Source organism: Nesoenas mayeri (assembly GCF_963082525.1).
Source record: "Nesoenas mayeri genome assembly, chromosome: 1".
NCBI classification, from domain to species: domain Eukaryota; kingdom Metazoa; phylum Chordata; class Aves; order Columbiformes; family Columbidae; genus Nesoenas; species Nesoenas mayeri.
This window is the reverse complement of record NC_137541.1, coordinates 77,426,599-78,003,314: the sequence shown is the minus strand read 5'-3', so window position 1 is coordinate 78,003,314 and position 576,716 is coordinate 77,426,599. Positions and strand designations below refer to the sequence as shown.

General features: G+C 40.1%; 1 protein-coding gene across 7 annotated transcripts; it reads left to right on the top strand.

The window, feature by feature from the left end:
• Positions 1 to 195,622: 195,622 nt before the first annotated feature.
• On the top strand, positions 195,623 to 495,467 carry SOX5 (SRY-box transcription factor 5; the record flags this gene model as incomplete). Of its 7 annotated transcripts, none has more annotated exons than XM_080364054.1 (15): positions 195,623 to 195,660; positions 233,133 to 233,259; positions 267,696 to 267,906; positions 332,189 to 332,275; positions 347,139 to 347,311; positions 349,794 to 349,862; positions 395,698 to 395,818; positions 409,423 to 409,508; positions 439,771 to 439,917; positions 461,955 to 462,132; positions 467,009 to 467,154; positions 484,112 to 484,224; positions 485,116 to 485,285; positions 491,625 to 491,841; positions 495,164 to 495,467. In XM_080364054.1, the coding sequence occupies 15 exons, from the start codon at positions 195,623 to 195,625 to the stop codon at positions 495,465 to 495,467; spliced, it is 2,187 nt and encodes a 728-aa protein (XP_080220180.1). The 7 variants fall into 7 exon arrangements, with proteins under 7 accessions (XP_080220180.1, XP_080220178.1, XP_080220177.1 ...); XM_080364052.1 differs by having other exon boundaries at positions 466,982 to 467,154; XM_080364051.1 differs by having other exon boundaries at positions 233,133 to 233,364.
• Positions 495,468 to 576,716: the final 81,249 nt, after the last annotated feature.

Here is a 576,716-nt window from a genome sequence, read left to right as displayed (position 1 = left end):
GGGTTGTGTGGAGGTTGTGGTCTTGTGTCTTGAAGACTGATCTGTTTTCACCACTATTAAAATTCAGGGAAAGTGTTGGATTTTTGGTTTTGTTCTTTTTTTAATCCCCCAAAACCACCACCAACAAAAAAACCCACACACAAAAATCATTTTAGTAAAATATAATACAATACCTAAAACATAGTACAGGATATATTATGCAGTATATGATGTATTACTCCCTATAATCATGATCTCGTAGAAGTCTCTGTAAGAATGTGTGCTCCAGTTTGAGACTCCTTTTTTCTTCAGTCTCCTCTTTGTGCTTTTCTGTGAATTTAACTCCTGTGGACAGAACTCTGGCTTGCTTCTGAAATGCTGCCCTTGTAGTCCTCCCAAGTGATGGTCCTCAAACTGTGTTGCTGTAGAAACAAAAACATTGTAGGACATGTTATGGAAATAGAAAGTGGGGAAAAAAAAATAGCTAAAAGTTTTCTAAGTACAACCTATGGAAACCATAGTTAAGATGAAATTGAATTTAATTGCAGAGTAGGATCTAGATTCCTTCACATGCCAACAGATCCTGTTTTTTGCTGGTTCTGTCACTCTATTCAATACCATAGCCAAGAACCACAATTTTTGAAGTCTCTATTAATGTCTGGGGGTTGCCTCATCTTCTCATTAATGAACAGTTGTAATTAGGTGCTATTTACCTTTATAAACACTTATATTTTTAATTCAACAAATTAATTAAGCTTTGTGCATTCCAAGTAGATTTGATTTTTGCAAAGGGTCTTTTCCCATACGGATATCTTCCCTTCCTTTATGTTTCAAAGCTCGCAGCCAGTTGTTAGCCTCAATTTTGCTTTTTCTTTTGTAACAGTCATAAAACAACCCTTTTGATGTTTGCTGTTTCACACCAACTAGAAAGTTTTATGTAGATAAAATTAATACTTAGAAAATGATTAAGCTTATTGTATGGGAATAAACTTGAGGCCATGCTGTTGTAAACTATCCTGGATCCAGCTGAGATTATAGCTCAGGATATTATGTTATTATTACATCTACTGTTGTTGCTATTATGTTTTCTTCTTATATCTGGATCTGCTTAGGCACCCAGACCTGGTTGTGGAAGACACCGTGCTAAGTACGGAAAAGTAGAAAATTAAGCTACTTCAAAAAAAATCTAGAAATGTCTAGGTTTATGGAAAAAATCACAAAAGTTTTCCGAAGAGGAGTTGGTTGAGAGAGGGTATGGGTCAGAAACAAAACAAGCATGAGCAAGTATCGCTGATCAAAAATTGTAGCAGAAGACACAAGAATGAGTAAAATGAGTGTTACTTTTCCTTTATATTCTGCTTATATGAAGAACAGAAGACCCTGCCTTGGGTGCAGGTTGCTGGAAAAGACAAAAACTGGCAGGGAGAGAATAATTGTTTACTCTAAACAAGCATTACAGGTCTGATCCTCCTGTGATGGGTCTTCATGTTCCCAGGATCCCATCTTAAGCAGGAGTGAGTGGAGTGGGGCTTGTTCCTTCCTCAGCTCCTAGTGCATGTCTGCTGTCTGTGTTGACTGGGGAAGGAAGATAAAGAACAAATTTTATATTGTGCTAATTAGTTGATGAATGTTTAATAAGATAACCAGTCTGACACAAGAGTTAAGAAATTTATATTTTCTGTTTCTTGGGAATGCTGGCAACCATGTAGTCTGATGGGTCCTGCAGATCTTGACCTTTTTTTATTCTTTTTTTTTTCTTTTTTTTTTTTTTAAGGTAATTTTGATGACCTATCCTCACTGAAGACTGACTTTATTTTTCTTTCAGTGTAGATTAACTTGAAGAGTCTACAGAGATATAAATCTTTCCTCATGTTTGAGGAAATTTCTGTACCAAAATATAGAGAACGCATTTGTTTGCTCATCTGGTTGATCAAGAGTAATATGGGAAGTGGAGGTTTGTCTTTACAAAGTTTGCCTGTATGCAGAGCCTTGGTGTGCACCAGGGATGGTAGTCTTTTGAAATCTCATGCACCATCCTGCTTTTGGTGGTTGTCTTTTTATGTGCTGCAGCTTTTCACGGGGTGCTCTCAGACCTTATAGGGCTTCCAAAGCAATTCCACCAAGTTATACCAGTAGAAAAGTGCTTGGTTTTATGTATTCAGGTTACTGATTTTACAGTTCGGTTGGGTGTGTGCTTTGTAGTTTAAAACAAGATTAATTCCTATTTATTTTTATTCATTCGTATGTTTCATACTACAAATAATGTGTTTTGGTTAGACTAGATTGATATTAGTAGATTGTAGTTCATCCTAGGGATGAAAAACCTGACTGAAAGGGCAGCCACTTAACACCTGAGGTGGTGCGGAGTTTGGCTTGGGTGAAGTTGATGTGTCACGTCACAAGTACGGTCTCAGACTTGCTCATGCAACTGTGTTCATGTGTTCTAGCTAAACAACTGAGTATTTTATGTTTTCGAGTTGCTGCTTTGATGTGTAACCAAGTGAACCGACCCAAGGCACAAAGCTAGTAATGGGGAGCCTGTGGCTAGGCAAGGCCACTTGCGTCCAGCAGCCTGGTTGTACCCTTCCACACAACAGTGTCATGGGCCTCTGCAGGGGTGTCCCAGCTCCTACCTCGTGTGTCCAACAAATTCACACCTTGTACCACAAAGCGCTTCTTTCCCTTCAGCCAGCGGGTTGAAGGCTGTGGGACAGAACACCAGCAGCCACATCTCTTGAACTGTGCAGGAGGTGGGGTTTGGGAAGTCATGCTGTCTAGGGTTAGTTGTTGGAGTTCTGGCCTTCGTCATCCCTGAGGGAGATGGCAGTCGTGTGGGAAGCTCAGGTGCAGCTCGGAGAACCTGGGGGCAGGGCTTAAGTCATGGAGTAAGTGTGTGAGTAACCCTCCTACTCTCAGGGCAAGAGCTGAGAGCGGAGGAGTTTTTGCTCCCAGTGCCGCACTCGCACCACTAACCATGCTAAACAAGTTAATCATGCAAATGTGTTAGGTGGGGGATATAAAAACAGAATCGGTGAGTGTAGGTTAGCTGGTTCAACACTCAAGAGAATCAGGAATATGTAGTCGTATATTTCTCCTAGTTCAATCTTTGTATTGATTTATCAGTATAAGAGGTGCCACTTTAGTTCTAATAATGTCTGCTACTTTTTTTTTTTGACTATTACATATCACATGGAAAAAGCTGCCACAGAAATATGTTTTGGGTCACACATTAATTTACACCAGCCTCTGTTCTGCAAAAAAGAGTTCATGAACTAAACGAAAAGGAACGGGGAGGGGGATGTCTAGCAGCGCCCGGGCTTTTGTTTCATGTTTTGGATGTATTTTCTTTTCAAAATGTTGATATGCATTTGCTTTTGTTTTTCTAGCCTTCCTCTTGCTGATGACTGGGTTCCTGTTTGATCCTGTTTACAAGCTTCCGAAGACTGAAAATAACCCCAACTCCTCTGTTACTGGGTAGGAAAACAAAACCGTATAAAGACATACAGCAATTACTTCAGAGGGCTAAGAGTATGGAAGGGTGTGGGGTATGAAGGGAGAGCTTGTGGAGGAAAAGGAGAAGGTTACTAGGTTACCACAAAAGACAATAATGTACACAATTTTTCTCACCCGCTCTTTTGGACTGAGCCGGGGCGGGGCGGGGGGGGGGAGTGAACATATCAGCAAGTAAAAAGGATATACTCCAGTGTGTGTATTCACAGTGTACAGGTTTTAAGTTTCTCTATACTTTCTGTTACTTATTCAAGCTGCTTTGCAGTTCTATTTCAGTCTATTCAAAATCGCCAGAAATATTTTAAATTTTCTTTTTTTTTTAACTCACTGGCAAGATAAAGATTTTTCCCTGGATTACTATAAATTTATGGATATACGTGCAATATTTTAGTAGTAGTGATGTGTAAGTGTATACATCCCAAGTGCTAAGTTCCTATAAATACTTTATAAAATTATATCTTGCAGTTAGGGAAAGTGGATGGGGAACAGTCCTCTTAAATGTTGTTGGCATAACAGGAGACTCAGAGGTAATCCCACAGCTAATGCATCTGCTCAGTCTTGTGGCAGTGTTTGTGTTTAACTTGATTGCCATGAACAGCAAACGTTTGTGGCATTAAGGTATCAAAGACAAGCACCTCCTTTAGGTTGTATGATTTTTATCCTGTTATTGTGGACTTCACGAAAGGTTGATTATGTTAAATGCTGTTGAGTGCGATGAGTCTGTCCTAGGGTTAAGCTTTGCCTAGCTTGACCAGGTTGCTACCATAGTAATGTATTCGGGTATAATTAGTGCCTTTACAAGAAAAGTGGCAATTGCTATCGCATCATGATTAGAAATGCAGCCATAGTAAAAAGTAATGTTTATTTCCAGTTTTCATCAGTGGAAGTGAGGAAAAGGTGTGGAAGGTGTTAGAGAGCCAGAGCTGGTGTAACTTAGGAGGTAGGGCCAGCTTTCAGATGAAACCCTGGAACAGCCTTCTTGATCTCAGTGTGATTTTGTTCACCTTCAGAGGGCTATTTCACTGTTGTTGTTGGGACAAAATTTCTAATTAAGTTTGAATGCAAGATTACATTATTTACTTCTAATATTATTGTGTAAATCAGTGCTTTTCTGCTTTGTAGTGAGGCCTTAGACACGTGTATGAGATGACAGTCTAAGTCATGGTATTTTAAAATGGTTGATTAAGATATGAGAAACTTCTATGAATCACTTTTCTCTTTCTAACTGCCAGAAGTCAGTTGTGACATTCTTGTATTTTTTTCCTCTTCTAAATAAGCTTATCAAAGAAGACATCACTAATTTACCATCCAGTGCTTGATAATCAAGGAAGTGAAACTTCTACTTTAGAGAAAGAAAGAAATCCTTTGCTGAGTTGCTGAATGTGTTTTATTTTTTAATAATAAAAGCTTACCATGAACTGACTTCTTTTTTTTTTTTTTTTTAATTGTATTATTTTTTAAGGCTTTCATTCTGAGAGGGGTCACTAGCCTTTGAGAATTAAGCCACTTTGTTGACAAATCTGTCTTATAAATTGAACAGTATTAATTAGAACTTTATGCTGCAGATTTCTTACTTTTTAATGTGGGTGGTGGTATCAACAAAAATGTCTAATGAGTTTGATTGAAGATGATTTTAAAAGGTCTGCCACCTGTAGATAAAAATGTGCATTACTACACATGGTAATTATCAAGACTGAAGGCCGTGACATGATCCATTGACCTTTTGAAATCAAAACACTTACTGTAAAGAAAAAAAGGCACCAGTTTCTCCATCTGTGTTAATATTGGACATGTCTGTATATTCAACTATATCAATACACTGTAATATATCTAGGAGGGAAAAAAAAGATACTTTAGATTGTTAGATCCAAGTTTCCCATCTTTTCTTCTACAGGCTTATGAATCTCTTGCTATTTTTGTAAGTGTTGAGGGATTTTTTTTTTTTTAATTTAATGAAATAGATTGCTAAAAATACTCAGGTATCTGAGACAGCAGCAAAACACCTCTGAGCCACCCTACAAAAATAAACTAGTTTTGTGTGTGCAGGATGAAAAAGAAAGTGTACAGGAACAGATTTCAGCTCAAGGCCTTCTATAGGGGCATTTGCAGTGAGGGAGGGGAGCAATAACGCAGCAACTATCATTGTAAAAATTATGAAAAGCACTTTGATGGTCCTTTTTAAAGTCAGTTCAGTAAGCAGGGGCCATAGCAAAAGCCTGAAAGGCAACTCGGAGTTTGCCATTAACAATCTCAGCCCCTTGCTGCTATTTGCAGTTGAGAAGGAGTGCTTCTGCATGCAGTAATGGTGAGGAAAACTAAAGGGAAATAAAGGATGTGAATGAAAGATTTTCTGTTTTCATATGAGTACTTGGAACACCAAGCAAGCGAAGAAGCAGCAATTTTAGCTAAGCTAATGTAATAGAAGACCATTGCACCCAAACTGTCTCAGCAGAACTTCCTGCATAATTAGATTGTAAATCTTCTCAACTGAGGAAGTTTTGCCCAGGGTCAGATTGTCTAAGTAATAATCCATTCTACATAAATTAGAATATTTGAACTGCTGGGATACATTATTACATTAGTTTTGTTTTTTATTCCTAATATAACTAAGGAGAACAAATGCAACAATTCTTTTTCTTTTATTCTTTTTAATTATGTGATGTCTCTTTAGCTTTTGATTACCTCAGAAGGCCTTCCTGTAGGTTTTTGGATTTTTCCTGAGCAACGATGATAAAGTTGCCATCTAGGCAAATTAATACACTTTTAATATACTTTAGAAAGTGATACCACAGAATCCTTTGGCCACCGGATTCTATGATTTCACTTCCTGTTTGAAACATTTAGTCAGAGATGCTGCTGCTCTTTATTTGTGCTGCAGTTTTTGTGATACTGAAGCTTTACCTCCCACTGACCTGCTTGTTCTGCAAAGAATAGTGTTGCCATCTTCAGGGTAAGAATTGATGGGCAAAAATTTACTAATAACTAATTTACAGCAAGCAGGCTCCTAAGTTTTTTATTTAGGTTGGGGGTCTTTTTGAGAAAAAGATTGTGGGTGCTTGACATGCATATACAGCTGTAGGTAAAAGTGGCGGGTAGATCCTTGAGATCGCTATTTGGGCAAAAATCTCCATTGGGATTTCAGTATTTGGACTTCTCGAAGGAAGCAAAGTTCACAATGTAGCACAGATACTGTACGGACTTGTCAGTGACTCCTCCTCCCTCCCCCTTCACTATGAAATAGAGGAGTGGCCAACTTTTCAGGAGAACCTTTTGGACTTACAGCTTTTGGACTGGACTCACAGGGTGTCTGCTGGTGCTAAAAAGCAGAGCGTGGAGATGTGGAGGGGCTTGTGGAAGTGCTCACAATGCTGCACGTTCCTGGGGCTATTTTGAGCTTGCCCCAACTCCACAATCTCCTTTAGATGCATGTGTTAGAGATTTAGACCTTCACAGACACAGTAACTGGTGGCAGGATTGCAAACCTAGCTTGATCTAGCTCTGCGATGGGTTGTACTGTTGTTGTATGCGTAAGTGTTGAGAAAAATGTAACATAAGGAAAAAGTTGGCCTCTGTCATTAATGGTGTTTTAAAATATATGCCTGTTTTTACATTCATACTTTACATGATGGTAATTTTTTTTGAAAGAGAAGAAGGAAGCTATCTGGGGTGGGGGATTTACTGGACTCCCTGTTTCCCATCTACTTCCTCTGATTAAGGGTAGAAAAAGAATCATAATAAAAAAATAGATAATTCTGTATTTTCAAATACTGGAGTTTTCATTACTAGATGCTGGTTACATGAGCTCAACCGCCTGGTGAGTCTGTGATCAGCCTATTCTGCAGAGCACTGGCAGCTGAAGGCAAAGCATAAATTCTGGTGGAAACAGCAAGTGCTCTCAAAGGTCCTGGAAACAGGGGTATTCCCAGACTCAAGGATGTGTGGCCACCCTTCTCTCAACTGCTGTGCAAGGAGCAAACTTCCAGATCCCTTTTTTATTTTTCTCTGTTGCTGTGAGATAGCAATGGATATCAAAAAAGGAATAACACTTTAGAAGAAATAAATCTGAAATTTTGGGGGAATACCAAAGCATTCAGGTGCTCTTGGAAACATACAGAAGCACTGGAAATAAGGGGAGAAAATGCCTTTTTTTTTTTTAGTTCCACTTAAAATCCAAACTTACTCTCATTACTGCTGTTATAATCCTTATACAAATACGTTTATGTATTTAATATTTTTTTATTATTATTAATGTAATAGCAAGTAGTGCTGTCTTTTCTCAGGAACTCCAGATATAAAGAAAATCAGAAATCAGACCTCAAGACTACTTTTGAGGCAGAAATAATCCAACCATTATTTCTGGTGTAAAAGGTTTGTGAATAGCATCATTTGCCTAGAAGCTGTTTTCCAACCTAATAACTCCCGGAATAATGACCTAAAACTGTTTCCAAGAGGATTAAGGCCCATATAACTATTAGGAAGTATAAGTTTTTGGAAAATCTTCTTTCTGATTGGTGGAGAGGTGAGTTCTGATTTAGGTTAAAGCTGCTTGCTGAGGAGAATCAGTTTCAATCTCTCTGAAGTCAAAAGTGCTGAAGTAATCCTCTGGAGAAGGATTGTCTGAGGGTTTTTTTTTCTTTTTATATATAACGTGTATGTGTATATATGGATATTACTTACTGCCATAATGACCTCAAAGATGGTCATTTAACTGGGTTTTTAATCCATTTGGGAGGGTTTTTTTTTAATCTTCTGCTTTACTTTGCCGTGGGCAAAAACCATTCAAAATGGGCTGTGATCGCAGCTGAACACTTAGCTTGTTGGTTAATCATCACTTGAACACTCTTCATTGGAGAGACTGCGGAACAGAGGATTTATTATCTCTAATGATATCGGTGGGTTTTTAAGGTTGTGAACACGTTGTATGTACTGTACTCCTGTTAATTGCTTTTTTTAGCTAGTGTGATCTGTAAAGGGGAGGGGGGATAAAACGTGGGCTCAGGGTGACTGGGGAATACCCACTGTACAGGGTCAGGCATTAAGGGTTAGAAGAATACATGGTTTTGCAGTTGAATCTCTTTGCTAAAGAGCTGCTCGCAATGTTGCACTTTTAAATTGGCAAACTTGCCAACCGTGCAACAAAACACTAGTGACAGAAGTTCACTGCAGAAAGCACGTGAATTCTCACTGAAATGGCTGTTAACCACCTATTGTTTTTCACCTTCTTGAAATAACTGGAGCTAATGCCGTAGCTTCTGGCTGAATCCCAGAGATGTCTCAGCAGATCACGCTGAAGACCTGAAATCATCGGTGAGTTCAGCCAGCTCTATCCCAGGGTGCCCCCACTGACAGCAGTCAGGATTGGTTTGCATTGGTCCCAAGAGCATGCTCGTGTAAGAATGTGAAATAAACATCTGCCATTAGCAAAGTAAAATAGAATTATTTGGCTTATTTACCTGGGAAACTAGTATCACTTGCCATTCAGTATGGTATATATGCATATATTAAATCTGGCCTTTAGATAAGTTCAGCCTTGCCTTGCAATTTAAAGGTGGTTTAGTAGACCTGCTCGCTAATAAGGTAACAGCAAGATTTGGTTGTCAATGAGTTGTTGTAGAAGACAGAGCCAGTTTTGCGGGGCACTGAAATTTGTCTTTAGAAAATGCAGAAGAGATTTAATCAGTGGTGGTACTTAACGTGCAGCTGAACTGGGCCCTGTTTTGAAAAAACCAATGTAATTTTTGCATTTGTTGACTATAGCCACAACAGAGAAAGGTGAAGAAGTGTTTTCTGATCAGATATATGGCCAAATTATGCAGGACACAGGCTGCCAAAAATCAGATGCATATGCTTATGAAGGATTTTTCTGGTTCTATATGTACTATAAATGTATTCCACATGGCTTTATACAAAGCTTTCTGTTATTTCAGTAAATCACAAGCCACTAAGCCAGATCCAAAGAAGGTGAAGCTCTGAATAAAACTCTAACATTTTATGGCTTTTTTTGGAGTATATTGGCTTCATTAATTTGTGACTTTGATGGTCTCTGGACAAGCATTGAAAAGACAGGCGAAACTTAATGGATTTTTTTTTTTTTTCACAAAGTTATCTTGTTACAGGTATGCTAGCAGACAGGGAGAAGAAATTTCCTTTTTATCTTCAGTATTCTAGGTTTCAATTTTAAACCAGGGCTGTATGGTTTTATTTAAAATAAATTGTTTAAGGAACACTGTTGCTGAAGACATTATTTGATGTGACCAGGTTTGGCAAAACTGCTTGCCTTACCTGAATATGAGTCTTACCTGGATTTTGGGAGAGGGAGCAGGCAGAGGGGAAATCTGTGGTCCCTCCACTTCCATCTGTGAGACTGAGGGTGTGATTGTGCAGGATTGTCTTCCCAAAGCCCCTGTGCAGGTCTCTTTGCTGACCTGGGAGCTCCTCAGCATGGCCCCAAGCAGCACTAAAAGAAAGTCTGGCTATTGTCTACCTTGTTTCCTTTCTTAATTTGAGAACTCTGAATTCTAGCATTACAATTAAAAATATGAGAAGAGTGAGTTGGTTAGGAGCAGAGAAATGGTGTTTACTAAGCCGTAAACTTAAGAGTAGAACTGCAGAGATTTTTTTTTTCCTGTTGCAGCAACAGGTTGCTCTAGTCCCTCCCCATTTCTTTAACCCCCATTCTGCAGTCAGGTACTGGAATAAAATGGAGTTAAGAGAGTGAACACTTTCTCCCTCCCTCCTGCCCCCCTGCCTCAACAACAGCTTGACTTTTCTAATGAAAGTGCAGTTTTGTTCTCAGGATTGTTGATAGAAATACAGTTTCATCCCACTTGGTTGCTTTGTCCCTTGCACATGGACTCAGAGTTACACCTTCTTACTGTACCTTTTCCACATACATGAGCTTTTATCCTTTCCATCATTGCAAATCTGGGAGAAGAAACAGAGTCCTACTCCCTGCGGTGCGTCATCTGCGCAGCTGCCAAGTACATGCCAAGCATGAGGCAGATCGTGGTTGTCGCTTATACCTGTGTAACAGCGATGTAGGCTACTGGATTTGGTTACTGGAGACTTTTGGGACAGCTGCTGTAGTGCATAATATTGTTGGGGAAGTGTATTGTGGGAGGTCTGTTGTGGAGGACTAGCATGGGGGCAGTGATAGTGACGCTGGGCTTTGAGGTCTTACTCTGGTATCTCAGCGGCCGCAATCAGGACAAGAGCTCTGTATCCCTTTCCTTAGGTAAGGGGAGGAAGAACACTGATGTCCCACAACTGCTTTTTGGTGAACCTCTGTAATCTTAGATGATAATTTCAGTCTGGTGTGTCATGCCTTCATCTTCAGGCACCAGATAATGTCTTGGCTGAGAGCTGGGGAGCGGTGAGTCCCCACCCTTGGAAGACTGGGCCTTCTTGCAGCATCTCATGTGGGGTGCCCCATGCTGAAGCACCTGAAGCTTCCAGCTCTTCTGAGTTATCAGATGGGAGCCCTCATAAGGAAAGGGGAACCACAGGAGTCCTGCAACTGGAAGTTGTGAGATGGGGAGCCGATTGCTTCCAATTTCAGCACCTTTGAAAGGGTTAATGCTGAGGTGCTCCATTGTATTAATGATGGTTGTCTTCTCGCAGAGCCCGTTGGGCTCTTTCAGGGGCCTCTCAAAACAATGAGTGCAGTGAGGCTGTTCTGTCTAATTACTCCAAGACAGGGATGCTAAAGAGGAATTAATGACAGTTGACAAGTGCAATTAATAATTATAGCAAAGCTGGGAGTCATGCAGCAGGCAGATGACAATAACAGGGTAACTGTACATGACAGCTTTCATCCGTTCCACCCCCCCCCCCCGCTTCTTCTTTCTTTTACCCTGTAATGCGAGCTGCTGCATGCAGCCCGGCTGCCCATGTGTGGACAAGGAATGAGAAGGTGCCAAGATCTGGTCCCTTAGGTTTGGCCAGTTTCTAACCCACCCCCCTCCCTGCCCCAGTCTCACCCTCCTAAAAAGAAAAGAAAAGAAAAAAAAAGAAAAATAATAAAATAAAAAGAATAATAACAAAATATGAACAGCACCAACTTAGCGGCACGGGCCGCTGTTAGCTTTCATGGTCAGGTGTTGACAAGACTACTTAAAATTCATGTTGGGAGATTGGAAGGAGAAGGGGACAGGGAAAGGCAGCAGCAAGCTGGAGTTGAAGTGGGATTTCCATATCAAAGGCCAGGCCTTTGGCTCTGAATGGTAATTAAAGTACCCAGATTTCATCTCCTTGGTCAGCTCATGAAAAGGAAAAAAAAATTAGAGAGAGGATTTTTTCACTCCCTTTAGACTACAGTACAGCAAGCAGTAAATTAAATGAAAGTTGAGCTAAAAGGTGCCTAACGCTTCAATCTTTTGCATCTAATAGAATCTATGATGTTTTTAAAGCATTTATTCAGTTCACATCTTCATCTTGCTGTGATTATAAAGGATATCATGTCTGCTTACATTTACTGGGCACACATCTTGGCCTTCCCAGGGTTGTAAAAGGATTTCACTTTGCATTATGTTGGTGTTGTGTTATGGCCTTTCAGTTAAAAAAAATTAAAAATAAAAAGGGAGGGGGAGAGTGTGAAAAGAAAGAAAAAAGGCATGTAATTTCTAGCTGGTCATTGTAGGAACCACTAACAGTGAGAGCCAAATAAATGCAAATTTAATGAGGCATGAGGAACTAGTAATGAGATACAACTGCCCCTCACCTTGAGGTTGCTGGTTCAAACCTTGACCATAGAACTACTGAAAGCGGCCACAAACCAGCAGTCACATGGCAGTAAATGTGCAACGTTTTGTCACCTTGGTCCAGTCCCTAGTGGATATGTAGTGATGAAACTAAAGCCTTCCTTGGATTTGCTGGAAGTCCCTCTTCAGGGACAAGGACCATGTACTCTCTGGATTTCTTGCCCTTGGCATGGGTCACGTTCAAGTCAGAGTTACACTGAAACATGCAGTGTCTTGCCCCAAGCTCCTCCTTGGCTGTCCTCATTCCAGGTGTCCTGCAGATGTGCTGAGGCCTCCAGTCTCTGGAGCTCTTGGTCTGGCTTTTTGCTGGCAGTGGGTGAGCACCCAAAGCGTGAGAGTTCCCCCAGTACTATCGGTGTTCTGATGTGCCCTTCAGTCTTTCTTCAGATCTGGGCTTGCCAAGCCATTTCTTGAAACCTTGGGCTCCTGCCTCTGGGGTTTGCACCTCAGTAAATCCATCGTTGCTCCCTCTTTGGCTAAATGCCCTGAGGAAAAATAGCAGTTTGACTCTTTTTCACTTCTGCTCCATAAATAGAAAGGAGCAAAACCTTAAGTTTCAGACATGCGCGTGTATAACTAAAGGTGACTAGGCTGGGTCTCATTTACTTTGGGGCTGAGTGGGAACCTGCTACAGGTCACTAAAATATCTCTCCTGATGTCACTGGATGCTAGATTACTTCTGAGAGCCGAAACCCTGAAGTCTAGATGTTTTGCTGAATTTTCCTGTAGTTACATCTCCACTATGGTGTATATTTTGACATAACTGCTTTGGTACAAGACATTATAGATATGGGCAATGCTGGTGGTGTCCTGTTTGTGTGAGTACAGCTGCTGTGATGGAAGGTGTGAGAAGAGCTCCTTGAAACAAAACACGGAGTAATTAGATAAGAATTTAAAAAGGGAGGGAGGAGAAAATAAAGGCAGATTATTGTTGCTGTAACAGATAGCAAGAACTTAGAAATGAGCCAAACTAAATGCTCACTGGACACAAAACCACCCTGAACTTCAGGCATTTTAAAATCTGGACTTGTATTCTTAATGCTGAGATGAATTTTCTTCTTCCCCTTTCTTTCTCTTCCTTGCTTGCTCTTTTCCTCTCTAAGGCACTCTCTCCTTTCCCCCCCTTAGCTCAAGTGCAACATTTTCTGCTATTGTGTTTAAAAAAACTCTGCTGCAGGGGCTCTGAAATGAATAAAAATGTAATCCTCAATGTGCCCATTGTGCACTCTCATTTGTTTTTGCTGTATTGATTTATCAGCAGAGGGAAATTACTTGCTGGAAGAGAGGATGCCAGTCAGAATGACATTTATTTCATAGTACAAGGAGGCTCTCCAGCGTGTTTCCATGTAACCCAGATATTGGAGCTGTAAAAGGGCTTGTAACAAGGTTTAGTGCCATGATTAGATCGCGTGGAGCACCTTGCTTTCATAACAACAGGCACTTGGCTGGAACCAAGGCCTCAGCTTATGGTCAGCTTTTTTTATTTTCTCCAGAATTCCTTTTTCCTTAACATGGAGTGTTTGTCTTGCACCCCGAAATATTTCTCTGCTCAAAACTCAACCATGAAACTTGTGAAATCTCATTTGGTATTTATAAAGGACTTGAGCTTTCATGTCACTGAGTTAAAAAGAGAAAAAGATAAAATATTTACTTGTTAATCTTTTTAGCTTTGTGCTCCTTTGTTTCTAGTGAAACAACCCCATGATTTTAACTCAACAAAGCAAATCTTTTCCTCCAGTGACTGTAAGCTACACTTGCTCAAGGCAAACAATTACTTGTAAAAATGAAGCGTATTCTATACTTAAAACCTGTGATAGGTGTATACGCGTTGCAAATAAAGGTGGGATTTGGGAGGCTGAATCTTGGCCCTGGGGTTCTTGTTTGGCTGCTGTTGCTGGATAGTTTGTGCTAAGGGATTTGCTGCACTGACTCGTGTCCGGGGTCTGTCAAGCTCAGCAGCCCCTTTTCAACAGTGTCCAGGGTCAGGTGATTCAAAGGAAGGTTCCCCAAGCCCCAGGATCAGTCCTTCTCCATGGGACCCCTCTTCACCAGATGGATGTTGGCTTATTCTCTGCAGCATTTTATGTACCTTTGGAATTGTCCTGTTAGGAGGTATTCTTAACACTCTTGACATATATATGGCTATTTAAGAACTTGGTCTGGAAATAACTTTCTGGATTTTCAAGCTCTTGCTCCTAGCCTGGATATTGATAGCATGTACCTTTAATTAATTTCTTCTGATTATTTTTATTGTCATAGATAGGAAGTTGTTTTTAACTTCTGCGTGTCTACAGATATCCCCTCTTTGACTTACCTGGTCCTGAGCTTCAATGGCACCTTATAGCAGGGAACTCCAGGGCTGAAACCTGCCCCATAAGCACCTTCCCCATAAGCTGGGGACTGCTCATGCCCTATGCAGAAGCACATGTTGCTGGTGGGGATCCTGCTGTTCCTGACCATTGCAGGCATGTGGGGAAATAGGCAGTAGGAGATATGGGAAGTTATCTCTATGTTGAAGATCGCTTGATGCTTTCCATCCTAAAACTCTTTTCAGCTGTTTATATCTTTGCCAAATGATTTCAGCTTTGGCTGATATTTTCTATTTGGGTGTTTGCCTCAGACATTAAAAAAAAAAATTCAGCCAAAATGGCTCAGCTGTTCGCAAGCTGAGAAAAAAAAACAACTTGTTTTGCTTTGATTAAATATATTCTCCCCACTGTCTCAATGGAGAGCTCAGCTCCCCAGTTACAAGCCTCTGAAAGGCTGAATTTATTCTGTCCAGTAGTGACTTTCTCGAGTAATAAAATTAACCAGGTTTAACTAACCTGTGGAGTTCTTTGCTAGACTGTGAACCAACTGGCTCAGATGTCTCTTACTGCCTTTCTCTTTGGGGTGGTGGCCAGGGAGTAATGGTTAGAGTGAGTTTAGCTAGAACCAGTTAGCCAATCTACCTACATCACTCTTTAAACAGAGGATAATTCTGTTTCTCCAGACATATCCAGCTGAGCTATAGCTCAGGCTGTGTTTGAGCCACAGAGTTAGCTGAGGGTCTTGCTAGCTAAGCTTGACCTAAACTGAACTGTTGCTTTCTAGTCTAGATGAGATGTATTATTTTCCTCCTAAAGTTCAGGTCAGAAATACAGAGAGAGCAAAAGGGAAACAGTGGTACTGAACTGTGGAAGAGAAATAAAATTGAGTAAGTGCCTGGCAGAAGCAGAGGACAGCACTGCTGCTTTTGCTGAAGTTGGGAGTGTGCATACAAATAGGTCTGATGAAACTTGTTGCAGCAGCAGGAGTGTGGCTCTTCCCCATGGTGACGGGCGCCTGTTATTTGCTCCAGACATCCCCTTCTGTGAGCAGGCATTGAGACTTTCAGGAGAGAATAAATTACAGATTTCCTTTTTCTGCCTTACCGAGGTAGCGAACGGCCAGCGCGTGGAAATAGGAATGCTCATTTGGGGAGTAGGAAATGGAGTCTGCGAATTTGTGGACCTGAGGAAGGCGGGTCTCAGCATGCCGAAGACTTATGAGGAAGATGTGAGGTGCGTTAGAGTAGCCAGAAACTCATCTAGGCTGCCATGATGTCCATTCTTGAAGCCTCGTATGATTTAAGAATTACCTGTTTCGTGAATACGTTGACACGGGAAGGCTGGCTGATATTTTTTTTTTTCTCACTTTGTTTTCTGCATAGCCAACCAGCTATATTTGGAATGAAATATGGATTCTGATAAGAAGATAAAATGAAAAAAAACTAACTTTAAATGGTGTTGTTACCTTAAAATAAATGCTTCAGTAACATACAGTCTAAAGCTATTTAAACATATGGAAATGTATGTAAAATCAATATACTACTATGTCACTTTTTGCGTCAGAATCGACGTGTGTCTGTGCTGACAAAATGGCATGCATTACCTTCCCCATCTGTTCCAAGCACATTTAGTAGTGCCTTGAAAAGCTTTTGCAAGTCATGACATAAATACACAACTGGATAGTGCGGTGTAAAACAGTGATCTAATGAAACCTTCTTTAAAGGGAAATTATTTTAATCCTTTTCCAGCAAAAATTAATTTTCAACAACAACAAAAAAATGGGTTTAGGATAAAAATGTAGTAGCATTTACCAGTCATATCCACGTTAAACATTTCTCCACACCACTATATCAGAAAATAGCTCCCAATGTGGATAAAATCCAAAATCAATTAGTTCAGTTTAAGTTACTTGAAATTTCATTGTTAGTTTTAAAGAACATCCTCCAGATTGTCTCTAAAATTTACATCAAAATTAATTTAGTTAGAAGTTTCTTCGCACTTGCATATTCCAGCCTGGAGGAGCTGAAGTTCTGCAGAGATCACCAGTTAAAATAGTACCATTAATTCCCACACAGTAGTGCTTGAGTAGTTCTTCAAATGTCACTTTCTGTGTAATTTTTGACTTTTAATTGTCTTTTTAACAGAGCTGCTTGTACTATGATGTGTAGCAAAACCATGTTGCTCTCCCTTACCTTGTAAGTGTTAGGTGTCCATCTATAAGACTTTATTGATGACTTTACATTTATGTAAGAACTTTTTAAGGAGTGTCTTTTGCTCATAGATACACAGAAGGGTGAGAGGTAGCTCACTGTCTATATGCTATCCTGAGATCCAAGACTTCCTTTACATTCCCCAGGTGGTGGCCTTTGCTAGGGCAGAGTAGCCTCAATCTTTTAGGCAAACTGAAGGACCACACAATTTTGACCTTCTCTACATTTTCTTCCTTATCTGTGAAACCTAAGTATAATTCCATCCACTAACACATGGTTTTCCTCTAGCAAAATTCCTGGTAAATCTCAAGGTACAACAGCTCATCGTGTCATGTGCTCATCGTGTCCATCTCCGTAATCAGAGGAACTGTAGACAGGCAGAAATGAACGCCTGAAATGAGAGCTAGTCAGAGAGTTTAAAATGACTATTCATTTGTGGGTAGTTTGTTTGATAGACTACAAGCCTGTAGAAGTTTTGTGGAGCAAAAACCTTACGTATTAGATAAATAAAGCTTGTAATAATAACTTAACTTTTCCCCTGGTACCTGGTGAAGGACTAGGAGAAAATGATGGAAGTATGAGCAAGTGACTTTTTTGGAAGGTTTCTCTTTAAAATCACAATGTAGTTTGAGAACCTCCAAACTATTGACAAGAGTTGAGGCTAGAGGCAATCGGAGGATTGTGCATCTCATCTGATTCCTTCTACAGCCTTAGAATAGACATCACTTATTTTCTGCATCGAAACTGATGAAGTGAAAAGTCTAATACAGATACAAATTGGTAGTAGCTATTATTTTGACTTTTATCTTCTTATTCCTTGCTTTTTATAATGTTCTTATATTTGGAAAGTATTTGTAACAAGAGCCAAAAGCAATGGAAAGGCCTTACTTTTGAAGCAAAATTAGAACCATTAGTTGGAAAATCTCGCACTGTGATGTTAGTTCATCCCTTCACCATCGCTGAGTTTTGCTTTCACTTGCAAGCGTGAACCAGCAGATTAGACACTTCCAAAGGCTCATTCACTGTGAGGTTTTGCAGGTGATTTCAGTTTAATGCAACCAGATAATTGTAGCCCTGGGGCTTGGCTAGGTTATAAAGCTGCTAATCCAGACAATATTATCCGATCACATGTTGTGCTTATATGAGAGACCTCTGCCTTTAATAGTCTCTCCCCGTGCTTGTAAGTGTTGTATGTTTTTTGTTGTGTTTTTTTTTTTCTTTTAGTTTCAGCAGCCCTATAAAAATGAGACACAGGCTAATATTAAGCTCCTGAACAAGTCACTATAGTTATGCAGTACTCTTTTATATGTACCCCCTACATGTCATATGCATATAGCATATATCAGGTGATGCTCATGTGTATGTTCAGCTCCAACTTTAAGAGAGGGCAAGGTGGTGAGCACTGACAACCCTGAAGATTAAAGTCTGTGTTTATTAATAGCTCTAGGCCCATGTCTAGCTGAAGCAAATGTATGGCAATGCTTTATAAACAGAATTGTCAATTGTAGTGGTAAGGAAACAAATATTTTTTTGTTTAAAAATGTATTTCTCAAAACAAAACCTTTTCATGGAAAAACACTGGTTTGAAGGAAGCTTTTTGGTGGAGCGAAAGGAGAGTGAAATTGCATATCAGCCTGTAATCTGAACCTCTCTCATTTGGCAATGTTTGTTCACCTCTTGTGAAATTTCCATTATTTTGTTTTAAGAGGGACAGTTGTCTTAAGTTTGTCATCCAGCCTTTTGAAACCTAAAAGGTTGATATGTGTCACATAAAACCTTAGACCAGGGGTGTCAAACTCATTTTCACCGGGGGCCACATCAGCCTCACAGTTGCCTTCAGAGGGCCGAATGTAATTTTAGGTCCATATAAATGCAGGAGTAGTTACATTTATACAGTAGCTACATTTATACATTTCATCCCTGTCTTGGATGAAAGCTTAGGCCTACCTGTCTGTGCTATGGGAAAATGTAGCATGCTGTCCTGATGTTGGTACATTTATAGCATTGCTTTGGCTGAAGATACGAAGGAGTATAGAAGGAGGGGCTGTTTCCTGACCCAGCCAGTAAAACATGCTCCTTGGGTTTAGGTGAACTGCTGTGGCTGGAAAAAGAAATCATCTGGAAACTGAAAGCAGCATTGCTAAGACTGTGTTTTAGTGATTTTGGCCTGTTAGAGATGGAAAGAGATCTCTGTACTGTCAATTTTATTAAGTGTGATTGCTTCCAATTACTCCTTTGCATGCTGCTCGTTTCTCTGTCTGTTTCTTGAGCAAACATGTAGCCTGGCTGTGCAGGTCCATATGCTGAGGAATGAAGTGGAGTCCTCAGCCGCTTGGAGGATGCCATCAGGCTGAAGAGCATGCCCATAAGCATAGGAGTGCTAGGCTTTTCCCTGGAAAAGTTCCTTGTATCAGTTTTCACTTCTGTCTTGTATCACTATGGCTAGATATTAATTATTAATCAATTTACACTTGTCCTTCTTGGGGAGGGAAAGTAACTGTCAGCTAGAGCTGTGCCTCTTGGTTGAACCTGCTCTGATGCTTGTTTGACCATACTCTGAGCACACTCAACTTGCTGAACTTCAGTCCTTGACCTGGTGTTGAGCGTTCTCCCTTCTCCTGCTCCCAGAATAAACCAGAGCAGAGAGTACCTGTTTCAAAATGCACTGTATCGGGATGCTGTTGTCTCAAGAAATCATGATGGCAACAGAGAGTTACTGGGGTGTAGGACAAGTCAAGTGATGCTACTTTTTTTTAGTACTTCTAGGCTTGAACTAACTTCAAAGAAGGAGATTATTTATAAAACTAGTGGGATTGTGCAGTACTGCAGTCTTTTGATAATCATTTAGGGAAGAGGAGACCCAATAATTTCCTCATAAAATTTCTGTTAAGAATATTTCTTCAATAATGAATGTAATTTCAGACAGTTGTGACAAGGTCTATAGTGTTACAGTCTTCACTGTAATAGAGTCTGTGGCTCTGATTTTGCAAAGGCTTAGCAAGTTCACATGTTTATGTATCTGAATAGTCCCTCTGACTTCAGCAGGACTATTGATGTGTGCAGAGTTACAGGTCTGCTGAAGTGTCTCGAAGATGTGAGCCTAACAACACAGATTTTACACTGGGGAACATGAATGTCAAATGTGTAATTAAAAATCTTTAGGACAGGCAAATCTCTGAGCATGTGCAGTATCCTTTTTGTGAACCTCGGGATCTCAGCTGGTTTTGGTGGAAAACACAGAAAGCAATTAGCTTGCATCTTAGAGGCTAATAATAACTGAACCTTTTGGCAGATTTTGTGATGGGATGATTTCCTCTCAGTGATACAAGCCAAATGAATTAATAAAACAGATTTTTTTAAAAGTCATTTATTCTAACACAGTCATTTTGCTGTCAGGGTTGCCTAAAAGCAAAGAATTTGGAGCCTGGACTCTGCTACTTTGCACTTCTGGCATTTTTGTAAGGATCGATCTCATGTATTTGCACCATGTTAAAGCAGTTTTCCCTTGAGCTAAAATCTTCTGTGTTCTGCTTGCGATTTGAACAAATTTTTAAAGTAAGCCTCCTTTATTCTCTCTCTCTTTATAAAATTTGAAGATATTTCTTCTATTTCAAAAGTAAAGATCCAAACAGATCTGCCTGGATAAACAAGATGAGTGAGATTTGGTTGTAAGTCAGGTGGCAGGGGGTGGTGGTGCCTGCTCTTGAAATCAATGATGTCTGTTTTCTTCAAAAAGGCAACAGTTGTAAGCAGGTTTACTGCCTTCCTAATGTGCTGCAGCTCTGACCCAAAGTGACCTCCTCACTGCTGTGCCATTGAACGATCCCCATGATCTCTGGGTCTCTGTGGTCTCCCTGGGCATCACCAGTGATTCAGCAGTGCAACGAAAATGGCGAAAAGATGGTGCCTGCAATACACATAAATGTCATGGTCACCTGGATGGATGAGTCCAGTAGCTTTAAACAAGAGAAATTCCAGTTGCTAAAGTGGAAACAGCCACCTCGGTATTGGTGATCTGGAGCTCCCAGTTTTGCCACAAGATTCCCAGCTGACCAAAGGCATGATCATGCGTGCGTCTAACTGTGAAATGTGAATAGCAGCATGATTTACAAGGAAAGCCATGAAGATGGGTGTACAAGGTGGTGATGCAGCACTTAAATGCTGCAGTGATGTGGGCCACATCGGGGCCTGAGACACAAATGCTACAGTCATCCCTGGGGTGTCTGATGGGTATCTGGACCTTGTTGGTAGAGTACAATGTAATCACACACAGAAGTCATGGCAGCAGTGCTTTCGAAATAATAAGCAGCAGTCCTTGGGAGAAGCAAGAGCTGCTGGAAGAGACAAGAATGAAAGGGCAAAGAGACATACTCCTAGGTATTTTGATTGAGTTTATTAAGGATTTATTGGTATTTAGGCAACACTAGAGGCTCATGCCTGTTACGTGAAAACTCAACTATTGGGCGCTGGAATTAGATGCTTCTGGTAAAGAAGACATCACTTTCCCCTTTGAAAGAGTAGCTGGCTTTGTAGCACATCCAAACAGGATATAAAGTCCCCTAACCCTCTATGCGCCTCATCTATTTCCCATCTCTGGAGCTGGCTAGTGTAGGACAGTGCTGAGACGCTGGTATCAGAGGACATTCCCTCACTGTCCCCTGCCCTCATACTATGGTGAATCAAGCTTGGCACTGTGGACCAAATGGCAGGGAAGTTTTCTGTATCTCTCTCCTACATAGCCAAACATACCTGATGTGCCATGGCCTTTTTAACTGTTGTTTTGGTCTTGTTAACTGTAACCCTAAAATGTTTTGTCTCTTTTGCTGAACTGTGAAACACATGCTGATTCTTCTGAACAGGTAGCCTAGAAACCGAATGCTAATGCTTCTTAGTTTTAAAACATGTATAATAGTATCACTTGATCTTACCTTTGAAAAAGACTGACACCCCTCCCACCCATTCTTCTGAGGAATGAAAATAGTGTAAATGCTTCATCCTCACCTGGGGTTTGTGTCCAGCTGTAGGACTCCTTAACCTCTATTCCTGTTTCTATCCCCTACCCAAAGCAGTGATGTGCGAAATACAAACTGAATCTGTGGCTGCCTAAGGCTGCTGTCCAGGCTGAGAATAAATCTGATCAGCTGCAGATTCATATGTTTCAGTGAAGCCTCTGTTTCTTCTGTTCCTTTTCCAAGGAAGATGAAAGCCCAAGAAAATATCCACAGAGCACCTACCAGGATAATTGCTCTGTCCCCTTTCTTCATCTTGTTATGCTGCACCCATCGCCATGCTCTCTGAGGTCTGGTGCTTTTGCAGGTGGAGATGCAGAGTCCTTAATGCAGGCTCTTCTCAAATGGTGTGACTTCTCTGTGCCTTTTCCTCTAGGCTTGCAATAGAAATGCAATGCTGCTTTGCATCCTGGGGTTTAGGCTTCATGAAAATAACCAGCTGACAAAGCTTTTTTTTAGATGAAAGGTTAAGATGAAGGAAATTATCATGTGGTGCTTAAGTCAGCCTCTCTAACGTAGGCTTACAATGCCAGCTTAGTTGCTTTAGGGTATCCTGTCTGATATTCAGTTGCCTTTCCAAAAAGCTCCGGATCTGGTGCCATGCCTTTGTGTCCAAGGGGTGGGCACAGGTCAGCTCAGTGAGGTCAGGGTCAGTATTTATCCCTGGAACCACCGAAGAAGCCAGCTACCAGTGCTATCATGGCAGGTCAGCGCTCTGCCTGGCCCAGTCAGCCTTGCTGTGAGGCCAGCCGCCTCAGCTCAGAGCAAGTGCTTTGGAAATACAGTGAAGTGCAGCTGGGTATCTCCGCAGGGCGATGTGTTTGGCTGTGGGTCTCCACCCTGAGATCTCCTGCCTTGCTCTGAGGGCACTGGAGGAAACCTTTTCAACCTGGCCCTTTGTTTTCTCAGGAGCTGGTGGTGGTAGTGCTTGCAGTCACCTCACCTGGATGTCCTGGTCCTAGGGCCATTTTTTGTCTTGCCCACAGTGATCTACCCTTCCTGGAGCTCTTTTAAAAGGGAATAACAGCCTGCACAGAAGTGGGTTCATACAAGTTAGAGATCAGCATAACCTTTTGCTCCTCTCTGCCCGTCTCTTTCAAGCAGCTGTGAAGAGGGAAGATCTCCTCTCCTCCTTCCCCACTGCCCCTCTGCCCCAGCTCCTTCTCCTTCCTGCCTGGGAGTAAACAGTAGATGTTACATGTATTAACACCGCGCTCAAACACAATGCTCTCGGGCGTTCTCTGTGTGCAAGTCCCTGGCAGCCGTAAATTAATTAAAAGTAGACAGAAACCCTAGGAAAAAAGCAAGTTCCCTTCCCCCTCCCCCCCTCCCACCCCTCTTTTCCTTTCTCTCTCTGTGGGTAAATAGCTAATTCCTTTGTTCCTTGCTGCACTATTTCATTTCTGCCATCATTGTCCTCATTGTTCTCCGAAACAGGAGGGGTCTGGGCCAGGAGCAGCCAAGGTCTTGGCTAATGACGGGAAGTCTTTAAAGTTTGCGCTGCATTTCATCTTCTCTGTGGGAGTTTTAGGACGCATCCAGTGTTTGATCCCCACCGTGCAACTTTGCTTCTAGTTAATTAACAGATCCCCATTACACTCTCTCATCTGCAAGCACATGGGAGGCCTATCAGGAGGTAATTCAAGGCCAATCTGAGTGATGGCAGAAATTAGAGAAAACGGTTGTTTTAGGGTTCTAATGTTCAGGGAATAAAGCTTTTCCTTTGCAGAGGTACCTGGTAAATTTGGGCTTGTTTTGTGGTATCATTTTAAGTTTTTAAGTGATCTCCTTTGCAATCAGGTCTCTTAAGGAGTTTGGTTCTTTTAGGAGGTGTAGGTGGGAAGGCAGTTTATTTGTTTTGCTGCTGCTTTGCTGTGCTGGCAGCCTGCATGGTGCGCAGTTTTGAGGGCCAGTTGAAACGAAACTGCGGTGTTATTAGCAAGATGTTTTCACCTTCCATTCATTCCCAGCTTCCCTGTTCCCACCAAGCCTATTATACAGGTTACAAGTGTCTTATGGCAACTTTTTTAGTGTTGAGTAAAACCACCACAGGCCTCCCAGCTGTGGAGCTTTGTCAGGCTTTCAGCTAAATACTGCATCTCTCAGGAGTGCAACCTTCTGTCGACTTTGAATGTCTGGAGTTGTCTGATACTTCCCCCCCTTCATTCCTCTTCCCCACCCTATGAGCAATGACCCCCTTTAACTAATGAATTAGGAACTGCTCCTGTAGTCGCAATTCTCAGTTCAGCACTTGGCAATGAGAATCAAACCAGGGCTATTTAGTGCAGCGTTAAATGGCCCACCACATTAGCCCCCTGGCATGCTAAGCTATTAGGTTGTTTTACTGTTGTTAAAGTTACATTTGTTAGGTGGAGTTGCTGCTCCAACAAAAACTTGGTAATGTGAGGAAGAGGCAGGCAGCCCTGTGTCTTGTGGACGTATTGTGCAGCTACAAGAGACCAAAGTTACCCCCTCTCTCCACAAGCCTATTACAGAGGAAAGTTTCCAGCTTTGTTGCAATTGAGCGGTCTTGATTGACCATTACAGTGTGGCAGGGAGTAATCAAATTGTTAGTTGTTGCTTACCTGTTCCTCAGTCAGCTCTTGGCTGGGCCTTGGCAAGGTGGTGTGCTCTGGCAGGGAGCCTCCAGCACTTTGGGAGCTCCAGGTAGTATCAAATTTTGCAGACCATCTCCTCAGCATCGCAGGCTGTTGGTGGCTTCTGAGCTCCTCACCACGTTTCAAGGGAAGAGCAACGAGTGGGGTCTTTCTCCGCTTGCAGACGTTGTGCTGATGTGAGGACCTCTGAGCAGCTGTGGCTGCACAGCATCCCTCCAGAAGCTCCTCTGGCCTGTACATGGTCAGAAAATGTACCTCAAGAAATTTTTCTTTCTCAGAAATGCTCCAGAAGTCCTTCACAACAGCCTGTCACAAACAGCGATTCACCACTTTCTGCTACAAGTGAAAAAGGGGTATTATTCTGATCTTGCTATCAGGGCCATTTTGAAGACCTGGGCACAGTTCCAGTAGCTGCAGAGGATGTGTCACACTGGGAGGTTGGATTCACCCTTGGCCATGAACTTAATGTACAAGTATGGAAGACAAATTAAAAGGTATATGCACCTTTGGTTCAGTATAGTGTGCTTGGCTTTCCAGTGTTGATTCAAGGTCTTTGTCTAACAGTAGTATTACTTCTCTTCTTATTTAAGGAGCTTGCTGTGTTGTACTCTGAACGAATACCTAATTAAAATCTTTACATATATGCATATAAAAAAGATTATGGCATGGGTTAGAGCAACGTGCATATGGAAAGAAAACCAAAACAAAACAACACAAACCAACACCACCACAAACAAAACACAGAAAGGGCAGCAAAGGGAATGATTTAGTATTTAAGCCTTGAGTACCAGTTTGAATCATGACAGGGTCAGCAAAGCCTTCCATGTCCCTGATTTCCCTCCAGCTGACTGAAGGTCTTTTGGACAAGAGGCAAAGGAGTGACGTGTTTTTGCTCCAGTTAGGCATTTATGTTCCATGGAGCAAGGTCTAGGTGCAGGAGTTTGATCAGCTCGCCCAAGTGAAGTCTTTTTTGTGTGTGTCTTTTTTTTCCCCTACTCGTGTTGCAGCAATTTGCATCCTCTCTTTCTGCAGCAGCAATGCTTCTCTGTTGCTGGATACCAAGATATTATAAAGCGCAGACTGATTCTTTGGGGCAGGAGGGGAGAATTGATGCACCAATGCGAAGTCTCATTGTTTTATCTGTTTTAAGCGTAATGAAATGGGCAGCTCATTCACAGTCAAGGCACCCTGTTGCTGACGTGACTGGGGTAGACAGGGTCCTCAGCTGCTAAGCAGGGCTGCTTGGATGTGCCACAGGGTTTCAGAGAGAATCCCCCTGCAAGGGGAAACGTGTGCCAGTATTGTAGGGTGCTTGTGCCAGCCAGCTTGCAGGGTTGATTTGGCATTTGGCGTATTGGTAGTGGCTGCCAGTGTGTGTGGTGGAAGAGAAGGGAATAGACAAGAAAAACTCATAGAGGTTTAAAATAAAAATGTAAAATTATTTGCTCTGTGCCATATGGGCTCCAATATTTTGACAAAACTAAGGCCAAAATTAATCATGCCAGGTTAGAGTTTTCGTTCGAAAACATATGTGTAACTGTCCCCCCTGAGTGTGTATTTGAGTTACTGTCTTCATACAGAAAAACCTTAACCTTTTTCAGTTTCTTTTTCTTTGCTCCACTACCAGTTGCTCTGCTCAGATGAACTTTTCCTATTGTGTGAAAGTTTAAAATAATTTTTACTTGTTTTGGTAGTTTCTTAGTTAAATGTCAAAGATTCTGTGGATTTGCTGTTTCAGATTTTGTTTGGAGAAGCTTTTCTTTTTCTTTTTATGGAACTAAATCAATTTTAACAAAAGTTGTCTTGGGTCCAGGCTGGACTGTTTGATCAAAAAGAAAGGGGGAAGGGATGAGAGGATGAGCAAGAAGGAGTAGCCAGGACCACTAGTAATGGTTGGAGAAATATTATATGAAAAGTAGAAGTTCATCATGCCAGTCCTGCTTGTGCTGAGATGCTATCCCCACTGCACCTGTAGCACAGGGATTTTCAAATCTGGAATTTAAGTTGAGAAACAGGCAACATGGCAAATCTGTGTATTTTAATTTGTAAAGGAACCATTCTGAATATCTGCAGTAATATGACCTTCTGCACAATGTAAACCATCTAATTTTTTCACTATGATTTTTTTCCATCAAGCACACAGCATCTTTTTATACCATATCGTATTATTCAGGGTTACCCTGTATTAGATCATGATTGAACAAGTTTGATTACGTACTGAAGCACAACACTGTTCTCCACTAGTTCCTGTTGTGGGCACTTTGCTTCACCACTAAAAATGTCATATGCAGTCTAGTTTAATCCACTTCAAAAGCAAACCTGAACCATACAAAGGCACTCCTGAAAAGGAATAAGGGTGAGTGTGGAGTGGAGCTGTTCTGCAGTAGTTTTTCAGGGTTGGTTCATTATGTACACAAGTCCACAGGATGACATCAAATCTTGGAAGATCCAGTTTTTATAGAGTTCAGGTGTGATTGAATTGGGTATTTTTGTTCATCCTACTATAGAGATATGAGATGGATATGAAATTCAAATATAGATCTCTATCTTTTTAAAGATTGGAAATGTTCAGAGGCAGGATTTAGGCAATCTTTAATTCATGTGAATGTAAGCAATACTATGACTATCTGAGGACAGTAAATACATCTTTATCTGTGATTGATCTCAAGATCAGCCTATCTATTATCATAAAGCCCCTCCTTTGAGAGGAGGAGGTGGGTGGAAATTTGAAAGAACAAATTTCAGCAACTGGTTTCCTTTCACTTTTAAAACCAAATAGTGAGAGAAGCATAAAAGAGCCCCAGTTTGGATGATAGCGAAACACTGCTTTGAAGTTCTAACTAAATTGCATTTCTTGTTCTCTGCTGTCGCCTGTAAGACTCAAAAAAAATTGGACAAGCGATGATTAGTATATAATAATGTATGTTCAAATAGCTCATGGTATATGAAAACAAAAATTCAAAAGGCCAATATACTGACAGTTAAAATCTGTTTAAGGGGCAATAGGGGGGAACCTTCACAAAAACAATATGCTGATTGCAACCGGCTACCCTGCTGAGTCAAATCTTAAATAAATTATACATACATAGCTGTACTGGAGCTGAAAAATGAAGCAGTTTAAAATGTTCTGGTTCTGTGCTTTAGGCAAAGCCTATATCCACTTTGTGTCCTTAATGCATCAGATGTGTGCTCTGTCGGTTTGGGTACCCTGCCACAAAAACTGGGCAGTACCTGGTGCTTCAGAGGCCGGTGGAAAAATCCAGCTTTGTGCTAGATCATATACAGAAGAGTGCAAGTGATAAACAATCTCTTGATAAGGAATCCCTTTCTCTCAACTGTAACCCACTCCCCTAATCCACTTCACCCACTTGTAAGAAATCCCAATGAAGTAGTGAAACATTGCATGTTTGGGTGGAGGTTTTTTCCACAGAAACAAATTTATGCATCCAAAAATTCAGTTTCTAAGCAGCTGAAGTTCTTCAGAAATTTGGGTCAAATCTAATAAGTAATTTCAGCCAAAATAAACATGAAAATAAAATTCTGAACATAAAAATGATTCATTTCAATGCATATGAAACAAAGCATTTTGACTTATTGGGATTTCCAAGGAGACTCGGTAACTACAGAGCGTAGCGTTGAGGACTGCTCAGAGGCACACAGGAGATCAGTGTTCATATCCTCTTTCTTCATAAGTTGAAGAAAGGTCTTGAATGTAGTTTTTCCTCTTCTCGTATTCCATTTTTAGTCTTTATATAGATGCACTCATGCATACATGTTCATGGAGGGACAAACAGGTTCTATAGGTTTGTGAGCAGGCTGATCCCTGTGAAAAACTGGCAACTGGGCTCTGCTCCCTATCCCAAGGAAAATATAAGTGCGTATGCAGAGCTTCAACTGGAGTGACTGATGAGTAGATCCTGATGTGTCAGTGGTTAGGGCAGATATTAGGATATGGTGCATACGCGGATCCTTGCTCCTAATCATGTCTAATTTAAATTCAGATCCTCCTGATCTTGGGAAATACTTTAATCCCTATGACACAATGATAAGGAGAGTTTGGCAGCAGCATCTTGTTCGGAGTATTTACTTCTGAACTGTGGGCAGCACCTTCTTTTGCCCATCAAAAGTATTCTTAAGCCACAGTTATTTGTACAACTCCACTTTCAGCAGTAGAAACTAAGATTTGGACTAAGCAGGTAGAAATAACTCAGAAAAATTTAATGAACATTAACAGACTTTGCTCAGATTTTTTGAGTTTCTTGGGATCAACTGATACTTCCTAAACATCAGCTGTCCAAAACTTGCATTAAACAAATGAACAAAGAAAATTTTATGTACTGCTCAGGAGAAGGGCAAGAAGATGTGAGCAAAGCATGCTGCTACTCTAAATCTGAGCACACTGTCATGAAACTCTTACTGTTCTTTCAAAGTTTCAGCGTTAAGTCATCACGAATAAGTGCCAAATTTGGCCCTCCCTTTTAGCATAGTAATGATTGCTTGCTGTCTTTTTATTGGTTTTATTTGCTGGAATAGATACTATTTGAACTTACTTTAAAAAGTTTATTTTGGCATTACTTAGGCACCAACAGAGGCTAATGTGTCTAGCTTTCAGATAGCTTATTACCATTCAAATACTCTGTAGATAAATTATATTAAAAAGAAAAAAAACCCAAAACTATTTCAGCTTCCGACTCATTCTAAAGGGAGACTTAGTTCTAAGTAATCAAAATTGCTTTGGTTGTGCATAGCACCATTAAAAGCCTTGTCCATTAATTGAGTGTAGCAGCTCCAGTGAAACAGCCTTGCCCCCTCATTATGTGATCTTGCAAGTGCTGTTTGTCATTGTTGCTTGCTGGTCTCAATCTAACTGTACTGCTGGTGCAAATTAATGGTAATTCGTTATGACATGCCGTGTCCTTCCAGTAGAACAACACTATGGATCTCATACCACCCCCACCCTTCTCCTGTTTCCTCCCCACACCTCTTAGAGCCTTTTCCCGCTTCAAGATATCACCCCTGATTTAGCCTTCCAGCTCCTGGTAACTAACTGGTGTATCAGGGCGTATTGTGGCTCCACTGATGGATAGCACCTCCTGCTCTTCTGGTGGCACGTTATAGAGAGACGTGTCTAACCAAAGGTGATGCCGATGGAGGACTTGTGCTTCAGGGAAAAGCTGTGCGTGCATGTGGGTATGATCATCCACTGCTGTCTGCAGCTGGAGAACCCTACCAACAGCGTGCTTCAGCAAGCAGGAAAGACCAGTGGGTAACACTTTACATCAAAGTTAGCTGATATATGTGGAGTTTTAATATCTGACTACTGTACTTAAATGCTTGGTTATTATTAATTTTTTAAATTTTTACTTCTCTCCTGACTGCTAGAAATGGCCTTAAGAAAGGAACTAATGTTCCCAACTAGCATTGGGAACTCAGAACTCAAGACATCCATGCCTGCCTTTTCCCTGGATTTCTTGTCACTTTACAACAGGCACATACGGTCTCCTTAATAATAATCTTTACTTCTCGTCTTTTGGTTATGCTGACCTTTTAAATTAAAAACTGTTTTGTGAGGGTTGTCTCTTGCTTTTGTGTGTATAGAGAGGTTCCTGCAAGGGAGCCCTGATTTCAGCTGGGGCTTCTGTCACAGATCTCTCAGCTGGTGGAAGTTGGCAGAGTGCCACTTAAGTCATTGAGTGTATGCGAAAGGTCTATGGCATATTATCATTGTTGTTATTTGAGGTGCTGGAGAAAGGCGTCTTCAGCTAGTGTGATCTTAGCCCACATCTTAGAGAATTCATGTTCAGTTCTCAAAGGTTTGCAGTCTTTTCTCACTTCAGGTATTTTCATTTAAAATGAAAATGAACTTTTTTTTTTTTAACATAAAAATTGAACATTTTTGTTTTGAATTATCAGTTTTTAAAGAAAATATTTCTACTTCTGGTGAGAGAAATTGTTGAAGTTATTTTCTGAAGGTAATGTTTTAAGCAGTTTTTTCCCGTAAAAATCAACCAACTGTAATTTCTCAATTGAAAAAAAACCAAAACAAAGCAAAACCAAAACATTTTGGGCAGGAGACAAGAAAATAAGAGAATTTCAGATCAAACCTTAGATTCCACATGCTCCACCCTGCCTCCCCTCCCCCCCTCCCCCCCCCCCAAAAAAAAAAGAAAAAAAAATCAGAGGAATCGAGAACTGATTAAAATTATGGCTCCAGGTTCATCCACACTAACATTAGCCAAACATTAGGCACTTTTCTGAGATCACTAGATTTTGAACGTTGTCATCTGAGCCTGCCTTTGTAGTCAGCACAGAAAGATGCTTTTCAGCAAAAATGCTTGAGCCACCATTAGGCCTTTCTGACCTGTCTGTCCATCTCTGCGGGAGGGATCCTGGGCTGTGTTCTTAACCCCTGCAGCTGAATTTAAGTTGGGTTACTCATCACTTGCCAATAGGTCCTTGACTCTGGATTTTTTTTTTTTTTTTTGTAATTGATACCAAAAGGTCCACAGGATGATCTATTAGCATTGAAATATAATGTAGACCCATTTACGCTATTCATCAGTAATGAGGTTAATACCATTACCCGCCTTCCACAGATGAGAAACCTGAAGCAAGGGAAATGACTTGGCAGAGGTCAGCCAGAAAAGATGTATATCCACCCACACCCCACCCCCCAGTCTTGTGGTATTTATTAAGAGAGAGCAAAAGCAAGGTTTTCTTTAACCTTAAGTCCTGGAGTCATGTTTTTCATATGTTAAACTTTCAGATGAATTAGTTCTTTCCCCAGTGGATTCAAAGCTTGAAGATGTGATTTCTAACAGTTCAAAGCCAAGTAAATAATCTTCTACAACAGTTCATGTATAAAATGTCACTGTGCCTTATCACTCATGGTGTGATTTGGGGGTTTTGAAGTATGCCTGACAACAGCACTTCCAGAATCTACTGCATCCGAAGATATCTCTCATGGTTGCTATCTCGTGGCCTATTTCATGTTTAAGACTAAGGGTAAATATTTTGGAGGCAGTGTCCCTGTAGATGTATCATCGAAGAGGAGGAGGTTGGGAGGTCTGACCATGGAGAGGAAGGGTCAGTTGCCTTCTTCATGTTCCACGCTGCGCTAATTGGCAGCACCAGAACCAAGTTAACTGGTTTAGTGTGGGCCTGGGGATCTCTGTGCTATGTTGGAATAATTTCTCAGGCATACAGTGTACATAAAACTGGTGCTACAGCCAAAATGTCTGTTATAGATGCCTCAGAATCAATACTAGTGGTAAGGATGAATACTGTATCATTTTGGGAAACAAATCTTAATTTTACTGCTTCAGAAGGGCAGAATTGTTAAGATATTTAAGACTTTACCAAGCATCACCTTTCTGATGAAAGCAACAGCAAAGATCCTAACTGATTTCATTACTGCAGAATCAGGTGTTGCATGGCACTTGCATACTCAATGCAAAGAACTTTTGAGTTCTTTGAACTGGGGAAAAATATCTTTAATTTAGATTATATGTAATCATTTTTATTAGAACTTTAACCTAGTTAAGTATAATCAGGTAGCTATTGTATAATTTAAATGGCTGATGATTGTTATTTGATAATAACAACTTATATTTATATAGTGCTGTATATCCTGAAGGGATCCCAGAGGACTTTAAAGACTCAACTATAGAATACACAACAAAGTAAACATTAATTACAATTACACCGTTACTAGAAAATATGAGGATATTAAAAATCTGGCAGTCTGTGGCTTGCTTCTGCTCTTGTTTGAATTCATTTGGTTTGAGCCAAGCTCACTCAGAGTGCAAACGGATTATTACTGGTTCTGCCATATCTGATTTAAGAAATTTTGTGTACAAGTATTGTAGTGAGAGCAGAGGAGTGTAGAGAAGGGTGTAAATGCCATTCTGAGGTTGCCTGCAAAATCAGCTCCACTCATGCACGTCGCTCAAGTGGGATGTTATTTTTGAACTTCAAGCCACTTGAATTCATTCCCCTCTTCTCTGGGTGGTGGTTGTACTGTGTTAGGCTCTGTGAGGCTGGTTCCTTGTTAGATGGGAGGAGGCTAAACACGTTTACTTTCAAATGCCACATGCCTACAACATGAGAGTGGGAAATCATATAGTGCTTCGTACAACCTGTTCTTTTTTTTTTTTTAATTTTTATATGAAGTTCAAAATATTTTAAACTTCAACCTTGTTATTGTTATTCTTGGGTTGTCAGTGTTAACACCTCACTAAAGGATGAACAGAGCAGTTTATTCCTTTGAGCTACTCCTTCAGTCTTTTGTTGGTTCAAGTTGAAATTTCTTCACCGAAAGGGCTGTCAGGCATTGGAACAGAGTGCCCAGGGAGTGCATGAGTCACCATCCCTGGACGTGTTTAAAAGACACGTAGATTTGATGCTTAGGGACATGGTTTAGTGGTGGGCTTGGTAGTGTTAGATGGTTGAGTCCAACAGTTGGCCTTAATGGTCTTTTCCAACCTAAATGATTCTCTGATTCCAAGTGTCCAGCTTTGTACTTTTCTTCCTTAAATGCATATTGTCAATGCTGAAGAAAAAGATGAAAGCTTGAGAGGTGCTCAAGTGTTCTCCTGTAGCATTTCAGATAGCAGTTCCATGAAACTGCAGGTGGGAACTAGAAGTCCCACTGCAGCAGGAACTTCAGGGACAAGTTGCATGAAGACAGTCCCAGCCTTTGAGAGTTTGCTGTTTTTTCTGAAAAACAGAAAAACGTGTATCCCAGGGTTGTTTGGCAGTGGAATCACTGAAGTGAGTTGGACTACTTCAGAGTAAATTCTTGCTGACCACAAAAATAGAACCAGAAACCCAGATGCTATTTTTGTGGATTGTTAATGTAGGCGGTGCACTTTGTGTTGTTTTTTTTCCAAGGTATAATAAATTAGAGCCTAATTTTGGAAGGATTTCCAGAACCACCTTGAAATCGTTTTGAATGATGAAGTTTTTCCAGCTATTGAGACAAGTTGTTTGCACATAAAGATATACTGCTATTAAACATACATTTGGGGCTGTCTGAGAGGGTATGTAAATTACTTTTTTTTACTGGTTTGCAAGAGTTCTTGCTCATTGAGATGGTTTTCAGTTTCTGAAAATATTAATTTTCCCTGACTCTTGGACACAGCATGTGAAAACATGCTGATTCAAATACTTTTTTCTTAAAATCATAGTTCTTTCTCAGTCTCGGAGCTTTTCTCTAGTTTCCATATTAACACTCTTAATCGCTGTGTGAAAGTTGTCTGCTGATACTGTCATGTTTTTCAGATTTGTAATGAAGCATGAGGGATTTTTACATTTTGTGGTGAAAGTTTTGCATGGGTCTTACTGTAAACCTTTCACAATGTCTTAATTTTTTTATTTTTGGGAGAGGAAAGAAAGGGAAATGGTAACTTACATGCAAGTTTTCTGCTCCGTTTCCTCTATGCAGCAGATGATAATTCTCAGGTAGAAATACTGTTATGCCCAAGACATGGAGCTCTGATTTTTGGTCAGAAGTACATGCACTGATGGCCTATTTACTAACCTATGATAGATTTAATATAGTTAAAAGCGTAATGTCTAAGGAAAGGTGAGCAAACATGCTCAAATAAATACCCTGGTAGAACCTTCTGAAGTTCCCTCCCACAGCATTTTGGATCACATCTTTCTGATCATACTGCATCCGACCACTGGGAATCGGAACGCATTGTAGCTCCAGGGAAATGCTATGAAATGTTGTTTCTTTCTGAAACTGCGTTTAAGAATAGGTTGACATATAATGATAGTAATAATGGCGCTTGTGATCATTAGACCTTGGAATAAGATCTGTGTCTTTGCAGTCATCAGTGATACAAAAACCAATAGAATAATGCTAAGTTAGTGTTTTGTGTGTCGTGCTGTGTTTGTAGTGCTGCTATAAATGCACATATATGAAACACAAATGCACCTTTCATATTGGGAGGGTTTAGCTCTGCTTACTGCTCCACAGCATTGTAGGAACTGTTCCCTCTTGTTCTTGTTGCCTTATGCTTTCAAAAGTCTGGATAGACCCTGCAAGAAAATAATCCAGCCAAGCACATCATCATCTCTGCAGAGAACTCAGTATTCTCCCTTAATGGGCCTTTGTAAAATTATTTTATCTTTTATAAACTTACTTAAAGAAAAAAAAAAAAAACAACAAAAAACCAACAACCAAACCAAAACAAAAAACCTAAAACACCACCCCCCACTCCCCCCCAAAACAACAACCAACCAACCAACCGAAACCACCCCGAACAAAAATATGTGGGTTTTTTAAATGGTCTGATTACCAGTTGGAATACAGGAACTGAACTTGCAGTTATTAATCTAATTCTATTTGTGGGAGCAGGAACTAGATAGAACCTCTTATTTCACTTATTTAAACATAAATCTCTACAATTTGAGCTTAAAAAGATTTCCTTGGGTTATTAGTAGTAGCCTTCTCTGTGCCTGTAGGCCAGATACTAAAAAGTGAAAAAATGTGTGCATGTGGGTGACGGAGATATCACAAAATGTGACTAGCTTTGTTGCAGGTATCATTAGAAATGGGTGGATTTTGTGGACTAAACATGGAAATGAAAGGGAGACTGGGGGAATATTTTTTTATTTGTAATAAAACTAGATTATGTTTGAGTAATTTGAAATCCCAGTGGTAAGGACTTAGGTACAGTGTGATAATTGCAGTGATTTTAGAAGGAAGTAAGAAGTAAATAAGAGGTAAGAAAGATTAGCTCAAGTAAGAGCTTTGGTTTTTATTAAGGTTTGTGTTTTTAGAACAGAGGCAGTGTGTACATGGCATACGGAATGGCAATGCATTAGTGAAAGTAGGTGTCTGAAAGAAACTGATCTGTTTGTGGGAGCATAAAACTGTTGAAAAGAAACCGCTACTTTCACACTGTCATATACAAAATTCACAATGAGCCTAGCAGTGAAGTGTAGAGAACAGTCTCAGCTGTTCATCCAAGAAAAACAGTGTGTGTGTCCTAGTATAAATGACTCTGGGTTTAGGCTTTGTAGTGTTTGGTATCAGTCTGTAAGACTCAAGGAGAGATGATCTAAACGAGAACCTGAAGGGCCTGGGCTTTTGTTATGAAAAGTTTTTTCAAAATACTTTTACAAAACACCTTTAAAATGTAGAAGAAAAATGTTAGAACTAATCTCAAGTGGAAAATAATTGAGAATTATTATTACTTCAAACTTTATAAGGCATCTCCTTTGTATGTTTGTAGCATACAGAAAACATAAATAATAGCTGATTAGTAGTCTTGACTTGAGCTCTCTGTTTTCTGCCTATATTGGACAAATCTCCTACTGATGGATCAATCATTTAATCAATCTACTAACGTGGCCTTCAGCACTATAGTATCTGAGTGCCTCCCAGTGTTGGAACGCTCAATAATGCTTGGTTTTTCTCCAGTTACTCTATACTCTTTAATTTGATTTTGTTCTTAGTTACACTCATGTAAATCTAAAACTATTCCATTGATTTTGATGGAGCAAGCCAGGATTTATGAGCCTGAAGAGCAGAATCTAACCCTCCTCTTGCAATTCCCTAGCTATTCTTAAGTTGTGCTAATAATATTTCTTGGAATTATTAATCTGCCCTCTCATTTATTCTCCCTGTTCCTGCTGCATTTTTTTTAAATTTCTGCTGCTTTGAGTATGATCCAAAATCCACTGAAATTGCTGTCAGTCTTTCTATCTATTTCAGCTGACTGTGGCTCAGTTTCCCACTTGCTCCTCTCTCTCATTTTTTCCCCTCTGCAGACCCTCAGGGTTCCTGTGTGAGTTTCTGTCCGTCTCAGCACAAACTTCTGATTAAAGTTACATATATTCCTACAGTTCTGTGAATAAGCACCTTGTTTTACTGGGATCCTAGTCCTCATCTTTTCCTTAATACCTGTTGCTTCCCTCAATTTAGTTTTCCTGTAACGAGATCCCCCACTCCTCCACATGCCGCAGGTCTTGTGCTCCGATTCAGCATCTCGTATTTTAGGGAGCTTTTCTAAGGGCCTGACCTGAATTTTGTGAAAAGTGGAGAAACCTCACTTATTTCCCTAAGATTTTTGCTCAGGAATAAAACATTGTAGTGAATATGAAAAAGGTTTTGAACAAGATAATTGTGGCTCTTCCATGATGTATTTTTTTTTCTTCTTCTTTTCTTTCCCTTCCCTGCCTTCAGTGTTGGAAACAGAAGAAAATAAAAAGAAAAGAAGTTTAGCATTTAAACTCGGAGACTTGGCAGGTAAGAGGTGTGTTTTCTTACTTGCTGGTGAGGTGTTTCTGAAAGTGCTGATGTGAATTAGCAGCGAGTTGGCGCGGCTCTGGGGGATCAAGACCTGCACAGTCGGGTTGAGTTCCCTGTTCCTTTTACAGCATTTCTGTGTAACCGCGGGTACGTGTTTCACATGTTTCCCTTCCCTGGTTCCTCACCTGCGATGGGGGCAGAACTGATTCCCTGCTGCAGGAGGGTGGCTTGAGGAGAAATACCGTGAAGGCTGGGAAATAAATAATAATAAACTATTATAATAGGTGGCAACGCATGTGAGCTACTTGGACAAAGCTGCTGTGTGGGCAGCTGCGCTGGTGTTTGCATTATTTCAAGAGATGTTTTACTGAGGTACTTGTGTGATATCTGTAACTTCACTGCACTCTCCCCCTTGAAGACTCATTTAGTTACTTCAGTCTCGTTTCCTGTTCTACGTGGCTTTTAGTTGCGATGGGGGTGAAATACGCTATAATCAAGAAGCAACACTTGCTTTCATATGAAAACTGCGCTGAGAGCACAATAACAACTTAGGAAAGCCACACACTCCTCATTAGGAACTGTCTTTGCAAACTGCAGTTACCTAAGGGCTCACTTGAGGTACATCTGGGGACAAAAGGCTTTTCTTGGGGACAAAAGCCACAGCCAGACTGCCAGATTTCAAACCTTCCTCTAAAGCTTGAAGAGCTGGAGGTTTGTTGGTTTTTTTTCAGAGGAAGAGCTCGAAGAATTTTAAGCATAATATTCCTTAACCTTGTTCTTGGAAAAAGTTGTACCATTTCCAAAACACTCAGCCTGAGGCAGTCATGCATCATAGATAAATCAGCTGAAATGGCAAAATATTGGCAGGGTATGAACAACTGCAGGTAGTTGTTTAATCGCTTGTGTCAAGTAATCTTAATAACAGGTGTAGCTACTGATCCAATCAATTATATAAATTGCCCTGCTGTCTTTCCTGGGTTCTTACTGAGGCAAAGCTATTGATAAATAAGATGTGCCTGAGTGAGACTTCAGTGACTCTGCCCTAAAAGACAGAGTTACTCAAACCGGGAGTAACTGATGTATTTCTGCTTCTTTGCCTTTTCTTCATAGCACACTCCAGCAAGAATCCTTGATTCCCACCCCACAAATTTGTGAGAATACATTTGAATTTGGAGGTCCAGAAGACGTAAATAATACCAAAATGAGTATTGCACTGTTTGAAATTCCCTGCTGGGTCCACGTGTCATTTTTGTCTGGCGTGGGAATAATAAGCTCTGTGGGGTAACAAGTGCCTCTTTTACTCATCCACATAGCGCTCAGCATAGAGGAGTTGTGCTGCTTTTTGAAGGGGGCTTCTAGCACCACATAACATGAGAAATACATAACTCCTGTGACTGAGAGCTTGCAGGCACATAGAGCAAGCTTGGCTCAAACTCAGAGGTCAAAAGAAGTTCGTGGCTGATAAGAGAATAAATAATTTTCTAATCTGAAATAATTTGGTCTCTAGCACTTATGAGGAAACTCGTCAATACGAACTGAATGGCAACACTGTAAAAATAGAATCTTAGTTGCAAAACTTTTGGTCTGAGAATTAAGTATTTGTGTTTTCACTGTGTATGTTACTAACAGACCCCTAACAAAATGTACATGAAGATGATTAGGGATGTGTTGTTTGGTTTGAAAGAATGTATCTTCTGGGTTTGGATGGGTGGTGTGATTGGGATTTTTGTGTGGGGTTTTTTTTTTTTTTTTAATTTGCAAATGCTTTCTTTGTTTCTTGAAATTTTCAAAACCATATAATGGCATCTGTTTTTTGCTGCAAAGTTACATCATCTCTAACCAAACCAATGGAATGCATCAGGCTGTCTCCCTATGTGTGCTGGGTCATATGTTTAATATTAAAGCTCAATTTCTGTGCTTTTTAATAACAGTTTAGTTGTCTGCTATGAACTGGTAGTTAAAGTGTGGCAGACTTCAGATAATTCTTCAGGCTCAGCTTCAGTTTCCACTGCCTTTTGTCAGGATACATTAAACTCTCAAATTTATAAATTATCTTTTGATGTGCTCCTTTTGATTTCCATAGATGTGCCCTTCTACACAATAGGAATAGCGAGCGATTTCTTGTTATAGTTCCTTTGCATATAAACATGATGTTACTATAGACTCTGATCAAATTTGGAATACAAGTGTAAGTAAGAATAGAAAGACACGGATTCTGCTACGAAGATTTTTTCAGCTAAAGTGGTAACAAGTGATATGGAAAAGGTGGAAAAGGCAACTGTCAAATACAACATGTTCATGTATATACAAATATATGTATGACATATATACCCTTGTTTATCTCTGCGGTTTAATTTAACATTAAAAAAAATGACAGTAGAAAGATTAGTCTATAAAAAGGTTTGAGCCATGTGGCAGAACTTGTCTTACTGATGCAAAGGAAAAGCAGCCAGAGATTGAAAGAGGGGGGATGTTGGTATCTTTCCTGAATAGGTTGTCTTGAAGTCATTAAAAACAAATTATTCAACCTTTTCCTGAGTAAAGTATAATTTTTTTAATGACTTTTCCCTCTATATGATTTTAATGAGAAAGAAGTGGTTATTGGTCCTCCATGCAGATGTGGTAAAGCACATTAAATGTGCAGTCTGCAATTTGGAAACCCATTGTAGGCTGGAGAGTGTAGCTCTATGAAACAATTAAAAGGAGTTTGTCTGAGATTGTATGCTTGCCTCAGATTTTCTTCTTTTTCTGGTTTGGTAAATAATATAAATGTTCTCAGGCATTATAATGCCCTTTTCTGTTGCAGATATGGTTTTGGTCAACCTGAGAATCTGAGTCTGTTTGTGTGGTGACGGTGGGAAGTGGGTTGGGAGGAACTGCTATTTAATATATTACTTCCCCTCCAAAAAGGTCTCAAAATGAAACCAACTGCTAAATCGGTAATCTGCAAGCTCACAATATTTGCATGCATTTTTGAATGTGGCTGTGAGAGGGAGGAAGCCCCTGTTCTTGCACATCATTTGTTTTCTGTGTCATCTTGAACTTTGAGATCTGAATCTTCTGTTTGCATGGATGGCTTTAGTTTTGTTTTATGCTAGTTTTTGTAAAAACCCATGGCTGAGGCTTGTCTTCATGAGTGGCTTGTTAGTGGATACCTCTGTGTGATTGATCATTAGACCTACCAGGTCTAAAGAGTATCCTATTTACATCAAATAAGTAAGTCCAAATCATATTGTGATTTTTGTCGGAGTGTTCATATGCAAGAGTGCTTACTGTTATGTCTTTATGGGTTTCAACTGCAAGAACTGTTGCCTAAGAAGGAGGTAGGATGATTTTATAGCACTGAAGAGACTTAGGATAAGGTTCTTTTTTGACTCTTTATTTTACACCCACCAGTGTGGTATATCCACGAAAATGAGACCAAATGGGAAATAAGAAGCTGAGTGCACCAGAAAACATGCGTGAAATGTCCTTTCACGTGTCCCATTCTGACAAGCAGAAACTGTTGCTTTGTGTCTCTCTCTTTTTTTTTTTTTTTTAACAAAAAAAAAAAAGTTTCAATGCAACCTAGACCAGATGTTTTAAAGCAGTCTTGATGGATTTGATTATCTCATTAGGTGGGATGGGTTGCAATCTCTTGCCTATATATGATGAGCAATGAAAATTATGTGACTTTAAAAGCAGTGTTGCTGGGTCTGCTGAGGACATTGGGAGTGAGAAGGTGGCCCTAGGGTCTCGGAGAAATGTTGTAAATCTAAAAATGCCTTGGATCAATCTGCTTGGGATCTGAAACTGTATTCCGGTGGCTTATATGCTTGTTTTTGATTTCCTCTTACAAATGAGCAAATTTCATATGTGCGTCTCTGGAATCTTTTTACCTCTTTAGGTCAGAGTGCTCCTGGTAATTTTTCTGCTAATGATTTTGCTTGCTCTTTAGAAACACATTTTTTAAAACAAGAAGTTCCCCTAATTAAAAAGCATTGCTAAGTTGCCCTTGAAGGCAAGTGATTCCTCTGCCTTCCTCCTGTGAACAAGTTATTTTTTATGTGTGGCCTGCACATGGGTACATGTAGCGATAGGTGCATGATTTTCTTTCTGAAAACCAGATACTGGGAATAAGTGAATCAGTAGTTAAAAGCTCATTCATGCTTCTCTGTGGGAAATCCTGTTGCTGTTTCCAGTCCTGGTCTGCAGGATCTCAGCAGCCTTGGTGTATCTGGTTAGGGGCTGAGGGCAGCTGAGGGACAGGGTTTCTGAAAAGATTTGCCTTTCTTTGGCTTTGAGGCTTAGGTGTGGGTGTTAAGATTTTCATTTTCTGAAAGAGGAAATGTTCTTTATTTGGAGAAAAAAAGAAGAGTCAAGAGCTTTATCTGGCTTTCCAGCCTTCTCTGTGTGTTTTAGTAATGTTACTTTCTGCTGGGAGGTGTTGGTCCAGCTTACCTGGAAACAATGTGCACCTGGCTTGTTTTTCAGAGGTGATGAGTAAGTCTCCTTCTGAAGCTGACGTGGTGCGTGGGCACCTCAGAACCTGTGAAAATCAGCTAGTGAACACTTTTTGTGGTTTTCCTTAACTAACTTACAAGTTAGTTAAAATTGCAGCGAATGTCAGCTCCATGGAGCTGCTAAGCTTCACTGAAATTTACTGCGTCAGTGCATGGACAAATCCTGCTTTCTGTCTTCGGCCAATATTGTAGTCATTTACAAAACTCAAGGAAGATTTTGTCTCGTTTTTCTGTTTCCAGTCAGATACCTGTTCAATGAAGGAAAGAGACAACTTCATTTACCAAATTCAGTTCTGAAGTGTAAGTAGCACTTGTAGTGTTTGCTCATGCGAAAAATTGTAGGTTTTGATTTCTAGAGTTTTAATCACTTTAAAGAAAAAGATGTTAAACACAATAATTTAACTGTGTGAATAAGTAATTACATATAAATATTGAATGATTTAATCAAGCAAATTGATTTCCTCAGTGCAAGGATGTGGGAATGTAGATGTGTACGCTTTGTGGTGGCTTGGTGGTGATGGAAAGAAATGACCAAACCAAGCTGGACGCCCCTGTTCCCGTGGGGCAGGTGAAACCCGTCGTGCCCAGGGCTTGTAGCTGTAGCCATGGGTGCGGGTGTGTGTTTGCTCTATCGTTTCTCCGGAAGCAGGACTTCAGGTTTCAGTGCCTACGCTTTGTGGATCAAAGCAAATTTTGACTGTGGCTTCCTCTGAGAGGAAACAAGATCTACCAGAAAGTTACCTGGATGATTTGTGTTGGTTATCTGCCACATAAACTCACCACAGAGTAGCTCACAGTTGTTATACCATTTCCTGATGCGGCACACGGAACATCCCAGGTTGAGCACGAGAGAAAAGAGCACAGCGAAATGTGGGGCATGAGCTTACAAAATAACTTCCAGTCAGGAGATTTGATATCAAGTGAAACATCAATAAAAGACATTTCAGAACAGCTTTCTTTTGTTGCTGTAAGCACAATTATAAGCTTTCCAGTTGGTCTGACCCATAATTCTGAAATGCTGTCGCCAGTATCATTAGCAAGCTGAGTGTTGCTAACTTACTCAAATGCACAGCAGAGTTCTGGCTCTTCAGTGCCTGGACCAACTCCCAATATTAGGAACGGGAGTCAAATGGCCATCCTTTTTCCTGTGTGAACACACACCCTGCCATTAGCAGTCTGAAGGCAATTTTAATAAAATACATATCCCTGCTGAGCTGGTCTCAGAAGATAAATAAGCGATGTAGAAAAGAAGCTTTTGTTTAAAAGTAATTATTTAAACTATGCATTACAGGTAATTTTCCTTTACCAGTAAAGTAAATGCTATCAGAATTTCAATAATAGCTTTGTGTTACTTATCTAGATAACATGATATTGTCATTTCCAGGAGCATAAAATGCTGTTTTATTTTCATTTGTGTCAAATATAAGGGTAAATGAGACCTGAATATATATAAAAAAACCCTGTGTGTTTTGTATAATTTTCTGAAAGCAGTATTTTGTTTTCAACCTTTTATAGTAATATAACAACCTAATGATAGTTTCATAAAGTGTAAACTTAGAACAGTAGGGTGAGGAGCATCATCTTATTTTCTGTTTGTGTAAACATGCTGCATTTCACATCTGACAGAAAACATTGTTCTTTGAAGAGGTTTGTCAATAATATCTATAACAGCGTGGCAACTTTATAATGTTTGTGCAGACATGTACCCTTCTGTAGCTCAGAAAAAGCAGAGATGTAATTTTTACCCAAGAGATTTTTCACTTTCATAAATTAAATCAAAAAACTTAACACTGAGAGGAAGAAACATAGAAGCTATTTCTACAGTGTAAACCTCTCTAATCATCACAACATAGTGTGTTATAAGGAAGACAAGGAAGTTTTTTTTTTTTCTTGGAGAAGTTACTTCTCTGTATAGGGACTTTAACCGAGAGGATGGGCATTTTGCTACAATGAAAATTTTTATTACTACTATTTCTACTATAGATATTGGTGTATTTTCTTCTTCAGTTATAGATGAAGGGAGGGTTGCTGATTTGAGAGTTGACAGCCCGAAGCCCTGCTTGTGCAGCTGATCCCATGTGGGGTTGTCCCCCATGATGCTTGGCTGCAGCCTCTGTTTCTAGCCAAGAGCCCCATGGCATGCTTGGCTGCAAGGACCTATGGCACAAAGGGTACTCAAATGCATTAAGGGCAGTTTTCAATCCAAATTTAGGCCTAAATTCTGTCTAATTCCCTAATCCAGTGTTGTTTTTTTTTTTTTTTACTGGGTGTCTCTAGGCCTTTAGAAATGCCTAGCCAGTTGAAAGTGGTGGCCCAGGGATTAGGTGGATTTTTAGATCATTTACATCTGGACATAGTCTTTCTGCGCTGGAGTTTGCAATTACCCAAAATGGAGAAAATAGCATTTCCCTACTTCAGAGAAGATTTGTGAGGATCAATGTGTTTGAGATTGTGACAGTAGGATATATCTGTAACTTACATAGGTAATAGATCAACTTAAATACTTTTAATAAAAGTGGGCACAATAATTCATTCCTCTGTCACAGGAATATTGTGACGCTTAGTGTTTGTGATCTATGTGAAAGAGGTTGAGATCTTTTGATTAAAATGTGATATTGATATAACTGCGTGAATTATGAGCCTGCCTGCTTGCACACTGAATTTACTTCTTGACCTAGCCAGGCTGAGGTTTTAATCTGTGGTCCATGAAAGTTGTTTCACCCCCTCCAGAAAGCTTTGCCCATTTGAGGCCATGCCGACCCTCGTTCGGCTTTCTCCCGTTTCTGCTGTTTGGGTGGTGGGCAGAGCAGGCAACCGATGCCAGGCAGGGGTCTTCTGCCAAAGAGCGCGGCCGATAGCAAGGTAGCGTTGTGACTTGGAGCCGGCAGGCAGAAATCAAAATGCCACCCTTTGGCAGTGGAAAGAGCTGAAGATTTGTCTCCAGCAAGTGACAGGTGCCAAGGTACTGTCGACTGTTTTCTAATTTTAGTGGGAAGGCTGGCAGGGATCTTACCTAGACAGACAAGCGTTGTTTCTTCCTGGGCCGATCTGCTGCCACGCGTCCTGTTCCAAGTTGCTCGGCTCGGTGCCTCCCTGGCGTTTGGGAGCTGGTGTGCTGGTGGGAGGGAGAGGGGAAACCCCTACCCTTTTCTCAGAAGGCTTGTGGAACTTCTGAGCCTGCTTCAAGACAGTAAAACTCATACCTTGTACTAGCTGTCTGAAAAGAAGTGTTTGTAGGAATGTTATTAGTAACGTGGCAATTGATTTATGAAGCCTGTTTGAAGTTCCTGTGGTGGTAGATGTGGTTGCATGCATATGAGAAGCTCCTGCGTGTCCTCTCACCTGGTGACTTGGGTGTGGTTCCAGTACAGAAGCAGAAGTGGTTAGGGGAGTCCACCAAAGGGCAAAGAGAGCGTGTCTTCCCCCCTCCAAAGTGACTGGGGCTTGTGTGATCATTACACAGCATGTTCTGTCAAATTGCCCTGGTTTTGACTTTTGATTTTGGAAATAAGTGTCTAGGGAAAGGTATGAATGAATCTGAAGTAGTTTTCTTTCTCCTCCTTTCCTTCATCCACAAGTCACCTTCACAGCTTAGAGGTGATGCATCCACCTCTCTGCCGCTTGCAGAGTGGTGTGATATTCACGGTGTCGCTAGAAACTTCTGTAGTAGGAAGCTGGTTGGCCATTTCCAGGATGGGCTTCATTGGCACTCTTAACTAGCTCTTTCAGTGGTCTCAGAGCCCTTTAGAAAGGTAAGTGTGGTTCAGTCTACCTATTTTGCCTGTGGAAAACTCAAGGTACGAGGGAGAGACTGCAGAAGATTTCACCAGCAGAGCCAGGCTTGCTCAAAGTCTCCTTCTGGCATGTGATGCATGTACCCATACCTACTGCTGGAGGCTGCTGGAAGAAAGGGGCAGCCCCACTCCGATGATCTTCTGCCCCGGTGGTGCACCCCTGCAGTTTCCCTTTGTTTGGCATGGGGCTTTTCTGTCCCACCATGAGCCCAACCACAAAGCTAAGCTGTCAGAAAAGTGACTTTGGGCAACAGTATGAAGCATTTTCTGCTGGTTTAGCTCGCTGAACTGGTTCCTTGTGAGCTCAGACAGATGCCAACAAGGCACTGGTTTTGTACAGTCTTTAAACAGCAGGCGTAAAGTGATCTGTCACATTTTGAAAATATCTGTAGAGACACTACAGGTAATAGGGTAGATGTACTTTTCTTCAAATAGCCCGTATTCAGATATAATCTCTAATCTAAGAGTGCCTATTGCTTTTATTAATGTGCTTTTCATTCTTATAACAATGATACGTCCAGTATTTAGCTGGAGTTGGACCAAGGGTTGGACTGGATGATCTCTGAGGTCTTTTCCAACCCAGTCAATTCTGTGTGATTCTGGGCATTACATAAATAATAACTAGGAATACCCTTTTGTCAAATGTGACTGGAGATGGACAATACAGAATAGTTGATATTTATCACATATTTCAAAGGTCATTTTCACCATCTCCACTAAAAGCTATACTTGCTCCAAGGATATCTTGTTTGATGGAGGATAAGTTCTGCTGTTTTGAGAGTGGTAGTTTTTATTTATAATTGTGAATGTGTTTAGCCACATGAGGCTGTCAATCAGTGAGACGAAAGCCCAGTAGGATTATTTCTGTAAGTGGCCAATTTCCCCCACCCTTTCCCTCCAAATCAAGGACAGATGAAAGGTCATGATTAAAACAGTGATTCCCGCCCCCCCTAAATTGTAAGTAACAGTTTGCAAGTGTTTTTTACAAAGATGTCAAAACTGCATTTTGTCTTGGGGAAAGGGGAGAGGAAGAAAATTATAAGTTCTTGAAAAATGTTGGCAATTTTCCAAATGGTTGTGTTGAAATTTATTTTAATTATTGTACTTGTGTCAGTTCCTAGCTGGGGTAAAAGGGGGGGAAATAATTCAGTACAGTATTATGCAGCTATAGATTAAACAATTAATGGTGAACCTCTGTATCCTATTAGTATATTTGAATTCATTATTTCAACAAATTGTTTTATGAGCCAGTGACTAGTGGATTTAACCATTTATTTTGTAGTCAAAACAGAACAGAAGAATAATTGTCTTGCTGAAGCACCTCTCTATGGGTATGAATCTATCCAAGGAATTAACCTGAGACAGTTAAACACTGCAGAATGTCCTTAGGAAGTTATTTTATCCCAAGAGTTTGGTTTTCTTATGTGCGGTCAAGGAACTCACTGTCTGGGAGGGTTTTGGCAACTGTGTGGTGATTATTGCAACAGCTACCAGCCCTAAGAGTGTTGAGAACTTTGGCACAATCAGCGTTTGCCTGGAAAATATCTCAGTTGGCATTGCATGTGGTATGCTTCGGTTGAATATGTGTTAACCACTCACGAGTCAGAAATAACACTTCTTGACTGATCATGGCACGTAGATAATCACCGAAGTAAATACTTCCATGAGCAATATCTGTGGGCTTAATTTTGTGTGTAAGATCTAGTAACAGTGACCAAATAAAAAGATTTTCTTAGGAAGTATAGTACCATAGGGCAAATTATCTAAGGATGCAAGGATGTCACCGGTATTTCTCTTTGCAGTTCACATTAGAAGTATGCAAAGACCCTCACGATACCCTCATGGAATTTGGGACAGATGTATCTTCATAAATATTATTTATGTGAAATATTTTCTTTTCAAATTAGGCATGAAACCAAGATGCTGTCTTTTTATGTCATTATGTAACACATTTATCTTGATAAAGAAGCTAAAATGGGTAGTATTCTAATCTCAATAGCTTCTGATTTTCCATTTAGTGTTTTTTCTGTGGTAGTGCGATTTCCTTTTTGCCTTGAAGAATCCTGTGCCTTTGTAACGTGCGATAAAATGTGTGTCATCTTCCACCACCACAAGGGACGTGTAATCGGATACTTACTCTATCACGATGATGTGAGTAGTACAAGTAACACTGGGTGACTTCAGGCATCTTTGCACTGCTGTGCAGTTAATCGACAAATTTGACAATGCGCAAGGCCTATGAATCAGGTAGAGTTGACCATTTAAAGGCTGCACAGTGAAGTGAGTCATTTCTGGGTGTGCTTTATGTCTGCTAAAGTCATCTCCAAGAAAGGTCCCATGTTTGATATGTATGTAGTTTTGATGACCATTTTTTGCCATTTTCTTTCATTCTCTTGTGCTAACCTATTGTGAGTTTTAAATTTAAGTGAGGAGCTTTCGTTTTATTTTATTTTATTTTATTTTATTTTATTTTTTAATGTGAGCAGATGAGCAGAAGATGATGGTGTCACCCTCCTTACAAAATTCTAGGTTTGCTTAGAAAATTGACTGTTGTTTGTGGTTGTAGTTTGGCTTTTTTTTTCCTCTGAAGTATGTAAATACTTCTTTGGTAATCATTTTAAATTATAGGCAAGATGCTGAAGCAACATCCTAAGTGTCTGTGGTGGTTGGTGGAACAGACAGTATTCTGCTCAACTTCTGCTGCCTACTGTTCTCTTACTTTCTACTTGTGGGTGAGTCACGTAAATATCTAGCGCCAAGCTGTAGGACTAAGAGTGTAGCATGAGATAACTATTCCCAGGATTTCTCCAAACCATCAAGGGTGTTGATGTTGCATACATGTGTTGCTGTGAGCTGTTTATCACTGGGTGCATTGCTGGGGAGGAGGGGTAGCAGCAGAGGTGTTGCTCAGGCTGCTTCTAAAGAAGGGTGCTCTGTTGTCCTCTTCTACTTTGGTAGGCGGGATTCACTAAAAATAATGTATGTGTTTGGCCTAGGTCTTCTGAACTTGATTTACTTGTCTACCTCTTTTAAAATGGCAGAATGGAATTAGGGGGATGTGGAAAGGGAGAAGGTTTGAATGCCATCTGAGAAAAACATTTCAGGGGTACTAATTTTCCATTGTACACAGTGAAACCTGAAGGTCAGTGAGACTATCAGTGTGAAGAGAAACATGTGAATATGATGTTGGGAATACATGCAGGGTGTGCCTGTGTAAAAATACAAACAGTAGGACATTTAAGGGATGAAAGGTAGTGGGAAAAAGTGAATTTTTACATGCACAACACTTTCTTTCCCTTTCACTACAGGAAACGGGGGAAAAAAATGTCGATTTGTTTTAGAAACTCTTCTGGAACTCTGAGAGATGATTTCTAGATGAGGTGTGCTGTATTACAAGAGCTTCTACTGGCTGCCTTGCCAATGAATTAGGGCCCTATTCCACACCCCACCCCACCCCCCCCCCCCCCCAAAAAAAAGAGCACTTTCTTTTGCTTCAGAGTCCTTCAATCATTGCTATAATTCTCTGAAAGCAAACTAATACAACTTCCTAAAACTTCCTATTGACTAGCACTTGTGTGTGGTTTGAGCAGTTATTTACGGTCTACCATCAGCAGATTAAAAATCAATTAAAATCCATAGAAACAGCCTAAGTTACATACTCCTCTTTGCTGGTAAAGATTTCTTTAAAAAGATTTTACATTAATACTTGCTGCTTGGTATTACTGAAGATAATGAATCAGATTTAGGCAAAGTCTATGCATCTTTACCTTTACAGGAGCCCTGCTAAGAACCTCTTATCCGCTGTGCCTCTCGTCCTCTGTGGAAACAGGAGAATTTATGCAATTCATTTAACTGAAATGGAGATGTTGAAAGCTCTCCAATACTATCATGATGGATGCTATTGCAAATGTGTAGGGAAAACAATAATCTTAATGATAAAATGATAAGTTTAATACCAGTACATTAGGATGGAAAGTCAATTTTAGTACTGTTAATACATTAAAATAAAGGAGACTTTGATTTGTATCCCTGATTTTTCCATGGAAGCCCCACATGTTAATTTGGTTCCACTCTGTGATTCAGGGGGAGGCGGCGCTGGGCTGGGACTGCAGAGACCTGGTTCTGCCAGTGAACTGCTCTGGGGGATTTCGGGGTGTGCGGGGGTTTTTTCTTGGGTTTCCTGTCCATCTGTTTGCCTCCCATTCTTTGCAAGTCTATTCTGTTTATACCATTAAAGTCTAAAAGGTAGTGCTTCTTTTTAATTTCTTTATAGGTACGTGCTCCGAAGACTGTGATGCCATTGAGTAGTCATGATACTTGTTCTAGTATGTTATTTGTGTGTAGATTGGAAGGATATAATCTACATTTCTAATTACTGTTTTTATTCATCCTTTCTCTTTCATATCTCAATGCAACTTTTATCTTAAATGAAATGTGCAGTAAATAAAGAAGCTATGACTTCAGTACATTGCAGTGATATTCAGTTATCAACCACAAAAGGCAATGCTGATTACACTATTGAGACAGAAAGCCCAAGCACTGAGAAATTGGGGGTGAGGTGGTGTAGGGTGGGAGGAGGAGGAAGGCATAATTAAGGTAAGTTGTGCAACCTTGATTTAGTCCTTTTGTGGATATGCATGTTGGTAGGCCGCTGTATTTGATATACCAGAATTATTCTGTTGATGGGACACTGAAGAAAAGCCAAAAAGGAGTTGCTTTATCAGAGACAAGTCAGGGTAACAGAGCAAAGAAGCCAAGGCTTTTACAACAAATGCTGAAAATAAACAAAATATGAAATGACTGTTTGTTAAGCAAGCAAAATCTATTGTGTGGGTGAAATTTTATGTAAGAAAGACTGGTGTTATATATTTATAGACTACCATGATACATCTGCACAAGACAACTGAATTAAGATTGCACAGTCAGCTTAAATCCTGCAGTTCTCTCTTTTTTCAACCTGAATAGTGTTGATGTACACCTGTGGGGAAAACAAATCTCACCCTGTCCATCATACTGACCCCTTGTTGTTGTCCTTGTGAGAACCTCACATCCAGCTGCACTGATTTCTGCCCCTCTTTGCCTATGGGAGCAAAACTATTATAGGTTGCTGCCCTCTCACCACTCTGGAGAGAGGTAGAAGTGTCAGGGTGCTGGGGAAGGAGGGCAATTTTTTCCTAAGCTGTTTTCCCCGTTTACCCCTTTCATGGCTTGTCTACAGTGCTACTGGTCTTTTTGCCTTACCGCCTTTTTTTCCCCACTAAATTGGTTCTGGTCTCTACTTCTTAGTGGATGCTGGCACTCCGTTGGTCTTCATCTTGCTCTTCCAGACCATCAGCTCAAATTTTTCATATTCTCCAGCTGTCCTGTAGTAGCGCCCGGTTATCTTCTCACATTATTCATCTCCCCTAGCTCCAGGCATCAGGAATCCTCCTCTCCTGGTTCTGCACTCATCTTGCTTTCCTGACGGAATCCCCCAGCACCTTGTTCCACTGTTGTTTTCAGTAATCTAGTAACTCTCGTTTCCCTCATGTTGAGCGGCTCAGAAAGCCATGCTCCCACTCTGCCTCGGCAAAGGTGGTGAGCCCACCTCCCTGGGGGTGCCTGGGGCTCAGGGATGCTCAGGGCTCTGTACAAGCACAGACCGGTCAGCCTTTGGCATCAGGAACGTCAGGCATCTGCCCACTGAAGGTCGGATTTTAAAATTACTCTTTTTTTTTTTCCAGCTCAGAGTATTTTTTGAGTCTTGTCTGCATTTGTGAAGATTCAGACATTTTCTGATGTTTGAGTATCTGCCTCTCCAGGTTTGTATTGTTAGCACTAACAAATTAATTTGCTAAAGTTATTATATTAACATACTGAAGTTCTTCTTCTTTCCTTTTTGCTACTATGTATACCTCCTAAAATCTGTCAAAAAATATGTCTTTTAGAAGCTATACAAAAATACCATTGCTTTCAGTAGTGCTACCATTTCATTCTTGGAACATCTTATTGCTTTACTGCTTTTAGGATTGATTCAGCTACCTTTTTCTACGCTGAGCCCTGACTCATAACAGTTAGCATTACATATGTGCTAAATTGATTTGTCAAACAGAGATGCTTTTCTGAGAGGGATTTTACTTCCCAAGCATCCTTGCTGAGAATGCTCATGTGCTGGGATATTTAGCAGAAAGTCAGTCTGTCCTCCAATCCCGTTTGAAAAGAAACAAAACCAAACTGATGAGGTTTTTCAGTATTTTACTTGAATCCAAAGAGCTGTGTTTCTAGATAAAGTTCCAATATTTCTCAGTTATTGTACCATAAAATATGAACTGTTCTCCTAGAGCTATACACTCTTTCAGTTCTTTCTCAGCATATCATTTCTCTTTTTAGATATCTGACCTTTCTGTAATTCTTCTAATCGATGGAATACTGCAATTTATCTTTTCTTTATACATCATCTTATCTAGCATGACTGAGTGGAGGGATGGAGTGGATGCATATATCTTCTTGGTACTTTTTTCTGACTCAGTGTTTAGTCATTATTTTCAGTATCATTTAATCTCTTGAAAGTTTCCCCATATGTCAGGCATATTTTAAACGTGCAGCTGAGATCTCTACTACAGTAAGCCCTTTTCAGATACAATGCTTAGAAAAGGGCAGAGTTCAATCTACAGCATTTATGGCTGTGACGCTTTTTCAAATGCTGTTATTTAAACAAATACCAGAGCTGTGTATTCTTGTTTAGTTAAACATGTAAATCAGGTTTCCCTATGTACCTCATTTCCCTTAGAAGTCCAATACTTTCTGTTGTCTACATAAAAAAATTAGGTGAGCATACATAAGCTGTGGTAGCCTTTATTATAAGATAAGTATTAAAAGTTCTTGCAAGAATCTGTCAAGTACTGTTAAGCATAGGGATGCAACCTGTGGCTGAGGAAGTTCCCATGTTGGACATCCCTCTGTGCTTGTAGGTGGTATATTGAGTATTACTGTACGTTTGTCCTCTCTGAGCTTCTGATACCCAACGCTGTTTGAGGCAGGGCACTGGAACAGATAGACCCTTGAGCTGACCCACTAAGCTGCTTGTGACATCAATACAGTTGGATATGTCAACAACTATCAGGTGGTTGTAAATTGTTGATGTATTTTCATACCTAACTCTTGTTCTTCTGATCTATTTGTAATAAATACTTCCTGTCGGGTCTGCTGTCCGGATGCCATGTTTCTATGTGTATGCGTACATACAAGAATACATGAGTGTTTCTGTGAATGCCTAATACTTTATGAGCCTATGAGGTCCTGATTCAGCATGCACACAATTTATAATAGTCTTTCCCTAGATTTCAGTCCATATTGAATCTCAAACTCACCAATAATTGTTTTAAAGATATGGACTCAATGTCAAAGGGTATACAATAGGAACATAAAAATATACAGCCAGCAACTGTAAGAACAGTCTCAAAATGATTCTACAGAAGCTCTGATTTTTTTAAGTTTGGTTCCTGCAGAAGCGCTTACTATTAGTTTATTGAGAATGTTGGACCTAAGTGTATTTAGGGGTTTTTTTGCAAGTATGTTTGGATTTTAATTGAACGTAGTGGGTTTTGGATGCTAATGGGTTGGTGATCATGGGAAAATAGGTATTCCTTAACCTTTCTCTTCTTTGCTGTAATTACTGAATAATGCTGTTTCTGGTAAGGTTGTGTATGTGTGCATATCTTGGGAGAACAATAAGGGATTACTTTTTAACAAAGAAATTGAATTCCTCTTCACAGGAAATTAGAATTATGAATCTAGACTTGCTAATTTAAATAACTGCCTGGCTAAACAGACATTTTTAAAGCATTAAATGCTATTATGTTTTGTGAACATTAAACAGATTCTCTGAAATATATTAATTTCCCATTGGTTTTCTTTCCTCCTTCTTGTTGCTTTTATTTGAGACTAGGTGATCCTTCACACACCAGAGGTCTGGAAGAGTTCTGAGGCTGCTCTAGCGCCTGGATTTAGCAGTACTGTTCTCCTCTCCTATGGCTTTTACCTCTGTTCTCATGAACAGTAGATGTTGACCACATGGACTGATTCAGGATGAGGGAGCCAACTGGTAATGAGTTTACAGCAGCCTGATATCCTTGGTGATAATGTAAACCCTGAGCGTGGTACCCTAGCAGCAGTGAGCCTGGGTCTTCCCAAATTAAAAAAAACCCTGGTATCTAGTTCTTTCTAAACCCTGAAGACCAGTCCAGAAGGATGATGAGAGAAAAAAAGATAATGTTGTATTTTTAGGGAAAATCAGTAACAGATGTTCAGCTCCAGAGACTGATACACATCAGTCTTTTTGACTTGTATTTTCTAGACTAGCTTCCCAAAGGAGGGATTAACCTTTTTAAATGAGAAATCGGGTAGCAGGGGTGGGGGAAGGCAGAGGAGGAAGGGATTAGAATAAATTGAAATTCCCTTTTTATAACTATATCTTCAACATCTACAAGCTTGGAAAGTTTGATTGTGATCTTCACTGTTAGCGCATGGGGAGGTTTTATGGCTGCCATTGTTCACAGAATCACAGAATGACCCATGTTGAAAGTGATCTCAAAAAATAGCCTGGTCTAGCCTTTCTTATTAGAGAATTTTAAACTCATATGTTTCTTGGGCGGTCCACCATGGCAAGCAGTTTTGTGTAAGAAGAAAAATATACTTTCAAATTGAAAACTACAGATAGTGCCTATCCTTAAGTCAAACAGTACTGTAGGCCATGCTCCATAACAACAGGTTTTTAAAAGTTTGAATGAAAAATGAATGTAATCTTGGACATAGGTTATATAGCTCCTATTAACTTGTGTTGGCTACTGATTATGCAATTTCTGTGCTGGTCACTTCGATTAGCCTTGATCATTTGAAAAAAAAAAATCAATTCACTCTCCTGGTTTTAATTTTGATAATTCAGATTCATGGTGTTATTCATGTGCTTTGTTTGATGCTGTACATAAATCAAGGTTATAGACTAAACCAATTTGTGAATGAAAAGTTTCAATTTTCTTTTCTTTTTGGCTACAACTACGCAAAGAAATCATCATTTGGGCAACTAATATGCCTAAGTATCCTTCAAAAGGAACTGTGATATATTAGAGCTGTTCAAACATCCTCACAAATCATTTTGCCTTACAGCTTTGATCCTGAAATATGTGAAATGATGTCTGATTTATGCCACTGATCCTTCTTTTAGATAGTTAAGTGTTCTTGCTTAATGTTATTAAATAAGTTCAAAGCAGCAAATAGGCCATCCTGGGCTGAGGACATTTGAAAAATAGCATTCTCAGCAGGCTGCGTACACGATATATGTTCTTTAGTTATTTCCTTGGCTTTTTTTTTTTTTTTTGGTACAGCAAGCTACTGGAACTTTCTTCTGCTCACAATTTTGGTTACAGTGGCATTGGTTTATGGTTTGAGTTTGTAGTGTGGTGGTTGGCTTTTGTGTGTGTGTGTGCGTGCAGTGTTCTGTTTTGTTCTTTTCTTCTTGATAGCTTTCTTCTGGGCTTTGTTTTCATTGCAGTATTTTGGGGGTGGGGGAGCGGGCAGAAACAACCTCGGGACAATATGGGAAAGATATCACAGTCTACCCTAACTGGGAGGCTGATAACATGTGCTAGCAATGGTATAAAACAAGCTGTGTGACCCAGCTGAAGCAGCATGAGAAAAGAAACTCTGAGGGTGTAAAAAAATAAGAGCTATTGATATGTTGTGATTTCTCTTTTAACACACAAAAGGAAAGAGAGAGATGAGAAAAATCTTGATTCTGAAATATTTATCAGTAGAAATATTCCAGACTTGCATCAGAATACTGAAGTGCAAATCTCCCCAGGCATAAGGGTTGCATAGGAGTCACATCAGCTCTAAATTTAGTAAACCTTTTAATGGAAATGTCACACAGTTCAGCCACAAGATTTAGGAATTTCAATATGTTATATGAGCTTTATAACCAGTATTATTCTTGTGAAATTTCAGTCGGAAATATTAAATGAGCATTTCCAGTCTGCTTTGATCCTCACTCAAGCAATGAGAACCATCTCAGTCATCTGCTGCTGGAGAAGAGCCATTAGCTAGAGACAACTTCTTCTCAACACTGTCTTCCACAATACTGGCCCCTAAACATCAGGCTTTCAGATATAAGACTGAAAACAAATAATAAATTTGAACATGAGGCATCATCCCAGTAGCTCTTGAGTTGTGTTGACTTTGGTGTCTAGACTTGGGAATTGAAAGCTGGCAATACGTTCTTGTCCTCACTTGCATGCTGCCTCGACTTCGGAACTGTTTTTGTGTCTTTCTCTCCTCACTTACATATTCCTGGAGTACAAATGTAAATACATATAAGACTTTCGGGAGTTAGCCTTCTTTGGTAGATAATGGTGGGTTTGTTGTTCACAACTCATTGTACATGGATGGCATTCAATGATATAGAAGGCTGTTTCTGCAGCTGGCTGCATTGAACACGTCATGATTATTTCCCTTGTGACCATAGCAAACTAGCTGACTGTTCCCATCCTAAATTGCTTGCTAGCGGTTCCTGATAAATTTTTGTAGAATATAATTCCAGATGCTGGTTATGCATACATTTATTTAAGCTTGCGGTTCCTGTTATCCTACAAGTTTTTTTACAGACACTACTGATGACAAGCCAGTAACACAAATGAGGCAGCTTTGGCCTCGTGAAAGTTGCCATCAGTTTTAGGCAACTGCTACTGCTGGTGGTGTACATAAAAATATGTGTATGCTTCTTGGTCAGAAAGTTAGCCAGTGCTGAGTTCTGGCACTCCAGCTGGTCTGTTTTCATGTAGTTTGCCCATCTCCACATAATGTTACTACACTCTTCAGTAAAGTGTAACTCTAATGAGTCGGTATTGCTTGGTGTTAGCTGCTCGATCCCTCTCCTTTTTCCCTGGAAACCAGGACCTTCCAAAAGTTGACATGAGTATCATTTTTGAGGATTGCTTTGTTCTATAAGGTTATGCTGCTAGCCCTTTTCCTTGTCAAGAGAGTGGTGAAAAACACAGTGACAGCTATCTCTAGGATTGCTGGGTTTTTTTCTGTAGTCCAGTACTCAAAAATATAGCCATCTTTGGAGAGAAGAGCAGATGGGTTGCTGCTAGGTGTGGTGTTACAGCCACTATTTCTTCATGCTGACCTAAATCAAGATTAGTCTGCTACCCAGATGCGATAATGTTGCACCTAGTGAATGAGAACCAGAAGGCTGCCTGTAAGCAAGAGAAACTGTCTGAAGTGTATCAGTGTAATATTTTAAATTCCCAGCTTTTCTTTGTTTAGCTTTTCTGTCATGAGCCCTGCTTATAAAGTTCTCAGTCTTCGAATTATTTGTTTAGTAAGGTTCCGTGAAAAAGAGTGGGGCAAGGGAATCAAAAGTAATAATACAAATACTTAAATGTTATAAATACAAAAATATTTTAATGAATAAATATGTTTGTTTTTACTCGCTCTTCCCATATTTTTATATCACACCCTGAAAAAATCTGCATGAACAGGACAGCAGGCAGAGGCTCATCAGCTGGTTGTTTTGGTGGCTGTATCTGCCACTCTTCATGCCAGCCATTTAATTTTCCTTTCACCTGCTTCAAAGAAGTTACTAGCCTGGGATTTAGGATGTCTGGATTGGTAGTCATTCTCTGCCATGAAAAAGCATACTCATTGTTAAATATTTGATGTCTTTGTTATTTAGGGGTCATGGAAGAGGGCATGCTAAAATCGCTTCTTACTTGTGCGGTTGTACCCCCATTAAAGGGTAGGAGAGGTTCAGGTACTTGCTGTGGCTTTAAAAAGAAATTTAAGATAGAGGTACTTCAGAGGGATTACAACAAGTAGTCCCATCTCTGTGCAAAATACCACAGTATTCTTGTTATTTTCCCGAAGGGTGCAATTTACAATGTTTTCACAAGGTTTTAGACCGTTATGTTCATGGAGAGATGTGTTGTATTGTTTTTCATGTTTGCTTTTTAGATTTATTTAAAAAAAATAAATTCTTAAATAATAAATGAAAATATAAAAGACAGTGAGAAGTTGATTTTTTTTTCTTTTTCCCTGACTCTAGAATGACTCTCAGCATTGGACTTTTGCCATACAAGGACAGACAGATCTAATCATTAGTGAACGCCAGAAACCAGGAGAGCCGGGGAGAGAGAGAGAGAGAGAGAGAAAGAGTGTGTGTGAGACGGAGCTTAGTTTATTTCTGCGGTGTCACATCAATCTGCCTGGTTAAGTGATTGAAGGGGAGAAACGCAGGCTGCAAAAGAAACTGGGCCCTGATTTGTTCAGGGTCACCAGCAGTGGTTTGAAACCATCTTGTTTGCAGATACCTCTTTCATGTTATTAGGCTGTCAGTTGAGTGACTTTGTAAGATTTATGGCTGGAAGCTGGAGCGCGTGTGCGGCGATGGCAGCGACGGGCAGCGGGCGGGGGGAATGGAGGTGTTATTGAGAAGACAGTGATCCACGCCTGCCTTGATTGAGCTTTCAGCCTTTTGTCTAGTCTTACTTAACCTCCTTATGCTTTTGGTCTCCCATGCCGCCTCAGTAGCTCAAGCAGAAGGTGAAGCAACAAGTGGTGAAAAGGTTGTTCGTACAACGTAGCGCTGCACTGGGCTCAGTGTGGACTTTATTGACTGTGTAATGATGGAATAAAGCTGTTTACTGGGCAGGTCTTAGGTTTAACATGCTAATGTCTTTCAAATAGTTGTATTTACCATAATGTTGTCAAAGATGTTGGCTGAGGGTTCGCTTGTCACTGGTAACCTTGTAGGGAAATGTTGTCTTTGAAAGAAAATTTAGAGACAACGGTTGCTGATACTGAAAGTGGAAGTGGTTTTTTGTAGAGGGAAATAAAAATAAAAAGAGGGGGGATTAGTTTCTCCAAAGCAACATTTAATTTAACTCAATTTTGTCTGTGTATTTGTCTGTGGTAGGAGATTTTATTTTATGTTTGAAACTTCTAAAATACTGGATTTTAGTTTGAAACATTTAAAATACTGGATTTTGAGAACATTGAATATTTTCTTTTTTTGTAGAAATTGGTTATAATTTAGAAAATAATACTTTTTTCCCTTCTGTTTATACAGTTCCAGGTTGTGCCAGGATTAAGGCAGGTGTTTTAAAATACAAGTAGGAAAAATGTCAGGAACTAGACTCTGTTTCAACTGTGGTGATTTAAAGTCAACAAAATAGAGTCCAACAGTGTGAGACCTGTAGAACCTTTTTGAAAATAATTGTTATAGCCTTCTCCCGTTTGGAGGTTTATAAGAGAAAGATTTTCTTTGTAATTACTTATCTGTAGGTTAAAGAAGTAAACAGAAATTGCTTTTCTGTTGACATGCACCTAAAAAGCAAGCTATATTACTGATCTGGCACAACATACTGATTTGTATCTTGGCTTTCTCTTTTCAGCATGGTCAAGTTAATTAACTTAGAAAAATACGCTTGGTCATAAATGCTTTGTAAGGATCTGCTAACACCTTTGGTGCTATGGTAGGTTTCATGTACTTGACCATGAAATGCAAGTGCTGCTTCACAAAAATGTTCTACCACACTATTGTTTGCTAATTGATATAGTTGTGTGAAAGCTTAACAGTAGTTCTGCAGAGTTGAAAAGGGAGCTAATGTTTGTCTACAAGGTTGTTTCCTCCCTCTGGAGTTTGTAAATGAGCCTCCTTAGTGGCGCAGCCTTCCTGGGCAGTTGCTGTTCCCATCTTAAAAATGGTCCAGCAGGAAGGAAGATGGTCCAGCAGGAAGGATGCAGCATGAGTCTTGAAGGGAAAGCAGTATAATTGCCTGCTTTCCCCCCTCCATATTACAGCAAGAATTGCTTGCTGCATTGTTTTTATAACCTGACAAAATTTTATATTACATAATGTATAATTTTCATTTTCTATTTTAAAACTTCTCAGAAATTGTTGGCTTTTTTTTTAAAAAAAAAAGTACACCCTCCCAACCCTTACCTAGTTTGCTTTTTTTTAATCAAGTAGCCAAGAAAGCACCTGTTCGTTTCACCTGTGATACCTGTGCACATTCTGGCCCTATAGTAATCTGATATGTTTTAGTATAAATGAGATCTTGGTTGTACTGACACAGAGATGCCATTCTTCCTCTATTTATGGGAGGATACTGATGAGAATCTGAGGTTTTAAGCTGAATAAAATACTGCTTTCAGTAGAAAGTTCTGTAACAAAGTCCTGCCATAATCCCTGGAGAAAAGATGATACTATCTATAAGTCACAGAACAAGGACTTGGCAGACTGTCACCTTGCCCCGTGCCTGGCGTGGATGCAGCCACACTATGTGACCTTGCACCAGGCTCACACTCTCTTCCACTTTTTGTACTCCTGCTGCAAAATGTGTGATGAGTTGGCTGGAAAACACTTGAGATCTTTGAATGGAAAGCAGTCTGTAATGTAACTGCACTATGAATTACACCATAAAGTTAGTTGTTACTTTAATTGGTAGAATATTTTGCAAATGAAAATTCGGATTATTCTTCCCCCCCCCCCCCCCCCCCCCCCTCATTTTTGGTCAAAAAGTAAATTAAATTTTGGGAATTTTTTGACAAAATGTTAACATTCATCATGATGAGATTTTCATTAAATTCTGAATTCTATCCAATATATTACTTGAACTACTTCTAAAAGTATGTAGTCATCCTGATCAGCTACAGTTAAACACAATTTTAGGAATTACAGAGGAAGAACTTAAGAGACATTGCCTGGGCACACAGGGGTGGTGTCAGGAATGACAAAGCTCAGCCAGGGTCAAAGCTTAGAAGGAATGCCAAGGGCTGCAAGGGCAGCCTGGTGGGCAGCGAGCCGGGCACCAGCAGCAGTGCCCTGACAGCAGAGACAGCTGATGGCCTCCTGGACTGTACCGACGGGGACACGGCCAGCAGCTCCTGGGAATGGAGGGATTGTCCCCTCTGCTCAGCACCTGTTAGACCATATCTGTAAGACTGTGTCCGGTTTTGTTGCCCCCCAGTAGAAGAAAAAGATTGAAAAAAGTGTCACGAGTTTGGCAGAGGGACACCAAGATGGTCAGGAGCTGGAGAATCTGCCTGGTGAGCAGACACTGAGGCATCTGGGCTGGTTCAGCCTGGGGAAGAGATGGCTTTGGGGGTTCTAACAGCAGCCTGCCCACTCCTCTGGGGAAGAGAGATAGAGAAAACAGGGCAAGGGTCTTGAGGGTGATGCATGGTGGGAGGAAAAAAAGGCAATGGACACAGATAGAACCCAGAGGGGTTCAGACTAAACATGACAAAAAACATCTTCATACAGAACGGTCAGGTGGTGGGGCAGGTTGCCCAGGGAGGCTGTGCAGACTCCATCCTTGGGGGCTCTCAGGACCTGACAGGGTAAATCTGAGTGGCCTGGTCTACGCTCACCCTGCTTTGTGCAAGAGGCTGGACTAGAGACCACCTGACATGCCTTTCAGCCCAGATTATTCAGAGAGGGATTCTGTGATCTATTTAGAAGAACTGGTGCAGATTTGTTGTTCTGCATCTCACATCTGTGATGTTACGAAATTAGTTTGAGAAACTTACTGATGTTTGTTGTGCTGACTAGCAAATATGATTGCTAGAATAAGTGATATTCTGCCTGTTAATAAACATTAAATGTAGAGTCTGGTAGAGTTTGGGAATATTCAGTATACCTCTTAAACAGTGAAAACTATTTTAAAGGCAAAATGTTTGGAAAAGAGGAAAGGAACTGTATACCATGTGATTATTTTGGCCATTCTTGTCTTGCTTTTTCACTTGCTTCAGTCAACTCTTGAAAGCTCTACTGTCTTCTCTAAATCCATGGTAGTAGCTACGGTATTGCTTTATTCCTCATTTTAAATGCTTTCTGCCTCTACTTCTCAGCTGCTCACACTTAGGTGGAATTAAGAAGTCTAACTGCTGGTTATTACCTTTTAGACCTGCTGAAATAGCTCTTCCTGCTTGCATCCTTATGGTCTCATTAAGATGATGTTCACAGCATGCCTGACTCTAGTGAATATTTGCAGACCTCATTTGCCTACATTAGAGACAAAAAGCTCTAAAAAAAAATCCTTCTTGAGCAATAAACAGTTGAGTTTGTCAGTACCCATGATCACAGAGCTGGTGTTTCCCAAGGCAAGGGCTGAATGCTGTCCTTGCACTTGAGTAACTGTTGAAATGCTTCATCCAAGCCCTTTCCGCTGCTATGATGACACACTTGGTCCATGGCTTTGAGTAGTGATTTTGAAGTGTGAGGGCTGTTAAACTCAGTGAGAAGTGAAGGTACATGCCACTGTTATAGCAAGCCTTGTATGTCACGGTCTTATGAAAGCAATGTTATCATTCTCATCCTACTTTTTTAATACCAATTATAAGGTTTAGGATTTTTAAAAGGATTATTTTAATGGGTTCCATTTTGTTGAGTCAAGTTATGGTAGCTCATCCTATAGCAAGATCTAAGGTCTTTGGAGCAAAAACCAGATTCCAACAAGTGCAAGTCAGCTTTGTGGTTTATCTTTACAATTGTGACTCTACTGTTGTGTTTTCACTGTGCTCAGACTTTAAAGATGTCCTCTGGCGAGTTAAAAAATCCTTGACCTATTCTGTAAGACTGAGATCATGCTTTAATGCCAGCCAAAATTTCCATTCTCTCTCCACTGCCTCTGTACATTGTTTGTGTTGTGCTTCAGCTGTTCACCTGCCCACCCCAGGTGGTTCATTTCATTGTTCAGTTGGTAAGGATACATGATGGATGTGTTTTTTTAAAGCACGTTAGAATCACTTTGCAATGAAAGATGTCATATCAATCTGAAGTAATACTGATGTTACATTTTTATTCAACAAAATGTAACTAGAATTAATTGCAAAAGTATTAATCACAGGTGATGTAACTGTCATGGTAATGAGAAGTCCTTGAAGATTACTGAGCTGTACTATAAATAGATAGTAATCTCATGGATTTCCAACCCTTATTTACTCTATTTAAATCTCACAGTCCTGAAGAACCAGGTCAGAAAACTTAAGATGGGAGGTTTTCCATTAGAACAATTGAATTTTCCTGACAAAACAGTTTTTAGAGAACTCCCTGAGTTTATGTATGTATACCATGAAAATAACCTTTTTAATGATATTTGAATAATTTTGCTACTCTTGTGAATATAGAAATGAGAAGCCAATAAAAAATGGCAGTCTTTATTAGAGGGATTGTTTTCTTGTTGAAACGTCAAAATAGAGTCATCACATTTTTTGAGACAATTTGGATTAGCTTTTCTGATGGAATCACTAATGGAAGTGAAGAAAAGAAGGCCAAAGCTATTTTTTTTGTCTAAAGATGAGTGAAGTAACTCCCACTTTTTTTTTTTTTTTTAAGCTGGTCTCATTGTAAAGCTTTGAATTACCAATCCAAAATCATTTATAAATTTGTGCAAAAGTGTGTCTTCTCTACCTCATTTTTCTCTTTTTTTTTTTTTTTTTCATTTGAAAAGTTAATCCTAGACATTGTGGAAAGGAGGGCTGCAGAAATAATGTGTCTGTGTTCAATTTTGGAAAGTTTTGTTTCTTTGGGTAATTGTCATCCTTACGTTTTGAAGCAGTAATCTGGTATGCAATAGTTGTCAGTCTTTGAATGGATACATGACTTCTGTGTCAGGAATGTTCTTTCTTCTGTTCCTGTGAGCATATAATTAATTTTTGACTCGTAGTTAATCAGCCTATAAAAATAATCTGCAGATGTTCATTAGAGTTTTCCAGAGTTTTGCAGATTAACCTCCAGAGCATCCACTCTTACAGAGCTTGCTCAAGCCTTGCACAGGACGCAACAGTGACATTTTTGTCTCATCAGCCTCTCAGGGAAGTATGTCATTTCACTCTTAGTTCGAGAAGGTAACCAAAGCTCAGACATACCTTTCCCAGGTGATAGTAGTTAACAATACTCAAATTTACAGTTTCCACTTTTTCTCAGACTAGATATGCACAGTCCATACAGTTTGAAATACAGTTGCACAGAGGACAGTATTTCCTAGTTTTTCAGAGGCTGACTTCGCAGTTCTCATCATTGACTTTTCTGTTGCTATCTTCAGTTTTAGCCTTTAGTTTTTATATGCAGCAGATGGCACTGAAGCAGTTCTCTGCAGCCTTCCAATCACTTTTGTTATCAGTTGGAAAAGTTAATGGAGATAATTGGATGGTGATGCACTTCTCTTGGGTTATCTTTTCAGTAGATATTGAGTACTACATGCTCAAACCTCTTCTGCTTTTGTTCAGGGTGCCTTCTTCAAAGAACACTGAGATACGGCACTGCCTTGCTCAGGAGAAGACCAAATGAGAGAGGAGAGAAAGCACTGGCCAAGATTTTTGTGGTTTCTTATTGCTTGAATTACCAGTAATGCCATAAGCATTGGCACCATTCAGATTAAGATGAGAGCAATGTATGTTTATGCTACACGCAGGTGTTGCAAAAGAAATTAGAGAAAGTTTTATCTTGAACTTCCCCCTAATGGTGCGTGTGGACTTTTCCCAAAATATTGACTAATGATAGAAGAACTGTTGTTAGGTGTGTTGTTCCTGAAGACATCAGTGAGCATTGTAAAACACCGTTTTCTTCTGTCTTTATCAGGATTAATCAGTCTGTAGCCTATGGGGCTCATGCAGCCTACCACGATAATTCCTCCGACCCACAGTCCTTTTTGTTCATATATTCACAGAATCACAGAGTGGTTGGGGTTGGAAGGGACCTCTGGAGATCATCTAGTCCAACCCACCTGCTAAAGCAGGTTCACCCAGAGCAGATTGCACAGGAATGTGTCCAAACGGATTTTGAATGTCTCCAGGGAAGGAGACTCTACAACCTCTCTGGGCAGCCTGTTCCAGTGCTCTGGCACCCTCAAAGTAAAGAAGTTTCTCCTCATATTCAGATGGAACCTCCTGTGCTTCAGTCTATGCTCACTGCAATGAGCCCATTTCAGGAGTGGGCTGCAGGGTGGATGAGTTATTGTGGTGGTGGTAGGTGTCATGCAGCAGAAGGGATGTGTGGCATATTGCCCTACTGCCTTTGTTAGAAAAAGCTCAGTCACTTGCCCAGCTGTAAGATTGTGCTGTGCTGGTTTAGAAGACAGAGTTTTGAGCAGAAGATTTCCTACCCGGCCATTGTCATGAGATTCCCTCTTTGAATGTGACCTCTGTTTTCACACCAGATGATTTTTATTTATTTATTTATTTATATGTACTGAGGCATTCAACCAAAGAGAGTGTTTCATCTTAGGTTTCCTGTTTCTAGTCAATGATCATGAATTTGAATAATGCTTCTGGAATTTGCTATGTGCATTTACTGAAAATTCCAATCCATCTCTTCCCCACCTTCATTTCAGCTAGCTGTTAGCAAGTTAGGAAAGACTGTTTACATACTCTCTCACAATTTTTGACTTCCATTTTATCCTGTATATCAGTGCAGACATAATCGCTGCAGTATCCATGTCTACCACAGTTTAAGGTTAAAATTTAGAGCCAGTCACAGGTTTTTTTCATCTATAAAACTTACTTTCCTCTAGAATTTTTCTAATGAAACCATACGTTTCTGTTGGAATACGTCAAGTTCAATAGTTTGAAACTGTACAGTTTCTCAAGGATGGGAAAACTGTTTCCTGCTCAGCTAATTTTGAGAAAAATTATGTGCAGGTCTCTTATATACTGTAATAATACATGGACCTACTAAACAAGAGAAATGTGCTTTTTTCATTTATTGCCAACATAAACAGGTGTTTTGTCCATGGAGGATTGTGATAAGAGAGCTGGCTGCTATGAAGCTTTCAGGTTTTGCTATTTTATATGCAATCAGTAGTGGTCTTGTCTCTTCTCTTCAGGTTTTTGGTAGCAGTAGTAGTTGGGCAAGTCATCTAAAGGTCTTCAGTTGTGTCCTAAGAGTTGAGAGTTCAGAAATGTTATAAATCTTAAAGTATTTATTTTGGATGTGATGTTAGTGTTTTCATAATATCAAGCTTTTGTGTATGTTGCCTTTCCTTCTGTAGCACCACAAAGCACTGTATAGAATTATTAGAGAGAAAAAGCCTCCCTCCTCATCCCTTTCTACACAGCCCAAACATACACTCCTAAAAAGGGGAGGGAACTCCAAACCTATGAACAGTGATCGTTGCAGTGAATTTATTCTGTTTGCTCCAATTCCCTTCTGCTGTTTTCTCCTTTGTTGAGCTGCCTAGAAGGGAGCTAGGAGAAGGAAGAAGGGCTCAGAAAGTCCCATGAAGGAAGCATAATTGATATAGTGAACTCCCATGTATTCTTAAGTTTCCAGACACCTTCGTAACCTGTTTCCATCAAACTGTGTGGATTTGCAGGAACCATGAATGGAATACCCAGAAGCACTCACTCAGCAAACATTCTTCTCGAAATCATCTATACATCTAACCAGGATTCAATGTTTGTAAAAATCAGAATTCACTCATAAGATGTTTAAGGGCTTTCAGAATGTTAGAAGGGCAAAAGAAAAAAGCTTTGATGAGCTGCCAGTTTTTAGGCATAGTCTCCTAAAGAAAGATTTCTGGTGTATAACCTGTGTAACACATGGATGAAAAGCAAGCAACAGTCAATTATTTTGAAGTGCTGAGATGGTATACAGGTTTATGTTAGCCCATTTTGAACAGGGTGTTTGGTGTATGGCACCAGTATAAGGCATGCAGCATATGAGTAAATAATCAGATGGTCTAACCTTTATTAGAAATAGAAGTGAAAATATGCCAAGTAAATCACTCACTGTTGGAGCTATTAGGAACTGTGCAAAGAACCCAAAACAATTCAATTAAGTATGGAATATTTCTGTGTTCTCTGTAAGTGGCAGGAGACCAGTCTGATTCACATTTCGTGCAACTGTAGAATTACAGAATAATTTAGGTTGGAAGGGACCCCTGGAGTCTTGTCTGACCTCCTACAGCAGGTTAAGGGCTGTGTCTGGTTGGATTTTGAATGTTTGCATGGGTGAAGACTCCACAACCTTTCTGGTCAGATGCTGGCATAGGTAATCATCCTCCTGGTAAAAATGTCTTGTTCTTATGCCCAACTGGAATTTCCATTGCCTCCTGTCCTAGTGCTCTGTGAGACTGAGAAAATTCCAGCTTTGGCTTCTCTCTTCCCTCACACTGGGTAGTTTTAAGCAGCAACTCTGCCTCTGGGCTTCCCATTGCTTTTTCTCCTTAATGCTGAACAGACCCCGTTCTTTCTTTGCATGCTGCGTGCTCCAGCGCCCAGACAGCTTGGCAGACCTTCACTGGACTCGCTTCAGTCTGGTGATGTTTTGTGCTGGGAAGCCTGAAGCTGGACCCGGTGCTCCAGGTGGGGTCACACCAGTACCTGCTGGTGACACTCCTGTTTGCACAGCCCTGGGGTCTGTTGCCTGGTTTTGCTGCCAGGGCCATGCTGGCTCATGCTTAGCTTGCCATCTACCTTCTCCAGTTGCCCTGACCCTTCAGAGATGACACCATGGGACCTTGGTGTAATATCAGCTACCTCTCTCAGGTGGAGTTTGTGTGGTCCTACTCTACATGTCCCATTGGCTTAAGTGATCCTGAACTTGACTTTCATCTGAGGTGAGCAGTGCTTTACTCCCATGGTAGGCTTGGAGACCTGGGAGCTCTGAGGGCAAGCCTTACCAGTGAAAATGAGGCAAAAAATGGTTTGAGTACTTCAGTTTTATCTGTCATGTGTCACTAGTTCCTCTACCCTCTGAGCAGGAGACCATGCTTTCATTACCCTCTCTTTGCTGCTGAGTTACTTACAGAAGCTCTTCTTACTGCTCTTCACATCCTTTGCTAGTTCCAGCTTCCACTAAGCTCTTACCTTTCTGACTCCTTCCCTCCCTCCTATGTACCTTCTTCCATTATCTGTTGGCTTTTTCTTGTGTTTGAGCCAGCTGAGGAGTTCTCTGTTCACCATGTTGGCCTTCTGACACCCTTGTTTGAGCTTCTGCACATAGGAATAGACTGTTCGTGTTTTGAAGAGGTTCCGGTTTGGAAATCAAGCAGCTCTCCTCAGCTCCTTTACCTTCCAGGGCAGCATTCCTGGGATCCTGACAAGCAGATCCCTGAAGAAGCCAATATCTGCCCTCCTGAGGTCCAAGGCAGTGGCTCCACTATGTCTTCCTCACTTCTTTGTGAAGCTTAAAATCCTGAATGTCACAATCACAGGGGCCCGAGTGTCCACTTGACTTTCACATCCTCGACCATTTCATGCTGCTTCTTCAGTAACAAACTTTAGTTGGCATGTCCATTTCTTAATTAGTTCTTCCGATGTTTTGCTGAAAGTTTTGAAATATACCCTATATATATCCTAATGGTATAAACCTGAGAGAATCAAGGACTTCAGTTCTGTTTAAATTATTTAATATTTATATGGTTAGTTGTAAAGCAAATCAATGAAATAATGTACAACCTCCGTGCACGGCAGTGTTGGAATGACCTACAGATTAATTAAGTTGAGCAGAAGAGTGTGAGAGGTTTTGGTTATTGGAATGGGATGAAGAGTTTTGCTTGTTATGCTTTTCTCTTGCAGGGAAAAAAAGTGACCTTGGTTGGTAGACCCTTTTTGTCTTTCTTTGATGAGCGTTCTCGCTTGAGTTTTCAAACCTCTCTGTTTAAGCATATAAAAGTAAAATAATACCAAATAAATGTTGTGTATACATAGGCGTAAATGTAAAAAGCATCCTTTGACATGTGGGAGTCCTATAAAAGCTTATACACAATAGCCACATGTTTAGACCCTCTACTACTGACTTGGCTATTGCAAATTATCTTCTCCAGAGCATACCTGCTTTTCATGGAATGTCTTTGTTGCGCTTGTGCTGTGTTGGTCAAGAACCTTATCTGTATGGTGTGTGGGACCCATGATGCTATTGAATATGCCAAGGTTTTGATCGCTGCTATTGTACTAATGTTTGCTCTATGTTTTGTTTTGGTTTGGTTTTGTGGTTTGTTTTTTTTCTTCGTTTTTTTTTCTTTGCATCCACTGGCCACTGATCTGACACCACCTGTGTGCTAATAGAATTACAGAGTTAGTGATTAGCAAAGGTGTCTTTCTTTTACACCCTCTTCTCTCTTTATGCTTTATTAAAGAAGATTTTTAGTCCAGATGCTGTCACTTTTTTCCTTTGCTTCCTCCCATGCCATAACAGAATTTCAGCCTCTGAAGTCTTGCTTTGTTATTACATGAATAGGGACAAGGGCATTCCTCCTCTAGACATTAAATTAAAAAATAAACACGTAAGGAATCATCTTTCTTCCAGAGTTTTAGCTGAGAGTACACACTTTCAAGGAGACTAACTCAGGCTGTGCAAATAGTTGAAGGTTCTAAATTCAGGTATAGTTCAAGGAAGCAATCAAGATATTTATCCAGCTCCTTAAAGTTTGAAGTATGCTGATAGAAATCTTACGCCAACATTTTCTGTCACAGGAAATTTCGTGCTCCAGTTTCTAGAGACTGAGATTGAAAATTCCATTAAAAAAAATTCAAGGTTTAAAAACCAGTACCGACCATACAAAGTTAGTAATTTATTTTGCTAATCTAAACCAATTAATATATCTTCACTGCCATTGTTTCTGAGCAAAAGTAATATTTTAATCCACTCCTTAAGCAGCTGAAATTCCAAATTACGCTGGTTACTTTTACGTATTTCTAGCTTGCTGAACAAAGCTCATTCTAGTCATGCATTTCTAGTGATTTTGTCCCAGTGTGCTAATGAGGGGTTAAACTAGCAGCAAATTTTCCATCATCTGGCCATCCCTGTTGTCGAAGGGATGTAAACTGCATTGTGAAGTAAACCCGTCTACAATTGGCACACAGCAAGAGAACAACACTGCTCGGTAAGACAAGGTGTTGGTACACCACACCATTTGAGCAGGAGCCCAGAAAAAATAGTGAAGTTTTAGATATTTTAACATTTTGACCTTTTTCAGAAAATGAACATATTCTCCAAAGCACAGAATATGTTGAATCAGCAGCAGGCGATGTGAAACCAGATTGTGATGTAATCTTCAAGAAAACCATATTTGTAATAAGGTTAATTAAATTTGCTGCAAGCTTGTGACAAGCATGCTGTAAGTTTGCCAGTAAATCTGGTCTTGCTTTATCAAACCGAAGGGCAAGAATTAAAAAAAAAAAAAAGAGGCAGAAAAAGGGGGGAAAAAAGAAAAAGCTTCCCTCCTCCAGAACTAGAAGTGTGTTGCCAGAGGACATGCAGACTGGCAACAATAACTAATACGTTATGAGAGGTTGAACAAGTTTAAATGGGATTTGTCTCTGAACTGAAAGGCATATTGTAAGAAATTTCTTTGTCTCCTTGTGATGCTGTTAAATTGAAAGCGCAATGGGAGGCTTCAGTAGAGGCAACAAAGGTTGAAATGATAGCCTGCTGTTTGCAGCAAGCATCATGGTTCCACTGATGGTCCAGACATCTGGTAACAACAGCCACTCCTTGTCAGGTTTTGCCCCACACTGGGCGCCTGAGCACTTTGCACTGTTTAACTCATCAGACGCTTCTAGCTCAGTATGCTCTGCATCAAGAATGTTTATGTAATAAAACAGAGCTAATTAAACATTTCAAAGGGAAACATTATTTTAACTCTAATTAGATATGATTACGGTTTCCTTATGCCTGCGCTGGATTGGTACTGGAGCTCTCTTGTTTTGCTTCCTTACCAAATTCTGCAGCATTGTTGTTTCAAAATAATTTTGGCAGCTGTTTGAATAGGCTTTGTATTCCCCTTGCCCAGAATCAAACTCAAAACCTTTTGATCCAAGGTCCATGTATTTAAAGTAACAGCATATGACCCTGAGACATACGGGGTAAGTTGATACCCCACGCAGTCAGGGAAATAGGAAAAGCACCCTCGCCTGAAACGTTTGAGGGTATTCCGAACAACCATGAATGCTGGGAGGTGGGTACAAGCGGTGTACTCAACGTCTGCTTTCCAGATATTTGTGCTGTGATTCGAACTTTTCATAATCATTAGATCTAGCATGAGTGGAAACAGTCGGGTACCACAGAGCTGTTATCGCATGCACAGATGGATACAGGTTCTGTGACCTTCCTGGAGGTCCATCGTTAAACAAGTCACTTGTCACAGGCAAATATAAAGCATATCCTTCTGTATGTATTTAATCTAGAAAGATAGCATCTGACAAAGCTTTGGAGACACATCATGTCAGGATACTAAACATCCAAAATGCTGAGAAACAAATACATAGGGAAATCAAAAAGAACAGGCTAATGGCAGTAATAATCAGTGAATATTTTGTCAGTTAAGCAAATGCTGTATAACTTGTTTAGTGTTTTCTAGCTTTTATGACAGAGCCAGTCTGCAGATCATATGGGAGAAGCAGACTGAATATAAGAACCCATCCTTTCTTTGTCATTCCTAAATCCAAGTTTTTATGGGGAATTTCTTCAGCTAAAGGACCTTCAAATGCAAGTTTACTTCAGCTTTTCACTTGTTTTTCACCCCTACCCAAGAATTTTTTAAACTATAGCTTGGGTTTCAGAAAGAAAAAAAAAAGGTGGGGGGAGGGGGAAGCAGGCTTTCATTCAAACTGGTTCTCTGCAGCCCTAATTAAAATAGACTTCAATGAGAAGTTTTCTTTTCCTCTTCCAACTGAAGCTTAAGGGCATAGTTCTAGCTGGAGAGTATATTGTGTTCATTTTACTGTTTGAGTGGTTTGGTAGAGAAGCTGTCTTTCAAACACAGAGTGACTACTACGATGCCTCGGGACTCAGCTGTCACATCAAGGCTGTTTTCCACATATATGTATTATATAATGTGCATATATCATCACCGTCAGGTAGCTGAAGTTTGTACATCTTACATGGAAGCAACTTTTTCTCACCTTTAAGAAGTTCTCTCTACAGCGGGATTAGAGGTAAACGTATCATATATTTGAAAGGGAATAATGACATGTGTTGTCTCTTTAAAAAGAAAAAAAATGCTACAAATTGAAAGACATATGTATAAATCCCTCTCTACGTAAATCGAGCTGCAGTACTGGTACAGCTTTCTTTCCTTTGTGCTTGGAGAATCGAAGGGGGGATTTATTTCCTTTAAATGTTACAGTCGACTTAAGTGACTGTAAGAATTAGTGGTCTGAGAGCAGCACTGGAAAAAGAAACCTCCCATTTAGCCACAGAGGAAATCTTCCATTTAGCCGTTTAATTAAATAGGAAATGGCAGTGCATTGCCCAGTCACTGTCTCAGGCCTCGTGGAGAGGATCAGAAGGAGGTCAGGAGCTTGTTCATTTTCCATGCCCGCAGCCTCTGTCTTGAGACCACCAGCAAGGATGGCCAATTAATACCAAGTGCTTTAGGGGGTTTTGGGTTGTGGGGTGAGGTTTTTATTGTCCACGAGGATCTAGACTGAGTTTGCAAATTCATCTCAGAGAAGCTGTTACACAGTCAGTGACAAGGATTTCAATCACTGCATCTCTGAGTAAGAATGAGATTAGTCAATGAAAAGTGAAAAATTGGCGCCTTACTAACACTGCTATACCACAAAAAAGACACTTTCTCAAAATCCCCTTCAAGGTTTTGGTTTCAGAAGTCACTCTCCTGCCCAATGCACTGAAAAAACAGACAATGCCAAAATGCAACACAGAAAACCCCCATACTTTCTCAGCTTCAAAGAGCTAATTTTAAATTTTGTCATGTTCTGAATCACCTCTGCCTCCAGCTGAGGAGTCTGTATAAAGCTGTCACTGCTTGCTCGTGAACTTCGTAAAACTTACCGAAACATCAGTAGTTCTGCTGGGCGCTCCTGTGCCCTTTCCCATCATCTCCAATTGTTAAAGACTCAACTTGGTGCAGTGAAATTCTGGCAAATTTGAGCGCTGGGACCATCCACGAGCCAGGCAGCACACCATCATTGATAGTGTGATGCTGTTTTCAAAATGTATGATTTCAGTTGGTAAGTGCTTGGCTATCCATGACTGTAGGTTTTTGCTGTGTGTAGGGATCTGGGTACTCTCAAACTCATTAATGTGTTTGGAACAAGTACATGATTGTAGAGATAATACAGGCTTCTGTAGGTATTGTCTATCCTAGTAGGAAGGAAGATATTGTGAAGACTTGTAATACGCACAGGCTTTTTGAGGAGCTGGATTGCCTTCCACCCTGCAGTGTAATTCATTGGTGCTGTGTGGCTGTGCACATACACACACTGTACACACAACACACAGGTTTTCCCAGTGTCAGTGGTGTTGAGCAGAGGTTTGAAGATAGCTGTGGTTTTTATAGAAAAATAATTAAGGTTTCAAAGAACCGTCTGACTCTACTTGCAAGAAAGGCAGACAGTGTGTGATAGTTTAATCTGAGCATAGCATAAGGTTAGCTGTTATCTTTCATTGCCCATATTTAAAAACTAGTTCCAGGACCCCATCTTTAGAGCTAACCTTTATATCACATTTAAATTCCCTGTTGGGAAACTCAACTTCACTTGTGTATCTAAATGATAAATCATTTGAAATATAAGAAGTAGGGAGCAGCAGGGAGATACCTTGCTTGCCTGGCCTTGTGTGACTCAAAGGCAGTCTTGGCCAAGGGAGCAAGTACGTAGGTTGGTTTTGTATGGGTCCAGCCTGCAGTGAGGTCCAGGATCAATCAGTGGGGTTACACTGAGGTTGTACTGGTGAGATGAAGGGAAATGGTGAGCCATGGCTCGCTGCTTCTCTTGTCCTCAGGGCTACTGGGCCCTGCTAAGCGTCCCAACGGGTGTGGGACCAAATGCCGTCCCCCCAACCCGCGTGTTTTATGTCAGCATCTGCTGGCACGTGCCAAAAAGTGGTTTGTGGCCATGCAGCTCAGTGCTGAGGAGTGGCCTGGCTGTGCCCAGGCCCTTTGCAGCCCCCCACGGCAGCGTCCGGGGTGCTGGGCTGCCGGCCAACGGGAGCTGGGGGAGAGGATGCCAGGACAAGCCTTCCTCCCGTCTGTGCACTCGCAGAATGGAAATGCAGCCTGACAAGACTGATGCCATATATAGGAAGAGATAGATAAACTCTGTTAACCACAGAAGCAGGTTTTAAATACATTAAAATATTTTATCCCATTATTTGTTTTGACCAATTGACCACAATATTAAAAATTCAATCATGGAGCAGCTGACAAGTGCAGTTGCCTAATTTTATTTAAGGGTTCTTCCCCCCCCTTTCCATTTTTCCATCCTGTTAACGCTGCTGCCTGTGCCCAGACAGTAATGGGCTTCTTGTATGCCCACGACTGTTATGATCATGTAAATTTATTGGTGCTTAGAAGAAGCGAGCTATTAAAACATTACAACAGCCATTACAGCCAGGCTCGTGTTGGCTTTCGCTCCCAATGAACATATGCTTCCGAGTGAATGCCTAAACTCTTATTTATGGATTTAATTTAATATGCGGAAAGAATTCAAAATTAAATTTTGTGTCTGCCTCCAGAGAGTGTCAGTGTATAATAACATGGTAATTTTTACACATCTTTATGAGAAATGGGAAAATTAATTCTTTCTGACAAGTTGTAATTATTCGACTTGGAACAGTTGCAGCTGAGCAGTTTGCATGCCTGTTGTCTGTTGTTGCACAGTGTAAGGGGAAAACGTGGGGATGGAGATATATTGTGTGTCTGAGAGTTTCTAATAGCTTCTGACATTTTATCCCTGCATATTATAAGGGTGCTCTTTAAAGGAGTGGGGAGTGTAATCCGCTGCCGAACGGGGACCTGCCTAAGCAGTGGACCCCGTGTCAGGAGCTGGGGTAGGAATTGTTTTGGTCTGTCTGAGGCTGAGAAAGGGGCTCTCTCCATTGCTTTACAAATGGTTAAACCTGAAAGTGAGGTCACGTTCTTTGTACTCTGGCCTCACATTTTTTTCCCTCTTTAATGAAGATACAGGTGGAAGAAAAGTGTTTATTTTAGTTGCACACAAGCAGTGCAATCCTTTTTAAGTGTGTCCTCTTTCTCACCAAAATAAGTGATGGTTGAAGGCACTTAGCACCTCTCAACCTCTAGGGGCTGACTCTCCAAAAAGTTAGTGGTCTTTTACAATGAGAATATTTAAAAATAAAATGCACCTCTTGTTAAAATGTGAGCTTTCATGACAAATATTTTCATGAGGGTAACTTTGTTCTTAGCTAACTTAACTTCTGTTTCAGAGTTTCTGCTGAAAGGTAGGACATGTTCGTTGAGCAGAAGCCTGAAGCATCACTGGATGTATTAGATAAAAAGGAAATTTATTCAAGTGAATGAAGTGTGTATTCATGGCTTTGAAGGCAAACCTGGCAGTGGTGGGTGCTGCATTTTTTTGTCCTCCTGGAATGGTCCCTTTGGGGTAAACACATACTAATGGCAATGCTTAGAAAACATTTTATCAGACACACATTAAAGGAAATAGAAGTGCCACAAATAAAACAGCACTGTGCTTGCTTTTATTCCCAGTGACTTATCGTAATTGCACTAGCTTGAAGGGTGCTAATGGTTTAGAAGGTGCTACTCTTTCCTGTAAGACATTGGAGAGGTTTTGTTGATGTGGGTACTTGGCATATGAAGATATTGTGGCTTAGGAATATTTATTTCTCCAGAATGTAGTGTACTAGCTCTGATACATGTCCTGGTTACAATTTGGGTTATTGCTGAAGCTAGCCAAGTAGTGCAAAACCCTGTGAGTTCAGGCTGCTTGATGTTTGTAGGTGTTTACATTGAACCAAAGAATAACTCAACTTCCAAAGTCTCAGGACTCCCTTTGTTTCTTAGTGGACACCTTGGCCAGATAAGATCCCAGCAGCTCTGTGGGAGGATGCTACCAGCCATTGCAGCACAAAGGGGTGTAGCTGGGACCTGGAAGCTGCTGGGAGAGAGTAGAAAATGCTTTTGGTTTCATCCCACCAAATATCTTCAGTGAGTCTGGAGCTTTAGGGTGGATGATGAGTGAGTTGTCAGGATTCCCCGTTAATCTGTGGGGAGAACAGGCAGTTTGCGAGTTCATCCGATCAATGTTAGATGCTAAAACAGCCTGGGTGAATTGTACCCCAAACTGCTTATTTCTCTACCTTTTCACTCCCCAGGGAGTTACAGAAATGTGGAAGTCAGATGGATCATGTCTTGAGGGATCAGAGAGAACCCAAAAAGTTGAATCTTCCCGGTGAAGATATCCTCTCTCTCTCTCTCGTTTGTGGTTTTTTTTTGGTTTGTTCATTTGTTTGTTTTGTTTTTTCCAAGCCAGTAAAGGCTTTATTTTCAGTTGCAGCAAGTCAAGCATTGCATGAGGAGAGAGTGTCTCTTTCACCAGGATAATAAATAACCTCCAAAAATCTAACTTATGAGAGTTACTCCTTGGCAAGAAGGCATGGGGTATGCCTTCAGGTCTTCATTTCTCTTTCCTTCCAGGAAAAGCTGTAGTTTATTCCTGCTCTGGAGAAACCTCTCCTGACTACTGTTGTCTGGCTCTCTGAGCCCTTTTATTCACTCTTTGCTGCTTTTAAGGAAATGCTGCTCAGAACTCCTTTCTTTCTAAGAACATGTTCTAGCGCCATACAGCCGCTGCATTCAGGAAGGCAAGAGTACCAAGAGATTGTCAGTTTTCTTCCAGTTCATTTTGAACTGCAACAGGAGAGAAATTTAATGGTGAGGCAAAGTCTGGCCTTATTTAGTAAGACTTAAGAGCAGTCTTGTAGTTACAAATTGGAAACAGAAAATCATAAGAAAAAAAGGCAAATAAATGCCGCAATTCTGTCTTAACAGCTGGATATATTTATATATTGGCTAGGTAGAATACGTACAGCATATATATGCATACATTTCTGAGCTGGTTGACTTCTTTCCTTATCTAGAGTCACCAAGAGAAGTCCCAAGTTGGTGAGAACTCAAGTGTCAGTAATATCCTGTGAGCTGTGTTTCCTTCAGTTTTCACTGTCTTTTATTTTCTCCTTCCCCTCTTCGTCCTCTTTGGAATTAAATGTTGGGCTACCATCGTGGGGCTTGTGTTGCTTAACAATCCTAGGTGTTTAACAATGACTTCCCCCGATTCACATGGCATAGCCAAGGATATCTGTGAGCTATGTGTTTGCATTTAGCTTGGAGCTAATCAGCTACTTTCCACCTGCTCTTAACCTATTCCCCTTATAGGTCTATAAATGCATTCATGTTAAGGGCGTACATAAGAAAACACCTTGGCAAACAGATTTTACAGTTTTTATCAATGAGATGAAGTGGCTGATTAGTGAGTCCTCCAGCCATTCATGTCTGAAAACAGGTGTGCAGTCAGACTGCACTGCTGTGGCAGCTCAGCCCTGTTTCCAGGAGTCTTTCCACATTTTTGCTGTGAATAAAGGGGCTGGAGTTGAGGTCTCTGAATTCCTTTTGGCTGATGATTGTACTGGCTGTGCTGCCCAAGGTGCCTAAGGAGTATGGTTGAACCATGCCCTGGTTTTCTGGGAGGTGTTGGGAGCCCAGGGCATGTTTGCTGTGCTATCGTGTTGACTGGCCTATGCAAGTGATGCTAGTCATGTCCTGGGCATGGTGGAGTCGGAATGATTTTTGGGAAAAACTGCTAAAAGACTGGTCTGTCTCATGGGCATCCAATGCAATAGGACAGACTTTGTCCTGGTTTTGGTCTTGCAGTGCCCATGAGTTATGTCTGGAAGCATCTGGAGAAATCTACCTTGGAGCATTGTGATTTTTTTCAGATGGCTTCACCTCATAAAATCTTGGTCAGGTTAGATTTCATCTTTTTACCACTACTCTCGTGAGGCTTGTGCTGTTGGATGATATTCCTTTTCAGCCTCTCCCCCATCCCCCAAAGAACTAAAAAACCCACCAAAAAACCTAACAACACAACTCTCCTTCCTCCTCCCTCCCCCAGCCAAAACCAAAGTAACAAAACAAATCAACAAACAACAATAACACCATAAGCAAAAATCAAAGACCCAACAATGCAAAACCAAACAAAAAAAACCAAAACAACCCAAAACCTCTTTCAGTACTGAACTCCTGCTTCTGGAAAGGTCACTGCTCATTAAATAACATACATTTTTCTTATAATAGGTGAGCATGTCCTTCCTATCTGAGCATAGGTGAAGAGGAACATTTTGACAGGACCATTCTGAAAAGCCCATTCGAGAAAACAGTGCCACATTTGTAATCCCCAACCTGGATATAAATGATAGAGAAGTAAACAAAGGCAAATCACCAAATGTACGTAACTTTGTTTATTTAGTTCTCAACTATCACAAAGCCCATTTTGAAATGTTTTTTCCTGCATGTTGCCCAGTATACCCATTTTCTACTTATGAAAAAGAAAAAACTGGTTTGTGTTCTTTCTTAAGGAGAAGAGGGGAGAAGAAGAAAGATTATTTTATTCCCATGTTTTGGCCACACAGGACATTTATACTGTTCCTGATATTAACATAGTGCTGTTCGAGGCATTTTATCCAGAGAGTTTTCAAATGTTATTTGGTGTCCTGTTCAGAACCATATCTCACAAGTACAAGTTTTGCAAAATGGTTCTGGTTGCAGCATTTCTTCTTTTAATTTGTTTAAATGATTTGGGGAACAGACGGTGGTTTAAAACAAGATGTGGGGGCTTCATAACTTTCCATAGTTCATGAAACATAGAAATTGCTATTTAAACATAAGTGAGGTTTTATCTGTAATAATGCCTCCCTTCTGTGGGGCATTTTCCACAAACCCAGTTTTTCTGCACCACTTCTCTCTTTTACAGATGGCAAAATGAGACTCAGCTTAATTACTCTGGGACTCACAGAAAGATAGCAGATTAAGGAATAAATCATGTTTCTTAAATTGCAGTCCAGTGTTTGAAAATAACAGCATCTTTCTTTACTGTGCTATAGATCAAGCTTAGTGATGAGTGAATAAAATATTCACCAATACAATAAAGGGGTCTAGTTCAAATATAAGTTCAGAAATTGGGGATGTTTGGCTTTGTTTTCTTTGAAGTTGCCAGACTTATTTGAAATTCTTACATTGCCAAACACACACTTGTGATCTTCTGGAGTGGTCCTCTTCAGAGACCTTACTGTAGTAATGACATCCAATAAAATATTATTCATATTGCACGATCCAGCTATCTTTTCATGGTTTTGCTGCTGACCGAGCAACAGACTTGATGAAGAAGTTGGGTAGATGGCTGATCATTGGTTCTGTGGCTTATGGCTGCTAAATTAATCTCTATCTGTTTTCCTGCTGTAAAACAGAAATAACGCTTCTTTGACGTGTGAGGTTTAATGAGTTGTATTGTGTTTGATGAGGTAAAGCACTGTAAAAGTTTTATCACGGTGCATCGGCTTCCAGTTTCGGCATGATTCGGGCGTGCTACAGATGTGCTTCCCTGTGAGACAGCAGTTTGGGGAAGGGATCGAGAAACTTGGAGCACGCTGCTAATATTCAGTCCAGTTTTGGGAGGAGCAGATCAATATATCCCTGTCTCTTTATGCATGGGAACAAGGGAAATCCTGGCTCCTTCCTAGTCTGAAGCTTGTAACTTGACCTGAATTTTTATCTAGTCAAAAACCTCAAAATTTGGGACCGCTTCAGTGCACCAAACCTGCTATTGCTTGCCGATAAGCAGCATTTCTACCAGCCTCCCAGCACTGCCTGGATCACGTTTCCCCTCTCCATCTTTTTTGGTTCTGCATATCAGAACGTGATTAAAATCATTATATCCCTATCTATATCTTGCTGTCTGTTTTCCTTTTAATTAGGTTGTAAAACAATTAGTTACCACCATGTCTCTTTTCTTACCCCTCTCCGTCTCTTTTTCTTTCTTCTTTTTTTTGTGACTCCCCCAGTGCGCCTGGAGATGTTTGTTCTCCCCGGGTGGGGAGGAGGGGGCCCTACCATCTTACTTTATTTACAGCAGGGTGAAGGTCAGATATAAACAGTTTTTGTTCTTGTGCTGTTGCTTTCTTTTGTGACCTATCCTGCATTGTTTGGCTTTTTTCCTCCCCCGTGCTTTGAAGTGCCGCACACCAGGTGTTCCTGTTCTGAATTACACATGAAAGGACCACATCCCTGGACTAATTAACTAGTAAACTGCACCCGCCTCCCCTGGGTTTAATTGATGCTGCTCTTAAAAGGGGAAGCCAGTTTCTTATTCCTCCTGATTTCACACCATAGTCATCTCCTCTTTATCTCCCTAAATACGGAAGATACTCTTGAATTTCCCACTCTGGGCCATGCGGTGCTTAATATGTCTTCTCATTTCACAATTAATAAAACAATTATCCAGTACCAATTTTTTGAAAGAAATCCTCCACGTTCCTTTTGTTGTTGTTGTTGTTGATGTTCTTTTCTCGTAATTTCTTTGTGCCTGATGGCTGCAGCCTCTCTGGGGAGTACGACATGCAGAACCGCACCACTTCCCGAGAACTGGAAGATCCAGTATCTTGCTGCTAATTATTTTACTTGATTGTCTTGACCCAACGAAAGCATTGGTGTATACCGACATGTTCCATGGCTCACAGTTTCTTTCCTGGGGCAACATTTCTTGCAGTGTAATGAGCAAGAGCTTTTGTGATTTCTTTGTTAGGCCTTGGTGGCAGGGCGGGCCTTGTCGATGGCAGACAACCTCACAAAGTGATCAAAACCAGTTTAAGATCAGCAAGCCTAAATCAAGTACAGGTCACTTCTGTGGGCTCTCCAAAACTGCTCAGTGCAGTTTTAGCTTAAGTTGATATGAAGACCTGTCTTTGACTGAACCAGGGCAGACCACTAGGGAACTGGAGTGGGTTGTTATGTGGCAGTCACTGTGGTGTTTGAATTGGGAGCTGTGCATGATGTGTGTGTGTGTATTCATATATATGATACTTCCTATGTGCTCCAGCCGTGTCCTGCACCAGCTGAAGGACATTTTGGGCTGGGGCATAGCCAGCCCCTTGTGTGTTCAGGAGGTTCTTTCTGCGCACCAAGACCTGTGGATGGCTTTTCCGTGCTGGGCAGTCGTGCAGCAGGAGCTGTGGTGGTGCCCGTGGGCTGTAGCCCAGACAGTATCTTGGCACATTGCACATGACGTGCCGTATTGCAGAGCTGTGTAAAACCGAGCCTTGTGTTCAGGCTGGAGGACCTGATGTGCTGCTGTGTCGGTACAGGGAGCTCCCAGCTTGGCCCTGCTGGCAGGAGGAGGAGAACCACCACACACAAACATTTCTATAATGGTTGATTAATTTTAGATGCTTTTGCCCTTGAATGCAGCGTTTATGGCTTGCTGGTGCTTTGGCGTTTTGAGGTACTAGGAGATGATTTCATTCCCTTATTTTCTTCATCCCAAATAGGTAATTTCTTCAAGGGTACTGGTTTAAATTTATGATTAGGTTACATCTGTCTTACGTACTTATTCACTCACTGTGAGCATCCCGCAGCCTCCTTTAATTGAAGTCTTTTAAATCCAGTGAGGTCTTTCCACTGGCTTCAGTGGGAGCCAGTCCCTATCCCTTTGGTTTGAGTTGTTTTCAATTTAAAATGGAATATCAAACTTAACAGTCTTATAAGAGGGGAAGGATTCAGAATATTACAAGAGAGTAGGATGCAGCAATATTTTTACTTACTTAGAAGATGTTGTATTTTCTGGATGGATGCCATAGGGTAGGTCTTAGTGTATCACATACTTGTCTTTTTCTTGGATACTTGGCAGAGAGAAAACTGAAATACTTCTCTGCATTGTAAGCATTTGGTTTAAGAGGTGAGACCTAAATATTAAGCAGTTGAGTATTTCTTCAAGACAAAAGATATTCCTTGAGGGCAACCTCTACTGTGCAATAGGGGTCAGATTCGGGGTGGCCAAGAGGAATGGAAGCTTCGCTGTTGATGTGGAGTTTTAGATCAGGGTTTGGTGCTGTTGATACACAATGCAGAAAGGAGAATATGTTGCTTTCCTCCAAAATTATGACTGTTGAGTGCCGATGTGAATTCAGGCTGCAGTGGGGCTGCCATCGTTCTCTGTTGTTGAAGATTCAGCAAAACACATTGTCTACTCCTTCCCCACGATGCTGAAGTTCCCTACTCTTGACTTTTTTTTTTTCCTGGCTCTTGCTAGCACAATCATCACTCTTCTCCCCGAGGAAGGTATATTTTGCACTTCTGTAAGGTGCAAAGTGACTTTTGCGGATCATGTCATTCTATGGAGCATGACGGGACCTTAAGTTTTGGGGTAAGTCAGCTAACTGACATTGGAGAAGACACATCAGTGCAATTAATTGTAAACTGACTGAAGCTTATCTGCCAGACAGACTGAACATTAACATGCAGCTTAAGACAGACATTTTTGTAGTCTGAAGCAGCTACTTTAAAACAAAAAAGCAGTGAACTCACTGAATTTTAGAAGAAGGTAAAGGTAGAACTTCGGCATTTGTAGGCTCTAGCTCTATTGAAATCCGTGCTATGTTATCTTGATTTAAATAGTTTAAAATCTGGAGTATCTTTTGCATTAAATTTAATTGTTTTGATTAAGTATTTCCTGAATTCTTAAGTTTATTTTAATAATTTTTTTCATAACATTTGAAATAAATTCATTTTTAGGGAAACTTTGCTTTAAAAATCCCTTCAACCTGGTTTTGCTTATTTCCTATCTTATTTTCTAGCAAGGATGTTTTCAGCTTAGGGCAGATACAAATGAAAACCTGAAAAAAGACATTTTATTGCCAAGAAGCACTGGTATAATTCAAAAGCACCTCTTGCTAAATCATTTGTGAGTGTCTCATCAAAAGCATAGGATATGGTTTTGTTAGCGCAGATCAGGTCTTTGAGAATGGTTGTCATGCACTTTCTTAATCTTAGTCATTTTAACCCTTTTACAATTTTTTCTGCCTTTCCCTCCGAGCTCTGATGTTCTGCAATTTTTTGCTGCCTTCCCCTTCAAAGGCAAGTTTGCCAGTGTTTTTGTGATTAACTTTTATATGTCTGAGTTTTTCAAAACACTATCAGGTTATAACATACTGTTTTAAAGCACATACTCATCTTTTTTTATTAATCCTACCCTTCTTTATCACAACTGAAAGTCTTGTCATATACTGTTTACATTTAAGTTTTTATTTTATTTCGTCCTTCAGAAAAAGGAAAGCGGTACTGGGGCGGAATCTGAAATTTAAGGGAAAATTTGCAGTGGCCTCTGTTGTTCTTGCAATCTGGCAACTAGCTGGGTTACCCCACTTTATTTCAAAGAAATAGCAGTCATGGCTGACTTATTATTCCAACTGTTTTACATTTCCCTGTCGCTCAATTATAATATCTAGAGATATGACACAATGACATTAATAAGCTAAAGGAAAAGGGTATATGTATTTTGTTGTTGTTTAAAAAAGATGCTGGCAATGTTTCTGCTCATGAAACATGTATAACATTTTATTTTTAAAACTTCTCTTGTTCCATACGTTTAGATGTTTGGCTTAAAAATGTTTGGCATTGACATTTTTATGGTGGTTGCAGAACAGAAAAAGACTAGTATAAGTTAATGTGTAGAAAAGCAACACACAGTTACTGTTGTGCTGCTAGATTTACATGAATAAGAGTTAATATGTTATATATAATTGTGTTTTGGCACTTTACTCTTTACCGCTGGCCCTTCTCCCTGAATGTGTTCTACCTCCTTCTTATCTTTGCTCTCTCCCAGGGCCCACCCTCTGAATCTCCGGGCTGTAGGATATCATGAGGAGAATGCACTGAGCTCTCACTTACACTCGAATGAAAGAACCAATTTGTTAATTTGATCTCTTTATAAAAATAACACCTAAATTAAGCATTATCTTAATCAGCAATAAAATACATTCTTTCAATTACTTCTTTCTCTGACTTATTAAGAGAACTCTATATAGTTTCAGCGAGTATTGTTGTAATTGTTTCCTCCTTTGATTTTCATTTCCTTAGTTGTCATCATCTCCTGGCAGCGGCAGCAGCTGTAAAGCAGATCTTTCAACAGCCTTGTTAATTGTCTAGAAATTAATCTGATTTTAAAAACCTTATTGATATACGGATTCATGTGCCTTAATGTGCATGTGCATATGCCTGCTCACCTCTTTTACCCAGTGTATCCTTCTGCATCTCATGCCGACCTAATGTGCAGGCTGGGTCATTATCTCTGCTTGCCCATGAGGACCCACACGTTCCTGTGGGGTCAGATTTCATTTGGTGTTCCTATCAAGTGCACTGGGTACCTCTGTGGAAATAGAGAGGCATACATAAAATACAGCCATGACTTTTATGTCTGTAAGAAATGTTGGTTTTCACCCAATCTGTCTTCCTTTACTTCTATTCTATGTGTGCAAGGGGAGATAATGTAAGTTGTAGAAGTACAGCTTCATCAAAGTGTGGTGGTGTTGTCTTCTCCAGTTACCTATTGCTATAAATTGGGAGATATACTTGGAATGAGCTAGGAGCCCCACATCTGCATTCCCTGAAATACTGACTAGGTAGTGGCCAAAGGGTGTTACCGAAATAGCCATAAGGTTTTATTCTTGAGAGGCTCCCAGGTGAACTCAGAGTACATAATGCCCAATATTCATGGCATGCAGGCAGCTGTCTGTTTTCCTGAGAGGAAAGATAAGGCTCCTTTATGGAATAATAATAAAAAAATAAATAAATTAAGGTATTAAACCATCTTTTGTAATAATGAAAAAAAAAAATCTAGCTTTCCACAACTCCACAAAGAATACTGATTTTTTTTTTCCTGTAGTTTGTACTTACCAGCCACTAAGCAATGAGAAGGTTATTGTTAAATAATACAAGTATTAAAATAACTTGTATACAATTGAACTGTAGATTCTCTTTGTGATCCTACATGGGGTCATTACAGCTTTTATGGTACCAGTTATTAATTGCAGCATTCTATCTTAATTTCCAGACTGTAATCTGTATACCTTCATTGTGCTGTCTACAATAAAAGGTTACTTCTTTCTTCCTGTCTTATCTTTCAGCGCTCTGGTAAAGAGCAGCATCCTCTCAGCATGTTGGTGAAATGATAACTTATACATCATTATGTAAAGTGCTGCAAAGTGCTTTGCATTTCTTAGGATAAGTAGTGACATAGAAGGATAGAATTCTATCATTTTAAAGATGGTAAAACAACAGGTTCTCTATGCCACTACAAGTGGCAGAGGCAGGCATAGCTTTCTCAACTCAGTGAGATCTGGGTCAGCTTCTTAAAAGAAATTCAAATTGAAGCTGTCCTTTCTACACACGTAACTGTCAGTAAAATGAGCAGTGATTCTGTGTGTAGAGGAACTTTAGGTGTGGAGCCCCTGCACTCGCTGGTGGATGACTAGAGCTTGATTAGTGGTTTTGTTCTTTAAAGCCACTATTCATGCACTGTTACGCCAATGGGAGATGAAGGCTGAGTGTTTTCTTTCCCTCGTGCTGTCACATAACCTCAGGAATCTGAGGAAGAAACTTCACATGTGTAGTTCAGGCTTTTGAATACCTAAAAATAAGTTATAACAATGATTTTGTCTGTAGAGTTTTTCTTATCTTGTTGCTTGTGATGCCAAACAACAATCTAAGAAAAATAAAAGGGGGTGGGGGGGGGGTGTGTGTGTGAAGTAGTGGAAATGCTGTTTGGGAGTCCTAAATAAAATCTCCATGAAAATCCCTAACTCAAATCCTAGCAGAATACGCTTATCCTTTCATCCCCACGAGACAGCTAAATTGAATATCGTGCAGCTTACAACTAGTGTGTCTTCTGGATGAGAGTTACAAAGTTGGAGTCCCATCTTTCATGTGACACTGGAGAGCTTGATATGTCATTTTGACAATGATAATTTTTATTTGGGAGACCAAGAGTTCTTCTTTATACTAGTTGAGACTTTTATTTCAGTTTTTGTATATGAGCTGCATGTATTTGCAAAAGACTAAATATATTTTCAGATGAAAGTATCTGCCTTAATACTAAGTCGTATATGTAAAACATGAGGCCAATTGAAAATGCATTCTTGTTGTGAAATGGCAGTCCTTTGTCAGTGACTGCTCAGTTAAGCTCTGCACATCTAACTGGAACAGAAACACCAAACCGGAGAAGAACCCTGCGCTAAGGCGTATCTTTAGTCACTGTGCTGAAGTAGCACACGTATTCGAGGAAGCCTTGAATTTGTTATTGCAGTGTTGGTAGCGATGCAGGTGGGGCTGCAGTCTGATGCACACAAAGGCAACTTCATTTTGGAAGTGACAAAGAAATAAAGGGCAATGCTGGAGAATTGAACTTGCAGTCACGGGTGAGACTACATATGTGTGCACACTGGCTTACGGTTGCTTTCTAGAAGTAGATGATTCAGGCTGCAGTAATGTTTTCCATAAGGTGTTAGCAGTCGATGAAAATACTACAAGGCAGTCTTGCTGAGGATGATACAACTCTTCTCCTCAGCTTCCAGGGACTTTGAATTCTGTCCTGTATAAACACAAAATATTACCCGTTTTGTGTTCATGGTGCTGTAAGGTGACGGCAAGGAGACCTTCCAGGGTGCTACCTACATGTTGTTTGTCACTCGTCAGGTGGGATTCATCTCTCATTGAATTAGCAAGTTCTCTTTTAGGTGCTTGAGCTAAGCTAATAATTTAAATTTGATTTATTGTGAAAAGATACAAATGCATACAGGTAAGGAACAGTTTTTCCTGCCTATCTTAGATGCCTGTTTTCTTGGAGTCTCTCTTTCTCCGTTTGTTGAAGGGGTAATTGAAACTAGTCACTAACTTTCAGATTGTCAGTCAAATAGGATTAGAAAAGTCCATCGAAGACTCCATCTCGAGTCTTCATATCTGTATTTAAACTACATCATAGCTGCCACTTAGGTATTACATGGCAGAGAGTTTAAAACAGGTTTTTAGAATTGTTCTGTTTTTCAGATGAGAAAATGTGTAATTTTTTTTGGCCACTTTTTCATTAAATGTATCTCCGAACTGGAGTTGGACAACACACACAGCAAGTCCACTCAGACAACATCCTTGTAGAAAGGCAGGGTGCTAACTTGAGACTTACCCACACTCTGTAGGTTTTGGGAAAGAGTAGGAGTCAAAATCCTTGGATACTTTGAAGCTCCTTCAAGACTTGGATAGTTTGAAACTCTTTTAAAAGGCAGGTCTATCCACAATGGCCTATGTTAATATATTGCCTCTTCCTTGCAAATGCCTGCTTAGTGTCTCTCTGGAACACTTGGAAAATACGAAGTATCTTTGAAGGGATCATGAGGGCTGCCAGATGATATCAGATGAGTCAGAGGTCTGTTACTTAAAAGGAATCCTGCAGGACTCTTGTTTCACTGGTTTCCATTCTCCTCTGGTCTCCACTGGAGACTAATGGACTAATTGGGCTAAAATATTACTCAAATGAAGCTGCTGCCCTTTCCTAAACTAAAAGGGGTTACTGAGCCACTGTTGTAATTTAGTTATTCAACACAGAAGAAATGAAGAATAAATTAGTTATAAATATGCGTGGGATGCCTTTTTAATATACAGTCTGCTCAGTGTTATTTTGCAGTAGGTGCTCTGTTGAAAATGGAGGAACTTCGTGAAATAGAGCTGGTGCAAAGTACCGAGCTGGGATCTGTATGACAAAACCTGCAGGGTTTTAAGCTTTTCTGACCAATGCTGGTATCTTGCATACAGCGTGCTTGGCTTGTTCAAGAGACAGGAGTCTTTTTCAGATTTGAATTTTATGTCAAGGCTCAGATTTTGAGCACCCAGATTTGGTTTTGTCTGTATTGGGGAGGGTCTTGTCTGTTTATCTAAGTGTGTGTGGGATGCACCAGATGAGACTATACAGGATGATCATATGAACACAAATCTGCTTGTATTGCTGACAGAAAATACTCTGGATGTTGTCTGCCAGAACCCTTCTTTACTGGGAAAATGAGGTGTCGGGGGAGGATGTGTCATGGGATCTGACTTAACTTTCAATATCAGTAGGAAAGGACAGAAAAAAATCAACAAAATGTGGAGTATTAAATTGCTAGGACCAGAGGTTATTCATTCATGAGCTCTAAAGGAATTCAAATGGGAAATAGATACCATGACAGACCATTTGGAAGAAACAACAACAAAGAATAGGGTTAGTAAACACGAAGATAAATATGTTACACTGCAGAAGAGTTAATGTGGTTTCTGTGAACAGAAGTTGTGTTTCACAGGTTGCTGCAGTTTTGTAGAGGAGTCAGGGAGAGATCCTGGTGTTATCATCTACTTTGATTTGAAAAGGCATTCAACAGGTCCCTCGCTAAAGGCACCTGGAGAAACTTAGCTGTCATGAGATAAGGAGTAAGAGTCTCTATGGATAAATAATTGGCTAAAGGGTAGGAAACAAAGGGCAGGAATAAATAGACAGTTTTGACAGTGTAAGGAAGCCAGGGGTGTAGTCTCATAGGATATCTGTGCTGCTAGGATATCTGTTGCCCAACATATTGTAAGTGATCTGGGAGAGGAAAATTGAAAAAAAAGGTTGCAGCTGCTAATAGGTTATTCAAGGAGTTGAAACCAAAACAGATTGCAGAAAGGATCTCATGTTAGTGAGTGACGAGTTGGTAAAATTAATGGCAGGTAAAAATCCATGTATGTAAATTGTGAAGTAGTGCTTATGGGAAAAAATAATTCTAATTTTGTGTGCAAAGTGGTGGACTAAAAACTAACTCACCACTCAACAGCATCAGCTCAGTGCTCAGTACCAATGAACAAAACTGGTAGTGTGCTAAGAGTTATTAGGAAAGGAACAGGGAACAGTGTTATGCCACTGTGTTAATATTACTATGTCATTAGTGTTGTATCCACGGTTCAACCACATATGGAACACTCTGTTCCTTTCTGGTTCTTCTCCTCTGATCTCCACAGTAAAATACATGTAAAAAAAGATAGCAAGTAAAATCAGTTGTACAAAGTGGCTTCCACATGAGGAAGGGTAGATTGAGATCTTTAAGCCTACAGGAAAGAAATGGTAGCAGGAGTGGCTCCAGAGAAAATTAATAGGAAAAGTTTGTTTGCACTTTTGTCTAGTACAGAACTAGGTGACAGCAAAAGGATTCAGCACATTACAAATGTGGAACTACTTTTACTTGCAATGAGCAGTTAAACTGTCACTCTCATTACCCTGACATGTCCATGGGCACCAAGCACTGGCAAGGGTCAAAAAGGAGTTAGACAAATTTATGGAAGAAAAATCCATTGAGGACACCAACATAACCACCAGCAAGTTGCTGGAGAGTAGAAAAATATACTAAAGAAATGCTGCCCTGTTATTGTGGTTTAACCTCAGCTGTCAACTGAGCACCACACAGCTGCTCACTCACCTCCCCCCTGTGGTGGGATGGGGGAGAGGACTGGAAGAGTAGAAGTGAGAAAACACGTGGGTTTTGCAGTTTTATAAATAGAGCAAAAGCCGTGCACACAAGCAAAGGAAAACAAGGGGTTTATTCACCACTTCCCAAGGACAGGCAGGGGTTCAGCCATCTCCAGGACAGCAGGCCTCCATCACACATCACTGTTACTAGAGAGCACAAAGGCCGTCACTCCAAACATCCCTTCCCTTCCTCCTTCTTCCCCCAGCTTTATATTCTGAGCATGATGTCATATGGCGTGAAATATCCCTTTGGCCATTTGAGGTCAGCTGTCCTGGCTGCGCCCCCTCCCAACTCCTTTTGCACCCCCAGACCATTCGCGGATAGGGTGAGAAGCTGAAGAGGTCTTGACTCAGTGTCAGCACTGCTCAGCAATAATGAAACCATCCCTGTATTATCAACACTGTTTCCAGCACAAATCTAAATATAGCCCTTTACTAGCTACTGTGAAGAAAATTAACTGTATCCCAGACAAAACCAGCACACCTGTGGTGGCCCTATTTCAGAGCTGAACTGATCCATGGTCTGGTCTAGTACAGTTGTTCCTGTGTTATAATTTTATGCAAGGTGTCAGTGGTTTAGAGTGTATGGCTGAATTCAAAGGCTTTTTAATTGACAAGTTTGCAGATGGGAAAGTATTCATGCTTTCCAGTTTTTGGGGGCATGGCAGCAAAGGAACAGTAAAAACATAGGAATGTGTGGATAGATGTGAGGCTTCATTGGTGTCCTCCTGATAATGGAAGTCTTTTACAATCATCCTGCAGTTGCCTGCTCAGTCATTTCAAGCAGTATTTCTGGGGAGATCAAGCTGCCGAAAGCTGTGATACAAACTTTTCCCATCAGCTTCACAGATCATGCTGCCCCAGCAGCTGGACGACCAGAGGGGCAGGGAATTATGTTATAAAGAGAGTCAACCCTGCCATATATGATGCCAAAGCTACTCTGTCACTGGATTTCCATTTACGATACTCTAGATCCTGTCTCAGTGGAAAACTAGACTCCTAGTCTTGCTGAAAACTCTGATCTTTTTCCCAGTTGATGTCAGTGGAGACAGATTCTCTTTCTTGTTGTTGTTGTTGTTTTTAACTTGGGCATGATCTGTTTTATTCAAATAGAAGTTGTGTTGTATATTTTCCCTACGCTTCCTCCTCTTTCTCTTGAAGGATCCTAAAGTGTAAAAGCAATCTGTTTCAGCAGTATTTACCTCCATCAAGATCCTTTGCAAGTCCTTACCAATGGATTACAATGATCAGATTGCTTAGCTTAGTGTTATTAATACACCTACTACATGTGCATGGTCAGAAAAGTACCAATAGTCTACAACTAGCACAGCAATTTAGATAGAAGTAAATTTATTAGACTAAATTATGTTTCAGCTTTTGATGCACCTTTATTTTTTTGGAAGGTTAGATGCTTCAAATATAATGTGACACATGCAGACTAAAAGTTAAATAGTTTATTTTGGTGACTGAATGAGTTATAATAGCCACAGCCAAGAAATGTGAACTAATCAAGGATTAGATCCAAGAGGTTGTTAGAGCACCAGAGATAAATGACCAGGAGATCTAAGAGAGATCTAAGCTGAGGGAGGCCAGGTACAAGTTAAAATAGCTCATTAAAAACATCTATGTTAATAAGACATTTCGTTGCCTAACTGAAAATGTCTCTTATATTTTACATAGTCATTAACTCAATTGTTCATGATTCTCCTTCTGGTGTAATGGGGGCTTTTAACAGCTCCTTTTTTTGAAGGGATTATAATTTGTGCTTTGTTCACATAGTAATATAGGATAATATACATCCTCATAATCTTGTTAATATATTGCCATACTTAAAAGGCAAGGGGTTGAAACTGTGTATGAAAATACAGGAATGGAAGGATCTTTGCTGGGTTTGCATACAGTGAATCTGAATTTCCTATTCCTAGACTACCTAGACTCTGAATGGTGAGGACTCCAAACAGTTCCATATACATACGTGCAGTGTCATTGATTCTGATCCAGACAGGTCTCAAGCTAAGAGAAATAATGATGTTCGGAAATAGTTTTCAAGGAATAATATATCTAGACATTTTTAATTCTAAGGTAAAATATATTATGAGATCTCAACTGCAGGATTGTATGTTAATTTGCAAGATGTATTAGACGTTTTTTACTCTAATTGCACTGATATTGTGTTATTTTTGTCCGGTATAATTTGTGTGTTGTTATTTTAATACTGCAGTTTGAATAAGATGCAAGCAATCACACAAATATTTACTGAAACCAGTAAAAAGAAAAAGAAACCACGACCTACATCTCTGTGGACAAAACTCTTGTCCGTGCTGATAATGCAAGAAATACTTCAAGAGGAAGTAGAAAAAGCAGGGAGTGCAGCTGTCTGTAATTAATTGAAGGAATAATATAATAACTATTATTAGAACAAACCAAACAATAGCTTTGGCAAATATTTTTGTAGCGACTTAAATCAGCAATGAAGATGATAAGCAGCCGTCGCAGGGGCAGCATTAATGCACTAGTGATGATCAAAGGCGGGGGTTGGCAAAAGGGTGACGGGCCGGCAACCCCAGCAGAAACTTGCCAAAACCCCTCCTTGCTCTCGTCTCCCCTCATCCTCCTGTCTCCCAACAACGTGACAGTTCTGATCTGTCATCCCTGGAAGGCTCCCCTCGCCATCCGCCAGCGTGAGCGATGCGGGGTCCGGATGGGATGCCCATAGGGACCAGGCCTTGCCCACCCTGGGCTGGACCAAAACCTGCTCTGCTCCTGGCTGAGCCCACTACACAGCGAGTGGGCAGCCGGTTCCAGCTGTGCGGCATTTAAATGTTACCATAGTGATGCGGAGTGGACACTGCCACCTTTCTCTTTTTAATTAAAGAAGAGATGCAGGGAAAGCTGATCTCTCGGTGACCCTCTTTAAGCTGACATCAACACGCTAATTGTTTGCGATTCTTTTCTTCCCTCAGCAGTCGCAGCTCTGTCCTTCATTCCTATCAAGGTCTTGCCTCTGGTTAGGTTAAAGCAGCAGTAACTCTTTTCAGAGGCTCCCTTTGGGGACTCTTTTAAGCAGTGGCTGCTTCAGAGCGACTAAACTCTCTCCATTAGCGAGGCGGATACGGAGGAACGAATGCTCCCGCCTGTGATGGGAAACTTCTGACTTTCCTGCGCTAAAAACAATCCTAGCAACAGCGCTAAGCGAGGGTTTGCTCGGGGTATCCAGAAAAGTGGGTGATTACGAAACGGAGGCATGCATCCTTCCAACCACCCCTCACCTTGCACCGTTTCAGTACAACACAGTCGTTGCTAAAAAAAACCCAAGGCAGTTGTGGCCGGGATGGATTTGACTCACAAAGAAGTCTCCTGCCTTTTAATCCTGCTTCATCTCTTGACTTGCAAAGCAGCCTCAGTTTTCTGCCTTGGTTTCCTCTTTTATAAAGTAGCAGTAGAATTGCCGTTCACCTATTCTAGAAAATAATTGTGCTTTGTCCAGGTGTTTTAAAGCATAATAAATTTTATAAAGAAGAACTGCTGCTAGAGCAGTCAGTCTTCATCAGCAATTGCTGTGTGCCGATGTCAGAGATTGTTATGGCTTTTCTTTAGGGATTGAAATTGCATATGGTATTCATGTTAATGATAGGCAAAAAAATACATCATTTAATGGCTTCTGCTGTATTATCTGCCCTTTTTGCTTAGCTTCAGGCTAGAGTCAATAGGCAATTTAGCTTGTGAAAAACAGTCACCAAACAAGAAAAGGGATATTATTTGTCCTGCGCAGGTGTAAGTAAAACAAAAATAGTCTCAGATATCAAATTCAGACTTGCAGGAAGTGCTTGCATCACATAAGTTAACTGGTGATTGCCACTGGATGTCCTCATTGCTGAAGTGTAGAGTTCGGATACAAGATCCTAAAGATCATCAGTGACAAGAACCCTTGAAATGCAGGAGGCTATTCAAACTGTTTATACAGGGAGATGGAAGGGCTGATATTCTTTGTTGTTTTCTCCTTTATCTCTGGACTTCGTTGAGTTGGAGCAAGATCTCATTTTCATGATAACCTTACCAGGCAGGAGGTAATTTATACATATGAAATACATCATTCTAACACATTCACAACACTCAAAAAAATAATTACTTTAACTGTAGACCCAAGCTATCTGATGAAGCAAGATTTACATTCGGGGTCATGAATAGCTCTGTATATAGTGCATATGGCTTCTTTCCTCAGCTTTTTTTCTATTGAAATGTAAAACAGAAACACAGAATTTGTTGGTCCATTAAGTTCAGATCACTTTGTCCATCATGTAAATATTCTTTATGTGGCAGTTCTTGGTGTTTGTTGTCTAGGAAGACAAAACCATATAAAATAGTGCTAAATATTTTGGGGTTTTTTTTCTGAAAGGAAAGACGGAAATGTTCTTTCTGCTATTGTTAACCTCAACTGAGAATTGAGACTGAGAAATAAGACTGACTGATCCTTTCATCATCCACCTGGCCACTGTTCTGTTACCTACAAACAGATGCCATTCTTTTTAAAAATACTGCAGCAGTGTGGCCTCAGTAAGTGTTAAAGCAAATACTTCTCTACACACAAATTTCCTCCATATGAAGTAGGCAGGATTTGCATAGCAGTGTTGAGCTGTACAGTGCGAGCCCTAGTGAGCTTCCCTGGAGTTTGCTCGAGTTTTAGGACGTAGGACTGTATTTTGCTGCATCGTGAGGATAAAGCGAAGGTGTGAAGTTCGTATCTGAATGTCAGCATCCCACAAGTAATCTTTTAATGCATTATGCTCCCACTTTAATTTATCCGTAGGCATTTAGATTTTCTGTATCGAGTCGGGAAACTAACAGGCGCAGCCAAAACTGCATGTTGGCCTTCTATTCAAGTGAGATGGTGTGTGGCTTCTTTTCCCAGCAGAATTTGGAGTCTCATATATTTGACTGTAGCTGAAAAATGGCAGCCTATTCTTTGAAACCAAAATGCTCATAATAATACTGATGCAGAAAGAACTTCAATAATTTTAAACAATGGTGATTTGTCACTTCATTTATGTCAAGAACATGACCACAGAGAGAAGTGCTGTGTGCTGTAATAAAGTACAGAACATAAGACCCAGCTTAAACTGGGGCTCGGTGGGTCAGTATGTTCGGTCTTAATTTAAGCTCATCCAGAGTAAGCCTTTTTTGCATGATACGTATCTGAAAGAGCAAGGCTTCTCATGCCTCTTCTAGGGACACCATTTGTGTGCTTCTGGGAGTTTATTGGAAGTTATTTGGTGCTAGATGTTTGCTCCATTATGACGGTGATTTTAACATTATTTTGGAATGAAAATTATTTGAGCGGATTAGTAATTGGACCACCCATTTCCTTAACATCAGGAGGCCAGTATCCCTTTGAGAATTGTCAACTGCAAAGCCACAATGCTTGAAAATGTATCCTAAATTATATATTTGATTGTATTTATTTCCTTTCCTTCCAAATACTGGTTTGGTATTTCCTTTGTTGTTGACAACATGCCAAGAAAATAGGACCGCAGCTTATGCAAGGGCCTCAGGATTTCTTAAATTTTCTTTAAGGTCATTCTTGTAAAGCATCTGATTTCTGTGATGTGCAAAGGTCCTGAAGTTAGACTCTTTAATATGACACGCTCCTGTATTCAAGTACCACAAAGAATCTGTTTTGCACTTTAGCAATGTTGCAAGGCGTCTTACTGGTGGATTTTAAGAAGGTTGTTTGCCGCTTTGTGGTTAATATAGATGTGACTGTGTATTTAAGCAGAAAGGTCTTGTGAACACAATACACATTTGAAACACTTGAAATTGAATTTAGTTTTATATAGCTCTTGCCCCATGTAATATAAATTTCTGATGAAAGCATATAGAACTAGAACTCTGCATCCGGTTTTTGTCACACCCTGAGCATCGAGTCTGTAATCAGCTCCTGCTTCATGCTCAACCACAGCTGCAGTTGTGTTTTGAGATGATTTGCCATGTGTCACTATGGCCAGCAGATCATACAGGGCCAACAGGCCACCTACATCCAGTATCTTGACTTCTGCATCCCCTGGTCCTGCTTCATCTTACCACCGAGGTAGCCAGCTTTCTTTCCTGGTGTACATCCATCGTGGTACGCTGATGCTCTAGGGGCTCTTGATGTTGTGTGCAGGATTTCATTCATAGGGAGGAAGGAAACTTGGGAAATGTGCTTTTGCTTTTCCCAAATGAGGAATTTTATATATATACATATATATATATATTTATTTTTTTTTCTTTTTTTTAATAGCTGGACAAGTAGATCCTCAGATCCATATACAGCTGTTCAAATTGGTGCTCTGACTTCCTGGGACATTGTTGCACACTTTGGAGCATTGAGAATTACATTGGAGTGTGTGACTGGGAACCTGGCTTTACATCATGCCTTTGAAAATACTGCATCTACGTGTAGTCAGTCCAACTCACTAAACGGAAGTCCACAAAACAGAGCAGGAGGAACGTACTTTCCTTGTCAGTTCCTTGTCAGCATGAAAGTGGTACTAGACAGATCCTCTGCCAAAAATAGGGTAGGTTGGCATGATGGGAGGGTGCTGTTCAGAAGAACTGCCAGAGATTGTCTGCGTAAGGTTGATTCGCTATAGGATGTATAGAGGGATTTACTGTCATCCATAGATATTGGAAACTGGAATCCTAGTTAGGAAGCAGGCATTACACAAGTATGTGGTGAAAAGACAGAAACTCATAAAGCTGCAAGGGTCCTTTTGTAAAATGCGTGTGAGTAGCCAAGTGGGACAATAGCAGCACTGCTAATTCACTTAATTAATATGTAATTTACTTGGCGTAGTGTTCATTCTAGTCTGTTTTTCTTCAGAAAGATGTTTTCTGCTGTGGTGAAGCTGTGATTCATTTCCATTTCACTTCTTTCATTTTCATGGTCTCTTTGTTAATTGTCAAGGCCTGTTTGATGATTACAGTGGCTAGTAAATGCATTGCTAAATTATGGTCATAAACAACAATGGAAAAAAAGACCCATTCATTTAGATTTTGTGTGTGTGTGTCCCAAGCAAAAGACTGTGTTCTGGTCTCTAGCAAAAATATGCAGTGTAGTATTTCCCTTACCCTGCTTGCTTTGCAGCTTCTTTTGTTGTTTTCACTTTCATATGCTTTTCTGTGGGATTACATGTATTTGCTGTATGACAACCTGGAATGTACGATATGAACCAGAGCAGAGGTTTGAGTACATTGAGACTCTGAGGATGCAAGGGGCATACAGGTGTCTTGGCACCCCTTAGAGACAACTGCAAATCCCTGAAGCTTCCCATCACTACTGGTGCCTGCTCTTCAGAGCAGGTACCTCTGAGGTACCTCAGCTAGGCTTGGAAGATGTTAGCTAGCAAATTAAGTACATTTGAACCCATGTCTGCTTTGCAGCAGCAAGGAAATATGTCACTCACTGGAACAGGAGTTAGGGCACAAAAATATGGGGGACATGTGAGCTCCATCCTTGGGTTTGTACTCTGAGTGTATGTGTGTGGTTGTATTAAGTTTAACTGTGCAGAAGGAAGTACAGCTTGAGACTTTAGCCAAATTGGTGTCAAACTAGGCATTACCACAGGCACTGTAGTAAAAAACCCCACAGAGGATATTTGTATGCAAACTTTTAAATTTTATTCCTCGGTTTTGCTTTTGATGTTTTGCTCAAAAACATCACATATGAAAATAACTCGCTTCAGTCTGACTCCAATTTCAGTCCTCCTCCTTTTTCTGCAGAATTGTGACACATTGAGCTTAAAACCATCTTCACTTCCGAATATATGAAAACTTTTTGCCCAGCCAAAAATGAAAGATTATTTTTGGCACACAGTCAAAACATGGCTTGATCCTGTCTAACTCATTAGACTAGTATGATCAGTTTAACTGTTACGTAGGTAGCTTTCCCGACAGCATACGTTTTCCTCTTATAGATAGAATCTGAACTGCTTTCAGCATAATGGAATATTTATTTTGCCTACTTTAGAAATGCTATAGTTTGAGAATATAAATCTTTGCGGTAGGGCTTATTTATTCTTTAAAGCAGCACAGCATTGGATACATTTTAGATGTTATAGTTAAGGAGCTGAGTTTGTAAAGAGAGTGCTTTCTATTCTTTTGTGCTTTCTATTAAATGCAGTTCTGATTGACTCAACCAGTGTGATTAGTGGCCAACCTGTGTTATCCAGACATTTGTCAGATATTTTATTTTATTTCATTTCATACATCTCAAACTACCAAGGCAACCTTGTCATTGCGATTTTCACACTCTTTCTTTTTCTTTGTTCTATATGTCAGTGAAATCTTATCTCAGCAGTCTCCTGTCATAGGTTAATAGTCTGGAACAAACTTCATTTAAGACTCTTATATAGGAAAAATTGGGAGAGATTATAGAGAAGAAAGTTGGTGGCCACAACCACTGTTAGATAGATGGTATCTCACAGACTGTGCTAGTTTTGAAATACCAACCCAAAGTGTGGGAGAGGCAGAGAAGAGCCGACCTCAGAAGACGACTCACTCAATTCCAGGTGCCCAGCTGAACCCCTGGGACCTCCTTTCACATCACAAAGTCCAAGTTTTGTATGGGCAAAACTCAAAGTTGTTCAGGTCTTGTGTGGCTTTGCTTTTAAAGATCAGACAAACCCACAAAGTTCAGGCGTGGGTTTATATTTGGTCTGGGGTTTTGTTATTGTATTTATAAATCTACAGGAGTATGGTTAGGCTCCTTGGAAACTCTGTGAGATAAAGTTTTCTTATTTCAGTCTTACAAAAAGACCCACACTTGGTTTTCATCAGCACATCCTTAATTGACCTGTCCAGGTACCTTTTTTAAACAGAGAACGGTCTCGTTTACATGTTCCTCTGTTTCTCTTGTTTCCAACTGCACTTTCTGTTCAAAGTAGCTTAGAACAGCTTTTTAAACGCCAAGCGTTATTTTTGCGCAGAAAAGTAAACTGCAAGCAGACAAAAATGTTAAAACAAAAAGGAAAGTCTGAGACTTAGAATTACAACCTAGAATCTCTGCTTTTTTCCTGAGGGAAGCAGAGAGCCCTTGAGTAGCATTTTCCTATGTCCCCTTCCAATATCTGCTTGACTGCCCTCTCTGTTATGGCCATGGACTTCTACTATCCCTTTTGATCCTATATTCAGTCCTGGAAAGAATAAAATCTGCCAGCCTAGATTCAGCCAGCGAGGAGGCATTCTCCAATTAATAACTTTTCTACTGTTTCCTCCAGGACATTGTTATTATTTCTAATGGATAATCTTTACTCTTGCTTCATTTCCTGTTTGTTTCCCTGTCTGTTCCCTTTGCTTTAATTGTTTGCAGTTAGCCAGTGTAACAGTAAAGACACTGTGATCTACAGCAGGTCCATAAAATGAAACATGATTTTTTTTTTTTCCTTAAAGTGCTGGAGAGAGTTCAGAGAAGGGCAACAAAGCTGGTGAGGGGCCTGGAGCACAAGTCTGATGAGGAGCGGCTGAGGGAACTGGGGCTGTTTAGCCTGGAGAAAAGGAGGCTGAGGGGAGACCTCATTGCTGTCTACAGCTACCTGAAAGGAGGTTGTAGCATGGAGGGTGTTGGTCTCTTCTCCCGAGTAACAAACAATAGGATAAGAGGGAATGGCCTCAGGTTCTGCCATGGAATGTTCAGATTGGATATTAGGAAAAAATTCTTAATGGAAAAGGTTGTGAAGCATTGGAACAGGCTGCCCGGGGAGTGGTGGAGTTGCCATCCCTGGAGATGTTTAAAAGACGTATAGATGAGGTTATTAGGGACATGGTTTAGTGCCAGTGTTAGGTTATGGTTGAATTCAATGATCTTGAGGATCTCTTCCAACCAAAATGTTTCTATGATAATACAAAAACCAAGAAGGCCTCTTTCTTTGACAAACAGACCTTTTAAAACAAACAAACAAACAAACAAACAAACAAACAAAAACCCAAACCAAACAAACAAAAAACCCAAACAAAACAGGTCTGCATGAGTTGTATGAGAGTAGAAAGACACGGTAGATAGTGTATCTTGGGGATGGAGGATATAAATTTTGTTAAAAGTGAACTTCTTACGAGCATCTTTTTCACAAGCAGGAAAAATGACAGTCTGGAAGGGTAGGAGATATACCAGAAGCATTATTGTTCATATTCCTTGAGGGAATTACCTGTTTTTTCCTATTATATGTTATTATCTGGTCTTGGCAATTACAGTCTCTCCAGTGTAATTTTGTGAATGTAACTAAGATTTATAGGGTGCTACAGAAGAAAAATATTTTTTAAATTGTCAAACACTTCCTGTTATAAGCCTGTAAAGTGTGGAATAACTGTCTCAGGCAGATTTATTGGTTTATTTAAATTTGCTCTTCCCTACACTTCTGCTTTGGTCACTCCCATAGAGACAGTGCTGGGCAAGATGGACCTTCGGTCTGACCTCACAATCTCATTCTAGTTTGTTTACCACTCTTATATTGAGTGATTTGAAAGAGAATATTCGGTTCACCCACTTTAAAAACAAACAAACAAACAAACAAACGTGAGAAACAAGTAGGCTTCTATTCAAATAGTCTTAATGCTCCACAGTAATGATGAAAAGACAGAAATTCCCAAGTGATTATCTCTGAGTCAGGCATGTGCCTTTGCCATGCCTTTGATTATGTGCCCACGTGTGTCCACCTTATGTGCTTCTGAGATATGCTGAGGTAGAGGAGTGGGAGTAAAGGCAAAAAATTTGGGCAGTGAAGACTGTGAGTTGATACTGATAGACAAGAAGACTAGGACTGAACTGGAACAGGAGTGAAAAATAGAGTAGGGAGGCTTCAGGGAAGAGGGCAGAACCTTTATCAGGAACCTGGAATGGATCTTCTTCTTTTGTTAAGATCCAGTGTCTCTGAAACATTGGTGGAAGATCCACTGTGTAAAAGCTACACAGGTATGAGCTTATTTTTGTTCTCAGTTACCACTGTTAGCAGAAGAGTCAAGGTGCTGGAGGTGAAGCTGGAGGTCCTGAGCCAAATGGGGAATATGTCATTGCAGCGTGATAAATATGATGAAACCGCTTGCCTTGAAAAAAATGAAGAAAATTATGTGCACAAAAGCTGTGTTAAAATAACATTGCTTGCAAAGTCAAGCACTCTAATCACGTTACTCAGCACTGTGTTTTCTGTGTAATTTCATGTCAGGATTCTTCTATCTGTATTCATGATACAGGCTACACTTATATGGTCATGTACAAATTTTCTTTTACACAGAGCCTCATTGACCACACGAAATGAAGATGATCAGTTAATAAGCAACTGTTCAATGTTGCATTATTCCTTATTGTACAGTGCGTAGCATTATACGTACTGTTCAATCACATCTCACTCTTACTCTGAAGACAAAATTATTTATTTTCTCCTACTCCTTTGTATGACACTTTTCAAGAGAATAACGTAATACATCACAAACTTTTAACTTATCTTCACAGAAGGTGTGTTGGGAAGCTGAGGAATGGGGGATAAATGGATTTTACAGATTGGGGAAAAAAAGGGGGCAGAAATTTTGCTAATGTGGTGTGTCCAAGACAACTGAATAGATATAAAACCAGATGAGATTTTTACTGTTAGTTTTCAATAGTGAACCTTATCTAGTGCTTCTTATGTTCAGAGTAATGCATCAAATGGCTCAGGTTGCAGCTGTGGCTGCTCAATAGTTCTGCATATCAGTTTCAAGTCCCACACCCAGAAAATGAGGAGGACAGAGCTAGGGATACCTGGGGAAGTTAATTTACACGGGTCACCTCATGTAGGCTGTGGCAAGAAGGAGATCCAGCCCTCCCACGCAGGATCCACCTGTCTGTCTGCTTACGTGAGCTTTTGTTTCCTCCCTTCCATCCCTCAACTTATTCACAACACACCTTGACAGTCTGAAACTGATAAACCAAACTCTCAATATGGTATCCTCACCGAGAACCCATGCTCGATTTGTTCTGTGCAATGGTACAGGGATCTTGGGGGGGGAGAAATAAAAATCTGTAATTGTGCAAGTATTGTGTTGCAATTCATCCAAATGATGGCGACAAATAAGGGTTGTTTAGGCGGTTACAATTCTGCATGTCCTAGCTTTTGAGCACCAGATTTTGAAGCCTTTGCAGTATTTTGTTGTTTCAGATTAGATATGGCGTGTGAAACAAAACTTCCTCTCCCTTTCATCTTCCTCTTCCCTTCTCTTGCCTAACCTACCAGTATTAGGTGATTTTTTTTTCTACTTTTTACAGCTCTAGAACAGATACTTCAATGTCTTGTAATTTATTCTCTCTCTAAATGTCAATTTCCTTGCTGCTGCTGATTTGCTTTCAGATATAATGCCTAAAGCAGACTGTCAGGCATTCTGAAAGTATATGATTCCTTTCTCTCAATATCACATAAGCCAAGTCTGGCTGGAAGGACAGGGGAAAACTAAATTGTTCTCATAAAAAAGAAAACATAGCACTAATATATCTTTATACTTATGTTCAGGTATCCCCTTTGTGTTATTAAGGGGACTCATGATCTTGTGTGTTTTCTCTACAGGGGATCACATGAATTTATATTTATAAGGTCTCCCTTAGGTAGATGCTTTCCAAAAACATAAAAATGAGTCCAAAAGTTCTTTGGATGCTTTCAGACTAGAAATGAGCACTGCATTGTATTATCCAGCAGAAGAAAAAGGAAAAAAAAACACTTCAGAAAACCTGATTTTTATTTATTTTTTAATTTTTATTTTTATTTAGAGTATACCTGTCTTCATTTATCACTCTGTATTGTGCATGTGATTTTTAAAGGTGTCTCAGTGTTCCATATATTTACCAATATTGTGGATGTTGACAGTTTGGAAAAAATCCGTCAGTCATTTTGTTTGCCTATCTATCATCTTTCTTGGGTAGTGCTCGACATCTTTTTAGATTTTGCTGACTGTGTTTTAAGCAAAACAGTGGGCTATTTGGCTTTGTTGATGGTTTGTTGTTTGTTTGGATTTTTTTCCTCCATAAATGGCATGTCAGAAAGATAGGTGCCTGAATCCCATAACAGTACAGGAGTAACTATTGAGCCTAATCCAAGTTGCAAAGGGCAATAAAAACTGACTCCATTTCAGTGTTTTCCAAGGTGTCCCTAAGTAGATTATTATAAACAACTCAGAGAATATAGTTCTGTCCCTGTTATCCTCCCCTACACATTCCTACCTCTGGAACAGGCCACGTTTTTCAAGTATTATTGGCTGCTCTCCTGTTGAGCTGGTTCTTTTCACCCATGTGTATCGTGCTTTTGCCTTCCTAGGAGCGATCCCTACTGCAAACCCAATAGCTGGCCTACAGCGATTCCAAAAGCTATGCTGAAATACTAAATATAATAAACTCCGGTGCTATTATAGATCAGCCAGGTCCCTACACACTTCACCTGGTAGGTCATCTGAGTTCACCCACTTCTGTTGTTGGCCCCTGACGGGGCTGTAACACTCCCACATTGGCCCCGTCTGCTGGGACACGAGTTGTCGCTGCTGTGGCGAGGGAGCAGCCGTGTTCTCACAGCCCTCCCGTTGCAGCCCCCAGCCTTGCCTGGCATCCGTCCTCTCATGGGACTGTGACTCAGCTAGAGTTTGGGGGAGGATTTGACTCTAGTGAGCTGCCCAGAGGGGCGGAAAAGGCTTTCAGAACTCTGCATCCAGGTTTTACTTAAAGAAACAAAGACTTTTTTTTTTTTCCATATATATAAATGCTGAATGATACGTGTATTGGGGGAGGGATGAAAAGAGAACACTGAGAAGAATTAGGTTAAATGGTACAGAAAACCTGACTTAAGAATACCTTTCTTCTGCTTCTTGTGGTTTAGACTTTCCCTTTCAGTCTTGCGTTAAACCTGCTGATACTGTGACTTCTTCTTTTGGAGCAAACTGTCCACAGTCCAGTCTGAGACACCGAGATAGGTCCCTTTCCGTCACCTGAGGGGGCATCATCTCCTTGCTCAACCGGAATGCTTCTTCTGATGGAGACTCCCCAGGAGCTGCACAGGCTCTTCTTCTCTCGCTCCCTATGCAATGTGCCCTTAAAAAGAGGTGGTGTTTTTTCCCTCCAGGACAGGGCAAGAGGGACAGAGAAGCAATCTTCCTTGCTGCCGGCCAGCCCCAGCCTTTTCAAAGCAGCATCACTGTGCAGGCACCCAGCCTGCAATCCTTCAGATACCTGTAGGATATGAGCTGTGAAGGATGGAGGGTTTTTTTTTTTTCCCCAGCAATGCTTTAATTAGGCTGCATATGTGCAGCTACAGAAAGGCATGAAAAATTTTGGCCTAAAGATCATCAGTGCCCTGTGTCCTCACATCAGACGTTCATTTGAGCAGATGGTTGTGTTGTTAAGTTAATGATGTGCACTTCAGGTAGTGAAAAAAATTGAGGATAAAGGGAGATCTCCTACCAGAAAGCAAAGCTGGACTTCTCATTCCTGCCTCTTCCCACTTGTTAAGTGCTGTCGTATAATTGAAAGAAGAGTTGGGTCTGAAACAAGAGAATTTAAATCTGAGATCTAAAAACAGTTACAGTCTTGATGAGAGGCTGTATACTTTATTTAGTTCACTTGTAATTGGTTTTAATTTGTTGCATCTCTTTTTAAAACGTGTGATTTGAATATGAATGTGGTTCACATTAGCTTTTGATTATAAAAATAAAAAATTTCAGATTCATAGATTCAGCAGTTTCTTCAGGAGTGGTACTTGGCTCAGCCCACCCAACAGTAGCTTCTTCTAGAATTAAGTGTTTTGAGTTGTCAGGCCATACCTAAGAACCCATCACCTAGAGGGCTACAGTCATCTTCAGGGCTGACTATGCACAGCACCAGCAATTGCTCTAGAAGATAAGCACCTCTCCTTTGGGCTGTCAGTTTATCTTCCACTTTATCATTGCCAGTAACAAACAGGGATAGATTGACCTGTGATCCCTGTGTACAAGGACTGGTTGCCTACATTTAGTAAATATTTCCAGATTTCTCCTGTGATATTTTAGATCAGCATCTGAAAAAAAAATCAAAACCCATTTAGAGGGGGCTTAAAGTTGTGCTCCATCTGTTTCTGCATCTTCTTTCCTTTATGCCTGTGCTTTTGATTCCTAGATGAAGCATGAGCTGCAAAAGTTTCTCCTAGGACACAGGTTAATCTACTGGAGTTGAACAGATCTTTTTTCCATGATTATGTTAAACTTAGTGAAGGTGTAGATCACAAAGAGCAGGGCTAAGGAATCATGGTTTTGCCATGTGTTTTAGGAGTTCAGAAGGGATTTCAAAGTCAACTTATTCGCTAGGTAGTGAATGAAAACCCTTAATGTTGTATAAAAGAAGGCCTCATATAAAAGCTCCGGAAATGAAGCTTCCAAAGAGTATATGGTCTACCTCCTGAAGATACTGTCTTATTTTTTTATTATGAGAAGCGACTAATCACAAGTAAAACCTGTTAAGAATATGTCTAAGCATATGTCATATTTACCTAGGTGAGCAATTATAAAGGAGGGTTCAATACAGTACATTCACGTTAAATGCTGTGTTATCACATGTTTTTGAAGTAGATTTTTTTTGTGTATGTGTTCTTTCCTTGGAGATGCCATTGTAAATGCACTTCCTTTTTTTAAAAAAAATACTTTTATTTCTTTGTTTAATTTCTAACACTGAAACAAATGTTATAGACCAACAAACTTTCAAAAAGTCCTTTTCCTGATCTCTTAATTTGTTTCCTCAGTCTGACATGGGCTGCCATTTGTAGGCAGAAACCCTTGGCTATCAGCCTATAGATAGTGCTCACATGTAGAATCAGATAGTTAAGTTTTACCTCGACAAATGAGAATGTGCTAATGGTACTGACTCACTAATTTCTGGGTCTGTGTCCAATCAAAATGTGGGGAGCAAATTTGGAAGTAACTTAGTGGTATTAAAAAGCTGGCTGTCTTTTCCATGTCTGGAACTCATGAGTCAGTATTCCAACATCTATATATATATTGCAGTTTAAATAGAACATGCTATAGGGTTTAGGTTTTTTATTTTTGGGGGGGGGGAGAGAGGAGGCTGTTTTTTGTTTGGTTGGGTTTTATTGTTTGTTTGTTTGTGGTTTTTAAAAGTATTTTAACAATATGGTTTATAATTCTATAGAACTTTTCATCCATAGATCTCACATAGGTTTACCAGTTGAGTAACTCATTCCTGAAGGATCCCAAGATTCTCCCAGATGTTAATATGCCATTGGTTTCACCCTGAAGTAGATGTTTAGCCTTTGAATCAGATGAAGATTCATACTGGGGAAGGTTCTTAAAATTAAGCCCATACTTATGGGATTTCCTAGAGTGGTTTGGGATTAAGTACTTGTTTGTTTTCCTGGTGAGTGAAAGCAGAATTTGGTCCCTAGCATCATGCTAGTTCCTTGAGATAAATGTTCCAGGGAGGCTTAGTATCATAATTTGCTTAAAGTATATTTGATCCCAGTGGAAAAAGGCACCCAGCCATCTACTTGAAGCCCTTGTTCTGTAATTCTTTCCTGTCCCAAGTGATCATATATTGTAGGTCTGGCTGACTGTGCCCTTTGCACGCTGGACCTCTTGAGAACAGGTAGATGGAGCGTGCCAGTTTGCTGGCCAGAGCCGTCCACCCTTCAGTGGCCTAGGGGGCGGAGAGGGGGAAGCAAAGCACTTTTTGGTGCAGGAGCAGCTCCCGGCACTGGCAGGGTTTGTCTCCTGAGGCCAGGGGTCATTTTTTGGGGAAGGGAAGGCCAGGAGTCTGCAGCAGCTTACTGCCGTGTAAACAGCATGGTGCAGAACGGAGGGAAAAAATTGCCGCAAAGGTCAGAAATAGAAATGAAGAAAACCCATCGTCTGGTTATAGGGTGAACACTCAGAAATTATTCTCTAATGGTGAGTTTAATGGCATTTGACTGTCTGCAGGTTAGGTTGCTGCGCTCCCTGTTGTCAGGCAGGAGGGTGGGGGGTTCACGATTTCTGATTAACTAAAAAAAGATGTGTGTGTTTTGGAGGTGTGTGGGTGAGGCAGTGCAAATGTCAAGTTAAGTACTGGTTATAAACAGTCTTTTTAACCAGCAGCACATTTTCATTCAGATCTTTTTAGGCTGTGAAGAATACTGTATCTCTAGAGCATATTTAAAATAAAAATCTTTCTGGCAGCCAGCTCGCCGTATCTAGTGCAACGTTCTCGCTCTCTCTCTCATCCTCATCTGTTGGAGGAGTAAAACTTCTGAGGTACATCGTCAGAAATAGCAGCAGTAGCCAGCGCAAATGCGCAGTAATTGATTTGCTGCTGTTGTTGTTTGCAATTAAAGCAGTTAAACCTTTCCAAGCAAAACAAAAATCCTGCATGCAAGTTTCTGCATTGTTGTTCAAACAGTGAGTTTTCTAAGAGGGCTAATGGCAAACAATACGATGAAAAATAATAGCTTCTGGTTTATCCTTCATTTCCATTTTGCACTAAACTGTATACTTAGCCATGCATATGCAGGCTATAATGTAGCATATTTAATCTTCCACTTGGTCTCTGCAGCTTCTCCCTATATACCAAAATAGCAAGGACTAGTGTAGCTACTCTCTCATACAGCACTTGCTGTTCTTAGACAGGCTTTTTGTTGTTTTTAGAGTTTTCTTTTTTTAATCTGAGCTAAGTTTGAACGACTGTAATGGTGGGAAAATCTACCCAGGGTTCATTCTTTTTTACCGCGGAATGGGCAAACCAGGAAGAATAGACTTTGTCATGTGCAAATATGGTGACCATAAATGGTGCTGGAGGCTTTCTCCATTGTCCTGTGACTTTGCCACGAGAGAAAGCGCGCGCGAGAAAGAAAGACACATTTGATAGAGTTGTGAAGAACGCCTGAATGGCTATTGGGTGTTGGGCATTGTCTGGCGGTGACCTCAATTCGGTACAGTAGAGACCCTTGAAAGCACTGTCTGAAGTCACAATACCACTATTCTCCTCCGCTCCCCAAAAGGGATTAGTTAAAGGGTGACGTTCCGTGCAGAGAGTTCCAAGTATTCCCTGAAACAAAGGGCCCTGAAATGTTTTTGAAGTTATTTTTAATTGAGTTGAACTAATTTAATAAAGGTCCTAAGAAGGAGGGAGGGGGGAAGAAAAAAAAAATATAAAGGAATGTGATTGTTTTATGATTCCTCGCAGATGGAATGGACATTTATAGCATACTTCTTCTTTAGTCTTCCAGAGAACAGTAGCCCCATTTACAGCTACTGTTAGCAATTTAAAACTGCTCCAAAATGAAGTCTTTCAAGAAGTTGACAGCTTATAAATAAATCTGTCTGATAAAATTGAACATAAACTGCATCTGTGGTTAGTTTGCCAAAATTAATTCTACATTTAATTAGAGATAGCAGTCAAACATATTTAATAAAAACCAGTCTTGGAGAGTAAATCAAATGAAGTTAGATTTTAGCAGACGCTTTACTTTTCCCCCCTTTTTTTCTTTTTTCCCTTTTTTTTTTTTCTTCTTCCAAGGAGTGATGAAATGACCTCACCTCTATGATCCTCAGATATTTAGAAGAGGACGCTGAGGGGAGGCCTGGGCAATCTAATGAGATTGTGAGAGGAGCCATGAAATGTCTTGGCTCAGATGGAGGGGGAAATTATTGTGCTGTAATTTTTTTATTGATTCTACAACTAGGATTTTCAGCAGCACTGCTGTGTTTACTGTAAATGTTAAAATGAATTAATATGCTAATTGTTAACCAAACAGCAACATTTGGGTTTCTTCTGGGCCTAAACCCTCTGCAGCCCTGAAGTTCGGGCACATTGGCACAGGTAGACTAGAAGTAAGACTGTGCTGTAATTATTAGTTACCAGCATTGTGAGTAAAGTTTTGTTGTTACATCTTCAAATCAAGGAAATGGGCCCCCACATGCAAGACTTATATTCACTACTTCGCATTGTTTTTCATGAGCAACTCATTCACGTCTCTTCAAAAATATTACTAGATAGACTCTAGCCGGTGTAAATAGGTACAGCTACTCTGGCGTAAAAGGAGTCTGGCTCTTGGCAACAATTCAAAAAATAAAAGATAAAGAAATTATTTGGTGTCCCTGTTCACCAAATAAAGTCAGACGAGTTGTATCAAAAACATTTGATCTATTACATTTTAAAATCTAGTGAAATGTTTTTCTTTTATAATCCTCGCTCTCAAAGCAGCTGTATCTCTACCAGCAAAAACAAACTTTATTTAAAGCTCAGACCTTGTATAGGAGATTTAAGCCCACGCTGTAAAGACATGCAAAACTTGTTAAGGTTAGTAGAGAAATCCTGTCTGCTTGGCTTTTTTTAATGCTGTAGAAAATGACATGATTTTTAAGCATGAGGTTGAGAGCATGAGCTGATAATAGACTGCCCTTCTTTCAGGAGTTGCTTTTGTATATTTTGCATCCCAAAATAAATAATGTGGAAACTCACTGTTTCCCATGTGGAAATTATTGATTAAACATAAATACAACGTTCTTCCTCCTCCTCCTCCTCCTTTTTTTAATCTAGTCATTACTTCCAGAACAGTTTTAAGTTTGTAGAAATTATATATATATATGAAAGGAACACATACAGGAAACCTTGATAGGTAGTGTGGCTTAGATATCTCTGTAGGTCATGATTAAAACCTTATTTTGTTAACCTTGTTAAAGGCCTACTGTTAACAAAACCCCAAATGACCCAACGATATGTGGGAGCCTCTAACTGAAAAAAGTGGAACATTTTTTGGTTCATTTTCTTAGTACGTGCTGTTGCAGCAGCACAGTAGCTTGTGGACTGAAAGAAATATTTGTTTCTCCTTTGAACTGCAATGGAAAGGGATTTCTCTGCTTTCCTTTTCACCCTTAAATTATGAATGGTAACATTCACCAGGGAGTCTTTTTTAATCCAGCTTATGAGGATATCATGCATGTACATCTCATTTTAGGGATGCTGCAACTTGCAAGTCTAACAAATCACAGTGCGCCCAGTGCCTTAAAATAAACCATAGCGGTGTTGACTTTAACTTTCTAGGAAATGTAGCTGAAATTTCCAGAGTCATCTGGGGAATCTGATGTCACTGGCCTTTTTTAAATTACAGAGGAATTTAGATATAAAATTCTACACACAGCTCTGAAATATTCAGCTCTTCATGTTCAAGCAGTGAAGAAATGTTTTCTGATTTCCAAAATACTTTTTCTAGCTAGGTTTTCAGTCCTTAGAGCTGGCATGTTAAGACCTATATTGATTTTTTTTTTAAATTGGATTTGACCCTACTGAAATATTTTTATGGCATATGTGTAGTTATTTTCAAGATGACTCCTTGAGTGAAACAGTTGACTTGAGCAGGACTTCATATGGTTAATTATGCTGAAATAAAAGTGCTTTACTAAATTAGAGGCTTTAACTCTACTCGTGTGAGCATTATCCTTATAGGAGTTTTAGGAATGATATATGTATCTCTAGATGTTCATTACCTGCAACACACATTCATATGAATACGGGTCTTTTTAAGAACAACTGATTCTCCAAGATCAAATGTGTTTATCTGAATATGGCCTAGTGTTGATACAGATAATTTTTCTCTTCAGTCTTTGTAATTACCTATTTGAATATTTCCTGTTTACCCACATTTTCAAGTTTTCAAAGGCTTGTCTTTTTAATGTGATGTTCAATAGTGCTATGCCAAGGTCATTACAACTTAAAATTGCCATTTTGAAGCCAATCCTAGAGATTTTACTTTTCACTTAACATACAGTTGTGGATTTGGAAGAAAAAAATATCGCTTACATGAAGATGTCGTTAAAAGTAGAGCATATCCCTATACAAACTAGCTCCTTCTTTTAATTGCATATCAGTGCTTGAATCTAGTGTGGATTTCTGACCTTACAGGAGGCTTTGATGTTTTATTAAATTTTTTTTAAAAGTGGGACTTTCTGAGAATTAAGCATGCATATTGTATTTTGTGGACTGGGAACACGATGATTTGTTTCCTGTTACCAGTACTGAAGGAATCTAATTGGGGACTGTTTATCCCGTTTTTTATAGTTTGTTTTTAATACTTGGCATGTAATAGCTGTTTTTTCAAAGGGATTAATTTAACGTAAGTAAAAAGTAAAGAGATCTTTTATGTAAAGAAAACAAGGACACTGTCTTTTTTCCACCTCCAAGCTGTGCAAGTCCATCCTATGGTGAAGAACCCTTTCTGCACAGCTTGCAGTTTTACGCAGAGTGCAAAACCTGGAAGGTTTGGTCATTCCTCTGCAAAGGAATCCAGAGCAGCATCTCCCACTATCTTCAGATCCTCTGTTGTCAGCAGTTAGTTTGTTTTGCTGTCCTGGGATTATTATTTATTTTTTTAAAGAATCTGGCACTTGTTGATCACATCCAGTGTGAAAATAATACAGATCCATTAAACTTCTTTTGTGAGAACAGGGCTGAGGATTGTGAACAACCATATTCCCACCCCTGTACTCATTGTGTGCCACATTTGGCGGACATACCCCCGTACTCCATCTCCTTCATCTGTTTCATTCTCTGCTTATATGCAGTGGAAATGACTGTTTGGTATCTGAAAGTAGAGATACTTGCTCTTGTTTTCCTTTTATTGCTGTAGCTGAAAAAAAGGAAGAGGTTCTTCACTATGTCTGTTGGCATGAGTTTGAGTAGCAAGAAGAACCTGCCCAAAGACTGTGATTCAACTTTTGGATGAACCCATGGGTTAAGTGTTTTGGGTTATCTCTCAGATACGAGGGTGGAGGAAACTATTACACTGAGAGATTAAACTGAATTGGAAGCGTGTGAGGCTGCCCATAAAATAATTCCCCCCACAGAAGTTGTTGTGATGAAGGTGAAGTGGGATGGTGAGTTATTCTGCAAGAAGCAAACAAAATTTAATGTAAGCCAGAGCTATTAGCACTATATCTAGAGCCAGGTTTGGATATTTTGATAACAGTCTGAGTGTAGTCAGTGAAATAATTTTAGGGGCAGGTGATGCTGAGCTGGGAAACAAGGGTCTCTAATCTGCCAAGTTTTTCAGTAAGCTGCACTTGAGGAAAATGTGGCTGCAGGTGCAACAGAACTTGAACCTGATTGCTGTGTTATTCTCTCCAGAAAATTGACAGTGTATTTTTGCTGCCTTTATTAGCTTTCCTTCCTGATTGGCATAATCTAAAAGAGTTGCAAGAAGGGTAAGAGGAGGTTCTTTGGGGGAAAAAAAAAAAAAAAAAAAAGGAAAACATGCTCTTTTGGTGTTTTAGCCACCCACCAACCTTTATCACACTGTGCTTCTAACCTAAAGAAGGAATGAAGGAGAAAAAAGCAGAGGTTGAGTGTTTTGGGTGAAGATGCTCAAGGAGCATTGGCTAACGGATTGACTTAGGCGAGTTTATTCCTCCTATCAGAAGATATGGGTTTTCATGAACAGAGAAGAATTAGAGGAGGAAGCGAGAGTAATATATGTGAGATCTGTGCATCTGCTACTTATGCTGGTGTGGTTTTTGGTGTGGTTGGTTTGTTTTGTTTTTACCCTTTACCCTGTACTTTACAGAAAAATAAATGCTTTGAATGGAGGATAGTATTCTTATTACTAACTGGTTGGTCAGAGTTCCTCAGCATGTGAAATGTAGGCCCCAAAACGAAGTGGTCCTGCTGTAGAAACACAGCCAGGGAAACGCAGAGTAATGCTCAGAGGCTTGATCCACAATTTGGCGAGATGTCGTTTACACCACTGGGAGGATTGAGAAGGCCAGTCTGTGTCCCAAGGCATCCGCGCAGGTGTAATTAGAGAGGCAGAAAGCACAGTTTGTTGCTGAGGAACTGGAGACCATCTCTGAGACTTTTTTTTTCCCCCCTCTGTGTCCTTTCTGACAATAGAAAAGGTGATTCAAAATCAGAAAGGAGAAAAGTCTTGAAAGCTTTACAGCTTTTTGTACAAAATTTTCTGTTGCATTTGGAATTGCTGGAACATTTAAGTTCCTATACGTGGGACATGAAAAACCATGCAAAAACATTCCTCTGTAGCTCTGTTAGAGGGAATATGGTGTTTACCACCTCTGGTGATTGCTGCCTGGCTTGGATGAAAGGGGAGGCAAAAAAGCAGTGGCTGCAGAGTTCTGCATGCTCTATCTCATCGTCCTTATAGATGGGTCACTAGTGGCAAGTATTTGCAGCATATTATTGCTTAACATTGCTAAATCAAACTAGGCTGTGTCACAGAAATGAGCTGAGAGGACAATTTCAAATTCAAGTAAAGACAGGTTTGGTTTAGATGAGAGGCTGATACTGCTGCAAACACATAACTGATTTAGAGCTGAAAAAAGCAGAATTTTTTACTTGAACTGACTCAATATTTTCAGGACTAACAATTTCAATTAAATTTCTGATGTTTTGGGAAGAGCTTTAATGAGAGGAACATTTATTTTTTTCTTCATGTGTACCAGTGCTGGGAAGTGAGCTCGTTTTGATCTGGGATACAGTCTCCATTCAGTAAGCTAATAAGGAGTTCATATCGTGGGACTTTAATGCAAACCCACGATTTAATACTGTGTAATTCTGTGAGGTCTGGGCTGTGGGTAGGATAACAGTTTTCCGTAGTGCTGTTTTAAAAACCTACCAGACACCATTTTCACTCAAAATGTCCTGTGGGCTTGATTTGTCTGTGGAGTCATCAGAGACGCCTCTGAAAAGGAAACCGAACAGCAGCCACTTTTCATCAAGCCGCTGGAGGTTTATTTTGTGTTTTGTCTTCCCTTACCTTGCATTTAGCTGAGGAGAGCCTAAGCCTTAAGGCAGGGTGAGTACCAATCCCAATGCAAATGTCCACAGCTGAAACGAACATCCATTCAGCTACTGAATCCCTTTTTGGGCTACTACTCCAAGGAAAAAAAAAAGTTTAGGTGATCATGGAAAACTTCCTGTGGTATTGCCAGTTTGCCTGGAAAATACTGAAAAGTTTTTTGTGTTGTTCGTTTTGTTTTTAAAGGCACTCAGTTCCTGAAAAAGCCTATTTCTGAGTGATCCCTAGGTCTGAATCTTTTTGAAGATTCAAAAGATTTATACAGCTTGACTAAAGTTCACCTAAGAACCCACATTTTGGGCTTCCTTCTTTGAACTGACAAGAGCCTTTTGAGGATTGCTCATCACACCTGGAAACCAGACAAATTTCCCTCCTCTGTGCTGGAAACTCCTATACTTTTGGCTTCTCTCCCATTCTGCTTTTAATTATTTTGAATTCCAGCATGCCAAGCCAAGTTTAACTGCAAGTGCGCTTTATTCTCCGGCTCTCGTGCTGCTGAGCCTGCCGTGGTGTGCAAGTGAGCAGCAGCAGTGTGACAGGGAAGAAGGTTTGTTAAATTAGGATCCTCTTAGTCCCAAAGGAAAAGGGTTACTCACTCTTCCATAGATGAAAAATGACCTCTTCCTCTCCCCTTGCCCCTGAGGGATGTTTTCCTGATATAACAACATGAAAACTTGGCAGGCTCCATGTGTTAGATGACACTGTATGTTGATGAAGAACATTTCTGTGATATCTCAGCAGGGGCAGACAAGATGGTATTTGGAGAGCAAGAAGAAAAGAAATCGGATGGGGGGTATAAGTGGGTTTGCACGGGTCACACAGGCTGCTGGTTGTAACTTGTAACCTGCCAAGACCCACGTGCATTACATGGGCCTTTAAAAATGTGTGACAAATACCTCAAATGAGGGACAGGACACCAAAGCACAGGGGAGGCAGAAAGCTTAGAATGACTGTGGAATTTGCACCCTTAGTATATAGAGAAATTGTAATCTCGGCCTGAAATATTGTTATTTCTGATGTCCTTAAGCTTACAGGATTAACAAGTGAGAGTGCCAACATGAGGGGAACAGAGGTAAATTGTTATTCTGAATTATTTATTTGTTAGGAAATGATGCTTGGGTACAATCAAGGATCAAATCTATTTGTGTGTAGCAATATACCTTCTCAGGCAGAGGAAAAAAAAATGCAGCGGTCTCCGCTGCAGAGCCACAGCAATCAAAACACAGCTAAACAGAACTGGATATAAAGATAGGGGTACACTTCATAGTGAAGGAGTGGAGAGCTGTGTGGCTCTCCTACTAGTAGAGAATAATGCTGCTGACAGCAAATACCATTGAGATAATGGAATTTCTATCTTCCATTCTTGTGAAGGGATGAATGAGAGATTGGAAGAGATATTCAGATTTTAATATATATTTAACTAGCTAGATTCAGTCCTGGCACAGACCTATTTACATCAGATTTCACCCAGTAATTTTTTTGTTTGTTTTTCTCCCCTAGATTTGTATCTCTACAGATCTTTCTGTCAGTCATGTCCAATATACTGCATCAGTCTGCTTTCTAACAAAACGCATGATTATGTATGTGGGGAGAAAACATTAACTCCTCAAGATGTAGAGTACAGGTGGATATCCTGTTTCCCCAAAAATGAGACAGGGTCTTATATAAATTTCTGCTCCAAAAGATGCGTACTTTTTAACATGTATAGCTGCCTGGTCACTACTTAAATTGACTTTTTTCATGAACTCTAACTAGGGCTTATTTTTGGAGTACAGTTTATATGTCGAGCATCCTGAAAAATTATGCTAGGACTTATTTTTGGGGTAGGTTGTATTTTCATGGAATCACAGAATCACAGAATGTTAGGGACTGGAAGTGACCTCAAAAGATCATAGTCATTGAACTGTGACTTTGGGGTATGCATCCCTTTCAATTGTCTTCCATTGTATTTTTAAAGGAAATTGCCGAAGCAAGCAGCAGCAAAAGAAGCTGAAGGCTCTGGTTTCAAGGTGGCACCATGAATGCCACCTTTGCGATGCGGAAGGCTGTGCGGGCTGGGCTGGGGAGCTGCCGCCCTCCGACCGGTGGTGCCAGCGGCGAGATCCGCGTGTCCCCTAGCACAGCACAAGTGGCAGCTGGAGGGCGCACAGTTGGAAGTTGGGGTTGTATTAATGCTGATTTTATTTACAAAAGCACCCCTCTTCAGTTGTTATAAAGCGACCACCACAAAAGGCTGCCAACGCTGTCCTGCAGGGGATCGTCCCTGGCAAGAGCGTTCCAAGGTGGCATGTTGTGGAATCTCATCATTGAGCAAAGGGGGAGGGAAATTGCAGATGCAGTTCCCGTGAATTTCACAAGTTGAGGGAGCTTCTTTTTTGCTAATAGTTGTTTTAACAGATGTTGATATAGGATTTTGTCCTATGAGTCCCCTTCTAACCTGGAAGTTGAGGTTTAAACATTAGGATTTCCCTAAAATTCCTGACATTTATCAAGTGCTTTTTGACATGATAATGGCAAATTGAAGTTTTATTTCAAGTGTGGTTGAAAACCAGATGAACTCTTGCTATCCAACCACATCTGCTGTTTGCTCCTTCCAGAATAAATATTGCAGTTCCTGATGCTGAAACAGCTGGAAATCTTGCATTCATTTGTTTTCCTTGAGATGAAGTGTGTCCTGTGGGTTTACCTGGTGACACTGCACATGTACTCATTATTTGAGATAGCTGGCTATGGAAAAAATATACTCAGTGCTAGACTTCTAATGCTAGTATTTGCCACCCTGGACATCTAGAGTAATGTGCCTTGATCACTTTTCCCTAAATGTCTCTAAGTGGATTCAGTTTTCGGAGGTGATGAATATTTCTACTGCCAGTGGCTTTCTATAGGAGACAAATGAGAGCTCTTTAACCACACCAGCTCATCCTGACATGAAGTAGCACAATGGGAGCTTGGTGCCACTTCAGAATAAGTAACTGAAATAAATTGCAGCTGAGGGAGAGTAGAACATGTAGTGCATTTCAACCCCAAACCTACAAAGTTTTTGTTTTGATAATATTATTTTAGGTGATTTGAGGTTTTTCCCCTCCCTGAGATGACAAACACTGGTATAATTTGCTGTTGCAAATAATATAATGTGTTCATTCCAGCTGTGCGGTAGGTGGGAACGTGGGATAAAGGTGGGGGACAGAGGTGGAGTGGCATAAACATTTAAACAGTACACAGTGGTGAAGAAAGGCATCTTTTGTCTGCCTGGTTCTAGCAGAAGTTCTTGCTTGTGCTGCTGAAGATAGCCTGAGAAGATTAGAAGAGGCTCAGCTGGGGCAAGACAAAGGGAGACTGTGTAAAGCAGGATCAAGCCTGTTTGCTTAACGGAGCTCTCTGTCTTCTTGTTGACAGATGTAGCTGGTGCAGTATCAGACCCCACAGGCTCCTCCTCTGGATTGTCAAGTGACAATGACTGCGGTAGTAAATGACGGTGTAAAGTACTCCATGAATCCTTTATTTGTTTGGCAGTTGTAGCCTGGGATGGGGATTTAATATTGAATGGACTCCAGATTGTCTAAATTGCAATCGTAGTGTTTGTTTGAGCAGTCTGTGGGGACTGCTAAAGCACGTTAACTTTTACTTCCATCCTTTTCGTGTTGCAAAGTATTGAGGTAGGAAAAAAGGATGAAGGGGATCGGAAAGGAAAAGTTAGCGCTGTGAAAAATGAGGATGCTAGCAGTTCTCCTTAGCTGCTCAGGAGTCACCAAGAGTTTCATGTCATGGAATTAACATGTAATATGGTGAACAAAAGCCTGCTGTGCTACCTAAGTAAGAGCTTTTCCTTTTGCTGGTGCACTAATCTGTCACAGAGTACATGCCACTATCTCAGCTCTGTTAAGTTGCTTTCAATGCCAGATTGCAGCTTGTAATGTCAGTGAATACCATGTACAGTAATTTGTACTTTGATAGCATTGTGGCACCTAGAAAAAAGCCCAACAAAACAAAACTAATGCACAACAACAACAAACAGACACAAACCAAAACCAAAACAAGCAAACAAACAAGACATTAAAAACTGAACCAAAAACACAAACCAAAACAACCCCCCCAAAACAAAACAAACCCAACCAAACAAAAAGCCAACAACAGACCAAGTCCACAAAGCAAAGCAAGGGACTATGTACTGAAGTCATCAAAAATTGCCAAAATAATCAGCTTTCATTGATTCCTGTTTCAAAATATAAAGGAAAATTCTGTCCCCTCTAGGAGCCAGAAGTATCCTGAATGTGGCCTTGCCAGTGTGCAAGCCAGAAAGGTTAGGAAAAAAACAGCCAGATGTAATGAATCCTAACTATTAAAAAAAAAAGTGTTATTACAACTTCTGGGACAGAGAAGGGTTTTCTTTAGCAGAAAGGGCCCTTTATTTCATATCATGGCTCGAGACACACGATCACGTTGGAAGTGCTAACAAACTTATTCAGTAACAGGTTGCTGCTTGTTCAGTCAATAAAGACCCTTTCTTGCTCTGTGTTTTGAAGGATCCAAAGCCTCAGGTATCTTTAACAGAGCTGTAAACAATTATATGTGGCTACGTGTTTGTACAACCTGATAAAGACGACTTTAATAACCTTGATACTGCATCTGAAGTACAATTCATCTTTACTGCATCGGGATCCTCTGCACCTCCTCTGTCATCTTACTGTCCAGTTCAGCTGCTTTTCCCCAGCTACATGCTGATCTACATCTTCGGTCTCCCAAAAACACCCTCTGAGCACAGTTCCTTATCTGTCCCATCTGGGGCAGGACAAAGGTGTGAAAATAACATTTTTCCTATGTAATATGTGGTTGTTGAGACTTTAGCCCTGGCAAAGAAGATGTGTGTGTAGCTTGTCTTGATTATAGTTGTCTGAGTCCTCCCCAGTGAGCTGGGGGTTTTGCAGGAGTATCTTCTCACTTGCAGAGGTATGTTCATACAACACTGGTCTGTATTCACTGCCAGCAAGGAGAGGATGCTCTCGTTTCCAGAAGGGTTTTTTTTTTCTCTGAGCACTTTGTTTTCCCTTAAAGCAATCATTTCCTGGAGAAAAGGAGGCTGAGGGGAGACCTTCTCGCTCTCTACAACTACTTGAAAAGAGGTTGTAGCATGGAGGGTGTTGGTCTCTTCTTCCAAGAAACAAACTGTAGGATAAGAGGGAATGGCCTCAGGTTGTGCCATGGAATGTTCAGATTGGATATTAGGAAAAATTTCTTCATGGAGAAGGTTGTGAAGCATTGGAACAGGCTGCCCAGGGATGTGTTAGAGTCACCATCCCTGGAGGTGTTTAAAAGATGTGTAGATGAGGCTCTTAGGGATGTGATTTAGTGCTAGATTTAGGTTATGATTGGACTTTATGATCTTAAGGGTCCTTTCCAACCAAAATGATTCTGTGATCCTATCTTTTTCAAAGCTAATGGAGTTATTCAGTGGGGGAAGAGGTTGGTAGTGATGACTTGATGTCTCCAGTGGGACTAGGACCTTAATGTTTTCCAAGGAAATCTTGGTGATATGAGTTTTGCTGATCCTATGTACTTTGCATGGAAAATACAAAAGCACCCAGGGATGATTATTTAAAACCAAGGAATGTTTTGACTCTTAGTTTCAGAATTGTATTTTTTTTCATTTATTATGCACAGATTTTAAGTGTCTGTTACTGTGCTTCTCTGTGTCTGTGTATGTAAATATAGAATCAAAAAACTGGCCAGGTGACAATTTTTTTAAAGGTTTGTTATTTATAAATCACCAGTCACATCATTCAGACTTGTACCAGATAGTAGGCTACAGTAGCATCAGCTCCTAGAAACCCTGGTTCAGAGAAATATCCCTCTATGTGAGTACACATTTAAGTACTTCCTAGATACAGATAGATTAAAGCATGTCCTGAAGTGCCCTTGCCATTCAGGGACTAAGAGGAGGTAATCAGTAGGTGGACATAAAATCTTGAAATACAACACAGGCTCTACTTGAAGTTTGGTGGCTGATGGTACTGCAACAGCATCAGTAATGTTAATTCCTGAGTTGCCATCTTTTTTATCTTAAAGCTCTGAAATAGCTGAATTTAATGGCAGATCACAGCTTGTATTTGTAATCACATTGCACATGCTTTCAGAGTTTTATGTCTTCAGTACTTAAGCAAGTACTTAAACAAGCAACATTACTTATTTTCATAATTACTATTGCCATTGTATATAAGGAAAGCTGACAACCAAGATGAAGTATTTTTGAGGTCTGCACCCTTCCTGCTCTGACATCAACATTAGTTCTTTCTTTTTTTTTATTTTACCTTTTTTTTTTTTTCCCTGTGATGTCCTATTCCTCAAATGAATGGGGAGAACAAATCCTCCCATCTTCTGTGCTCTAGCATAGATCTTCTCTTCCTCACCCTCAAACACATGGTGTTCAAGGCTATAAGCAGTAAGTTCCTCCATTCATTCTTTCAGTCCCATGGCAATGCTTGTAAGTAGGAAAAAAATCTCCTTACTGACCCCAGCAGGAATCTTTCAGCATCAAAACTACCTGACGGAAATGTGCTTTTAGAGGTTACTGACCACGATGGGAAAAGGTTGTTTCTGTTCGTGGTTGTCAGTAACCCTGTGCGGTGTTTGCTCTCAGAGCCTCTCTGCTTTCAGGTCCTCCCTGGTTGCTGCAGGGCCTTGAGCCATCCCTCACCCAGCAGCTGGGCAGCAGCGACAGCAAAGCCACCAAAGGAAGTGTATGGGAAGCAGCTCTGCTGCATCCTCTCCCCTGGTCCAGCCAAGGTGCTGGGATTTAAGGTGGCTCTCAGACCCGGCAGTCCAGCTGAAGTCTGAATTTTAGTAATTGCTTGATCATAGAATCATACAATCGTAAGATGTCCTGAGTTGGAAGGGACCTACAAAGATCATCGAGTCCAACTCCTGTCCCTGCACAGGACAACCCCACAGTTCACACCATGTGTCTGAGGGCCTTGTCCAGTCTCTTCTTGAACATTGTCTGGCTTAAGGCCGTGACACCTCCCTGGGGAGCCTGTTCCAGTGCTCCAACACCCTCTGGGGGAAGAACCTTTTCCTAATGTCCAACCTAAACCTCCCCTGGCACATCTACTTGCCATTCCCTGGGGTTCTGTCATTGGTCACTAAAGAGACAAGTTTGACACCTACGCTTCCTCCTCCTCTTGTGAGGAAGCTGTAGACCGTCATAAGGTCTCTGCCAGGCAGAACACCTAAGTTGATGGACACCTCAGTTCTGCTCACAGTCCAGTTGTGCAGAGTTTGGTCATGCTGGCTGGACAGGCTGCCCTTCAGTACGCGCTCACCTATGTTTTGCTGGCACCTGGTTGCACAAACATGGGAAACAACTGCTTTTAAGGTGCATATATAACAAATAACACGAGATTCTCTCTGAAAAAGCTATGCCATTGGAATATAAGAATGAAAGTGCATCTTACTTGGTGACGTGGGAATGATATTACTCCATTATTGCTAATAGTGGGGTGTGTGGTATGATATCAATTTTAGATTAAGAATGTACCTAGTGTGTTCAGCAGCAGAGCAATTTTAGGTAATGTTCAGTGCTAAGATCCTGACTCAGCAAAAGATGTAAGCCCTATCTTCAGTTGTGCCAGAGTCAAGCTAAGCGTGTATTAATGTGCTTTGCTGGTCACAAGCAACTAAATTACTCTGACTTTTGTGAGGTTTTGGTATGTTCCTTTTATTTTTCCTTTTTAATGGTTATGTTTAAAGAGTTGTGCCAAAGAGATAGTAGTGCCAGCTATGACTTTTTAATGTACAGATGACTGACTCGGTAGACCACAAACACTTCTTTGGAGCTGTTATAATCCGGTGCATGAAAGCCTGCCCAGGGATGGAGGGATGCTGTATTTCCCACATTACTGATACAGTGGCTCTATTGTGTTGGAGTGGCCGCTGCGCATGTGTATCGTTTCCATCTGTCTGCTGAGACTCCTTAGGAAACTTGTGATGAGAACTAGTTACTGGGCTTGTGCAGCAGCTGGATCTGAAATACTTGCTTCAGAAACTTGTGGAAGAGAACGAATCACAAGACTCTGAAAAAGAGCAACTCTAATGCACAAATCATCCCTGACTTTCCTTGTCCCATCCTTTCATGTGCACACACATTTTATTTTATTGAAATAGCAATAAAAATAGGTCTGATTCATTTTTAAAGTAGCCCAACAGAGTATTTTCAAGAATGGCAGCAGTGTTTTAAATAGTTTGTTTAATCTGATAATGCATTTGAGATCAGTGCAGAGCCAGAAAGAAGCATCATCTGGGCTGAACGTTCTTCCTGCCTGATCTCCTCCTTATGACAGGCCATAAAATTTCAGATTATAATTTTATCATCAAACCTAGAACTGTGCTGTCAGTTCCGATATGTATTTGACAAGTCCATTACATAGAAGAGAGTATGTTTTATAGCACTATGAAATGTGTTTATATAGTACATCACGAACAGTATTTTGCATTTTATTTAGAGAGAAAATAATATATGTTTTAAAACTGTGAACTCTAGTGCAGACCTGACCTTTGGCAAAGCCTATTGCCTGATTGGGAACTACAATTTTCACCTTTCCCCCTCCACCCCTTCACTTGCAGTGTCAGCTTTGTAAATGTTCAATCGATATAAACGTATCACAGGGGCTAAAAGGAATAAACATACTGCCAGTCTTTCAGCAGTGAGAGGGTTGGGTCGTGACAGTTATGGAATTAATGACTCAAAACTTCATATGGTTGGCTGCTGTTTAGAAAAAAAAGAAATCATTATTTTAATCATTTACGTACCTAAATAAAAAAGGAAAAGAGGGCCAATAAAGAGTGAACTTAAATTAGAGTTATGCTTTAAACAGAAACCAACAATACAAATTTGAGAGGCACTATCATTTTAGAGGAGGATCAGAATGCTATAAAGAAAAATTAGATGCCTTTGAGGAACAGAGGATTAACAGTCAGATAAAACTTGGCAACATAAACAACAAGGTCATTTGAGTAAGGACTAACAACAAGAATGTTTGCTATACCTTGTCATCTTCTCCCTTCTTCAGAGTGAGGGGGAAAGATCTGGACAGTTAGGTGATCATAGGATTACTCCGAAAAATTGAATGTAATTATGTGATAAAGGCAATATGAGTGCAGGATGTATCAGGTTTGGTACTTCCAGCAAAAGAGGGAAGACAGCCATTGTACAAAGCATGTAGAATATTGTGTACAGCTCCATTTACATGTGTTTAAAGAGGTTCATTTAAACTGGAACAAGTTGAAGAATAGCTACAAAAATTATCTGGGGAACAGAGGGCGTATTTAATGAAAAAGAATAAGGGGTTTGATTTGTTTAACCTAGCAAGATCAAATAGTTACATGATTTATCTGGTATCAGAACACCAAGAAAGAGAAGAACAATTTAAGGGATAGGAAAAAAGATGTTCATAAATACAGTGGTTATAAAATTTAGGGTAGGAATTAGAAACCATCTACAGGTAGACCGCATCTCTTTTCAAGAGAAATATGCCAAAAAAGTTCCTTAGAGAGGGATGAACAGAATGAAGGATTTTCTTCCTGTACTTTCCTGTACCATACGATGATACGTATCCCATTGTGATGCTGGCCTTTTTCACAATATCATGTTGTTGGCTTGCAATTGACTGCAACACCCAGATTCTTTCCCAAAGAAGTGTTCCTTAATCATTTGCTCCCAATCCTGCATTTATGCAGTTAACTGTTCTACCTAATAATAGTTACATCTTCTTGTCCTGATTGCATCCTTTTCAGGCTGCTCTTCCAATTTCCAAGATGATTTTGAATTCTGATTTTGTCTTCCTACTCGCACTCTCTGTCAGTTTGATGTCATCTGCAGATTTCGTAAGAACACTCTTCATTCCAGTGTCCAAGTTGTTACTGGAAATATTGAGTAGCACCAGATTTAGAGCAGATCCTTGCAGAATGCAGCTCTATGCATTCTTCCATTTTAGTAATGAGCCATTAATAATACATTCTTTGTAATAGTGTGTTGTTTTCCTATCTGTCCTGTGATAGCTCCAGCAAGATCATGTGTCTTGAATATCATATATTCTACTTATTTGAAGGTAATGTCAGGCAGTTTAAAAAACTGAGCTGCAATCCAGCTATGGCAACTACTACTTCTGTGCTCTGCACAGAACTGTAAGTAACAGAAGGAAATGGAATTTGTTTAACAATATATTTTCTTGGCTGATCAATACTGATGTGTCTTATCTAGCTTCCACATCCTTACATCCTTTTTCAGATTTTCTGGAAATTGAAGGTAAACTGAAATTCGTAACTCTCCTAATTTTAATTTCTTTAAAGGCAGGTATTATTTAATTCTTTTCTACCTGTCCTTTGTAAGTTTTATGCTAACTGCTCCAGAATTGCTTCAATTGCTTGCACAAATGCTTTAGGTTAAATATTGATATAATCAAGTGTAGCCATTGCAGGTAGCTTAAATATACTGAAATAATTCAAATTGCATTGACCTTTGCCTCAAAATATTTAATTTCATTAGAGTATTTTGGCATAACCAAAATTTTCTTGTAGAAATTTTGATTTAATGAAGACTATTTTTTCTGTCAGAAAAGCATAACAGAAAATTCCTGAGCATCCTTAAGAAACATGGAGCGTATGGTAATTTCAGCTTCAGAGCAATTAATATTTTAGATCTGTAAAATATATTTCTGATATTAATTCATATATTAAAATCTCCTAGTAAAATGTATTTAGTAAATATGTGAATATTAATTGATGCGCTTTTCAGCATCAGGGTCTTTTCACTGCATCTTCCAAACAGACAAAGATGCTGCCCAGCTGGTGCTACCACAAACCTGATCTGGTGAAACACCTTCTAGGAGTAAGTCTGTTTCCCATATTTGTTCTCTGAGCTGAGACTTTCAGAGTTAAGGTCAGCTAATATTAATCATAAAGGTGATTTTCGCAGTGCTAGTTCACGTCCTAGTGGTTTTGTGTTAAGATTATCAGCTCCTATCCTGTTATTCAGACTGTTCTGATCTTCAGTATGTTCAAACAACTGGCCAAAGTAATAGACATCCTGTGGTCCGCCCTCATAGACATCCATCCTCAATCTTTTTTGTGTCAAAACCAAATTCCGAATCAAGATTTAAAAATAAGTAGATAGAAGAATGGATTCCTCTGGAAAGGTTTTGAGGGCTTTTTATTGTTAATGCTGTTCTTACTTGACCATGAATTCCCAGCAAAGAAGACTATAACTGGTCCTTGAAAGTTTAGGGCCAAGATGATTTTGGATTGGAGGGCTCAGGGAGGCTCAACATCATCCTGGCAGTTGCGAGGTGATAGTATTGATTTCTGTTCAAAGTACACACAGATGCCTACAGATGTATTTGGTGTCCATTAAGTTCTGAATGCAGAGCTTTTAATTCTCAGTAAGTAGCAGCACGGTGTGTAGGCAGGCTTTGCCCTGGTTTGTTTGTTTTAAGATTAAGTACAAATAACACTCTGTGGGTCCTTTTAAAATGAATTGACCTTTTGTTAAAGCGAGAGTTGTGCGTTGCTTGTTATGGAGTGACTCCATTTGTCCGTGCAAATAGGTGCAAAATGAGGATTATATCGGGCTACTGCAAAACTGAGGGGGTAGGTCAGATTTAATGGAAATATCAGTCATTAACCCTTTTACAGTGGCTGCTCGGGGAAGTCCTTGTGGATGCAAGTTGCGTTACCTAGCTCTGCTGAGCTGCAAAAAAGTGATGAGCCTAATGCACATTCTCGGCTTAGCAGAGTTTACTTAGGAGTTCTGCAAGGAGACAAACATAGACCTTTTATTTTTCTTTTCACAGAATATGAATCTATTAAGGCTGCTGCGTTCCAGGCTTTTACCATTACTCGTGGTCCTGCTGCTTTTCCACTGCTGTGCCAAGACAGTGGGGATTAGGTACGGGGGGTGGGCAAAGGCACAGAACGGGAATCACAATGTGAAAGTATTTTGCCCTTTCTGAATATAAAAATGAACAGTTTCTTGAACTTGCAATTATAACAGAAAAGGGACTACATTTTTCACAAACTGTTGGAATTTCCGTGTTTCCGTGTGATTTGCACAACAACAATAATAAATCTGGGTGGTTACGAGGACATGAATAAGATTAATTTAAAAAGCAAAATGATTGTTCATTTAAAATTATAGTGGCTCTTACAAACAGATAGTGGCAAATAAATAGTAGCTAGAGTGAATATTATTTTAAAGCGCTATCTACATGATGATTTTTCTACAGCACAGAAGTGGGCATGATCTCTGCCCCAAAAAAGCCTGCATATTTTTCACAGCAGAATTAAATAGTTTCTTAGGGTTAGGTCAGAGGTGAGGGCTGGACCAAGGAACAGTCTAAATCAGGTATCATCTTGAATAAGATACTAAAATTAGAAACCTGAACTACATCCTTGGTTGAGTGTGAAAACATGTCCTCTTCAGTCCTCAATTTTTGGTGCAAAGTTGGTTTCACGTTTCTTTGTTCTTCTGTGCTTGTTGCGTTAAGTGGCAACATTACAATGCGTGGAAACTAAAAGCATTGATTGTAAGTTGTAGGAAAATAGAGGGTTTTTGTAAGCACTCCCACCCATCTGGAACTTGCTGCTCCCTTATAATCAGTCACAGATTGTTAAATAAAGTAGACTTTACTTCACCCTGAACTCTTGCTTTATTCTTCTGTGAGCAGTCCAAAATAAGGATTGGATCCCTTAATTAGAACTGAATAACCAATTGGCTTGCATTACCTGCTGGCCTTCAGAGGTCTGTAGCCACTTTTCTATTTCCTTCTGATCATATTGTATTTAATGAAGGGGTTTGCTGGCCAGCTTCCACATAGGGTGCTCTCATTCTTGGTGACTGCAGTTAGTGTTTTTATTTATAATTTGTGCAGTGCTGCTTTAAATATTTTATTATCCAAAGTGCACATTATCTCCTTTAGCTTCCCTTTGTGGACGAACCTGTTTGCTTGACTTTCTATCTGTGTGTCATCCTTCCAACTGACATGTAGCAGTGTGGGATCTCACATTTGGATACTTCTCACTTGGCGCCGTGCTCATCCTTCCACTTGCATTTTGAAGAGTAATTTCATATTTTCTTCTCTATCATTTTTTTTGCCAGCATGGATGAGAGCCATTCCTGGAAGGGGGGGTGTGCATCAGAGCTGGCACCGAGTGAACCACTGGCACAGGGAAGAGAAGCTGTTCCTGTGTCGAGAAGGCTTGGGCATGTCTAGGTTGTGCCGCCTATTCCACTCTCAGCTCATTGCCAAAATTCTGTGTGCTCCCTTGTGCCAAGACCTATTGAGAGAGAGACTGTCTGTGAGTGTGCGAATTTATAGATATTTAATTAATAATGGAACAGATAATTTCCAGAGTAATTGCCTTACCTAGAGTGAGGGAAGAAAGGGAAGGTATGCGTGCAGGTGGCATACTTTACCCTTGACTAGAACCACAGGTTGATTTCCAACCCAAGTGTGACAGGTGAGGGATTTTGTTTGTTTGTGCTCTGCATTTTGTTTAGGGGGAAATTTGTGAGGAGTTGTTTGTTTTGCTTAATTGATGCAATACAGGGTTCTTCCAAACCAGCCTCCTCATCAGAAATATTGGTTATGAGAAGCCTACTATAATAAGGATTTATTGTTTGTAGCTCTGTTAATATAACATGTTGGTGAGACTGTGCCACAGATACTCCTCTACATTTGAGCTGAACATCAATCTTTCAGTCCTAGTTGGTGAGCCATGACTGTTTAGTTTAAGCTCAAGCAGCTTGTGTTTTTAGCTGTAGTTCTTCGTTAGTCATTATGAATGTTAGTCATTACAGTGGCTAAAACTAGACTCTGTTTTTTGGCCCTGCTGCGATAAGGTGAGTCAGGGTAAGACGTTGCATATAGGTGGGCGGGGTGTGACAGGGACTAATATTTACTGCAGAGTTACTGAAATAGTTTATATCAGCATGTGTTAGATGAATTTGCTGAAGCTGCTGATTTTTTTCTGAAATGCCAACAGGAGACGGCGCTGACTCCAGCCCTGGTGATCTGGGCAGGTGCTGCACACCCTCCTGCCAGCTGAGACCCACAGCCCTGAGCTGTGGCCCCTCCTAAGGAGACCCAGAGACGTGGGATCTAGGGGGGGAGCGTAACAGGCATCAGGTATCAGAGACCTGAGCGTGTTCCAGGCAATGCTAACTCACCTCCTGGTTCACTTGAGGAGCAGTGATCTACTGACTGCTTCATCCACTGTCTGCAGTCATCTTCACCATTCAGAAGTTGCTGGTTTTTCTTGTGGGATTTTAATGTAAACTTCAAAGTAGTTATATAGTTTTGATGTCATCATTATCTTTTGGGTTACATGGGTGCTTATCATCTGGAAGACTCAGTCTCCATCTTGTCATGACAGTTTTTGCCATTGTAGAAGCCCTGAAGTCCAGGGAGATGAGCAGAGGCTCGTCTTCTGTTCTCAGAGGGCTTTCTTTCCGGTACAAAGCTGCTGTAACTCTGTGTGTCTAAGATTTCTGTGCAAGATTTAGCTGCTTTGCTAACACTATGTCAGCTGCCTGTACTTACGGGTGAGGCAGCATATGACTGTCCTTCCATCCCCCCAGTGCTCACCAGAGGTGGAAGGGTGAGGCAAGAGAAGCAAGCATGGCCATTTTATTGAGCACTGTCTGCATGTTCAGCAACGTGCTTGTCCATCAGACTGGAGGCACTGGAAAATAAGAACCCCCTCACAGCTCATCCAGACCTCAAGGCCAAGCGAACAAGCAGCAATTTAGAGGTCGACTGTGAAACAACTGCATTTTGCAGAACTTCAAAGTGATTTTGAACAGTTGTAGTCTAGTCACTGACTCATCCCTTCCTCCCCCTTTTCACTTTTCCTGCCACTCCATGAACAGCATGTGAAAGCACTGAAAGAAAATAAGAATCTTAAACTCATAAACATACCTGCCTCCCATCTGGCACTCATCCCAGCAGCCTGGTGATCTCCTTAGTTGTCCAGCAGATAGTTGAAAAACAAGAGTCCTGTGAAGATTCGCATGTCACCATATCCCTGCCAGATGGCGGTTAGTAAAACATGGGCAAATTGCATTGGCTCTGCTTCCATCATGACAATCACAACAGAAACACTACAGTGTTGCAACATCGCTATTTTTTAAGCTGGGAAAATGAAGGGACTGTAAAGTAGGGCAATCATGGAATGCTAAACACCACTTAAACCTAATTGCAGTGAAGTAAGTAGACTCTGAATGATACAAAGCACCGCTGAAGGCGACCCACAGGTTTTAGCCTCTCACTCTGGGAGTATGGGGATGAGCTTCAGGAGGATGATACTGGGCATATTTGCCTTAGCACTCTGAAAAGCTCTTGCCAACTTTACTTCCAATTTTAATCAGTTTTTTTACTAAATGACCATTCTTAATTTAATAAGCTTTTCAGTCTTCAGACTTCAGCAACAAGGGAACAGAACTGGACCATAAGGCTTGATCATGTGTTTTCAAGCCAGGACACCAAGAGTCTCCCTGTTTCATAAGGATAAGCAGTTTGGGGTAACAATGACATAGAAAAGAGAAAAACTTCAGCATGAGGTCGGAAGTCAGGCTGCTGCTAGTGTCATGTGCTGGGGTAAAACAATGCCTTGACACCTCAGCTGGAAATTTGGACCCCAAAAGGCAAAGGACAATCTCTGCTCTACCCACCTTGCCTTGCAGTGGTCCAATTCAATGCCAATGTGACAACCTCCTGCTGCTGAAAGGGGAAGCCCTGCCTCACCCTGCTTGCAGCCACTTGGTCCCATGCTCTTCCTTGTACCAGTTATGACATTTTTCAGACCCTTTTCTGAGCTGTGACCAAGTAAATGAGCTATTTGAATCTGTGTGCTCAATCCTTGTCTTTCTGGGATGAGAAGCAAGAACCATCTCCCAGGCACCACCTTCCAGCTGGTGCAGAAACCATTTTCCCTCAGGTGAGAGGAAGCTGGCTGGCTCTGTGTGGGAGCATGATGTGATGCTTAGGAAGCAGAGACCTGGGATGTTGCTCAGGATCTCATCTGTGCAGATCAGAACATCCCGCAGCAGAGTGTTGGCTTTTTGCGCCCCACAGAGCCAGACAGCACTGAGTGCAGGGATGTAGTACTGACCCAGTAACGCGCCTTAGTGTTGGAGGTGGCAAAAGACTCCGTGAGAGAGTGTGGACCAGTTTTTGCTATTGACTTGCAGTGCTGTTAGTGTCTATTCAGGTTGTTTGAATAGCCATCCTTGCCTTTTTCTCCCAGGCCTCTGGCCCCATCCTGAACAATTTGCTTTGTCTGATATCAGTAGAAAGCACTAGAACTTGCAGAGTTATCCAAAGGTGTTTGAGGTTCCGTAGGCATGCTGGTTAGTAGCTAATTTGTGACTGCAGGCTTTCAGCAGGCATTTGAGTTCCTTCTGAACGAACTATCAGGGATAAAAATGCTGTGGGGGATGACTTTGTCAGAAGTGTCTTACAAAACAAAATTCAAGATCAGCCTAAGATAAAGGATTCATTCTGAAAAAGGTACTTATTCTAGTGTTTGGGTATGTTTTAGACAAAAGTGCCCATTACCTCTGTGCTTATCTGAAGCTGTGAACGACTTACTTCAGTCCAGTTTCGTGGATAAAAGCACGTAAGTGGGCAGGCTGAAGCTGCATTCCCTGCTCAGAGTAAATGCACTGCTGGCTGGGATGCTGGCAAGGTATGTGCCTCTGCTGGCTGGAGAATCAGCTTTGTTTGTTGCTTTGGATTCATTTTAGGTCAGGTATGTGAGGAGACATGGGGGTTTTTAGCCCTTTGAGTCAAAAAGCAGTTTGGCACTGCAAGGCTGTTCTTCTTTTGAGTACCTTGAGTGCCATGGGTTTCAGCAGAGCTGCGATGCCCAGCGCAGATCCTGCCCCACTTTTTACAACTTAATATGCTGTGTACTTAATGACACCAGGCAATGATTCACAAATCCTTCTACAAGCGGCAGAGGAACTGATATTTGGTATTCAGCATTTATGTATTTGTGTTCAGCTTGCTTTCCTCCAACTGTGGATGTATTTCACATTTCTGCACTGCTTGTTCTGCTGAGCAACCAGAAAAATACCAAAAATCTTCAGCAACATTTAAAAAAAAAAATCTTATATCAATTTTGGTAACTGTTTGTTGCTTTTTTTTTCCCCTTGAATTTATGATCTAAATTACCTGGCAATGTCATGTTTCAATTGATAACATTAGCAATACTAGCTTGGCTTGGATCTGTATCCAAGAGTTATTCCATAGCAGCAGTTCAGCTTCTTGCTGTCTGAAGGAAAACAGGAGGTCTCCTCTAAACCAAAACTTTTTACATCACATCTTAATTGCTTACCATTTCTCCCTTCTGCCTTTTATTCTCTTTTCTTGACCTGAAGCCTTATCCTCTTCTCTCACCGTTGCTCTTAAATGTGCCTGTTCCCCTCAGGCTTTGACCTTACGCAGGCAGTAAGCGCAAAGCCATGTTATTTGGAGTGAAGTAACACCAGTAGTCAGGAAGGAACAATGTAGTTCAGGCCAGATAAAATAAATCTCGCATTTCCTGTCAAGAAACTGGGCCAAAAGCAATGATGAGAGACAGAGGGGGCAAACCACGCGGCTCAAAACTAGAGACATATGGGTTAGAAACAACCGCAACCCTCATTGAAAAGCAGAAAACAAAAAGCAAAGGCATTGGATGAAAGAGAAATAATAACAGCTCCTCAGCAATAAAAACCACACGATGTGGGGTCTAGCTGGCTTCCAAACCCATTGCATGTGTGGCACAAGTGGGGTCTGAATTTCCTGCTACTTTACAAGATATTAATTGTCCTTTGATTAATTTATGTAATTAATGTTTTGTGTTGTAAATCAGAGAGCTGTTCTTGCTCTTACTGACTTTTTTCTTCACCAAACTCCCTTCCGGACCCAAAGAGGTGTGCTGATTAGAAGTTGTTGCTACTTTTATCGTGTTTTAGTAACTTTCCAGCTGGTTTGCATAGTAGTGAAAATTTCAAAATTATACATATTTTGTGCTGTGACTCCCTTATCCCAACAGTCCACTGTTCCTCCAGCAGCGCTGCTGCAGCTAAATATTAATGAGTATATGTGTAAAGGGTTCAGGGTCTGTCTCTAAAACACTGAGAGTTTTGAGCGTGTTTATTTATAGAAAAAGGTCTGTCGTATGCAGCCAAACTACAGAGTTAGTATTTGGAGGATTTTTTAATATTTTCTTTCTGGAAAGGATATTGATGTGTGTATGGGGGGAGTGATGTCATCTGAGGAGCATCCTAACAAGGCAGAAAGTGAGGGTGGTGGCCAGGCCTCTTTGGGATGGTTCCCATGGGGGCCGATGTTGGATCCTGATCAGTTTGGGAGACTGAACCAAAAGCAGTGCAGCAGGTGCTGTGAGAATGTTTAAACAGACATAGCACTTTTCGTCTCAAAGTACTGTGCAAAGATTAACTAATTAGATTGTTTTTCCTCCTTAGGAAGAGTTTGCAAAGTAGTGGTCAGGGAACAACTGGGGATATGATTTATTAAGTGCTGAAATGTTTTGTATAAAGTCCCTCGCAGGAGGCCATTAGGAAAATGTGGTTACTTTAGGACGTAAAGAAAAGTCCTTTTCGGTGAAAAGGCAGGAAGCAAAGAGCAGTCAGTTTTATTATGGACAAAGATAACATTAGAGCACCTCAGTTATAAGTGCTGAGAGGTCAAAATGGGTCCTGACAATGTACTAGAGAGGCAAGATTTTCTGTCATGAAACATACGGATGAATTCAATATGAAGAGACAAAGAGGGGAGATTTGTGAAGCACTCTGGCAGAATTTGCCCGTTTTCAGGAGCCAAGCTGAATGGGTGCAGAGGAGACTGGCAGGATGGAACTCCTTCTCCTGTTCTTCTAGAAGGAGGTTAGGCATTGACTTGAGGAGGGCATATTACGCACCTGCCTTCTGATTTTAAAGAAAAAAGTTAAAGCCCCGAGAAAGCAGCATGAAAGGACGCAAAAGGAAGGGGCTGTTTGGAGCAGGAGTAACTTAGGCTAGAAATCAGGAGAAGCAGTGTGTGAACACGTAGTGGACGTGTCTCTGTGCTCCGTTCTCCTCTGCGGGGGTGGCGAGCACACCCCATGGGGTGCAGCGTGCTCCTGGGGTGCTGGTGGGGCTGCCCCTCGCCTGGGCAGCCCGGGAAGGGGGAACGCACAGGGTTTGTGCTCAGCGCAGTCCCGCCGCAGCCGGTCCCGTGGGCTTGCCTGTGCAGACAAGCCCAGGGTTTGATCAACACCCAAGCGAACATCCCTGATGGAAAGCTTAACTGCTCTGACACGATAACTCCAGCCACGGAGTTGTCTAGCAGGATATCAAATAGCAGTATACTCAACCAGTGAACCACTGTGTTAGAGCAACATATCTTCAAAACAAACTGAGCACGCCCTGCAGGTATCCTTGTTTCTGGGTATTTCTGAAAGCTCTCCTCACTCTCTTAACCCTTTCAGGTGCTGTACCTCCAGCACAGATGGAGAGCTTGCATAGAGGCATGCCCTTTGCCTGGTTCGACGTGATAACTGCATTGTGCTGGGCGGATTTTCTTTGCAGCTTTAACGGGATGTAGTTGCCTACTCACTTCCCAATCCTATGTGTTTTGAGCTGGATGGAAAGAAGGAAGGGAGGTGATGCTTTAATGAGCAGTGATATACAAATGCCAGACTTGGTATTTGTATTAATACTTCTGTAAAGTTCTCTGCCACTTACGAAATATGACATAAAAAAATAGTTCAGTAATGATAACTGAATGCTCAAAAATGAGGATGTTAAATTTCCATATCATTGCAATAAAACAAATAAGGAACCATTGGACAATTGCTTTATATTAATAGCTTGTTTTAGGAAAAGAATAATCCAAATTTCCAGACAAAGCTATGGATAGGTCAGAGAAATTCGCATCTAGAATAGGATCTTTGATTCTTAGAGCTTGAGGGTGTCTAGATCTGCACTTAAGCCCATTTTTAACTAAAACATGAATTTAACTCAGACCCTAGTCATTTGAGATTGAGTTAGCTTGTGATTGACCAGACTGACAAGCTTGAGAAGTGGACCTATGTGAACCCCATGAAGTTTAACAAGGCCAAGTGCAAGGTCCTGCACCTGGGTCAGGACAACCCCCAGTATCTACACAGGCTGGTGGATGAAGGGATTGAGAGCAGCCTTGTGGAGAAGTACTTGGGGATACTGGTGGATGGAAGGTCGAATATGAGCTGGCGGTGTTGCACTTGCAGCCCAGAAGACCAACCGTATCTTGGGCTGCGTCAAAAACAGCCTGGCTTGCAGGTCAAGGGAGGTGATTCTGCCCCTCTTCTCTGCTCTGGTGAGACCCCACCTGGTGTCCTTCATCCAGCTCTGGAACCCTTAGCACAGGAAAGAGATGGACCTGTTGGAGATGGTCCAGAGGAGGCCACCAAGATGATCAGAGGGCTGGAACAGCTCTGCTGTGAGGACAGGCTGAGAGAATTGGGGTTGTTCAGCCTGGAGAAAGCTCCAGGGAGACCTTTTTGCCCCTTTCAATACTTAAAAGGGGCCTATGGGAAAGATGGGGACAGATGTTTTAGCAAGGCCTGTTACAACAGGACAAGGAGTAATGGTTTTTAAACTAAAAGAGGGGAGATTCAAGCTAGACACGAGGAAGACATTTTTACACTGAGGGTAGTGAAACACTGGCCCAGGTTGCCCAGAGAGGTGGTAGATGCCCCATCCCAGCAGACATTCCAGGCCAGGCTGGACGGGGCTCTGAGCAACCTGATCTAGTTGAAGATGTCCCTGCTCATGGCAGGAGGGTTGGAATAGATGACCTTTGAAGATCCCTTCCAACCCAAATTATTCTATGATTCTGTGTCTATAAGTGTACTATAGGAGGGATTGAGCATGAAATTATCACACCATGTAACCTCATCTAAATTGGGTACCTAAATTAGAAGACAAAGACATCTATGCAGTCAATAGAGACAAGCAGGGTCATCCAAAGGGGGCTTCAGAGCAGCCATGCTAGGAACCTCTGCTGACTCTATGAACAGTTAGATGCTTCAAGTTAAGTGGTACAAATGCTCTCCTGGGTGCCTGGTGAATGAGTTTTCTCTTTTGAGTTCAGTTTTCAAAGGACCAGAACATCATGAGAAACTCCAGGCTTGCACTGGAACCAGGAATAGAAGAATCTGAAGCACAAGATTTTAAAGAAGAAAGATCTTGGATAATCATTTTGAGTTTCAGTGCTCTCTGTTTTGCAGAGTAAAACATGCATTACTGATTGAATTCAGCATTAAATCCTCATTTTGAATGTGTGCACCTCGTTAAATATTATCCTGTTATATATTAGAATTTTCCAGGTTTCCTGGGAAGTCATGTGCAGAATGAAGTCTTTCCAACAGTGTGTATTCAAGGATGTGTTTATGTGTATGGGTATATGCAAACACGGATGCTCTAGACAATGTGTAGGTGAGAATGTTGTTACAAAGAAAGATTCTTCCGAATTATTTATTGCACGAGACAGTAACAGTCTGCTGCGTTTAGGTTGCCTTAGTGAGTTTTAAAAGAACCTGTTGGACTAAGAAGCATTAACGTTTGTTCTGTCTTCAGCATTGTTTAAAATTTATTAGTGAAAAAAAAATCCAGTTTTCAGAAGTACAACCCTGTCATGCTCTGAGGCTCAGTGGTGATACAAGCCTATGAAAATTCACCATTTTGCTGTCATTGCCTAGGCAGTGTGTCTCAGTGTCACAACATCAGCCAGCTCAGCCGGCACCAAACCACCTCCATTCCTGCAGCATATCCCATGCTGGGCACCCTTGGATCTGCCACAGGACGGAGACCATGTGTTGTCCCAGCCTTCTCCGTGGACATCCCGTTTCCCCTTGTCTCCCTCCCTAGGCTGACACTGGCTGGAGTTTACACACCAATGTAGCTGGGAAATGAGAAAAAGTGGTGAAGTCTCCTGGCTACAGACCAGACTGTACCTTATTTTCTGCAGACTCCAGCTCATACCCTGAAGCTCAAATGGTAGACTCCTGTGCAGAGGGCCAGAGGCTCAGCCTCGCCAGGGAGGTGTGATTTGGAAAGCTGTTAGTGGTTGTATGTAATATATTTAGTTTTTATCTTTTTTTTTTTTTTCTTTTACCTTCAGAAAAGGAGGAAAGTTCATGCAAAAACAATGTTTAAAGCAAATTGCAAAACCAAACATTGACAATTAAGGCAAATTCAGTTCGTTCCTCCAATCACACTTCTGCCCTCTTGTGTGAATGCCCTGTGATACACTTCTGAACTGCAAGAACCTGGGCTGGTTTTCCCTCTTCAGCACAGAGGATGGGCACAAAACAGGACAGAATTAATGGGCAAGTTAAATGCCAGTATTTCCTAAGTTTGAAATGCTTTACTTTAACCTTTTTTTCTAATGTTTTTTTGAAGGTATGCTGTGTTGTTATTGATTTGAGAATAAACACTTGACTAGATCTGAAGAGAGATATTTCTGTCTCATACAGTTTCTCTGAAGTTACTGGTTTCATCAGGTCTGAATTTGGCCTACTGCATCTAGTGAACAGTATATTCCAAAATCAATATTAATAATGCTGGGTGCTGTTCTTAAATAGATTGTAGACATTCACACATTCTGTGTAAAGTTCATATCAAATGATACTTTCCTATTCTTTATTCATTCTGTTGGTTAATAAATAATCCTTTAGCTTTTTGGTAGTTGGTTTCTGGGATCCTGTTGGACATCTGTATTTATCGTTTAGGGATCCATCACCAGAGCATCTTTCTCTCTTCAGATTTTTGACAGAAAGCCCAGGATTTTCAGGGTTATTGGCTACTTCTCATTGTGTTTAGGCTTTGTTGGATTTTTTGTGGGGGTTTTTGTTTTGTTTTGTTATTTTTTTTTAATATACTTAGAATCTGTTCTATTGGTGAGTTACAGTTTGTCAGTTGAGTTGTTGTTTAACAAAATGTAAGGCATCAGTAGAGGCACTGAGGATGAAAATCAACCATCCACTTGCTGAATCTCTGCATTTACTGTGAGGCACCATTTCATCTGGGGATATGAGTGACTCATAGTGGTTGGAGGGATTCATAATTTCCATACTACAGCACCGTTTGCTAGGATTTTCTGACTTTTGTATTTATCATTAAAGGCAACATTACACAGTGTCAAAGAAAAAAAAAATCTAGCCTTCAGAATGTGCTTTCCTGATTGTAAATGGGGTTGGATATCCTGTACTGAAATGTCAGGTTAGATCCTTTGTAAACTCTGAAGCCTGCACTCAGAATAGAACACTTCTGGAGTGTATTAAATTGGTGTTAATTGAGAAACACATATGCCAATGACATTTTAAGCTACGCTAAATAAAACCAAACCTTTAGCAGGTCCCTATCACAGAGAGATCCTGAGATTTCACTGAACCTGCTGCTGCCGTCATCTTTTTTCCATCTATGCATATGTTGCTTGCAATGATATATGGTAACTCCTGATGCAAATACCACTCATGCTGTTACAGCTTAAAAGACCCAGAAATAGAATGCAAACACAATGTCTGGTTTTTTTCTGCTCCACATTATGAAAACCTATGACCAACAGCCTAAAGTTTGATTCCTTCTCCCTGCAGTTTTCACACCAGCTAACTTCAAAACATACGTTTAGCACTGCAAGTCATAAAAAATTCATCGTCTCTTTCTTTTTTTAGGGGGACTAATTCTGCAAGTGTCTCGGGGTTCTGTAGCTCTGGTTGCAGCTGAACCGCAGGTCAGAACCTCAGGAGGGACCCCGTCCTCAGGCAACACAGTGTCCAGTATATTCACTGACATGTCTGGCCTCTGGATCAGGACCTAAGCCTATTGGTAAAGTACATGCACTCTATCTTAAGATAAATAAAGCCATTTGAAAAATGCAAGGCAAATTTGGGGTTGAAGTCCCAGTTGTGTCAATATACCCTTGGGATGTGGCAATATTTTGTTGCACGTTTGATTTGTGACAGAAAAGAAAGGGCAGCCTGGAAGTTACTGAGGGCTGGGTCTGGGCAGCGCTGGCTGCTCAGCAGAGGGGCGGTGAAGTCCTGCCCGAATGCCACCACACAAACTCTTATGAGGTGGCTTTGCAGGACCACTATTGTTAGAGCAGCTGTCTTCTGCTGCAAGTCAGAGCAGGAGGTCAAGAGCTGTTTAGCAAGGATCTGGTGCCATTAAGCTGGCATGATCCAGCTACGAGTGAAACTCGCTGGGAGCTCATTGATTTCCAAGTGACAAAGCCCACTTACTACTTTGCCACTCCGTAACTTTTTGCCTTTGAACCAAAAATTAAAAAAATAGCCCCAGATTTTTTCCACAAATAGCTCATGCAGTTTATTTATGTATTCATTTATCCCCCAGACAAGCAGAAGTACTTTTGAAGGTGCATTGTACTGCCACTGTGCAGTGCACTGTGGGACCTCTCTTGGTGAGGTGATGATTTGTGGCCACCTCCTGACTATATCCTGAAGGTGCTTAGGTTTATTTCTGAGTCACTGCCTTCATAACTAAATAGATACTAAATCCTTGAAAGGAATTTGGTGTCTGTAAAAGCCAGGCTCTGAAGTGGAGGTGGAGTAAGGGTCTCTTCCCCAGTTGCTGCTCCCAGGTGTGGTCACAGGGATTATGTGGTGCCTGCCTGACATACAGCTTGAACGGGATGCTCTTCTTAGGATGGGTGCACAAACTGCGAAGCTGTTGCGAAGTCCACCTTGTCCTCATGTGGCCCCCAGTAAATCTTGATTTCTTTACTGTACACTTCAGAAATTCATAATGCATGCTGCCAATCTTCCCAACTTACACTGATTCCTAGTGTTTCAGGTAGGGCCTCAGTTTGTGGGAAATGTGGTGGAAGTGGCAATATGTCATCATGTGGGACGTGGTCAACCGGTAGCTGTGCTCCAGGTTCCAGTAAGCTGGGTTTTGGCCTGTGGTGTCTGTCAGGAAGAAGGACTGGAATGTGTATCTCCAGTTACCTGATAACTGGAAATGAATTAAGCCATTTATTTTTTGAAGAAATATTTCTCTTTCAAGCCTTCTCTTTTGTTAGAAGTATTAGACTATGGTTGGTAGTTTCTAATTCAGGATATGTTTTTTTCAGGTCAGTCAGGTTTTCCTGTTCTTGTTTGTTATGTACAGGACAACATGTGGTTTTAAAGTGAATATGTGCCTATAATGTCCTGCAAAGACAGTATCATCTTTATTTGCATTTTTCAGATGAGAGGAAATGCAGAGTGATTGATGGCTTTGCTAAAGCCAGATAGGGATACTGTGGCAGAGGGAGGGAGGATTCTCTGACAGCCCATTGCAGACATTGTCTGTCAGCCCTGTCTGTCTGTCCTTCCTCCTTGTGGAATGGTGTCTTACATTGGAGCAGCTCTGGAGCGCAGGAGACTGGCACACTGTAGAGACCAGCCAGCTTTTGGCACGTCGTCTTTCACAGGGTAGTTGCGTGCAGAATTTGATTATAACTCACTTAATTGCCCACTTCCTCATAACTGTTCTTGCTTCCATCTCTCCCACTAACAGTGTCCTCATATTGGCAGGACCAGGACAGCAATGCTGTGCCATCCCAGAGAATCCTTCTCTTTTTCTCCTTCTGTGAGCAGCATCTCAAACACAATAGCTGCCTTGCAGCTGGTGTGCCACCATGGCGTTGCACACTCAAACTTTCCCTTATTAACCCTGATCTGGGGGCTCCCTCAGTGATAACGCTGTGGATGCAGCACTGGGGCGGTGCAGATTTTAGCATAAAATATTCTGATCTGTCTGCTTGCCTATCTGTCCATCTGATGGACCTATGCGCATGCTGGAATAGCACGGGAAAGGTCAGAGGGAGTTCAGGATGACAGAAAAAAAAGGTCAATTTTTGTGTGCATGCATATGTCGCTCCAGGTAACTGATGAGGCATTTTGGCAGGGCCTTTCGACTTAGAGACAGCGCCGTCCATTCAGAGGACGCGAATGCTCTTCTTGTGAAACATGGTTGAGAGTTGTTTGCCAGAGGTGACTTTTTTACGGCTTTCCCGATGATAATACTGCCTCGCAAATATCTCCGGCAATTCTGCTGAACTTGTCAGAGATAAGTGTGGTATGCACGACGGGGCCCAAGATTTGGTTGGTGTTTAATTGGGACATCTGTCTGTTCGCACACGTCGTAAAGTAGAGAGAGAAGCTGAGTGTGCGCGAGGGGGCCAAGGGAGCTTGAGCTTCTTGAGGTGGGCGCACATGTGTGGTGAGGTCAGCTGGACATACAGTGCGATGAGGCAGCTTGGTGGTGTTTCACCCAGGAAGTTTTTTTGGTGCCGAGTACTCTTTTTCAATTTCAAGCAAATTTTTGTAGGTGAGTGAGCTGGACATTAATTCCAACCCCCATGCCCCCCCACTGGCCACTGAGCTGGGGATTCGATGACTGGCGTAACGCTGGGGTCCTGCCCTTCGGAGCCACCGGTGGGAAGGGAGCAGCCGGGTTTCCAGCAGCAGCCCCAGCTCACAGAGGGACCATTAGGCAGGCGGAAGCCCCCGGCAGGGTTACGGACCAGACAGTCTATACCAGGGCAGGTCAAAGGGTGAGCTTACTGTTTACTGAATCGGTAAATAGCTAATTATTCAGCCCGGCAACAGGGCAAAACCCCACATGGGATGTAAATCCTTGGCAATTCAGCGTTATCTGGCGGGGAACAGTGTTGAGATCCGAGGATCCCTTGCAGTAGCAAAGGGGAGCTCTATGCACTTTAAAACCTTTTAGGGTCATTGTACGATACCGCAGAGCCGTTAAGGAGCCCTCACGTGCCAGAAGCAGTTTAACAGGCCCAGTGTTGGGCACTTAATTGTGTCAATAATTATTCACGCATTAGCACCAGCTCCTCCTTAAAGCGTGTACTGCGGTGACTCATTAAGTTATTACTGGTATTCATTACCAGTAGAATTAGCCTTTTCTTCGAAGTGTAAAATTTATGTTTTATAGAAAAATATTGCTAGGAGTGCAACAGCTTTGCTCTACTCCCTGCTTGGTGTACAGGAAAACAAGACTATGTGGAGATGAAGCAATATTTTTTGTCCAAAAAGAGGCCTTTAAATTAGAAAAAGTCTTGTGCCTTTTTTGTTTGGTTGGTTTTTGGTGGGTTTTATGTACTTAAAGTTGGACTAGGGGAGAAGCAACATTCCTACCCAGCTTTGGCTGTTGGTCTCGTATGCGTTAGTGCTGGTTTTTGGTATAATGAGCGAGAAAGATACCCAGTGTCTTTTGATTAATAAAGTGTTAATATATATGCAGCTGTCTTTATGTTAAATGCTGCATGGTGCACTTTGTTTCTTTAAATGCTGATCATTTACAGTGAGCGTGTACAGTATATATGCCTGGAGGGAGAGCAATTGTTATACAACTCTTTAATCCGAACCATGATTAAAACCCCTTTTGTTCCTCCCTCCCTGCATTACTCCAGCCTATCATCTTCTCTGAGAAATCATTTGGCAAGTAGATACGTGTGTATTTTAAGAGAATAACTCCTTTTAAAGAATCAGTTTTCCTTTTGTTCTGCTTTTAGAACTTAGTTTTTTGCATTTCAATATACAGCGCTGTTCAAAAGGCGTAGGAGGGTTGTAGCCATTTTTTGCGTGAATAGGTATAATTGAAATATGATGTATGCAGATATCATCACTTCTACAGCAATTATCCGGATTGTTTGTTTAGTGGGAACGTACTTTCAAGTAGAGGTTGGTCAGTGGCAATCATGTTGCGTGATACAGCTGAGAGACATGACAAAGAATATGTAAAGTCTCACGCTGTGAAATTTTACATTGCGCTGAGAGTCTCTACTTGGGGGAATCATTAGGAATACCGAAGGTGAGGGCCACGTCGGTTTCAGAGAGAAATGTAAAGGAGGACAGGGAGGCTGATGCTTAGATCTTGGGGAGACGCTGGGGTTTGGCATTCTCTTTCATGTGGAGACCGGCAGTTAATATGGTCCTTGTTGAAACTTGAAACAGCTCTATTAGTAGCTTGATTGGGGAGAGGGGAAGAGACCAAGAGTAAACAAAAAATGTGCGGTCTGGAGATGGGCTTAATTGTGCACAATACGTCTTGCCTCTGTGCGGCTTATTCTAATCACTCCAAATGGCAACACACACGCTCGCGCGCGCACACACACACACACACGCAAATTTGATCTGCTCAAGCAGATAAAACTGCTATGTGTATAATATTGCCAAGCTAGAAGGAAAAAAAAAAAATGGACATCTGTTTAACAATTCTCTATTGTAGACAGGATCATAGAAACACTGTTGCCTGCCTGTCGTGTTCAATCAAAATGAATAAAATGCTGATTTAAAATAGAAAAAAAATTCCGTCGGAAGAGAGCCTTAAAGTATTTGCTTACTCTTTTTTTTTTGTTTTAATTTCAGCAGCGTGATGAGGGGGGCGAATCCCAGGGGCAAGAGGAGGTTTCAGGAACAGTGAAGGGAAGATTTTGTTTTGCGTTGTGTTGGTTTTTATCCTCGGTAGAGCCGAGAGAGGCGAACAGCAGTCGGAACTAATTGTAGTTCGCTCAGGAAAGTCTTCATTAGCACTTGCCACACATGGTTACCAGATGTGCTGAAGAAGGGGTGGGAGGAGGGGGGAAGGGGTATGTGGAGAATGGGCTACATACTTAAACCTAATAATCTGTCTTTTGTTTTCAGATCTATTGTGTTGGGGAGGGGAAGAATGGGGGGAGAGAGAAATCCTGGCTGCTTTTTGATGCAGCCAGTCCCTGTTAGCTGAATGGCATCCTTGTCTTGCAGACTTCTCTAAGTAAGGAAAAAAACCTTAATCGTGGCCAAGTAAAGAGAGATTTGTAAAACTTTTTTTTTTTTTTTTTTCTTTTCTTTTTAAGGCTGTAAGCGAACTATTACAATATTTCACTGAGCCTGACTGAAGATATTTGGATAATCAAACTGGTAAAGCACTATCTGGCCAGTTTGCGAATTCGAGTTAGATTTTTTTGTGAGGTTGTGGGCTGCCACAGTGTTGGTGGGGCTGTTGAACTGTCAGTTCAATAGCAGCAGCATCTCCTCAGCTCACATGTACTTTGCTGGTGAGTGTGAGATGCGATCAGTGAAGCCAAGTGCAGCAGGAAGGTAAGAAGAGTTCTGTGGTCCTGTCAGTCATCTCACTCAGATGTTTAACCTTCTGCCTGCTGCAATTAAAAAAAGATATTAAAATTAAATAGATCTTCCATATATAGTGGCTGTTGCTACTGCAGACCAAATTGTGGTCTTGCTGCCCACAAAGATGATTTTAACATCAACCAGTGTTGATTTTACTGCAGATGTTACCACAGACACTGCTAGTTGCTTTGTAAGAAAAGGAACCCTCCTTCCCCTTCTTTTGAACTGGTCATCTCCAGCGGAGTGTGGGGCAGGGGGATCCTGCGTGGCTGTCCCCACTGTCTCCCCCCACTTCTGCAGCACTGCGGCTTCTTTCCCCTCTCGGTCCACAAAACCTTCCCACAAGGTCGGAGTTTTTTGTACTGGCATCATCTGACCTTGGACATTGCCTTTCTTCTCAGACTCCCCTCTTTGTTCTAGTGATAGGAGAACATCACCACGTCCAAACAACAGAGTTTAGATGACTCTCCAGGCTCTGAATAATCAGGGCTGAAGGTTTAATTATGGCACTACACATGATATCCACAAGACTTGGCACTCTGGTCATGTGAGAGAACAGCACTAGATGAACTTTTACTAATTAAGCACTCTGTTTCCCTTCCTTCTTGAAACTGCAAGGAGTTATACATGTGGAAAATCACTTCTGTTAGAGCAAAATAGAGACATTTTTTGAATTTAAAATAATCCGAGTTGAACCTAAATCTTGCGGCTCCAGCCTTGTTTTATTCAGCTCAGTTTGGCAGTCTGTAATCTCATCCTGCTTTGGAGCCTGGAAATGTTCTTGCTCACAATCTCAAAGCGGAGCAGATGTTACATAAATAGAAAATAGGTTGTGTGCACAACCTAATCTAACACAGGGCACAGAAGGAGGTTTGGATGAATGTAAGCTAATCAGGGCACAGATCTGCTATATTTTGGGACTTAAGACCAAATTTTTTTCCAGATGTATTCTGCCTACCAGATCCCAAATATGCCATTCACTTTTTCCTACTTCATGGCAACTCCCTCTTGGACCTTTTTTAGTTTTTTGAGCCTGTCAGCTCAAGCTCACCAAAGGAAATTGCTGTTAGGAATTAATCTATTCCACTCTTTCTTCTTTGTTGGACTGACTTCTCCATCCAATGATGCTGTTATTCTGGGTCCAAAATAATCAAAGTCCAGGAATTCTTCTTTCAGAATCCTTCAAAGGAAATAATAAAGTCAAATCACTTAGATGAGTCAGTTGTATTCACTTTCCTACTGTAGGTTTGTAGAGTCTCCTTTGACCTTGTTGTAATTGGTTGGATCAACCTAACTAGCATAAGCAGAGTCACTGATTGTATGCCTTCCATAAAGTATCTTTATTAACTGTCAGAAAGGCCCAAGGAAAGATTTGATAAAAATTAACCTATTTACCATTCCAATTTTTCTGTAGCTGCTATTGCATCAGTTGGGGTTTTTTAAATAAAATTAAGTGCCATATTTGCAATTTGTATAATGCAATCCCACATTATTTACACAAGAATGAACTGTGATTGTGCCAACATGCAGTATGTAGAGACAGTATTTCTGCTTACAATAATTCATATTTAGAAATACCCAACACTGCAAACTTGGTATTTCTGTCAGTTTTGCTTCTTCTGGAGAAGCATATACATTAATTTATTTTTCCAAGTGTTACTCCCAGAATGAGTTTCAAATAGAAGTGTTACTGCATTCATGGTGAAATCACAGCCATACACAACAGATACCATCTTGGCTGATTGATATTGTCACCTGTTCCACAGAGTTGTTATATAAATTTGAAACAGCTATTGGTGGTTCAGATACCTATGCTCTCCACTCAACAGGTCGTTACTTGGGGCTTCTGCAGAACTTAGACAGAAGTGCTTTCAAATTTGACACACTAAATGTAATTTTAAGACATTCTTCGTATTATTAATTTCATCTTTAATTATTATAAGTTAATTATTTAAACATTTTATTGACTTTGAGATGGAAAGCAGAATGATGAGATTTATTTCCTGCTTTTTCTGTATTTCTGCACTGAAGTCAAGGTTTCAGGCAACAAGGGAAATATTTTTATGCACTTGCAAAACTAATCAGCCAAACATGAAAATACTCCTACGGGGTTTCCTGGAGGCCTTGCTGGGGATACTGCAATGCAAATAATATAGAATGCAAATGATAAATAATGTAGCCTAAGTATTATAAGGTAGTAGGATTCAGTTAGGGACAGAACGTAGTGGGTGATCCTCATGAGCTGGTACTACCATCCTGTTTAGGACACTCAATATCTTTGCTGCCTGGATCTCCTATCATGCTTTTTTAAACCCCCACAATGTTCTTCTATAATGCACTCCATCAAAATACATGTTTCCTTACAGGTGATGTCATTTAAGTGGAAAAGAATTGTAAATCCTTCTCTGGCCTCCTGTAGTTTTTCCTGGGTAGCTGGCAGAGCTCAAACTACTTCTCTTTCCAGTATGATATATAAGTAATCAATATGATTTTTTTGTGGTATGCATATCAACAGTACTCTATGTAATTAAAGACTGTCCAGCACTGTTCTAATGCTACGCAGTAATTATATATGGCAGCATTTTTCTCCCTGTGATTTGCAGTTTTTCCAATACAAAAGAAGTAACTGACACAACAGGCAGGAAAGTTTCATTGTGATGTTAGGAAAATCTAACAGAGCAAGTTTACTGGGGAGAGTACAAATAGCTTTCCTCTTTTCCAGGGTAATGATTTGAAGATAGATATGCAGTTGCAACAACATGAGGTCCATCTTTTTTGTCACCTCAAGATGAGGTTCCCGCAGCGTGCTGTCCGGGAGGAGCCTGTGGGCTGCTTGGGGACAGATGCTGCTGCAGGAGATTGCAGAGTGAGTTGTTTGCGTGATGGGAGCGGGGCAGCTTGTTGCTCCCAGCCTGCACTGACTTCCAATCAGTTTCCAATACATGCAGTGGATTTGCAGGTGTTGGCTCTAACCTCTACAGTTTGCAAAAAGTTTAGGGACCTAGTTACCTTTCTTTTGTTGGGAAAGTTGCTACAGCTGAGGCAACAGCAAGGCTAGGCTGGAACTAAGGTGCAAAGGAAGGAGCTGGTAAGGCATAAAGCATCTTCGCACAAAAACCTGTCCCAAAATCTGCTGAGAAAGATATGGGGTCAGATTGATATATTAGGTTGGTGCAAAAGCAATTGCCATTTTTGCATTGTTGAAATTTGCCGTTGGATATTGGAATACATTCTGAAATAAATGTGATTGTTTTATACATCCTTTGAATGCACTTTTCTCGCTTTATGGTTTTTTTGCTAGTAACTTATTACTTGCTGTTTGTTTTAGACTGTAGAAATGGTGTTAGACAAAAAGCAAATGTGAGCGATTTTCTTATTTGAGTTCAAAATGGGTCATAAGGCAGTGGAGACAACTCGCATCATCAACAATGCGTTTGGCCCAGGAACTGTTAATGAACACACAGTGCAGTGGTGGGTCAAGAAGTTCCACAAAGGAGACAAGAGCCTTGAAGATGAGTAGCATAGTGGTCAGCCATTGGAAGGTGACAATGACCAACTGAGAACAATCGTCAGAGCTGATCCTCTTACAGCTACACCAGAAGCTGCTGAAGAACTTAACGTCGACCATTCTACAGTTGTTCAGCATTTGAGGCAAATTGGAACGGTGAAGAAACTTGAGAAGTGGGTGCCTCGTGAGCTGACAGAAGATCAAAAAAATTGCTGTTTTGATGTGTTGTCTTCTCTTATTCTATGCAACAACAAACTATTTCTCGATCGGATTGTGATGTGCGATGGAAACTGGGTTACATACAACAGCTGGCAATGACCAGCTCAGTGGTTGGACTGAAAAGAACCTCCAAAGCACTTCCCAAAGCCAAACTTGCCCCCTCAAAAAGTCGTGGTCTGCTGCAGGTCTGATCCACTATAGCTTTCTGAAGCCCAGTGAAACCGTGACATCTGAGAAGTCTGCTCAGCAAATCAATGAGATGCACCAAAAACTGCAACACCTGCAGCCAGCGTTGGTCAACAGAAAGGGCCCAATTCTTCTCCATGACAACGCCCGACCACATGTCGCACAACCAACACTTCAAAAGTCATACAAATTGGGCTACAAAGTTTTGCCTCATGCGCCATATTCCCCTGACCTCTTGCCAACCAGCTACAGCAGTAGCTTGACAACTTCAAGCACCTTGACAACTCTTTGCAGGGAAAACATTTCCACAAACAGAAGGATGCAGAAAATGCTTTCCAAGAGTTTGTTGAACCCCTAAGCACGGATTTTTACGCTACAAGAATCAACAAACTTATTTCCCATTGGCAAAACTGCATTGATTGTAATGGTTCCTATTTTGATTAATAAAGATGTGTTTCAGCTTAGTTATAATGATTTAAAATTCATGGTCCGAAACTGTAATTTCTTTTGCATCAACCTGATATTTAAGTATGATCCGTATCTTTTTAATGATTGGGTATTTACAGTTCCACTATGCACACTGGAAGAAACATATTAGTAACTATGAAATGACAAGCATTCCTGGCGGAATAAGTTTATTTTTATTTGTTTTACTTGATTTGGTTTCAGTGAGGAAACAGGGTACCTTGCCAACACCATGCCTGCAATTTCATCATAGAGCTTACCATACGTAATGTGTCTTGTAAAGCCTCATAGTTTTGAGATTACATGAATGTGTGTGAATCTCTACCTTCACTTATGTAAACTTTTACTTCAAGGAATTGCAGTGAAAAACTTGAAAATATGCCATGGAGGCACCCGAAAGAAGCAAGAGAAAGATAAAAAAAAAAGGTTCTCAAATGCATTGGAAGGCATTTGTGTATGTTTTAGGGTCTTTTTTATTTCTAAGCATCACTATGGCAAATCTTATGATTTTGAGTACTAGGCTGATGACTTTTGGATGGTTGGGAGGGGTAGGACCTAAACTGTTGAGCAGCTTCATTTAAATTTGATCCTGGGAACAGCAAGTCGTGCTGAAGAGCCAGCGGTCTTTTGCATTAAATTTTAGGGAGAACAGAAAGCAAATGACACGGAGTGTAAAACAAGTACTTAAGTAAACGTTTTAATCTCACTTGGGGCAGCTTGACAAAATAATTTAAACATAACACATGCACATGTGTCTGCACATAATCATCGTCGTTTGCTTTTGTTGTCAGCAAAATTAAGCAGCGGAGCATTTTATGGAAGGTTGTGCTTGCAATTTGGGCAGCCTGCAGTGGATCAGCTGAGCCGTGTTGCTCTGCAGAGCCCAGTACTTTGAAGAGCAGCCTCTGTGTGTGAGCAAGTACCTGCTTTTACACAACACAAGGATCAAGATCTCAAATGCTAATTCTTTGGTTTCACCTGATGGGGTGGCTTTGCCAGATTTTAGCCTATTTCTGCTCCATGGTAGAGCAAAGATGCTGCAGGATCACTAACAATAGTGCTTTCTAGAGGTAACATCATACTGTTATCCAAAACAGAAAAAGAAATTATGTCCCAAATTGGCTTGTATTAATTTCAAGTTCTGTGCAAAAGTTGGAGTGTTTGAGCAGATTTATTTATGTTTTTTTTTACCAGAAAGTGCTGTTGGGATCTTTTTTGTTGAAATGAAGGAAGCAGGAGCAACAAAAATTCGCATCAGTGCATTATCAATTCTTTGTACCATTAGTGAATGTGAAACAAAATTAAAATTGCTAAAAAAACCCCACAAAATAACTGTTTGACTGTAGGGACAGCAGGTAATTTCTTCACTTTGTGAGCAAATTTCTTCCAGTTCAGGAAATTCAAGTTTATTTTCATTTTGATAAGAATGGAACATCAATTCAACAGACAATAAAAGCTGTTTTAAACCTGTTAAATGCTATGAAATAGATGTGTACAGCTAATTAAGGTATGTGTTGAATAGTAATTATGTCATCCTGAGGGATTTACAAATAGAGTCTAGTTAAAATTTGATTCAATCTTCTATCATTCACAGAAGGTGCAAATTATTATTCATTTAACATGCTCTGATGTCAGTTCTAAAGGTAATCCAGAAAAAAGTCAGAGGGATTTCTGTTTTATCAGCATTGTTTAAGAACTAAGATCCTTTAATTATTGTACTGTACCATCAGTCTGCTACCAACTTAGTGAAGCAGTCATTCAGCTTTGAAACTAGTAGTTTACCCTCCAAGCAAAGAAAGATATAAGAAAAAGTGTTTAGTCAGCAAGCAAATACAACAAATTGTATGTTTTGGCTTTTGTTGGTACTCATGTTTCTGAGCTGCACAAACAGGAGTCACTTACACAATACCTTTCAATCAAAGGAAAGGAGACAGATTTCACAAAAAAAGAAAAAAAGTAAAAGTGAAAAAAATCTCCATGGGATCCAGTCCTGTCAAGTTTCTCAATCCTCTATCCAGGCTTTTTCTTTTTAGGTAATGTGGGTAGACTCTTGGTCTTTAGTCCTTTGTGTAATTTTTCCTCATAGTAATGAAGAATTGAGTAAGACTCCTGATCACCTAGCGAAAGTATTGTAGTTTGTTTTACAAGGAAGTTACTTTTAATGACCTTAAAAGAAAGAATTTACTGCGTTTCTGGATTTATAACATTAATTGGTAATCCTCGAATTTACCATTAAAGCTGGCCTAAAATTAAAAAGAAATATTTTTATGTCTTGGAACAAAAACTGTGTCTTTCAAAGAAATTGTGACAATTCATAAGAAGCCAGAACACTCCAGGAGCTACAGCGGTAGTGGTGGTGTGGTAGAAACAGGTTAAGTTTCTGTTCTGCCTGATTTGGAGCTCCAGCCTCTCTAGCAACTGGGACTTCTATTCTGCACATCTGAGCTGGCACAGAAATTTTGTTGAAAGTGAGATATTTTATTGTTGATTTTTTTTTTGTTGCATTTTAGTTATTTAAGGAGGAAAAACCTCCCAGAAATTAAAAAAGAAAATCAGACATAATCATATTACCTAAGATACAAGACATTACTCTGGTTTTTTTCCATCAGCTAAGAACATGTAATCCATGTGGTTGTGTTGGCAGTTATTGTTTGGGCTTTTTGGAAAGTAACTTCTAGTGTGCTTAGATTGGATATATTTATTCATTGTGCGGTTTTATTGCAGAAAGGTAGATGTCCTCCTGCCCTACTCTTTTTTTAAAGTACCTGTTTTCCTATTTATATCAGTGGGACTAATTATGTATAATGAACTGCTTTACTGGAATGAGGATCATGTATCCTGCCCTACTTAATTCCAGCTAGTACTGAGGAGCAGCCACCTCTGTGCTGGTGCACAGCGGCTGCCCGGCAGCTCTCAGAAGCGATGGGCAATTCTTTAAGTTAAGCTTAAGCAAAGGTGCTGGACTTCTTTAGAAAAAATACCCAGAAGTAGAACCTAATTTGCTGTATTCTGATTTTGTCTTCCTAACTGGAGTGCCATTTTGGAAAGGTCAATAGAAGGGCCCACATTATCTTTGACGGGTTGGGTTGAGGTTTTGGGAGAGAGACGTGCTTGACATAACTGGTTTTCTCTGTGTGTCTCATCGTATTTGGCACAGCTGCTCATTTGCAGTATGGTTTGGAGTACTACCCACTGAAAAGCCATGATCCTAATTGTCACTTGGAATTTGGCAGGAAACTACCATATTTTTGCTTTTTTTTTTTTCCCACTTGCTTTATGGACCTGGGTAATATTGTAATAGAAGTGGAAAGTGTTCCTAGCTCTTAGCAAGATAAGAAAATGTTGTTTCTTATCTGTGATTTGAAAAGACATGAAGAGTTAGTGAGGTAGAGATACATGAAAACTATTACATGCTTGGTAGGAACTGCAGAGGAGGAATCTCTCACCGGCGGCTTGTTTCAGTTTAAGGGACAAGAAAGAAAGAGCTTCAGAGTGAAGGGGTAGGATGGGGAAAAAAATCTCAAGTACGATCAGAGGAATTTGTTAGTTCATTTGCTTAAAGAAACAGGTGCAGAGCTTTGAGATGGTTACTGAAAAGAGAGCAAGTAAAGAGCAGCTTTAAATGCTTGCCTGCTGCTGATGCTTTGGAATTTATAAAAACCTGTAGGTCCCTCCAGTCTTTGAAGATAGCTGAGGGAAGCAAGGAGCAATAGACAGGCTCTGAACCACCTGCGATTTGGAGGGATTGCCTGGAAAGACAGGGCAGTCTGCTGGTCCCCAGGTGTAGCTTCACTGGGACTTGCCTTCTCTTCCCACCTGCTGCAGCATAGCTGCGTCAGAGAGGGAGGCACTTGTGCTGAGGTGGTGTTAGGAAGGTTTTTAGGCTACACTTGTTCTCCCCAGCCAGGAGTTAGCTGCTTGCAAGTTGTTTTTTTCTCAGCAGCATATGCAGGAACTATGAAGAAAGGCAAAGTTTGATTTCAATCCATGTGCCAGGCTTGGTGGCAAGGGCTGGTTTGGTCTGTGGCCACTTAAATAAATTCTTCTCCTTGCCAGCCTCAGTGGATTTGTAGCTGATTTACATCTGATGTGAGCTACAGGAGCTGCTGGCTACCTGGCCTGCACTGTCATTTGGGTTGGGAGTGGAGCAAATGCCCCAATACCTACCTGTCCCTGCCCTCTTCTGCAGAAAGCAGAGTAAAGCTGTCTTAGGTGCCTTTTTTGTATTACAATACCAGTGGATGTCACTCTAGTAACCAAATACTGCGCTATTTTTTCTTGACACATCAGTTTTGTCTTGCATTTATTTGCATATCCTTTTCCAGTCGGCAAGAGGTGCGTGTCCTGTATTGAGGGGCATAATGGTCTCATGGGCCTGGGGACCTGGGCTATGAAATTAGGCCCTAAAATTCATAAGTGTGCTCTAACTGTTGGAGAAAGTCTTGTGTTTGTTCTTGATTAATTAGAATACATTGGAAACGTGTGGCAAGTCTTTCCCCTGTTAGAGTGAAGTCTGCAAACTTAACTAGTTTTAAACATAAAAGCTAAAATTCTTCTATATTCAGGTGATGCAAGAAGTTGAAACTCCATGTAAAACAGTATTGCAGGATGCTGGTGTGCAGCCTGAGGGGAGTCCATTTGGATTTTATGGAAGTGAGCCCTTTGCTTGCCACAAATAAATAACGTGAATGAACATCAACATGGGTTAGTCACTTGCCCAAAAGGTGCTACAGAGTCTTCCCCAGTAAAAACTTTTACAGTGGAGTCAATTGCTATAAAGTCTTCGACTCTACTGAAAGGCTACTGTCATTTATCTGCACACACTGAATTACTGCTTTGTATCACAGAATGATAACTTCAGGTTTGCAATTCATTATAAAGCAGGAGGACTTTTTCAAGAGGGTGGTGTCAGAGGGTGGTCTCCTTTAGGACAAGGAGATGAAGAGCTGCTCCACAGAACTTGTAATGGGAATAATGGGAAAGGACAAGCTTGTCCTCACAAGGTTGCCTTCTTTTACAGGCAGTAAGCAGTTTAAATTCTTGGAGCTGCACATTTAAGGCTTAGATCTTACTTTTGCACTGAAGAGTGGAAGTAGCTACAATAACTAGTAGTGCACATAAAATCAGTTGTTGCTGAACTTTTAATAGTAGCAGATTTCAAAAATTACATTCTGGAGCTGGTGGAACATTTGAGGGATTTATTTCTAACAGAATTTGCATTCCATGTAATTTGGATTTAATGACTTGGTGTAACACAGGCGAAAGGGTTTCTGAGTATGTGACTCTCCTTTTCCATGGCACAGTAGGTATTTCATCTTAATTTTTGGTTGCATGCAAAGAAATCAATATGTAAAGCAAAACTGAACAGATACTTAAAAGGAAATCATCAGAGAAGTTGAATAATCATTTAGGGAGTTAGTATTTAAAGCTGGCATATATTTCTGAGTGGGAAAGAGCTTCAGAATGGGGCAATTCACGAACCACTTCTTCCCCTTTAACAGCTGATTCAGAGACAGCAGGTGTGTAAGCAGCCCCTTGGAAAGAAGAGCAAGTGTGGTTTGTGACAGAATTGAGTGGAGATGATCCCAAGCTGAAAGTCAAAAAAAGGATCTTCTTTCAAGTTCATCGCGTGACTTGCAGTTTTATTCCAGCGCCTAACACAGGTAAGAGGTTTCTACAGAATCTGTATTTCTCGAGGTGTTTTAATATGTGAATCCTAACCCTTATTCATCAGTGGCTTCTGGTTTTGAAAGTACTGATGCAGTGCCAGGTACCAGTACCAGGTTTTGGGGAGTTTTATTGGGCTTTAAGATACCTCTTTTGGCAAAATCAAGTCAGAGAGTCATGGTGCACTTGTCAGCGACCCTACAGTTAATGAATGCATATGCAGAGTATATCTGAATTCGAGAGTAAAAAAGGACTGTTTCTTAAATCTTTGTATCTCATTTCCATGTAAATCAGGAGAAATTTGAGTTAAGCAAGAGGTCTGCATCGAGGTGAGAAGTGTTGTTGGCTCTTGACCCCTTGCTGGAGCTGATTCCTGGAGTAAATTTGGTCTGAAACTGTGTTGCTATTACAGAATATATATATGTATAACAACAACAACAAAGCAAAACACCAAAATAAACAAACAAACAAACACAAAAACCCACAACAAAACAAAAAACAACCACAAACAAAACACAACAGAAATACACACACTAAAACCAAAAACCACTAAGAAATTCGAGCATGCCTTTTGAAATGTTGTGTATAAACACTAGAGATTTGTCTGAAAGGGAGACTACCTGCACCATGTAGGCTGAGCCAGCTGCAGGCAGCTGTATGTCAAACTGACATTATGGAGCTAATGGGCAGAACCCTTCAAGAAGGCAATGAGGGTGGGAATGAGCTCTGTTGCAGATACCCACCCTGAAGCTTCTTCCTTGCTCCTTTTCAGTTTCTATGGGCTCTTATGCTCACTCTTGGGCATGAGGTACCAGGTTCCTAGGCAGATTTGGGCTTTCCTATTTTCTTTATACAGGATGATTTGTACAGTCCGTATAAAATGCACTGACATACGAGTTACTTGAGAAGTCATGTTTGGGTGGGAGTGGGCAACTAGCTCTGTCTGCTCACTGGAGGGACAATGTATTTTAGATCACGAAAACTGAGGGCAGCTTTGCTCCATCATCATTTCATTGGGGGCAAACAGCGAGAAAGTATGCAATTCTATTCTCTGTGGCTTAATTTCAGTCAGAGATAGGTCTGCAGGGTAGTAATATCCTTCTTCACAGCTAAGGTACCCACAAGGCCTCTGTATTAACATGTAGGCAGTGCATTGAATGTATGCAACACATCCTATACTACCCCCCCCTGCCCCCCCGAGTGCTTTTGTAAGTGCCTGCGTGATGCTGAAACACAGAAATATGTGGCTTCTGCTACCAGAGAAGACCAACCTCAAAATGAAGAACTGCTTCTGCAGCTGCATGGGCAGTGAGAGCCGGGGTGGTTCCACAGGACAGCAGCCACAAAAGCTGCTTTCTGACAGATAGTGTCCTTATTCCTTAATCATTAGCCCTAATGAAGGAGTTCTGTCATATTAAAAAAAAAAAAAAAAAAGAAAGAAAAAGAAACTGGGGAAGAAAAGGAGAAAATAAACAGCCAAGAAGGAGAAAAGATGGGAATAGTTGGGATTATCTCTGTGCCGTCTCTCAGGTCCAGTGACAACACGACTACAATGGGTAGCTTTCAGGACTGCATATGGTCTTCCTTCCGAGGGAGTTGATTAAGCGACTCCGGATGAAATTGAAATCCTGTGATTTGACCTTTGTCTGGCCTGGGAGGGCTGCAATTCGCATAACAATTTCCTTTTGTTCTTTGTTTGGAGTTATTAATCCAACATGAGCCTCGAATTAATCAGGGGTAGTGCGTTGTTACATTTCTAATTCACAGCTCCACTGCTTGTGTCTTTTTTAATTAAGGCCGAATGATAGCAGGCCTTAGCCCCTGATTGCAACACTTACTAACCACACATTGAGGGATGAAGAGGCTAAATAGGCAGAATGAGATTACTTCAAGGTTTCGCTTAATTGTTTTCTTCCTTTAAGTAAAGAGCACTGAATGAACATTGTTAATGCCAGGCTGGGAGTATTTCTTTTATATGTGTGTTATGTGCGTGTGTGTATATGTGCGTGCTGGGGTGGGGGAGGTTATGACGGGTGCACGGAGGACTCAGAGCTCTAATGGCTCAAGGGTTTGTAAAATTGAAGCCTTTGGTTATTGATTTAAACCATTCTTCCCTCCTCCCCTGAGGGGCAGGGGCAAGGGTAGAGAAAGGAGGAAAAGAGTTGAAGAACATTAAAGTTAAGTTAGCTGCATGGATTTCCTTGTATCCTGCGTGAACACGTTTATTTATGTTTGTTTGGGTTTTGTGTTTTTGTTGTGTTGGTTTTTTGTTGTGGGTTTTTTGTTGTTGTTGTTGTTTATCTATTTGCTCATCGTTCAGAGGTAGAAAATGCAGGAAGACTGAAGGCTATCGGAGATTCTAAAGAAATGTGTTGAGAGGCACAGTTCTCCAAAGCCTGGGAGTGGTAATAATGATAATAAAATAAAGGCGAGCCAGTTGTGTTGCACACCAGATTTTGCTCATACTGAAGGATGTTTGAGTCATGTTTCAAAAGCTGTTTGTAAATTTGTATTGTCAGAGCAGTTTGGGGCCACAAAGGCGCAGGTGCTACACCAGGGGGACAGTGTAGATGATCTCAGATTCATGCTGAATAACTCAGCCTGTACCAGCCACGTGGGATGCTGGAAAAGAACATGCACTGAGTGTCCAGCCTTGCAAACATATATTTGTAAAAATAGTTCCGTTAGCTTAAATGAAATGATAAGCATGACAGGATTCGGGATTGCAGGATCAGTCCTGGTGTTTTGGCCTCCTGTGGTGCAATAAGCATGGGATATGATTGTTGTGGAGAAAGTTTAATATTTAAAGTCGCAGTCCTTTAGCTGCTGATTATACTGAAATCCCACAGAATGCAATTTGTGTTGTGTGCCCTGCAATATCAGATAGAGCTCTGTAATTGTGGGAAACTAACTGTTCCTGAGTTATTTCATCCATCCAAGGAACTGAATGGATGGGGAAGTGCTGGGAAGAGTTAATGTTCCTGTGTAAAACAGCAAGCCAGTGTTAATCATACCATGCTGCACAGATACAGAGCTGCCGGTCTGACTCTGGCACGAGATATACAGGGCAGCAACACTGTTCCTGCTTTTCTGAATTCTCCATGCGTGGTGGCTGCTCCATGCAGGATTATCTAAGAATGCAATGATAAAACCTCTAGATAGATTCAGCAAAAGTAGAGTATAAGCTCTAAAGGAGAAAAATGCTCCAGGTAAAAGCTTATTTCTGTGTTTAGAAATCTAAATCGTTAATTGAGTCTGCTTTTTTAGATGAGCCTGAAAAGAACAGGCTATATATTCAGTCTTCCACAGAAATGTATATTGTATCTGGAAACACAAACAAACTAACACACAAATCTTTAGATCTGACCTTCAGTTTCTGCAAGGAAGTACCAGTGACTCCATTTCTTTCTATGGTCAGTCATGTCAACACAGGATTTACACTGAATTAGGTTCACGGGTTCAAAGCTGTTTTCTTGACTTTCCTGCTCTTTTCTTAGGTGCTGCCTGATCCTGCGTGTCAGGATACTTCTGGTAAATTGCCAGCTCCCGTGCAGGGAGAAGTAATAGGATAAGATGCTCAGCATTTATTTGAGTAGGGCTGCCTTACTGGCAGTTCAAGCACCTTATACATAATTTTGTTTTTCAGAACCAGTTTTGATGCTCTTGCACTGAATAACACCTTATTCTGCAAGTACTCCTATTGAATCAGACTTTACATGGAGATAATAGTATTAAGCATGAGTAAGCACATCAGAATCAGGCCATCAATCACTTATTGTTGTTTATTTCCATTTAAAGACTGAATACTTCACATTTGTCCACCTTGTTCTCTTTTTCCTAGAAATCTCTGCACACCCCAGGGTATGTTTGTTTATAGCAGACACAATTCCAGAATTGAAGCCTACTTTCAGTGCTGTTCTGTGCCTTAAATTTGTGTGCTGCTTTTTAAAATTATTGTTTGAATGCTCACTGTCATTGATTTAAAGGTGTCATATTACCCTTTCAAGGGGGCTAGGGACAAATTGATACCCCTGTATGTTTTCTGTATGAGTGTTTTGAATACCATCTTAAAACCCAAAGTCCAGCCTGTTCTGTCTCCTGTTTAAAATCTCATGGCAGTAGTCATTAGAATGGATATATTTGGGGTACTTCTAAAATCTGCTTATTTTCCTTATTCTCGTATAGGATAATGTTTATCATTAATGTATTCAGCAGTGGTCCTCAGCAAACTTATAATAACATTTAAGTGCTCTGAGATCCTTAAAGATGAAAGAAGTTGTATAAACAGATGGCAGCAGTATTATAATGTTGCTTTGGATGGTTAACCCTAATTTTAAACTGTCTTGCAGGACCTTGTTATGGTACTTGGTTCTAGCTCTCTCTTGGAGGTTTTCGACATTCGGTTTGCTCTCTCTATAATATGACATTTCTGATTGCTTTCTGTTACTCTGTGAGGGAAGTTAGGCTTCTTGCCGTACTCATGAACCAAAAGACTGGGTTGTGGTACCTGATGATGCTTTCCTGTCCTTGCCCAAAGTGGCTGTAGTTGCATTTATCAGTAGTTCTTGAATATTTCCAGCTGCAACAGCCAACAGTGATGAATCCACAAATAAATAAGGAGCGAGTTTTGTTGTGGCTGCTGCTGTTATTCCTCACAGTTTTAGAAAATCTGCTACTCTTTATGAAACGTTTCTCTTGAGATCAAAACTGCCCTGAACTCCTCTCCCTCTCCCTCTCTCCTCCGCTCCCTCTCTCCTCCTCTCCCTCTCTCCTCCTCTCCCTCTCTCCTCCTCTCCCTCTCTCCTCCTCTCTCTCTCTCCTCCTCTCCCTCTCCCTCTCCTCTCCCTCTCCTCTCCCTCTCCTCTCCCTCTCCTCTCCCTCTCCTCTCCCTCTCCTCTCCCTCTCCTCTCCCTCTCCTCTCCCTCTCCTCTCCCTCTCCTCTCCCTCTCCTCTCCCTCTCCTCTCCCTCTCCTCTCCCTCTCCTCTCTCCTTCCATCTCATAGACACGGGGATGTGCTCCTCATGTTTCCAATGACAAGCCTCCCTTGTGCAGCAAAATGCCAAATTTCAGCAGCAACGCAGCAGTCATGCCACTCCTTCACCATGCGTGCATGTGCTGACGCTCCTTCTTGAAATCAGTGGCAGGTCGGCCCTGGCCTGTTGTATTTCTCTGCTCTCCCCTTTCGGACATAAGGTGGAGATTACGATTAATGGTCCTTTGAGTTGCTCAGCGCTCCTCCCCTCTGTGCTGTCTCCCCGCGATCCCCCTTCCCGCGCCCTCCCCTCTCCCCCCGTCAATGGGAGCCTTTGATGTTGCACAAGAGAAGACTGTTGGCTAACAGTCTGGAGGCTGCTTCGTTTGAGCTAACCACCACATGAAAACAAATGCGATCCATCATATTTCATTAACTAGCTGCCCCCTGTTCGGGTGCCCTTTTTTGATGTCAGAGCGCATCCTGACAGAAATCAGAAAGATATGTGTGATTAAGACCAGTAATAATAGTTGGAGCATTGTATTGTAAATTACCTTTCTGGGCCCCGGTACTTTATCAGCCCCACTGGCCTTGGCTTGGGTACATTTTTGACTACTCTGTATATACAGTGTATTAGCGCAATGGAGATCATTATGTGGCCTGTATTTGAGTCATTTTTATTTAAGATGCCAAACAATAAGCTGTTGATTGGGGGAACAAGAGGCGAACAATAATGTTCTGTGTCACATAATACACCACCATTTTCCAGCTTTGCTTTAGAAGGGCCCTCTTTATTGTTTTTGTATAAAAATGGTTCTTAGGAGGAGGAATATTTTGCTGAGGTATGTCATTATTTTGCAAATTTCTATTATCTCATCATGTTGTCTTCATTGTAAATTGCAGCTAATTAGGAACCTAGTTAGAGCCCCAGCTTTGAGGCTGGCTTTTTTGTGAAAAGAGCCCACCGATTACCGCACTACAAGAGAGGAAGGGAGAGAAAAAGGAGATTAATCTGGTTACCTAGGCGACACTCGCTTCCATCTGCGAGGAACAATACATTTTTGTTTCCTTGGCTCAGTTCAGATCTGTTTTGTTTAGGGGGAAAAAAAGAGGGAGAGGGAGAGAGAGAGAAAAGGGGAGAGAGGGAGAGGGAGAGAAGGCAGCCCCACAACAATGCTGGACTCTGTCTGGCCCCGGCTTACCCACTTCCATCCCTCTGCAAGTTCGGGGTCTCGAGGGAGTGGGAAGATGAAAGAGATAAGCTCCAAAGTTGTCAAAGGTCATAACCTTGCCACACAAAGCCAGCAGTTTTACTTCTAAATCCCCTTCTCCCGAAAAGCACTTAATGAAATAATATACTGTGCTTCTCAACACCCTGTAGTCTTTATTAAGCAGCAAGGCCCGTGAGATGGTGAATTTAAGGAGTCGGTTAAAACTTCTGACTAAACAGTTGCTAACTCGGAGCGTCTACAGTAGCTGTGCTGGGTTTTGTTCTGAGTGAGACAACTTTTCTTCCACTGTCTCTTGTTCGCAGTATTGTGGCTTCCCTGACATATGTTTTATAGCCGCCTTCACACAAAAGGCAGAGGTCTGTGAAGGCAGGGCAGTCTCATTTTTTTTTTTTTCTTTAATTTCTTTTCAGTTACCTTCACAAGGTCATGGTTTAACAGATGACAGCGACCTGTATCTTTCCTGTTGTGCATCAAACTATTAAACACTGGCACAGCTTTTGCATAGGGTAGACAATGCAGCCACATTATTTGCTTCTTATTTTGGAGCAGCTTGCCAGAAAAAGGACGGAGGTAATAACCAGAGCTGATAGAGCCTGGCTAAAAGCTTAGAAATGCTCACGAGCTCTTGAACTGAATTGGCTAAAGCCACAGCCTTTCAATAAGCGTAATGCTTTCTCCAGGTGTTGTGTCATCATGTATAATGCTTTACTATATGGTAGCGTTATGTATGATGACATAAAGTCACAAAAATGTCGAAGTTACCGATTTTAGCTTATCTGAGCTTTCCAAACCTGGACTGTGCTGATTAAATCAGAACAAGTATCAGGTTAACAAAGCTAAACCTCTTATTCTGCATTGCTCTGAAGTACTGTTCTTACATTTTCTTCCTCTAAAGAAGCTTCTAGGAGCTGCTTCAGTGACGGTACATTGTTCCCCCTGACTGGAAATGACAGTCATCATGTTTAAAAACTACAAATATTCAGGAATAAAGAATAAATGAAGGTACGACAGCTTTTTTGAGGGGGGAGCAGGAGTCGTCTTGGAATTGAAGCCATTTGAATTTCCAGTTCTGCCACGTGCTTCTGTGGGATCTCGGCCAGTTCATTTGGCCTGTTTCTGCCTCAGACCTTGACCTATAAAGTAGGCAAAGCTATATTTCTCTACCATGAAGGATAACTTGAGCCTTAATTAATTAAGAACTCAGGGTGAGTTTGAGATGCTTGGATGCAGAGCTCTGTATAAATGCAGAACATTTAATCCTTACCTATTCTGTTTCAATAAATGACTTGTTGGGTACACCTGAACCAGTTCTTCTGAGAAGAACTCTCAAGTGAAAATTAAATCAATCATACTTGACTTCGTTAATTGAAGAGGCTTGCTGAGATGTTTTGCAGACATTTGGATGGAGCAGTTGTCACCTCACAGACAATTAGCTGTTATTTTACAAGCCCTGAGGAGAATGTCCTCAGTAATTCTGCAACGAATTAAGATGAAGCAGGGGAGGAAAAATGGTTATATGTTATCTGTGTGCAACACAGTTGATATTATTTGAGAGAAAGATTGGGAGAGTAAAGTAGCAAGTAGAGACTGTTAGCAGTATAAAGAAAGGAAGAAGAATATTTTACAAGTTGGTTTAAATAGCATTTTTTGTATTTTAGTAGCAATGTTCATTCTGAAGTAATCATTAAGAACCCACCAAAATTGTAGGGGGAGGTGGAAATCTTAACACATTATTAGAGAACCATCATGACTCCACATAGCAAGTTAGAGAAAGGTGTTACTTTGAACTGCAATAATGGAGTTTGGAGAGACTCTAGGGTTACCCTTCCTATTCATAGAGATGAGCAGGGAGGGGGCATTTAATAACTTTTGTTGGCCTACACTGTTCTTACATCTTGCGGAAAGGTTGACAGTGACGGAGTGTGGACAGAACTCATTACTTGTTAAACAGACATCATAATATGAAAAAACAAAGTCATATTACTCCTACTGGGGTGTGCTGTGTATGCATTTAGTCACCAAAGAGCATTATCTCCAGCTAAGAATTATTAAGGCAAGAGAAAAATAAAGAAAATGCAATGTCAGTTTAAGTGACTGCTAGGGAGAAACAAGGGTTTATTTCAGTTTGATACAGTTTCACTTGGGCTCACAAGATAGGGAATCAATAATTAAAAAATAATATTTTTAGAAAATAAAATCCAGGGTGGCCCAGGCCTGAAGAGCTTTGCTGAGTCCTGAAGCTGCAGAAGGATCTTCCGGGAGAATTGTTAAAGTTTCAAGGAAAGATCAATGTCTGCTTCAGCCCCGGTTTGAAAACTGGAGCATTTGTTGGCAAGTCTGTACCATTGTCATCATCACAAGGAATTCTGCTTCTATTCATGTGCTTCTAATATGCACTGAGATCCATTTGATTTTCCTGAAGTGGAGAGGATCTGTTATTCCAAGGAAGGGACCTGCAAAAGACCCCATTTCCTCTTGTGTCCTGGCACCATTGCCAAGGTCTGCAATACTGTATACTGGTCTAGATAGACCCTGTTTACAATTGAGACTTCTTAATGCCTCAGACAGCTGGTGTTTTGGAGAAGGTGACACACTCTGCACTGCAACCTGCAATCTCACAAGCTGTGGCACCGGTGGTCTGCTGCCCACCTCACACCAGCCTGGAGCATGGGATAGGGACAGATTTCCAGAGAGGAGTGCCAGGACCTTACTCCTGGCAACTCTGATGCTTCCCTGGAAGGTCTTTCTGTCTTTATTGCTAATTGATGTAAAGTCTGCTTGGGTCCGTCAAATCCGACAAAATGAAACCCAGAGGGGGAATATTGCTGCAGCCTCACATTACAGCTTTCGTGTTGCATTTTGGAGAAACGTAGAGTGTCATCTTGAGCTGTTAGTCTGGAAGTTCCTCAAAAGGTTTCTATTCAGGCCAGTCCCTTACCAGAGCCAGTTTAAGAAATTTAGCTCTTAAATTCCATTTCTTTTGAAACTTTTTTTTCTGTGTTGTGTAATGGTTTCCCTGCGTTTCCAGTCCATTACTGTCAGTTCTTTTTGGGAATGTCAGATTGCATAAAAGTTGATATAAACATTCAGCAGAGCTTGAAGCAGCCCCTGAATGGATTCTGTCTTGGCAAACCTATTCCTTTACCAAAACAACTTCTGAATAATCATTGCAAGGATGAAGATCTGTGTTATTTCTGTGTTATTCTATAGTAAAGAATTGGCAGTGATTTTTCATATAGGAGTTTGAGGAGATGTGAAGAACTCAGACGGACAAGATAAAATAGTTCATATTTCTTGGTCTAGCATTTTTTTAGACAATTTTACCTTCTCTTTCAACTTAATTAAAAATTTTCCGAGGAGAACAGTATGTGTTGCAAATGTGCAACCAGTCTGCCACATAGGCGACCCCACAACTAGCCACCAGCAGTGGAAATTTGGCTGTTTAAACCATAGAGTCAGAATTTATGTTGGAATGAACCTCTGAAAGTCATTTGGTCCAACCCTTTACTCAAAGAAGGGCCAACTTGGAAACTAGTTCAGGTTGTTCAAGTTCTTATTCAGTTTCTGGGCATCTATCCAAAGCTGTACCACCCTCACTATCAGTCATGATCTTATAAATATCTAATTGATATTTCCCTTGTTATTATTGTTCTAGTTACCAATATAAGCTGGATCTAAAAACATTTTCGTCATGTTTTAGGACAATGTGAAATCTTGTATCTGTTTGGCAGAGGGAATTTACATGGTACAGGGTCGAATGTTAGTGCAGTTATTGGCAAACAGGGAAGATGCACATGGTGGCTGGATCCCCAGAGATGACAAAATTATTGGTGCATGGTGACTGTCAGAGAACCTGGTGCTAATGAGTGACCACCTCTCTGCCTATCTCTGTCTCTCTCTCATAATACAGCTATCTCTTTTCTGACAGAAGAAAGGAGAGGAAAAGAGAGTGAGAAAATCCTTCTGTTACTCAGGCGGCAAATACAGCATAAGAGAGCAGTGTGCTATATACACGTGAGCTGTAGACAGCCATTTGATTTATCCCTTTCGAGGCCACACCATGTAAGTGGCTTGACTGGGGGCAACCAGAAGGAGTTCAAGGAAACAGTTGCTGATCACTTTTACTTCTTCCTTACTTTATTTTTATCCATGGATACCCAGTGCCAAAATGAGAGGACTTCTTCCTTTGTGAGTCATTTTTGTTTTCTCTGTGAACAGGGAGCTATGTTTAGATTCTTGTGACTGAATAAATTTCCTACAGATTAGAGCTTTCTTTAAGACAGGCCCTATCATGTGGGCACTCTGTGAGACTGTTTCTCCATTCTACTTCAACCCTACTTTCTGCTCCTTCAAAAGTGAAAAAGACAAGTAGAAACAGATTTTGAAGAAATATCCTTGGTATAAAGGGTTTCCCAGGTTAATATGGAATCAGCAGAATAACTGTGCCTTCCTCTGCAAATGAAATTGTTCTCTATTAGCTCTTGAGAGAAGCTGACAGATACACCCTCTATTTCTTCACGGAACATATGTTAGAGATCTTTGAAGAGGACTTCAATACAGTGCACAGAGATTTTATTGGCTGCTTCGATAATATGCTTTGTTTCAACAGTCCATAGAATAAAATAGAAGTGTTCCCAGCAAAGACTCTTCAAAAATCATAAATTAAAAGTCCCAAAATGCAAAGTTGGCATCATATTCATGGTTTTATAAACTAATCCTGCATCCCTTTTTCTTTGGCTTTTTGTTTCTGAACTTCTTCAGTGCCTTCAGCTGATGCATTCGGGGCATTAACATTAAATCGCAAATTTTGAGAATTGAAGCCCAATGAAAATCTAATGTGATCACTTGATTTGAGGAGCTGCAGCTTTGAGAGAAGCACAGACACTGGAAGATTTGTGAATAACGGAGGGTGAATCTCAGAAGAGTCAGAAAGTCTCTTCAGTTTTGGTCAGGTCCTGAAATCTTGAGTGACCATCTGTACAGCTGAGGCAGTTAAACGGGTTTTCCTATGAGCTTGCTAGAATTTTGTGTCTTGTTTATTGTTTACCAACATCCACATATTTCCTGTAATAGATGATGACAGAAGGGGCTTACTTTCATGGAACTACTATGAACTTTAAAAAAGAAAAAGATAACAGAGAAGTAGCAGTCAATTGAAGCTTTTTTTGCAGTAAATATTTCATGGCACTCTAGTAAAGTCCTCTCCTACAGTGGTTCTCCTTGAGCAGGTTTACAGAGCCACCCTCTAGCTGCAAATCATTTTTTTTTCTGTCTCGGAATGTTGCACCTGCAATAATTCATGTACAATGAGTTAACTGAGTGAACAGAAAAAAAAGTTTTTCTGTTCATTGCTCTGTTTGAGAGATTTTATTCTCTTACTGATCTCGCTAATATTTACTTGTGTGCCTGGCTGTTTGTAGGTCAATAGTTGGCAGGTCTGGGGTACCAGTTAATGTCATTCTTGCTGAAAACACCCTTCTAGACAGCAAAAGAGGAGTGCGAAACGAACAAAAAAGAATGTAAAACATAGGTGTTTAAAGTATATACAACATTTACCAGGCACTCTATTTGAAACATTTTATATATGTATTTATTTTTAATTGAGCCATTTAAAAATGTCAAGTTGATTGGCTTCCTTTCAGAGGATTGTTCGGTGGTGTTTTCTTTACTAGTGCCCCCTGTGGACCTGCATACACTGGTTACTCTTTCTTCAAGCTTTCAGTCTGGAACTTTTCATCACATTGATGAACAGTAATAAAATGAGAAAGAAAAGGGAAATGGAGGGACTGATGGGCTTCCACACTTTGAAAAGTGACATTGTAAATCAGATTTAAACAGAAAAAAGGCAAGAAAATTAAGATTCGCAAGTATTTTTTTTTTCTCAGCTCTGCTTGTGTGTGCTGTCACAAAATTCCTCAAACTAGGCTGATTGCATACATTGAATTTGGTAATTTAGCGTAAAAATCAGGTACACTATGCACCATTCTCCATACTTTCTCAACTCTTTCTGCCATCTCATGTATATTCTGGCCTTTAAGGACAGTCTTTCTATAGAGAGTGCTTTGTGGTATGTAAATCTTTCAGCAGCTAGATGAAGTCTTTGGCCAGCAAGTCAATAAAACTTGCTGTGAATCTGCACATTTTTTATTGCATTCAACTTTTATGCTTCCAGAGTGAAGATGATTAAGTTTTAAAAAGTTTGGAGAGCTTGACTTTAAACATTGTTGACAGCTTCAGGAATCATTGGGCAGCCTGACATAATGTTATTCATGATGAGAGAGCTGTCAGCATAGATCAGAAGTGGTACCAGAGAGAAATGTAAGGCGATATTTTCACTATAGTATGTGGGGATTTAGCTATGCAACTTCTATTAATAATGGGAGTTTTGCAGCCAAATCCTCAAGCATCAACCCCCGAAAAATGCTGAAAACGTGCCCCGTAGTATAGCTTGAATTAAAATTTATGTTGGCTGTTGTTTGGACATTGAAGATCATCGTGTCTGAGCAGTGGCTCTGGTTGCACTTTCCTTCAGGTGCTGCTGAAGAGTAGGGAACTGCAGTAGTGGATGGATAGAGACAAACTGCATGACCAATTTGTGATCTCTGTCTCTTTTTGTGCATTTAAGCATCAGCAGATACATCTGTCTCCCAACAAATGTGCCATCTTTGGGCAGATCTGATCTATCAGTATTTATATACATTTTGACTGGTCCATCAGGATTCCGTTCTGCGCATTGTACTTGCATGGCGATGCCTTTAGTCACATTTGTCAGAATTTCTGAGTGAGTTTCTGTTTGGACCTTTCTTTTCCCGAGTTACATTCTTGCTGAGTTTCCAGAATACTGAGTAGGACCTTGCTCCAGATGATGCAAATGACATTAATAACTAGCCTGGAAAAATCAACGTGAGCAAAGGGATGAGATGTTCTTCCCTGTAATTATTTTTTCCTCTTTCTCCTTTGCTCTCAAAATGACCGAGGTTGCACAGGGCTTGGGTCATCAGGCAAAGGAGAGGTATGAGTCTGTATGAGTGCCTCAGCTCGAGGGGGCAGCTCGTTCTGTCATTTGTGGTTCTGCCCATGCATGCGGGGGGCAGTAGAAGGCTTTTGGGAATGACTAGCAAGCCTCAGTAATGGGGGCAATCCACAGACTACAATGTCTGAATTTGCTCTTAAATTAATTTGTATTCTTATGTAAGTTGTATAGAAATGCAAGACTTTGGGAGCTTTCCTCTCTTGCAACAGCATGGGAGAAGCAAGGAAAGCAAACCAGTTGAAAAGTATTTTGACATTGGCATTGCGTATCTGAGTTAATATATTTCCATGACAGAAACAACCATGCCATAAAAACGAGCTGCATACTGTTAGAAAGCTCACTTGTTTGGCTGCAGAACTGGCCAGTGGTAGGTGTTGACTAGAAACCTAGCCCAAAACTTAAATCGTGCAAGGAGGCACAGGTTCACATTATCTTTAGAAAGTAATTTTTTTTTAGGACAGAGACTATATCTCGGTCAAGTGTGTGTTACATTTTGACTGCTAGTGTAATATAAATAGTAACAATGACAAGTTTAGGATGTTTTATGGACACTAAATCCTTGTTGTCTAAATGATTCCATAGCTATTTTTCCTTACATTTTCTTGCTCATTAAATTTTGATGCAACTATGGGGGGGGGGGGGGGGGGGGGGGGGGAGGGAAGGGAAGGGAAAAAAAAAGAGGAAACATAATGTATTAATCCATCAAAAGCTGCGCTGAAAATGTTTGCATGCTTCTACTGAAAGGTCTCCCACCTCAATTTTAAGCCACAGCCTCAATCTACTCTTGTTTCTTTTTACCTTTAGAGTATTTTCAGTCATTGTATACTTATCAAATAATTAGAATGCTTCAAAAAACACTATTTTTATAAAGCCAAGGTTTCTATGGTATGAATTCTTCCCAGCTGTGATAAAGCACTTTTGAAATTAACAGTAGCTTGATGAGATCTATATGGGACTTTGTAAACAGGAGCAACCTTTGTGCTGCTGTAGCTGAAGTTACCTCAGCACTTGTCACTGCAACCTGAGTTTTCATGTGATTGTTTCAGCTGTCCACATGTCCTCTGCAGTGATGTTTACTGTACAAAACATCAGATTTTGAGCACACGTTTATCAGATTTTAACTTAAAGCACTTGACTGTTTCTTTTCTAATTATTCACCCTCAGAAGCTGATTTTTCTCTTTATATAATTATGAAGATTTCTTTTTCTTTAAAGTAATTTCTTACACTCCCTGGTTGTTCCTGATGTCAGTTACCTTTGGTTTTGTATGCACGTCTCTTAAATATTTCATCGAGGCTTGATCTTGCAAGGTCCAGAGTACTTACCTGATTAAATATAAGTGCTTTGTAGGATCTTCAGCGAGAGTGCAGGGGCAGAACCAAGCCCTGTAGCAAAGCCAGGGTAAGCTTTAGGCTGAGGGCTGGCACTTGCTACTCCTGACAGCCTGGGACCTGGGGAGTCACTCTTTGTTGGGGTTTTACCTCAATTTACTCCACTGTAATGCAGATGTGGGAAATTTTGCGTCCCTTTCTGTGATTTTATTTGGTTAATCAACTGATGCTTGAAAAATTCTTTGAGTTCTTACAGAGAAGTACACAGTCTGCATATTTGTACTTTGTGTATGTGTGTTTATAAGCATGCAAAATATGTATTTATTCCAATTCGATGTAGTGATAGTCCCAGCTTGAAAGTAGTCTCCTGCAGATGTACTGCAAAAGGACTGGAAAAAAAAAACCTTTTTAATGCATCAAACACTATGATGTGCAATCCATGTCCCATCCTGTAAGCTGTTATGATGCTAAAACTTGGAATGGCTGCAGAATGCTGGGTAAAAATCCTCTTTGTCTGTGTATAAGCATTGAAGGCAGTTATACATGTTTATGCCAATTATGAACAGGTCTAGTCTGTATGGCAAGTGTTTTAATTTAAAAGCCTTTTGTGACAGACTTAAAGTGTTCTAAAAATGTAAGTACAAAGGAACTTCTTGTCTCCCAAATGCTGTGTTTCTGCACAGAATAAGGCTGGGTAACCACTGATTCTTGTAAAATGGAAGTGTGGCTTCCAAGCCTGAACTGTGTCATGAGATCAGCCACAACTGCACGCTATCACAAGGTCTGAATGCAATCTAAATCTGGCATTACCAGGTGTCTTCAGGTTCATAACACATGTTCAACCCTGTACTGACACGGGATAGACTGCTGGGATTCCTGAGGGAACTTTCCCGCCTCCTGTCTGTGAGCTTCTCCTCTCTTTGCCTCTCAAGAGATGTGATATGAGCACTTGAGGATCCTGGCCAGAGAAAGATTTTTGTCGTATGTTTTTTTGGGGCGAAGCATCAGCTGCCTCAGCAATAATGTGCGTCACAAGCAGAGAAACTCACTTTGAATTTCCATTTTATTTTCAAGGAGAGCTGGGATTCAGACTCTTTAAAGACTGGAGGGAGCAGCATGTGTATTTCTTTTGAATACTTTGTTGCAGACTGTTTAGCTGCTCTCAGTTTTCCAGGGTGTATGAGAAAACAACAGGATGATAGAGATATTCTGATTGTATGGAGCCCCTGGGCTATGGTGTTCAGCTTGTTACATTGCTTCTCGTATCATGGTTTTGCTCCTCTGTGATGCCAGATTGCCAAGACAGCCTTAAGTGTCAGGAGACATTCTCAAATTTCATGTACCTGGTTTTAATCCTATTAGTCAGCAGTGTACTAAAATTCCTGACTTTATTTTGGTTAGTGTCCAGATGAACGAGGAGGGTGATTCTTCTGTCTGCATCATGTTGGGCTACATGGCAAGGTTTGTTTTCTGTAGGTTTTTCTGTCCTCCATCAGAACTCTGCCTTTGTACATGAATTAATGCTTTGGCTTGGTTGGGTTATTTGGGTGGTGTGATCTTTGAAGGCAATTCTGTGTGGTTAGTCCACTTGCAATTATTGCAGTCAGACTGGATGTATCTTCCTTTGTCGAAGGAGATACAACAACTCTTTTCTATTTTCCCCAGAGACCAAAACGACTGTCTGAAAAAAAGATTGTATTAATTCCAGATGAACACAAGGGTCTTTCTAATAATTAGGAGTTACAATACATTAGGCAACAAGGAGTTTCTGTTGTTGATTATTCCCCTGTTCAGCTTTTGATGCCTTTCTGCTGCCATCCTGATTACCCAATTTATTCAGATATTGACTGGAGTTTGTCCAGGTAGACCAAGCACTGAGGTGAGAAGGCTTATCTTGTGGAGCGACTTACTTAGCATCTCAGTCATTGAGGTGATGCAGATTCTTTGTACCATATATATTAATTTTCTTTAAGCCCTGATTTAAGCCCAACTTATATCCAGCTAATAATTCAATAGACATTAATTGTTATAGTCTGGCTAAGAAAAGAACACACACAAGGCGAGTTTTTAGTATTCAGTTCATATTGGTGTACATGAAAGATAACCCCCACAGGGGCTCTGTCTACAAGCACTAGGGACTTCTCAGAGGAAAATGTACTGACAGATCTCAGGTCAATACCATAATCATCCCTCACAGAGATTGATTCTGGACATACAGTAGGTAATGGATATATTTTTGTTCTGTTGGGATTTATGTCACTTTGTGGTCCAATTGTTTTAGACATTTTGTCCATCAAAGTAGGAGCATCTACACAGGGTGATAAAATAACAGCTTGTCTCCTTGGATCTAACAAACAAGAAACCCAAAAATGCTTTCTGATCTTTCAGGATTTTCCATATCTGTAGCACTTAAAAAAAAAAAAAAATTGCAGTAGTTTTTACTGGTGAGATTTGGCTGCTGGGGGCTTTCTTGACTAGAAATTAAGGCAGTTACCTAGCCTTGTAGCTCTAAGTGTGCACCTGGAAAAAGTTAGTGGCTTTACCTGACTCCTTTCTGGTGTGTCCCCCACCTTCCTCCATACCACCTATGGCCTGTAGTGGCCAGCGTGTTACTACAGAGCAGCTGCAGGAATCTAATAGTGTTAACAAAAAAGACAGACCCTGCCAGGCCCAATATGAAAGGAAACTGCTCAAAGAGATCAACTGCTCAAAGATCTGCAGCAAAAGAAGATCTTGGGTGGCCTCAGTTCCTCTGGAAGTAGCGTGGGGCATCTCTTTGGGAAGAGTCAGTCCTGCCAGGCTGTAGAATGGCAGAGCGAGCTGCATGTATTTACAAGTCTGAATAAAAGAAGAGACTGATTGAAAGTGTCAGGGCTTTGGGTATAAGCTCAGTCACTCTCAGCTCAAATACTTGTCCTATCATCCCTTGTTATCTGCACATCCTGTGGTTTTCTTTAACCTCTTTCTTTCTACATTTCCATTTTGCCTCCTTCTCGCATCCCCCTCTACATGTCCATTCTTCTTGCTCTTTCACTCATTCTTTCAGTGTTCCTTATTTTCTCTAAGAAATGGCTTTTTTGTTGTTATTCTTGTCTAGCCAGCAGGAAGAGCTGCTTCTGCCGCTGAAAGTTATTCTGGCTCTGGGGTCACTGAATCTGGCCCATCGAGGTATCTAGGAGAAATGCTTGGTATGTTGACATACTAAGATGAAGTTGTCATGATGGCTGTTTGCAACACTGTCTGATTTGACAGTATTTACTTTCTCTGCACTTTTGGTTGAAAAGAAAAACAGTGCATCTAGGGAGTAAAGCTGCAGTTTGTAGCCCAGACCCCGTGCTCTTAAGAAAAGCTCTATTTTTATAAAATAATGGTTAACCATCACAGAAAACAACATGTTATTGATCTGTGGTAATTTTCTGAGGCTATTAAACTTCCGGGCATCATAAAAACAGCCTTGACTTGTTAAGCCAGAACTTTTTTGAAGAGGGCAATTGTAAATGTTCACTGTTAATAGCCAAATATCTCCAACTAAAATATATGAATGTAGCATGCTCTATTATATTGTACGTGGATATGGAGCCAGAAATACCTGTAAAATAGTCCCATTCTTCCTCTCTTTCAAAGAAATAATATTAGTGTTTGTGCAGGCTAACGAATTGAGCTCTGGGGACTGAAATTCTCTGTTTGTTCACAGAGCTGCTATACCACAGTCAGCAGCAAAGTTCAGCTACATTGTATTACAGAAACACCCTGTTTTATGAAGTACTTCTACTACTGTCAAATCAGTAGTTCTCCATATGATTTGTTCCTTGGCCTGTTCAGTTCCTTGGACAAAATCGGGATTATGAGTCCCAATCCTGAATATAATTTGCTGAATGTTGCAAATAAATAACAGTCCTATTGAAATCACTTCTCAGAATTAGTAACCAAAGAGTGATGTATTACTTGGGTACATTTCTCTGGTCTAGGAGTATTCTTAGCTGGGCTTTCTCCCAGTTCTGTCATTTGTGCTAGGTAGTGTCAAGAAAAGAGCAAAAGCTGCAGCTGAAGGCTGGGTCACATCTTAATTTTTAGTACAAGTTGTGCTTCTTTTCTCTGCCCTGAAAAAAGATTTGAATCATTTGAACAAGAGGAATATCTGATTAATGTAATGTCAATAGATAAAACTAATCCTTAAGTGGTGCTACATGCAATTTCCATCCTCTTTTGATGTGTTACTTAGGGATAATTTCATTTCAGGTGGATAAAAAAGGAAAGGGTCAAATTGTGTTCTTACAGGCAAATCCAAAGGCAACACTTACATGTCAGTATACAATTAGGTCATAACAAATAACTTGATGAGGCAGTGAGCTACCTGATCTTTTCTGCCTGGGAATCAAAGGGCAGATTCTGGTACACTTTTGGTAAGTAGCCAAATCAGTTCCATCCAAGTGAACCAATTCACGGGAACTTTAATTTGAAGAAACTTTTAAACTCGCTTTTCATACATGCATGAAAGCTGTAGATGCCTTGAAACGTGAGTCCTCAGGTCTGAGTACTGAAACAGTGCTCGAGTCCTGGCAGCCCACAGAGTTTCATCTGGATATAAAAAGTAGCCGGGACTGTAGCCCTGAGCAATAACACCTTACATCATAAAAGAGGATGTAAAAAATTTATCCCTTAAATTCCCACAGTTAGCTTGAACAGCTCTTTGAGCAATCCCGATTCCAGCTGCACTTGCAGAGGCTTTCCAGAGCTCTGTAGGTTCTTCTGACAGTTGCTAAGTCTCCAGCTGTTGACAGCGACTTTCTTCTCTAGTACCTATTCAATAGTACATTTTAAAAACTTTATAATTGCTCTTTGGTGCTGCTCTGACATTGAAATCCACAGGGGGTGATCAGAAAATTTCTTGTTCACATAAACCTCCAGGAGGGCTGCTACTAGTCTGCTAGTCTGTTGTTCTAAACTTTGCTATGTTTCATAATCTGTTCACCTGTAAGGTCCCCTGTGATCTGCTGACATGAAATATGTATGTTAAAAATCTGATACATATCACAGGAACAGGAAAGAAAGGCATTTTAAAACTTCTCAGAACTAATTATGTGAAGTGGTCAGAAAACCTCAGAGAGTGTAATAACCACAGAAACTTTATTCCCGCCTTTTCACTGAGACCAAGTGGATCGGCTGGGTTAGTAGAGCACTGTGCATGTCAAGCAGGTACAAAATATTACCTGTGTAAAAAGTTACCTGCTGTGCAGATGGGCTTACCCTGTGCTATTAGGATGTACACGAATTTAGCTTCAAAGCTGGGTGGCTTGCCTGTACTTTTTGAGGCCATCGGGACTGCTTTTCATGAGTAACACTATCATTTTTATAATTGAAAGGGTCAGCTTCTGGAGCATAAGATTTATTCAGATAAGCAAATATTGCTTCAAAGTGAGTGCTCTAAGGAGCAAATATATACTCCATCCTCAATTTCCTACCTTTTCTTTCCCAGTGCAATCCATTATACATATAGTACTGCACACATCAGCTGGGTGAGCACATTGGCTAGTATTTCCACCTTTTAATAGTATTAACCATCTCTCTGGTTGAGATCAGCTTCATATAATGCTTTTGGAATGTAATGCTCTTAATTTGCTATGTTTTATATCTAAACTATTGTGCATTGGCCACTGACCTGCTATCAATCAACTCAAATGCCTCAGTGCCCTTTCCATCCATTTGTGTTTTCTCTGTGTGTGCTGAGAATTAGATTTAAAGCAATGTGCCAGTGATTAAACAATTACTCTATCCTCTCTCTTACATATCAATAATTTGAAAGAGAAAAAAGCCAGCTATTCTTTTGTGTGTTTGACTGTGGCCTGTGGCTTTGAATCTAGTATATGATGACAAAGTGGTGTCTGCTTAAAAAAATAATAATTGTAATACATGTGGCCTTTTCAATTCCATTTGGGGACCTCTAACCATCGTAAAACAAAGAGAGCAATTTAATGCAGGCTTTGATAATGTCATTTTCGGTCACCTTTTAATTAATAAACATGAAAAGGCTGAAATTGGATAGATCTTCTGAACTAACAATGGCAGGAATGTGAACTCGGTTTCAAAGACAATTTTAAGGGTATTTGAAGGTGGGCATTACTATTTAGGAAAAGGGCTGGGATGACAAGCTTCCAATTAACAGCCACTAAGATGCATTTGGGCTGAGACTGGTGGACGCTGATATTATACTGTTCTTCATGCGAGCAAATATTTTATGCTGTGTAAGAACTAAACAGTAGGAGAAGTTTATTGCTATGAGCTGAAGGAAAGCACAGGGTGGGTAGCTGTATTACCTACCAAGCTGGAAGAAGAGTTGGTTCTGAACCTGAGACAGGTCTAGCCACGTGTCTTCTCTTTGTGTCCACACACCTTGCTGAAGGGTATCACTTCTCCATATCACTGTGGAGGCAAAGGCGGAATCCCTGATACCGTAGCCCATATCAGTCTATACACTGGCCTTTTGGATACTGTTGAAATAACCATTCTAAGTGAGTAAAAGTCCACAGGGACGGCGTGTTGTTTATTAGATCCCAGGGCTTCTGTTTTGTTTTGTTTCCTGGTGTTTCTGGACTCCATAGCAGCACTGCTTCTTGAGATGGCCTGTTCCCAGGCTCTCCCTTTCCAGGAGCTCGTAAAACAGGGGAGGGAGGACATGAGGAGAGGCAAAACGGCTGCAATACTGGAAATGGCTCTGCTTCCCGACTTCCCATTGCTTTTCCATTTCTCTTGCACACACGTATAGTCAGAGATTAACTCCTGGTATTTTGACAAATACAAGTTTAGTCCAGATTCCTGCTTTGAGCTAAAGTACCCAAATGAGCAGCAATCTGATTAGGAAAAGTAAAAGCACTGTTTCAGTTTACATACCCTTGAAAAAATGATGCTCAGTGGTGTTAATTGGAACATGAAGCGCTGATTTATGATTGTCAGGCAAACTTGTCGCTCAGCAATGGCAGTATTATAACGAGAAGACTTGTTCTTTTCCTGAAGGATCAGCATACTACTGGTAATCAGTGTTTTACCAAGTAAAAAAACTATGGCATTTTAACTTGTGCATTTCTTGCAAAAACGGGGCTAATTGTATTTTCAGGTTATTTTTAAATGCTTCAAAATTCTATACATTCATAAAATTGAATTTCTCAAATTACACAATAGAAAATCCATCATAGCCCATTTCATTGGACAGATAATAACCTAGACTATAATCTCTGTATCACAGTGCTCCATTTGATCTGAAATGGGAAGAACTGGTGTCCTTTGTTATCGTGACCTGAAGGGCAACAATTCCAAGCACTAATGTAAGCTACTAGGGAAGCAGATTAAAAAGTCCTGAATACGTGTCCAGGAAAATGCCTATTGTTAGTTTTCCACCTTTCCAAGCCAGAAATTAGGAACTTGAATCCATCTGTTGACCACAACTGTGAGGTTTGCACGTGGGGAAGGTGTCTGCCTGCCACTTGTCAAGCTGTTTACCATACCACGGTATGTAAATGATGTTGCTAACACCATCAGCCCTAGGTAAAATGTAGAATATATGAGGCCCTGTTTGTAAAGTAAGCAGGAATATTGTCTGGTGACTGCATTTGCCAGCTGGTTTCAGAGTATAATACCTTTAGAATTCATTATATTAGGCTAAATCCCCAATCCTTGAAGAGATTTAAATTCCTAAATTCCATTGATTTTGGTGGAAGTTAACACCTAACACAGTATGAGCATAGGTTTCTAAGTGGCTACAGTGTTGATATTTATAGTACAGATTTCATTTGAAATGAAAGGTTGTACTCTGCCCGGGAAGAATGAAAAATAAATACCACTGAGGGAACTGAAAGGATAGGCTCTTTTATGAGGATCGTCAGTTTTCACTAAAATAAGGATGCTCTCTGTTCCACAGCCTTGTGTTGACAATGCTGCACAGATATTCAGGAGTGGGCTCTGGCTCAGCTGCTAGTGAAATACAGAAGTGAAGACATCATTGAACTGAAGGGAAAGGCCGTATCAATTTGAAATAGCAGGGAGAATTTAACATCTACAGCTATCTAGATTTTTTTCCCAGCCATGTTCCATCCTGATACTACTTGTGCTCACACTGGTGAATTTGCAAGAACGCATCCCAGAGTAATCCATTTGCAAGCATCTTTTCTGAACTAAAAAGAAAGAGCAGTTAATACATTTGTATTACATACGCAGAAAGGAGAATATTCTTATCTCATTAACAGACTTTCTTTAAGCTTGCTAAGATTAGAATACTTAGTTATTTCAAATTGGTAAAACATGCATTCATTATAAACATGATTATAATGATAACTTTGTAGATAATAATCAATTATTTAAATATGAATTATTTCCCTACATTAGAGTCATGTTTTCAGCTATAATCACCTTGGGTGCTCAGTTCCCCCCTCCTTTACAGCACCTCTGGCTGCATGGGGAGCATTAACCATTTGCTTCCAGACACAGACTCGGTGAGTGCCAAGTCCAGAAACAAAATTTCCTGTGTTGTCCTGGCTAGCAACTTAAACATATGTCTCCTTTGGACTTTCTAGGGTTGGAAAAGGAGGGATGGGGAAAAAATCCATGTAAATAGTCATCTCAACCCTTTTTTTTTTCCACCCTTCTATTTTTATAAAAAGCTTGCAAAAATGCACGGGGAGCAATGCTCACGGGCTTAGTAAATAAAAAACTGGTGCCCTGGCTGTTCAGAAATACACGCAATCATTCATTTTTAATAAGAATTCTGAGAAGATTAGCACCCTGCAACAGGAGCTTCATTTGCACTGTTGCAAGGCTTAGCAGCACAATAAACTCTCCTGGTTTGCGTATGGTCTGTAACTCCAGATGACAATTTCACCAGGTTCTTTGCTTCTCCTCATAGTGTGGAGAAAATCCACTTTGAAATATTAGATCTCTTGAGCATGTGCAACATGCTAAACATTTGTAAGATAGACTATTCACAACATTTATGTGCAGCAAGTGGAATTTAATCTCTTTTATTCCTTGCTCCAAGTCTTGTCAGTTGTTTTCCCCATTCTTTAGTAGTCTCTTAAATATGGTTTGCACATATTTAATATATTCCCTCTGAGGTTCTCAATGCACCTTCAAGAGCTAGTTTTGCCTTGCTATGACTCTGCAGTGTATCTAGAATGTAATAGCACTATAATACACCTTTTTTATAGATACATAAACTGAAACATTGAGAAGTTGAATGATTTGGTGGTGGTTACATTTGGAGTCAATGACAAAAAGGAAGGAATTCATAAAGCTGGACTGTCAATATCCTGTTTTAACCTCCAGACACAGTGCTGCGATTCATCTCACCTGAGTTTAGATGGCTTCAAGGCAGATACTATCCTGAAGTTATCTTCTTCCTTTCTGGTCAAAGCAGAGACAGAGACACTTCTGAGATGCAACTCACCAAATCCTCTAGTAGTTACCTAGAATGGGTCAAATTAATTCTTTCTTGTGAGACCCTGCTTGTCTCCGCTAACTGCGAATCGAGCCTAGCTCAGATATTAACAGCTATGCTGAAGATTTGTAGTGTTAGGTGAGACAAATCCCATCCAAGCTTTCTTTCCCATAAATTTTAATTCTGAGTGCTAAGTGGCTCTTTATCAAGGTTTCAAGAAGAATACTTCGGCAGTAAGATTAATTAAATACTTAAAGGGAAAACTTGGCTGCTACCAGATTTAACCCAGGAAGAAAGAGTTTATTATTGTCACAGAGCACTGAGCTGTGTATGGGAAGCAGAGGAAGCTTTGAGGAAATTTTTTAGCATGATGGGTTAGTGCGTAAGATGTTTAGACACTAGGAGGTTCATCAAAATGTCAGCCGGGATTTTCAAAGGTGCTTAAGCACTACTTCTGTAGTTTTGAATACTATGGAGTGATTTCCTAGTTACATTTTGAGGCATTTTTGAGAATCTGGCACTAGATACTTAAGAAAAAAAAAAAAATCTATGGATATCATAAGGGAGGTTGAGCAAGAGGAATTCATATTTCAGAGGGGGAGTAAAATATACTAGAGAAACCATACTGCATTTGGCCATGGTGATTTATATGCTTGTAGGGATTAATAACTTCTTCATAACTGCTTCATAGCACAGCTGTGTCTTTCAGTCTGTACTCTCAGCTTTCAAAGTAGCAGTGACAGCCCTGGATGGAAGTCCATTACTGCAGAAGGTGACGTGGTACAGTTGAGCCATTCCTAACCAATAAACCACAAAACAGTGGTAGTCTGCAAAGCTTGACAATGTGGTATATGAAGTTGTTGAAACTGTGGCTGGATTATAGTTTGTCTTAATATCTAGAAAAGCTTGATGAGTCTCTGTGAGACCAGTGCATAATAATCTTGAGCAGAAGTATTTCATTGCTTCCATATCACTCCAGTCTAACTTCTGCCTCTGTTTCATAAATCGCAAAATGCCTGGGGAAGGAACTATTATTTTCTCTGTGTTTATGTAGCAAGCACCATCCACTGGTGGCTGAGGTTCCCAAGCACTACCATTATAACAGTTCTGCTCTGATCATTGCATAGGAATAGAAGCAGATGGTCAAAATTTCTTATATTCTTAGATGGCTCACTGAATTAGAGGAATGTAGAGGCAAAGAGAAGAGGGGGAAAAGCAAAAATGCGAAGACTATTTTTGTATAATATGTGTCTTTTTTGAACAATGTAAATTCCTGAAAATATGCACTCATGTTTAGAAGGTTTTGGACTTGTGTAGATTATGGAAAGATCCTATGCTGATGTCTGAAAATGTTTCTAATGGAACTGGGCTTGCTTCAATAGAATACAGTGATAGGTGTGTTTTATGGTAGGCTGGGAAAAAAAGGTAAGAATTTCGTTATGAATATCTTTGTAAATAGACCATTAATCATCATGATGGATATAAAGTCGAAAACATGGCATAGCTGGCAAGTGCATTCCTTAAGTGAATCTAACCTGAACTTAATAAAGAAATGCCAAACTAACTGCAGAACGCTATTCTGCCAAGCTGCAGACTCTAGTCAATCATTCTGCCAGGTGACAGTGTGCTTCATGCTAGGACAATATATCACAAACAGTCTCAGCTGCTCCCAACTCAGCAGAATTAGGCTATTTACTGAACAAAAGCCAGTGAAGTGCTGCCAGTGGCACAGAAGTTGAAGCCACTGCTGTTCCCAGAGGAAGATCGTGAACTACAACCTGCACGGAAAAACAAGTAGGAAGATGGGAAGCAGCCAGCACCGCTCTTAAATGCCCTAAAGAGAACACAGTGGCAGCTCTATCAATTGCACCGCTACTCAGTTTGGCTGGAAAGTGTAGAACTGAGGAGAGCATCGAGCATCGTTCCACACTCATATCCCTTCGTTGTGGCTGATGGCAGCGCCGCTGGTTATGCGCGCAATTTGTATGGCTGCAAAACATGACAGCAACTCACTCGAGCTGAAAGAGGTGGGAAGGCTCTTGTCCTCTTTTTCAGTTTTTGGAAGAAAAAGTAGAGATTATAGTCTTTGTGTCTCAGTTAAGCTCACGTTAACTGCCTTGCCAAAAAACCTCAGAAAATTGCTGTTTGTTTTCTCAAGTATTTTTCATTTTAAAATGTACAGATTTGCTTGCAGTTATCTATTCTCCCCTAACCAGTGTGTTGCATTTATTTACTCTCTGACTAGTTAAAAATGTTTGGAAAATCCTGAAAGTAAAAGAGATATGTGAATTTGAAGCTAGTGCAAGGGCACATATAATTATTCTAAGTGAATTTTTCTCCAAAGTGTCTGTCAGGGCACTGGAATTGCCCATGTACCCCAGGACAGAAACTCAGAGTTAAAAATAAACTTGCACCACTGAGGAAGTTTGTATTCTTTCTCATGACTTTGCAAGCTTCAGGGAGTGTTAAATGCTATTTCCTTTTGGTCCTTTGCCTCTGTGCTAGAATCGGTGCCCAAGCTGGGCTATGGCTTTGAATTCTGGATGCATTTTTAGGGTAGAAGTTAGGAACTGGCCACCTACGGCATCAATACCATAGGGCAAATTTAGAGTGGCACACAGGAAGGCCAGTGCAGGAAGTATCTGTGAGAGGCACTGGCTCCTACTGAGATCCAAATTCCCTGGGAGCCCCGAGCCCCTGCCTCACACAGAGGCAAGATACTGCCAATCAGCTGATTGGCAGCGTGTTGCCTCTTTGAGAGGCAGCGTCTGTTTGATCCTGCAAAGTTCCCGCCAGCATTCTTAAATTCTAATTTGGGAAAGAAAATTACAATCTGGCACATCAACGTTGGAAGGTTGCCGACCTCTGTTCCACACTGTACGAGCAGCAGCTTCAGAGAATAGTGGTATGAAACCTCCTTTGTTTTGTGCATCAGGAGTAGGCGTCTGAATGTGGCTCCTCCACAAGGCCACCTAAACTGCACGGCCCCACTGAAGGCAGCGAAGGCAATGGAGATGTCCACATGTTGACAGCGAATGAATCATCTATTCCTATTGTTGCTGGATGAGCCACTAGGTAACCAGATTGATTTTATGATCCCTTACTGAGTGTTCAGGACGGGTGCTTGAAAAAGACATCTTTTATCTGTCAGCCAGTATATCTCACATTTAGTTGCAAACATACTGGAGAGCTAGAACTCAGTAAGACCGTTTTTATGAATAGAAACATTTTCAGAATAGATACTCTCCTGAACACACAGTTGTTTTACAGGAATTAAAGAAGTCCTTATGGTGGATGGATAAGCCAACTTAGGATAAAATAAGAACCAGACTATACTTTGATCTGCTGTTTGAACAGAACCTTTTTGAAGAACTTAAAAAGTTCTGAGTTTTGTTGGTCTTTTTGCCTTTTTCCCTGCTTTTCTCTTGTCAGGCTTAATGGGAAGCACATAGTACACAATATGAGATAAGAGGCCTTTTTTTTTTCAGCATTATTGACATGAAATATATCAGATTTGCAACATAGGTTTTTCTGGTTTATCAACATTGCTCATGGATATTTGATGTTCATGTGAAGCAAAATCCTCCATTGACCAAAATCCAAATACCACACCCGAACAGCATGTCAGCTACCATGTCCACCACTGTTAGCCACATCTCTTCAGAACAGCCATAAATCCAAAAGAATGCAAACTAAGTAAGAGAAAACACTGAGTTTTCCTCAAATTAATGTTCGTGATACTTCCAGGTCATCCAATAAGTAGTATTCCATTGCTTTGCACCATCTCTGCCTTTTTAGTAATGGATGATTGATGAGACGACTCCTGAGGAAGCTGCAGAATATAGCCCCGGTGAGATCCACCTCTCTTCTGAACTTTTGTCTTGGTTTCCACAAATCCTTGCCATGTATTAGAGAAGTTAATAACGTACTAGCAGTGATTCAGAGAGAACAGAGTCTCTTGATGAGAGAAATTGTGGCTGTTGAGACAATTGTATCACCAAAGGAAAACTCCAGATCCATTGTCAGTTTTTAGATATTCTGTGCACTTATGCAATAGTCTATGTTTTGAAAGCGCTGTAAAAAAAAACCCCAAACAAACAAAACCAAAACCATTAAGTGATTCTCTTGGAAGCCCCACAAAACAGATACTTTTTTCAGAGCTGAAATACTTAGTGCTAGAGTTGACAAGACCTTGATAATCTGAAAGAAGCTGGACCAGCACTGGCATTATGAATGGTGGAATTCCTACCCTACAGCACTTGTTCAAACTATTAGGCTGCTCATCTTTGCCTCAGTTACATTTTCTGTATGTAGAAATTACAGGATATGTATTTTTGGCGGTACATCTTGAAATCAAAAGGGTTAATTTTGTAGTTGAAATTGCTCAGATATTACTGAGTGTCTTTAGAGTGTTCATTTGAGTGTCCTGATGCTACAATAGTACTTAGCTCATACCATAGTGCTGCTGTCTTATGTTGTCTTGGCTGAGTGTGTTGTACTGAAAGAACCATGTGGCGAGTTCTGCATATATCCTAGTTTGACAGAAATACTTGACAAAAATTAACTGTTGCCGCTCCTTGAACATCTGTATGGCTTTGAGCAGATATTGAAGTTATAACAACTGTGTTTTTAGGAAACAAAGATACTAATTGCAAGGGATTGCTAAATACCAAGGTACATGCTCTTAAGTTTGCATGTATTTCCAGTCTGTTTTCTGTCTGGGAGTTTTATTCCAACCACATTTACTTTCTTTATGTAGGGAATATCTTGTTCTCTTCAATTGGAGCTTCACTTAGGCTCATATCTGCAAGTGTTTAAAGTGAACAGTGACAGAGCCTAAGTGCTTAAATGAAGTCTTGTGATCCAAGAACCTCTTCTTAGCTTCTGTCTACCCTGATTGTGCTGAAAATTCCCAATTGCTTGAGGTCCTTCACTTAAAGTGGACTCAGAAGTGCTGCTATCTTGACAGAAATGAATGGTGTAGCACCTCAGAGATGTCTTCAGATCCACAAATTAAATGCTGCTCTATGTCTCCTCTCGCCAAAGTAGGGTCAGATGCATGTTTCCTGCTTTTGAGGTGAGTGGCCCAACCACTAGACCTGGAGAATCTGTGATCGGCTGAGATCTGCAATGTTCTTAATGAAATTGTTCAAACTGGCCAGAAAGTATAAAAGACCAATTTGGATGCAGAAAGAGATTTCTCTCCTAGCTTAACGAGTTAGGTTATGAAACAATTTTAATACTTCATCCATGGTCATTTAATGGAAAATGAAGGAAGAGGCCGTAGGAGATGGTCCAGAAGCTGGAGGACCATCATCTTGGTTTGCTACCTTACCAGCCATGCTAGTGGATCGTCATCATAGTACTTAACCTTCCCATTAGGGCAACAAAGATGATGGAGTGGAGCATCTCCCATATGAGGAAAGGCTGAGGGAGCTGGGGCTCTTTAGTTTGGATAAGAGGAGACTGAGGGGTGACCTCGTTAATGTTTATAAATATATAAAGGATAAGTGTCACGAGGATGGAGCCAGGCTCTTCTCAGTGACAACCAATGATAGGACAAGGGGTAATGGGTACAAACTGGAACACAAGAGGTTCCACTTAAATATGAGAAGAAACTTCTTCTCAGTGAGGGTGCCAGAGCACTGGAACAGGCTGCCCAGGGAGGTTGTGGAGTCTCCTTCTCTGGAGACATTCAAAACCCTCCTGGACACATTCCTGTGTAACCTCATCTGGGTGTTCCTGCTCCAGCAGGGGGATTGGACTGGGTGATCTTTTGAGATCCCTTGCAATCCCTTACATTTTATGTGATTGTGATCAAAGCGCGAGAACTGTGGACATTGCCCTTTCTCTTCTGGTGCTGTTCAGAGGAACTGGGTGGTCCCTTCTCCTCTCCTGAAAGCAATGGCCTGGTAAGATCAAAACGTGGAAAATACTGTCAGATTGTGGATCTCAAGGGGACGGAGCTGTTCCGTGGTAGCAGTGAATTCAAACACCAGTGAGGGATATTATTTAAATCTTGTCCTCACTACTTCCTTATTGACTGCCACGAATTGACTCTGCGTAGTGTGTAAGGCACCTAATTCTATACACTGTATAAACTTTTGTGTGTCACTGGGAGCAGTGCATTCATGTAGGAACAGTGTGTTCCCACTCTCGCCTCCATAGGGAAGGTGCTTGTGATACCAATTTCTGTTTGGTTTAGGTACTGGAGGTTTTGAGTAGGTTTTGTTACTGGCATTAGGTTGTTGGTTGTGTCACGAGTGGGTGACGTTGTAGGGCCTATCACCAGGCTGCCAACAGGGGCTGGCAGCTCCCTGGGGACCAGGAGCTGTGGGGGCTCCCCCAGGCCACTCAGGCAGGGCCTGAGAGCCAGGACCTGTCCCACCACCCCCGCCAAGAGCAGGATGGGGGGGAAGGGGCACCAAGGAGGTGGGCAGGGGCAGTCGGGCTCTCAGTGCCCCCCAGGCCCTGACACCTATCACTAATCTGTAGGTTAGACCTGCTGCGTAGCAGCTCCACCAGATGAAAATGGTTCATTTCTTCCCGCTTTACGTTTTCTGAATAATCTAACGATAGGTTTGCTTTCACATCCTTTGAGATTAGTCTTTATTTCAGACAATGCTTTCAACGCTAAAAGGGTCATAGAAATAGACAGTTCCTGAGAGCTCAGAAAGAAAAACTGCTAGTCTCCAAGCCTTCTCCCTCCCCCAAATTATTTGATAATGGAATGGGAAGCTTTCCCATAATCTTTTGCTTGATTTTTGCTAATACGAACCTGTCAAAGATCGTGGCATTTCCTTACTGTGTGATGTGGAGCCAGCTGGAACCAAATAATCCACCCACGTCTTCCATCATCTTTGTATTCTGATAGGAGCTTCTGCTAGGCAGAAATGAGAAAATAACTGTTATTCCTTCCTTGCTGTCATGGTGGCTACACTGAGCCCATTTCCTACTTGGCTGAAGTTTGGCCAGATCTAAATAAATGTGACCAGACCAAAAATAATGGGTTTTCTACCTGGAACTTACACCCTACTTTTAGACAGTTCAAGAAGAAAGTAATTTAAGAAATTACACTTTCCACTCACTGCCCCAAAGAAATACTTTGAAGGATGAATTAGGAATATTCTTCCTTTAGCTTGAATGTGCAGAGATTTGGGTCTGTAAAAATACCTTCCTTCATCCTGAACCTTACCCCTGCAGAAAGGAGAAATACGACTTTTATGTGAGCATGTGGTCAGGTTTACCAGAGAATACAAATAACTTCTCTTATAATTCAAATCGTACTCTTCCTAACAAAAGCATCTACAAGGGTGAGCAGCCAGTGCATCATACAGCCCCTGAGCCCTTTGTTTTTGCTGGAGGGAAGAATCTTTCCCACTTTGTTTTCCCATTTCCAGACTCTCTTTCGGTCTGTATTGCATCTCTTTTAAGCATTAATGTTTTGCTTATAACATCTCTCCTAGTGTAATCCATTACTATGGACCCACCTAGTGACAGCTTTATAGATTCTTTGTGCTCATAAAGGCACTTCACACTTATCTTTTAATGATTTTTGTTAGGTTTGTATTTTTTTGATGTTTGAAATAGATGACAGTACGCAAACTGAATGCTTTCTGAATACTTCTTTCATTCAGCTCTGTGTGTTTAAACACTGAAAAAACAATGACACTTATGTGGTTACCCATGAATAAAGGGAGAAGACCTCAAATATTGTAGATATATTTTAGATCACCAGAAGTAGGAATTGTCTGTTGTCTAAATGTGAGGAAACTTCTACTCACCGGTATGGGAATGATGCCACGAGACCTGCACATGTTGCTTACAGGGATCTTCTTCTGTATCGTAGCTGACTCAGTGAACATGGTAAGTCCGAAAACTGCTCTAGACAAGCAAACTGTAAAGAATTGGGCAAAGTGCTATGGCTCGCAGTGATAATCTACTGCCTCATTGCTTTGTGCAGTGATCAATTAGATTTTTGGGCGGCCAGCAACAGCTCAGCAACCTCTGACTCTTCAGAAACTGATGCCGAATGTCTGAATATTGTAGACAGGTGCACCTGGTTTGTGCAAAGAGTGACTATGTGCAGTCAGGCTACTGCAACACAGATGGTTGGGATTCACTGTCCACATGATCTGGGATCCAGTTAAGCATATGTAATGGGCCTGTTGCCTTTGTACTCCTCGTGTAGCTGGGGGTGAGCCTCCTTTCTGTTATTGCTGGTGTTCATTAACCTGCACATCTGAATAGCCCAACAGATTGTTTCTAAGAGGTTTTGCTCACTGTGGTCCTCCCCATATAGTATACTCTCTGTGTTATGTTAAGAACTGAATATTCACATATGAACAACAACTGTGGTGCCCAGATTTTGTGCGTAACCTTTAAAAATACAGTACTAAGAATTTTTCATTGAATATCCCTTATTTTGGGGATAGGTCATGTTACAGGTCCTGTATGGATATCAGAAAGAATGGCAGGGAGACCGTGTATATTTACCAATAGTGAAAGCAGCTAAGATTCTAATGCAAGGAAATGTTTTGTAAGGTTTATAAAAAACACATATTTTTAAAAATTAAAAAATAACCTGACAGGTTTTGGTTAATGTTGAAACTTTTCCATCTTGTTTTCCACATGCTTTCTCTCCCGCCTATGAAGACAGTGCAGCCTTTGCAGAACAGTCACACAAAACTCTGCAGTCAGATTTGTAAATACAGACTCACAGAATAACAAAGTGGTTGGGGTTGGAGGGGAGCTCTGGAGATCGTCTAGTTCAACCCACCTGCTAAAGCAGGTTCATCAGAGCAGATCTCACAGGAGTGTATCCAGGTGGGTTTTGAAAATCTCCAGAGAAGGAGACTCCACAATCTGGGCAGCGTGTTCCAGTGCTCTGGCACCCTCAAAGTAAAGAAGTTTCTCCTCATATTCAGATGGAACCTCTTGTGCTTCAGTCTGTTCCTGTTGCCCCTCATCCTGTCACTGGGCACCACTGAAAGGAGTCTGGTCCCATCCTCTCAACATCCACCCTTGGGATATTTATAAATGTTGATAAGATCCCGTCTCAGTCTTCTCTTCTCCAGGCTGAACAGACCCAGCTCTCTGACTCTCTTCATAAGAAAGATGCTCTAGGCCCCTGATCATCTTCGTAGCTCTCCACTGGACTCTCTCCAGTAATTCCTTGTCCTTCTAAAACTGGGGAGCCCAGAACTGGACACAGCACTCCAGATGTGGCCTCACCAGGGCAGAGTAGAGGGTGAGGACAACCTCCCTCGACCTGCTGGTCACGCTTTTCTTAATGCACCCCAGGACACCATTGGCCTTCTTGGCCGCAAGGGCACATTGTTGACTCATGGTCAACCTGTTGTCAACCAGAACTCCCAAGTCCTTCTCTTCAGTGCTGCTTTCCAGCATGTCAGCTCCTAACCTGTATGGGTGCCTGGAGTAAATACAGACCATTGGATCATTACTAAAATATACTGTATTTCTCCTCATATGGGCTAGCCCAACCATCTTACGTGGTGGCTTAATCTTGCAAAATCCGTGTGCCAATTACCTGATGCAGGAAGATACAGTTCCCTCAGCTTTAGAGAGCTGATACCATTTCATACTTACTTGACAAAGACAGGCTCTGATTTTATAGGCTGCCACGGCAAGTCAGTGTATGGTGAAAGTTATCAACCCCTGAAGGTTTACCAAATTAAGGTGATGGAATTGGTTCCAAGTTGTTTGAAGACGTAGCTAGTACACCCCAGTACACAGTATTAGGAAAGGAAGTGTGCTGTTGGAATAGGGGTGACTTAAAATTGTAGGATGTCATGATTATTGCTAGCTAGAAATGCAAGAGAACCTCAACCAAATCAAGCATAGCGTCTTGAGGATGGGTTGGTCTGCTGAAACTGCAAGGAGTAAATTCAGATGTTTTCTAAAGTGCTGTCCACATCAAGTTTGTAAGTAATTTTTCCCTCAGCGCTGTAACACAGAATAATAGTTAAGAATTTTTTCTTCAGTATTTTAAACAGTATAATAGGTAGGAAGGATAAGAGTTTTGCTGAGAAACAGAATTATTTCCTTGTCTTTTTCTATCATAGAAGACTTAAGAAGGAAATCTAACCTGTAGCCATTCTTTCGCAGTATTAAGGATTAACTACTGTCAAAGAAAAAAAGCGAAGGAAAAGGAGGTGCTGAACCCATCAAATGACAGAGTACCAGGTAAAGTTAGACATATCAAAATGTGCCACTGGAAATTGATGGTGAGCTCAAATAAGGCTGCTAACTTAATATGTAGTCTTTCCTTTAATTTTGGCTTCTAACCTGTAGGGTTGAAGAAAGCAATTTTTCTGCTTCCCTTTAATTGAACAGTAGAATTTATGCTGAGAATTAGTCTAATCAATTTTCTTTCCTTACTTGATAAATTGGTTGAAATAGTAATAAGTAGTAAAATTAGGAGACATATAGATGAGCATTGTGATACTATAGCTATCCATCAGCATTGCTTTTGTAAAGAAAAATGATGTCTAATTGTAATTGCTTGCACTTGTCAACAAATAGTGAAAGACAATAATTAGATGGGGGCGGAGGGAACACTTTAAAGAAAGTTTTTTGAAAAAGACCTTCACAAGGGGCTATTAGAAAAGTGGTAGGATTACTTTCAAGAATTAGTCCTCTGAGGGACAAAAGGCAAAACTAAATGTGTATTATCAGTGTTTGGTGCAGGAAAACTACGACAAGGGTATCCAAAGTCAGAGTGTTGTAGGTGGCATTTCGCATGTATGTATTAATGAATTGGAAATTATGGTCTTTTATGCAATTAAACACATATCCCTGGTAATGTCATGGATGTTTTTTAGTGGCCCTATGTATCATGGCCCACGAATCACTCTAAAAGCTATGATCTTTTTAGAGATTGTGGTCACAAAGCCCTGTACAGTTGCTTTTGTGCCAAAGGCCTGTCCTGCCTGCATACAGCAGGTTTTAACTTTGACAGAAGTATTGGAAGCCTCTGAGAAATGTATGGCAAGTTAGTAAAACAACAACAAAAAAAAAGGTAGGTGTCTCTGTCTCCTTTTATTTTCCACTCAATTTGCACTTCTGGAGACACCTGCTGCCATTCTGTTGCTAGCTCAGAATTCATTAGAAAACAGGTTTCACCTGTGACATTCTCACATGTGGAATCTGTGCTCAGATTTTGAACCACATTATAGAAAAGAAAGGGCAGTGGCTACATGCAAATACCAGGAGAGATGGTTGACAAGCTTGATCATGGAGGGTCAAATGCTAAAATGTATGTAAAAATGTGGCTGTTTCTTGGAAGAAGTGTCAAAAGAATATCTTTGATATCAGATGCCGTAACATTCACTGTTTCTGCATTTTGACGTTCTTCTGTGTATGCCTCAGGCTGTTAACATGCAGAAGTTATCTAATTTATTTTATTTTATTTATTGGACAGGGGTCAGGCACCTTGTAAATTATGGACTGCATTCTTGGTGAATCAAAATATTTAGGTTGCTTTTGAGGTTCAGTCTTTGGCATCCTGTCACTAATTACTTTTACACAACTCTGAAATAATGACAAAAGGAAAATGCATCAACAAAGAAAGAGAAATAAAACTTTGTAAAACAAAACAAAAGCCACATCAGAAATAGAAAGCGTTATTTAAGGGGGAAAGCGAGTGACCAAATGTGCGGTCTGGATTTGGTACAATGTTGCATGGCAAGAGAAGAGACACTAAGCTTTGGACCTGCTCCAGGGAGAGAAAAATTTATGACATAAGTTTTCTCTGATAAACATTCCTGAGAAACTTCCTTGTGTTTTAATCTTAATGAATGTTTGTCTCAAACCAGTGGTCTCACTAGTTTTGTTCTGTTGTTGGCTGTGTTTTTCTCTATCCTCTTTCTGATTATTTTATATTCTGAATATACCTCAGTGACAACTGTTGAAGATCAGTCTTGCTTACAAGCTAATTGGTAGTAGAAGGTAGTCATCCCTGTATCTGGATTGCATTAGGGCTTTTGAAGAGTGTCCCCAGATATTCTGATTTTCCTACACTTATGCTTCAGAATACTGTAGCAGTATTTTTTTTCAGTTTTTCCCCGTACAAGGTGTAGAAGCATTCCCAGGAGCCTTCAGCATGCTACCCCAGCAATGTTTCTAGCTTCTAGCTGTTCCGTGTAATGAGACGCAAGAAGCAAGAGTTAAACCTCCATAGAAATAGCAGTAACAACAAGCCATCAGTCTGTTTTATACCCTGCTTATATGTTTATTTCTCTGTGGTAGTGGCTGAATTGGAGTCTGTGTGTTGGAAGCAGGAGTTCAGCTTTTCGCTTCGACAGAACCAAACGACGTTAGTTTTGCTTTTGCTCAAAAGTGGAAAAATCACTCATAAAACTGCATCAGAGCATAGTTAAAATAGATGAATGGGTATGGTATGCTTTTGTAACTTTATAAATGAAACATAACTCTACATACTCATTGGCTGCTGTTTCAGTGTACAAGGTGTAAGATAGCAACATGTTTAATAACTCCTTCCCTTACAGAGATGCATTTAACATCATTAGAATCATTGCTTAATTTACAGTTTGATCTTCCCAGTGACATGTATAACAAGTTAAATATCAGTAGAGTGCATTTAATAAACACCAATTTGTACTAATCTTATCACAGACTGTATATGTCATGTAGGGAACTTGTGTGTGGTAGAGTAGAAAGGGAATATGTTCTGAATATATTCTGAATTTACAAACTGTGCATTTTAACATCTGTAGTTTTGAAACACTTACTAGATAGCGGTTACATGAATTCTTATGATCATACAGACTAAAACGGCATAAAGCAGATAAGCAATTTGCAGAATGTTCAGATGTTACCTTTTTGTGTTCTTTGTCTAATTGCAATTGCAATCTAAACTGTAAACTGATTTAGATAGAGGATATTTCTTACAAAAGACCTAATTCTTCACTGTTCTTTCAGTAAGAAGTGGATAGAAAATGGTAATATTATTTGGGAGTCCTTTATATTCTCACTTTTCCTCTAATCCAATGGAGTACATATGAAATGGAGGGCAACTGTGAATTGAACTGTATGTGTTTGTATAATGCCTACTGCAAAAGAGCTCAGGCTGGTGAGCCGAGAGTGGCTGCTCTCCCTGTGCTAAAAGTGTAACAAACCAGCATAATGGCACTAAAAGGCAGCAGCTTCTAGTGCAGAGAAGTGAACAGGAGACGTACCTGTGGACGTGGAGAATTTTGGTCGCAAACACCAGAGCAAAAACCTCAGGACCAGAAGTGGAAGGCTGGAATGCCTTCACAAAGCACGTAGGACTAGGTGGTGTGGATTATTCCAGGATGCCCTTGCGCTTTTGTTATAATCGCATGATGCTTGTTTTACATCAGAAAACCAATAGAAGCCAGTCTGTTTTAAACCCACCATCCTTGGTGCACAGGTTAGGAAGAGCAGACTAAAGTGGAAAAAGCATTTGGTTTAGAAATAGGGAGGCAAAATGTGATTTCTCTCACTCCGTTCGGTGGAAGAGTTAAAAAATAGAGACAGAATTGTTATTGGGGAAGTGCTGAGAATGTGGTGATAAAACCTGCAAGAACTATATTGAGAGCCACCCAGAAAGGCTCATTGGTTTAAGCAGAAAGATCTCAAGTTTCAGTGCGATTGGAGTCATGCTCAACAATTGGTATCTAGTTTTAGAAACAGATCAAAGTTGTGCTGTTAGGATGCTTAGGTTCAGAAGCTCATGTTTGGCTATAAAATTTAGGTTGCCTATTCGAAAGAGACTGTATTTCTGCCAACCACTCCTCCACACACGCACCGAGGGAAAAGGGAGCGATTTCCGTTTGGTGGGAGTTGGTTATCTGTATGAAATGAGTTGGGGTCATCATTGGGTATATTGTGGCAGGCATTTACATGTTCATAGCAGTCATTGGAAATGACACCAAGGAGGAACGTTTCTGCTGGCGTTGTCATTTAAGAGGCTGAAGAGTGGATGGGCACTGACAGGAAACAGGCCTGTCACTCAGAGAGGATCGTCCTGACCAGGGTGGAAGTAGGGAACCTAGACTAGGGGTAAGGTGAGGCTGTAGGCTTCGGTCGGGACGGGACGTTCTTGGCTAAGTAACTGTGCTGAAAAAAAGTATGTAGTTTAAAAAAAAAAAAGAAAAAAAAGACTTCAAACAACAGGTTCTTATTTTAGTAACGCTTTACGTTCAGAACCTTAACGAGAAACCGTAAATTAAAAATCCAGTTTAGCTTCTTAAATAATTTGAAGCACAATTCCTATCCATGGGTATGCTCTCTGGTTTTGTGACAATTATTTTAAGCTGTCCTTTTCTTTCCGTGCTGTGTCTGTGCAGACCAAGGCTACTAAGACAGACATTAAGGGGACCATGTAGCTAACCAACAATATAGAGAAATAACAAAACAAGCTGTACCCAAAATAAAGGAACTGGGGAGGGGTGATGGCACAAAATCAGGAGTGTGTCGTCTCTCTAATTTTTCTCATTTTGACAATTAGAAGTTACATTTTTGCCAAAATATAACTGTAATTAATTTGACTTCAAATGTGTTTACATCTACTACTTTTATTAAAAAAAAAAAAAAAAAGTTTACATCTGTATTAATTTTGAGGTTCTTTTACCCTGGCTGATGCAGAGTTGGCAGGATCAGAAAGTGCCAACCTCCTTTTAAAAAAATGATTAGGAACTTTATTGTAATATTTAGTGACCCTGAGGGAAGTTTGAATTCAAATTTTACATGAAGGTTCAGATTTCTTCCCTAGGGTAGTGTTGGTTCTCTTTTACAGGGAGGGTTGCAGATGGTAGGCCCCTGCTGAAGTCACAAGCAAATAACTGATAAATGAGGGCTTCCCACTTGCAAATGAGATGATTTTACTTTTCCTTGAATAAATTCAGTAAATTGAAAAACTCTAAATAGCGCAGAAATTTCAGCCCTCCAGACCGCCTTCTCCTTCTCAGATATTGCTATACTATATTCAGCACCCAGTTTTGCCAACACCGAACATGCCTGATGTGGCATTTACATTCTTTAAAAAAAGCATAGATTAGTTATATTTCTAAGAGTTAACTTCTTCTCTTGACACATGTACTTAATTCCCATTAATGGAAATGGCAGCTAGGCATGCACACTGAAAGGAAAAATCTGTTCCTAAGCATATGATCCAAACTGCATTGTAGCTAAACATTTCCATACTCTGAAGCACTCATTATTTGCGAGATATTCTTCATAGTAAAAGCATCAACCCCATTCTATTGTCCCTCCACTCTCTCCTAACCTGTTCCAAAACACCCTTTCTTAGAAATCTTACAGATTTGTTCTTAATACTGCAGTTGTTTTGGATGTGTGCCTAAAAAAGAAAATCCATTTAGGATCTTCAGAGTTTTGCATGTTTTCTGTGAGAATTTTCCAGTAAATCATTCTGTGGAACATCTTACATTTCCTTGGACTTTGTAGGTCTCTATTATTATAATGTACAGTGGAAACAACAAAACCCGAAAGGCTCTTTCTTTTTTTTTTCCCCATCACTTCCTTTACTTACTGTATTTCAGCATCTGCAAAAGGCACTAGGCTAAAGTGCTATCATTTGATGATTTGGAAAAAAAAAAAGAAGTTTAGTTTGAGGTTTTCCTTCTGCTAATATGCTTGTATAAAGACCTGTGGATTCTGTCTATGCAATATTTCAGAGTTCTGGTATTTCTAACTGGAGCTGGGTGGATAATGTTTGTTTCGTCTCTTGAACGGAGAACCACAATAGCAACAAAAAACTTCAGTTAAGCACAAAAAATCAGATAGGAGCTTTCCCTTCACTCAAATGAAAATCAGAGTGTTCTTTTGTTTAGTTCAATCCAAATTGTCCTCTTTTACCTGGACTTGTTTGTTTTGGGCACCCCTTTAAGGAAGCAAAGCAACAGAAATGCAGATGCACTGAACTGCTGGAGAGCAGCGGGGGCTGTTTCATTTTTCTCATCAGTTGAAGATACTTGAATTTATATCCTGAATTCTCAGTTTGAAAAGAGAACTGAGAGAACTGAACGTGGAGATTGCGAGTGGGTTTTGTGCTAACGTCCCTCTCAGTAAATAGTGGCATCAGAGCTTCCTATTACTAGTCAAAAGTTTCAGGACAAGATAAAAGTTCCTATGTTAAAAGCTGGACAGTTGCGTATTACATTTTCTTCTTTCTCAGTCAGTGGTTATTTATCCCAGTTCCTCAGTTTTTCCACTTTCTGATATGATAGCAGCCTTTGTAATATGTCCTGGCAATTTCAAAAAAGCAAGCCTTCAAGTTAATAGGATATGATTTGTAGAAAGGTTTCAGATATGCCCTCAAACCATTTGTTTAATTTGCTCTTTCTCCCTCTTGCGATTGCAGTTGAACTTACTATGAGAACACAATTTTATCAATAGTCTAATCAATAGACTGAGCCAATAATAACAATACAATGATACAGTGATACAATACAATATTAATACAATAGTAACAGTAACTTTTTTCCCTCCTTTTTAGACCCAACTCTGTTCCCCCCCCCCCCCCCCCCCATTCAGCTTGGAGAATGAACTCAGTAGTTGCAGAAAACATAAGATGAAGGAAACCAGGAAGGGAGGAGTAGGTACCTGAGCACAACATCAGTTGGAGTGAGAGTAAATATAAATTAGGGTAAGGAAAAGAAAGGTTCACATCAGAAGCATTGAGGGGAATGATTTCTTCTTCCTTTCTTCTGTTTCCTCTCCTCACCTCTCCCTCTTGCTCAGTTATCTCTGTTTTCTCCCCTGAACATTTATTTGCCTTTCCCCCCCACACACATACTTTTTATTATGGTTCTTCGTACATGCCCTTGTAAAGCCAGTGTCCTGTTCCATAATTCCTGATGTTAATGGTGATTGTTCAGGTTTATAATCATATTAGCTGAGAGCCAGCAACTCAAGGGAGCTGCATTGTGCTAGGCAAAATACCATTTTGGAGGAGTATGTGATCATTGCCTTGAAGAAACTCAAATAGGAAATTACATAGGAAGAAGTAAATACATGTGAACAGATGAGGGAAGGACATGGTAGAAGAAGGACAGTTGTGGAGCAGAGCCAACTTGAGAAAAAGATATGAGGTTAGAGAGCTGAGTGTAGCTAACATGAAGTTAAAATATGGTAGTCCTTTTTGGCCATATCTGTTGAAATTTTTTTTTAATATAAGGTCTTCCTAATTTTCTTCCAGTTGGGGCTTCTGAGTAGTTCCTCTCTGCAAATATCTCCCAAGGCCAAGTGTGAGGAAATAGGGGAGGCAAATCAAAAAGTGGCAGAGAAGAAACAGCATTTATGGAGAGGCAATGGAGCATCAAGGGAAAATAAAAGATTGAAAAAAGGGGCGTCACAAATATGAATACAGCAATGAACCAAACATTAGATGTAAAAATAATGCTTTTGTGTAGGGGGGAAAAAAGCTAAAACATAAAACTTGTTTCAGCAACTTAAGGACTGTTGTCGACCATGAGTGACACGAGATCTTTGCTTCTCATCCTTTTGCTGGAGTTGGCTAACTCTGTCAACTTGGGCAGGATACTAAGCCTGTCTGCATCTCAGTTTCCTTATTTGAGGCCAAATTCTCCTACTAAGTAGCCTCCTACTCCACACAGAGATTTGCTGATTTAAATGGAGCCCCTGCAGAGTGAGATACTTTTCAATACAAATAAAGTTTTGGAATCAGCCCTAATTATATTTATTACCTGCAGAGGAGTAATGTGAGACTTCATATGGTTTGAGACCCTCAGATGAAAGAGAAAGTATTTGGAATTGTTCTTTTTAATCATCTGCTGCCCTTTCAATGTCTACTTCATAGCAGTCCTGAAAGGGCTAGCTACTAAATAACAAATGAAAAATCCCTGTACATATTAACTAGGTTTGTCAGACTCCTATGAATGGACCTCTGTGGAAAATATTATTTGCTAGGGGCTACTGAAGGAAGTTGGTTTACCCTGCCCCACAGTGAGGAGCCATTAGATCCACCTCATGCCAGAAGTTGACAGATTGTACGTGACTCCGCTCTGAGCGCCGCGGTGGCGTAAGGCAGACTGGAGACAGCCTTCGCGGATCCGCTTTTATGAACTGCGATGAAGGCGCCTTTGCAAACTTCGCTTCGGCGTTTTACTTCGTGAGTGGTCGAATGTTCTTTGGGAATGATGTGCAGAAGTTACAAGTGGGTTTGCTACTTGTGATTTAAAGATCAGCCCAGACTTCTACCTGATGATGCCGTTATGCCAACACTAGACTCGCCCCTGTGTGAGCCGACTGGCTTATAACATATGCATTGAAAGGGAGAAAGGAGCAATTTAAACAGCGTAGCTGTTGGATATTAATAAAAAATAATAATATTTGCTATTTAGAATTTTCTTAAGCTAGCGGGCATGGAAATGTTGAACATTTTATGGCCACTCTGTGTGAATATGTGTATTTCAAAAAGTAAACTTGCTTTCTCTGTGTCTCTGGGAGGTAGGGATAAGAAGGGAAGAGAGGAGGCAGTGGACCTAATCAAACTGTTGTGGGGTCAAAACCTCATGGTTTTTTAAAGGCCCTTAATGTTGTCCAGCTGCAAATTAAAGGAGGGGGGGGAAAAAAAAGAAAAAAGGAATCAGGGCTGGGAAACTGGAAAGAATGGAGTATAGATATGTGTTTGTGTGTGGGTGTGTGTGCATGTGTGTGCTAAAGAACAGGGAAACAGTTTTTGGGTTGTTTTTTGGGTTTTTTTTCTCCTTTCTCTTCCCCTCGTTACTGGGAGCTCAGTGCCAGGCTGGACACGGGCCGTGCAGACTATCGAGCCATTGTGCGCTCCGCTTCCAGAGTAGCCCCCGGCTAATCCCCGGGGCTCGGAGGGGAATTTCCCCGCGGCGTTCTGCCGGCCGCTGCCCCCCCTTTTTCCCGCCAGGGCGGTGCAGCCCTCCCCATCGGAGCGGGATGCGGGCTGGGGATGCGGAGCTGGCCCCAGGGGGCTGCCCAAGCCTCCGTCCCCCCGTGTCCGAGGCCCGTTACCTGGTGTCTAGAGAAGTGGAAGTGGCGCGGAGGCTGCACTGCGCTCCGCCAGCCGGCCCAAGGACTCCGCAGCCGCGCTGCGCCCACCGTGTTATCAGGGTTGTCTGGGCAGGGGAAATTAGAGCCATCCACAGAGGAGGGGACTCCTCTTGCTCGCCCAAAGTGTGTGGGGGGAATAAAAAAAAGGAGGAGGGGGGAGTAAAAAGAAAACAAGAAAAGCCCTAGCAGAGGAACGGAAAGTTTATTTTTGTTGTTGTTTGTGAGAGTGTGTGTGCGCGCCCGCTGTTTTGGCATGTGGCTACCTTTTCCCTTGCACACAACAGGGCTGTTTGATGGAGTTTGGAGCTGAGGAAACTTTGGTTTTGTTGCCAGGACGGTTCGCAGCACTTTGTGGAAAGCAAGAGCTAACAGTGAGACCGACAGAGTGAGTGACAAGTTGTTTACAGGTTTCCTTGAAGGGGCCTCTGCTATATTTCAATCTGTCAAAGTTGCTTTTCTTCCCTCAGAACAATGCCTGATTGTTGTGCGGGGTGGTTGGGTTTTTTTGTGTGTGTGGTGTTTTTTGTTTTTTTTTTTTTTCCCCTCCCCAAAGAGAGAGAAAGAGGGAGCGAGAAAGCGAGAGAGTGGAGAGGGAGGGGGGGAGAGAAAGGAATGAAAACTCTTCGGAGCACAAATGCCTTTGGTAACATTTTTATGTGTCTAATCTTTTCTCCCCTATTTCAACTCCGAGAGAGTTGATAACTGTTTCAATTTAATCAGTCTGCTCTTGTTTTATCTTCTTTCTCCACTGATCTTCCTCAGCGCAGGGGATTTGCTCCTGGTTTGCCGGGTTAGGTGGATTGTCGGGCTCTCTTTTTTTTTTTCCCTCTCCTCCTCCCCCCTATTTATCCCACCCCCCCGCCCCCCGCGGGTTTTAGGACATCGAGCGAGTTGACTTTTCCTGTTCCGCGGCGGCGGGCGAGCAGAATTAAAAGGCAAGGACGGGCACCCCGAGGTTGCCCAGCGCCCGGCAGCCGCTGTGGGGGGAGCTGTGCGAGCAGCCTGCTGCGAGGCGCGCTGCCCCTTTAAGAGACTGGTCAAGGAGTCCTCGCTCAGAGCGAGCGAGCCGGGAGGGAGGGAGAGGGAGGGAGGGAGAGGGAGAGAGAGAAAATCAATCGGTTTAGAAGGTTTGGACTCACTTGACAGGTTCAGTTGGAGGCGACCATAGGTGGCTGCTGTGACAAAGGGAAATTGTGCTTTTCCAGCATGCTAACTGACCCTGATTTACCTCAGGAGTTTGAAAGGTGAGTCGAGTTGTTGGGGCGGGGGGGCCGCTGCCTTTTGCGTTTGGGGGGGGTGGTGGTGGTGGTATCTTCCCCCCCCCCTTTTTTTGTTTTGTTTTGTGTTTTGTTTGTTGTTGTATTTTTTTTTTTTTTAAATTTATATGAGCACGCGTGTTTGCGCGCGTGTGCGCGGATCGGCTGCCCGCCGTGCAGGCTGGCACACGGACACACGGGGACGGGCGCGCAACTCTGCGCTTGGCAGCAGGCCGGGGAGATGCTCCCCCCCTCGGTGTCCCCGTCCCCCCCCGCCCCCCGAGCGTTACCTTGGCTATTCAAGCGGCGTGTCAGCTCGCCGGGCGCGGGGTGGGGGCGGGGCAGGGGAGCCCGGCGGGCGCCTCCGAGCCCCTCGCCCGGCCGCCCCGGCGGTGCCGCCCCGGCGGGTGCGCCCCCGGCGCGCAGCTTTGTTCCGCTGCCTCGGAAGCTGCCGGTGCCCGCCCTCCCAGCCCGCTCTCTCCTAACCCGAACCGGCCCGCCGGGGCACACCGAGCGAGGTGCCTTCTTCGGCAGCGCCTCCCCGCCCCTGCCACGGGGACTCCCCGGGCGGCTGAGGATGCCCGGGTGGCGGGCGAGGCGGGGGGTTCAACTTCACCTCACCCTCCCGTCAAACTTGGGAAGGCGCTCCGCCGAGCACATGACCTTTTGTTGATCTAGTAGGAGCGATTATTTTTAGGCAAGTTAACATCCCGGCCCTCAGTCGGGAGAACATCCTTCTGCTTGAGAAGGGAGACAAAAAAAAAAAAAAGAAAGAAAAACCACAAGAAAAAGAGTGAAACTCCTGCCTCCAAGTTTTGGCCGTCACCTCTCTCACAGAGTGTCAAGAGCGGGGTTTGGGTATGACGTAGGCGCACCCGTCTCCCCCGGCCCGAAGCAGGAGCCATCCCTGCCTGGAATTAAGTTTTTGCTGTCACTGGCGACGGCTTGTGACCTCCGGGAGTTTAGTCCTTGTTTCATCCGATCTGGCGCTCCTAAGAGGTTTTGAAGCATTTTTTCAGGCACTGGTACACACATCCATTGATGATCCGGCGTCCCTTCCCTCCAGCTTCATTTTGAAAGGTTATTAATAGTCCCTTGTGCGGCTGCAGTAAGCAGCCCAAACTTTCATTTCTAAGCGGTAAATAAAAGAACGCCAGGATGCGCGTTACTTAGGTTTTTCTCATCTTCGTGAAAGCTACCTCCTGTATAAACATTTGGTTGTATCTGACTATGCAATACAAGCTAGGTGCTAGACCAGCTGGTTAAAAATATGCTAAGTCAAGCTGTTCATCGTTGAAACCTACTGAATTTGATAGTAAAGGCATAGAAAAGAAGGCAAGATAAAAACATTTTAAGTGGGCTGAGGAACACACATGCAGAGAAAGGACAGGAAAGAACACTTGAATTGAAAGATTGGAGAAAAATAAAATTGGGAAATGCAGAAAAGAAGTATTTTAACACTTTCAATCCTCGCTGTGCAACTAGAACACTTCCTTACTAGAAAGTAGAATTGGCATGGTTGCACTGCTCCGAGGTCGTCTTTAATGCAATTAATTTTCCATACTTACTTGGAATACTTGAAGTTTTTCTTTGGTTTGTTATCATTACAATAATAGAACGAAATCGGTTTTGTTCATGTGCATTGTATTAACTTAGTTCAACTACCTGAGGAAAAGGTTACTGTTTCTGGTGTCGAATCTGATCTAGGATTGTGATCATGCATTTGCCTTGTTCATACAATTAATACATTGAAATATTTCATATGCTTCACTGAGATTATACATGGAAATTTATAAGCAACCTATTTCGATTATTGTTTGAACTTTGTGATCAACAGAATACTTGTAAATTCTGTGAGGCAAAATGAAGTCCTTTCATTTTCCTATTGGGGGACTTTTTTAATCTGAAGTTTATCTGTATTCTGAATATATATTTATACAAATTTAATATATAAACAGATGATTTGGGAGAAAACGTATTCCTTACAAATAGAAGGAGCTTCTCTACTCCTTTTCTCCCCAACCCCCCTCCTCTAGACATACCTTTCATTTTCAGAGATCCCATCTTTACTCTTGTAAACATTCTAGTTAAATAATCAATACGCTGCTCTCGTTTTGCTATGCAGATAATAGCAAGCAGTAGAAAAGGAAAGCAATAAAAATGAACCTCAGGATGTATGATTTCTAATTTTTTTTACAATTTTCCCTCTGCAGTTGAAATTTGTAATACAAACCAATATCTCTGTTAATCATTACCATTTGTTTACATTGTGTGTGTTTGACTATAGCTACACACACATACATGGAGTCGATACTGTCCATGTAACATGTGTTTTTATCAGAAACCAGCCATGAGGATACGCTTTCTCTGACACGGAGATGCACAGACCCTCAGACACACACATGCTCACAGAGTTTGCATGTGTATATGCACACAATGCACAGATGATTGTTTTTTAGATGATTGTGGCAGACTATTTTCTGAGATTCTCAGTAAACACAGTTCTTGGAGCACATTTCTGTAGTCGCTGGGATCCAGCACATCGTATCTGCCTGACCGACTTGAGTTTTGCTATTACTTTCCATCTCCCACTATCTTAAACTTGAACAGCAAATTACAAGGAGGTAAAGATTTATAAAGCGAAGTTGTTCGCAGTTCATATCCCAGAGTGTCTGTATGTATCGCGGGAGGTTATTCATCTCTCCTTGTCGTCTCTCCCGTGATGGTTCAGTGTACCCTGGTAAACTGCTCAGAAACTTTTAGTCACCCCAGCTGAAGGGATCCGAATCAAGGGGACTTGTCTTATGTGTCTGTGGCCATTACCGGGGCACTCGCGATACACGCTTGGAATGAAAATGATCCTCGGTGTCAGACGAATAAACATTCATTAATTCATTCAGCATGACTAGTAAATTGCAGTAGGTTTTGTGAATTAGCAAGTATAATTAATTACCATACCAAAAATGAGAGGGTTTTCATCCTTGAGTGTGAAGTTACTTGCACGTCTTTATTTCTGTTTGTGGCGGTTCAGCTGCTTGATTGAGAGGAGCATCAGAATGTGTACGCTGAGGAGGATGATGTTTGCAGAAAGGTTGTAGCGAGAAATTATAACTGTAATCTGCTCCATTTGTTACATAGAGAAAGGATAACTTCTGGGATGTACTTTGTGATGTACCTGTGGCACTCTGAATTGGCTTTAAAGGTCTCTAAAAGAATAATTCACTTGTTGTTTAGCTTTTTGTGTGTGTTTTGTTTTGTTTTGTTTTTTTAACAGAGGTGTCATTATACTTGAATATAACAAGTGTGGCCACAATAGAAAGTTTACTTAATTGAGTAAAAAGGTAGAGGTACTGCATCATCACGACAGCTGTGAAATTTACAGAATGATAAAATCTCAGAAATGCCCAACATAAAGTTTTAATGTCTTAATAAAATCTGATAAATGAAAAATAGATAAAGTGACTGCTTAACAACGTCCCTAGTGTATGGAATGTTCTTAAACCCAAATTAATTACTGCATATTTACATTTCTCTGTAGACTATGAGACAGGCTACGCTGGGCATCCAGACAGAGTGCCATCCTTTCTATTTCTCTTTGTCTTTTTTTTTTTTTTCCTAATTTTTAACATCCCAATTCCAGGTAAAGAGATATGCAGTGTTTGTGGAAGCAAGAAGGGTGGATTAGTGCTTCCATAGGAAAAAGGGAAGAGCTATAGAAGACAAAAGGCATGGATGGGAGCACGGGGATGGCAACAGTAGAACAAGTTTAACATTGATAGTCATCAGTTCTGTGTGCTCGAAACATTCTCTTGTTCTAGCGACTCGCTTGTACAAAGGAAAAGCTCAAAGATGTAAAGCAAGCCTCTGCTGTGAGGAAAAAAATATACTTAGCTGCTTCACTGCTGCACTGCACGAGTCATTTCAGACTCCCACTGAATTTATTTTGGGGTCGTACCAACACTGTCAAATGGAGAAATCATTTTCCTAAAAGGAAACTTTGCGTATTCCTAAGTGCTTTTCTTAGCTAAAGTTACCCTAAAAGCTTTCTTCTGCTGCTGCGTTTGCTGAGAATTTTGGAGAAAGAATAATACCTTTTTATTAACTGGCTTGCTCAGAATGACGTCCCGCTCTCCTAAAATCTACCTGTAGAAGTAAGAGTGATTATTCCTTCATTTAAAGAAAAACAATGGGATTTCTTTAATATCGGGCTGAATAGCTTTTACCTTCCACTGAGATGTTTTGAGAATTATTGCTTACATTTGTGGGTTTAGGGGTCTGGAATCTGAAGAATAAATACAGTGCCACTTAAAAGTTTCAGATACTGTTTTTTCTTTGCAGTGGTGAAAATTAACATGATTTTATTTCTCTGAGATAAGGCTGAAGGAATTAATGCGTTTGCAGACTACTCATTAATGTCCTGCATGCGCTAATTTCATTTGTGGTGCTTATGCTTAGGGAGGAAGAAGTTGACTGTTACAGATTACGGATTTTAATGAACATCTCAATAATTTACCAGTTGCTGAAATTGTGAACTAGACATGGAAGGCAAAAGCTCAAATGAGAGAGCTGATGAGTGACACACCAGCCCGCATAATTCAACTGTTGTATTCATTGCATTTGAATCAAATCGGGAGTTTGGCATTACTAATTCTGGGTGGCTGGCTCATCATATGCATTCAAGGAGTTAATTAAAACACACACAAACACATACACACGCTCTCCCACCAAGCATCTTGCGATGTTTATGTGCATAGTGTGTTTGATTGGTACCTTTAGATGGGAGAGGAATTGTTTTCCCTTCTCTTGCTGTCCAGATATCTTAAATATATAACTAGTTTACAAAATATTTACTACTTCTCAGGGAGCTTTTAACAAGCATTTATGGCTTTATCATTTAGGAGCCATATAGTGTCTGGTTGAGTTACTTAAATGTGAAGCTCCCTGATAGGATAGGCATACGTGTCTGTGTAATGTAATATATCTGTAGCTATATGAAATACACTTTTACTGTATTTATACAGGAAAAAGAGTATCTCCTCCCAAGGTAGATTTATAGTTTCTTTGCATGTTTTTCATACTATACTTAAAAAAAACCTCCTTAATGTTGAATAGGATACCTGCATGTTTGCATGTCAAGTACCTCTGCCTTCATCTTGCAGAAGTCAGATTGATGTCCTCTTGTTTTTTGTGTTTTATTTATTTATTTATTTTTTAATTTATTCATTTCTTGCTTAGGCCTGGTTATAGCATAATTAACTTGTAAGTGGAAGGGGGAGAAACATGTTGTCATGTTGTACTTGTACACACTGGAAATATTCAATGCCTGTGAATTTTGCCACTGTAGGCAAGAGAAAAGCAACGTTCACAGCAATTAATCAATAGCTGGAGTGTGTCTCTGCTGATGGCAAGGAGTTTGTTTAACAAGTAGCATCCTTAGAAGCAAAGCGCTTTTCCCTTTTGAAATATCTGTGGATTTTTAACGTAGAGAACGTGCAAAGTCTCCTGGACTTCCTACGAAAGTTAAAATTATGCTGTATTTGAGCATGTTAAAAGCTGCGCCGCAAATTAAGCAAATCTTGCCACCTTACGGTATTACCTAAACCAGAACTTCTTGAACTTTTGAAGCGGGTTGCGTTTTTCTCTCAAGCGTTCGGCTTCGGGCAGCGGGCGAGCGACTGCGGTGCGCTGTACCTGACGGGGATTTACGGCTTTTTGTACCTTTCCCACCTCCTCCCGCGGACCCCCCGCCGAAACCCCGCCACTGTCAGCGGCCGTAAAGTTTTCACCCACGCCTTTGCTGAGGGTTACGAGGCTCGCCTGCGGTCTGACGCCCGGCCCCCCTCTCCCACACCGTGCCAGGGGGCTGACTCGCTCCAAGGGGCTTGTGCCTCACCCCGGGCCAGGCCTGGCCCCGAGCCCCCCGGCCTCCGCTCCAGAGACACCGCTTGGCACCTCAGCGCCCAGCCCAGCCTTCGCCAGCCTGAGAAGCCGGGAGTCTCGAAAAGTTGTTCCCGAGCCCACATGTCCTTGTGACAGTGTGAAGTTCTGCCGCGCGGTAGTTGCCGGGAGAGAGCGAATTTGGAAAAGGTTTTGGAAGAATTTTGGTGAGCGCTGCTTTGCGGGGGCCATGGTGCTTGAAAAGAGTGTAAGGAGTGAATGGAAATTGTGAGATGCGCAGTGGTAATTCAGAGAAGCTATTTATCTCTTTTTTTTTTTAATTTAAATTTTTTAAACAGAGAAGGAAAACAGAAAGACGTGGTTTGCTTGAATCATTAGATGCTAAAGTGACATTCAGGAGTGTTAGAGGTGCTGCCTATGGAATTGGGGGGCTTGTTTGTTTGTTTTGTTTTGAAAGAAATTTGCAAACGTTTTCCTGCCCCCTATTTTTGATCTGGCATGGCACTTCTCTTCAACTTGGCCTTTTGTCACCTTGTTTAAGAAAAAAAGTAAATTTCAACACGATTAGATTTGACTTGTAGAACTCTGAGAATTGAAGTGAAAATCAGGGAAACCTTTGGGCTCGTTTTGGAAGTTTAGAATGGCTTTGACCTTACTTCCCTTAAAAGTATTGTGAGAATGATCAGGTAACATTTCTCAGTTCTCAAATTGTAATTATATTTGCTATTTTTAAAATTTATGTTTGATATTCCACATTTCCTTTTTATACTTCCCCCCAAAAGATCAAGTATGAAAATTCGTATTGGCAACTGTTCTTTGAGATCTATAATAGTTTTATGTTATTTTGTTTTGCCATGTACTTCTGCTTTTGTGTTTTCTTAAGTTCATATAGACTATCTTCATTGTGCGTAGTTTTTTTGCTTTGTGTTTGTGGTTTTTTTTTTTCCCTAGGGTGTGGGTGTCTGCATTGCTATTTGATCAAAATATATCATAAAATGTTACCTTAGTGCTAATTTTCCTGTGTGGTTGTATTACAGTCTTACTACTATGTAGTTGTTTTTGTCTTACTAATCTTAACATAATTTTATTACTTTTGGGGACAAAAATATAAGCAGAGTGAATAGAAATTTAATTTTCTTGTCTGAATAATCAGAGTTCTTTTTAGTGGTGAGAAACTCTGTGTGCGCATGGGTATGTGCTATTCTTGCATATTTACGACCGTTGTCTACATCTAATGTTCTTCATGAACTTTGTTGCTCTAATGAAAGAAGACCAAGGAATGTAGTTTATGTAAAGAGAAACCCATGTAGTTTGTCCTGCTCTTGGTTTCTTTGGTGCCGAGACTGTCATTTTCTTTATTTTTTTTCTTTTTTAAAATTAATTTTTAAGAATGTGGGACTGAGAAGATGCGCTGTGTTTCATCTCACAGGTTGAGCATGGGCAAAGATCATGTATCTGATGATAAGCTGGAGTTACGTGCCATTGCCAACTCAATAGATAGACCATAAAACCAAAAGTAAGGAAAATGTTAGTGGTTCTGAACAATCTTTATTTTTTTTTTTAATTCCTTTTTTTTTTAACCATAGCAACATGAGAAGATGTTACCAAACTTTTTTTCCAATTAAAGTGGTGAGCCTAAAAAACGTCTCAAGAGTATGAGTACCCATACGTACAGACACATTCATGCTTGTTCTCTATAGCTTGGTATGGCCACTTACTGGGTTGCATTAAGTTGCTTTTTCTTCAGGTTGTTGGGAATCCTGAGGAGACTGTGCTTTAATAGAGTGTGATGTGACTAAAACTCATCACCGTTGGAAAGACCCAAGTGCATACAATTTCTGCATACAATTTTTATAATTTTGAGGTGTTCCTTGTTTCAAGAGAGAGAATGTTAAATGAAGGGTGTGAAGCCTATGGTATCTTCTCAGCTTTTGGGGTGGCCAGCCTGGGTTCGGGTTGAGAGGAGCTTTGTTCTGGTGGGGAGCATTGGCTGCTGTGCTTCTGCCCATGCTGGGTTCGCATGGAGAGAAATCTGTTTTCTGAGAAATTCCCTTAGCGGCCTCATTACATTCACTTTGTAAAACAAGACTGAAAACATTTTATCTGAAGGTTTAGTCAAGTTTCTATTCATAGGGTTTTCTCCCTAAATTTTGATGCTGTGGCCTCACTGGGGTAGAGGCTTTTTTGGATAGAAATGAAATGTGTGGGAAGGTGATGGTTGGAAGGGCGGAGGGAAGGATGTTCTTACCCGTTTGGCATGTCTGTTAACAAACTGGGTCATTTTGTTGTGTTGTATTTACATGACTTGTTCCTGTGCTGGTGTGAAATGTGAATCACCAAAACATGATGATTATTTAAAAAAAAATAGGCTAAATGAAACAAAACTGAAATAGAACTGAAAGGCTAAATGAAATCAAATGAAAACAGAATATGCAACATTATTCTTTTGGTACAGTTTCCTTCTGCAGTTGCTGAGTAAAGCCAAAAAGGTTTCTTTTCCACTCTGTTAAAAAAATATCCAGGCTTTTGAGTTTGAAAATCGCAGGAACATGTAAAATACATCTTTCTCTTTGGATTCAGCCTTTGGTTTGTCTTTTGTTCATGGTTTTTGAGGTTTAAGTAGATAATTACAGTCAGCGTGTTGTAAAGAAGGCTCTTGATTCTCATCTTTGTCGAAATCTTACGAAAATTGAGTTTGATTCTGGTTTTCCAACTGAGATTAGGATTTGGCAGAATTTCTCAGTTGAAGACTCTCATCCTTTGCTTATGTTTTATAAGTTCTGCTCACTTTTGCTGTTCTTGCCCAAACTCTGAAATTAATTGTGTGACTCAGGAAACCACGTTAGGCTATGGTGTTTGCATGAAATACCATGCAAAGTACGGCAAAAATACCGTGCCACTCTCAAGTATGCCATGCATGTCTTTTATAGATAATCTGCATGTGTATTAGTGTCATTGATTTAGTGTGTTTTTGTAGAGTGTGAGCATCCTGAATCAGGACCCCATTATGCTCGTCACTGTACAAACACAAAAAAGAAGGTTTCTTTCCATTCCACAGAGCAGCCTTTGTGCTTAGAGCTTAGAGTAATATCAATGTGTCTTTGTATGGGGAAAATTTAGAAACGGAGAGTAGGTAAGAGATCCCTAGCATGGCTCATGAATGAGATTTCAGTCCTGAAGCTATGCTTTAGAATTTATAAATTGAGCAATATGTGTGCATGTGTATCCTCTCTGTATATTTTCTACACATATGTATGTAGAAGTTGCTTTACTGTTAGAAGTACTGGTAATATTAATAAAAGATTCATACATCCTGTAAAGTCTTTTGATTAGGAATTCAGAGCATTAGGAAAGCATTAATATACAAATCATGAAGATTTCTGTGTTCTTTAGATTGAGAAGCAAGATTAGCCTCAACCTAAAGATGAGAAAACTGAGGGATGGTGTCACAAAATCAGTTTCATGGGTGGGTATTAAAAAGTAAAGATACTGACCTGTAGTCCTGGTTTTTAACCTCAAGACCCTCCTTTTCCTTCTTGAGATCCTGTAACTGCAAATTACAGACTTCTGTCTGTCCAATTATAATTTCTCAAGGTCTCATTCTAGCAAGATGAACTATAATATTCAAATTACTTAAATATGTAAAATAGGGACTTTGGACTATAAGTAATAATATAAAGAAATATTTACAGCCCCAGCCACATTGGTTAGGGCTAGGAGGGAATACTGTCTGTAGCCCCTCCAGTTAACTCCCTTCTACACTAACTCCCTACCTGGAGGGAAATTCAGAGAACTGGAGTTAGGTAGCAGCACCCGCAGTGCTTAAGCAATAAATTGAGAGACAATGTGTGCTGCTAACGGTCAGGTAAAGGTTTCACCCTGGAGAACAATTAACATCTTCAGCCTTATGTACAAGAGCTGTCATATGTTTTATAACCTAAGGACCAGGCACTAGGGGAGTCCAGGAAAAAATTCTTCACATGGAGAGTATTAATGTGAGGAACAGACTCTACTGAAAGCAGCAATGTAGGCAGCCACAACGAGCTTAAAAGCAAAACCCACACTGCAGAACACAAAATGCATTGTGATTCTTACCCGCGTATTTGACATCTGTTTTTATAATGTGTGACGGAGATCCAAAACGAAGGAAATTAAACAGGTTTATTAAAAGGGAGGAATTATTTTCTTACTCATCTTAAAAGTTCTTCTTATCTGTTTCAGTATTTTTTTTCTCATTACCAGCTGTCTGCTCAGTAAGACTAGAGCTGAATCGCTGGAGTCTGCAGGTAGATTTAGATCTAGTCTCTGTGTTGCATCTCTTACTACACACCATTGAGAAAATGAATATAAACTAAGGAGTCCTGGTTGAATTTGATCTCTGTAGTCTATGAATATTATGACTGAGCTGTTAAGCTATTTTCTTTGATAAGCTTTTTAAGAGGGACACTACTTTCAAGATAACGGTTTGTAGCCAGGCATGTCCCATAGTGTTTCAGTAGTAGTTATTCAGCAGTGTGTTCACAAAGACCTATTTTGTTATAGGGCCAGTCAAGACATCCTTTAAAAAGTGTCTGTTCAGTTCTCCATGTTTGGATTCAGTGGCGCTGAAGTTCAGTGTCAGGCCCTAAAAATGTAGACCTAATTAATTAATGTTCATCTAAACTCTATGAAAAAGGCTCATGTTTTTCACCCCAGTAAACCAAGATGGCATGAAATGGTGACCCACAAGGAGATCACTGAGGAGAAGCCCGACTTCCCTTCATCTGCAGCAAACTTCTATCAGTTGCAGAATTTCTGAAGCATCGGGAGAGAATTCTGCAGATCTGTAGGTTTCAAAAGTTCTGGGTCGGTGTTAAGGTACATTAACTTATCTGTTCCTCCTAAATAACCTGTATCCCTCCAGATTAGAATGATGAGAATGGTAGCGATGAAAATGTACCTGAATTCTGCCAGGACAAACATCTGGGCCTTAGTGGACTTGGCACTGTTAACAAAATCAATCTTTGTTTTGAAACTCTGTGTTTCCTAAGGTAGTAATTCCCAGTTGTATCCACCAAGGTCTTAAGTGAGACCTCTGCACAAAACAGCGTTCTTACAAATATACATTTGTTTGATAGCCTCAGTTGTCAAAAGCGTGACCTCTGTTAATTTGTCACCAGGCAAATTATTGTCACCAGTTCCTAGATTCCATGAGAACCCCAGGCAGACAGCAGAGCCACATGCTGCTAAGCAGTTCTGGTTTTGCTGTTTGTGGTAATAAACAACCTACTTACAAATGGGTTGACTGAGGTACTTGCAGCAGAGGTGACCTGCCACAGGTTGTCCACTGTTAACAGCAGTGGATACTTGGAGGGTTCGCTGCCCTCATCTGGAGCCGATATCCACCGAAGCAGCATAGCCTAGACTATATTTTTGTTTTAAATAAACTAAATAGTTAGCAAATAGACAGAGTCTTATTGTTAAAATGATTTATAGAATTTCCTTCTTGGTGTTTATTGGAAAGATGAATGAAGTTGCTGCTGTTATAGTTGGCTAGAGTCTGACATGGAAACCTGTATCTTTAAAAGCAGCTATAGAAAATTAGAGTGTAATAGAAGTTAGAACATAATTAAAAAAAAAAAAAAAAAAGATAAATAAAATAGCTTTTTACATACATGTGCAGTCTATTGAAAGGCTATCCAGAGCACTGATAACAATTTAAGAAGATGATCTTTTGCCTTAATTATACATCTGGGAGATATTAGCTGAACATTTTGTGGAGAACTGCGAATACCTTAGTTGCCAGTTGTCTAAAATGCTGCTAATGATTGCTTCAGTGCCAGTGTTTTGATGGCTAGAACCTAGGCCTGAATATGAATACAAAGAACTCCATCTAAAAAACCCACGTGTGCATGCACACTTTTTATACAAAACAGATTTCAACCATCTGCTTGGCACTTAGCTTTGCAACTATAGGCTCTGATATGAAAGGCAGCACTGTCCAGGTTATGAATGGTATCACTTTTATTGGTACCTTAGAAAAACTGTGGTGTTTTTAGAAAGCTTATGTACCCAATGGTTTTCTTCAGTGGAATAACGAAAACAACTGCCTTAGCCAAAATTTTGTGCCTTCCGTCGTTCCTCTGACAGCAGCATGTCCTTAGTCTTGTAAAAGGGATTTTGTGGCGAAGAAAAGTTTCTGTTCTGCACCTCAGCATTTCCAAGTGTATCGGAGGAGTTTAGACGAGTGGCCCTTAGAACTGACACCCCAGATGGTTTATGACACAAAGCACTGTTTGCTTAGGAATACGTTGTATAGCAGAGTCTGTTGCCCAAGCACTGCGGAGCGTGTCAAATCAGCATGGAAGTTAATGGACCAAAAGCCCTTCTGAATTTAACACTTTCCCATTTGATCTGAATTTACAGCTTTAAATCACAACGGTAGTTTTCCTTTAGTGGTGCAGTGGTGGAAAGGAAAGTTGATAGCATAAATTACAGGTATATAATACAATCGTTTTGACCCAATTCATCTGTTTAAAGGTTTAGAATGAATGAGACTGATAATCTTTGTTAAAAGCCTATTCATGAAATACTTAAAAAAAAGGAAAAGTTAGGAGAAGATTTGAATATGTATTAATTTGGTACTCTAACCAGTCCATGTTTTACTCTTAATGGGTTAAGCAGAAGAAAATGTATTGTACAAAAAATCAAAAGTCTTTGGAGCACTCACTCTTTGTTTTCAATTTATATATTATTTCTTTGCCTTTTCTAGATCTATCCTAAAAATGTGTAGGAAAAAAAAAATGTTTTTTCTTTGCTTTTCTTCTTTGAAAAGGTTTGATAGTATTTTCCCTTAGGTGCATGTTTGGAAAAAGATGACGAAAATGCAACCTCCTGCATGTAACAAAGCCTCTGTGTTTGGCCATCCATTTAGTGCCGTGTCACATTAGTACTGTGTTGTTAACACCTTTGGACAGGGCTAAAGGTTCTTTGCTGCTGTGTCTAGAGAGCCGCTTATATCAGATCATCATGTTGCTGGCTGCTTTTCTCAATAAATGTAATTTTCATTTAAAAGTAGCTCTGGATTGTTTGCTTCTGAGATGTCAGGAGGGTGAATAAAAGGACTAATTGTTATTTACGCTCTCATTTCATAAAGATTTCCTTGTCTCTATGTAATGTAGTCTCAAAAAAGTACTGCTTTTAACTATTATATTTTATTTGCCTGAGTCTGTCTTTTTGTGGAGAACATCCAAGATGATGAAAGAAAGATAAAGTTTGATCTCTATGGATAAAATTATGATAATACTGCAAACTTAAAAGCTTCTGTGTAGTTTTAGATGAATCATAATGTACGAACATCAAAAATCCGACTTTTAAAAAAAATACGTGTGAAATAAGCCTTAGCAGTATTAAGGTTATAGCCCTAGCAAGCTAATAGACTTGCAGCCCTCTGTATTATTCCTCTCCTCTCTCTTTCCTCAGCGCTTCTGCTTTCACCTTCTTCTCACAAGCAATTGGGTATGCTTTCTACAGGTGGAGATTAAAACAATAAACTTGTTAAATTAAGAAGATTGTGAGGCCCTCTAAGTGTTGGTCCTCCTGGAAAGCAAGAAAGCCAGTTCTCCAGCCTCTGTGTCTCTGTGCCTTTCCATAGGAACTCTACTGAAGTTACTTAACCATTTTATTAGGGAAACAGTTCTTCATGCTGGATGCCATAAAATGGGTTTCTTCAGGATCAGGAAAAAGCAGCCTAGCTGCTGTTTAGTGCTAACGATTGCACAAGAATAAGCTCCTGTATTCAGGGATGGGTAACAAGAAATTCTGTAACAAACACTACGACCAGATTAATAATGAAACCTTTACTATTCGGCCTTCGTGTTCTTGGAAATTTTAGAGGGGAAAGTCTCCTTGACCAACGTCAACAATTTGGTCGTTTTCTTTGCTTCTCCTCCTCCTCCTTCTTCTTTTAGGTAATATAGTCATATTTTTTGTCAGTTTATTTTCTGTAGGTTACTCCAATCCTCTGTGGTTGGAAGGGAGTTCCGGAGGGCGTGCGTGGCAAGGTACATTTCAGATGGTGGTTGGTGGTGTGGGAGGAAGGGTTGGGAGGAGGAGGAGGCGGAGGGTATGAGAGTGTAGCTACAGTTTTAAACAACCTGCCAATTGTCCCTCTTTTTATTAAAATGGCAGCTTTCAAACCAGGTCCCTGAACTGTTTAATTTGATTTACACTATTAAGGCTAAGTTCTCTTAAGTTAAAAAGGATTGAATAAATACCTTGTTCTCGCCCTTCTTTTTTTCTTTCTTTTTTTTTTCTTTTTTCTCTTCTTCCTTTCCACCACTAAAATTCAAGTTTCGTCGCTTTCTGTTGATTTTAAACAAACGGCTGTGTTGTGTCACCCTTCCCATTAAGTTTAGACATCCAAATTACAAAACACTTGAGGTGGAGAGAGGCTGGTTCGCAGAGGACGATGCACTTGGTGCATCTAGTGTGGCTCCTTCTCCTGATTTTCAGCCAGTTCTGTGTTACCATAAGGTTACAGCTGCATTTGCATTAAAGCTGGGTATGAATGACCAGGTTCAAAGGTTGGACTTCAACTCTCTTCACAGCCTGTTGTCATAATCCAAAATAAAATGAGGTTGACAGTATGCAGGTGCCAAATGGCTATGGAATAGCAGCTTGCCAGTTTCTTTGACTGTCTGTCTCCAGTGTATGAGGCAAAGTGAGGTCAGGCACATGTCAGTAGAGGACTTCAGGAATCGCGTGAAGCGTTATGTGCTCTTTTTGTCTTCCAGGAAGCCCTAGGTACAGATTTTGAAAGTCTCCAGAATGAAGTTGGCTCCTACATTTCAAAAGCTATATAACCTCTGTGTTTTCAAAGATTCTGATGTTGTATTTAACACTGAAAGCAGGAGTAAAGGATGAGCATGTGTGTAAGAAGACTGGTTTTCTCTCTCATTTTTATCTGTGTGAAATATCAAAGTGAGTGCCTGAAATAAATTGATCTGCATCAGGTAGAGTTCAATAAAGCAATACACATGCATGGTAATTGTGAACTACTGCGCAGATGGCTTATTTTTAATTTGAGAGGAAAATAACCCTGTTGAATAGGAGGGCATGTATAGCACCAGGAGGGCAAATGTAGCACCAAGGATGGGTCTTTTATCGTGTTTTTAAATTTTTAAAAACACTTCAGGAGAGTAACAGGTAAAAGTTGTTGTTGACCAGGCACCAAGGGCCTTGTGCCAGTGTGCTTTTCAGCTAATGGATTTGGTGCTCTTATTCATAGTCTCAGAGAAGAGGACAAGGGCTGATGAAGTCCAGAGAGCACTGCTTGCCCTCACCTCCAGAGCTTTTATTACTGGCTCCTCTGCAACTCTGGGTAGCAGGAACATCACAGGGAAGTTTGTTCTTCCTCTCTCTTTGCAGTATCATCGTGTGAATGAACAGAGGCTTCACTTGTCGTTCGGCCTCCTTGCACAATCCCCACATTCATGTACGGTCGTGCGGCCCTGTCCAGCTCCCACTGAAAACAATTGTGAGGCTCTCATTGATTTAACTTGGGTGTTGGATTGGGCCCATTAAACGGGAAGAAAATAAAGTGGAAGCCTTGTTAATTATTCCTATTGAGGCTTTTCCTGGCACAAAGCACTGCAGAGAATTGTTTTTAGGTGAAATACAGTTGCATCTAAGTATTCCATTTATTAGCTTTTTAAAGGAGGAATAACCAAACTGGACATATGGGGTGTCTGAAGTGTGATTGTGTGAGACTAAGATAATTTCAGGAGAATAGCTTAAGTTGCAGGATATGTGTGATGCCCTTTGTATACAAGATGTGGGATTATGGAATTTATTTTGCATGCACTGGTTTTCACTGAGAAAGAATCTAGAATGCAAATATATAGTCATATTTAGAATATATAAGGAGTGCAGCCTCACTGCTATAGACTTCAAGACCCATTAATCAGGCCTCGATAGTGATGTGATCTCTGGAAATACTTCAGTTAAGTAGGTTTAATCCTTATTAACAGTAAGTTGCTTGAAACCATTTTGAGTAACGTCTGAGAAGGAATATGGTAGATTGAACACACAAATAAAGGCCAAACCTGTTAGGCTCTGAGAGGCTGTGACTCCTTTGAAGTTCTATAGATTTTTGGGCTTGCTACAAGATCAGGACACTAACAAAAGAATTTTTACCTTATCTTCATATTTTTCCACTGTATTTGCCAACGTCATTTTCACATTAAAATGGGTTGCTTCTCATGTTTTTGACATAATATAAGTATTGCCCCAGCCCTCCCCCTTGCTTGTTTAGAACCTGTGTTATAAGCAGACATTAAACAGCCAGTTTTCGTTAAGCCTGATTCTGAAGTGTTCAGGTTAAATAATGTACGTAATTTCTCCACGTTTTGGAATGTTTCCTGTTGACTTCAGTGTGATTTAGCTGTGTGTGACTGTGATCCAGAGCCTTTTAAGAACCAGAAGATGGAAGAGAGGGCACTGCATGTTTCACTGCTTTCTTGCCATTCATGAGGAGGGTGGAGGGAAGGAATGAAAGTGCATAGCTTTTGTTGCTACTGTTTTTTTGGGAAATGTGCTCAAAGAACTATTTTGGAAGATGATGGTGAAGTTGTTCCTACTATTTGCACTGCATTGCCAAAACATTGTGCTCTTGTGTGAGGTAATAGCTGTGGTTTGTGGCGACATTGTGAAAATATTGGTTTGTTACGATGATTGCAGAAAAAATCCCAGATACATGGTAACGTATTTGTAATATTTTATTGAAGTGAAACATGGAAAATACAGCATAGCTTGCAGTCCCCTTGGGCTGATTTCATGTTTCGGGAATGAAGAAGCATTTGTGCAAAGCTTAAATGGGTGTACATGGCATCAATTAAATAATAGATTTTGGCCCATTTTAGTATAGTATTTTTATTTTTAAGTATCACTGCTACATGTTACATTTGGTTGGTAGTATGATGTATCGCTAATAATCCAAATTAGAATTTATATTTTCTTTTTGTTCTGTGAAACAGAGGCAATATTAACTAAAAGCATTACTGCTGGACGCTGATGTAGAATAAGGAATGGGACATATGTAATACCTTACAGGTTTTACAGTGGACGCACTGAAGGCCAACTAAGTATCTAGATAGGCAAGCAAAACCCAAACCCTTCCTTCTCAACATCTAATCTTGAGGTAAGGCACACAGGTTACTAAACAGGAAGAGATTCATCCTGTCCCTTCACACAGTTCAGCCGAGAGGCTGAGCTCCTGGGTTTCCCAGCTTTGCTGACTGGGAGATTTGAAATTATTTTTTGAACTTTTGATTGCCTCTTTGTTTATGCAACCTGGTTTTGTTTCTTCTTTAATTCCTTTTTAGTCAATGGGCGTTACTAAGTCTGATAGCTTGGATAATGCTTTTATATATATTTTTAGTTTATTAAAGGAATAAAATTAAAGCAACACATTATGGCTGTGACACTCCAAAGCTCTAGTTGTATAAAACTGCTTGTTGTCCTATTTTGACAATTTTATATACGTGCAAGGTATGTGGGTGCTTCAGTTCAGAAGCTCTACTTCCTCAGCATTTGGTGTCTTCCATCATATTCAGATAATCAAGACAGAACCTTTAAATGTTTAGTAGGAGTCAGTTGCAAGAGGGCACGGGTGATAAGTTATCAGGTTGTATGAGAAACAGGTTCCCAAAGAGGTGTATTAGAATAATATGTCACTATACAAGCAAACCAGCACCATTTTTGCTTCATCCTTTTTTTTTTTTTTTCCTGTGACTGTTTTCCTCTCCTTTTTATCACACATTGCAAAAGACTTCTCTAATGTATTTATCTTTTACAAAGTTGAAACTTCTGCAGTGTTTTCATAATGCCTGTTGTTATGGCATGTCACCTGTAAAGCAGAGCAGTATCTACAGCAGAGATGTAATAAATGACCACAGTCAATTACTGTGATGAACAATTGATTTCTGGTTTTTGAAAGTATACCTTTAACAGTTACTCATATGGATGAACTATCATCTTCTTTATGTGAGTTGTGTACAGAAAGATAGAGGCATGATACATGTTATTACTCATGTAGCTGTGTCAATAATGATATAAGCTATATAGATGTGACATACAGACTAGAATAAATAATGGCAAAGATCTGAACTAAAATATTTTGCTTTAGGTAAATAGTGCCTCTTTTTGCTGTGTTAGAAAAAGCTAGACTTCAAGAAAAATACGGTCTCAGAACAATTATATCAAAAGTATCTCTCTAAAGACGCTTTAGTCAAGTCAGTGGGGTACTTTTTCTGAGTGTCTCTGCTCTGTGTGATGATTCATCCAAATATGCATCACTACATTTATTCTATGCAAGAAAGAGATATTCAGGGTGATATTCTGCTGGTACAGCACTGTCCTTTTATAATGCAATAAATACGCAATATGACTAACAAAGCAGAACAGTTAGACTCACAAGGTATGACTTCATAGAAAAACACCACGAATTAATTTAAAAAGATATGATAGTAATTTATTATCCTGATATTCTAAAGCTCAAAATGGAGTGCCCAAAATTTCTGTTGGAATCAGCGGCAGCTGAAACTGCGGAGAACTTTGCAGGGTTAGGCATCGTCCTCACACGCTTCAGAAGGTGCTAAAGTCAAAAGGAGCTTTTAACTCTTTGAGGGGATACAGCCTCACTACGAAACGCTTGTCTGCAGAATATCCATGGTCTTGTGGTGAGGTGAAAAAAAGGAATGGGAAAAGGAATGGCAGGCATGGGAAGGCAGGGGGAGACTATGTAAGTAAATTTGTGTGAGAGATACACCTAGCCACCTTCTGTCCGACTTTTTACACTGTAAATGGATGGTGGCATGATATGGAGCACTCGGTTCTTGTTCTTGCTTTTATTTATTTATTTATTTATTTTTTAAAGTAGTGGTGGTGGTTCATTTGGAATTGCTTCATTTCGTTCTGTAACCAGGGTGAACAGAAGGGTTTGGCTGGCAATTTATAGGTTGAGGAGGGTGCAGCTGGAAATGTACAGGAGTGGCAAAAAGGAAGAAATGAAGGTTGTTTTAGTATTTTCTAAAGGTGTATGGCTATACAGGTTTGGGATTCATCATCCAGTGGAAAAAAGTGAGAGACAGACCAAGGGAAGTTACCCTGTTTATTTGACTAGACCTTCCCTTGACTCAGTATGCTATAATCACCTTTATACTGGTTGTAGTTCAAAGTATAATTAGCTTAGAAGTGAACGTGGGTGGTATGGAGAAGTATTTCTTCAGGAAAAAAATAAATAAGAAATAAATGGTCTGCTAAAGAAAAGATTCTTGTGTAGCTTTCCAGTTTTTTGGTCTGGACAGTGTGCATGTAACTCCAGAAGCCAAAGATGTCCTGAGTCAAAGTCCAGAGAGAGTTCAGTAGAAACAGTCTAATTGGAACACGGCCCAATTTATTACAATAAAGCAGTTCTGTCGTGGCCTCTGTACTAAGATCTCAAGGTGCTTTCCAAATATTAAGGGATTAACTTTCACAATGCCGCTGACAAATAGGTGTTATTATTGTCCGTTTTTACACGCCTGGGGAATCGAAGTACTGAAGAGCACAACAGCTCAGCTGTGCAAAGCTTTTGCCTGGAGAGAAGAACTTGGGTTAAGTCACCCCAGTGCAGCCAGAGGTTTGAATGCAGCAAGAGGAAAACTTTGGTACCCACGTCCTTCCAAGTGTTTGCAGCTCACGCTTAGTTACATTCAGATTTGTTTTGGTAGACAAACTTGCAACCTTAGAGGGACAGGAGGCAAAGTTGTAATTAATTCCTCCTTAATTGGCATAGCAGTAAGTAATTCTGCTTAATCCATTCCTTGCTGTGAGGATGAAGTAAAGCTAAACATTTCAATTGTGGAGAGGACAAGGGGAACAGGGGGAGTAGGCAGTGAAAGGTGGACAGAGACAGACATTTCTTGTGCTGTTGTTAGGTGCTCATTAAGAAATACCTATTAATACATTATTTTTCCCTCAGATTGCCTCTTGACTTAATTAGGTGAAATTCAAAGAAATAGATGATTCAGTCTGGAAAAATCCACTAAATTTTCCCTACCCCTTCTTGTCTTTCATTCAGTCCGTAAGAGTCTCTGGAGTGTGAAATGTGAAGACACCAAATTGGAATTAATTTTGCTTTTTCATTTAACAGATTGTGTTACATTAACACCACACTATTGCCAAGTAGCAAACCTTTCCTTTCCTCAGATGTAGGCTACTAATACAGACTAAAGACTGCTGAAAGAATGGTTATACTGAAATGCTTTATTTAAGTTTATCCTCCCTTGTGGCTTGAGCGGGCCCTCATTCTGCTAAGATGTATTCACAAGAACAGTCTCACTGAGTTCGCTTTTATTGCTTCCTGGCAAGTGAGCGGGATTCCATTTCATATAACATCCCCCAAGTTAGAATTTCAAAGCTCACTCAATCCTCAGAGAGACCTTTGCAAGACTCTCTTCTCCTGTATCTACACAGACACTAAACACACTGAAGACACGACGGAATTAATCAGGACAGAAAATCAACCAAGATTCTATTTAAGAGATTACAACTTTGATATCATATTGTTCATTACCAGGCAAGGAATTGTTACTGCTTACGTAACCAGATTATTAAATTGTTTACTGATTATAAGTCTTCCTTCCAATATTAAGCATTGAGAGTCTTAGTGTAGTTCTGCTGAAAAGAACTACCTGTCAATGACATCACAGGATTTATTTGCTGTTCCTAAATTGTGTACTGTTTACACTTTTGAGTGTGTTTTTTTAATTTTCAGTCCTACAAGTTTAGCCCGGGGTCTTACAGTCAGGTTGAGTTCTCTTGTGATCTTGGATGGTGACCAGTGTTCAAATTTGGCAGGTTAAATTGTTCTCTTGAAGATATGTGTCTTTCTGCAAAACGTTTATTTTGTGCCTTTCTTGGCCAGGATAGATCCTGTAAGTAAGTTATGCAGATCCCGGGAGTGGCTATATCTGATTCTGCAGTTAGTACATTATTCTTTGGTATGTGACTAGATTGAAATGCTGCTCAGTAGCCAGTGGAGGAATTGGTTCTCCAAGACTTAGGAACACAGAAGTTGTAGCAAAGAGGCCTCGAATTAGAAAACGAAACTAACAAACGGGAGATGTACATGGCTCTGAGTGCATCTAGTGCACAGGACTGTTTAGTGAGGAGGTGTCATTTGACATCACCCCTGTCTAGAACACAATTGCACCTTAATGGTTTTGATCCCTTTGTTTTCTTTGCTGTAGATGACAGTATTTAAAGTTCAAGCTCCCTCAAGAGCAGTGGCCCATTCATTAGCATCATCTCACTGAAGAAATTACAAGTCTGTTCCCTTCATTTCTACCAGAATTGTGTCTCATGTCTCTGTGAAAGACTATTGCATTTCAGCCTTCCTGCCCTTTGAACTAGAATTTTCATGTACATTATTTAAAAGATCCTGTGCTACAATTGTAAGCCTAAATTATATGAATTTGAGAGAACCCAAGCAAAATTGTTCCTGAGGGATGATTCTTCTTTCAACTGTGGCACTGTTGCCTTTTTCCACCTTTACAACTGTTATCCTGTTGCATTTGGAATCATCCGGTCTCAGCGTGTAGTCGCTGCTGACCTGAGTCATGAACCCAGTGAGCAGTCAGTCTTTTTTAATGTGAACAAAACTCTTTTACTCTGTGTGTGCGCATGTTAAAGATGATGTGGTTGCACATATGTAGAATTATCCTGCATTTCATCTATTAAAAAAACAGAGAAATATATTCCAGTGCTGCTGGAACTGCTGTTCCCAAATGTAAAAGGCTTCAGTTGATGCTGTGTTATACTTACAGCCCATGGTGATGGGAACTTCACTCGTTTGTTTGTTTATTTATTTTTACCTGTAGACCATTTTTAAAGAAAAATACAGTCATGTTCTTCATAATCCATAGCCTTTTCCAAGGATACTACATTTCTAAAAATTTTCATTACCTGTCTGTGTCTTCAATCTGATGTTAATTCTTTGTTTCCTTAAACTATGGTGTGCATGACAATACACACTTAAACAGTTGCCAAGCTTGCAGTTTATTGCTGTCATGGTTGGGTTTCCTGGTTGGTGAAATAGTTTTTTAAAATAATATTTGTCAGGTGTGTTTGATCCCACTGAAGATGCAAGGTGGGAGACACCCAGTAAAGTTAACTGGTTCGTTAGGTTCAATGGGGTTAAATTAGGAACGTTGAGAATGTCAGATGTCACACATTGCTCATAGTATTGCCCAAAATTCTGAAAAAGGTGTGTAGAGTATTGTGCCCAACAATTCTAGAAAACATTGGTCATAATTTTTTATCAAGGCTCAACTGTGTTTGGACAAGCAGTGTCCTGTATACCAGGGTCCCCCTCTGTTTCTGTGTGACATGGACCTGGGGGTAGCTGACACTCATATGCTTTACTCACAGCCATCTCTTCCTGAGTTCTTTTTCACAAAAGAAGTGGGGAAAGACCTTTTTTAGATTTTTACTGTTAGATTGTAAGCATTTACTTCTAGTAGAAGGAAATCAGAACCCTGCAAAAGGGAAAATGAGTTTTCTGTACATCGGATCAAGTTTGTCAGTACAAAACAATGTGTGCTTTATTTAGTGCAGCTGAATGGGTCTAAATTAATTTTAACTGCTACTATATGTGGGAAGGTGTAGAATGTAAAATATAACATAAATAATGAATGCTTGCCTGTTGGTGGATAACTAATTTTTAAACTGCCTGGAAAACGTAGTTACTGGGCAGGATTCACTTAGTGAGGCTGCTGCCTGCCATGTAACTTCGCTAGTTTTAATAATGGCTGATTACACAGGTGACAATAACAACAATGGTGGATTTTCTGAGAAATGCATTATTTTCACAGTGCCACTGGTGGAACAAACGCTTACTAGCAGCTGATAATTAATGATCAATTTGGAGATTATCACAAACAATTTACAAAGGTTGACTTTTCCTTTAGAAGTCTCTTTGGATAAACTGGATGGTAAATTACCTGCCTAAGGCTTTTACTTTACTTGTGCTAATAAGATGAAAATGAATGTGTTTGAAGAGCTCTGAACTGAACTTTTCAGACTGTCTGATAATCCATACAGCTCTTCTTTAAACATCTTAAGTGAGTGAGCAAATAGAGACTATAATAAAATTGAAAACTATCGTATGGGTGCGTGTTACCACCCGGTCAAAGTAATGGGGCATGACAAATTAGAGGCACTGCTGTAGAGTTCATATTTTCATTTTATGGCGTACATTAAATATTTGATCATCAGACAGCAGATAGAAACAATTGGGCTAAAAGTGTCATTTGCAAATAGAAGGATAAGATGTAGACTGCCATTGTCTGAGCACGGAATGGAAAACTTCTATATCTTAATCGATGCTTCAATATCATCTCTTTACGTTGTGGTGTGCAGACCGCTTAAAATCCTCTTCTGTATTTCCTCAGTCTGTAAAAAGGAGTTAGTAATCCGTATTTACTTCAGAGGGGATAATAAACCTTCTTTACTTCACAGAAGGGATATGTGAAGAGTAATTAGTATTTGTAAGTGCTTTTAAGGATGAAAAGAGTAGTGCAAGCGTAGAAAGCTCTCTACTAAATTGTATAAAGGAAAGAGGAGGAGAGAAGTAGGGGGAGGTTTGTCGAGGTATGTAGGTGGTTAGAGATATAGATGGGTTCCTAGTCAGATTTTTCAGAAGCGTATAGGTATCTTAATACTGGAAGCATATTTGAAGATCTCTTACAGCAAGACAAACTCCATGTTTTTGGCACTTCAATATATTTGTAAATCTGGCTCGTCATTTATATCCATGACATATGGGGTGGGGGGGAAAGTAGAGGGAAAGGGGGATAGGGGTGTGAAGGCCTGGTAACAGCTGCACTTTCTGATCTTCCCCCTCTAAAGCAAGGATGGGGATGGGGGTGAGAAGACAGTACAAGAGAAAGGAAAAAAACCTTTGTACATCTGATGAGCTCTTTTACAAGGCGGATTTTGCAGACTCTTAAAAATGCTAACCAGGAATCCCAGCATAGAGCTGTAGGCTTGGTCCATGTTGCGAGTAGATTAGTGGAACCTGAAGTATGCTGTTGATTAAAAACGCCTCCCTAGCGTTAGGTTTATATTTTTGAGACTTTTATTTTGTGCTTGATATTTTTACAGCTTAAAAGCCGATATACCTGTGTGATCCATTTAAAAGAAAGAAAAACTAAACAAAAAGCTCTTTGCTTTCAGTTTGTGAATGAAGGGGTGGATGGAGAGGTATAGTAATACAGAAACTACCCCTTCTAGGGAGCTGTGTCTTTTTAGTATGCCTTTATTTGTAATTAGTTATCTAGGGCAGCGGTTGGAAAGGGGCTTCTTTTTAGCTTTCCATCATTATCTTGACAGTGCGTTTGATGAATACGGTGTTCCTCATTTTCATTGTATTGAGGAATTATCATCAGAGCTGCTGAATAATAGAGGAAACGGGAAATCAGAGCTTGTGGCTTGCTGTCTGGATTTGTCCCTGATTGGCTTTGAGAGGGTGAGGTAGAGCTCCGACTTTCACTTGGGTGCCAGTGCTGGGAAGTTCTGTGGGTAAACAGGAACCAAACTGGCGTCTGTAACGGTTCATCTGTGAAATGGGTGTTGCCATTAGTATTTCATGACGAAGGTATGCAATATTCCTTTAAAATAGTCTTTCTGAGAAAAAAGCGCTCAGTAACTGTAAATTACCATGGCATTAGCTGTCAAGGGCTGAGTTTTCTTCTTGTATGAAGGACAGAGAAGAGGGTCCAGTGAAACTGGGCAGTGTAGTGACATTCTCCTGCTAAACACTGGATTTTGACTGAGGATTTTTTGGTTTGGGCTGGGCGAGTGCGATTTTTTTAATTTATTTTGGTTGGTTGGTTTTAGTTTTGTTTTGCATTATCGCTGCCCAGAAAAGAAAGAGGGATAGATATTTATGTAAATATAGTCAATAAGTAAAAAAAAAAAATTTCTAAGGATCTGCTGGCGAGACTATAAAGAAAGTTTTGCAGTTTCAAAATACAGTAACTGAAGAGAGTACTTAATTTTTGCCCTTGCTTATATGTCAGTATGCACAAAACCATCAGGCACATTAACGATACAAATAAGTAATACAAACAGCAATCACCAATAAAGTGTTTTCTTTATTTAAAGGAAATCAGAGCTTGCAGAGCTTTTTATAAAGGCAGTTAAGCATTCTTATCTCTTACACAGATATAGTAAAACTGGGAGTCAGAAAGATGCAATAAATTATGTGGGGTCACACGGGAAGTTGCCGTCTTTTGAATTCTTAATGTTGTATCCTTGTTTCGTAGCCCATACTGAGGCAGAGCGGGTGTTCAGCAGTAAAACACCTGGTCATAGCTTCAATGTTTGTGCTTCTTTGGCAATGATCGACGCCAAAGGATGTTGCTATACTGCAGAATTAAATTTCTGTGATGTATTTCAACCAGTCAACTAACCCCATAGCCTAGGTGTCTTTCAAACAGCGGTAGAGCTTGCCAGGTAACTATTTGCCTAAATCAAAAGCTATTTATTACCTTTTTGAAATTAAAAACAGGATAGTGGACGTTTCTTGCTGCATTTTGTATCCAGTTCAGAAGGGTGGTAACCTTGAAAACATAGGTGATCATCAGCCTGTGATGTGGAGTTGTTTGTTAATGTCTGATACAAATGAATCCATGATTTTTCTCTGTATCCTTGTTTAATGTTACTATAATTTTTCCTGATCAATTACTTTGGTTGCAATAGGTAGCCCCTGGAGGCGTTGGGCACCCTCTTTCAATTGGGAAGTGTTCTTTCCAGTATCATCTTTAAATACTTCAAAAGACTTTCTGGGAGATCTACTTTGTGTTGCCCATGCACTTATATTTTTATAGGCATTCAGCCTTAAATTGTTCTCAGTGCCAAATCCATGTAGTTAGAAAAAGAAAAAAGTGGTATGTGTGGGGGGAGTGTAGAATAAAAAAAGAAGTGGGAAGCGAAGAAGTTTGGTTGTTCGTTTTTGTTTGACAGGTAAGTTAATTTTCTAAGCTGCTCAGCACCTACACCTCTTAAGCCTGAAGGAATCTGAAGGTCCTCAGTCTCTTCAGAGCTCAGGCCGGTGGTTTCCTTTGAATATGTTGTTCTCCACACATTGGTCATTTTCCCGCTAATAGTTGTGACATACGTTTTAGATCTGAACATCTGGATTCAGATTCTCTTATAATTAGGTGTATTCCCATTGGGGAGAAGGTTTTTGATGGAAGAAGTCTTTTCAAGAAAGCTATTATACCACTTATTATGGCAATAGCAGCCAGGTTTACTTTACTGTAATGTATATTTATTTTTTTTCAGAAGACTATAGCTCTCATCTGAAGTTGGACCTTGGTGGCAATATGTGCCTTAGACTGCTAAATTGTTTTAATACATCTCAGTAAAAACAGTTCTAGGCAAGCGCATTTTAATGGTGATTTTTTTTTTTTAAAGTGTGTTTGAAGGCAATGTGTGGACAGTGTGATGGTAGGGGAAGAGCCAAATGTTTATTTTAAGATGTGTTTGAATGAATCTGCCTACATAAACTTGCCAGTGTTAAGAAAGAGGGGCTCTGCCCCTTTTAGATCACAAAGGCCTCTCAGTGGGGGATGGTTTTGGTAATGGAAAAAACAAAAAAGCTTCCAGTATGTGGTGGAGGAGGTAAAATAAACAAACAGCAATGGATGATTACTTTTCTCCATCAAGGCTTCTTTATCCCTGCAAGCTCAGTCAGTGGTCAGCATGTTAGACACCCCTCCCTGTTTTATCCATCCCTTAACTGTGTTCTTTGACGGCGTTGGTTTATACAGCTGGGTCTTTGTGGAGCTGGGTGGGAATCGCTATTGAACAACAGGCATGAAGGTAGACAAAGTACCTATGGAAGGGTGAATGGCAGACGTCCTCTGAGTGTCCCTGGTGGAAAAGATACTGGTTTCAGGGTTTTTCTCCTCCTCTCCACCCTTTCGAAGTGGACGTCTTTTTGCGATGGTGTTCCTATGCCTGCCACTGCAGCCTTTCTAAAGTAAACTTCGAGACTCCTGATGGTCCTAAAGGTATGTTGTCTATTTAGAAGTCTCTCATTTTCATATTTGTGATTTTGTTTTTGCTTTGCATGTGTGTGTTTGTGCAAGGGTATATGTGCGTTATATGATTAATAGCTATATTTTTCTTAGCCAAGAGCTCCAGCAGTAATTAGGGTTAATGTTTGTTAAGATGGGTAGTTATCAGCTGCTTGTAATTATTCTTTCTCTTGAAATTTGACAGGCCATTCTTGAATCAGATATAGCAAAAAATCAGTTTTTAGACAGTGGTGAGCTGAAGTCTATGCACTCAGCTACATGTGCTGCTGCGGCGGTAAGGAAGCAGCTATTATGTGCGAGCAACAGTTGTGGGAAGTGTTCAGTAGGACTTTAAACTGAACACAGATGTTCAGAAATCCAAAAATTACAGAATTGAAAGTCGCTTGAACGTTGCTACTGCAAGTAAGCGGACATTTATCAGGATGCGTGATCACAACACACATTTGTTCGTATAGGTTTTATTTTACAATTTTATGAATAAAAACTGGGGAAATAATACAACTGTCAGCCTTTCACAAGACGGCTGAAGAGGACTTCACAGTACACTGTGCTTCACAGTGAGTGAAGCAGAAGCCCTTACATCATAACATAAACGTTTTTATTTTTTATCCCTTATGCGATAACCTGTTGGAACAGAGATGGCATGACTGCGGATAATCTGAAGTGGGACTTATGAGTGCAAAACCACCTGAACACTTGAAAAAAGTTCATCTCTTTTGGAGCATCAGAATGTCTGAGTGAAATTATTTTTATTTAAACAATTTTTGTTTTACTCTATTTGTATTTCAGAGTAGTTTTCAGAGGCAGCAATTTTTAGTAGTTTCTGAAAGGCAACATCTGGTCTTTCGAACAATCTCTTTTCAGCTTTGAAAATTCCACCTCAAATTGCTTAGACATTATAGATGTTATTTTTTTTTTAACATAATAGAAAGGCAATAATGTATTTATTCCCAGTCATTTTATCTTCAAGTTCAGTTTGATTTTTGTTTCTCAAACTCTCCAGGATTATTTGTTCTTGGGCCAAGAATGCACCTGTCATGTATAAACCCTCCAAAAGGGAGGGAGCACACACATGCATGTGAACAAAAAAAACCCTAAACAAAAACAAACCACAAATTCTAGGCAGCTGGAATTAACCTGTTGGAAAGAAAATGTTTACATCCATTAGAGACATCGCTCTGCCTAAGTATATTTTTTCATGCACACACACAGACACAAAAAATGTTTCACTATAATTCTTAAAGGTACACACGGGTTCTCTGAAGCCCTAGTTCTGCTCCCACTAAAGTTATTTAGAGGCCAGATATTTCATCAGCGCAAGCTCAAGCTATGAATGGATATGCATACATACTTTACAGGCATGATAAGTTTTACCAGGAAACATATAGTATGCATAGGGATATGTATGCTTATGTGTTCCTGTGTTTATTTGCATTTCTTTATAAAGTGATAGACATGACACAAATGTGCATATGAGTGATGGTTGGAGCAAGAGTTTATATAATAATGTTAAAATGATACTGTAAGTTCAGATACGTAAACATCAGTAGGTATATTGAAAATTGTTTCCTAAGTGCAATTATGCGGAAGCAAACATACATGCAATATAAACTTATTATTCTGAACTTATCGATAGGGAAACTCAGAGTGAAGTGAAAGAAAAAGAGACTTTTTTTTCATAATGTCTTTGTTTCTGATTTGTTTGTGATTATACACAAACTCTGGTGAGGGAATGTTGTTGTTAAAAAAAAAAATCCGTTTGTTGAGCTTGAAATGTAAGTAAGGAAAGAGAGGGGAAAGGAAAAGGGAGACATGAAGCTGCATAGCTGCTGCTTTGGTACTCGCCTTACGGAGCGATGGCCTGATGGAAGAGTGGGAAAAGCTGTGCCATAATTTACCAAGATCTCAATCAAAAGAACAGCTTCTTGTATTGAAATCTGAGTGTCTTTTGGGAGAGAATTCTTATTATTAATGTTGATTCTACTGAAAGTAATTCATCATTTAATAATGCTTGAAGAAAATTTTATGTCAGCTTGATTAGGCAAAGACTACGAATGACCAAGAATAAGCTCCCTAAATTGCAAAAGTTTTAATATTAGCTAACTTCTCAGAATGAGCCTGTGCTTCCTCACATTTCTTTGTAATAAGTAAGTAATTCATAATTGTCATGATTTTAAAGCTTTTTTCAACTCCTTGCCTTCATTTCACTCAATGTCAATGGAAATTAGGTATGCACGTCTGTGTGTGATGTATAGATTCCTTGTAGCGTGCAGCACAGCTCTCCCACTCAGCGTCTGGAGACAGGCTGACTTCTTCTCTGTCATTTTCAAGTAATAGTTTGTACAGTGAAATTTCAGGGCCTGAAAACTCTAATTATTTGACTAAATCCCTCTTTGTCGTTCAGCAGGCAGAAGAGTGATGATTACCTAATGTCATGGTGATTGCAATAGCACTTTCAGCAGTGCGCAGTTCCTAAAAGTTTTTGTGAAAACAAAGCCAAAACTCTGCTATTTCTACAGTGACATGAGGACAAATGTAAAATAATGATGGTAATAATAAAGAGTAAAAAAGCAAGATGTATGAGAAACTGAAAAGGAGGGGGGGGGGGCATACATTTCTAAAAGCTTGGGGGTTGGGGGGAAGGAAGCCAGAGTTAATTTGAGGATGCACTGGAAAATAAATGAGCTTGTGGATTTAATTCAAAATCATCCAAGCAGAGTCTTTTGCATGAAAGAAGCCAGTGATCAGGCTCAGTTTACTTGAAACATCAACAATGACTGCATCCTGCTGTTCCAGAGTTTGTGCTGATAGATGCTCATTGTCTTTGACACTGCACCATTAGGGCTCTATGTTGCCTGTACCGTAACCACATTTTCACTGTATGCCTCTTCTGGTTTTGCGAAGTTCTCCAAAAAAAAAAAATAAATCCATGTTTTGAAGTTTGCTCTTTTAGAAACGTACTTTTCCACAGAAGTAAAATCTGATCCTGTAGTTTCTGGTTTGTAAACATACTATTAGTTTTTTGGCTCTTCTAGTTGATGTACAGACTAGTGGAAAACAAAAGGCTTATGAAGTTGACAGGTACCAAATGAAAACAGGATATGAGTTCTCATGCTAAAGCCGATTTTAAATGTGTGTGTCTGGGTAAATCACTAAGCGTTCCTGCTTAACACCTACTAGTTACTGTACAAAATAGGGACAATAAGGCAAAGTCCCATGCGAGATCTACAAAAGAATTGGCTACTAATAGCGGTAGTAATAGAATACAGTAATAGAATGTAGTATATTGATAGGAGTTCCTTTATCACCTTACAAATTCTGTTTTGGTTGAAGGTTGGTTTGTTTGGGGCTAGGGTGTTTAACTGATCAACTTAGCCAGGCACAAAGAATCTTTTCCAGTTACCTGCTTCGAAAGACCAGTGAAAAATCTTTACGTAACACGCTTTAAGAACACTCAACATTAGCTGTTTTTTTATAACGTGTTTTTCCTAGACTTGATTTTGCAGTGGTTTTTCATGCATAAATTCATTGCAAATGCAAGAATATGTTGAGAGCACAGAGTTTACAAGAAGTTTTTAATTTTTTTTTTTTCTAATAAAAAAAGAAAAATTTTACAAGATTTTTATTAACATTTTATTGGAAGACACTGTAACAACTTTCTTATTTGAGGGTTTCAGAACTTGTCAAAATGAAACCATTTACCACTGGAATTTTGAACAGTACCATTTCTCAAAAAACAGTTTCCACAATATGTGGAATATTGTGTTTAACAGCCAAGCTGCTTATACTTTACTTTACTTGAAAATGCATACTTTAAAATAGATAAGGGATAGCATATTCCCTGCCCACTTTACATTCAGAATCTTCTAAACTGGTGGACTGAAAAAAATGGTCGAAGTAACACCATACGAGGAGGGACTCTGGAAAGCAAAATGGAGAAAGTGTGCTGGGTGAAATGGAAATTATTGGGTGGCCTTAACCATAGGATTACTCGTGGCAGCTTATAGTAATAGCTGCACAGAAGTATTGCACAGGTTATGCCATAGCAATCTTGGTTTGTGTTAACAAAAGTGTCTTGTTCACCAAAACCCTTTTTGGATAATATGACTTATTTGTAGCATATGTGCATTTTAAGATGGCTGATTGATATGATCCTAGAAAGTAATAATTAACAGATTATTCCATCTCAGTGTGAGTGACAGATGAGAGCACGTTTCATGCACATTTGTATTGATTAGCAGATTAGAGATGTTTGCTTTTTTTTTTTTAATTGTAAAATTACTTCAGTAAAGAATTCCAAACCAGGCTGTAAATGACTCAAAGACATTGCCAAGCAAAGTCTGTTTTTAGTGGTATGTGTAGAAACAAGTCGGGCTTGCAGTTCCCAGTGGGACAGAGTGTCGGAGTCTGCCACCCTTACTCATGTTGAGTAATACCTTATTACACAAGTAATCCTGTCAAAATGAACAGAGTTGTGGGGTTTTTTAAAGGTACTAGTTATTCAGTGTACATAAATAATGAATGAATTTGGGGCCAAAACGGAATGGAAACAGTCATTAGTATTAACTAGTGCCTTTTGCTTGTCTGCTGTCTGTAGAGAGATTCAATAAACCTGGGAATACAAACAGTTTTACTAGTACTAGACACCATCAGAGATGAGGCAGATGTATTGCTGACATTTTGGATAAGCTTGTGTCTGTGCATATATGTGTATGTGTGTATGATTACACATTAGATGTACATGTATGTAATATTGCTGCTGCCTGTAATCATAAGTATTTTCAGTGGAAAAGCAGAGTCTGCAGATTTCCAACGTATTTTAATTAGGGGGACACATCTCTGCAGATCAGGACGAGAGTCAGACTGAATCCCACTGAGGTTCACGGTAGTCGTTCAGCGTATAGCATTTGTTTTGGAATCGGGCTGTGTTAGTGAGTAAATTCCTGGTGCTGTTGGTAGCTGGAACGACCCTCCACGCTGCTGGTGGAAGATCAGATCTGCTTGTCTTGTCCTCCTGTGTCTCTTCGGAACGCAGCTCCGTGCCCATCTCTGGTGTGCGGGGCCAAGTGGCTTAAACTCTCCCCATGAGAAAGGCTTGGTTTGTAGCTGCCAGAGAAACTCAAGAGGTGAACATTTTCATGCCGATTCAGAAACTGGCTATGCGACTCCAGTCAGGCGCTGTCACGCCTAGTTATGGCGAGAAAACAACAATGCCTCTCTTGATAAAGGGGGGAAAAAGAAGGTCTTGCTCAGTCAAAAATTTGACATACAATTTACATCATCTCTACATCCTGTGGACTTGGAGCTGTCAAGAAGGCAAAGCCTGTGTTTGAATGGAAAAGCTTTTTATTTCTTTAAAAAGTGTACCAACTATAATTATCCATAACTATGCAGGCCTGTTTTAATGCTGTTTTATAATTACAGGTCTTAATGCTAGATTATACAAAGTCATTTATAAATAGTCAGAGCAGAGGGACTTTGGGAGTTTTTAACCTGTAGATTGCTGTAGGTTGTGGCAGCTGACGGGATTTTGCCTGTATGTGTATGGGGTGAGCTGTGTAATGATTGATGAATCCCTTAATTAAGTCCCAACAAGTTAAGATTTATGGCCTCATATCTTTTTCTCCTGACACATCTGTGTGTGTCACTTTTGAAGACGTGGATAAGCCATTTCTCCAAAAGCTTTTGTGGGTATCTGAAATGCTTCTGAGGTATTTTCCTTAATGTAACAAGATTAGAGTTTTATGACATAAAATTTATGAAATTTTATGGCATGAGCAATCAAATTGGGATGGATGCTGGTTGTGTGCTAGAGGGCACTATCTCCTTGAATACTATTTCAGATTTGGGTTGGGTGTGAAATGAACCAAAACCAATGAACAACTGGAAATGTAGTGGGGACATTTAAATGAGGTTCTGGAAAAAAACAGAACTGTGGAAAGATCACTTTTGTGAGGCACTGAAGTAAAGGGAAAAACAAACAAACAAACTAATGTTATTTGGTAGCCTGAAATTATTTGGGTAGAACAATACTTGTAGATGAAATGAGGAAACAATTCACATGGATGCGGCGCAGCTCTTACTCTCTGCAGTGAGAAAATCCAGCCATGCTGAAGTCGGTCCAAACCCGCTGAGATCAATAGACACAGGGTATCAGTTTAAGCCTACAAAGAGTCTGTTGTATATTGAAGGAGAGTAAAGAAATATGTGGAGAAGCTATTGTAAGATGAATTGCATGAAGTATTTATGGGATAAGAGTGAGTTAGAAGAGTGAGATTTTACCTCCCTGGAAAAAAAAATATTAGTGCTACCAGGAAAAGTATGGATTTAATGAAAAATTAACAGAAGGCTATTTTTTTACTGCAATTTATGCATATCAAGAAGCCTTTCCAAAACCAGAAAAAAAAAATAGTCCCTTTACAAGAAATAGAGTCATATTTTATTTCCTCACCAGAACTAAATCTTCAGTTCCATGCTAAGCCCTGATAAAAATCAGGTATGGGGATACCTTTCATAACTGCAGTGTGTCTCTAAAGTGGGCTGAGTACTGCCTGTGTCCCACTGTGTCTGAACTTTGCAGATGTAAGTTGTCTGAAAACTTACTATTTAGCTATTGGTATTCAGTAGAAGTGATTAATGACAATTGAAAATTCAACTCATCTTTCAGGCCTAAAGTTGCAACAGATTTCATCTGTGGAGACACCCTTTTATACTCAGAATCTGGTCCACCATATTACTACTTTTCGGAGAGTTTTATCTTGCGGTTTTGTTGTTTGTTTTTTTTTTTAAATCCTATCCATAAGTTGATACTTGAGGAAACTGATGTTTCCTCTCTCATTGTAAACCTTATTTCAATTGGGTGTAATTGAAAACCCTTCTGAGTTTAAACTAGTTTGAGGAAAAGATCTCGAAGTCATGTAAGCTGTTATCATTGAGGGTAGACCCAGGATGTTTGCAGTCCTTTGTTAAGATGGGATAATTCCAGTCCCTCATTAGACCTAGATCTGTTTAAAAGAGCTCAGTTTCAGATAACATTGTTACTCAGAATTTAGCTGTTTCCCTTATTGTTTTTAATAGGAACTTGCATCTCAGATACGGCATCTGTTTAGACCTAGTGGTAGCTCAGGAGGAAAATGAAGATGTATGAAGAAAAGCAAATTCAAGGATACAGGGTTTTGGCGCATTACAGATTCAGAAAAGGGACCAATAAAGCTGTAGAAATAACAAAAGACTATTTGTGAATGCATTTATGTTGTATCATGTTGTTTTCTGCTCCTAAACCTCTCAATGATTTGATCCTTTTCTCCTATCGCCTTTGATAGTTACTGTTCTTTGGGAAGACATTTCCAAAAGGAGATACAGATTGATTTATTTATTAAAATATTGCATTTTCTTGTGAAAATTTCCCAGGTGTTCATAAGGAGTAAGTATTTTCTGTGAAACTGTGACGTGGTGTTGAAAGGGATGATGAAATTTCTGGAAAGCCAGATTATACCTAACTTGTGTTGGCTACAGACAGAGCTACCTGAAAAAGAATTGCAGTCATCGTCTGAGCTGTGTGACCCTTACCTAGGGTTGTCCATCTATTTCTTTGTGTGTCGTACTCACTTGGAAGACTAAAGCGGATTAAATCCTCAACTTCACTGCTTTAGCCATTTTACTAATTTGTTAGCCTTCTAGCACTGTGATGGGCATGTGGCTTGTAATTTAAATGGGAACTTTTAAGAGCTGCATGAGGGAGGAATAAGTTTCTCCTTCCCTCTCCAGTTAGTCACTGTAGACTGGCCTATGGTCCCACCTGTAGGTTTTTGGTTTAGATCACAAACATCATAATCTCTGTTATTGCTAGTGTATTGAGGTCATCACCTCTATTGCCTTCCTTGCCTATTTTTATAAATTCCCAGCAGAAAATGAGATCATCCGTGTTGGGAACAGTGACAAGCAGAAGGTGATGGTGATCTGCAGCACGCTAACTAAACACAGTAGAGGAAACCATCTATTCACTTATAAAGTTAGCAGAAGATCTTTACTTGAACACAGAATCTGGGTTAGTCTGGCTTAAGAGCAGTAGGAGTTTTAAACACAATTTGGGTATAGAGTGTATTATACAAGTCATCAATACAAAGCAAGGTATCCTCTCTATATTTTATTGTCAAAGTGAATCGTAGTGGAGACTGAATATTTTCAGTCATCAAATGTAAATGTTCTATAGTGTGCAACGTTCCTACAGAATAATTGACTAATGATTTTGTGTCCCTCCCTTTTTGTTTGCAAAAACTGAGACAAGTGCTTAGTGCTAATTTTCAGAAGGAGAAATTTTGTAAAAACCCAAACTTTTATTAAGGCAGTGTTGAAATGAGTAACCACAATGTTACACTTGGAATCAATAGCAAATATGTATCTTGGTGTGGTGCAATGCAGAATATGAATAATTCACATTAACTTCAGGAAGGGAGTTGCATGGTTTCTGCAGAAGAAAAGCTTGGGATCTGTCATATCAAACATAGCTGCAAAATGCAGATTTCAGCAGGCTAGTAGAAAACTGCCAGATAAGAGTCTATCTGGTGATCTCTGTCTTTATCCATATGCTTTGCTGCAGACACGTAGGTGGGAAAGCCTAGAAGACAGAATTCAGGTAGGATGTATGAAGTGTTAGTCTGTTGGACTAAGTCAAACATTAATAGAAAATACAGATTGCTTCTCTCTGTGCAGGCAATAGGTGGTGTTCAGAACAGGCGATGTGCAGCTGAGTACAGGTTCTCATAGGGATTTTTTTTCTCTGAGGTTTTTTTATAAGGTTTTGAGGTTGGTTGATTTTTTTTTTTAATTTTTTTTTTTTAACCTAGTGTAATCCAACTTGGCTCAGGAGGCAAAGCTCAAAATGAGATCATTAGAAACAAAATAAGTCCTAACAAAGGGCTGTTTAAAGTCACTGTTTGTTTTCAGACCCAGTTGACTGCTGCTAAGAACCATTTCGTGCTCAATATGCCAAATCGTATGGACATGCTCCACCTCACAGCAGCCCCACACATGGTTCAAGAGGCTGCTGGGCTTTTGAAATTCAGTCCTTTAACTGTGAAGTGGAAAATCAAAATGGGGTAATTAGAATCATAAATACTAGATTTTTGAGGAGGATCCGTATTACTTCAGCCCATCTTTTCAAATTTACGTACAATAGTCTTCAGTTTCCTTGTTCATAACTTCCTATTTGCCATGAAATATTTCTCTTTTTTCTTCCTTTTCTTCTTTTGACTATGCCCATCGGATTTCTTACTTCTCATTCCACTCCTTATTACAGATGCCCTTGCTTAGCCCATTACGCCATCCATGCACATACCCTGATTTTCATGAACAATGTTGCTGTAATTAACCCCAGAAGTTGTCTGCATTTTAATAGTTCACTGGACCCCTCTGTTTTGAAGACCAAGCTGGAAGTATTCTGGGTTCAGATGGTCCTGTAGGGTTTTCAGTAGTTCCTGGTTTGGATGAAAACTGGATTTTCCAATGAAATAAGGATTCTTTCAGTCCTTCTAAAAGTTAAAGATACATACATGCTATCAGAACAGTATTATCAGGCAGTCTCAAAAAATTTGGAATGTGGGCCTGAATTTTAAGTCAAGATTTATGTGTGATTTTTACAATATGTGCTCTATGTACCTTCCTTCTGTATCCTTTTTTATGAAGATATAGATGTTAATGGCATTTACATGTTTTTTTTTTTCCTGATCTCACTATAGGCAGAAACTATAGAGTATCTTCATAGCAAATCTTTGTCCATTTAGTACAAATCTGAATCTGTGTTCTCAAAAAGCGTAAATTATTAATGTCAGATATTTAATTGCATAACTATTCCAGACCTGCAAACCTGAAAAGATTCTTGCAACATGACTATAACACTCTGTTGTTCACATGAGTGAAGTTTTATAAACACAACACAGACGTTTTGGCTTGCTAGCAAGTTATTTTATTTTACTTTCTTTTTTTTTTTTTCTTTTTTTAAATTTTTTTTAATCAGTTACGGTTAAATACATGCAAGTGATTATTCCTGAAAAGCTAAGTTGACAATAGCTTGTATTGGGAGACATTCTATCTTCTTACAGTCTCTTGCAAATGCAAAACCAGATGGGTATTTTTTTAAAGGAATTGCATTTCATTATACAGCCTTCTTAGGTGAATTTTCATGTTTAAGAAGCCAGAATGCAAGAGAGTGCTATATTAGTGTATTATTCTCACAACAAACAAGCCACTGTTCTGTTGCTACCTGCTTGGCCATTGTTCCCAATTGTGTATGCTTTGCAGTGGTATTTGGATGGTTTCCTGCTCTCTGCCAGCACAAAAAAGGCATTTCTGTTACAATGGCCCCTAACCACACAATGACGGTATTAAGGATTTATTTGGAGGTTTCATTATTTTCTCCTCTTTTGTTCCTTCCAGGATGTCTTCCAAGCGACCAGCCTCTCCGTATGGGGAAGCAGATGGAGAGGTAGCCATGGTGACAAGCAGACAGAAAGTGGGAGAAGAGGAGAGTGACGGGCTCCCAGCCTTTCACCTTCCCTTGCATGTGAGTTTTCCCAACAAGCCTCACTCTGAGGAATTTCAGCCAGTTTCTCTGCTGACGCAAGAGAACTGTGACCATAGGACTCCCACTTCTCAGCACAACACAATGGTAGGTTTGCTAATGGTCTATTGTACTTACATCCATTCTTTGAATTCTGCCTCTACAGTAGTTTGGCATCCAGATCTGTACTTTATGGAGCATACAATGCACAGTTACACGTACAGAACATGCTACAATAATGTGAAAGCTTTGACCTAGCTGGACTGCCTTTACCCTCTACTATAGATGCTAAATCGCTCGCAGTGCAAACTCCGCTTTTCCTCACCTTTGCCTGCTGGCATTTAGGGTGCTAAAATTTTTTAGCGACAGTGATGTGAATTTGAAGTGTATGTGTTCAGCAAACAGTAAATGGTTTTGGAATACTGTGAGAGTCATATTTGGTGTGGTGTCTGAAGTATCACCCCAATGCCAAGTTTATGCAATAGTAAAGCATGGAAGTCTGTATAAAGGGTCAAAAAAAGCAACTTCGGATTTTGCTGGTTTTAAAAAATGACGTGTGATGTGAATTTCACATGCTACAGGTACCTACAAGAAAGTTTGCAGTGCTTAGTGAATTAAATCAGCCTCCCACTTCTTCACTTGTGAATTTCCACCTTTTTGTGCACTTTACAAATGACACAGTGCCCTTCATTCATTACATTTAGCAGCCCACTGGGAGTCCAGAACTGACTTTATCTAGAAGCAGACAAATAAGAAGAACAAAAACAATGCCATGTTCCTCACTAGTATTGTAGTGTCAGGATTATAACGTGATGTGTTTGGGCCCTTCAGGCAGAGTGCTGTAATATGATGTTACAAAGGTTGAAAGGTGCAGGGAAAAGGCATGGAAACCCCAGGACTTGGGTACCTCGACAGAGCTGTCTCTTGTGAACACACTCACGCAGCTTTTGCCTGTTTACAAATTGACTGCAACTTTTCTGTTAGTCTCCCACTTTGACAAGGGCACTGGCAGTTTCACTTTTAAGTGAAGATAATGAGTGGACCTGCATATTTGAAGGCTTTTAAAAAGGCCTTGCAAAAAGGGTGATGGCATATTCTCATAAAAGCCTGCAACAGCTCCATAGTGGTATTTAAGCCCTTACAGCTCATTATGCATATGTAACAAGCCCTAAGTAAAAAGCCTTAGGGATTATTATTTCGCATAGGACCAAGTCACTGGATATTCACTGAAGTTTCTCTCCTAGAAAAAATAACTCACTGATTCCTTCCTTTTTGGTCTAATGTTTAAGTTCTAACAGTGGTTTGGAATATTTAATTTTACTTTGGCTTATTGCAACTTTAAATGAAGAAAAAACGTCATTGGAAAAAATTACTCATGGGCAAACATGTCGTTGTCTTTTTCTAGTTTGTTTACTTCTCATCCTTTATCGTATGGAGATGCAATTTATTAGTATACAGTTCCAGCCAATAGGATATTAGAGTATGTAACTGCTATATGCGCTTTGCTGTATTTTGGCCTGTTTTAAGAGAGTGTGTGTGTGTGTTTTCAAGATAAGGGATTGTTCCTGACAACATTTAATTCAATAGGTAAACTTGTGATGACACCAGTAGTGTAGAATCAGACTCTGATGAAAGAAAAACTCATTGTCTTCTAAGGAGGCCAGCAGGAGTATTTTAACTACACCTCACTGAAACGCTTAACTGCTCCATAATTGATTTTAACTAACTGCTTTATTCATGTACAGTTTTTAAGACCGAGAAGATTAGCTGATCATCTAGTGTGACTTTCTGCTATGAAGGCTGTATTTACTGTGATGTCAAAACAGTGTGTTCTGTCTCTTTATAATACAACATACTGAATTCTTGCATGTTTTAGACAGTTTTGCTGTAGTAGTAAGATGCTCTGGGCTTATTTGAAGCATGTTTGGGGGGGGTTGTAGGGACTGGTTTTGTCTTCATACATATTTAAGAAAATTGCCAGATGGTATGAATGCGGCATTTTGGTAATATCTCTCTTTTAGTGAGGAGTATCTTGTAAAAATCAACATCCAGGTAGGTCAGAAAGAGTGTAGCCTATGTGTCTTCAGAAAGAAGGAAGTGATCAGTGTAAATGAGTAAAATATACGTAATCATTCCCTCTGCTGTTGTGGTATGTAGTTATAAGAAGGAAGTAACTGAACCTAGTGCTAGGCTACCTTCTTGGTTACTTCAGTAATTGATTAGCAGTTATGAAAGTCATTCCAAAAGGGTATATGCACTTTGATAGCGTTACAGAGGTCAGTTTTGTACTGTTTGAATTGACATTCTGTGCTATCTTATGGTCTCTAGGAAGCAAATCCAGGTTCATGCACATGTGTACACACCACCACACAGTGCAGTCCAATGCAGCTTTATTGATAAAGCTCCAGCAGTGTGCTTCACACTTCTTAATAGCTTGTCAGCTATACGACTGCACCTACTAACTGAGTCTGCCAGTGACTATGGAGTATTCATTTTCCAGCTGCATGCTGTCCTTAGCAAGGGACACCTTTACAGGTCTCTCCAATGTCCAGTAAGACAGGATCAGATGTAAAACTGGTCTGAAGTCACGTAATACATCATGCTGCTGCCCCCCTCTTAAACTGTACTGCTTTGTGTGTGGTTGCTGGCTAAGACTCTCCTCCAGAGGGTTTCTTACGTAGAGATAGTGTAGATCCAGAGAGATATTTCTGTGTTAGCTTACATGTGCAACACCCATTTAGCCTCAGGAACAATCTCAGCAGAAGAAAGCCACAGCCAAGGGATCTGGAAAAGGTATGGAATTATACAGCCTTGTGTCATCAGTAGGCTGTGTAGCTGAATTCCTCTTGTCCCTGCAGCTGTCCTTGTCTCCTCATATTCTGCCTCTCAGCACTGAGTCATGAAGGGACAGTTAGGAAAACAATTTCAACCTTGAGAATCAATTTCTTGGCCTCACTTTTCTAGTTGCTAATTGACCCTCTCTTTCATAGGTTATTTCCAGCTGTGTTTCATTTTACAAGTTCTGCCAGCTGGGACATCCTAGGATCCTTGGATATATTCAAAAGCTGTCTGGACATGGTCCTGGGCAACTGGCTCTAGGTGGCCCTGCTTGAGCAGGACGTTGGACCAGATGATCTCCAGAGGTCCATTCCAACCTCAACCATTCTGTGGTTCTGTGAAAGTCAGGGGCAACTCTATCCCAAACTCCCCTCCTCTTGATAAAAGAAATTAGATACTCATTGTAAGAAAGAAAGCTCTTCCACTGATAGGAAAAGAAACAATAATTTATCCGACTTAACCAAAAAGCTCAGAAGGATAATACAAGGCAAATTATGTGGCCTGGAATATATCCGTGGATCCCCTTAGGACATTCATAGCGGACCATAAGCTTACCGGGAAAATACTTGAGGGTGATAGTATCAGTCGATACCTCTTTTGAAGAAGCCTATTAAGGCTACAATATTTGGATAGCAGAGATAGTTGTTAGCTCATCTAAGTTAAGAGGGTTTATTTTATTTGTTTCTATTTGTCTGCCTTACCGTGTTGCTTTTGCCACCTCTCAGTGCTGCTGATCTCACCAGCAGTTTCTGTGTGCTAATCTCTGAAAATAAGAGATTTCAAGGCTGAAAGCACTGACTGAAGTATACCACGAGCACGGTATACTGTGGTCAAATGTCACTGTTCTTCTTAACTGTAGAATATCAGTCAAATGTTGGATGAGATTTAAAAAAACAAAAACAAAACCACAACAAAAACAAAGTTCTGACCAAAAGGTCAAACTGATGAGGTGTAATTTTGCCACTGTCCAGTTGTTCCAAACTCCGTGACTGCGCTGCCAGCCCACGTTTGTCCTGCATTTTCAGTAAGATTCAGAATTCATTGTCAGCAGTGCTTTAAATTGATAGGTAATACTACAGTGCACTGTTAAATAGGTTAATGGTTTTACAATAAAAAATGTTTCATTTCTATGGTGAAAGAAGTTATTCCTCTGTAACTTGGGAATAATATTAAGAAATTTTGGTCATATAAAGTATAACAGTACTTCTGGTCAAAGAGCTTAGTGACGCATTGCTTCATGCTTTTCCTCCACTAGTCCAAAATAAAAAGTTGTTTAATGCTGCATTTAAATTCTCTTATCACGTACATCCTGGCCTGCACTTCACCTATGGGTCTGGGGTCATCAGCATGTGAATAGTATTGGATCAGAACAGTGTGTGGCTGGAGCACTTAGCTACTATTCAGAAGTTGCAAAGAGAATGGCAATCTGAATGCATATAGCTTTTTAAAAAGTCAAATAGGACTCTAATTATACTGAGCTAAAGAATGCCTATTAAAACAAAACAAAACAAAACCAACAAAAAAAAAACGTTGTGGTTTTAGAGAAATTTTAATTTCCAGTATACCTTTGTGCATCAAGCTGAGGATAAGTTATTGTGATGGTACAATGCACAGTGTTGTGAACACCAGTGCCGTTATTGTGCCAGCTCTAATAATGAGAATTTCATTGTTTGGGGAGAGCAGTCTCCTACACTCTAGACAAAAGTGTAATTACTTTTGAACGATGTGGAATGTGCTCAGTTTAATAGCACGGAGAATAGATTCACAAAGATTCAGATAAAGCTAGCTTGGAAGCCATATGTGCAATGTGGCAGTATGAAATTGTTAGCAGGCACCATAATTACAACACACACACACACACACACACACACACATACACACACACAATTTCACAGTTTAAACTATAAACTGTTGTTTTTGTAAGAGATAGACAGGCTTATCTGAACAAGACTAGATCAATTAAAACAAAACAGAAACGGTGGTAAGTTTTCATTTGTCTTTTTTTGATGTTCTTCCATTCCTCTCTTATTGGTAAATTGATATTTATGAGATGATGAAATGGCATTGTTACAAACAATGTATTGTAAATGTCATCACAAAAGTAGCGCATGAAAGCACTTTCCACAAATATAATTTCAGGTTTGTATCAGAGTTTGATCTTTCCAATCTTTACACTTGCACCATTTCAGAGAATGACTCTACAGGCTCTTAGGAAAAGTAAAGAGAAATCAGCCAGGACCCATCAAAGAGCTGTAGAAGTTGCCTACTGCATCGTCTAAGTCCAGATCCCAGAAAACTCGCTGCAGTCCTTGAGAACAAGTGGAGATGGAGCCAGAAAAAGCTTTGATACCTCTTGTATCTGCCTGACAAAATACCTTCCATTTAAGTTTTTACCTGCCTGTCCTCCTTGTCACGGTCTGTTTTCTCCTGGCCCTCCAATCCTGTCTGTCTATGTAAGTACCTAGTGCTTACAGTATTTAGCAATGACTTGAAAACTACATGTTGTGCAGGTCCTAGACAGGGCAGGCAAACAAACAAAAATGTTTTCACTCTTCAGGTGAGGCAGGGGGTCAAAGCCACAGTGCAATTCTGGAGCAGCACGCTAGGTTATGGAGGTTCTCTTGGTTTGTTTTGCACTCTCTTAATCCAATGAGTTTTGCTTACTTGTGGCCATGGGGAACCAGAGTGGATATATCATTCCAGTTGTAGTCAATGGGCAGAAAGACTGGCTGAAATTTGAGATGACCTGCTGGTGTTTTGATCAGACTCTGAAAGATCCAAATGTTGGTTAGGGGACAATAAATAAGTAATAAAGTAGGAAAACATTTTTTTTTCTCCGAGCAGGAGGGTTAGAACCACATTTAAAACAATAAATTAACAAATCAAGACCAGATTTATCGTCTGTAAATTGCCTGAAATACAGGGTGCAGATGACTGTAGATTTTAAAGGCCATGAAGAGAAGTGGAAACAGCAGTTGTTTGTTTTTGCTGAAGATCGTCTTACTGTGAAGCAGTCACGTTTTTAATGGATTCATTTGAATGCAGTTAAGCAGAAAATAATCAACAGAAAAGTAAACACCTTTGTTTTATAGAAGTGCTGGGAACTGTATGTATCCATTGTTTGCAAGTGATTATATGCCTAGGAATCAATTCATTGACTTCATACTGGAAAATATCTTCATTTAAGCTTCTTGCATAAATACTAGTAGAATGTAATTGAAAAGCTGAATAATTCCATAGGAAAAAAGGTAGGTAAAACCATAAACCCCACAGTCAGTAGGAATACTTGAACCAGATGGTCTCTCTTGCAATGAAGAGAAAAGAACTATTAAGTGCACTATTGAAAAAATATGTAAGCCCTAGAAGAAAAAAAAATTGGTCATCTTTCTAAGCAATCTGCCCCAGGACTTCCACAATAGACACAGTGGTTTCATTCCAAATTAGTATCTCAGTCCAGACTGCTTTTACTAAGTAGCTCAGTTTGGGATTACACACACTTGCTGAGATCTGCCAGGTAGTTTCACTGAGGTTTGTATGTTTTCACTGGAAATAGTGCATTGGGTATGGAGAAAGCCCTAGCAGGACTGCAAGATCGGTTTATAGCAGCAATGTAAGGAAAGTACGTTTAAATGTTCCTACTTCTTGAAGAGCTTTTGCTTTCAACAGTCAGTCCCTAGGTGAGGCATAACATAGGTAGGATCTGTGGTATCTCCATCCTACCAGAAGTCAAACAGTAGCTGTGGACTTCGTATACTTTCTCCAGTCCAGGCCCATCACCTGTGGCACTCTGCACAAATGTATTCTGAAATGCTGCCTTTTCTTTGACGGTAGTGAATCCTTACGATATTGTAGTGAGGCAGAGACTCTGCTGCCAGTTAAACACCTAGTTCTCCATGGTTCTGGAAGGAGAAGACAACATAAAGGTCATTAAGTTTTCATACTTTTGCTTTCAAACTATGAGGTTGTCTCCTTTGGCCAATCTTCTGCACTGTGAAGAATTTTGTGGCCTTGGGCTGGCAGTGTAACTACTATCAGAATAGAGAGCAGCATACGAGGCTTTTGTATTCTTATCTGACACACACCTCAGGGCAAGGCATGGGGGAGTCTAAGTGGATTATATTTTGCCCCCTGTGTAGTGCAGACTTCTACTTTTGCACACTACCTTGACTCATTTTTGCTTCAGTAGTTGTCCATTCATGTTAGAACTTCCAGAGCAGTTTCCTCATGTGCTTTTTGTCTGCTCCATACACTTTTCATATCCACCTGACTTCCTCTGAGCAGCTGGTGTGGCCTTTCTTTTAATTGCAGGTGAGAAAGCCTTTTTTTCTATTTCCAGCTTTACATGAATAACATAACTCCATCACTATCAGTGCTTGCAGTTGCCCTCTGAAAACCTTTTTCTGCCTTGCCCATTTTCTGCCTCTGCTTGTAGTCATATTTAACTTAGTAATTTTTATTATTTAATCCATTCTAAAGCCTTTTAGGAAATAGCTCATATGAAAACATTGCACAGTAAAAGAAAGCATTGTGCTATTTGCTTGGACAGAATGTCAGTAAACTAGAAGATAGTTGTGGTTTGATATGCAGCTCTACTTTCAGTAGAGATATAACAAAACTGAAACACATTGTGAAGTATTGGTCATGGTTTCTTGAATTTCAGGGTTGCAAGGAATATATGTGGTAATCAGCTCTGGCTCCTAGAAGTGCCAGAATCTTCTGCCACGCTCAGTACGCACAGTCACGTTTTACAGTCTTTTCTCTCACTATCAAATATTTGAGTCCATAGTTAGGATGTTACCCACTGCAGTGACAATTTGAAGCTTTTCTTTCTTTTCTGTCCTTTTAATGGCTGAGTGAAATGCTGCATCATTTTTCACCCTGTTTCTTTAAGTACGTTTTCTCACATTATACAAATTTAAGTTGGGTTAGGCTGTGGCAAGGCCAGCTTTCTTTCTCTGACTTCTCTTGCCACTGGTAATGCTTTTGCAGATTCACCAAAAGTAATGGCGGCTGGAGTAGTAAGGAAAATGTGGCTTCAGGCAGTCGCTAGCATTTAAAGTGTCCTGGTGTTTTGTTTTGTTTTTTTCTTTCTTTCATGGAGCTAACTGCTGCTTCTTGTCTTGAGTGTATCAGTGAAATATCACCACCTTCTCCACTATAATAAAGGGGCTTATTAATTTCCTCTAGAGATTCATGGCTGGAGAGGGACACATGGTAAAACAGACTCCACATTTCAATATGTGTTTACTTAAGTATGGGCATCTGACATAGGTGGGTTAATTCCTAAGACATGTGCAGCAACTTCCCTCTGGGAGACGACTGGCATGCTGTGATGTTTCTGAACCAACCAATGTTCCATGGTGTTTCAAGACAATGAAATGGAGGAAACAAACTTTCTCAAGTAAAAAGAGTCCTTTATGTCTGGGGTAGCAAACTTGCCCAAATAGTTTGGCTGGCCTCATTTCCAGATTTGCTTTGACACTCTTAAGTTCTTTGTTTCTCTTTCCGGTTTAGGTACAGTTGTGTGACCAGATAAGGCATTTTTCCCCTTTACAGAGGAGAAGTAGACTCAAGGAATCCTGTGAATTTAGCATCACTAGATGAACCAATGGACATGGAATTTGTGCCCAGTTTAAGTAAGGATAATTTTTGCCAGAGCAGTGTAAACAAGAGTGTCATTATGCATGAACAGTCTGCTTCAGCATATTTTTTTGGTGCTTTTAAAACTAAATCCACCCCAAGGAAAAAAAGGGCTATAAAGATTAACTTTTTGTAGTTTACGTGGGCAACAGGCAAATTATATAGATTGTCCAAAACATAGACCAATAAAACCTAACATCAGACTATTATTATCTTTATTTATATTGTACCCAAAGCATGATTTATTTTTATAGAGACAGAAAAAAGAAACATTCCTGCCCCAGAATGCTTAGCTTATGACCCTGTTCCTGCAAAATAATCTGGTTGATTGGAACCTAATGCTGATGGTAGCAAGGAGGAGGGAAGGAGAGGTCACTGACTATAACTCCTTTTGCACATAGATTTTTGTAGGATTGGAGTTTGATGACACAAAATAAGAAATAGTATAGCAAAAGGTAAAACCCTTCTGACATCTTGAGTCTGAATTACTGCAGTAGTTTGTATGTGTATCTGTATACTAAGTTGTGTCAGAAGTGGAAGCTTGCGTTGCTTATTAATATTGCTAGCCAGAAACAATACAAAATATCTGTGCTTCAGACCCTCCTCTGTGTTGATTTTCAGATTGAATTTAAAGTGTGTTTCATCTCTGGAACAATAAGTGAGTCTCCCTTCTTTCTCATTCTTTTCAATTTGAACTGCTGCAGCTGTAATCATGAGTGTTCCTCAGGTTTGGGCCCATCTATTTTCAAAGGCAGTAGCAACCTCTGAGGTTAGCATCTAGCTGCCTAGCATCCAATATCTGTGGGTCTCCAGAAAACAACCAAATACAAATGCAGATCTTCAGGGATGTAGGACCCTGTAGGAGAGAGTTAGTGTTTTGTATAATTTTCAGTTAAATCTATGTGTTGTTTTTTTTTTATGGTATACGACAGCAGTCTCAATAGTAAATTTCTGTTGATTACAGTTGGTGCAGTTAGAGATCATTTTGGCTTTCTCTCGTATAGGAAGAAAGTTAGCATAAGTGTGGTCACTAACACATGATGCAATGTCATTTCAATCACAATGTCACTTTTGAGGTGAGGATTCAAGGCTGAAGACTGGTCAGACTAAATGTTTCCAAAGTGTATGTCCAGACGTAAGCTAGTAACTTTAGGTTTAACTTTATGGTTAATGGAAGTAAATAGGGAATAGGAAAGTGTGATTCACTTTGTCCTAACATAGCTTCCAAGTTGGTCAGAAAAATCACACCCTAGAAGTGCCTGTTTTTCTTCATTAGGTTGCAGCTGGAGCTTAGGGTGATAAACTTGGCTGTTGATCCCCATAGTTTAGAAATCTGTAGTTAGACAACTTCTACCAAAAAAAAGCCTTGAGTGAGAGGTAGTTGCCTGGCCAGAGAATCTGCTTTTTTGTAAATAAGTATTTGCTATATAGTGCTTAGCTCTGTTGGTAATATAAGGCATTCTGCATCTCAGAGCTCAAAACACACAACTCATTGAGTTTGGGTCCTGTATCTGGCTGACGTTACAAGTGCAAGTCCGTGGTATATTATTTACCTTTATTAATATAAAATCTCAAACACCTTTTATAAAAAAATCTTGAATTTATATTATCTGGACACAGACAGTAATGCGCGTAGAGCGTGAGGGAGAGCAGATTGATCATTCATGATAGTTACGTGTGTAAGACTTGTAAATTATTTTAAAACCAATTTGATAAATTCTATCAGAAAACACTTTTCAGAATTGTATGTATCTACAGGCAGAACTGGAAATAGTGTGATTCAGTTCTGAAAAGAATACATCTGTGGTAGATGATGTTCTTTTCCTGTTTGCCTGTCTCCAGTGTAAACTTAGCTTTTGGGCAGAGACTGGAGCTTCAGGTTTGAAGCTGTCAACATGAGCTGGGTAATATGTTGACTCAGGGCCACAGTGAATTCCCTAGTTTTCCATGCGGATAAAGTAATTTGACTGAAATCTTACTTTTATATTTGGGGCCTGTATCTTTATTTTGCTCTGCAAAATTGCACAAAGAATTGTTGGACTCCATACTTGTAACTTCATAAATATTAACAAAAATGGTAAGTTTTCAGTTTACTGGATGAAATAAGACTGTATTTCCAGCTTCCCAGTTGTTGATTTATCATTGGCAATTCACCTCTCTTGTCTATGCCTCAATTTATATGCTAGTACAATGGAAACTGTATTTGTCCTTCATCCATGATAGTCTATGGTCTATTAGTGTTTCCAAACTCATAGAGATTCTTGAATGCCATACAATGAGATCGGGCTTCAGTTCATCAAAGTTCAGGCACATAAAAGTTAGGTGTCTGGGCTTTCTTCACAGTTTATGGAAAAAGATAACCACCCTCCTGGAACAACCTTTCCAATCTTAAAATAAGCATCTAAGACAAGAAAGATTAATTATCCTCTGGAAGTGCTTGTCTATTGACTATAGAGGGAGCCTTGATGACTAGTTTAGACTAGATGTCTAATTTGGGGCTAAAATTAGGTGAGAGTAATCCCATTCACAGTACACGGTGGAGTTAAAGAAATAACACATATTCCCGTACAAATATTCTCTCATATTTTTGTAAAAATAACCACATTCAAGCTTTTTTTTTCCTCATGGGGGGGGGGTGGGGGTGGGGGTGGTGTGTTAATATTCTCGCAGATTACTTTTTTAACTAGCGCTAATGGTATTTAGTGGGATTTTAAGAATTGGATATTCCCTAAAAGCAAACTTTTTGTTATATATCCAGCCAGCAATGTTAAGTTCAAATAATGAATTTTACACTTATATGTACAGTTTGAAATGTGTTGGTTAGCAACATGAATCGGAGAATAGAAGCAATCCAACATACCTTTAAAAGGCTATTTTGAGAAGATTCTCTGGATATTGAAAAGTGACATTGATTTCAGTGGGTTTTCCCCATCTAAAATTTAGGGAATTACTTCTCAATTACTGTTAGAAACTTATGTGTCTAATAAAGCATTCACCATTCTTACTATCAGCTGCAGTGAGTGTCAGATTTTATTATCAAATTTAATTCATTGAAGAGAACACAATATATGTAACCTGTTGTGTCTCAATGATTTGATTTATCCTTGCTTGCTCATTTTTATAGTGGTACTGACAGGTCCAAATGCCATACATAAGCTTAGTAGGTAGACCTAGCATTATATTAGTTAAGAAACTGTAGTTAAGTTCCACTCTTATTCCATAGAAACCTGTCTGCTGTGCTTGTTTGAATTCTATTTATGTCCTCATCTATGTTTAATCCAGAAAGTGGGTATATATACATGTGTGCAGTTTCACATTTTGGCACCGTGTTTGGTATATTGTGTGCTGTGACTTGTATCATGCCTGCAGGCCATAGGAAAATGACACAAATTAAATGTGAAATAGAGAAGAGGCATAATTTAAAACTTGCATGTTCTCGAGATGCAGGACGGCATATCAGAATTGCAACATATTGAAAGAAAATCACCCGTTTTCCCCAATAAGAAGACCGTGTTCTCAGCTGCAGAGGCTGCTGGAGACACAGGCAGCTTTCTTAGCTGTCCGCTCAAAATAGCTGTCACTGCATTTTATTTGAGGCAGTATCATGACCACTGCTACACATACTTTGTCTTTTCATTCCTGTCTAACTACACAAGTCAGTGTGATTCTGTAATTATATTTATTTTACATAGACATGTGAGTTCCCTTTTCCCTTTTACATATGTTGTTTTGCTTAATGCTGAGAAAACTCCACAGCCTGACAGGGCGCCTTTTTTTTTTTTTTTTTTTAAGCGCTCCAAATTCTATCCAGCTTTAAACTCTTATGTTTATAACCCTGAATATCTCTAAAATGTCTTTACCTAAAACACTTTATGGCTTTATTACCAGGTTTATGCCAGTAATAATATTCACATCAGCTTTCTTAGGGATAATCTTTAAGCAGAACCTAGCAAGAAAGGCTTTGAAAACTATCATTCCCAGGAACGCAAATCTCAGAACATGAAACATCGGTTTAATCGCCCTCTCTGACAACTTAACACGACAGATTGAAAAATACAAGCCGATATGGAAGTGGGATCAATGGATTATCAAAGTCCTAAACATCTTCTCTTGGGGGAGGGGGGCTTTGGGGTCCGTTGGCATGCGTAAGATGTGAAGTTTGCATAGCTTACCGCAGATCCGATGCTGTCTGACTGGCAGGGAAGTTGAGAGGGAGAGAGAGAGATTTACATGAAGGAACTCAGGGGGCTTTGTCACGGCAATTGTATAAAGTGATATACAGTGCAAATCGACTCGAGCATGTCCCTGGATAGCAGGCAGTTTACAGCCTCTTCGAGCAGAGATTACTGCTTTATCTTGTCATACTAAATTAACGTGGCAGCACACTGTTAAACAGTGGTGACCTCTTCATCTGTGGAAATTGCTGCCTAGAGGAGAGATGGTATTTAAGACTCTTTCTCTCTCTCTCTTTCTCCCCTCCCCACTTTCTCTCCCTCTCCCCCTCTCTCCCTCCCTCTCTCTATCTTGTCTTTTTTTTCCCTGTAGGGCCCTGAGGCATTTTTGGGTTAGGTTATAACATTAAAGACAAAAAGAAAGAAAGAAGGGGGGAAGGGAAAGGCTTTTAACATCAAGGTGACAACAGCTATGTGTTAATTGGGCCTTTGTTGTTTGATTAATAGCCACTTTGGTGTAGAATATTAAGACAGTTGTTTGGACAACTTTCTAAAAATGACATGTCCTTTCAGTAAACTGGGATTAAGCAATGTTCTCTGGTCTGCACATTTTAACTCCTTATTGTTATTGCATTTAGTCCTAGGCTTACTGTTACTTAGGAGCAAGTGTGCTGTCCAGCTCTGCTGGCACCATCCTCGGCTGGTGTTTGTTGACAGGACTCTGCAGTGGCGCTTCAGTGAGCTGCTCTCGTGCTGGTGTAACTGAGTGTCAAGGTGACGAAGATACCACTGAACTGTAGTTTGGCTCTTGTGTTGGACTCTATCAGAGGATTTTTAGGGTTAAATAATATTCCTGGATGTACAGCTAAAGGAGAAAAGTGCCATAGCCCTTTCGTTGGGCTGACAGTGTGATACAGAAGAATGGGGAAAAATAAATCTCACGTGCCCATCTTTTTGAGTAAACTGAAGCATCTTCCTTAGACCAGGTTTTCCGTTCCTGTTTTTTCTGTTTACTATGCAGTGATTCATCGTGTGTCCAATCCAAAGCTCTTTGAAGTCAATATAAAGACTGCTTTGTCTTTAATAGGCTTTGGATCAAGGCCCACATGACCTTAGGCAAATCATTGCAAATCAGTGTTATGAAGTGGTTTGAAATTTGCAAGCATGCATGTCTAAAGGAGTAATTTTTGCTGTATTTTTTTTTTTTTTATAAGCAGTTGGGAGTCCAGGTGAAGTCAGGTTGGCCAGCCTAGCATTGGAGATAGTCATATATACTACTGAAAATGGTAACGTTATGGCTGCATGTTTGGGTGAAGAAGTCCTTCCCTACCTCTTCCTTTGCTGAATCTTGTAGTCTTTAGCAGGTTCTGTTCCTATGTTGTTGAGGTACCAGTTGACAAAGAGAAAATGCTTTCATGTCCAAAATTCAGCACCAACTCTGGGATGCCATAGGACTTTCACTATTTCAGTCATATGAAGAAGGTTATGGAAATTTAATGATCTGAGATGGAAAAGGACTTTAAGATCGTCTAGCTTGGATTTTTCCTTGCTGTAGACAATTGTTCCTTACTGTGAATTTCTTAAGCTGCCACCTACACAGATTCATGCAAAATTCTGTGCATTTTATATTGTACATTTTGTATGTAACATTTTCAGAGGCAAAGCTTTTCTTCACTTCTGTGAGATGCTAGGAAAACTCATTTTTGCCATAGAATATTTGCCATCTGAGATGCAATGTATCTGTTAATACTGATGTTATTGTTTTGTTTGGATGAATTTTGAAGGCCACCGAGTTAGGCACTGACACTAGAGATAGAGAAAGGACTGACTTGCTGATTTATTATTTTTAGAAATCAATGCATTTGATAATTTATGTACAGCTTACAGAGGCCGCATAAGTGGCTTGTGAATCGATCAGCGGCCAGCAAAAATGAAACCTAATGAGCTCATTTCAATAGCAAGTTCCTCATTAGCAGGTAAGCTTACTGACGTTTCAGGTTTTCCAGTTCAAAATCACTTGGTCTTTCCATGTTCTTGGAAGAAGTAGTTTCCTTGAATAGAACAAGACACAAAAAGAAAGTCTGGTGAGGTTTTGAACATTTTATCATTGCTTTGACATACGTGTTTACAGTAAATTCTTGATGTTGGGCTAGAGGGGCAGCCACCTAATGGTCTGCAGGGCTAAGTCTGTGCCTATCACTATAGCACCAACAACTTCCAGCAGGGAAAATTTACGAGGTATATGGGAAGAGGGGTATGGAGGCCTCTTCTCTGCTTCTGCTTAGAAATCAATTCATTCCCAGCACAGAACTTCTCACCGCACAGCATTCGCAGACTGGGTTTTCTCCATCTCAACAGCTAGACGTGGGATGCTGGAAACTGCATTACGGTGCAGAGCTGGGCAGTATGTGCTTCCTCCCTTTCACAGCTGACACTGTGGCCCATCCTGGTTAGGTAACACCAGGCCTATGTCCTCCTCTCTCCTAATAATAATAATAATTTGATGCCTTGTTTGAAACACCTTGGTGATTCTGGTAGGATTTTTGTAGGACATACACAAAAATCTAGGTTGTTTGGTCCAGGTGTTGTCCTCCTTGCTAGAGATACCAAGAGCTGAAGAAACAGAGGAATTAACCCCCTCCTGGGAAGTACTCCAAGGGGCAGGACTAAGAAGTATTGTGGATTTTATGTACTAGGGATCATAAACCTGCTTGAGAGCAGGTTTTTAGCTTTGTGCATTGGTAGCATACGTTGGTGTCCAGCGCTACTGTTGATTTTTTTCTTTTTAGTCAATAAGCAAATTCACTATTAATCTTTTTGAAAAGCAAACCCACTGCTTTAATTATCAAACCTTTGATAGAAAATTCTTCAATCCTTATTTATATATGTAAGTATATATGTAAAAATATGTAGGTGTATATATATGCAAACACACATACTTTAGCTGTCTCCTATGGACATGAGAAAGATACTGCTCCTAATCAGACTGGAAAAAAACAGATTCTTGACAGAGTTGCCTGAGGCCCCTGCAAAAGAGGGACTCTTGAAACATATTTTTAAAATACATTTTTTTGCAAAGACAGATTTTCCAAATCTCAAGAATAGATTTTCAACTGCCTGATTTGGCTTGAAGTGAGTTGACTGAATCAGTTTCTTTTTCGTTTAAGTAAGTCTATAAAGCTTTGATGAATCTGGCTCATTGTTTAGCACTTATCTCATGAGTAAAGCTTGAGAGGTTTGGCTTGAAACTTACCAAATCACATCTTTGGAAAATGGCCCAAGCCTATTGATTTATTTAAAAAAAAAAAAAAAAATTCCAAAACAAAACACAACCAAAGCTCCCTTATCCAGCTTAGTAAGTACCTTACAGATCTATAGAGCCTGTACTGAATGGGCCCATGTATTTCTCAATGTATGTGAGCCCTGCGCTTATGGAATTGTAGGGCTAAGAGGGATTGCGAGAGGTCATCCAGTCCCAGCTTCAATACAGAGATCAGCTGTACCAATGTTATTTCTATCAGGTAATAGTCTAACTTCTAAAGTTACTCAGTGCAGGAGACTTACAACCTACCAGCCTATCTGTCCTAGAGTATTGCTCTCTCTACCTTTAGAAAGTTATTCCTAATGTGTAACTCAAATCTTTTCTGTTTAAGCTCATTCATTCTTCTCCTAGCCACTGCAGCAATAGAAATGTGGTTCCTCTTTTCAGAAAATGTTTTTGTATTTGAAGACTAATATCACATCTGCTCTTTGGAAACTTATCTTTTAGTATGTGGAGTTCTTGTTTCCACCATATTTTCCTAAAAATGTATTACTGTTTATTGCTTCCCAGAAACTAGTAGTAGTGGCAACATTTACGTTTTAACAGCTGTGTCTCCTGCTTAATAACAGATGATTTTCCATTAAAGACAATGATGTCTGCAGCAGGTGCATCTGAGATGCTACTGAAAACTCTAATTCTAAGTAAAAACAGACTCAGGGTGGTTCAGTCGTGGTTTTGTAAATGGTGCTGATTGTTTTTGTTCCATTAACTTGCAGTTAAATCCTCTCTGGTACTAGTCTGTCTGGTTAGCTCTGGTTTAATTTTTGAACGGAAGGAAGGTTTTGTGGGCCACTGTCTTTTGCTTAGTTCGCTGGCAGAAAACAAGTTTTGGGGCTGCTTAGCTTTGCAGAGCACTGACTGCTTAGCTGTGGAATAGCAAAATGGATTATAGTGCCTCTTGCATATCAAAAGAATTGCCAGTGAAGTCTAAGTACAGGATCTTTTTTTTTTTCTCAGGAGAAGGGAGAAGAAATGTTGAGTCTCAGGTCCTAGAGTGAGTTGCCAAGACAAGGAGTTTGCAGGGAGGCAGTCTCTTAAATTTAAGACATTTGATTGGAAAGACAATGGGAAAAAATAAACACCAGACCTCATATCAGTTATCTGAGTCATGTTTAAAAAGTACTCAGTCCTCTGAACATAATTATTTTCATATGTATGAGATAAAGTGTGCAACAGATTTAAAATCAAAATCCGTTTCCTTTGATGATCTTTAAGAAATCCGCTGTTTGTACAAGCTGAAATAAGGTAACTGAAATAACGAGGGTTGTGCTTTTCTGTATTTTATGGATTTAATAAATCCTCTGTTAAAAGGAGTTATCAAGTCAATCTTCCCACTTTATTATAAGACACTTAGTAGAAATTGACCTTGATATCAGTCAACAGTTCTTTTTTACTGTGTTTTTGGCTACTTGATTAGGGGGGGAAAAAAAAAAAAAAGCCACCTGCCCCTTAAAACGATTCTTTCTCCCTTGTCTCTCTATTTTTACATTTTGTGGTCTTGTGACCACCAGAAAGAAGGTATATGTATGAGCCATCTGGAAATCATAGTTGTTTGTGCACATGGATCTTTATGCACTTCACAAAGAAGTGAAATAAGTTCTGATCTTAAAGGGAGAGCGAAGACTAGGAATAGAGTTAGTTTAGTGCACACCACTACTTTTTTTTTTGGAGATCTACTGTGGTAACTATTACTTCAGTGGTGAGTACTTGGTGATTCTTCCCATCTATTATTCTGAGAGAGGCTGGAGATAGCTGAGGCTACAGTGGAAAAAAAGGGATGTGCTTTACTGCCGAAGGAAAACAAGCATGCAAGACAAGATGGCAACGATGGATGAAATTTCCAGTTGATCGTGAGTGAATCTTCACGTGGTGCACGTTTACCAGGGGTGTAAGTGAGCACAAGTTGGTTGTCTAATGTGTACGTATCTTGCGATGTGCTGCACAGACTCTTACATCCCTGCAGTGGTTAGATCAGAGCTGTCATTTCCCCCCCATTCATAAAATGAATAGTTTAACAGTGGAAACTGAAAAATCACTGGTTTTGCTTCCCATTCTCTTTTTTGCCTTATTTATTATTATTATTATTTTTTTAAGCCCCTTTTTCCCCCACTCTCCCTCCTATCACCTTTTGGTGGAAGATTTAGGGAAAACTCGCCCATTCGTTGGAAGTGGAGTGCTGCTGTAGTTGTAAAGTAGAAGTAATTGCTGGCAGAATACAGCTGCTGATGAACAGTTCAACCTCGTGCTTAAGTGAGGAAGGCACATAGAATTTCAGAACATAAGGATATTGTAGAGATCTTACAGAATTAAGAAAATTTGAAGACAGCGCAGTAATAAACTACCATAGGCCATTTAATAAAACAAATAGAGATCCTATGGTGGTAGGAAGGTGACGGCCAGCTCACCAAATAGGAATATTGTGAACAGGCGTGGTCCTTGTGCTGAAACTAAAAGCACGAAAGAGTAGATATGACCGAATATGTCACAACTCTTCTGAAATTTCTGCATATATTTCTGAGGAAAATGTTTGAAGATGCCTATAAATACAGGATATTTGCATATATTATTTCGAAGAAAGAAGATGGAAATAAAGGAGAGAAAAAATATCTGAGATTTCATCAAAACCAACGTGAATAAAGGGACAGCCATTTAAAATCAATGACTGTGTTAGAAAACGAGCTGGAGGACTTGCCCCAGGAACTGTGGTAGGAAATAGCCCTTCATCACTGGTGAAGGATCAGTTTGTGCTGTTACAGTTTCGGTTTTTGCTTCCAGATTTATCAGTTTTCTGTCGGGTACTCTTTGGAGCTGTTTTGATAAATAATGGCACTTGGGAAGGTTAATGGAGTGTCAGTCCCTTATTTACTCTCGAGTCAAATGTGGTGCATGCTAGTCAGAAGTGTAGCTCATGCTTCATGACCAGCTGACCTTAACGCTTTAAAGTGAGGTTATAGTCAGATAAATGACTGTAAAAATGACATTAAAGGGTCCCATGTTTTCTGTCTTTCTGTGGCTTTAGAGGTCAAATTTAGTTGCATAAAAATATGATATTTTTATTAATTGCCTATAATGCTAACTTAACCTGGGGTTTGAAAATAAAGCCGAGTCCTTTTTGCCTCACGTCATCCCTGGTAATCAACATTTTGCAAATGGTACTTAACTGCCTATTTTGTTGATGATATGTCTGCAATGCAGAGTCCATTTTCTTCTTTTGTAGCTGTATTGACTCTTCAGTGCTAATGGTTGTTAAAAAAATTAGTCAATAAAGCAAGCAGATAGACATGACTCAGAAAATACATGGGGAGCAAATATGTTGAATGAAGATGACATTTTAAAGTCACTGTTCTGCTTATCCCCATACATTGTTGGAGGTTCACCTGTTACAGAGCAGAACACAAATGCTTCCGTGTAAACTTCTACTAGTCTGGGCCAATCTAAAATTTATGCAACCCCTTGTAGTCACAAGAACAACTAGCAATTTCCAAAAATGTTTGTTGCTATTTTCCAGTTTAATTTCATCAGAATCTTCACTGGATATTCTAGGAGAGTGTTTCTCTTCATCAGTGCTTAAGTGAAAGAGTAAAACCTAAGACAAACTACTAATTCTTTTGAGAAATTTTCTCAGCTAATTTTGTTTATGTTTTATGAAGTGTACGCTGTACATAAGCTGACTTCTTTGACACTAGGACTCATTCTGTTACAAGAAAACCCTGCTTTTTGTTTAAGTGAATAATAACTGTGATGAAAATTAATAAAACTCTCACACAAAGGCTTAAAATAAAATGTGTGCCAGAAGTGAGATTTCCAGAACAGTTTAGTGATCCCATTTTCATTGAAAGTAACCTGTGGAGGTAAATGCAATTTGCTGATGGAGATCTTGGTAATCATTCAGTATTCTGGCCAGCTACTTTAGAGAATAAATATGTGCTGAAATCAGGAGAAGCAGGCTGATAATTAATATCTTAATGGAAAAATGTTTACAAAAGGATGTTGTTTAGACAGCCCTTAGAAATTCTCTGTTTAGTCACAGAAAATGTAACTGTGCATCCCTGTTCTGTTTTATGGACCTTCCTAATTCCAGTTTTTCTCCTTTGAAGATGATGTTTTGGCTGACTTGGGTACCTGTGATTCATGTATCATCTAATCTTTTCACATTGCCAACTCCTTTTGTACTAACAGTATCTTGATTTGTATAGGCTTGAGGTGAATTTGAACCTACAGTGCAGGTTTTATGATTTATGAATCTGATTCCTAAATAATCAGGGAAAGCTGATGTCATGATAAGGTTGTGTAAAACCAAGTTGAAAGGCAGGGCAGTTGGCAGAGTATGTATGTGCTCCTTCCAAATTTTTAAATTTTTCTTTAATGTAAGGCCTGGATGGAATGAAGAAAGTACCTTGTGTTTCTATGAATGACACAAACATGCTTTCCAGTTAATCTGTGATTCTGATGACAGAAACAAAATGGACATATTATAAATGTTGCCAATATTAAGAGCCATGGGCATGACTATGATGTACTGCACTAACTTCTCAAGCAAGCAGTCAGTGGTCAAGTATGTTGGATGTTGCAGCATAGTGTCATTATAATGTCTTTTTTCAGCCTTCTTTTTTTTAAAAGTTTATTTGAACCTTAAGTTATGAGTCACTGTGTAATAAAAATGTGATACTAAAATGTATTGTGAGAAATGTGTAAGTGCAAGTTGCAGTACTGTCAAAGGACAAAGGAAGACTGGATGTCTTTCAGGTGGACCTGTCCTACATGTCAAAAACCAGCTTTTACCTGCTTGTATCTTGTGAAGTACAAATGAGCTCTCAGCATAGTTCCTGTTCATAATGTCATTTACATGTGATTTTCACCCTTCACATAATTGAGTTTGTTCAGGCAACTAATTTTTTTGAATATGTAGTCTCTACATACATGTACATCTGAAGATTTAAAAAACTGAAATGAAGAAATTTTATCTAACTCTCGATTCTGCTTAAATATGTGTACTGTAAGTGTTAGACACTTATAGACCAGAATAGAAGGGAGGAAGAAAATAAAAAAACGTCCAAAATGCACTGTAATTTCTTTTAATATGTCTGAATATATATATATATATGAAAAGATGAAGTGTGACTCTTATAACCAAATAGCCTGTCTTTGTGTTCACCCCCTGTCTGCGCTCAAGGTCTCTAGGTGCTCAATAGGGGCTTTTTAATTATTTTTCCCTGTTTGATATTGCTAAGTATAATGAATGGATTGCAGAGAACTTTTTGTTAGAAACCTTCTGTACATCAACTCAGTGCTGGTAGGCACAGTGATACCTGGCTGGATTGCATCCTGAGACTCCCTCTTGATAAATTTAAAGTCAGAAAAAGACAGATTTTGTAAAACCATGCTCTGTTAGTCAACCAATACTTCTTCGTCACAATGTAGGCTTACATTCTTTCCAGCCAAAGTGGAGAAAATGGTGTCTTTCTTATTTGGGTTGAGCAATTCTGTGGGTTTTTCAGCATCACTTCATGATGACTGAAAACTACAGGGAATACTGAGAAATCAGTGATTCAAAGAAGAGCTTGGAGAAGAAAGGCTATTTCCAGCAAAAGTTATTCATACTCTGCTGATGATGGGTAGTTGGTATGACTGTATAAGAATAGATGGGTTTTGGGTTTTTTTTGTTTGTTTGTGAATATGACATACGGCAGTGCATAAAATTAATTGTTAAGGAAATATATAGTGGGCTTAATCAACCACAGGAATATGATTTCTTTTAAAAATGGCAGAAGAAAATGAGAAAGATCTGCCTTAAAGCTAATAAAGATAATTTGTATTACTCAGAATAATTTAGGTAAGTGATGAGAAAGGGGAGGAAAATTAGCATTTCTGTACGGTTTGCTTACTGTGTAATTCTTAATCAGGAGTGTCACAACATCCCTTGATATTATCTTATCACAAAGGTCTCTTCGTAGTAGGCAATGTATGCTACTGACTGCAGTTTAAAGGAACAGAAGAAAGAATAACTCATCTGCAGAGTGAGAACAACTGTGAATCTGTCATAAATTAGAATTTATCAGGGTTTTTTGTGTCACTCAGCCACAATCTAAACTGGCTTCTGTGCGCAGGGTCTGTGTGCATTTTAAATCTTGCTTAAGCTCTGGTCGAGTGAGCTTTAGAATGGGACTTAAATGATAAAAGACATCATGTTGCTCCCCTGAGCAGAACATAATGTTACTATTTGAAGTGTACTAAGACCCAGAAGAGTGAACAGAGTGTTGGTTCTTGGTAACCCCTCGATACTGAATGTGCTCTGCTATTACCTTGCTTTGGATCCTGGCAAGTCAGTTCATGTCATTTCCTAATTTGCCCTATATGCAATGTCACAAAGGGATTTTGTGGGGATTAATTGTCAAATTGTGAGTAGCACTAACGCATATTACATTTATGTATCAGTGTTATGTGGATAGACTTTTGTTATATTAATTTTTATTAATTATTCTGATATATTTGGCCTTCTCTCATCAAACACCATCCTCTGAAGTGTGTAAGATACAAATAAGATTGATTCCTTCTCTGTAAACATCTGTGGAACTGACTTTCTGTGAATGTATTCATTCTGTGTTGATAAACACAGAATATGTATTTCTTGTTTTTAGTTATTTCTTGTGCAGTCTTTCTTTCAATGTTGAGAAAACTGCTTTGGTTTATACCAGAATTCCAAATTCTGTTTCACTGAAGCTGTGGAACAGTCATTGATAGGAAGAAAATCAAGTTATAGAAGATATAAAGAGGAGGTGAAATACATTTTGGAGGGAAAATAGGTCTTCTAATAACTGTTAAAGAGAGAAGTTAACTGCTTGGAAAAATCCTATAAATTATTATTTGTGTAGGCATTACTTAAGAGGTGTAAAAGAGTAAAGAGTAGACAGAAAGTAGTTGGTGAGGTGTATAAGAAGCCGATGAAAGAATAGAGAACTTAGATAAAAGCAGATCCAGAGTCCCACATGCTAGATAATACGCATTTCAAAAATAAATGAGACAAACATATTTCTGAACCAGTGGAATTCATTTGGAAAAATTCATACTCTGAATGTTGTATTTTATACTACAGTTAACTCCAGTGGAGACAATGGAGCTATTTCTCAAGAAGCCATTCCATTTTACTAAAGTTTTCTGGCCCTTCTAGAAAATGAGAACTTCCAGAAGTTTGCTTTCAGAAAAAGAAATAAAGTTATACTAATCTCTATGGGGGCAAAGATGATTTTGACAGTTATCATCCTGTAAGTCTAGTTGTGATCTTTTGAAAAGTAAGAGAACAAATACACAGTAAAAGTAAATAAATAGACATTAACTGAGAAGGCTCGTGAAGAATATACAATATATAAAAAGGAGAACATGATTATTTTAAAGGTGTAATGGATTTAGTCACACACCCACCCTTCATGTAGGATATGTGCAAGATTCCTGATATTAAATATGTGGGCTACAATCTTCAAAAGATTAAAGAACAAACAATTCTGAAAGAGCTGATTATTGGAAGTTGCATGGAATTCAGTATGTAGGCATTGCAAGGTACTTCCTTCATACAGAGTTTCATGCATCTCATTTGAATGTTCCAAGTAAAGTAACTATAAAAAAAGAAAAAATAGTAACGCATTATGTTTTTGAGAGGAGAGTAGAATTAAGTGGACAAGGAGGACAAAGTGCACCCTCAGTAAGTTTGCAGATAACACCGAGCTGGGTGGGAGTGTTGATCTGCTGGAGGGTAGGAAGGCCATACAGAGGGATCTGGACCAGCTGGATCATTGGGCTGAGGCCAGTTGTATGTGGTTTAACAAGGCCAAGTGCCAGGTCCTGCACTTGGGTCACAACAACCCCAGGCAGCGCTACATGCTCGGGGAAGAGTGGCTGGAAAGCTGCCTGGGGGAAAAGTATCTGGGGGTGTTGATTGACAGCCAGTTGAACATGAGCCAGCAGTGTGCCCAGGTGGCCAAAAAGCCCAACAGCATCCTGGCTTGTATCAGGAATAGTGTGTCCAGCAGGACTAGAGAAGTGATCATGCCATGGTACTTGGTGCTGGTGAGGCCCCACCTTGAATCCTATGTTCAGTTTTGGGCCCCTCACTACAAGGAGGACATTGAGGTGCTGGAGAGAGTTCAGAGAAGGGCAACAAAGCTGGTGAGGGGTCTGGAGCACAAGTCTGATGAGGAGCAGCTGAGGGAACTGGGGCTGTTTAGCCTGGAGAAAAGGAGGCTGAGGGGAGACCTTATCACTCTCTACAAGTCCCTAAAAGGAGGTTGTAGCATGAAGGGTGTTGGTCTCTTCTCCCAAGTAACAAGTGATAGGACAAGAGGAAATGAGCCTCAATTTGTACCAGGGGAGGTTTAGGTTGGATATCAGGAAAAATTTCTTCCCTGAAAGGGTTGTCAGGCATTGGAACAGGCTGCCCAGGGAGGTGGTAGCATCACCATCCCTGGAGGTGTTTAAAAGATGTGTAGATGAGGCTCTTAGGGACATGGTTTAGTGGTGGACTTAACAGTGCTAGTTTAATGGTTGGACTTGATGATCATAAAGGTCCTTTCCAGCCTAAATGATTCTAAAATTCTATGTTGTACAAGATGATTTTATTTAACTAGTAGAAAGAGTCAGATATACTGAGTGTCAGAAAAAATATGGATACCTTCTTTGAAAAGCCACAATGGCAGAGATTGTCAGATTAATTTCTTCAGTAGAAATGAGGAAAAAATTCCTAGAGCAATATAATCTGCACCAGTGTCCTTTATTTTTGCTTACCCTGGCCTACCAGAGCCTCCTGGTTATGTAGCAACATCTGTTTCTTGTGTTACTCTGAGGTGGCTGGAAAATACGTGGTCTACAGGGAATATGGTTATAGAAGTCCTTTGCCTGCTCTAAGCTCTCTGTTTCTTGGTACAGGATTCATAGGAGAGTGAATGTCTGTAGCAACATTTTAGAAATATAGAGAAATAAATACATTGTTATAGAAGTTTGAACAAGTGAATTACAATACACTCATTAAAGTTGCCAGTGGTGTACCAGGGAGAATAGAACCATAATATCAAAGGAATCAAGGGGAGCCTGCATGGAAGGAAATAATCAAATGTAAAATTACAAACTGATACAGCTGGATAAAGTAATCCAAAACACAGATAATCAATGGGAGTAAGGCACTTGGAAAACAGTAATGTTGAAAAAGATTTAGGTGTGTTAAAACAAATTAGATATGAGCTTGTCATGCAGCAAGGCAACAAAAAAGGCGGTAACAAGGAGGTAATTGTCCTTCTCCTCATAACTCTGCTAAGATTAGATGTGAAATAATGTGTTCAATTCTGGCCATGTTAGAGAAGACAGCAAATTGGAGGGATTTCAGATGCAAGCAACAAATGATTAAAGAGTTGTAGGAACTGATTTGTGAGGGAAGAGTAAAAGAGGAAAGGCTAAATATGAGCCAGTAATAACAAAGTAAACATATGCTAACTGTCCAAAAATACACGAATGGCACAAGCTCTCACATGGAAAAGGTATAGTCCAGGTCACTGGAAGAAGCAGCTGTGTAAGAAGAGTTTGGGGCTGAAAGGAAGCAAATATGAGGCAATGTCTCAGAGCAACAATGGGGGTTTTAATGTGTAAAATATTCATAGGGGAAATGGGAAACCTCAGTTTGTGTTTGAGGCATTTTACTAGCCCAAATGAAACAAGTGGGACCACACCAGGGGGCTGAGTGTGCCATCTTGTTATATACCCGCTTTAGGAACTTTGCAGAATTACACTGTCTTGGGGGAACTGGAAGTATGAACATGAGCCCAGGCCCTTTTGGGCATGGGTTATTTTATTTTCTTTTGTTCCCTAGTTTGGAGGGTTGTTCTCTTCAGACAAGACATCCTCCAAATTGTCCCTAGCACAGCGAATGCAGTTCTGACCAAACTGTATGTGTCTGGTCTTTACTGTTCTCTCAGCCACCCAGACAAAGGAATGAGGTGAAGTATGTCTGTCTGGTACAGTTTTTCGTAGGCTACCATGGAACAGATGAATGGTGATCTTACATCTCTTTCCCATCTGAAAACTGTGATGAATCGTTATATGAAAGCTCGGTAGCTGGGAGCAGCCCCGGGAGCCATTGCTAGCCTTTGGCATTCCTTTTATTGAATCACTAAATCCTGTTCAGATGGTCCTCTCCTCTTCTCTCAAGGAGTCAGAACAGAGAATGGACTTGTTTCATCGTAAGAAAGCTGGTGGTGGAACTGGTTTTGACACTCAACATAAGTTTTATAACACAATACCAGAGTTGTTGTATGTGGTTAGTAAGCTTGTGTTTTTACAAAGATAATCGTTTTACACCACACAATTTCCAAACTATTAGAAGGATTTAATGTATGCTGAAGACTCTACCAAGCTGTTTTGATAAGTAGTCTTATGTTTTGTTTAGCAAGGTCTTAAGGGTGATCTTTAGTCCCCCAGGGAAGAGATCATAAAAGTCTTAAAACTGCTTTTGCAGAGTTTTATTTATTATTTTTAAGCATGAAGATTACTAGCATGAAGATAACAAGGCTGTTATAGTACAACATGTTCTTTGTTTTTGCAGGTTATAGCTAACATATTAGGAGTTCTCAAAATGCCAGTTTTGTTTGTTAAGTATTTTGAGAGCAAATAGTTGTAATCCTCTATTACATTCTTAAAATGAGTCTTGCTGGAGAAAGAAGCAGTGGGAGAGGTCTGCTCTGATGATGGGTGTCAGGTTTTAAGTCACTAACTGCATTTCCCCAGTACAAAGTAGTCGTTACTATTTTACTGTATTTAATATCTTTATCCTGTAGAAGGATTTCCAATTTACTTCTGTATATGGAGAAGCACTTCGTTGCAATGCATGGGACAAAGAGGTGGGCTAAAAATAAAATCAAAACCTGTAACACTAAAGAAAATACTATAAATAAATAAATAAATGAAAACAACACCACCACAAACTAAAACCAATTTGTTAGATATGCACTGTAAAAAGGTTCTAAAATTCCACTTACAACATTTTCTCGTACATTTTTTACTACAGACAGCTCCACAGTTTGCATATGATTCTTTGATTTGTAGTAAATCAAGTGGAAATGGAAGATAAGCAGTAAGAAATACTAAACTTGTGCTCTGTTGTTTGGCGATGGGCTGGAATGCAGGACAGCCAGAGGAGATTAAATGTTTGTCTTAAAGCATTGGTCATTAGATTCTGCTCTTTACTGTAGATAGGCTGATAATGGTCTGGCGAAGAATCAGTCGCATTGTGCTGGTTCTAACTCTTTATTTTTGGGGACCTGTAACGAAATCAGTGGGAATTAAATGAGTATATATTATTGGGCATTTTCAAAAATTCCACTAGGCCACAGCCTTATATCTTTAGGCACTTCAAATGCTTGAAAACTCTGCTCCAACATTCTGTAAATCACAGAGGATAAAGTTACAAATCAATGCAAAACAGATTATAAGTTATTCCTTTTGTGTGAACACAGCTGAACAGTTTATTACAACTCATCTCCAAACACTGGAAACACTTGAAATTTTCCTTGTGCAGCTATGGCAGCAGTCTGGAGTATCATGGTATTTGGAAAAAATCAAAGTACGTTTCAGTGTTACTGTCAGATATTGTGGGCTGGTGCTTGATGTATGGGAGAGTTCCCAGTTTTCAACTTCAAATGATTGGTCTATAGTGAACCACAGAATAATGTAAGAGCTGAGTATTTATTTCATCAATACATGTGAAAATACAACTGCTATGAGGTTTTTGTTCAATAATCTCTAGGCTTTTTGCATCAATTATATAAAATGGCCTAAGCTGCAGAAAATATTTAGTATTGTCTCCATTTTACATACGGAGGAGAAAAGTAGAAGAAAGGCAAGTGTCTGATGTAGCAGAGTTTATAAAGCAGATGGTCTTCTTTTTGAGCTTCACTTCATCTTAGAAGTCAAACACTGGAAATACCTGTTAGTCTTCGTGTTGAAACCTCTGCCACTGTATCTTCTGCTTCGTCAAAAAGAGGTCAGTAATTAGAGACAGCACTTGATGTTACATTAATACAACCTGAAGGATAAGAGGTAGTAATGAGTGCAAAAAAACCCACCCCAAAATGCAGTACCAAGCAAAGTCTTTGAAGTATTAACATTGTAGATGGAGAGCCAGATGTGATCAGGCTTCTGTAAGTCTGATAATTGGTAATACTTCCAGAATATGGATCATGGAGTTCCAAATACATCATCTCAGCAAAGCTAAAACAAAATTTGATTTGCCTGCGGCATGATTATAGAAAAAGAAAATAAATGCATCTCTATTTACTGTGTTTAGCCCACCTATTCAGGTAAAATTCTTACTTCTCTGCCATGATGACCTCTTCAGCTGACTCCTCAGATCCATTCATCAACTTCTTCACGCTCCATTACATTTCCTTTCCTCATCTTCATAAAAACTCCAGTCCTATTAAAAAACAACCAACCAAACAAAAAACAGACCGCAAACCAAAAAAACCTGTGTAAGAACAGCTGTTGGTTTGCATGGATCTAACTGCAGAACCAGAGCCTGCAGATGTACATCTTTCTAGGCTTGTTTACATGACACCCTTCGATGTCTCTTTTATCCCTACTTGGATTATGTGTTCTTTTCAGTTCTTACTTCCTAATGGAGTGTTTATCCCCCTTCATGTTTTTTTCCCCCTCTGTGTCCTTTTACATAGTCTCCCTGTTCCTCACTGTATCCTCCACTGTTTTTTTTTAAATCTCCTTGGGAACATTCCTTTCCATCACTGATGAACAACTTAGCTTCATGAAGGAAACACATAGACAAGACCTATTTAAATGTAAGGTAGAAGCGAAGAAATTCTTCGGTGTAAAAAGAATGGTGTCCTCTGGGAACCCTTGTGGAGTAAGGATTTCATCTTCCTGAAGCTGCCAGCTTGACAGCTACCATAAACCATATAGGTTTAGGGTAATATCTGCCCTACAGCCCCCATGACATAGAATGTAGAAGGAGAGAATTTTCCAAATCACTTAAGTGATTTGAAGATATGATTCCCATTGAAAGTTGATGGCACTTATGCTCCTAAACTAAGTTAATTACATTAATTAAGAGAGAGATTGTAAATGGAAGGTTAACTAAAAATAGAAGATCATTCTTGCTTTGTGAATACTGTGTGTATGTTTGGTTTCTTTTAAACCTTAAAAATATTGGAAATGTCAAGTTTGGTTTCTCTCATAATTGCTGGTGGACCTCCCGTGGGCATTGGAAGTGTTTTTATAGCTTTTACATTTTTACTTGAAGTAGCTATGCTATTGAATCTTAAACATAGATATTTATTCCCTAAAAATGTATTAAGTAAAATAAATAAATAGCAAACAGTACTAAACTGCTTAAGAATAATTTGTCTTCAGAAGTGTGAAGTATTCTGTTTTCTGATTGTCTTACGTCATACTGTTGCCAGCTTCTTGGTCACTATGGAGACTATAAAACAGATAGGCCTACATTGCCTAATGCAGAAAGCAGAGCAAAAAATGTGCTTTCCTATCTTCTTTACACATTCTAAAAGAGCAAAGCATGGGCAAAATTCCAGTGTTGAAAAAATAACCTGTTAGGTTGCTTTTAGGATCACAGGCTTCCAAAAATCAGACAGTATCAGTGCATGTTTTGAAGATACAAGTATTTTATTCCAGATGTTTTTGGCTGTAAAGCCAGAAGCTTGATTTTTTTTTTTTTTTTTTTTTATATTTTTGCTACAGATGCAGCCTCCTTGTGTAACCATATGGTGATAATTAACAGTTCAGACTTAGTTCTGAGTTTTCTTCTGCTTCAGTTGTTGGTTGGTTCGGGACAAAATTTTAATACCACAGAAACAGTTTTCTGTCTGAGTTTAATTGCAGATAGGAATAATGTGCATCTCTAGATGAGGAAGGAGAAGACGAGATGTATTGACAGTACTAAGAGATATTTTGGAAATCTCACCAAGTACAACCTGTTTATTTTCATTAAGTTTCACTGTCCCTCTGTAAAACTCAAATAGGCCTTGCTTGGACCCTGGAAAATGGAGAGGAACAACTTGAAAGATACAGTTGGAATGAATAGTTTATTTGAACCACAAAATGTTTGCACTTTTTATGAGAGCAAGGGTAATATTGTGTAATCTTTGAAAAAGATATTGCTCAGTGAGGATAAGTCCATTGTCCAGTGACACGACTTTTCCTGTCAATCACAAAGGTGACAAGGGGGCTAGATTAAGTAAAGCTTGCCCAAGATTAACACAGGAAGATTATTGACCTCATCCTGAAAGGGCAGAAGCCTGTTTTATCATTGAACCTTGGAAGAGGTATTTCCTTCATAGCTGGAAAGCTGTTTGGCAATATAGAGGCAACTTTCTTGTAAATGAACGAGTCGTCCTGTGGATTCTAGCTTGGAACAGAAGCAGAAGACACAAAACGTGGGCCAGTCCTTTTTTTTGTTGTTGTTGTCAGGGAAAGAAAGGCCATGGGTGTTTGATTCAGCAGGATCTGTGTAGGTCCTTGTCTGCCTTTCCGAAGTGGGCAAAGCAAGAAGCAGCAGCATCAGGTGTTGGTGAGTACAATCCCAGCCCAGAGTTGGATGCAGTGTTGTGCCAGCACACATTAGCAGAGCAATTCGCAATGCAAATGAACAATAGAGCCCCATCCACCAAGCAGCTGCTAACCGCATAAAACTGTTACCAGGATTAACAGTGCCAGAGGCTGGAATGTAATCAAACTTGAACAGGTGAAATGATTCTACAGCTGAGAGAGACTGTTGTCTGGTGAAAGAGTGTCTGGTTTTCCACTGTTTCGGTGACTGAGAAATAGGTCTTGTATATGGCTTGACGGACTTTGTTTTCAAATGTCAGTAGCAGATATTTAGGTTCTTTAATACTACTCTGTACAGGGTCGTTGCCTTTCTCCAGTTAACTGAAAAAAAGTCATGTGGATTTGTCCTTTCGAAAAAGGAACCTGCTAAATCTCACTTGTTGTTAGGGAACTTCCTTCTCAGGGGATTAGTTTTAAACTGTTGCTGACGTATCTTTCTTGCTGTTAAGGATTTCTCTGACTGTTTTCAGGGGGATAGTTAAACTCGCACATGTAATATCAGAGGAGTTTCCTTACTAGAAACTTTTTTAGCCTTATGCCTGCATGGCCATAAGTAGGTTTTATGTGGAAGTATCTTTTATTTTTACGTGCTTAAAGTAAAAATCCAGAACTACTGAAAGTTCCTTTTCACTTCCCACAGTAATGGCATAAGAAAGAGCAAAATAAAACAGAGGGATGTAAAGCAAGAGCCAAGATAGCAGTTGAGCATTTCAGGTGGTTGTTCTGAATGTCAGAATAAAAAGATTGTGGACAAGTGGGAAAGGCAGGTTCTCGAGCTGCTGCGCTAGAGGATACATATTGAACTCTCATCCGTAGCAGAAGCTGGTGTCTGCACTGATCCACAGATATGGAGAGGATTCCTCTTAGATTGCAAATCACGCAGTGAATGTGTGATTGCTACAGATCTTTTTGAATGAATAATTCACTGGCATACTGTAATTTAGCCCACTGAGATGTGATTGCAGCTGTTCCCCTACTGTATATGTGTTTTGATTACGTGGAGTGTATCTTAAACCCCACAAGTGCATAAATAGCCCATGTATGTGATACGCAAACACTGCGTACATGCACACATAACAAGAACAGTCTAAGGAAACATTTTGTTTTGGGAATCATTACTTAGATGTGTATTTTAAAAGAGAATTTATCTTTTAAAAAATCCATGTAGGACACTTCCCTCTCCTTTTTTAACTGTCTATGAAGTCTTCTTAACTGTGGTACTATATAAATACTTTTAGCCAATACTGTAGCATCAGGGAGTCTCTGTGTTATTAATGAATTTATCACTCCAAGACCATTATAATATAAGAAATTGCTACTTTTGTGCCTAGTTTACACGTACGAGACTGAAATGCAGAAACCAAAGTGACTTTTTCAATGGTTACATGGAAACATTTAGAAGAACTAGGAACCGAGTACCTGGAGTCCTTTCATTATGCTTTATCCACAAACTACTCTGTTGTCCTCTCCCCATCACACTTCATTTCCCCAGAAAGAGATACAGGGAAATTTTAGTAGTTTTAAAAATACTTGTGGGTTCCACTGGAATGCCAAGCAATCTGTGATTTTGAAAATCACCTTGTGTTACCTTACATGCCATTCAATCCTTGTGTTTTTATGCTGCTTCTCTTGTAACAAACTTGTTTTGTACTCAGAATATATTTGTCCATACAAAAACACTTGCCTGTACCCAAAATGTACATGGAAGCAGCAATGATGATTCCTGAGGTTAAGGCAGCAGTTGCAAATACTTTGTGACCAAAGTGTGACACACACAGGAGTGTCTTTGGGGCCTAGTTTGGAGTAAAAACAATAAACTAGTTCCTGGTAATGTGAGAAATGTACTGTTCTATACATAACTGATGGTATAGATGGATTTAAGAACTGTAACTAAGAATAGTATTTGGCTTATCTGTCTTCAAAGTGTGAATAAGAAAGCAGCTTTCAAGGTATTTCCTCTTTTTTTTGGCCTTGTCTTTTGGAAAAAAACCCAACACTTGGTGATAACGGGTTTGAATATTAGATAAAATCTGAATTGATGCTGAAGTTAACTATTTTTGTCACCTAGATGAGTGTTAAAAACCAGTTTATTCAAGTCTATATATACGAAAAAAATACATTTTGCTCCAACACATTTTTTAAGTCCACTGTTAGCAGCTAGTCATTTGCCAAGTGCAGAACAAAAATGGAGGGAGTTGCAAGGAAAAAAAAGGAGCATTTCTGTTGACTAAAGTCGGAAAATTTTTTAGGGCTTGGTCAAAAGCTCATTGACGTCAGTAGAAAGTCTCTCATTAACATCACTGGGTTTGGCTTTTGGGGCATATGATGGCCCAGATTGTAATCTCAGTTAAATCCGATTCCGTTAGGGAATTTATTCACTAGTATAACACATTCAAGCTGCTCAAAGCTGTTTGCACTAAAAGTTTTCTTAATGAAAGGTAATATTTTTGCCAAAATGAAGTTGTCTGTGAAAACAAATATATTCTTTACTTCATATCTTCCATGTTGCTTTATTTAAATTTTGAGATGATTTTTAGCAATTTATGTTCTCTTTATGAAATGACATATTTTTGTTTTTTGAAATATTGGTGCTTATTAAACTAGAGACACCAAAAATTGCTCAGGAAAGAAAACAGATAACATAAAGATAACACAAATCACTGAAACCAGAATATGTCTCTCTCATACCCTATAAAATGAAAGCAACTTAAAACTTACTAAGACATTTTCAGTGAAGTCTGTAACTCAGATCACAAGGTGGACCAGTGACTTTTTTAGAAATAATATTCATTAAACATCTGGAATACAAAAACATAAATAGCATAATGAAATGAAAAAAAACCTCTTGAAAATCTGATAAAAATACAACCTGTTCATGTTTGCAGCATTATATTATGCAGTGTATATACTCTGCAGAAAGCTTTGTTCTGAGACATTGAAATAAGTTTTGCAAGGTATAGATGGCATATGTTAGCAGAGAAAAATGGGGTTTCACAGATGTGTATGGAAGGGTAGGGTGTAAAAGAAACATAGAAGGGAAAAGGAATATATACAGAAAACATTGCTTTGTGTTGGAGGAGGCACAGAGGAGAAGACGCTCCTATTAATGAAGGCAAGTTTGAAGATGCTTGAACCAGTTTTGGTTTCCCTTGAAATCAATGAGTACACAATGAGACCTCCACGGACTCTCATGTAGGGAGGATTGTGTCACGGAGTTTTGCCACTGTGCTGCCAGTGAAAGTCATTAGGACCATCTTTGTGAAAAAATACTGTCTCGACAAGAAATTAAGGTTTGAGATGGAAGCGGAGGGTAGACAGAGAATTAGAAAACAGAAACCAATTCATTAATCCTTTATAAATGGGAGAATTACTTGAACTGTGCATTAAAATAAGTCATATGGTGAAAGGCATTTAATATTTGGTTACTATTTCATTTCTTACAACTAGCCATCAAGTACTTTATAAAGTCAGGAAATTAATGGTCCTTGTAAAAATCAGAGATTTTTTTTAAAAGAAAGCTGTAAAAGAACAAACAATTAAAAATAATCAATACCATTGTTCTTAGGAAACCTATGAGTACAACACTTCTCATTTAGGGAAAAACTGTATTTTATGTTGCTCCCTTGCAAGCTGATCTTTGTTCACTTCAGCCTGTAATCTTGGTTTATGCTTTATGGCTAGTCTTTGTTCTGGGTGTTTTTGAAGCATTGCATGCCTTTTTAAAGGTTTCAACAGAAGAACAAACAGCAATGAACTCAAAGAACAAAGGATTGTTCTTTCTTTCCATCTTTTTTTTTTATATTATTCTTTAAGAAAAGAGAGAAATGTTTCATCTCGTTTTTCTCTCCTTTCAGGAAGTTGATGGCAATAAAGTGATGTCTTCATTTGCCCCGCACAACTCATCTACCTCACCCCTGAAGGCAGAAGAAGGTGGGCGTCAGAGTGGAGAATCATTGTCCAGCACAGCCCTGGGAACCCCGGAAAGGCGCAAAGGGAGCCTAGCAGATGTTGTAGACACCCTTAAGCAAAGAAAAATGGAAGAGCTCATCAAAAATGAGCCAGAAGGTAAGGCCTGGGAAACTGGCCAAATTTTCGTGTTTTGTTTTCTCCAGATTCTTTGTATACGTATACTTTTTAATCTTTCAATTTTCTGCTCCATTTGCTTTTTCTTGCTGGCAAAATTGAGGTAAAGACCTCATAGTTCTTGTCTACATAAGAGATAAATTTCATCAGTATCCCATCATAGCTAACGTTTGTAGCTTTTCCCAAATGAGAGCCTTTGCCTGACGTAACGGTCTTTCTGTCACAGTTTCGATAGACACGCCAACCTCCTCAACATGGGTTCAATGAACACTGTAGTTTTAACAGCCTGGGGGGCATTTACACCACTCCCCTCTCCCCCATTGCTAGAGCAAAAAGCAGTTTTATCAGCAATGTCAGTGTTTTTGTGGAATTATCTAGTAGGCCTGTCATTATTTGAAAGGTAAGAAGTTAAATTTGTAATTCATGAAAGCTTTTGTCTGGAGCATGTTCTATCTTGTCATCCTGTTTATCTGTAGCGCAGGTACTATACAACTAGACACAGTACAGACTTTCTCTGCATTATGTCTGGCCAGAATGTTTCAATCTTGGCACATAGGTATCAACTCTGGAGAATCGGTTTATTTTTGAGACTGTGTGTCCAGTTGGTGACGATGCCACTTGAGTTCTGTGGCCTGAGACTAAGACCAAATATCTTGCCTCTGAGAAGCCACAGAACAGCTTTCCTTTCAGTAAGATATTCAATCCCTGTCTGTAGGGGCCAGGGCCCCTGACTGGAAGACTAAGTTCTCGCTATATTCTTCATAGGTACCCAGCATGCATATTTACAACTTGATTTCCAGAGAACTGTGAGCTGGTTGATGTTGCGTGAACACCCTGAGCTTTATTCCCTAATGCACAGTAATAAGACTTCATTTTCATTTTTACCTGCCTATCCTGATGTAGAAATCTGTTTCTAAAGTTTAAAAGCCTGGCCCTCAGATCCCACTTCACTGTTGAAGCATGGATTGACAGCACCTACAAGAAAATTTTAGGACAAACTGCATACCGGAATGAACATACAGATGCAAACACAGCCACACTGTCACATACATGAGCATGACAGGATTGTAAATTAGTCTTCTCTGCTTGACTGGAGGACATGGTAAGGGTCTGCTGGCAAGCAAATTCTTTGTCTAAGCAATTTTTGGAGTATTATATATAGCCATAGCATTTCATTTTGCATTTACGTTGATTTAATGGTCAGTGCTATGACCTACCTTGTGCCTCTGAATGGAAAAGGTCTTCCCTGTGTATGGTATGAGGTGGGGGGGAAGGAGACCAGACTTTAATATAAGAGAGAGGAAGGAACAGGGAGTTCTGGGCAGCGTATAAATACTCTGTTGAGTATGAGGTTGTACAAGCTGCACAGACTCCATTAAGGAAAGGCCACAAATAGACATTAGAATGGTTACAAAGCCTGTGCATTATCTCAACTCTACTAAAATGAAAATATACAGTACAAACAAAAGATCTACAGCTTTGTGAAGAGATTGGAAGAGAGGGGAGGGGGAGCAACTGAATGTTGGGCTTTGCAAATGCATGCAACAGAAAATCTTTTCTTCCCTCTAGCCATTGTTCTATTGTCTTTCAAAGGCCATTAAAATGAACAGCAGGTTGTGATGAAAATTTCATTAAGCCCTAGTTAAATCATTATGAGGGTGCCATATTCACGTCTCTGCTTACTCCCCATCCAGGAAAATTGAATAGGAAAGGGTTGTGGGTTTTTTTTCCCCCCTTTCTCCTTAAAAGCGAACTAACAAAAGTTCAGAAGTTAGAAGAGAATGGGAAATGGGACATGAAACAAAAGGAGGCCAGAGAGGTGAGCTGGCTAGGAAGAAAATTAGACTTGCATAAGAGCATTGAAAGGTGGTGAGGGACAAATACATCATTTTGACAAGTCTCCCTCCCCCTTCCCTTCAGCCAACATGATTGTTTTTAGAGTGGCTAATTAAAACTTATATATTTCTGGGTGCAGATGGCAAGATTGTTCTTAGAGATCCTCCACAAATATGAGTCTCTTTCCCTGAAAGAAGTATGTTCTACTGCAAGCACAATGTCTTCTCTGTTTGAACAACAGCAGAAAATCTACTTATTGTCATGTCTTCTTCATGTAGTGCTAAAGTTGTCAGTCATCACTGGTTGCTAGTCAGGTAATTAGCATATTAATGAATTTCTCCATGAATAAGATAAGTTACATGGGGGAATCTTTGGTAGTGCATATAGGTAGCAATTCAACAATGCATGATCCCTGTCTATTTCAGTAATAATTTTTAGACTTGCTAGTTTATGGAGCTTTGCAGAAGAAGACCAAGAATCTTGGTTAAGCTTTGTTGTATTTTGACAATAACAATAATATAATGCTTTATTTCTCTTTGAGAGGAAAGGGAAACATTTGCACCAGTAGCTGAGGTTTAATTAAATCAAATTCCTGTGAATCTTTCAAAGGCCAGATATGAGCCAGATTCCAATTTCTCTATGTACTCACGTTTATATATTATTTAACTTGTACAATGGGCTATGTTTGCTCTGTTTTTATTGAGATTTTCTTTGGAATTACTGTGGGAGATGTGCTTTTGAAGCATTCTTTCAAATGGCCTGTTTCTTTAAAACTGGGGTCGGGGTGGAAGGAGGGAAAGAAGAAAGAAGAGAGAAGGGCTGGTTAGTCAGCTTTAGGTCTCAATCCAAACCTCCTATCAGTCAAAGAAAGGACTTCTCTTAAGTGGGTTTTGAGGACAAGTGAGATATTCCAGAATATTGATAACAGGTCTGACTGTTTTTAAGAAGCTTTATTGATATAAGGTAAATGATTTTCTTATGCTTGTTACAAAGTTAGAGTTATTGCTTAGTAAATTTTATCAGTAAAGGAAAAGGATTTTTACAGTGTTACAAATCATGCTGCTCAGAGTGCATGAATACACATATGTGTGTATACATATGTGTAAGCACATACATGAACCCACACATGAGCTGACAAGGGAAGCATCACTGTTCATATAAATAGTTTCCATCTTGATTTGTTGTATATTCCTAAGAATTTTCCGAAACTTGTCACTTTTCCTTCTTGCATATCTGTATGGTTTTTATTTTCATAGCTCTAAAGCCTCATGCTCTTTTTTCTTTTTCTTTCTCTTTTTTTTTCCCCTAAACTTGCCATTTTACTCTTGCTGTATGAAAGTATGTGATTGACAATGAGTCATGCTGACAGAGAGGCAGGGAGTGTTTCACTGAATCTAAAACTTGTGGAATTTTACTCATCACTAATACAGTGCTCATTTTTCTTCTTTCAAATTCTGCAGAAAATCCTTACATGCAGCTTTAGTATTAGGCCCCCAAAGGCAGAAACCTATTACTGAAGTCACACAGTGTTATTTTGCATGAAACATTCTGTCCTTTCTAACTTGAACTTCAGAAGAGGAGTCAGTCCCCTTTTATTCCTGGTATACAATAATGAAGATAATGGAGTGGGTTTGGAGAAGCCTTATATACTGTGACAGACCTCAAGCCCTTGCCCTGAGGGTCGTCTGCCGACCATGGGATTCCTTTTGCAGCTAAAATCATTAGGCGAATGAGATACAGGCATGTTTTTCTTCTGTTTTCTTAAGGCATCAGAGGACGGCAGAGACTCTCCGTCTGTCTGTTCTCTTCATTTGTAGAAATGAAATGGAAATCTCTTTGAAGTCACTGAGCTTGACACAAGTTCATGAAAGCAAAGACCAAAGCAGCCACTTAGCTTTTTCTTGCACTATTAATGGGATTGGATTGCTGTATTTTAATTTATGGCCTGTGCTTGTGGAAAATTAAATCTCTGAAATCTGTGTAGCCTTTCCTCTAAATGTATGGCTTGACTTCTGGAAAAAAAATAGGCAAACAAATAAATTCTCTCCTATTTTTAGAATAAGCCAGAGTACTCACTGGCTCTTTACATCTCCAAACTTTTAATTAAGAATAAATCTCCTTTTTTTCCATTTTGACAGTATATGTTTTTAACAGGTTATATATCTCTTTACCTTTAAAACTCGCATACTGTATTTTCTGAAGCCAGATCTCTGTTATCATACAGAATTTGTAGGAATTCTAGATAAAATGGATCATATGGGCATCTACCTGACCACAGAGACTGTGTGCACATATGAGCCTGTGCACATGTGGGTACACGTGTTCGTTTGCATGGCTCATTCTTCTGTAAGAACCTCTGAAGCTCAATTCCCTTTAGCTGTTCAAATGAATACTTGGAATTTTATGTAAACGTGTACACAGATATACATCTATATATAAAGTGCATGTATTGGATATATATATTTAAGTATAAATATGTATAAACATGCACACACAAGAATTGTGTATATGTAGTGTTTAATATTGTTGCTACTCCAAAATTTCAATCTGCTAGTCCTTGGATCTTCTGAGCAGGAACAACTAATCTCAAGTATTTAGTAAGCAGGTCAAATATATGTTTGCAGGGCATTAGCAGGCAATGTGAGTACTAGAGCCTCGTGTATTATAGTATGCTGCAATACTATAAGTAATTACTTTGTTAGAAAGAAGGGGATGAGAAAGGCCTCTCGGGCATGATTTTTGTCTCATGAACATCCCCCAAAGGCTATTTGTGTTTGATGTTTAAGTTTACATTATAAATCACAACACCTGTTCTTGTGGTAATTTAAATGGCTGTTGTTTAAGCAGTTCTGTAGTCTGTAAAAGTGAACTATATTGAATTCAGGCTCTCTAGCTGAAAAAAGATCCCAGAATATCTCCTAATATTATCAGACTTTTAATCAACATATCTTGTAAAGAAAGCAAGAGGTCTCCCTCTTCTTAAGCCATAAATTCCAAAGCAGACCATTAATGGGCACAAGAAGGCAGGCCTTTGAAATGCAGACTCTGGTCTTTAAATCACATCTGATGAGATGGGAAGAAATAAGGTGAACAGATTCAGGAAAAGCCTAAGGATACTCTGGCTGACTGAGGTTTGAATGTCTTTTATTTGGTTCTTCACTGTCCCTTTGACAAAGTATATGTTGAAGAGGCTTTGTAATGCTGCTCTACTGAAGGACAAACAAGGATAATTTTCAGTGGAGTACTTTTAAGTTTTGTTCATACACTCCTGCTGCTGTGGAAGGATGCTTCAAGTGCGTTGTGGTTCCATGTTCATCTATGCAGTCTGTCACCAGAAAATGTGTCTTTTCTCGTGGAGGAAGCCAGCATCAAACTTCTTGCGCTTCTTTCGAAGACCCTGCCATATGGAAAAGTACATTCATAAACTGCTGATAAAAATAATTTAAAAAAAAAAAGCTTATGAAATAGGTCTATGTGAAAAGAAGGCACTGTTAAATGCTGCGGTAGCTTTAGCCTTTATTAACAAGTGCTTTAACTTTGTGACAGAAGTAGCCTAGTTTGAAGCCCTGCCAACTCTTACTTGCTCAAAGTGAACTTTATTTGTTTGTCACCTTCAGTTTTTAAGTGTTTTCCTTCCTAATAGTTTAGCTCAATAGTCACGGTTTATTTCAATGGATGTTTTCAAAATTTGCTTAGATTCCCTTCCAAGTTGCTCTTGCTTACATCCTCAAAGCTTTGTAGCTTTTGGTTTTTTCTTTTCTCCTGTGATAAAGGCATCTGAGTTGCTGATATAGCATCTTAAATATAGACAGAAGCATTATGATCAAGTCAGATGCACAAGTTTTGTGCTTTTGGAGAGAAGATACAATCCCTCTCCCCCTCTCTGCTATAGAATGAGAGTCTGGTCTGATGGATCTCCATAATTAAAATTCCCTTCCTGGGTATATTCACTCCATAGTATTGGACAAGCAGCCGCCAAAGCAAAATGCTTAATCTCTCACTTCCCATCTTTTACACTACAGCATATAAGTGGTTCACTAAGATGAAAATATTTATTTGGACTCCCGTCTGCCTCTAATTCCCCAGGTAGCCAGGATCTTCAATAGCTGTGATTCATTTCAGTAGGGGTTTTCAAAACTTGCAGCCACTCTTACCCTCAGATCATTTTGAAGTGCCTATTGCCCCCCAATGTATTCCAGCTAGATCAATTTTCAGTCTGCCTTCATTTTTTCCCCTCTCTCTTTCTCTCTCCCCCTGCCAGCCCCCTGGAAAATCCATTAGCTTTCTGAGCTTCATTTCTGTCCTTGGATCACTACTGGAGAAGCCTCTGACCCAGACTGGTAATACACGAATATACATGAGGGAGCGTGCCAGCTCTTTCTGTATGCTTATGTGCCTCAGCTTTTGGGGATGTCATTTACTCAAGGCTGAAGAGCGAGCCACCTGTTTCTCAGGCCTCTTGTCCCTCATATTAAAGGTTCAAGCCCTTGCTGAATAGTAACATCTTAATCTGGGCAACATACACAACACTTAGCTGAAACCTATTTGTCAAGCTAGCGGGGTTTGTGGGATTTTTATTTTTTCCTCTGTCTTCCCCCCGAGGTGCTTGTCATGACCGTGCATATTAAAATTAATCAGACCTCCCAGGCTTGTGTGACTGTGTGGTTTAACATGAAGAAGTGGATATCAAGCATTTGCCCTAATTAAATAGGCCTGCTTGGTTTTGTTCTAGTGGATACTTGGTCTTTTTTTTAATAAGAGCTGCTTACAGAGGAGGCACGGCCAGCTCTAGAGTTAGTGGAGAGCCCACTTCAAAGTTTTCCCCACCACCTGCGCCCAGGATGCTGAGACCTGAAGGGCTCCCCGTGTTCTTTCTTAACAGCACAATTTGCGGGAAGTAAGTGGAGGGGGAAGGGGAGCATTCAGCCAAATGAGGGAGAGAACGACCAGGGGAAGGGGAGGCGAGGAGCTGGGAGGATCATCGTGTGGATTGGCTTTTTGAAGTTGATTAAGATGACCTATCATCCTGTCTGATTAGCTTTAGATCTCAGGCTGTGCCATGAGCTATTCACAAGGCTGTCTTGTGTCTTCTGTTTACCTGAAGTAAGGAAAAGCCTCTATTATGGCAAGGAACAGCATTTGCAGCAACTCCCCCTTGCTTGTTTAGCTAATGAAGGAGCCTTGTGAAAACACTTTAAAGTTTGAAGCTGTTGGTTACTTTTATTAGTTACGTTTCTGTTTAACATTGATATTTTTAAGGTGGTTTGAGTGTTGCCAGTTTAACACAAACATATAAATCTTCTACCTTGTAAATAAGCAGTACTGGGAAGATAGAATGCCTTTCATCATCTTTTCTTCTCATACAGTTTCATTGTATTGTGGTTTCTGCATTGCCTCAGGAGAAAACGTGCTATATGTGTGTGATTTCTATACTGTAACATATGAATTCAAAAAGCGCGCAAAATAGAATAAAGGAGAGTTGGGGGAAACCCTAAAAGCTGTTAAATAGTAATTAAGGACTGATACCATTTAGCAATTCAACAAGTTAATTTTAGCCAAAAATAGTAGAAAATTTGGAACGGTCAACATTTTTAGACAAAATGTTTCATTGGAAATGATATTTTTTGTTTTTAGATGTTTAAGATGATTAATCTGAAAGGCAAATGAAAACATTTCAATTAGGATTAAATAAAACATTTTGGGTCAGGTGGGAACAGCTTTTCCCCTGACTTGGTTTGGCAGCTGAAATGAAAAAACTCAAACTAGTCAAACGAAAATGAATTTCAAAACCGGGAAAGGTTTTGGGGGTGTTTTTGTATCTAATGAACTGAGAAGGACAAATGAGCAGTTGTTATAAAGATACTTAAACATATCTGAATGTTATGTGCTGTGGTTTTGAGAGGAAATGATAATATTTTAGTCAGAAAAGCTTTCAAAATTTGATTTTCTGCAAATGTGCAAATTTGTATGTCTTCTGAAGCCTCAGTCAGAAAAGTTTTGCGGCACCTAGGGCATTTTATGTTGAAACAAAATTTGGAAGTTTATCGTACTTGATATGTTAGACATACTTGGCATGTCTCTACAGCAGAAACCTATGAGTCTGTTCTAGAGCGCCTAAAAATCTGCAGTTATTACACCCCCAGAATTTGCTTTTGCTTTCTATTAAAATTCTTGCAATCCAGTACACAGGCAAAAAGCAAAGCTTTATTTATTTGTTTCTGTAGCAGTTCAAATCGCTGAAGTAAAACCCAGCAGGTAGGATGATACTTCATTGATTTAAAAATTTGTTGCACGTCCATGCACTAACTCATTGCCATCTTTCTCTCTCTCTCTCGAAGCAGCAGTATTATTCCTATTTTATTTTTCATTTCAAACCTTGGCACAACCCAGATGTAAAGAACCATATTGACACTGCCAAGCATCTGTCTGGTGCTTGACAGCATCATAGAAACCCTTCCACTGTTTCATCTGGGTTGCTATTGGTTATTTAACAACACAATGCAAACGGTGCAGTGTGGGTGTTACATGAAATGGAAAAAAAGGTTGAGCTGGGGGGAAGGAGCCCTGTACAAGTAAATACGTCTTTCATCATGTCTTTTGTTTAGTCTGTTTGCTGTGTGCTATTCAGTAGTCAATAGAAGTTGTTTGAAGGTTCTGCAGAAGGCTAAGAAACCTTTTCTTAAACTTTTCCTGCGTTTGTCTTAGTCCAGAAAGTTTTCTGCTTTGGTTTTTCTTGCCTCGCTTTGTTGTCACCTGTCTCTTGTTGAAGAGTTTTTGTGGTTGCTGTTTAGCTGGTACTTATGAAATGCTCCTTACTGAGCAGTGATCTTGTACAGGTGAAGTGGTCATTTGAGAGCTTATGAAAGATTTACCGTGGCGGTCATTGGGGCAATAGAGTTCTTTCAAGCTTGCATTTTAATTCATTTATTTAGCCGGGGGTTGAAAGTAAAAAGTGAATGAAGAGAAAAATCAGTCTGCGCCTTCTGCTGAAGAATGCCCTGTTAGCACTTGTGCGACTCGGTAAGGCTTTCTGAGATGTTTAGCCTTGATTTAATTCGTATTTAAGATCTCTCCTCCCAGCACATTAATATAATGTCAATGTAGAATGCATTGCATGGTGTAATTACTGAAGAGAGCAGTAGTTGGGAAAACAGACGGTAATTGAACACATGGCTGTTTATTACAACAGGACAGTGCTCCTACGCTGGTATTTAGGGCATTAATAGGGAAGAATTGATTTGTTGTTTTAAGATGAATTCAATCACTGTTGCTTAGGCCTTTGTTTGTTCAGGCCGAGTTATGCTTTGTTTGTGTTATGTGCCCAAGAGGTTTACACACCACAGCGTGGCATTAGTCATGCAGAGGCCTTGGGAGCAGAGAGCCATTTAAATGAACAAAGGACATTTTTCTCTTTGGCTCTGTTTATCTTCCTCTCTAGTTTTGTTACCCTCTAATCTATCTCCATCTCTTTCCCCCTCTTTCTCCCCCCTCCTTTCCGCCCCACACATTTTTGATCAATGCAGAGGTCTTCCCGCTTTCTTCCTTTCCCCCTTCTCTTTATTCACCCTCCTGAAGACAAATGGAGCTCTGATTGACAGGTGGCAACGCAGGGTTGCAGCACGGTGTAAACAGGAGTGGTTGCTCCAAAGTTTGTGCAAGAAAGAATGGGGGCTGGAGCCTGGGGAGGAGAAACACTCACCTTGGAGGAAAACGATTCATTTCAAAGTGAGAAGAGCGGCAATGGGATGTGTGACTGCACGTCTCAACTCCGGTGGTTTCGGAAGAGGCAACGTGTGCACCTTTTGTGGCTCCTGCTGGATTGAGCTCTGGTCGAGCTCTGTGCAGGCCACATCCTGTGATTTAATGAACCTTCTGCCCTCCTCCTTTCTACTGATGCAAGTCGGAGGGAGGAAGAGAGAACCACATGACTGAAGTTGGATTCCTGGTCTCCCTGTTGTGAGCAGTATGGTTTATATTTTAGGCTCATTGTGCTTGAGAGGAATCTCGTCTTGTTTTGGTTTTGAGTGTGGGAGAGTTTATAGACACTTCAGAATGATGTGGGCCAAATTCTGCTTTCAGATGTAAGTTCACAACTCCCACTGAATATGGCAGGAGCTTTGAGAAGGTAACATTTGACCCAATAGAGGATTAGTAAAGAATCCAGTATGAATTGGGTTTTTTTTATCCCTATACAAACAGGGATTATGCCTGTTCCTAGAAAGAACATTATTAAAAGAACTGAAAGGTAACAACAGCAACAAAGTCTGTGCAGTCATTAATGTCTAGAAACTGAGATTTGCTGGATGGTGAGATAGTTCTGTCTAAGTAATATAGTGCACAATGAATTAGTCCCCAGACTTGCCTTTTGGAGGCATAGGAAGTTCTAGCTTGTACAGCACATGGAAGGACAGCTACAGATGTGTGATATGGAGACCCAGATTCTTCCTGTCAGGGAGAAATAGCAATTTTGGACAAACATTCATACACTGCAACGTGCAAGGAAGGTTATGAACCTCAGTTGCTCATCTGAGCCTTTTAGCCATAATTAATTAAATTATTGCATCTCTGAATAAATAGTAGAAGCACAGGAGATGACAGCTGTAAGAAGATCTGAAGTCCAACAGTATTTTTATTCATGCCTGTAATTGGTTGTGCGATGTGCTATTTGACCGATACTCATAAATATTTTCTAAATATCTGGAAAGTGTAATTGTAAAGGCCGAGCCCATATGCCCAAAGGGAAGTTTCCTTCCCACCTCAAAAAAAAACCCCAAACCAGTTGTTGTGTTACTCTGCCAACAAGCATGAATGATCACGGCTAAAGATTTATATAGCCCTGAAGTTACAACTGGTGTCCAAGTATACTACTTTATCAGAAAGGAAAGTGTCGCTCCCGTCTTGGAAGGGGTTATCCAGTGGCCTGTTTTTCCAGTACAGTTTGGAATGTTGCATTAGTTTTGCACTGTAGATTAGACCACACAATCTTAAGGTAAATAGTCTAGAGACAAAGATCACATGGGAGAAAAAAACACTCTCAGTTTTGTATTTTGTTTTCATATTTTTTGCCCCTTTTTTTTTTTTTCCTTCCTTCTGTTTTGCACACAACATGTGTCCCATTTCAGTGACTGAGCATCTTAACTCCCACAGAGTCAGGCACCGGTGGGGAAAAAAAAGGCAAAAAATCATCAACTAAACAGAAAAATTGATTCAACTGTAGTCCATTACCATGTATTCACTCGGATCCTGTAAGATCACTGCCTTCCTGCAAAATGTAAAGCACATTAATACATTTTTGCTGGGATGTCTATACACTAGACTTAAATAAAGTAATGTATTTTCAAATAGTTTCTTTTCCTTGTATGTGAAATTAATATTTGAAGGTGAAACTAGAGGACAGGAGTCTTTAGCTAATGATTTTCAGCTGCAACAATTCTGGATTCCACGCTGAGCTCATGTACAGCCTTAATCAGCAATGCTGTTTAACTAAATATGGAGACATTTCGCTGAAAATTATTTTATTTTAAGTCTTTTTTATGCATTTCCTCTTGCTGTGTCATCTAATAGATTTACAGCTCCTGGAAAGCTTTGGGGCATGGGATGCACATCCAGGCGAAACGCATTCTTCTTTTACAGGTTTGCCCAAACCATTCCTATCTGAGTTCAGACAAATTAAGAAGCTGTCATTGGGAATCATTCTGTAACTAACCATAAAATTATTAGATGGATAATACACATGGCATAGGGGTTTAGGCTAAAAGCTGTTCTTTTTACTGAAAAAAAAATGCAGTCCTTTTGAGCTGATCATGTTGTTACATTACCATTTTTACCAGTATTTTGTTGCTAGACTGGTTATGGAAAGGGAGAACATAGTACTTGGTGGATATTACACGGTATGCATGACCCAGTATTTTAAAGTAACAGGGCCTACAGAAGGCAAAAAGACAACAAAATTAGAGGTGCTTTCTTACATTACCAGACTGCAAAATTTTCCCATTTTTTACTAATGTAAACTCTTCTTGTTGGTTGTTGGTTTTGTCCTGGCCTTATGCCTTAAATGTAGCATGAGGTAAACTGTTGTTGAAGTGCAAGAGAGAGACAGTTCAACTTCTGGGTCGGTTTCATCCTTGGTTTCTCACGTCTTTGCTAATGATTGATCTGCTTATATTGAACATCATAAATGTTCACCAGAATTCAGATTGAATCTACCAGCCACCACACTTCTAAATATTTTCAGGAGTGTTTGACTGTTTTTTAACTCATCTGCTTCAGCAGGTCCCTGTATACAGGCAGCCATTGCGAGAGAGCGGCTGACGTGGCGGGGGGCGTTCCCACGGTGACGGCGGGAGGTTTAAAAGTGGCTGAAACTCGAGACTAGCATTCAGTCAGCTGATCGGAGCCAGCCCAGCGAGAGCCGGAGCCGGCGGGGTGCAGCCGACCACGAGGTTCAGCCGAGATTAGGAAGCTCAGAGGGAAACGTGCAGGGACAGCGTGATTCCCGGCGGGTCCCCATCCCCAAAGCCCAGGCAGCCATTGCGAGAGAGCGGCTGACGTGGCGGGGGGCGTTCCCACCGTGACGGCGACCACACCCCCTCCCATTGCCTTGAAAAGTCCTGTGGGAGGGCAGCGACTAGTCGCTGCCCACCAGGCGCAGGGAGGAGCAACCAGCTTGAGTAGCGGGTGAGTCCCACCCACACTGTGCTGCAGCAGCGGGTGTGGCAGCTTGTGCAACAGGGTGCAGAGAGCACTTGACGCTTGCTAGCCCCTCTAACTTATTGCCAGCATCCCAGACTACTGACGACCATGGTCGCCTCCAGGAGGAGAGCTTGTCTCAAACAGACGGTGGCAACGCAGACTGAGGTTCTGTCCCGAACGGTGGCTGTTCAGGTCTCCGGCTGCAGGGAGTGCCAGGGCCTGCTGCTGCCGGGGGAGGGAGGCCAGCACTCCACCTGTGTGAGGTGTGAGCAGGTGCAAGATCTGCTCCACATGGTCGTGAAGCTTAAGGAGGAAATTGAGACTCTGAGGACCATCAGGGAGTGCGAAAGGGAGATTGACTGGTGGAGTAACACCCTGACGTGCCAGTCGGAAAGGTCCCAGGGAGGTACCCCTCAAAAGGAGATGGACCTCCTGCCCTCTCGGAAAGAGGCGGAAGTCTTGAGACGGCCCCACCCTTGTTGCTGTCGGGCAGAGGTAGGGGACCTAAAAGACGACGAGGGTTGGAAGCGTATTCCAATTCGGCGTCACGGGCAGCCCCCCTCCCTGCCTGCTTTGTCTCCTCAGGTGCCCATCCATAATAGGTTTGAGGCCTTGGATCTGGAAGAAGAGGTAGGTGAGGAGGCAGTGCCAAGCCTGCCTACAGGATCACATAGGAAGAGGCGGTTGACTCCACAACTTAAGACTGCCTCTATTAAGAAAGAAAGAAGGGTGATAGTAATAGGAAATTCCCTTCTGAAAGGAACAGAGGGCCCAATATGCAGAGTTGACCCTCATCTTAGAGAAGTTTGTAGTCTACCTGGAGCCCGGATCAAGGATATTACTAGAGAGCTCCCAAGACTGGTGCACCCGACAGACTACTACCCGCTGCTGGTCTTCCAGACAGATGGGGAGGAAGCTGCTTCCCGTAGTCTGAGGGCAATGAAGAATGATTTCAAGGTCTTGGGAAGGATGGTGAAAGACTCAGGGGCTCAAGTGATCTTTTCTTCACTCCTTCCATCTTCAAGTGACGATGTGGGATGGAATAGGAAAATTCATTCTCTAAATGGTTGGCTCCAAGTGTGGTGCTACAGGCAGGGCTTTGGATTTTTTGATAATGGTTGGTTCTATAAGACACCAGTCCGGATAGTGTCACGTGGGAAAGGTTTATCTCAGAGGGGCAAAAGAATGCTGGGGCAGGAATTAGCTGGGCTCATTTGGAGAGCTTTAAACTAGGCTCGAAGGGGGATGGGGTTGTAGCTGGGCTTGTCCCAGTGGGGCAGCATTCTAGAACTGATGAGGACCAGATGGCCTCTTATGCTCCTAGGGAGAAATGGGAGTGCTCTGCTCGCTCCTTGAAATGCCTGTACACCAATGCGCGCAGCATGGGGAATAAGCAGGAGGAGTTAGAATCCTATGTTCGGCTGGGAGATTATGACCTGGTGGCAATTACAGAAACATGGTGGGACAGTTCACATGACTGGAATGTGGTCATGGATGGCTATGCCCTTTTCAGAAAAGACAGGCCAGCCAGGCGTGGTGGTGGAGTTGCTCTCTATGTGAGAGAGCAACTACAATGTACTAAATTCTGCCCAGGAGTGGATGATGAGCGAGTTGAGAGTGTATGGGTCAGGATCAAGGGGCAGGCTGGCAGGGGTGACACTGTTGTGGGCGTCTGTTACAGGCCACCAGATCAGGCTGAGGAAGTTGATGAGGCCTTCTATGGGCAGCTGAGAGTGGCCTCGCAGTCACAGGCCCTGGTTGTTGTGGGTGATTTTAACTTCCCCGATGTTTGCTGGAAGGACCATTCAGCCAGCCAGCCACAGTCCAGGAGATTCCTCCAGTGCATTGATGATAACTTCCTCATGCAGATGGTGGAGGAGCCGACTAGGAGAGGTGCACTGCTGGATCTCATCCTCACTAACAAGGAGGGTCTGGTCGAAGCAGTAAAGGTTGAGGGCTGCCTGGGTTACAGTGACCACGAGATGGTGGAGTTCAGCATCTTGTGTGGCAGGAACAGAATAGCAAGTAGAATTGCAACCCTGGACTTTAGCAGGGCTAACTTTGGCCTTTTCAAGCAATTGCTGGGGGAAATCCCATGGGCAAGACTGCTTGAAGGAAAAGGGGCCCAAGAGAGCTGGATTGCATTCAGAGATTGCTTCTTCCGCGCTCAGGATCAGAGCATCCCCACACGTAGGAAGTCAAGGAAGGGAGCCAGGAGGCCTGCGTGGTTGAATAGGAATCTATTGGGTATGTTCAAGCAGAAGAGGAGAGTTTACAGGTCATGGAAGCAGGGGCTGGCCACTTGGGAGGAATATAAGGCTGCTGTTAGAGGATGTAGGAAGGCAGCTAGGATAGCCAAGGCCTCCTTAGAATTACAGCTGGCGAGAGGGGTCAAGGACAGCAAAAAGAACTTTTTCAAATACATAGCGGATAAAACTAATACCAGAGGCAATGTAGGCCCACTGAGGAATGGGGTGGGTGCCCTGGTGGCGGAAGATACAGAGAAGGCAGAATTACTGAATGCCTTCTTTGTCTCTGTCTACTCTGCCGGAGGCTGTCCTGGGGAGCCCTGTACCCCTGAGACCCCAGATGAAGCGAGGTCAATGGAGGAGCTTGCTTTAGTTGATGAGGACTGGGTTAAGGAGCAATTAAATAGACTGGACATCCATAAATCCATGGGTCCAGATGGGATGCATCCGCGGGTGCTGAGGGAGCTGGCTGAGGTCATTGCTGGACCGCTCTCCATCATCTTTGCCAAGTCTTGGGAAACGGGAGAGGTGCCCGAGGATTGGAGGAAAGCAAATGTCACTCCAATCTTCAAAAAGGGCAAGAAGGAGGACCCGGGTAACTATAGACCGGTCAGCCTCACCTCTGTCCCTGGGAAAGTAATGGAACAACTTATCCTTGGTGCTATCTCAAGGCATATCAAGGATAAGAAGGTTATTAGGGGCAGTCAGCATGGCTTTACCAAGGGTAAGTCATGCTTGACCAACCTCATAGCCTTTTATGAGAATGTTACAAGGTGGATGGATGATGGCAGAGCCGTGGATGTGGTCTACCTTGACTTCAGTAAAGCCTTTGACACAGTCTCCCACAGCATCCTAGTTGCTAAGTTGCAGAGGTGTGGTCTAGACAATAGAGTAGTGAGGTGGGTTACAAACTGGCTTAAGGAGAGAAGCCAGAGAGTGGTAGTCAATGGTGCGAAGTCTAGTTGGAGACCAGTATCTAGTGGAGTACCTCAGGGGTCAGTACTGGGGCCAGTATTATTCAATATATTCATTAACGACTTAGACGAGGGAATAGAGTGTACTATCAGCAAGTTTGCTGATGACACTAAGCTGGGAGGAGTGGCTGACACGCCAGAAGGCTGTGCTGCCATCCAGCGAGACCTAGACAGGCTGGAGAGTTGGGCGGGGAATAACCTAATGAAATTTAACAAGGAAAAGTGTAGAGTCCTGCATCTGGGCAGGAACAACCCTAGGTTCCAGTATCGGTTGGGAAATTACATATTAGAGAGCAGTGTAGGGGAAAGGGACCTGGGGATCCTGGTGGACAACAGGATGACCATGAGCCAGCACTGTGCCCTTGTGGCCAGGAAGGCCAATGGCATCCTGGGATGTATTAGAAGGGGGGTGGTTAGTAGATCAAGAGAGGTCCTCCTTCCCCTCTACTCTGCCCTGGTGAGACCCCATCTGGAATATTGTGTCCAGTTCTGGGCCCCTCAGTTCAAGAAGGACAAGGAACTGCTGGAGAGGGTCCAGCGTAGGGCAACCAAGATGATTAAGGGAGTGGAGCACCTCCCTTATGAGGAAAGGCTGAGGGAGCTGGGTCTCTTTAGTTTGGAGAAGAGGAGACTGAGGGGTGACCTTATTAATGTTTATAAATATATAAAAGATGAGTGCCATGAGGATGGAGCCAGGCTCTTCTCGTTGGCAAACAATGATAGGACAAGGGGCAATGGGATCAAGCTGGAACACAAGAGGTTCCACTTAAATTTGAGAAGAAACTTCTTCTCAGTAAGGGTGACAGAGCACTGGAACAGGCTGCCCAGGGGGGTTGTGGAGTCTCCTTCTCTGGAGACATTCAAGACCCACCTGGACATGTTCCTGTGCAACCTCACTTAGGCGTTCCTGCTCCAGCAGGGGGATTGGACTAGATGATCTTTTGAGGTCCCTTCCAATCCAGAACATACTGTGATACTGTGATACTGTGAAAAAGCATCAAGAGGAGAAGAATGGAGATGCCTTCTGCATTTGCATAAACAGGGACCATTGAGGGGAAACTAAATAGGGAGAAAATTTTTGTAAGGTTTTCAATATAGCTCTTTAAGGTGAAGGTAAAAGATGTGCTATACTGTTCTTCGGATCTTCTCGTCTTCCTTAGGATGCACCCTTGCAATCTGATTAATATTGGGATAGCAAAAATACTAGTGGGAATTTGTTTGTTTGATTGATTTATCTTTTTGTTGTTGTTTTTGCAAAATCTGGTTCCTACTAGAAGAGGACATTGGGGTTGTTTAGTCAATCCCAGGTAGCTTTCCTCCCAGGCTGAATGCATTCCATAAAGCTGTCAGTTCTTTAGCTTAATACTGGGTCTTAGTGTATTAATTCAAGGCTTTCAGTGATCCAGGACACAAGATGTGCCAGGAGTAGGAACTAAAATTAGAGGCAGACTTTTGACTGTGAGAGCTGCTTGAGGCTACTTGGGGTGAAAGAGGAGGAAAGCAGCCTGACGTCAGTGACAGCCCAAGGACCGCAAGATGGCCAAAGCATCCCCTCAGATAAGGGTTCTTCTGTGACACACGCTCTAGTGAATGACTGATACAGCATTCGATGGTTCATTTCACACACCATCTCCTCGTTGAAAGCTCTCGTAGTTCACTTGTTACAGCAAAGTCCAGTTCTTGCTGTACTGGCATTGTGTTTTGTTTTGGTTTGGGTATTTTATTGTTGTTTTTTTGGTTAGGTTTTTTTTCCCCTGCCATTCTAAAAAAGGAATGAAAACTTCCATAGTAGCTATTCTTTGATAACACACACCTAAAAAAAGTGAAAACATTGTGAAACAAATATTTATGAAGGATTCTGAGTTTCCATTCATAGAAAACAGCTCATGTTGATGTAAACTAATGGTAAAAGAAAATCAGGCAAAACAGGGCCGAGCGACAGAAAATTGCTCCTTCCTCCTTCGCTTTAGTTAATATGTTTTGTTATGTAAAATTTTATGCTCTTGGCTGTATGCAAGAATCATTTCGCTGTAAATTTTTTTTCTGCGTGTCATAATTCTGTTAAGGACTATGAATGAGGAATAATTAGGCATTATTGTTTGGTTATGTAGATTTTCTTGTGATCCCTTCTTGTTTACTGCATTTAAACTGTCGATACTGTTCTTGCCATGTAGAAATAATAACTGTGTTACTTCATGAATATGAGATTACAGGGACCTTGTTTTGAATTGCTGTAACACTTGTTCCTCCTCTGTGATCATTTCAGACCATCTGAAACATATTCTTTCTTCATGAAAAGGTAAATACTCAGAAACACAGGATCATATACATGTAGTCGTTATAAAAGTTCTTCAGTCTTTACATTATCCGGGCTTGTCTCTTTCTAGTGAAGTCATAAAGCTGCACTTTAGCACTGGTATGGGATTCACATAATCATAAGAAGAGTGCCCTGGTCTAAATAAGATGTGTAGAGACCCTTCTGCAATATGAGAATTTTGCCTTATATTCAAACATAGAAAGATTATTAAGTTTTTATTGTCAGGGAAAAAACCTTCTCTGAAATCTGTACTGTGAATCTAAACTCTGATATTTTGCTCCTATTCATGTACAGCACTTTCTTTGATGACTATTGGAGTTCTGATCTCACCGGGAGAGGAGAATGTTGGAGTTGAGATTTCTTGAGCAGAGCTTAGGGGATAATATTGTGTTTAGTTTGTTTCACTAGATGCAAGCTGATCAGAGAATAATTAACAGTCAAAATGCCACGGTCCTTATTCATGTAAAGGATTTGGTATTGAAGTCATCACTAAAGTAACACTGACGTTGAATTCAGTGAGACTTTTCACTGAACAAATGCTTCAGGATTTGTCCGCAGCTATTTTCTCCTTGTCAGTTTTTAATGAGCATCCCATAAAAGTGCTTAACAATTGTACTGACTTTGATTTTTCAAGGTTTTGGAGAAAATTGCTTTCTCAGGTTGTGAAAAAAAAATGTTGAAACAGAAAAAGCACATTTTTCCATCATGCTTACATACTGTAAGCAAATTCAGAGACTGCCTCACTTCGTACTTACTGATTGGCAGTATGTTAAGGGATGTTATAAAGAGTATTGTCTAGAGATTGCCAGGAGGAAGCTGATAGGTAAAGGTATTTTAGACCTCATCTTAAGTTCTGGGGATCTAGATTAAATTTAGATAGCGAGGTAGCTATCAATGCCAGTACTTTGTTTGTTTTATAAATGAAAGGAAAAAAAAAACCCAAACCACTGCTAAGATCACCATAGAGAGCCTGGTGTTCAAATGCCGTGGTTTTGTGTCAGAAGAAGCAGCGAGTGTATCTGGATTCATCCTTTGCCTTGCTTTCCTCGGTTGTCACTGAGAGCTCCCAGGCTGAGACAGATGGCTGCTGGTTTAGTTGTATGCGTGGGAGACAGGAACTTCCACATGTGATTTTTTACCATTTGGTAGTAATTAGTTTGTTGTATAAATTAACATTAAGTGAACCATTCTTCAGGCATTGTTTGTAATTATCTTCTTTGAGCCTCTGAGTTGTGTAAAGAAATAAAAAGCAGGGAAGAAACTGCTTCGTATTTTGTACAGGGAAAGAAATCTATCATTAAGCAGAACAGAGCAGCAATTATCATTGTGTGCCCAGTAGACTGCAAACTTTGAAAAAAAAAACCTTAAAAAAACCAATATATTTTTCTGTAAATGGAAATTAATGATTTAGAAGTGCAGATAGATTTTTATAAAATTTGTAAGAATGAAGTATGAATGAAAGCAGTGGTGATGGTGTCTTCCTGACATTATCATTATTACTGCTAGTACAAATACCACTGCTACTACTTCATTTGGTGTTATGTGAAGAGAGTTACTTTTTTTTAAAAATATATGTTCTCTCAATTTTATTACTTTCCCCCCCCCCATCTTTGACATATTTCCTTAATTTTTTTTGAGGTAGACAGTAAGGATCTTGTGTCTGCATATCAGGCAATGAACGATTGTTAGTGCTGGTTTTCTCCAGGGATTTCTGTCACTTCCAGTGACCAGCCAAATTGGAATTGTCAGGAGAACAGCCTCTCACATGTTCCCTGGCACTTGTGTTTCCAGACTTGGCCAGAATCCAGACATGCAGAGGTTCGTGGACGTGAAAAATAACAGGAAAAATGCCCTCTGGTATTTGCCCAGCATTTTACTAATGTATTTGGTAATCGCTACGTTCGTTTACTGGAAAAGTTCAGGCTTCAGCAAGTAAGAAAGTTTTATATTTCATGAGACCGAAGTTCTCAGGAGTGGGTGAGAACTGGTGTCTGTGTCCATCTTTTAGTATAGTTCTCCTGCCCTGGGTACAAAACTGGCAAGATGGGCAACACAGCACCGTGCAGTAAATCCTCTCACATACAGGCTAGGCTGCAGTAGTAAAACTCAGGTGCAGTCCATCACAAGGCACTCCAGAGCGTCATTAAAATTAATTTAGTATCCGAAGTGTACCCTCCAGAGAAAGGTTCACGTGGCTTGAGTTTTAAACTGTCTTGCCATTTTCTAGTGAAACAAAATGAAGACAGTCTTAGACCCAAACTTGAACTCGTATGGGCAAACTGGTGCTGGTTGCGGCTTTACCTAAATTTGTTGCACACAGGGCCCACACCTGAGAGGTACATTTGAGTTCTCTTTCTCCTGACAGAATTGCCGTTAATACTTTTACGTGTCCAGATAAATTGTTTTACCTGGACAATAAATGCTAAAAGAAGACTTGAAATTCTGAAGTGAGTAAATATAGATGCAGCTTAGTTCAAAATTGTTCTGTTTTTCTTGGCACGGTGAACTGGCCTATATGAAGCTTCATGCTGTTTGGGATAGAGCAAGGTGGGAGGGAGCGTGTGGGAGCTTTAGTGGCTGGAAACGCAAGGAGATTACAAGCTGAGTATGCTGAAACCTGTGGCGAGGAGAAAGCTACTGTGGATGGTTTTCCTTCTCTTTCTTTCTGGCAAGGGTTAATACTGTAACTGAGAATATCTATGATTCTCCAGCTTTTGATATCAGTGAATCAAATATTTTCTGAACTGTTCCTATTGAACGCTTTTTTTTTTTTTTTTCCCCTCTTTTCTCAACTACAAAAACTGAAAGTGCCAACCATGCTTTGATATCGTTGTGACAGTGCGGTGGGTAGGCTTGCAGGGTGGCTGAAGAGACCACGTGAGCTTTTCAGTTCACGTTCATCCTGCTGAAGGGTTGTGGAACGAGAGGGAAGAGCTGAACGCAGCCTTTTGTTGTATGAAGTATACAGCCGCAGCAGCGTCGTGCCAGCTGTAGGGCTGTTCATTTATCCCTGGAGGAATACAAGGAGGAAGGCTTGGTCCTGTGGCTAAAAGCACAGGGCAGATTCAGAAAATACAGTGTCTCTGGTTCTGTGTTGTTGTTTGGGGTTGTTGTAGGTTGGTTTGTTTGTTTGTTTGTTTTCTCCACAGATTTTCCACGTGAACGTCATTCTCTGTGTCCAAGTTCTGTATTGTTAAATCACGGTTGATAATAGTAACTGTGCCCTTCTTCGCAGTGAAATGTAATTACTGCTTGGGAGATGCAGCCTGACAGTGGTCCTGCTTACAAGAAAAGACTATGCATAGGCCTGAGGAAAGAAGCTGGCTGGAAACAGGCATCTGTTACAACTCAGCCTCATTTGCCTGCTTACCCAGAAATGAGATTGCAGGTTGAGTTTGGAAGCCTGTTGCCTGAATTTGGTAGCTTCCTCTTAGCCAGATCTCACTTTCACCTCAATGGGATTTCTGCAAGTGGAGCAGCTGCAGAGTGGGGCCCGTGGCGTTGTTGCGCAACGTGTAGTAGTTGGTGCTGTAGCTTTGCATGGTAGTTATACTACTAGGAAAACATTTGGTTTCCCTACTTCCTCCTAGATTCTCCTTTCCTGGACCAAGCATTTCTCCTTTTTGAATCCCCTGGTGTTCTTACCTGGAGCAAGGGCTGTCCTGGGACATGAGGCTGTGATCCTCTGGCCTTGCAGTCCTTGTGGCACAGGACATCATGCACACGCGCCGGAGTAGAGGATTGTAGGGGTAAAGGCAAACATAAAATCATGCCCTCCTTGCCCACCACAGAAAAAAAAATCTTGCTGTTTCACACACTTGCCCTCATATGCCTTGTAGCATTTATTTATTTATTTTATGGACATGCGAGTTACAAGCTTTGGCATGGCAAGAAGGTGAGGAATTTGTTGTTTTGCTTTTAGTTTGGGGAAGAGGCGGGTGGGAAGGAGTGTGTGGGAGCTTTAGTGACTCGGAGCTCAAAGAGAATGCATTAATTAACCCAGGGGGATCGCTGGGATGCAGCAGTGAGAAACTGCAGCTTTAAAATCCGGTGATCTTTATCCATTGTTGGGTTTGGGTCAAAGACCTTGGATAAGAGAAGAGGGAAGAAGGGTGAGCGGGAGGGTGGGCACAATGGGAACCAGATGTTTCAAGCTGATGGGGGTCGGCCTCTCTGTTATTGTGTGACAAGCCACCGATCTCCCCCGCACACTGAGCCTTCAAAAGTATGTCATTCCTTTCTGAAGTCCTTCTGTCCTCCACAGAGGGAGGGGGAGAGAGAAAAGGGGGGGAAGCACACACTTGCACATACATACATGCATACATACATACATACATGCATGCATGCATGCATGCAGACATGATCACACAGACAGCCCTGGCTCTGCTTTTTTCCTTTGGCCTACCTTGTCGAATGGCCCTGGAAGACTAAACAGGTGTTATCTACTTTTGATTTCAGTGCATTTAAATTAATCCTGTCAGCTCAGCTGTTAAAACAACTGTCATCTCCAGCTGTTAGTAATTTTCGACTGGGCACTTTTACAGGTTGCCAAGTTCTGCGCCTGCATTGTGAATCTCTCGCTCCCTTTCTCTCAAAGCGCTATAGTAACAATTTGTATTTTTTTTTAAAGAGGACTTGCGTCGCACTGTTTTTCTTATTGAACCCTGTTTATTATATATTGAAATAATAATATCACAAAACCCAACATCATCATGCCAGGCTTTGGAATAAAGAGCTAAACCATGTGTGGAGTGCAGTGCATATCAATCTTCTCTGAGTTTGTTGCAGCCTCTCTGTGCATTTTAAATTTGAATGAGAGATGAATCAACCTGAGGGTTTGGGAGGGAGGAGGAGGGGGGCTCTAAATTTTTATTGCCAAAAATAAAGCCTCCTTTTTCAAAGCACTGGTCTCTTTTTTCCTTTCTGCCTTGATGTGCATTTCATTTTAATAACTAGTATTAACAGGATGTACCTTGTAAGGAAAATATTTAAACTACCTTTCAATTGTTAGATTAATGACATACACATGGTAGCCTTAAGAATTGTAGGGGAAAAAAATCATAAATTGGATACATGATATTGATTTCAGTAGACACTCTCTAATGTGGCTTATTCCTATGTGGTCAGGATCTATAGTCCATTACCAGTGTCTCAGAGTCAGACAGCACTTGTGGATGACACAGAGCCGAATCCTGACAAGGAAGGCTTTCTGTGCCTTTAACTTTTCCACTCATTACAGTTGTCTGGACAGATTTTCAACTGGTATAGAACTGAGGCTGCTCCCTTGACTTACATTGCAAGCTGTCCTTAAAACACTAGAAGGGATTATTCAGACATTCTTTTGCATGTTCCTAGGAAAAGGATGTATTATATTTAAAAAATGGCTATAGGTAATCTTTTTCTGAGCAGACTGCAGATGATTTCAAGTGTCAAGTAGCCAAATAAAAGGGATCCTTTAACAAATCATGCTTTGTCTTGTCTGTCTCACACGTAAATAAGGGCACTGTGTGTATATCTTGCAGTAAAATAAAGACTTCAAATTTGAAACCTCATTTCTTAAGATTTTTATTATGTTTTAGTTTTGAATTTCTTCAAGAAAATTCTCATAAAACAGGAAATACTCCCCGAGTAATACCAGTACAATTCTTTTCCTTTCACTCTTCATTCTTATGCTTGAATGAAGAATTTTAGAATGAAGAATTTTAGAATGAAGAAACGAAAAATTTTAGTGATTGTATGAAAGATAAAAAGGAAATGTCAGATGCAGGAGTACCATCTAATTCAGCAGGGCAGGTGCTGATCTCATTTCCACCTTTAAAATGTATCTCTGCTTTTTGGCACGTTCAGCCTGTAATACAGAATTGCAGCTGTCTGAGCAGCATCCTAAATTCCAGTACAGTTGTGGCTGTTTTTGAAAGCCCCCACATTAATATCTTCCTAGAGGAGTTTTGGATTCTTTATGAAATAACTGTATTCATACGCATCAGTCTTTGGGTGAGCCATCATGATTATCTTTCTTCTCAAACAGTGCTATCCTTTAAGTAGGAGATGAAACAACTTCCTCAAATTTCCCACTCCTTACTAAACAATTGTAGTATTTTTCAGTTAAATGTGAAATGATTAGGGAAGGTCCCTTTCAATATTTAAATCTGGAATACTATTTATGAAGTATGCATCTGTGCACAGGAGTCTCTGGATATGTAGGACAAATTACGTATGTACGTACATAGACAAAATACTATTGCTACTAGCATTAGCAGGAGCTGTGGTTGCTTATAGAATCATAGAATAATTTGGGTTGGAAGGGACCTTCAAAGATCATCTACTCCAACCCCCCTGCAATGAGCAGGGACATCCTCAACTAGATCATTCTGCTGTGTCTCTCATACTGTGTGGATAAATACTGGAGCTACAGTGGTACACCAGACACATTTCAGTAGCGAGTTTAACATAATTTCCTTAATGTAAGAATTTAATCAATAATATATTTCACAGAAGCTGTTACTGGGCAGGAATGTCATTAGATCAAAGCAAGTGCTTCCTATAAAGTACTGCTTTTTGAAAAACAAACTGAAATGATTGCAAATTCAAAGAAAAGATAGACTATGATGGATACCTTTTTCTACTCAAAATCCAAACATTTTGTTTTAGGGAGACTGGAGAGCTCAGACTCTGATACAGTTTCATTTGGTCATTTATAGTGTATGTGATACTTCATTGTTTAAACGTTCATCAAGCCCTGCTGGAAGACACGTTGTCAAATGTTCTTGCTTACAAGCATTTATCAACATAGGTTTAGTTTCCGCTTTGCAGGATGCCCCTAGGTGTTTGAAAAACAACTGAAGTTTGAGGTGCCAGACATGCTTATGGTTCCTGAGTTGGACTGCTCCTTCCTTTCTCCTTCCATCTCCACATCTTGTTCCCACCACCTTTTGCACCAGAACTGGTGCTTGACTCATGGCTTCTGCAACAAGCTGTGACCATCTCCTTGGTGCCGAATACTGTTAAAGCTATGGCACTTCTTAAAATTAGATGATGGTTAACTTAGTGCTGCAAAGGCTAATTTATGCATATTTTTCTTGTTGTCTTTTGCCATTTGCAAGTTGCTTTCCTTTCTTTGCAGACGCATAGCTTGAATCTCCTTTGGCATGACACCATTGCAGAAGACAGGTATCCCAATGACATCAGTGAAATTATCTATGTGTAAAATTGAAGTGAGACTGAATCAGAGCCCTGTGTCTTCAGCATACAAAATATGTGTCTACTTTGCTTACTCAAATTAAAAGGTACTTCCAAACCTTTCAGGGTTTTGTGCAACTTGAAATGTTCCATTAATCTTATCTATATGTAGTAAAACCTTGTCAATTCACAGTAATGACTCTGGGAGTTAACAGGTAAGCACATTTTTCAGCTGGCCTCCCCTTGGGCGAGGGACTGAACCTAAACTCTTGACCCTACACATCTAAATTTAGGGGTATTCAAAATCTGAATTTTGCAACTCGAGTCAATATTTAAATTTCTTTGACGTTGCATTTAGTAGTTTTGGCCGACTGATTTATGTTTGACAATCCAAAGGTGTAAGAGATATCTACACGCGCTATTATCTCTCAGAAGATAGACAGAGCACACATACAAAGGGTGGGGGCTGTGGAATGCTCTAGCCTGCCTGAGGAGGAGTCTGCAGCCACACAGATTCATGCTGCTGAACTCCTAAAACCTGTCCCCATCATCAGGGATCAAGGATGCCCATTGATGGCCCAGAACTCAAGGGACCTGTGATACGTATAACAGTATTTGTCCATCCTTTATTTTCTGTCTGGTGTGACTGGTGTAAATAGAGGGAGACTTACCTGAAGCCTGGTTTTTGAGAGGAAAGATTGTTCCATTGCATTTTTTCTACCATTGACAGAAAAAAATGTGTAACAGGAGGAAAACCAGGCTCTGGTTATTTATTCCTGGTTTCTTTCAGTTTTCATCTTTCGGTTCTGTATCTTATTTTCCCTTTCTTCTTGCCTTCTTTTTCAATTTTTCCACTTATATTCTTGAAAGAGTTCATTAATATCCATTAACTAGATTTGACGAGCATGAACAAGCATCTCCAAGGCAAGCAAGAAAAGTGGCAGTAATAGCAAATAGAATAGTGAAAATTTGATATCAACAGGACACGACTATGTGAAGTGCACTGCAATGTCAATATAGCGTAGAATCTTGCTAGGCTCTTAATTAACCACCGATTTCTGTTAGATGAGATATTAAATGTATTTTGTGATGGTTCTTATGGATCTCTAACCCCAATATACAGTAAGCCATGCTTCTGAAGTTCCTATATTCATAAAATCCAAAGTGCAAATTTAAAATTATCAGTATATTGCCACGACCCTCTGTGTGTTTTTTCTTATTTTGGTGGAAGAGCAACAGTTTCAGTTTAGTTTGTTGTCTAGGAAGGACTATACGCTAAGCGGAAAAAATACTCATTTGCATTCAAAGCTATAATGGTAAATGTATTGCTTAAATTGATAAAACTTCCCCAAGTAAACAAACAAAAATTCTGTGTGCTCCTAAATCTCGCCAGCTATCTTTGATAGATAGATCTCAAAGTAAATGTATTCAAATAGCTGCTCCTTTTTTTATTGGTACCAATGTGATTTGCTTCCAACATGAGAAAAAGAGGGGTTTTTTGCTTTCCATAATGAAGTGGTTGTTTTGGTACATTTGAACAAAACTTTCTTTATCCACTGCTGATGAGTGTCCTGGATGATACAGTTAATTATTTCTCCCCTCTCCCGGTGGACTGCTTGTCGGTGGTCATGTGTCTACATTTTTCTGATTCCATCTAGGTCGTGGAAGATGACATTTTTCAGCACTTTCAGAAAAACACAGGAGATAAGCGCATTTATGCTGCATTTGTGGGCTGTCACGAGCAAAGTCAACAGAGCTAAGATTAGGAGTGTGTATTTCTCTCTCTGTGTGTACACATGTGCATGTGTTTATGTTCCTGTGAGAAGCTAATGCAAGCTGATGCCTCTTGCTGCTTTTCTGTGGAGGACAGGAAAGACAAAGCCCGACACTTCCAGTATTTTTTAGAACTTGATATGTCATAAACTTATTGAAACAGAGGGTATGTTTACTTCGTGTTTTCTTTACCAGTAACTATAATGTTAGTATTACAAAAAATAGCTTGTCTCACACAAAGTGCACTAGTAAAGGTAATATTTCTTTGGGATTTCCTTTGAATATTTTAATTTAGAATTTTCAAAATCATAACTTTTTCTGACCAGTTCATATGACAAAGAAGAAATGGGTTTTTACATTGGATATTATCTTTTAAAGTGGATTTTAGTTTCAAGTTTTGAAGAAGCCACGAAGTATATAATTGTAAATGACTCTTCTCCCACCCCATTTCTGTCCACCTTTTTGCAGAGTCAAAAAGTCTGTACTATCCATAGTATGTTTTTCAGTAAGAGAAAGGCCTGTGAGTACTTCACCTCAACTTAAAAGAATTAGAGAAGACATTTTCATGCTAAGCTAATAAAAGACTAAGTGCAGTTTTTTCCCTTTTCAGCAAAGCCACTTTAAAACGAGTTTAATGTATAATTATTTCATTTTGTTGCAGTACTTTTTCTGAGTATGGTCATGAGAAAGTTATCATGAGATAAGAATTTGCAACTTGTCAACTACTTCTAGTTATTCCCTGCATGATTTGTCTTTACCTGTTGTAAACTGATGTAGCCTTCTCTTCTTCCACCGATCATAAATTAGCATTTACACTGTGGAACCAGAGTTACCAATGAGTGGCCACTGTTCTGCAAAGTCATATTGCAACCTGATATTCAGCTGCTTTTAATTTGGACAAGGGCCACAGCTGCTTTAGGGGTATTTTTTGGGGGGGTTGCTGTGTCATTTAATAGAATCATAGAACCATTTTGGTTGGAAAAGACCCTTAAGATCATGGAGTCCAACAATAACCTAACTCCAGCACTAAACCATGTCCCTAAGAGCTTCATCTACACATCTTTTAAACTCCTCCAGGGATGGTGACTCCACCACTTCCCTGGGCAGCCTGTTCCAATGCCTGACAACCCTTTCCATGAAGAAATTTTTCCTAATATCAAATCTAAACCTCCTCTGATGCAACTTGAGGCCATTTCCTCTCATTCTCTTACTTGCTACTTGGGAGAAGAGACCAACACCCTCCATTCTGCAACCTCCTTTCAGGGACTTGTAGAGAGTGATAAGGTCTCCCCTCAGCCCCCTTTTCTCCAGGCTAAACAGCCCCAGTTCCCTCAGCTGCTCCTCATCAGACTTGTGCTCCAGGCCCCTCACCAATTTCGTTGCCCTCCTCTGTCTCCAGTACTTCAATGTCTTTTCTGTATTGAAATACAAGCTGTTATCCTAGCAAGTCAACCATGTGAACTTTTTAGAATTAGTGTTGCTTTTTAATGCATGGTATTCAGTTCATTTTTGTCTCCTTCGTGAATCAGTTGATTAGTTTAGTTCTCTTGTATAAGTTATTTCTTTTCATTGGTACTTTTTACAGTTGTCACATCTTCATGTTTAGAAGTGTACGTTGAACATTCTGAGAACATTTTGATGTTCTTAGTACTACAGGGAGTGTGGCTGGGACATAGTTTTAGGAGGCTTAGTTAACTGCCCTGGTTAGAGATCTCCACCAGTGCTCTTGAGGAGTGTCAGTGGAAGGAAAACTCATGCGAACAGGAAGATTCATGTGCTACTGCGAAATACAGGAAATATAAACAGTGAAATGTAGGAATTTTACTTTGATCGTATTCCCAGAACTATATAACAGTTTACAAGCTATCTAGTCAGAACTCCCTCGGTGCTTTTTTGGACTTAGCTGAAAGAAATTTAATGATAAATAAAAAGGGTTAATTGCAAGACTTCTTCTATATCTAAGTTCCTTCTTGTAGACTGCCTCTGCCCTGTACCTTCTCTTTTTCTGCTCCTCTATTGTATTGAATCAGAGTATTGGTAATGGCTTCTGTGGTTCAGGAGAAGCCGTTTATCCTCTTCCCTGAAGCATAAAAATCTCTATTACAAGGTGAAGGTACTTCATGGAAAAATTTTCACTTCTTAGTATTTCTCTTCCATGTTTTAAGGAGGATATTTATAGGATCTTTGTGCTGCTAGGTATCTAACTTAGGTGGGCTAATCCAAACTCTGACAATACCCACCTCACTTCATCAAGTCCATGGCAAATCTAACCCTTTATCACCCAGCTTGAAGTAACTTGAAACCAGCTTAGACACATGAATGAGTCTAAAGTAACTAGCCTAAAGACGCTTCTCCCTGTCCAGCGAACCATTATGTATCATAACTGTAATTATAAACTTTGATTTTGCCCTACATATGCGTGGCAAATGCAGATTGTATCAGGCAGAGTAGATAATCTTGGCCAAGAGAAAATGAAAGGTCTGGAAGCATTTTCAGAGTCCATGTAATGCATCGTGCCACGACATTTCATTGTGATACGATGAGACAATATTATGACGCAGGCAGTTTGACTTTTCAGTTTTGCCTGCAGGGCAAACTCAACGTGGTGCAACTTTCCCTCCCACATATCTAAGGGTAGTTGCAGGACACAGTCACCCCAACTCGTTAAAGCCAAAGGCCGGGCTGGCAGCGCTCTTGGAACCAGAGCACGGCAGCTACCGCTCCCGTCTCCAGCCCGCACTGTGAGCGCCAGAGCAGCTGCCTTTTGGGTTGGATTCCTAGGCTTCCATGTTTCCTAACCCTGCCTTTCCACAGGAATTATGACATGAACTTAATATTTGAGGGACATGTTGAGTCTGCTTGATAGAAAATATTAGTTCAGAATAAAAAAATTATTTTTCTTTTCAGTATGTGCGTGAACATGAACAAAATTGTCTTTTATCTTCTGTGATAGGTGATTTTAGCTAACTTTTCGACTATTCACAGGGTTAAAAGAACCACAAAAGATTAAATAGACCTGTCCTTGAGTTACCAGAGGGCATAGGAAGTTGGTCGCATTGACTTTCTCTGGATTCTTTTTTTTTTTTTAGGAGAACAGTGAGTACTTTGAGAGGGTTGGGTTGGGTTGGGTTGGATTGGGTTTGGTTTGGTTTGGGTTTTTTTTTTTTTTGTATTTTTCAGAGTAATTGGTGACAAAGAAGAAGCTGAGCTCTAGACTGTATCACATTGAATTATGCCATCATGCTGGCTCACAGCACTAAAAGAAGTAGCCATATTAGATAAAACCATAACAATCCAGCCTGTTTGGCACACTTGTTGGCAAACTCAGCAGAAAAGGGGAAGAAGAAAATGAGCTAGGAATACTGTATTGTATTAGGTAGTTGCTCTCCTTCAAAGATGCTCACTACCTGAAATTACACCGGTGTTAGATTGGTTCTTCTGGGTAAATAAAATGTAGAATTTAATTCTTTAACACTTTCAAGAATTCAGCAAGACCTAATTTATTAACTGTGATCTTATTTAGTGATTGTCTAAGCCTACTGAAGTCAGTGAACTTTGGATCAGAAGCCCAGGATATCTCCTGCTGAAACTCTCTTGTGTTGCGTTAAGGGTTCCAGTATAATATAAACTGTTTTGAGTTTTTCCCCCTCTTTGGAAGTGTCTTCTCTGTATCAGGAGTAGGGCCTTCAGGCAATGCATAGCTCATGGAGTAATTGTATTATACCTGTGTAAACCCTGCTGTGGGGAAACTTGTGTTTGGTCAGGTGGACAGACTTGAGGGATGATGCTGAGACATAATACTCAATAGTGAAAGTAATACTGTGCATAAATTTTCAAATGTGACCAGTTCCAGACAGTAGAGTTCTGAGGCAATTTCTGGACAACTGCACTTTGGAAAAATGCATAAATAATGTGCTAGGCAAGACCTTGAGTTGGAAAGCTTTTAATGGAACAGTAGTGTGTGATTTTACTTGTAAGCAACATGGGCTAATTTTGCCTTGACAAGATTCTGTCAAAATGAGTTGTAGTAAAAAGGATTTGGTGTGCCATTCAGTACAGATAGCTAACACTTTGGTGGTTTGCAAGGTTTCCCTCAATGTGGTTGTGCTCTGACTGTACATTGGACAGCTTCAGACTATTAAATTACACTTCTCTTTCTAGCACTTACTTCCCAGCTTCTAGAATATTTTCCTTTCTGTTTGTGTATTAGTCAAACACCATCTCAGCAATTCAGATGCCAAAGTGAACCTTTTTTGAGAATTAGTTCGGGAGAAGGAAACTGTAATCCAGTCGTATATCACAACTAGTTCAATGTGTCATTTTGATTTTTCTTGAGAATTTTTGTCCTGTTTGGTCTCTATTTGTACAGTGCAGAAAGTCCCGATGACTTATAAACTGAGGCTTATATACTCTTTGCTCAGCATCTGCCAATAGTCTGATCCCCTTTATCCTGCCCATACTGGAAGCGATGGAGCCCACAGGTTGAATGGCCATTATCCTCCTGTCAAGAAGTTCTGGGAAAGAGATTTAGGGCAGTGCTGGTTTCCTCTAAGACCATTCCCGTGTTTGAACACTAAATCATCAGGGAAGCTTATAAAGCCCCACGTGCTCCCAGCACCGTTGTGCAGATGCGTGCGTGTTGCGGGGCTGTGTGGATGCGCAGTTGCTGCTGCCCACGGGCACAGAAGGACTCGTCGTGAATTTGCAGCAGAGTAACGTTTCCACCTGGAACTGCAAAGAATATGATGCAAATAGCTTGTTTTCACCCTTAGAGAAAAGGGAAAAAAACCAAAACCACCCACAGAAAACACCTAGAACTTCACGAATAAGGGGAAAAAAACCTCAGGTGATGTTAAGGTTTTTTAATTAGGTTAATGGTTGAAACGGCTGTGTCTGTTTTTCAGACAAGGCTGATGGGCATAATGAAGACATTTCAACTTCCATTGCAACTCAGAACCGGGAGTATCTACTCTACCTTAAAATTTGACTTAGTCTCCCACGTGATTTAAGTATTCAAATGTTACATTCTAATTGTTCTTTAGTAATTATTTCTAGCAAAATGCAACCCTGTGTGTCTTTCACTTACATTAGAAAAGTAAACAAAGTTAATATTGTTAAATTCTTATTAAAAAAAATGGTTTTAAATGAGCACTATTCCAGAAAAGTGGTTCTGTCCCTTTACTAATTAGCCAGTAATAGCATACATTCCGGACTACTGCAGTGTCTCAGGTCTACAGTATTCCTTCTCATGAAAGAGACAAGTGTCACCTAATCCCAATCTTGTCAGTATTTTTATTTAGTGGCAGGTGCGGTAAGCCTGTGAGGTGCAAACTCAGGCTGGGATCCTGCGTGCGAGGTTTTGTGTCGGCAAACTGTAAGAGCCTTTCTTGCCTCGGAGCCGACAGACTAAAAGTAGTCTGATAGTAAATGTGAGCTGGGGGACGGAACAGAGCGGGCATCCGAATTTGGATCCCCTCAAACCTCCCTCCTGTTATTGTAGCCAACACAGCGCATTTCCAGATACAGATTTGAACCTCACAGCTTGGGCCAACACCTAATTAAGTCTGAATGTGGCAGAGTGAATTAGTGTGTGGGTGTATATTGTCACGTGTGTACCGGGGGGGCATTGCTCCGTGCTACGCTAATTAACCGAGTTTTTGTGAGAGGTGACAAAAAACAACTCTGGTATTTCTGTCTTTGGTGTGGCTGGAATCTAAGTGAGAAGCGTAAGATGGTAATGCACATTGAATAATTTAATACCAGACTTAGTTTTAGTTGTGGATCACATTTGTCTCATAAAATCCCTTTGTCTGAAGTATTTTGTTAATGAAACAAGAGTTGAACTGTGGCATTATGAATATAAATAGCGCATATCAATTCTGCTCTTGTTTGCTCCAGTAGTCCCATTTTGAGTCATCAGAAGGGAGTATTTAACAAAAAAAAGCAGAATTTGCCCCACATCCTAATATGATGCACCAGAAAACCCATTCATTTAATTTCTCTTTTTAATTTTATTTTTTATTCTGTAAATTAGGATTTAGCTTTTTGAAGAGAGTTTATTAAATAAACCCAAATCCCCAAATCCTTCTTCACAAGTATACAACACTTGTAGAAGAGACTCTTCTTAAAATACTAGAATGGTGCTTTTCACACCATTTTTGTAATAAACAGATTAGATCAATGTGTTTGGTTAAAAAACCCCCACTTTTTATGGCAGTATTAGCTTAGCATAAAATTCACTTAAACTTGGAGGCACTTAGGCCATGCTTTACAAAGGTGGATTTAAATAAATATTTTAAATTAAGCACATACTAAATGACTTTCTGAATTTGGGCTACATACACTCAGCAATAAGAGGAGTCGTAGTAGCTACTTCCATATAGTGTAGATAGTGTTGAAGAATTAAAACCTGAGCTCTTTAACTTTGAAATATGCAATATCCCTATTTCAGCTGCTACATTAAGAGGAGGACTTTGTTGAATTTGTTTTAATTTTGGAAAATAGATTTACCATATTCAAATTGGCTATCTTTTACGTGTTGTCTTTTGCCAAAGTTGAAATGCATACACTAAGCTAAAAGCTGCACCCAAGATGCATTCACTTAGTACAAATTTTGCCATTTATGTTTATAAAAGAGGTGAAGGCCTATGTGTCAAGTTTAAGTTTGCAAACTTCTGGTGTTTTTTCTGCAAACACCAAAGTAACGTTAGCATTGTTTTAAACATGGGTTTGTTTGCTTTACTGTCCTATGAATTTTACTCTGACATTAAATGTGTCATTGAGTGTGATGAAGCTGGAGGGTAATTTTTGTCATCGTTCTAAACTATGGTGATACATTTGATGATACTTATCTGTTCTTCAATGTATGCAGTTATCTTTCTTATTTTCGTTCTCATACATGTCTATAGCACTGTCTAGATCAGGAAGATTTGGTTTGCTCTATATGTTGAAAGATCAGAAAAACTGATCCTATGATTTTATTCTATTTTTCTGCAAACTTTTAGACCTTGAAAGTCAAGCTGGCACATTTGTAAATATGATTTTCTTTCTTGGATCTTTTAATAGTTGATTTTCTCCATAGGTAAATTAACCTGTGATTCTAACAGTGACTTTGACAAAATCAACTCAGTGGGGTATGGATACAAGGATTCTTCAGAGTTCTGCATTAATAATGCCACTCCGCTCCTGTACATGAATCTGTCATTCAGCTAATTATATTTAATAAAATTGACAAAGAGCTTGCTAAAAGAAATTCTAACAGAGGATTCAATGTTTGGGTGGAAACTGAATGAATACTCAACCTACTCCTGATATGTGAGTTTAATTGATCACCTGCCCGTCTGTCTCTAGGAGTTTTTTCTCCATTACAAAGTCAGGTAGAATAATGCCACAAAGCCACAAAGGAATATTTTAAGTCTTTTGTTGTTGTGATGGGTTTTTTGGTTTTGTTTGTTTGTTTTTTTGTTTTGTGTGTATGCATGTGTGTAAAGTGCTCCTATGTTCAAAGCAATATGCTCTGTTTGACCAACTTGAATTTTGAAGTTATTGTAAGAGTAAAAAGGTTTTTTCCATATACATATACATATGCATAATTAGTGATGCCCTTTAAAGTCTCAGTGCATGAAAAAGCAATGAAAGAAAATGTTTCTTTTACAAAAAGAAAAAAACCTCCCTCTTGTGCACATGTGATGGTTATTAGTGCACTGCAAGGGTTATGTGTGTCATATTTATTAAACTCTTCATGTTGGAATAGAAGTACAGATTAACGTTATTTATCATACTTATACTTTCCTTAGCCTTGATAGTAAATATTCATAATCTGTTGGAAGTGTGTATGCAGAATTTAGACAGAAGAACAGCATGAACCCTTTTGAAAATGAATAAACCTGGGAGTTAATGGTAAAAAGCTTCTGCATTAGACTACTCATTGATTTTGTTGCTGCTTGTGTCCTAAACAGTGCAGCCACATGTTAGAATAAAGCCAGAGGTATCAACATCGTCTATATGAAAATTTATTTCTGTCCCCCACGTATTTTCACATGCATGTTGTTAGAGTCGAGCCACGCTATGCAATTGTGGGGTGATCATCAGGCATTTGGTCTAATTAAATTGAAAACTTGAGGTGCGTACATCCTGTCAGCTTAGTTCAAGGCTTAAGATAACATTTGAGCCAAGCTCCCTAGTTCTCTGTATTAACTGATTGCTTTTTCTCCCTTTCATTCTATTATACTATGGAGCAAGCCAGCTTCGTTTCCAAACAAGTCAAGGATAGGGCAGGCTCTCTCTGAAATACTGTTAACAGTTTGCATAAAACTGGGTCTAAGTCTGTAAGATCTGAGCCTGGATTTGAGCACTACTGACAAGACAGAAACAGCCTCAGATACTGTAATATTTATTGGGCATCTTTCTTCTTGGTTGCAGTGGAATTAATGTAAAAGTGCTAGGGACTCTTCATAAAAATCCAGTGACCACCTTTCTTCCGTCCTCAGGTCACTGCACCTTAGTTTTCCTTGTCCTTCATCCTTGTATGCAGAACATTTCATGAGTTGTCCCACCTCCCCGCAACAAATTCTTAGTACCTGTCTGCCCCTCAAGTAATGACTTTGGCTTGACAGCCCTGTATGTTTCTTTTGTAGTTTATACCTTGTGGTTTAGGACTTGGAATGCATCTTCATTTGTTTTAGGAAAACATCCAACCTTTTCTTTGTGTTACCACACTTACAAGGTAAAAACAAATGCTCAATATTGCTGCCCGTACTTTGTCAGACATCTGGGCACTGAATCCAAAGTTCTCCAAATAGGACAGAGACTGGAAACTAACTTTTTAATGTGATAACACGAATAGCAGTTATTGGTAGTGAGTTCTATTTTGTTTTGGTTTTAACTGGAATGTGCAGTTCATGAAAGTGCATTTTATAGTGTAGTAGACAAATGACAGTGGAGGGTTTTTTTCTGAAGTATTTTATTACCTAGCTGAGTCTTCCTTTTATTAATAACTTCCAATTGCTGCGTTAGCTTTCTTTCAAATGTTCCCTACGTAAGGGATAATAACGTGTCTGCTGGGCTTAGTTTCAGGAAGCGGTGTTTGTCAGCTGCAGAAGTGTGCTCCGAAGCAAATGTAAGACAAATTCTGCCTGTGGACTCAGCTGTTGGTCATCTAGTGAGCCAAATTCATCATTTGAGTAATTTAAAAGTTAAGAAATTCTATCCCAAATTCTGCCTTTTTTTCAGGAGACATAGGCAAGCATCAGTTTTTATTGGACATGGCAGTGGCCTTAAACCAAGACAGACTGGCTATGAATGAAAGTGACCTGGAAATTAGAATATTTTTAATCATTAGAACAGTGGTGTTCTGGAACAGCACGTTGGAGAAAAAACAAACAAACCAAAACCAACCAACAACTATTTTTACAGAAGAACTCTTTAAGTTAATGAAAAGCATCACATGACATGCTGACTGTAGTGTCAGAGGGACAAACCTGGTGACCTAGAAGGCCCCTTGTAGTGCTGTAGTGCTATGTAATACTTGTGTGTAGTTATGAAGAGAAAAGAAAAATCAACAAGCCCTAAGATTTACCGTGTGTTCTTCCAAAGAGCTATTACAAGTCCCAGGGATTAATAAGAATATAGAATATTAAAATATGTATTACAAATACTAAAGCATGTCACAACTGTCTGCATTCTTTTAACTTTCTCTGAAGACAATACTGAAAGAGGTCTGTTCTCATTTAATATTCACTTGACAAAATTTTGTACTCTCGTGCAGTATAGCTCTCATTTACCAAACAGTTGAAGAAAGTCAGATGCTAAAACCCAGTGCAAGTTTTGCATAGAAATGGCAGCTTAAACTGTCAGATAGCAAAAAAGTAATATTGCCCTTGTTGCTCTTCTGTTTTCATTTTTTCCTTAGCTCAGAGACTAAGAATTTGAGTCTGGACAGTCAAAGTTTGCAAAGTTAAAAGCAATTGAAAACAGAAGGACAGAAGGGGAATTTTAGGCAGCCCAATTAGTATGAATTATTGTCAGCATCTTGCGTGGCATAAATTATGTTTTTCTTTAGTTGGCACTTGTGAAAAAATAACAGCTATTGATTAAGCCTGTCAAGCCCTCGTGGCCTGACAAGATATCTTCACGGTAGTCATGTGGGCACAAGCCAGAAATGATGCTGAGAGAGTGAGATCCTCTACAATCATCTCATCTCATTGTTATTTTTAGTGGGCTTTTTTTTTAGATGCACTGTATGCAATAGAACCTTATTAAAGCCTCACTTAAGATCCTCAGATAATCACCCTCACTGGGCTGCCTCTGTGAGGTTTTCAGCAAACCATTTTTAAACACAGCAATATATTGATTTCTGAGGGGGGACAAGTGGGAGGTTGCTAATCTGGGCACTTAGGTCAAAGCCAGTGCTCGTGTCCCCGATTCCTTATTTTAGTGGGAGTGGGCAGCAAGTGTAGGCGCATCTCTGTCACTGATTAGAACTTGGTTGTTAGTTTTTGGTGCTGGCAGTCTGAAAAACTGTGAATGTTGTATCTTAAATGTAGAACAGATGTAGATTTTTACTCTGATGAGATGAGATGAGGGACCAACAGTGACAGTGGTATAAAGAAGAATTTCAAAGGTGACAGTGAGAGGATGTAGTGGTTTGTTTTCATTTTCAGATCCGAGCTGAGGAATAAATATTGTAATGCTTACAAAGATTCTGTGTTTTGGGGCTGAGTACAAGCATATTAGGGTGAGAAGGGCAAGTCTTTAGACTTCGTGTTGCCGAGTTAAACAGGTGAGAGGGACAGAGTTTTGAACAACTGGGTTTCCTGGAGTTTTCTTGTGCCTCTTAGTTTAGTATCAAGGTGTGGAATGAGAGGGAATGCTCCTTGTCTTGCTTTTTGAGGAACTTTTTACCAGTACCATTCATGTTTAGATCTACTTGCAGCCGTTGATACTTGAGCAGCAACATTGTTAAATCATGTGTGATCCCTTCCCAAGGTGGGTTGTATCACTCTCGGGTGCTCCTCTGTTTTCTTTTCTGCATAATCCCAGACAGTTGTGGTCACTGGTTCATTTGGCAAGAGAGGCCCTGAATTTCCTCACTGTGATCTATTCAAAATTCCAGGCAAACCATTTGGAGATAGGTAGTGTATGATAAAAAACATAATATACAGACAGATGTTATCAATGTATTGGTGGATAGGAGAATTAGTTACTTTCTTCCTGCTTTTCTCCACTGGAGTTCAAAATGTTGTCAGGAACGATCACTGGAGACAGGGAGGGAGGGTTTGAGTTGCAGTGAGAGGACAGATAGCTCTGGCTGCTGGGACACCTTTGTCTCTGGTCAAGTAGCATATGGAGTAAAGAGCAAACCCCCCAACATCAGTTCAAATCAGAGAGTAGTGTCAGACATTAGGAAAGGATTTAAGTGTGGTGAAGGGTGATTCCAGTCCCCCTCCCTCATTCATAATGGTGTTTTTCTCTCCCTTGCCAATAAGTTCATGCATGGGATTGTCTCTGACCGGTTCTCTGTTCCTGGAGTTTTGTGTGGCTTTAGTAGCTAAAAATTCCCTTTCCTTGTTTGTACTTGGCTGGAAGATAGCAGCCTTGCCTTTCATATCTGGACCATACCACCGTAATCCTTGTCACTGTGATTTGTAACTGAGATTATTACAACACATTGTGTAGAGGGCTGATATTTAGACACTACAAAGAAGACAGTCACTCCTGCAGAATGCCTTTCTGATTTCTTATGGATGACGGTAGCCACAGGGGACACACTGGACCTGCTTTTTGACACCTGCATTGGCTTCTCATTCATTTCCAGGTGCAACTCAACCAGGTGCTGGAGAGGGACAGACAGTCCTGATTGTTTTGTCACCTGGCTCAGCTTTAGAATAGAAGACCTTGGCTCTGCTACTGGGCCTTCTTGGGTGACCTCGGGCAAGCCATTTCTTCTTCTGCCTTATTTTCCCCACTTGGGAATAGTGATGTCTTTCTGACTAAAGCTGAGAAATTACAGAACCGTTAGGATGTATAAAGTTGTCATCAGATTTTACACGGGCAAATAAACATTGTCAATGTCAGCTGATCTAATAGAGTTGTCTGTTTTTCCCCTCAGATAGTACTTCAGCCACATACCCATAGACTAGGTAGCTACAACACTACTACTGTGATGATAATGACCTCTTTTGTGAAGCACTGAGACCTAATGATGAATAGCACTGTCCTAAACTCCCTGATCGGTTCTAATTGGGACCCTCAGAGTAACAGCCCTCAAAGTCATTGTCTTGGATCTGCCCCGAGGAAATTTTGACATGTGCTGGTTTACATCTCCCAGCTTCTCTAAGTCTGAGTTTGCTGGTTATTCAAGATGTGATGCAAGGCCTAATTCTTCAGATTGCATATCAGGAGAGTGACTGGAGTATATTGGTTTGCTTTATAGGTTTTTAGAGGTATATTAAGATACTGATCTGGATTCCTAGGAGTTATATAGTGCAACAGTTAAAACACGTTTATCACTAACACTCTTGGTTTAATTGCTGTTACTACTCCATATAAGACTTGTATCCTTTCTGCCCTTACAACCACATCCTAAAAATACTGTATCCATAACTCTCCTGCTGAGATTTGTTGGTATGCCTCCTTTATTCCTCTCCCCTGTTGATTTTCAAACTCTTTCAAGGACTAGATTTAAATCAAAGGGCCTGTCTTTGACTTTAATAAGCTTTTAATAAAATCTGGGAAAAAATGCCACCAACACCCCTACAAGAGCAGTTTTTATGAGGGTTTGCCTCCCTGCTCTAACCCCACAAGACCCCGTATTCTGTGAGTACTGCTTCCCAACACACCTGGCCATAATTAAGAAGCCTTTGTTTGTCTTTCAGTCTTAGTCTTGTTTTACCAAACATGGTGTAATGTAGTATTGGGGGAGCTTATAAAAGAATTAACTTCAAGTAAAGCCTGACTGCCTAGTAAACATGCCACCCAGTAAGAGACTTATTTATTTCAAGGCAAGTTTTAAAATGCTGATGGTTTTGAAGCTTTGGATATCTCCCTTTACAGTAGGATAATAAATTTTCTTTTCCTTTTTTATTTTCTGTCATTTTTCCCCATCCTGATTTTTTGTTGTTGTTTGTTTAATGGAAAGTTACAGGTAGGTGAGGATTTTCTCAAAGTCCTAGAAACTTGGCCATCTCAAGTTGAACAGCAGATAAACTGGTTAGTAAGAACAGAACTCCCAAATTAAATCACTTCAATGGGGTTTGTATTGGAAAGGAAAACATGAAAGAAAAAATGAAGGGAATGCAAAATGGACATCACCCGTGATCTTGCTCTCCTTTCAGGTAGGAGCTAGCGCGGCAGTTTTTAACAATCAGCCCTTATGTGTTTGTGTGTTTTCTTTACCTCCATGTTGTTTCACAGTTATCTGTTAGTAGCAGCAGTATTATTACACACAGATTAAAAGACAGGCAGCTTTTAGGCTCCCTGACAGTTGGCCAGAGCAGAGATTAGAGATAAAAGTTAATCCCGTGAGGTAATAGCAAAAAAAGAGTACAAAGACATGAGATGAGCCGATAATGGTTTGTTTAGGTAAGAAGGCTTCCCTTGCCTTGGTGATTGGCTCTTGCTCAGTGGTGCTCTGAGTGATAGCTTCCCAAATCCTTTCTGAGGTTTGTAACAGTAAGCAGTGGGCTGGGGACAGAGCTAGGGGAAAAATATGGCAGCCAGCAGCGGTAAAACATAATGAAATCATTCTAACCATAAATGGAAGGTGCTGGACCATGGGGGAGATGAGAGATGTTTTCTTCCACATCTGCAGAGCTATTAGTCAGTTAACACTTGGACGGAGGGAGGTTAAAACAGTCTCCAAGTCGGGGTTTAAAATATCAAAGAAACTTATGTTTATGTTTCTTCTAAAGGGAAAATAACTTGAAAATGTAACAACATGAATATGAGCGGGGGTGGTTAAAATGTTAATAGTCTGATAGATTTTAAGTTACGTTTCTCTGAAGTGTCACTGTTCCTGGCTGTTTCATTATACCTATTGCATGTTCAGAGGGAAAAGTTTTCAAAAAGATTTTCTTGTATTTCATATATTTAAGAATGCTCTTAAATCTGCATGACATCACAAATGAAATTCAAATAAATCCATCCCTTTATAGTCAAGTTATGAAGGGATATTCAGCAGAAGATTAGGAACATGAAACAAGTGAATCTTTACTTCTATACAGCCCTATCATTTTGCAGCTAACACAGATAAATATGTGTTTGAAATAGAAGCTATCTACCAACCACTGGCAATTCAGCACGTTGCTGCAGTCTCAAAATTGAAGAGGTGGAAATTCATATCTTTGGTTTTTTTTAAACAACAATTGATGAAAGCAGTAGCATTTTGATTCTTGAGTACAATAATAATAACATGATTCTGAAATAAACAATTAGCAAGCTAGAATTACTGGACCTGCCTTTGAGTTGGCTGTTTCTAACACTAGGCTGAGAAGTGAACTGTAATAGAAATAAAACCATGCTGTATTAGGGCACCTGGCCTTCAGAATTGATGGAAGAAAAAAATTGCCCTCACATTTGCTTCTTTGTACTTCTCTTTTGATGAGGGCAGGAAAGTAGTGTCAATACCAAAAGGCACAATTATAAATAGAAGCAGCCCAGAGTGACCATAAGAATGAGTTCCATAAGATACAATATGTTCTAATCTCTGAATTTCTTTAGTTCCCTTAAGAATCTATTTCAAGGAGTCAGTAAATCAAACTCTGATTTGTTCATCTTTTCTGTCAAGGATTGAATAGATAGATATTAATTAATATCTCACTTGGAATATTAATGAAAATTATTTGTGTGATCACAATAAAGAGGTCTTGGAAGGAAAATGATGAGAAAGTTGGAAACTAACCAGTCAAATTTTCTCCCTAAATTTAGAAGAAAGTAAAGCTATTATTTCTAAGATTATTTTTTTTTAGATGTCATAACAAAGGACTCCAATGACCCACCAGAGTGTTCGCCGCTCTTTCAGAGTCTGTAGACTGTGGGACAGATGGGGGCTAGTAACATTCGTAGATTAGTGTTCAACTTCCTGAAATCGTTCATATTCATCGTTCGAGAGAGCTCCTTTGATGTTTGAGACAAAAATATTAGTTAGCAATCAGTAAGTATTGTACTGTGTCCTCTTTCTGCAGTTATACATAACTGAAGTGTTTGCAAGAAGCCATCTGACAGTGGAATGAAAACATTGCTCCACAAATCAGTAATATGACGGTTTTACTTGGGAGGCCCACATCTTTCAGGAAATACCAGTTTCCTCCAAACACAGCCTGCTTGTAGGTACATTACAGAGCTGTAGACTGTCGTCTTTCGATGCGTGAGATCCTAACATTGCTAAAGTAATGCTAAAATGTGCCAGAGGCAGTACGTCCTCCTGTAGAGCAATGCATCCCGGAGTGTGTTGTATGGTGACCAGAGCAGCAGGCACAAGCAAGATGCTGATTTATGAATAAAAAGGGGTGATAGGTGGAAATTTTCACTTTCAGAGTTCCCTGACAAAAAGATAATGTTTTTTATTACCATATTTTCAAGTTAGGCCTCTCTTTGTTGCAGATGTTTGTCCAAATACGATGCAGTTTTGCATCCTTCTCTGTCTGAAAGCCTGTAGACTTACCAAGGTGTGTCACATCCTGTTTTGGTTTTGGCCGTTCCAGACTCATTTTCTCCTTTTTGTGCCTGAATGAGCAGGAAAAAGAAGTCAGGGTTTGGAGAATGTCCTTTTCCAAAGGAGCTCATCTGAGTTGCTCTTTAAAAGATTCGGAAGCTCCTTGCTTCAGGCTTAGTTAGATTAGTACAAAGTCAGGTTACAAAGTTGTAAGAAGCTGTAGTAACAAAATTTAGACTCACTTGTTTTTTCTTTAGAAAAATTAGGCAAGAGAAGGAAAGAGAAGGAAAAATACCAGCCTCTCCACTGGCCAAAAGAATTATCCCATTCCTCTCTTCTGTTCAGAGGTAATTCGTGGTTTTGGATAACAACCTACCATAGCTTTCATAAACAGTGCTAACATAATTTGTTTCTAATAGAATTTCATGGTGCACAAAGCTTGCTGATAATTGGTTTAGGACTAAATTGAGGGGAGGGTTTTTCTCCAGTCTCTCTTTTTATCATTTGCTACTACTATGTGTCATTCAGACTCCAACTCAATCAAGAGTCTATTACTGATAGCTGAATAATGTGGTGCCTACAGATCTTTTATGATGCAAAAGTGGGCAGTTGCATTGTGCATGTTTCAAAAGGCATGACATAAAAAAGAATGAAAGAACTTTACATACAGGCTTTTAGATAGGAAAGTGATTCACTAGAAATAGGTTTTGGCTATAATTTTCTTATTTGGAATCCTAAGTAACATCTCAGTAACAAAGCTTCTTGAAGGTTTAAATTTTTTATTGAGAGTCAAAGAAATGATGTGAAGTTGGGATGTCTCACCATTTAGTGTGTCAGGGCTGCTGTGCTCTTCTAACAGTGCATTTCAATGCTTCACATATCCCTAACTTTTCCCAAACTAAGGAATGAGGAAATAAGATCATTTAGGCTCCCTGCAGCACAGTTTGATATCATCACACGTAACGTTCTGTCTAAGTGTCAGGGGTTGTTGGTGTTAGAAGCCTTAGCATTCATCAGAAGGGAAATACAGATTACCCAAAACTTGTGTGAAGTTTTTTTTTGAAAAGTGAATGAAAACATTTTTTTTGAAGTCTTATCCCGATCAGTAACTTTCTCTTGACTGAATGAGTTTGTTCCTTGTAGGACTAGTACACGATTTGCATGAAGACTAATTTCATGTTCGTTTGAAGTGAGGCGTATTGGGAAAAATCTTCCATTTTCCATTGTTGCAACCAGACTTCACAGAATGATGATGAGCTGATAGAACCCTTGATATTCAAGTATTTGTGCACTTTTTCTTGACTGTGATAATCTATAAATAAACAAATAGATTTCACAAAAATAGTCTTTTAAAAAACATTTCATCTGTATCCATTGACTCACATGGTCAGATATACCAGAGAAATAGGTGGGCTTTGTTGTGCTTTAGTCCATTGGTTTGGACCAAAAGTCTCAAGCCCCACGAAAGTAAGCGAGAATAAAAAATACCCTCATTTTTATTTCACTTGTCAGGATCAAAGTCTTTTACCAGAATTGCCCTATTCCTAACTCTAAAAAGCCACAAAGTTAAATGAAAAGCTTTTGTGATCAGGAATCAAAACTGTAATTTGTGAAATAAATGTAGCTTCACTGTGGTACCATTGGAGATCCCATACTGCTCAACTCAAAAGCTGTACCTCTCTCCTAGTGTTATCGTACAGGCAAACAGCAGTGATTTGTATTGCTGTTGTACAGCCCTTCACAAGACCATGTGCCTGGAGGTACAGTCTGAGCACTGATAAAATACTTTCACTCTGAACCAAACAGCTTTCATGTGCTGTATAGTATGAAATCAAAATGTAAAATTTTGTCTTTGGCTTCTCATGCTGTTTTGTGTTTATAGGGAGGACGGTAGGAAACAGAAATGAAAAAAATAACAGGAATGCCTTTCTCTCAAAAAGTGAACCCGTAGAAGATTTTGAGTCGTTTTCTTGCTGTTTTCAGGAACAAACTTCTATACAGAGATGATAAATTTGATCAGAGAAAAGAGTATTTTTCAGAAAAAGAACGACCAGCTTTAAGCAAGATCTCCATCAGTCATTCACAGGAAGATGTAGGGGATTTTGGTTGGTTTTTTCCAGCCTCCTACGCGTCTGGGTTATAGGTGGGGTCAAGCTGAGAAGCGTTAAAAAATCAGAGAAGAACAGTTCTTGGTATGCTTAACGTTTATCCAAAAGTAAGAAAAGCCATTCAAAACAACGTTTGTAGCGAGCGAACTTTCCTGATAGTTTAAGAGACCCAAGTGATTCAGGGAGTCTCAACAATGTCTCCAATCTGAACTTTCGGGGTTTGAAAGGTTATTCCCGTCGCTAGTGGTACAGTACGTTTGCCGTGACTGGCAGCTTTAGGGAGCATGCAGTTTTTACTCTGTTGACTCTTGGCTACCGTTTTGTTCATAGGCTGCCATGTATTCTTGACAGCAAATTGATTTAACTTGCAGCAGGGAAGAGCGTGTGCGTGTGTGTAAGCGCGCGGGAGAGAAAGAAATGTGCCTATATGAAATGTACCGGGGAGCACAGCGAGGATACTGAATGGCAACATTTAGGCATTGACTGTGACATTGTATTAACCTTTTTAATGGATGTATGTAATAAAGTGACATGTAAATGGGGCACAAGGGGAGATATGACACTATATCTGGAAAAGGATAAAACAGCCAGTGAATACTGGGCTATTATAGCAGTTTGCAAACCTTGGATAAACTCAGTCAGCGGTTGTATAATTGGTTATTCAATCCCGACCCTTGTTCACAGCTCAAAGCCAGGAACACTGAGACCTGTTGCCAATTTGAGTGAATGCAGTGACTGTGCTCGGCCGGGGCCTAACGCTGGAGCCAGGCCTTTTCCTGTGGGCTGGTTTCCACCATGTCTGGGACTGGCGCGGTGACAGTAGCCCTTTTGTTGTGAAAGGCTGGCTGGTACTCCCCTCTTTTGCAAAATGTCTAACAGCTACACAAATATAAGAAAATAGGGAAAAGGGACTTACTGTAGCTTTTCTCTCACCGAGTTATATGTAGGGGCTTTGAAAAGGAGGCAAAGTCCAAGCAATAAGGGAAACCAAAGCATGCTGTGAGAAGCTGCAGCCAGATAAGGAAAGCGCCGTGTTCTCCCAATGTATGATACGAACCGTGGGGAAAACTGGGTTCTCTTAAATCATGTGAGATACAAACTGTACATCCAGAGTGATGTTCTCTTGCTGTCTTTCAAAATACTCGCCCTAAACGTGTGGCCATCTCCCAGACCGGGCCCAGCAGCCTGGGAAGCGTGCTCTGGAGAAGTGAGTCCTGCAGACCTGTGGCACAGGAGCTCCTGTGTGGACCCACTCCCTAAAAAGCTCAAAAATGTTCGGGTTGTGGTCGTGGGTTTGTTTGAGAACTGCTGGTATGGAGGTTGTCTCTCACATTATGGAGGCAGCATTGTATAAGCCAGCTGGAGATGAGCGGAGAGAGTGTTACAAGTAACCCGGTTCCCTCCGCCTTCATCCCTCCACACACAACTTTCCAGTAAAAGCAGGGAGATATTTATGGAATGTCCTGACTCAGAGGCCAGCTGTTTCTCTTCTAGTAAAATGGTAGTTAGAAATAAATCAGAAGAAGGTTTGATTTTGGTTGATGAAATAATGAATATTCAGTAATATATATAGAAGATGAGCCTAGATGAGCTAATGGTCGCTTCTAGTTTCCAGCTTTTTGTGAATGAATCTGCAGTGCTATGAATCTACAGTTTCTCTTTTCCTTCCTTTTTCTCCCCACTCTTCTGTACCTTTCAGTAGTGGCATCTCGCTCCTTTACAAGCATCATCGTTTCTACATGTACCTAGGTTACACGGTATTATTTTGTCATGTCATCAGACTATGCCACTTCAGCAAGAATGGAATTATTGACACAGTAGATTATGCACAATCTTTTAAAGTTACAAAATAAAATCGAGGTAATGGTTAAAAATTATATGCCTCTAGATCACAAAGAGATGGGCTTGGGGGCTAATCTCTTTGCCATTCTGATTTACTCTAGTTCAGAGAAAATAATACAGAGTGCCCGATTTAATGAAAGGCTGCAATTCAATCAAGAGGTTCTGCTGAGGTCATATAATATAAATGGTTACAGCACCTCTTGACTGAGTTACAGCCTGGATAATTCAGTACTTTGTTGTTATTTATGAGGGTAACTTTTCAAAGCAATCTGCATATCTCCCGCTAAAACCTGCTTTGAAAATTTTATACCATGATGTCATTGAAAAAGAATTTTTTTTTCTTTTGGTAAGAAAAGAAAAAAAAAAACCTACACCAACAAAATGGGAGGGAAAAGGAATGCATTGTTTTAGAATAGAAAATTAATCACTTGGAAATGGACTGGTTATTGTGAAGCAAATGCAGAAAGAGTATTGAACTTGTGATACACGAGAAAAAGTACAGAAATTCCTGCCGAGGCTTTTAATGGAAAGTACACCACACCATCTCATTATAAATACAGCTCTTGGAGTGAAGAGTTATAGTGGTGGAGAAAAAGTGTCATTATGGAAATGCGTATTTTTTTTTTTATAATCATAGTTAATGTAGCTCAGCCTTAATTGAAGTATTGTATGGGGCAGCAGGAACAGTACGGACTCTTGGAATGTGGGTGTTTGAGGTGTTTATATGAAGAAGGACATAGTATTGCATGCTGCTGAAACTACTGTAATGGTTTAGTGGTCAGGAGAACTACACTGAGTCAACTGAAGCCTATCCACACTGACATTGAAAAATCCACTCAACATACATGTCATCTTCTTAATCTCCCAAATATTATCCATGTTTTACATTACAATGCAATATTGTCTGCAAGGAGAATGCACTGATGTTTCCCTTAGGTCAGTGTTTCCAATTCAGTGAATTGTAGGTGTCTTACCAGGGAGTCTACACTCTTCTGTAGAAGAGTGAATGCTTGAGATGCCTCATTAATTTAATGTAGCAAAGGGACTAGTGGCCTTAAAGCATTTTGTAGTAGCTTCACAGAGAACTATCCAAATGTAATTTAAATAAGATGAAGGAAACTTTTTATTCTTTTATTTTGTCCAAATTAGAAATGTTGAAAGTGGTAATAGCTGATTTTATATGTTTTAAACTTACAAAAAGTATCTGAAATATAAGAGTTTCAATTAAACTCAGATCAAGGCTTTGCAGAAGCCTAGTTTTTGTGCAGAGTGCTCTACCAGTACACACCTATGGTGCCCCCTTTTTTTTTCCTCTAGCAAAAAGTAAATGGGAGAGGAAGAGGATAAAAAGTACAATACTGCCTACCAAGTAAACCACAAATGACAGTGAGCTACAGTTCTTCTACTCTGAATTCTTGGAAAGCAAAATAATTTTTCTTGATCGGTTGTTTTAGATTGAATGTCATTCATAAGATTCTCTGAGAATTGAAGAATTTCTGCTGCCAAATTTAAAAACCACTAATGGGTTCTATCTAGTTATAGTATGAATTTGCAGATTTAGAGCCCAAGTTTCATAAAGATCTGGAAAAAGTTTGACTTTGGGATGGCTGCATTACATTTCTCCGTTTTACTTCTCAGCCTGAGTTAGAATGAGATCAAGATTTTCTTTTTCTTCTCAAATAAGAATCTATTATTTTGGTGAAGAAATATTGTAGTTGGTCGAGAAATGCATATTTCTACCTTTTCTATGAAAACCAGTCATTTTATATTTTTCTTAATCCCCTGGCCATGTAATAAATAGTAGTGCGTCTCTTCTGTTATATATAAAGCAAAAGCTGATGGTGCCATTTTTGGCATTGTTCCATTTTCCACTACCTACCCTGCCATCCTTGCAAGGATAGGCATAACGTATTCTATATTATGCCCTAGAGTGTGACCTTTACTTTTTTTAATTAGGCCGTCTTTTCTGTATTCCTGATCCAGCTTGCGTTGAAATAACTGGGAAGATGCTCTCTTTGATGTACCAGGAATTAGATTGGACCCTCCAGCTCCATCATTTGCTATAACGGGGCTCAAGAAATACATGAGCAAATGGGGATCTTTCCGAAAGACATATGATGCTCTGTGAGAGACTTGGAAGCTTAGCCTCCATTTTACAACAAGCATCTATTAAGGCACTTCCATTTCTTTATCAAGGGAGTGGGAAACTGGGTAAATTGGTGGTATAGTGCTTAATGGCTGTGTTCATGTAAGTTCATAGAAGCTCCAAGTTTAGTTTAGTGGTTAGAACATAGGAGAGAATGGAAGCCAGCACAGAATAATTCTTTCTCTTCTGTTCTTCCCCGTAACAATTGTATTTTAGGTGGCATTTGACCATGTCTGTTTATCATTCATGTGGCTTATTCCCCCCTCAACCTCTCGAGTACATTGGCAAATGCTGATGAAGAGGGAAAGGGGGACATGGGAGGGCACGATTGTGTGCTTTGTGGGCTTTGCCAATTGCAACTCTTAAGACTTTGCTGAAAGCTGCAGTCGTCAGTGTGGTTATGTGATACAGAAATTTATTCCATCGGCTTTCAAGGTATAGACTGCTTTCATTTATGCCATAGCATCCCCCCAGGATTAAGTCATTTGTTGCTCTGGCATTCTCTTAAAGCCTGGTCACAAAAGAGAACCTTCTGAACAATGGGCCTGTTATCCCATTCAGCCTTTTCTGATCTATTAAATTCCCTGTTACACCATTCTGCAATTACTCCACACCCTACCTTCCCAGACACCCTGTTCTCAGGCAAGCTCGGAATTTGCCCTTGTCATTTGCTTCACTCCACAGGAGCCCCACATCCCTCTGTTTCACCACCCCACTTTTGATATTGACTCTGTGCTTGGCATACTTGCATGTATTTGTTATGACTCTCCTTCACATGTGCATGCCAGAAAAACATTTAATATAGGTTTATTCAAAGACTTCTCTATCTTATTCAGAGAGAGGTAGGTTTAAACGAAAATATTTCAGTCTCAACCCCAGTTTTGTCTAAAGTTTGAAAAAGAAAAGCTGAATTGTGTGTGGTTCTTTTTCCAAACTGTTCTTACTAGATACAAAATAAATCTGTGTGTAAGCTGCATACTGTTGAGCACTGTGTCTGGTAAGAGAGGTAGGTACCATACATGAGAGGTCAATATTAGTCACAAAATTAAATCGCAAAAGATACTATTACATATAACAGTCTAAATAATGTTGTTATTCAGATAGAGTTCATTAATATATTTTAGATGTATCAATGTTAAAATTGAGGTACAGTTGATAATGGACTCGTATTTATTTATTTTCTTCACAGCAGCAACAACAGTTCTCTGACTGAAGTGATTTCAGTGCAAACATTAAAATTTAGCTGAGTTTCTTAGGGACTTGGAGATAGTTTGTATCAAAGTCCAGAGTTACCCCACAAAGATAAAGACACAAGAAGATAAAGCCGGGAATCCCAGCAGTAAAGCTGCACAGAGCTGTTCTTCAGGTTCTTTCACAGATCTGTTCTTTGGTCTAATATGTTTTTCATTTAGAGGTTTGGTCTTTATTTGAAGGAGCTATCAAAGCCCAAAAGCACCACTTTTGCTCTCAGGAAGATCACTTTTAGGTCTCACAAGACTGCATTCCTGAGTATAAGTCCAGCTCCTCATAAGAGTTTGTCTCACTCATTCCCAGATCATGCATTATGATCCACGTGTCCTGTTCCTTTACTCAGTTATAACCCAGTTGGTGTTTGAGATCATAGTCATAGAGGAAAGATTGTGTTTGGTTTTTCTTTCAGTAGGTAGATGTGGTCCCATCGAGGTTTTGAATATGAGGTCAGGGTCTCAGCGCAGTGATTAGGACTTCAGATTCATAAAGACCTGTGTTGTTGACGTAGGTCATTTGCTGCTTTCTGTACTGGTCAGAGCAGTTCAGAAGATGCCTTGTTCTTTTTGTAACCATGGAAGGTAGAAATAATCAGGACAAGAGGAGACAGCTATGAAGATCACCGGTACCAGATTCTGTCTGATAAAACATAGTGCAACTCTTCTGCTTATTTACAGCAGAACTCAGATGTGTCTTATCACCACACCTGAGAAGTGAAGGGCGATTAGGATCCTGAACTGCAGACGTTGCAGTGAAGGTGGGCACTTCCAAGTGGTTCTTTCTTCATCTGAAAAACTTCTTCAGCCTGTTCAGTTCAGTTTAAGCCTTCTCTTAGCTGATCTTGTGGGACATGCAAACGCTTTGGAATTGCAAAAAATTTTGTTTTGTTTATGAGAAAGACCTCATTTCAGTCATCCCCAAACACTAGGGGTGGGCCTACTCAAACGGGTACTGTGAGAATTCTGGGAGGATGAGGTACATCTATTCCTCCCTTGTTTTTCGATGGAACAAATTAACTTTCAGAACAATGACAAATTTGTTGAATAAAGTGGGGGAAAGGCTAACTCTAGGTGGCAATTGATGATGTTGCTAGCACAGAGGTGGGAGGACTGTTTCTTGTTCTGAAGTAAGTTCCATTCATCAGAGGCAATGTTGATATTCTCTGTATTTCTGGGGTCTGTGTAATTTTTACCAAGGAGAATGTAGTGCCTCTTGATTGTCATCATCGTGTAAAGAGCTGCTCAGTGAACGACCTTAGTTCTTGGGAAGGTATTCTGTTCCTGCCCTGCATTCACCTTACTGGTCCTTGGTGATTCATGAAGCCATCCTGAATGCAGCTGATCTTGTGGAAATGGACAACTGTTTGCAGAGGAATTTGTATTGTCCTGAGGTGAATGGAGATAGTCTAAGTTTTCTAAAAAAGTCTGAAAAAATTCTTCTGCGGGGTATGAGTAGGATTCCTCTCTGATACAAAAGAAATAAGATTTTATGCCTGTAGCGTGCTGGCAATGATTTGAAGGCATAGTTTATGCTTGAATCTAAATCCTGTTGTCCTTTCTGACAGCAGAAGTTCATGTTACAGCTCTTTACCTCCTCTCTTCCATGTTTGCACAGGCTGCTGCAGTTGTCTTGGATGGCTGGGGTAATTCTGTGTTTGAGACCATTTTCAATTGTCAGGGAGTGGCTGCAGAGTTGCCCTGACTCTTTTACTCCTTCAGTGCATTGTGTAATATAAGTACGTTTTGCATTTTGACAAATGAGTCCCCTTTCTTAGTCTTCTTCTTTCCTTGTTCTCAGTATTGTTTTCTTTGTCTGTCTTCTATTTTCCCCTCTTTGACTTCTCTGCTCGCTCTTTCTGACTTTCCCCTTATCTAGAACTTTTATGTTAAAGAGCTATGCATAATATACTTTCTCTGATTTCTCTTTGCTTATTTGGGAATTACTTGTCATGACTGTTACATGGCTGAACCACCCATGTATCTCGATGCTGTTCCCTAACTCAGGGAGAAAAATGCTTGATCAAAAGGAAACCCAATGTATTTCCTCTCCCTATTTACACCGAAAATAACAGAGTCCAAAAAATCCATGAATGGAGACAAGTGAGAACAAACAGAACAAGTTGTCAAGGCAGATGGAATGCTGTACTTTGGTGGAGAAGCCTGTGTGCAAATCTTGGAAGATTATTTTAAGCAAGTCCAAAGATGACATTAGCTTTAATAATTTCTACTTAATTTGACATAATGATTCCATGCAGATATCATTTACATCACAACTAGCAGTCTGATTTACTGTGAAACTACCTGCACTTCAGAAGCTTTGATTTATAGTGTACATCTTTTTTATTGTTATTATTGTTCATATCTTTCTGGCATCTGGCAATCAATGATTGAGATTTTGTTTTCACATATGTTGTGCAAGAGGAGTTCAGGATGTGTAGTTGTTTAGCATCAGGCGTATGTGCTTTAATTCTCACTTCCAGTGGTAAAACAGTCTGTCGTGAATTTGAAAAGAATAGAGATCTGAGCCTACTGTGTGTTTTCTTGGTTGTTTTGAGGGGATATCCTTTTCAGTTTTCTATTTTCAATTTTTTAAATCCTTTTAATAGTTTTATCAACATCCCAAATTAGTGTTTTATGGTTCTTTCAATGTTATCATTAGGTTCAAATTATAATGGTACACATTTACTCTAGAAAGTACCCAGACAATCTGATGGCTGTAACCCTTTCACTACCCAGTTATGTCAACTTATAATAAATAAGTCCTGATGATCAAAAGATGCACATGCTTTTACCTCAATTTGATTGATAACATATGACTCTAAACCAACCAGTTCTGTTATGTGTCGATATTCTGATGATTTTGAGCATTATATTTTCAACTTTCAAGTGTATTTGCACTTCCATGTGACTTGCTGGTTTACTGATTTTGTTTGGACATGGAATTGCCTGATTTGCCTTTATATTTACCTGGTTTGCCAGGCTAGTGGCAATACAGGGTTTTCATTTGATGAAGCTTATTTGTTACATACAGTTTATTAATAAAGGAACCTCAGCTAGTAAATATATGTGTACAAATGCATGTATTCATTATTAGGATCAGAAAAGATTTTTTTTCCTCCTAGCAATAACCAGTCTGAGTGCATCATTTAAATGGGTGCAATCACTTTCATTTAAGGGAAAATTAACTTTTCTTCCATCTGCCATTGTTCTCTGAAGAGAAATGCTAAGAAGGGTTAAAAAAAAAAATATGTTAACCTCCAAGAGGGAATGTCTTATTTATTGTCTAACCTTGTAATTATCCTGCAAAAACAAATACTGGGGGAAGGGAGCGGGGAGTTTGAACCTCTTTTTTCTGTCCACCTTCCACCTCCCCTTACTCTCACTGTCACTCCTGGCAGTGTAACTAATGGTCATATCTGGATCCAGCCCTCCCCACCTCTGCTCCGCTGACATCATAAATTATCCAGATCTAAATGGACAACATTCATTAGCTGTGCACTTTACAGAAAGAGCCAGCTCAGGAGCTAAGCGCTCGCCCATTTTTATTAAAAGTTAAAAAGCTCCTTGCTGTCACGGAAAAGGGGAGGTTGGAGGAGGTACAATGGAGGACAGTGCCGCAGAGCTAATAAATAAAAATAATAACTATTACCATTGGTTGAGTGACCCAGGGAGAAGAGCACTACCGAGCCATTTGTTGTTCCCTTTCACTTGTCAACAGCAGTGGCTTAAAAGCCTTCACCATTGTTCAGGGCCTAATAGCACCTGTTGGGAAGATAGGAAGACAGCTGTCAGAAAAAAAAGAAAAAAAAAGGGGAAAAAAAAAAAAGAAGGAAGATTAAAAAAAAAAAAGAGCAGGGGGGGGGGGGGAGGGTGGAAACCAATGATTGGTTCAGTAACATGTACTGCGGTACAGCTGCAGCAGGACATTTCGTGGCTCCCATTGGGAAGGGGTCCCCAGTCCCCCAGCACCCACTGGGGTGGGCACCAGCACAGCGCAGAGCACGCAGGGGTGCTGGGTGAGGGGAACGGGGCCCTGCGTGCCCGTTTCCAACAGCAGCGATAGTTAACCAAAAAAACCCAACCAACCCAAACCCCAAATCACGCCTCAACAGTGGAAGTTGCGGCTTTGTGACGGAAGTGCTTGTTCCACTATTTTTATCTTTTTTTTTCGTTTGTTTTTTGTTTTTTTTTTAATTGGTCTCTTGTGTTGGCAAGTCAGGTTCCTCTTCCCTCTTTGTCGAGGCAAAGGTGACCTGTAAGGAAGGTGAGAGGTACAGAGCTCCAGGAATCAGGAGCTCACTTTGCAGCTGATCCTCTGGAGGCCAGAGCCTTGTACTCCTTGGTGGTGGGAAATAAATGCTGTGGCAAGGGCCAAAAGAGAGGCTATTTAGAAAATTGTCTCCTCAGCTTCATCCAGCTTCATCTCATACAGTCCTTGTCTTTGTAATGTTGAGGGAAATGGTGAGCACTTCAGGACTCCGTTTCCTTTTTTTTTTTTTCCTTTTTCAATTTTTAAAAAAGTTGCTTTGAGATTTTTCAGGTCGAAAAGCTATAGTAACTGTATGTGAAGAGTTACATTGCTGCTGTTGAATTTAGGATTTGAGAAGTGGAGTAGTTGAGCTTTAGAAGGATTTCCTTGAAATTCTAGCCAAACACTGTAGTTTTCAATTTATGTTTTACAGTTATATAGATTATATACTTTTTGCCTCTCTTGGGGTTTTGTTTTACGTTTTTTTCAAGAAAGTATTTAATTACTTAAAAAGAGACAGGTCAGCACAAAAGATCTTCTCTGTCAAAGGATGAACTGTGGAATTTCCTTAGAACATCTTCAATGATGCATCAGTACCCGTAAAAAGTTAGTGTACAGTCATCTCTTTGAATGCTTTTTTTTTTTAGCTCTTTTGCTTATTAGGGATGTGCTGAAGATGTAAAAAATTAGCAGACCAAAAACATTGTCCTCTGTTAATATTAACAAGATATTATGGCCCTTTAATTAGAAACTGACTGTGTTGGTAGTACTAATACAAAAATGTATTTCAGGGGAATATGTATTTCAGTGAAGTGCTTCTGTCCAACTGAGACAGAAAAACTAAAACTGAAGTAAAATTTAATGGTATTTAATTCCAGATGTCTCTGTTTTTATGTTGTTACTCTTGAAATAGTCTCTGGAAATATTAAAACATCTTTGTGGTTTCAGAATTTCAGTGAAGCTCAGGCTTGGTATAGTGCTGCCTTCTGTCAACTGACACAGGTTTTTTGCTGGGTGGACCACTCCTGAGAAAATCAATTCCCTCTTTCATTTAGAGATGATGGGAATTAAAGAGACATTAGAAAGCTGAAGAACACAAATTAAGACAAAATTCTCTTTTTTCATGCAGAGGAGATTTTTTTAAAATTTCATTTTACTGTTGCCCTTCTTTTCATAAGGATTCCTACTGGTGTAATTGTAACCTCAGTGACAAAAAGGTTGCTGTTCTGGTGTTTGAAAGTAAGTTACTCTGTTTCATTTTTTATTTTTGTATGTCAGGAAGGTGTGTGGAATGGTTTTTTTTAAATTTAACTTTTTTTAAAGTTTGGTAGGGATAAATAACTTCACAGAATCACTTGCTTCCTTCTTTTCTGTTAATTTAATTAGAGTCGAAGAAGTGGGTGGTAGCAGGGAGTTGGGATCATTCTAAAGATTGTGTATGCTGAAAAAGATGTTCCAGCAACAGTTGTGCCAGTGAAATGCCGCATTTGGCAGAACGCATTCATGATCGGTTCTTTCGGCCAACTCGCTGGCCTGGATCTCCAAAGGCAGGCAGGAGCCTAATTCCTTTCCAGAATGAGATTTATGTTCCTGAATGCCTTTGGGAATCCAGAGCACTGAGTCCCAACAAATTCCAGTGACAAAAGATACGTTGTCCTGTGCATGGCATCCAGTGCCTGGCATCCAGTGCCATTCACAGGGCCTCTGTGTGCCCTTCTCTGGGGGACACAGTTGCTCTGCTGCGGTACAAGATTGAATCAGTTCTCCAGTGTAAGGACTGGCCACATCCTACTGTGTATTTGCAAGGACAAGGATTTAGATGGAGGGTAACTGAGCAGCAGCTACAAATCATGCTGTTCCAGTGTTTCTTCAGAATAATGAAGCTGTCGTGGTTTTGTGGGGTATCTTGCAATCAACGCAGACCCATCTCCATGCAAATCTGAGGCAACCAGCATCAGCTCCAGGCTCAATGTGGAAGATCAGATTCATGCCCTGGCACACAACTATGAATGCCACCTCCCCAACAGCAGGAACAGGTGGCAATTATCATACAGCAGGTTGCAACCCTATAGTATTATTATTTAGAGGGTAATCAACGTACATTTAGTAGCCTTGATGGGGTCTCTTGTCACCAAGGTATGTAAGGCAATGAAGTATGTACTCTACAAGTTGGAGTGGTGGAAATAACAGAGGTTGAGCTGGAATCCCGTGTTGTTCTGAGATGAGAGCATGGATGCAGGCTTGTTCCCTGACTCAGTGCTGTGTTTGTCAAAGAGGTGATTTGGTTGAGTATGTGGGTCTCAGAAGGGCTTCATGGATATTTTATTGACATAGACATTGGCAGTGCAGAAGGGTGTAGGACAGACAGACTGTTAGAAATACCTGAATTTTTCACGTTCTGAAAGTAGGCTCTGTCCTGAAGCTGTAAACCAATAAAAGGCATGGAAGTTGAGAAAATCTTGACTGTTGCCTGTGTAGTGCCGAAACGAACGTAGGCTCTGCTGCTGGGAGACTGAAAGACTGGCAGAAGGTATTACATGACAGTCTTGATTTTGTTGCATTGTACGTGTCATACCTGGAGTGTGACACTGCTCCCGGAATAGGTGACTGTTTGTTGAAACAAGACAGCCTGAAAAGTACACAGCTAACGGTGCAGCTTCCAGTGCATTCAAGTGTTGGAAACTGTAACAGTTTCAGACAATAGCCTGCCTGTTCCTGAGGGTGCAGTTGAATGAGATGCTGGTTTTGGCCTCAAACCTAGTTTAAGAAGTCCCTGTGCCCTCCCCCTGTCCTGCTTAGCCATGTGTTCTTGCCTTGCGCTGTGCTTTGCTGGCTCCTCGCTTACATCCTAAGGGATAGTTAATTCAATAACTGGTGGTATAGTGTATCTGAAGACTATTCTAACCTTTTCTTCCTAATAAACATCCTTGTGTTTTTAGGTAACTTTTCTGTAAGACTGGTAGTAAGCATTGGTGAGCAGTTTTAAAAATAACTGCTTGTATATTTGTAGATAGAGTAAAATGATGTTTTTAGTAGCATTCATAGATTACTGATTTATTTATTGTGCTATGAAACCTTTTCTGGCTATGTGAATTATTTTTTTTTCAAGCACAAGAAGCACTATTCTTGTGCCGGAAATCACAATAAAGTGTTGTATCATTCATATAGTGTGTACTTCATTAATACAGCATGATGGGTATTGCATAAGAAAGCCAGCAACTCAAAAACAACTGTTGTATTATTAAGCATACACAAAATTATGCAAGTATGTGCAATAAGAATACTATGGTAACCTGATGTTGTTGTGTACCGCAGGTAACTACAGTCATCTGTGGATACAGAAGTTGATTTTGTCCTCTGAAATAAAATGCTGTGGGAGCTAACATGTGGCTGGGGTGTGACTGGAGATTCCTAGAGCAGGAGTGCTGATTATCCCTGCCAGAGAAGGGAGCTTTTTAGTAGCTTTGGAAGCCACCCATGGACATATGCAGCCCAGCTGTTTTCTGCACAGTGGTTGTGATGGAGTGATGTAGGAAGAGTCATGCTATGATATGCTGGCCACAGCACCATAGCTTCCTAATAGCTCATCAAAACTTGAATATTGTACTTAGCACCACATTTTTGCTTATCACACCTGAGCAACTATGTCCTAAATTTGAACAATATTTACTTTTGTAGAGGTGTTGCCCAGTGTCTTCTCCAAAAGTTTAAAATGCTTTTAGGCTGTTGAAAAATTGCAGGACTTCCTGGAAAGCAAGAGAAAAATGTATGTTTTATGGTCTTTGATTTCCAAATTTAAATACATTCTGTGTTGTGCCTGCTCATGATTCATCGTGTCTTGCCTAGCTGCAAGTAGTTCCCTAAAAGCATGATTCTGTTGATGGAGAACCATATGTGTATGCAGATGCTGTATGTCTATGTAACCTACTGATACCAACCATTTCTTCACAATAGTTGCTTTATTTTCTCTGCTATGAAAATTGCTTCTGATTTTGTATAGGTAAGACCTTCATTAAAAAAAAAAAAAAAAAGGTGCATAAGAAGATAAATGTATTGTGTCTGTACATGTGTTTGTCTGCTCTTATAAAAGAAGAGTGGAAATCTGCCCTTAAATCTTGTTTCCTGATTTAAACCAGAAAGGGTTCGTTGTGGTGCATGAACGGGGGTTCAGTGGGGTGGCACATTGATAGGTGAGGGTTGTAAGAAACAGTGAGTGGAATTGTGGCCAACAGGTGTAACGTATTTATGGCCGTAGCAGAAGAAAAGGGTGAATAATGGATGGAGGGTATTTGCCAGCTCTTTCATAACATAATGGAAGGTGCTTGCCAGAAGTGGAAGGTATATCAGCCAATGTTAAGGTTTATTCATGATCATTTGTGCCGACCAAATACTCCTTCCTCTAGGAATGACATGTGTTGGCAGGAAATGTCTGGTCTGGCTTGGGTATTGAGCAACTCCTGGCTTCTCTCCACTCTGCTACGCTTCATGTCATCATCCTTGCTGAGGCCAAACATCTTTCTTTTACTTTGTTCTAAGGAGCCTTTCATCCCAGGACAAGAGCTGTTCACAGTAGTTATGGAGGAGGGAGCTCTTTGGGCATCTCCCTGAGAGAGCACCCATGTGCTTGAACACCCAAACACCATTCAAGTGGGAGGCTCCAGGACTCATACGGTTCCCCTAACATGTGGTTGACTTACACCAGCCTCCTTCCTTTTTATCGTAGTTATTTCTTCTATATCATGTCAGAGCTTTGCTCTCCCTTCTCGTCTTCAAATATGGCTCTTCTCGAAGGGCCTCATGTGGAGAGGCCCCATCCTGCACCTTGTCATGGCATGATGGAATTACGTTCCTTTCTCTGGAAGCAGGCAGCTGCATGAGACTGAAGTTTGCTTTTAGTAAATAATCAGCAGGAGCAAAAAGAGGTAATAGGAAGAGACTTGGCAATGAAGACCGACTCTGAGCTTTTAGAAGTGGAGTCCCAGGATTGTGACCATGGAGCATGGATTGAAAAGAACTACTGGAGAGGTTAGGCCTGAAGGGAACACTGCACTGTGGGACTGCATTTTTGGAAGGCTGCCTAGGCAGGTTTAGGTACACTTGCATCTGCGCTGCCACTGAATTGAGAGTAGGATTAGGTCACTCCTAAAGGCGAGTTACAATACCTGAAAGCAAATAACACAACTCCTGGAAATAGACTTAAATTAAATAGAAGTCTATCAGGCAGTGCTAAAAACGGTGCCTCTTACTATGGCTTTGTAGCCTCAGCCACTTCCTGGAAACAAACTGCTCCTTTCTCAGTGTGAAAACTTTAAGTCTTTCAAGCAGATAAGTCAATGAAGCTATATTTAAACATCAAATACAGAAGTAGAGGAACAGTGGCATGCTTGTTAGCATACAATAAGTTAGATTTAAAAGCGATTTTATGTTAATTTGCTTAGATGCTTTGCTTTCCAGTACTGGCAGAGCAATTCAGCATATGTATATGTGTGCCCAGCATGTATGGATGCATGTGTACATCCATACATGGAAATCAGAGCAGTTAACATGGGACTACTACACTGCCGAGAAGGTGGTTTGATTCTGTACGCTGAAGGACTGTGTGAGAATTACTGGCTGCTGGCATCAGTCTCCAGGTCTCGTTGTTGTCGATGAGGGAGTCAGCATCAATGGTGCTTGGCACGGAAGGGATGGAGGGAGGGAAGAAAGGAGAAGGGAGCCCAGCAGGACGCGGGGCACAGTGTGGCTGCTGCCACAATGACTGGCACAGTCAGAGGCAATTCACCAGTGGGTGTTGCCATACGCAGTGATGCGAAGCAGCATATGCAAGCAACAGAGGCAAGGGTGAAAGAAGAAAAACAAAATGCGCTGTAAATATCTTTAGAAAAGGGCTAATGACTGATAAATGTGCTAAACAGAGGCAGCTGAAATCATTTTTGTGGATTAGTATCTCTATTAATTCAGTCATTCTTCTCTTGACCACCATTTACTTAATGATGCCTGTTATTCTTTCCATCTCAGTCTTTCTCTTTGGTGCTCTACCTGTAATCCTCTTCAATAACAACACTTTTCATAGTGTTTCTGGAACAAAAATGCTTCCCAAACATTAATGAATTACTGTTCACAAACAACGTGTGAACAACTTTCATATACGTGTTCATACTGTGCTGTGGATAGACTTGGAATTGTTTTACGATGTGCCATTAAGACCTAAGCTGCGGATAGGTAATGGGGGGATCTTCTTAGCTCAAGTAGGTCTCAGAAGAAGAAGTGGGGAATCATGGTTTCCTTCCAAAGACAGAATTAGGAGACATTCTGAAGAGTCATGATACTCAGAACAGCAGAGTACACTGTCTATAGCTTTTTGGACATGCCAATATGGATTATCATGATACATGGTTGAACTGATGCAAATCCCAAATCTGTCACAATATAGTTCGGATTTTGGATATAGCAACATTGTTTTGGTGAATCCAAGAGGGGAGAATAAGTGTTGCTGTAAGGATTAGGAATAACAGTTCCTGTGTGCAGGCCACCTTTCCCAGTTTCAAGCTGTACATTATATGAGCAAGCATTAGAAGTTTTACTGACTTTCTAATAAATGCAGAAAGTGATTGCTTGGCAAACGATACAGTGTTTATTTCTTTTCTTAATTTGAGAGCATCCTCTTTCCAATGAAGTAAAAAAACCCAAACAAAACAGCCAAAAACAAACCAAATAAAAAACACTGAACAAAAGGTAGGTTTGTTTCTGTATAATTCGTGAAAGCTCTATAGCTGTAACCGTTGAAATGGTTATTTTTATTTAAGATGTGTAAATTTAATTTTTTTTAATGGGGTGCATAAATGACATAATAAATGTTTGTTTCCAAGATGTGGTGCATAATGTATTTCACAAGCAGTTACTGAAATGTGATAAGTTGAGTATATGAATAGCATATTTTATGTAAGTACAATATGTTCACATGGTATATAGTAGAATTAAACTAGCTGTAATTTAATATAGGTCTTTAGCTTTAGAGATGGGAAAGCTATTGTCTTTCAGAATTAAAGTTCTTTTCAAGTATTAGCAGAAGGACAATTATTTGCTGATTCTATATCAAAATTCTGTTGAAGTGCCTTATGTAAAAATTGCAGTTGAGTCAAGAGAGGCTTGAAACTTAGTACATCGATTAAATCCGATTACATGTTTGGGTTGTTTTGTTTTCTTTTTTGTTTTGTTTTTTTTTAAGGAAAAAAAAAATCTATTTAAATAGTTAACATACAGTATTTCAACAGGGGAAACGCTGATTAGATCACCACAATCTATTTTATGCCATCAGGAATGCTGAGGGGCTTATAATTGTGTTAAATTTTCATATTACTCATATTCACACATTAATGAACAGATGCATTGTTACTATTGGGATTTTTGCCATTTGGCCTTTCACATCCCTAATCATGATTTCCTACTGAGATCTTTACCATTCTCGCAGAAATCCAGTCATTGATACACGACCATCCAGCGCACTCATTATTCTCCCCTTGTTTCTCCCGGTATCCCCGGCGGGAGTCAGGTTGCAGGGACACTCATTTGTAACGCGAGGCCTTTTCGCTTTGGGGTTTCTGCCGCGGAGTGAAGACGATTTTTATTGATAAAAGTCGGTGCCCCCCCCCCCCTCCCTTCTCCACCTCCTCCCCCTTCCCCGTGAAGCAGCAGCGGGCGGGGAGCAGCTCTGGGCTCCGCCGCGGCCCCCGCCAGCCCCGCCGATCGTCTACTGTTGCTTTAAGGGCGGCAAGTTAGACAGAAGACTTCTGTTTTCTTGACGAGAGCACCACGGCGAATATTTTGTCTAGCTGCGGGAGGGGGGGTGGAGAAAAAGAAAACAGAAAAAAAGCTTTGTCGTGGACTTTGCTGACAATAGACTTAAAAGTTAAAGACGGGGGTGCTTTTGGTGCCTGGAGGCTCTGGAGCCTATTGTCAGCTCGCAATGGATTTCTCTTGCCGCATTCCTGCTTTGCAAAGGTTTGTTAGCTTTTAATGACTGACAGCCCTCTCCTGCAAATACCGCATTTGCTCTGGCCTGTTTACACGCTACTCGAGAATTTTTTGGAAAGTGCAGGGAAAGAAAAAAAAAGGGGGGGGGGGGCAAGCGGCGGCGTTTGCTTGACCTAGTCATATACGTTTGGGAAAATAGGTTTTTTTGTGGGTGCTTCCAGGGGACGTACAAACTTCAGAAGTAGCTGTTCAAGTGCTTGGAGCGCGGCGGCATCGCCGTATCATCAGCCCCGGCGCGGAAATATCCCTTGCACTGCAGCTTCTCCCACCTATTTCGTTATCTTTTAATAGCAGTTTTAGGGTTTCTGACGGCAAACTTGCATTCGTGACCGAGTCCGTGGTTAGAGCGAGGAGCGACTCTTCCCTGCCATGCAGAGAGCAGGAGGCACACGAGGATATAGGAGAAAATTGGAGAACAAGTGTTGCAACGTATATCAAAATGTTAAAGTAACCTCTTCTGCGTTAAATGGGATCCGGCCGGCAGCCTCTGCGCGTCCTTGTTTGCGGGGGGGGAGGGGTGCGGTGTAAAAGAAGAGGGCACCCGTGTGCCCGTGTCAGCCTAGTTGTTTATACATTAATCCGATACTCGTGTGGTTGGTTTAACGGGAGTCCGGGGCCGCTCAGCTCCTCTCGTGTGTCGGATGCTCTGCACCCCCGGCCAGGGCGTGCAGCCCCGCTCCCTCGGAGCGTGGAGTTGGGGCGTCGAGGAAGGAGGTGGAATTAGGCAAACAAGATAATGAAGGTTGCTCATAATGGTTTTTACTGTGGGGAAAATTAACCAGTTGCTAATAATTGTATGGTCTCTAGGCCAGACGGTCCCTTTGATAAGTTAACATGTACTCCCTTTATGCTCCTGGTAGGGGGTAAACAAATGCCTGAACAAATACAAATACACATAAACACAAATGTGGAGAATAGCAGTATATGTCTTAGATCCAGATAATAAGTGTGGGTATTGTTATTTAGATGGCGCATACTGGGACACTTATCTTTTAGTACACTCCATTTTCTAACTGAATGCAGTGCTAATCGCGGGATTGAAAGCTATTGTAATTGTGTACCCATCTAAATGCTGACAAGAATATACAATTACATTGTTTGGAATTGAGTTTAATGTTCTCTGAATTTTATTAGCATTTATATTTACTTATGCATTAAAATTCTACACAAAAAGAGGTCAGAATACAAGAGTTACAGACATAAATATCAGACCCATCCACACCCTCGCTGCATTTTCCTGAAAATACTGAACGAATATATTTTATTTTATTTTACTTTTAAAGGAAGTGATAGAATCTGAAATGAGCAAATAATGGGTTTCCATTCTAAGCAATGCCTTTTCTCTCTCTGGATTTTGCAATCTTTTAAAGCTTTTTTCATATCCAACTTTTTATTATTATTTATAATGTGCGTGTTACTGGAAAATCTTTCCACAGTATGCTTACCACCACACGATGTTTAAACACACATTATAAAGTGGATGTAATTGTAAACACTCAGAGGGATATAATTACATGTAGCAGATTTAGGAGCTAATTCTTTGCTTCTCTCTCTTTTTCCCCTCTCTCTCTCTCTCTTTACTCTGCATTTTATCAACATAATTATTTTTTGACTGCAGACTAACACCCAGAAATTGACAGGCATCCATTATAGGCAGCAACTTGTTCACCAAATTGAAAAACAATGAACTGCAGGTTTATATGTGCCCATTGTCATACAAAATTACCGAGGCTTTGTTCCACAAGAGCAAAAAGCTAATGGTTTTGAAACAGCAGGTGACAAAACACTTTTTTTTCCTTTTTTTTTTTTTTTTCCTCCCCTCTTATCAGTTTGTTGATGAAGTCATTACGAACTGGGGCCCAGAACAGGGTTGGCCTTATTTTTAGCAGATAGACTTTTAATGAGTTCTATTGTGGAGACAATCATGTTGATTTGCTTACATATTTTTTTTCCCCCCTTCACTCAGAAACCCCCAGTATTGAAAAGCTACTATCAAAGGACTGGAAAGACAAGCTTCTTGCCATGGGATCAGGGAACTTTGGAGAAATAAAAGGTAACGCTGCTTCTATGCTAAAGCAAATTGAGAATGAATATTCAGATAGCACTGCTCGTCTTCTCCTCCCCTTGAAACATTGTAATTTGGTGCTTAAATGAACTGTATGCTCTCCATCTGTGATAATATAAATAAATGAAATGGTATATTGCCCTAAGTGAATCAGTCTATGTAAAGCCTTTGTTGCATATATCGTTCTGTGTTGTAAGAGGACACATCCTATTGCTGGACTGGGGGAAAAAAAAGTAAAATCACAGATCAAACACAGGCTTATGTGGTATCAGAGTATAACAGAGCTCAGCTTCTGAAATCTGAGGGTGATTAGAAGTCCTTGTCAATTTTTGGACAGATTTTGATGATGTAGATTTTTTGGACTTTTCTGCATGTAGGAAGAAACAAAAAACAGCAAAGTTTGTGTAATGATACCACTAGGTACCGAAATTAGCCAGTGCAGATTTTAAAAGACAACGTACAACATCTGTGCGCTAAAGCACGTTCTTTTAAATCCGTACTCCAGAAGGAAAATGACAAAATTTGACCACTCTCCAGCAGCAGTAGCTTCTGCTTTGCCAAGATATTCCCCATTTTATATGTGTGAGGTCATTTTAGGGAACCTGTGGTTGTTTGTTTTCATGTAATTTAATATTTTTATAATTCTTCCTCGGTGTTTGTGATGAGGAACTGACGCAAAATACATGTCTGTCAAAAATTTTAGTTTTTAGAGCAGCCGTTATCACACTGAAAAGAAACAGTGACTCCGATTCTTCTCCCATTTGTATCACTGTACATCTGGAGTAGCAAAATCCAAGCCAATGTTGTTTTGGAAATGTGAAAGTAGAAGGAGATTAAAATTAAACCCTTCTTTTATGTTTGTAAACCAGATTTCATTTCTCTCTGTTATTTTTGGTTTGTTCACTTACTAATGTTGTCCCTGATACTGCGATCCTCATTCAGGCAGGCTCCCAAACCTCCTGCCTGACGGGCTTAAGGACCTTCTGCACAAGAGGTGGGGAGTATTCAGTAGTGAATACAAGATGACGTGCTATGAGAGGTTAATGTATTGGTACATGTGCAAAGATAGTGTTATTTTAATTATATGTGTCTTCCAGCTTGTCACCGATAAGCCACTGCCATTAGTTTGCACTAGTCCACTGACTTACACAAGTAGGAAAGTATGCCACTTGCTTCCCCTTGCTTCTCCCTAAGAGGCTGTAATTCAAAAGTATGTATTCGTTACATATGTAGAATAACTTTAAAACAGAATATAGTGCTTCAGCCTCAAGTAGGATGAGATATTATTATTATTAAAAGAGGGAGCCAAACCTTGGGTTCTTTATTCCCACCAAGCACATTTTCTCCATGTGCATATAGCAACAGGTTATAAAGAGGTAGGTAGGGTAGCCACTGGGCTTATCTGCCAGTTCTGGTTTATAAAAGCATATTGTTTTAAAATAACATCATTGTCTGCCATGAACCGAGGAATCTTTAACATGTTGCAGGGCCAAAGTACTCGGGCAGCTTTCATACCCACTTTTGGGTGTGCATTTCAGCAGTTCTTGCATGTTGTCTGGAGCCTCTTTAACTCTTGAAATGCTGGAGCCTTGAGAGGGACTCCCAGCGCTTCTCCTCTGCCTTTGGACTCCGTAAAGCTGCTCTGAAAAGTGCTGCTCACTGAGAAGGCAGCCTGTTCCCACTCCTTATGATCTTTTTCTGTTGGAAGGCAATCTTTTTTCCCTCTTCCTCTCTTTCCCTTTCACAAGCTGAACTTGAAAGCGGCAGCAGTAGCTGTATGCTAGCACGAAAGAAATTCAACAGTCTTTTCAGTCTTGCCCGGGGGAGGGAGGATGGGGAGCAACAACACAGACTCAAAGAAGAGTTTTCTTTGCTTTAATTTTTGTTTTTTAGCTTCATTTTTTGAACACAAGTCGAGGTATTGTTCTGTAGCTCTGTTCAAAAGCCTCACATCTGAGGCTTTTTAGTGCAACTGTGGTTCTATGGTTGGGGGCATGGTTATTAGGTGTTTGGATCAGGTTTGGCAGTAAGCTGTGAAAACAGGCACTGGTTTATTTTTCCTACTGACTGCCGTGACAGTTGCAATTATTGTCCATTGTTCCTAGGTGGCTAGAAAGGAGGGAGGATACAATAGAGCATTGCCCTCTGGGGGTAAATGAATTTGACTTACAGGTTCTTGGGGGGTCAGGCAGGCTGATTATTTAGTGCCCAGGAATGTGGTTTTCATGGCACCGCAAGCCATGAGCGGCCAACAAACAATGGCTCAGCTGTATTGCAGCTGTATTTAGTGAGGCAACATGAAAGGTGTGCAAGTTGAGCTGCTTTATACTCACGTATGCGTGTACAAACACACATATATTACGCTAGAAAATGGTCTTGTCTGTCTATAGGAACATAGAGTTATTAAGTTTTCCAGTTGTGACTTTTTAATTAATTTCTTTCTATAAATGGCTTGGCAGCTGCATTTTTCCCCCTTATTTCTCTATTAGTGATATTTGGAAACCTTGCACAAGTAGTGTCTTGTTATTAATACACCCTGGAATGTGGACAGCACTAGAAGCTGTACTGCCCAACTGTCTTATGCACGGAATAGTTTTTTCCATTTAACTGTTCAAAATTTCATTGTGTTTTTCATTGGATCTGGGGGAGTTTTAGTGTGTCATGTGCCTAAGTCTCAGCACTAGGCTACATACCATTAATGCCCAAGTCTGTGCTATTACCACTGAGTTTTATTCTCTGTGAGAGATTAAAAGAAAGGGAGACGAAGTGGAAGACTTTATTTTCTATTAGTGTTATTTCTTCTAAGTTAGAAAGCAGTAATATTTTATTAAAGATAGAGGAGTTGGTGAATGGCTGGCAGTCACCAGACACACACACTTCGTGTTCAGTTATTTCTCTTACTTGTTTTGTTACTTTTGGCAGCTAATTTAAGCCCCCCTTGCTTTATCTTCACACCTGTAAAATGGGAGAACCATCACTTAGTATCTGCAGAGGTGTAGCTGGAAACTTTGAGATCACAGGTAGATGGATCTATTTATGTCTGCTTACTAATGGAAGAGGAAATGTGATACTTAATTCCAGGGCTTGACTGAAAGTCACTGCAAGGGAATACTCTTAAAATGGGACAAAATCTACAGGCTGTCATATCTGTAGAGATTGTAACTCACATGCATCTGTTTAGAGAGGTAGTGTGGTGCTAAGTAAGTAATACAAGTTTGACACTGGTGATGTCTTACGAAATTTTGTTTTGAAATCCATGGAATTTTTACTCTGTTCAAAAGAAGTCAGTTGATAGTAAAACTTACAAAACATGTCATTAAATTGAAATATTTTAAAATAAAGCTGTAATACAATATATTCCGTTGGTTAAAGCCCGTTCAAACTTACATCCATCATATTCAAGAACAGGGCTCAAAAGGCCTTTGGATTATTAATGGATAATTCAGTTCATTGGATTCAGTGGAGCAGAGAGAACTTCAGGTCTCAAAATGGTCATCTACAGGAAGGAGAATAATCCCCCTTTCTGCTTTCAGCGTAGCTGCCTGGTCCCCATGCATTGTGGGGTGAAAGTGGTTGCTTTTCTGCAAAACAGCAGATGCAACATGTAGGGCGGACAGTTGACGGGGGAAGGTATAAGAAGCTTACTTCTACACTCTTCAATGTCACTTGCCATCCATATACTTAGAAAATTAACATGAAACTTCTGTTTGGCTGGTGATGGGCCTCCAAACTGAGCAGACTTCAGGGCACGGTGATGGCCCCTCAGGTGGGCAGGTGCATCATGAAGTGCACAGTCTTGCTAATGCTGATGTGAGTGAGGCAGCTTTAACCATGATGAAAACTCTTTTTAAAACTTCCTGAGTATACACAAAGCCTTTCTGCTAATCTTGTCCATCTCTCGCTTATCATGAGTTGTCAAGAAATAATAATACGTATTTTGTATGTTCCCCACTTAGCTAATTTTGAATAGGTGTGTGGAACAAAAGACTGAACTGACTTTTGTTTCTAATCTTTCTGACTTGGTTTTCTGTTGAAGTGAAGGCATTGTTAACAGTGATTGCACTTGAATCTCTCAAGAAAGACCGGGCAAGCCTGAACCTGATATTTTTTTGTTGTTTGAAAATCCTTCTCTATTGTGCACGATTGCTCCTGAACAACTCAGGTAAAATGTTTTGTGCACTTGCTGTGAAAGGGATCATCATTAAGGTAAATTCAGCTCTTCGTTGTAGCTACTTAAATCTAGGTGACTCCAAAGACTGTACTGGAGTAACCACAGGTTTATGATTGTAATGGAAAGCAAGATTAGCCGAGCAATCCTAATATATTATGCATGATAACATAGACATTTGTTTCATGCAAGAAACTGGGTTCCAAGTTACATGAAGTATCAGTGCAGGTATTATATCAAGCTGTATTTGATGTGTGATAGCGCTGTGTTTGCTGAAGACTCTAATCTTGCTTATACGTTCACAAGATGGGGCATGAGAGAGTATGCAGTGAACAGTCTTACGACTGCCAATAATGGATAAAGAGAAATAATCCATTCAGCGATACTATAGCTCATCAGAGCCCATGAATTAAAGACATATGTTATGTAGATTCAATGTATGGATTAAAACGGATAATCTGGTAGGTGACACACAGAATCTTGAGATAAGTGGGCTATGCAGATTCAGTATATGGATTGTGACGGATAATTCCATTTAAGTAATGCTGGACAAGTTGAAGACAAGTAAGCTTCGGGTGGTGCTCAGGTTATGTGCAGTAATCCAGTGAGTGACACTTGGGATCGCATAATCTGTAAACTGAAGACAAGGAAGCTGGGGATTCTGCATTTAGATGTGGACAGGAGGAAGGAGGGGGAAGGGGAGAGAGATTATTCGTGGGGAATACATTGGGTTCAAACCTTTGACTAATAAAGCACAGATCCCCAGGAGATGTGTGAAAGCTGCACACTTAGGAGCTATATGAATTTTGCATTTGCAAATTAACGGTTGAAAAATGTTTGCAAACTTGTGTCAAATGTGGATGTTTTGCATTATTTTTTGTGGATAGTATTGTCTCAGGAGTGGGAAGAGAAGGAGGGTGAGAGAGTCATAAGTGAAGGAGGTAAGATATGTCTGGTTTATGGCTTTTAACAGAGATAAATTCAATATTTATTGCAACCTACTTAGTGTCTTCTTCTCAGTGTTTATTTTTTGGGGGTGTTTAATAGAAGCAAATTGCCGAGAGTGAGCTTTAGTCTTTTGTTAGTAGTGCTGGGGCGGGGGGAACCTGCCCAGTGGAATACAGGGAAACCTAAGTTTTGAGAGGAAATTTGGCAGCTGCCGAACTAGTGAAGGTTGATCCCAATGCAATATGATACTCCCAGGCTGCAGAGAAGTAGACGGCGCCAACTGAGCCACACCAACGCAGAACTTCTATCAGGCCAAATGAAAGCCTGAAATGCAGATTGTGACTGGATGGAGCTACTCCTATTGGACCATAGAGCAGGAGGTTAGTTGAGGGTAATATCTGTGGAAGGAGGGTTGGAGGAATCTTTTTAAAAGCGTCTAAAATGCAAAAAAATGTGCATTTGTGACAAAGCACCAAATTTGGGCTGTTCCAGATTTTTTTATATATATATTTTTTTTTTTAATTTTTTTTTTTACATAAAGATACTTAATTTGATAAGAAAAAATCAGGTTCCAGCTAATTAAATCAAATACAACTTTTATTTTTAATAAATGATTCTTAATAGAGAAAATACAATAAAATGAACTAACTAAAGTAGCAAATGCCAATGGCTTTATTTTGTTTGAATATATGGAGGTCAAACCACTATATTTAAAAATGATCCGCAGGGTTGGGTGACAAAAGGGACCTAAAGCAGTTCTTCTTTGTACTAAAATTACCTGAAAAAACGTGCTGATAGAGATGAATGTTGCTGAGCTACCATTATGTGTCTGTCAAAATGGAGCCAATATTCATATACATACATATATTTTACCATTTTTCCCCCTGCTGCATAAAATGCCAGCAGCAAATGCTATTTCTCTAGCCTAGTTCTAGCTTGTTGTCTAGGCAGTAAAACAATGAATAACCTCTTGAGAAATAGTCTCAATACAAATGTTGCCCATTCCTTTTGTAACCTTGACAATAAGTTACTAACCTGGTTGAATACCGAGCTTTGTTTGCAGTCTACTGTACCAGAGCTTTTTCTGACAGCAAATAAAGAATACTCTGACAACTTCTTTCCAGCATTGCAAAATGGTAATGTGCTGGTCTGTTACAGAGCAGACGGCTAAGTTTTTGTCCCCACAGAATATTAATTCTTGAGGGTAGTAATGGCAAAAGATGGTAATTGTTCATAATTTGTTTTTATTCATGCTGCAAAGTCTTCCACTGAAACATAAAAGATTAAGGCTGTCTGTATACTGAAATAAATAACTTACTTCTAGCTTGCTGTTCTAAAAAGGACTTCTATTTGTCAAACAGGGAAGATTCATTACATAAATCTGTAGGTACAGACAAATCAATCTGAAGTCTGTGCTTTTTCTTTCCTTGCTTCTTTTTCTGGTGGCTGGGGCTTGCTGAGTAAAATGCAGTCAGAAAGTTTTCCTTTATTATGCTGACTTCCCGTATCAATCAGATGAAGTCATTTAATTTGAGCAAGGTAGGTAGTTGTAAGTGACGGCAGTCATTGTGCAGTAAAGTTGGCTTAAATACTTAATGAAAAAATGCCAGTTTTTAGATGTTTATGTCCTGACAGCTCCAAGATTTACTGGCCTGGAAAGCTATGCCAGTTCATAATAAAACACTCTGAAGTATTGATTAGGGAAGCACCAAGGGAGTTTGCACACGTGCACAAGCACATAACCCACATCCACTCACAAATATATACCAGCAAGTACATAATTTAAAGCATATACTCATTGCTTGGTCATAAACATTGGACATTTCTGTTTGAAGACAGAGGAAAGAAGAGTTTAAATTCTGAACTTACCTCAGCCATTTAGATCTGTTTATCAGACTACGTCTCCTGAAGGCATCACCTATGTCTCCATCACCTCCCCATTGCCTCACATATACAGCTTCAGGCGACGTCAGCAGCACGCCAGTCTGTGCAGTGACGGGAGAGTGCTCCTCTTTACCATTATTATCAGGTTTTAAATAGATTTTTTTTTTAGGGAGAGCGTGACAAAGATTAGTTTGCTGTTAAGTAGAAGACAACTAGGTGGCCTCTATTTTCCTTTCCTGATTTCCTTACTGAGAAGAGTAATATTGGGTTTGGATTTCTAATGTGGCAGAGGAAAATGAAAACTAGGATGGGGAGTGGGGAAAGGAAAATAGTTGACAAGTTGATCTTATCTCAAGATAAGATACTGGAATAATACCCTCAAGAAAAGATATGTATTTTATGGACTGCTGATACTTTATTTATTCTTTGGATATAGTAATATCATGACTGGTAGGAGCTTAATTATTCTGAGGACAGCTTAGCTTATAGGCTGTTCAGTTTAAGAAACCTCCTTCTTGGCTCTTTTTCATTTTTGTATTGAAACTGTTATGTCCCTAGCTTAAAAATGGCCCTGGAAATACACATCACAGGAAGTGCTAGGAGATGACTCAGTTTTTAGCTGGTGTATGGGTTGTAGTTATGTGCTCGCCACCCTGTTGTTAAATCAGAGCAAAGTTACACAGAAACTGTGTTATGATGTAGTTCTGTCGCTTTGTTAGTTGAATGGCGTCAATAATTGCTTTATTCATAGGGTTCCTGTAGCTAGAGCCCTATAGTATCAAACCGAGTCAAGCAAAGATTTAATTATTTTTATATCATGTATCCCTTTTAAAGGCAGTGGGGAAATTCTTGGTCTTACTGACAGAGTCACTGATGGTGACTTCAGCAAGGCCAGCAATAAAATAAAATGGCTTACACTGTGTAAAGTCAAGAAAGACTAAAAACTTTGCATCTCAGTTTTCTCATCTAGGAAAGTAAAGTGTACCACTACCTGTCTACCTGCTCACAGCCTTTAAGAAGATCAATTAGCTAATGCTTTGAAATTAAAAAATACTCTATACTGCATGCTCTACTTATTATTATACATCTTAACATTATTGGAATGCAGATTACTTCAAAATATTCTTATTTCCATTTAATGTTTTTTTATCCCCTACAAAGCTTTGTAGATACAGGAGGACTTTTTTTTTTCATTCGTAACCATAGATAACGATATGAACGCAATACAATATTATTGTGTCTTCCAGGCTTTGTACTCACACATTATTTTCTTTGATTTTCCTTTGAAAGACAGATGCTGACAGTTCAAAAGCTATTTACGTAATTACTTTGATAGTAAACTGACTCGGGGGATAAATTTCCCTGTCTGTATGGGTGTGCGCGAGCATGCAGGCGAGCACCCCTGATTGATACCATTCCGAGCAGTTTAATTGAGACATGTCAGCGGGATGGAGGGAGCCTCGCCACGTCCCTGCCCCTCGCAGAACGCGCTGTGCGGCTGCGAGTGGATCCGCGGGCTGCACGCAAACCTCCCCAGCGCCTGAGCATTTGCAGCGAGAGCTTGAAACGCCTGCTAAAGAAAATATTGGCTTCCCTAATTTCTCATTTACATTTTCATTCCGTCTAATAAATGATAATAAAGTATTTACTGTTTTGATCGCAAAAGCGATTTCTCTGCCCCTTTTTTTTGCTTTGGTTCTGTTTTGGGTGGATATGCCAAGGTTTCTCCTGTTCGTTTTCTCACTTTAAGTGTGTCATTTGGTCATATTGGTGTCTTCATTCTAATGTTTATTAAAATGTTACTGTCACTGCCAGTCTGAGACTGTGAATCAGAACTAAGAATGTGTAATAGTTTATTTCACATTTGAGTAAATTTCTTTTACTACTTAAACACTATTATGGTTAGTGTTGATCTGCGATGAAGTTTAGGTTTGACGATACAGAAAGCCACTAATTTGAGTCTTCTTTTATTGCCATCTGCTGTGGGTTTTGCATCCACAACATGTTGGGGTTTTTTGTTTTTTTTTTTTTCCTTTCTGAATCTCTTTTTGTGGTGACAGAGAATAAGCTGACGCATCTGGAAAGCATCCCTTCTTGGGCTATTCACTATATCAACCTGTAGTGTATACTTTGATATTCCCTTGGCCTGAGTTGTTTTTGATAAGTCATGAAAAATCCACGTTTTGCCATTGCAGTGACAGAGTACAGAGAGAACAGTATGAGCACCTACAGCAATCTCCTGACAGGCAGGTGGTCTGGTGGTTAAAAGCTTTGTTAAACATAAAATGTGCAATATCTATTTGTTGTGGATCTGATGGTAATTAAGAGTAATTTTTGAGGCAGTCATTAATGTAAGCCACTCTCCTTTTACTTGTCGCTCAATACCCATGTTAAGTGGGTCTAGCTCACTGTCACGTTGCATGCTGCAGTAATGGACACTTGCTTTTTTCAGCCCAGCCACGCTGCATGGCTGCAGTCAAAGCTCTGCAAACGTATGGATCCTGTGTGTGGAGTACAGGCCAGCACCAGAACCACTCCCAGCTCTGAACTACTTGGAGCAGCTCTAAGTGGGTTTAATAACCAAGTGGCTGAAGGTGGCTGCTGGTGCTGGTGACTTATCCTCACTGAGGTTTGCACCACTTCCCAAGTTCTAGCAGTGTTAGCAGCTGCGGGAATAGTTCGTTAATTCCCAAGTAGCATGATTTAAAGCAACTGTCTTTATGTGGCTGGTGTTGTAGTTACTTAAAAGAAGGACAGGGAACTGCTTGAGAGAGTCCAGCGCAGAGCCACAAAGATGATGAAGGGAGTGGAGCATCTCCCTTATGAGGAAAGGCTGAGGGAGCTGGGGCTCTTTAGCTTGTAGAAGAGGAGACTGAGACTCGTTGATGTTTATAAATATATAAAGGGTGAGTGTCACAAGGATGGAGCCAGGCTCTTCTCGGTGACAACCAATGGTAGGACAAGGGGCAGTGGGAACAAACTGGAACACAGGGGGTTCCACTTAAATATGAAAAGAAACTTCTTCACTGTGAGGGTGCCAGAGCACTGGAACAGGCTGCCCAGGGAGGTTGTGGAGTCTCCTATTCTGGAGACATTCAAAACCCTCCTGGACACATTCCTGTATAACCTCATCTAGGTGCTCCTGCTCTGGCAGGGGGATTAGACTAGATGATCTTTTAAGGTCCCTTCCAATCCCTAACATTCTGTGATTCTGTGTGAAAAATGCTAATGTATTTTGCCCTCTAAAGTACAGAATTCTTAAAATGGAAATCCCTCAGCTGCCAAGATGGTTCACATGATGATAAAGGTTTAGACCTCACGCACACTAACAGAGAGAAAATAGTGGCATTAGGGCGGAAGTTCACCATCCTCACGTGCTCACAGTTTATAGCCTCTGGAAAGGGATATGAAAATGGCAACTGGTGCTATAACTCTGCCATGCATTTCAGTACAGTGGAAAACAATCCTGTCACTGAATGTGCTTGTTTACTGACCAAGCTGTTGCCCTCAACTGACCATTAAATAATGTCAAGTATCATTTGGCCTTCATTTGTTCTGCAAACTAAGTAATTTATGAATGGCGACTGTGGAATGGCAATTTTGTTGGCCATTTCCACAAACAAAATTATAGAAGGGGTGTGCTAGGTAATAAGGATAGTATAATAAATACCAAACTTAAAGTGAATGCGGACACTTTACATTATGATCAAGACAGTCTGATTCAACTATCTTTCTTCTTTTTAATTTTCGCACTTGTCTGCAAGAAACCTCAAAACTATCTGTGATTCCTTATCAATGGGGCTTATGTAAATAAGTGGATAAGGCAAGGGGAAGTCTACTCCAAAACTCACTGTCTCACAGTAGATTCACGGATCTTGATCTCTCTTGCGTCTGGTTTTGTGCAGGTCACTTGAGAGTATGACTATCTGAGTACTTATTTTGCAAGGACTGATACCTTAAAGAATTGGGACTATAATGAGGTATTATTGGTGTAATTGGAAGGACAGGCTATATAACAGGAGGAAAATAAAGTGCTTACTAAGCCACATTTCCCAGAAAGTGGGATAGGACCCAGGGTAATGGTTTTAAACTAAAGGAGGGGGGAGATTCAGGCCAGACATGAGGAAGAAAGTTTTTACAATGAAGGTGGTCTAACACTGGAACAGGTTGCCCAGAGAGGTGGTAGATCCCTGGAAACATTCAAGGCCAGGCTGGACGGGGCTCTGAGCAACCTGATCTAGTTGAAGATAGCCCTGTTAATCGCAGGGGGATTAGACTACATGACCTTTAAAGGTCACTTCAGCCCAAACTATTCTATGATTCTAGGATTTCTAAGAAATAAAGGGAAATACTGACCAATTCCTTCCAGCACATCCAGATTTTGTGACAGGCTATACTAATCAGAGTTATGTTACTATACAACTATTGGGTTGGGGTTTTTTTAAAGTTGACAGTGATAAATTCTTCCTTTCAGTTTATCAGCAAACTTAAATTGCTCAAGAAATATAATGCAAGAAGGCTCTCTTTTGCCAGACTACTTCCACTCTGGTTTATAAGCCAAAGGAATTATGAATTGTACTTACTAAGCCAGGACATAAAGCACCCTCCTTGGGCATCTCAAAAGTTTCTTTAAAAAATGAGTGATAGTGAAGAGACTGAATTTGGTGGATTTGTCCCCAGCTGCACGGCCACAGTGCAATTGCAACTCCGGCCTCTGCGCCAGCATCTCATTGCCCTCACGGCTTGCTCTTAGCTCATCCAGACTTCCCTCTCATTCCTCCCATTTAAAGAAAGCTGTTGTTGTCCCCTGGGGAAGAAGGGTTTTTTTGCTCCTCTCTATGTAAATCAGATGAAAGCAGAAGCGGCTGGGCAGTCATTCCGTGCCGCCGTCGGGGCACGTGGAGCCCGCTGCTCTCTCCCGGGAAGCACAGCCCGAGCTCAGTGGCGCAGGGCTGGACATCAACATTGCCTTTTTTTCTGCCGCTGTCGGTAGCTAACTCTGTGACCTCTCTGTCTCTCAGTTTACACATCTGGAAACATTTTTCCACCTTTCAAAGGTGTGGTGGGGATTAATTTGACTTTACAAAGTGCTTTTTGATTCCCAACTGAAAGCTACTGTAGGAGCTCAAAATACACTGATGAAACATAAATGGCTAAAGATCTTTGATGTGTGTCAGTATATTTGTCAAACAGTTTATTTGACATTGATTTCTTTTTGCTTACTCTAACTTTAGCACTAAGCCACTCCTATGTATTCCTTCTCTCTCTAGGTCTTTCTCCCTCTCTCTCTCTCTTGTGTGCACCCACCCCTCAGTAAAAGTTTGGAATAAAATACCTGCTTAAAAAGTAAAGATCTGGTTTTCAGATATTTCACTGTGCCCTGTGTGTTACACCGCCAGTATGAATATACTGATAGTCTTCAGTAGATGAACATGATAGGAAACTAACATAGTAGACATGGGCGGGACAAGAAAGGGGCAGCCTTCTAGAATAATTCTTCTATGCCACTTGGAAACACTGCATCCTGCTTCCTAGGGAAAAACAAATGAAGGATGGAAGAGTAGCAACAGACACTTTGAATTAGTTGGGTGTCCAGGTAGCAAATGCATTGCTTCTAGCAGTTCTCTGTCTCCAGTGTTCAAAATAAAAATCCTAAGTTAAAAGTGTTTTCTTTAGCAGTGTTAGTGTTTAAGCACTGCCTTCCATTCTTTCTCACAGCTTTTAACAGAAGAGGTTTAGAGTTCTATGGTTTCTGTTTCAGTGTATTTCTCAAGTTTCCAGCTTGTACCACAGATTTTTTGGAGACTGTAGCTGAGAATATTCTACTGTAGTTCTTTGTAATATGAGGATATTTTCACATAAATCTGTAGTATCTTAATAAAAAGTTCATTGAGTTACAATTCCTTTCTATGGAAACATTGATTCTTTGTGTTTTCCCATTTGTACATGCTTGTCCACAAATGCATTTAAGGTCTTGAGCTTGGCTAACATAGCAAATGGGATGGATGCTGCTCGGGAGCACAAGGTTGAAATTAAGTGAATGTAAATTAAACTGTCAAGCAAAGAGCCTTAACAGTGACACCTCTAAGGCTATGGTACAATCTTCCAAAGAAAGAAGTAGATGATTCACCATTTCAGACATTTCAATCCCATCGAGAAAGCTGTGGTAAATATATAGTAGGGAACATTCCTGCACTGGTAGGGAGGTAGACTAAATGAGCTATTACCAGTAGCTCTTTTCCATGTCTGACTGATAGATGTCTAGGAACATGTTTAGTATAGTCACCAAATTGTTGTTTTTTGTTTTCTTTTTCTCTTTTTCCTTCTTTTTCTTTTTCTTTTTCTTTTTCTTTTTCTCTTTCTTTTTCTTTTTCTTTTTCTTTTTCTTTCTTTTTCTTTTTCTTTTTCTTTTTCTTTTTCTTTTTCTTTTTCTTTTTCTTTTTCTTTTTCTTTTTCTTTTTCTTTTTCTTTCTTTTTTTCTCTTTCTCTTCCTCTCTCTCTCTTTCTCTCTCTCTTTCTCTCTCTCTTTCTCTCTCTCTCTCTCTTTCTCTTTCTCTTTCTCTTTTTTCATTTTCCTTTCTCTTTCTCTTTGTGTCTTTTTCTTCTTTTTCTTCATTTTCTTCTTTTTCTTCTTTTTCTTCTTTTTTTTTTTTTATCCCCCACTTGGGGAGCGCTGGTGACATTGGCAGAAGAATTCTTCCTGTGTTTGTGAAAGGTTTGTGTGACAGGGTGGTCCCAAAACCAGGCTATTTTCAGAGGGGGCATAGAGCCTGATAGCCTTAATCCTTTCCTAAAGCACTTTTGAGAAAGGGTTTCATAGGATCTGTCTCATGTGAGAGGGTGTGGTAATATAGGAGATACCTTTGGATTAGCTGCTACACATATTTTCTGGTCTTTTAAATTCAAAGTCAAATGATACTGGATATACTAATAGAACCATTTTTTGTTTTAGCGTATGATTCATATATTTTGATTTTTTTCTTGGAATTTTTTAATTTCCTTTCCTTATAACCACTGTCCTGGGTAGACGGAGAATTTTTACAGAATGATTATGGGAGCAAGGTAGTCTGTTCCTCTGTCTGTGTCTGCTGAACCCCTCTATAAAAAACATCTAATGACAGTACAAATGAGAGAGACAGTGAGTTGCATTTAATTCAGCTTTTCTGATATGCTTATACAAGACTTTTGCCTTTAAAAGTACTCATCAATGGCGGCAACAGAGATGGTAGTTATTGGCGATTTAAATACTATATAATTTCATCCTAATCAGGGCAGCTGTAGAGGATGTGACAGGTTGTTGCATGATGTGCTGGTGGCAGTGAGGAGGGTGGGCATGGGGAGCTGGAGAGGCACCCAGCACCCAGGAGACTTCTCTGCTTCCCCTTGCTTATAGGGGGATGTTAACACACACCTTACGGTTTCTGTAAGTGTCAAAGCATTGAGGTGTCCTTGTCATAAGTTTCTGAAAAAAAACTGCAGTTGTCTTTCAAAACTGGAAGTGTTGATTTTGATCCCTGCAAAGTGTAAGCAATGTTTACAATTTGAAACTCTTTCAAAACAGGCAGTGTTTTACCCCCAAAATAATTTGATAAAAAGGCAACAGAAAATAGATGAAAGGGCAAGTACACATTGAAGGGAGGCACCAGATCAAAGCCTGTGTATGGAATTATTCTCTGTGGCTCATTTTCCTGTAGAGGGACAGCCCTTAATGTGCAGTATATTGCAATATGCTGCTGCTCTTTGGTTCTGTTAAAACTTTACTTACAGTGAAGCTGCAAATTAAAAATCTGGCTAGCTCTAAATTTCCTCTCTTCCCTCTACCTTTTTTTTTTTTCACCATATGATGCCCAGGGACTCCAGAAAGCCTCGCTGAGAAAGAAAGGCAGCTCATGGGTATGATCAATCAGCTGACCAGTTTGCGAGAACAGCTGCTAGCAGCTCATGATGAACAGAAGAAACTGGCTGCATCACAGATCGAGAAACAACGCCAGCAAATGGAGCTGGCTAAGCAGCAACAAGAACAGGTGAGTGATTATTATAGTGGCTTTCAGCTTAAATGATTTTCTAGGAGAACTTTTCCAGTAGCGTGTCTTTTAGGGTTGATACTTTGCTCTCCAACCAGAATGTTTTTCCATTTGTTTTCTTAGTTGAAGACAAATAAAAACATATTGGAAAAATATTGCTTTAATTTGCAATATACATATAGCCCTTTGTCCTTAAAAGATACACCTTCCAGTTTAGAGGCATTCTCTTCCAACAGTGTTTTTCCTAAAAATAAATGTAAATAAGCATACAAATTCAAGTCTCCTGAATAGTCTTCCAACGCTCCTTGAACTGGCTGATGCTGAATAGGTATTAAAGGAACAAAATGCAGCTTTTGGATTGTAATATGACAAGAGCTGGTTTTGTCAACAGAGCAAAAAAGTGAGGGAAAAGAGTATAAAGCCAGTGAACAAGTGTCAGTTTTTTTCTTCTGCACTTGAGAGGCTTGATTTTCAGCTTTTGCAAATATGCCCTCCACTGAAAATGCAAACATATTTTCACATATGAACAGTTTCAACGTGCACACCTGGACACATAATATTTTATGCAAGAACACAACTTTTCTAACATATTTGCACTGTGCAAGTTTTAACAGAAATCAATGTCCATTTTTGCACCTGAACATCAGCAGAGAATACTTAGACCTTTATTTTAAATTTTGTCAGGAGTCCATCCTGATACCTCTTACATGAAAGCGTTTTGGTCTGCCTGACCATTGGTTTAATCTTGTAATGAAATGTGAGTTTCATTTTTGAGAAATTTCGTGCAGCTATGATGTTTGCATTATGAAATGTACAGAATTCTTTGAAATTTGTCATAGTTGTCATAATTCAATTGTTTGTATTGTACCAAGCAAGTCTTAAGATTCTAAATCACCGCTGGCATCTTCAGATATTTTAGCCTTGGTTTTCCCTATATTTGATTATTTAAAAACCTTATCTTAAATACTGTGGCCTCCCACCTGAAATCCCATACAGGGAGGACAGGAGAAGTGACTTATGTATTAAACTAGAGATTTTGTGTTACCATGTTGTTTACATGGAGAAGGTAGATGAAGGTGGTATGAGCAAGATTCTTCGATGAGGAGACAGCCTGCAGGAGCTATTTCCATTGCCCTACCTTTTAAAGTCACTACTGCTACAGGATAGCTAAATGATCTGAAACTGAAAAAGAAAATGGAGAAAGTGGAAAAAAGCAGTAAGAAATCCTGCAGGATTATTATTGGGATAACAAGGATTTCTTTTATTTTAAAAAATTGTGTATAATTCTGTGTTATATAGAAATTAAAATTAACACACTTTCAAAAAATGTATTGCTAAAAATTATTTTGGCTGCTTAAAGAGAGGCTCTAAAAAGAAAACATTTAATCTTTTAGATGTAGAGTCTATGAGTGAGTGTTTCTTATGCTAATAGTTTAATATTAGAAATGAAAGAAAATACCTGAGGGGAAGAATGCACAAAATTCCTCCCAGTAAGTATGCATAAGTTCCCATCTGACCCTGAGATGTGTACACATACCACAGGGGAAGAGCAGTACTCCTTCTAAATGTTTGCACTGCTGTGCTCTAGCTATTCATGACAGCAGAGCTTTTGTGACGACACAAATGGAAGCTTTTCAAGTTTGATTTTTTTAAGTTTGTGGAATATAATGGTTTGTCTCCATCAGTCCTCTGAGAACTCCAATTTGGTTCCGTTACTGTCTGCTTTTTCCTTCTCTGTATGTAAAATGTATCTACACTAAGGTTCCCAATGATTTAGTCAATGGAGGGGGAGGATGGAAGTCCTTATGGAAAACACACATGACTTTGAGAGGAGAGTTACGACGACTCCACCAAGGTCTATAAATTAGTGTCAATGCCGAGCTGTGTAGCCTTGTACTGCCCCCTCCATTCCTTTCAGCTGACACACATGTTGAAGAGTCAGTGATTTTCCCAATACCAGTTCCAGTCTGTGTCTGTTTCTGCATGAAGGAGATACACACACTAGTACCTTCCTCTTGGGTGTTAGATTTCCTTGAATTTTATAATAAGTGGTGCCAAACATAAGAATATTACTGTCCATCCTACTTTTTTACCTCTCCTGCCTTCTCCTACTATTTTCCAGTTTGTCTGCCAGTATTGTTCTTCCTTCAGCGAGCTGGAGCAAATAAGTGCTCACTTTCTGGGGATTTTAGCAGTGCCATTTTAGATAGTAAGGGAGTCGAGATTTTTGCGTCAGTCCTTCCCTTGATATCCAGCACAGCATTTTCTGTAAGATTCTCTTTCATGCTGGTAATAGTTATGAATTGCTCTTGAACATGAGCCCCTTGCCTCAGCAGCAGCCCAGACACCTGCCACCCACACTCAAAGGTTTCTTAGCTTAATACGACAGTCTAAAGAACTGAACAGGCTGGAACCTGCCCATGTACCAACTCCAGGAATTATGACACCTATCTCATGTTTCTTCTGTGCAATTTCTCCACAGATTGCAAGACAACAGCAGCAGCTCCTGCAGCAGCAACACAAAATTAACCTTCTTCAGCAACAGATCCAGGTCAGAGATTGAATCTCCACCTGTGCCCTCCACCCGTATCTCTCTTTTCTCCTTTCTGTTTCCCAGTGTTTTCCCTCAGCCCTTATAGTTTCTTTAAGAATCTTTTCAGATGACTTACGTCATATTTATGGAAACACATGATGATGTTACTTGTCATTAAGCAAAAAAGGACAGTTTCTGAAAGGTGTTGTATGATTAACGTGGTTCCTGTAGGATCAGGAAGCAGATGTGAGAGGAGCTGGTCATGTGAGAAAGGGTTTGCAGGACCAAATCCTCTTTCAGCTGGAGATCATGAGTGGCAAAAGCGTTGCCAGTACAACTTGGATTGGAAGGGGTCTCCTATAACTCTCTTTTTGAGGTTCTGCAGAAGCAGTTCTGTTCAGTGATTGGTAATCATGAGTCCCTCCTTCCCTCTGCCCCAGGTGTTGAAAGTCTGGAAATTGTCAACACTTGGGGTGAAGCATTGTCTGAATGAAAAACTGGTCAAAAAGGTTGGTTAGATTCAGGAGAGCAACTGTGTGGGTCCTAGGTATCCAGAGGCTTACTCCTAGTAGTAGGAAAATGTTGTTAACCCAGCATCACTGGTAAACTCTAACCTCTTTTTTTCTTTAAGTATTCAGAAGTTTCTTTTCATGCCATTTACTGTATTTCATTAATTTTCTTTCATTTGTGTATATGCATGCCCCTGTTTTGGGAATTATGCAAATCAGTTTGCCCTTTAAGGTTTTCACAGTATTCCAAAGGAGGGGTTTGGCATTTTACAGATTCTAGAATCATGGTAAAATCTATGGCTGTGTAAGTGTGCAGATATGTATAGAGCATTGCAAGTCGCTGCGGAAGTGGATGCTATGTTCTGTTTGTTCAGTAACAACAGGATTTTCCTTCCAAAACTTCTCTTTAATGTTTCAGAATTAGTTGCCTGAAATTATGAGCCATATCTGTAGCTCATCTAAGAAAACTTTAATTCCAGCAAGAATTCTGGGAAAAAACCCTGTCTCTGTCATTTCATGGGATATTCTGTCAGTACCAGGACTTATATAACTATGAAAAACTTCAGGAGAAGGTCCATCTCTCTGTTATAAGACAACTTATATACAAGATGTGCTTTGCTGAAAACAGTGTCGAGATTGGTGAGGTCTGGCTTGGTCTTGACCTCTGTGGTTTTTTTTTCTCCTTTAAATATTTGTCTGGGATTTTTTGTTACTGCTATATCTTTAATAAGACTTTAAAAGGAAGACAATAGTAGAACCTCTACAATAGCAGGGACAGTATTTCTATTTTTAGCATTTAGCTATGGCAGTGAGAGAGGAAGTTGTTTTCTAAGCAGTGAATAAAAAATAAATTGAAGTAACATAATTTGACCCCAACCCTTTTAAGTTTTAAAGCCTTGTAGATAAGAATGAAGTATGTCGTTTTTAGGATAGTGGAGAACACTGGTTATTGATAATGAGATATAGAGCCTTTCATCTCTTGATCCCTGGTCCAAGTTTGACCTAAGTCAGTAGTAAATGAAAGTCAGCTAGCTACCATCTGATACAAGCTGCAAGTCTAAGAAATTATTTGGAGGCCTGTCTCAAGGGATTTCAGATGAAATATTGACCCTGCCAAGGTCAGAATTTCACCTCCAGGGTCCACTTCACACAAAACCCATCAGATTTGGGACGCTCTCCTTTTGGGTGATCACGTGATAAAGGTCAAGAATGGAACAGGCAGAGAGACAATACTGTCCTCTCATTCCCACAGAGATGATCTGTTTGTAGTGAAATTTTGATTATACTGTCTGCCTCTTGACAGTTCCGCAGTCTGTATTGTTGCATAGTCTCATGAACCCTGGTTGCAGTCCGATTACTGTGGAGTCACTGATAGGGAAAAACATTTAAAGATTAAAAAACCCTTATTGACAGTGAATACAAAGCAGAACATTTCTTCTCAGTTGCATGTTTAGTTGACTGTTGTCAGATAGAAGCCTTTGTGTATAAACAGAGACAATGAAATCACCCTAACATGCCCACGTTTAAAATGGTCTGTGAGTTTACAATCAGGTTATGGTAGGTGGAACAAAGCTGTGACATGAATGTAGCTGTGAGTTCAGCTTTTCCGGCCTTGCCCTAATTAATCTAACAGGCTTCTGTCACACTGGCCCAGAGTTTTTAAATAGCTTTAGATTTATTGACAGGGAAATATTCCTACAAAGTCTGGATAACTGTTTGACTTATGTGCAATTGAATGATTAGGCTGCAGTTATGAACACAACCTATTTATGACAAAGGACTCATTTTACTTGAGCCAATTTTTTCTAAGCTTGTAAGAGTTGCCATAATTCCACGTAAATTATTGCACAGGAAAAAAAAAAGCTATTGAAATATTGTATTGAAAACATAATACCCTAAGGTTAAAAAAAAGCCCAACCTGACTGACCCCATGATTTATGACTCCTTTCTCTAAGTGCGCTAACTTGGAAACAGTTCCCTCTCTCCTTACCCCAGCAGACAATCTCCGATACATGCATAATACAGAAGCAGGGTAGACTGCAACGTGTCTCTCCTCCTTAGAGGACTGCAAATGCTGAGTGTAACTGCAGCTCAATTAAAGTAGCCACTTCGGTGATGCTGAAGAAAGATGAGCTAGCTGCTTGAGCTTAGAAAAATGTACCTGGCACATGAGTCTCTAATTGACATTATGTCTTTTTCAAGTCCATCTCTTCTGAATTAGCTTGAAGGAGGTTTCATTAATGCAGAAGACAAACAGCTTGTCTTTGTATAGGGAGTTAATGAGTAAAGAGATAATCCTAAACTGGAGAAAAGATGCAGATTAATTTAAATTTAAGAATCCAGATGACCTCACAATGCTCAAATGTGATCTGTACAGGTTTTGTGTTTTGGCAAATGGTTCTAATATTTTTTTTTCTGCTTTTCAGGGTGTTCTAGACCTAATTTTTGAAGAGGTTTGAGTTTCTCTGAATGATTAACTAAACCTCCCCCATCTTATTTTATGGCACTTCGGAATGCATTCTCCTATGCACACCGCTTTCTGTTCTGTTTAATCCTTGTGTGTATGTGTATTGAAAAGGTTTTTGCTTTAACAGTATTTGGAGTCTTCTCCCATCCACACCTCAGTCTTGCTGTTTTACCAGAAATGAAACTGGAATGTGTGTTCTGTCCTTTTAACGTTTGTGCATCAACAGCCCTAAAGATCTCGGGCTGTGTTACAGAACAGCTCTGTAGTGATCTGCAGCTGTAGAACAGGTGAGAAAAGAGCATGCGGACACCAAGTACCGCTCAGCAAGTTCTTGGACTAGAACTGATTTTGTCCTTCGGAGTCTCAGAGAAGCTCTTAAGGTGACATCCCGATCTTCTTTTGTAAGGCCACGATTTACTTCTTGGTGTCCTTGCCCTAGAACATGGCAAAGTATGGGGCGCTGTAGCTGTCCCGTCAGGTGGGCAAACTGTGAAAGAAACTTGAAGATTAGTTAGTCCTTTTTCATGATGTTGAGCTAGTCCCAAGAACATCAATGAGCACGTGTGGTGCTCTGCCTTGGGAGGTGTCCAGAATTTTGTGGATAGTGCAGTTTACACCTTCCACTTGCTCTGAGAAGATGTCTAGCCCAGGTTGATGACCAAATAGGTTGCTTTGAAGCTTGGTGATGAATGTCACTTTAATTGAATTATATTTAAAATGAAATATGCTTGTTAAAGTTCATAAAGCAATTCATATTCAGTAGGGCACTGTTGATAAAATAGGTCAACCTTGCAGCCTAAATTGTGATAAAACTAAGTCTGCTAATCTCACAGTTCTATACAAAGCTTAACAAAGTTTTACGTTTTTCCCTCAAGCTCCAGCTCTTGGAGTTGTATGATGACAAAAATGCAAGCTTTCATTTCATCAAAATGTAAACTTCCAGCTCTGATATTTCCAGGCAAAATCTGAAACCACAAGCACTACAAATTCCAAAATTAGAAGGCAAACAAAACAGAGGCCAAATGTTGTTTTTTAAACTGTTCTGATTTTTAGTCAGAATTTTTTTGGAGAGCCCAACTCAAGATCTTGGAACACTTTAGGTTGCCAATAATGTAAAACTAAGATCTCAAAGCAGCAAGAAGCAACAGTGCTGCTTTACAATGTCTCCAGCATTTGAGCCACACTTTTGTTTGACTTTTTTAGTTTAATACTACCAGTATTTGGTTACTAATTTATATTCATTTCTGGATGATGTACTTAGCCCAAGAACTGAGTGCTGTCTGAAACTCGAGAGTAAATTCTGCCAGACAGCAACCATTTGATGACTGTTTTAATAGAGGGTTTTCTTTTTACTTCAGAACTAGAGACTTGTCAGCAGTTGTTCCATGGTGACACCTTTTCTGTTAGAAAGTTCAGACTTCTGAAGAATGAGAGGATCCTGACTAAATCCCAATGCAAAGCTAGAAGGGTGCCCCTCTAGCCCTCCTGGCTTGCCAGGTGGGTTGTGACTCCTGGCTGGATGGTGCAGGCAGCTCCAGACCTTGGTGGCACCTGGAATGTGTGCCAGCAGGCCCAACTCCCAAGCAAAAAGCTTATGGTGGTCTCAATGGCCTCAAGCTTGCAGACCTTTAGCAGCTTGTCTGATGGGGAGTATTGGCACCGCGGCCCTCCAGACTCTCTGCCCCTTCAGGTTGCAGGCTTCCTGACTTTCCTGAATCCCTCAGCTGCCCTGGGTGTTCTCCCTGCTCCAAATAAAGCTTTCCTTTGTGGGTCTGCATCCAGATTTCCATCCTCCCCACCCGCTGTCAGCCGGCCGTGTCCCTTTCCCCATGAGTTGCGTTGGTAGATGGAGAGGCCTGGCTGCACTTGTATGTTCCCAAATCAGAATATTCCCATTCTCATTAAGTTCTGAGGTTTAAGGTGTTGTTCCAATTTGGAATGTAATAAAATCTTCAACACTTGGAATTTCCTGTAGGATGGTTAGTCCTTTTTGTAGCCAGATCTATTTTTCAAAATCTAGCTATGTTTTTTGGGGAGGAAAGAAGGATTTGGTTTCTGAGTTACACAGAAGTTCAGAAAAATATTTCTTAAGCTTAACATGCAAAGTTTTGAAATGACACAGTTGTTATTGTCAAAACTTTCCAGGCAGCAAGAGGCTCTGGGTTGATTCCAGCCTTCCAAAACACTGGTAAAGAGACCAACTTCCAGAGTGGTTTAGATATCATAATTTACCTGGACCATTATCAATTGTGATCATTTTTGTTTTTGTTGTTTAGATTTGTTGTTACTTTTGAACTCCTCAGTTGAGCAATCATTTGTTACCCAGATCTGGCTGAATGATGTTCTGGCCTATTTGCGTTCTCTTTGTTTGAGAAAACATTGAGATTTTCATTCACCTATTTCATATGGAGTTTAATTGTAAAGAGCACCAGTTGCTCTTTCTTGTTGTGAGAAGACACTGACCATGTGACTGTACATAAAGAAATGTGAAGATCTGTTCCTTGCACAACCAGTTTGCATTCTAAATTGTACTTCAAACATGGCTCGTCCTTTCATTTTCTGTCTTCTGCTGGAAAGCAAACTCCAGCAGGCCACTATGTAAGCTGAAAACTTGGAGTACTTTGTGCCTGTAAAAAGGCTAGAGATCCTTAACCTTAATCCTTGCCCTGTTGGTATCTCCTCAGTGCAACCATAAGAACTTGTGAAATTTCTTTCCTTGGGCCCAGCTTCTTGCATGCCTGTAACCCAGAGTTCTCTAGGAGGCTTTAAAGGGCTGTACATGATGAATCCTTCACTCGAGATACAAAAATGAGCAACCACTGCACAAGTGCTTGCTTACAGATTAAGTAATGTCTGTTGCTTCTGTATCACCACTTTTCCTGAGAATTCTGATTTTCTAAGAAGTCAGTGACAGCAGAGCCTTGCTTCATGGTGCTACGACCCCTCCGCGAGCCATTGCACAGCAGAACTGTGTTAGTTCTTTCGTAATTAGAGTCCTCTTTGCATATCAGAGAGAGGTGAACACAAAAGGTTTCCTTGGTAGACAATAAAGCTGCTGAAGTGAGGGCCTGATCCAACTCCCACTGAACATAGAGAAAAGGCTCTTATTCATATTAGTGGGAGTTTAATGAGACCTTTCTTCAGTAGGAAACTGTGAGAAAGTATCTTCCTTCTCACTCTGCGAAATGTTTTCAGAACAGGCTCCGTCCACTGAGGCCGTTTGTTTTTTTCTGTTTTCTTTTTGCCAGTGTGGATATGACAAGCTGTGACTGCACAGTCAAACCGAACAGGCCTGTAGACTGGGGACATTTTGTCCAAATTCATCATGTGTCAGTAGCAGCTGTTTTCCTGCAACTTATAAACACGGGCATGCTGGATTCAGTGAGACAGGCCCAAGGAGGAGTCACACTGCAGCCTTTCCCATGACTTTGCAACCTCTTCCCAAACAACTGAGGTTGCCGGCAAAGAGGCTAAACAATTGTTTCTCACAAAAGCTCTGCAGCTGATGTCCTATCAGTTATCAGAATAACTCGCCTGTCCCTTGAGCAGGAAAAAGCCTCTGGGAAATTAATTATTCCAAAAAACAACCCAACATCCCCCCCCCACACACACACAAAAAAAAAAGAAAATACAAGGTTGGGGGAGGAAATAGGGAAAGGGAGGAGTGAAAAGAAAAATCTAGGCTAGCAGTCAGAATGAGCTAATTGCTTACTGGCTTCTCAAGTTCAGCAAATAATGTGTGTTTGGCTGAAGGATGTAACGCGTGTAGTTTAGAGTAACTTATGGGCCTTCACTTCCTTCCATTACCGTAAAAGTTGAGCTACGTAAAAAATTGCAGAGGTGTTTATCTACCCTTCTGTGCAGAGCAACGTTTTGCACCAGTGTGCTGTGTTTTTGCTTCCAAAGATTACTCGTAGAGCAAACATCTACAGATAATTTGGTCTCAGGCCTTTTCTGCTATCTTACACAATTCAAGTTTGCTGACTGGTGTAGTTGCACCAATGCAGACAAGGTGAATCTGCTTGGGATTTGTACAGCTTGAATTTATTGAACTTGCAAGGGCATCTTTTTATCAGATAAATCAGCCTATGCTGAGCAACATGATCGCAATGGCACTTGCTGATAATGAAGCTTTCTCCATTGTTACCAGTCCAAATGTTCTAAAATTATGAGATTGTTTAGAACTTTGTGAGTTTTTTCTTGCATCTTCCTTAATTTCCTTTTTGCTACTGAGTTTTCAATGTTCCCATTTTCCAGTTCTCTCACACAATCACAAGAGAGGGCCAGAAACTTATCTGTATTTTTTTTAAAAAAGGGGGGGGGGGAAGAAATAACATCACCCAAAGAAAACCAAACAAATAAAACACAGAACACTGAACACCCAAAATAATCCAGCAGCTAGGACTGTAAGAAAAATGCCAGCAGTCAAATACAGTGATCAAATAGAGTGATCGCAGCTGGCAACATTGTATTCCAAGGCCTCATCTTGGTCTCTCTCCCCTCAGCAAGCGTTCTCTTTATTTCCAAGGCCCCGTCTTTCCTTTTGTTTTCAGATCCCCCCGCCAATTCAGCATCTCTCTGAGGCAGCCCACAACATTTACCACTTGCTTTCACTTCCAGCTCCCTGACACTGCAGTACTGAGCAATCTTCTTTAGGCAGCTGCCCACCCTTTCCCGCATCTACTCCTCATTTTTGCCAACCGTCCCTTTTCTTTGCCCTCCTTGCCATTATTTCCACAGTCATTTCAGTGTCTGGTTGGCGTTGCATTGGCTATAGAGTGTGCATGTGTCATTTGGTGGATGTTTGTGTTCAAAATGTGTGGGGTGGTGTGCCCGTGTACACGTGAGCGATGCTCACGTTTTTGCACCCGTGCAGGTATTTACACAGCAGGCAGCAGAAAGGTACGGGAGCAGAAAGTACCGTGGCAGTTTCTGTAAGTGACTTGGGAAGATGAACATGAACTCTTTATGGCTGTGATCCTGTCCGTATGGAGTGTGTGTAGTCATGAGCGCTTTTGTTGTGCAGCCAAAAAAGGCTGCTGCTGCTGCCTCTGCAGTAAGGTAAAGCAGGAGATAACAATAAATTTTTTACTGCTGGCTGGCGGAGGTGTTTAGGATGTGTTTTCTTTATATCTTCATCCACCCCTAATTGAAGATGCTTTAAAATTGAATGACTAGCAGTCAAAACGTGTTTGCTTCAAGCTGAGAAGAAAAATGCTGGTGTCTCTGCTTCCAAACTGATTGCGCTTTGTACACAACTGACAGCCACAGTCACTTTGAGTGACTGATAAGTGGGAAGCTTTGCCACTTATCAAGGAACGCACGCTGAAAAGAAAGGACTGGAGCCGTTCAGATGCTTTGGCATGTTCAAAATAACATCTCACATCAGTCAGACTCAGAGGCACTAGGAGACATTTCAAAATAAACTTTATATCTATCTATCTATCTAGAGGCAAAGATTCAATTTAACAGACAAATCACTGTGTGGCATCACATTGGCTCTGAAAACGAGAACATCATTATAAGGGTCGCCAGTTGCAGAATGATTCATATAGCTGCATAATTTCAGAGTGGTTATTGTAGGGTCTCACTCCCCAAAACAAACCTAAATTTGAAAATTCACAACTGCATATCATTCTGGTGATTCCTCTAAATTGAGGCATTTCACCCCTATTGGCCAAGCAATATTTAGCTTATATAACATGTGACATCATGAAACATCCCAAAGAGAATGAAACTCTAAGTCAAATTATGATCTCATTTACTTCCGCTTTGGTATTACGGAATATGTGTGAGATTGCTTGATATTAACTAAAGTCACAAATCGGTTATTAGGGTTATTCAGGAGTTGCTGTGCTTTTCAGTGATGCTAAGCATGAGTAGAAGAGGGAACATTTTTTTGGTAACATGTTCATTGGTGATGCTATTTGGTGCTATTTATATTATGAGATTTTGACCTGCAGGAGGCGAGGTGTGAGGGTACATTTTCTTCTATTGACTCTCTAATGACAGCAGTAACAGCCAGTGTAGGGTTTGGTTGGTCCACTGAAGGTGCTGATGTTTCAACCAGGCTTAGGAAGCATCATAGGAGTTAACCTGTTATAGCCATCCCTGCAAAACATTGTGTAGAAATACAAGCACACATCATACTCAGAGCTGAGATAGAATGTGGATCTTCATGTAAAATGGGAGAATGAGGTACAAGCAAGTAGTCTGTCATTCCCGTAACTGGAATTTGGACATATGCGTAGTGTTGACATGTCCACTAGTAGTACTTAAACTAAAAATGTTGTCATGGCTGCTGCCAGGTTTGCACCTCTTGCCCTAGCAACATTGAGAGTGCCGATGTGTAAGGGCCATTATCTTTTGTTCTGATTCTAAGCACTGCAGCTGGATACCTAATTCTGCTGAGCTTGCACTATCTAAAATGGTTGTTTTTCTATCCAAAGAGGCTATATTTGAGAGACAGGTTATGTTTGACATTCCAAAGTTGCTACCAGCCCCTATATTATCAAGAGGGAGAAATCTGAGGATCATTTAGTTTCTACTGACAATGACTTGCTTTTCTGATTCATCTCTTGCCATGTTAAGTGGTCACGACTTCATTTTGATGGCTCATTCGAAACGGAGTACTTGAAACTCTCTGCTGGAATAATGGCTTAAAATGATTCAGAGGGAAAAGTGTGATTCCACCTACTAAATCCACGGCACTGTCTTCACCTTCTTGGATTTTGCTGAGACATCTGGCTGATGATGCTTTACCTCTGCATAGTTTAGGTGACAAGATGAGCTCACCATTGGTGGTAATACCATGCAAGAGGCCAGAGAAAACCATTTGATTTTCATTGTGCACTTTCTGTCAGTTATCTGCTACTGAATTGAATTGTATAAATTAAAAGTGGAAGGTGATTACTTGTGCTTGGTATTTTAAGAAGAGTAAATGAAACAGTTTAATCACTTGAAGGATAGTGATTGAAGGGGCAATGTGAGCAAAGCCTGAGAAAGCCTGGAGAAAGACAGGGAGAGATACATTTGACTTGTGAAAGTCTCTGTTGGGCAAAGATGAACTAGGGAGTTGCAGATCTCATGCCAGCTGTCTGTATTTTGTGTATTGTATTTAATATCTATTTAAGTTCAACTTCCACACAAGAAAGTTGAATAAAATGTGTATTGGGTAAACAATTGTAAGGAACTACTTCAGATTTTCATTCCAGTTGGTTTGAAATATGCTTCGAAGAGGCTAAGAGTGTATGTCAGAGTTTCTTGTATGTAGACGTTAAATAAAATAATTGAAGTTCCAAGGTAAATTTAATAAAGTTATAAAAACTAAAATGAAGACTTATATGAAAGGTAATAATAATAATTAAATGGGACAACTTGAATTCACTATTTAGAGTTTATAAATATTTGACACAGAGAGGAAATTCATTTAAAATTGTATGTACTACAAAATAGTTTTTATCAGGTTTGACTTCTTTGAAAGACAGTAGTGTTCAGCAAATTACTCTGAAGTTGAAACAACAATAGTTGCAACAAAATTGTTCATAGATAGCAATTTAAAATGAATTTGGACAGAAATGATAAAGAGATTTCTATACTTTTGTATGCTGTGAAAATTGTATACAAAGAAATACATTATTTAGGTAGTGAAGTAAGGCATTTGAAAATTACAAGTGCCAGAATTAGGTTAAATAGGTATCTTTATTTTATTCCCATGTATCTCTGTCATACATATTGAATAAAAAATGGTGTTGTGGGGGAGTAGAGTTACACGATAATATAATTGTAGACTGTACTCACAAGAGGGAAAATCAAAATTATGTTGACAACCTTAATTCTGTCATTTCCTAATGTCTGAGTCCTTGACTTTTCATCCAGAGTAGTGTTGTTTTTTTAACTGTGTTTCTATGTGGGTTTAACGTCCACAAAAGCACATAATATGATACACCAACCATCTATAATGTGTTGTCAGCTCAGCTCGAACCCTGAAATGTCCACATGGGAGAAGTGCCAAATGTCACTTGAGTTACAGGAGAAATGTCATGTTCTCCTGGGTTGGCAGGAGAAAACATTTCTTTGACTGTAGTGGACAGGAGCCCATACTATGAAGTTCTTCTCTTCCTATATCTCATTTCCTTTCTTCCTCCCCTTTTATTTTTTTTTTCCTTTTATTTTGGTCTCCATCAAAATAGAGATGACTTTTTTTCTATTGCTGTCCTCCTTGGAAAGAGAAGTAGATTGCTCGAGTGCCTTTGCTGAATTTGGGCTGCCTATGTTGAAAATGGAGTTTGGCTCTTTCAACACCCTCCATTCGGTCCCCCTTTTCTCCCTTAGTGGGACTGGGACCAGATCGGTTGACAATTTGACATTAATCAGTTCTTTTCTGCTATTTTACCACGCTCTTTATGCTTTAGCAAGAAAAACGAGGCTGAAGGTACAAAATTGAAAGCCATAGCCCTTCTAGTTAAGGAGTCTCTTGCTTTGAGTATTTAATGGAAGCCTGTTGAAGCATTTGTCCTTTTAAAGCTCTGTGTGGTGAGAATGTTTTCTTATCTTTCCTACTGCGTGTAGAATCTTGTCTGTGGCTTAAGAATTACTGAGCTGCAGTGTGTCAGTGAGAGGGGCTTTTTTATATACTGTGTGTAATGAGTTCTACGTTCTTAACATCCTTAAGAATCACTTACATCTAACTTAAGCATCATTTCCGGTTTCTTTAGGCCTGGAGTCCACATTTGTTGTCTAGGAACAAGTAAGCATATATTAAACAACTGATTGATGACATTCTCACTTTATACACACGAGTAAGCTGCCTTATACCCACGTAGGCACACATTTTCATGCATGCATTGCCCCAATCCAGATACCAATTACAAACATGATTACCTTTCTGGACATCGATTTTTAATCTCTCTAAAGGATTTAAGGAGGAAACAGTAGGGATGTTTTCCATGTGGGGGCCACAGGTTATTAATACTTTCTGAATTATAGCTGATCTCACATGTGAATTGTTCAAGGCCTTATGAATTCTTCAGCCCTGCTGACAGTTCCTCTTCAGCTGAAATCATAGCAAATACAGATTTTAGATCAAGACACAGATGATCAAAGTATTTCCCAGTGATACGGACAGACTGATGCATGCACTAGGAGATATAAAGTAAGCACAAATGGACTCAAATTATTTGAAATTAGAACACTTCAAGGAAATAAAACTTCCAGGGTTTCATCTTTCTATGAGTAAATCAGTATCCCAAGCTACCAACTTGTGTAACATACATTAAAGACACCCCTATAAACATTGCCTGTGTTCTTTCATAGGACCCAGTTCTGGCAGCAGGAGGTTTCCCTGAGTAGTTTAGCTCCCCAAGTATGTGATAGGTCCAGGACTTTCTTTGCCATTTTGTTAGGAAGTGAAGTTTTGGAGAGCTGATATATTCTAGTGACAGAAATTAGAACTGTGCTCTATTTCTTGTATTTCTTTTGTACTTGAGACAAAAGGCAGATTTGAAATGCTGTTTTTCAAGAATTTTAGCTTTCTGTGTCATGAGTTTCAGGATATTATTTAAGTCTGCTTCCTTTGTATTATTTCTTATTGCACGGTTAAGAATTCTTGTCTTTTTGGTACAATCAGAATAAAGAAATAAAAATTGCAATCAGTTTACTGATATAGAATTCTGTATTCTATGTTAATAATATTCACACTTCTTACTTAAAAAGAAACACATCCATTTTAGGTGTTCTTCACATCCCCTCTGTGTACTGAGGTGGATTTGTTGAAATCACAAGTTTGCTTTCTGCGTCTTTTGTGGGGGTTGTTTGAGCTCAGTATCCTCTTAGCAGAAACTCTTGCAAAGGCCCCGTGGGAGGAAAATTGTCCATTGTGTTCTTTTGAAAGCCAGCTATCTTTTTTCCTGGAGCTGGGCTCAAGCAAGTTTATTCTTCCACTCAGGGATATCTTAGAAGGTTCCTGTCCTTTCTGGTGCCTAGGAAGTGGAGCTCAGATAGGTACATTGTATTTGCTGCCATCATATAATCTGTGCAACTTCCCTGCAAATATAAAGAATTATGCTTTCCCCAGCTGTTCATTTGATAGGATTCTAGCCCTTCATTTAGAGAAAACTGTGCTTCTCCGATTCACATTGTTTGAACCGTGGCCTCCCTTCTATACCTATTGTTTGTTTTGTCTTTTTTTGTTGTGCGTAACAGGTGTTTCTTTCAGACAGCCGAGGCAGCAAGGCAAGGGCTTCCTTTATGGCGGATCTCTTGAGACTTTGATTAAACTCTTCTTTGTGATAAAAATGCCACTGCCTTCAAATGAATTGCACATGTAATCTGTATTTGCACAAATGCCGTCCATCCCTCTGCCTTCATTGCTGAAGTCTGTCGCTCTTTTGGTACGTGTGTTTGCCTTTTCTCCCGTCTTTTGCCACAAAACTGATTCCTTTGTACCTTCCTGAGGCTGCACTCCCCTCAGAGCCTGGATGAAGCCATGGGAATGGTTTAAAAAGAGCAAACTGTTTCTGCAAAAAGAGCTCCCTTTTCTTCCAGTGTTTCCTATTGCTGCCTCCACAAAAACCATCGTCAGACGGCTGGGAGCACTGTCCTCGGAGTTTCCCGAGGGGGAACTATGGGTTTGAAAGTAGGCACTTTTTTCTGCCTCTAGTGGAGCAGGTCTCAGTCCACTGGGCTGTAGGTAGCACAGATATTTTCCTGCCTGTCTTATTTTTTTCTTTCACATGATTTCACCTGGTGTTGGGGAGCACCTGCTGCCAACAGTCTGGGTTTCCTGGCTTAGGCCTGGGAGTACGTCAGGGAGGTCTGGTCACTTGTGGCAAGAGCTTAGGTGTGTTGTAAGCAGAAGATCTGTGTAAATCAGTACCCCATGCTACCAGCTTGTGTAACATACACTTAATAGTCTTTCTAGTTTTTGTTTAGAATAGGGCTTCCACACTCTCCCATATGATCCTCTTGACTCTAGATGGTAAGACAACCAGAGAAGCAATGCAAACCAAAGAGGGGCAAGAGGCTGATACTGTGTTTTTTAGTGTCTCAGTTGGCCCACGCTGTTCAGGTATCCTGATGGAGTGTTGCTCACCTATAATGCATTATTTTCATGCACTTCTCTTTATACCAGGACGTTTATTGGTTAGAAGCCCCAGGGGTGAGCAGATCCAAATATGCATTAGTCAGAAGAGATGTAATGGATGTCCTGGGAGCTGTGCCAAACAATTAAGAATATAGGCGTAATGATTTACAGGGTAAGCAAAACCTCCAGAGAAAGCTACATCTGTACAGGCTGCCCTATGAATCTGCAGAAGTCAAATAACTTGCATCATTTCAGCCTACCAGAGATAACACATATCTGGGGAACGAATGTGGATGGACTCTTGCTTTCAGTCTGAGACATACCTTCCACTGATGACTTTCTGTTGTTTTGATCAGTTGTTAGAACTTCCCAAATGTCATCTACAGTGCCTCTGAGCTCCTCTCTATATAAAGTCTGTTTTTTCCTCCCGGTGCAGAGCGATCGGCAGTTACAGTGGCAGGGGTATCAGCACAGCCTAGATGTGACACTAGCATTGTATCTATTTTAGTGCCTGACTTTGTGACAGTGGCAGCATCTGTGGAAAATATGAAGATAACTGTCAGAAAGCGTGTTTGAAGGGTGTTTAATTTAGAAACAGTAACCCCCCCCTTTGCCCCCCCTCCCCAAGCTGACATTTGCTTTAGCATGCAGTAGTTAACAGTGGAAGATGAGACTTTAATAATGCTATATAATATGGTTTCCTAAATCAGTTCTTTCTCTTAAAATGTGTTGTCTGCTTTTGTTAGTGGTTATTTACATAGTGCAATAAACATAGTTCATTACATTATTTGACTCAAAACCCATGAACTTTTATTTTGTCTTAACACATAGATGTCAAGGGCCTGAAATTCCCTCTTCCTGTACAAGTGTGAAACATCATAAAATCAGAACATGAACAGTTAGAGACACTTCGTGCTGAAATAAATGACCAAGATGCTGAAGAAACTAACAGGATGTAACAGTTATACCAACTTCCACACAGCTCCTTCTCTGTATTAATTTTCTTCATGTTCAAGGAACCTGAGCCACTGTTTTAATACATCAATAGAAAAAAAAAAGGAAAAAAAAAATAGACTGCTTTAAAAACCCGAACTGTTCTGAAAGCAGCCATTTCTTATGTTCAGGCATGCAGACTTAGCTCACAGACCGCTCTTGTTAGAGGATGGGGGCATTTTCCAAGAGCCTCATGCCCATTTCTGTTTCAGACATCATCTCCCCATTCCTTCAGGAGGTGCCCTTTTGTAGGAGGTTAAGCCTTCTTTCCACCAACAGGAGACCTGGGGAGGCTCTCTCGGAAGCCTGTCATTGCTGTTCTTGGATTTCACAAGACAGCGATGCTTCCTGAGACACGTGTGAAGCTCACCTGCCCAGAAAGATTGCGACTCAACAGTCTGCTTTAAGACGGCTTTGCATGCGAAAGACTGATTTTCTTCGTTTTGGGACTATCACTCAATGGAAGTGTCAGAAATATGGAAGGATAAAGACCGAGTTACATTAAAAAGAGAAAAAAAAGCACTCTGAAATTATCTCCTGGCTCCATGTTTTCCGAGGTTTTGCATTAGCGGGGACGAAGTCACGGTGTGTTGACACAGTCTAATGTGCAATGACATAATACCTGGAATATGGAGACAGCGAGAGGCGCAAAATCAAATTTATCTGAGTTTTCACAGGAAAAGAAGGGATTAAACTTTGCTGGTTAAAATATGGCTGCTTTTTTTTCCTTTTTTTTTTTTTTTTTTGTTAAATAAAAACTATCCTAGTTTGATTGAGATAAACCTACTCGGATCTAATTCTATCTAGTCCCTGGGAAAAGTGGGCTTTAAGATGTTGAGCCTATTTGCCGAATCCCTTTTTTTAGAAATAAAGATTAGGGTAGGAAGTTTGGTCCTTATCTCTAAGGTTCTTACTGCTTCAGAAGGAAACTGAAATACATGAAGGACACTTTCTTGAACTCGTGATTTGTCTTCACTCAGATTATTTCAGAAAGCTGCGGCAATGTAGATTTCCCACAATGCTTGGTTATTTTTGTTTTACATATCTTAGAGGAACTATGATAAATTGTTGTTACTGCCTATTAAATAGTAGAAAGAGATGTCAAAATACTCTAGAGAGTTAAAATTCACATGTTACTGCATTACATGGAAACTTTGATCTAGAAGCATCATTCCCCATTTCATAACTGCCAGGTGTGATTTTTCTCTGTCTTTTCATCCCTTGTGGTTACTTATAGCACTACAAAATAACATTCAGTTGCTAAGTTTTACTTGCGTTTCAGAGCCTGTTTGCATAGATATTAGTGTATGATCCAGATCTTATGTAGCACCATCACCACTGGCTCTTGGAACATTTTTCTTTCTTTCTTTTTATCCTTTTTTTTCTCTTTTTTTTAAAGGCATCCTGTTTTTCCAGACCAGGGGAATTAAGGACAGAGGGGAAGCAGCTTGCATATTGTTAGGCTGGAGCTCATTGCCAGAACCAGGAACAGAACCCAGATTGTCTGTTGTCTCCCATTGGGCCACAATACAAAATGTGAACTGGAGTGCAGAGTTATCAGAGATTCAGGCCTTCTAGGTTTTTATCTTCTGTCTCCATTTTTGCTGTTTTTTTCTATAGAATTTTCCATTTCAGTGATATAAATCGAATGCAGACCGCGATGGTTGTGGGGTGAGAATGAGGCAGGGTAGCACAAAGAAAATAATCCCTGTTACTTTCGGAGCCAGATTTGTGTTGGTGCTTTTCCGCTGAATCACATCAGTAGAGTTTAATGTGGAAAATCTGATCTGATCCATCAGTAAAATGCGAGTGTATAAATGTTAAAAAGTTTGCAAGGGTCAATTTCTGTCCTCTTTAAGGTGAGGAAACAATTTTCCCTGCATTTTTAATATTTTTCTGGTTTTAATTTTTTCTAGTTCGATTCATTGTAACAAAGCCAAGACTTTGTCAGCACATATATTTGTTTTACAAGCATCCCTTGGTTCCATGAAAACTGCCTTAAGAAATCAGAGTGTAAGGCACTTAGCAGTCATTCTGCATGAACCCTCTCCTCACCTTGACCACTGCCATGTTTCTGTTACATTGTGGCTCTGCTAAGCTGTGCTGAATGTGAGTGGGATGCCTGCCCATGTTGATTTTGACCTGGATTTATCTGCTCCAACCCAGAGTGGCTCATTCACTGACTTTCTTCTCAGTTTCTGGGTACTTAACCTGCTTTCTTGCCAGTCTCAGGGCTCTGGTTACCTAAGGCCAACTTGTTGCATTTAGTAGGTACAAATGGCTGTGCCTCAGTCCTGCTTTTCCCTTCTCTCCCTATTCTTCTTCTGGTTTTCATTTAATGTCTTGCTAATAGTGAAACCACAAAGGCAACAGTAGGGGCAGCATAAACGCATGCTCACCTACGGAAGAGTTGCTGATGTTTCAGAGTTATAAACAAAACCCAACAAGATTATTATGATAGTAAGAGCCAAGACAAGTGCTGCACACTTTGTTCATTTGCTGATTGAAACAGTCACAGTGTGACATCTTTTCATATAATAAACTGAAGAGGGAGGTGGATTATTGCATTGCCAAGGCTTTGAGTATGCCTTAAAAGAAAATATTTGGGGACCATCTGATTTTGAGGGTCACCATGTATCACTACATACCAGGAATGTACCTGTTTTGCAGGGTGGTGAGCAGGAAGTGAAATATTCAAAATTATTAGCTTCCAGAGCATTCATTTCCTTCTGATTTGGCGTAGTCCCTTGTTAAGTTCCCAAGAAATGAGAGGGAGTGCTGTCTCAATCTGTGCCTCTGTCATCGGATAGGATGTCAAGTAGTGGAGGCAAGATATATGTTGTCCTCCTTTTTTCTCCTATCTTCATAGTAAGATGCCCAGCTTCTGTTAGGCGATTGTGAGCCCTGATCCTTTCTTAAACTAATATCAAGGTGTTTTGGACTGAGTTTTGAAAGTCCTTAATCCCGTTCATCCTCCTCTGGATATATTTGGCTTGTATTTTTATAATTTTTTTTTTAACAAATCGGTTACTTCATATCTGGTAGAATTTTATTTCATAGAAACAGGTTTTAGCCAAAAGTGCCCTGTTGTTTTTTTTTGTTTGTTTTTGTTTTTGGTGTTTTTTTTTTTTTTGGTTTTGTTTTGTTTTGGTTTTGTTTTTTGTTTTTTTTGTTTTTTTCCCTTTAGACTCTTTACACTTGCATAAAGTTCTTGGCATAGCAGAAACCTCACCAAGTTGGAAATTCCATCTTTACACTTAGAATGTAAATTACTGGCGTGCCTACTGTGCTCCAGGGTTACGCTTCTTCTTTTCTTGCAAAAAGTGCGCTGCTCCTTGATTATCTCAGTGGTGTTTAGCAGTGGCATCTTAATTCATGTGCGTGTGTCAGGAATTCTCTGCATTGTGGAATTAACAGTTTCTTCTCATGCCTGATGCTCTAAATCTGCAAATGCAGTACCTGGATACTTTTTTCTTTGTCAGGCTGCTTCAGGCTAAACATTTAGACTGCCACTCCGAGTTAATTAAACACCTATTTGAAGTTAAGCTGTTGAATGGCAAATAAAATAAAATACTTGTTCCAGCCCTGCAGAATGGTTATCGAGGTTGACACAATACTTTCTGCTCTGTCCCTTTCTACTTTTCAATCTCTCTACCTGCTCCATATGTTGCTTTTCTAGATAGGGACACAATATTTGACAGACAAGAAATTACCTTTAGCAAAGGGCACTAGCTGATGTTTCAGAAAGCGTGTGCAGAAATAATGCTGATAGTCCTTGTCAAGGTTTTAAATTTTGTAAGTGGAAGAAATGTACTCTTCTTTCTGAGAACCGAGTATTTTCATGCCTACCAACTACAGCTAAAAATATTGATCAGAAAAAGCAGCCATAGATCCAGATAAAATTCTCCACTGTAATTTGTTAACCCTCCAGACTGAAAGAATATAGTGGGCTCTGCCTTTTTCTCCCCATTTGTTTGCAGTTTCCACAGTTTTTCTAAACTCCTGCTGCCATAGGAAATAGATGCTCATAGGATAGGCAGCTCTCTTTTCACAAGACAGTTATGCCTGCCTTGCTACTTGTAGAAGTATTGGGGTTTCTTAGGTAAAAATACATTTTATGACTTTGTGCAAGAAATGGAGGGATTCAATATTTGTTTTAAAATGAGACGATAAACAGACTATGGCATAAAAACTTGTACTGACACAATTTTTCATTTCAACTTTTTTTGTGAAAGACTAAGTTTTTTACTCATAAACACCTTAAGCATGAAGTCCTAGAAAGCAGGGAATTGTTCCAGCACCCATTAAAAGCAGGGATAAAATCTGTTGTCTTTAGTGGGCATTGTTTTGGGAGAATAAATTTCTGGAAGACAAGTGGTCAAGACAGAATCCTCTGGCTCTTTGTTAATGATTATTGCTTTGTTTAACATCCTTTGTATGCCGTGTGCCTTCCCAATATACACACACTCACAAACATACTTCTCTGCATTTCTGGAGTTCACTTACGTTACTTTACAACATATGCTGATTTTACTTAGCAGCCTCATGTACTGTGAGAAGGATGAAAGTGCTCTTGGGCTTCAGAGGAAAAACAGGATGAGAATTAATTCCTTGTTCAGTTGGTGTCAGAAGCAGCTAGACATATGAAAGAAATTGGGATCTTCTTAGACTGCCTGTTTGATTTTAGAGGAGGCTTAGATATTTACTGAAATTTCCAGCCTTTCAAGATTCACTCGTGAGTGCTATATTCATAGCTGCCACTGAAAAAAGTGTGTCACCAACATAATGCAGTTTTTTTCAGCTGGGCTAGCATATCTATACTATCTATATTTTGTGTGTGTGCATGTGCAAGTCAGCATTGACAATTCAGCAAATCAGTAGGACAGAAGTGGTTTTAATTGTGATAATTTTCAGTGTATCAAGTGTGGTTTGCTTAGTTTTCCTTTAGACTGTAGTGAAATGAAACAATTGTTGGTTTTGTTCACATCTTTCTTGGATATGATAGTGCTGCTGAATGTCTTCTTGCAGTGTTTATTTCTATCACAGAGGACTGGAAGAGGTGTGAATGATCTGAAGAAGGCAAAATCAGTGGAGGGACCAATGTTTGTAACTTCTTTATCCACTGAATCCTGCTGGGAATGTGTCTTCTTTTTGTACTGCTGCTACTGCTACTATATGATCCAGTTAAGCTGATCAGGGTTTCAGCCAGCTCTCACAAGCAGTTCTCCTTAAAAATGCAGGCAAGCAGGCTTTAAAGTTAACGAGTACAAACTTGGATGTGAGTTTTGGACAAGTACTTGCAGGTAGGCCAATAAGCCTCGGGAGAATGAATTTTGTAGAGTGCTGGGCAAGAGAAGGTTGTTTCCTTCAAGCGTATGTGCGCACATGTGCACAACTCTGCAAAGGCAAAACTATTTTTAACTTATCGGGACGTCCTTGAGCATAAACATTATTCTCAATCTACATATGGGAAGGTGAAGTTTGGAGGAGTTAGTCATCTTGTTTAAGTTAAAATATAGAAAACCTGATTCTTACAGCTAAGCAAGACAAGACTATGTCTCTCCTCAGACATGACCAATTAGAAGATCTAAATGATCTCTGAAGGAGCTATTTTACTTAAACACCATCATTCTTTTTTGTCAAACAGTATGATCATACCATTTGAGATGGGGTAAAATTTAGAAGGCATAAGGCAGCAAAATATAAGAGAAATCCCTCCTCCTGTTAGTTACATCATTGCTTGATAATGATATTATAAGTAATTGATATATCTTTCATTTCTTCCTTGAAATACATAGGATAGTTCAAATGTTCTTTAATATTATTGCGATCCTATCCATGCCCAATATACTGCTTACAGCACATTACGTCCTCTATAGAATCGCAGACCTTCTCTGCTCTTAATTACTCAATGAGAATGAGATTTAGATTTAAACCAATAGGATTGTGTACTGGATAAGATACCAGTTTAGTCCTGTCCACACTCTATCGTCAGAGTTTATATGGTGCAGAGTTTATCTGGATGTTGACCTGTGTCCTTTATCAAATTTAGATGGACTCTATAGGCACTTAGCTGTCAAGCTTCAATATAGGGCACCAATCTGGAATACCAGGTGTTTCTCCATGGCCAGCAAATAAGAAAGGTGATAAATTAGTTGTGATTCAAGTGCCTTAATCTCTAGCTAGAGGAAACATAAATCTTGGACAGAGACACTAGCCTCAAATGAACTCATTAGCTGACTTCCCAAAGCCTCTCTGTTCTTGGTAGCAACATCATCTCCCTCCCCATCAAGCAGATCCTTATTCCAGGTAACCATTTTGACTCTTTCTTCCACTCTTTCCTGTCCCAAATATTTTTGATTATTTTGGTATGGCATTTCTAAAATCCACCTCTTTCCTCCCCCCTCCCCCCCCCCATCTAAAACTTTCAGCCATATCTTTGCCAATCTTACAGCTTGATTGTTGAGCCTTCTGTTCTTAACACCTCCATTGTCTCCCTGCTTTCCTGGCAGGACATTCCCCAGACACTGACCATTGTCCCTTTGCTTCTGTTGATATTATTGGACTCAAGTCCTTCCTTCAGCCTAAGCATTAGCTCCTTGTTCTCCAGATGTTGTTTCCCAAAGTTTCTTTATAGATCTGCTGCTCTTATTTTTCCTCTTCTACTTCATTATGATCCTGATCTGTTCTGCTGGTGATGCTCACCTCATTGTTTTGTTTGTTCACTTTCCCTGTTCTGTCTCACACTTGGTACAGAAGTGCCCCAAATGTATAGAGTAACCTTTCCAGAATGGTCCAAGCCTCAGTATTGCTCAAATTATTCCTCCAATTTTAATGCTGCTGTTACCTGCAGGCAATTAACAAATCCATGAAATCTAGACTGGAGACAAACACAGCACCCTAAACAGTCTTGGTAGACATTTACTCCTTTCTACGTTATTTTGTGTTACACTTGTGGTATCTTGTCTTAAAAAAAAAGATTTAATAATGTGCAGGACTCTCTTTGATCATGCACACTCAGATGTTGGACCTCTGGAGTCCTTTGAACTTTCTCACAATATAACTAATAAATGATGACAGTAATAGAAAGATTCACTTCACTTACTTCCCTCTCTGGATTCACCTGGATTCTGGCAGTTAATGTTTTTGTGTGACGCAGCTTTGTGTTAAAGAGCCTTGGCTGATATGGGGCATCAATGTGATCATGTTAGTTGCCTCCCACCAATTACTTGCTATTTTACTGAACAAATCCCTAAAGTACTTTCTTCTAGTTAGATAATTATTCAGATGAACTCAGTCTGCCCACTTATGGATCAATCTGTCCGTATATGTTCAAGGCTTTTGACACTATTTAGGTTGAGAATTGCTATGAAAATATGTACCCAAATTTGGTTTTCCGTAATCAGTTTCTCTCTGCTTACTGCTGTCTGCTTTCTAGACCTTAAGTTGTTATTAATGCCTCCACTCAGGGATGCTGAGGAGTGAAGGAAGCTTCCTTTATAAGAAACAAAGAGTGAATTTAAGCTTATTTGCCTCATTCAACATGGGCCTCATCAAAAGTGTACATTGAATTGTCGTCTATATCACGCACAGCATTCTTTCTCCTTATGCCACAGAAAGCAAATAGAGGCAAAAGGCAAGCTGTAATAAAACCAAAAAGCATTTGATGTTACCTGTTCCCTCTTGGGAACTCCTGCAGCTTTCAGTACGTTTGTGATCAGCTGAGTAAGAGCTAGGTAGCAGTGGGATTATTAGTGAGAGAGCATTTTAGGAGAGACATGAAAAGGGGGCCAGTACTTATTCTGATGCCTGCTTTTCCTGTGCAGTTAAAAAGAGAGAATCATGTAAACGTGCTTCTGTCAAACTCCTTTCATTGGTCTCTTTTTCTCAGCAAAGTTACCAGTGGTTTCATTCATAAGATGATCTTGAAGGTTGTTTCACTGTCACTGGGATGTAGTTAAAGTATTTTGTAAAGGGTACCACTCAAGTGTAAAGATGCCTGGTAGGAAAAATAAGGCCCTTGCAGATAAAGAGCAGCAGCCCATCAGATCTTGCTTTTTCAAACCAGGCAGGTTCCCCCGTGGAAAGATTAATTACAGTCAGGTTTGGAAGACAGCCTTGCTGTGTTTTTTTTCTCCTAACATTAGAAAAGATAAAGGGGGTGATTAGTGTGCACAAAGCCTCTGATCAAACCAGCACTGAGGTTTGAGACAGGAGGTTCAAACACTTTATGGATCACTGGTGCTGACAGGTAGATCACACAAGCCTTAAACAGATGTTTAGTGAGAAGATGAATGTGTGAGATCTCAAACATGCAGGGCTCCTTTGCCTGGCCATAATAGCCTGTGAAGCATTCAAAACCTTCTGTGTTATTTTTTTTTAAGCTGCCCCACTAAAAAGGGAAGAAGGGAAGTACTAACAAGCTTGCAGTAAATTTTGAATTTTTTTTTTAAATTGAATTTAAATATGACCAAGTTCTTAAAATTCTTGAACTTTTTCTTTAGGAAATGCAGGCTATTCTTTTGGGATATATGACCACAATTTGCCCTCCCTATAAAGCTCTTGCTGTGAGCCAAAGAGTGTGCATGGTCTGAGGAGGTACATATGAGATTCTGAATTGGAATAGAGATACTTTCAAATTAAATTACAAATTTCTTTGTACCAGAGAGCTTTAGAGACGGGATGCTTTTTAGGGGATATGCATACTCTGTAGGATACACTACATCAGCACAATGACTTGAAAATACAGTAATTATGTAAGGGTTGTTGTGCAAACTGTATTTACTAGGCCTCTTTGAAACATTTTGAGTTGTTGATATGAAGAGAGGAAAATATTGCATCGGTGCCATTTATTCTGAAAATTCAGAAGTTCTGGGCATGATTTTTAGTACCTTCTCAAGAGAAATTAGCCTTGCACTTTGTAGTCACAGAATCTCTCATTTGGAGGTGAAAATGTTCTGTGTGGGGGACAAGCAGAGACCCTCCCTATCGAGCAATATATTAAGACCTTGGCAGAATGTATGATGAATGTCAGACACCTGGAGGGATCTATTCAATTTAAAAATGGGCTCGAGCCAAAAAATTCAGAACCCAGTTTCAGATTTGAACACTCTGGAGTTCAAGGATTTTTTCGATAAAGAGTTTAAGCCACTCCATGTAAATAATCAAATTACAGAATTTGGTCTGGACATGGATTACAAGCACCTCTAAAATCCAAGAGTATCTTTAGGGCTTGATTTAGTTGGTCTGGAAAGCCCTGATCCAGGGTTTAAAATCTTTGCTGTTAACCTTGAAATCAGTTGGTTCGTAAGTCGTTTTTGTTTTTTTTTCTTATTTTTTACCCCATTTACTGTTTTTTAGTTCTTTTTAAAGAAATGCAGAAGAAAAGGTGTTTGTAAGCAGCTTCCCAAATTATTTTTTGCCATCCATGAGTGTAGGGCTGCCTGTTTGAATGTTTCCAAGAAAGTATTGTTCTTATGTGACAACAGGTCAGAAAGACTCTGCATTAATTACACTAACATATGGTTATTAACAGATTCTAGCTCAGGGAGCAATACTTTACAATGTTATCTTCCACATAGTCAGATGTTAGCCATATTGTCAGTGCTGGCAGCTATTGTTTCACTCATTTACTTCACAGAGCTAATTACTCCCTAATAATAACTTTACCTTGGAGTTTTTCACTTGCTTGTGCCAGCAAACCTGTTCACACTACATATGCTAATTATTGGCACTTATTCATTATGTTAAGATAGCTTTAAGTTCAAGCTGTGCAGCCTGGCTTTCGGTATGGAGCCAGCTGGCTGCAAAGTTCCACCTTTTTTTTTTCTTTTCTTTTTTTTTTTTTTTTAAACTAAAGTCATTAAAAGTTTTAATATGGGCCTGTCTTGTTCTCTTTACAAAATTCGGTCTTTCAGGAATTCAGGCACGTAGTTAGTAACTCATGGACAGTTGCAAGTTTTAAAAGAATTTCCCGGTTTTCTTAAAATGTTTCTCAGAGCTTGCAGTGAGCTCTTTTCTGTTAATTCATTTGTAATTTGAAGTATGAGGCCATTTACCAAAACGGATATTAATTTACGTCCTTCCTCCACCCAGTTCTAGCTCCTTCCCTATTTCATCGTTCTATTTACTTTTCCATGGGGAGTCCCAAGGCCTTTTCAGTGCCTGCTGAGGATGCTTGCTGTTGATTTTGTTTCTCCTTGCTTTCAATGTCCAAGGGCGTAAACCTTCAATGAGCTTTGTATGGATGGATTCACCGATTTGTCCTGGCCTCAACATAAGTACAGCAAATCAGATGATTCAGATTTGCAGCCTAAAACAGCCACATTTCATGGGATTTGGTCTATTACATCTTTCCAGAATTCTCCATGATCCTTTTTCACACTCTAGAATAGTGCATATTCTCATAAAACCCAGAGAAATGCAGTGTCTTCTAAAGATAAAATGCTGTCCTTGATTTGCATGAAGAATTTTATGAAAACCAGCTGAACATCTACATGGGAATCAAAGACAATCGGTGGCTGATCCTGGTTAATATTGTATGTACAGTATGGGATATTACAGAACTCACTGTTTCAGCTATGACTCTTAAGAGTCCTGTGTCAGCTCATTGTCTAGTCTAAATCAGCATAACTGCCTCTCCACTATCTGGTGAACTGATCTGACATTGTGTGAAGTTCTTAAAGAAATTATCCAAGATAAGGTGATCTTGTGTGAAATCCCATTCATTTTTCTCAGTAGAAAGAGGAGACTGAAATCTTCCATATGTAAGAATTCAGCCCGTATTGGGGGGGGGGGGGGGAAGACAGAGATCTATTTCTGCCTCCCTATGAGGTTTTGAGCTACCCTGACCCTGATACTGCAAATAAAATGTTTATTTTGATTGTGGTCTAGCTAACTTCATTAGAAAAAATGCATGCAGAAACCTTCCATTTGGCCATCTTGTCTTCTTGGTGTGCACATTATATACATTAGGATTTCTCTCCATGCTGGTTCTGTTATCAAAGAAAACATGGATGAATTAAGTAAGATTATTCTATAATCAGGAAAGGCTAAATCTTTCCTCTCCTGTACACATGCAGACTTCCAGTGTCACTATGAACAGGTCTTGTGTACCTCAGTGCAGAATTTGGCCATAGATTAGGGGAGAAAAAGCAGGTTATCTGAAACTGAAACCAAACATGTACTTGAAATAAAAATATTGTTTCCTGCAACTTCCCATTTTACAACCTCAGAGCATCAGACTGGATTTCCTCCTACGTTACTGCAGTTCGGCTTTAGTACCGTTCCAGTGATATCAATAAGCACTTTGAATACACTTCTTAATAAAACTGAAGTAAACAGACTTTTAGTTGAGACATAATAGATGATCTTTACAGACTTTTTTACTTCTAGTGTTTCTTGGGCTAAAAAGTCAGAGTATTGTTTAGTAAAAATACTGTAATTGTGACTGTACATTATAATGTCCAGTCCACATTATACAAAGGCCAGGGCTTGGGAGGAGGGGAATTTATCCTGTCCTGAAGTGATTTGGAGCTATGGAGACAAGTGATACGCAAAAGGTGGGAGAGGAAAAACTCCAAATTCTTTTCCTGGCACACAGCTCCTGCAGTCAGTGATTAAAGCATGTAGAGTAAATCTAGCAGTGGTTCGCTGGGTCAGAGGTTGGTTTTCTGCAGGAAAGAAGCTACAGATGATTTCTAAAAGCTTGTTCGCAGCAGTGACCCTGGACCTGAGTGTTTTGGTGTACCATCTGGCAAGATTCCAGCTCACTTGAAGGGAGTGTGGAGTCTTGTAGCTACTAAACAGATCATATTAAAATGAAAGGAGGGAGTCTAGTGGCAAGCTACAAAGATGATTATGGGTCTGGAGCATTTTATAAGGAAAGACTGAGAGAGCTGGGTCTATTCAGCCTGGAGAAGAGAAGACTGAGAGGGGATTTTATCAGTGCTTATAAATATCTCAAGGATGGATGTCAAGAGGATGTGACCGAACTTCTTTCAGTGGTGCCGAACAATAGGATGAGGAGCAATGGGCACAGACTGAAGCACAGGAGGTTCCATCTGAATATGAGGAGCAACTTCTTTACTTTGAGGGTGCCAGAGCACTGGAACAGGCTGCCCAGAGAGGTTGTGGAGTCTCCTTCTCTGGAGACATTCAAACCCATCTGGACACATTCCTGTGGGATCTGCTCTGGTGAACCTGCTTTAGCAGGTGAGTTGGAGTGGTTGATCTCCAGGGGTCCCTTCCAATCCCAATCATTCTGTGATTCTGTGAAAGAAACTGTCACTATGTTTAGAGAAGGTTTAATCCAAACCCTTCAAACTGCAGGACAACTTTGAGGGAGTTAACCTTTGCCTGTTTTTATGAAATGCTAAATGCCAGATCTGAATTCATTTTGAAGATTTGGATTTAGACTTGAACTTTATGATTTAGACCCATATTAAGAAAGCCTGGTATCTCTGCTCAGACACCACTCAGTTCCTGCCTCCATGACCTTCTGCTTTCTTGATAGACTTAAAACATTACCAAATTAGTGGTACCACCTAGCAACAACATATTAATATTTTATGCAAAATACTGAAGTGGGGTGGGTGTGTCTGGGAACCCCACTTTTAAGAACGATGGAAGTGGGAACCCAGAGAACTTGTATGGAAAGTCAGATTGAGTTTCAAGTTAGTTTTCCAGGATTAGGCGTGGTATTTGAGACTCTGTAAATTAAGAGAGAAGAAAGCCAAGAATTTTCCTTCCTAACTGTTCCTTCTATGTGCCTAAATTGAAATGTATATTTCTACACCCTTCCCATAACTAGTTATTGAACACACTGGAGGTGTGAGTAAATATCTAAATGGGAATATCTGGAGGTAATATTTAGTATTGGTGTCCATCCTGACCAGCAAGTGTGAGAAAAATAAAAAGGTGCAGGTTATTTTATCAGGTGCTTTTATGTCTAATAAAATGGATACTACCTACCAGAGGTGATCAGGACAGTAAAAAAACCAAACCAAAACAAAAAACAACTTAATAGCAACTAAGAAAAGACATCCAGCAAAAATGCTGTGACAGAACTCCTAGGAACTTGTTTATATAATTAAGGCAGTTTCCTCAAGGCAAACTGTGAGAGAACACTTTAAAAAAAAAAATTAAAAAAAAAAAATATGAAAGCTTAGCTCCTCCTCAGATATTTGGCACTCCTTAAAATCTGCTGGAGCCTGACGGACTGTTCTGACATTCTTAATGCACCTGAGAGTTACTTCCAGACATGCCTTTCCTTGTGCTAGATCTTGCCAAGATCTTTTGGGTAAACCTCATTTGAAGTTTCTAGGACACAGCGATGTGGCATGAAGGAGCCATAGAAGAGTTTTCAAAATACGATTAGCACCTATTTCTGAATCTCATATCACAAAAAGATCTTGGCCAAATCATCTGTAATTCATCTGAAAGTATGTTATTTGACAGCCAACCACCTGTAAAGACTGGAGGATAAATGACCGGTCATGAGATGGGGGGAACTAGTCAAAAAGCATCTAATCTAGGTATTTATCTGTGCTTTGAACCATGTACTTTGAATTCTTGGGTTTACAACAAAAAGCTAATCTTGGTCTTAACTATGGACAGCCTATCTGTATTCTTGTACATAAGGCTTATGGGAGAGCAGTAAATATGCCCTGGACTGATGCAGTAGGGAGGGTTTACTGGTTTGTTTAGGAGAGGCGTGCCACTTGTGTGCTATGCTTGACATCTTCAACTAATAGCAATAAAACATTTATGCTGCCTTATACTGTAACATATTGAATGAAAGCAGTGTATATGTGTGTGTATATATATATATATATATATATAAAATATATATACATAAAAGTTTATTTGGGAGCATTTTAGAAGAATTACTGTTATACATGTTTGAGGCCCCCTGCCTCAAACCCTGCTTCATACCATAGGTCAAATAAAGTTACAAAGCTCACCTGAAATAACTTTTCCCTAAATAATGTTGTGATTGGAGTCCGATGTCTTGAGTTGTTTCAAGTCTACACGCCACATTAGGAAACTGTGAATCCTCTATTTCTGCTAATAAAAAAACTTTCATTTTTGCCCTCATGGGTTACAAAATAGAAAAGCTCAGGATTCTCTTTGACCTAGGACTGAGTATGGGTAGTATGGCAGCTCAGTAATACTATGTGAAAAGTTGGGAAAGGAAAGACATGTCTGTCAATTGGCTGCAGAGAAAACATGCCTCTGAGAGATTTGGGGTTATTAGATTCTGTCCCTGTTCAAACAGGAGAGTGTATGATGTGCAAGTGAAGCTGTCAGAGGTGTATGATAAATACTCTTTGCATTCTGTCTTAAATTCTCCCTTGGGTATCACCATCTTTTGCATGGTACATGCCTATATGCTTGCATATGCGTGTGGACTCCTGTGTGTGGGGCATCTGTTTCGTGGGTACTGTGTGTATATATATATGTGTAAATATCAGTACATGTGCACATACACACACATTTACATTTTAAAATAAATACCAGAAATGAGATTTATAGATAGCTTTCCTCATTTACTTGTGTGGTGTGTGAGACGTGTGCACACACGTCTATGGGAAAAATGTGTGTGTTTATAGTTCTGTATGGGCACAGATGATGTGTATGTGTATACAGGCGCAGACAAACGTACACTCACATTGTAGTACATTAGATGCACTTAGATCTGTAGGACTCAGCATTTAATTAGACTATCAGCATAGATGTCTTGTAAAAATCATTAACTTAGAGTTATTATTTCATTTTTCTGAATATATATTTAATGTATTTCTTGTCTGAGGTGAGATGTAGCTAGCTCTGGAGCCCTCAGTACAGGAAGGACACGGACCTGTTGGAGAGGGGCCAGAGGAGGAACACAAAAATGATTAGAGGGCTGGAACAGCTCTGCTGTGAGGACAGGCTGAGAGACTTGAGGTTGTTCAGCCTGGAGAAGAGAAGGCTCTGGGGAGACCTTATTGTGGCCTTTCAGTACTTAAAAAGGGCCTGTAAGAAAGACGGGGATGGACATTTTAGTAGGGCCTGTTATGACAGGACAAGGTTAATGGTTTGAAACTAAAAGAGGGGAGATTCAGGCTAGACATGAGGAAGATGCTTTTTACAATGAGGATGGTGAAATGCTGGCCCAGGTTGCCCAGAGATGTGGTTGATGGATCCCTGGAGACATTCCAGGCCAGGCTGGACGGGGCTCTGAGCAACCTGATCTAGTTGAAGATGTCCCTGCTCATTGCAGGGGGGTTGGACTAGATCACCTTTGGAGGTCCCTTCCAACCCAAAGTATTCTATGATTTTGTGTAATGGAGACTTAGTCCACTGGATGAGTCTGAGTAAAGTTAAGTCCTTGGAAAAAACAAGGTACACAGCTAAGCCAACCTGTGCATGTGCTCTGCTGATCCTTCCCTAACACTCAGTTGTTTCAAGCTGTGACAGACATTGTCAGATTGTTCTTTTGAATATATGTGGTTCCAGGAGAGAGCCAAACCACTGCAGCTCTTGAACAAGGCTTTTAAGCCAAACATTGGCATTGCAGCACTTCTGATGTTAAAATAAAGGTATTGAAACTGTTTGATTAACTGAAGATGGTCCTTTGTGATTACTAAATGACATGGTGGGAGTTTGAAGCTTGTCATTAATACTGTCATTTGTCTAAAAAATATTCTTAAGTGCTACTTGGTACTGAGGTGACTAAGCACCACATTATTGCCTGAGCCCGTGTCTGTCTCAACGTGTTGTTGAATTTGTTGCATCAGGACATTCTGCTGCGCAGCCCTGGGGAACCCTACGAAAGGCATTTGCAGGCAGGAACTCGAAATAAGCACAGCCTCAGCGTAATTGTAGCCAAACAGTTCCACAGAAGGAGTGTCTGTGTGTGGAGTCTGAGCGTCCAGCTGTTCAGAGGAGGATTACGAGGGCTTTAATGGAGAGCACAGATGGAATCAGTACTATTGTCCAGAGTATTCTGGGGCAGAGGCTAAAGTGTGAAGGATGATCAGTGGAGAGCTGATTGGAAACAAAAAGAAAGAAAGAAAAAAAAAGTAAGAAAGAAAAGGGGGTGAGAGGGTGGGGAGGGCGGGAAATCCCCTTGTTCTCTACAAAGCAAAGGGATTGATGCTCTCCAATGGTGAGGGCGCAGAGGAAATAGTTCCCAAAGCTTGCTTTCATGGTTAGCAGGCATTGTAAAGATGGCACAGGTCATGTGTTGTGTGCAGCTGTTTAGAAGTTCTTACAGCACTGTTAGAGACTTAGCAAGGCCCATTATTCAAGGCACTAAGGCAGTTTTACTGGATATGGACTACTGCAATTGTATAAGCTCTCCATTGTGTGAGTACTAATTTAGAGTGCTGCCATAAGCCAGCCATACAATCCATGCTTCCCATGAATGAATGAGTCATCTTGATGAAAAGGCTCAGAGCACACAGCTCTGACTTTTAGTCTTAAAGGGACCTGATGTTTTCAGAATGGATCACATTTTAATGAACAAACTCAGTGGCAAAATATTTGGGTTTGAACTGCTAAAATAATCCTTTTCTTTTTGGAGAAAAGTATCATACCCAAAGACATTAGGTAGGTTTTCATTTGCTTTAGCATGGTAGACATATTTGTAGTTACTGATTTGTTATGGGATATAAAAGTGTTACTAATGTGCTTGTATAAACATAGCAGGTTTCAAGGCCACTCAGTAAGCCAGCAATTTATGTCCTAAATCATTCCTTTAGGTGCCAGGGAGCCCCATGATTGTTTTACTCAAAACCATTTGGCTGCAGGAATGCAGCTGCTTTTCATTAATGGTGTCCGTCCACATACACAAGCAACATGTTGTTGTATGGCACTGCTGCCTTTTGGTTTCCTTGATTGTGAAGAATACTAGAACAGTATGGGAACCTCTAATGCAGTTGCAACATTGTTTGGTGGAGTAATTTTCTCCAGAATTCTTATCTGGATGACTTAAGGTGACATCAAAAAAGAGGATTTGCTGTCCAATAATAGGACTTAGATAGCTTTTGGGAACTTCTAAATCAGGGGACCCAAGACCACTTCCCGAGTTCATACGCACGTTCTGTCCAGCCATCATTTAGACAGCTCCTCTAAGAGCCTTAGTTCAGATATGAGATCTGAAGTTTTGGGGGCATCTAAACATACATAGCGCCTGCTGGTGTGATCCGAGAGTCCTCTGTATTTCTCCTGCTCTGCAGGTCCTGAAAATGCCCCATTCTAGACACCTAAATGTTCAGCTCCTGCCTACGGGTCATTGCAATCCAGGAACAAGGCAGAGCAGCACTGGCATCACCTGAAAGGCTTAACCGACAGGTGTGGTGCCTGAAGCACAGTGATGGGATCATGAAGTGTAGCCTCTTCCTTTCTAACACACATCAGTTTAAGAAGTCTTCTTTTGTGTGTGTGCAGTAGCATGGTGAAAGCTTAGCAGTTGTCCAAGAAATGGAAAGAACTGAATTGGACCTTCTGATCTTAAAGGTCTTTTCCAACTGAAGTGATTCTAGGATTCTGTTTCCTTACTGCAATTCACATTGTGTGTCCCACATGTCAGGAGAGAGGTCTTTCTCCACGTCTGCTGAAACTGGGCTTCATGCAGAAAGAGAAACACAGTTCATGTCTTAAATGGAGCAGAAAAAAGAAGTATCATAGCTCAGTAGCCCACTGGTGACATTTGAACCTGAATTCTCCTCCATAGATGCCTTATGTGTGTGGTTGTATTTTGGTTGGGTTTTTTTAATTAAAGTTACTTTTTCAAATTAAATTATTTCTGCCGGGTATCATTGGGATCAAGTTGTATTGACTTCAGCAGAACAAGGACTCAACACAAAGTTCCTGCAGGTCAAATTTTGCCCTTAAGAACATAATGATTATTACAAAGTCCCTTTTCTGAGCTGAGTATTACTTAAAAGCTAAAGGCATTTAAAAAATATCAAATATTGCTTTGTGTCTTCATCATGTTTACTGCTGGTTTCCTTTTTGATCTCTCTTACTATCAAACTAAGTTTATTGAGTCAGCTTTGTTTAATTAGCTTAATTTTACTTCTTTAGCAGCATTGCCAGAGTTGTAATTTTCTGATTCACAACTCTGAATGAAAATAATCCCTGTGACTGGCAAGACAAAACAAAAACAGAAGTGGAAAAAGAATTATTAAAATGTTTATATTTGCTTAGGTAAAATGCTTCCAGAACTGAAATTTGGAGCAGAAAATATGTAGGGATCTCAATGCTTAAGTCTGTTCTTATTGAAGTGTCAGAGTTTCATTCACTTTATTGTGAATCAGGTCTACCTCACGAAGTGTGTTAAGTGTTAGTGCCTAAATTAAAACGAATTTTAAAAGCTCCCACTGCCAGTAAACATTTGCAAGATTGTTTATCTGGCAAAAATATTGGAGGATTCAAATTAATCTGCACATCCTCAGTCACACCAGTGAGTGGGTGAGGACAGCTCAAGGGCTTTTCCTGCTCTCCCTTCAGCCAAACTCAGTGACATCAAGTGTTGTCATGTCATGTGGCTTGATGAGAGCCATGAGGTTCATCAGTTGCCACCACTACATTGGGGCTGTGGCTGTCCCATACTAGCCCATGAAATGAAATTGATGATTTGCATTAGTGAATCTTAATAAGCCCTTGATTTTCCATTGCACCAAGCACTGAGCTGAAGAGACTGTGTTCTGGATTAAAACTTGTCTGTCTCAAATTTGTGCTTAAAGAGATCTCAGAAGTACTTTGTGGCCTAGCAGTGTTTCAGAATAAACAGTGCTAGGCAATAAATCATTCATCAGAAAATTCCTTTTATTGCTAAAGAGAAATGGATTGTGGAAGAGCAGAACTTAAATATGAATCCTGAATGGCCACAGTTTATGCTTAGAATAGAGTAGGTGGATAACATCGCTGTAGTATTTTCGGAGCGTTTTACTGCGCTCTGTTATATCCCTCTCTCCCAGACACATCCCATCCACCTTTCTCTTTAGTATGCAAATACACAATTAAAAGCATTTAACAGATAGAGATGAATAAGCTAATCCAGTGTGCTGCTGGTAATTTATTTTCATTAACTGGGAGTATATGGAAGTACCCCAAAGAGCAAAGATATGCTGGGAAGTTGTAATAGATAAGAATCTACTGACTGCTTTTATGTAAGACAATAGATCTTGTGAATATTCTGCTTCCTCTCCAGGCAGTGAGCTAGTATGGTTAACCAAAATTGTTGAGTAATTGTTCTGTGGTTGAGAACAAAATGCTGAATTAAACTGTTCCCAGCACAATAATTGTGTGATTACAGCATTTATGTTGCTGGCCAAAAGAACAGTCATTAGGTTTGGAAGACTTACCAAAACCACAGGCACACAAAAAAAAATGCAAATCAGATGTAAATTGTCCTCTAATACCTATAGTGGCTTAAAAATTAAACTAGGAGTATGACATGTGTATATTTAAAGGCAGTCAAGCCAGAAAAAAATGATTGTACATTTAAGAACTACTTCAGACTAGGAGGAAAATACCCAAAGATTATTCATTTTCATTACGTTGTACTTTTCCCACTCTTGTGAGATCCTGGACTTCATATAGTATATTTGTATTCTGCTTTGGAAATGCTATTCTGTTTTTCCCCACTGCGTACCAATCAGATATTGTCTGGGAGTTGTAAGGTAGGTAGGACTCCCACACCTAACTAAATATTGGGCCAAGCCGATTCAAAGAGCAATATACAGGGGAGGAAGGCAGCAAATATTTATCTGATTGCTGTAATCCACCAGTAAAATTAAAAATTGATTTATGATGATAGGTGCTATTGTTAGGTAGACAATTTTCTTCTCCATTGCATGGTCCATATCTAGAAGTGCCAAAGAAACACATTTAGTCTTTCTTTTTCTTCTGTTGTTTTTCCTCATATTTTTAATAATAAAGGAGGAGGAGGAAGACAAGGAAGTACTGAAGGAGACAGCAAAGGAAAAAAAAAAGACAAAATGATTAGGGTAATCAAAATTTTTGTGCCTACAGTTCAGTGCAGTAACAAGCTGCAGGACTTGGGTAGCTGGCTACCTGTCTGTACATAGAAATCAGATGATCAGATATCTAAACTTTCTCATAATATCAACAGTTAATTGTGTTTTAACTGTATTGCTGTCACCAAATTGTATGTACAAAATGACAGACTGTTTTCAGTCCTATTCAAAAACATGTCCTCAAACAAAACTTGTGAAAACATTTTCATATGAGGATTTTGGTAACATGTAAAAAAGCATCCATACATGAAGGGAAAAGTGGCAACATATCTCTTTAAATAGTCTATCTTCTGCAACTCAAATCCATTTCACTTTTAAAATTGAGCTTTTGATGGTAAACCAAAACTCTTTTAAGGAACAATTCCTCTGGCAAACGGGACAGTCAGAAACAAGTCTGAACAACCGAAAGATTGAGGAGAGGTCTTTATTGTGCATTTCCCTGGGCAGTAATTAGAGGCTATCCAATACTAGAAATGTGTTTTCCACTGAGGTTTCTACTAACATTTGGTCTTAGTTTTCCTGGCCATTTGTCCATTGTGTATAAGTGCAGGGGTTAAGATCATGTAGAAAGCACTGAAACTCAATATAAAAGCATCATAACAATGTCATCTTCAGGAAAGAATTACACTGAGTTGTAGCAACTAGTGCTCTGAAACTGATGTCACTGGACACCAGACTTATAAGGAAACATGTATCTGATTTATTAATAATAATAAAAATTGGAAAAAGAGGGGGCATTCAAGGGCTTAATCAGTGGATTTAAATCTAAGATTTTCTGAGCAGATCCAATTCTGCCAAAGTCTACACTGATCAGGCAGTGGAGAACATTTCTTTCACTGTGCTGTATTAGATGGTATAAGGTTTTATTAACTATGTCCATCAACCTTTCACTTAAAGAAAGCTAGAAAACGTACAGACTTTTAGTGCAGAATTAGTTTTCTGAGTCCTTTCTGTATATTTTTGCTCTCTCTTTCTAGATAGTGTGGTTTTAAGTGAATGACTTTGATAAGACTTTCATGTTTGTTTACACCGTTGCACTATTCAGCAGCTGAATGGATTTTGAATTTCTGCCCACTACGTGATATTAAATAACCCCTATTTCTTGCCCACCGCCTACACACTAAAATTGTTCTGTTTGTTTTAATTAATGATGTTCTACTTGTCAAAGAGATACTGAGTGAAAAACACATCTTGAAACCTCGGGGTTTTGTTTGAAAGAGTACTCTTTCCTCTTTATATAATAATATTACCGTAAATCACAAATTGGCACCAAAAAACCCAAACCAAAACAATAAATAATTATTGTAAGGCAGAATTTTGGTGGTCTTCTTGTCTTCTGTGTCAGCTGATTTGAGTAAGCAAGATTTCTGTGTTAAGATTTCTGTGTTGTGAATGAAGAATTGTTCATGAGACTTAAAATATCTTACTGTAATTATGCATGGAGTTGTTACAAGCAGTGTGTCCTAGGTGACTCATAATGAGTGGCAGAGTTGAAGTAGAAGGCCAGATTGTGGTGATACTGCACTGCAATAGCATTGAAGGGGTCGGCATGGCTTTAGGACTAGAGGAAAGCTCAAGGGAGCTGTTACTTCCCACTGCTGGTACCTACCATGCCTGCCATGGTGTGGATGAAGGAAGACTGGGATGAGAGATGGGTTTGCCTTGCAAACTTTTTACTTTCCACTGAAGCACCACAGCACACCCATTTACCTCATATTTCATCCTCTCTTACTTTGTAGTCCCTCATTTCATCAAGCAGTGTTTGAACCATGGGCTGAGTGCTACTTTTGATTTGCAGCTTTTCTCCAGCAGTGCCCCAGGGTCATTAATAAAATAATGAGTCTCTTAAAGACAACAGTCCACTGTTAAGTGGTTTAGGCCTTAGATATTGATATATTCATGAATTTAGACTTTACCATTGTGTCAAAAATGAGGTCATGGCACTTGTCTTCATGTATACACCATCTTAAATAGAGTGGTTTCCATATTAGAACTATTCTCCCTGTTTCAGAGGTTAAAAAAAAAATAATCTTTTTTTGAACAGTAGACAGGAAAAATATTACTGCAATTTATACATCAAAATGATTGTTTACTGGTATTTGGGTATGTTGTGGAAAAATCACCAATGGGTAAAAGAGGAGATGTAGCAGCTGGTCTTAACACAGATGCCTCAATAATTTTCTATGACAAAAATACCAGTCAACCTTGCTTAACTATAATGTCATCAGCCTTGCTCTTGCCACCCATTTCTTGATCTTCTGGGAGAAATGTACTAAAGAAATCTTTAGTGAGTAAGTTCACACCCCAAAAACTGCATCACTTCAGTCTACTTAGGAGTAAGGCTCGCAATTAGAATAAATATGTTTCTTTACCTAAGCTGCATTCTCGACCTGAAAACCATCTTGGACAGGTTTATAGCCAAGCATTTTATGGTCCTGTTTGCATCCTTTGGCTGAAAACATTCACAACAATACTTTGGTGTTAGGATGAGCCCAAAAACACCTGTAAAGGGCTGAAGAGATAACAAAGTGGGACATTTCTTCTAGCTCTCAGAAGTTATCTGTCAAAAGGGAGCCAGACCCTGTAATGGCATATAAATACTACTGTTTATTTCCATACCTGAATCTGTTGACTTCCAACAGTCACAGAAGTTCTTGAAAAGTCAGTGTTGGATGATCCTTCTTCCCCTTCTCCCCACTTCTCTGTATTTCACACTATTGCTGAGCCTTGTTTCTAATTTCTACTTGTTCTTATAGTCTGTCCATTGATTCATAATGTTAAGGTTTGCAGGCTCAGCCTTTTATATGTTTAAAAAACCCCTGTGCTCTTAGAGGCAAAGTCCACTAGCTTCTGCACACCTCTTTCCACTGTTACACCTGTCACTCTATTCCTATTAAAATAGAAAGAGCCTCCATTTAGCACAGAGCTGACACAAACTGGCCTATTTGCTCTTCCCTGATTCCTCTGCAGCAGTAGTTAATACCAGACCTTCTTCCCAGAGCTCTTTTGACAGCAGTCCATCGTACTGTTGTGCGAAGACTTCTGATCTGATTAAATGAGAGCACTGGGTATGCCAAAGAAGTGACCTCGAAAAGAAGGAGCGCTGGATTAGCGCACACACACACAAACCCCAGCCGCTTCAAGTCTCTTTAAACCGAGTGTGGAAAATCAGAAGGAAAAAGTATGCAGCTGACTTCTGGAAGGCTGGTATGAACAATGACAAGGGACGTACACTTATTTTTGTCTCTGATTCTTTATAGCATGTACAAAAAACTCAATAGTTCATTATAATGTGGATAAACTGAACCAATATAGATCAGCTAACTGTAGAAATCAGTACTTACTGAAGCTCAAGAAATTGTCCTACATGCTGCCTTTTAGAACACATCATGAAATCTCACACCTGTTTTCTTTTCACTGACAAATGTTTCACTGAATAGCTTATGGCTAGAGCGATCAGAACAGGTCCAGAGCTCATTGGGAAAAGCATTAAACACGCATCTGGGAACTGCGTGCTCCATCATACACATCAGTCATTAATGTAATTTCATATATTGTCCAGTTTGAAGAGAGTGACTTTGCAGATTAACTCTTGCTGTATTACAGGATATGTAGGAGCAAGTTGCTATTAGTCAACAAAACCACAGAGGACAATATACCATATAAATCAGCAGTTTTGACAGCTGCAATTTTCTGGCATGTTTCCATTATAGTCCTGGCTTATTATTCTAGGAAGGGTACTACTGTTTAAACAAGGTGCCTAGGTGCTTGGAAGCTGTGGCACGAGAAACATAGTGTGAATATTTAGTAAGGTAAAGTAAGTCAGTGTGGCCCAACCATCATACCTCAAAGGCCAATTCTGTGCCCTCTGCAACTTTAGCCTCCTCAGGAAACAAATGGCTCAATCAACCAAACAATGGATCTTTTTCTTCTATGGAGAGGGAAGAGCAATTATTTTGAGTTTTGCTCTTGAGCTGCAATTGCCTTTGTTTAGAAAGGGCTCTTTTGAGAGTGTTGCTGTTACTTGCATTACAGTCACTTGCCCTGAAAGTCCTGGTTTTGCAGAAGAACCCCACACACTGGAATGTTATGTAGTCGGGAGCAGCCATTCCTGCATGAACTTTTAGCCTTTTGACTTAGCTGCATATTGGAATGAATTCCAGTTTATTTTTCTTTCAGGTGGGCTATTTGTGCAAGTGCCTTTGTGGCAGAATTGCCCTGTAGATAACCTACATTCTAAGTGGCACGAGCATGAATATACTTCTTGTTACACCTTGTCCCAAATGGGAAGAAGTCATCTCACTGCTTTTCCATCCACTATATGTTTTTTCTATACCAAATCCAATATAAAAGAAGTGTTCTGAAGTTCTTTAGTTACACTATTGAATGAGTAATACTGCTTTTTTCCCTTGAAAGTATCCAAGAGATGTTCCTTAATGCAGAAGGTCCTTTTGGCTTATGTCATTGAAAGTGCGGCTGAAGTTGTTTGTTTCTCATAAGCACATTTTTTTCTATAGTATGAAGTAGAGGAGGGAAGCCTTTGGAAGCAAGTTATTGACATGGAAACAGCTACTGTCTTATTATTTGGTAGTTTAAGGCATTTCTCTGCACTTCAGTTAAAAAAAGAGTAAGCATGTCTTCGTTTAGTAGTACTTACAGACTTCATGATGAGGTGACTTTGAGATGGATGCTGGTAGTGACATCTGGATTATCTTGTAGGACTGAGCAAAGACAGAAAGTTTCCAGCCTGAAAAGCCTTGCTTTTTTAAAATGAAAAATGTTGATGTAATTCTCTGAGATGCATTTCAGTTTTCCTGAAAGTTTATTCCTTGTGTTTTCCATGAGCCAAGCTACATACGTACCAATTATTACCTGCTAAGGGGTGTTTCCATATTCCATCAAACTAACTATTTTTTTCCATACTATCACTCCAAATAGAGCTCTTCTGTGCTAGTGGAGTTGTAATGAAGGGTGTGGGGGGGTTGGGGTGTCTCTCTAAATAGCCTTTTTATTTTTCTTAAGATTGCTGCTATGAGAGCATGTTTTTCTATGATCAGTATCACTGTTTGCAAACAATCATGAACAGTGAGGTGGTACTATTGAATGAACTGGGATGTTCAGAGAGGATAAATTCTGATAAGCAGTGATATGAATTATGTAAGCCACTTATGCAGTGGAGAGAGGAATGACATTTAGGGCCCAAATCCACTGAAGATAACTTTTCAGGTAGAGATTAGGAAGAATGAGCTGCTCCCCAGTAGAGAAAGCAACATGGTAGATCGTCAGAGCATGGGGTGGAATGTGTGTGCTGTCTGTCTCACCAGTGTCTTCCTCTCTACATCTCTGCTCCTTGGCATCCACCTTCTGTTTTTGCTTCTTAAGCCCTCACTAAGCACCCCATAAAACGCTGCCTCAAGCTCAGCAGGAGAGGGATCATTGCGTTACCCAGATAGGCAAGTCTCTGTGCCGTATAGATTTAGGACATGCATGTCAATTGAGGGAACTGATGTAGGGAAGAGAATGAGGAGAACAACATTTTCTTTTCTTATTTTAAACATCACTGTAAGGGAAAATAGCAGATTGTAGTTATATGAGGACATATATTTTTATTTCCCTTAAGATAGACATGGGGGGGTGTGAGAGAGAGAAAGAGATGGCCAACACATATGCTAATTAAAGAATCCGGTCCTGCAGCATAGTGTGTACCACCATGAGCCAAGTGTTTCTGGAGGAAGGGAGACCGATGCAATTAAACATGTCATTTTTGAAGGACAGATTTATGTTATTGCATGTTAAATGTTCTTTCATATACAAGTAGAAGTGATGCTTAACTTACAAACAAGTCGTAGGCAGGATGATATACAACAGTTTGAAGTGAATAGAGTCATTAATGTACATCCATGGTTCTAGGAATGTAAAATCTGAACGTTTATGAGGCAGCTGAGAATAACTCAAATGAAAATAAAAAAATAGCCACGCTTCCACATGAAGAAGCCATGTAAGAGATCATTTCAGCAAGGATGCTCATACAGCTCTTGAAGGGCATCTTCTAAACAGCTCAAGAGTAAAGTATTGCTCAGAGTTTTGTCAGTTTGTAGAGAAGGGAGTGTTGCTTTTAGCAGCCGTTCTTATTCACACTGAGTAATTTGTTACTCCGTCACCAGTCTCACTGAAATGGATAGAATTGCTTCTGAAGAGCTAGAGGTGGGTGGAAGATCAGTATTCGCCCCTCAGTGGAAAGTGTTATGTATGGATGCTGGGAAATGTATTGAAATATTAACCAGGAGAGAGGAAAACTTATGTAAAAGTTTATGCTAATAAAAATGTAATGAGCAACTGCAGAAATGAAATTGGTGGAAGTGTATCAAGACAGAATAAATAAACCTAATAGCAGCTGCTATGTTAGGGGCTTAGATTTGTTGAAACTATGGGTTTATGTTACTTGAGAAATATTATGAGCCTACTAGATTAAGCAAGAGTCATGTGAGGGGGGAAATTGTGAACTTTTAATTAAAGACTGTGTCAGGATACATGGGCATGAAGGACCAAACTAAAGTCATGCATGCTATCCTGATTCTGGTGTTTCCTTTGCCTTGAATGCCTTACTATGCAACCTTAATGTTTCCTTAAACGATTTTGTCTTTGTAGCTATTTATGCAGTGACCCAAAGCACTCATGTCATTTTACAGAAAATAGAGTCAAACTGTAGTTGTCAAGTGTTTGCAATCTAAATTTATACAAGCCACAGCAGGAGCTTGTAACAAACAGTAGGGGTACCTTAAAAACATACTGCTTAGGTACCTGTGGTAACCATAGTATGGTCCTAAAAGTAGGTAGGAGACCAAAATTTAGGCAGAAATACTACAATTACAAGGAAACTGGGAATGCTGGAAATCTTGCTGGGGCTACACTGAATGCCTGTCTTTGTGTGGTTGGATTTGTTATGGTCAAGTCATAAAGGACATGCACAAATTTGTGAAGATGCTGGCCCAGGCTTCAACAGCTTGAATTTGTTCCAAGTTTACTAGCAAAATTCTTTTGATAAGGAGAAGTCATTTAAGACCAGATTTTTCAAAGGCACTGAGCGAGGCACTTCCTGAAATTAAAAACGTCTGCGAGCAACTCTGAATGCCTCAGTTTCCCAGTTGGACAGTAGATATAATGTTAGTTGCTTGTCATGTGCTTATGTGATTTTTTTTCGTTGATCAGTTCTTTAGGGCTACCCTCCTTTTTGGATTTTCATTGACAAATCGGAGGCATCCCTGATTTTGGCTTGGGCTCTAGGTCAAACTTGGTTACAATTTCTTCCACTCCTAAAATACTTAGCCATTACAGAAGATGACTTGCTGTCCTCAGTTAGAAGAGCCTCAATTAGAGAACCTTTACTTTATTGGGCTGTTTGAACTCTTGTGTATCCACTTTGTTAAGGGGAGTATTAGTCATAAACTAAATGTCAATTGATATGACTTATGTCTTTCATTGGAGCATGGGCTTTTGTCTTGCCCCAAATTATTTGTTATGTGAATGGAAGTGTGAATACCTTGACTGGTGAATTGATTATATAGAATATTACGGCTCTTGTGATATTTGGTTCGTTTCTTTGTTACTTTATGTGTGTCATGTGCCTTTTTTATGCATACACAGTTTGTCATGCAGTACAAAAGTACTTCTGGTCAATCTGATACATGGTGATGGCATTCAAATAGAAAGATAGATCAGGGAACTGTGTGACCAGTTGACATGGTGGCAATAGTATGTGTTATGATAAAACAGGCCCTTGGAAGATTGTATCTGTATCATCCAGACTATCATAAAGTAGATAAGTTATGAGGTGGAATTGTAGCCCATTAAATCCATTGGGAATTTTGTGAGGATTGAAACTATGATATTTACCTTTAGGAAGTTAAAATTAAGAAGAGGTAATGACAGAGAGAGACTGGCAAGTGGAGAATCTTGGTAGCTGTATAGATTTTTAGATGGTTAAAGATGTATGTTTTTTATATGGACATATATATGCCCATTAGCAGAACAAATTGAAAGGCCTGAAAAATAGCTCTGGTTTCAGTCCATTACATTGAACCTAGAAATGTGGTACCAAGAAGTTACCATCGAGAAAACATTGGAAAGTATGTAAACTATATAACAAAAAACATTTGTGAGAGATGTAACTGACCTAGTAATAGCTTTTTTCTTAATCAAGAAAAAAGAAAGTAAAGAGGAACATACCTTTCCTGTAAAACTCAGGAGGAGAGCTTGTATTGGGTGCCACTTGAAACAGTTGTATGCTGGCAATTCTAGGTAATAATAATAATAAACATAACAAAAGTTAAGATGTAGTAGTTAAATGAGCTGTAAAAATGAAGAGTCTGTAATTTGAATTGTGTTGTGTCAGGTAATCGGATTAAAATAAACTAATGTTTGCACTTATTTGAATTTGGGAGAAAATGAAGTGTAGCTCTTTGAGTGGTGCTACATACATTCCATCCTGGAAGGAGAATCACATTGTTTTGACTGCGTTATTTCTGTATCCATGCAAACCATCCTCATCACTCTATAGTTCTTACCTCCTTAATGCAACTGGGGTTGTGTCATTTGAAATTAGTGGGTATAAAGCCCCTTGGAGAGATAAAGAGGAGCAGTGATTTGAAAAAATGAAACGCAGCAGTCAGATTTAAGAAGAAAGGGCATTTTGCTGGTAAATGTTTTCCTAAGTGGGAGTTTTTCAGTGTGGTGTTTTGCTCGTGTATTTGGCAGTCACTTGGAATCAAGTGCAGACTTGTGCTACATTGTGGGCTTGGCAATGACAATTTGTGTGTGTGTGGTGCTTTAGTTATATTAGCCCTGGAGGCAGAGTTAACACTTGCAGTGGGACAAGAGTATTTGCAGTCATCAGAGAACTTTGCAGTCAGCTTCAATAACATCACTCCATTTTTTTCACTTTTTTTTTTTAACATTTTTTTTGGCAGCAAAGCTCTTAGTAGAACCATCTGTCTTTCTATTAGTGTTTTTGAGTCCTGTTTTGAAGCTTCTTTGCTTGGCAAAGTCACTTTCATCCTTGGAAACCATTTAAAAAAAAAAGTTCTGTGGCTTTTTGCCGAAGAAGAGTAGTATGCAAAAATTCCACACGGCTGTTCATTTTTGTTCTAAAAGAATACAGTTACTTTGTCTTTGTCTTAAAAAAAACCCAAGCCCCAAACAAAACAATCAAGACATAAACACATGAAGAAAAAGGCAGACATTGGGCAATTCTAGGGTGACTGAATGGGGATAGAAAAGAAATTGCATTTATTTCTTTTTTACTCCACTAATCCAGTTAAAAGTATGTATGTCTTCTGATTAACAGGATCAGAATAGAATCAAGTTAGTTCAGTGAGTGGACCTGCACCTACTCTAGCTTCAGTCCCAATCTTCATCAGTCCCAGTGCAAGAATTTCCCATCAACAGTGCTCTTGAACTCCATCCCTGTAAATTGTTTCAGACTAGAAAGATGCAGTTAGCAACGCACACAGGTGTTGACAGGTCCTGGCATAAATTAAGAGGTTACCTTCCCGAATTTCGTATCACTCTTCTGCCTTCTAACAGTGTTGGGTGAACCGAGGCATCTCCTGGATCTTTAGGAGATTAAAGTAAAATAAAATTGAGTTAAGATGCTGTAGTCTGAACTGTGACAACCAAAGAGCTGGCACAGATTCCCTTTGGCTAATTCTGCTATGCAAGGCAATAATGGTGTAAAACTTCCATACACCTCTGGCCAGAAAAGGTTGTCTATCAGTACCCTAATTCTCCTTCTTTCTTAAGGCTACAGACCACGAACTAAATTTTAGTCTTTGATAATGTATCTGTACCTCCAATGTCTCAGCTTTACAGTGCCATTAAAGATCTAGATGACCTCTCTCAAAAAATGAGTTACTCGCCCTTTACTGACTGATCTGGTCAGTAGAATGGGGTTCTTTAATTCAAACCAGCCATTTAACATTTTAATTTAGCAAGCATTTTGTTTCTCACCTGTGTGAAATACAAAGACGATGTCCATTTCTAGTAATTAAAAACTCTGACAGAACAGAGTAAAAGCAATAGTATTAGACATTATGCTATGGCCAACTTCCAGTTTTGATGACTAATTTCTGCATGTCTTAAGTCCCCTGCAGTATCCACTTACAATATAATATTTTCCACTTCCTGACTTGCATGGTTGTGTACAGTTGCTGTGCAAAGTTGAAGAGCTAACGCTTCAGATATAGCTGTGCTTTATTTGTGAACAAAGCATCTCAGCCTTTTGTCTTACGACCTCAAAGACTTTATCTTTTCACATGTATGAATAAGTGTATTTACATGGACAGACGAATAGCACTGACTGTGCTGTAGACTACTTATGCACATATTTGTACTTCTCTGTGTTTGTATCTTTGTGTTTGGGCTCAGTCGGGGTGAAAACTACTGTCTAAGACAGAGATATTGTTACACAGTGCAGTAAAACAGACAGAAAGCCCATCCTGCTGTCAAAGAGAAGTGCTGTGGACTGGTGGGGTATAATTAATTGGGATATAGGTATGCATTAGTGGAATATTTTGATTTATTTTGGATTAATGTAATTCGTATGAAGTGATTTGGTAATTAAGTTGAGGCTGAGTAGTTGATGGAACTGGAACACCCCACTATGGAGGAGCATATTCAGACCTGATCTCTCAGATCAGAAGTAAAACAAAGCATGTAAGCAGATAGTTTCCCCAGAAAAAATTCCACGTTTGATTTTCCCTCTCCTGTTCAGCAGGTCCAGGGTCAGCTGCCTCCATTAATGATTCCCGTATTCCCTCCAGACCAACGAACCCTAGCAGCAGCTGCACAGCAAGGATTCCTTCTTCCTCCTGGTTTCAGCTACAAAGCGGGATGCAGTAAGTCCTGTAGATTTTTTTAGCTCAAAGTGGGTGTAGGGCACAATTAAATGCCAATTTGTATAAAAGTATCACCTCTCTAGTCCGATGAAGAAAGCCATTAACTTGCACAGATGAGTCTAAAATAGAGGATTAGTCGGTATCGTGTGAGGAAAGATTCTCAGAGATGAAGCATGTGTTTCAACGTAACAGCAAGACATTTCACACAGCAAGAAGATTTGTGCACCTTCTTTCTGACAGATCTTTTTGACAAGTGAACGTGCTCATGACCACACATACATACATATATCTGAAGAGAAGCTGTTTGAAACTTCCCAATAAATTTCAACACTGTTGTAAGAAAATATGTTTTTTCCCTGTAGCAGCCTGCTTACTATTTGTGAACTGAGGGCCTATTCTAGTCTCTTTCTTCACACAGAACTCACATTAATCTCAACAGGGGTTCTGTACAGAGATCAAAGATAGCATATGCCTTTCAGTTTGATGGACTAACACAAACTATATTTATGAGAGCCTAACACTAAAAAATACAGCATCTACTACTTTTTTAATCTTTGAAAGGTTTGTATTGTTCTCTACGCTCCCCAGATTTTTTTTGTAAATTTTGTTTAAGCCTTCTATAGGATTTCATGTTTCTGTCAGCAGGATGATGATAAATGCAAGTTAAAGAATAATCAAGGAACTCCATTTCCATGAATAGTCTTAGCTAGAGCATGGATTTCATAGATTTGTTTTCATGCATTTGTACTTGTAGAACTCTTCTGACATCAGTTTCCTACTGAGTTATCTGGAACTTGCTCGTTCTACCGTTCTATGTCTCTAACATGGGCGTTTAGCTTTATTATGTCCATGTCAGTGTATCCATCTGTATCGTTGCCTAACCCATGAATTCGTCAGTTCTTCTGAGTTACTCAGCACTTTCCACTGCAGCAGTTCCATAAAATTAGAACATAAAAAGATTCCTTTTTTTTAAACTGGCTTAGCCCACAATTTCAGATTTCTTTCAGTTTCTGTAACATTGTAGATACAGCACTTGAATGCAAACTTGAGTTTCTTTGGCCGCTAATCCCTTGTCCTAATACTTTACAGACTGGGACCACTGAAAATTACTGTTCAAAACACTTCATGTCCCTCAACAGCTGCAGTGCTGGAGCATTGGCTCATTCACTTCTTCCAGTGATTTCACACTTAGTCTCTCTCAAATGGGAGAAGTGGTGATTCACATTACAAAATGTTTAACTGAAAGCTGCACTGAATATGGATTCTACCATAACTGTAGGCCTGGAAAAGGTCAGGAAAGTACCCCGTTACATATATCTGGCAGATTAATTTAGTTCCATGTTAATGAAGTCTGGTTTGGATAGAAAGAGTTGAGGTTGTTTTTTTCCCTCCTTTTAACTGAGAGTACTTTAACTGTAAGACAGTCCTGTAGTTCTTCACATCCATGACGTATATATGATGTCGTGTGTTTGTGTAACCTTGAAAATGACAAAGAAAAAAGAGCAAAGTTGCTGCTGCTCCAAGTTTGGTATTAACAGTATGCCAAGGTCTAGGACTGAGAAGCTGAGGAAAAGTGAGAAGCAGTCCAAAGGACTTTTTCTTTTCCCTCACAGTTTAGTGTAAACAAAAAAAAGCATATACAGATTTAGCTACACCTAGGAAGCTTGTAGCAATGAAGAACATAGCTGCCTTAAAACTATAGCATTTTCACATCAAGTAATGTTTTTGACAGGCCATTAAAACATATTTTCCAACTTTTCTGCTTGCCCTTCTGTGCATCAGTCCTCTTGGAAAAGATGTGGTGGACTGTAAACCAGAGAGCTTTGGATAAAATTTTCTAAAGCACCTGAGTGATTTAGGAGATTAAATCTTCATTTGAACAGTGACAAAAGCACGAGGGTCTAAGTCTCAGAGATATTTAGCAAATGTTTGTACTGTAACCTTTAATACAGTCACGTGTGATAGTTTGAAAAGATCTGAAGTGGGTACCAGTATAGCACTGCAACAGAGAATGTACAACAGATGATTTTGCTCAGCTTTTCAGCATGTTAAATGCCGAACTTTCACTGAGTTTGCTTTTGAATGTGAGGCTTTCCTGTGAACTTCTGAAGATCCCACTACCAACATCTTTACATGGCTGCCATTGTATAGTTTAAATTTGGCTGATGTACCTTTTGAAAATGGAACCTCACTTTTACATCTTCCTGGTCCTTTTAGAAAACGTGACCTTTTCTGTGGACTAGCAGAATTTCAGAATTATTTTTTATGGCTGATTGATAGCAATTCTATAGTGAGAATTCTAATATTTACTAGCATTTACATTTCCTTTGTTAACATAGGAACCTGCTCAGAGGAACAATAAAAATCTCCATAGGACAATTCACTCTTAGTCACAAATAACAGAGAACTATGAAAATTTTCATATACTTTTTCTCAGTAAAAGGGAGGTTTGAAAATTCAGGGACAAAAGAAGAGGGAATTGTCATGAAAAATTGCTTAGATTTTGATAAATAAATAGTGGTGTTGAGTAGCTTGATTATGGTTATCTGGCTGGGGGTGCCTTCGAAGGGAAATTGATACTATTACGTGCCCTGCCCGTTTGAAAAATCAGATCTCCAAAAGAGTATCTGAGATTCATCTAAGGTGCTGCAGGTCTCTGGCTGGTCATGCTTTTGGTCACAACTCATGGCTGGGTGACTTGCAGCCTTCTATCTACAGGACAAGTAGGTGAAGAGACAACTCTTTCCAGTGCTCATCAGTGGTGCCTCTGACTTCTGACACACCGGCCAAGTTTCCTCGTTATAAACTCTCCCTAACTTGCTTCTGTCCAGGCTGAGTATAGAAAGGACATTCTGTTAAAATTGCTTAAACTAAGCTGGCTCATTTTATTGAAAGCATGTTGGGAAGTGATTAAGCAAGCAGCTTGGTCACAACAGTGACCTTTGGCTGGGGCTGTGGTTGGAGGTGGTGGCCTCTTCAGGCAGCACAGCTGCAGTTGGAAGAGAACGTGTGATCAAGCCTTGAGGTCAGTAAAAGAGAAAATTATGAATGCCTAGTTACACAACTATTTTTCTTAAACTCAGCTTAGATAATGAAACCACACTGACTTATTCAATGGTTCCTGATTCACCTGTCCATGTTAGAGCAACAGAGGGTCAAATATGTGTCTCCCAATGGTTTCAGAGAGTGTATGTGGTTGGGTTCCTCAGCCAGTGCTTCCCAGTGAACAAGTGACTTACCCCAGAGAGAGACCACGGAAAGGAAGAGTACTGATTACTCTGCACGTATTCCCTTTCCCGGGGATTTCACTGAAGATAACACAAAAATAGTCATAACAGTTGACAGTGGGTGGTCCATTGAGATTTCTCTCATAGCAGATACCTAAAGAAGAATAGAACAGGGCAAGAGTACAGTGATACTTTGTCCCCATATGCTTTGTCATATTCCAGTGGGTGGGCACTCAGGGACCTCTTCTGACCCAGTGGTGGCATCACTGTGTAAGAGCTGTTCTATCTGTTATTGAAAACAAAGAGTTTTCTCTGCTTGGTTTCCTGCCTGATTAGAAATATTCTAGATGGGTGAAATGCTCAAGTGAATACAACAGTATCAGTCCCTAATACCTGCAAAGCAAATGATTTGCTTCTCAAAATATTTTGAAAAATTGTGTAAATACAGGGAGGAGAGAGTTAAATATTTTCTGCATGGTTACATGGCAGGTTATGGTCTTTGACTTCCAATTCAATGTAGTAAATTTCTTTTCTTTTTCTCCATAGCAGCAGATCCTGCTTGCGAGTGGCTTGGGTTTTCTTTTTCTTTTTCTTTTACTTTTTCTTTTTCTTTTTCTTTTTCTTTTTCTTTTTCTTTTTCTTTTTCTTTTTCTTTTTCTTTTACTTTTTCTTTTTCTTTTTCTTTTTCTTTTACTTTTTCTTTTTCTTTTTCTTTTTCTTTTTCTTTTTCTTTTTCTTTTTCTTTTTCTTTTTCCTTTTCTTTTTAACAGGTGGCTTGCATTACATAAGGGACAATTTACACAAGTTGACACTTGCACTTTTTTCTCTATGGCATATTGTGTCGTGCTAAAGTTGGCAGAGAAAAAGGGAGGAATTTCTATTAGGATTACATTTCTATTTGAGAAAAAGATTCATAATCTATGGTTGCAGTTGGTTTTTAATCTCCCTATCTAAATATAATTGCATGTTGTGTAAAATATTTAATATTATTATTTACAACCAAAGCATTTTTTATATGATAAAAATAAGTTGGCAGTATGTGATGGACTGTATTGTCCATGAATAGCAAGAAAAATACTGGTTACCTACTTATTTGCTACATACCTGGTTATCTGTTCACTGTGTGCTATTTGGAATGTAACTATTTTGATTTTTATGCAAATTTCTTTATATGTATTTTATTATATATATAATATATAATATTTATGTAGACCTATAAGGAAAATCTCTGTATAAAGAGCTGATGTTTCAAAGTTGGATGTTAGCTAAGTTAGTGACCTGTGGCGTGGAGAGATGTTAGGAGTTAACTCTAGTATTTCCAGTGTATGAACTGGTTTTAGCAGCAGGTGAGCTCCTTCCATTTCGGTTCATCTTGAAACCAAACAGAGCTCAGTTAACTGCATTTCCCAAACTGTGGTAAAGCTTCCCCTACATTTAGGCTATGCAGATTGACCCAGGTCATTTAACGCTGCTTCTTTTATTCTCAGCCAGTGTTCTGTAACCCAGTCATTTGTTACTACTGCTATTACTAGTTGAGCTCCACTTTGCTAGATATTGCACATGACTCCCAGCATTTCAACAATGGCAAGTGAAATGTCAGCTCTGCTCAGGTCTGAGAAGCTGTTGCTGTTGACTGCACTCAAGTCAGATTTCACACCAGATGATACAGATCTGCTAGGGCCACTCATAGAAATAATTAGAATTTATTTAGAGCTGATTAATATTTGTGAAGTGCTTTGAAAGTATAAAAACAGTGTAAATTATAGAAGTGTTGTATTGTGCCCTTTAAAAGCTGCATAGTTCTTCCTCAGAGGAAGCTGCTCTTAAGTTGTAGGTAGTGTGATCCTATTATTAATGCACATATGTATAGATTCGTATGTGGAATATTAAGGCGTGATTGTCTCTACTCTCTAAGAGATAATAAAGGGAAAGAAGCAAAGATTTGGGTCTGCTCCTGGGGAGCTATTTACAGAAAAGGCAGAAGAACAGTGGTGGATTGGGTTATTCTTCAGCATCTGTAAGGAGCAGAAGGCACCAGGACAGAAAGTTTCCCTGGGCTTCTTCTGTGGTTCCACATTTGCAGCACTGTTTAACAGTTAGCTTTGCACTAAAGGGCAGAGAACAGCCCAAACTTTGTAAAGAAGACAGGCCCTCCCCAATTAATGGTGCTAAGTAAGATTCATTTTGGAAACTTCACTCCGTCGCTTCTTTAAGCACTTGATGATCACATGAAAAAGGAAGTGAAATGTTGAGTAGACAGAGCAATATGGTACGTTGTGTAGATCCTGATTTTTTTCAGTATGGTTGAAACTGTTGAATTCCAGGCAGTTTCTTCTCTGGAGGATGAAGAACAATATACTTTGTCTTCTAAACCAAGATGTGCAAGGAATCGAATTGTAGAGACATTTTTAGGATGTTTTGTTTTCTCAGGAAACAGTAGATACTAAGTCTGTGTTTCTGGAAGTGAGATTTACCCCAAATATATTTTTTAGGTTGTTTGCAAATTCTCAGGGAAGCTTCCAGTGAGCCTTTTATTAGATGATACCTATGTAATTTTTATGGAAATATGCCAAATTTTAGAAACAAGAGTTGTTTTTCTTTGCCCAGTCCTCCTCTCCCTTGTGGATAATGGGTTGTAACAAATCATATTGTGTTCCTAGTCAGATGTCATCAACACGAGGTTTTTTGAAAGCACTTTAATCACTATTTCAACCATATCCAGCTAGGGGGGAAGGATCTGAATATACAATAGGTACATTGTATGTGTCTTACATATCAGCTCGTTGCTGCTGGAAGTGTTCTAGATAAAATAATGCACACAAAGTTATTGATTAAATATCTAGCTGCCTTTTAAAATTGGTAAAAATGTGTGAGAAGACCAAGCCAAGCCTAATAAAATTAAAATATGTTGAGGTTACTGTTGATCTATATTCTGAAAATAATTCCGATGTCTGATAAAAATTAAACTCTCAGTTAATTGGTTCCTTGTACAGTAGAATTAAAATTAATGTTTAGTAGTTAAATACCATAACTTTCCTCAGGGAAATTTGCTGATGTATCTCTGTTTTTTAGTCAGTCACATGTTTCATTGTTTAACAGAGTATCATGCGGACTGTCTTATAATTTTTCTTGTGCTCAGTGTCCATGTGTCTGGCTTCTAAAGAGATTGAGTGCTAATTTCTGATCTAACTGTGTCAGCTCTGTCAGCTGACATACAGGTCATTGACAATCACTAAATCACAAGAAAAGAATATTGGCATTGCTATGCTTTTATCAGAATGACAAAAATAGGAACCATGTGCTGCGAGGACCACATACTGTAGCTTCTTTATGAAGATACTAGTCATCTTTCAGGGCTACTTTTTATGCCTTGGAAAAGAATGAGCATATGACTAAACCCTCATGTTACCCCCAGGACAAGAAAAGAGTAATAGCATTGTGGATAGGAACAGCAAGACGAAGGAATTTTTGGTAACAACTTTGCCTTTTAGCCTACATGAGAATGTGTCACTTCTGTAATGCTGCAAATGCAATAGCAAGCATCAAGACTGCAAAAAACCCCCAACAGAACTAAAGACTGTTGCTAACTGAAAGAATTCCATAGCCCCTACCTATGTGTGGCTTCTCACAATAATACTAATAAAAACAAAACAAGCAAGCAAAATAATGGAGTCCTGTGAAAACAGGCTGATCATTTGAGTTTCTAGGCCATAAAAGATGTCTGGTATTACAACACTATTATCCATAGCTGGGCAACTAATTAGAAGTCCAAATTTCTACATTCATGAGCATGCTCAAACCTCTGTGGAAATACACTGGCTTTCCTTGGTACTCAGAGCTTTTGATTAACTGTCATTTATTCAGCAGGTATGTATAGATAGATAGATAGGTAGGTAGGTAGGTAGGTAGGTAGGTAGATAGATAGATAGATAGATAGATAGATAGATGATAGATAGATAGATAGATAGACAGACAGATAGGTAGATAGATAGATAGATAGATAGACAGGTAGGTAGGTAGGTAGGTAGGTAGGTAGGTATAAAGAGCACCCTGGAAATCATAGGATTATATTGGTTGCAAGGGATCTCAGAAGGTGTGTAGTCCAACTCTTCCTCCAAGCAGAGTCATCTAGGATATAAGGCCAGGTGACTCAGGGCTTTACTCAGTCAGAGATTGAAAACCTCCAAGGACAGACTGCACAACCATGATTTCCTAGCCTGTTTCAACATCCAGCTTTTCTCATGATCCTCTCTTGATTCATTTTATGTCCATGGGCTCTCTTTAGCTTGGAGAAGAGGAGACTGAGGGGTGACCTTATTAATGTTTACAGATATATAAAGGGTGAGTGTCATGAGGATGGAGCCAGGCTCTTCTCGGTGACAACCAACGATAGGACAAGGGGTAATGGGTACAAACTGGAACACAAAAGGTTCCACTCTAATTTGAGAAGAAACTTCTCGGTGAGGGTGCCAGAGCACTGGAACAGGCTGCCCAGGGGGGTTGTGGAGTCTCCTACTTTGGAGATATTCAAAACCAGTCTGGACACCTTCCTGTGTAACCTCATCTAGGCATTCCTGCTCCAGCAGGTGGATTGGACTAGATGATCTTCCGAGGTCCCTTTCAATCCCTGATATTCTGTGATTCTGTGATTCTTGTTCTCCAGCCTAACACTGCTGTGAGGACCCTGCCCCTGTATGGTTGATCACCTCCTCATGAGAACTGGAAGGCTGCTTTTTAGGTGCCTCCAAAGCTGTCCCCTCTGTAGACTGAATTGTATCTATCTGTAAAGCACAAAATAAGCTAATCCCTTGTAGGCAGCAGCACTTGGTTAATGCCGTCTGGAATTATCCTCAAAGAAAATCAGGGAACCAGTTAGGCTTTCTTTTTGGAAGACACTGGTGGTATCTTATTCATAATCTTTTTCTTATTTATCTAAATCCCTAATGGCTAGAGCCAGAAGTCAGGGAACATGCTTCTGTCTTTCACAGCCTCTCATTGCTCTTACTATGTGTCTACCATCACACCAAAACAACGAAAAGAAAAACTGATGAGGATGAGAATGAATGAGTGGTGAGAGGAGGTGCAGTGGCTTATTTGTCAGTTAGCCATCAGCCGTGATTATTAATAATAAATATACTTAAGTGATAAATTGAGTGTAAAAATTATTGTAGCTTTTTCTAGAGCTTGTCAAAAGTGGTGGGGAAGATAATGTAAAATTCCTTTTCATACAACAGAATCTGCTATGATGAAATGTTTATTGCAGTATTTTTCATGGAATTTAGTTTAGTATACTGGTTTTGGAAATTATAATTTAAGTATTTGTTTTTGTTTCCTGTTCTTTAGATTCTTTGCAGTGTTTGATTTTTTTTCTTCTCCTTCATTGACCTCCAACTTTTTTCACTTGCTGTCCCTGAAAGACAGGTAGGAGGAAAACAATAAGTTTTAAAAAATCATAGGAAATAAACCCCCTATTTCTCCTCTTCTGGTAGCATTTTTTTTAAAGAATAAAATTTCAGGAAAAAAAAAAATCAGAGTGTTCTATTGTTTCATATAATCAGGTTCAACTTAAAAATCCTGTCAAAACATTATAATTTAACATTAGCATGTAACTTGATTTATATAGCAAGTAAGACAATTGTGCCTGCTCTGAAGAGCTTGCAGCCTGTCAGGAGACAAGACAAGACACTAGGGGGGATTACACCATCAAGGAGAATAAATGAGATGAGTGACAGAAAAAGGAATACAAAAAACATCTTATGAGTTTAGGTGGATGGTGCAACACACATAATGTTAGCTCCTATGCTTTGTTTTCTCTTTAAAAAAGAAAATCTTAGTGTTTTTTAACTTACTAAACTCCTTTGATAAAATTTTGCAAAACATACAAGTGGTTTAAGAGCCACTGTTTTATTTCCACAAGTATATACTCATTTAATATCCATGAGCTTGGTAGCTAGTCAGTTGAAAATCAAGTTCCTAAACATAGGGTTGTTATTTTGCATTTTGGTACAGGATGTCCACTTGGCACTGTACTGCAACTTTTGCAGAAAAGTGTTTTCAGTGGAGAATGACAGGGAAAAGTTCATAGAAAGAGTGGTTTAAAAGTGAATGTACTTTGTGAAAAATCCTCTTGTAAGCAAGATCTTGGAAGATTATTTTGGGCAAGGATGAAGGTGTGATGTGAAATTGAAAGAATTTGCAGTGCATAAATTATCAGCAAAGAGGTTCTGGTTATGTTTGTGGAAGACGGACCAAAAGAAGGATAGAGAAATAAAGAATTGGCACAGAATTGAGGGTTCAACCTTGCCTTCTTCCTTCCCTGAGCCACTGGCATTCTCCTTTGCTCACAGGGTGTGCCAACACCTCTGATATTCCCCATCAGCTCCCCCAGGCTGATGTATCCCATTCACTTCTCCAGGTGCTATATCACCAGTACATACGTCTTTCTGTGTTCTTTTCATGTAGTCAGTCTTGAATAATTCTCTTCTTCCAAGTGATGCCACCAAGTAGCAGGGAAATAATTATATATTAGAGAAGAATATGTCAGCTAATGAAATAATTTTTCTCACAGTAAAATTGCCAGTCTTTGGCCTGCTCCAGATTTTGCCACATAGTGTACTAAAGAAAAGCAACAACAACGAAACTTCTTTCTGGTGCTTTGTTTGTAAGTCCACACATAATGAGAGATAGTTTGAAACATGAAAGCAAGGACTACACATAATGTTTCTTTTGGTAGCTGAAAGATGCAGGGAGGTACACTCCTAGCTGTGTGGATTAGTAGATTAATAGTGAATTTTGTAAATTGAAATGTAATATTGTTGTTTCAGAATTTTTTAGTGTCTTCACTGATGCAAACTTGTGAGTGGCTTGGGAAGTATATATTTCTAATAACTGCATATCTTGCCTCACATTCCTGAAATGTTCCAAGAGCTTGAGAAAAAAATGTAGCAACTTTTTACATCTAAAAATAAGATATTTACCGAAGAACTAATGAAATAGTTAAGACACGCATTTCCCAGACTTTGGAATTAAACAAAACTACTCAGGCAAAACCTTCAGCCCAGTATGGGAACAAATTTAAGGACAGTAGAAAGACGTATCATATTGTAGAGTAACAGCCAAGAATGAGCAGGTGCGTATTTATCAGAGGAGACTTGAGGCACTTCTTAGTATTTTGAGGGGTGGCAGCTGCTCCTGCACTACGTGATGTGAGTCTGTAAGTGCTTGGCCTCCTCCTGGATGCAGGGCCTGGATCCTTCCCTGGGAAAGGTCCTGGCTGAAGCACCATCTGTGGATTTTAGTCTCGGCTCTTCCACCGGCCTCTTGAGTGACCCAGGACAGAGTGTTTGAGCATATTCCTTGGTCTTTTGTGTCTCGTCTCCTGTGGACAGTAAGCTCCTCCAGACAGACGTGATCTTTTGTTAGACATTTGTACCAGGGCAAGCACAGTGGACCACTAACCCTGATGGTGTCTCTGGTTGTTATCATACCTTCCTCCAACTTCTTCGCTGCTGCCTTGTCTGTACCATGGGAGCAATAATGTGGATATACTGTGTGTGAGTGGCACTTGTGAAAGAGTCACAACACGGGCAGGTTGTACTTTTCTTGATAAAAAGAATTGCTAAACCCCTACAATAAGCACAAGATAGCAGAGCATAATGATGCAAAGATTCATTATAGGTTACAGAAGCTCTTTCAGTTTTGTTTGTTGCTTTTGTTTGTTAAAATTATTTTTGAGTGCTGGACAAATGTAAAACCCTTTAAAGAGTGGACTAACAAAAAACCCAACCTGGTAGACAGGAGAGCTGAGCTCTGCTGAGCTATAATCTGTATTTTTTAGGATGAATCTGAGTTTTTTCCTTAAAATTCTGAAATAGTATGTTAGCATCTATTTGTGTTGCTTCCTAGCATGGTCTCCTAAAGAGTCCCAGAGACATTACCTACACCAGCAAAGCCAGTGGTTGTGACCATGCACATGGGGACTTTAGCGTGTTCTTCTCTCACAAGCATCTCCTTGATATATCTACAAAATGAATCGTAGAAGATAGGAATTACCACAACAGATGAGGGTATGAGGATCTGCATGGCTGTCTAGGAAGGTGACAACAGTGGGATTTATGAATTAACATGAGATTGTGGGAACATGGGCAGAGGCTTATACCTGTGGGTGGAGAGAAGAGGAATGTGGGACAGCGCATGCAAGTCTATCCTTTAATGTGTATGTTTTACTACAAGTAATTCATAACTAAAAATTTTAATGGGCTGTAAAATCAACATGCTAGTGAGAAACTTTTCCCTCGTTCTTTTGTTCACAGTTGATAAATTAATAATTTTTTATTCTTTCATGGCTGATTCTTCAACAAAATGTCCTCTTCTAGGGAAGAGTCTTTCAGAATGGTACTGGGATTAGCCTTTGAGCTACTAGTGGTATGAAAGCAGCTAAACACCATTGGCCTTGATTCTTTGACCTCCATCTCTTTCTTGTCCGTGTCTTCACATGTTTAGGACCCACTGCTTTGGTCAAAAGATTAGAAAATTTCAAGTCAGAGAAATTTTTAGTTCAATCCATGATATGATTTGGAAAGTGGATGCCTCAGTTAACACAAAGTAAAACTGGAAAACGTGAAACAATGGCATTGTCTGGTAAAAAAAATCCAAAACCAAAACCAAGCAAGTCAGGAGTTCTGTTGCCCATTGACGATAAATAAATAAATAGAGAGTTGTGACCTGGTGCTGGCACAAAGACATTTGTGAATGGGAATGCCTGGGTGGACCTTTGGATTCCCATTGCTTGGCTGGAGGGTGTTGAAAGACTGTGAGGCTTCAGTCAGCAAAGCATTATTTAAGATGTTCTTAAATATAAGCAGGCACACTTATCAAAGTTAAATATCTGTTAAGATGCTTTGCCAGCCAGTTTTTTTCTGGCCTTCCATTTCTGGAAGTTATGGTATTCAGTTCTTAATGGGAGGTTGAAATGCTTGGATGAAAAGATCCCTGTAAAGAAGGTTGTATTATAAAATGGGAAAATAAACATTAGCAGTTTTCCTGAATGTGTATACACCGAAACAGCCTACTTCTAACATTTCAAAAACATTAGATAAATGTATTTCCTTTGTTTTCTGTTTCTTTTAACTTAGGCTTGATACCATTATAAACTTTAATTTAATAATAACTAATAATGATTGTATAGAACAGCTTGCATTGCTGTCTTAATTTGTCTTTATTTTTCGCCAGTACGCTCAAAAGAACACAATAAAAGAGGAAAACTTTTAATCTGCCTCTCTAATGAAATGCACAGGAACATTTAGGTAGATTTCCTGATAAAGCGTTCTGCCTTTTCCATAGTCTCTTTTCAAGTGGCTGTGTTAATGCTACAGAAATCATGCACGCTAGCGGAACACAGGGACATACAGAAATGCTCTGGTGATCCTTATTTGAGTGGGAAGTACTTAAACATTTTATCACTTAGAAAAGCAATATAATGCATGTACCATGTTTTATTATTTTTACCAGTTTTCTTAACAGCTTTGTTGATGGGCTACTATGAAGTTTATTCTAACAAATCAGATATGTAAGGAGTGACCAAAAGTGAGTGCTCCATAACATTAAAACGTGCCTGTCTCCATCTTGATTTTTGCCACCTCAGGTTATTTTCCTTTATAAACACCTGCAACTTTCTTGTAACGTTTACTGGATCCCTTTATCTCATGTAGCTCTCACTAAAATTGAAGTAGTTTTCCCTCAGGAGCAAAATTGAATCACAAGTCATGAAATAGAGTTCGTGCAGGGATTTGGGAGGCTTGTATCTGATTTACTTAACTTCACATGCTTTTTCCTGTTGTAGGATCAAACCCTGAAACTAAAGCAAGATTTTTTTTCTCACCTAAAAGAAAACACAGTGTTCAGGGGAGTGCCATTTCTGATCTGTGTGAGGCTCAGTTTACTAACAGTGAGCAGAGTTTAGTTAACTTCGGATTCTGGACAAGCTTGTAAATTTGTCCCCTTCTAATGCTGTGATCTTATCAAGGTTGTACTGTTTTCTTCTCCTCAACCCCCATCGTCTTTCTTTCCTTTTGTCCTTTTTTTTTTTTTTTGAAGTGCAGCCTTCTGATCAATGTGCACTTTTTTTTTTCCATTTCCCTAAATACATCATGAAAAAGGATGAGGTTTCCGCCTTAATTGCTTGTGCCTTTTATTCACATTCCTCTCTCAGCCAGAATTGTGAAAAGAGTGTTAGTAAAAGGCTGCACAATAGAGCTTTTCATTAGGCCTCAACAAGGCACACAAAAGAAGGCTTTTGGAAAGAGTGAATGCAGGACTTTAATTTGCAGGTGGAGAGTAGATAAAAGGTGCTGACGCCTCTATTATTCTCTTACTTAGGTGACCCTTACCCCGTTCAGCTGATCCCAACTACCATGGCAGCTGCTGCCGCAGCAACACCAGGCTTAGGCCCACTCCAACTGCAGGTAAGTCTGAAAACAATGCAGAAGAGGCAAAGATTAAGTAAATGTAAAAGAACAGTTTTCTCTTCCATTTGAACGCAACACAATTAACAAGGGGTTTGTGTCTGTTCTCTTCACTTAGACTTTGCATCTAAAGTAAAACAATCGTCACATCATATACATTTTTCTTTTACCTTGGAGGGGGGACTTTTTGTTACATTTTTGTGTATTTATTGTCAATTTAAATATTTCTAGGTTTGTACCTTGAATTTCTGCAGAGCAGTATGTTTGCTTGTCTTTCCCGTTAGATGGTTCTGACGCGCGCTGTGGAGGCTGGCTACGTGTAAACCTGCAAAAGGAAACACATCGCCAGGCAGAAAAGCTCTGTCCTGACAAGCACTTTTAAACTGCTTAAAAGTCGCTTAATGTGATTATGTCCTTTTAGGCTGTAAGCTCTTCAGAGCGATGACTGGCCCCTCCTACAGTGTTTTATGGTACCCAGCACATTTTAGGCACTGCTGTAGTGCAGATAATTAGTGACTATACTAATTTAACATAGGCAATTAGAAAACAGGTGGAAAGATACTAAAGAATTCTTTTTGAGCTTCATTAAAGCTTTGGCCCTGTAGCCAGATGTGTCTGATTCAAAACTCCCAATATCATTCTATATTTTGGAGGTATTAGGGTGTCTTAACGATAGCAGTGCAATGTTCCGCAGGTATTCCTGATCAGCCTCACAACGCTTGTCAAGTCACTGGAATTAAGAAAATGTCATGTCCCACATCCACAGGGTGAATTTTGTTACCTGCCATATATATGTTGCTGGTAGGATGAAGCTGAGTAAAGTTTGGGACTAAAATGGAACCAAGGTCCAAATCATCTCTAGTTTTGCAAAACCCAGATTGACACCCTTTTGTAGAAAGAAAAAAATTCCCATACTCTCCATTGCTAATTTGTCTGCCTGCTCATTATTACTTGCCAAGTCACGTGGAACGACAGAGCGTTATACCTGCTTGGAAAAGCTCAGCATTTATAAACAGTACATGTAAAATGCATTCTCAAACTCAGTTTGGCCAACATCACTGTGAAGTAGACTCTGCAACATCAGATATTTCAGTTGTTTGGCCAGCACACGAGAGCGTGGGACATAGTTCTGGGGAAGATTTTTTAGCTTTTCATTTTAACACAGCCAGCGGAAGTTAGCTGAGTTTCAGAGAAATAGCTGCCAGTGTGTAAGCTGACACATTCCGTGCACCACAGAGGTTAATACATTCATTCCTATTGTGCCTTTGTATGAAAAGCTACACTGTCTGCGTGTTAGTTTCTGATGCTGTGAGTTACAAATACTGTAGGCAGCTTAAGAATCATGAGACTCGTAACAGTCATCGTTCTGAAACTAATTTTGAGTAGTAACATCAGTATTGATAAAGTGCTTATAATAGCCAAACACACATGAACACACATATGGAAGAAACAAACAAAAAAACCCCACAAAAACAAAAACAAAAACAAACCAAAAATGGAGCTATCTTGCAATGAGAAAATAGAGTTGTGAGTCTAATTCTCCTTATTTTTGCAGTCATTCAAGCTAGTTCTAAAATAATGCAACCGTGCTCCAATAAGTAGGGAGGATGGTTTACTTCCATTTCAGGACCAGCTTTGTGCTGTGATAGGCTGAAGTATTCTGGTTAAAATAGGCTTTATTGCAATGACCGTTTCTTTATAAAAAGGTGGCCTTTTTGCAAATGCACCTGACTTCATAAATATCCAAAGATGAGTCTAGGTTGTGGAAAAGTCAAAAACCTCAAAGGGCTCTTGTTTCTATGCAAAGGAGAATATTAAAATGAAAGCATTGAACAAATTCACATATGTTGTTTTGCTACATGTTATTTAGTCTGGAATTGAAGGAAGAGGTTGGCAGGCAGTCAGCAGGAGAGGTTCAAATTACTAACTCTGTAAACTCCCTCAAATCTTTCAGACTTGATTTCTAAGGATATGTATATGCTGGGAAAAAAAAAAAAAAATTATCTTTCTTCACACTTTAGCAGTGATTTTCAGCTATCAGTGCAACCCGTCTAATAGAAATGGGATGTGCCATTTGAAAGAGTCAGATAGCTAGATGTGCTTTGAGAAAAGTTTTCTGATACAGCGCTCAGAATGGACACTTACCCATGCCAACATGCGTGGATCTCACAGTATCACAGTATGTTTGGGATTGGAAGGGACCTCAAAAGATCATCTAGTCCAATCCCCCTGCCAGAGCAGGAACGCCTAGATGAGGTTGCACAGGAAGGTGTCCAGGCGGGTTTTGAATGTCTCCAGAGAAGGAGACTCCACAACCCCCCTGGGCAGCCTGTTCCAGTGCTCTGGTACCCTCACTGAGAAGAAGTTTCTTCTCAAATTTAAGTGGAACCTCTTGTGTTCCAGCTTGATCCCATTACCCCTTGTCCTGTCGTTTGTCACCGAGAAGAGCCTGGCTCCATCCTCGTGGCACTCACCCTTTATATATTTATAAACATTAATAAGGTCACCCCTCAGTCTCCTCTTCTCCAAACTAAAGAGACCCAGCTCCCTCAGCCTTTCCTCATAAGGGAGATGCTCCACTCCCTTAATCATCTTTGTTGCCCTACGCTGGACTCTCTCCAGCAGTTCCCTGTCCTTCTTGAACTGAGGGGCCCAGAACTGGACACAATATTCTAGATGGGGTCTCACCAGGGCGGAGTAGAGGGGAAGGAGGACCTCTCTCCATCTACTGACCACCCCCCTTGTAATACACCCCAGGATGCCATTGGCCTTGTTACTGTGATACTTATGATGCATGTACTAAAATGAAAAGGTGTATTCTATTGCAGCTATGTAGACATGGAAGAAAATCTGACTTGCTTTAGACTTTTGTCTGATTAATTGGATAATGGGCAAAAATGAGCTGTTTTTCCTTTGCTGTGAATGTTAGTAGCTTAATTTTTAATGTGAGCTCTAGAAAATTCAAGATGTTCCACACCAGGCTCAAGAAAAAGTACATTTTAATTGAGACATAAAATACATACGGAGGAAAGATACAACAGTCATCTCTTGACAGAAACATGCATGTCATGGATCTGAATCTAGCATAACTGCTAGCCTAGGATTATGCCTTCCAAACTCTGTTCAAATCCAGTTTCTCTCAGTGATGACTGTTTCTTCACTCATGAAGAACTCGTCCAAAACCACCTTTAAGTGGCATGAGTGAATGTGCAGCCATTACAGTCTTTTTCAAGGAGGAACTGTTCTAACTTCAGACATTCCCTTATAACGATAGGATTCCCTACATGCCCTCTGTCCCCTAGTTATCAGACAGTAGAAGGTCAAAGAAGTACAATGTTCCTTCTTTTTTTCTTTTTCTAGCCTCCCTATCACTCATCTTTGTGTACTAAAAGCAGTAGTTTTCAGGGGAGATCAAAGAACCTGACACAATGCTCTGTTTGTTGCTCCCAGCAGAATTTGGTATACAACGTTATCTTAGTGAAGACAAAGCCAAGGAATTTTTCTTGTTTGTTTGTATAGCAATAAACATATCTTTGTTATTTCATTTGAGAATTTTAAGTCGGGGCATGGTGTATTCTGAGATCAACAGGAAGTACTTTTTTATCCCTGGTTGTCCAAATTGAATTTTCTTTTTGTAAAAGAAGTGTATTTTGTAAATACACTGTATTTATAGAAGAACAGCTAACACCTGATTGTTTTCTGGTGGCAAAGATACTGTTTGTCAGTGAAAATGGAATCTCTCATTTTGGAATGCTCTGTTGATTCCCGCTGATGGGTTCGCAATCTGAAGCCTTCCATTTCTCACCCTGCCTTGGAGTGTCCACTGGACTATACAGATTCTTTCATCTGATATCCACCACAGTTAGCCATACGTGATTGCCTTTATTATCAGTGTTCTCAGAGAGACTAATGACTCGATAATAGAATGGAAACTAAAACTTACATTGTTAGATGTTGGGAAAAGAGTAGACAGATGGGACCATCTTGGAGAAGCTGGAACTAACAGGACGCTTGCTTGAACCTGTCCTCTGATAAAGAGCTATCATCAGCCCTGCATGTTCACTCATACCCACATTTATAAATGCCATTTGGAAAAAAGTTTTTGGCTTTCTGCTATTAATGAGAAGATTAAGTCCCAAATATTGTGTGAAGTGGCATTTTAAAATGCACCTTCATTGCAGTACAATTCTTCTTGGTTAGCACGTGAGTTTCTTATGTTGGTTTTTCCCTCCATAAATTTCGTATGGTCTTGTTCAAGAGTGATGCAGCATGTTGATTCTGTTTCAAATGAACAAAACCAAAACTGAACATTGCCTTCTCACCGTATTGTACTGAATAAGGCTAATGAATTGAAAGTACTGCTGTATGCCTTAAATGAACATGATGTTTTCTTATGTGATTTAGCAGATGAGGGGATTAAACTCCTCCATCTTGAAGATCAACATTCAAAGCTGTAAGCATAGATATCGTGTAACAAGTTTTACACAAAGTGAACTGAAGTGATTTTTCTAGTACAGGTCATCTTGGGCAGACCTACAATGAAACAGGTGTTTCCAGAAGTCTGAGCAAATCCAGTATAAAATGTTATCTGGTGGTTTCTCTTCCGAGAAAGAATAATTCCTGGGTGCTTTGTGACCATCAGGAAACAAAGGACCTGATCGCGTGATCTGAAAATTGAGAGGAATCCGCACCATTGGGAGTGTGAATGGTTCAGATACCCCAGATTGTTTGTTTGATAACCAAACTGTGACAACAGCTGATTAATTGGCAATAATACAAATGCTGTAGATACCCATAACTGTATTGAAAGATAATGCTGGATGTATAATGACAGCTGCCAGTGTAGTGTAACTATATGGACATTTTTTGTCCTGTCAAAACAGTATAGCAGTTTGATGTAACACAAACTTCCTGCAAACATCTGCTCTTTGAAAAGCACCCCAAAAAGTTTTGAGTGCCCATATTCAGACTTTCTTGCCTCTTCGTCTTAGCATGAAACAGGACATCATGATTGTTGCTGGTTGTGTTCAATATTATGACCAAACCTGTCACTGAAGGGATTAAGAGAACCTCATGTCAGCATACGGGTGTGAAAGCATTTTAGCTGTGTCTCAGTTCTGAAGACCATCATTTGAAGGATCCTGATTGATTCTCTTTGGCTATCTGTATAAAGATGATGAGCAGATTTAGACCTCAAACTTATCTGGAAAAATGATTTGGCCACGTTTTTTAGTCTGCACTTTCTTTGTTAAGTATTTTGGTCTCTCTTTTTTTTTTTATTTTCCTTCTTACTACAAACCTATTATTTTCAGTGTTGTGGGAAGCTGCATGCCAAGGACTGAGTTTCAATGGAATTTAGCATGCATAGTCTGGACCACATTTTTAGAAGGATTTGGACCACATGTAGGCACTGACATAAGTGGCTAGATTTTGAGAAAAGTTTAACTGATTCAGAGTTTGAGTGCTTCTCAAAGTTGTTCATCTTGCTGTTATTTAGTTGTCTGACTCATTACAAATTTTCCGTTGGAAAACTTCACTTTTAGATACCTGAAGGGTCACATAATCTGGTCTCCATGGTTGTTTCACTTGAAGAAAACAGAAAGGATGGAGCTATTTAACAAGCAGACAGTGACTGATCAGAAGGTATACGGTTCCAATGGTCGTATGAGTATTACATAAAATGTCTGTTGCCTGTGATACAAAAATAAAGTGCAAGGACTGCCTGCTCAGTCAAATACCATTTATTTCTTACATACTAGCTTCCTTTTGGCTTCTGCGCCATTGCAGGGATGAGCAACATCTCTCCATTTGACAGTTCCGGTATTTCTTGGAAGCATCTCCTTAAGTTTCATTTGAAATGTTGCTGGTGAACTTCCCCACTCTCTTAAAGAGGTGGCACTATATTTTTATGCGTGAATTGTCAAGTACATTTATTTTTTTTTTACCAGATTAATCACTTGGCCTTACAGTGTTATTATACAACACCTCAAATCTGTGAAAGAAGACCCTGAAACAAACTACATGAACCCAGTAGTGATACATGTGAATGCTGAAAGGTTGATTCTTTCCTTGTATTGGGGAGAAAACTTGCCAGAGCTTCAAAGACATGAGAATTATTTCTGATTGAGAAAAAATAGTCCAATGTCGCGTTATTGTCTCTATGAAATGTAGCCAACAGACGACAATACTTTATCCATTATTCATTGACTCTGCAATCTACATTCATGACCTCTTTGGGTATTACTACAACCAATTCTTTGCCTACAAGAAAGTAAACCATTTCTTTGCAGTGCAAGGTTATTCCTTCCATTTGGTGGGCAGTGTCGACCTTTAAATACCATCTAAGCTGCCTTCTCAACTGTGAGAGTCTGTACCCTTTCACTGTTTGCTTTTCTACTTTACCTGTTCTCATTAGTAGGACTCTGACGTAATTTGTAGGGAATGAATCATTAGTGCGCAGTTTAATTACAATATTATTATATCATGCAATCCACTTAAGCATAAAAAGTAGAATTAGTTTGTCACTGTGAGCACGCACATCTGGGGAAAAAAAAAAAACCAAACCAAACAACAGCTAAGTACATGAAAAGCACATTTCTCATTAGCATAACCAAAAGATAGCAGTTGTCCATCTGCCATTAGCTCAGTGTATTGCAATACTGTTTCTGATGGCCATCACAAATAATGATAATAATAGCAGTAATAAAGCAATATAATGCATATACATTTTTGTTGGATGCCCTTTTAAATAGCTTTTTTAAAAATTGCTACATTCATGCAAATTCTCCTGTCCACCACTTGTTTCTGGCTTTGTAAGTGAGTGTGTTGGCCACTTGATATTCACCACTTGTTCTGCAAATGAGTAGCCAAGATGGCCATTTTAAGAGAGATCGTTGAAGACCAAAGTCCAGTTCTGCAGCTAGTAAAATGGGGCATAGTACTCTTGATGTAAGTGAAACTACATCCATCTAAACAGGTTGTGGGGTAAGCTGTCTTCAAAAATTTCAGATTTCCAAGATTTCTTATTTGTTGTGAAGTCTTAATGATAATTTTAAAATGTTCATTAAACTGTATAAGTTAGGTGTGGAGTAGGTGGCTGTTGCTTGCCAAGAGCATTTCTGAGCAACCCCTATGTTTTTAAACAGAAAGAGTTCCTCCCAATTAACTCAAAAGCAAGCCTCACAACACCAGGTTGTAACAGTCCTCACTTTCTGGATACCTGCTGAGAGCTAGAGATTGTGATAGATTGTGTAAAAGCATGAACCACAGAACATACCAGCTCAGATAAATCTTGTTCATGGTGGGTAAATGTGCTGTGTAGTCGATGTCTAAATAGCTCATACTTGCCTTTGATATAATTTTATACAATGTTATGGGTAAACTCAATATATTCTATCAAAACAGATTTGAATGAAAAGCTTGACCACATCATTTTATCAGAATCCAATCTATTTATGAAAGACAATCATTATGACAGACTATATATAAATGCTTTGTATTTTATTGAGCACTGTGAGTGTCGGAACATATGCACAGTGGACATTTACAGGCAGTAAATACACATTGTAAAACAATATAATGGCTACTCTGTGGGTTGTCAGATTATAACTCCCTCCCCAGACCTCCAGGGGAAAGAATTAGTGGTGGTAGCGTATTCATTTTATCTAGATTAACAGTCCTTTCTGCATAACTTTCAGATTCCATCCATATCTATGAAAAATGAAAAAGACTGAAAAATGACCAGCCTATCTTCCTTCCCGTTGTAACTCAGGCCTGCTGTTCGCTAGCAGACCTCTGTCTGCATGAGTGAGTTTTCTTGTAGGTTAAAGAGACTGAATTCTCTCTTCCCCCTCCCTCCGACCCTGAGCCTGCAGGGCAGACAGACAGAAGCACACATATGATTAATACAGCACAGCTGCAGTAGTGACTCATTTGCATATGTATTAATAGAGGCAAAAACAACAATTCAATTACATACAGAGACATTCTGCATACTAAAGAACGTATGCAAATAGCCAGGAAAAGGTGCAGCCAGCGTTTTCCCCAACCTTCCTGAGCCCATATGGACTAGCATCAGAGCCCAGCAGTTTTCAAGAAATCCACTTCAGGAAGAACCTGTTACAAGATGCTTACATGGCTATTACTCCTCATCCCCCCCCGCCCATCTTCCCAGAAGGCATTTGACATTTGGACAATGGAAATAGCACAAGCAGTGTCTTTTCCATATTATTTCATATTTGCCAGCCTTCAGCTTCATGTTGTTATCTCTTTACATATAAGCATAAGTGCCAGTATGAAGAAACCCAGTCCATCGCCTCGTCTCCCATTTGCACACATTTATTCTATTTTCTTTCTCCTTATGTCTTGGGTTGTTCCCATTTTCCTGTGTCTTTCTCAGGGTTTCCTCTTATCTTCTTGAATTCTGTGAATTAGCAAAAGATAACCATTTCTCTGCCTCTTCTTGTAGTGACCCTAAATGTCTCGTAATAGTATAATTCAGTGATTTTCTGCTAGGAGGCCATTAATACTTTTAATTGGTCTGAAAGGTGTCTCAGAGAAGTTGACCTGTTGTAAATAGGCTTTTATAGCATGATATGTCGGTCTTTATCTCTACTAAGACAGTTGTGGGCTTCTCAAATGGATGAGGTTGAAAATCGCAGGTATTAAATAGTTCACACTACTAGTGATGTAGATCTTTCACAACTGGTACAAAATCTGATTCTACTAGTAGAAACAGATGTTCTCTAAATCTCGCGGGAATTTAATAGGCAATCGTTTTGAACATCTTTCAAAAGCAGTTTGAAAGTATTCCAGCACTGGAACTTAGGCTACAGGAAGGCTTACTTAAGCTATAAATAGTTTCTTTAGCTCTAAGTTATTCCTTATGTTAGTTTGTGTTATAACTAAAACACCAAGTATATTAGATGTAAGTACTTGGTATACTTCTTCACACAGGCCATTCACACACTGTGATATGCAACAAAATACTAGGCTGTGATCCATGCCCAGTACGGTAATTTCTGGAAATTATGACATTTGACATTGTCCTTTATGGACCAGATAAATAGAGCTCTATTTCAACTTGAGAGAACAAGACACTAAAAACTTTCGGAAACCTGACAAAGCCATTAAGATGCCCAACTGTCTTGTTTGGGTGGCAACCCCTGTGTTTTAAGCAGTCTAAATTGCTGGCCATTTGTTTGAAACGTCTCTGCGGTGTGAGCAGGGAAAAATAGGTCATGCAAGAAAGAGTGTGTAACTGTCTGGCAAGCATACTTGCGAGGTCAGGTCATCCTCAATTTCTTTTCTCTCGCAAAAATGTTACACTTCTTTCTTTTTGGGGTTAGCCTGACAGACGGAAGCAGATTACTCCTTGATTATTTATAAGGCATTAATTTTAGATGAATATTGCTGAAGTAACTGACATCATAAGTAGTTTTAGCAGCCAGCAGAAGAGCCTGTTTGCAGATTGGAATATGACAGTCTTCACTTACACAATGTCCTGTCTAGGACAAAGTCTGAAGTGTATGAAAGAAGAGCAAACTCGAGGTGTGGAAGCATATATGTCAGCTAAGACTTTGTTTATTCTTCTGTGCGATACAACTGGGACTTCAGATGGCTGGAATGGTGGTGTCATTGTTATGAGTTAACCAGCTGCAGGACAAAACCTCTGTCAAAATAGCAGCAATGGCAACACCTGCCTGCCAGCCTTAAACCAGGGCAGGGGAAGAACATCTGAGAATCGTCTTACACTGCCCTGAAGTAGCTTCTGTTAAGTAAATAGCCACCTTTGTATTAATACGTACACCTTGAGATAACAGAAACGATGCCTCCTTCCCTACATTGGCAACAGGGCAAACCTGTGAAGTGTTTGTGTTTCACAGAACGCTGTGTTTCGTGGCTTACATTCATTTGGAATTAATTCTCCTTGGAAATGTCTGTATGAAAAATTCGGTAACAAAACCAAAAAAACTTTTTCTTTTTTTTTTTTTTTTTCCGCCTACTTTGTGCCCTTTGTGTATTCCAAACGCTGGGTTTTGAAATAGTTGGCTTATGCTACTGGTTTCCCTATTATGTTGTTTGCTCTTTTCAGAGGGATGTTACTGAAAAGAAGATTATATAATCATGCAAATAAGATTGTATAATCCTGAGCAAACGGTCGGGGCGGGGGGGGACACACGGCAGACAGACGGACGGGAAACCACACTGAGCGGGGCTTGGCTGGCTGTGGGGGGACTCGCTCTGAAACCATAAACTGAGGGGTTATTGGCCTCCTAGAAAACGTGAAAGCTGCAGCCAGACTACTGATTTTTTCTGGATATGTTTGGAATTCATTGTCTTCATTCTGGGCTCTGCCAATGGTGTATATTTACAGTGCCTCAGCAGAACATTGTGACAGACAAACACACAGGAAAACTGCAAATCACTAACCTGCACACTCTTCAGAGCTTGGGGGACAATGCTACAAATAACAACAGTGAGAAAAGCTGACTTACACAAAACTAACTACTTAGTGACACTCACTTAACTCCTTTAGGTCCACAAATCAAGTTACTACATTTCATGTGTACCAAAAGTTAATACAAGAAAATCTCCCTTGAAATCTTGCTAGCTTTATTCTACCTAGGTCATATGACGTGGTCTGTTGTTAGATGCAGATTGGTGTAATATATGAACGTGTAAGAATTTCGATTTATGTCATTTCTTACTATGGTCCTGTTTATCACTGTTCTTTTTTCTCTGAAGTTTTAGGTTGTTTCCAATTGACAAGGAAACAAGCAAACAGCATAATAAATGTGTGCACAAGGAGACTATCACTGGTCAGTGATATAAATTGCATACGGCAAGAACAGAGCGAGCCATTAAAAGTTATTGTGCTCTTATTCTCCTCCTGTCTTTCTTATGTCTGATTCCTTGCCAGGGTTAACTGTTACCAGCCAAGATATTTGCACACCTTTTGTGAATGGAGGCTAGTATTAGGCACGGTTTGAAAATGTGAAATACCTGCTTACTGTAAACTGTAGATCTAAGCATTAGACAACAAACAACTGAGGTCAGGATGCTTGTTCTGTTTGTTTTCATTCCAAAGTCATCAGCTTGCCTCAATAGAAGATACAGTAGTACCTGGAGATGTAACTTCCAGGGTGTTAATTATTTTGTTGTGCCTGGACAGTATAAGCCTGTTCCTGAAGTTAAGTCAGGGTGCAATTATTTCCTTAAAACCTAAGCTCAGTTTCCTCAAATTCCTTTTCTCCTTTCAGAGGTTCTTAATGTTTTCAACTCCAGTGGATTTTGTAAAATCAATCTGAACAACAGAATTGGGAGACAACAGCACCTGTAGCTCCTAGTGGTCCTCAAGACCAGCTTTAAGTTTGTAACCCGCCTGAGCTCTGCTGGTCTCTTGAGTTTGAGTGTAATTCCCAGACTAGCTTCTAAGTATCCCTTCCACTTTGCATAGCTGCCTTGTTTGCTTCTTTTTGCAAATGGTCTGTTTCTGTTCCTGTTGATTCATTAGATAGCTAAGGAGAAAAGTTTTTTAGACTACTGGATTTACATTCTTTAACCCCTTAGCCATAGAGAACGGTCACATCACAGATAACTTAACTTGACCAGAAATATGCTGCAAATGTGTTAAGTCATCCATCTCAGAGACTGACAAACTCTAGAATTACATAGAGCAGGGCTGTCAGCAAGCTACTGTGTGAATTGTTGTTTCCTAATGGGCAAACATACAAATCAAATTAAAAAGCAAAATAAAAAACATGTATATAAGACATATTTTTTAATGTCAAGGTGTGTTTTTAAGGTGGGAACAGCTTTGATATCAGTATTATATGATTACAAATACAACAAGAAAGCAGTGAGAAAGTTTCAAATGCTTTCATGGTAGCAGAAACTGAGATTTTTTTTTAAAAGCATTTTTCAGCGGTATCTGTGCCCCAGTGTCTTGCTGTTTAGAGTGATTGCTCTCTCTATTTAAAATCTGTGTTACAGCAGAGTCTTCTGTCTGTATTGCAAGCTGTACTCTGGTTTAGTATCCACAGCTGTGCCACATACTGCACCAGCGGCGACTGACAGGGGCAATCTGTTTGTGGCATATTGAGGGAGTCAAATTGTCTTTGGGGACTGCTGCGGAGTGGCTTTTTTCAGCTCCTTCCTATAGGTACGGTATCTGTTTCTCCCCAGGGGGTCTGGGACTGCCAATTTGTGTGCAAGGGAATGAGGTTAATCCCTCAAGAGATGTGGGGTGCCACAAGGGGTGGTGCCCGTCCCCCCTCCTGATGCACTGAGGGGCCTGAAGAGCTCTCTGCCCTTCTGAAGGCAAAGGATCCACGCTGCAGGTTACACTTCTCTCCACGCTGGAGTGTGAAAATAGCATCTGGCATGACAAACCTTTTCTTTTCCTTTTCCTAATTTTTCTTTTCCCTTGCGTGGCTCAAAACACACTTCACAAATTATAACAGTGTGTTCTCTGTTAATGCACCAAAACATTACAGCTTATGGTAGTGTTATTAAAGTGTTTTGGGCCATTACCATAGAATACAGCAGCATATTTATTTCATTAGGGGAACCAAATGGATCTAGCTGAATTTGGCAAAAGAACATGGCTGAAGTCCTATTTTGTCTCCGATGTTGATTTTGCCACTAAACTCTGAACTTCTGAAAATTAGAAAATTTGCAATAGAAACAATAATAAGTGTGCTATGTTTTGTAGTAGGTTACACTGTCCTTAAATAACTCTTGTTTTGTCCACAATAGTTCTGCATTGGTATTTGTTCAATATTTTGATATTTACTTTGCAAACTCGGGGCTTATTGATGTTTAGGGTAAGCAGTACGTCATGCATGTATAGCTTACACGTAACTCACTGTCCTGCTGTGTCACCAATAACTGCCTTGGAATATAGTTCAGCTTAGGCCAATCAACCCTACTCATCTCATCCCCATTATCATGGCAGCCTTGCTTCTTGCTGTACGCTGGTCTGATATACTGATGGCGAGAGTAATTCGGATGGTATAGATCAATGTATGTTTGGATAAAATTTTTAAAGAGGCCTGCAGGGATTTGGGAGCCCAACAATAATTAATTTCTTACGGTGGCTTTGAAAATAGGATATACAACATTCATACTTAATCCTTCCTCCTTTCCACAGATGTTACATTTTTCCTGTGATTAGTTTTGTGGAAAGGAAACAGTCATCAAAATTGTACCAGAATGTTTGATGGTGAGGTGGTGTTTATTCGGTAACTCCGTTTTCATTTGGTACAGTGAAGGATGTGAGTACTCAGTGTTTCCTACCTCTAGTCCAAGCTGGCCATGCTCACATTTGTGCAGTAGCTTGTGCTTCAGCATGTGCTGCTTGTGTTCACTTCAAGTGGGAAAAACGACAGAATGAGCATAATTTGCCAGCATTTTGTGTTGTGTACTAGGATGTCATATCTCATATACTCGTGCATTAGAATTTCATTATTGCACACATGTGGGACTCTAACCAAATTGAATGCTGCCCCAAAAGCGGTGTTGGATACCCTGATTTTTATCATACGTTGTCAGCATTGGTAGATGAACTTGTATACATCACCTGAGCCCAGACAGAGGAAATTAGAGAAGAGGAGATTCTAAAATGAGCCATGGCCTACCCAGTTAAGACACAAATTGTTATGTTTGAATTTAAGCATTTGCTTTAAGTATGATTGATTTTTTTAATATATGTGTATATATATATATATATATATGTTTTGGGGTTTTTTTAATGCTTTGGTTCATTCAGATAACTTCCTTTCACTTCAGGTTTATTCTTGCTCTGAATCAGGTCCTTAATGGATACAGGATAGGAAGGTGCTTGCACGTCAAATGCTTCTTTCATGTCACACTGGGTGGCATTACAGGTTTGATTTCACTGAAAGGTATTGTTCATGATCAAGTGTAGAAAGGAATGAATACTAAAAAAACCCAAGGAAATGTTAGATTTTTAAAAAAGCTGATTTGTCACTTTGCTCATTGACTATGAACTGAATAGACTTCTAACCCTTGAAATACTTTCTCCCCCCTTTTCCTTTTTATTGCCTGGAATCTTAAGAGCTTTATCATTTGCAGTCATAAAATGAAAATATACACCAAACCCTCAAAGGGCAAGTATGAAATTAAATTATATTTGGGCAGCTGTAACCTTTTAAAACGATCAGATTCCAGTTAATGTATTTCTTCCTGTTCCGAGTGCTGCCATGGTGTTTGATGGTGGGAAGCAGTCCAAAGGGCATTGGGAGATAATAAATTCACTGGAAATTTCACCCTGAGGCAAGCCTCGATACACCAAGGCTTCCATTTAGCGAGACTGACCTAAAAATCTTGTCACATCCAAAGGTCACTTAGGTTCGGGTTGGTGTGTCCCATCTATCTTTCCCTGGTGCAAAGAATGACAGCTGAGCTCATAAACAGCCATCGGAATATGGAAGACAAGCAAGGGGGAGCGGGAGGAAGGATAATACTGCTGACAACTTCTTAGATTTCCTCTAGGCCAATGAGAATAGATACCATCTTTAGGGTTGCATGTTTCTGCTACTGCAGAAATGGCAATTCAGTTTAAAGAGGTTACAGTTAACTGTGGGAGTCTAAAACAAGTGATTCCCTCCATGTCTGCAAATGCTGTGTAATCCTGCTAGTACACATTATACTGTCCCCGAACATTTCATACTTGTTACCAACCTTGTTAGTCAATGCAATTTACAGTTTTTACAATGCTTTACTTTCAAGGAGGGTCAAAATTCTCAACAGCTGTCAGTGACGGCCCTGGTAGGTGTCATCTATAAGAACAGTGATTCCAAGGGAAACAAGTTGGACAATAACACTAATTCTAAGTGATATTGTAAGGAAAGATCTTTTCAGTCTTATGAGAGAATCTCTGATGTCTGTCCTCTATGATGCTACTTAATCTAAACTCATTAAAATCGATATAATTTTCCTACACAGTAAATTGCAGCAAAAGGCCTTTCAGGATGACTATTGTCTTCCAGTTCTTGCTTCTGCAATGGGAAGCTCCAATGGATCGTTCCTATGCTTGTAGTAGATTAAATAGTGGGAACAAAGTTTAGGGTTGCACAATAGAAGTATATTTGAAGGACAAAGATCAATCTTCTAATTGGTCTTACTTAATTGGGGATGAGCCATGCAGCATATGTCGATTGTATCTTAATGGTGTGAATCTGCTTCTCAAAATTCCCTAAGAGGCGGATGAGCGAGGCTGTCTGCCAGTCACTCCTGGGATGCAGGTGGCAAAGATTCCCTCTTCTACATCCCATCTTGGTTGGAAAAATAAATTGTAGTTGGTGGTCAGTGTCCTTCTGAAATGTGGTAACACACCACTGTTGGAAGGAAGATACCATGTATTGTGTAAGCATTTGTCTGATTCTTTTTGGAACATTAAATTTAAGATAAAATTTTTAAATAAATCATTATATAAAATTATTGTAATCTGGGATATATGAGAACAAAATCAGAGTAAATACCCGTGTTTGAAAATTTGCAAGACATTGAAGAAGTTAGGTAGCTAACTCCTCCTGGGAATTTGCTGACGTCTCTCCATGAATTTTGGTAAATTCCTCTTTCCTTCTGAAGAGAACTGTAAATTGTATCTTCCTTTGCTTGTTAAAACTAAATGGAGTATAACTGTTATTGTCAGAAATATTTCACACATTCTTACAGACATACTATATTTGAGGCAAACACAGTAAAGAAGGGCAAGATTGGCCAGCTGTCAGTGTTCATTTTCCTTGGGTTCATATTCTACTTTATGTTAACATATATGTTCACTACACAAATCCAAAATCATTTTCTGGCAACTTTGGGAAGTTATATGCTCTTTTCCACATGTTCTGTGCTGAAAATGTAGCTGTATGCATTACTAGTTGTACAGCTTTGAGGAAGACAAAGTCACTTTCCATCTTAGTTGCATGAGAAGAAAAAAGAAAACATGTATTTTTCATGAACTTCAGGACACTTATCTTTCACTTTTAAAAATTCAGCTGCTAGCACAAAATTTTCAAAAAGACGTGCGGAGCACAGACCAGCTTGTTTTTTCCTGGTTTGTACTCAAGATGGTGAGATGAGAATCTTCTTTAGTCATGGATGCCTAACGTGTATAATTCATCTGGCCTAAAGTTGCAGGTTCCAGTCCAGTTTTTATAAAGGGAGGTGAGAGCAATTAGCTCAGAACTAGTCAGGTGGATTCCCCACTTGATGTCACTTTTCTACTGTGGTCCAGTTTCCTTTTTCAATCACCTGGGCAATTCCAGATAGTAAGCAAGTAGCAGCAGACAATAAAGTCAGAATATTTCTGTGATTGCTGGTGAGGCATGGAGCCTCAAGGCCAACTGATTTCATATTTCTCTAGTGGTCAGTGCATACAACTTTTTAAACTGCCAAATACGCATAGCTTCCCTGTGTCCATTGAGTTTTCCATCCCTGGAAAGAGGAGACACCTCATTGTGCTGGTCAGTGCATTGATTCTGTACATTTTCATAGCCATATTCATTCTGTTTCATGCCAGATGACTTTGGACAATTGACAGTGATTCTGAAGTATGTTAATGTTGTTAAATATTATACATGATGGAAAGATAGTGAAAATAAGGATTATATTTAATGCCTGCAATATTGGGAAGTGCTTTTATATTACTTCAGATGCTGCTTTTATTGCAGTGAATGTGATCACTTTGACCAAAAGCCTGTGTTATGCCATGATATTAACTGGAGAAGTTGAGAGATATTTTACAGTTGCTGACTTTGGCAAAAACAATATGTGTCCCTGCGTAATGGAGGACTGTACTGTTTCTTGCATTATTCACGCTTCCCACGCTGTAGTCACAAACATTGGGTAATGTTAATACTTGTCATGGAAAAATGTAATTGGCAGAAATGTTTAATATATTAGAGATAGATGGGAGGGCTCACAAGAGACCTTCCCTGTTCTGGATTGAAATGTGACTTGTAATTAGTGATAAAGGAAGGTACAGTATGGATTGGATCATTGCTATACAGAGAGAAGTGAGGAGGATCCCTGCTGGACATTCCCAGTCTTTCCCGAAATGGAGACATATTTACCAGTTGCTAACTGAAGAAGCAATGAGTACTGCTCACCCTCCTACTGTAATGAGAAGCCAGTCTTGGAGCAGCATATAAAGGGTCAATCAAATAGGTCGTACATCATATGAGGAGGCAGATGTTAGAACATATTGTAATGGGTTGCTGTGCGGTATGTGAAGATGGCTTGTGGAGTACAGGCATGGGGGGAGAGAAGCTATCAGCGATGTTTTCTGTCATGGTCACTGTAAATATCCAAATTTTTGAGGAAAACTTCTGAACACAGGAAATCGAAGTGTTAGCATTCCTGCCATGTTAGACTTGTGGGTAGAATGACAAAGAGAGGAAAGGAATAGAAGCACAAGTCCCTGTGTAATACTCTGTGTAATATAAATATGTCTAGATATTATCTGTGCTCTGCCAAAATCAGTGTTAGCCTTGGAACGTGCGAGTATTTTACCTGAAAAAAAATTACACTGCTTCAGACTATAATAAACACAGAACTGTTAAAATAGCTTCTATTTTAGCAGCACCCCTAATTCACACCCACTCAAACACCTCCTCGCTCGTTAACCCCATCATCAGACCCAAGTAACTCAAGTGAAATGAGATGGCATTAGGAATGAGGTAATGAACAAAGATTTCTGGATAATGTTATTGCTTCATGATAGCAACTCTTGTTAGTGTGACTACAGTTAAGAGCTTCTCGATATTTCCATTGCAAACTCTTTGGTACTCCCACCCCTTCTACTTTACAGACGACTACTCAGCCAGAAGCAGTTTAAAATTTGATTTTGCATCCATTTGGCTGTTGGTTTGAGTTTAATGTTTTGATACTGCTTTCTAAAACATAAAAATTGCTGGTTTTTCCCTCCTAGTCCAGATTTCCAGATGAACAATTTAAAATACGGATTAGCTCGTTTTATAACCCAGACACATTATTAACAATTGAAAAATGTCTCCTGAGCATGCACAGTAATTTCAGTATCTCATGGTATTGGACAAGCAGATCCACCTTTATGTTATAAAAAAATCCATACTAAAGATTTGTGTGAAAGGGAAAATTTTTGAAAAGAACCATTTACACTCAGAAGTCTAGAGGTTTGTTTGTATTAAAAAAAAAAAAACCAAAAAAAACAAAAAAAAAAATTATTCGGTGCCTCAAATAATGAAAATCGGCTTTAATAAATAGTCATGGATGGATCAGAGGTACTAGTGGATTCTAGAGCTTGTTACTGGTTAAGTAGTCCACATCAGTGGTTGTAGAATATGTGGCTATGTAGGATACTTTAAGAGATGAGTTGGAGGTTACAGCCCTGTTGCCAATGAACAGCATCCTTTTTGCCTGAAAAACAGGAGATTGGAGATCTAAAAGCAAAGTGCTGTAGAGTGGAAGGAGAGAGGGGATGCTTCCATAGGGTAACCCAGTTAAGCTGGAAGATTCTGGAACTTAACAGAGAAGCTTGGATTTCCCTTGGTTTGATATTAAGCAATAGAAAGCTCACACTGGATATGGGAACATGAGGCTCCAGCAGCTCGTTGTTATTCGTACAGATTGGTAAAACTAGAATCAGTCATCGTATGCCTCTTAGCTGAATCTAAGGTTCCAAAGTTCATCATATAAGCTCTTCCTGTGCCTGGGTGATGCATAGCATGTGAGGAACAGAAACATTAAAGATGTAATTCCCTCTGACCTTCAATCATGCCATTGTGCCTACAGCTTCTTAAACCTTGAGAACAGCGTGTGCCAGAAGAGGCATGTACTGGCCTGAGTTTCAGGCTGGATTTAAGGCTTTTCATGCGTGGGCTGAAGTCTGACCATGCAGTGTCATTGGACCCTAGTGTTTGTGGTTTCATTGCAGGGGAGTTGGACTAGCTGACATTTGAAGGTCCCTTCCAACCCAAACTATTCTATGATTTGGTGATTGTAGTGAGAGTCAGAAACTGAATCCTGAGGGATTTCAGATGCTTTCAGAGACCACTTTGGGGGGAGCAAAGTCTCTAAGAATTAGGAATTAAACTTCTGTACATGTCCTGATGGAATATGCAAAATGTCACTCTTCCCATTACATCAGTGTAAGCATGGAAATAATGAGATGAACCAGAAAACAGCTTCTTATATTACTTCCTGAGACATTTGCCAAAGCTTCACAGAGGTTTCAGGCTCTGGAGTTTTATGGGCTCCATTGGAGGGAGAGTTTTACAGACCACACCCATTTTTATTGTAAAATCAAAGAGTGAAAAGATTGAACAGCTATTGAGTTATTTCTACTACTTCATTTTGTTAAAGGGGGACTTTATATAATGTAGCAAACTGCAAAATAGTGAAATTGAGTGCTTTTCTACTCCCTCAGCTCTCCTCAACAATTTTGTTAACAAATTATGGCTGTCTCCTCCACACGCTCCTTGTACCCTGTCATCTCCTAACCTCAAGCATCCCAGTTCAACAAACATGCATTTGTTTTTCTAGGCATCTGAGTTATCCAGCTTATAGCAGTGGGGCTTCTGTGAGTTCCAAGTGGATAGGGCTCACTGTTCAGAACACTGGGAGAAATCTGAACAGAGTCAAATTCAGCTTGTTTTTTATTTGAAACAAATGACATTTGCTGTGATTCTGTGAGGCTGAAAATGTTCTCAGTCAAAGTTAGGCTGATTTCTTTGTGCTTAGTTGGAAATTGTTTCTCTATAGGTCTGGTAAGTTTGATTGACCTTTTCTGCAAGCTTTCGTAACACCTAGAACATAAATACTCTGTTTTAGAAGAAGAGGGGAGTTCCTGTGGATTAAAGCCAAAGGAAAAGTACACGCAAGCTGGAGCTTTCCACAGTTCTTATTGTGTATTCTGCTGTTACAGAAAGGGATCACAGTGCATGGCTGGGAAGGTGACTGGTCACCTGTATTGATATCATGACTTCACAGCGGGATTCCATAGGACAAGGTAGCTTTCTGGAGGACTTTGGTAGCGAGCATGTAAGACAATGAATATGAACAAAATTTACATTAAAGGTAAACTGATTCCTGTTGAACTCTAATAGGACTTATTTGAAAGTTTTCTGCAGTATAGAAACCCTTAAACTGGAAAGCTAGCACTGCAGGACTGATGTTCTTCTCCTCCCAGATATTAACCTTACTCTACTTTCTCCACTTCCAAAAATAAATAACTGCCGCAGCTCAATAAAGAGGCTGGTTTGGTTTAGCTCTTAGAATAAGTACATTTTCTTCCACAGCTCGGATGTCCTATCCATGAGCAGACCCTCCCTTTCAATATTCTTTTTCTACTCATACTTCCTCCTTTATGTCTTCTTTTCAGGGAGGCTTGGCACAAGGGAAGCAGCTCAAATGCAGTCCTTGGTGCCCCTTTAAAGTACAAATGTCACATTTTTTTGTCTCTACTCAAACTGGAGGGGAGTAGCTGTGTCTCTCTCAGCCTGTGGAAGTTGCTTACCACAAACTAAGAGTTTATCACTCTCTTTCTCCCATGTCTTTGTCCAGACCTTTTGACCACATCATAAACTCAGTTCAAAAAGCAAATTAAGCTTTTGAATGAGTCGAATAGGTGTCACTGAGCTTCTATACACATCAGATAACTGAGGAACAACATTAATTTATACTTCCAAGGACAACAGATATAATTGAGTGGTAGTCCAGGTTTATCAATATTCTTAATATCAAGAGGAAAACAGTAGAAATAATATGTTTCTCATTTCACTGTTTGATATCCTAATTAACAAAAGAAGATATAACCATGGGGGAGCTTTGAAAACATACTGGGAAAAATATCCAAGTGAAATTTTTTCAACTTATATTGTAGTGTAATTTATTTCTTGTCCCCTCCCAAATACCATCATTTGGTCATACGACACTGTTGCTTCTGGTAGGTGATTATCATCTTTCTGCTACCTTTAAGGAGGGACTTCAGCATTTTAGGATTCTGTTCTTATCACAGCTTGTCACAACAGAGTTTCTAGAGCAGACCGAGTGCTGTGGTCCACATGTACTGTGAAACACCTATTTCACCGCCTTATTCCTGAAGAAGAGGAGGGGCAGGGCACCGAGGAATCTTACAGTTGTCAAGATACAAGAACCTGATACCATATCAGCATTCAAGTTAGCAAATCCATGTTCTCAAAATAAGAAATGCAATTGACCTTAATCTTTCTACCGTGAGCTCCGCACTTCACTTCAGGAGAAACAGAGTATTCAGATTTGAAGTAATTAATTCAGTATCAGTCCTAAAGCAGGCATAGAGTTTTCCTGACTTAATTCCCTGTTGAATACAACAACTTAAAATGCAAACAGAAAATCTATAAACAAAAGCTGGAGAAAGAGTTGCTTAAGATGTGTATAAAATAGTGAAATGCCTTAATTATAGCTCAGCAATCTGAAATGTATAGAACCTTATTTACAGTAATTCTACTGGCAGTGTTCGCTTATTAACTACTCTAGTCACTTAGTGGATAACAATGAATGATTATATACGGTACAAGTTAAGTAAAGCAATGTAATATGAAATAAGTATTTTGTCAAATGGCCACTCATATAATTTTGTTCTCTTAAATGGGAAATTACACTTACTGGAGTGAGGTGCTCTGACCAAGTTGCCAAAAATCAAGATATACCAAAAAATAAGCTCTTGGGAAACATACTTGTGGTAAACAAATAGACACTGGTGTGATTTTTCCTACAGGAGTATAATGTCTGGGCCACTTCACTGACTTCAAGCTTCTAATTTGGAAAAGCTCTACTGGGACAAAAGACTCCACGTGGAACCTTCATACAAACACTTCATCTTTATTACAGAATAGTCAGTGATAAAGGGAATGCAGTTTACAAAACAAATGACCCTTCTTCTTAGGTTGCACATCTCTGTTGTTTGTTAGTCTTCTATATTACCACTGCCCATCCCACTGTATACTCCTTAAGGAGCATGCTGCCAAAAGTATGTCCTTACTTTTAAGAAATTATTTTATCTTTTTCTTCTAACAGAAGAAATTCTCTTGGCATAAAAATAAATAATGGCAGCAAGAATACATATATTCTGACACTGCACAACAAACTATAGGAATAAATTATTGCTAGATTATATATTTTTTAAAATACGTACAATATTAATTACTTTCCTTGAAGGGTACACTGTTTATCTGCAGCATTTCATCCAACAAGCTTTTTCCAGAAGACATTATCAGGTTTCCTCTCCAATATGTGTTCCATATAGGCACTCTATTTCAATTACTGTCATATGGTGTGAACATGGTATGTATGAATCTGTAGGCCACTTGGGCAGTTTTCCAGTTAAAAACTCTTCATTTGTAAAGAGCAAGCAATCTTAAACATACAGCTTACAATTATTTTTTATCACAGAAACTAACAGATCTTATTAGCCTCTGATAGGAAGTGTCTATTGATAAGTTCCTACAGTTACATCCTGTAGAAGGATTGTCTTCTTGTTAAGGCATGGGACAAAGGAGCCACGAGGTCTAGACTCTAATCAGAAGCTTCCTGCGGTCTTCCTGTGTCACTAGGGATGGTCACTTGATGTCATGAGTGCTGATTCTCACTAATATTTGGATAGCATTTAGCCATTGACAGAATTAAAGACTGTTTTTCAAGGAAGACTGAATTTGCTAACATTTGTAGAGTGTTATTGTGTTTCACATAGAAACTACTATAAATACAAATATAGCTGTACTTTAGCTACAGTGATTGTCCTTTTCATTACATCAGTTTGTAACAAAACTCAGAGCTACGATAAATTGTACCTCCATTTTTTATTTTATCCACTGTTTTACAAGCAAAGCAAGCATTGTTTTGAATGTATTGCAATGATGATAGAAGTCGTTCTTACTTCAAATGTAGACTTAAAGCTCATTCAGTTTTTCAGTGACCTGGTGTGCTAGTTTAACTGAAAATGAGTTAATTTTCTACATGCAGTTAGAAACATTTCTTTTTCATAGCTAGCATGATCACTATTTGGACTTAGTTTGAGAACAAGACATAACACCCCAGAACAGAGTTTATGTTTTTAGTTGCTGTGGTCTGAGAGCGAAGGACCTCTGAGTGCTCTGCTCACAGGTGTGAGGCATCGAAGAAGGGGGACAGAAATGGGGCAGAGCTTGACTGACATCCAGAGTGAGCAATAGGAGTTTTCCATCCCATTGGCATCATGCTTCATATTTAAGGAGAGTCGGGATATTCTGGTCTCTCTCTCACTTCTTTGCTTTCTTTGCTTCTTATGTGGGAGCAAAGGAATTCTGTTTGGGGTGTTTAGTTCGGCCTTTTTCCATCCTGCCATTTTGCAGAGGCCTCTGGGCCTTTCTGCCTTTTTTCTCTCTTTGGGACCAGCTGTTCAGGACCAGTTGCTGCTGCCTGGGACTGGCTGCTCTGTGTGGGCAGAGTTCGTGAAGAATTGCCTTGAGTACCTTTTACATTATATTTCTATTACATATATATATTTATTAGTAGTGTATTAGTATTTTGTTATTTTATTAAACTATGTTTATCTCAATCCAAGTTTCTCCCTTCCCTTTTGATTCTCTCCCCTATTTGTGTGTGGGGAGGGGAGTGAGTGAGCAGCTATCATGGTTGTATTGCTGGCTTGGGTTAAACCATGACACCTGGACTCCAGCCTTGTTTGTGGATGCCAAAGTTGGTCATACCATGAAGGTTCCAAATGAGAAGAGAACTAATGCATTGAGTGTGGCACGGGCAAAGCGGTCCTGTTGACTACACTGAGATTATTCTCAGGAATAAGGGCTGCAGGCCTGGAGCTCTAGAGATCAGCTACTAGAATCATATTTTATGGAGCCTTGTGGTTACCAATTCTAAAAGTGATGTTTTTCCAATATGAGAGAGATGGTGGCTACAAGGCTGTGCTTGTAACTTGCATGCAAGAAGTATATAAATGAAGCCTTGTTCTGTTTGTGAATGCTTTACAGTTTTTCTAATGAGAACTTGTTTTTCTTAATGTTTCTTTCTAAGTCTCGGGTTTTTTAAGGCTAGAGAGACTATTAGATTGTCTAGTCTGACAAAACAAGATGTAAATTACTATTAGGTATAATAAACTCTTTGTCTAAAATTCATTTTCCAGGAACAGATCTGATCTTGACTGAAACATCAAGAGTCAAAATCCACCGTTTCTCTAGGCAGCCCCTTCAAGCGTTACCAATGCTCTCTGATTAAAAGCAGCATATTACTTATGTATAAATTTTCCCAGTCTTAACTTTCAAATATTTATTATTGTTCCTTGATTCATGGTTTACTTACCTGTCTTCCTCCCTTAGGCCAAAAGCAGAGCGAAGTTGGAATGGAAGTTGTCCAAAGCAGTTAGCTGGTTTTGGTGGCCGCAGGAGAGAACAGTGTAACCTTTCAACATTTAGTGTATCTTTTCTAGTCTCTGTGTGGTCCACAGTTCTGGGGCAAATTCGTCCAGCTTGCTATCTTTTATTTGGTAAATAAAGAAAACACTAGTTGAGGCAAGATCCCCTGCCAGAAGGAGCGTCTACGGGACATATGCATAGCTCAGAACTGGGAGCCAGGGCAATTTCTTTTAGGAAAAGGATGTGATAAAGGCAGATGATAGGTAGAACAGTAATAATCATCCAACTCTGTTCAGAATTCTAAAGAGCAGAATAAAATAAAATAAACCAAAAGAAACACAAATAATTTAAGTGAATCTCAGGATCTCAAGCTATGTTGTTCTTATTGGAAATTAGCTTGAAGTGAAAGTGAGCAAAGTCAAGCACTGAAGCTGAGTAAAATTCAGCTTGCAGTGGGTTCTTTGGGCAAGATTTTGTAGGAGCTTATTGAATTTGTGTTCATATATTATCTTTATTTTCTGAAAGTCTCCCAGTTGGTGCAAACAAATGGCACTATAAAGCCTTTGCTGAAGTTTGGAATGTACAAATTAGAGTGTCGCTTTGAAATGTTTAGCTAACAATCTTTGAAGGGAAGTCAGCCACAGAAAAGATGAAAACCTGGCATTTTAAAGTTTCAGATATATAATGGAGAACTAAATGAAGAACTTTATTTCATAGAAGATCTAGAAAGCTTTGCTACCAATGACTGATGAGAGCAGCTTTCATTGTAATTCCTGTAGCTATCTTTTTTTCCTATGTTGCCACTGTTTTTAAAAACCTTACAGTGGAATGTATGTCAAATGTTTAAGTGAATTCTTTTTTTCTGGTTCATTGTGACCTTTTGTTTTTAAATTAAAAAAACACCTGAACACATCCAAAATGAATTCTTTCTTCCTTAATCAAATACTTTGCATGCCTTATACAAGCATAATACTAGAAGTAAAGGAAATGAAATTCATGTATTCTGAATGAGAGAATCTCAATTTATACCTTTTTTTTCCCCCCCAGATTATGCAAAAATCAAAGCACAGGGCCATTCATGTGTAGATTTTTAATGATGGGTCTCAGAATGACAAAGAAATTGAAGTGTTGGATCAGTCAACACTTCAGACATTTAAGCACAGTGGTTTGTAAATTCATCACTGTGGTAACTCCACAGAAAAACTAGTTTGTATCAGAAACAAATTTATTGCAGTAACTGATTTAGTTTCCAGTACCACCTGTCTGTATCTCTCTGTATGTTCTTTTTAATAACAGCTCTTCATCTCTACTATTCACTAATAAAAATATTTTAATAAGAGATAATACTGTAATCCAAACGCCTATAGGTGCTTGACTCAACTATCTCTGCCTATGTAATTGCTAACACTTTGTTCAACCCTTTTTAAAATTGCTATTAAATCTCATTCTCATTTTCTGTATTAATAGAACAAGAATTCATTTTTAGTGTACCCTCAAAGCAGTAATGAGCATTGTTAACAAGTAACAACAATGCCCAAGGGGGAAGATTTCAAAGCCAGTCTAACCTTAAGGCTTTGCTATTGATGTACTACAGAGTCATCAAGCCAAGAGCTGTTAGAGCTAGTCCATTTGGAGAGTTCAGCTGAATATTTCTGCTTAATATATTGGAAGAATTATAAATGGTTTAGGTGATGACCTAAGGAGATGAGGGAACTTTTTTTTAATAGCTTAAGAACAGAGGGGCAACTTAAAAAAAATAACTGTACCTCCTGCTCATTTTAAAGTATATCACATTTGTGCTTGTGTTCTGATGATTTTGCTTCCATACAGATTTTCATAAGAGGTTAATGAGAAAACATTAACAAGACATGCAATATTGCACATGGGTAGGGGAGCTGAAACATAGTTATTTAGTTATAAACAAACAATAGATGTTACTTTTTAATTGCTTTTTCAGAAGCCAAATTCTGCCTTCTTGAAGAAGTATTATCTAGCTTACTAAATGCAGAACATTGTACTTTTTTATTTATTATGAATAGCAAAAATAAACTTGTCTAAAGCAGTGGTGCTTCACTGATTTCAACTGGCTGCCTTCATCACAATGCATCTGTCAAGACCCCAAAGGTCCTGCAAGTCCTGTATGAGTTGTATTGTAGCAAAATGATCTCCTTGAGTGCTAGAATTTGGGATTGAGCCTTTAGGTTAGCTGAAGGCAGCAGAAGTGGTTTCAGGAGTCTCTGTTTGGGGTACAAATTAAGAGGTTCAAGAAGTGTGTATTACAGCAGTGATACAGATTAGAACTATTTTCAATGCACTTTTTGAGGTCTTGGTTTTGTTATTGTGAAAAGTATAAGGATGCATTTTAGATGACAGTTGAAAGTTTCAACAGAGAGCCATTCATACACTGTTCTAAAATTTGAAACTCTATTGGGGAAGCAGGGGTAGAAATGTTCTTGTGTTGCAGTTCAGTTTGTCTATGAAATGAATGTGTAAATTGTTGTCATTTAGCTGTCTTGATTCACAGCACTTGGTCACACCATTGCCCTTTCCTTGGGTATAAGCTAAAGGTCATCATGTCCTAAAACAACTAAATATGAACAGACAAGTTCAATAATGTCAAAGCTCGAAAATGTTGACAATCTAAGAAATGTGCTGCATATTGAATACTTCTCTCCATTTTTTGAAATAAGGGGGGGAATATAGGCACAGTCTTGTTGGTTAAATAGGATTAAATAGGATTCAGTTCCATGAGCTACGTGTTTTTCATTTTAGAGCTGGGCCTGATATTGCTTTTCAGTAAATAGTTGGTTTGTGTTGGAGGAAAGAACTTTTTAAGAGGGTACTCTAACAAGGAACCTCTTATAGGATTTTATTTAATGTTTGTTTTTAATTCTCAACATGAATTAAATAAAGGTGAGATGTTGAATCTGATAGCAGGAGGACAGAAGTTTGTACAAAGCATGAATGAAGGCTTTATAGGTTTTCGTCCACCCCTCCTTCCTAGGTTATTCTACACTATACTGTGTCCTTCACTCTCTTGAGGTGTCCCCTAGCTGAGAAGACATGCATTTGAAATGCCATATTATTCAGTTTATCACCTAAAAATATGGCTTTCTCCTGGGCTGTTGCCTAGGGAAATTCATTCCCCATGCTTATTTAGTCAATGTCTGTTTTACAAACACCGTAAAAAAAGAGTGGTTGATCACAGTACTGTGAGAAGCAACCGCATCTTCCAGCACATTTCTCAGTGACCACTGAACAGATGTAAGATGGTACACATTCTTGGACGTCATGTTATGCACGTATTTCATATAGTTTAGTTGTCGTAATTCACTTTTGGAACCTCAGCAGAAAGTTGAGAGCTATGTTTGAGGTAGAGATTTCCCGCTCTTTTCAGGGTAAGTATTCTGTTATAAAAAGTCTTCCCTGAGTGCTCACAGAAATTTTTGGGGGGCTCAGTCCTCAACAGGACTTTGTGGACTGTTAGTGATCTCCAATTGGTTCATGACTGCTAAACGTCCAAACTGACTATGTTATTTTAACTTTTACTTATGGACTAGACATATTATCTGATATCTAAGCTATAGATAAGCAGCAAACTTGAACCTTTCTTGCTTAGTCGCCGTTTGACTTCCTTTTGTGTTTTTCATTTAATTGCCTCGATTTGTTTCGTCATTTTTTTCAATAGGGAGCAAAAGAGAAGGAAAAAACTTTCCCTAGATCTCCTTTGTCATCATGGGAGTCCAGTTATGTTTGAGCTGTTCCCTAGCCATGTATCCTATTTCTTAAACAAGTGTTGCCTTTCTGATATATTATTTCATACATAAAGCTGACTTGCTTTTCCTTGAACTGCCTGCCACAGTTCTACTCTGGTTCACACAGACCCTTGTTCCTTTCTCCCTGCTGGATTTAGTCTTCTTTTGAAAGAATGAATGGATATGAACTTCAACTGATAAATACATGCATTTGAATCTGTGACTGATTTGTGGCTGGATTGTTTTTGATGACTTTTATCTGTAGTTGATTTGCATCTATTTGGCTCAGGCTCGCTGGGGGTAACACATAGAATAAATGAATAAATAAATTGGAGGAGGAGGCAAAGAGACAATGCATGAATGAATGGGTGATAGGGAAAGAGAGGGAGACTAAACAGAAAGGGATGGAAAAATGGTGATTAAGAAGTACAGAAAAATAAGGAACAAGCAGTCATCAAAGTAGAGAAAAGAAATAAAAAGGATTCAAAACTGGAAAGAATAGAATGTCTGAAAAGAATAGAAGGAGTGAAAAAGAAATAACTAAGAACTTGGTGCCTGATTACACCCAAAAGAGCAGAAATGAGTTACTCTTAATTATGTGAAAAGACTAAGACTGTGCACCAGTGAAGGGAAGAGTTTGTATGGGGAACCAGGGGACAATGTCCAGGTTTGTCCAAGACTCGGCAGAAAATCTTGCCCATCTGATCAAGTCAGCTGTTTGTTACAGGGCTTACGTACGCTGAACTCACATTAGCAGTGTCTCTCTACCTTTTGCACAGCTCCACGTGGAATACTTCTGTAATGAATCCTCACTTTCTTCTTTCAAGGTTGCTGGTTTGGGTCAGCATTTCTTTGTGCTCTCCAATCTGACCTTTGTTCTTTTATCAGAATATAAAATTAACTAAAAAACTAAGCACCACTAGCAAGACTTTCTTAGAGTAGTCATATTGAAGCCCCCTTGTTTTTTCGTATCCACCTCCATGTTCCTTCATGTTATCCCTTGCCACGTTGCATCTCAGAAGCTCTGTTAGCACCTGCAGGCAGAGAGACCCATCGTTCAGTGTTACACGTTACACATGTACTGCACAGCACAAATAATACATACCATGAGTCTTCGATACGGTGACCAAGGAGGGAAAGCCTTTGTTGCCACATTACCAACTCTCTCAGGCATCTGACTTCTATTTGGCTTCACCTGGCTCTGTTCACAAAGCAGCAACAACTGCTGCTTCTCCTGCCCACCATGTTTATTTTCTCCACTTTTTATCAGGGGAACTTCCAGGCACTGCCAGTTTGCCTGTTTCTCTCTGCTTTTGACCTCTGACCATTAAACTCTTACTGTAGTGCTTAACTTTAAAAAGATAACTGTGATTATAAGTATTCACATGCTAATAATCAAGTATGCATTTAAAGTGCCTTGCTGGTTTAGTTTTGAAGAGAAAAGCATTCCCACTGTGTGTCTACTTTGCATCTGTCACAGAAAGAGTTCTTACTCTTAACTGGAGCTTCTAGTTGCTAATGGACAGTACATGGACATCAATATGTATATTTTTATATTGAGTGTAGTGGCTCCCCAGAACCCAACTGAGAGTGGACTCTCACAGTGCGAAACAAAATTTCGTCATTCTCTGTTCCCAAAACCTCACAGCCTGTGCAAACAAGGCAAACAGCAAGAAGATAAAGAAACATGAAATGGTAGCACAGAGACAATCATATCAAACATCATGTGAATTTCACAGTGATTGATGCATATTATCGATGGAGATCCTTATATGTCTAAATCATCTCAGGAAAGGAAAGATTACCCAGTGGCTTGGGCAAACCATGAAGACTGACTTTTGTTCCTCGTTTTGAATCCCTGGACGCACAGGGAAGCTTGGACATTTCTCATAGTGACATCTGTCATTCATGCCCTGGGGAATGAGTCACAAAAGTTGAGATGACAGTTCTTGTCTTGAAATATACCAGTGTGCTAAATAAAAAATATCCATCAGAAGGAAATCATATCAATCTGCAATGGGAGAAGCTTGGGGAAAATTACTTATGTATTGATGACGTTTCTCCTCTCTTTCTCTCTCCCCACTCCCCCCTCCCATTTTTTGTTTGTTTTTACAGCAGTTGTATGCTGCCCAGCTTGCTGCGATGCAAGTGTCTCCGGGAGGGAAGATACCTGGCATACCCCAGGGTAACCTTGGTGCTGCTGTATCCCCTACCAGCATCCACATAGACAAGAGCACAAACAGCCCTCCACCCAAAAGCAAGGTACTGTACTGGGCCCTGCAGTGTCATGTTTCTGACAACGTAGGTACTTGCATGTAGGGCTGTGGGGTTTTTTTTCCAGAAGAGTATCTGTGTGCCTCTCAGTTGCAGGCAGCGGGATGGTTTCCTGAAATAGGAGAATATTTGTAGTGCCATTTTTCCAGTGGGAGGACCCCAGCACAGTAACAGTGAACAACCATTCATACACGACCACATCAGTAACAGGTAGCAAGCCGAGCTGACCAGCTCCTATTCCAGCACACAACTGTCATTTTCTTTCAAGAATACTAAACCAGTGTCAGGTTAGAAGTGTGTCAACAAGTGATGGGGCATCTCATCCGCAGCCACATCTGGTCCTGGGGTTCAGTGGGAGTTTGTGAAGGAACAAGTCTCCAAAGCAATGTCTGTTGTGTTGTAGAACAGGGCTCGTATCTGTCCATCGGGCAATGAGCTCTGGTGAGTAATACTGGTCATAGCTGGGAAATTAGGTCCATACTCATTTAAGAGATCAGATTACCTGCATGTAGTCATATCTGTATAATACCGCCAGTGTGTGACTAGTTGTACCTAGAACAACGACTCAGAATATGTCCAGTGAAAGAAGATAAGCTCACTGTATGTCACAGCTGAGCAAAAATAATGGGTCAAAATTGAATGGCACATTTTAGGTGTTGCAAAACAACTAGGAAGAATTTAACTAAGGAACATAGAGGAAAAGCAGACCCATTTAGGTGACAGCAAGAACTTAGTAAAAATGTGTCCTTTCTTTTTGTCAGTGTCCTTTAGCCTGCTGCCATACCCTTTATTGTGTCAGAAAAGATTCCTCGAATTGACAGTAGTGTCTTGTTTTCACCCTAACAGTAAAGAAGCACAGATTAAAAATAACCAGACAAATAAGTAATACCATTTTTCAGCTCAGTGAGAAACACGTTCAAAGAATAAAATCGATGATGTGGAAGTAGTAGCTCTGGGTCTATGTTTTCTTTCTTCTCTCCTCAGTTCAGACTTTCTGACTTGCCGAAGTTTTTCCTTGCCTTGGCTTCTTTTATATACTGTAGAGTGAGGAATCACAAAGCCATGCAGTGCTTGATGATGGGGTTTGGGTTTGTTTTGGTTTTGTGTGTTGTTTTGTTTGTTGTTGGTTTTGGTGGGGTTTTTTTGGTTGGTTGTTTTGTTGCTGTTTTCCAAGACGTCATGTCTATGGTTAACAAGAGATTTTTTTGTGCATTTTACAAAGGGTTTTTGTGTGTGGCTAGCAGCTTGCTAGATCCACTACACTTAAAATCCTGGTGTTGTTTTTGGATCTCTTGTGCACAAGCAGAATGTCTGATGAGATCTAAGGGGACACAATATTTATTTTGTGGCAATTGTGGAATTAGAAGGCCTGCCGTATCTACCAGTAATATCAAGCATAGATGTCTTACTGGCAGCTGTCAAGATCAACTCTGTTCTTCCTTGTGTTTTATTGCTTTTTTCATATTTGTAGGTGTTCAGTGCCTTTGGCTTGCAGTTCTGTAGGACACAAACAAAACTTATTTGCAAATTGAAAAAGCAAAAAAAAAAAAAAGGGCCACAAGGAAAGGAAGGGGGCTCCAAAAGGCTGTAAAATTGTGCAGCGTGAGCCCTGTGATGCATGCTGTTTTCAATCTGCTGTGTGCCAGTTGGAGGCTCGGAGAGAGAGAGAGAGAAAGAGAAAGGATAATGCTGAGAAATGATAGAGTGGCTGTGACCTCCAAGCTCAGCCTGGAAATCCAAGACATTGATTTCACTTAGCATTCCTGCTGAGAAATCCGGCGGAGTTCAGTTGTAATAAAAGAACAAGATTCTGTTCTAATGGTAATGGCGTATGACAGACATATCACTTTGTCTGTCCTCAGCACCAGAGAGAGGAGAATTGGAGAAAGGGCACCTGACCTGCTTGTGGTGGTGTGCGAGTGCTATACTGAGCTTTGAACTCCAGTCTGAAAGCACAATTATTTATAATACTAAATGATAAAGAAACCTTTATAGAGCCTACAGTAATTAGAATAAAGCTTATACAGTAGTGCAGTGGCCTGGCTCAGAAAAAAACAGTGGTAAATCTGTCACAGTGGCAGAAACTGAAGCTTATGTGTTGAAACTAAACACCTTTGTTTGTGTCTGTGTGGACCTTCCTTTGCTGTTTCAAAGCTTGTTTGTGTTCAACAGCTCAAAAAGTTTACTGTGTTTGCTGATTTATTTACTTTTTTTTAAATGTAACTTTTTAAGCTGTTGTCAGGGAGTATCTGTTTGAGTTTCACAGCCATTTTTAATATGTTTTTTTCAAACCCTCCGCAGCAACTTGGTTCTTGAAGTTAGTCCGTGGTGGTCTTTCTCACTGTTACTGTACGTCAGACTTCCACAGATGAACAGTTAATGCCTTAGACAAGCTTTCAATAGATGCTGTTTGTTGAATCTCTATTTTCAGCCCACAGTTTACACTGGCACGGCTTTGGTAATACATTCAAGTGTTTGGAGACAAGGAGACAGCCTTACCTGAGAGTGTGTCAAGCTACTGGCAAACATCTAGGTCACTTCTGAAAAGCTGTGGTTTTTTCCCTGTTGTATAGTGTTAAAGTTAGTGTGCTGCTCTTTGCAAGGATTCTTCAAAGTCGGCCTCAGCAGCAGATGGAACAACTGTTGGCTCTAGCAATGCTGAGAAGCATCAGGGGGAGTTTGCCAAGGATCATCCTTTAAATCTAGTAAGACTTGAACACATCACTGAAACTCCTCTAAGACCTTGGCAACTCCTGTTTTGGCAAACCTTTTATCAGTGGCCCTCACTAGTGTTTGAACATTGTGCTGAGCAGGCTACCCTGGCATCTCCTGTTGTCTCGCTCGCCTTTCAGCAGCTGTGACCTGGAATAGTCAAATTCACTTCCTAGGTTTCTGTGCTGTAACTTTTAAGAAGCCACGAAGTAGAGATGCCATTATGCTGTGCTGTACACATTCTGTCAAGTTTTGGTTAGGAAACTGAGCTGGTGTCGTACGTTCTTCCAAGAAGAAATCTGTGCCAGAAAAATTGATTTAAGAAACAGAGCTAGTGGAGCCTGTCCAAAAGAAAATGCGTGTGTCTTGCGGAAATGGATTTTAACACAGCTTCTTCTTGAGCAGTTTTAAAAACAGCCGGTATGCTAATCATACCATTCAAATTTACCAAGGCCTCCTCCACAACCCATTTGAAAGGCAACTATCTTTGAAGTTTGCCAAATTGTGCTGGATTTCCAAAGTCTGTCTTAAGTACATTCTGCCTTTGATCGTGTAAATGCTTGCATGCTGCTCTGTTGGGTGTTCAAGGTGCTTACAGGCTCCCAAGTAAGTAGGAGAGAACAGGCACAGGTGCAGATAAGGACTAGGCAGAATAACCTACCAGTCCATCTTGTGATTAACTTCAAGCCTCTTGCTTGTACAAGGCCATTCAGGAGATTAAAAAAAAAAAACAAAAACCAAACCAAACAAAAAAAGCCACCCCACAATATTATAAAGAATAGATTTATCTGAACAGTGACCTTTACCGTGCTACCAGGATTCTCACCTAGTAGGTACAGTCTTCACTGACTTCAGATGAGGTGCATTACACTCTTGCATAAGGACAGCAACATCACCCTCACTTGTAAACAGACACGGCCCTGCTCATTCCTGCCTTTGTTCCTTGCTTTTTATGTTACACATATAAATATAGCATCTAGTGCCTGCACGGTGCAATATCTTAGCCCTTTCCATGTAACCTTTCAAGTACAGTAATTCTGGAGTGAATTTTCAATGTAGCTTGTAAATGTAGCTAAATGATTCCCTGTATTTAATGGAGCACAGTGCATTTTCTGTAGCATCTGCTGAAAAACAGGAGCAATTCAGTGTGAGATGTGACAGGAGAAGATTCCTGGGCACTTTTCTTTTAACCTTGTTATGACCTCAGCCCTAACCCTACTCACAGTTGTGTCTCCATCAATGGCAACAGCACATAGATTGTCCAGATCTTTTGTTGTTGTTGTTCTTTTCAAATACTTCTGGCAGTGATGTTACTGTTTGCTCAGCAGTAGCACCTGGGAGTTGTGACAAGGAAAGGAAATGTGTTTCAGACAAGCCAGAAACAGCGCTAAGCATTTGGATATACACAGTCAGATCCTCCTCAACTGCAATATCCAGACAAATATCAGTGTGAATCCTTAACTGAAGATGGTACTTTATTTTCACATTATGTGATCCTCTGATCGCCGGAGTAAACATTGGATGGAAGATTTTTCGTGTTGCCTATAGTCAGCAATAGAATTGCCTTTGAAAGACTTAGAGCTTGCCTCTCTACTACAGCACAGATTGACCTTAAAATGGACAGAGACTTCAGGGAAACTTCTTCGATTTTTGAGGAGTATCTGCTGCTGATGCTACGGTTGCTGCCACACGCAGCACCTGTGTCTTGCATCCTGTTTATAGTATACGAAGGATAGAAAGGGAATGTGTTTGCTCCATTCTCACCCAGGCAAGGTAAGCCTGGACACAAAACTACAACTGAGTCACTGTTGACTTTCTTACCAAGTACATCCAGTACCAGGGACAAAAATAAAGAATAAGAGTCTTTGGAAATGGGCATTTGAATTCAGACATGCCACAGGCTATATTATTAGGAAAAATATGTAAACGATTCACTATGGGGAGCTGGTTGGAGATTTTCCTGTCCCAGTCAAAACTGATGATGAGTCTATACTTACCAGTTTCAGTAGGAATGCTTTCTTGACTCAGGATAAAATATGATGAAAAAAGAGAAAAACATCTAAAGGGAAGAAGAAAGAAAAAGGCTCTAAAATGGCCTGGTAATAACAACACTCATCTGGATGGTATTTCTGATTCTACTTTGGGCAAATTGTTGGCTTGAACTAAATTTCAGGTGACTGCCTTGAGCAGCCCTGTTCACTTGGGTATATTTGTTTCCATTTCTCTCATTTCTCTCTTTTGTATGATAGTGCAAAATGTGAACATTTCTCCTGGGGAGATCTTGGGGAAAACATTAAGCTGCATCATCTTACTTACTACGTAAAGCTATGGCTGTTGCAGAGGCCTAGCTGATAAATAGACATACAGATTCCTTGTACCCTCAGAGCTGCTGGTTTTGAACATGTTAAAGTATTTAATTTCAGCTCTGCTGATGATAGAGGCATTGCTGTTCAAATGCAGAAGGATATTGGTGTTTTCATAACACTTTTTATTTAGTGATATCAAATATTTTTGGAAACACGAGCTAATTGTTCTGCACAGCACTGTGAAGTACTTCAGCTAGAAAGAGGACAGCAGTGTGATAAAGATGACTGGTTGTGGCTGTAAACAGGTGATCAAAGGGTGTGACTGCTTGTACTAGATGGGGCCAAATTATTTTCCTTGAAAAGCAGAGAGGAGGAACTTGTCTGAAACTAACCCATTGCATATGTTAGGCCTTGTATACTAATGGCAATTACTGTCCTCTTTATTGGTTGAAGAGCTCAGCAGCTGCTGAATGCCTGCCCAAGCAGCAGGAAATTAGGGCATTCTTATTTTCATTAAAGAGAGTACTGAGAATATTTTAGAGTGAAGAAGATGTGAGGTGCACCATCCCTGATAGAATGTCCAGGCTATGTTTACAAAAGCTTTATCTCCAAGATTTGCAAGGCTCTTTTATTTTTGAGAATTTCCAGGCTGGGCACAATTCTTTATATGCCACTGATTAAAAAAAATCTTGTAAATCAATCTAGTAAGTTTTTCAGCACTAGAATAATAGCGCTAAAATATTATAAATCAGTAAATTCAAAACATTTTTCAGTGCTTGCATTTTCCGATCTCCTTGTCAGTGCATTGAGCAGGTTAGAAATAGCTCTAAGATAATTCAGGAAAAGTTTGTAGTATGGATGCAGTGATGTATAGGAAGCTGTAAACCAAGACATCATCTGCCTTCACTGTGCTATGTTACTTGGTGCTGTGCTACTTCTTTAGTGTCTGTGTCTATTTTTAATTGAGACCTTGTAGCTAATTATCTCTTTACCTGGAAGCCTTTTTCCGTTGCTGCCCATGCTTTTAATCCCAAATGTGGATTTGGGGACAGAATCTCTGAGACTGTTTTCCTCTTCCTTGTTCTCCTTCCTATTCATGATATCCAGGCATATAAACAATGACTTTTTAAACCATTTGCCAGAGCACAATGAAATTATGTGTATTGGTGAAACTTCTCAAGATGCTTTTCCAAAATAAGAGAATGCTCCGAACAAAACAAACAATGTTAACAGCAGTATCTAAAAAGCAGCAGCAGTAGGGACTTGCACAGTGTTGTTCCTGCCTTCCACTCCTCCCTATTTTCCTAAAAATAAATTAAATACATGGAAGGATTCCTAGGATGCTTTTTTTTCAGATTAGCTCTCCACAGCTCTGTTTCCTGATGTCATGTCTCTCTGGCAGGATCCTATGTTGCAAGCAGAGTTGCCAGCCAGTCAGCCCTTGTCAGGCTCAGTTGGCACTTTTTATAATGAAAACTCAGAAGAAAACACAGCAAAAAGCAAAGGGGGGGAAAAAAGCCCTCTGAAATACGTGGTCACACAATGAAAGTGAGACACGTGAATTAGGCAAGACCACTACATTTCTGCAAGAGAGAGGTCTTCACAAATCAGACAGGTAACAACAGAGATGTGGTAATGACCAATGTGCAATGTGTGCTTCTTACTAGTTCACTGCTGTTCCTTGCTGCTAGTTCTTTCCTTACCTGGTATGAATAAATAAAAAACTTACTATTTCCTAAGTGGGAAAGTTGGTGGGGTGGGCCGCAGGTAGTAGTTTTCATTCCTTTTGGTTAAATGATCCACATCATTGGCTTAATACTGAAGACCAAGATCCTAAACCAAACACTGTTGCTTTCAGGAGACAGCTACAAAACCCGAGTTCAGTTAAAGAATCCCTCAGTGTTCAGGAATGCTGGAACCTAACATTTTGTTTCTGCTCTACATCTTACTCTGTGACTTACAAATACTTTAACATTGACTTCTGCAGAAGCTTTTTAACAGAACTGCCCATCTAGAGTCACTTAGAACAAAGAGCTTGAATGAGAAAGAGTAGCATTTTGCAAGAAGAAACTGAAAGAGTCCCAAACAAGTAAACAGTGTCACAAAGTCTTTTTTTTTTTTAATGCCACTAAGATAGCTGTTGAGCTGTTGTTGCCAGCTGGCCATGCAGTCCTAAGAATAGCAGTAAAAAGGCTTTAGGAGAGCGTGGAATCTGGGGCTGCATAATGAAACAGAAAAGTTAGATTTTCCAGGTTGCAGTGGTTATTGTTCATCATCCTCACGTTTGGGTGGGCTTGTTCTGTGGGTATAGTTGGAAAATATTTAGGAGAAGGTCTTTCTGCTGAGGGAGGAGAACCAAATGTGAGGACAAATATGTGAAGTTCAGCTTGGGACATAGCATTCTTCACTGGGGGCTTCCGAGTATCACAACACTGCAAAGACGAAGGACCAATGTTGGCTCAAAATTAAATACAGATAACAAACCAGCCAGTTATGCCAATATGAGATTAATTTCTAGTTTCTTTCTTAATATGAAATTCCTATAAATTAAAGGTCATCCTTTATTAGAGAGATTTATTTTTTAGACTCCAAGCTGTTAGACTCTCTAAATCAAGGAATGTATTTGTTCCAGGAGCACAGGCTTGTGCAAAATACTTCTACTGTAGCAATGTACCTATTTCATGTTTTAAGAGAGAGCTCGAAATGGAGCAGGGGATTCTCTTTCTACCAGATACTTCTAGAAGGGACCCAGGTATTTCGCTTCAGGAATTAAACCTTTCCTTTTGAGGCTTCATGTGAAGTGTTTGGGTATTTTGTGGCATGTATTAATATTCAAAACTAAACTCTAAAGGCTGCCTTGGTATAGCTATCTACTTGACAGCAATGTAGCCACCTTTTACCAAATGTAGAACTTGTCAGCACAGAAAGTAAATTTCTGAGGTAATTGAATAAAATTCTAATGTGGTCAGTCTAGCAGGTTCCAGAAACTGCTTGCTTTATCTGCGGAAGGGTGGTTTGCTTCCACATTACATGCTGGCTTTGAAATTAGCTCCTTTTGACACATTCAGGCAGAACTCAATTCAAACTAAGCAACAAATAAATATATTTTTTCAGTAAGTATCCCTGTATGCCCACAGCTGAATGATTATCATTTAACAAGGGAGCTCTACAGTTTTTTTAATCTGAAACATTTTAATTTGTAATCCCTGGTAGCTGTGGATAGCTGAAGAAAAGCAACATTTCGCAGCAGAACGGAGAAGAAATCTGTTTTGTTTTCGAATTCAAAAAGACAGTTTCTTATAGGTTAGTATTAACCCTAGAGTTACATGAAGTGCCTGGCAAATATTTCACTGAAGTTTCTCAGAACTACACATTTGTTGTACAGAATGCAGTTGGAATTGTTTAATGTAAAATGAACTGGTGCAAAAGAGAGTTTCCGAGAAATTATGTGGAAATCCTCAATTCAGAATACACACATTTTTTTAAACAGTGCGGCTACATCTTGTGATTTTATAATGGAGAGCTTCCTTAAGGTCCCAGCTCCTGGAGTCACGTGAATATGTGAGAATCTCATTTAAACGAAAAGCTTCAAGCTGTCATGGCTGAAACTTATCAATTGGTATAAATGTATCTCAAAGGCTTAGAAAGCAGCTAACAAAGTGAATCTGAGTGTTACTATTTTAATCAAGTGGGATTAATTTTCAGCCTCAAATCATAGAAGGCTCCATGTTGGCAATTTTGCTAAGGCATAAATATTTCTCAGCAGAATTAGACTTTTTACTGTAATATCTGCCAGTGAAAGTATCCAGAGAGAACATTCAAGAACATCCAAAGAACATCAGAGGCAGGCAAGCTGACCCAACAAACCATTTTGGTTTTAGATGTAATTTGACAGGATTTAATACATGAAACCAGATTAAAATTTTGGTCTTGATCCTGTGCCTTTATCCACTGATGCTGCCAGACTATAAATTCAAGTATGTACTTGTAGTACTAATGAGTATAGTTTCTGTTTGTTTCCTTTCAGTTGCTACATTTTTCCCTGCTGCTTTTAAAGGAAAGATAAGTTAATACCATGACTGGTAAAAAAACCAAAAGTCTTTGATAAAAGATTGCTCAGTATCTGACATGTGGAGCACATGAAGGGGAAGACTTTGATGGGAACACTGGAGAGAGAGAAGGCTTTTCAATTTCCAATCATGATGTTACAGAAAGAATATAACTTCGAGTGTTTCATAAGTTATTAGTGATTCTGAAACTTTCTTTGAGTGGATGTGCCAGCACCTGCGAGTAGATTTAAAACAAGGGACCATTCCTAGGAGCAATGTGTGGATGGAGATATAACACGTGGGTTCGTGCAGGCTTTCGGCTGACATGCCAGGCAGTGACATGTCACATCATGAATCAGCCACATCATGTTACGTGATTTCAAGCTAACAGAACACAACAGCAGTTACACAGGGACAAACACAACCCAATGTGACATATCCATGGGAAAACTGGCACAACAAGCTTCTTAAAGTTGAGTTTCAGGGGTACATTTATTCGTCTCCAAAATGCTTCAGAGAAAACTATGAGACAGTGTACTGAGAAAGGGAGTAGTGTAGTGACAGACTTACTAAAGCAGCTTTAATTCAGTGTACATTCAGGAAGAAAACATACGTATGTAACAATTCTGGAGAGTATTTTTGTTGTGTTGAGTTCTCATAACTTTATTTCTTTCCAAAGGTAGCGCTCTCAGGGCTGCAGTCGTTCCAGGTCAGTGATTATTTTTATCTGTAGCCATGCTAAGAGCTGTATATACTTCAGGTTACAGCTGTAAGTTAATGTATTTTGAATTTAGCTGTTGGTTGCCTCGGTAAATCTTGAGTCATCCTAGTCTAAACTCTGCTGTTTTTTCTGCTTTGCTTGCGGATCAGAATGATCCCCTTCTGCATCTGTTTCCAATATTCTTGGTCTTCTCTGAAATTACCTTCTTTCCTTTTCTGGACACTTCTATTCTAGTGTCTGATGTCCCCTGAAAACAGAGTCCGCAGTTAAAATAGGATGAATTAATTCATCTCTGTTTGCTTATTATTCATAATAAATGTGCAGATAGCACAGGCTTTCAATGTTCTCTATAAAAGGCACAGACCTAATTGGAGGTCAAGGAAATTCAACACAGGCATTTGGCTGAGAAATGCATGTCAAGTAGTGTTTTGTGATATCAGAAGTTTAAATGGTGTCACGTGATTGTTTGCCCAATGCATTTAATGTCTGGATTTGCATTTCTTAATTTCGCAGCCTTAGAAATATGAGTTTCTCTACACAAAATGAGTCCTCCCAGTGAACTGCAGCTCATAGGGGGAATGATGTGGTGGCGTAATGCCTGGGAGATTCACTACTTCACCGAACAACTCAAGTTCATTGAGGCTAGAGGGTAAGGAAAACAACAGCCACATAGTTTTGGCTAGCCTAAGCAAGAAAATAACACTGATATTCAGAGGCCTGCAGAGTAGAACAAATTGAATAGATACTTTCTCTTCTGCCTTCATTTTAAAATGAGCTTCAATGCTTCAATGGTGCCAGAAGCAGCAAAACCTGGTTTCATTTGTGAAGTCTCACAGTATTTGGACTCTGTCTGGAAATGCAGAATACCTCTTTCTGGGGGATCTCCTGGTGTCTGTTAAAGTCTGGGTAAGCACTGAGGTCTTCTCCTGGAGCAAGAGGCTTAGTGTGTCCCCCTACCTCATTGTCACTCTATACAAATGCTGTAGAACCTTTGAGGACTTTGTCAAACCAGATGGAGGTTGGCACGTGGGCTCAAAATGTTTATAAAGATTATTATTGCCAAACATGTGTACATTGCACACAGACTTCAGGTGCCCACTCCCAGACATGCACTCGCAGACCCTAATTTTGAGGTTAAAAATAATCTCAAATTTGAACAAATTTGAGGGCTTTTGTAGGCATGACATCTTTAATTTCAAGTGGATGCGATGTGTCTTGTTACTGCTTTTCCAGTGCTGCTGTTCTTCACCCCAAATGATTACAGTTCAGTGCTGGGTGGAAGGGTTCTTGTGATAGTATCATCTGGGACTCACTTTGTAAATTGCTCTGTGCTCAGAGGAAAATAATGCTTTATAAATACATATTATTACTGGTGATGTGATAAAATTATCTTATGCTTACCAAATATCCTAGTGTCTTGTCTTGATCCTAATTAGCTGGTGACATACATGTTGAGTCAGTGCTCTAGGATTTGTGCCCAGAATAAGTCACAAAAACATAGCAGCTTCAGTATGGGAGAAAAGGATGAAAGGGGCTTTTTTCTTCTCCCTTTTTTTTCTTCAGGATAAGATGTAAAAACTGCCCAGAGCTGGCCCTGTTCAGAAATAGCAAATCAGCCTCTTGGAATTTTTTTTAAGATGTCAACTTCCCTCTCGTATACTTCTGTGAAGACAAAGAGTGTCTTAACATCTGTATTGAAGTCATCATTAAAATAAAAGGAGATCTGTAGACATCAGCTATAAATCATCAAGAAATAGCTTGTGGGTAACCTTTGACACAATTGAACCTACTTGGAATGAGCTGGGGCTGGATTCATTGCCTGTAGTGAAGCCATTAGGTGGACTAAAGGTCTCCTCTCTCTCTCCCTCTCTCTTTCCGTCTCTTACAGTCTTAGCTTCTGGGAGGTGAATGTGTTCTGGCTGAGTGATGGAAATGCATTTGGATGTGTTCTTAAATAGACATTTGTTTTATGTCTGAAAAGAATAGGCCAATCTTAACAGTGTGATGCTGGGGCTATTTGAAAGGTATTTTTTAAGGCAGTTGTCTTCTTTCAGCTTTACAAAAACTATTTTAACCAATTGTTTAGGCTTGAGGAACAGCATGGGATATCTATTGTGTATGGATGCATGCATGTTCTACAGAATTAACAGGAAAATGGTAGATTAAAATCTGCCTAATTTTACATAATAGATTTTTGGCATTCTTGTGATCTGACTTCAAATTCATGCTGAGTTTCTACAGTATAACAGAAATACTAGTTTGCAGTTGTTAATTTTAATTTCTAGAGATGCTGGTTTTTAAAAGGAGCTGAAAGTGTTCAACATCTCATGGGGACAAACTATGAGTCTTACTAATGAGTCCAGCAATTAGTGGTTCATTGTGCCTGCCAGCAATTTGGCCCTGATACCGGTCCTGGTGGTGATTTCATTTTTGCTGGTGTGAATCAGGAATAGGATCTGAAGCCTATTCACCAAGGGAGGCTGAATACTTCTTCAGCACTGTTCTGCTTGTAATCTGCCTTCAGTACTGACAGCAGCAAACAAAATAAAATACAAAACTACAATATATTTCCATTTTAATTATGATTATTATGGTTTATAAATATGTTAATTAGGATAATAATACAACATTGATAGTACTTATTAATGTTAAAGGGTTGCAAATGGTGGTGTCTCCATGCAGTTAGATAAACATATATATGATGTATGCCCAGTTTCCATAAAATAAACCCTTTAGAGAGATGAAAGGGTGTGTTTTCTACAATTTTGTAACTAGAGAATTGAGGCAAAAGAGATGGCCCTTTGCTTTCTGTAGCCTTTTGCACAAAACACTAAAATGTATATTTGCTAATATTTTATCATAACTTTGCAAAGATGTCAGTGACTGTGTGCAGTAGATTAGATAATGAGTCACTCATTCAAGTTCACAGAGAGAGTTTGTTGGAAAGTCAGGAGCTGAACCCAAGTCTCTTTGGCATGACCCAAGGAATCAGCAATGGAAGAGGCACGACTGTGGCACAGGAAAAGGAACGACCCTTCCCAACAGGTGTACTCTTTAAGTAGTTAACCCCACATATGTAATTATGGATGGAGTATAAATAATATAAACAAATTCTTCTGTGAGTGCAGTACTCAATGAGGGAGCATGTGTTTGCTTTGAACATTCCCTGCAGAACGTTAAACTCCCTCTAGTTTCTGGAACTGCTGATTAGATTTCATCTTGCTGCTAAAAGGAGGTGAAAGGAAAAAATGAAACAACCACCAGCAAGATGAAGTTGTAGAATCATATTGAATATAGTGATCTGGGATGTTGTTAATAGAACGCAAGCATTAAAGACGAATGAAGTTTGTGTTGATTATTTCTCTTTGAAAAGCTATTAGTTGAAAAAAAAAATGTCAAGCAGGTCATATCTACAGTTACAAAACATATTTTGACATCTTTCTTACAGTTGTATGTACCTATAAATAAAAACAGTGCATTTAATTTTTGCACTACTTTTTTACATTGCTGCATACGTTCCTGCCTCTCTTAGTGAAAAATCTACCTAGACTATATAGAGATATCCAAAGTCAGAGAAAGCACAGGTGGTTTTTGAAAAAGAATTTCTTAGCCTGCTGCCAGTTGTCCAAGCTCTTTGAAATCTCTTTTCTTTCAAGCTCTTTTGACTTGTTTCTTCTAAAGTTTTCAACAGCTGGGTTTTTGTTTTGTCTTTTTTTTTCCCCCTGAATCTTCGAATCCGTGCAGCATCTTTGCTTCTCCTGCCTGACCACAGCAGGAGGAGGGGTCTGTTGCTAATTTGTTTTGATACGGTACGCTTTGGTCTGTATTCTTTTTGAAATTAATTCCTTTTGCAGGTGTGAGGTTAGAGGTGGTGGTGTGCTCCCAGCGAAGGTGTCATCCACCACAGAGAGGAGGTGGGAGGCTTTGATCAGTGTGGCTTCTGTTTTCTTGTTGTTCATTTAAAATGTACCAGTTTGTAATGCTGTTTGGCTTTGCAGGTCCTTGTTTTATTTCCTTAGAAGTCCTTCCCCGTCCTTTCAGGTTTTGTTGTTTTCATTGCTGCTCATTCTGCTTAACATTTACTGGGGATTATTTGTTGGAAGGTGGTAACTCCAAGTTCAGTTTAGGCAATGAACAAAATCCAGTCTGTTTCCATTTTTTGAACAGCCTTGTTATGGGTGGGATAGTGCATTATTAAGGATGTGACACCACATGTTTAGACTTCTGGGTTTCATTGTGACAGAATTATGTAGCAAGTATTTAAAAAAATAATCTAACCAAGACCCAAGCTACCAGGCATCATGCTTTGGGATATGGGGCACTCCAGTTTCTACCCAGCACAAGTTCAGGATGCGACAGATAAGACTGTCTGACAACTGTCTATTTTTTCTTGCAACTTCTTTTGAAGCAGCTGGACATTTTGGGAGGTTCAGTACGGTATCAAAAAAACCTCGAAAACATTGTTCTGAGTGAGAGTGGCAGTCACTCTGCTCTTCCTTATGACTAAGTTGTTTATTCACTGTGCAAGATTAGGGCAGTCATTTAGCCACTTTTTGCCTTATTCTTCTATTTGTAAATTAAGGCAAAAACTGTCAGAGTAATTATGAGGTTTAATGAATTAATAGACCTGTGGTACACTGGGTTTCCCCCCGCCTTGGACTTTACTCCTTGCCATGTAGTCTGGTGCGGGCACGTTTTCTAGGAAGAGGCTGTTCCTCTCCTATCTCCCACAGTTTTGTGATCCTTTCTGATACTTTTTACCTCTTGTATAATAAAGTGATTTGTATGGTTAAGGCAATGAAAAATCAGTTGTTGTTTTCCCATGAAGACTTGAAGTATCTGCGTCAATCCCAGCTGACCTGTGCCAGACTTGAGCCTTCTTAGAGAAGCGCTTCATTAATAGCATTATACCAAATAAATAGGTACAGCAGTGATGTGAGAAATACAGCTGAACAATAATTATTAGAAGTAAAAAAGCTAACAACAGGACCAAAGTTTGGCAGAAAGTATGGACCAGCAAAATCCCAAGTGGCCAGTCTCGCTGCACTGGCTCATGTAACTTTACTCAATATAGACCTTTTTCATTTCAGGCCAAACCTGGCAGGATTTGCTCAGAACAAGCTTTGCTGAAGCTTGGGTTTATTTTCATTTTTTGTTTGTTTGTTTTGTTTTGCTTGTTTGTTTTGTTTTTTGTAAATGAGGCTACTGCACTATATTTTCGCTCACTCGGAGATATAGAATGAGAAGGAGGTTTTTCATTACGAGGTGCAAGCAAATGCTAAAAACTCTTTGTTCCTGTAGTTTTGCTTCATACTGAAAATCCACATAGTGGGTCCTAAGCAGTGTGGTGATCAACTCTCACTTCTGCTTCTTTCAGTCTAACAGAAGAGCAAATGCCCACACAGCAGAATAGCAGCAATGGGAGTAAGTCAGTTACTTTCATATGGATGAAAATGGATGTTTGATGTTGGGATAAGCATCTATAAGTCATCAGGTTTCTCTAGAGGTTGATGTGGCTGAAAACTCATGATCAGGCAAAAATAGCATAAAAATCTCATACCAGCCTTTTTTCTTAAACATGTTGTGCTATTTGTCTGTGGAGATTATCACGGGACTTCACGAGGGTGGTGGGCGTTTTGGCAGTCCAAAGCCAACCAGAAGCTGCAAGTATGGTTTGGGGGCTGCTTCTCTGAGGATTTGAAAAGCTAAGTGAATGAATTTTAGGTAAACACATACCAGTGTGCTCATTTTGCGAAGCTGCATGCCCTGGTGTGTTCTTTTGGCCAAACAGCCTTGCCTTGAGCCCCATAAGACTCCAAAGGGTCCTAGTGCAGCGCTTGTCTTTCCTGAAGAGTTTTAAAGAGTTGTTTTCAGGGTTCTGTGTGCAGAGGTCTGACCAGTTGCTACAGAAAATTAAGGCCTTTGCCGCAGGTCATCGTTGGATGTAGATTTTGAGGAATTACGTATCTCTCTCCACAGACGCCGCTTTTAGGCCACCCTTCAGCTCAGACAGCCCACGCTCCTCCTCCATGTCTGAGCTATCTGGAGTGCTATAATGATCGGAGGCTTGTTTGGCATTTGATCCTCTTATTATTTCAGCATCTGCATTCTTTTGCTTGCAGAATGGAGCAATGCTAGAGAGTAAGCGTTGTGCATCAGATAAAAAAGGTTGTGGGGAGAATGGGAAGGCATCCAGCTCCTCGGGCCTTCCATGCTTGTAGACAGGTCCTTTTGCATGCTCCTCTTCTGTTCTTCCTATATCTGTTTGTGAATCCTGTGTGCAGCTTCAGGAAACAATGGTGCTAAATACAAAGGAAAAACACCCCAGCAGCTCTCTTTTTTTACTGTGACAACATGTGGACTAGACAAAATCAAAGCTTGGGGTTTCCAGGGCAGCAAATTAGTCTTTGTAAGTGCAGACTTCTTTCCTGGCAGCTAGGCTTCCTGTAAAGAGAAATGGAAGGGGAGGATGTTAGGGATCTTTCAGAGAGGACGAAGTCTCCAGAGAATATCCTCACTGAGAGCCTCTAGCATTGTAGAAAAGGACTGGGAAAAAACTCCTGTGTCTCTGGTTCTGCAAAACAGATTAAGTTGGTGTGTTCTGCAGCACTTTTGCCCACCCATGAAGAGGAATGGAGACTGTGCAAGAATACTCCTAGTGTATAAAGCAGCATTTGGGGGTAATTTGTTCCTTGAGTAGTCACCTCAAAGAAGCAGATGGGAGAACAAAAAGAATGTTTGTCACAAATGTAAAGCAGCACAGTTTTCCCCTTTCAGTGCCATGAATAAGATTATTTGGGCACTATCAGTAATGACTGGAAATACTGACTTCAGTTGGGTAACATGCGCTGAATCCAGAAAATGTCTACATTCTGAGAGCAAGACATTCAGAAAAGCATACTCAGCAAAGCAACACCATTAAACAAAAATCTGCTCTAGGTATAGATAGAAATCCAGGCTGAGATGTTTCTGCAGCTATCACAGAAGGAAAAGTCTGTGCATTTAGCGGGAGCAGAAAGAAAGAACACGGTTCTTCCCAATATTTTCCCTCTTTGGTGCCTTTTCTTTTCTGACAAGAGACTAGTTGTACTTTCTGCTTTTGCACTGGAGCTCGTGAGCAAGAGTATAATACAGTGCCTTCTCTGAACCTGAAGAATAATTTTGTTGTGTTTATTATCATATCATAACCGATATGCCTGTTTATATGTCTCTATTTCTTTTTCTATGTAGTTGGAGAAATTTTCACCTTTGCAGGAAGAGACACATTATTCTTAATCAAAACTTGAGACTGTGGCAGGAGGAGGTACAGCTGCAGATGAGCATTATCTAATTCACCCATCCTGTCATGTGAACATCCCTGCTTAATTTAATACAATTATTTCATCAGCGAGGATAATATCAGCAGCGTGATTCATTTATACAACATGTTTCACAACTGCCTTTACCTCTCGGCTTCTTATTATCACCACTGATAATTGCACCATGAGTGGCTTCAGAGGAAGGGGAGGGGATGTGAAGGAAGCTGCCAGTATCTTTGTATGAGTGTGTGGACAACTGTAGGCTTGAGGGACAGTAATGCAAAGGGATTTTCTTTGCATATGTGCTGTTGCATTTTGGTTTCCGATATGTTTTGGTTAGACATTTCTGGATGAGCAAGAGACTGAATGGATAAGCCACTGACTGGCTGCATTGTTCAGTGAGAAACAATAGCATCATTGTCTTCTGCCCCAGCCATGCCAGTAAGTGCTCCATATTTTGCATTTCCCTTGAAATTAAGATCTCCACGAAACAGAAACAGGGTGAGGGAATGAGGCTTTGTTTCTAGTGAGGTGGCAGAGGCATTCTTTTAGAAAGCCCCTCTCTGGGTTCTTATTTCTAACTCATTTGCTGTAATTTGTACTGTCAAGGTCATTTAAATAGGCAGCAAGATGTGGCAAATGTGTTCCCATAGGTCATGAAAAGCCTCTTTAGTAAAGCATGCTAGGCTGTGCTTATGCCAGGTCATTTAAGCACATTTGTATTGCCAGTCAGATGATACACAGAGTAGTTCATGATTTTGTAATAAACCGTGCAAGCTGGACCTTCAGTGTGTGCCACAGTGGGATACATACAGCCCTTGGATTTAAATGACAGTACAATAATTCAGTAACTGTATTTTAATAGTATACTAATCTTTCAAATATGTGAAAAGAAGTGAGATTATGAAATCCAAATGAATTGTCTGGGTTCTTCCCCACCACCACTTTATTTTTCTTTCTCTGAGACTGGTTTGTTCAACTGGGCCTTCCATCTTTTATTTAGCTCTTGGTGCTGAAATAGTGCCATTTTTAATAAATGGTTTAGGGAGATTCTCAAAATCAGATATTATTTCCTTCTTTTTCCATACCCCTTCTCCGTATAGATAAATTAATCTTTTATCTTTGGAGGAAGTAAATAGAGACAGCATGATTGTAAGGTTTTGAAAAGACCCCATTTCAGCCAACTGTTTGCGACAGTGGTGACTGCCAGTCAGAATTCCTCGGTCTGTCTGAAACGGCAGCTACGTTGCTCTATGACTGTGACCAACTCCTTTCCTCTTCTCTGTCTTGCATTTTTTCCTCCCATTTTAAGAAGCACATTGCATTTACCTAGCATTTTACCTTTTTAAACCACCATACAAACCTTGTAAAAGCAGTGTGGTGCACACTCAACTTACCAGCAGCATTTCTGCTTAAATGTTGCTTGTCAGGCACTCATATTTGGGGATTTCCAATGTCTGATGCTTAAGTATGAATTCTCAAAGTTATACAAATCCAGCTTGAGTAAAGCTACAAAATACAGCTCTTGAATATTCTTTTTACCCTTCAAATTCTGGTGTAGGTGAAGGGCTCTTACTTCTTCCCTCATATATCTAGAGGTTAGCTGGGAAAAGAATCTAAAGTGAATCAAGGATTTAAAGGTCCCCAAGTTCCAAAGTTTTTGTTAACGACAGTCTTCCTATCCTGGGAAGCAAACCACGAGCTTTCCCTAAAATCGTGACTATTCTGACATGGCTGCGATACAGGGGATGTGCATCTTTTTACCAATGCTTTGCTCTTGCTGTGGGTACTTCATTTAACTAGCCCTCCATCATATGCTTTCGCTTATGCTTTATTCTCTACATTTGTGTGTGTGTGTTTTGTTTTGTTAGACAAATATGCTACTTTAAAGGAAACATTTCATAACCTTTCATCAGGATCATATTTTACTTTCGTCACATCTGTGTTTATATTATTACAAGCCTTTTGGGTCTTAACATCCCCTGGTCTAAGCATTAATCGTTTTGGCTGATATATAAATAAATGTTTGACTTTGTTTAACTCTTTAAAAAATACTAGCTTGAAAAAATCCCAGACCTTATGAATGGCATCTTAGAATAACTGCATGTCAAAAAAAGGCAGGGACCAATCAATACTGAGCTTTCTCTGACAAAAGCTAAATGCAGGGAGTAGTTCTAGATTCTGTGATCCCACTGTAAAAAATTGAATCTCCTGTCTGTTGGAAGACACCATCTACCTGGCATGAATGTGCTACATCTATTTTTTCCTTTTATTACTCATTTGCTCTAGCTGTCATGCTGCACTTATACACAGCTTTGATACAATGGAGAGTGAAGCCCGCTCAGCTTCACCTAAATCTTCTTGTGGTTACACAGGTACAAATCAATAACAAAGACAGTACAGTTCTTGATTTAAACTGCAAGAGCAGAGAGTACAAACTCATCCAGGGAATTTTGAATTTATGTCTGCAGATAGGAACAAGAGTAAAATGGCTCACTCAGTATGGAAGAACCTAACAGTTGTTTTCACACTTAGACTCCCATGGAATAAATCAGTATAGTTGCACTGTAGTAAAGGAAATTATTTACATTATTATGCACTCATGATACAGTGTAGGGTTTCTAAATTCTCTAACTGAATTTTTAATGTATTTGACTTCCAGTGAGGATTTGAGAATGCTCTTTGAAATAACAGAAGTAAAAATGTTATGAAGAGCAAACAGTGAAGTAGTATCATTTTGTAAATACATATAATAGCTGAAAATTGTTTACTTATCCTTCTTTATGAGAACCATGCTTCTGTGACCTTCGATTAATTTACCATGAGCCTGAGCACACAATGAAAGTGAATGAAGGGGCAATTTGGAATGACATTTATCAGCTCTGGAACTGTCGACTTCTATTATTTCCACAAGGCCTTATACTTCTTGGCTCTAGAGAAGGCTGTGCTGACTTGAATGAAGAAGAGCATTCTTACTACCCAGAATAGTAACAGCACAGACAGCTTCATTGCTGGATGTCTACCATGGAAAAAAACACTGCTCCCTTTTCTAACTTGCATTAAATGAGCCCAAACCCACTGTTCTAGAGTGGACTTGCACACGACCTTGCCTTCACATCAGGCTGAAAAAAGGGAACCAAAGAACTGAGGAAGGGGAGAAGGAGTGAGAGAAGGGAAGGAAATAATCTTCATAGGGAGATGGTAGCCGAGGGATTGAGTTAAAAGGATGGGACCGAAGAAAGCCTTTCAGCATGAGGATGCAAGTTGGAATCCCAGCTGACTTGGCAGTGAATGGGACCGATTCCCATCAGGGGTGGGTTGCTGGTCGTGTGAACTACAGTGCTGCTCGCAGTCAGATCTGCAGCAGCCAGAGAGCACCTTACAGCTTTTCCTACCATATCTGAAACTAATCAGCCCCTTCTGTTGAGACAACAGAGGTCAAGAATTGAATATACATGGAAACTAACCCTCTAGGATTGAACCAACACAAGTCCATGGGCAGGTGTGCATTGCTTCTGATACTGTCTTCCAAATAGATGGCTTTGCTCTTCAGGGGTCCTGCTCTGGCGCAGGGTTGCTGTGTTTGGTGGGTTCATTGGCTCGTTTGTACTTACACTTTCCTGCAACTACCTCAGTACTGATTTTGCAACATTATGGTTGCACGGTTGCGGGATTTTGGTTTTTGTTTTAAATTGAAAGCAGTAGAAGAGCAGAGCAAGTCCCCTTCAATTTGGTTAGTAGGTTAATCTATTTTATTCTAACATAGATGGATTTGTATTTCTGTAAAGTAATGAATACTTTCTTAAAATGTCAAATGCTGTTTGAACTGGGTGACATTTTTAACCTCGAGGCTTAAGTCTCTTAGAAGATCAGCAGAATTCTGCCTTGTATGTGCCTAAGTCACTTCTGAGGATACAGAATGTAGGCTCCTAAGTAAATTTTATGCATTTTTTCCCCCACCTTTATTTTATGCACAAGTTGCATCTAGGATGGTTTAAATACCACTTTAAGGGTGACAGCTTTGTCCACAATGTCCCTGATACGTTTGTCTGCTAAGCTTTAATATGTTTTTAACTACGACTATTACAGAAGTGTGGAAATAATCAAATAGAACTAAAGTGTTTCGCTCAGAGCTTGCTTCTTTAAGGTAATGGAAAAGTTGTATGAAGGTGCTTTGCAGAATTGTCCTGTGTTTGGAGATGTACATCTACATCATGCTTCCACAAGCTACAGGCAATGATAAAATTCCTTCTTTACTGCAGCACACGACCCTCTGTGGAAAAGAATAAGTGTTATATTATAGTAGTTACAAATACCTTAGTGGTAGCAGTAAAACACTCAAACATTATGACTCTAATTCCAGACAGCTTTGCATCGCTGTAAGTCAGGAATAATTCTGTAACAGAAGATGGTAAAATCTAGGGGCGTATGCAGAATTATACAGGTTATTGTTTCAAATTTTGTGGAAAGAAAGGGACAGTTCTTCCAGCTCTCTTGGTGTGGTAGAAGTATTTATTTCCTATGATATTTTTGTGTTTGCAGTTCTAAGCACGGGAAGTTCAGAGGAAAGCACAAGTTTAAAACAAGCAAACAAACAAAAGTTTAAAATAACAATAAAATATAACTGTGAAAGTGCTCTTCATTTTTATCACAGAAGGATACATTTTGTTGATGTGAATATTTTCTTCAGAGACAATTCTTACATACAAAGTGCAAATGGAGGATGTTCTCTGATCATGTCATGCTAATTTTCCAGTTTATCAGTCATGTCAGTTCCAAACTGGAATGACAAGGTGGTATCGCATTTGATCTTAATATATGTCGTACAGCCTTTCCAGTTTAGAAGTTCATCTGAGCTGAACACAACTGTCTTTGCTTGGACGATGTTGTGCCAGCAGTGGTTTTTCAATAACATTATTTTCTCTACTCCTTGTTGTAGGATGAAGTAGCCCAGCCTCTGAACCTTTCAGCCAAACCCAAGACATCTGATGGCAAGTCTCCCACATCACCCACCTCTCCTCATATGCCAACTCTGAGAATAAATAGCGGGGCCAGTTCACTAAAATCCTCTGTTCCAGCAACATTAGCTAGTCCTTCGACCAGAGCTAACACAATAGGTAAGCTCAGTTTCATTTTCCCCTCCTCATAACAATTAATAGGTGTTACTGGAAAGTGGGCATTTATCAGCCAGTTGTCAGTCAGTAGTGTATGAGCTGTCATGGGTTGACGATAACACAACATTTGTTGATATCAGTGAAGAAACTCACGATTTCAGGAAGAGTACCTTAACTTTTACACACTTGGAATACAAAAGCCTGTGTTATTTCAGCTACTGCTTTATCAATAACAGGTAGTAAATGCTGTTTGTTTAATGGCCTACATTAAAGACAGCAACTTGTCTAATGGTGGGGCATTAAGGAAACATGATATTCTCCTATGTCATTGAAAAGTGATGAATAAACTTTAAAAAAATCCCTTTAAGGTAAAAGTCTACATATGCAAATACATCTTTGCAAAATTACAGGTTTAAACCTTACTCTGCTAAAAAGCTGCATGGAGCATTATTTTACATTGGTCTAATAAGCAACACAATCACCAGGTTCATTCAGATAAAAAAAGAATTACATCTTGCAAAAAGTCTTGACTTGTTTTTAACATTTAAGATTATGCTTTTAACATTATTCCAGAAAACAGTGTTAATTCTTCCTCCTGTCAAAATTACCTCCTTGCCTAAAGACTATCTAAGTAATAACAGTCCTAGTGGTGATTTTACAAGTCTGATGTGTTAAAGGGACTGTTCTTTGTGTAAGTAATATGTGTACACACCCCATTCTTCAACCTTCTAACTGAAACATTTTAATCTATGAAGTGATTGACTATAACCTGAATTAAAATTAAAAGTTCAGGATGTAAATGAAACTCTGTTTAGGGAATTAAGTGAGGTAGATTGTTGTACCTTTGCTACCATGTGTCTTGGTGCTACTAAAACATCTTCTGCTGGCCACTCTCAGAGATGGCACAAAAAAAAAGAAACAATAGGTCAAACCTACCAGAAACTGTTTTTGTGATATCTCAGTGCTATGTCAATTAGTTGTGTCTCTATGGGTCTCTCCCAAGCACTCTGTAGTCCATATTCTATCTACACAGACACCAGGAAGACCCATAGTGATGTACAAGGATCAAAACTCACTGTATTACTCTCCCACTGTGCATGCACGATTATTGCTAATGTTTATTAGAATTACATATATGAGAGAATAAGCTCCTACATACTGTATAAAAGAAAATAATTTTATTTGGTATGACATGCTACAATTGCATAAATATTGTGTAAATATCACCTTGTTAATTGCTAATTCATGTATTATTATTGCCCTATACTGTTTAACTTTGATAGGTAATAATGTATTTCATATTAATTTGCTTGGCTCTACTGCTCTCCAAGTACAAAGCACCAAGTTTCAATTTTTTCACATTCCATTTTTTGTCCTCAATAGGCTAAGCATCACATTTAGATGTGGAGTTAAACATCTGACCTGCATCTCAATGGCAGGACATCTCTTGTTCTCTCCTCTCCAATCTTCTTTCCCTACACACCTGATATTTTTCATAGGTTTGAGACCCCTGCAATTTACTTCTTTTAACAAAATGCAGATTTGGAAATGCTGTACCTGTAATGAGTGATAATGTAATTGGATAAAAGCTGTGAGGATGAATGGAGCTTTAAAGGTCACTCTTGTAAGAAGAATTAATGTGTTATACCATTAATAAACCATGGAAAACTGTGGAGCAAAAGATAACATACTTAAGTTATTGTTAATGACATAGAGTTCACTGCTGTACATCTCTCAGCTACAAATATAGAAAGTGACTTTTTGAGGTTGCTGAGCAGTATCACTGTGCATACTGTATATTTAAGATAAGCAGCCTTTAACTGTGGTGCAGGAGCTGGACAGACAGCCTGCTTCTAACAAAGGTCTGTCCTTTAGTGAAGGACTAGAAGAACGAAAGTCTTGTGAACACTTAGAGAGTCTTTTCTTGCCAACTGCTATGTCACATCCGACCAAAATTGCAGCAAGTAAAACTCATTACCATGTTGAAACCATTTGGTTATCTTATAAACGTGAGCATGCAGTTTCAAGTCACTGTCCAGTAGGAACTATGCCACAAAAAATGTTGATAAAATTTTTAGTCAAGTGACTACGGTCCCTAAAAATAGGGAGATGAGTATCCTGATAGATGAATCCCTCTACAAAAAATCCCTGGGAAGCATGCAGTCATTTGCCAGGCAGTTCCTTCTACCGCTTGGATGACTGGAGCTGTCAATGCAAGACGCAAGTTGTCTGTCCTAGGTGTGCATGGCCCACCTTGCTGGGATGCAGCTGAGCTGCCTCTTTGCACTGCCACTAACTTCAAATTAAAACCACTCTCTGAAAGCTGTTCTTCAGGCTGCTTGGTTCCTGTGGCAGGGAGAAATGCTCATGCATTGTTCAGTTGTCTCTGAAGGATGCGAACTTACAGCCTCCTATGATAAAGAGTGTAGCTGCATTCAGCCATGTAGTCCTTTTCCAAAGCTATCCTTAAAGTGTATGAATTATGCTACAGACTGAGCAGTCACAAATGTCGTGGCTTCATGTATGACTTTAAATCCAAGCCTTTCTTTTTGGGAACAGGCATATGTCCGTGTACTAAAAACAGAAGCAACTTCTCTCCGCCCTTTGCCATTATCTTCAACATCTCTTGCTAGTTTGGCAATCCTTGTAACTAAGTGCGTTTTATGTAATGCAGTTCCCCTCTCTGTCAATAATTCACCACCTACCCTAAACAACAATAATTTACATTCAACTCGCTTCTATATTAATCATTTCCCTGCACACCAGCATCTTGGCAGCTACTGAAAAACATAAGGAGTGCTTGCTTTTATTCACTGTCATGTGCCAAACTGTCTCAAAGATAGCAGTATTCAGGAAAAGCCAAATAGTCTGGAGAAGGGCACGAATTCCAGTTCCTAGGCACATTCAGCTGTATTACAGATTGAAAGTATAATACCTAGCCTAATCAAGAGCACAACCAGCAGTAATACTACTGTTTGTTTGTTTGTTTGCTCCCTTTTTAATTTATTCCGACTACATGCAAGCTTGATCAGGAACAGATGCAAAGTGGGAAAGAAACCAAACAAGTTGATAAAATGGAGGTAAAAAAAAAAGTCAGCTGCTAGCGCTGTGCTGGTGCAGGTTATATCCTTCCTTATGCCGGGAAAGCTGGAATTACTGCAGTTCCATTGGCTGGGAATTACTGAACTGGGTCATTTGATAAAAGCAATGTGGATCAAGTTATTTCATATAAAACTCTCAGGGTACCTGGGTATTTAGCCAAAAGCTAACTGTTAGTACAATTAAAAAGAGTCGAACCGCACGGAAACTTTTCTTTCTAGTGTTTGCACAGCAAGGAAGTCGGGAACAGCAGTCCTGTTCTGTCTGCAGTCTGAAAAAACAACAGTAAAAACCCAAACCAAACTAAAATCCTGACAGCAGCACAGCGCTGAACTAATCTGACATCAGCTTCTTCCCCTGAAATGTTTTAAGCAGCAAGACAATGTCCTACGTTTTTTGGCAATCAGCAGATCAGATAGAAGAGTCTAGCAATGCAACAAGGATGTGTAATCTGACATGATTAGACAAGGCTCTTTAGGAACAGAACATTCATAATTGAGACAAAGAAAGAGTATTAATAACACTTTCCTAACACGGCAGTTAGCCATTTTATATTTCCTTTCTTTAATCTTAGTGTTTTTCAACAAATCATGGGATTTAATAGCGTGTTTTGGCAGATTAGAGGATTTATGGCCCAGATGTTTTTTGTTCTAAAAATGGATTAGGGTGTAAAGTTTGCTGGAATCCATGGAACATGTTGAGGCAAGCCGGTCATTTTGTGTGTGATTAGTGCCTGCCTTCTGTCTCGCAGTCCCTCCATCTGTCACAATTCACCAATGGATCTGGTTAGATTTAGCCTCATGTCACAAACAGAAGTCCCTTTTCTGGGCAATTTCATATTACAGATTCATTTTATGCCGTTTTTATGCCCTAGTTAAAAGACAGAAAGAAGTGTGTGCGTGTGCGCACGTGTGGGGATGCGGAGAGGGGGAGGGAGATTGATAGATATTACCCTCTTCTTTAATGTTTGAAAAATAGACTGGGGCTTGGAGTCTCCCATCAGTATTCTATCCTACAAATCACATGCAGATCATAATAAGTATAATCTACGGCACGCTAAAGGAAAAAAATGACAAAGTGTCACATTTAAAATTAAATAGTATTAGCTGTGCCAGTGACGCTTGTAACATTTTAAAAGGAAATAATTCAGTGACTACTAAGGCTAAGCCCTAGGCTGTGAATTTGCAGCAAAACAGTGGACATTTGACCTACTATTAGCAACATGAATAGGACTGGGAATGTAGGTCCATGTAGCTGTGGTTTCTTATACATTTCTGAATGACAGGTGGTGGTGGGGAGCATTCAGTGGATGAGGTTTCTCTTCCCAGCCATTATGCATTTCATATCTATAGCAAACCACCGCCACCTGTGGTTTATTTTAATGTATTCACAAGTTTTAAGAACGGGAAGAATGAAATGGTCTATTTTTAAGAGTTTGGGATTGCTGGCATGATCAAAGCTTCGCCTAACTCTTATCCAGTTACATCCTGCTGCATGCAAACCACAGGGCTCGCCTCTGCAGCATCAGGGAAATATTGAAACTAATGGGATCAAATATCAGGACGGTGATTTTGGCACTGAGGTTTCTCACGCTTTCTATCCAGGTGGCTCGTTCGTAACAGTAACAGAATTACAAAGCACGGGCGGGTTTCGGGGCGTTACCTTTTAACTCGCTCTCATTAATAATGATAAACTATTGGTGCATTTCATTAATGAAAGCTAAAGTGTTTTCTTGTAACTTTCTTTTTTTAAGATATCCTTTCTTCTATCACGTCGTCAGGTTATTTAAATGACCATGATGCTGTTACCAAGGCAATCCAGGAAGCCCGGCAGATGAAGGAGCAACTTCGGAGGGAACAACAGGTGCTGGATGGGAAGGTGGCTGTTGTGAATAGCCTGGGTCTCAATAACTGCAGGACAGAAAAGGTGAGTTTCCAAGACTCCCTTTCCAAAGGGTCAGAGATTGCATTTGGCTCTCCTTACAGATACATAGGTTCTGCCTCCCTTTTTTCCCTCCTTTTTTTTCCTCTCAATTTTTAAAAAGATTTGTTGCCCCTTTCAAAAAAAAAAAAAAAAAGCAAAAAATGAAAACCACAACCAAAATCTGACATGAGACAGAGACCTGGAGACCCTTGAGGGAGAGTGGGGAGAAGGCAGAGATAGTTAAAGCCCTCACGAGAACTTTGGAGGCCACTAATTCTCTGTTCCAGCCTGTCAACATGTATTATGAGAAGGTGATCTTGGAAATCTCTCGGTCTAAGTGGAAATCTTGCTTTATGGAAATGCTTACATGTGTTTGTGAGATGAGCTGGATTTGAAAATATTCAAGCTTCTTTAGGAACATAAGCTTTGCTGATACTCAGGCTCAGCTTCTGGGTATTTAGCCTTGCGAGGTTGTCATATATTATATTTTGTGATCATTGCAATGTAGCACTGTCATGTCACGTTAGATGACTTAACAAAATTGAAAAAATGGAGAATTGACAACACAAACTGCACCAAATATTTGCAGTGAAACTTCAAAGCAGCAGCACGTAGAGGCCTTTACCACTTTCTGCTTTTGAACTGGCCTCTGAAGTTGTGCTGTAACAGAATATCGACAAAGTGAATATTCTTTAGTAAAATTTGTCTGTTCTGTAACTGTTGCGTATGTCAAAGAGATTGTGATTTGCTGCTTTTCTCTGGAAATACCCCATGTCTTTCCATGCACTGCCCTGGCTCATGGAGGATAAATAGACCTGCCAGTGCTTGCTGCCACCTTGACAGTGCAAGCTGTCCTTACAATGCTGCCACCTGGGATATACATCCAGACTCTTGTGTGTGTGTCTCAGTATCATTTGCTTAGCAAGACATTTTAATCCGTTTCTCTCTTCCCTTGCAATATTTGCTGTGATGATACAGACAGCCTTCATCTACAGCACCACAGCGATGACTGTGATTGCATGTGGTGTAAGCTGAATTTCATTGAAACCACTTCTGGTGGCTTTTCACTCTTAGGGCCTGTGTGAATCACTGAGATAGGCAGATAAGTAGAATGAATAAAAATGATCAGCTATTTAGCAGAAACTCGAAAGTCAGTCATCCTAGGAAGCTTGTGAGTCAAACAATATTGTCCAGAATGAGCAGATTGCTAATTTGGATAGCTTTCCATTTTCCCTGTTTTTAGATAGTTTGATCAATAAGCTGTGAGAAGCCAGCAGTCTGAGTAATGAATGTTAAATGTACATGTGAGTCTCTCACTACTGTACTTTTTATCATCAGCCTATCCTGGGTGTAAGTGATGTAGAAATGACTCCAATTTTGTGCACTTTCTTGAGAGGAAGGGGAAAGAAAAAAGAGGTCAGTGTAATAGGTATCTGGCAGTACATACAATCTCTCTTAGAAGAATAAGAGCACTGGTATGGGGAGAGAGAAAGAAAGAGAGGGATGGAGCATGTTTACGGCATTTCACATGGAAGAGTACCAGAAGGGAAAAGGGAAAAGCAGAGTGTCAGATATAAGAAGAAGTGATCACAAGCACAAAGGAATTTATATTCAAATATTTAAGCATTCTTGAAAGGATGCTTGGAGCAGAAATTTCTTTTCTCTGCTCCCCATGTAGAAATGACTTTAACACTCAGCCAGATGCTAATGCAAAGTGACTCAAGCTATTCCTCGCAAGCATAGCTAAATTGCCGTTATTTGTTAAGCGCATTGAATTCAGCTGTGGATACAGCAGTTGGTTGCATTCAGAAAGCATCTGTACCCTTTTTTTTCTCCTTTTTCTTTTTTTTTCTAAAAAATCCTCCAAAGCAGAGACAACTCTACCTATCTCCCCCCCTCTCCTCCCTTGTGCTGGCTGGGAATTGTCAAGTGACAACCGACCAAATCCTTTTGGACAGGAAGCCTTCATCCTGAGTTCTATATACTTGCAAAGCAGGCCTTGTGGTTGGATCAGGAAGCCCATTAAAAGCACTTTGATGGTATGGAAATTCATCTTCATGAAGCACCCAGGCCCCTAAGCAGCATGCTGTTTAGCTGTGGTTACAGATCAGTCATTCACATCGGAGGGCAGTAATTGTGCTGACGGCTTGTTCGGCAGTGGAAGTACATAAAATAATCCCAGGCCCTCCACCATGGCATTGCGAGTTAATCTTCTTTAATACAGATCAGCTGTTGTTCTAACACATGACTTTCTGCTGGCTCTAGTGACTCTGCACAGCCTTTTGATTAAGTAACAGGAGTGGAACCATCTGCATTCACTTTATTCTGTTACTTTCCTATTGTTGGGATTCTCCTTACCCCTTCTGTTTTCACTTCTCACCCTCAGTTGAAGTTTATTTTCCTCTCTAATTCATGCCTCCTGGTGGACTTGTGGAGGGCAAAGAGGAGTTCTTTTACAAGGTAGCAGGAAGAAAAAACGGTTAGCTCAGTCGAAAAATTTTCTAAGGCAGCTATAGAGTTTAGGGTTTTTGATACAATAAATGCCAAAACTTTATTGGGATACTTTTATTTTATTTTATTTTATTTTATTTTATTTTATTTTATTTTATTTTATTTTATTTTTAAAGTGGAGACAGGGAAGTACAGAACCAAGTTTGAGCTCTGCTAGACCATAGTGGCATTTGAGTTGCTTGGGTAACCACTTGAGCCACTAAGTGCTAGTTAAGAAGTTGCACTTTTTGACTTGGGAGAGTGTCCTGAACTGTCTCTTGCATTTGACCCGACAGAGGAACAGAGGCTGTGAAGTTTAGGTACATGTCCTCCTATCCAATATACGCTCTATGCTATCCATTGACTAGCCAGCTGTGAGATTGTTGCAAAGGGAGTAATTTAGGGTTCTGCTTGCTGCAGAGCAGTGTTTAGATTTCTTAAAGAGAAGTGCAACTTAAGAGTTCGGTGGTGGGTTCACTCTGTTATTTACTACATGGGGGAAATATGCCAAGCCAAAAGCTGCTTAGCATCTCTCCAGGTGCCTGTACCCATTCACGAAGCAAACTTTCAGGTGTCTTCCCTCCATGATAACTGTTTGCCCCAGAGTCTGTGTCTTAGAGATCCAAAGGCAAACTTTCAGGGGAGACCTGTGCCTGTTGCAATGAAAACTGTCACGGTTCCTCTTTCGCTGATAACCATTCGCTCTGGATTCTGTATTTTAGAGCTCCAGAGGCAAAATTTCAGGCGAGGCCTGATAACCATATGCAGAGCAGACTTTCAGGAGACACAGTGCTCAGAAAATAAAAAAATTAATGGAGTAGAATAGCAGAAGGGCTGGGTACCTGCACAGAGGTCCGCCCATAGAAAGCGCTCATAGAAGCGTAGAAAACTACAAACTTTTGTATCTTTACAGACCATTCAAACCAAGATCCAGTCCAATAGCAAAATTTCACCACCAGGTCCTTTGCTCCCCGTTGGACCCTTTTTCTCTGAGTTCACGTGGGCCTTTGTTTTGTTTAGTTGTAGACATTGGTTTTGGTCCATATCCTTGAAGGTGCCGTTTTGTCAGCAAGTGCAAAATAGGCCCTGCTTTGCAGGTGTCTGTGATGTCTCTGCGTTAGCCTTGGATCATTGTTTTCCCAGTCAGTTCCATTTTTCCCATCAAAATGCAAGCTAGACTTTATCTTGCAGACGTTTAGTGGAGTCTGCAGTTGCTTTTGGTAAATACGAGATTAAATTTTAGCAAATCTAGTCTACCAAGTAACATGACTCCAAGAGTACATTAAAAATCATACAATCTTGTATCTCTAAATAATCTATTGCATTTGGTGTGCATATCCTTAAGCTAAGTGATTCATATTGAACTTGAATTGGTTTCATCCACTGACCTCTGAGTAGTAAAGCCATTGCCATACAGCTCACGTATTTAGCAGGGAGAGCTCAAAGCGGGCTCGGCTCATCCGGGCTGTTGTATTTATAGAATGAAGCGGTTGACTCGTAGTCAAACTGCATACAGTAGGAAAAGTCTATACGAGACTTCCTGCACACACAGGCCACCGGTGTTCAGTGTGTCATTCTGCATCCCTGTGGCTCTCCTGGAAGGGGTTCTTGGCCTGGCTGTGGCTCGGGCCTTTCCCTCCTCTGGAGCCTGGACCAAACTGATGCTGGTTTGGCTGCGCGGGGGTCAAGTGTATCCGCCACAGAAATCCATACAAACCCCAGCTTCTCTAAAGCTTGTGACTGTTTGATCTAGAACTTTAAAGTTTTCTCTGTTGTTAAGAACAGTTGAGAGGAAGGCGAGTGTTGCCATTTTGAATTGTATTCTATTCCATTTTTCCCTGTTTTCAGGGGAAGGAAGAAGAAATAGTTGGGAAGGTGTGCAGTGAGAAATGGAGTGCTGCAGTGTTACCACTGGGGGTTTCCCTTCAGAAGCTCAAGGTCCCTCTGGGGGAATTAGAGGCAGCCCCCAAACTTTTGGGATGTTACGTTTGTTCCCTGGTTGCTTCCTGACGGGGAGATTCTGAGGTGGGGGATGGAATTAAAAGAAAGCTAGCCTAATGTGTGGCTAGCTATATGTGTGGCATAGTCCTACTTAGAAATGTACATTGTGTCTATGGTTATGTACAGAAGAAAGGTGACTATCCTTTCTGTAAAGCAGGGGTGTCAAACTAATTTTCACCGGGGGCCACATCAGCCTCGCGGTTACCTGGAAAGGGCCAAAGGTAATTTTAGGATTGTAAAAATTGAACTACTCCTACATTTATACTGTCCTGGAATTACATTTGGTCCTTTGAAGGCAACGTTGAGGCTGATGTGGCCTCCGATGAAAATTAGTTTGACACCCCTGCTGTAGAGTGATCTCAGTCTTTATAGGTAACAAACACCCATCTAAGGCTATCCCAAATTTTCCTCGCTTCCTTGCTGCGGTGGCTGATGTAGTTATGGAGACCTACGCCTCTCTGAGACCTGTGGAGTCTTTTGTTGCATGAACTGCCACTGCAGTCTCCCGATGATAGCAGGTTCCACACAGTTTGGAACACGCGTGTGGGACTCTTGGTAGGGATTTATCTGCCAGGGGCAGACGGACAGGCTCAGGGCTGGAAATCACCTTTGTGAGTCTCTGTTAAAGCTCTTGGGGCTTTTCTCCACACATGTACATGACCCTTTGCCTGGCTTCTGTTCCCAGATGGGTTGATCCCTGTGTACAGCCAGACCTGGCAGCTGTAAGGCAGGAATTTTGTGGAACTGAAGAGACACTGTATAAAGGAGTCATAAATGAGAAAAGATATTTAAAAATGGCTAGGATGATTTGGATGAGTCACTTTATGAGCATCCAACTTGGACCATCTTGAGGTATTTGATTTTCAAGGATTACGGTAAAAACTATGAACATCACGATGAACATGGATTTTACTAAAACCAATTTTAATTGCAAATGCAATAAAACATATTTTTACATTACTTTTCTTGGAAACATTTCCATGTATAAATTAGAAGTGTGTGTATATGTTTTTCTGGTTTCTTGGAAACACAGGAGCAGTTTTATTTGTAATTGTCATCTACAGTTAATTATAGCTTGATATGTACTATACATAAACAATGTTACCTTGTATACATGTAGCTGAGAGCGCGGATCATCATCTAGCACAAACACCACAACGGGCCACTTCAGCAAGTGAACTCTGGTCTGTTTGTTAGGTCCCAAAGCTCCCTAGATCTCCGTAAAAAGGAGATGTATGCAACACCAAGAGCCAGCACGTGTGTGCAGGCATACAAGCCTGCAGTGCACTGCTTCAGCGATACACACACCCAGCTAGCCAGTCGTTTTCAGACTGTAGTCAAACTCGGAAACATTTGTGTGTATAGCCTGGTACCTGTAAAAAAAATAAAGGGGTGGAGGGGGAAGGAAGTGGGACACAAGCAGGTATTTGAGCGTGTGTCTGTGTGCACGGGTACAAACACAGGTACTGGTTTCGGAATGCTGGTGGCCACTGGGGAGGATGCGGGTGGCTGGCAGAGGTGTGTGGGTGCGCGCAGCCACACGAGCATTCTGGACACGAGCGGACGTGGTCACACTCGCAGCACGTCCTGAGTGCATCCGAATACAAATACCTCCTGTGCTGAAGTGTTTCTTAACCTGTGATACGAGTTCTCCCTGTTATTGCTTAGAGTGTATCCTTTTAAAAGGCTCTGACATGTTCTGTCTGCTGGGCTGTCACTAAAGAGCTATTTGTAACAATATTTATTCCAGCATTGTAAGCAGGACCCTATTTATTACTCATGCTTATGGAACACCGGGTTCAGGATGTCTTTCCTCCCATTTCCACCCACCCCTCCTTCCACCATCCTTCCCACTCCCACCCCCACCTCTCCCTCTTCCCCTTAAGAGAGTGCCAAACATGAAATGACAGTGACCAATGTTGACTTAATGTGGATGTTTAATAATGAAAAAAGTGTGTCAGTTCCAGCGTTAGTTACAAATGGCAGTAAGTATATCGGGTGGCAGCCCTGTAATAATTTTACATCCATCATTCCTTCCTGATGCCTCGCTGGCTGCCTGATGGATGGGGATGGCGGAGTTAACTCTTACGAAACTGCTGTGATCTGCTGAGCTAAAATGAATTCTGCCCCTGCTTTCCCCTCAGGGAGGAGGGGGATATTAAGAATCTCAAACCCGCAGATCCTGCTGTCTTTGCGAAATAAAACAGTGGAACTCACTTTACTAAAGGCATAGGGAGGAGCTGGTTTAACACATGGGATTTAAATTTCTCTTGCAGTAGAGAATTTTACTTCAACAACATTTTTTTTCCTTCCTCTAATGGTTAAATTTTAACCAGAAAGTCAAGAAAAACCTGGAAGAGTGAAGGGCAGGGAGAAGAGAAGGGGTTGGTAAAATAGACTCTGACCCCATGCTTGCTGCAGACACTGATTGTCCATGGGTCAGGCTAGAGCAGTAAGTTGTAATGATTGAAACTGGGAAGAACAGGACCTGGCAGAAGCCAGGCTTCCCCGACAGGAAAAACCCACTGGAAATACGTCCATTGGTGCAGTACTAACATCATAAACCAAATCACTTTATGTGAGTTGAAACCTGCCCATTTTCATAATCTCTGTAGTATTTTACTGGAAAAATACTTTAGCTTTCCCAGTGACTAGCAGAGGCTGTATTACCCGCAGACATTACATACACACACACTTATCCCTGCAAGTTCAGCAGACCACTAAAATATATGTCCTGTAATTTGTAGCCCAGTCTATTCCTCACTGACCTGTAAAACACCAGGAAAGGTGATCAGTGTAATATTTTTGTTCTCTTTTTGCAGTGTGAGCAGAGATCCTTCTGTTTGGAATAATTATTATACAATGTGGGGACCAGGGAGTATCTTGCAGACAATGGACAATTACAGTCCCACAACACGAAAGTTAACATAATATGCTAACAACTGGGTGTCCACTGCTGATTACCCTTTTCCCCTTCCCCTCTTCATAATTTTGTCTTACTGAGGTTCTTTGTCAGCAGAAATTCTTGTATGCAGGTTTCAGTCCTCTTTGTTAATGCTATCAGCACAGAGCAGACCGTTTTCAAAAAGTATGACACGAAGGCGAGCAGGTATTATGTTGTCACCCATCCATCACCCTGTATGTCAGTCCAGTCAGCAGGCTCAACAGGATCATTCATGTTCAAGCAGTCCTTTACTCAACAGGGCTACTGTATCCATTGTCATTTCTCCTCAAACTTTCCTCAAATGTAATTAAAAACACATGTCAAGTTTGCAGACTGCGAAGATTAAAATTGTTTTTGCCCAACACTGGTAACTAAGCATTAAATATTTTGATTTGCTTCAGCTGAAAGTTTATTCCTTTTTACTTTTCCTCCACACCCCATCCATTTATTTTTTTGCCATTTGCTTTGTGGAATTTGTGTATATTTATATTTACAGCCTCTGCATTTAATGTCCACATGCCTTATTTACTTCCCCTCCTCCCTTTCAGTAAAACCTGCCTTTGGTTTTGCTGCTTTTGTCACGGTGCCACTACTGTCAGTTGGCAAGTGCCTGCGCAGGGGAGGAAGACATTCTGCAATGGGGATTTTTTTTATTCCCCTAAGGATTTTGGTTCTTTATTTTTAAAATGCCCTTCTTTTTTTCTTTTTTTTTTTTTTTCCCATATTGACCATAATCTATTAAATACCCAGATAGGTTTTTCAAAGAAAAATTAAGTGTGTACATGTGCATGTGTCTTTAGTGCATTGTTAGGGCAGAGGTGCATGGGCAGTGTTAGCTATTTATAATAGAAAATGAAAAATACAGAAGGAGGGACAAATTCTGCCCATGGATATGTGCAGGAAACTCCTATTGAAGTCAAGGAGAAAAGCAGACAAAGAAGCAAGGAAAGAAACCCAGATCCTTGCAGTTGTTGAAGTTGGAATGGGAACTTAAGTCTTCGTTCGCTCTGAAAGGCAGAGATTGGAACCATTCACAGGCTAGTGTAGATCAGGGAGGACTGCAGCTGTTTATACCTTAGTGGAAATTTTATTAAGCCCAATAAAGATGGATGCACTTCCTACTGAAAAAAACCCATACAATTGATTTGGAGTTCTTGTTAGGTCTTTTGAACTTTTTGAGTCTTTAAGTTCTAAGCTGTGCCCTACAGCCACAAGAGCTTATTACTTCCTGAGATGTTATTATTATTTTTATGTAATCACGTGCCTCCAATAGCTGGGGCTTTCAGCACAGTGATGGGCATCAGTGTCAGTGCAATACATCTCTTCAGTGTAGTAGAGGCTGAGCCTCATTCTTCTGTGAAGTGTGTCCACTTATTCTCCTGGGGGTTCAAACTGTGCTGTTCTGCCTGTCTTGGTGTGCAGGTGTTTGCTTAGCTGGGTGACAAACAGCCACTAGTGTGTTTGAGGGTGCTGAACTACTAAATGTTTTGGTGCTGATGCTGGGGAGTAGACAAGCTAAGCCTTACTTCATGCCTGGGAAAATGTGGTGAATTCTTTCTCAGGAGATAGCCTAGATAGCACATCAGCTTCTTCATGTTAGGGCTGGAAGAAAAGGTACAGCAGCTTTCATCATTTTAATACCTTCTCAGCAAAAATGGAAAAGAATGGGTGATACATCTGTAATGTTGCTGTGCAGTTGAGTCACCCATTGTTTAATAAACAATTGTCAGGAAAGCAGAGACTGTGTTCTTACTTTGTCTTTACTTGCATCTAGACTCTATTTCCCAGGATATCCTGCGTGGATTGTGATTTTCATCATCATTCACTTTTGGTGTGCCACCTCTCTCCCCCAATTAACCCTTCCTTTGCTCACTGATCAGCTGTAGCAGCTCTTTCTGAGTCACTGTGAAATCCTTCATTACAATTTACCTGGCAGATTTCATCCAGACATCTCAAAACTCTTCACAACAGTGGGAAAATGTCATGACCTCCATCCTACTTAGTTGGGGAAACTAAGGTGTAGCAACTGAACAATTCATGCAAAGTCACAGAGCATGTCAGCCCAGCAACCAGTCTAGATGAGAAACTGGGTCATGTAACTCTTAACCTATTTGCAATCAGCGGATTACAGCTGGATCTGCTTGAGGTCGATGCCTGTGCCCACGCTGTAAAAACTTTTCTAGGAAGGGAGCAGTGTCTCATAATTCTTTGCTTTTTGCTTTTGCTTTCCTTTTTATTTCTTCTTTAAATGGCTTGGGCCAGCCCTACCTGCATTTTTATTTACAAATCCTAGCTTGCACTATCTCTCAGAGCTCCTAACCAAGGAGGACCTCAGTGTCCTCATTTCTTCTGGAATTGCTACTTCCCATGAGTTTGTTTCCAAGTCGAATAATATATTTTACTGAGGAAGTCATTCTATCTGAAATAAATAATTAAAACAAATTTCAAAGGATCCGATCCCTGCCAGGTAATTGAGGATTTTCCTTTTTTTTATTTTAGTGGACTCTGTCTTGCCTTCAGTGCTTTGAAAGGAGAGCCCTTAGAAACCCCAGACTTATGTCCACAGCATAAGGCAAAGCATGTGACACTACAGTTTTCAGCAATTCCCCCAGCGACTGGGTATCTGTTCCTGAAAGGAGAGTTGTTACATGTCTGGGCCTACTTGATCCATCTGATTTTTTCCGTATGACGCCTCGTAGGATTCCTCTCTACTGGGTCCATATAATACTTCATATAGATTACAACTCAGATGCAATGATTTCTGGGTGGTGTTGAACCAATCTGGACTTGAATATATACTGTAAACCAAAAGATATGTTTCCTTTACCAAGTGATGTAGCCCCAATTAAGACTGAAGGAAATAATCCTGAAAGAAGTACCATAAAATCTGGAAGATCCACAAATTAAGAATGTTATTTTGTTTTCTTGCTTCTAATACTGCTTTTAGGTTCTGTGGGTGGATTGTTCTGTGGAAAAGGGAGATCTCAGATAAGCAAGACTGAAAGAGCTGAGGGGGTGGTAGATGCATTGTTTCTTCGTACTCAACTTTGATGCAATAACAACAACAACAAGAATCTCCCAAATGACAAATTACCGTGACATTATAAATAATCTTTCATCTTCTTTGGTGGTCCACAGAGTTTATATAATTGGAAGGCTAAAACCCTTCTTTGTTGTTCCTTCCCTTTTCATTAGTAATGTAGAAGACTATAAAATTGTGCAGCCAGAAGGGATTTAACAATTACTGAGTCAACATTTGAAAGTCTCACTCTATTTTATTATTTTATGCATGTGCTTTTTATGAGTTTTACAGCCCTGCAAGCGTTACTTAACCAAGGTCCATTGTAATGGCAGATCTGTAGCTGCTCTTATTTTGATTTTATTTTGCTTCCTCTTGTAACATGTGCTATCAGCGAGAGTCACAATTCCACACTCACTGAAAAAATTATAAGCTTGAGATTATAAGGTTTAGATAAGATTCAGGAGCGCTAGTTTACTAAGGAACCTTTAGCAAATCACATAATATTTGACTCAGTTTCCCATCTGGTAAACAGAGTTAATAATACTGCCTTTGTGAAATTTTGTGGCTAAACTCGCCGACTGCTGCAAAACACTTGGGCAATGTGATCTGTTACACAGAAAACCCAAAATCTAAATAGAAGATCCCTCCAAAAAGAGCTGGAAATTCTCCTACAGCAGTTGTAGGTGTAACAGGATCTGGACAGTAACACGGTTTGGACTGGGACATAGAGGGTGTGCACAGAACCTATTTTGAAGTTCCATGGCATTAATATGCAGGAGTAGAGCCTCGTCTGCAAATAATTCATCATGCGCAAACCTCTGGGCGCACCTCTCACTGCTGCCAGTGGTTCCTCTAAGTTCTTTCAGCTCTCTGTAATGCCTACCTACCTCATGTTTTCCACATTTTGAAAGACTGTGGATGCAGAATTTATAACACAAGCTATTCTGATGTTTATTATTGCAAGAGGCAAAGGAATTGCACAGAAAGATTACTTTTACGAAGCCTTCACTCATGTCAGATGTAGGATAAGACTCTTCACCTTTTTGGAGAGTTAAGAAAAATATCATAATGTTGAACAGATAACAACTCGTACCAGCAGTGTGTCTGATAATTAAAGATGTTTTTCTGTCATAAACAGAAGTGAACTTTCATTGCAGGATCATAGTCTAGCAGCTAACCTGCTTAGATTTGGTGCATATTGACCAACATATGTGTTGTAATGGTTGATATTTACTGGGGCTTGCTGAGAGATGACTTCCTCAGCATCACAAACCACACTAGATGCTGTCACAGGCCCTGCTTAACAATCTAAGATAAAAACTAGCTTATCAAAACTCAGGCTATGTGAAAATACCACCTTTAGGGTTTAGATGTGGGATTTTTTCCCAGAAAGCAGGATGGTAAATAGCTGGACAAACTGCACTTGGAGAGAGAGGGACAAAATGAGACACTAAAAAGGACAATAACAGGCAACCATCTGTTTCTTTTCACATATTGACACTGAAGGGAACAAAGGCAGAAGGCACTCTGTCCATCACTATTTTCGTAATTCTTAGGTACAAGAATTGATGAACGAGTTTCTCCTTGCAGTCCATCTGTAACTGTGTTTGGCTCTCTCTAGCTACTCTACACTTATTTTTTTTGCATGGCCTTTCAGTTCCCTTGGAATAAGAAAAGCAGGAATGTGAAGAGATATACCTGAACACTCCTCTGGTGTTCTGCACTGGTTGTATCTCTGCAGGCATCAGTCGGAGAGGAAAAATACTCACATCAGGGGAAATGGGAGTAAGGTTAGGGGAGTAGAAGAGTGACGACTGGACTGCCTCAGTAAAACCGCTAACCTTGAATTATGCAATCGGAAAAACAGCTCTTGCCAAAATACAATTCTAACGGAGTTCAGAGTGCTGTCAGTGTTTGCCAGATACCCCAGCCAAAAGGATGTCTCGAAGAGGGGGAGGAGGGATCGGTTGACATATGCCCAGCATTCACAGGATTCTGGAAGAACTGCGGAGTCCTCCAGGAGCGGGGGTGTGCGCCTGGTCTCAGGTGCACCCTGAGCGTTGGCACCACGATCCAGCACAAGGCAAGAGCAGCGAGGTCAGAGGCCAGTAGGCAAATATGTCAGAATGTCTTTATTTCTCAAACCTTCCAAGGTTTGGCTTCACGTTTGTATAGTAGTGGGAGGAGTTCTGGCAGACATTATCAGGCTGTTCTACATATGTTTTGACTCTTCTTGTTTTATGTTTCTTCTATGAAAGAAACTGCAACCAAGTTCTTGTCATTTTTAGATCAATGTTTTGTTAAACTATGACAGCTATCCATGACGGAGAGCCAAGGAACTTTTGCAGCTGACCACAAAACTGAGTCTGACTTGCGGTGCTTAGTCATTTTTTATGTATTTTTTTTCTACATGACACATTCCATGTGTGTATGTGTTTTTCATTGTTCTTTTAAATATAATTAGAACATTGGTAGGAGCTGTAGTGCAAATCAGTCTTCTCCAGCAGATTACTTTCTTTGATTAATAAAGCTATAGAAACGTCTCATCACGTTGTGGCTATTGATGAAACCTCTCTGGTTATACTTTGAACAATTGTGCTATTGTGGGATTGATTGCGCTCTACAATATCATCTTCTCCGGTTTGCCCATTACAATTTTAAATGATGCAGACAACAGAGCTCTCAGTGCCACAACAGAGAGTCTCTCCTACAATCCAATAGAAATTACTATTAGAATAGTTTTTCCCAACCTCTGCCAAAGTTCTTCATAGAGGAAAAGGATTTGGGGGCCTGATCCAAAATTCAGAAATTTCGAAGAAAAAGAGTCACTTCATCATCAGCCAGAGATCGCTGTGTTTCTTCTTCTACAAGAGCAGAAGCGTTCCTTACCATTTGTTTTCATGGCTTCGTGCAGTGTGATTTTTAGCAGGTCTTAGAAGCAACTCTTTGCACCGCTTCCCTGGGTCTGGACCAGCCTTGCCTGTTGGTTCTCGGCTGCAGTTGATGCCACTCTGCATTGCTCATAGGTTGAATAGCATTTTACACCTTTGGAGTGTGAGGCAAGTCTGAAATGAGGGCATTATCACTCTGGTTGTTTTCTTGTAGCTTTAAAAACCTGTAAGTATGTACAATTTCATCAGCTGAACTTTACATTTCTTTCTGTGCCCAGCAAGACAATTAGATGTAGATCCTGATACAATGATAAAATAAGTTTAAGGCTCAGTCATGCATAGTGTGCAGCGATGTACCAGTGCCCCTGAACTCTAGTGCTGTATCATAACTGCTTTGTTAAAAGTGTGTTGCTGAACCCAACATGCACATACTCCACTTACTATCACTTATAAACCACAGCTTGCTGCTGTTTACACAGCTAATCCAACACAGCGGAGTGGTGGTGGTTTTAAGAATGTGTAATTTACTATTGAATTAAGTTAATGATGATAAATAGATCTTCTTTTTCTATAAACTTGAAACCACTGTGGATCTCTTGTCTGAAGTTCCTAAGTAGGTTGTGTGAGAGGAGGCTGGGCTAGTAATGTCGGCAGGTTGCCAGTTTATTTGAGGAAGAAAATAGTTTTTTGTTTTGTTTCTTCGAAGCTTCCATAAATACTTTCTTCATCAACTGAAAGACTCTGTAGGAAAGGTAAGAGATCCAACAAAAAAGCAGTAAGTCATCAACTGGAGGCTTTCAAGCAAAAGAATACAGGAATGCTGCTTAGCCCCTTTCAAATATTTTGTAATTGTAAAAGCATTTCTGTACATCAAGATTGGAGAAGATTCGCTGCCGTGCATTTAACGGGAAGAGCGTGGGACAGGAAATCAGAATGTTCCTTATGTATAGTCAGGCTTTTGCATCCTGCCAGGGTGTCACTGATCTCTTTCTGCTCTCCTAATGCTGTTGCAAGAGGCTTAGGAAAGAGCAGGCCTTAGGCTTACTCTTGCCTGAGTACTTTTTAAACTCAAACATTTCTAAACATTGACACAGAGAAGTACAACCGGCTGTTTTGACATCTGCTGCTTCAAGAGCAATAGCGTGCAGAAGTTCTTTTTAACTGCCACCTTATCATTGCTGACTCAGTTATTAATTGATACATTGCCATTGTGTATTTTTAAGTAGCGGGGAGTAAATCGTCACCATGTTAGAATGGGGTCTGCCTGCTCACCCATGTTTCAGCTCTCTGGAGAGCCACCTTCAAGCACTGGGCCACTCTGGCATCCCTCCACAGCCCCTCTTCGTCATCTCGCTTCGTCTCCTGTGACTGTACCTCAAAACGCAAAACTTTGCCCAAGATGGATAGCGGCAGAGCATCTGTAGTCTTGTTGAGTCGAGCTCTGATAAACGAGCCGTACCCAGTGTGTACCTCGCAGGCAGCGTGCCCAAGTGTTCACTGACCTTAAGACTCAATCAGATCATGTCGGCAGAGCGCGGTTCTCAATGTAACTGCCTCTGACTTCAGCAGCTGCGTTTACTGCATAAAGAAAAAGCTGTTAAGCCTGTGCCCTTTGCACTCTCAGCTCTGTTTCTCTAAGAGGTTTATACATGATTCAAGAAAAGTCTGCAACAGAATAACTCTCCTCCCCCATAATATACCCAACAAGAGGAGATGATATTTTATATTTTTAGGTTGGTGGCAGCATTTTTAAATTATTTCTGACATAAAATTTTTTGAACTCTGTCATTATGAAGTTGACAGTAAATACCTTTTTTTTTTTTTTTTTGAGGAAAAAACATTGACTTGCATTGTATGTCTGAGATCCATTTGGAAGAGATACAAAGTCAACTTATTGCTGACCTTTGACCTTCTGTCTGCTGACAGGCTGCTTTGGAAATGAGAGCTGAGTTAAAACCGATAGATCAAAGAGTTTGGTAAAGCTAAATGCCTGAATAGTTCAGGTGCTTATTCAAAGCTTCTCCAAGCTTTCTGGATCTCCTGTGCCTGGAGGTGTTGCAGAAACCCTTTTGCTTGTGATAGGCTGGCTCTGCTGCATGAGATTTTCTTGCAAAAACCAAGCGGATAACTCATCTTGCACAATTTTGGTGGTTATGTGTCTGGTTATAGACTGAGGACTAGGAGTGAGAAAGGGATCCACAATAAAAGGGAATGTGAGGAGAAGGCAAGTTAACCTCGTGTTCCCTAAACTATGCGAGCGTACGAAGTTGAGCAGATTAGCCTCCTTTCTCACTCTCTCAAGAAAATCTTTGTGAAATGAATTACCTGAATTTGAACTGTACTTTGAATTGCAGATGCAGGGACATCACATTGCAAGAAGCATTTCTGTATTTGTATTGTTCTCTTTTCCGTTTTCTTCTATAATGCAATTCAGTGACATTATTAGGCTACATGGAATAGTTGTAAAGTCTCCAGTTGCCATGTGAAATCTGAAAGTTTTTTTAGTTTGTTGATCTTTTGCAGTCATCAGGAGTAGAATAGAGGAACAAAACAGCACTCTCTCTTTCAGGAAGAAGCTCAAAAGAATTTTTTCAACTGGAGCCACTTTATTATCATGCCATATCATGTCATTTTCTTAGCTTTGCAAAAGGCACAGTGCCTAACATTTTGAAATGTCAGTATTGCTTTCCTGAAAGATTTATTTTTAAACATATGATTGTCAGGAAGATAGAATGTTTATGAATAAAATTCACTGGGAAAACAGAAACAGTTGGAAAATGGAACACCTTTGTATTTGTAAAGTCAAACAATTCGGGGGCAAGCAAGGTGTTTTGAAGAGAACATTGGAATTAATGGCTCTGGCACGTTGTTCTGGCAATGTCTTTAGACACCGCTGCAAGCCTGACAGATTAATTGGCAGCACGCACTAGCCTGTTGCAGTCCAGGGTTCACAGATAGTTCTGACTAGATGAATGACGGACAGGATGTTAGTGGGGCTGGGCAAAACAGTCCAGACAGGAACACAAACTACTGCCCAAATATCGTGCTTAATTCAGGCTGACTCTTCCCCAAGGCCTGAATAAGGTTGAACTACAGGGTTGTTTTTTGGTTTGTTGCGTTTTGTTTTTTTTTCTCCCAATGGGCTGCTTCCTAAAATACTGCCTTAAAGAAAAAAAAAAAAGGCAAAGCCACTCATGTCCTTGCACTTTGATTGCAAGCTGGAAATAGAGCAAAACAATAAATACATTGCAAAAGAGCATGTATCATCTAAACTTCCAGTCCAGCTTTGCAGTCCCAGGGACATAGAGACTTGAAGTATTCTTCAGATGTGCAGCCAATTTTGTCATGCCTAACTAAACCAATCTTTTCAACACTATGAAGTTTGCTCATCACTAGCTAGCAAGCGTGTTCTAAAAACCACTTGGTAGAGTCTGCAACCATATCCCTTCCAGAAAAAATATTGTTACGTACTCTTAAATACTTGGCTCAGTAAACTGTTGTGAATGAATTGTTTTCCAGCTTCCCTATCAACCTTCTAAATTACCTATGAACTTTAGAGTTACAATGCATAATTATTTGCCTGATCCAAATCTCATCGTCTTGCCCATACAGGACAAAACAACACTGGAGACCCTGACTCAGCAACTGGCAGTAAAACAGAGTGAAGACGGGAAGTTTAGCCACGCAATAATGGATTTCAACATGAGTGGAGATTCTGACGGTCAGTACGGCTTACCCTTAATTCCAGGTTTGTGTGTACATGTCAGTGGCATCTGGAGGAGAATCCCAGTGCTTTGGAGGCCTGTGAGGAATGAGGGCGGTTAGCAATAAGTGGCTACGAAAGAAGGTGGGAAAAAATGAGTCATCCTGTGATGTTTTAAGTCTGGAGGTGATTTTTAGCCTTCTGTCCAGTGCACTTCTCAAGGCTGGACCAAGAATATATTTCTGATGGTAAAAGGGAATAAAGGGGGAAAATAGATGTGGGATAAATGACATCACACAGTAAGTCCATAGACCTGACCATCCACAGACAAGGCATGCTCTGCACCTGTAGGAACTTTCTTGGTTTGATGAAGCAAGCGTACCATTCATTTCTTTCTCTGCTGTTGCTTATGTTGTTATGGAGGGGTCAGCACAAGACCAGGCAGATATGTAAATGTTCACTTGCTAGTCAGAGACTAGCTTAAGAGGAAATGCCTGATGTTGCCATATATCACTCCCTACCCATCACAAAAAGGTAGGAGATAGGTAACACAATGTGACCAGCATTCTGTAAGCAAGAAAGGAAGTAAAAAGAAAATCTAGCATTGATAAGTGTTGATTTTCTGTTGTTAAGTAGTAAAAGATGTTTTAGAAAAGCTATTCAGTGCTTTTTGTTGAAAAAAACAATTGAAACTCTTCATTAAGTCTATACTATGTGATACTAAATCAGTAGGATAACTATAAACTAGACAATATACAATATGTGGTATTTCCTACTGCCTCAGCTAAAAAGAACACAATTAACGTATTGTGAACACTGACTCATTGAATGTTCAGCACCTGACATAGGTTACTGATGGCAGAGGAAGCTGCATAACGAAACACAAGCTGGGAATGTTTTTCTTTTTAGGAAGCGCAGGAGTTTCAGAGTCTCGAATTTATCGGGAATCCAGAGGACGTGGTAGCAATGAGCCCCATATCAAGCGCCCAATGAATGCATTCATGGTGTGGGCTAAAGATGAACGGAGGAAGATCCTTCAAGCCTTTCCTGACATGCACAACTCGAATATCAGCAAGATACTAGGTAAGAATGATACAGAGCACTGTCCTTTCAGTAGCAGAGCTCAAAGAACTTTTGACTGAATGGAGCTGAGCACCGTACACAACAGAATGACCATGTCTAGATCATCTATTTTGCTATTTAATGACTGCATCAAGGACAACAGCAATAAGAGCTTCCACCATACTGCCCAGTCGTATAAATTAACCATAACCTGAAATGTTCTTGTGTCTTGTAATTACTGAGATTGTGGTGGTTCTGATGCAAAAACATGAACTGAACAGACAAAACCAGTTAATTTCATTAAGCTGTTGAAGAAGCACAAAATGACTGCTATCATTTATTTGCCCACATATTTTGTGTAACTACATTCTATGGGGAAGCACACCACAGTATTTGATTTGTGCCATAGCCCTTCCTGTTCAAACAAATGGCCATAGGGAAAAGATCCTAAAATAGATCGTTTTATTTTATACACTGACAGTTTTAAAAGATTTTTATTATGTTTCTGTTACATTAAATTTCTTTTTAGTACATGATCTCTATCACAAGCTGCTTGTATTCTAAATATTCTGAAAAAGAATGCTGAAACCTAAAAAAGAAACATCAGAACTAATTTCCATATCCTCTTCAAATCCCAAGCGATATTTGTCATGAACATCATCTAGTGAATTTCATGACATAGTCTTCCAACGTTTCACTACTTGCTCAAATTCCCAGGACCATGTTCTGTCCTAAGATATTCCCCTGTGACAGACTGAATGGTGAGGGTGAATAATGAGGATCTCTAGGCCAATTAATTACTCTTCTGCAGGAAAAGCAAACAAACAAACAAAATCTGTGACCAAATCAGAGATGTTGTATAGATGTTGTATATCTGCTGATAAAGACTTCATTACAAGACCTAAATGTTCCACCGACCAGTGGATAGAAGCTTAAGGAAGGAGCACATTAAACTTGGCTGCAGATCTCATTGGTTTTGCAGACAACTGGAGGGATGCAGCGCAGTTGCAATGGCAGCACTAACCGGCTGCAGGGTTGGGAAAGATGTTAAGTTTAAACTGGACAGAGATTTGAAGTTCGGCATGATGAGAATGGTATTATGAAAAGTTAGCAGGGGGCAAGTGGAAATGAGATAAAATTGGTTGGAGAGGCAGAATGCATTGGCTGTGGACCGCAGATGTGATAATATTAACCCATGATTAAAAGGGTGGTACAAGATGATTAGATTAGTTATGGGAACAGGATTAGAAGGCTAAATTGTTTATGTTGATGGTAAAATAACCTTATACTGGTTAAAAGGGATTATACTGGTCAGAGGTGTACAATGTGATTAGACTGAGGACAGGACAGTAATAGTTTTGGTCTGTTTCTAAATTGAGAGTAGACCTGCGTAAACCTGTTTTTAAATAATCAGCTTCAGAAATCTACAAGATCATTCTGAATGGCCCTTTTCATATAGAAAGTACAAAGAGACCTTGATGTTTTCCCTCTTAACTGATTGTTTTGGATAACAACCTCCGACAGCACGCTGCTAATTCATTCTGCTTAAAACAGGCGCTTGAGCCGGGCTGACATTTTACGCAGTCTCTGGGGATCCTGGTTGACATTTTAAAGGGCTTCTAAGCATTTTATAATACCCTAAAATCTGGTTTTAATAAGCCATTCTGCTGAAATTGTTAACATAAGGAATCACCTTTTACTATTTGGCGCTAGATCAGGCAGATATGGGGACATCTTTTTCTGATTAGATATACAGTAGTTGGAGTAAAATGTGCAAATTCATTACAGATCCTGTTGAGGTGACAGACAGTGTAGCTGACTCCAAACTCTTTCTGTTTTGCTGCCAGATATGGGGAAAAGGAAGGTCTGAAGCAGTAGGAGATGATGTTTCTATTTCTTTCCAGCATCACATTTTATTTTTTTATTCCACCTATACAATGGAGAGGGATGTCCTGACATCTTCTTTCTTGACAGAAGTGTGACAAAGGTCTTCCCTCAATTGCAAAAGGCCAGTCTTTTGAAGTCAGCAGGGAGCTCTCTGTTAACTGGTGTAGGGTGAGCAACTAGAGGCTTACAGTTCAACCAGGTATTAGGGTCTCTTCGTTAGAAAGGCACAATTTTTCCTTACCATTTTTTTAGCAGCACTGTTAACACATTGAGGTCAGAGAGCTTGTTGTCGTGAGGAGTAGCTTAGATAGAGTTGTCACCGATCAAGGACCATTTTTATAGTAAAATGAGAGGAGATGCCCTTCCCAGCACTAGAATTCTCTAGGGATTATGTTTGACACTGTGGTATTATGTTTTGAGCATAAAAATTAGATACATGGATTTGTCACTAAATTCATCTGTGCATACGTTTGTCATCCATCTGTTCATTGCAACTTAAACTTGTGGATAATTATTTTTTTTTAGTAAATTGTTAAAAAAGTGCTAAAATGGGTCTGCTGGACCCTATCAATTTAATAATGCATTGTTTAGATATTTTTGTAAATATTTTAATTAATTTCACTGAGAAATCTACATAGAAATATTAGGGAGGGATGATGTTAGATAGTACCTTCAGAAGTTCTCTCACGTACGTGTATGTGTGTGAATACATACCTGTACACATACCTATACATTATGTAAGTATGCGTGTGTATTTTTTAAACATAAAGTGACCCCGATCCAGATACTGAGGTTAAAAATGTTAGTCTAATGGACTAAAAGATAGGCAATATTATGAACAGCTGAAAAATCTTGTCAGAGAAACTCGGCCTAAAATCAACAGTAAGCCCACCTAGGGCATGCACGTGTGTGCCCAAGCACAAGTGCCAGGACACACATGTGGGCATCTCTTTTCTGCCCTGGGCTCAAATATTAATATCTAGCCCTCTACTGCCATCTTCACAGTCATTGTATGGGCACAGCTTTAACTGCCCTGGCTCACTTTAGGGGTAGGAGCCGTGTTTGGTGCTGCAAAGTCTTAGCATTTCCTCATTTATTTTCTAAATGCTTCAACCACCAGATCAGGAAGGATTGTGCGAGAGTCCTGCTTGTCGTTAGTATTCATCCAGGGAAGGGAACGGGTTCTCGTTTTCATAGTCAAGGAGAAAAGCCCTGTACACAGATGGTGAGCAGAAAGCTCACTCCACTGGAGAGTATGATTCTTCCCCAAAAAAAGAAAGATTTTTCAGAATTCTTTGGTCACACTTTCCTTGGGCTTGGGACTATGCTTAGGTACACATTCCTGCCTGTGTGTGCTTATAGAGAATCTAAAACAATGGCAGATTACAATATAGTTCGTCCAAACACAAGGTATTTTAAAGCAGGTTTAGTATTTTGATTGACGATACTCATTTATAGCTTAGCTTGCCTGGGGGTGCAACTTCAGAGATCAGAGTCATATATTCTTCAAACTTTCAAAATCTCAGATTAAGACCAATTAGAGAGTTGATTGTATTTTCTATATTACTAAAAAATACAGGAAGATGATAAAATGTATAAAACAAGGGTTTATCATCAGAAAATGTGCCCTTCTTAAAAAATTTATTTTGACAGCATTGTTTGTTTAATTATTTATGATACTTCAAAACATACTAGTAAATTGTATTTAGTATATTTTGTAAAATCAGTAAAGTCATAGTAAGAGGAGGTATCAGTGCAGAAGGCAGCTATTAAAAATTTGCTAGGAAGAGGGTAAGACTGCCAGGATTTTTGTTGTATTGAGTTTGTAGCTTAGGAAAGGAAAACATAACGAATGACATTTATGTATAAATATTGTATGTGTAACTGTATGTACAAATATTATGCATCAAGATTTCAGTTTTTATGGCCCTGATCCTGCAAAGACTTTTGTGTTTCCCTTACTTCACCCACTATTTACAGCTCTTTTCACATGAGGGGGCAGGAATCTGCCTGCCCAGATCTGACTGTAGGATTGCAGCAAGTGAGCTAGTACAGTGAAAGAGGAATTGTGCTGGGATATAACATTTTCATTGCAATTTCACAACACCTGATTTTAATTTCTACCTTTCTGTCTGTCCACCTGTCTCAGAATATATCCAGGTTCCTACACTGCATGTTCCCTCATAGCACGTAAAGCAAATGTCAAGATTTGCTTAAAGTTTGTGAGATTTTCAGCTTTGTTATTCATAAATAAAACTGATTCATCAGCAGGAAATGAGGCAGGGGCTGTTTTTCAAAGCCACTGGGATAACAGCATGTCTGTGATTGTTAGACTCTAGAATTGGACTAACTTTCATGATTTTCTTCATATTATAAAACGTCAGTGTGTCTACGAGCTAGAATCTGAGAGCAGACCTGCATCTGGGCATCTTCCAGCTCATACGCTTTACCCTGAATTCTTAACATTGTTCAACACAAGCCCTATCTATGTTTCCATCTTATTAGTAGGTGTTCAGTGTTTTGGCAGCCTCCACATGTTTATCACTGTGTCATTCAGCCCAAAATCTAGGGGGTACTGTGCATGGAAAGTTGGTGTCACTTTTTCTAGCCACTCTCTTTGCCAGAAAAAGCTTGGAATAATTTCTCTGCAGCAGACAAAGCTGCTGAGCAGGATTCTGGCCGCAGAGGTTTGCTGCCCTGCATAACACAGAGCCCTGGCCACAGGTGTCCAGACACAGCTACTACCTCTGTGTGACATATTAAGTGCCATGCAGGAGTTTTAGAAACTATCTAGTCACACTAAATGGTGTTGCGCCTGAGTTAAAGTCATTAAACTTCTTCCCATTCCAACAGTAGCTGCAGGATGTCTGCATGTTACATGTTGCAAACATCATGAAAAACTATGGTTTTGACTCCAAGGTAATGTTTTCTAAGAAAGGGAAGTTCATTGCTCCTCATCAGAACAAAGACGTCTCATTACTTACAGAGCAGTTATCTCCAGGTGTAAGGTCAGGCTGAACCAGGCTATTAGCCCTTCACTCCAGAAGCCCAGGCTGCAGCTTGGAATAAAGATTCAAAGAACACTGGGGAAAATGGTGTCAATAATTAGAGAGGGCCTTTCTAGAAGGAATCAAACGGTGTTCTTTCCTGGGAAGCGATAACCACACTCTCTATATTGCAAGTCTTGGGGGCACAGTGAGCTAACACTGGCCTGAGTAATAGCGTGAGCTAAGTACAGTATGAGTAACCATAAAAAAATGAAGAACAAGAGGAAGTCAAGTATGACATGTGAGATTATGAACCCATTAAATTGAGAAACTATTCAAACTTATTTTTCCAATGGGAAAATTGTCTATTTTCCAATAAACTTTTCCTTCTAGGCCATATGTTTCACAGCTTGGACCGTTCCTGTTGTTTGAAATATATCTTACCCTGAAGCACTTCTGTAGTTCATGGAAAAATAAAATAGGATAACTGATTCAAGAAATTTTACTTTCTGCTCTCATATTATGTCGTTTAAGAAATATTGATTTATAAATTTCAGGAAGTATTTAAAAACAATTTTGAAGGCTTTATTATTTCCCTCACTCAAATATCCACACTAACATAGACCAAGTGTCAGAAACAAGGCTCCAGCAATCATGCCATAATGCATCTCTGTGGAGAGGTGTGCCAGTGTCCCAGCGCCCTTCTCGTCATGACACATACTAAATTCTTTTAAGTTGGAGCTGGCAGTGTTCACCAGGACTTCGTCTCGGAGTTAAAACCCCACTGAGACATATGGGATAGTTTATAGCTTTTAGAGGCATTGCCTCAGGGTCTTTGCAGGTTCCTGTACCCAGCAGCGTTGCATTTACGATCAGTTCATATTCTGCTTTACGGAAACCCGGCAGCTAGAAAAGATACGTTATTTGTCATGAAAGAATAAGCTGTAGACAGATGTGTATCCAGAGTTTATGCCTTGATCCAGCTGTGGTGGTGGAGCAGAGCAACTAGATCCCAGCACATGGAAGTGCTGCCTCCTCTGGAACAGGAGGTGAAAACAAGCACGTAGCCAGAGGGGAGTGCAGGGGGCTTAGCACAGCAAACGCGGGGAGTCTAAAGGATCTTTATCCAGTCCGCTAAAACACCCCACCTTGATTTCTAAAACAGTGTCAGGGATTGCTCATTATCAGAGTGATGGTTTTACTTCCCACCTGAAAGACACTATAATGTAGATAAGTTTCAGTGAATTCTCAAGTCAAAACTTCTAGTATTATCTCTCTCTGCCTCTTGGCCATACCCAAGAGGTTTACCGATCACATACAAACAAGACCTGACCCCTGTCTAGAAGCTCTGACAGATTGCCAGCCCAAAGCAATATGACCGTAGGTATCTTGTTCTGGGTGACCTACTTGTTTCTCTGCCTTTCAGTGTTTGTGGATGAGTAGAATCTCATTTATCTTTTCTTTTTTTTTTCTTTTTTTGTGACAGGATCTCGCTGGAAAGCTATGACAAACCTAGAGAAGCAGCCATACTATGAGGAACAGGCCCGACTCAGCAAACAGCACCTGGAGAAATACCCAGACTACAAATACAAGCCAAGGCCGAAGCGTACCTGCCTTGTAGATGGCAAAAAATTACGCATTGGCGAGTACAAGGCGATCATGCGCAACAGACGCCAGGAGATGAGGCAGTATTTTAATGTTGGGTATGGGACCTTAAAAACTACCATTCATTATTTATCTGTCTATCTATTTATTTATTTATTTTATTGGGAAGAACATTATATATTGCTAATACAATATGAAACTTATACTTTAAAACAACGTGTTCCAGGGGGAAATTAGGCAGTTAGGGATTATTTTGTTGGCTCTGCTATATACTCATCTTACAGCTTCAGCCAACTGTTTCATTTCCACTCTGATCATGCAACAGAAAAAAAAAGGCTTAAGATTTTCCAATGAAATGTAAGTCTTCTAATAAAGCTTTATAAATATTACTTTATTATAGGACCTTAGAGGGTGTATCTGTATGAATCTATGGTAGTGCCTCTTGATCTGAAAGCCAAAAATACAGGTTTGCATTCAATATGATCTATGGCAATTGGTGTGCAAAAGGACTGCTGCACCTACTGAACTTGAACTGGAATATGGGCTTTGCTCAGTTAATTCTTATCAGTTGTGAAGTCATCTGCATTGTGCATCATGACAGCATTTGTCATACTAGGGAATGTCTTCCAATTCAGTAAGCAAAATCCTTTGTGTTGAGTATAAATTTCAAGAAGACTGGTTCTGGTAAACAGCTAATAGATCAGCTTGATATGATTAGATTAAAATCTGCCTCGAAAACTAGCATGTATTTTCCTTCTGCAGATACTTCTTTCTTTTGGTTACAGCAGATCAAAAGAATCGTCAGTAATCAAATATTCTGCAATATTTCTGTATTCACTCCAGAAAATCAAGAGCTACACAGTGGCCTGAAAAAAAAGCAAATGAGCAACAAGAATGACTCTCAGAAGTAATGGAATCTGTGCTCTGTTTCATCTGAATTTGGAATCGTTTTAGTATTAACTGAATTGCACATCTCTCTAGTTCCTAGCTAGAAGTAACAATAAAGGAGAGAATATCTATCAACTGTTAAGTGTCATCAGACTGTGTTTTAAACAGCTACAGTGTGCATTGTTATAATAAGCTGCTCAGCGGAGAAATTTGAGCTGCTTAACCCTGTGGCGCTGGCAGGTCCAGTGATCCCAGTGGTAAGCACTGAAACAAACACAGGGAAGTCAGCCAACATTTGGCATCAAGAGATTAAAAAAAGAGGAGGGAGCCTTCTGGAAAAAGAATAGGTGGCAACAGAGCCCCTAAAACACCGCTTATCTGGTTAACATGCATGCTTCATCATGGGAAACAAAATTAACCTTGCAACATTCAGCGTGTGATTTAGCTTTCCAAACAAGGCTGACATTGAAATCAAGACATTTCAGGAGATAATTTGCACTGGGGCATTAGAGCAGAGAAGCTGAGGTAAAATCTTTACGGAAGTTACTGGCAAGGTGGCCAGTGTCTGCAGCGGGGTCAGTGTTTGATGCTGGCAGTCACAGCACCACAGTTGCATCCCTGTTTTTTGTTCTCCATCTGCTGCATTACCTGGTACAGGTCATTTAGGGCTAAACTTCTAAATACCAGTCTGGCTCCTGCTTAGGCACCAAAATAAGTGATTGGGTTTTCAAGAGCTGTGGCTGTGCCAGCTGCTGGGGAATGCTGAAAGCCTGTCTGAAGGCATCACAATGAGAAGGGCTGAGCGTTTTTTGCAACTCTTGTTCTTAATTCTTCTGTATCTCAGTGTCCTCATCTATAATGGTGGTAGGGTAAGCTCACCTCACTGGACTGCTGAGAGCCCTGATACATTAGTGTCTGAGGGCAGCTTTGAGATCCTCTGGAGTGGACATCCTAGAGAAGTGGAAAAATACCATTATTAAATAATTTAATATTTGAAAAGCACTCTGAAAAGCAGCATTTAAGTGCAAAGTGTTCTTATTGTTAAATATTAAAAGCAATTTAAGTGTGCTGAATCTTGTTACAGAAATGCTGACTCCAGAAAACAAAAGCCTTCCTATTGAATTTCGAATAAAATGCAAATGAGATCTGCTCCCTCCTTTAAGAGCTATATCTTCAGATGAGACAACTTCTGCTTGTTTCAGAAACACAGACAGTGTGGAAGGAGGCTTCGCTCGAATGGCAGGCAGGAAGTATCTGAAAATGCAGCAAGCGATTCCAAACAAATGTAAAGCTGTTTGGCAGAGGAAAGTCTTTCAGGATCAGTGTACTGTGGAAGGCTTTACTGTACAGCCAGGGCACAGCCAGGCAGGGGAACAGGGGAGGGTTTCATTCTTAATTAAGAATGTTCATCTCAAGAGACTCTGCCCTGTCTCCTGTGGCAAGGCTTTTCAGTGCAGATGGACACACTGCTGATGACATTACAATGTGCAGCATGTACTGAAGAGTATTACTGCAATGGAATTACTTCATGCAGCAAGGAAACAAAAGGAGCATGAATTTTAAACCTCTAGGCTTGTTGGGACCCTGAAGCTTCTCAGGGAAACAAACACTGGTATAACACAGCTAGTGTTCTTGATGCAAAGGGAATTTCTATGGCCCGGAATAATTCTTCTTTCATTACTGCAGACAGGTTTCCGAGGCTTAGATGCCGTATAAAGGCAGCCTGTAGAGGATTTTCTCAAATGCTCATGTTGCTTGCTTGCTTTTTATTTATTTTTAAATAATGCATACTTCCATTTTAAGTCTGCCTTTGCCCAGTTTTATCCACCTGCCTTCAAAGGTTCTGCTTTTCACAAATGCCACTCACTGTGGAAACTATCACCTTCCAGTTGGAGGCCCTTAGTGATCATCCTATAAACCCATGTTTAGAGCCCACTGTTCCTCTCCCTAATAATGGCCAAGTCTCTGAGTGCTCGTGGAGTAAACATTACCTCTTTGGAGAGACCTGCTTTGCTTTCTCCTGATCCACTGGTAGTTTCCTACAGCACCTGCCCGTTCCCGTAAAAACTGCCTCACCCTCACTGCCTCTCTCCTGTTGGCAGTGTGCTGCTTTTATGTCTAATCCTGCTAGCAACTTGGATTATTTAAAGGAAGATTTTTAAAATACATGGTTTTGAAGTTGAACCACAATTGAAATTTTGGCTGGCATCTCCTGGGACACCCAGTTTGCCCAGCAAAGAAGTTTGTGTCACAAGCAAGCAAGCTGAAGCTGTGTAGTTCAGGTACAGCTAGAGGTGTTTACAGAAATTGGGTTTTCTTACCAGTGAAGCTGGTTTGGGCTTGATGTTCATTTCAAGAGCATCAGCTGGTGAGTTTGGAATATTGGTATAAGGGTTGTATTGCACGGGCCATCCAGGAGCTTCCTCTGCATACCCAAGAGCGTATGTTATGGGCTTGCAAAGTGCTGCTATACTTGCCTTTCCTTTACTCCTTCCAGTGTTCAAATGCCATTTTACTTTCTCTCCTCGGCAGGCAACAAGCACAGATTCCCATTGCCACTGCGGGCGTAGTTTACCCAGGAGCCATTGCCATGGCAGGAATGCCTTCCCCACATCTGCCCTCCGAGCACTCGAGCGTGTCCAGCAGCCCGGAGCCCGGGATGCCCGTCATCCAGAGCACTTACGGCATCAAAGGAGAGGAGCCTCATATCAAGGAGGAGATGCAAACCGATGACGTCAATGGAGAAATCTACGATGAATACGATGAGGAAGACGATGACCCTGATGCGGACTATGGCAGTGACAGTGAAAATCACATTGCGGGCCAAGCCAACTGATCAGGGTCCAAATATCCCATGACCTACAGGACTTCAAGGAGAAAAGAAAAAATAAATAAAGCTCCATCTGGTTTATCTTTGCCAGTGGCCAAGCACATTAACTTTCTCATACACTGACTGTTACTTTAACTGTTAGTCTTAACTAGTTGGGACATCAGCTGACTAATAGACATCAGCCTGCATCAGAAGAAAAAAGGCTCAGAAGAAAGGAAACAAAGACAACGACGACAACAACAACAGAATGATATAAGCTATGGGTAAAATAATGCCAGTAATTCAGCTGCTATACCCAAGCACTGAAGTCTTACCCGTCGACCTTTTATTATTATTATTTTTTTTTCAAATAAACTTTATGGCTGTTTGTTCTACAATGTTCTAGAAATTCTCACTCAGGTACACAGTGCCAACAAGTGGCTTGTGAATGTGTTTTGTTGTTTTGTGCTACAGTTTAAAGAGAAATAATTTTTTTTTTTTTTCTTTTTTTTTTGGTAATGCACCTGACAGGAAAGAAAAAAGATAAAATTCCTTTTACCCCTTCTGTCTCCTCCTCCTCCTCCTCCTCCCTGGCAAATCTGGGTCAGAAGTGTGTGCGTGTGTGTGTGCCTGTGTGCGTGGCTGGCAAGGAAGGAAGTGGGGAGTCTGTTTCTGTTAACCCCAACAAGCAATTATTTCCTTTCAAGAGAGGACTTCTCTTCATCAGTTGCACACCATACTGAGTCTTTGAGCAAGTGCCAAATTTGTACTAAAGCGCTGAACTAGTCCAATTTGCTTTTTTTTTTTGGTTGGTCTCTTCTTCTTGTTTTGTTTTCCTTTTGCTTTTCTTTTGCTTCCTGCTCTGTCTTAAGTTAGGACAGTGTCGTATCTTAGACAATCCCTTGAAGAACCTGATATACCAGCAGCTGGTGAGATTAGACATATATTTTTGGTTTTGCTTTTTAAAGGAAACTGTAGGTGCCGTTCTCAGGTGAAAAAAAGAGAGAGAGACATAAATTTAGAGAGAAAATATTTTATGATCTTGGATTTTCATGTGTGTGTGTTTATGGTACTAATACGAAAAATATTGGACTATTGTGAGCAAAAATCATGTTCCAGAATGAAGTCCCGCACCCTCCAAATAACTTGGTCTGTAAGGAGCCTTTGCTTTTAATTTGCACTTCAAGTGGCAGCATATACAACTTAAAAAATACTTGTCCAAAATGTGACTTGTTCAGCACAGGACAGGACAACTGGAAGCGTTACCTCTTTGCTGAGCATAGTTAGGTTACCATGCTTTCCAGTTTTGATGAACTCGTACCTTCAGGGTGGCTGAGTACTGATTTCTGATTCAAAAGGCAGGTTTTTTTAAACTGACGTTTTTTAATCCTTTGCACTTGCGGAAATCCATTTTTATTAGTGGGATATTTGTGTAAGAAGAAGGACTAATAGCTGTGAAGAGATTTCCATATTCAAAGTGGGCATGTGAGAACCCAAACCAGTGCTGAGTTTCTCTAGCTGCTGCCTCTCACAGGTGAAAAAAAGTGGCTAAAATATTCTCAGTGTTGTCGCAGAGCCCTTAGATATGTTGCTGGGGCAATTTTGCATTGCTGGGGCAATTTTGCCTTCCTTGGGCAACAGCAACCAGATGAGGAAGGTGGATTTACACAAGCATAATCCTGAGCAGAGGTTGACCTCTCGTATTTCTAATAAGGTAACTGAATGTTACATGTCATTTCAGAAAACCAGAATGCAAATACAAGTGAACCAAGGAGTCTCTTTCCATCTCTTCACTCTGATCTTCCTGTAGAAGGAGAGGACCCAGGTTTGTGTAGCAAGGCAGAAGCATTAGATCTAAACCAGCCAACCAGCACTAAAGGCTACCTCTCATTTCAAACAGCAGCTATCCAGGAGCTCCTCTGTGGCCTGGGAAGCCAAGTCCTGGGATCATACTGAGGCAAAACCCTTCCTCCAAGTTGACTTTGTGACTGAGGATGCCACCTTCATATTCACGTCGCTCCCTGGTAAATTCCTACTCCTAGAGAGAGACTCTTCGCCATCGGTATCATATTTACTTGTAAAAATAGCCCTGTGCGTCTTAGTGCCAGTGAGAACGCAGCCCCAGGGTCCACCAGGGCCATGGTCTTCAGTACTTGGCAACACTGATATTGCAAATGGTCACTTAATCAGGCAAATTTAGCTCATGGTGCAATCCGCCTTTGAAGTCCCGGTGCAGGATGAAAGGGGCAGGTAGGAGGAGAGACTGGGAAGGAGGACGTGGCGGTGGGTCTGTCTTTGCCGCCTGAAATCCCACTTGAAGTGTAACTTGACCCCTGCAGACCTTGTGCAAAGCAAACGAGCAAATGCCGTGGAAGGCTTAGGACAATACTCCAATGAGCGGTTTGGACGTGTGATAGTTTTACCCTGAAGCATCTGTTTTATTTTTCTTCTGATTTCCCTTTTTTGATTTCCACCTCTGCCTTGAAAAAATTCTTTTCTTTTTTCTCTCTCTCGGAATTGCTCTGAAGTTATGCTTGGAGTAGCTGATCATATCCTCCATGTCAGAGAGGGTTCTTTTTATTTGTATTTTATGACTGTGTTGGGGTTTTTTTTTTCAGTTGAACTGCCTCTTCTTGCTAGTGTTGTAATGGTAATAATAATAATAATAATAATAATAATAATGGTCAGCTGTTCCCAGATTAGTAAATTATGTATAATTTATTTTATCCCCCCCCTTTTTTAACTTTATTTTATTCTGTTCTAATTTGGCAGTGCAGCGAATGAAGCTGTTAGCTATTTAAAATGGATACCCGCCCCCACCTTGCCTTTTTATATATATATAAATATATATATACATATAAAAACAAATCGCTTCTTCTTCTGCTCACACCATTCCTCTTTCTTTTATTTTAATTTTGGCCCCAGCCATGTCAACTTCTGATGTTTATTATGATGGAGTGAATTAATGGGAGTGTTGTTTTCAATCTTAATTAACTTCTGCTCTCTCATCACTCATTTTAGTTATTTAATTACACCAGTCATCTAGAGCCAATTTTTTTGAAGCACTCTGTTTGGATAAGAAGGAAAAAAAAAATAGACAATTGTTTTTATATCATTATTATGTACAATGTGAAAACAGATATTTGCTCCTTTTTTTTTTTAACTTTTAAATTTGTTCCCTGTCTTTGTGAACAAATTACTTCTGACTCTTGTGGGTTCACCTCGCATTTGCTGGATGCTCGATTTCCACCACGTTATAGAGACTCTCTGGTTTAATCGTGTCACTTTGGGCTACCAGAAATACTTTGTTTTAGCTCCAGGTAGGTGCCACTGTGGCAGGCGTGATTGGAGCAAATCTTAGGTGTGTGGGCTGGAAAGCCGGCCGCGGGGAAGTCAATGGCAAAAAAGACCCTTTGACTGTAGCGGGACCGAATTTCAGCCCCGGACCATGGACTGCGTCACAGGAGGTGCTCCTGGAGGCAGCCCCGTCTCTGCGGGCAGGGTCAGTCCCGGGCCAGAGAAGCGAGCGCCCAGGCCAGGGCGGCAGGACCTGGCTCTGCTCTCAGCCATGGGCTCCGCTTTGCTCACCACCTCGGCCTGGGCTTGGGCTCAGATTAACGCTGGTTTTGTTACCGGGCACATTTCCGTCTGAGAGGCTATGCTGGAGCCTGGGGTTTGGTCAGGCTTTCTGAATGGGTAGCTTCAGCAGACTATCCACGTCCTGCATTGGGATGTTCAATAGAAAAAAGGCAAAAAAAAACCCACATTTTTTTTTTCTAAAAAAGGATCAGGGGTCTGAAACCAGCAAAATACTTAATGACTGTGCTAGTGTTTCGTTGGGTCCAAGGATGAGCACCCATATATCCTTTGGCGATAGAAGACCAGATTTGAAAATGAGGCCCTGTTTGTCCCTCTTTAATTTCTTAGGGAAAAAAAAAAATTAAAAAAAAAAATAATAAAAAGGTCAAAACACAGCAAAACATACATTTATAAAAAGATATTCCTGTCTTGTTCCTTTTTTTTTTTTTTTTCCTGGGTTCTGTGCCCTGGAGCGTGTAGAAAGACCAGGTTAAAAGAGATTAGGATTGCATTAACCTAAAAGCGCATCGAGGCCCTAATGCTGAGACGGGCTTCGTTCCGCTCTTCCCTGGGAAGCTGGCGAGCAAGGGTGGTCTTGGGGAGCTGCCGGGGGGCGTACAGGCCGTCTCCTCCTACATCGGGGGAGCCGCTTGTGTCTTGCGAACTTACAAAAGAGCAACAGCAGCAGTGGGGAAAAGGGGAAAAGAAAGAAGAAGAGAAAAAAAAAAAACTGAGGCACTTGCTTCTAAGCTCAATTAAATAACACAGAGTATATCCTTTTTCAATTTATTCATGCCTTATATTAGTAAAATAGGATTTTTAAGTGCATTTAACATCTTTATTTAACCGTTCCGCTATATTAATCAGGCCCCCAGAAAAGAACACTAGCTATTATTATAGCATTTAATTAGTTTTGTAACCAAATCCTCTTATTACGAATGCATATGGAAGAAATTCTTTCTTCGAAGACATTATTTCAAAGATTTGGTTACTGCAGTAGACTCTCTCTTTAATTAAATCATTTTTTAGAAAGTAAATTGTCTTTAACCTTTTTACAGCACGTTTTCGGAGCTTTTTCTTTTTAATCCAAAGAGATGAGCTGTTATTGTCCCCGAAGAAGCCTCTGACATCACATTCGTAACATCAAAAATAATTATACTCCGTGGAAATGTAGACCTTACTTAGCAAGGATTCATCTGCTAGAATGAATGGCAACTCTATGATATCTCCTATGTTTAAGGGCATGATTTATCGGATAGTAAGTATTTTTGTCTGCCCACTTCTTGATAGAATCATTCCTTCAATTTTGCAAAGAACTGTGTGTAATTCACTAGATGTGGATTCAAGTGTATCCTCAATTCACAGGGCATGGGCTGGCTGTTTAGCTTGGTTTATATTTGCATTTTTTCAACTTTATCTTAACTTGTCAGTTTCCCAGATTGAAGAACATGTCAAGTTCGTTTTTTTCTACTGACTGATTTCTCTACTCCCCAGTGTTTTTGTCACTGGTTTGCTGAAACAGTATTTACATAGCTCCATTGGCTCTAAAGCTCTTACTCCTTCTAACGTTTTGGATTTTACAAGTGAAATGAAAATAGAAAAGAAATAGAGACAATCAAATGCCTGGAGCTTAAAACAAAGTATGTGCAACCTACCATCTCACTTGAAATTTAATAAAAGAAATAATTATGTAAATATAACATAGAGTTATAGATTTATATTTTGTTCATAACACATAGTGTAATATAAGTTGTATATTTTCATGTTTTGGTTTTATGTTATCATTCATGCCACAATAAATGAAAAAAAACAGGACTTGATGTACTCTTTAAAAAAAATACAATGTGGGTTGCCACCATCCTGGGTTTTTGGTTTGGGGATTTTTTTGTTTCTTTTGCATTCCCCTTTTTCAGTATTATTGCCCTGCAAGGCACCAATAAAACAGCAAATGTGTTCTTTACCTACACTGTGGTCTGTTTCCCACTTATTATAGCAAAGGGTGCGCTAGTTAATTTTGTTGTTAAGAGAGCAAAGCCCCTGGGCTTAAGGAGCAAAAAACAAGAATTAGATTCGGCTTAAATTCCAAATATTCATCAAATTGTGGGAAAAAATTTCACTCTATCTTTAAAATATTGGTGTTAAATCAGAGGAAAAGGTTGGTTCCTGAACAATGTAGGACCCTGCAATTTCCAGTTCAGAGTCAGGACACCTCATAAAGCGGGGATGGTTGAATGCGGAGGTTTGGTCCGTGCCCACCTTCCCGGGTTATGTTCACAGGCTCATCTGTTTGGAGGCCAAAGCAAATTCAGGGAAATGCCCAATTATAAACGCCCATGACACAAAGCTATGAAAAAAATAGCTCTGCTCATAGTTAGTCAAAATGTCCCAACATGCTGCCTAAACAGTTCATGAAGTTTTGACAGCAGCATATGGCACAAAGTGGGATTAAATGAATTTGTGCCTGTTTTTGACAGTAAGTTATTCTGATGGGTGCTTACTCTCAAGCGCCTATGGCTTGACAGATGCCATTCCATGGTTCCAAATTTCCTAAAGGGAAAAGGCAATATTTGGGAAAGCAGGAGGGGGCTGGCGGAGGTCCTATGAACCGGCCCGCACAGCTTTTGTTTGCCAGGTTGTCCTCTTTGCTCCTCCTGGGAGCAGGGGGGCACCTGGAACATCCGATCGTCAGCCAGAGGTCTAGTTTGGCAGCTTTGTGATACAGCCTATATAGAAACTGTCCAGTGGAAGTGGAAATGAACGTGAGCAGAGCCGTGTAATGTGAGGCTCAGGCCAATAAATATCGGCATCCTTTAACCCCTTAAAGTCCCTTTATCCATGACTGTCTTCAACATGCAATGAAGGGAGCACCTGTCTACCTGAAAGGCTAGGGGAACAAACAACTGCATTGGGCGGCGTGGCTGTCAAATTACAGTGTCATTTGTATTCCGTGTGCCTGAAACCTCACCTGCAACTTGAGCCAAGGCAAACATTTTGTTTCTTTGCCCTTCTGACAGATATGACCCTGTAACAAGGAACGCTTCTGCTGGAGCCCTGCTACCTTATGCCTTTGCTGGTACAGCACACACTGCCTACCTGAAACATCACTGAGCATGTAGACCTTCTCACCACCCTTCACTGAGGTGGAGTGACATAGGATTTATTTCTTTTTGTTTCAAACTTGGGCTGGTACCTAACGGGGCAGCAACCAGTGGGAAAAAATGTCTAGGAGAACATGAGAAAAGCTAAGCTGAAGATATATCTAAGTTGCAATATGAGTGGGCTAGTCTGAGCTTTGCAAAAATGGGAATGGAGACCTGTTAACCCCTAAAGGTGTAGTTGAAGTAAAAAAGTGCTTAAGTGATATTATGGCCCAGACTTGGGAGTGGTAACAAATCTTTCTTCAGATAAGTTGTGAGGCTTTGGTTTGGTTCGGTTTGTTGTTGTTTTGGTTTTTGTTTTTTGGTGGTTTTTTTCCAGCAATTGCCTGTAGCAGGAAGAAAGAAAATGAGGATAATTATAACATTAATCTATTTAAAAAAGAAAGACGTGACAATTAGTGCATTCCCACCAAGAAAGTAGCATATAGAGTTATATGTATGTAGGAAAGCGAACAAAAAGCGCCCCCCCCCCCACCCCGGAACCATGAAAGGTATGGAAAACGTATGTGCCTCACGAGGAAGCATTGTGTTGTGACTTCGGCATCAGTGAGAAAGAGTGTATGGGAGCTTGTCAGTAAGATTTCAGTTAATAAATATTCAGCAATACTGTAGAAAAGCAATGTGGGAGAGGAACAGGCAGTGACTGTCGGGCCAACCAGTGGAAGGCACATGCTGAAAAGGTACAAAAAGTCTTGTGAACATATTCATCAAGGTAATCTTGTGCCTGAGACTGGCAGGGTCAAGATAGTTGGAGTAGCTTATTTCAGTCGCCGGGATGCTTCTGCTCACATCTGCTGGTATTACAGTAGCACTGACAGCCCTGCACTGAAATCAGAGGTTGCTTGCAAGCTAACGATGAGTACAGGAAAAAGAAAATTGCACCGCGGCATTGTTGGCCTAAATCAGAAAGGCTGGCAGTGTCAGCAGCCCTGTGAGCATCAGCCACATCCCAGCTGCAAAACCTTCCCGTTAGCGTGGCTGCACAAGGCAGAGGGGTGGCAGCCCCCCTTCCCCGTTCTGGGCTGCATTTGCAGGCCTGGCAGTTAGCAAACACTGGGGTTTCAGTAAAGGTTCCTTCTCCCATAAATAAATTTGATGTGACAGCTAATGCAAAAGAGATCCTACAGATTCCCCGGTATGATTTGTAACCGTTGCTCTCCAGCCTCTAGTTGCAAGAACTTTGCACACATTATGATGTTCTTGGTCTCACAGTGTGGTTCAGCCAGGTGATGAGTTCCCACTCCCCTCACCACACAAGCACACACCCCCACCTCCCCACTCTGTCTCACTCTACACCATGCCCGGTACGGCCACTCAGAAAATCCTGTCATTGGGAGCTGGCTATCTGTATCCACTGCTTGGAGGGATTAGCCAGGGCTTATTGGTTTGGGGTTTTTCTGGTTTGGGTTTTTTTCTTTTTCTTTTTTTTTTCCCTGCTGATGAAGCAGTGTTATCAGAGCACAGCAGGGGCCAGGGCAGCAGGGAGAGCACCCAGCACTCAGCTAGGGACCTCCTCCACCTCAGACCAGCTTCAACTCAGAGCACTGTACACCCGACGAACTCGGCTGTCACCACCACACCAGCACTGCATGGCTGAAAGGCACACGTGGGAAGTACCAAGGGATGGTCACTCCTGACCCATTAAACTAAGCAAAACAAGTTGCTTGTCATGAGATTACAAATTTATTGATTATGGATCTGGATGAGGGGATTGAGGGCACCCTCAGTAAGTTTGCAAGTGACACCGAGTTGGGTGGGAGTGTTGATCTGCTGGAGGGTAGGAAGGCCATACAGAGGGATCTGGATCAGCTGGATCGTTGGACTGAGACCAATTGTATGTGGTTTAACAAGGCCAAGTGCCGGGTCCTGCACTTGGGTCACAACAACTCCAGGCAATGCTACAGGGTGGGGGAAGAGTGACTGGAAAGCTGCCTGGGGGAAAAGGATTTGGGGGTGTTGATTGACAGACGGCTGAACATGAGCCAGCAGTGTGCCCAGGTGGCCAAAAAGGCCAACAGCATCCTGCCTTATATCAAGAATAGTGTGGCCAGCAGGACTAGAGAAGTGATCATGCCATGGTACTTGGTGCTGGTGAGGGCTCACCTTGAATCCTGTGTTCAGTTTTGGGCCCCTCACTACCAGAAAGACCTTGAGGTGCTGGAGAGAGTTTAGAGGAGGGCAATGAAGCTGGTGAGGGGTCTGGAGCACAAGTCTGATGAGGAATGGCTGAGGGATAAGGGAGTCCAGGAAGGCTGGTCTCTCTTCAAGAAGGTCATCTTAGAGGCACAGGAGCAGGCTGTCCCCGTGTGCTGGAAGGCGGGCCGGCGGGGAAGAATGCCAGCGTGGCTGAATAGGGAGCTGCGGCTGGAACATCAAAATAAAAAGAGAATGTATAAGCTTCAGAAGGAGGTGCAGGCTACTCAAGAGGAACACAAGAATCCTGTGAGGTTATGGATGGAGAAAATTAGGAGGGCCAAAGACCAAGCAGAGCAGCACCTGGCCACCGCTGTGGAAGGCAGCAAGAAATGTTTCTAGAAATAGATTAGCAAGAAGAGGAGGACTAAAGAGAACCTCCATCCCCTGGTGAATGTGGAGGGGAAACGTAGTGACAGAAGTTGAGGAAAAGGCTGAGCTACTAAATGCCGCCTTTGCCTCAGCCTTTCATAGTCAGAACAGTAGTGTTCCAGGTACCCAGCACCCTGAGCCAGAACACAGGTGCGGCAAGCAGAATGAAGCCCCACTTGGACACCCGCTGGTCTATGGGACCAGACGGGATACACCCAAGAGTGCTGAGGGAGCTGGCGGAAGGGATCACTTGGCCACTTTCCATTATCTCTCGGCAATCCTGACTAACTGGGGAGGTCCCGCTTGACTGGAAGTTGGCCAGCTTCACTCCCGTATCCAAGAAGGGCTGGAACGAGGATCCAGGGAACTCCAGACGTGTCAGTCTAACCTCGGTGCTGGGGAGGGTCACGGAGCAGGTCATCCTGAGTGACATCACACGGCACACACGAGAAAACCCAGTGAGCAGGCCCAGTCAACATGGCTTTATGAAAGGCAGGTCGTGTTTGACCCACTTAATCTCACTGTCTGACAAGGTGACCCACCTAGTAGGTGAGGCAAAAGCGGTGGATCTTGTGTACTTCAGACTTCAGTAAGGCCTTTTACACCGTACTCCACAGCATTCTCCTGGAGAAGGTGTCAGCTCATGGCCTGGGTGGGTGTACTCTGCGATGGATAAAGACCTGGCTGGATGGCCGGGCCCAAAGAGTTGTGGTGAACGCAACCAAATCCAGTTGGTGGCCGGTCACAGGTGATATTCCTCAGAGGTGGGGACCCGTTCTGTTGAATCTCTTTATCAATGATCTGGATGAGGGGATTGAGGGCACCCTTAGTCAGTTTGCAGATGACACCAAATTGGCTGGGAGTGTTGATCTGCTGGAGGGTAGGAAGGCCATACAGAGGGATCTGGACCGACTGCATCATTGGGCTGAGGCCAATTGTATGTGGTTTAACAAGGCTAAGTGCCGGGTCCTGTGCTTGAGTCGTAACAACAGGGAAGAGTGGCTGTAAAGCTGCCTGGTAGAAAGGGATCTGTGAGTGCTGATTGACAGCCAGCTGAACATGAGCCAGCAGTGTATCGAGACGCCTTGCATCGAGAATAGTGTGGCCAGCAGGACTAGGGAAGCGACTGTCCCCCTGTACTCGGTGCTGGTGAGGCCCCACCTTGAATCCTGTGTTCCTTTTTGGGCCCCTCACTACAGGAAAGACCTTGAAGTGCTGGAGAGAGTCCAGAGAAGGGCAACAAAGCTGGTGAGGGGTCTGGAGCACAAGTCTGATGAGGAGTGGCTGAGGGAACTGGGGCTGTTTAGCCTGGAGAAAAGGAGGCTGAGGGGAGACCTCATTGCTGTCTACAGCTACCTGAAAGGAGGTTGTAGCATGGAGGGTGTTGGTCTCTTCTCCCAAGGAGCAAGCAATAGGACAAGAGAAAATGGACTCAGGTTGTGCCAGGGGAGGTTTAGATTGGATATTAGGAAAAAAATCTAGACAGAAAGGGTTCTCAGGCACTGGGAAAGGCTGCCCAGGGAGGTGGTGGCGTCACCATCCCTGGAGGTGTTTAAAAAGGAATTTAGATGAGGTTCTTAGGGACATGGTTGAGTGCCAGAGTTAGGTTATGGTTGCACTCAATGACCCTGAGGGGCTCTTCCAACCAAAACAATTCTATGATTCTGTGATTCCATGACCTGTCTTGGTGGCCTCCCACAGGCTCCTGGTGTCGGGCTGGCGCAACAGCCCAAAGGACACCAGGCCCTCTGCTCCTCTCTCCCCCGGGGCTCGGAGCACAAGAGGTGGCATGTCGCCATGCTCTGGGAGCAGGGCCAAGGGATCCCCAGGGAAGAAGAGTCCATGCAACCCTTGGCAATCAGCAATTCCTTTATGGAGCGCGGGGAGACCGTGTGTAGGCAGCTGGGCCCCCCACTGGCTGTTCAGCCAGCACAAGACACCAAGGAGCCCATGGAGGTGGATCCACCTCAATAACCATCATCCGTGGCGACGGCTCCACCTGCCACGGGGATCATCTGGCAGTTCCCCAGCCATCAGGCTCCCGTGCGTGACGTGGCGGTAAACAGCCTCACGGGAGGTCCTGGTCAGCTCCCCACTCTCCTCCACACCTTCATAACCAGACAATAAATGACAAGAAAAAATCTTTTACTCTTTTGTCCAAGCTTACTTGACACCTTGGTGAGTGCATCTGCACTCCTGTGACACCTCCTGGTCCCTGTCTTTGACTAGGAGGCCCTTTCCATTCCCATGCCCACCTTCCTGCTTTGCTGCTGCCTGACATTCTCTGGGTGGCTTTTTAATGCTGCAACATCAATAATTGGGTAATAGTTTTTTAAAGGGATTAAAATGATCCTAGAAATAGCATGGAACCCTAGGTATTTCTGGATTCCAAACTATCAATCTTACCTCAGGGCCAGTAGCTATCACTGCACCCTGGAGATCTAACCAGGGAGGTGTACTCATGTTGCTTAGACAGGTGATCATGCCCGCATGATCAGGGTGCTGGACTCCCATGGAGTTTCAGAGCTCTCTGGTTCCTGACAGACACCAGGGCACCATCCTGGAAGTTTCTCGGGCACCTTAGGCTTTCTTCACAAAGCTTTTTGCTGCCTGACTGGATAGAGGCCACTTGAAAGACAGCAATCCAAATCTACATTTTCCTAGTGCTGGAGTGGTTCATGCCATCTCTACTGGTCACGACTTTCTAGAACGCCATTTTGGTCAACGCCTGACTGAATACCGAGCCTCAGAGTTTGACCACTCTGTGAGGTGCTGGAGAGAGTTGAGAGAAGGGCAACAAAGCTGGTGAGGGGTCTGGAGGAGAAGTCTGATGAGGAGCAGCTGAGGGAACTTGGGCGGTTGAGCCTGAAGAAAAGGAGGCTGAGGGGAGACCTTATCACTGTCTCCAGCTCCCTGAAAGGAGGTTGTAGGATGAAGGGTGTTGGTCTTGTCTGCCAAGTAACAAGTAACACAATGAGAGGAAATGGCCAAAAGTTGCACCTGGGGAGGTTTAGATTGTATATTAGGAAAAAATTCTTCACAGAAAGGGTTGTCAGGCATTGGAACAGGCTGCTCAGTTAAGTGGTTAAGACAGCATGCCTGGAGGTGTTTTAAAAGGCGTTTAGATGAAGTTTTTAGGGACATGGTTTAGTCCTAGAGTTAGGTTGTGGTTGGACTCAATGATCCCAATGGTCTCTTCCAATTGAAATGATTCTATGTTCTATGGTTATTTGCAGGCTTACACCAATGTAATGGATGCTTCTAAAATTGCTGCTAGAGGCAGCACAGAAGGTTACTCTGGCCAAAAATCAGGCTTGTGCCTGGCCCCATTCCTGTGGAGGCCACGTCACTTACAAAGTCACACGAAAATACAACCCTCCACAAAATATAAACCACTTCTAGTAAGGAGCCTTTCAGTGGAGCGGGGTCCTAATGGTACATACATAATTGAAAATATAATTAAAAGCACAAATTTAAGGTTTAGATAAAATTCTGACAGCCCTGTGTGTCAATTCAAGTTGCAGTTTGAATGGCTTTGTAAGATAAGTTAGACTTGGTTTAAGTCCTAACTATATGTTTAGTCTTTGCTAACAATGTCAGGAAGGAGGGCTGGTCTCATACAAATAATGTAAACTGCTCACATAGGTACAGTTGTAGCCACGTGAAGGACCATTTACAGTACAAATTATTGCCCTTATAAAATGCCATTGGTAATTTCAGGCAGCTGTGCTGATGCGCCAGTGACTGGGGGGTGTCATCCCCACTGGCGTAGCTGTACTGTACTGAGTGTGTGTGTGAAGACAGGGGCTCAAATTAAGCCCTGAAAAGCCCCTCCTATCCCCCTGCAAGAGCATCCCCACACAGGGATTTGTGTCAGTTTAACTTCACATTATCAGTGCAGCTTTCACAGGCAGTGAATGCCTAACCCACCAAGGATAAATCAATGCCCCCCCTTGTATTTAACCGAGATATGACTTAAATACAGTAAGTAAATCAAAGTAATTATTTAAAATTAAAATTATTTAAGAGACTTAGTCTGGGAGAATGGCGTAGTGTTTAGGGAAGTGGCTGAGACACAGGACTTCAGCAGGCTATTCCTGACTCTGTCAGAGACTTGCTCTACAACTTCAGGAAAATTACTCAGCCCATCTCTGAGACTGCTATAATAATACCTACTTCAAAGGGGTGTTATGAGGCTTAATTCATTAATGCCTGCAAAGCACTTTGAGATCTTTGGATTAAAGGCACTACAGCAGTGAAAAGTATTATTAGCTACAGGAAAAAGCTCTCAGCCAAGCATGGCATTAAATGCCTGTGGTTTAAAAAAGTTAAAAAATAAAAACAACTTAAAAAAAAAAGATGGGCAAATTGTGGGTGGTATGTTTTTTTTATCGTGGCCAGGTTTACATTAGTCAGATCTGTACTTTGCTAAACCAAGGGCAAAGGTGGTACAGCTCAAGACCCAGTTTTGCTCTCACTCCTAGAGCTCCCACTTTGCAAATGTAACTATTTTGATTTGGGGCTTCTTTTTATCAAAATCCTGACTTCATAGTTCAAAAGCATGTATGACTTCCCTCTAAGGGCATACTTACCCACTGAATTAAACAAGAAGAAAATAATTTACTTTGTGTTGACTACCTGCATTTTTAAAAATTCAGTCTGAGCATTCACTTTCCCACTAAAAAGTCTTTTCCATTTGATTTAAAGGAGGTAAGATTTTTGTCATTGGTAACTGTTTTGAATCCAAAGGGATACAAAACACACAAATCAGGGTGTTCTTTATTACCCCCAGCAGAACGGATTCATCTACTGTGAGCCCAACTACAAATGGACAAACTGCAACAGACACTCGCAAATGGACTAACTGGAGGGATTTATTTTTTTTTAATAAGTGCCTTGGTCCAAATTATTAATATCTTTTTGATGTTAGGTTTTAAAAGCAAACAATTAAATGTTGCAGGTTTTTCTGTAGGTCCAGATGTAAATGTTGTCTAATCTTATAGTTCACCCAATGCCTGTGGCAGTGCCTGTGCATTAACTCAGGGCACATCAGAGCCCCACAGGATCTGGGTGAGTAGGACTTTTCCCATCAAAGCCAGGCAGCAAAGATAATGCTACAAGTAACGCTCTCAAAACAATCAACTGAAGAGCAATCTTAAAACTGTCACACTTACCTTGTTAAACACATTAATCCAGATTTTAAGTTTTCCATATTCTTTATATCTTCGAAATTTTTCAAGTACAACTTACTGATTTAAACATAATCAACAGTTTTGTCCCTTCCCCACCCTCTTTAATGAAAAGACTGTAACATAACAGCCTAGATATTTATTTCAGTTTTTTTAAAAAAAAATGTTTCTGACTTTGGTGAGGAAAATCTTTTAACTTCACTTTGTTTCCAGGGCCCATTGAAAGAGAACACAGGGGAAGTGAAGTATAAGTGATTCTGGCTCCTGAAGATGCTTTGTTTCTCTTCTGATGGAATATGAAACTTCATGTAGGTGGTGGGTAGAGCCATTGCAACCTGCTTTCTTCTGATTGAAAGAGGGAGGTCAATATATTATCGTATCAAGGAAGAAGAAATTATATAGGCGATTCCCTCACAGACAATAAAGACAATTCTGACAGCATGATCAAAACAACTGTATAACTTTTCTTTTCTTTTCTTACAGACACACCAGTGTTTAAATGACAGCTGAAAGAGGATGATGGACTAAACACATTATTCTCTGTTCCATGTACTTTTTTGTAATAGAAATATATCTTGAAGACTATATTCAAGTTGATCAAATAAGAAGTCAATTTGTCAATAAAACAGATTAGGCAACCTGTCTGCTGAGATGATATCTGTCAAACAACATATTTTTGTTAATACGGTCTGGAAGTAAATGCCTTCATGAAAGACAATATAATACAAAAAGGAAAAAAAGAAAAACAAAACAAACCAAAACAAAACAGGAACAAAAAAACCCAAACTGCAATGCCACTTTTAAGTTTCTTGAAACAGAGCACTGACTTATTTCAGTTGTAGATGTTTAGATTTTTTTACTTTGAGTCCTAGTTGCTAGTTAACAAACTGCACTCTCTGCTGCTAAGATGTGGATATATTAATATAATATTTCCAAGCCACTTGGCAATGCCCATGCCGTGGGCACAAGTCATCATTACTGGGGTGTAGTGGAGGGGCATCTCCATTTTTCTGTGCACTGTTTTTTCTTCACCCTCCCTACGTTTGTTACCCCTGTTACCCACTATTGGCAAGACATCTACAGCATTGACTGATCTGCCTTGTCACATCACGAGCCCTGTCACTATGCTCACCGGATTAAGGCATGATGCTGTGACACATTGTGTACCCTGATGTGAACAATCCCTTGGAGATGCTGGGCCATGGCCTGATCTCAGCCACACAAGCTGACAAAAAATAGAGGGAGCACTAATACACACAAATGCAGAGTGGTCGTATACAAATAATGTGGAACTAAATGGCGTAAAGCTGAAGATCCATTGCTAAAAATACAGATTCATAACTCAGATAGAGCTTGAGTTGTCCAATGTAAGGTAAAATTAGTGGCTGGAAAAGGATAGAAGATTTCCATTTTGAGCACTGGAAACTTAAATTAACAAGTCTTAGATATTACTGGGTTTGCCAGGTGAAGTTTGAGCCAGCTGTTCTATAATAGTTTGTATGGTTTTCCCCCGCTCCCTCTCTGTGCTAATGCCATGTAACACTCAGGAGAGTGGCTGGTTCAGAAACTCAGAATCCTCTTTCTTGACTGGAAAGAAACATTTAACATTTTGATTTATGGTGTTGGCTTTTGTTTGTTTTGGTTTTTGTTTTTTTTTTTAAACAGAATTTGGGAAGCATTATGTTGCTGAACTATCTGATGTGAAATATACAGGCTGAGGAAAACTGAAGCTACTCAAAAGTGTGAACAGGCGCTCTAACAGGAGGATCAACCATGGTGGCTGAAAACCAAGCAAACAGAGAAAAGAGCTTAAATGCTGACAGAGATTTAAGGACTTTCGCACCCAAGCTTGCCTCTGCAGGCTCAGACGGCTGTTCAAAATTAATGAGCTGATTTACTGTTGCTCTCAATAATGCATCAACACCTTGTGGGACAGAAGAACTTTCATTTATAAAAACCTTTCTAAATCTATAAATATGGAAACTATTTTCTGAAAGCTTTAGATTGTTAAAAAATAACAAATCTCTGTGGCAAAGTTGGTGAATAGATTTAAAGGATGCATTGAAAAGAGATGGATATTAGAAAAAATATCCAAAAAACCTTATAAAAAAAGATCTCAAACCATTATTTTTTGTGGTGAAATTTCAATAATAGTCAATGATATTCCCATAAAGTCTACTGTGGAGTTCATTCAACTTCTTGTAGTGGAAATCCCCATTTACAGAACTGGACAGCACACCCAGTAGGAACCTGAGCTTCCACATTAATTTCTCCAACCCTCTGAGTTTATATGACCACATGGGGCTGTCAGGAATGCTCAGTTATCCACCCACCCCTACAAACCTTGAAGCAGTAGATAGCCAGCAATCCACTCTCTTTCAGAATAGTTTGGCATGTCTCCATGTTGTAACTAACCAGTGTTACCCCTAGCAATTGCTCTTTAGAGCAAAAACATGTGCAAAATGTCTTCATTCAGCCTAGTAGTATCGTATGTCAATCAGACTCAGGATGCAGAACTGGCCAGCAATATCCTAAAAAAAAATCATCTTGCTTGTTTGAATCACTTTGAATTAACTTGACTCTGTCATGTTACTGGCAAGAGTATTCTCTCTTGAGCATCTGATTTTTAATTTTTTTTTTTTTTTTTTTTTTTAGTCTTCGAATTTGTCTGCAAGTTTCAAGGATCTGGTTTAAGCTTTACAAGACCAACTTCGCCTGGGGCTTTGGCAAGCAGTTTAACATTGTCTACAGTGCACTGAAGTTTATTAACACCTTTCAAAACCTCTGCAAGTTTGTAAATCAAGCAGTGGTTCATTCTCCAGAAATAGTAAGGATCTGGTTTTGTTAATGTATGCAAACACAAACAACATGTGTGTATGCGTGGCATGAATATACTTACATTTAAGTGACGTTAGGTGTTTGCTGTATGTCATAATGGTGGCATTGAATCTTATTGAGCTAAAGCTACAGGAAGAAAGCATTTGTCAAACTTCTAAAATCCTTCTAAAAGCCTTTTTTTTTTTTTTTTAATTGAAGCAGATATTGTTTTGATTTTGACCTTGGCATCCAGGCCCTATGCCTCTCTGAAAGGGAATGACACTGCTGACATGTGATACTAACATATAGCAAATCCCAAATATCTACAGCACATCACTGCTGTTATTTTCAACTGATTTCCTAAAGAATCACTCTGCTCCCAACACCACTTTCCGACCCTCCCTTTTTTGGGAGGGGTCCCAGGTGACTTCATTAGGAATTACAGATGCAGAAATGATAACACCAATTTTATGGTATTTCTTCCAGATTGTGAGGAAAAAGACATTGCTTTCCAGTAAGGTCCCAGTAAGATCCATACCCTTCTCAGCAGAGGAGGGAAAACCATCTGTAAGCTACAGAGGAAAGTTGTAGTTCAAAATAAATCAACTAATGGTTCTTTGATTAGTATACCTTCCACCTCCATGATACTTTCATAATCCTTGACGTAAAATGTGGACTGCTCACAGACTCAAGGTATAAGTGGGTTGTGGCATGGGGTGGCTTATATGTCACATGCTAACTAGTGTCAGGAGTCATCTCCCATGCAACCACCATGTAAATGGGAGGAAAAAGTACAACTGTAGCACTTGCAGAGTAGTACTGCATACACATAGAACAAGTCATTGTAAAACAAAATATCACTGTACTGGATGCATGTTAGGTGCATATAGTGTCCCTAACCATGCTACTGTGAGAATAGTCCTTTACCAACAGAAGCAAAGCTTCAAAACTTGGATTATATGTGCAAACCTACGTAGGCCTCCTCAGGCTTATGCTCTAGACTCCAGCTACATGATTAGTTGCCTTTTTTTTCTTCCCTGGGGCCTTGGCTTATCACAGAGCACAAGAAATACTGACTTTAATGCAGACCCAAGGCCAGCATTTCCCTTGAAGCTCAATGCCCTGACCGTATCTCCTGGCCTCACCAAACCCACTGTGTAAGCCCTGCCAGGAAGGCAGATGTATTAACTCCCTTTGGCTTGCACCACCACATTATTTGCATTCTTCTCAAGTGCCTGCTGTCTTCATCAGATCTCTGGAAGGTCGGAGGGTAGGATAAGCATTGTTCTCTTGATGAACAGCAAAGGCAGAGTGAATTTAAGGTCAAAAAAACTTCACTAATTTTAAGCATGCAAGTGGATAAACCCCAAACCTGCCTGTTGGTTGGAGCAGCTTAGGAGTGCCAGCCTAGACTTCAGTTGCTACTCCGAGCACTGAGTGCTTCCACCAGGTGGATTAAGCCTGAGATTCAGAAAATGGGGACTATATAACCAGTGCTAAACTGTGACTCTTTTGTCAAGAACAGTCTGGATAGGCAGAGAATTCAGACATCTATTTCTTTATTCTTTCATCTGTTAAAAGTCTTCACTTCTTACACCCCACCACGACCATACTCTGCAGTATGGGAGTCAGAGGTCTCACCAAAAGGTAACTCCTTTACTCCCACTCAGCTGGAGAAGTCCCTGAGCAAGGCAGAGCTACTGCAGTGAAACTAGATGTCAACCTACCCGTGTGGAACAGAGGCTGGGGATGAAATGTTACATTGAACTACAAAACTATGGATCTATAAAACTCGGCGTTTCCTAACTGCAGAACCCTTGGCAGTGTTTCTTATCATTGCTACGTATCCATCGCTTCATATGCACCCCAAAATATCCATACACGCTCCTCTCACTGTCTGAACATTTTTCTAAACTGCATTTCACACTAGTTTTCTTCTTTTCTCTCAAAATGTCTCCCTTATACCTGGAGTTGCTAAAAGTGACAGGCAGTTGCTCTCCCACAGTAAAATCTCTCAATCCAGCACGGTGCCATCCGATGCCAATGTCGGCATAAATCCTTCCTTTGACCTCAACTGGCAAGAGATCAACCCTCTGGCTTTTTGTGGCATTTCTGGGGGTGAGGCAAGATTATTTACTTTTAAAAGGTGAGAGCTGTTGAATTTGCTGTACCTGGATGCTGCACAACTCTTTGTAATCGTAACCAACAGATGATGTCACTGAAACTTATTTTTATGTCATTATCCCTACCCAAGGTAAATATGGAATGCTGTCACACCATTACGTGATGTAAATATGTCATCATAATTTGTCTTTACACATCATAAATATTTTATTATATGACATTATTACACCTCCAGATATCTTTTTCCATATGAATAGTAATTACTCAAAGTATTTACTGTAATTATGTCACTTGATGAAATTACAGTAATTACATCGAAAAATGATAGCCCATGACTAATGAATTAAAATAGCATGGAAATTCGCATAAAAATGACATTAAAAATGTTAAGGATCTGAGGCAAACTCACAAAAGCAAGGAAATTCATAATTAAGAATTTAATCTCTAATAACATTGCAGGGTACCACATTTTTCGATTATATCACAGAAGAAGAGAAAAAAAAAAAAACAAAAAGAGGTATTACCTGAACAGGAATAAAGTGCAGAAGCGGACTGCTGCAAAAGCATAACCTGGCATTTTGAATATATGTGTACAGCAGCATAGACAAGTACTGTATAGCAACATTCAACAACGTTTCATCAGGAACAAAAGGCTATGGACCAAAGTCAGAGATGGAGTAAGGAGTTGTCACTTGTGTGGATGTTTCTATCTAAGAGCCAGCAGGGAACGTAATGTTGTGATAAGTGAGGACAAAATCAACGAAGGACCCCAGAGCCGAACTTACAAGCAAGATGGCTGGTGGATCCCAGGAATGTGTGTGGGTCTCACAGTAGACATGAGGGTTTGATACCTAGCTTGTGCTCTCAGCTTTTGCAATGTCACTTAACCTCACGTCTACAATCAAACAACTATTTTCATAAACCTAGCTACCCCAAGCAGCCACACAGGTACTGCTCCAGCACGCACACTATGTTCTTGCCGTCGCTTGCATCCCAGGGATGCACAATGTCTGCTATTGCCAAGAAAATGGACAAATCAATCTTTTGTATTTGGACCTCCATGACAACAAGATGATTTATTATTACATTCAGCTTTAATCCTAAACTCATTTTCTTAATGAAAAGAAATTATTCTGTAACCACAAAACAAATGAAAGAAAACAAAACCATAAACAAAAAAGGAAAAAAAGAAAAAAAAGACTGCACACTGGTCGTGCTACCCAAGAAGCAAAGAAGCACCACTGGTATAATATTTGCTCATTTGCTGCCTGGCTCAGGAGCATGTCATGAGCCCATACCTGTGTGAAACTCATGTTTGTTCACCTCCTCCTTTCACAGCTGGCTCACTTGCTGGTCCCGGTGAGATATTGTGTCTCCATGGACTTCAGTTCTTGAAGTTGCCCTCAAGCTGCTTTCACACTGAGGTGCCCAAATCATATGGTACATCAGAACAGGAAACCCTACTGAGCTGAAACAGCTCTCCCGCCCAAGCATAAGTAGAAAGCTGGGGTTTTAACTGAATTAAGAAAGAGACAGATGGACAGACTGGGAGTGGGGTGTGAGGAAAGTGGAGGGAGGGAGAAAAGGGAAGGAAGGAAGGAAAAGGGAGGAAGGAAGGAAGGAAGGAAGGAAGGAAGGAAGGAAGGAAGGAAGGAGGGAGGGAAGAAGGAAGGGAGGAAGGAAGGAAAAGAAGAAGAAAGGAAGAAAGGAAGAAAGGAAGAAAGGAAGAAAGGAAGAAAGGAAGAAAGGAAGAAAGAAAGAAAGAAAGAAAGAAAGAAAGAAAGAAAGGAGACATTCTGTTTCCAGTTAGAATATCCAGTAATAATTTAATATATAGTGCCATTTTAGAAAATGTGCTATTCATATTTATGAAAGGCTTAATAGATGCAGCTGCATCCTTTAACAAATTATTATAAGGCATGGTATGAAATGCATTAGTAAGAAATGCTTAACAGATGATGCTGTGACAAGCTGTTACAACGCGTGTTATAAGACGTCAATATTATTAAATCTATGGGCTTGGTTAGCACATGAATATAAATAATTTTTATGCATGCTACAAATTGCCATGCTTTATTAATAATGAAGTGTTTATAAATGGAACCTTACTGTAAAGCATTATTAAATGCAGCTACTCAGAAGACCTTAGAGTAATACTGTAGTAGCATTATCATGCTGAGAAGCAGACTAGAAAAGCTGCTTTATTTTACTGTCTGAGTCGACACAGGTTCAAACACACTGGGCTTTGATTCCAAAAACCCATGTGGCAGGGGCCACCAGTAGGCACCGGTTGAAAGCTGCTGTTGTCACATTCTTTGTAACTCTGAAATCACTCTGGCCTCACTTACGTGGGATTTACACCAATGTAAGTACTTGTGTCAGTGGAGTAACTCCTGGTTAACCCTGCTGTAAGTGATACATGCTGCAGGCCACATTATTTTCTTTCCCAAGTGAGAGCTGGCTGAAAGGTAACTGTGTGTTGCAAGGTATCTTTCTGGGGGGAAAAAAAAAGGTCTATAAATTTGAAACGTACAAGTCCTTGTATATCAGATTCTGTTCTTCCAGCATATGTTCTAAAAAACTTCTTCTGCTTTAGAAATAAACGTCTTTCTACAGAGTTTTTCAATGCAATGACTCAGTAACACACAAGAGTGGTTCAGTTTGCCTGGTCTGAGCATTGTGTGGGAAAGTATCATTTACTTTTATTCTTTTAACCATTTCATGCCTTTATGATTGATATTGTCTAAGTTTCCAATAGCACATAAAATTGGACCAGTATACTTACAGAGAGCTACCACAGAATATGTGTCTTGGCTTGCAGAGATTGAGACTGATTAATAAAGACATAGTAAGTCTAGGCCCACATAGGCAAGAAATGCTTACCGTGTGATGGGAAACAGTCTTTTAAATTCTCAGTTGTTTGTTTTTTTTTTTTTGAATTCTTAACATCTTAGTTAATGTTCAAATGGGGCACTCTGTTTTCAACTGTCTGCCTATTCTACCTTTTAATGCTTTCCAATAATTTTTCACAACTCCTAGGTCATGTGGATGATCACCTCCTCCAAGCTGTAGCTTACTAATTTTACTAAGAATTTCTAAAAAGAGTGGAGTTCGTGTTACTGAACTGGGATGATGGCACAGGAGACTTTACCTTTCCTGTACCCAATCCGTACAGCCTCTTCCCCGATCCAGCCTGTGACTCTGAGTTTCAACTCAAGGTTGTGCAGCTCTTTGCAAGGAAATATTTGCACTCATCGGAAACCACCCCCACAGGGAACTGCAGAAGTAGGTGAAAAATGCTAATCTTTTGGATGAGCTTACACAGCATTGCCAGTATCATCACCTGAATGCACTTCGGGAGGGAGACTTTGTTCTGGTATAGCAAAGGGACTTACATGCGTCTGTGTGTACTTGTGCATCCGTACTCACACGTGAGTTTGTGGGTCTAGCCAGTTCTCCCTGTTCACATAAAGCAGTTTCACATCTGCTGGTACTGCATTATCTTGGCACTTCGGCACAGGACAGAAGAGCTTTGATTCAGTTTTCCAGGGGAACCTGAAATGTAGCAAGAGGGACACCAATGGCCAGATGCGGAGAGATGCGTATGTGTCCACAGCTGGCAGTTTCAGTGGAGGCAAAACCACTCAGTTGGCTTGGTACCACATGCCATGTGGGGAAAAAAGGATGCAACCCTGCATTGCTCAAGCCCTGCCAGAGAGGCTGGGCAATCTCACTTCCAGCTCTGCACTGTTTAATGCCAGCAGCCAGGGCAACCCTCTTCAAGAGTGATGTAGATCACTTCATTTATCACCTCTGTTATCACTCGAGAATTGAAAAACAAAACAAAAATATTACCTAACTGCATGAATCTCATAAATGTTGCAGATGGGTTCATTCTAAGTTCTGGGCAAATGTTCAAATATATATATTTTAAAAAAAACCAAAACCCAACAGATAAATACTTATACTGACCTAAGCCTTAGTTTTGACCATTCGATTTCTTTCTTTTTTCTTTTCTCTCTCTTTTTTTTTTGTTCTCTCCAGTGTTTCATGGCACACACAGACTAATGTCAAACAAGCATACTGAAGGACTCATATTGTATTTATCTATTAGCCTTGATGTGATTGCAATCTTCTGTATCTTCATGGATTAGTTTCTGGTCTAGTTTACAGTTCCTCCTGTTATAATTCATCTCATATCGCTTCTTTTCTTTGTTTTCCCATTCTTCATCATTAATTTCTGAGCCAACTTTTTACTTATTCCATGACTCCCATGCCCGAAGCATTATTATTAACCTTGGATGTGGAACTTGGTCAAGAATCCTCTCTGAAGTGTAAACAGCTCTGGTATTTCATTACAAAATTCACCATTGTGTTCCAAAACACTCCTTACTATAAACTTCAAGGTCACTTGTGTCTTCCTTCTGTAACCATTTCGGCTCCAGGTGGAGCCTCCTCTGCTGCGCTGGGGCCAGGAAAGGGAGATGTTGAAACCGCAGGAGTCAGCGCTTCAGAAATTGCACCCAGCTTTACAGTTTGGCAATGGGGCTTCATTCAAGGAAATCCGGAGCGGGATTTCCACATCGTGCTGCTGAATAGGAACAAAAAAAAGGGCAAATGCCACTTTGGGGTCAGATGGCTCTCCGTCATCCTTCAAGGCTTTCCAAGAGCTATACTGGGGGGTCCTGCATGAGTGTGAGGGATGGGCAGAGACAGAAAGGAGGCACGAGTCCCACTGAATGCCTGGGCTGGAGCTGACCTGATCTAAGCCCAAGGCCCAAGGCCGAGGGCAGGACAGGGCGTTGTGGGGGTGAAACCCTCCCTGTGAGCTCCCCACTCTGCTTGCTTGTGGTGCAGTGGGAAGCCAGGTCCTACCTGGTCTCTCTCCCTGCACATCAGGTTAAGCCACAGCAAAAGCCAAACACTCTTTGGTACTTTTTGAAGCACCCCCTGAGCTTTTCCGTGCATCGGTTGATTGATAGCCTTATTACTTAACACATCTTTATATCTGTAGTAACTGTAGCAATCAGCAAAACAGCAGACAACTGTATTAACTACGACTGGGGAAAAGTGAAAATAACACCTGGCATTTAGCACAGTTCGTCAAAGGATCTCAAAATGCTCAGCAAACTTTAATAAAAACACATGACGCCCAGTGAGTCTGGAAATATTGTGACAGCCATATTAAACCCAGCCAAACTGATAAATCAAGGCACGCTGGAGCGGCACTGGCGCAGCAGCAAGGCTGTCACATCAAGGTAGCACGCTGCCAGGGTGTCGCCTCCACGATCCCCTGCCATGATCTCCCTCCACCCAGCACTGCCCTCTGAAATTTCTGGGTGCTGGGCCGGGTCCGGTGCTTGGCTGCTTGTGGTCCTCTCTGTGGATTTAGGCGTTTAGCCAGGAGCATCGGGATACCCATATGCCACTATCTTGCTGACTCCTCGTGCTTCCTTTCTGTGGCACAGTGGATAGACCAGCAGGAAAGCAGGACCACCGGTGATCCTGTTTAGCCTTTATTTACACACTCTGTTCATTCTGCATTTCTATTTTATACATTTCTCTATTTAGATGATGTGTGAATTCCATGTACACTTTTTTTTCCTCAGAGTCATGCAGCGAGTGTTTGTTTGTGCATCTGTATTGTGCTTTACTTTTCCTCATGTTCACAGATTTTTATTAAAATATTTCCATAAAACAGGTTGTTACCAAAAATAAATGAACACATACAAATTAATACATAAAAACAGATGAGTTATATAGAATATTTACAAACAATGGGATGGAATTCAAAACTTCTTATAAACATGGCATACAAATAAGCATATACATACCCCATGTTTACTGCAATTTATTTTAAGAGTTATTTAGTAGATCTGAGGTAGGCTGAGGCTGACATACAAGCTGCTTCTTCCTGCTGAAGGTCATAGGTGCATCAAAAAGATCTCATTTAACAGGCAAATGAAAAACATCTCATTTTACGCCCAGCTTGTGTTTCTTCAGCCTGCAGAAATAAACACACGCAGTGTAAAAATTGGGCTCAAGAGCAGTACTGACATGACCGAACCTCAGTGTTCACATGTGGTAAATAGAGCACAGAGCTTTTAAGTGACCTGGCCAAGGGTAGGCAGCAGGTAAGTGGCAGCACCAATTGTCCGATCTGCTGACTGCTGGGCTTTCAGCTCATCTGTTTCCTACCTAAAACATCTGGAAGAGAGAAATGGCATTGTGAATAAGAAATAGCCACAGCAGCAGCAGGCTGAGCATTCAGAGAGTGGTTATGCCATCAAACTGTGCAAAGGGAGAAAAATCCAAAAAGTTATAACTGCCCCAACCTCCAGTCCAAACTAAAAAAAAAAAAAGAGGGGTCTACAGTGAAAATCTGCTGTTATTAAATCAGATCCACTAAAAGTAGTGGGACTAACTGGCAAGTTCCGGTTCACAGACTGCTAACGTGAGCCCATGCTTTGCGCTGCAGGCCAGTGCCGCAGTGCTGAGGCCCGAGGTGGATGAGCCCAGGCCAGGGTTAGCAGGGGCACAACTCTGGGTACCATGACCAAAATCTAAGGGCTGGAGCCCCACAGCCAGGAATGGTCAGACCGGTGCCAGCCGGAGTCCTACCAAGTTAGGATTGGCTGCAGAGGCAAAACCGGGTAAATCATAACGATGGTCTCACGTCTGCAGCACAAGATCACTTTCTCCACCCTTTGACAAACAGGAGGCTTACTAAAAGCTAGGGAAGGCAGGTCTGACTTCTTCTCCATTTCCGAGAGAAGGCTGTTTTGTCCATGTTTTGCCAGAGTCTAGGAGTGTGAAATTGGCTGTTCATGTGTAGCCTGCACAAGTAGTGTAGTTTGAAAGTGAAGGCAATTAATTTTAGTTGTTGACTTAAACTGCTGTTGAAAGGTACTTCATTTCCCGATTCTTCCTCCTATAAATAGATTAAGGGTTACATGAAAGTCAAGTTGTGCTCGTTTGTCCTCCCTCTAGATAGATTTCCCATGACTGCTTATCTATCAGTTCCCCCCCTTAACACAATTTGTTTCTCAAATTAATTTAGCTCACTGACTGTCATTGGTCCACAGCCAAAAAAAAATTGTCTCTTTTTTTTTTATTATTAAAAAAAAAAGAAAAAGAAAAGAAAAGTAAAAAAAGAAAAGAAGAAAAGAAAAGAAAAGAAAAGAAAAGAAAAGAAAAGAAAAGAAAAGGAAAAGGAAAAGAAAGAAAAGAAAAGAAAAAAAGAAAAAAGAAAAGAAAAGAAAGAAAAGAAAAGAAAAGAAGAAAAGAAAAGAAAAGAAAAGAAAAGAAAAGAAAAGAAAAGAAAAGAAAAGAAAAAAGAAAAGAAAAGAAAAGAAAAGAAAAGAAAGAAAAGAAAAGAAAAGAAAAGAAAAGAAAAGAAAAGAAAAAAGAAAAGAAAAGAAAAGAAAAGAAAGAAAAGAAAAGAAAAGAAGAAAAGAAAAGAAGAGAAAAGAAAAGAAAAGAAAAGAAAAGAAAAGAAAAGAAAAGAAAAGAAAAGAAAAGAAAAGAAAAGAAAAGAAAAGAAAAGAAAAGAAAAGAAACCACTTTGGAGTGAATATTTTTCTGGAAGGGAGATTGAGCAATGTATGTCTTGAACTTATGATTGAGAGAGCTAGAGAAAATGTAGCTCTTGGAGGGGTAAACATTTGTGTTAGCAGCCTGGAAAGATTACCAGTGCTGGAAAGTTGTGGCTCTGCACATAACACTGCAACAGCTTCATGTGTACGTTTCTCACCAATACCCATGGAAGATGCATGTGCCCAGCAGCTGCAGTATTAATCAGATATTACTTGGCAAATGTTGTTATTATTATTATTATTATTATTATTATTATTATTATTATTATTATTATTATTAATTCATGTATTTGCTGTAATTTTTTCCTTGCTTTCTGATATGACTTGTGAAGACAACGATGGCATCTGCTAAAGTAAAGGACTATTTTGTTTCCTACCTTAGCTTGTTTGCAAAAAGGAGCATTACTGGTGCTGAGGGTATTTAGCGTCCGACTTGAACACACACATACACACACCACACACAAACATTCACACTTGGAGAAACAAAGTTGGTTGATGCACACTGATATGCCTGGAGAAGTTCAGGCTCTATCCTGTTGTTTAATGCAAATTTGTCAGAGTTCTTAGTGATGGGCTACTTCATCTCTCAACTCCACAACAGTTCCAGTCCCAGGACCCAAGCCATAAAACACACACAGTAAATAACTAGTGTGAGGGTTTGAAGGACAGTCATATTTTCTGATGCAGATAAGCACATCTGGATAAGTATGAATCACCGTTCTGAGGGCAGTGTCATAAAATGCATATTTAAAGAAAAAAATTCCTTGATCTAAAGATTCTTTGGTTGTCTTACTGCCACTCATCTGATCTCTGATCTGGAGTTGTAAAATTAATTTACTCTTCACCACATAATATAGAGCTGAAGAGAATTAGAAAAGGTCTGTGTTTTATCACTGGAGATGTCAAATCCTTATCTGCTAGCACTGCACTACAGAGTTCTTGCCAAAAGGGGAGGATAAACTGAAGTAATTTTAAAATAATAGTAGCTAGTTGGATGTATTTAGAGATACTTATCTTTCTAATAATGGTATTCTGGGCAGTAAGAATAAGTACTTTTTCAAGGTGCCTAAAATATTTTGATACCCCAAAATATGAACGCATGTCTTCTAATTTGTGAAAGGACTGTGCTACACAGTTCAGAGCTATCACACAGATGGCCTTCCTTCCTGGTCACGATGCTTGTTTTTGACTTTGACTATTTGTGATGTTAGAATTAGAGGGTGTCATGCTACTGTCCGTCACCTTGGCTAGAACAGTGGCTCCCACCCTGCTGCTGGCTATTCAGAGGTCCCAGGTCTGTGAGGCCGCCCTGCTACAGCTCTCCAGTAAGCTGGGCACTTCCAAGAAGTGTCAGATGTCGTGCTGCTACCATGTGGTGTGGGAAGCCTGACATCCTGCAGATTCACTAGAATTAATACACCTGTGCAGATAAATTGGTGGCACTTGAGCAGAAGTATTTGGCTTATTGTATATAGAGACAATGAAACTCCACAAAAGTACGCTTGTCCCATTTCATGTTGGGTCTCCTGAAGACATCTGGAGCAGGGAAGCTTGTACATGTCTCAAGAACAACAATGTTCTGGGGCCATAGAAAGAGATAATAAAAAAGTAGTGGAGTTTGCCTGTGAACTGAAGTAAAATACAAATGTTAGTTAAATATTCTTGATGACCGTATATAGTAAGTGTAAAAAGTGGCTTGACTTTGTGTTATTCATTTTCTTGAAATATTTAGATAGAATAACAGGAGAATACTAAGCAGCTGAGAAGTTAAACAATGAAATCTGCACCCAGATATGTGTTGGTAATCTTGTGTTCCAGATGTAAGATTAAACATTTGGTGGGAAGCTGCCCGTTAAAGCTATCTATGAACTAAACTGGTGCCATTGCAGAAAAGAATTACCATCAGAACAACAGGGTAAAACCAGCGCCCATTTTAAGTACTGAGATATGTCAAACATGTTAGGCAGCCACTACACAGCTAAAGATCCAGGTCAAAGTGTGGATCTAAGTGGGTGCTGAGTGTCACAACTGCTCTATGCAGAAAGAAAATGGAAAGCCTGTTGTTTTGGTTTTTTGTTTTTTTTTCAATAAAGACTCTGCAAGATAATAAACAAACAAAACTACCATTTAGCTGTCATGTTGCATCACTTTATATCTCACCCGATGCTCCCGTAAATGTTGCCAGTGATTCCACGAATGAACTGCATAGTGGGGCACATAAAATTATTAAGGTACTAGGTCAGGTTACATCATTGCCACCACAGGTTTTCAGGAGCTCTCTGACCCTGATCAGCAGAAGTATGCATTTAAAGTGGACTCACATGGAATTCCAGAAAAGCCTACCTAACAATTGCTCACTCAAAATCCACAATGCAGAAACAGTCAAAATTCACCAGGGGTTACAAAATAGATTTATGGCACCTCCATACTCTCTGGGGTTTTGGTATGCAAAGTTTCCCTCTACCCATTGCTACTTTGGACATTGATCTATTCTGAAGTAACAATCATTAATTTCCTGCATCTGATTTTAGGACTTTTTTTTCATTTTTTACTTCAGAAAGATGAGAAAACACAAGATACTTGCTCCTTCTTTCTTTTTAAATTATCCTTACAGTGCTAAATTAAGATTCTTCGTAGAGGTGACATTTTGGAGTCCACCCTCATGACCTTCTTTGCTCTGCACACAAGTGTGCAGTGGCACCCAACTTCTACCTCTTCCTCCTGGCCCATTGCTGTTTCTCCAGTTCTTGGCTTTGAAATGATGATGTTATAAGGTCACTGCCTTCCTGTTAAGCTTAGTCTGAACTCATTTCTTGCCCTAGGTTCAATCTGTCCTGGCTGCGCTTCAGTGCAAAGATAATTGTTGCGGTGCTAAAGTTTTATCTGATGGGTTGAAAACTATGCTAATAACTGTATTCCTTCAATTTGCTTCTTTCTGAGTGCAGCACTGTAAGTGCAACTGCAGCTTGTAGTCAGTTTTTTGACAGATTTATCAGCTGAGAAATTTTCAAATTGAACCTTGTTGTCCTACTCTCGTTTTCATCAAAGGAAGAATAAATTCGTTAGTACTGGATGTTAGAGAGTCATTGCAGACTCTCAGTATCTCTCTGTTATTGCCCCAAGTCTGAGAACAGGCTGGATAGAGCCAAAGCAATGTGGATCACAGGAGTAGATGTCACCTTCATTTAAACTAGTTATTTGGGGGAATAATAATATAGGACTTGCAAAAGCACCAAGTCCAGAATGGGCAAGATGTCCAAGTATTTCTCCAGCCCTTCTAAAGGGCTGTGTAGCCTGTGCTGAGCACTTGGCTTCTAGCATCTATGCTGCTAGCAGTACCCAAACTGGTAAGATTAAATGATACTTGATGATAGGCACAAATTATATGTGTATATATATGTGTGTGTGTGTTTATATACATGTTTGTGTGTATAGAAGCATATACACGTATATGATACAAACAGGATATTGTACATTTATATACTCATCTACATTATATCCATTATATATGTATGTAGTTCTATGTATGTGTTTATATATCTAAAAAGGACACAAGTCACCTTTGCTCCCACCTTTTCTCTGTTTTGTCTGGTTCATCTCAGGTTGAGGGGTAGTTTTTGTCCCCAGGAGCTACATGAAAGTATATCTGGGACCTCCTAATCAGGTAGCAAAAATCTCTCTCACGTGACATGATGAATCCAAATTAATGTAATGCAATAACAAGCAAAGCAAATAAATGTATTCACTAAGTTTTTAATATTTTTTACCTCTAAAGGTTTTTATGGCTTTGGCAAATCTAATGTATTAGCAAAGTCAAGAATTATTCTTCCTCTGGGTCGCACAGCAAGTGCTGTAGTGATGTATAACATCAATTAATATAGCATTCATACAACATAATGCAATACCCATTAACACAATGCAAAGTAATATGTTATTTTATTAGCTCATATTAGTAAACACAGATTGCATTAAAAGCTGTTTTAGTTTTATTTTTTAAATATTTATATATAAAAGAATGGTCCAAACTACAGAAGTTGATGATTTTCTGACACTACAAAAATTAGCTGTCTACAGATCAGCTTAATTTAAAGGCTTTCTGTCTTCTTTGAAAAGGTTAATAAAACTGTGGCTAAAGAAGACCCTGTGAACCTACTTATTAGGATTTCAAAAGCTTTTTGACAAGTTCTCATAAGATGAGTATATGAAATAAAATAATTATGAATCAGATGATAGACAAAGCTCATAAAGAAATTAAACCCCACTTTAAAGTCTGACAGTTTCACTTTGTTTTAATCATTTCCTGCCACAGTCACATGTGGCTGCATTTAAAAAAAAAGAAAAAAGTGACTACTGTACAATGTTTCTTCATCTGGGCTTCATGCTACCAAATTGAAAAGTTCATTTAAAAACTTTCTAGTCCATGTTAGAAAAAGAAACAAATGGGCATCATCTTATTAATGTTAATGGTCTTAGGGGAAAAAAATCCAATTTAATATCAGCTTTAAGTTTAAACCAGTAATTTGGAATTTGTGTCATGCTAGACACAAATATTAGACACTATTCTTAACCATTGTCAGATGTCTGTGCTCGCAAACTCTACAGAGTTTGCTGGCTCAGGATGGGCTGACAGATGAAATAATGCCCTATACCTATGCTGAGATATCTAACGACACAGGGAGAACTGGAAAGACGACCTCAGTAAAATACGTTATGTGTTTGTTGGCAATATGTTGAATGAATATTTGCCCTCTGGACTATATATCTTTCAGCGGATAATGGTCTTTTCTAAGCATTTCCATTTTGCCGTCAGTGTTGTATATGACAAGTTTTTGTTTTGTTACTGAGGACGATAGTGCTTCAGACTGTGTTGCATTTTATGGGACCAAACTGTCTGCAGCAAAATGAAGACCATTCTGGCTCACCAAACAATGGACAGCTACAGCTTTCACACAGCACAGTCATTTATTAAAATAGGAAGATACTAATGCTGCTGCTAAAGGCAGGCAAAGAACATCTCATTGTATTCAGTGTGGCTTTTTCATTAATTTTATCTGGAAACAATGTAAAGGTATACTAACATGCACACACAAAATTACTCTCCACTTAATCACTCTCCACTTTCAATGCAGGAACAATGGCCTTGGTATGGAAATCACCTTGACTAAAGCAGATAATTGGTTTCTATACCATGGAAAGGCTTCCTTGCTTAGAGAAAACAAAAAGAAGCATCACCAGCTTTCTGTTTACCAGATAGAATTAATGTGTTAGAAAAGTATTTTCGAAATAAAATAATTTGAGCTTTTCTTTCACCCATGGATGCAGACATATCTGAACCACGATAACACTTCATGTGGATTATAAAATAACAGAAGTGGGGCAAGCTCACAATGTAACCACTAAATTCACATCATCCACATTGCTTCATTTACACTTGGTATGTCACAAGGGATTCCAGTGATGTCAGAAATATCAGGACATAGTGACATTTCATTGTATTAATCTTAATCCCCCTCTTAGATGAAGTGTTTTGCCCACCTATTGCAGGTGAAGCTAGGTCTACATTGCATATATTTGTATGGACAGATAAGTCTAGACAGTTGGCAGAAGAGATGCTGACCCACAGTGTACATGCTGGCAGATACCCTTACCTCAAAAAGACTTTAATTAGTATAGCTCTGTCTGTGCTGGCAATTTTTTTCCTTTTGTTTAGGTATACCAGTAATAGTTGGAATGCATTAAATAAGAAAAAGCACAGTTGTATGTGCATTAACTTCACCTAAACAAGCAAAATTCCAATGGCCATAACAAATATACTTACTAAAGCATTCCCAAATTAGCAAAATACTTTCTTTCAAGCACCTGGAAATCTACAGATTTAAAAGTAGAAATTTAATCAGTGTAGGTCTAGCTGGATAGAGAAGAGCTCTGCTGTTCAGAGCCGTCTGCCCCATGCAGCAGTGGCTTTTGCCCAGTCAGGCAGAGAAGCGTGCTGAAGTCTGCAGCCCCCAGTGAAGACGGGACCCCCCAGCCCCAGCTCCCCTTGCTGCCCCTGGGAAGTGCATGGGTACCAGTAAGACCCTTCGCCTGCACACACCAGTTTTCATTTAGCTATGAATTCCCTTTTCCCTATCCAGGGACATGAGAGCAGTGTTACAGCTGGTGCCCTGGCTGGCACCTGTATTTTGGCAATTCAGGCGGTGGAGGAATTATGGCAGCGAGCACCTGAAGCAGCACTCAGCAGAGCAGTGTGGCAGTCAGTGAGGCCACACTCTTCATCCAGAGGATGAGGAGTTCCAGTTCCTCAGCTGGGACCCGCTTGCTTGCCCAACCAAAAATTAAGAAACCTATAAATACCCAATAAAGCACCATTTTGTGATCCTTCAATAAGAAGCGGAAGCCAACTTGTGTTATTAGAGCACTCCGGAGCGTGAATACAGCTTCTAATAATTGGTGTAAAATCCTGCAGAATCCTGCTGAGATGTAACATACTGAAATGCCAGACAATGTCACTGTGAGTCTATAGTGGAAAATATAGGCAAAACAATGTCAGTGGATGTCTGCGTAGACAATGTTATGATTTGAGGAAAGGCAAAATGCTGTCAATGGGAGTCTATATGCTGTAGATAGCATTACCACAGTATGTGAATAAAGGCAAAATGATGTCAGGGCAATACACAATATGCTCAAGACAGAATATATTTAGTTTGAATAGGAAATCTGTCATATAAAATAGCTGCATTGATTCTCATCTTCCACAGTGATGTGTTGTCATTTTTTATACTGACTGTCTTTTTTATTTAGATTTACTCTATAGTCTATATTTTTTTCCATGTTAACACTTCCTTTACTTGCCATAAGTGAACCCACAACCATTGACTTTTTTACCTTTGGCTTATTTTATTTAAAAGAAAACGAAATTTGAGTCAAAATTGTCACTAAAAAGCACCAGCTATATCCACACTAGAATTAGCAGGTCCAAGATTTGGATGTCTATTCTCTGACTGAATTTCACAGACAGAAATAAAATAAAGTTGCTTATAAAATAGATGGATATATGTACACATACATATGTGCCCAGACAGAATTCTAATGACCTCTGTTCAGGAGACATACTGTTACCGAGGGGTAAGTAGATTAATTATTTTTTTTTCACAACTGTATGACATTCTGCCTAAAAAAGCTCCATTAGTGACCTTACATGATTTACAATTTTGTAAAATGTGGCCTCATGTCTGAATCAATTAATTCGTACACATTTCATTGTTTTTCTTAAGTATAAGATTATCAGACTCTGGGTCCAAGTAAGTCCTAGTTTTCTCTACAGTCCTCCTAATGTTAATTGAACCTTCATGTCCTAAATTGTTGGGTAATTACTGTTAGGGCAATGATGTTTCAACTGCCAGTGGAAGTGTTTCTGATGTATTTTGGGCCCAGCCTGCCCCCTCCACTAAATCACAGCTTATTTCACCTTCCACCAGTCCCAGCACTGTAAAGGTTAAATTTCCCCACAAACCCTACTTTGCAAAGTGAAGTATCTGTACTTATTGATGAAAGGCTCGAAAATATAACATGTAATTATCTAAATTATAATCAATCAAGGAGAGCACTGAAGCTCTCTGCCTTCTTCAGCCCAGTTATAGCTGACATTATCACATTCAGTGTTCTCAAGAGTGTTTTGACTCTGGCCACCAGCAAACCTACCTACATCTACATTAGCAGGTAATTTGGTGTAATCGGTGCAGATGAGTGGACTGAAGCAGTCTATGGTGAGATCCATGCAAGCTATGCTATGTGTGGTGCATGTTTTTCCTTTGGATGAGATTTAGTCTGCTCCTCTTGGACAAACGGCTCTCCCATATATGTGGTTCATATCCTTTCTACTCATATCCTGTCTACTTGTTTGCATCTGTGGGATTTTGGCTTCTTAGTAAGAAGTCACAATTTTGATACTGACATTATTGCACACACCTGAGAAGGGTCATCTAGGTCAACTGCCTCCTTAGGAGATCCCATAGGGACATTTGGCAGTGCTATGAACCAAACCAATGTGCAGCACATAGGGGAAAAGGAGGAATTTGCTTTGAGTGCTGGTGCTACTGCTCTGACTCAACACACAGAAGGACGTGCAGACTCCATTTCAATGATTTTATTTTCTAAAAGTCTGGTTTAATGCTGACTCCAAAATAAGATTTTGAAATTGAGGGAAAAAACTGTCACGAAGTTCAGACTTTCCCCGTATTTTGAAGCTTGAGCTGTCTACTGCAGGGACATCATTGTAGAGACATCTCTGGAGCACAAGCTCTCCAAAACAGCAGAATGGCAAATGTCGGGGGAGCTGCAAACTGGTTCCTTCTCCTCCCACCTGAAATGCTGAAGAATTCGAGTTTTGAAAGCTTGGCTGGTATGGGAGCTGAGGTCTACTGAGTCATTAAGGTGCAAAACTGACAGCATCTCAAAAATAACTAGCAGGAGGGGTTGATACAATCTTGGGAACTAGGCCATTCAAGTCGGCTGCTTAAGTGGTGGGAAGACAAATTATGAAGGAAGAAGGCCAATTTTAGACAGAGCCTTGACTGCGTTCCATCTTTCCTGCAAAACATTTTTATTTTGATTATCGAGATTCTTTGGAAAGGATAAATTCTGTAGGAATACATCTGGTGCTTCACCTATATCCTTGCAAGAGTGCTCCAGCATGTTAAAAAAAATGCAAATTCAGATCCAGTCTCAATAGTCCTTAAGTTATTGTGTAGAGAGTCTTAGCCCAAATTTTTCTTGCTTTTGCTGCTTTGCATTTCAACCTTTACATTATGTTAGCATAGTGTTCCCATGCTTAATTTGCCTCTCATCTGGATAATGATAATTAGCTGTTATTGACTAGCATTTCCAGTTCAGTGCAGTGAACATTGGGTAGTATTCATAAAATGTTCCTCTTATGCCAGCTGAAATTGGTAGTGGTTTTGAGGCAAAAGGCCAGATTTATCAAAAGGATAATGGGCAGATTTTTTTTTTTTAATTGTAATGACAGAATTGCATTGCTATTCTTTGTTTATCTATTTTTGAATTCTATCAGATAGCTTTAGGGATAGCTACCCAATTTCTGTATTTATAGGAAACTGGCACAAATCGAGAAAACAGAACAATTCCATGTTTATGAACCATGAATTCTAGCACTAAATGTCAATATATTGTGCATTAATACGCAAGAATTCTACAGGAAAGCACATATATATTAAACATGTGTTTCTTCTGCATGGAGTCTTCAGCTTTGCTATTTTGTAAGACAGTGGTTCATCCTGGGGAGAATAAAAGCCAACTGTATACACCACTGCTTATCTGTGAGAGGATCCTCCTTCCCAGCCCTGTCCTGTCTCACCCCCTCCCCAAACTCTGCTAATGGGGGTTTGGGCCCTGCAGGACGCTGCTGGGGCAGGAAGAGGGTGCAAGTAGAAGAGGTCTCCTGACAAGTGAAGTGTCCACCTCTAGTGATGCTCCAGGAGTGTGCAGAAAGCAGGATGCTCCATCTGTTTGAGGGGGTAGGAAGGAGATTTGTCTGAGCTGGCTTTGCAGGGAAGACTGACTGGGTTTAAAATACATCATGCGCACTTATATTTTTAAGGTAACAGTGGTTCATATGTGGCATGTTTGCTAGACCATTACAGAAAACAAGAAATGGATGTCATTTTGGCAGTTTGAAATCTACACTTGCGGTATGTACTTCTTCTGACAGTGCCCATTTGTACTTCATGCTTAAATTTAGTGTGGAATATCCATTCCTGGAGAATGCCTTGGAAATATGAGAAAACCTAGTATTTTTTCCATGCTAAAATTGGTTGGGAAACAGACCACAGAACATCCTGGATTGGGCAGCAAGAGGTCTGGGTCTGCTCAGGTAAACAGCAATGGGGAGAAACATTTGCCTAACCATCGCCATGTACAGGACCAGCGTGTCCTTTGAAGGCTGCAGAGGCATAGGGGAAAGTCCTACTAAAAAAAAAAATATTAAAAAAATGAAAAAAAGGCAGACACTTAAAAAGTCACACACAAATCATCTTTCTACCAGCCTACTAGCATGAAAATCCAAGAAACAAACCCCAAACCATGTATGAATTGCAGCAGGACTGGATGAGGAGGGGAGGCAGACCTGACGGTGCTGCAGAACTGCACCCAGGGCTTGGTCCAGGCTCACCCCACAGAGCCAGTGTGGGGCTGGGCAGGCCAGGGAGAGCAGGGATGGACCCATCATCATACATGTCTCCATGTTGCTGCACACCTAGTCAGGCTTTGCTGAAGACAGGGACACTGGTTTGTATTTATGCAGTGTGGCTTGGAGGAACATGGATACCAAGCAGCAAATGTGGGACACTAAAATCACAAATATGAGGCGGCAAAGGCATTGGAAAAGGCATAAGCTCACAGGCAGATGGGGCTCCAGGAGGACATGTGCAAAAAGGACGATGTACAAACAACCCGTGGAAGGGATGCTAGCTTTGTAGCACAGAGAATGCCACCTTCAGCGGCACAGCATCTCTCACCACTGTTCTGTGATGTTTTTCATCATCATCTTACTGACAATATTCAGTCTATTAAGGAAAACAACAATATTTACAGCATTTGCATTTTATCCCTGAAGCATGACAGTCCAATTAACCTTTCTATGGGCATGCAAGAGACATCTTCACAGACGAGAAGGAGTGGGACTCATGTTTGAAGCATTGTCTGGGGTCAGTGGATAGGTGTTACAGAAACCTCACATCCTTGATCTCCGAGTCTTGTGAAGGGGTTCAGCAGGAGTATCTGGAGGCTTGCAGAGGTGGGTTTTAAGATGGGTTTTCAACTCTGTATAATAGTAGTACTTGTTCAGGATGTGTTCTCCTGCAAGCTGAAGCATAAGTATTATAAGATAGGTCATCCAGTGACTTAGACCTTCAGTTATTCATACTTTGCCTTGACTCATTAGAATCAAAATCCTTTCTACGCAGCTTATGTCAGGCAAGCCCTTAATAACTTATTTCTTCTGCTTCATGGAAATGGGGCATCTACAGTCTCTTCTGCATTCCAGATAAGGAGACAGAAATGATGCCTTCATCACAGAAATCTCCCAGAGAATGTCTACACAGGCAAAAGGCTGGCACTTTTAGCTCACAGCACAAATGTGGCTTGAAATCTGTTGAAATGAAGACTGTGTCAGGCAGAAAAAATATTCCACCCCTTAGGTAAAGCAATGCCTGTGCACAAGCCACCTCAGATGAAGAGACATGAGCTGTGTCACGTTCTCTTCTCCTCCTTGGTAGACATGCAACACTCCACAAAAAATTGCAGCCTCCACCGCTCTCTACTAGATGCTAACCTACTGGTAACAACATGACGTGACAGACAGAAGTGTCCAGAGGAAGAGTTATGTGAACTTTGGTACATGTGTCATATGGAGTATTTTTTAAGACATCACCTGAGATAATACACTGTGAAAGCATTTTTTAGATTAACTGCTATGACCTTGGATCCTCCTGCAAAAACAGAGGTTTGTCGCAACTGAAATTCAGATACTGCACTTCTGTGTCATCTTTGGGGAGGAGGAGTGCAGGAATAAAACCTGTACTCACCAAGAGTAACGGTTTAGCTTGATCAAAAACCAGACACAAGCTGAGGTATGTTCTCATGTAGCAGTCTGGTCCTGAAAGTCAGAAATCTTGGAGACGATGGCAAAAATGACTCACTGCATGACTCTGCACAAGCCTTTTAATTTGCTTGGACCTCAGTCTTGTCACCCGTAAAGCATTAAAGTATGGTTTTTTTAAATTTAGTTTTGTTGTTGTTCTTTTTTGTTTGGTTTTTCTTGTTTGTTTGGTTTTGTTGTGGTGGTGTTTTTGTTTTGTTTTGGTTTGTTTGTTTTTTTTTTCTTCCCATCCCCAGCTTTTGGGAAAATAAACAAAAAATTTGAGGAAATTCAGCACAATTGATCAAAAATTCTCAATAACAGCAAAATGCTGTGCGGATAAACAATTTGGTTGGTGGTGGGGAATGAGATGAATATAAGAGCTGGGACTCTTTCTGAAATGCCTCTTCACAGCTATATCCATCAAAGCTCACTGAAGTTGCAGGCATATGGCAATTCAGAACAAGGGTGGGTGAACATGTTTAACCTAGTTAGAAACTCAGTGGAGGACTGCAGAGTCTAAGGCATTGCTCAGCCTATACGTAGCGCTCAGACTGCTTTGGAGAGATTCAGGAAAACAAACAGAAGAGATGAGAAAACAACACTGGTCAAGAGAAGGTCATATTAAACACAATAGAAAAATTTCTTTACAAAGACTCACCTCTCTCAAAATGTCTAGCATTTATAAGAGTTATTTTTTCCACAGTAGAGATGTGCAGTTCTGAGTTAATTTGATGATGGTGTTTCAGGAGATTCTTTTACACTCTTTTTGTAATCAATCCTTGAAAAGAAACACAGGGAAATAAATTATGAAATAAATTTGAAGGTTCATAAAACTTCTGTCTTCATGAATGAGGCTTACCTTTCTTCAAAGTGAGCTCTTCTGCCTTCCTGTGTACAGAAATGTGACTGTGAGGTGTAAAACAATCACACATCTTCCTAAAATGAGGAGCTGACTTCAGCGCAATGAGAATCTGACCCATATAGAAGCTACTTGTGCTACTTTTCTATAAAATAAAATACTTCAAGACAAAAGGCTTTGACTGTGTTGTAATAAACACAAATCCTTTATTAAGGATTTGAATAATAATTGTGGGAAACAGTTTAGTTGTTTGGTTAATTATCCTTTTTGCTCTCAGCTCTTAATGTGATGATGTTTGGTTCACTTCTAGGGAAGTGCTTACTGTATATGACTATTAAATTATGTTACAGAGAGAACAACTTCAGAAATAAAACCTTCCAAGATATTTTAATCTCTGTCATGTATACACAGTAGTTTTTGGCAACTAACTGGTATCTACTGAGCTATTGCTGAGGCCAAACATTCCTAGCTGTTGTTTTCTTTTACTGTATATGCAGCACATCTAGGGCCTCATGGAAAACTTCGTAGTTTGATAAAACTCTGTCACAGTGCCAGGTGTCTTCCTTACTTGTTTTCCAAAGTGTTTTATTGAAATGAACACTTTTGTGCCCATAGTGCAGTTTCCCGTTTACACAAAAAGGCTCCGTCCCACTGTCCTTGCAGTACCATCTGCACCCCACCTCATCATCCCTTTCCACTGCCAGAGCTGGATTTGCACAGATGAGAATGAGACTTTCATTTCAATCATTGTGACACCTTGCCCCACCAGCTGTGGCAGTTTGTCTTAAACATGCTCCAGATCCCCCCCAAAATTATTTTTTCTGCTTTTGTTGCATGTGTGAGCCCCTCTACTAGTGAAACCGTACAACTTTTAAGTAATTTACCTTGACAAGGATTAGATACATGGGGTCTTTATCTATGTTGCTGTGGTTATCTAATAGTGTAATACATGGCTTTTGTATTTGAAAAAGAAGACTCAAAGCTTTAGAGCACAACATGCAATATCTAGATATTAAGTCTCCGCTGTTTTAATTCAGACCTCTTTCAAGTATGTACTTCCATATTGCCCTTAAATATATGATCAGATTCCAATTTTTCTATAATCCCTAGTTCATTCACTGAACAGTAGGCATTATTTTCCATGGAGCTACCCAGCTAAATGCCTCTTAAAATCTTCCATCTTTTACCAGGACAGAGGCAATATCCAAATCTCCAGGAAGCTTTGGACTACGCAAAGTACAAGCAATTTTTCCTCTTTCTTAATTCCCATGCCTGCTCTTCTTGAGTGGTTGCCTTTCAGATTCAACAAACAGATGAGGCCTTCTTCACCACAGGCTGCACAGGCCCATCCTGTGCCCTACGTGAGGCCAGGTCCAGTGGGGAAAAAAAAATCTTTATGTGATCATGTAATTAAATACAGTGTGCTAAAGCTTACACACAATGTGGAGGTCTAATTAAGGCTACCAAAGCAACCTTAGTTCTGGAATTTCCCAACTTTTTCCACTCCAGCCCCTATTGCGTTAGAGAATTCAGCTGACAAAATCTCACAATTCTCCATGAAGCATGAGTTTAGGTGAGTTTTGGGGGGAGAGCCACAGGCTGACAGTTTTCTGGGGGTGCAGACAAAGGCAGACCCCAGAAAAAAAAGCAAGGGATTCACTGACTCCTTCAAATTGCTACACCACAACATGGTGCTGCTAGTGCTTTTGAACAAAGTGCCTGTAAGAATTCTTTCACGTGGCTAAACCATGGCATTTTTCCTTAATTGCATTTTCAGAACTGTCTAAACCAGTCTAGCTGAAACTTTCCAGAAAAATTTTGCTTGAGACACCTGGCATGGAAAAATTCAGTCCAAGTAATTTAAAGCTGCAAAATTATAAGCAACTAAAAACAAAATCTTGTAATGGGAAATGTCAGGCAATTTTAGCTACTGATGATACTACCAGCTCTGTCTGTTACAAAGTGAAAAATAAAGAGAAACAAGGAGAAAAAAGAGACAGACAGAATTATAAATGACAAAAGGACAAAGCTTGCTTACTGGAAGAGGTGGGTTTTCAGAGATTTTTGGATGTGAATAAAAGGACGTTTGACAGATGAGGTCATGGAGACTGTTTAATGTGTTAGGAAGTAGCATGAGTGAAGGCATAAAGCTGAGAGTAAGGGGAGGAAAAGAGCAAGGTAACGCTATTGGAGGGTGTTCTGGGAAGACATATGGGAGAAAAAATGTACAATAGTACAAAAAAGGATAGTATCAGAGGTCCACTGTTATGATCATTAAGTTAAAGTAATACACAGATGATCACCTGGCTTCACTTGGGATACTCAGGTATTTTGCTAATGGCAAGGTGGATGAAAGTATGCCTCCTTAAGAGATACTCTATTTAAATGTAAGTGCTTACAAAATTTTGAGGGGAGGGACAGCCTAAACCCACTTCTCATAACTCATAGCTGCAGCTCATTTCTAAAAACATTTTTCCCAAGGTCCTTATTCCTACTAGTACTGCTGACTGCAGTGGAATTCAGCAAAAAGCAGAAAATGTCTCAAAGGCAGAATGTGACTTCCAGAAAATTTTTTATATCAGAGTGCCCAATCCTGAATTCCTTGACTTCTGTAGGGACTTCTGAAGCTCTATGTGCTGCAGAGCCAGTGCCAGCTATCATTCTAAATCTTTCTTCGCTTGGCAGGGTCCAGTCCTTCAACTCCCGAGAAATGTCTTCAATCATTTGAGAAGCCCTTTTGGCTGAGGCAGGTCATGCTTAGTTTTGTGACAAAGGTCTCAAGAACTAGCCTTTACTCTTTGTTTTGCAAATGCATGGGCTTTAGTCTTAATTGAACAGTGAATCTCCTGCTAGTTTTCATGGTGAAATATTGGCTCTTAACTCTTCTACCTGCACCCTATCTCAAGGCCCAGGTGCTTAGAACTACACGTCACTTACGAAAAGCTTTTTTCTCCATTTACATGCTAGGATCATATTTATTTGGGAACTGCTTGGAAATCTGTCATTATGGTGTTTGTGACAGCTTGACAAGGCCTGTTGCCATGGAAAAGCTTTGTGATGTTGTATAAATATATTCCTAGGTCAGAAGTTCTATGTATTTTTTGGACATGGATGTTAAAGGGAAAAAAGAATGACTAAACATTAGAAAAGCAGAATAATAAAAAATAACAACAATAACTAACATTTGATACTGTATTTTTGCTTGGTAACCAAACAAACTATTTCTCAAAGCACTTAATTTATGCTGTAACAATCCTGCTAGTAATGAAAGTTCATTTCTTTCCAAGGTTCACCCCCATCCTTAAAATATTGTTATTACCAGTCATTTTGAAATATTGATGGTTCCTCTATTAATAGTCTAGCAGACAGGGGAGCTATTATTCTCGCCCTCTATCTGTTATTTCATTAGGTAAGGCTGACAGTTTCCGACTGCTCACAGTTCTATAACCTACCATGTGCTCAAGCCACTAACTAAAACTCATCCTTGCATGTTGTTTTTGGTGAAAATTATGACTAGACAGGAAAAGAGACAACAAAAACATGTAGAAAAGTACAAGAGAAGGCTCAATATAGGTTTGCCTCCAAAATAGCAGTATTTTTTTGACTCAGACAGAAATGAGGAAGTGTCGGCACAACGATGTGGAAAGTCATCTGAGACTGTCTCTGCAGTTTGTCCCTGCTGATGACTGATGCCTTGTGTTTGAGTTCCAACTGTACCTTCATGCCGACACAGAACCAGTCTTTCCAGCCCTTTTTGCTGTCTGTAACACGTCATTGAAACATTTTGTAAGGATATTCTTAAGCATAGGCAAGTTCAGGCCCTCCTGATCCAGTGCAACCCGTGGATATGAGCTTGCCTTCGGGTGCCAGCAGCAGGCTCCAGAAAAGCCAGTTCTTCCTCAGTTTCTCCCTCTTTCTCCTATCTGTTTGGATACAGATGTTTTGCAAGGATGATCAAATTCTTCTCTGAAGCAGTGTTTGAAGTGAAGGAGTGAGGGTAGGTTATAACCCTACCTTTGGCAAAGGTTGAGGCGTAACTATAAGATAAGACCTTAGTTGGAGAAATGGGCTCCTGCTGAGCTCAGGATCTGTGAAGACCTGTGGGCCAGGGTTGCTGTCTCTCAGGGATGTAAGATGCCACTGAAAAGCAGTCTGGCTTGGTTTCACCATTGTGAAAGATAGTGTCTCCCAAGCCAACCAGCTTGATAGGGCTTGCAGGAAACCAATGCAAACAGCTGACTGTGTATACATGGTCTCGGTGCATGGCAGTGAGTCTTTCTGGGCTTCTCCTGTCACCCTAGACACAGCCATTTCCAATGGAAACAAGGTACAGGCTGAAGTTAAAGATAAAAACATGGCAGTGTGGCACAACAGTGTGTACTACCGTACTTCATGCCTGACTCAGGGGCATGTAGTAAACTAAAAAGAGCTTTGACCAGATTCTCTCACAGGCTGCTCTTGGCTGTTGCCTTCCCACTGGGTGTCCAGCTGCAAGAGCAGCCAGGGGAAGGTGCTGTCCTTTGGAGTGTCAGCCAAAACCAGATGCCCCATAACTCACTGGGCTTCCTTAGTCATCTCTCAGGACATAAATGATTTGCAAAAATAGAATTATAAACTTTGAAAAAAATGATGAAGGATCACAAAGCCTCCTAGTTTGTTCCTATCCTTAGACTTTGTTGTTTAGCCAGTTCTTTTTCCACCATAGGGTGTCTTTCTGCTCTATTTCTTCCCTAAAGGCTTTGGCTTTTGTTTCTATATTTGCTTAATTATCTCCCATCAAACTATGACATACTGTTTTTGAGATCCTGAAACATCAAAATAGCATGTATTTTTATTTAAAGTTCCCTGACATTTGATCCTTATTTTTAAGTGTTAACTTAAAAGAAGGGGAAATGTCTGGAAGTAGAGAAATGAGAATTGATCTATAGTTTGAATGCAAGCCACAAATATGACATGAGAATATAGACATGTGCACAAAGTGCTATCAAGAAAAATATCCCAACCCTCCCACACTTTTTACACATTACAACATATTAGAAAATATTTCTGGTCATAGTGAAATATGTTAAAATAAAAAAAAAACAAAAAAACAAAGTTGCCAGTACCTCCAGAATTTTCCACTGACAGAGGCACAGTCCTTGCTCAGGAAAACTTTCATGACAGTTTATTAACCCAATCTGGATTTTTGGAAGTTGTGTTCTACCAAAAAGAATGGGAATAAAGGAGAAGGAATTAATTTGTTACTAGGCTAGCTACTACTTGCTTTGGTAGGAAGAACAGCACTTCTATAATAAGAATTAAGATATCTTTGGGCAAACCAAGTCTACCTCAGGTGCCTGTGTGCTGTTGAGTGCTAAAAGATCATCACTTGACTGCACATTTCACATGCCGAGTGCTGCACTAGCTGTGTTGGTCACCAGTTCAGGAAAGCATCCTCAAGTGCTGTTTTAGACAAGAATGAATGGGAGCTTTGGCTGAATAACATTTATGATCATGAATATGGGATGTTACATGCGCACATATGCATATGTGCATCAAAAGCTTGAAACAAAAGTGTTATTAAATCTGTCTAATTACACTGGGAAACTGAGGCACAGGGTGATGTGCTCCAGCCAATGCGGAATATCACTAGCAGAGCTGCAGCTGCGAGGACGTGACTCACGGTCCTGTGGCCCATGGAGCAAGACAAGTTTTCTGGTCCTCTTTGGAAAAATGTTGTTATATGCAATGCTGCTCAGGAAAGACACTAGAAACCTCCTCCAGTAATTTATCTTTCAGCTTGGTATCCATGAAAGGTTTTAAGGAGAAGATTCTAAATAAGGAACCAAGAAATATTGCGCTTTCTCACCATAATTGTAAACTGAAAATAAGCACTTATACAACCTAGCCCAAATATTTAGTTAAAGAACAGGTTTATAACTAAGGATATCTTAAAACGTGTTTGAATTATTATATACACTACTTAAACCGTTAAACTGTCAACTTAGGCTTTTGTATATCTACCTTATTAGCTTGCCTCCAGGGCTTGTGGTAGGTGAATCTGCATTTTAAAATTTTGTATTTTTCCATGCTTTATGCATCCTGTAAAATGTCTTGAGAACTTTATGAGGGATGTTGCATTAAAATGTGTGATTATAAATATGATTTAAATATCTGAAACATTACAGAGTGATTATTGTTCAATAAGGCAGCGTGCATAAAAGGGTTATCTGCATGCTGTGCTTAGGTTTCGACAATATAATGTAATGAATTGTTCAATATAGTTTGTATGCTATTTGTCTCTGTTTCTTCTCATACTCCAGAGACGCCTGATATGAAGAACTCTAACAAAGCTATCATAAATTGTTGAACAATAAACAGCCCTTGAGATTTTTACATAGTATGTGGTTAGTATGTAATCCATCTTGAGGAACTTGATTTAGTGCCACAAAGGAACATCCTTGACAATGCTCAACATTGTTTTAAACTGCTGCTAAATCAATTACTGCATTTGGGAAATGGCACGCTTCTTCCGCTCCCTGCTCTGTGCCGGTGGCCTGGCTGCTCAAGGAGAGATTTAGGGACCCACGCTATGGAGGCAGATGGATTCTCTGGAAACCCCTGAAGTAACCCAGCTTGAAACAGCAATAAGTAAGGCCTCCTAAAATCTACACCAAACTGCACGACTCAAATACTGCTTAGCTGGATTGTCTTAGCTGTGTTTAACAATAAATGATTACGAAACAAAAAACCAAATGTTTCCTTTTGGATCTGTGCTGTGTTATGGAAAAACAATACCCACGTGCACCAATAAAATTTGGTGCATACAGAAAGATATTTTTTTTGTTCAAAGTATGCTACATACATTGACTAATTTTCCATTGCAACATCCCTGTGAGTTGAAGAAGTGTTACTACTCCCTTTTCACAGAGGAAAGACACCAATTACTCAGGCAGTGTGAGGCTGCGTAGGGCCTCATGGACCAAACATGAATGATCTCTTTTATATAATGATGTTAAGAAGAGTGACCCAAAAAGTTAATCAAGATCAAGGCCATTTGTATTTCTCTAATGTTTTCTTCTGCTCTTCTGTTGAGGCAATTGCTGGGGACACAGAAAGCAAAAAAGAGAAGGGCACTTCATGTATCTAAGCTGTAACCTTGCCCTTCTGCTTTAGAGACATAAATAAGGATTCCTAGGCAATGTTTTCTATATCCCAGGAGACTGCACAAGGAAGCATATTGAGATGCAGTTATTACAACAATAATGTTCTGACATGTTTCGGGGGCCATGACAGTCCAAGAAATATCACTCTTAGTGTGAGAAAAGAAGACTAGAGGAAGGGAGAAAGGATTCCAAGATCAGGGCAGAACCGAGCAAATTGTGTGGGATTCATTACTGAGACCCATATGATCTTATTTCTGAGAAATTTACTTTCACGATCTATACACTATAGATACCACATCATCTGCCAGGGGGACCATGCAAGGCTGCCTTCAAATTCAGCATTCCCTCCAGGTTTTGGACTTTTGCTCACCTCTCTTTAACTTCTGTCCTTAGAGGGCAGTGGAGTGGCAGCCTGATCTCCTGCTGCTGCCATAGCTCCCACAGAGTGAATCTGATCAGGTATTGATCTTTAATCTACAGCATTGCTGGAAATGACAGCCAGCTGTAGCTGTGAAGAACAACAACTGGCAGACACTCTGGTTAGTGTTGGCACTGGCCCTCTCTTACAAGATCCAAATTCCTGGGAACCAAATGTTCCTGTGATTCTGGCTTTCTGCTGCCAATAAAGCTTATGATACAAAGCTAATTGGCTTGTAACTTTTCTTGGAAATCTGGAAGGGAAATGGATAGGTTGCCTTTATTTTTACACCGATATACTGAGAAGCTGCACTAAGATAAGGAGAAAAATATATGCAGCAGTAGCCATAAAAAAAAAAAAAAAACCACAACAAAACCAAACAGTGTTTACCATCTTCACCATGAAGTGCTTTCAGAGACATATAAGTAGCTTTTATTTCATATAAGCTTAACAAGATTGTAAGAGTTCTTTTGGCCTCTGTTATCGCTGTGAAGAATAACAGCAGGCAGAGTTCATTGCAGAAGGGTATTTGTATAGGCTCCATTAGGGAGTGACTTAATTTGGGATTTGTGTCCATTGTGCATCAAAACTGCTGCAAGAGGATGTTTGTGGGAGCTTCCTTTTGACTGATGATTTTTATCTCCATTGACATGTATGTGAAAGATGAGTTTATGACTGGAGAATACCTTGTTCATCTTTGCCTGCTTCCTCCTAGCCAGTCTGCTCCTATCAGTTGACAGCTGACAGTAAACAGCAGTAAAATTCACATCTTACAGGGATTAGAGGAGAGGAATTCTCCTAGCCATAGAAAAGTTGTTTTAGATTTGGCTATCATGTTAGGATTGGCTTTTACTTAAAAAAAAAAAAAAAAAAAAAAAAAAAAAAAATGAGGACCATTTAATTTGAATGCTTTTTAAAGCATTTTAAGAATTGTAGTCATGGAAATATAGCTCCCAGTCAAGTGGTAAAAAAAAAATAATAAAATCCCTGTGGGATAGAAGGAATTAAGATTAAAATTGGCTTGGAACATTGTGCCAAAACCCAAACAAGCTACTACTGAAAGTTTGTGGGTGAAAAAGCACTTTTTCCTGTGAGATGGTTCCTCCTGTTCTGGACCAGATTCTGTTTTCATCCATGTAACTGAAAGTGGTGATTGGATCCAGTTCAGCAGACATTTTGTTTTATGAGGCTTCCTGGAACGAGAAGAAAAGTACTTGAAATTTGGAAGAACAGATCTTTTTTTATCTGTCCTCCTGAAGTGGTTTCACAAGGCCTGTTGACCAGATTGAGAGGACCAGAGGAGTTATAGCTGGAGCAAAGCTGGGAGGACATGACTCGGTATGACTCACAGAGGAGTGTGAAAGGAGGTAGGATTCACCTTCACATGCTTCCAGCTCCTCCCTCTGTTCAGAACATACTACTGTTCTCATTCTATTACTAATTTGCCTCTTTCAAAAGAAACAGGGAGAAATAGAAGCAGCTCTTCTACACAACATGGGACTGAAGGGGTTAAAGTCACACAATTCCATCGTTCTTGATGGGTCTTTTTATTTTCTTCTAGTTCATCTTCCCCTCAAAAGAATACACACTTTATTTTTACCTTAGGTGTATCTGCTTCACTTGTTTCACTTTTCAGACAGTTACCTGGCTGCAAGCCAGCACTGCAAAATCAAATCCTGCCATTTATTTTAGGATTGGCTTTTATTATTCTTGCCTGAATTTCATATTTTTTCATTTCTTATTACTATATGTCATGCCTTCTTTTTTTCTTTTTGTTTTGTTTTTATTTTCTGTCACTCACTGTTCGGTAGCTCAACTATCAGAGCAGAATGAAAAAGCTACGCGCTAACTCATGTTATATATATATATTACTGTCACTTTCCTACCACTGAAAAATACAAGCAGCAACCAGAAAGCAAGAAGATCTGAGGTAGGTCAGCAACTTAGACAACAGTTCTCTGAGCTATGCCAAGTCAGAAGGAATCTTGAATTGCAGATACAAGAGTCACTGGACTTTTTAAAAAATATTCTGTTTATTAAAGCTGAGAGCAATACAATAACAATGAGAAAAAGCATGAACATGATGAAAAGCAAACAAGAAGCAGCCCAAGTCTCAGCCTGAGTGTAATATACACATAGATTCTTTTTATTCCTAAAAAGAGCAAAAAAGTATTTGTAACAGCTGGTCTCAACCCAAAAGTTTGTTTGGATCACTGAATCATGCCCTCATACTGTTTAGGACTATACATAGTTGTCACTGAAATGATCCTGGAAAAATCCCCATCCACTGCTAAGAATGTTTTTTCTTCTTGCTGCTAAACATATTTTGTTGTTAAAGATGTATGGAGAAAAGAAAAACTGGTGGAGAAACAAAGGCCAAATTTCTAAAAATGTCCACTTAAAATTAGTTTCTTACACTTTAAAGAAGCAGCCTGTTTTTTCACAAGAGCTGGGCATCTGCCAGCTTCCAACATGCTCTAGGGGAAAATAAGGGAGATGTAGACCCTCTGACAACCTGCTGGGTGGCTACGTGCCGCCTCGGAGAGCTGTATTCTTGCTGGCTCTGCTGGTCTGGCATTCATGGTAAATCCCAACTTAAAGCTGGCACTTTGAAATTTTTTTGCCCCAGCTTTTCCTGCAGTCCAGCAGCCTACAGATCTGTCCTTCTTTGTAACACCGGCCTATGACCGACAGATGAGACAGAGACTCTCAGCTAGAGCACCAGCCCAAGATGAGTGTAGGGTGTTGCCTATGGTTTCCCTCAGGAAATAAGGGACACTTTCTGGAATGTTTTAATTCCTGAAATATTTCTGATATCCCCATATGTCCCCTTAATTTTCCTTGATTTCCCATTATTTTTCTTGTCATTGTAAGGTGCTTTCTGCTCTCTAGTTGTTGAAAATCTCTTTGCAATTGTATAGAAGATACAGTGTCTGCCTTACAGACCCACTTCCTAACTGTATAATATCACTCTTGCATGGAGGTAATGAAATCTATGGGTAGTATGTTTTTCTTGTTTGGGCCTTTCAAGATCTAATCACTTTCTCTGGAATAATTTGCCCTTCCTCAAATGCAAAGAAATCCACTAACCTCCACCACAGGCACTGCGGCTTTCTCTTTATCTTGAGAGGAGTAAAAAGGTTTTGGCTGGTTGGAATGAAAAGATGGGACGTAAACAGGAAGGGCATTTTAGCCACTGAGTAGCTTTGCAGTCAGCCTGGTAGAAATTTGTGGTGGCCTAGGAAGAGAGGAGCACCCTTTGCCAGTGCAAGCTGGAGGGGTGCTAGACACCACCTCTGCTAGACACCACTGCCACCATGAGAAATGGCCTGTCCAGCGCCGGGACCCTGAGCATGCTCCCACAAGAGAAGCTCCTCACAAACAGGTTACTTGTTCCCAAGCGTCCCCCCACAATGACAGCACAACATGCTGTCGTGACATCTCAGCCGGTCTTTTGGTGATGAGTCGCCGTCTCCCGTCCACCCTGGCAAAGAGGCACTTGTAAAATTCACCAATCAGTACGTATATGTACCATTCCACTCCCTGACTTTATTTGGGTTATTAACTCATAACTCTTAATCAGGGAAATCTGCCTCTGGACAGTTTCATAAGCAGACAAGGACAGTGCTTTCTGTCCTGCATTTTCTGACCTTATGTGCCGGTATAACATGCAGAAGTATGTCAAATGCCACTTAATCTTCATAATCCAAGCAGATTATATTCATAACTTCATCTCTATCTGCTCACAGTATTATCTCCTTTCAAAAATGCCACACTGTTTTTTTCAGAGAAGAGTGACCCTTTACAAAATGGATTTATTTTTAGCAGCCAGGTCTCAACATCCTGCTTGCACCAGTGCAGGCCAATGCACCATATAGGGCTTTATATTCCTGGTGTACTCCTCTCAGTGTGCAATACGACAATAATATTCGCATTTCTGAAATCTGTGGTGGCTGAAAGTAGCAGTGTGAAATAGTAATTAGTCTACTGATTATTGTTTTTACAAAGTAAACTGTTTGCATTTTTATTTAGAGAGGTTACAGCCTAGCTCCAGGTCCCAGCTGCACATTCTTACTGTGGCAAGATGAGGCCACAACAATAGACTACAACTACACAAACAGATGACTTATGTTTGGCATAACTATGTGTAAAAACCTCGTCAGGGAGGAAGAGGTCAGGAAATGAGTGGCTGATGGGGAGAGAGGATGCGTCCTGCCCGTTGATGCGAGAGGAGCTCCTTGCTTGGCATAAGAGCCACCCTTGCAGGTCCCACCACCTCCAGCCACATGTCCCTGTGCTTCTTTCAGAGCTTCTGCATCTTCTGTGGGTCCAATGTGGGCTCTGTGTGGCTCATTTTAATTGAGGAGGCAAATAACACCAGCAGAGGGGACAAGAAAGCAGGAGGAGGAGGAAGAATAACAGGCTGGGGGTTTACCCTTTCAGTGTCTGTTTTTTTCCCAAATGGTTGCTAGCCATGCTTCCACAACAAAATTAACAGTCCCATTTGAGAACATTTCTGGGGTGAAATCTTGAAAAGTTTTGTCATTGTGTTCAACTGGAGAAGGTCCAAGTTCTGAAAGCTCTCAAATCCTGTTCCTTTTGGTTTTCTCATGTACTTAATCCTTGCTGTGAACTGAATGAGGCAAGCATCCTATAGAAAATAATGTATTATCACATAATTGCGGATTGCATTATATGGTGTATTCATTATAGGGGCTAAACCGAGGTTACACAGCCTTAGTTCCGGCATCTCCTGCATTTTTTAATGTTTGACTTTACATCCTTTATGATGGTATTTGAATGAAGTTTGCAGTTGTAACTAATGATTAATTTTGATTCAATTATTATAACTTGGCTTTCCATTGCTGTTTCATGGAGAATTTCACAGCTGCGTCCTTCATAAATGATGAGGCTAGGAATTTGCTTGTCCGTGTGTTTAAGTTGCCCAGCATTCAACATTTTTTAAAGAGCTTTGATGGCTTTGGACACCCCTGTCATTGCAATCCTTCCATTGTGATTCAGTATCAAGCTGCATCATTCAAAATAGGAGGTGGGTAACTGATTTTGGTGGACCAAAGTTGGAATATGCCATTCATGAACTAGAGATATATAGAGAGAGCAAGATATGTACTTATGTTTTTTTAAAGATACTTATATCTGCCTACTGAACCCTTTTATCTCTTTTTACTGTCACTGTTATTTGGTGGTTTCTTGCATGAAATCTAGTGTTGAAGTGCTGAGAGCTGAATCAGTTTAAAGCCTGCTCTGTTCTTATGAATAATTATTATTTTAACAAAAAGCTCATGTCCCATTTTTGAAGCACGGTAAGTGCCAGGGATTTCAAATTAGGCATGTTCAGAAGTTTTCGAGGTTTGGATATTCATATAACTGTGGACATGCAGGCCATCCTACTGACTTTGAGATTTCTGAAGGGAAGTTACTCTAGATGTAATATTTGTAGGACTGGAACCTTAATTTGAAATAATATCAAGGGACCTTAATTTGAGATCATACCATATCCCATTCACTTCTTGACCCTGTAGTAAAAAAAAAATATATTATACACTGTTAACGCTCTACTATCTAGGATAATGAGGTGCATACATATGATACATGAAGCAAAGTATCCCAGCTATTTTGCTATTAAATTAAACTTTGTGCTCCTGATTCTATTGTTCCCTACTCTCACAATTATTAAAAGAAAAAAGATCAGAACATCAGGAGAGAGCATTAATGTTCGTGTCATATTAAGTTACAACTGTGCTATTTGTAGTTTATAGTAGATAGTGTTACAGAAGACAATAATTTCACCACCTGCTGGATAAAGTAATTAGAGGAGAGTAGTATTCAATAGCTATTTTTCTTTGCAACACATTTTTCATTGATGACACATCAGACTATAAAAGAGTTTACTTTGAAAGAAATACAAAATAAAACCCAGAGAGTTCAAATTCCTTTGGTTTCAGGCACAGAAAAATTTGAAGAAATTCCAAGAAGATATACTTTACAGTAGTTCAAAGGACTGTCCAGAAGAAATATAAAAAGTCTTGAATTAGACTATAAATTACTTAAAAATCTTAGGTCCTATATTTGGCTAGTACTGCTAGTATTAAACTACCTTTAGAATAATTATGCCTGCAGACCATCCTCAGTGACAAAACTTTGGTTTTGTTGGTGTTTCCATTATTGCCTTTGAGGCAAATTTCCAGTTGTTTTAAAATTAATTAATGGTAGCGTTACTACAGGTTAGAAATGAGCATAGAATGTCCCTTTCCTTCATTCCTTCCTCAGACATTGTTACCATTGATATTGGTGCTATTTTCATTGAATTGGCCTGGTCAGATCTCCATGTTGGGATTTGAGTCGGCATATAGCAGAAATCTTTTCTTTCTGTATTAATTTTTATAAGCAATCATAGTCACTGCTCAAGATAAGTCAGGAAGGTACTAAAAGGAGCAAACAATCTTTTAACACTAGGTCAGCCCTTCAAATCTAGCAAACTTCATAGTGACTAGAAGTATAAATACATTTTTAGAAAACTCAAGAATATGGATTTGGATTCTGCTCTAAAATGTCAAAGCAGGTTTTCACTGTCCTGCTCTATTTCAGCAACTGTTTTCCTTGTTTCATTCAGAGGGAATCACCGGGAACATATTTAGCCACCTGTCATATGGACACTGAGGAACTGTGGAGTGCAGGGTAATGTTAGTGAAGGTACTGCTATGGCCTTTGAAAGCTGGAAGCTCCCGTGCCAGACTTTGGAAGCACAGCACAGTCACCTGGCTCCAGGCACTGCCCAAGCCTCCAGTCACCCAAAACCAGCAAGAGGGATATGTGGCATGGACGAGTTTTATCACGAGACAGTATACGTCAAAAAGAAACCCTTAAGTTTTGAGAAAATGTCCAAGGAGAAGTTTTCCTTGGTCCAAGTCACAGAAAAATGGAGAAGAGGGCAGGCAGAGGGAAGGGAAAAAAAACCCAAACCCTTCTTGACAGCAGCTATTGTGCTATCTATTGGAATATTATACAGGGATACAGGACACCAAAGTTCAGCCTCTGAATCCGGCCCTCATTTGTAATGTTAGTAGGAGCTACAGCAGCCTCTTGCAAATCTGGATGTATTCTCAATTCAAAGTATCTTCATTTTAAGTTGATGCAGGTTTCATACATTTTGAAACCATTCCATGTTTCAAGAAATTAAATTACTTTTAATTTAAACTCATCTGAGACTACTGCTTGTGCATTGTACTCCTCTCCCCTTAGTATTGCTCTGTCTTCAAAAAAACAACATTACTATTTCCTGAAATAGGAATATCATTGTCTTTTAATTACTCTGTATAGGCAATTGTCTTTAAAAAAAATGTCTGCTAAATAAGCCTGTGAACAAATCTGGGAGTCCTGTTGTTGCCATGTTGCTGTTGCCATGTAAGGTGGCAAATTCTAATAATACTTTTTGAAGGCATCTATATCCATTTACTTTTATTTAAATATGATAATCAAAGATTTATAGCTTAGTAGTTTCAATTTTATTCTTAATGACTGTCCAGCAATTATAAATGTATTTATGATTAATTTTGCATGCTGAGTCTTCACACCTGTTTATTATTTAGGAACATTTTTAACAAAAATGTGGAAAAAATGTCACGAAGGAAGAGTCTTTAGCCCTGATTAAGAATACTGGCTACTCTGTAAGGAGCACAGTAGATGCATACTCCTAAAGGCACTGATCTCTTCCTCATTTAAATCTTCATTAAAACAACTATGTAGAGCTCTTCATTCTTCTTTAGTATAGCTTTGCTAAGTAGATGGCCCAAGCACTTGGGGTCATTCTCACGAATTGTACACGCTTTGGTGTGACATGGATGGGATGGGCTTCCATTCCTTAGGCTTCAGAACAGCTTTGGATGGTTCAGATCTCCTTGGTGTCGGTTGTTTGGCCCATGCTGCAGGGCTCAACACAAGGGGAGTAACAGAGAAGAGATTATCTTCAAATTTCTGCTTGAGAGTGTGCATGCAGTGCCTTTTGGAGAGTCTTTACCTTAAGAAGCTGGCTGGAAACAGCTTAACTCCAGCTGGCACTGAAATGTTGGTAACGACATTCACTGATATTGATGGTTGCACTTTTAGGGACAGATAGCACATAAACTTTTTAATTGCAGAAGGAAATCTGTTTATCCTGTGCTTATAAAAGCTTAGAGAAGATCTGTAAATAACCATACTCTCTTTGCAGTTGATTCAAGGCTCCCAGCTTTCCTGTCTCTAAAACTACTGAAAGTGTGGAAGAGGTGTGCAGACTTTGTGCACAGTTTTGTGCATACTTGTTTCAGTGTTGTACTATGTTTTGCTGAGTGAAGTGAAATTCGTTTATACTCATGGTCCAACCTGCTCATCTATTGGACCAGATAAAGCTGTCTGTGGAAGCGGGAGGACAAAAAAAATTGTCTTCAGAAGTGATTATGTCTTATTTACCCTCAATGGTTGAACCATGGTGTACATATGGAGTACAGATCTCATGGGAAAAGGAGAACATTTTTTGTGCAGCTTATCTCCGCAATCCTTTTTCCACCATTCCTTAGCAAAGAATTCGATAGGGCCTGACTATTGATGCCCTACCCAAATATTTCCTCCTTTTGGATGCTGTGTGCAGCTTTATATCCTTAAAATTAATTCTTGCCCTAGATCTTCTGCTGCTTCTCTCAGACTTTTTGTGGCATCTCCCAGGATATAATGAAAAGTGCATCTGCTCTGTAGCTTTCTGCACTGCCAGGGAAGGCTAACCGTGAGACACACTCTGGAAATGTTGTATTAACCATTTGTTTCCCAGAAATGCAAACAGATGACCTGAGGATCACTTCAGGAGGGTCCACATTTTGTTTTTTATTCCATACCTAAAGTTGTCGTGTTCATTTTTTCATCGTTTTTCCCGTATTACCAGCTCTCAGGGAACAAGATCTACGTGGGCACGATAGTTACTTCTCTGATCACTAATTCTCTGCTTTGAGCAACAGTCAGGTTTCAAGATGAATTCCTGTCTGCTCAGAAGATGTGTGCCTCTCCTGACATCTTAGTAATACCTTTCTTATTAATTATGTCTGGAACATTCAAAATTTCTGATTGGAGAACTGGTCATAACATTTCTATGAAGACAAGTTGTTATTAATACAGTATCTTCTTGAAATCAATGTATGCTTGCTTCTCTGTGTGCTTTCAGCATCTATCTGTAGGCTGACCAGCTGACAAATACACAAAATCTGTTCAATTAACACTATCTGTGCATATCCAACTATCCTCAAAACCAGCAAGTATGCATTCAACATCTGCTCAGCCTCAGTGAATCCTAGGTATCTAAAAATATACTTGAGCTGAATTGCAATTATACAGTTGTATTATGTTTCTCCATTGTGGTGCTTACTGACTGCCCCTGATTTGATAGTAAATCCTTTCACGTCTTTGAATCTAAGTATATCTATTTATTGCCTCCTCAATGATCTAATATATTGGTTGTGGTTGTTGTTTTGTTTTGTTTTCCCCAAGGAGTGTTAGGGAACCAATTTAAACGCAGAATTCTCCCCATCTATGATACAGATCGATAAATGAATAGCAAATAATAGGAAGACTCATTTATACCTTGTATATTGTCAAGTATATTTAAAAGTTCATGTGTACAAACAGCATTTCAAGGTAGTTGTAGCATTCAAAGGTGGTTTTAGTGGGTGAGGAAGCAAAGAAACCAGGCTCTTTGAGCACTGCAATCCTTTGTCCTTCACCTGGCACTACTGTCTCTCAGAGCAATAGTAATTGTTCTCTGTTGCTCTTCAAAGCATTACCCAGGGGCTTTTCTTGCTGCTACCTAGTGAAAAGAGGCTGAGAAGCTGTGATGTATCTTCTCTGTGTTCTGTCTCCTCAACTCTATCAGCATGATCACAAGCCAGTACACCATACGCATGGCAGACAATGCATGGTGACTGTACCAGCTCCTCTTCTGAGACTGCTCCTAGCTTGTAGATAAAAAGGGCCATATCAGCCTCTTTAGTTTGAAAATTGCCATATGAGATTCAAATAAGCTCCACATTGCCTCTTAAAGACTGAACAATAAATAGCAGCAAGACGTGCTTTGGTGGATGGGTTTTTCTGAGCAGGTGACTGTATAAACTAAATCCTGGCAGTAGAACTTAAAGTGAGTGAAGTATTATGGCTGATGGGCTTAAATCTTTCTTCTGCTAATGCTGTGCAGGAAAGACTGTGACTGAAATAGGTATAATTAGTTAACCGTGATTGAATTCTCAGCCTCAAGAAGACAACAACTCTTTCACAGTTTCTACTTTGATGTCATCTCTCATCTGTAAAGCTGTTCTAACTCAGAACCACTTGCAGGTATTTTTCTTTTGAATTGGCTGCTTTAGATTGTCTTTAGTGCTAGATTATCTGTGTCAGGTTTATCACAAGCTGTCTGGATACAGGATGATTTTTCTTTTCACAGTAAAACATCTCACTCTTCTAAACTCTGTTTCCAGTTATGATGAAGGTGCTTCTTGGTTGATTCTACTGTTGCTGGTTTCCAAATACCCAGAACCTGGATCAACCATCTTACAATCTTCTGTGTCGCTATTTTTGTTTTATTTACACTTCACAGCAACAACTTGGGTGATAATGACTTGCTACAGTCACTGTCTCTCTGCTGACAAGAGCAAAGATCTGTCATCATCTTCTATCTAGTAGCATTTTGCACTTTTGAATCTGCATGTAGTGTATTACCAGCACTTCACAAGTTCTTAGTCCCAAACACTTTTTTTTTTTCTGAAAAAGATACTATTCACCTTATATGTTGTTCCTCCACTTGGAGCTTTTCTTGCTGACTTCCTAGGTGTGTCTTCTGAGTCAGGGAGCTGCTGTTTCATTCTTTTGATGTAATAATATGCAAAAGATTTTCCTTATAACTACGTTGCAGAATTGCTGATAACATATGTGGTATTTCACCAACATGTAAGTTTCTGCTATAACCACACCTTGAATATTGAGGAAAACTATTCCATGATTTTATGCCTTAAAACAATATTATATTGGCACTTGGGTCTTACTGAAGTTTTGAATTATGTGTTGCACTTGTGCGTGCTTGGAAAGCTGCAGACTTCTTATTTTCCAGTTCTCTCTACCCTTGCTTCAGAACTGTAATGAAAACTGCGTCAATTTGTGCATTATGAACAAAAAATTCAGGAGCATTATGGAAGCAGAAGCACTAGTAGCAGACATACAGAATGACTGATATTGTCATATACCATTTTCATTTCAGCAATCATTCTGGGAAAGCTACTCATGCAGGAAAGTAGCCACATATGAAAAAAAAGTATAGTAAACCATACAAGCACACATCCCTGACTCAGATTTTGACCCCTCCCCTTAATGCAACCCAGTCTCAGATGAAATGACTAGATCTGGAGTGGATATATGGATTAGAAGTACACAGTTAGCAGCATACACTTCCTGTTTGCATCTGAGAAAAATCATTCACTAATTTTCCACTGAGCATTTTTTAAATAAGGCTTTGACATCTCATTAGTTATTTTCTTTTTGTATATAATCTTTCATCTTTCGAATATTCCATTGTCCCTAGAAAATTCAAGAAGTCTTGAGGATCTACGAGCTGTGTGAATGAGGGAAATAATTAAATGAGGTCACCATGTTGACGTTTTGTAGCATGACATGGAGCTAACACACACTTCTTGGTTTTTTAAGTACTAAAAAATCCTTAACTAATTAGTTTCTTTAATCTGGCAAGCAAAGATACCTCCTCTTGACTCTATTGCTTTCTTGCAAATGTGACACCTTGAAGATCAGAAATGTTCAGTGAGGGATTGCATTAGGCTAACTAATTGAAATAAATCAACAGAACCTGGAATCAGTCTGTCTCTCTGCGGCAAGCAGTGGTTTGCACTTAAGTCTGCTGGTACTGTCAGAAGAGCAGCCCAGGTGGGAATTTCCAAGCACCTCTATATCATTTGCTTACATGTAAAACAAAATTTAGTTGTGTGCCAGAATCAGTTGACAGTGAGTTTGCATAAACTAATTCTTCATCTATGTCATTTAGTAAAATACTAAGCATTAAATGAGGAAAGAGCTGCCTGTGTGAAACCACAGAAAAGCCTGTGTGTGTGGAGTTTACACAATTCTGTAAAGCCAGCATTAGACATTGCACACCTGCATGAAATGAAGTCTCCACACTTCAGGAGGGATTGCCACCAAGCAGGAGGTAAAAATGCATGTTTTCCTGCCAGGTGTGGCTCCCTTTACCCTCCTCACTGAGCTCAGTCTGCTCCTATAACCTGTTCCCTCCCCTCCCACACCATCTTTTTTACTCCAGTATTTGTCCTTTTCCTTCTGCTACTTCTTTTCATGGGCAAGTTTTGAGCAGAGGACTGGGGGAAGATGAACTCATGACTCATGGCTTTACCTCTCTGCCTGGGAATACAGGTTCTCTCATCCACGATGGACCAGAAGCAGGAGAGTGAAGGAATCCATTAGCCCAAGGAGATAAGAGGAGCGAGCAGACTGGGAAGGTTAACCCTGGTGTCGAAGGGAGCTCTGCTGTGAGGTTGGGGATTTGGCAAATCAAGTGAAAAAAATGGTAAAAGCTTCTTCCCCTCTGCTGTATGCATTTGTGTGACTGGCATAGCTGCTACATTGGAACAATTCTTTACTGTTGTGGTAAGCGTTTACCAACTCTAGATTTTAACCATGACTACAATCTGGATGGCTGAGAATGCTTTGATTTTTTTTTTCTTTCCCCTGACTTGGGGAATGTAACATAATCTAAAATTTCTCTTAAAGCTTCTGAATTTAATATGAGTTTTCATAATTAACAAGTATGACTCTTAGCTTTTCCTCTTGTACAGGATGAAATTCACCTCTTCACCAGAAAACCACCAAATCCCGAATTTGTTCACACATTTGGTGTCAATAAAATACCAATTGCAGCTAAGAAGCTAGAACGAAGCTTACCGAAGCCATGAAAGCAAAGAGCTGAGCTAAGCAGCCTTACAGCTTGAGACGATGTTCATGATTCAAACACATTTTTACCCCAAGCGCTTGAGATACACGCATCTGCAAACCTCAAAATCTGCAGCTAACTTTCGGTTACGCCTTCGAACTGATCTGTAAGGGGCTGTTATCATAAAGGTCATGGGATAGGTACAAGGGCAAAACCAGCCTCTTAGACCTCCAAAGTCAAAAGGTAGGGCGAGTAGCGACACAGAGCACAAAAATAATAATAATAATAATGAAAAAAGAATGAATGAAAGCAAATGTTTCCCACCTCCAAGCACCTATGCTCCACCTGTCCCACACCTGACACTGCCTTGGTAGCTGGGGCAGAAAACTGTGGAGGAATCAGCGCTGAGGTGCGGCTGCAGACAGACCCGAGCTCCCTGGGAACCGCTGCTCTGTGGGCGCCCGCCCCGCCGCGCACAGGGAGCCACAGAACTCCCGCCACATGGAAGGATGGGTATGAAACAACAGATTCCTCCTGCTGCTCTGGTGGCTGTCACATTTCACACCATACCTCTCTCCTTTTCACAGGCACTCTGGCTGGATTAAATGGATTAAGAACCGGATGATAAATATGAATGGAGTTGCAAGTTGATGTGGAAAAAGGTTTTCGCTGTTTCTTTCCCTATGAATGAATCATGTACAGAAATTTCTTCAAGTGCATTAGAAATTAATTCCTAGAGACTCTCTTTTTTTTTCTCCTCAGGCTGAAAAACTGAGGAGCCAAATTTTGCAAGAGGAAAAATAAATTATCTGAGAATCTCCTGCTTCAAACCCTAACTTCTAAGTGCAATATTCATTGCGTGAATTATTCCCATAAAACAACATACCATTACAATCTATTTCAACTGAAAGGATCTACTTACATCAGAAAACTTCAGATTTGATAGCATGTCTTTGCTATATGAAGTTACTAGATCTCCTCAAGTCTCCCCAGTGTTGTGCTGCATGCTTTAGGTGGTCTAAATCCAAGATGAACTGATGCTGAGGAATTTGGCTGCATTTTTTTTTTTTTTCTTGCAATACCAGGCTGCAGTACCACAGTTTGGAAATGCTGGTTTATGCTATTCATAAAGTGACAGTAGATTTTACCTGTGTAGATTTGTATATACACACGTTTATATACAGTTATTAAATTCAGATCTAATTTTAGATTTAAAGCACCTTGCTAATTCATGTTTGTTTGGGTCTAACTGTATGTTCAGAATGACCACTCACTGTAAATACTTTTTGATGTAGAATTCGTCAATTTTCCTTACATGGATAATACATGTCAGTCCCTGGCTAGAAATAAAATTACCACGGACCTAAGCACAAACTTCTGAAAGTCCGTATCACGTACAAGGAAGCTCACATGGAATGAACAAAACATTGGGAACTTTTGGTCTGATTTTCGGGGTTGTCACATTGTTCCATATGTGAATCTGTTCAGCTGTTTGTCTGTCACTACCCCCACGTCTTTCCCCAATAAGTTTTGAACATGCTACCTACTGTCAGCCTAGTCTGTCAAAAGCCTTCAGGATTGTGAGATAGTGAAAATTAACAGTGGAAGTAGAGGAGACATTGCTGACTGCCAGATACAACAAACACTTCTCTGTTCCATGCTATGAAAGTCTTGCCATGGCTGGCAAGACAAAGGGCAACACACACAGGCAAGGCAAGCTTCAAACTTGATCCAACACTGACTGTCCTTTGAGTGACAGAGAAAAACAGAGCCTAGGGAGGAGACCTAGAGGTATCTGTCAACATTACATGTGCCCAGGCACAAGAAAGGAAAATGCACATGAAGTATGGGAGAGTGATGAGATTCTTGAGGCACAGAGCATAGAGGCTTGCAGGTCTGGAGGCATTTGGGTAAGGGGAGCAGTTCCTGAAGATGAGAGGATACTGCAGGTTTTGGGGGAGGGAATACAGGGGAGTGGACACAGATCCTTAGAAAACTGGATTTTGCTATTCCTTGGCTTACAATATTTGTTTCAAAGCTGAGGAAGGAAGAGGCTTCCCCCTTTTTAACACCTCTGAACTCCCTGGTCATAGCAGCTCCAGAATTCAGTGGCCATGAAGTCTTCCCAGGGTAGTTTAGTCCTGGCTGGGAATGAGCACTCATGGAAGTCTCACAAGAAATCCTCCTGTGAGATTTCCAATTGATATAGCAGACATGAAAAGCTTGAAAGAATTCAATAATAACTACAAATGATCTTACCAGTACAAATAAGTTGGATTCACCTGTGGGATGGCCTCCTGCCCCATCCTCAGAGGAGTGATGGAAGAAGGTGGTTTCAGCAGCACAGACCACTCTCACAGTCAAACACCAACAGCTGGAAGGAGTGCCAGCATATAACCTGGCACTGGGAGCCTGAACTTCTAAAGCTGGGCTTGCAGTGGAAAAAGTCCTGAGCTTGAGTCCCCCTACCAAACCTGCCAGTAACTAGCACCTCCCTTCACCAGCACAGCTGGAAATGGGGACAGCTGTGAAGCCTGAAGTAAGGTCAGTTAATATATGGTATCCAGGCTGAATTACCAAGCCAGTTCTCTTCTGAGGTTTGCTCAGAACAGGTTTTGGCATTCATCTTACAACCAGGATCAAACCACAATATGGACTAAAGGCATTAGTGGTGAGCATGGCCCTCATGCAGTACCTGCTGATAAAGTGAAAATACTGGGCAGTAAATGTCTACAGAATTCCATCTTGATGAGGGATACTGCAGAGATGCCCCTCTTCCATATGCTGCCACACAGGAGGGAATTCAAAGTGCACAGAGCAAGTAAGCTATTTGAACATTTGGAGTATGATGCATCGCACAGATCAACACCTCAGTGAAGAGGCCAGAAAAGGAAGAGTGAATCAGGATGTGGATTTGTAGCGTATTAGACAGTCTGCAATAAGTCCAGCCTGGACACTCAGTTACTCTCTCACATTCCTGCAAGAAAGGAGAGCTCACCAAGGCAATTTAAGCGTAGCAGCTAATGCCATAGGAGAGTAGTAAACCCTTATCCTCGCTTTCTTCCCAGTAACAAGTCTGCGTAGTTATATCCTTAATGTGCTTTAGATAGAATAAGCCACAATGCAATTAGGATGTCCATATGGAGAGTCAGTGCGGCATAGCGCTAGTACGCTGTAAATTCATATCCTCGCTTACTGAGAATTAATTATCTTGTAGACAAGCCATGTGTCAGTGAAATCCATTTATTACTTTATAGGATATGTGGTCTTCTAGGAAGGCTGGCCCAAAAGAAATGGGGGACTGAAACTATGATTGGCAAAGTAAATATATTGATAGGAAATGCAGTTTTATGCCAAGTCAGTTGATTTAAAACAATCTGGCTTGGTTTTCCCACCTCCCCCCCAGTACTCTAATTTGGGTCAAACAAAGCCAAACTGTAACGTTTAGGTTTGGTTTTCTATAGGAAAGAATAGACTTTAAAAACGTGAATTGAAATTTTCATATGAAATTTTTTCAGTTATGTTTCTTTTGTAGAAATTGCTTCTTCTGTCAAAATAATATTTCCATAGAAAATTTTCATTTGGTTTCACTTACAAAACTTACTTGTCCAAACTTGGATCTGCTATACATTCATAGAAGTCAACAAAGTTGAACCAGAATGAATAATCCTCTTATATTACATGCTTCGCAGGAGTGGCAGCCTTTTTTTTCCTCCTTGTAACCAAAATATCACTGGAAATAAATCTCTATTGCACCTACATAACGAAAACTGTCTTAAGAATTCTTGTGATTTGAAAACTAGGTCAGTTAATTGTCCACAAAAATAATAAAAAAGGAACAGGGAATAACTGTTGGAAACAAATCCATATTTCAAATTTCAGTGAGCCTGCTCTTGATGTAGCCAGGCTTCATTATAGTTAATAAACCTTTGAGATGGAGATTGGGTTGTGTGTCTCGTGTCTTCGTTCTGTGTGATTTTAAAAAAACATATGCATGTATCAGGGCACTTCGTTTTTCCTCTGATGATTTATCATATCTGTGGGATGGTTTTGTTTCTCACTATGAAATGCAAATTCAGCTTGCAGTGCTCCTGTTGTCTGTCTAAAGGTTAAAAAGATATATAGATATACATTTAATGCTATTATTTTTAAAAAATTTTAAAGACCTGGCTTCCAGTGATAATTCTAGCACAATAAAGATTTTTCACTGTCTATATTTTCTGATTTTAGTTGGTTGTGGTTTTTTTTTAACCACCTTTTTTGAAACTTCACAGTTTGGATTATATAAGCCCAGCCCAGCTGCTGATAGACCAATTCACAGTGTATGACTGGTGTGAAGAAACTGCAGTTTACTGACATGAACATTCAGGTGCTGCTCTAAATTATCTTGAAGGGAAGACTACAAATACACTACCCCTAGAAATAGTAACATTCTCATACATATTCAGGGATGTGGGCACTGTTGACGGCAAAAGGTTTACAATCCTCATGTGAGTAATCAGCTGAACTGTTGAAAGAACCTCAGGCTTTTAGTGTCTCAGCAAAAAATCACTTTTGATGGGAAAGGTGGCTTTGTTACCCTTGGAGCCTCTCCCACTACTCAAGCTTCATCCATGCAAGTCACTAAAATGAAGCACCATCCCCAGAGTTTCTGTAGAGATATGATTGTGCACTACTTAACGTTCATCTCAGCTCTTAAGCAGATGGATATTAAATACTCATGTGACTTCAACTAAGCTTCTAGGCCTAGCCTTCTTCTCTGATGGTGTTTCCCAAATGCCAACTCTTTGCTTCACTGAAGTGAAACCCAATTTGTAATAAAATGTGCAGCTCTCCCTGGTGTTCGTTGTATTTTCTCATGCAAGAGATGGAACAGGTAGTAGTGCAGACATTTGTATCATCACTGCTAAGGTCTCACTGAGGTCAGAGGGACACACCGTATTGTTCATACTTGTTACAAAAAGTGGAAGTGAAATTCTAAGTGTTGAAAACCTAGACAAGAAAGAGGTTTCTATATATCATACAACCATCCTGTGAACCAACTTGGGTGCAGATTCTTTGTGTATCTGCTGGTCATATATGTTCGTTTCCATTCTTTTCCCTTTCCTTTTTTCGGTTGATTTTCATTGCTTCAGAGTGGGTTTCACACCAGTCTTGCTCTTTGCCTTCTCAACAGATAAAGGCAAAAACTGCTTACCACTTTCTTTCTCTTACAAGATGTCTGCTGGTAGCTAGCATTAATTACAAATCTGTTCTTTTAGATCTTTTTTTTCCCGCTGACCCTTTTTAACACTTACCAACTCCAAGTTCTGGTTCTGGTTCTCCCAAAAATCTTGAGGATGCAGATGAAGTTTCCTTGCTCCTAAACCTCAATTGTTTGCTTTGCAACTTGTTATTAGAATAGTATACATCACAACATAAGCCAGGAGGGAAAGTATGTTTTCTGAGAGTGCCTTGACTTGCTACTATCTGGGTCTGTCCTTAAAAGTGCTGCACTTGAATACAAAATCTTGTCCTAGCTTGCTATTATGCCTATGACACTCACTTTAGCTAGCATTTTAAAATCGTGCAACTACTAGCATGACTAATACCAAAGAAAATCCAGTCCCAAACCTTATTTTCAGCAGCTCTTAAGATCTTCAGTTAACAACTGCACATTTGGCCCAGCCCTAAGTGAAGGTCTCAGACCACCTGCAGCAGGAAGCAACTAGGACACCAGTGGGAGTGCATTTGGATACAATCAAACGTCTCGTCTGACAAGAAGCAGGTAGGATGGAAGATGACTTTAAACCTACTTACCAATTGATCCCAGCAGCTCAAGACACACTTGCCTGATGAGAGTTTAGAATCATAGAATAGTTTGGGCTGGAAGGGACCTTCAAAGCTCATCTAGTCCAACCCCCTGCAATGAACAGGGACATCTTCAACTAGATAAATTTGCTCAGAGCCACGTCCATCCTGGCCTGGAATGTCTCCAGGGATGGGACATCTACCACCAACCTGGGCAACCTGGGCCAGTGTTGAGGCCATCACCCTCATTGTAAATAATTTCTTCCTCTAACCTAAATATCCCCTCTTCTAGTTTAAAACCATCACTCCTTGTCTTATTGTAACACACCCTTCTAAAAAGTCTGTCCCTGTCTTTCTTATGGGCCATTTTTGAGTACTGAAAGACCACAATAAGGTCTCCCTGGAGCCTTCTCCTCTCCAGGCTGAACAACCGCAAGTCTCTCAGCCTGTCCTCACAGGAGAGGTGTTCCAGCCCTCTGATCATCTTGGTGGCCTCCTCTGGACCATCTCCAAAAGGTCCATGTCTTTCCTGTACTGAGGGCTCCGGAGCTGGATGCAGGACTCCAGGTGGGGTCTCACCAGAGCAGAGTATAATGGTAGAATGACCTTTCTCAACCTGCTGGCCAGGCTGCTTTTGATGCAGCCCAAGATATGATTGGCCTTCCAGGTTGCAAAAGCACATTGCTGACTCCTGTCAAATATTTTGTCCACCAGTACCCGCAAGTCCTTCTCGGCTTTAGGCTCTACTGGTTGACCTTGCATTGGAGCAGAAGGTAGGAAGGGAAATGCTCATGCAGCCAGGCATGCATCTTAGCTGGGGAGCAGAAAGAGGCAGCCAAGTGCATTATATTGATCATGAGAATTTCCCTGTGATGCTGCAGGTGCTTTCCTGGGAAGGCCAGGTGACCTCCCTGTGGCTTTCCTAGCAGAAAGGATCCCCTGGGAGGTAATCAGAGTGGTCTGGGTGGTCAGAAAATTCAGGTTCTTATTTGGACAGAAGCCTGGTCCTAATTAATGGTGTGAACATAGGCCAAGTTAGTTTTCAGCATTGTTCTGTTTGATGCAGGGCTTCAGTCCCTGACTTCTTCCTCGACTTGCCATATTACTTGAAATCAGGGTTTCCTGAGTGAAAATGTTGTGTACTACGGCTGTTTTTCAGCTTGTGTGGCAAAGACGTGCTGCAGAATGAAATCTGGATTCCACATGAACTGCAAAAAAAAGGCCTCATCTTTTAAAATGATCATTTAGCCATTCTTAAAATTTAAGCTCAGATAAGACAAATAGATCCGTTTAATTTACATGCCAGCAGACGTTTGCCTCCAGTGAAAAAAACAGGTCAGCAGAAACACCTTAAATGGAGGGGAGTTTGCATGTCTGATGCAAAGAACCGTGTTTGTTGCTTTTTCTCACGGCACTGTAAATATTTTTTCAGAGAATAAACTTGTGTATTCATTAGCACCACAGCCCCTTCCATATGAGGTGCTCCTTGGAAAAGCACCAAGCAAGCACGACTATTAATTCAGTTCTATGTGTGACTCTGATGGAGAACGTGAAGCATACCTAACCCAGCTAACTATGCCCCTGATAAATGTCGTGAGAGCAGTGTGTCACCCGTGCCTTGCCTTTCTTTATTTCCATTATCCATCAGGACTGGCCATGAGGGAATGCCTGGGAACTGTGTAGTTCTGTGCAATAAGCCACAACGCTAATGAGGCATAACAAATTGAGGAAGTATCATGTATAATCCTGATCCCTCATTGACACTATTACCAGTATAGATTTCAATTCACCATTTGTTACATGCTTAATACAGACAAAGTGGGAGGGTGTAAAAGAATTACTCCTTCAGTCATTGCATTTTTTAAACAGTTGTCATCCTCCAAGACAAAACTCTCTGGTAATACCCTCTGTTTTTGCTACTGCTGTTTCTCAGCAGGATTTGCTGCTTGTTGTTGTAGGGGGTCAGCCAGACTTTGTCTTTCTCACAGTTTCAGTTTCCTACTGGGATTAAGGGTCTAGCATATTTCTGCAACAAATCAACTGAACCCAAGATAAACAAACCTACTGAACAACATGGCTCTGGTACGTGCCTGCATTTTAAGAGACAGCTGCAAAGTTTGTTTTTTGAAAGGTGTTGCAGGGGAAACCAAGGCAAAGGTAGGTATTTAGTGAGTTCTCATCAACATTGTGGCATATTTTGTAGCCTGTTGGGCATTTTTCTTCACATGTGTTTAGTGAAACACTCTGTGATTCTTCCCAGAAATGATATTTTGCATTACTTTGAAGAAACCCAGGGTGCCCTGCAGACAGTCAATAATGCTTCACTGTATGCTTATGACAGAAAATGGTAAAGATTTATCTACAGATTGGAAAACCCAGATATTCGGCCACACAGTTTTCACGCCTCTCTCGTCTTACCCTGGCAGCTCAGTGGTGGGTTCCTCAGGCCTACGGAGAGACTCCCCACAGGTTGCTCTTCCCTTGTGACCTTGCTTGCAGGTCCTACTGACAGTGGACCTCAGGAAGGTGCTCCATGACCAAAGGGGCAGTGACAAGAACCAGGTTTTCCTACAGGTGGTAAGCGGATGCTCAGCCTGTTTGCTGCAAAGGACCTGCCCTCCCTGGTCAGTGCATCCCTGGGTGGTCCTGACTCCTCCCCACCAAGTGGTTGTTGTCCCCACAGGCTTTCCCAGCCCCTCACTTTTCCCACAGGTTCCTGTTTCCTCCTTTTTGAGGCTCTTCTGCCTCTTACCACCCAGGCAGTGGGAACAAGGGACAGCTCACTCGAGCAAACGATACCCCTTGATCAGTCTCGCTCTACTCTGGGGGACCCTGGATTCCAGTGGACCTAATTCTGCCTCACATATACTATATAGTGACCAAACTCAAGTGCAATGATGTACCTTACTCCCAAAACGGTACTTCACTGACAGTAGAATAACCTTCAAACTAATGCCTCCAGTCAAAAGATTAATCTCTGAATTGGATTTCCATTAAAAGACATTCACACCAGCGCAACACTGATATTCATCTGGATCAGAGTTTGATACCTATACATATTTTAAGTGACACATTTTAACTGCTGCTTAATCAATAAATAAAGAGATTTTCGAAGCTGACTAAAAATTTTTTCATGGTACTGAATGCATTTTAAATGGGGAATATAGGGAGACTTTCACAGAGATATGACAAAATAGAAGACTGATAAGAGAAATAAGGTGTTTGAAAATGAAGTAGAAAGTTATTATTACCACTTGATTAGGATGATTTTTATTAGTCACCTCTGATTGCTCCTCAGAAATAGTGAGACCCCTATAATGATGGCCACTACGCATGAGTATTGTGATAGTCATAGTAAATGTGCTATGTTAGTGAAAGAGCACTTGAATCTCTTTATAAAACCAGACCTGATTAGGAATTGTACTCCAGATGTGCTTGTGTTAAACTGTGTATAACTTTCAGGCCATATATTCGTTGTGCTGAGTGGCTGCAGCTTTGGGGTGAAGAATTAGTTCCTATTCCATTCAATATTTTATTTTCTGGACAAATGCACTCGTTTGAGAGAAAAGGTATTAACTTTGGCTCAGATATGACTATTTCCATAGAAATGTACTGCATTTGAAAGGTCTTTGATTTAAGTTCTTGACATGCTTTCAAATGATCAAGTGTCACAAAAAGTGGTAACTTTTGATCTCATTAATGAGGTAACTGAATGATAGTTTAAATGTAGCATAGCATTTTCATGATTTAAATTTTTATCAGGCCGTTTTAAATTGAAAGGCTGATTAATTTTAATAGGATTTCTATCATAAATGGGAAAACTGTCCAAATTTTGTAACCAATACATTTTTCATTTGAAACACTCTATAAGTAAAAAGCTACTTCATCAGATGACTCAAGCCAATATAGGACAGGTCTACACTGCCTCCTTCATAGGTCTCCCTTAAATTAATTTCCAAGTGTTTATGAACAGCCAGAGATGTCCAATATAAAATGGCAGCTTTTGGGTAAATTCATACCACTTTATTAGTCATATTAGTTGTAAATTACAGCTAATTTGAAATCCTCTTTGAAAAACTCTGCTACAAAAGCTGTCAGGCATCATTAAAAAATAAAATAAAATAAAATAAAATAAAATAAAATAAAATAAAATAAAATAAAATAACGGGCCCCTTGTAGACTGCTAGTACTGAATTTAACCAAAAATGTATACTGCTGCAGAGGCAGAAAAATAACTGCTCATTTGACCCAAATTCATGACTTGGCTGACAGCTTTGGACAGCTGACTGTATGATTATAATGAAACTGCAGAGTTTTAAAACCTGATTTCTCACTTACAAAAAGATGGGTTTCTAGCATCCTGACCGTGTAAGGATATCCTCAGGTAAGTATAATTTGGACCCAAGAAGTCTGAAGGGTTGAAGTAAAAATGCAAATCTAGCTGCTGGATTTGTAGCAAAAATCATTCTTTCAAAGACAATGAAATACTACATATCACGTTTTTTCCACTGGATTTTATTTACTTATTTGTGATTCTTGCTTCTTTTCTTGCTTCTCCTCTCCACTTCCCCTTTTCTTTATTCCAGTGTTTTATCCTGAAAAACAGCTGAATATTCATTCTGTTTAGTATGTGAGTAAGTAATCATGTACCTACCTGAAATACAAGGACATTCTCTAAACAGAAAATGATGGTGTTTGTGTTATGTTGTGTCCTGCATTCGGCTAACAATTGAAAATTAATAATAAAACATGAAAGGAAGGTAATGGATAGCTAATATGTTTTGTTTTGTAAGATTATGAAGTTGATTAGCTTTTTAAAATGATTTTTATTACTGACATCCTGTAGCAATAAATGATCAAATCTATTATACATAATTAACTATCATTTATTATTCTATCCACTGTTTGTAATTCAACAGATAATTTCCTATTCGTTATATACTATTTTAGACATTCAGCAAGTTCTAAATCTGCATAGAAGTGTCAGCATGTAAACACAGTTACACCATGGAGATAAGCTAAGTAGACTGGAAAGAAAAAAACCCTGGTTTCTTCAATTTGTGGTTGAGTTTATGTTACACTCAAGATCAAGCCATATAAATTGTATGCCTTGGTTTCCTCATCTGTGTTCTGGTAGTAACAAAGAGTGCCTTTCTGAAGTGTGTTGATAGTCTTGGATGAAAGGCTCTAAGTACAAAGTATTATCTGTTATAGCTCTGGCTTTACTAAATCTTTGCTAGTTAATAATGCAGTGTGAGTTGCTGAAATTGAGAAAATTTGCTTGCAATTAACAAAGGATGTCTGCTTCAGCAGCCTTACCTCTCCTCATCTTTTTTGTCATTGTAATGGTACCTAAGAATGTACATCTTGGTTGCATTAGAGCAAGAGGCAGATTTTTGCCCTTTCTGAAAAAGCAACAGATTATACTTCAAAGTTAACTGAAGATGGCTTTTTTTTTTTTTCCTTTAAGTTTTTCTTTTTTAAATTTAGTTTGGGAAAATTGTGAGATTGAAGATAAATGCACAAGGTCTGTGGACATGAAATTCAAATGGGAGCAATACAAATAAAACCAGAGAAGCCAGAAGTTCTCCCCCATAAACTGGAGCTTCACTTTGATGTCCCAGCATTTTAGCTATTTTTTAAACATGGATTTCTACATCAAAGTCAAAGCAAAAGATAATCATAACGGTAAATAGTAAAGAGAAGACCAAATCACTAAAGCCTGCTCCATATACAGAGATATACTAGTTGAAAGCTAGTACAATGTCAGAAACAATTTCTAAGCAGTGCTGTGATGTACAGAATCACAGAAGGTAGGTTGGAATGGACCTCAGGAGGTCATCTGGTCCAACCTCCTTGCTCAAGCAGAGCCATTGAAACCCAGTTGTCCAGGACTGTGTCCGGGTGGCTTTTGAATATGTCTAAGGATGGAGACTTCATGACCTCTCCATACAAACTGTTCCTGTGCTCAGTAATCCATACAGAGTTTCCAAACTCCAAAGAGTTTCCTGATGTTCAGATGGAGCCTCCTGTGCATCTCAGAATTCACAGGTTTGTTAAACTGAAGTAGCTTCCAACTGAATGTTATCACCTCGTTGCTGTTTTTTCCTACTTCCATTTTATTTAAATGTAAAGATTCTCTGTGAAAACAGGTATCTAATTTCTTTGCAGTTACTAGCAACTTGAGTACTGATTTGTCTGTATAGTGACCAAATAGATCACCCATTATTTAAACAGAAATAGTTTCCATACTGCAGCATTATTGAGGTAAAGCTTCCATAGTGATGGAGCTGTCGGCATTCAGTTACCTCTCAGACTGTACCCAGCTGAAACCTTTTTCCTGGTTTGCAAGGGAAAAGGGAGTCTTGCCTACCCATATATTTCCTGGTTTGCAAGGGAGTCTTGCCTACCCATATATTTTTTCTTGGCTGGGAGAAGAACAATGAAATAATCTTTAGAAAGATTTTTGCAGTTTTGTAGATGGGTAGGGAGTTAAGCTGGCACACAACCCTCAACAGCCACCTGCCATAAATGAGGCAGGAGCCAGAAGACTCAAGACATCTGGTTGTAGCCAGGCGAAAGAATTTTTGGGGTTATTTCTCTGTGCAATCCAACAAAAACCATCCTTCAAATACTTGGTAGATATGGCTTCCCCCTTGGTCTGTCAACTCCCCATTGTGGTTTTCATGGTGCCCAGCACTCCAGTACATAGCACTTCAGAGAAAGAAACATAATGTTGCAGCCCAAATTTGCAATACCTGAGGGGAAAAAGTCTCATCTCCAGGCCATGAAGCAATTTTCTTCTACTCTGAAACATGAAGTATGATTACCGTTGCTCTGCTTTAGTGCTGTAAATTTGGCAAGAGTCCTAGAAAAGTGAGGCACCCTTTATCCTTTCTGGAGTCTTAAAAGCAGATTTACAGGTCACTGTGTGAAGAGTTAGATACACAACTGGCATTAACTTTAATGAGAGATTTGGGTGTAACTTCAGTGCAGCAGGTAGAAAATGTTTCTCTAAGTGACTTGTCTCAACTTTTTACTTCAAGTATGTTTCTATGTTATTTGGCTAAGGAAAGTACTATGAGTCAATCACAAATATTTGAAGGCAGCACAACACATAATTAAGGCTGGCAAAAAAGTTTTGGTTTTGACCTTTTTTTAATCCATACTGGGACCACTTCACACCAGCACATCAAGGGAAAGGGGTTGAAAGTGGATGCAGAGACCTTTGCAGTCTATGCTTACATTGTCAATTCTTCCACTGTTCTCATATTCTCAAAATAATGTGTATCAAAACACGTTGAAATATTTCTCTTTTTTTTAGATCAGTACCTTCGTAACATGGGTTGTTAACCAGCTGGCCAGCTTCAGCTCTGACTTTGCTTTAAGTCTTGAAAAAAAAGAGGTTAGCACAAGAATGTGAATGATTTAAAAATGAGATGCTTTCATCTCTTGAAGCATTTCAAATGTGCTGAAAAATAGATTGTGATACTAAAAAAATAAAGATTTCAAAATATTTTAAAGAAGTTCCTTTTCTTTATACTTGAATTACTCTGTAAAACTTTTTGAGACCTAGAACTCCTTAAGGTATTTGCTTTTAATTTCTTGCTTATGTAATTTCAAGAGAAATCCTATTTTCACTTAAAATGTGTTGACTAAACATTTATTTATATTTTTTAACAGAAAGAACTAGAACAGGTAGCAAGTAGACTAAAAATATCTGCAGACATTTCAACCTGGTTTTCTTCTTATTTAAATATGAAATTTCAACCAAGAGCGTGTCAAAGTGTCGCATTCAACACCACTGGCCAGCTCCACCTGTATTCTAAAGAATAAACTCAATGATGCAATACCAAGATTTTGAACTTTCCCTCTTTTCTTTAATCCACATTTTCTGAGTTTTCCTGTTCTTGCATAAAGATTGCAGCACCAGTCATTCTTTTCACAGTACCACTTTTGTCTTGGAAGCTACATCTTTCAATTTTTTTTTTTTTTTTCCATAGACTATATCATAGAGGATCACACAATGTGCTGTCATAGAATGTCCTGAGTTGGAAGGGACCCACAAGGATCATTGAGTCCAGCTCCTGTCCCCGCACAGGACAACCCCACAGTTCACACCACGTGTCTGAGGGCCTTGTCCAGTCTCTTCTTGAACACTGTCAGGCTTGGGGCCGTGACACCTCCCTGGGGAGCCTGTTCCAGTGCTCCACCATCATCTGGGGGAAGAACCTTTTCCTCATGTCCAACCTAAACCTCCCCTGGCACATCTTCCTGCCATTCCCTTGGGTTCTGTCATTGGTCACTAAAGAGAAGAGTTCAGTGCCTGCCCCTCTTTTGTGAGGAAGCTGTAGACCATGATGAGGTCTCCCCTCAGTCTTCTCTTCTCCAGGCTGAATAAACAAAGTGACTTTAGCTGCTCCTCATACAGCTTCCTCTCCAAACCCTTCACCGACTTTGTAGCCCTAAATATATATGTATACACATACCCTTATCTACCACTTTGGGGTGTTACCTGCCTTTTCCCAAAGCTTCAAAAGTGAAAAAAATTGGTGAAGAAGGCTCCTGAAAGGGGGTGGTTAATAACTGGAGCAGATGGGAATTTGGATAATGAAGAGTTTTGATGGTTTAATTTTAGACTTTGATTTTGTTATTGGAGCATTTTTGGCATGTTTTGATTTTGCTTTGTGTCCTCAAATGTGCAGGAGGAAGGGTGGCAGGGACAGGCTTCTGAGGTGCAATGAAACAAATGGTAGGCGCTTAAGAGATCAGAGACCAAATAACTTGAGTAAAGGACTGATGACATTTTGCCAGTTTGATTTTAATACCTGGCACATCTGTGGCATCACTAAACAGTGTATGATTTAGCTGAAACATCATAAAGATATTCAGTGTCATAAAAGTAACATTTTATTTAACCTTCCTGTAACAACTTTAAGAACAGTAATCTGTTAGAGTAGGCTGCATGTCTGGCACATGAGAGTGGATGAGAATGAGTAATCAAATCTTAAATATGTATTTGTAGCAATATTGCCTCAAAGTTTTTGCAAATATTGCTAAAAAGTGTGTGATGGGAAGAAATAAAAAGAGCTAGAGAAAATAAAATAAAATTTTGTCATCCTTAACTGGGAGTTGAAAGAATAGAGTTTCCCAGCACATTAACAGGTTATCTATTTGGTGACAGATTTCCTCTCCTCCACTGCTGCAAGCAATGGGGATACATGATACATCTCCAGAGGGAAAAATATTTTGAGCTGGCTCCTGGACTCTTGTAAATTTTTTCCTTTGTGACTCCGATTACGGACCTGATTCCAGCGCCAGGGATGCTTCGTGCCTGAGAAAGCGCTCAGGTGCAGGCACGTGGCACATCCTGATGCTTTAGAAGCGCAGGCGGTGGCGCAGGGGCTTGGGAGCTTCGCTGCCTGTTGTTCCCACCCCAGCTGCCTTGGAAAGGGAAGAGGCATCTGTCGAGGGTTAGATTGCGGGGTGACAATAAAACCCTGGCAGATGTATTGTTAACCCCCTCTTCCCCCCCACCACTTCCACCTTTTTGCCCCTCCCTCTCCCCCATTTCCACTAAGGACAGGCGATTGGGAGGAAAAGAAGGATGGAGAGAAGAGAGTTGGAAAAAATTAAAGATGTTTTACTAATGCTACTAATAAGAATAGAGAAAATAATATAAAATATACAAAACCAATCTTGAAAGTCCCAGCAACTGCAGAGCCGGCACCCAAAGTCCTGGACTGGACTCTGCAGCCAACCGGAGCTGGACTCAGTTTCTCACTAGGCCTGAGTTCGCAGGGACGACTAGCAAGGTCTTCTCCTAATGTCGGCCATAGGGAAAAGGGATGAGATCTTCGTGATCTCCCACTTTTATATGAAGTATTCACATGAATGGAATGTTATACACAGTTGTCGCCCCTCTCGCGAGATGTCCATCCATGCTTATCAATAAGTTTGCATTCCATTGCTAGGTTTACCAAAATATGTGTCTGGTTCTCCAGGAAAATGCAGTTAATACAAAGGCTTTAGCTGACAGGCAAAATTCACTGAAAGAGAAACTTGTTTTTAACAAAACCAGGACAGCACCTCACAAGCCTTGCCAGGCCTGGCTGGGATACGTGCCTTGTCCCCCTCACTCTGCTTTAGACCAGCTCATTTGGAGAGGTTCATACTAACGCTATGGGGGCAAACACAAGCAAAACCAAAGCTCTAGCACCTGAAATCTAAAGAAAACATGATTCCACAATAAATAGCACATATAAAGTTCAAATCTTATTGTATTTTAATTTATTTTTTATTTATTTTTCCTGTTTGTTTGAATGTTTCTGTTTCAAGTGTATTTGATATATTTATCTGCAAAGTAAGAAGGATAAAATGCTATCTATACCTCACTTCTGTAAGTACAGAAGCCCTGAGAAAATGAAGAATCTCAGGAGAGGACTTTTTATCCTGATGAAATCCACGCTGCTCTGTGGGATCTCTGTGTTACTGGCAGCTTTCCTAAATTTGCTCCTGGGCTCTGTATTGCCTGGATGTTTTTCAGTGCTGTTCACTGTAGTGAACTCAGACATCCTCTTCCCAGCATCATCCCTATACATCTCCCAAACCAGGGTTTCCCCAAGAATACTCAAGAAGAAACCTCCTGGTGCCTTACATAGGTACATACCAATACACCCTGACATGGGTATACCTTTCATGGATGTGCTGGTTTGACTGAAAATGGGTTGATTTTCTTTGTGCAGTTAGAAACCTTTGTTGTTCATAGCTAGCATGCTCATTATTTGGACTTAGTTCGTGAACAAGCAGGTAACATACCAGCACAGAGTTAATGTTTTTAATTGCTCTGGTCTGAGAGCCAAGGACACTCTGAGCGCTCTGCCCACAGGTGTGAGGCAGCAAGGACAGGGGGCATGGATGGGGCAGAGCTTGACTGACATCCAGAGTGATCAATAAGAACATTCCATCCCATTAGCATCATGCTTTGTATATAAGGAGTCAGGGCCTTCCGGTTGGTTATGTCCTTCCAAGAAGGGTCAGCTTTAGGACCAGGTGTGGCTTGATGGGACTGGCTACCCAGTTGCGGACAAAGTTCATGAGGAATTGCCCTGAGTATCTTTTGTTTCTCTTTTATACATGTATACATACATATATATTTACTAGTAGTGTATTAGTATTTTGTTATTTTATTAAACTGTATCTCAACCCAAGTTTCTCTCCTCTCTTTTGATTCTCTCCCTTGTTGAGGGGGTGTGGGGAAGGGGGTGAGTGAGTGGCTATCGTGGTTGTATTGCTAGCTTGGGTTAAACCAGGACAATGGGCAAAATTCTCCATGTTAGGCATGCACTGCTCAGCCAGTGCTCAGATACACTTGTGGCTAGGGTGGGTGCTAATGTTGCATTCACCAGTTTTCACTCCTTCATATGTTAAAGGAAGGAAATGCAAGCCAAAAAATAGAATATATGTGTATGAAGAAGCATTGTGCTTTCGTAGAACTCATTATGAGAACTGTGTGAGTTCTGAGGTGTTTATTTTTGCTGTCTTAACCACAGTGCTCCTGTTCTTGTTTTTATTTATTTCCAAATAGGAAGAGACAAAGTCCTCAGTTTGTTACTGACAGACACACCGGTCACATGGACCTTTAATTCCTGCAGCCACTGGGCACACTACACAGGGAGCTATGCAGTGAATGCCAAGTAGAAGTACACATAGAGCCATGTAAGAAATACCTCTATATGTTTTAAACATCTTTCTGTGCCATATCTTTGCTCATGTAGAGCAGAAACAAGCAGAGGCATCGTGCCTCCATCGGCCCAGTTCCATGCTATAATAATACCACTGTGCACACAACACACATTGCTGCTTAGAACAGCCCGCTCCCCCGAAGCAGCCATCCATACCCATCTGTGCTCAAAATAATAATCTGTGTCATTCAGGAAAGGGTTGACAGTTCAGCAGAGAAGATAACCATTAATTTACCTACCTCTCAGTTTCTCTCACAAGTAACACTTGTTAACCAGGTCATAGTACAGGCATCAACTGTGTTCCTTCTTTCTCTTGTGCTCACTTTTCCAAGCACATCTTGGTCTGTCTTATCTTAAAGAAATACAAAATGATCACTTGAAATCCTGCCAGAATCTGTTACTGTGCTGAACCTTGGCAATCACATAACAGAGTCTGTTGCTGTTAACTGTCCTCCTAACAAACCTGTTGGTCTCACCACATAATCCCATCTTTGGACTGACAATGTGTGCAAGGTGATGGACGGTGACCTGGATGTGTCAGGGGTGGGATTTCTAGGAGAGACGGTGAAATATCATTGCTATCATAGAAGGCATTGGTGAGGCTCCATCAGGAATACAGAACACGTCTTTCGGCCGTCAAAGTCTGCAAAGATGAACTAAAGTACATGCAAAGAAAGACTGCCAGGAAGATGAAGAAAATGAAGAGCACATCATATGAACAGAGAGTAAGATCTTAACTCTTTTTGCATTGCAAAATAATTCTTTGAGGGTGATGACTCCTTTTTGCCTACATCTGAGGATAAACACTAGGAGGGAGAAGAGCTCATTAGGTAAATGATAAAACTAGTAAAGTAAAAAGTTGCTATAGTCTGGCCTGAATAATTTTGGGCTGAAAATAAGAAAAGATTATTAAGTCTCAGAGCAGTGAGACTCTGAGTGCATTTTTGAAACAGTTCATGGAAAGTGATGGTCTGCTCTTCCAGAGAAATCAGTTCATTGAGCCTGGGGATCCTTAGCCTTTGTCCCTTTGCTATTTGCATGCTTTACAATAATGGTGAGAGAACCAAGATTAAAAAAAAAAAAAAAAAAAGCAAATGTAAAAGCACTACATTTCTTATGTGTAAATATCCCTCAGTCTCCATTCTCAGATTCATAAAGCAAAAGCAAAATTGCTTCATGATCACCTGTTTTTACCTTTTCCTCTAGTTACTTTTGTATGGTGGTCAATAATATGTGTTTGGCTAAAGCATGTTATCTGCTTGTTAGCTGGGATAAAGACAGGAGACCAGCTCTTGCACAATCTCACACTGATTGGCTCATGTAAGTTTGTTCTTCTCTTGTCTGGTCTTTTTTCAGCACTTTGAATTAGGTTTCCAGAGGTCTAACAGTCACTCATTGAAGTGCTGTACAGATGTAACTCACCCTTCATGGTGATGATCAGATTTCTCAGCAATGTAAAGACAGACATAACCCGAAACATGATGTTTTGCATGTGCTTGAAATAAGAGCCACATAGTTTGTTGCTGTACAAGGCTAGCCTAGGTGACTGTCTTTGCCGAGGAGCTAATAAAGTCCAGTGATGAAGAAAATGTGTTTGTGGTTACAGCAAGGGCTGGTATTTTGGTGTCTTTGATAGGTTCTGCATGGATTCAGTATGGTACCTTCTAGCATGCAAAGTGACTGACTAGGTATGTTCCCAATATCTGTAAAATGGATTTGTATTTATCAACCTTGCATTGTTTCAATATACAACCATTAAAACCTGGGAAGGAATTTGCACCACTGCAGTGCAATGGTGCCTCTATTTGTGCAAAGCATTTGACACTGTCCTGCATGTCATCATTGTTTCTCGATTGGAAAGATGTGGATTTGACAGATGGACCACTCAGTGGATAAGGAACTGGTTGCATGGTTGCAATCACAGAGTTGCAGTCAACAGCTCGATGTCCAAGTGGAGGCCAGTGAGAAGTGGCATTCCTCACAGGTCAGTATTGAGGCTGGCACTGTTTGGTGACTTGGACAGTATAATTGACCGTACCTTCAGCAAGTATGCTGATGACTCCAAGCTGCATGATGCGGTTGACACACTGGAGGGAAGGGATGCCATCCAGAGGGACTCTGACGTGCTTGAGAGGTGGGCCTGTGCAAACCTCATGGGGTTCAACAAGGTCAAGTGCAAGGCCCTGCACACAGGTCAGACCAATCCCAAGCACAAATACAAGCTGGGTGGAAAATGGATTGAGAGCAGTCCTGAGAAGAAGGACTTGGAGGTGTTGGTTGATGAGAAGCTCAACATGATCCAGCAACATGCACTCACAGCCCAGAAAGCCAACTGCATCCTGGGCTGCACCAAAAGAAGTGTAACCAGCAGATCAAGGGAGGTGATTCTGCCCCTCTACTCTGCTCTCATGAGACCCACCTGGAATACTGTGTCCAGCTCAGGGCCCCCAGTGTAAGAAGGATGTGGACATGGAGTGCATCCAGAGGAGGGCCACGAAGATGATTAGAGGGCTGGAACACCTCTCCTATGAGGACAGGCTGAGAGACTTGGGGCTGTGCAGCCTGGAAAAGGCTCCAGGGAGACCTTATAGCAGCCTTTTAGTACCTAAAGGGGACCTACAAGAAAGGTGAAGAGGGACTTTTTACAAAGGCATATAGTGATAGGACAAGGGTTAATAGCTTTGAACTGAAAGAGGGTAGATTTAGGTTAGATATATGGAAGGAGTTCTTCACCATGAGGGTGGTGAGACACTGAAACAGGCCACCTAGAGAAGCTGCGGATGCCTCATCCTTGGATGAGGCCAGACTGGATAGGGCTTTGAGCAACCTGGTCTAGTGGAAGGTGTTCCTGCCCATGGCAGGGGGCTGGAACTAGATGATCTTTAATGTCCTTTCCAACCCAAACCATTCTATGATTCTATGAATGTAATACTATGATTATACGAAAAGAGATACATGCACTTGTGATAACAGGGACGAAACCCTATGATGGGCTACTTTTTTGTATTAATCAGAAGAAATCCAAAAGAACAATAGTGAATCAAGTCACTTTAACAATTTACTATTAACTTACTAATTTAACTAAGGCTAGAATTTGCCCCAGTGTCAGCATCTAGAATATTAATAAATAATGACATAAATAGCAACCACAGAATTAAGCAATTAGTGAGTTCTTTTTACCACATGAAAGGCCCTGATACAGACCCTTTAGCTCTTGCTAATGAGAAAATCAGACAGTTTCTCCCACAGGCAGTCTGTCAGCTTTCTTCTGGCATTTCATGAATTTTGGTCAGAGCACTCATGATACACAGTAGGTGCGCAGGATGGCACATAGTCTCCTAAGTGCAGACGGATGCCTAGAGACAGACTGACACTGGCCTGCAGTCCTAAATGTTGCTTCATGGCTTATCAAACTTAGGTAAAAAGGGCAGGCTTGCACTGTGCTTAGAAATAGAATTATTTGGTCCTTTCTGTTATTTTATATGATCTTTTGTTTCTTTTCCACATGAACCCGCTTTATGAGAACAGACGTGAACAGAAGAAAGCCAATTATTTGACAATTTAAAAGGTGGGGGGAAGTTAAAACAGTCTCTAAACAACAATAAAACTAATGTTGAATGGCATTCAATTAATATTTATAACGTGCAGCAAT